Source organism: Leptopilina heterotoma, unplaced genomic scaffold (genome assembly GCF_015476425.1).
Source record: "Leptopilina heterotoma isolate Lh14 unplaced genomic scaffold, ASM1547642v1 Lhet_63, whole genome shotgun sequence".
In the NCBI taxonomy this organism is placed as follows: domain Eukaryota; kingdom Metazoa; phylum Arthropoda; class Insecta; order Hymenoptera; family Figitidae; genus Leptopilina; species Leptopilina heterotoma.
Genome location: NW_025111149.1, coordinates 1,838,225 through 2,414,940, shown reverse-complemented (window position 1 = coordinate 2,414,940; position 576,716 = coordinate 1,838,225). Strand labels below are relative to the sequence as shown.

Sequence of the window (576,716 nt, the reverse complement as noted above, 5' to 3'; positions counted from 1 at the left end):
TAGTACCTAACGATTGGAATCTAGAAATATCGCAAACCTATGAAAATAAACAAAATTGCTGACGAGGGGAATCGAACCGACGACCTACGGACTAACAGACTAACGCTCTTACCACTATGTTTTTTTTTTTTTTTTTTTTTTCAAATACTTTTTTATTCAACAATAATATATACATTTGAGTATGCAGCGATAAGTAATAACGCTGAACAAAATAAAAGGGTAATATAACATTTGTCCAAACGGCAGCAACAAAAACTGCACTCGAGGACACAACCATGAATAACAAAAATTATCTTGACAAAAAACATAACGCACCAGCATACAATCATACCATTACTACATATATATTTTGGGGCAGTCACCAAAAAATTGGACACAAAGGTCCACAAAAAAGGCAATGTCACCAACACTTTTCTTTTGTGTGTGGTTCTTTCGAAAGGAAAAAGAAAAAAAAAACAGGGTAGAGGAAAAGGGTAACAACAGGCATTCACCTAGTCCACATGTCCACATGTTCTTGCAACCACACGTATCGCGTGCTATTTTTGGCAGATCGGTCTAAAATATCACGATCCGGTAACGCTCTCGAGAGGACTAGCTTTATAGAATTGTCCGCAATTAAATGAAATTTATTATATTGAATCACACCACCAGAAGAGTATCTAGAGATGTGGTAAACAATAGGCACATTTTCGTCGTCCTGAATAAAGCCGTTCCTGTCTAGATACGGAAACGCCTCGGCAGGCACGCGACCCCGCGAGAGGGCTTTGTGTATGTAGTCATTTTCTATGTTGAATGCATTATAAATAAGTGGATTAGTTGGATTTTTTAATGATTTTGCAATATGATTTCTAATCAGTTTAAGAATAAAAACGTCGATCCTAGGGATATTTGCTTTATTATAAATTTTTTTATTAGAGTAAAATCTCTTAAAATCAGTCGCGGGGTCGCGATACATGCCGAGGCAAGCCCGCAGACAGGACCGTTCAAAGACTCTGATCATTTCCATTGCATTTGGGGAAATCCCAAACCAGATAAGACAACCGTAAACCAAAATCGGGCGAATTAGTAAAATATAGCAAAGCAGTTTTACCCGCGGATCAATTTGGCGAGAAAAGAATAATCTTTTTAGAGAAAAAAAAGCTTTTTTAGCTTTATCAATTGAGGTTTTAACATGGTCAGTAAATTGAAATCGATCATCAATAAAAATTCCTAAATATTTTACCACCCGCTTATGGTTAAGGCTATTTGGTACAGTTTGATTATCATTTATTGCGAATTCTCTCCATATTTTATAATTACATTTCAATTTGGTATCCGCTATCCTTGACCTGAACAGAATGGTCTCGCACTTTTCAAAATTACATCGAAGGCGCCAAGTTTCAAAATAGTCATTTATATCGATTAGCAATTTTTGCAGCTTTGCCTGAGCAACTGAGACTGAGGCGTCAGCGACGTAAATAATCAGGTCATCAGCAAAACCAATGCCCTTGATGGAGCTGTCAGAATTCATGCCATAAAGAAGTAATAGGTCACTAAAAAAAATATTAAATAAAATAGGCGAATTAACCGCACCCTGCTGTAGGCCTTCCATGAGCTCAAAAGTAAGATCGGAAGCAACCCCAAGTTCCTGCACAAATAACTTTTTGCCTCGTATAGAGTTCCAAAGAATTCGTAAGAGATATATCGGGAATTTTTTTTTAATCAATTTAAAGAACAGTCCATTGAGCCAAACTGTGTCGAACGCTTTTTCGAGGTCGATCAAACAGGCCGCTACTAACTTTCCGTCTGTAACTGCTTTGTTTACGTCAGATGTCAGTTTCGTAATCGCATGTACAGTGGATACTTGATGTCTAAAACCAAATTGTTCATTGGGGATGATGTTATTTTCGGCACAAAATTTAGAAATTGACTGGTTTAAGACGATCTCGAATACCTTACTTATGTTAGGTAGCAAGCTGATAGGCCTGTAGCTGACAGGCAAAGAGGGGTCTTTATTCTTTTTTAACAACGCTTTAATTTTAGCAATTTTCCACTTTTTGGGGTAGTGACTATTATTTAGTAAATTATTAATAATTATAACATAAAAGAGCAAAAAGTTGTCAGGAAGTTTTTTAAGAGCAATATAAGGGATACCGTCGATGCCTGTCGATTTTTTATTTTTAACCCTTTTCAAAATTTTTTTGAGTTTGTATAGTGAGCAAAAAAAAGTTGGATCTTGTTCAAAAACAGGATTAGTAGCAGTACTTGTATCTGAAAAAAGTACAAGAGGGTTATTCTCAGCTATAGCTGGATTGTTTTCTAAGATGAATTTATCTATGGTAGATTGTACTAATTGATTAAATATTTGTTTGGAGGAAGTTCTAGTTTTATTGTTCACTTCTGCAAAATGTGCTCCCATGACATTAAGTTTTTGAATTTGTTCACTAATAATGACATTATCTTCCATCAGTGTAGCATTGTTTACATCTATATTGGCAGCATGTAACAGTTCCGTGTTGTGTATAGGAATAAAAAGATTAGGAATTTTTTCAACCTTATTTTGACGGAAGATTGGATTAATTTTGTGAAAAATTCTTTCATTATCCGTGATTTTTATATTGTTTAATTTATTTGCCCAATATTTGTTGACTGATGATTTGAAAAGGTTTTTTAATTTAAGTTTAGTTTTTTTAAGTAAAAATTTTAAAGTAAATAATTCCGATGTTTGAGACCAAGATTTTTTTTCGAGTCTGTGTATATTCGTCAGTAAATAACTTTTAATCTTTTGACAGACTTTAATTTCTTTAGTGAGGTATCTTGAAATAGAATCGAAATTATTAGAAGAAGAAGGGGTCGTTTCCTTTAAGGTTCTAAGAATAATATTATCTAAGTCATCTAGATATTGTTCTATTTCTAAATTAGACAAATTTGCATTTTTAGGAATTGTAAAATTAAATGTGTAATTCAATAATTTACTATGGAAAAGATCCCACCTGGTTCTACTAAAATTGATATTACTGTCAGTAGGGGGTTCTGGAGGGATTAAACTTTCGTCATCAGAAATTTGCATTGTCATTAGGAGGGCCTTATGGTCACTGTCATATGGGATTACACGAATTTTATCATTTAGCAAATTTCCGATTTCAATTCGGACGTCATACATACAGAGGTCGAGGAAAGCCCCCGACTCTGGGAAAGTTGCCTCACAAGGTCCCGAGACGGCTAATCGATATCTTAAATCATTTTGTTGAATCCAGTTATTAAAAAGGTGTCCACGATGATTTATTTTTGAATCGCCCCATGACGGGTGGCGAGCATTTAAATCGCCTGTAAGAAAATATAGATTTTGTGGTAAGTCAAGCTTCAGCTCATCAAAAATGATATTAAGATCGTTAATGAAATCATTTTTATTATTATTAGCTGCATACGCACTAATAAGAAAAAGTTTTTTATTGTTCTTTAGTTTTAAACATATTATCGTCGTTTCAATATTTTTTATATTACTTTGAGACTTTAAGGAAATTTTGGTAAAAGGTAAATTTCTTTTAATAAATATGGCCGTCCCACCACCTCTCTCGCTGGCGTGCCTGTCATTTCTAATAGTAATATAATTTGGAAAGTGAATACTATGTACGGGTTTGAGTTTAGTTTCACTAATACAAGCTACGTCGATATTATATTTACGCAATTCTTGAAGCAAATTAAATCTTCTATTATTGTGTATAAGTGAATTGACATTTATGGCTAGAAGCGAAAGGTGACGTCCCTCTTGTCTCGTTAGCGAGCCCACGCGGTTGGGGTAATGTGTGATATTATTGTTTAATTGGAACATTAAAATGTTTATATAAATATATATATATATATATATATATATATATATATATTAGTTTCTGTTTAAAATAATTTTATATATTTAATATTTTTTCTATTTTAATTAATTGGTAGTACCCAATGGGAAATTTACAACTGGCGGAGTACTGCGCCAGCACTGGCAGTACTGGCAGCTACGCTGACAGACAGTACTGGCATAACTCTGGGATGATAACGCTGTCTAATGCTGGCGAAGTACTGCCTGCCAGTGCTGCCAGGCAGCACTGGCACAGCACTGCACTGTAAAAAGAAAGGTACTAATTTAGTACCAAAATTGGTACTAAATCGTAATTTGGTTCTATTTTAGTACCGAAATCAGCTCTAATTTAGAACCTTTTTTTATAGTGTGGACCAGTGCTGGCTGAGAATATTGCCGCAATAAATTCCGTATTGTTATTAATTAGTCGTAAATTAATAATTATAAATAATTTAGCAACAAAATAGTAAATAATATTAATAAATAGTTCTTATTCATAAAATATTTCTCTTCTTAAAGAAATTGTATTAAAGATGGAGACTAACAATGGATATAGTAAATGAAGTAGAAAAAAGTTGTTTATAACATTTAAAAATTGAATAATAAACAATTACAGTAAGTGTGCATTATATTTTCATATTTTAGTACCTAACGATTGGAATCTAGAAATATCGCAAACCTATGAAAATAAACAAAATTGCTGACGAGGGGAATCGAACCGACGACCTACGGACTAACAGACTAACGCTCTTACCACTATGCTAACGACACATGTGTATCTCAGTATCATTAATATCTCAGTATCATTCAGACATACAATTATTGAGTCAAAGATGAGAAAAAAATAGGGATACGTTAGAAATAATAAATTGAAATAAAATAAATTAAACTTAATTTTTAATAATTAAATTAAATTACTTTACTTATTGCATTTAACATTTTACGTAATTCTTAAATTACGTGGTAATTTTTTAATAACTTTTTATTCATAGTAAGAAGTATAATAGTATTTTAATAGGAACCAAATTATTATTGAGATTAAAGTTTAAATTTTGTTTATAATTTTAAATTGTTTAAATAATTTATTATTTACAAAATTACACAATTGTGTTAAATTATTATTATTAAATTTAATAAAAATAAAAAATGAACAACTGAAAAGTAAAATATTAATTTTTTTCAAAAAATTTATATTTTTAAACATTCATAAACTTTTTTTATAATTTTTTTCAAGTTTATGTAAAAAAAGCAATGTTGGCAAAGAACGTTGTGAACAATTTTTCTATACTCAGCCAGCACTTGCCGCTAGTGTTGCCGCGATAATGGCGAGAGGCGAGACGAGACGAGAAAACTTTGACTCGAGACGAGACGAGAAAGTATTTTTGTAATTATCGCTAAAACGATACAAGACGAGAGAGGTGTCACGAGAGACGAGAATTCTCGACGAGAATTTTTTTTAAATGGCAAAGTTTTATTCTGAAAATATAGTTACGGTTAACATATATAAAATATGATAGCTATATGTATACTAAAATCTTTTATTGTTTACGTTGCATTTAATAGTCTTTTTAAACAAAATATAAGAAATTATAAATATTTTATATAAATTATATTTTTTTATACATAATATTTAATAAATAAACTCTTTTTTAACTAAAAGTTGAAATTTAATTCATTTTTCAGTGTTTTTGTTAATGAGCAATGTTTAACGGAAAAATAAATTTAAAAAAATTGTGAAAATAAAAAATTTGGGTTTGGCTCATAAATTCAGTTTCTTTGCTTATTTTTAAATATTATTGTGAAAATGGGTTCTATATTTATCTAAAAAAGTTAGCAACTTTTATATTTATATTTCAAAAAATTATTTGATTTGAATCAAATAAGAAAATATTCACTTGAACTTGAACGAGGGGGTAATTACTGGTTAAAATGGTGTACACTCTAATACACTAAATTTTCCTGCTATTACGCGTATTATCTAGTATTATAGGGTATTACAGAACTATTACAGGGCATTACTGATTATTACAGGATATTACCTCTATATGCTCTATATTATGTAGTATTACACTGACGTAATAATGCTCTATTACACTCTATTAAGTGACTATTACGGGAGGAGCGTACACGCTAATACCACAAGTAAATACCCCCTCGAACTTGAATGAAATAATTTTTATTTTACTGAAATAAATTATTTTTGAACCAATGAATTCAGAATTTGAATCAAATAAAATTTATTTGATAATAAACAAAACAAGTAATCAGTTATTGGAGACAAAGACAATTTTTTTAATGCAAAAAATAAAAAAATTTGCATTTTTGATTATTTGAAAATAAATTGTAACTATTGTTCAGCTTAACATTTTTTATTCCAATATGGCTAAAATTTTAAACCAGACTAATACCTGAAAGACTACCAAGTCTCACCTTAATCGTCAAGTCATGTTTTCGTAATGTGCCAACAAAATTTTACAGACATATGTATATCTAGGATAAATATTAACATTAATAAAAATAAACACGTCAAATTTTTTACAATACTTCTATAAAAAAGCTGAAAAAGACAGAAAAAAGACGAGAGAAAACTAGAATGTGCAGCATTCTCGACACTCGAGACAAGACGAGACGAGACGATAATTTGCCCTATAATAACGAAACAAGACGAGACAGTTGAAATTATCGCCTCGTCTCGTATCACGTCAGGATTTTGACATAACCTCAAAAAACAGCGTATTTTAAATGACAGGAGAACATTTTTAAATAATGACAGATTTGCTTGAATCTTATTACTCGGAGGTTTTTGGGGTCGCTGATTACGAATTTAACGTTAGATTTATAAAATTCAAAATGGCGGACGAATTTTTAAAAATAGTTGGATTTTTACAAAAATTCGTATCTATAAAATCTGACGTTAAATTCGTAATCAGCGACACCAAAAACACCCAGGTACTAATTTTCGTAAAATTCCAACTATTTTTTTAAAATTCGTCCGCCATATTGGATCCGCCATTTTGAATTTCATAAATCTGACGTTAAATTCGCGTAATCAGCGACCCCAAAAACCCCTAAGTAATTAGATTCAAGCAAATCTGTCATGATTTAAAAAAGTTCTCCTGTCACTTAAAATACGCTGTTTTTTGAGGTTATGTCAAAATCTTGACGTGATGGAGCAAAACGGACTTCAGATTCGTGTTCAGGGCATCAAAATACATAAGGAAAGGGTGGTCTCGTTCCTCGGCCAGGGTACTTTTATTTTTTTGTGTGGCTGTGTAATGTTAAAATACTTCCTCTATGAGGAAGTAATATAGAAATTATAATCAGAAATATTAATAATTTTTTTTTATTTTTTATTTATTCATTTACGGGCATTGAGTCTCATTCGTACATTAAGTACTAAAAGTATTTACCAGTTGTAAACTATATAATAATCATTAGGCTGCGTTATTATTCCCGAGTCGAAATTTAGACCCTACTTAGCCTCTGAAAATGTAGGGCTTATTCAGGTTTAGCAGTCGTAAAGTAGGGTCTGATTTCAATACAATTTTTAAAAACTAGACCCTCCTTTGACTCCCAAAACAGGCTGAAATTTGCCAATCTTCCATTTGGAGAAGCAAAGGAGGGTCTACTTCTAAGAAACCTATACCGTACTTTTATACCTCGTAGACCCTACTTTCATACTCCTAGACCCTACAATTAGAAAAAGAAAAATTTGAAGATTTGCTCAGATTCAAATGAAGCACTAGGGATGAGTAAAAGTGGAATTTTATGTGTTTTATAGCGTCTATATACACGAAGTGTATATAGACGCTATAAAACACATCAGTATTTATGAATTTGGAGTACTTTTTGCATTTGCAGTGTTTCAAGTAATGCATTAAAAAATAATTCAAAATTTTCTTTTAGAATGTAGGGTCTAGGAGTATGAAAGTAGGGTCTACGAGGTTTAAAAGTACGGTATAGGTTTCTTAGAAGTAGACCCTCCTTTGCTTCTCCAAATGGAAGATTGGCAAATTTCCGCCTATTTTGGGAGTCAAAGTAGGGTCTAATCGTATTAGAATTAGACCCTACTTTACTACTCCTAACACTCAATAGACCCTGAAAATTCAGGGTGAAAGTAGGGCTTAAATTTCAACTCGGGTTATTATTATTATTATTATTAAATAACAATTTACGTAAATCTCTAACAAAACCTGACAAGGTCAAAAGCTTAAAAAAATAAAAATTATCAAAAAATTAAAATATTAAAAATATGAAAATTATTATCATTAAAAATGTGGTTTTTACTTTTCACTTTTTTGCTATTTCTATATATTTATTAATCGGGATTCTTATTAATTATTAAAAATTATAACTATCTCATTCAAAAATCATTTAATTTTAATTTTCTTTAATTAATTTTTTTTTTATTTCAATTATTACATTACATTAACAAATGAATATTATAATTAAAAATGATGTTTTTTACTTTTCACCTTTTTGCTTTTTTATTTTTATTAATCGATATTCTTATTAATTATTAAAAATTATTACTCTCTTACTTTAAATTCTTTGAATTTTCTTTAATTTTCACATTTTGTTTATTAATAATTCAATATTTTAACTGCATCCTCTTGACATTTATATTTATATGCACTTGAGTGTTTAATTTGATTTTTTACTCTAATAAAATAAAAAAATACAAAATATTTTTTACGATAAAAATAGTTTTTCAATTTAAAAAATTAAATAACATTTACTTTCCTCTTTTGTAGTTCTCGAGAAATAAGGAGGATATTATTTAGAAAAGAAAAGAGAAAGAAAAGAAATGGAGTTTCAACAAGAATCGCTCCTTTACTGCAAATGCTATAAACATTGAACACTGCGAGAATGTTTTAAAATGCATCAAGAGCGCTTCTTGGGACGACTTTACAGCTAACATTTTTCGTTTTATTTGAAAATTTTAAGAGAAACTATTTTTTTTCACTGAATCTCATACTTAATTTTCATCAGTAAATGTTTTCATATAATATTACTTTGATCATACAGACTTTTTATTCGATAATTAATTTTATATAAAAAAATTGCAAAAAGAAAAAGTAGTTATCGGAAAATTAAATTTGACAAATCAATTTTTTCATCATTTCTGTAAATTGAATTGCATTAAAAAAAGAGTAATTTTTTAAAAATAAATATTTAAATATCCATTTATTTTTCCACGAGAATTAAAATATTTTAAATGATTTCCATGTAATGCATTTTTGAAAAATTATTTGAAAAAATTACAATTGTAATTCTTTCGAAATTCAATTTTTCTCGATTTTTAAATAAAATTATTCATAACATTAATCATTTTATTTCAAAATAAAAATTTAAATATTCTTACAGTTTTACAATAATTAAAATTTTCAAAGATTTCAATTTAAAAATATTTTGCGAAATTCAATTATTTCTAAAAATTTAAATGCTATAATGTTGTTACTATTCAATTATTATCTAAAATTTTAACTGAAATTCAATTTTCAATAAATTCTGATTGGAAAGTTCTACTAGAATTCAATTATAAACAAAAATAAATAATTTTTTGAATAATTGAATATTTCTTAAAATTGAATTGTCATAAAGAACTTTATCAAAATGTTTGAAAATAATATGGAACTTTACAGATTTGAAATTGAATTTGTTTTAATTAAATTAATTATTATTGAAAAACTATCGATAAATTATTTTTGCGAATAATTTTATTTAAAAATACAAAAAATAATTGTTCAATTCTATACAAGAATTGAATTATTTTTAATATAATTTCAATTATATTCGTCAAAAAGATTTAAAAGAATTTAATTATTTTCATAGGTACAATAAAAATCTTCGTAAGAATTCAATTATTAAAAAAAAATTTTATAAATTTTTTTGCAAATATTCAAATATTTTCATAATAATACAATTATCACAGCAGAAAGTCAAGTATTTGTGCTTTGGTTGATTTTCATACCCAACCTCTATTACAGCGGGAGTAAAAGAATTCTCTGTCGGTAAAAACACCACACGGAGAGACCCACATTTGTAAAAATTACTAAAAATGGTTGCAATGACCGGAAATAAGGGGACTTTTAGCATAATGTACTACAGAATTAGATAAATTTACAAAAGAAATAGATAAATTTGCTACATTGAAATAGCAAGTTTTAATATTTTGTGTAAGAGTTGTAAATGTAGCAAAAATTGATTATAGTTTTCTCTAATTTAATTAGACAAAATCTGACAAGTAAAAACATTTTCCACTAAAACCTACTATCTACTGTAGTAATTTTTGGTGAGCAAGTGTGGCTAGCGAGTGCAGTCATATGGCGCCTGCATTTCTATTGGTTGCTAACTTCGTCAATCTCCGTAAATGAGCCGATGCCATCCGATCATTGACAGTGACTATGTTTCGCGTATGTAAAATAAATTTGGATATTATCTACAATAATTAAATATAAAGTGAAACGTAGGTCGTGCGTGCAGTTGTGTATTAGTGTATTAATTAACCGCGTCCATACATATAAGTGAAATAAACATGTGTGTGTCTTCAAATATTTATCCAACAAATATATAAGTGTGTGTGTGTGTGTGTCTGTGTATGTAAAAATCCTTCCAGTTTACCTCCATTAGTCAAGAATTGACGGGAAACCGGCGACAAAAATCCGTATTTTTTCTTTCACTCTTTCTTTCTGCATTTACAAACGACTATAGTAATTTTATGTACACAATACTTCTGAGTTTACTACAGTTGTTTGGAACTATTGGACGAAATAGTAAGAAACTTTGCTAATTTGGCGAACATTTGTCGGATTAGTGACTTAGTGTAGAAAATAGTAAAAAATACAAAAAGTCCCCTTATTTCCGGTGGTTGCAATGTGAAAATAGTAAATTCTAGTGTGATTTTATACAAAAATTAGTAATCTCGGTCTCTCCGTGCACTGTCGGTAAATAAGAAAATTTCGAGTTCAATGACAATTGCTTAGTGGCCAAAAGGCTAAATTGCCATTTTGCTAAACCACGCACAGCAAAACTGTTTTACCGACTGAGTGTTTTGAACCTAACCTCTTACTGTGTAAAATTTTAATTTAGCGAAATGTCAATTTAGTCTTTTGGCGAAAGTAGAACTTTTCTCAACTGCTCTAAAGAGCGTGGCGAAAGTAAATTCAGCGTGGCGAAAGTAATTTTTAGCGTGGCAAAAGTAAATTTGGCGTGGCGAAAGTAAATCATGACCCAATTCTTTTTTCTTGTTCTTTGAACGAGATGTATTTTGTTTCTAACTTCTTCCCCACTCAAAACATTCTTCTTTTATTATATTAAACATAAGCACACGTTAAATTAAAATTATACGAAACTCACGAAGAAACCTTTCCTCGCAAGGCGTTGGAGAAAACGTAGTGCACAACTCGTGGTGAAAGAATGATTTTTCTCGAGTGATTGCTGCTCTCGCTATACGCTCGAGCCGCAAACTTCACTCTCGAAAAATCACACTTTCGCCATTAGTTGTACAATGTACTATTAGGGTCAGAGAAAAAGTCTGGAAATCAGGGAAAAATAAAATCAATTGTTTGTTGCAACCCTGTAATAAAAATAATATTATTATCAATAGTAATATTAATAATAATAATCAAGATATTAACAAGCATTTTAAATAAAAAAAATTACTTCTTTTTTTTCTGAAAATTGAAATTCCGAAAATTGTTTATCGTCGAAAGTCGAAAGCGAGGTCGAAAGTTGAAATTCGAAAAGAATTTTAAAGCAAAGTAGAAGAAAATAGGTGTATAAAAGAAATTGAAGCGAATTTAATGAAAAATGAATTGTTTTCGAATTACATTATCATGAGACAGTTTGAAGAATGGGGGCATTCTTAATGGCACAAAAACCTTAAAGATATGTGCGCGTTCTTTTCCCGTTTGAAATGGACATTTATCGATAACACAGGAGTGAATCAGCATCAATGAAAGGTGTATATGTGTGTAAATGTGTGTATGTGTCTATGTGTGTATAGAAACGGAGAACTTGATAGTTCGACAGCCCTTTTACTCGAATGCAATTTCGATTCAAGTCCTGAACAAGTTTTAATTTGAATAAACTTCAAACTTGCCCAGTGAGAAATAATAGTTCTTCTTTGGAAAGGAAGTGGTGCTCAGCCAGGAAGGAAATTGTTAAAGTCCGCAACCTCCTCCTCCCCCTTTTCTTTCTAAATCTTCTCAATTTTAAGTGCTAACCTGCGCACTTTTCACCTACGGTGCAAAATTTTTATTTCACAATACTCATTTAAAAAAAAAAAAAAAATGAATAATATTATAGAAAAACAAACTTGTTCACAAACTTTATTTACTTTTATTCTTTATTGTTATTATTTTGATTTTATTTATTATTTGATTTTTTTATTACTTATTATTATTACTATTATTATCAGGTATTATTATTATTATATTAATTAAAAATAATTTTTTAAGATTATTATTATTTATTTTCTGTGCTCGCAAATTGTTTCGCGAATTTCGTGATATATTTTTTCCTTTTCACATTTTCTCCATCCGTATGAAATAGAAAAAAAGGAGTTTCTTTCTTTTTAAAACAAAGAAATATTTTCTAAAACTCTACTGAATTCCTCATTCAGATGTATTTTAGTCTGATTTCAATTTTTTTCTTTGCTAAACCATTTCAAAATAATTTAATATCAAATAATTATACTAAAATACAAATTGGAATAGAAAAAAAATTTTAAAAAAATAAAAATAATAGAATGGAAGTAAAAATGATAACAAATAAAAAATAGTAAATGGAAGTAAAAATAATAATGAAGAAAAATAGTGAATGTAAGTAAAAATTATTATAAATAAAAAATAGCATTAAATTAAAATAAAAATTTTGACGAACAAAAATTTCAAAAATACAATTATTTTTTATCATATATTTTTCTTATAAAACTGGACATGTATGCAAAGTATATCAAATATTTGCCTAGGTGAAATATACTCTATGCAAAAAGTGCTGTAATTAAAAATTATTATTCATTTTTCTGTCACATTCTTTATATTATTCGTCATTTTTTTTTCGAAGGGTTTTTTTACTTTTAGCTTGTCAACCCCAGGACGTGAATTTTGATGCTCGACTAAAATTTGCATTTGTTGTTTCCCCTTGAGTTCTTGAGTCGCTCCAACATTTTTCCCGGGTTTTTTTTAAACGTTTTCTCCGTCTTTTTCCTTATAAAACGATCACGACTTTGAGAATGAGGTTGAATCTGCTGAAAACAAAATTGCTTCCTAGTTTCTTTAAAATCTCTCTCTCTCTCTCTCTCTTCTCTTCTCTTTTTATTTCGTCTTTCTCTCATTTACGAAAAAGACACAAAAAAAAGAATCAGGCCAACTTAAATATTTCCATGGTAATTTTGCATATTGGATAAATGCCAAATCCTTTTTAGAAACTCGTATTCAAATATCAAACAATGAATGATTGCCGCAATATAGTCGCAGGCCTATAGGTTCAGTTGGCAAACGTCAAAAAATCAAAGGAATTTTTACGATTGTTATTAATTTCAGTCTCCTATCATTTTCATTTTATTCGCAAAATAAATATATATAAATGCAAATTGTTTTTATTATTGAAAGAAAATTTAAATAGGAAATTAAAAAAAAATTAAATTCTACATTTAGTTATTAATAATAATAATAGAAAACTGTAATTAAAGTTTTATTAAAGTATTTTTTTATTATTATTTATTTATATTCAAGTAAATTCAATTATTTTAAAAAGTTTCGATATAATTTGTTTATTAGAATTTAATACTTATTTTCAATACATTTTTAATTAAATTTTTAGATAGAATTTAATTATTCTCAAAAATTTTAATAAAATTCTTAAAAAATGATTCAATTATTTTCAATAATTTTTCCGAAAATCGATTATTTTCGGAACCTACTATTTTGAATAAAAAATTTCCCAAAGGAATTCAATTATTTAAAAAAATTTTATAAAATTCTTTGCAAACATTCAATTATTTTCGTAATAAAATTTCCACAGGAATTCAAATATTTAAAACATAATTTTTATAAAATTTTTCGAAAAAAATCAATTCTCTAAAAATTGGGAAGCCACTTTTTTCTAGGAATATTTCCTACATTCCCTTAATGAAGTATTTTTTTAGGGAAATTTTAATTTCAATTCTGTTGAAATTAGTTGAATTTTTTAATACATATTTAATACAAGGCTGTAAGAGATGTAAAACAAAATTTGTAGCATCAAGAAGTAAATTCTATTCTATTCTACATATTTAATATTATTTCAAAAATTTTAACTGTTTAACGCAATTCTTGACAGAAATTCAATTATTTTCAGGAATTTTAATAAAATTCTAATCAATAATTCAATTATTTTCATACATAATAAAACTCATCACAGAATTTCAATTATTTTCAGTACAATTTTAATTGAATTCCTTTAAAGAATTTTATTATTTTTATAATTAACCATATTCATCACAAGAATTCGATTATTCTAAAAAATAATAAAATTCTTCTTCAAAATTCAATTATTTTCAAAAATTTTTGATAAAATTCTTGTCAAAATTTTAATACTTTTCAAAAATTTTTTTTAATTCAATAAATCTAAATATCTATTATTTCAATAAAATTTTCCAAAAGAATTCAATTATTTAAAAAATGTTTGATAAAATTCTGCACAAACATTCAATTATTTTCTAAGACAATAAAAATTTCACAAGAATTCAATAATTATTTAAAATAGAATTTTCATAATATTTTTTTAAAAAAATCAATTTTCCAAAAAGATTTTTATCAAATTCTTCGCAAAGAATTTAATAATTTTCATAAATAATAAAATTTCACAGTAATTTCAATATTTAAAACACAATGTTCATAACATTTTTTAAAAGAATTTTTATCAAATTCTTCGCAAAGAATTCAATTATTTTCAATATCTGCTACTTTAATTATTTTAAAAAAATTTAACAAAATTTGTTGATGATGATAAATAATAAGTGATTATTTTTAAAACTTGTGATAAACTCTTTAGAAGGATTCAATTGTTTGTGTCTATTATTTTCGTAAATAATAAAATTTAGACAGGAATTCAGTTTTATAATTAATTTAATTTAATTTCAATTACTTTTTAATATTTAATTTTAAATACATTTTTCGAAAAATGCAATTATTCTTGAAAATTTTATTAATCTTTTCAATATTTTGAAGACAAATTTTTGAAGGATGATGGAAATACAAAATTTAGAATTTTCTTATGAATTTTATAGAAATTGAACATTCTTCCAGTACATTTGGTAAAATTCACTAACTTCTCTGACCAATTTTACTTTCCCTGACCTTTGTCAACCCTTTATTATTATTATTATCATCATTATTGGTCAATTCATTTTTTTTTCTTATGAAAAATATTTATAAAATTTCGAAGTAAAAAGAACACTCTCGCGTTTGATTAATTAAAGTTAATATATCATGGAAATGATATAAGTTAAATAAATTTGCATAATGTTTCACTTCTTTAACCGCTCGTTAATTTACAAACTTTTGAAACCGTTCTTCTTTGTTATTATATGAAGAGCTATGAAAAGTTCTTGTCGGTAAAGTTTTCAAAGGCTATTTTTCTTTCTTTTTTTTCCACTTTCACCTTTTTTTTAAAGGGGGGCGTTATTTAAAAAAAAATTGATTGCTCTATTTTTAAAAAGAAATTGTACAAAAAAGAGTTAAAGCAAAAAAAATTACAAAGTGGTAACACGTTTAAACACCAGAACCCAATTTGGTACTTGCAGGTGTTGGAAATTAAAGTGGAAAAATTCTTTCGTCATATTTTAATTGCGCTTAATCATATATAAAAGAATCACGCAGTGTATTTGCAAAAAATGTAAAAACGAAACAGAATTTTTTTCCCTCTTTGGTCTCTCTTTCTCTCTTATTGGCGTTATTTCATAAATGTGTAAATTGCAAATTTTTTTTCTAATTTAAAATTTATGACACTGTATGTTGGATTATATAATTTAAAATCTGTGGTTTTTAGTTTTTTTGTTACTAAATTTTCTTTTTGAATTATTTAATTTATGGATTTTCTCCATCTGTATATATATATGTATTTTCTCTTCATTTAATATCCGAAGGTTTACTCAAAAGCTATATAAGGGCCATTTCCATAAACCACAAATATTCAAGCTGCCTTTAATGGAAAATATATCTTATATAACCAGCATTAGACTTTCAATAGTCTTGTAGCATTTAAGCCTTTGATGTGCAAATTAATTTATACAATGAATTTTCGCAAAAAAAAATTTTAATGAATTTGAATCATTAGGGAAATTTCATTCTTCGAGATATTTATTGTAGGTAATTATATTATTTTCCCTTTTCACGAGAAAATTATTGTGTAATTAAAAATTATTTAACAGCAGCTAAATTAATGCGCGTTTAGTTTCTAATTTTAATGTCAATAGATATTCAAAAATAATATTTTTTAAACATTTATAATTATTATTATTTTATTATTAGATAAAATAACGCGCGTGTGGCTTCTTTTAGTATGGTGCATAAACATATTTAAAAACATTTTTCATTCACATATTATATTTTGAAAATAAAAATACAAGTTATTATAAGAAGAAATGGTTAAATGCATACATACGAGAAATGTTGAAAAAACAAAAGCATACACAATAGTCTAACTTCTGGTGTGGACAGAATGATGGAAAGATAGAAAGAAAGAAAATACAAAGATTATTATATGGGTAGTTCTACAAAACAGGGAATTTATGATGTCCAAGCTTGTTTTTTACATTATAATTTTGAAAAAAATAAAATTATTTTTAATGGGAACTGTAGTGCTTAATGATTTCTATTAAGCCACAAAGCGTTACCCAGTTTCAAAAAATAAGCATTCAAGTGCTAAATTCTCAGTTTCCTGGCATATGTCCCAATGTGAAAATGAAAGTTAATAAAATAATTATGTAAATATTATTTTTGAGTGTTTAAATAGAAATTTACACTTGGATAATAATTTCAAATAGTTGTACTTTACAATGAATAAATAATTGTCACATTACTTTATATTTTATTTAAAAAATTTTATCTTGAATTTTGTCCCTCGAATTCATTCTCAGTTTCCTGGCATCACAAAAAACGTTAAAATTATTAAGAATTTCCATTCCGATTAATTCACCATTTTTCACAGTGCTTAGTAAAGGTTAACTAAATAGAAATATATGAAAAACTTTTTATAAATATGGCAAAAGTGATTGAATTTTGGGTCAATCAATGTATTTTTAAATACCCTATAAGATAGTTACAATAATTTAATAGTTAAACAAAAATTTTTAAACAAAAAAGTAGAGAAGATGTCATTTTTCACAATTTTTGGTTTTTAAAATACCAGTAATTTCGAAATTTATTATCGAATTAGGTTTAAAAATAGGTCAATAGAAGCGTTTTTTAATGCTCTACAAGTTAGTAACGATTATTTTAAAGTTACTTCTACGTTTTTCAACAAAATTTTCAAAAAAGTCTTATTTTCCAAAATTTTTGATTTTCAAAAGTTTAATAACTCCGGTTAATATGGACGAAAAATGTTCAATTAGGGCTCAAAAGATGCGTCTAAAAAAACTCTACAAAATCATAGAAAAACATTTATAGGTGTCCTAACATTCTTTTAAAGATATGGGCAAAAAACGTTTTCTTGCAAAATTAAAAATCAAAAAAAAAAATAGTTAAACTTTATTAATCTATTGCAAAGTACTCTCATCTTATGTCCGCAGGTGAGATCTACAATTTAAAAAAAAATCCAACCCTAAAGCTCTTCATGATTTTGAGATATTTATGAAAATGTGATGTTTACACACACACATACACACACATACGGAATGACATTTTTTAAAAATGTCATTTTTGAACTCCTTAGGTCAAATAACATAAAGATATGTCAAAAAATCGAACTCGAAAAATTTTGGTATTACAATACTTCCTCTAAGGGACCGTCCATAAATTACGTAACACGTTTTTAGTTAAATTTTGAACCCCCCCTCCCCCTATGTAACAAGTTGTAACAAAATCGTTTTACACCCCCCCCCCCTCCTTATCAATGTTACGTAATTTTTAAAAATATTTTTTTACTAACGTTTTTCGAAACAAATTTGTTTATTACTGTTATTTTTAGTATTTATATCGTACAATAGCAATACAAAATTAAGTTAAATATAAAAAACATTTAGAGGAATAATTTTATTAATCATACTGAACAACCAAAAATATAACATTGATTTTTTAACAATAAAAATTGTATATTATTCCCAAGAATCGGTTCGCGAAATGATTCGATTTTTACTTATATTGAAGTGGCGGCAAGGGACAGCTTTTCAAAAATTTATCCATTATAAAGAGATTAAGTTCCTTATAAATATTACGTAACAATGATGATTGACCCCCCCCTCCCATGTAACATATGATAACATTTTCTCGAACCCCCCCTCCCCCCTAAACGTGTTACGTAATTTATGGACAGCCCCCTATGAGGAAGTAATATGATATCACTTGCATCTTACCTTGCGCTCTTTTCATTGGTGCAAAAAAAAATTATTAATTTTAATTATTTATTAATAAAACTGTAGATAGTGCACATTTTTTATCCAAAAATTATGGAGAATACATGAAAAGTGCACTATGTGGTAGATAGTATGTTTAAAATTGCTTTGTCGGTCCACTTTCCTGTTTAAAGCGTCACTATCTACATTATTTTCTAACACAATCCTTCATTTCTGTTATATTTTTATTATTATTTTATATTTTATTTTATTTATAATTATATTATATTTTTTAATTTTGAAAATACCGAACGAAAAATGACGAACAATAGAGGGGCTGATAGTAAAAATGGTTTATAATAATAATAATGGAAGCAAAAGTAGAATAAGTGACTTGAGAGCAAAAACGGGTGAAAATGATTATGTAATTTCTTGGTAAATTAATTATATTAATGCTTAAAAAATATTGTCAATAATAAAAAAACTTATTTTATTTGAATTAATATTTTGTAATTATTATAATTAATTTATAAAGAAATTACACAATCATTTTAATCTGTTTTTGCTTCTAAGTCACTTATTCTACTTTTGCTCCCGTTATTATTTTAAACCATTTTTACTATCAGCCCCTCAATACATAAATTTTATTTACCATTATAAGTTATAACTTTATTTTATTTGATTATTATGTTCTGCATGAAATTTTGATTAAATTAAATGTTAACTTTAAAAAAAGAATAATTAAAATTGTTTTTGCTTCCTCATGAGGAAGCTTTGCATTGGTGACGATTTTCAATTTTTCAAAACAAGGTTATATGGACTCATTTTCATCTAGAACATATGTATATTCAATTATGAGCAAATGTCCAGATGTATGTGTGTGTGTATGTATGTGTGTATGTGTGTGTGTATGTGTGTATGTGTGTGTGTGTGTATGTCACAAAAATTGTGTACAAATTATCTCAGACAAATTTTGATGGATTGTCCTGAAATTTTGCAGGTTTATTGCAGTCATTAATACCTGAAATCTGACACAAGGATTTTCAAAAATATGTCCAAAATTTTTTTTTATACAATTTTTTTAAAATTCAGAAAATTTTTTTTTTTGTATTTTCTGAAATAATTTTTTTATTTGTTAATATTTTTATTAATTATTCTCAAAATTACATTCCTGGCAAGAAAACGAATCGATTGATGTATACAAAGTATATATTTTATCAAAATTTATAAAATTAATAAATATTTTTCTTTTTCACAAAAAATTCAAATTTGGTATTTTTTTCATAATTAATTTAATATTAATATTAATATTTTGAAATGATTATTCTATCATAAAATAGAAGCAATTGGCAAATGAAAGTGTAAATTTCACCAAATATTTATACAACAACTTATAAATGATTTATATAATTTTATTTTTAACCAATCTTCTGGACGAACCCTTTTGTACATAATTTTTCAAAAGTTTGCAAAACCGCAATTTTTATATATTGAGGAAGCTTAATGGTCATAAAATGAACAACTTGTTTAATTTGCATTAAATATATGTGTTAATACAAAATAAAACCTTTATTGGCAAATTATTGTATTATTTTTATTTTATTTGCATAATTAAACTTGTAGATAGTGCTCTCTCTCGCGGAAAGTTAACCAAAGTTCGAGAAAAATATGTACGAAAAACGTCACTATGTACATAGTTCTCTACTTTTGTGACTTTTGAGACCAGTTTACTGACTAACCTATGTACATAGTGCTCGTAAATCAGGATTTCAGGGGTCAAGTGGGTTGAAAATCCTGAAAATTTTGTAGACAGGTCGTCTCCTTCTGCAGATATTGACACTTTAAAAAATATTTCTCGAAAATCTCTGTAGATAGTTTAATTGACTGCTAATTATCTTCTAATCTAATTAAAATTTTCAATTACGAATACCACTATTAGATTCGTCTTTTCATTACGAATCCAACGGTATAAAAAACTCATTTTTCATAAAATATGTAGATAGTGCCTTTTTTAAACTGGACGGCAGATTTGGTCAGACAAATTCTCAGTTTCCTAGCACGCATTTTTACAACCAAAAATTTTGTTCAAAAATTGTTTTATAAAATGGAAATTGTTTTATTTTATTTTTACTTTTATTTTTTTGGTTATAAAAATGCGTGCTAGGAAACTGAGAATTTGTCTGACCAAATCTGCCGTCCAGTTTAAATGGCAAAGTTTTATTCTGAAAATATAGTTACGGTTAACATATATAAAATATGATAGATATATGTATACCAAAATCTTTTATTGTTTACGTTGCATTTAATAGTCTTTTTAAACAAAATATAAGAAATTATAAATATTTTATATAAATTATATTTTTGTATACATAATATTTAATAAATAAACTCTTTTTTAACTAAAAGTTGAAATTTAATTCATTTTTCAGTGTTTTTGTTAACCACTTCAGCGGCATGGCGTTCCAATTGGCGTTCCATGAGTAAGTGGCAGAAGCGGCAAAAAATGCGAAAATGGCGTTCCTATTCAAACTTTATTTCTATACTTTGTAAACAAATTAAGTTTACCAAACCAAATGTTTTTTATTATTGGGGATTATGAATCTTAAATTGATTTTCAAAAATTCAAAAATAGACGGATCCAATATTGTGAACCATATTGGGTGAATGTTGGAACGCCATTCGTAAAAAGTATTAAAAATTGGCTGCATTAAAACCCTTATAAAACTATTTAACACCTCGAAAAAATAATTTTTTCTTGCCCTATTCGTCTTCATTTATCTCAAATAATAAGAAGATTTGATTTTGGCAAGTTTAACTTAACTACAGACTTTTGAAATCAAGTTCAAGTAGGAACGCCATTTTCGCACTTTGTGCCGCTTCTGCTACTTACTCATGGAACGCCAATTGGAACGCCATGCCGCCGAAGTGGTTAATGAGCAATATTTAACGGAAAAATAAATTTAAAAAAATTGTGAAAATAAAAAATTTGGGTTTGGCTCATAAATTCAGTTTCTTTGCTTATTTTTAAATATTACTGTGAAAATGGGTTCTATATTTATCTAAAAAAGTTAGCAACTTTTATATTTATATTTCAAAAAATTATTTGATTTGAATCAAATAAGAAAATATTCACTTGAACTTGAACGAGGGGGTAATTACTGGTTAAAATGGTGTACACTCTAATACACTAAATTTTCCTGCTATTACGCGTATTATCTAGTATTATAGGGTGTTTCGAGTTTGAAAAAAAAATCTAACACTTGCACTTTATTTCCTTTTATTTAACTTTATTAAAATCTACAAGAATGACATTTAATTTTGCAGCACTGATTCTTCACCCGTCCATCAATTTTTACTGAGCCCCAAAGGTCTGGGAAATTCCTTTTTTCCTTTCTCCCTTTTCCCTCTCTCTCCAGTTGCCTCGTGACGTCAGCGGTCAGGTACCTCAGGTCCCTCTTACTCCTTTCCTTTTTCCTCTTCGTAGTTTGTCATCATGTGGAAGGGGAAGGGTATCGCAGGTATGAAATTTTGGGTAATTTTTCCTGTGTTACTTACTAATTTGGAAACACCTTGTTTCTCTTTATTAAATAACAAGGAAGGAAATTAAATAAACACAAATAGAGTCTCTTTATGACTCAGAATTTTATTGCAGCCCAACTGAATTAATTATTTCAGTTGTCAGGTAAAACAAAATAATACAGCCCGGTTGGTAACCTTTTTTACCAACCGTCAGAAATAACATCCAACCGGAAGACCTTTTCTTCGCCATTGTCAGAAACTATTTTTTCTATTTATTTTTCTTTTGCTTTTTTAAACTGTGCGAATTGTATAAATGAACAAGTCAAAAACATCCCACCACCAGACAAATACAAATGAAATAAAAAAGATTCCCCCTGCAACAGACTATTATAACTATCCCACCACCAAACAAATGCAAATTAAATAAAAAAAAAGATTTCCCCTGCAATAGACTAATATAACTATCCCACCACCAAACAATTAAAGAACAATTATTAAACAAGTAAAATTGCTATTCGTAACATCCTCCCCTCGTACAAATCGAAGACTTTGTACTTACGGGGATTGTGTAATTTTTATCAGCTTATTTGCTGGGCAAACTAAAGACGTGTTCTCTAGCCGAACTTTAGCTACTCGAACTTGTAGGTCTTTCCCTGGGAAGACTTCGGATATTATCCCTTTCTTCCACAGATTTCTTGGGGAGTTGTAGTCTACTATTATGACCACGTCTCCTATCTTTAACTTCTCTGTTTCACTCGTCCACTTTTTTCGAGGAAGCAAAGTTGGGAGGTATTCTCTTAACCACCTTTTCCAAAATGAATCGGATAGCGATTGTGCAACTCGCCATTGTTTACGGGTACAATCTTGGAGAGTTTCAAATCTACCTAGCGTACAATGTCCTGTTGATGACCCTAATAAGAAGTGGTTTGGTGTCAATGCTTTTTGGTCCCTGGGATCTATTGACACATGGGTAAGTGGTCTTGAATTGACAGAATGTTCAGCCTGTGCTAGTAAGGTGATTAGTACCTCTTCCTTGGGCACTTGGTCTCTAAGCGTTACTTTTAGAGCGGTTTTTACGGATCGTATCAGGCGTTCCCAGGCCCCCCATATGCGGAGCACTAGGTGGGATGAAGTTCCATTTAATCCCCAGATTTATTATGAATTCCTCTTGAGCTTGAAAATTTAGCTCCTTTTGAACGCTTAGGAGTTCCCTATTCGCTCCAATAAAATTTCTTCCATTATCGGAATATACAGCTTTAGGTTGTCCTCTTCTGGCAATTAGTCGACGTAGGGCCATTATCGCGGAGTCTTTGTTTGCGCGGTGTGCTAATTCTATATGTATGGCTCTCGCGTGGTTAAGCATGTAAAAAGGACCCCCCAACGTTTTTCTCTTCTACGACCTATTTTGATCATCATCGGCCCAAAGTAATCCACCCCGCAATGTGTAAATGGGCGTTCCCGATATGCGACCCTACCTGCCGGTAAATCCGCCATGATAGGTGTTAATGGTTTGTTCCTTGTTAGGATACAAAATTGACACTTTGCTGAGGTAGTGCGGAGAGACTGACGGAGATTTGTTACCCAGAACTTCTGTCTAATTTCGTTGATGACCATGCTATTGCTACCATGATTTGCTTTCTCATGATAATTTTGCAGTATCAATCGCGTAATCTTATGACCCCCGTCTAAAATGATAGGCTGTCCCTCAAATTCTCTCACGTCGTTAACGCGCCCCCGAACCCTCAGAAGACCGTCCCTCCCAATTAACGGTGTTAATGTCCTAATTCTACTGTTATTTTTTATAGGTTCTTGGCGTGTTATTGCTTCAATCTCAGATTTAAAGCAATCCCTTTGAATTTCACTTAGAAGAAGTGTCATTGCCTTTTGGAGATGTTCAACTGACATTTTTGGTTCGATTTTATACCTCATTCGATCAATAGCTATTAAAACCCAAGCCGTGCTTCGCAACAGTCTATTGAATTTAGAGAATCGTTTTGGCTCAGTTAGATTTGTTACAATTGATTGAATGACCATTACAGACTGTAACTTTTTGCGCTCTATGTGAAGCCTATCGGAGTGACTACTTGTTTTTAAACATTCCTGGCTTGGCCAGTTCTCTTTTTCGGTATTTAGGAAGGATGGGCCATTGAACCAACGGTGATTTTGATGTACTGGACCTATTTTGGGTTTTGATGCATCATCTGCGGGATTTTGTTCTGATGGAACCCAAAACCATTCCGAGGGATCAGAAAGATCTAATATTTCGGTTAATCTATGGGCGACAAAGGTCTGATATTCTCGAGGATCTGTTTTTACCCAGAGAAGTACGGTTCTCGAATCAGACCACAGAAAGCGTTTGGTTATCTTTATCTCGTGTTCATTTGTTATCAATTTTCCTATTCGCGTGGCTAACAGGGCTCCTTGGAGTTCAAGTCGTGGGACTGACAGTGTATTAAGCGGGGCTACTCTACTTTTACTACCAACTAAGATAACTTGAATTGAACCGTCACTAAAGGATATCCTCCAGTACGCTACCGCAGAGAAAGCCTTTGGACTCGCGTCGCAAAATATATGTAGTTGAGTTTCAGTTACATTATTTTGAGACTGTATATACCACCTGGGTATCCTGCAAAGTTTAATATCGGATAAATCTTGGACCCAACCTTTCCAAATTAAATATTCTTCTTCATTTAACTCACAGTCCCATCCGATCCCACTCACCCAAACCCTTTGCATTAGGATTTTAGAACGAATAAGGAACGGAGACAAGAATCCCAATGGATCAAATACAGACATAATAACGCGCAGGAATTCGCGTTTAGTTGGCTTCTTGTTCCCACTTAGTATATCCTTTGGAATCTTATCCAGATCAATTTTAAATATTAGGGTGTCCGTATTAGTGTCCCAACACAAACCTAAGGTTTTTTCTTCGCCCATAGTGTTACCTTTGAACTGAATTAGTTGCGAATCACTTGAATGGTTTAGGGGAGAATTTAGAATGACGCGTTTATTTGATGTCCAAGCCCCCGGCAAAGTTAATTTCTGTTACCTCTTTGATTGTTTGTACCGCTTCTTCTTCGGTTTTTACACTAAATACAAAATCATCTACGTATGTATTTTCAATTATCGCGTTTACTGATTTAGGCATTATTTCCCTAAATTTTTCCGCGTTTGTGTTTTTTACGAAGATAGCGCTGCTCGGTGAGCATTTAAAACCGAAAATTAATGTGGTCATTTGATATACTTCAGGAGGTGTGTTTCTGTTCATACCTCGCCACATCAAGCGTTGAGCATTGCGGTCTTGCTCCCTCACCTTAATCCGCAGGAACATATCTTTTATGTCTCCTTTAATTCCGACCATTTTTTCCCTGAATCTCATTAAAACCCCTACAAGTGATTTCAACAGGTCGGGTCCTTTTAGTAGTTGATCATTCAAACTTATTCCGTTCGACCTAGCTGCCGCATCAAAAAGTAATCTCATTTTCCTTTTCTTGTCCGGATTAAATTGACCGAAATGAGGAATATACCATTCCCTCCCAAATGTGCCATCGTTTTGTAATTTTTGGGCATAACCGTTAAGTAATAATCTTTCCATTTCAGAACAATAGTGGTGGGCATAGACGGGGTCACGATCTAATTTCCTTTCAAGCGCTGTGAGACGCAACAAGGCAGTGTTTTTACTGTCAGGTACTAACATTTCCCCCCGTTTCCATAGTAGTCCTGTTTCCCAATGTTTCTGGACTCTGCGAGTTGTTTCTGTAAGAATTTTGTATGCCCTATCTTTGGTCAACGATTCTTTATCACCTGATGTTACACCGAAATTCTCGATATTGAAATAGTTTTTAATTAGTTCGTCAAGATTACCATCGTCTACCGCGCATTCTCTGGTCTTTGTTTCGTCAGTCACCTCCGTAACGTAGGTCCAACTATTTTTCGATGTCTGTATTTTCGAATGTTTACTATATATTGGTCCGTGGATTACCCAGCCCAAGCAGGTGCGTGATGCGGATAATGAACATGATTTTATAGTTTGTACTTCTCTTGATACTATCAGAGAACCATTATCCTGACCAATTAAGAGTGTAGGGATTGCATTTGTATAGGGTTCTACTCTTAATTTATTTATATTTTCAAATCTACGAATGATTTCTGTTGTTAATGTTTGCCTTGGAAGTGATAAATTTTTTACTGTGTTAACGTTATGCAGATCAAAGGTTACCCCATTACAAAGTATTTTAATATTTACTCGTTCACTCTCCATCTCGATTAACTCTATATCCCCTATTCCCTTCAGTTTCAATGTTATACAAGGTCCCCTAGCTCCAATTTTACAGGCAATATCCCAATTTATTAAAGAAGTCGTGGAGCCTTCGTCTAATAACGCAAATGATTTTATTTGTCGATGTGGGGTAAGGATTGTTACCGGAATAATTTTCAATAAGACGCTTTCGGTGAGTCATGATTCTTGATTTCCGATACTATTCACAATCGCTTTATTGTTTGGGGACAAATCATCACGAGATCAAATAAAATTTATTTGATAATAAACAAAACAAGTAATCAGTTATTGGAGACAAAAACAATTTTTTTAATGCAAAAAATAAAAAAATTTGCATTTTTGATTATTTGAAAATAAATTGTAACTATTGTTCAGCTTAACATTTTTTATTCCAATATGGCTAAAATTTTAAACCAGACTAATACCTGAAAGACTACCAAGTCTCACCTTAATCGTCAAGTCATTTTTTCGTAATGTGCAAACAAAATTTTACAGACATATGTATATCTAGTTCTAGGATAAATATTAACATTAATAAAAATAAACACGTCAAATTTTTTACAATACTTCTATAAAAAAGCTGAAAAAGACAGAAAAAAGACGAGAGAAAACTAGAATGTGTAGCATTCTCGACACTCGAGACGAGACGAGACGAGACGATAATTTGCCCTATAATAACGAAACAAGACGAGACAGTTGAAATTATCGTCTCGTATCGCGGCAACACTACTTTTGGGTTGAATTTTTTTTTTAAATTGTAGATCTCACCTGCGGACATAAAATGAGAATACTCTGAGATAGATTAATAAAGTTTAACTAAATTTTTTTTTATTTTTAATTTTGCAAAAAAACGTTTTTTGCCCATAACTTTAAAAAAATGTTAGGACACCTATAAATGTTTTTCCATAATTTTGTAGAGTTTTTTTAGACGCATCTTTTGAGCCCTAATAAAACATTTTTCGCCCATATTAACCGGAGATATTAAACTTTTAAAAACCAAAAATTTTGGAAAATAAGACTTTTTTGAAAATTTTGTTGAAAAACGTAGAAGTAACTTTAAAATTATCATTACCAACTTGTAGAGCATTAAAAAATGCTTCGATTGACCTATTTTTGAACCTAATTCGATAATAAATTTCGAAATTATTGATATTTTAAAAACCAAAAATTGTGGAAAATTACATTTTCTCAACTTTTTTGTTTGAAAATTATATTATTATTATTATCTCTATGAGGAAGCAAAGTGTTCATGAAATGAGCACCAAAATTATAAAAAAATATACAACTTGGCAGCGGTTTTTTTATTATTATTTCGATAAATATCGTTTTTAACAAATAGAAATTTTGTAAATATTTTTTCCAAAATAAATTTAAAATTTCATAAACAAAATTTGATTTATAACATTTTTTTCTACTCAAATATTGTACTTTGTTTATAAATAATTGTAATTGAGAAACAGTAAAATGTGCAAAATATTTTCTACTTCCTTATTTTAATTTTCCAAAAACTTAAAAATTTTATTTTAGAAAAAAGGATAAATTAGTTTTGTAATATCGATTTGTCAAATAATTAAATTTTTCTTATTAAAAAAAGTAAAATATTTTGCAGGATTTACATTTGTTATTTACCAAAAAATAATTGTTAGAAAATGCTAATTTTTTTTATTAACAAAGGAAATAATGAATTAACCCGTTGACTATCGCTGACATATGCGCAAAACTAAACTGGCCAAAAGTATTCATGACGCATATATGCGCAATTTAAAAAAGGTGATTAAAAACTTCTTAAATGTTCCTGAAACCGGTTACTCGGGGGTTTTCGAGGTCGCTGATTACGAATATGACATTCGTTTTCCAAAATTCAAAATGGCCGATCCAATATGGCGGACAACAAAATAAAAAATTGATCAGATTGACTTGAAACGTAATAATCGGGAGTTTTTGGGGTCGTTGATTACGAATCTGACATCAGTTTTTCGAAATTCAAAATGGCGGATCCAAGATGGCGGAAATTTTTTCAAAATTCGCCGAATTTGCTTGAAACTTGTTACTCGGGGGTTTTAAGGGTCGCTGATTACGAATCTAACATAAGTTTTACAAAATTCAAAATAGCGGATCCAATATGACGGACGACAAAATAAAAAATTAATTATAATAGCTTGAAACTGAATACTCGGGGGTTTTTAGGGTCGCTGATTACGAATCTGTCATTATTTTTTCAGGGTTTTTATCATATTATCATATTTATCATTAGTTTTTATCGAAATTTTATTTCACCAAAAATTATCATACTGATGTCAGATTAACCAGTTTCAAACAAATTCAATAAATTTAAAAAAAATTTCCGCCATATTGAACCAGATATTTTGAATTTTGAAAAACTGTTTTTGATTCGTAATCAGCGACCCTGAAAATCCCCAAGTATTCAGTTTCAAGCCAATCTCAGCTGACCATTTTTTATTTCGTTGTCCGCCATATTGGATCCGCCATTTTGAATTTTGGAAAACTAATGTTAAATTCGTAATCAGCGACCCTTAAAACCCCCAAGTAACAAGTTTCAAGCAAATTCGACTAATTTTGAAAAAATTTCCGCCATCTTGGATCCGACATTTTGAATTTCGAAAAACTGATGTCAGATTTGTACTCTCTAAATCGGAATAAGTGAAATTTCACTTATTTTAAGTGAATATTCACTTATTCCATGTTTCAAAACTCTTCCACGTAGAATAAGTGAATATTCACACATGAAATAAGTGAATTATATTCACTTATGAATAAGTGAATATTCAATTATGAGATAAGTGAATACTCAGACATTAAGAAGTGAATGTAAATAAATAATCAGGATCAATATTATATAAAAAAAATATTTATTTACTATCAACTATTTAACACTCTCTTCTCTTCTCATTATCAGTCTGAAACTTATAAACATATCAATTTTTCAACTTTGTAAGCTAAATTCCCAAACGGTCACCCATCTTAATATTAACCACAAGCAATGTCGCTTAACTTTGATGATCAACGAGAAACACTACAATGCCACTTAATAAGTTGCCTTATACTCATAGAAAATTATTGGGTGATACTTATAAAGAGTTAGTTTATTGTGTTATACTTTAACGTTTTGTTTAAGATTTCTCTTATTATATATGTATATAAATACTTAGTAAATAAAAAGTTAGTTATTAGATTACTGTTAATATAATATTTAACTGAATATTTTTAAAAAATTTTATTAAATTTTAAATGACAATTTTTATAATTAAATTAAATAAAAAATTTCTAATATATTAACTGAAATGATAATAACATTGTTTTAAACATTTAAAAGTAGGTATAAATAATAAATTGTAATATAATGCGCAGATGAATTTCTTTTTAACTAAATATTTCACTTATACATAAGTGCGAATTTCACTTATTGATAAGTGAAAACAAGTTCACACATAAAAAAGTGAATATTTCACTTATGTATAAGTAGATTCTACTTATTAATAAGTGAGAAAAAGGTTCACACATAAAAAAAGGTGAAAATTTCACTTATTCAGATTTAGAGAGTAATCAGCGACCAAGTTTAATAAATACAGTTATAATATATACACTGCAAAAATAAGTGTCTTATTTGATATCTTAAAATAAGATGTAAGATGGAAAAATGGTATCTTACATCTTAAAATAAGATGTTTTCTAAAGTATCTTACTGATTTTTAAGATGTTTTATACGTCTTAGATATTTCTTCTATCTTAAAAAAGTAAGATACTTCTGTAAGTTTTTTAAAGTATCTTAAATTAAGATGTTTCTGTCTCAATAAGATGTTTAGCAATAAGATACTTGTGAATTGAAAGATGCGAAAAAAATTTAAGTTACTAAAAACTAAGATGCATAAAATGTCTTACATATAAGCCCATAGTTAACCTCAAAACTTTTTGCCCCAAAAATACACAGAAAATGTGTACGAAGATACTTTTAACATCTTAAATTAAGATATTTTAAATGACTAAAAAGTGACTACCATAACATCTTAGAAATGACTACCAAAACATCTTAAATAAGATACTTCTTTTTGCAGTGTAGTTATAATATATAGTTATAATATATAGTTATATAGTTTAATCAGGTACCAAGTTTCATAAAAATCCATTAAAAATTTTTTCAACACACTTTTGGCCCAAACAGTGGAAATCTCGTTGACAGCTAAGGGGTTAACCATTTTTTTAGATTAATAATAATATTTTAAAATTATTTTAAAAATAAGAATAATATTATTAAATTAAAAAAAAAATAAAAATTGGACAAGTGCGAGTTGAACTCGCACTGCAATGGCGGGTTCCGTACACAAATATTAAAACAATACTTGCAACATTTATCGGTAATTGGAAGAATTAAAATAAACAATTAAAAAAATATATTAATATCATTTGATAAAAAAAATAAATAAAAAAATTAAAGTACTGTATATATCTAATATTGTAAACAATAATAAGTAGAGGAACAAAATTTGTTGCTGTTTTTATTGTTTTATTTTTAAAGTTTTGTAAAAAATTTTTAAAAAATGTAAAAAAAAAATTTTTTTGTTAAAAAATCTAAAAAAAAAATTTTTTTAAAATTTTTTTAGATTTTTAAATATATTTTTTGTGATCAGACTGTAAAAATAGACTAATAAACCCATTTTTAGTTAATTTGATAAAATAATGTAGAAATTAGAAAAAAAAAAAAAATTTTTAAATATTTTTAGTTTTTCCTTGACAACGCTATGGACATTAATACATAGCAAGTTCTTTATATTTTTCCTGTAATATTCACGATAAAATACACCAGTATGCCAAATTTTAGCCCTCCATGTCGAATAGTTTAGAAGTTAAGGGGGGGGGGGGGGGGGGGAATGGGCACTTTTTATGCATTTTTGGCCAAAAATCTTGTTATTTCCTTGACAACGCTATGACCATCACGTCCAATCACATTCGCTATATTTTTCCTGTAATCTACGAGTGAAAATACATATCTGGACCAAATTTGAGCTCTTTAGGTCAAATAGTTTAGCAGCTAGGGGGGGGGGGGCACGATTTGGCTACGGACAACAGAGTCTCACCAATAGGGTTCCGCCGATACACCGTAGGTGTACGGAACCCTAAAAATTGTAAAATATAAAGAAGTAGGTAATTGAATTAAACCAAATTTTTATTGAATCAAACTTATTATGTATTGAATCAAAATTATGTTAAATTCAAAAAAAATTTTCTGTTGACTGTATAACAAAGATTCAAATATATTGTTTTTTCACAATCAGTGAAAATTCGTGTAAAGAATTTCATAAAAATTTTTGCAAATAACTAAATTGTTTTGAAGAGACTTTATGGAGATTTTGTGAAAAAAATACATAATTAATTAGTCGATTTGTAAATATGTAAATGCATTTCTTTTATTTTCGAATCGAAAATTATTTAAAACTTGATATTTAAAAATAAAAAGAATTACAAAAATTACTAAATTTACAAAAAATGGTACGAGAAAGGAAAAATTCCAAAAGACAATTATTTTCAAATGTCAATAAAATTGCAAATTTAACATTCTTGATAAACTGCAGTGAATAAAAATTTGTTTTTTTTTCAGGTCTTTTACATTTTATTTAAAAAATTTTTATTCATTTTTTATTCATTTTTTATTGATGTAAAATTTACAAGTGAACAATACTTTGAATTTTTTTTACTCCTTTTTTAACCAAAAGTCAAAATTCATGTATATAGAAACAAGAGGTTAAACGTTTTTAAATTCTCATTTTTATTCGCGATAATCCTGCCATGATAAAAGTGTAAATTTCATATTAATTGTTCGTTATTGTTTGAAAATTGAGTGTTTTATTTGATTTTTACGCTAACAAGGCTTATATATAGTTGCGCGGCAATTTACGAGAATTCATGGAGCCATAAAAATCGTTTTGATATCTGTTTTAATATTTAAAAACAATAAAATACAATATCAAGAATAATTTTTCATTGACTATCTTTTTTTTTATTTCCTATATAGATATTTTCCATAAAGCTTGACAATAATTATTTTGTTGATATTTGAGCTTAATTTTTTTTAATCTTATATAAATAATTTAAATTAAAAATTTTACAGAACTAGTTAGTAAATAATATAGTCAACACTTCTTTTACATTTTACCGAACTTTCAGTAAAATTTTTAATATGCACTCAGTTAAACTTTAAATTTAGTATTTGAAGCGCTAATACACGTATCATATGTTTTATGCCCCTTCCATTAGCATTTAATGAAATTATAATTATATAAAAATAATAAAATTAAGAAAAAAAAATTTGACAAGTGCGAGTTGTACTCGCACTGCAATGGCGGGTTCCGTACACAAATATTAAAACAATACTTGCAACATTTATCGGTAATTGGTAGAATTAAAATAAACAATTAAAAAAATATATTAAAATCATTTGATAAAAAAAAATAACTAAAAAAAATTAAAGTATTGTATATATCTAATATTGTAAACAATAATAAGCAGTCCGGCAAGAAGAGGTTGATTAAAATAGATTAAAATATATACAAATATCGCTAAATTCTGAATCATTTCAATGCCAAACTTATGTCATTTTTGAACTCCCATGTTTTAATTCATTTAAAGATAATTCATCTGCACACATTTATATTCTATTTAATTCGGTATACATTTTACTTCTTATTGGGTAATTAGAATTGAAAACAATTTTATTCTGTTTAATACCATAAAATTTGTAATCATTAGAATTCCATTTATGACTTAAATATTGCTGACACTTTAATTCGTTTTAATGAAAAGGTAATAAAATGCATTAAAATGACTGCATATATGGTCAAAATTCAATATGCTTTTAATGCCAAACCAATGTCATTTTTGAAATTTTGTGTAAACATTTTAATCTATTTTAATCAACCTCTTCTTACCGGGAGAGGAACTATAATTTTGAAAATTTTGTTCCACTGCTTATTATTGTTTACAATATTAGATATATACAATACTTTAATTTTTTTATCAAATGATTTCAATATATTTTTTTAATTGTTTATTTTAATTCTACCAATTTCCGATAAATGTTGCAAGTATTGTTTTAATATTTGTGTACGGAACCCGCCATTGCAGTGCGAGTACAACTCGCACTGTCCAATTTTTTTTATTTTTAGTTAAGAAATTAAAGTCAGAAAACAATCTCTCATTTATTCTCTTAAAATTTCACTCTTCCTTAGAATATTTAATGCCACGTGTTTAAACTAAAAAAAATTTTAAAAAATTTTTTATTTTTGAAAAAAAAATTTTTTTTTTAAATTTTTTTGATTTTTTTTAAAGTTTCTTAAATAAATTGTTTGTCGTCAGACTGTAATAATACACTAGGATACCAATTTTCAGCTCATTAGGTCAAATAATGTAAAAGTTAGGAAAAAAAATTTTTTTTTTTTTAAATTTTTTAGTTTTCCTTTCACAACGCTATGGCCATCATTACATATCAAGTTCTCTATATTTTTCCTGTAATATTCGAGTAAAAATACACCAGCATGCAAAATTTCAGCTCTCCATGTCGAATAGTTTAGAAGTTAAGGGGGGGGAAATGGTCACTTTTTATGCATTTTTGGCCAAAAATCTTGTTATTTCCTTGACAACGCTATGCCCATCACGTCCAATCACATTCGCTATATTTTTCCTGTAATCTACGAGTGAAAATACATATCTGGACCAAATTTGAGCTCTTTAGGTCAAATAGTTTAGCAGCTAGGGGGGGGGGGGCACGATTTGGCTACGGACAACAGAGTCTCACCAATAGGGTTCCGCCGATACACCGTAGGTGTACGGAACCCTAAAAAGAAAAAAGATTATGGTTTGGAGAAAAAAGAATATGAAGGATGATGTCTCTATTGACAGAATTCTGTCGGAAATGACAAATTTTAATAAAACCTGAACGAAATATATATATATATATATATATATATATATATATATATTACAGTGTCTATACGTTTTGGCGTAATTGAGAAACATCGTTTACCATATATATTGAATATGTGGTACCATTTAATCCGAGAATGTTATTTTAACATATCGATTATTCCATGACTCAAATTGATACGCGCACAAATTACACGAAACTAATTATCTCTCTCGAATCATAACATTCTAATATAAGTCGTTAATAACAATTATCTAATCATTAATTATACATAGTTTCAAATTTATTAATTTTATACATGAATAGCTTCAAATTTCCCAATTAACAACAAAGGCAATTAATTTTATCGCTAGTAATCGCTAAAAAGAGAAATTGTTTTTGAGGGGAAATTTACAGGGCTGCCACAAAAATTTAATTTTGTTCTTCCCTGACTTCCTGACTTCCAGAAAAAATTTTTACTTTTTCCCTGATCCTGAAGAATATTCTAATTCACTCTAAAAATTATTAGATACTCAAAAAAATGTTCTATTTATTTATTTATTTCATTTATTTATAATACAGCGCGGTCCATAGGAACCATAAATTAACTAAAATTCTTCTCTAAATCAACCATTTTTAAAAATTTTTGAAATAGTTCTTTGAAAATTTTTAAATTCATTTGTTTATAATTCAGTTTTACAAAATTACGATAATTCGGAAGTTCTTCAATTAAATACTTATTAGAAAATAAAAGCTTCAAATAAATTTAAACAAAATATTCAATTAAAATTTTTCAAAATAATAATTTCCACAGAATTATTAGTTAAAAGAATGGAAAATTCAGATTTTCAAAGATTTAAATTTAGAAACTTTTCAAAATTCAATTATTTCTAAAAATTCATGACATAATGGTTTTTTATTCAATTGTTATAAAAAAATTTAACTGAAATTAAATTTTAAATCAATTTTTATTAAAAAATTGTACTAAAATTCAAATATTTAAAAACAAAAATAAACAATTTATTAAATAATTAAATGTTTTTCTAAAATTGAATTCTCTCGACGAATTTTAATAATATTTTTAAGAATAATTGTTTGTTTTTGAGGAATTTAATTAAAATTGTATAGACAGGTAGGTACTGAAAATAATTAAAATTCTATGATGATTTTTATTATTTATGAAAATAATTGAAATCTTAAGAAAAATTTTGTTATTTATAAAAATAATTAAATCCTTGAAAAGAATTTCAATATTTATGAAAATATAATTGATTTATTGCGAACAATTTTAGAAAAAATTTCTATAAATTCTATTTTAACTACCTGATTGAATTCTTTGGGAAATTTTCATTATAATAATGAAAATTAATGAATTCAGAAAATAATATGAAAAGAATTGAAATTTTGTCATAAATTTTATTAAAATTGTAAAAATAATTTAATTTTGGCAAAGGATTTTGCAATTTGTAAAGATAAAATTTTGACGAGAATTTTTTTGAAATTTTTGAAAATAATGGGATTTCTGCAAAGAATTTTATTATTTTTGAAAGTAGGGGAGGATGCTCTCTAAATCGGAATTAGTAGAATGCTACTAAGGAAGCGTTCACAAATGATGTCACGCAATTTTTGGAGTTTGTCAACCCCCCCCTACCCCCTGTCACGCAATTTTTGCAAATTCACATGAGAAAAATACATTGTGTCACGTTTAGTAGAGACCCCCCCCTACCCCCAAAAGCGTGACATCATTTGTGAACGCTCCCTAAGAAATAGTAAAATTTTACTAATTTTTAGTAGTTTTCATGAAAGACTTTTCCTCTTTTTAATTAGTAGAATATTACTAATTTTTAGTAAAATTTTACTAATGTTTTAGTAGAATTCCACTAATTGAAAGTCCCTTTTTCACGAAATGAATTAGTGAAACTACTGTTTTATCCACTATTAATAAAACAGTTCTACTAATTAATTATAGAAAGTGAATTTATCATTCGGCAGTTAAATATTAAGAAGAAAGAAGCTATCAATTATCCGAATCAAATTTTTACTAAATAAATTAAATATCTTAAATAAATCTCTATAAGCTCTTAGATTTCATATGTATCGACAGCACAGCTGCCCGAATACAGAAACCTGCTTAATCTGAAAAATATTTTCGAAATTAATTAATAATTTCAAAATTATCAAAGAATCCAGAAAAAAACGGTAGCATGGTGGGATACGAGCACACGACCTTTCTATTGCCGGTAGACTGCTCTGACCACTGAGCTACATGCACCCCGAGATTCTCCGAATTCTTTGACATATACTATCCCTTCCTACGTTATTTTAATGATAACGTAGGATTTATTTATTTAAGATATTTAATTTATTTAGTAAAAATTTGATTCGGATAATTGATAGCTTCTTTCTTCTTAATATTTAACTGCCGAATGATAAATTCACTTTCTATAATTATAATTGCCTATGAATTGAAATACTAGGCTTACCATCTTTAAGAAACTTCCTACGTTATCATTAAAATAACGTAGGAAGGGATAGTATATGTCGAAGAATTCGGAGAATCTCGGGGTGCATGTAGCTCAGTGGTCAGAGCAGTCTACCGGCAATAGAAAGGTCGTGGGCTCGTATCCCACCATGCTACTGTTTTTTTCTGGATTCTTTGATAATTTTGAAATTATTAATTAATTTCGAAAATATTTTTCAGATTAAGCAGGTTTCTGTATTCGGGCAGCTGTGCTGTCGATACATATGAAATCTAAGAGCTTATAGAGATTTATTTAAGATATTTAATTTATTTAGTAAAAATTTGATTCGGATAATTGATAGCTTCTTTCTTCTTAATAGTTCTACTAATTGTTAGTAGTATTCTACTAAGCAATTAGTAAAATCTACTAATAAAATTAGTAAAATTTCATTATTTGTTAGTAAAATTATTACTAAATCATTTGGTGGAAGACTTTTCGTCATTTCATTAGTAACTTTCTACTAATTCAGATTTAGAGAGTGGGGCAAGGATAGTTAGGTAAGACCTTTTCGGATCTAGCGGCCAAACTTGAATATGTATCTGCAAATGAAAAGTATTTTTGGAAAGCCTGGTTATTTGGCTATAATATTGCTGTACATTATTTTTCTGTAGAGACTCAAATCCCTACGAGATACGAATGAAAAAGTAAACAAAATTTTTAACTATCCTTGCCCCAGTACCGGGGCAAAGATAGTTAAAAGAATCAGAATGTTAAAAAAGGTTATAGAAAATCAGTAAATTTTCGTTTTCTTTATTTTATTCGATTTAGACTATTCAATATTGATATCTGAAGTATTAAAAATATGTATTGAACATTTTCTGAATTTAAATTATTGTATTAAAATTTGGCTGAACTAGAATCAGAGGTTTAATTAATTTTCTTCAGACGACCACCAATTTCTTGGTCAATAAGCTTTGTTTTCCGTATATAAATACGTATTATGTATGTCAACCTAAAATGAACAATTAAACACTTTTTTAAAATTTGCAATGGCATTAACAGGATTTTACCGTGCGTATTAGCTCTAACATCCTTGCTCCGTGAGCCCATATTTTAGTTTTTAAAAAATTTTAAGGAACGACGTGAATTAATTTAAAAATAAATACGATATTCGTGTTCAGTAGGAAATTCCACTCCGGAAAACACTTACGTAAATAAATATTCGGAAGCACTAATACAGAAAACATTATGATAAACACTACGTTGACATTTTAGCAAAACAAACTTTTTACAAAAATAAACTCATGACTTCGCAAATGGTGGCAGATTCACTTCCAATTTTTACTATCATCTATTGGTGTTAAGACGCGAACATATCATGAATTACTCGCTTTTTGAACAAGCTGTTTAAGCATGACAGCAACTAACTATCCTTGCCCCATCCTCCCCTAATTGAATTTTTGTAATGAATATTGTTATTTAATATTTTATATAAATTGAATTTTGCAATAAATTTTATTAAAATTCCCGAAAATAATTGAATTTTTAGGAAGTATTTTGATATTTATTAAGTTAATTGAATTCTTTTGAAGAATTTCGTTAAAATTGGTGAATTAATATTAAATATTTGGAAAATTCAAATAATTTCAACAAAATTGAAATTAAAATAATTGAGTTCCTGCAATAATAATATGTAACTTCTCCGAAATTTAATTGTTTTTAGTGTTTTTAACTAAAATTTATCTTTCATCATTAATTTTATTAATTAATTAAAGGTATATTAAAACATTATGACCAATTCAAATTTAGAGAGTTGTAAATTAACATTATGAAATGTTAATAATAAAATATAATATAATAATACTTAATAATATAATAATGTATCTAATATAATATAATTATTGAAAATATTAATATTATTCATATAATTTAAATAAAATTGTTCGTAAAGTATCTAGGGTAAGTGCAGGTATAGTCGGACAGTACTAGTAGTCGGACACTTTCCTGTTTTTTGTCAAATAAATAATATTGCATTATGATAATTACTTTAAAAAATATACTGGACGAATGTGTAAAATTTATATTTTATGAAAATATTTTTATTTTACAAAATAATTAAACAAGAAATATTTTTTTTAATATTTTAAAAATCATGGTGTCCGACTATAGATACAACCATTTTCGAGTAGCGCAAAGAGTAGCACAAAGTTTTGTTAATAATTAATCATAAATATTAAAACTTATAGGATTTAAATATTATATTAATAACTTCTAATATGCTTTAATTCCATTTTTCAGCAGATAGCAATTAAAAAATTATCTGTTTTACTTTATAAATCCAAAATATCTGACAGATGTCCGACTATAGGAAAAAGGGAAAAAAGTGTCCGACTATACTAAAGCATTAATAATTTTTCATTAAAATATTTATATTTTATTAAAAACTCAAATATTTGTAAGAAATTTATATGATTTTTAATCCTGAAGAACTCCTTTAATTGATAATGTACTTATAAACACAGTAGATATTTGTTATTTCAAGCAAAAAACCATAATATAAGATCGCATCCTTAAGTGTCCGACTACTATAGTGCATTTTTATATATATATATATATATATATATATATATATATATATATATATATATATATATATATACTAGGGGGGCTTCGCCCCCCTGCGCGCTTCGCGCGCCAACCCCCTAACTATTTTTAATATTTATTTTAATTTTTAAAATCATGTTATCTTAATATGATGGCATAGTAATGAGTTAGAGTAAATTATAACAGGAGATATTAAAAAAGATAACTAATAGAGAATTCTACTTTACGGAAGTGATTATAGTGTCAACTTTTTCAAGTTTGACACTCCTCATAGTAAATTTGATAATTCTTTTTTCTCAGTGTCAAAAGTATTATTGGGCCCCTTTTTACCTGCAGTTGACATAAATGTTGACGTAATGTAAGGGCCATTAGGGGCTGTCCATAAATTACGTAAGTCATTTTTTGGGTAAATTTGACCCCCTTCCTCCCTCGTAAGATATTATACATACATTAGCGCCATTTTTCCTATTGTTCGCAAGATCTTGTGACCCCCTTCCCCCCTAAATGTCTTATGTAATTTATGGACGGACTAAAGATTTCGACGTAAAATAATAGACGTTTGTGGGCTTCATTTTTACCCGTAGGTCAAAACTGACCTTAAAATTGACCTAAATTTTGAGGAAACAGTAGGTCAGAAGGAATTTTCTTGTCAATTTTTGACGTGTAGGTCAAAACTGACCTAAATTTTAAGAAAATATCAGATCAGAGGGAGATTTCTGGTCAAATTTTAACTTGTAGGAAAAAACTGCCATTAAAATTAAAGTACATTTTGAGGACAGAAAAATAATTTTAATAGAATTTTAAAAAAAAATATGTCAATTTATAACATCTTTTATTGATTGAAACTTAATATTGAAATTTAGGTCAAACTTCTTTTAACCAATAGGTCGAAAATTCCGTCAAACTTTAATATAAGGGTACGACTTTTTAAAAAATCCTAATTAATTTGCTTTTTTCATGTATAGGCTAAAAAATATGTCAAATTTGACCTAAATTTTAAGGAAAGGTCAGGTCAGAGGAAGTTTTTTCGACAATTTTTGCGGTGTAGATGAAAACTGACCTTAAAATTGACCTAATTTTTGAGGGCAAAGGGAATTGTTCGTCAATTTTTTCCGTTAAGGTCAAAACTGCCCTTAAAATTGACCTACATTTTGAAGGTAAAGGGAATTGTTTGTCAATTTTTTACCTGTAGGTTAAAATTGCCCTTCAAATTAACCTAAATTTTGAGAGCAGAGGGAATTGTTTGTTAATTTTTGACCTGTAGATTAAAACTGCCCTTAAAATTGACCTACATTTTGAGGTCAGAGGGAATTATTTGTGAATTTTTTGCGTTTAGGTCAAAACTGCCCTTAAAATTGACCTACATTTTGAGGGCAGAGGGAATTGTTTGTCAATTTTTTACCTGTAGGTTAAATCTGCCCTTAAAATTGACATAAATTTTACGGGCAGAGTAAAACGCAATTTTTAACGCTTAGGTCAAAACTGCCCTTAAAATTGATTGAATATATATACAGGATATATATATATATATATATATATATATGTGACGCTCCACGAGAAAAGGGACCTTATTTACTCTTGTCATAAGGTCCCTTTTCTCGTGGAGCGTCACATATATATATATATATATATATATAATTTTAAATAAATTTTCAAGTTCAGTTGCCGTGCAATTAATTTTGTTTGATTATGTCAAGTACAAAATAATGTAAACATGGTAATTTTTTGCGCGATTTTAATTAATTTGTTGATTCATACTATATAATGATACAGACTCTCAATAGCAGTTGATGTACTGAATTATAGACGAGTCAACATTTTTAAAATTTTTTTTATTCTTAATTTTTCGTAATTATAGGAAATTGCACTTACAATGTAATCATTTAATTGTTCTTTAATTATATCACTGCTAGTGAATTTAAAAGAATACCACACATCAGACAGTGAGCGAATGAATTTACAGGAATAATTTGAATTAGAATGGGAAAATCGTTTCCACATAATATATTGCATGGAAAACGTGATACTCATATTATGTTTATATAGTATCGATATTCTTTTGGAGCGCGCTTCCATCTCTTGTGTGCCAAATATATTCAAAAGAGAATTCAAATTCTTCAAATATTAAATTAACATTATTATTTTATAATGATTATGGCGAAATTAGCAGAATTAGATGCTAATAATTTTGTTGAAATTGTAACTGAATCCGTTGTATTCCGGATGTCTGTTCAAAATTTTAAGTTCGTTGTTTTTGTTTTTATTTTATTTTTTGTTTTTTAATTTTTTTTGTTTACTTTTTCTTTATTTTGAATTTTAAATTTACCGAAATTTTAATTTAATATTTTGTAGATTAGAGAAAAATAATTTAACAAAACGGTTTTGAATTAAGAATCATACTCTCTAAATTTAAATTAGTAAAAATATGTTTACTAATTTGAATTACGAACTGACTTTTTGTTTTTGAATTAGACAAACGTAGAGTCTAAACTCCTAAACGGTTTTGTAAAATATTCTGGAATATTATTAATTAGGTTAAAATCTCAGGATTTTTAGGAAACAGGAAATTTTAATACATTTCGTATTTTTTAAATATTTGGATTTTTCCGAAAAAAATGTGATTTTTTGAAATTTAGACAAACGTAGAAACTAAACTTCTAAACGGACACGTAAAATACCCTACTGAAATAAAAGTTTATCAAGTAAAATTTATAACTAAAGTTTTAATATTGAATTGTAACAAATATAAAATTTAATTTAATGATTAACATAAACAGCTAATGAAATCCAATTGTTCGTCATATTAAAAATTTTCTATTAGAAGTAATTTTAAGATCTTGGCGTCAATACTTTCATTATTAACCTAAGATTGTTTGTTTTTCAACCTAATGCTGAATTGTTTTTGACTTAAAAAAAATGTAATACATTTAAAAATTATTTTATTTTTTAATCATAAACGGGTTTACATAAATAAACCCTTTCGTACAGAAGTACTTAATTGTAATGGCACACAGTGCCTACAAATGACTAATTAGGTGAATTATATAATGCTAGGTTTGTTTATAATGTTAATTTAATTATTATATAAAAAGTGTCGCAAATTGAAAGTAAACCTTAATAACGAATTATCAAAAAAATTGATTGAATCACTCACAGCGTTTACCTCTCTACTCAATCTAACAATAATTAAGTTATTGCCATAGTTATATATAGTTTTGTGAAATTTTTATTTAAATAAAGAAAGATATCTGGATAATCTAGTTGGTACAAAGAAATTAATGAATGATAAAAATGTAGGACAATTCATAAAAGCGTTTAGTAATTTGAACATAAAAATTAAATCCGCATACAAAAATCTTGTACCAATCTTAGGCATATTTAAACGTGTGCGCAAGGCATCAAATTATATAAATAAATAAATAAATTGTTTTTTGATAGTAAAACATTTCATTAATATATTTTTTATGATTAAAACGATTAAATTTTTTTCATGAATTTCGAAAAGGGCTCAACTCTGACAACTATAACATAATAATATCAATTTAATATAATATCATTTTCTCAAATAAAATAGCATTTAATTTAAAGTTCTAAGATATAAAAATAGTTACTTATAAATTATTCTAAGAAAACTAATTCGTGCACATTAAACTTTAGAGTATTAAAAAAGCGGTACAGCTTAAATTTTCATCAACAAAGATTAAAATAATTCATTTTTGAATGAACCTTTTTTCTATGAAGCAAAAAGTGTCTCTAAATCAAAAGCAAGTCAATTGGAAGCATTTTTTAAAAATAATCCCTTCGATGGATTATTCTTTGAATCCTTGAGGGATTAAAGCATTGCAGTTTATTTCGGTGTGTTAAAATAATAAACCCCAATTTTCCGTGTGCATATAGTATACAGTTGTGATAAAATGGCGTCAAATTTGTTGGTGTCATTTGACGGACGAGGAATCTTAGAAATCCCAGTAGAGTTTGAAGGAGGTGTGCTAGCTTTGACTTGGCTCTGATAAAGGACCTTCTCTTGTCTTGAGAGTTAGACTCGTGAAGCGTAGAGACCAATTTCAGAAATGGTTGCACAAAGATTTCTATATATACATACATACACCCGGCATACATGCCAGTTACCCTTTCTCTCTTTGTGTCTCCTAATAATGTTCATTATGTCTCCTTAGTTAATTCCTGTTAGACAATAACTTAATCCCAACTGAATAATTCAAGAAGTATTCGAGAAATATTCAGGAAATATTTCCAAAATTAAAGATTTCACCAAATTACAATTATTTCTAAAAGTTTTACCAAATTTCTTATTTTTCACTTACTAAGTGAATAAGAATAAAATAATAAATAATATTTAATAATAATATGATAATGATAAATAATAAAAGATAAGAATCGTATAAAAATTAGTAAATCCGTTCGAAAATTTCACCTACTCTGCAAAAATTCTCTCGCACTATGTTTTCTTTCCAGTTTCTTTATATAAAAAATTTCATATCATACATGAAATCTTCCTGCTATGCAGAAACTGCACTTAATTTAAAAATTGATTAAAACTATTCGAGATGATTTTTATCAAATTGTGATGCAGTTATCAATCTGAATCAGCAGAAAAAAATCCCCGAGTTTCATTCTTTATGGAATAGCTTTCATTTGGCAGTTATTTTTTTCTTCCATTCAATCTACTTTTCCCCTTAGTGGATAAATTCTTCTTTTTTTTTTGTCGAGACGAAAGAAAATATTTTTTTGTGGTCATAACTTTGGTTTCTTTTTTTTGGTGCAGTGTTATGGAAGACTGAAAATTGTGGAGGAGAAATTTGGCAATATATACGTATATATAAGCGAAAGGGACAAACTTGGGTACCAACAACCGCATTAGAATAGTGATAGTATGCCTTGGTAACTATAAACCCAAAAGCGAAACCCATTTACCGAGCCAGAGGTGAACCTCTGGGATTCGACGAATGTATTATATGGGGCTTGGGGGACCTTCGCTCAACGGAGCATTTCGCAATTCTATACGTACGTGTGGATGTATTCTGAAGAAACCGAAAACGATATTATTCGTGGAAAATAACATTATTTTCCGCTCTTCTCTTTAATGAACAAAAATTTCCTTGTTAATGGTGCCCTTAAATTACACTCAGGGAAAAAGTTAATACGAAAATCAAACTATTGAATTGTCTTCTATTTTATTTGTTACGATGAAACAGTTTTCTTGATTCAGGATCATTTTGAATTTTTTCACGTCGCTCTTTTTCGACATTTGCTTTTTTCTGTTTGTTTAATTATTCTTTTATGTTAGACAATCCATATCAACTATATTTATTTTAAATTACATTTATTAATAAACATTAGTTTTCGTGTAATTAGCACTTTTCGCGTAATTGAAATGAGATGTGAAAAGTAAACAGGAAAACTAACCTCATCAGAGGCGTATCATCGAGGGGCACTGAAATTCATATTTCTTCTATATAGGTATTATTAATTGAATTAAATGATTTATTTTTACCATTTTTAAAATTATATTTAAAAATATATAAAAAGATTAGAAAAATTTCAACTTTATTACCTATTTTTAAAAAAAGTTTAGGCACGGGCACACTTTTTGCTTGTTTCGCACCTACCACGTGCAAATGTTTTGACACGACAGTGGACTCCACGACAATTGAAATTTGTACAAAATCCATTAATACATATTTTACGCAAAAGCAAATAAAAAAATGGCTAGGTATACACTTTTGTTCTACCAATCTGTAAGTTTTCATCCGTTTTTTATTGATATTTATATTAAAATAGACCTTAAAATGAGCTACCTTAATTTTTTTCAAATTTTTTCATAGAGCGGTTCAGGAGATACAGATTTTTGAAAAATGACGTTTTTACGTAAATTTTTTTTAAATACTTATAACTCGGTCAAAAATTGATCAAATTGGACGTTTTTGAAATGAAAAGTTTTGTTTTCACGCGTAGTTTTTAATAAAAATATATTTAAAAAAATTTAAAATAATTTACGATAAGATTTTAAAATTTTTAAAATAAAATTTCATTTTCAACAATGTATGTATTGATCAATTTTTTCCAAAATTTTTTGTAAGAAACTAGCACTAAATTAACCATTTTTAAGCCTTGTCCGATCGTGGGCAAACGATGGGATCTATTTATTTTGAAATTTTGAATTTTTATATACGCAGTGGTGGCCAAATGACTAACTTACCATTTGACAGAATCACACAAATTTTTCACAGTAAATGTGTTTTCAGACTGAGTCTCTCCAAACTTAACCTTCTTTCTGTGTAAAATTGTGATTTGGTCAAATGACAAGTTAGGCCTACCGTTTTCACTGTGTACATGAAAATTAAAAATTTTTAAATAAAAGATCCCATCGTTTGCCCGCGATTGGACAAGGCTTAAAAATTGTTAATTTAATGCTAGTTTCTTACAAAAAATTTTGAAAAAAATTAATCGATACATACATTGTTGAAAATGAAATTTTATTTAAAAAATTTTAAAATCTTATCGTAAATTATTTAAAATTTTTTAAAAATATTTTTATTAAAAACTACGCGTGAAAACAAAACTTTTTATTATAAAAACGTCCAATTTGATCAATTTTTGACCGAGTTATAAGCATTTAAAAAAAAAATTTACGTAAAAAATGTCATTTTTCAAAAATCTGTTTCTTCTGAACCGCTTTATGAAAAAATTTGAAAGAAATCAAGGTAGCTTATTTTAAAGAGTACTAAAAGAAAAAAAATGTTTAAAAAAAATTTGAGATGCAAAAGCAAAATAATTTCCGATTTGGCCTGGAATGCCCTATATATAGTAAATACAAATAAAATGTAAAACATTCTCCCTCCCAATGGGAAATTAACCATTGGCGCAATAATGGTCCTATATTGGGAGCCAGCAGTACCAATAATGGAGCAATAATGGCAACCAATATTGGGCCACTATTGCCAGAGTCTTGGGATGATCACGACTTTGCCAATATTGGATCAATATTGGCTGCCAAGACAAATGCCGGACTTTCCAAGCGTTGGATATTCATTGGCAACAAATATTAGACCAATATTAGTGACCAATTAATTACCAATGCTTTAAATTAAATTAATGCTTGGTTATTTATTGGTTACCAATACTGAACCAACGTTTGAAATCAATATTTTACAAATACCAACGTATAGCAAAAATTTTGCAAAAAAAAAAAAAAATAAATTACTAATCTAAAGAAAAAAAAATTAATTTTATTGGAACACTCTGTTAAAAACAGAATGTGATAAAAATCAGACAAAGATAATATTTGTCTACGTTTGAGAATGCAAGCGTCTCTTCTTATATAGAACTGGTAACACAACTTGCTGGTGAGAGGAAGAAACTGTGGCGCACCCTGGTGGCACTTATCCAAAGTAATTTCGAACATATACTTTGAAGCAGCGCGGGACATTTCAAAATCGAACACCAGGGTGCGCCAGAGCTTCTTTCACTCACCAGCAAGTTGTGTTACCAGTTCTATATAAGAAGAGACACTTGCATTCTCAAACTTAGACGAATTTTGTCTTTGTCTGACTTTTATCACATTCTGTTTTTAATAGAGTGTTCCAATAAAATTAATTTTTTTTCTTTAGATTAGTAATTTATTTATTTTTTGTTAATTTTTCCTATATGTTGGTATTTGTAAAATATTGATTTCAAACGTTGGTTCAGTATTGGTAACCAATAAATAACCAAGCATTAATTTAATTTAAAGCATTGGTAATTAATTGGTCACTAATATTGATCCAATATTGGCTGCCAATGCTTGGCAAAGTCGTGATCATCCCAAGACTCTGGCAATAGTGGCCCAATATTGGTTGCCAATGTTTGACCAAGAAAAAACTGTTGGCAGCCAATATTGGTCCATTATTTAGCCAATGGTGAGCATTGGCAATTTCCCATTGGGCTATAGTATTGAAAACTCTTGGGTAAACTTTCGCTAATGTAAAAAGATTCCTCGAGAAGAATTGCTGATTGCACCGGGTTTATATCTACCAGAGAGCGAGAAAACTGGTTTGAATCAAGAAAAAGTTGATAAAAAAGGAAAAAAAACTATGATACGTGAGAACGATAGGTTGTCAAGTATCTGAATAAGATGAAGAACAGAAAAATAATTCAGGGAACAAACCGAGAAAAATCGATTGTTGCAGAGGTTCGTGAGCAGATTTCTATTATTTACTCAAAAAATGACATTTTTTCTATGTTTTGGGAACAAATGAATATTTATTCATTTGTTATTGTTATTTAATATTCATTTGTTAAAAAAAAAAAAATTTTTCAAATAATAAGTAAATGATGAAATGAAAAATGATACAATAAATTTGGTCCATATTTTTTGGTATCAATTCGTTGAAATTTGATATTTGAAAGTTATAAGAGTGAATTTGAATTTTATTTATTTATTTTTACGAAATTAAACGAGATGTGAAATTTTTATTGAACGAATTTTCGACTAGGTCGATTTATATTTCTAAAACACGAGAGACGCAAGAACATCGAATTCTTATTTATACGATTTGTCTACAAGTGTAATCCGTTATGGATGAAACAGGAAAACTCGGGGGAAAGTTTTTTGATCGATTTGCTAGCACGTTTCAAGGGTTGTTGACTGACTCGTTGAAACGGAAGAATCTACTCGGAATAAATAAAATCGCTTATGACACATACTACAGTAACTGCGCAGACTTTTCTCGAATATTCATGTAGATAAATATTTTTAATACACGAATAAGTGTTGAAACAATGAACAGCATTTTTCGAATTCTTATTTAACTGAATTTTATTCATTTTATTCTTTTTTTATTTTATCTATTTTTTTCAATTTTTGTAATAATAATAAGAATTTCATTCTAGATGATATTTATGATTCAACAAATATTTATTACATTAATTAACAACAATTTTCACTACCGTATTGCAAAAAATGTTCTTGTACGGAAATCTAATTTTTTGTGGTTCAAAAATGTTGAAATCTGTTATAAAAGTAATTAATACCCATAAGTAATTAATAAATTATGGGTATTAATAATAATTATTATTAATAGACTAATTAATTAATACTATTAATTAACTTATTTATGGATAATAACACAGGTCAACAAAAAAAGACTTACTTTTTTTTTATGAGATAGCGGAATGGTTTCCTATGTATTTTTGGACGCTGAACACGATCCCGACTTCCAAAATTGCCCATCACGTCAGGATTTTGAGAAAAGTGGGGGTAAAGACCTCAAAAACGCTTTTTTGAGGAATTTCAACATTTATTTTCTCTTTAACCTGACGTGCTAGAGACTTCCACAAAGTCTTAAATTAAAGCTTGTAATGTGCACTAAAAGACCAATATCCATAAAATAAAAAAAAATTAAAATTTTTTTCAAAAAATGGGATTGAAGACACCAAAAATTTGTGTTTTTGGATTGCTTTAATAGACTTTTTGCAATTGCTTGGATTCGCATGAAAATGGTTACTTGGGGTTTTTGGGGTCGCTGATTACGAATCCGATATTAGTTTGCAAAAATTAAAAATGGCGGATTCGTAATCAGCGACCCCAAAAACCCTGAAATAACAATTTTCAAGCGAATCCAAGCAATTCTTAATTCTTACATCTGCCATCTTGGTTTCGCCGTTTTAAATTTTTGCAAACAAATATTGGATTCGTAATCAGCGACCCCAAAAACCCCAAGTACCCATTTTCAAGCGAATCCAAGCGATTGCAAGAAGTCTATTAAAGCAATCCAAAAACACAAATTTTTGGTGTCTTCAACCCCATTTTTTGAAAAAAATTTTAATTTTTTTTTATTTTATGGATATTGGTCTTGTAGTGCACATTACAAGCTGTAATTTAAGACCTTGTGGAAGTCTCTAGCACGTCAGGTTAAAGAGAAAAGAAATGTTGAAAATCCTCAAAAAAGCGTTTTTGGGGTCTTTACCCCCACTTTTCTCAAAATCCTGACGTGATGGGCAAATTTGGAAGTCGGGATCGTGTTCAGCGTCCAAAAATACATAGGAAACCATTCCGCTATCTCATAAAAAAAAGTAAGTCTTTTTTTGTTGACCTGTGTAATTATAGGCTTCGTACTCGATAATTAATTTTGAAAAAGTAGCTTAAGGTCATGTTATTCAGTGGTCACGTGCCCCATATACTTTACTATGGGAACACGTGACCACTGAATAACATGACCTTAAAGACAGAAAAAAGTAGCTATCGAAAAATTAAACTTGACGACTCAATTTTTTTATAATTTCTTAATTACATTCAAAAATAGAATAATTTAAATAAAAATATTTAAATACCTATTTATTTTGTCTACAGGAATTAAAATATTTCAAAAGATTTCAATGTAACGCATTTTTTTAAATTTAACTATTTCTAAAAATTACAAAAATAATTCTTTCAAAATTCAATCACTTTTTTTGTTGAAATTTATAAATAATATTATTCAAAACTTTAATCATTTTATTTTATTCAATTTTAAATCAATTCTTATTAAAAGGTTCTTTTCGAGAATGAAATTATTTAAATTCAAAAATAAATATTTTATTTATTTACTCTCCCTACAATAGGTAGGGTTTGAGACTCTTAAGTACATACATAATAATCTCAACCTATATTTACAATAATCCTTACAACTAAACATTCTCTACATACAACTTAACCTAAAACGCAACTCTCTCCACGCTCTCAACCTTACGCTCTTAACCTATCGCCAGTGCCGGGCTTCCGTTTCCAGTTCCTTCTATGCCCATGCTGGCTTCAACCCAATTCGCCCACCCTTTTTCAAAAACCTGCTTTCTCACCTCTCTTACACGCTCCAGTCATCCACTTTTATCCATCCATCCATCCAAGCAAAATCTTCTCACCTCATTCTCAGCCTATCCCTGTCTATCACACTTTACACACTTCCATCACTCCACCCATATCCTCCCCCACAACATACTTTTCCCCATCCACCCAAATACAATCCTTACCCATTCTTACCTGTTTTCCAATCACTCTCTCCGTCCCCGCTCTTTCTCTCAATAACCATATCATTCTTCTCTCTCTCCAACTTCTATCCTCATCTATTCTTATTACACTTCCTTTCAGTCTTCCTTTCACCCTCATCACCTCCATTTTCTCTTCCTCACTACTTAACTCCACCAACCATAACCATTAACCCCCACCCAAGCCAACACTTTTTCCACTGCCCTTTTACCCTCCAACACACCTACATTCATACCTCTGATCACTACATTCTTTTTTCTTTTCTCCTTTTCAACTACATCCACTCGCCGTGTCAAATCCGCCATTTTCCACTTCAACCTATCATGTTCACTTCCCTCAACTTTCTCTGTCCCCTCATTCACTTCCTTTATAAATTTTTCTAATCCATTCATTCTTCTCCACATGCTTTCCTTATCCTTTTTCAACATACTATCCTATTCATTTCACATTTCCTGCAATTTCTCCAACCTCTCTTCAATTTCCACTATCTCTTTGTCCCTTGATTCCCCATCCTCACATATATCCATCAAATTTTCCTTCACTCTCTTCGCTCCTTCATCCATCGCGTCTTTTATCATCTATACTAATTCTAACAAATCCATGCAATCCTCACACGTAATCTTTTTTCCATTCTTTCCTATTCCCCTTTCAAATACCCGCGCCTTTTTCTCATTCTCGCTAACACTACTTGAGTCAAACTCAGCCATTCCAGAAATCTACCTTATCACTCAAATGCTCAAAATTTTTCCACTGTCTCTCTCTCTCCTCTCTCTCACTTCAAGCAACCTAACCTCACAAAACACACTTCTCTTTTTTACCTTTTTTATCACTTACTAGCGCCTCAGACGGCCTTCGGCCGTCTTCGTTGCTTCTATTCCTTCTTCATTTTTGTTCAATTTTTAAAAGTTCTAATGTTCAGTTTTTTAATTTAATAATTTTTTATATAAAACCAGAGCCCTCGTCGACCGCTTGGCGGTCGACTTTGTTGCTGCTTTATTCTTAATTCTATTTTAATTTTTAATTAAATTCTATTTTATATTTTTAATTATTATATTTTTATTATTTGATATCCTTCTTTTTTTATTTATGATTTCATTTTATTTATAAATAAAATCATTTTATTTATAAATTTTTCTTGAGATAAACCTCTGAGATAAACAAGACAAACCCAAGACAGCTCCATGCTCCATCTATTTCGTTTACATTTAGAGTGTGAGGTGCGCTTTCTATGTTCTTTTTTATTCTCTATGCTTATTTCTTGCTTCGATACTTTTCGAGTTCGACTTTTTTCAATTCGAGCTTTTTCTGCTTTGCATTTTTTTAGAAAGGATACATTCACTACTCTATACAAACATACCTTCCATTTACACTACCGCAACTTACACTACACACTCAGCACTCTACACTACCCACCCTTTTTTAAAACCTTTATATTTCTCAAAAAACTCTTAACTCTTTTCAAGCGCGTGTACACCGAAACGGTACCGGAAACGGAAGCCAATTCAAAAATAAATAATTTATTGGATAATTGAATAATTCTTACCTTTGAATTCTTATAAAGAACTTTATCCAAATTTTTTAAAATAATTGAATTTTTACGAAGAATTGCATTAAAATTTTTGATAACAATTAAATTCATTCAAGAAATGTAATTAAAAATGAATGGAAAATCATTATTACACTCTAAGAAACAAATTATATCAAATTTTTTTAAATAATTGAATTTTTTCGAAGAATTTTATTCAAATTTTTAAGAATAATTGCGTTTTTAGCGAAATTAATTTTAAATTATATTAAATATAATTGAAATCCTACTATGAGTTTTAATATTTATAAAGATAATTGAATGCTTGCAACAATTAATAAAATTTTTAAAAATAATTGAATTCCTGATAAGAATTTTATTATTTATAAAAATAATTGAATTCTTGTCAAAAATTTTATAGAAATCTATTTAAATAATTGATTCTTTTTCGAAAAATATTAGGAAAATTCGGTTTTAAATAAATGAATTCCAGTGAAAATTTTTTTATTTATAAAAATAATTGAATGTTTGCGAAAAATTTTATAAACATTTTTTTTTAATTACTCAATTTTTTTAGGAAATTTTTTATTAAAATAGTAGATATTAAAAATCATTGAATTACGAAAAATTTGTGAAAATAATTAAAAGGTTTTAAAAAATTTTATTTAAATTTTTGGAATTTTTTCCAATAACTTTATTAAAATTTTTTAAATTATAATTTTTTTATTTCAGCTGTTAACAAATCTAAGGTAGTGCAAATTCTGAAACATGGAAAAAAGTAGCTTTTAGTGTAACAAATAAAAAAAGTATCCAAATAGTAACAAATCGTAAAAAAGTAGTAAATAGGAGGTCTATTATACTAATATTCTTATGGTGAAAATTGATATTTAAAAAAAATGAAAATTGATAACATAGAGGACGTCTCAATGAAGCATGTAAGGCACAGATTTTTCTAATGGAATCGAATAATAATAGTTTACGGTTCACAAATAATAGTTCCAAACTTTTCTTATGAAATTGAAATCATAAAGTAGTGAAGAAAACTATTATTACTTTTTAAAACACTTCTGGAAGCAATGTACTTTCCCAACTTTTTGACAACTAATTACATAGTATAAAAGGAAAATCTCAATTTATGTTGAGTCTTAAATTCAGCACTGTCTGCTTGTATGTAAATTCCTCCAAAATTCATTGAATCATCAATATTTGTGACGCGTCGCGAAGAAAAGCACCTTAGAAGCTTCGAAAATTTTACAGATGGAGGAAAAAAGGAAAGAGAAAATCAACTCTTAGCACGAATTTCTGTTTTGTAAATCATTATTACGAAAGTATTTCAGATAAGTATTTGATAAAAAATATTTTTGAGTTCAGATAGTTAAAAAGTAATCTTTAATTTATCTGAAGCAATCATAATCCAAAAATCGGTTTTTTGCTTCTTAGGTGCTTTTCTTCGCGACACGTCACATTTCTTTTCAAAATTGTTGTATGGAACAAAATAATGTACTGAAAACAAAATTATTTGATTCTAATAACCGATTAAATGTCTATTATCAAATAAATATTTATCTTGAATTAAAAATTATATTTACTTGAATCAAATAATTTCTATTTAAGTCAATTATATTGTATTTGAACTAATTAACTAATTAATAATTAAAAAGAAGTTATAACTAAAAATTCGATTAAATAAATATTGTTGTAACAAATTCGGTTCCTTAGAAATTCCAAACTTTAAATACTTTCAGAATTAAAGATATTTCGAAACCAAAAAGGAACTAATAATTTTTTATGAGAGTTGCAAAACAAGAGAAAAAGAGAGAGAGAGAGAGAAAAAAAAAAGTTTAGTAAAGTGGTTCCAATAAAAAGTGAAAATTAAATAAATCTTTGGGTGGGGAATTTAATTTTCCAAGAGAACAGACATCGTTTGGATCTCACGGGATCGACCTCGTTTTGAGCACATGGAACAAGGAATCTTGTTCGTTCAATATTTAATAAGTTTTAGTAACTTTTCTTGTGCCGTTTTCTCAATGACGCGATGCATGAAAGGCAGATTAGAAGGTTTAGAAGGAGGATAAATAGGGTCAAACTAACATAAAACTAAAAATTTTTAAGAAAAAGTCAGCGCGCACGCCTTTTTTTGCGAGCGCAGAGTACAGAGAAGAGAAACGGTAATGTTATTTTTAGTCTTTTTATAATCAAGATGTAATCTCGGTTTACCTTCGTCGACAAAACGATGATAGAGTTGAAAGAAAAAGGAAAAAATAAATAAATAGAAATTTTGATTAAATATAAATATATATATGCAGACATTGGTTGTGATTGTTGTGACATGCAGTTGAAGAGTGGCAAACATGATTAAAATTGACATAACGGAACAGAAGGACGGATCATAAATGTGTCTGGAAAAACATGATTGTATCTTTCACTGCAACTTTTATTGCTAATTTATTATCAATCACTAATTACAGTGCAATCGCGCCAATGAGTTTAAAGACACGCGTGAAATTGTTGTTATTCAAGGTTTTTCATTAGCATTCGCGAGATAAATACACAAGAGTTAAAATTATCTTTTTCCCATTAAGTTTTTATAGATGCTCATTTCTTTCGGTTAGTTTCATCAAAGGCAACAGCCCAAGTTTAATAATTTGTTTGTTAAATTTTTGAATAAAATTTCTTCCCGCATAACAGGCATCGCACTCATCTACTAAAACCTACTATTTACTACTTTTTTGACGATTTGCTACTATTTGGATACTTTTTTTTATTTGTTACACTAAAAGCTACTTTTTTCCATGTTTGAGAATTCGCACTACATTGCTTCCAGAAGTGTTTTAAAAAGTAATAATAGTTTTCTTCACTACTTTATGCTTTCAATTTCATAAGAAAAGTTTGGAACTATTATTTGTGAACCGTAAACTATTATTATTCGATTCCATTAGAAAAATCTGTGCCTTACATGCTTCATTGAGACGTCCTCTATGTTATCAATTTTCATTTTTTTTAAATATCAATTTTCACCATAAGAATATTAGTATAATAGACCTCCTATTTACTACTTTTTTACGATTTGTTACTATTTGGATACTTTTTTTATTTGTTACACTAAAAGCTACTTTTTTCCATGTTTCAGAATTTGCACTACCTTAGATTTGTTAACAGCTGAAATAAAAAAATTATAATTTAAAAAATTTTAATAAAGTTATTGGAAAAAATTCCAAAAATTTAAATAAAATTTTTTAAAACCTTTTAATTATTTTCACAAATTTTTCGTAATTCAATGATTTTTAATATCTACTATTTTAATAAAAAATTTCCTAAAAAAATTGAGTAATTAAAAAAAATGTTTATAAAATTTTTCGCAAACATTCAATTATTTTTATAAATAAAAAAATTTTCACTGGAATTCATTTATTTAAAACCGAATTTTCCTAATATTTTTCGAAAAAGAATCAATTATTTAAATAGATTTCTATAAAATTTTTGACAAGAATTCAATTATTTTTATAAATAATAAAATTCTTATCAGGAATTCAATTATTTTTAAAAATTTTATTAATTGTTGCAAGCATTCAATTATCTTTATAAATATTAAAACTCATAGTAGGATTTCAATTATTTTTAATATAATTTAAAATTAATTTCGCTAAAAACGCAATTATTCCTAAAAATTTGAATAAAATTCTTCGAAAAAATTCAATTATTTAAAAAAATTTGATATAATTTGTTTCTTAGAGTGTAATAATGATTTTCCATTCATTTTTAATTACATTTCTTGAATGAATTTAATTGTTATCAAAAATTTTAATGCAGTTCTTCGTAAAAATCAATTATTTTAAAAAATGTTCATAAAGTTCTTTATAAAAATTCAAATTTAAGAAATATTCAATTATTCAATATATTATTTATTTTTGTATTTAAATAATTAAATTATTCTATTTTTGAATGTAATTAAAAAATTATAAAAAAATTGAACCGTCTAGTTTAATTTTTCGACAGCTACTTTTTTACTACTTTTTTCTGTCGTTAAGCTACTTTTTGATACTTTTTAAAATTAATTATCGAGTACCAAGCCTGGCATAAGACGCACAATTAAAAAAACCCAAGCAGCACGTAAGCTTATCTTGACATCACTGTAATATTACATTGGAGATTCGTCATATTACACTGTAATATTACAGTGATCTTACTGAGATATCAAAATGTCCGCCTGGAAGTAATATTACGTTGTTATATTAAGAGAATATGACATGGTAATATTACATAGGAATATTAAAGTAATGTTAACGTAATATTCAGATAAAATTAGAATAATTTTATAATTTTTAAAAAAACATTTCACAAAGCTGGACTTGAACCCTGAACCTTGTGCACAGTAATCAAGAGTCTTACCACTGAGCCAAACGTACTTATAGTGTATTAAAAAATTATTTTTGGTTCTTTATGCTTGATTCAAATATATTGATTTGTCAGTGCAATTTTAACAGAATTGTCACCAAAATTTTATTTTGTTTTTCCCTGATTTCCGAACAAAATTTTGATTTTTTTCCTGAAATCTATAAAAAATAAAAAGGAATTAAACTAGGTATAAAAATTTATTTTTGATAAACAATTATTTAGTTTACGATTTATATACTCATAATTCATTCGTTAATAATTCTTTAGTTAATAATTTATTAGTTCAACATTCTCTAGTTAACAATTTTATAGTTCGAAATTCTTTAGTTAACAATTCTTTAGCGACATTTTAGTTTATCATTTTTTAGCGATTCTTTAATGCACAATTTATTAGTTAACAATTTTTTAATTAAATGAAGTATATTGCTAAGATTAAACCGTATTATTAACATAATATTCAAAATTGTTAACTAAGGCATAGTTTAAAATTTGTTAACGAAAGAATAATTAAAATTTGTTAACTAAACAATAGTTAAAACTTAAAAGTTTGTTAACTAAAGAATAGTTTTTAAATTGTTAACAAAGAAATAGGTAAAGAATTATCATTTAAAAATTCTATTAAATAATAATTATTCTAGGAACACATATTAATTGAGTCACTCATGTAATATAAAATGATTAATAATTCCATAATTAAAATTTTTAATTTCTTCGCAAATAGAAATAGAGTATTTTGATTGACAATTTAATTAAAATTCTATTTTCGTATTTATAACAGAAATTCAACACACAGAAAATTTTTATTTTTTATTTATTTATTTTTTTTTATTTTAATGGAAGAATTTTCATTTCAGTGAATTTTCAGTTAACTATTTATTAATCTAGCTGCGCAATCGTATTTATATTATTGATCATTCGCCATAAGGGAAATAATACCGTTTTAAGAGGAACAAACATTTATTATTTTTTATTATGTGTTTGCGAGCTTTTATTACTGAAATAACATGAAACTATTTTATAATTGAAATCTTAATGACCAATATAAACTGGAAACTTTTATATAATCCTTAAACGGCGCAGAACTTTAATATTTATAAACACCGTAAACTTTAAAATGAAAATTGATTATTCATTAAAAATTGATTTTGTTAATGAGAGTTTAATTGCTTATTATTCTACTATATATAAAGCTTAAGGAGCAGGAAGTTTAAACCAACGACTGTTGCTATTGTATAAATAATGATTTATGAAATTAATAGTCTATTTAATTAGCAGATAATTCATCTGTTTTTTAACTTGTTTAACTTTTTTGTTTTATAACAACATTTTTAAATTATAACCAGCCCTGATTTTAATTTGAACTTTTTTTTAACTCTAATTGTTTATTTGTACTTTTATAGTTTTCAAACAAAATTACATTCAATTATATTCAATAAATTAATAAATCACTCAGTAAATTAAAATTCTTAATTAGTAAATACAGTCAACTCTCGATACACTGTAAAAAATTTAGGGAGTTAACGGACTCGGGAGTTGGGAGTGAAATTTTTCGAGTTAAAAATCAACTCCAAAAGAGAGTTAATTTCTAACTCCCTTCATTTAACACCCGCGCGAGTTATTTTTTCCTTGGGGAGTTAGCATTTGGGTGTGAAATTTTAACTCTCTTTATTTAACTCCCCTGGCATTAACTCCCCAATGGGTGCGACTTTTATAGACCCCCCGGGGGAGTTAAAATTTAACTCCCTTTTTTTACAGTGTAAGACAAACTCGAAGGGAGACCGAAAAAACTTTGAGTTATCGAAAAGTTTGAGTTATCAAATGTTAATAATGCTTATAAGGAATGAACGGGACCCAAGAATTACTTTGACTTACAGAAAAATTTGAGTTATCGCGCTTTGTCTTATCGAGAGTTGACTGTATGTTCATAAAATTTTTATTGAATAATTTTTAAACTTTTAAATATCGAAATATTGAATATTAAATTTTAAATTGTATGTTAAATATCAAATTACTAAATATTAAATATCGAATTATTAAATATTAAGTTTTAGAATTTCTAAATTAAATTATTTAATGCTTCAGTACCCGTGTGGAAAAGTGGTGTTGGCCCACGCCGGGGGCCCACGTGGGTAATCCAGGCGAGGCCCCTCATGGAAACGACATGCTGATCGATGAGGGCGCCCGCATGGGCGATCCACGAGGGCGCCCTCGTCGGCCCCCTGCGTGGTCCTCGCGTTTGTCCTAATCTTTGCCCTCGACTTACCCTCGACTTTATTTTTCAAAATTAACTTAATAAATTCATTATTAATTATTATCATTATCATTAATAAACAAGTTTAGTAGTGCGACCTACGCACTACCAGACAAACGCTCTAACCACTGTGCTACGAAACCTACTTGAAAATTATTTATTTATTGTAGGTAACTTGCTGACTTGCTTTTGATGATTCAATAAAACATTGTTGACACTAATACACCATAACAAGAAAGGTGTTTTTCATTGTTGAAAATCATTATAATCATTAATTTTTGTTATGTAAAAAAATATTTTTTGTTAGGGCTTAGAAATTTTTGCTAGTCAATGATGTCGGCGATTCATGCGGGCCCCTCGTGTGGGCCCTCAAGGATTTGCCCCCATGAGAGTTCAATATTTTCAAAAAAATGTTTATAATTTTATGTGAAATATGTGTTTTTCATTGTTTATAATCATTCTAAACATTAATTTTGAAGTAATAAAAAATTATTTGAGGTTTGGACTTAGAAATTTTTGCAAATCAATGATGTGGGCAATTCATGCGGGCCCTCGGCGTGGCCCTCATGGATTTGCCCACATGGATCAGCCATCGTCGGCCCCCGCCGGGGGCCCTCACGTCGTGTGGGCTTGATGGGGGCTTTTTCCACACGGGTACTTTTATTAAATTATTTTAAATACTTATTGTTATTTATTTTTCCACAAGAGATAGAATTTTTTAAAAATTACAGTAATATTTTTGCGCCCGCTTCCCCTACCTTCGAGCAGGCGGAAGAGTATTTTGCGCCCGCATGTTAATTATTCGATTTTCTTCATTAGAATGTGATATTTTCGAGTTTCTTTTTATGTTGACTATAAAAATGCAAACATTTTCAATTTGTTTTATTTTGTCTAGAAAAATGTGCAATTTTTTTTCGATTTTCTCTAAAAAAATTACGACACATTTGATTTTGTTCACATTTCGGTTATAAAAATTGTCAATTACTATATTTCCAGAATACATTGTTTTCTTATTTCTATATTAAAACTTGTATCATTATAGACTTCAAAGAGTTAACATTTATAGAGAGTTTAATTTTTAACTAATATGAGCGTTTAATCGTTCGTGCCCTCAATGACATACTTTCCATGCAGTTAGGACAAAAAACTATTAAAAACTAATTCGTATAATTATTTAAGATTCAATTATCTTCGAACAATGTAAATAAAAATTTATGAATATTTACTTTTTGGACTTATTAAATTTTTTGAGAAATTATAGTCCTGTTTATAATTAAAATTCTCCAAAAATTTGATCATTTTTATTAATATTTTTTAATACAAATTATATTACTTTTAAAAGATTTTAACAAATTTTAATTGTTTTCTTTAAAAGAGTTTTTGTATAATTAAAAAAAACTAATTAATTTTTTGATGAATAGCAATTAAAATTTTGAATATAAATGTTTTTTTCCAAAATGTTGAAAATAATTCTAAAATATTATTTTTGTATATATTTAGATTTTCGGAAATATAAATTGAAAACATTGAAAATTATAACAAAATACTTAAAAGAAAATAATTACTTTTCAATTAAATTTTACAAAATTTAAATAGAGCTGTGCAAAATAATTCGAACCGAACTGTTCGAATTTTTTTCGCCTAGTTCAAATGTCGAAAAACCGACATTCGAACTAGCCGAGACATAGCCGACATAGCCGAGACTAGACATTCGAACCGAACCGAGTTTTGTTCGGTTTTAGTACGCTAAAATGTCGAATTCTAAAATTCGACATTTCAGTCGCCCAGTTCGAATGTCGAATATTCGACATTTCGGCGCCCAAAAACCGAAATAAACTCGGTTCGGTTCGAATTTTGCACAGCTCTAAATTTAAACTATTCAAAAAAATTTTATTATACATATATTTCAAAAATTTAATTTTGCCTTAAAAAAGGATTCAAAAACAATTTTTAATAATTTGTTTATAGTTACTTTTCGCATTATCAAAATTTTATGCCATTTTCCTGTCTATGGTGTTAATATACAGTGGGGCAAACCAGACATACTAACGGTTTTTTACTCTTGTGACTAAATGAATCAACCGATTTCATTTTTCGATGTGTTGTTTAAAAGATTATTTAATTGTACAACTTTTTTCCAGAGACACCTATACTTTATCTTTCATTGTTTAGTTGCTGCGTTAACTTAAAAAAATTTTGCCAACTGACCGGTTTGACCCATCCCCTGGGGTAAACCGACCAGTTAGGTTTTTATCTATAATATTGCATTTGTATAATCTACTATAACAAACATAAAGAATTATGTGAACAATGGTTGTAATAATGTTAATAATAATACAGGATTGGATTTTAATTAAATAAATAATTTTTTTAATAACAAACAAAAAAGTTTGAAATTATCAGGGAAACAGTATTAAAGGGTCTAATTCTCATTGGGAGCGTTCACAAATGATGTCACGTATTTGGGAGTAGGGGGGTCTCTACTAAACCTGACACAATGTATTTTTATATGTGAAATTGCGTGACAGGAGGAGGGATGGTCTAAAATCCCGAAAAAATTGCGTGACATCATTTATGAACGATTCCATTGGAAGACAATTATTTTACATTGAAAGTAAATATTTTAATGAAAAAAACATTCTAATTAATAATAACTTTCATGAAACTCTGATACAATGATAATATACTATGTCCGGTTTGCCCCATAGGCTAATTGTAATAATAAATATTTGTTTAAAAATAAGGTATACTACACATGGTTGTTTCGAAATCCTAAACAACACTTTTGACAATTTCGCTATTTAGGTGATATTGACACCTAGCCGGTTTGTCCCACTCTCCCCTAATATTATAATATTATTTTAATGATGAACCCATTAACGTCTAAAAAAAGAAAATTCTTTGCGCAATTTCAACCTATACTTTTATGAATAAAACGGATCGTATATTATACCGCAAGTATGTTTATTATAGGTATTGAGTGTTCTCTTTTCGATTACGGTGTGCAAAAAAGAATTTCGTTCAACCAAAAATTAAATATGGTTGTTTTAATTTCAAAAACACAAAAGAAATTTCATTTTTTCAAGTTTGATAATTTTTTACCCATTAACCCCTTCACAGGGCATGACGTCTATAGAGGCAAAAATAATACCAATGTCATACCAATGTGTATGACCGCTATAGCGGTATCTAAAAGGAAAATCTCTGTAATAAATGAAATATGAATATCAATGAATATTCTAAAGTTTTTGTGGTCGCTGAATCCGAATCTTTGGTCAGAATTAAAAAATTCAAAATGTCGGCTCTAAAATGGCGAACGAAAAAATTTAAAATCCGTAAACTTTGAAATTTTTGATCGACATTTTGAATTTTTAAATTTTGATCAATTATTTGGATTCAGCGACCACAAAAATTTAAAGATAGCGGACCAAATATGACGTCAAATATGAGAGTAAGAATTTCTGAAACGTGACACCTAAAATTCAAAAAATTTATTTTTGACCAAAATGTTGTTTTTTCTACAGTGATTTATATAAAAAAACACTATATCAAAGGATTTGCCAAAAAAAAATTTTTTGTTTTTGTTATAAACAATTGAGCTCCCGCGTCCAATAACTCGATCTGCGCTTGAACTGAAAAATTCAAGCCAGTCAAGCCGTCAGAAAATGGAAAAAAATAAAAGTCGGAATTTTTAATTTTGAAACATACTACCGTATAGAGCATAAAAATGCCCAACTTTTTTGTCTTTGAAATTTTTTTGTAAGACTTTTATTTTTAATAATAATGGACAAAAACTGAATTTTTTTTATTCTTCAATTTCATTGAATTTCAAAACATAAATCGACTTTTCTCAAACAAATCTTAATGAAATTAATTGAAAATTGATATACTTACTTATCAGGGTCTACCGAAGACAATGAAATGATTGAAACATTAAAAAATGTTTATTGCAAAATTATTTGTTAATATAAATACAGACCTGTCGGTAAATACGTTTTCTCAACTTTGACGAGAAAAAGTGTGCGGTGAACTTTCGAGTTGACACAACTTCCAGTGAGACATTTGTTTATTAACATGTCAAGAAGTTTTTTGGAAATTTTTACTTAAATCGGATGAAAAATAAAGAAGATACATAGTGTTTAAAAAAATATGCGTCGTGCGGCGTTTTGACATTTTGACGCAAGAGGAGAAAACTATTGGGAACTATTGCTATTTTTTGTTGATTTATTTAAAAATAAGTTTATTCATGTATTATATTTAAAATAAAAACAATTCTATACTTTAGAATTGTTATTAATTTATACTATAACTAACTATACTATACAATTGTACAATTTCTATACTTTATATTTTAATATTATTAAATTTTTTATTATTACTTTACTATTAATTTTTAATTTTAAAACACGTGGTTTATTGAAAAACTTAACAGCAGCAATAAAGTAAACTGTATTTTCTTCAAAAAAATACAAGGACCTGCTTTGTTTACATTAACGGTGTTGCGCAATTTCAAACAGTGATCGCCTTTTAAAAATGGCTGCTTGAACGTAAACGAAATTTCAAAAGGATTTTTCTCCCAATTTGGACAATTATTGCAAAATAGGGAAAAATACTAGTTATACTGAAATTTTGTTCTTTCATTTGTGCACAAGGAATTGAAAATCCAATATAATACACGACGTCAGGAAGTAAAATGAGAAAATTAGATGTGCCCATTAGGTGCTGCCCTCTGGTGGTAATTTTATGTATCGCGCATTTGTTTAACTTTTTCCTATTTTTCTTCCTGTCGTTGTAAATCTAAATAAATCTTTTACTGCCTATCATATTATAAATGTATAGAATTGTTTTTATTTTAAATATAATACATGAATAAACTTATTTTTAAATAAATCAACAGAAAATAGCAATAGTTTCCAATAGTTTTCTCCTCTTGCGTCAAAATGTCAAAACGCCGCACGACGCATATTTTTTTAAACACTATGTATCTTCTTTATTTTTCATCCGATTTAAATAAAAATTTCCAAAAAACTTCTTGACATGTTAATAAACAAATGTCTCACTTGAAGTTGTGTCAACTCGAAAGTTCACCGCACACTTTTTCTCGTCAAAGTTGAGAAAACGTATTTACCGACAGGTCTGTATTTATATTAACAAATAATTTTGCAATAAACCTTTTTGAATGTTTCAATCATTTCATCGTCTTCGGTAGACCCTGATAAGTAGGGGAACATAGTCTAGGTCGGCCACCTTTTTGACTTTTGTTTATAACTTTTTTTTAAAAATGAATTTGGACAATTGAAGTATATGGTTGGAAAGTCCTGTTTAATAGGAACATTTTTTTTGTACAAAGTAAATTGACAGGTTTAAAAATGAAAAAGTTATAAAGATTTAAAAAAAAAAAATTTGTAGTCCAGGTTGGCCATTACAGTCAAGGTCGGCCATGTTTAAAATTCAAAGGGCATTAATCTTTAAAAAATAAAATATCATGTTTGGAGTTACGGAAAATTGATTCTTTATTGTTTACAGTTTGTAACTTAATGAAATAACAAAATAATAACAATAAACAATATAAAAAAATAAATATAAATAAAAAAAAATTTTGCACTAAAATATTAATAAAATTAAATAAAAATATTAATAAGACGATCAATTATATTATGAGTTATACAGAATTGCAGTTTTTGCAAATGAAGTAGCTCGTCCTCAACTTTGCGCATTTTAAACACATAGTGGCCGACCTTGACAGTAAGTAACATTACCGAATTGTTGTAACCATAAAGAAATACGTTTCGGGATTCGATTTTTTACTTTGTTTTCCTTTCAACCATGAGTCCCACAAATTTTCTGCATACTTGCCTTGACGATTCAATTTGTTTTTTATCTTTTATTAATGGTTTTTCACATTATGCACAAAACTTTTTTTGAGCTTTTTTTGTACCGACGTCACAGAAAACACAATTTTCGATTTTCCGAAAATGTAATTGAACAAAAAGTTAGGTTTCACTAAGACAAGCTTCGACAAAAATGCGCGTAGGTGGCGCTAGTGAACTTGACAAAAAAACGCGAGTGGCCTACCTAGACAGTAGACCAACCTTGACTACATTCCCCTAAGTATATCAATTTTTAATTAATTTCATTAAGATTTGTTTGAGAAAAGTCGATTTATGTTTTGAAATTCATTGAAATTGAAGAATAAAAAAAATTCAGTTTTTGTCCATTATTATTAAAAATAAAAGTCCTACAAAAAAATTTCAAAGACAAAAAAGTTGGGCATTTTTATGCTCTATACGGTAGTATGTTTTAAAATTAAAAATTCCGACTTTTATTTTTTTCCATTTTCTGACGGCTTGACTGGCTTGAATTTTTCAGTTCAAGCGCAGATCGAGTTATTGGACGCGGGAGCTCAATTAAAGTTTTCAGACACTTTTTTTAAAAAAAATTAATTAAAAAGAAACTTGTTAACAGATTTTAATAATCCAAGATGCATTCTTTTTATTTGAGTCAAAGTTTTGAATAAAATTTTTTTCGTAAAAAAATATTTAAATTTAATAAATAAACAAACTATTTATTTATAACTAATTAGCAAAAAAAACCATGTTCGCGATCGAATTTTAAAATGAAAAAAATAGTACTTATTCTCTGATTACCACTGAGTAATGTTCCGTGGAGAAAAAAAATGGCACGGCTTGGACAACTGACTCATTTAAACATTGTTTATCCCGAGCAGAACGAGATTTGCATGTGACGTCACGCGCAGCGCAGCGGTCCTTTGACGCGGGAATATAGGGTAAATGCACTAGTAGTCGGACACTTAAGGATACGATCTTATATTATGCTTTTTTTTTTAAATAACAAATATCTACTGTGTTTATAAGCACATTATCAATTAAAGGAGTTCTTTAGGATTAAAAATCATGTAAATTTGTTACAAATACTTGAGTATTTAATAAAATATAAGCATTTTAATGAAAAATTACGAATGCTTTAGTAGTCGGACACTTTTTTCCCTTTTTTCTATAGTCGGACATCTGTCAAATATTTTGGATTTATAAAGTAAAAAAGATAATTTTGTAATTGCTATCTGCTGAAAAATCGAATTAAAGCATATTAGAAGTTATTAATATAATATTTAAATCCTATAAGTTTTAATATTTATGATTAATTATCAACAAAACTTTGTGCCACTCATCGCGCTACTCGAAAATGTTTGTATCTATAGTCGGACACCATGATTTTTAAAATATTAAATAAAATATTTCTTGTTTAATTATTTTGTAAAATAACAGTATTTTCATAAAATATAAACTTCACACATTCGTCCAGTATACTTTTTAAAGTAATTATCACAATGCATTATTATTTATTTGCCAAAAAACACGAAAGTGTCCGACTACTAGTACTGTCCGACTATACCCGCACTTACCCTATAAGAGAATATCAGAGGAATATAAAAAAAGATTAAAATAATGTTTAAGTGTTTCTTATGGACGAAGAAAACTATAACAATTTATTTAATTGTTTAAACAATTAATTTTTGTTATTTTTTCATAAACAGTAGTTAGCGCTAGAAATTTCTAGTCTTCTCTCAATTGCTCAATTTTTCAATGAGTAAAACATCTACTAATGATAAAAAATAAGAAATTAATTAATTAAACATTGTTTAAACAATAATTAATTGTTGTTATGTTTTTCATAAACTGAACTTAGGGTTAGAAATTTAGTTTTTTCAATCGTGCAATTTTTTATGAAAAAAAATCTACTGAAGATAAAAAATAGAAAATAATTTATTTAAAAATAAATATAAATTAAATATATATATATGTTACCGGTAAAACCCGAAGACCAGATAAATCGCGAAATGCCTAGGCAAATCGAGGAATGCCTATGATTTTAGGTAACTCCCGAATTTCCTAGACATTCTTAGTCACTTCTCGATTTGCCTAGGCATTTCGCGAATTAACTAGGTAATTCGAGAAATGCCAGAACCATTTTAGGCAAATTAGAAAATTGATTGAAACATTGGTATTTAATTTAAATTATTCAATTTAATTTATTTAATTTTAACATTTATAAGTCTATTAAAATATTATTCATTTTAAAGGAAGGAAAAAATTATTAATTTTACATAGTCTACAAATTTAGAAAATTGATTGGAACATTGGTATTTAATTGAAATTATTTAATTTATTTAATTGAAACATTTATAAGTCTTTTAAAATATTATTCATGTTAAAGGAAGGAAAAAATTATTAATTTTATTTAGTCTACAAATTTTATATTATATCTCGGACTTTGAATATTTTGATCTCTGCAATCAATCGAATTGCCTGTGGATTATCGAGTCATGTATTGACAAAAACAAATAGTATTGTTGATTGTAGTATAGATTCGTAGCTCGAATGAATTGTTTCCTATATTAATTAGTCTCTCGCTTAACGTCATATTGTATACTTCATTCAAAATGACTGACGAAAATTGTATTCAAGAGTGTAAGATAAATTTTTATGATACGTTTAAAAAATCAGCTCATTACAAAGTAATGTTACAAGAAGAGTATGAACACATTTTGAAAGATGTGCAGGATGCAAAATTAAATGGTGCAAAGTGTAGTCGTCAGTATAGGAGATTAAATAGATATGACATTTTGGAAGTTGCAAGCGTGTGCAAATTAATAAAACAGTGTAATAATGGTGAAGTGAAATATTTCGCACCATTAGAAGAAGTCTTTGAAATTTTGACATTGGCACACATGGGAACTGGTCATGGAGGAAGAGACCGCATGTTAAGTGAAACTTCAAAAAAAATATGAACATATAACTCGAGAAGTTGTTAAAATTTTTTTATCAATCAAGAAATTATTTGTGCAAGAAAACGAGCATTTGATGGATTGGAAAAGCAGGCTAAAAAAATGAAAACGATCGCTGATAAAAATCATGAAGCAGTTAAAATTGGGGACAATGTAACTATTCCAATTCCCGACGTCGACAAAGCGAAAAGTGACTTGAGAAATGTCATTGGAGTTATTATGGAATGCAAAGATGACCTTTATAAAATTGGAACTCGACATGGAGTAATAAATAGGTTTTACTGCAGGCAAATAAATTCAATATCTCTATTTCAAATATTTTTTGGATTTTGAAAACTTACAATTGTTTTAGGTCTGAATTCGATAAATGTAAGAACAAGTTCATTCAAGAGGAAGAAATTCTTACAAGCGAAAGTGTGTCCCTGAGATCTATTGCAACTCATCAATCAAATACATCAGGACAAGGATTTTCCGTTGCAACTGTACAAAGTCCTGCAGTACGAAGAGATGTCTTTGTAAAAGAAGCAATGTCCTTTGCAATTAGAAATGTCATCACAGCTCCGCTTGCTGCAATAAATAATCGAATTTCGTCCCCATAAATAATTTTATATATTATAAATACTTTTTTTGTAACCGACAGATTAGCTCAGTCGGATAGATGCCTGGCGTTGGCGGTCGTTTAAGGACCAAGGGTATAAGTATCCTTGGTTCGCGCTCACTTGGCTTGGTATTTTTCCGGCACGTGAGACAATCTGAGCGGGAGGTTTGACGTCGAGGTATAATGATGTGCACCGTCGATTATTGTCCGGTACACACCATTAGAACTCGACTGTCGATAAACCGGTTGTACTCAGGAGAGGTTTTCTACAGTTTCCCTCTTCTCTGGCGAGAAAACACATTGACGGGTGGTCCAGGCGGAATGCGAGTACTCCTAATAAAAGTCGGCTGTAGACGCAAATTAGGTTAATATATAGAAAATTTATGTAGAATGGTTATGCTTAATCCAAAAAAAGTATTTCTCGGGGACTCTTGTCGAAGTGCGTAAGGCCAATAGGGCAGGAGTATAAACAGGGTGTCCAGCGATTCTTTAAAAAAAAATTCAAGGACTTTTCAAGGTTTTTAAGGCCCAAAATAATTTTTTTCAAGGTCCATTTTTAGGGTACTAATTTTCAAAATATTTGTTATTTATAATTGAATTTAAATTAGTAAAAATGATTACTAATTTGATTTAGTGACTGACTTTTTGCTTTTGAATTAGAAAATTTTACTAGTTAATAGTAATTTCCACTAATTTATCAGTAAAAATAAACTAATTCAAAAGCAAAAAATCAGTAACTAATGCAAATTAGTAAATATTTTTACTAATTAAAATTTAGAGAGTATTTATAAAGAATTTTATAATTTCTACCTACAACAGTTACTCATAAATAAAATTAAATAAATATATAAATAAAAAATAAATAAATACAATTTATTGATAAAATATTAGAAATATAAAGAACATCGATTTAAGAAACATCAATCAAAATTATTTTTAAATAATTGAATTCTTTTGGAAATTTCTATTAAAAATATATTAGATATGTTACGGTCATTGTCGATTATTGGGCATTGTCGACAATGCCCGGGCAAAGTCGACTATGCCCACAGTCACTGGGCACTGTCGACAATGCCCACGGCTACTGGGCATTGTCGACATTGCCCGGTCAATGTCTAAAAATATTCATATCATTTAACTTTTCGGGCAATGTCGACATTGCCCGGTCCAACTTGGGCAATGTCGAAATTTCTATATAATAGCTTCATACGTCATGATATATACAAAACTAATCACACAATAACGTATACAAAAGTTACATTACATTTTTAGTAAAAATGAGTAACGGAATTCTAACTTTAGTCAAACTAAAATCAGTAACTAGTTAAGGAAATTTAATGAAATTTAACTTAAAATTTGGGAATAGTTTCAAAAAGTATAAAGAGTAACTGAAAATTACGAAACTGTAACAAAATTTTCAGTTTCAAACTATTTATTGAATTATGTTTATGAAATTTAATTACTAATAAATGATTGATTAATATTGTTTGATTGAATAAATAATTTTGTGTATAAAAAGTAAGAAATAAGTATTATTAATATTATTTATCAGTTATTTTTTAACCAAATTTATTTATAAACCGTAAATAAATAATTTTTAAACATTAGCATTATTATTAAATATTTTTAAGGTTAAATAATTTTTTTTACTGAAAATCTAGTGCAATAGAAAAAATTTTAAGACAAACTTAGAAATAATTATTTAAATAAATAAAACTTCCGTTGCTTGTTTCTGAAGAATCTTACAAAAATTTCTAATAGTGTATGAAAGATGCACCTGCAAGACAGGACAACTGAATCGTCTTTTTTTATTCGTAAATAACATTGCCCAAAAGTAAGTGGGCAATGACGACATTGCCCGGGCATTACTGACTATGCCCGGGCACTGTCACATTTTACTAAATTTTGTTAAAAATACCCGGGCAATGTCCAGTGACTGTTGGCATTGTCGACTTTGCCCGGGCATTGTCGACAATGCCCAATAATCAAAAATGACCGTAACAGATATACAAATTATTGAATTAACAAAAATTTTTTAAAATAATTGAAATTTTGCAATGAAGTTTATTAAAATGTTTGAAAATAATTGAATTTTATTACTTTTGAAAATAATTGAATTACTGCGAAGAATTTAATGCCAAATTTTAAAACACATTTTATTAAATGAATATTTTGAAAATTTTTGAAAATAATTGAAAATTACTGCAAAGAATTTAATGCCAAATTTTGAAACAATTGATTTTTGCGAAAAAAAATTATGCAAATTCTATTTTAAATAATTGAATTAATGTAACAAATTTTTTTTTAAATAATTGAAAGTTTGTGTAGAGTTTTTTAAAAACTTTTGTTTATAATTAAATTCTTTCGTGAAATTTTATTAAAATAATAGAATATTGAAAACCATTGAAGCAAACAAAAATTTTTTAAATAATTTGAAATTTTGCCACGATTTTTATTAAAATTTTTAAAAATATTTGATTTCTTGTGATGAATACTATTATTTATATTAAAATAATTGAATTTTGCAATGAATTTTATTAAAATTCTACAAAATAATTTAACTTTGTCGAAGAATATTATTATTTATTTATAAAGATAATTGGAATTTTGACCACAATGTTCTTTTTGATTTTTTGAAAATAATTGAATTTCTCAGAAGAAATTAATTAATTTTTAAAATAATTGAATTCTTGTGATGAATATTGTTATTTATGAAAATAATTGTATTTTGTAATGAATATTATTAAAGTACCTGAATATAATTGAATTTCAGCGAAGAATTTTTATATTTATGAAGATAATTGAAATATTGACGAGAATTCAACTTAAAACATCAAGGAAATAAATCTCACTTTTAAGAATTTTAATTTTTCAAGGTTTTGTCATAAAATTCAAGTACTTTTCAAGGTTTTCAAGGAGCAAAAAAAATTCAAGTACTTTTCAAGGTTTTTAAGGTTTTCAAGGTAGCTGGACACCCTGATAAACAATAAAAAAAATACTTTTTTTGTAGACGTTTACGTATGTAAGAATTAATTTTTTGACAGACCTATAAATGAAATTTTACAATTAAATACCAATGTTTCAATCAATTTTCTAATTTTCCTAAAATGGTTCCGGCATTTCTCGAATTACCTAGTTAATTCGCGAAATGCATAGGCAAATCGAGAAGTGACTAAGAATGTCTAGGAAATTCAGGAGTTACCTAAAATCATAGGCATTCCTCGATTTGCCTAGGAATTTCGCGATTTACCTGGTCTTCGGGTTTTGCCGGTAACATATATATATATATATATATATATATATATATATATAGTTTTTTTACTATAAAAAGTTGCATTATTGGCCAAAATGCAGGAATTTCTAGCCCTAAATTTATAATCAATTGAAAAATTATTAATTGTTCAAATAATGGTTAAATAATATTCTTTTAGTTTTAATATTATACTTAAATGTTTAAATAATAAAAAAATTTTACAATTGAGAAAAACTAAGGAATTTCTAGTTAAGTACAGTAAATTGAAAAATTAACAAAATAAGTTGTTTAAATAATGTTTAAATAATTAGATAATTTTTAGTTTTGTTATACTTAAGTGCTTTAGTTACAAAAAATGAATAATATAGAAAAAAACTAGTAATTTCTAACCCTAATTTCAGTTTATGAAAATATAACAAAAATTAATTGTTTAAACAACTAAATAAATTGTTATAGATTTTTTTGTCCATAAGAAACACTAAAACATTATTTTAATATTTTTTTATATTCCTCTGATATTCTCTTATATTCCCACGTCAAAGGACCGCTGCGCGTGACGTCACATGCAAATTTCGTTCTGCTCGGGATAAACAATGTTTAAATAAGTCAGTTGTCCAAGCCGTGCCATTTTTTCTCAACGGAATATTACTCAGTGGTAATCAGAGAATAAGTACTATTTTTTTCATTTTAAAATTCGATTGCGAACATGGTTTTTTGCTAATTTGTTATAAATAAATAATTTTGTTTATTTATTAAATTCCAATATTTTTTTACGAAAAAAATTTTATTTAAAACTTTGACTCAAATAAAAAAGAATGACTCTTGGATCATTAAAATCGGTTAACAAGTTTCTTTTTAATTAATTTTAAAAAAAAGTGTCTAAAAACTTTAATGGTTTATAACAATAAAAAAAATTTTTTTTGGCAAATCAAAGTGAGCGCTCCTAGGACATTTACAGCTACCTGACTGGTATTAGAACTCTCAAGCAACAAAATTAAGATCAATTGCATAAATTTAAAATAAAATTCTGCCATATTAAATACACCATTTTAAATTTATGAAAACTTACATAACATGTTTTGACAAAGAAGGAAGAATACTTCAATAAAATAATTCTTCTAATGTATAATGAATTTATATAAAGTTTTTCTATCACTTGACTGAACTAATCGAAACAAAAACCATTATTTTGTAATTTGACTTGCTTGGTACTTTGAAACGTCTCGCAACACCGTATTTCTTTAGTCTTGTTGCAAATATTTGGTATGACTTGATTACATTTAGTTTTGAGTAGAAAATTGTGTGCAATGTTGCCAGACGTTTAAACAACTGTTCAATATACTGTATAAAACATGAAATATTTTTACAAATTAATTTATTGCAACTCTCACAGGTACCTAATGACACCTTTTTTAACAGATATTTAATCAATATATCTGTCTCGTATTGAAAAATGTTTCATTAATTTCTTAATGTTAAGTACTTTGTGGTGAGTAAATATGTTTGAAAATGTACTCAATTCCCACAAAACTCAATGTTAAAAGTTAAAAACAAAGACGCTTATATTTTTTTTCACAAGTACCAACAGGTCTCAAAAATTTAACTACATTGTTTTAAAACCTTTATCTAACAGTGGTACAAATTTTAACAAATTGGTAATAGGTATGTTTTCGTTGCCTGCACTTCTTACACTTTAACACCTAACCTGCACTATGCTGTTTTCTTTGCCAGATGTGACGTAATTTTACCATACATTTCGCTACACTTTCTGCACCTACTCTTGAGGTGGTGTAAAAGTTACACTTAGTGCAGGCAACGAAAACGTATCTATTGTTAATTCTATTTGCGAAAGAACCTCCTTATCATCTTGAAGAAGATCTGTAATTGCCTTAACGTTTTATAAACATTTTCCAATATAGCATAGTTTATACGAGTTTAAAAAAAGGAATGTTTTGTAACTGACTTCCAAATTTTTTCCGCTGATAACAAATTCTTGAAATAATACAGTTTTCCAGAAAACTGACAATTTAAGGAAATAATTATAAAAATAAAAAAATATTATTATATTTATGTCGTAAAACTGCTCAGTGTGTTAAATTTAATTTTTGGTTTTTGTGTTTTATGTTTTTTTTTAATTCTTCAAAAAAATTTGTAATCTTTTTCCATTATTTCAGAAGAAGAAAAAAATGGATCATAAAGTCTTAGTCACATTTTTATATACACACAATAAAATAAGGTCTTGAGTATCATAAGACAAGAACAGAAATATCGCGCGCGCGTAGCTCTGCTAGTTCTTTTAATAATTCTATTATTTAAAAAAATGTTTACAAAATTCTTTGCAAGATTTAGTTCATTAAATTGAAATTTTAATAAAATTTTCCTATAGGTACAATTCAATTGTTTTCAATACATTTCTTCTTAAGAATTCAATTATTTTCACAAATAATACATTTTTTTATGGGAATTCAATTATTTAAAAGAATTTAAATAAAATTTTTCGCTAGAATTCAATTATTTTCTTTCTTGAGAATTCACTTATTTTTAAAAATTTTAATAAAAAACTTTATAAATTTGAAAAATTATAATACAATCGGTCATAGAATACAATTGAGGAGCCGGGAAGAAGAACTCGCCGAGCGCTCCACTGCACACGCTATTGCTAGTCAAGCGACCCAAAATGTTCAAAAAACCGAAATTCGTACATAGCACATAGAAGACTACGAAATAAAAAAAATTGAAAAATGATTAATTTGTTAATAACAATTAATTGTAAATAGTGAACGGTCGGTAATAGGGTTTTCTTACCTTTGACGAAAAAAAGTCTGTGGGGAACTTTTAAGTTGAAAAAACTTTCAGTGAGACATTTGTTTATTATAATATAAGGAAGTTTTCTGGAAATTTGCAAACTAATTCATTCACAAGTTTCGAAAATATAAGCGTTTTTCGAAAAAGCGGGTGACGCGCTACCGCGTCTACACGTGGAGAATGATTCAAAGCATCTCGAATGAACGTGGAACGTTCAGGGCTGTTTTATTACTTAACTAATTTAAAGAGGTTTTAAATAAAATATTGTATGTTAAGTTTGAAATATTGCCAATTAAATTTTTTAAATTTATAATAATAAAATAATAAATTATTTTTAATAGATTTTACTAAATTTTGATGGTTTGGAAATTTTTTAAAATTGAAAAACTATTATATTTATATAATTACAATTATGATAAAAAATTTAGTTTTTGTATTTAAATAATTGAATTCTAAAAGAACTTTTGGAAAATTTTTTAAATTAATTGATTCAGAGATGAAGTTTAGTTGAAAATTGTAAAAAATAATTAAATTCAGGAAGGGTTATAATTGTAATTTTTAGAAATTATTAAATAATAAAATAAAGTAAAAATTTTAAAACATTAATTTGACCAATAAAGGAAAAAATTAAATATAATATTCTAACAGTTTTTTTGTCTAAGTATTTTCAAATTAAGAAAAAAATATTTTCTGCCAACATTTATACACTCACCCTGTCACACATTTTATTTAAAATACGATAATAGTTTTATATATATATATATATTTTTTATTTGTTATACTATTGTTTCACTATAAACGTCCCGAAAAATAGAAAATAAACCGTTAAAATCGTCTGTTTACATTTGAAGGACGGCTCAAGGACAAGACAACAATGAAACTGCAGAACAAATATTTCACTTTTTTAAAAATTATTGTACTTCTAAAATTTTGAATTTTAAATTAAAATAAAAATAATATTAATTATATATATGTATATTTAAACTTTTGTTTTAATTTGAAGCAATAAGTAATAAAACAGCCCTGAACGTTCCACGTTCTTTCGAGATGCTTTGAATCATTCTCCACGTGTAGACGCGGTAGCGCGTCACCCGCTTTTTCGAAAAACGCTTATATTTTCGAAACTTGTGAATGAATTAGTTTGCAAATTTCCAGAAAACTTCCATATATTATAATAAACAAATGTCTCACTGAAAGTTTTTTCAACTTAAAAGTTCCCCACAGACTTTTTTTCGTCAAAGGTAAGAAAACCCTATTACCGACCGTTCACTATTTACAATTAACTGTTATTAACAAATTAATCATTTTTCAATTTTTTTTTATTTCGTAGTCTTCTATGTACCCTAATTAGTGTGCATACCAAATATAAAGTAATTTCATTAATATTTGTCAAAGATACGACGATTTATGTTTCAAAATTTAATTAAATTGGTAAAAAAAATTTTTTTAGTTTTTTCCGTTTATTATCTACAGTTTTTATCCTATAAAAAAAAGTCAAAGGAAAAAAAGATGCGCATTTCTGTTTTCTACAAGGAAGTATAATTTAAAAATCAAAATTTCGAATTTCGATTTTTTGAACATTTTGGGTCGCTTGACTAGCAATAGCGTGTGCAGTGGAGCGCTCGGCGAGTTCTTCTTCCCGACTCCTCAATTATTTTCGTAAAATACAACATTTTTTCTAGAAATACAATTATTGTCAAAAATGTTTGTAAAACTCTTTGAAACAATTCAATTATTTTCGTAAAAAATAAAATTCTTCCAAGCAATTTAATTATTTATAAAATTTTAATAAAATTCTTCCCAAGAAATCAATTTTTTTCAAAAATAAACATTTTCACAGGAATTTAATTATTAAAATTTTTTTTTTTAAATTCTTTGTCAGATTTCAATTATTTTCAATTTTTTATTGAAATTTCTAGATGGAATTTAATTATTTTTAAAAAGATTTTAAAAATTCTGAAAAATTCAATTATTTAAAAAAATTTGAATAAAATTCTTCACGTGAAATTAATTATTTTCATAAATAATAATATTTTTCTCTGGAATTCAATTATTTTTACAAATAAAATTATTCACAGAAAATCAATTCTTTAAAAATTTTTTAAATAAAATTCGTTGCAAGAATTGAATTATTTTCATAAATAACAAAACTTATCGCAGAATTTCAATTATTTTTACAATTTTTTTTTAAATTCGCCGAAAGAATTCAATTGTTATTAAAAATTTTAATAAAATTCTTTATAAAAATTCAATTTTAAAAAACATGCAATTACTGAATAAATTATTTATTTTTGTATTTAAATAATTGAATTCTAGTACAATTTTCTAATAAAAATTGATTGAAAAATGAATTTTACTTAAAATTTTAAATTATAATTGAATATTAAAAACATTATAGCGTGAATTTTTAGAAATAATTGAATTTTGAAAAGGGTTAAAATTAAAATCTTTGAAAATTTGAATTTTTAGTTACAATATTCTTATGAAATAAAATAATGCTTTTATTACTTTGTCATTTTAAATTTATTATAAATTTACCTGCCTACTTATCGAGTGCCATTGACAAATGTCAAAAACGATTTTTAAAATTTTTACACTACAAAAAAACACGGCATATGGATACCCCCTGGATCAGACTATGCACAATTGTGTCAACGTTTTATTGAAAACTCCTTTCAATCTCGAAGAACAATTGATACAGTGTTGTTTTAATTCAAAATTATTAACGGTTTAATTAATAGCTCATATTTGTTATCTCAGATTCCTATTGCTGTTCCTCAGTTCTTCTCGCGAGGGTCTTATCCACTTTATACGGAAGTAAGAAATGTAAATAGAACATCGCCAGTATTAAGTATGTGCAATGAGTTCAATAGCATATATAAATATAATTCCACAACTTTCGACATCTTTAATCAATCGCTTGATTCTTTTTTAAAAGCAGTTCTCCACTTTATTAAGGAGAATCCGATGCTATAATTATTAATTGTTTTGTGCCATTTTCGAAATTAAAATTATAACCGATAATCCTGTAATTGGTCTTTGTGACTGTTGGATTTATTTCAATAAAGTTAAATTAAATTAAATTAAATAAAACATGATATTTATTTAAAAAAGAAGTTATTAATGTTCTTCAGGTTTCGCTCGAATTGTCATTGAGAGCGGTCGTCTTTTCTCGTGCCCTGATAATTTCGGTTACTTATAGTTTTATTTTAAAGTTTAATTTATTTTTTCTTTTTATTTGCACGGGATTCACGCAGTTATTTGTGAATTGGACTGTTTCTGCTGTCTCTAGTATATTGTGAACTATTTTTTTGGGTATTCTGTTTTTTCTTTTGTGTTCCCTTGGACATGTGTGATCGTTCGTTTGGTGCTTTTCTTGAAGTGTAAAAGCACGAACAATATTGACTTTGTTTTGTTTCTCAATTGTGTGCCGTTGCAATTCGATGAATTAATAAGTGATCTTTATTTCCACGTGAAATCTATCTTTGTGATTGTCTTTTTTACCCGTGACTTTTCTTTTTTTCTGCACCGCGGTGCGAATTTTGAATTGACAGTTATTTAAATTTTCCTTGTATTGTTCATTTGTGATTATGTCTGTAAACACGGACGAGGAGAGGTGGAATAAATTGTTTCTACAGCTGAGTGAGCTATCGGCCTCTTACTCTGAACTAAAGGAAGAGATACGGGCCACGAACAATATTTTGGAAACGAATGTCACGAAGCTTGAAAATCACGATAAACGTTTGCTGTCTATTGAGGAGAACGCAACACGTTTTGCTAATTCCCAACGCAGCAAGAATATAATTCTTTTTAATTTAAAAGATTCTGACACCGTTAATGAGAATTTGTTTCAATCGGTGGGTAGAATATTTGTGGAGGTGGGTCTTAGCATTCCGGACTTGACAGTCGATGACATCTTTCGTCTGGGAAAAATCAAAGGCAATCGTCCCATAATGGTGAAATTTATTTCTGCGCGTTGGGTCAGATTGGTCTTCTCGAAGGCTAAGGATTTGAGAAGTAGAAATCTCATAGTTACGAACGATCGCATAAAAGAAGAGAGGGAGCATCGTCGTCAGCTGTTGACCAAGGTTAAGGAGATGCGCGAGTCTGGGATCAATGTGAAGATTTCTAATAATCGAATTGTCACTCTTGAATTCTAAAGGGCGTTACGCTAGGCGGGGCATGGTTTTAGCAATGTTGCGGAAATCCAGGATCAATTTAATTCTCAGGATATAGTGTGTCTGTGTGAAACATGGAACGAATCGCTTGTGTCTAACTCGTTGTTTGGTAGTGATTTTAAGCTTATTCAAGCACCCGCGACAAGGTCGCATAAATACGGAAGAGCGAAGGGGGGCTAGCTTATAGCATATAACTCTAATTTTTATATTTTCTCGGTACTTTTTACTAGTTATAATCAAATTTTTGTCAAAGTTAATTCTCGTTTTAATGAATTTTGTTTCTTTTTGTGTTTACTTTATATAGCTCCTGACGAAAATTTAGATAATTTTTTTGACAATTTTAATGCTAATGTGTTTAACTTAATTTCGTCTTGCCCCGATATTCCGATAGTTATAGGAGGCGATTTCAATTGTAGGGTAGCGGACTTGAACCAGTTGGATCAATGTATGTTTTACAATGTTAACAATGTGTTTCATACGAGATCTTCGGATGATAAAGTTTTAAATTCTAAAGGTAAACTAACTGTTAACAAACTTAAATCTAAGGAACTTGTCTTATTAAATGGTCGTTGTCTCGGGGATGTTCCGGCTTAGTTAACGTTTTTCAATTTAAGGGGTGCTAGTGTGATTGATCTGATTTGGTGCTCTTCTTCTGCCCTTCCACTTATTTTAGGTCTTAACGTTCTTCACCTGTCTACTTCTTCTGATCACTTTTCTGTTGTATTAAATATTTCTTTCCCTAGTCATGAATTTGTTAACTCGCGCTCTGTTAAACTTTTTTTTAATGTCAATAAGACGGACTTGTTTATATCTACTATGGCATTCAGAGAGGAGGTGGCTAAAGTAAATTGCGACGTCGATAATTTAAACTCCACGATTGTATCTACGATTTGGGATGTAGCTTTAAGTCTGGGCATGTGTGGTAATAACTTTTCTAACAAAAGTGCAAGAAAAAATCCGTGGTATGACCTAGATTGCAGGCTTTCTAAAAAAGATGTAACGCGAGCTCTTAAAGTGTGTAAAGATAGCAATTTTTTTGTTCTTGCTCGTGATAATTATTTTCAAATGAAAGCCTCTCATAGGAAACTCTTAAAAACTAAAGAAAAAAAATTTGCTCTGGATCGTTTGAAAATTATTAATAATTGTAGATCCTCTGAGCAGATCTGGAGGGTGATTAATGCCTCTCAGACACGTGTTAACTCTCGCTCTGACATCGATATTGACATCTGGTATTCTTATCTTCGTGAATGTTTCCCCCCTCTTCGTACCGCATCGCCGACTGATTGTTGTATTCTGACCCAATCCGTCCCTGAACTTGATCAATGTATTACTGTTGATGAAATTGTAATTTGTCTCTGGAAATGTAAAAATGGAAAGGCCCCTGGTTCCGACCGGATTAATTTTAACTTTCTCAAGACCCTTCCGCAAAATTGGATCCTATTTTTAAATAGTTTTTTAAATAAAATTCTGCTCTCTGAAAGGTTCCGGAAGAGTGGGGTAAACTATCAACTTTTATGCTGTATAAAAAGGGGGATGCATCTGTCCCTGATAATTACAGACCTATAACTTTAATTAATTGTGTTGCAAAGATTTTCACACAAATTTTGTGTAATCGTTTAGTTTCGTGGGCTGAAAGACGCAATCTTATTCCGGAATCACAATCAGGGTTCAGAAAAGGCAGAAGTTGCATAGACAATGTTTTTTCTCTAGCTTCTATTATTCAAATTCACTTGAGTGGTAAAGGTTCTGCTTTGTACGCGGCTTTTATTGATTTTAAAGGGGCCTTTCCATCTGTCTCCCACCTTCTATTGTGGAAAAAACTGTTCTCGCTTGGAGTTAGTACTAAGTTTATTAACAATATGCATGATTTCTATTCTAAAGCGAGAACTTGTATTAAAACTAAAGGGGGGGGGGTAACTGGGGACATTCATGTTACGCGAGGCGTTCTTCAGGGAGAAGTACTTAGTCCTTTCGAGTTTTTTTTCTTTATCTCTGATATGGATGAATTTTTTATAGAGTATGGTTGCAGGGGAATCCCTGTCAGTACCCAGCTGAAAAAGTTCTATAGAATTTCACTAGAATAATTCTATAGAATCATTCTATAGAATCATTCTATATGAATTCTAGTGAATATTTTATAGAATTTTACTAGAAACGATTCTATAGAATTTCTACATTAATTCTACTAAATTTTAGGGATTTTTAATTAGAAAGAATATAAATTTCGTGAAAAATTTTTTTAACATTACATTAGTGCATGGTTACTACAGGGCTCGAACTAAATCCGTAAATACCGTAAAGGTCCGTAAAGTCCGTAATTTGATTAAAAATGGACGAAAAGTTCGTAAATTGTACGATATAATTTGGAAAATTTTAGAGAAATTACAAATGATTGCAGAAAATCAATTATTCTCAAAAGTAATAAAATTCTTCGGAGAAATTCAATTATGTTTAAAATTTTGTTTAATTCTTGTCAAAATTTCAATAATCTTTATAAATAATAAAATTCTTTTCCGAAATTCAATTATTTTAAAACCTTTTAATACAATTCTTTGCAAAATTTCAATTATTTTAAAAAATTTAACGATTTTCAATATATCTATTATTTTAATAAAATTTTCCAAAAGAATTCAATTTTCTAAAAAAAAATTAATAGAATTCTACGCAAATACTTAATTATTTTTATAAATTAATAAAAATTTCACAAAAATTCAATTACCTAAAAATTTTCTAAAAGTTTCTTCGCAATATAATTCAATTATTTTTACGAAAAATAAAATTATTACATGAATTCCATTATTTTTTTAAATAATACAATTCTTTTTAGGAATTCAATTATTTTTATAAATAATAAAACTCATCGCAGAATTTCAATTATTTTTTATAAAATTTTAATCGAATTCCTCGATAAATGTAATTATTATTAAAAATTTTATTAAAATTCGTCAACCAAATTCAATTATTTAAAAATTTGATGATAAAATTCTTTATAAAAATACAAATTTTAAGAAACATTCACATATTTAATAAATTATTTTTTTGTATTTAAATAATTAAATTCTAGTAGAATTTTCTAATAAAAATTTATTTAAAAATGAACTTCAGTTAAAAACAAATGAATTTGAAAATTCTCAAAAAACTTTTTCAAAAATTATTAAAAATAATGGATTTATATAGAAAAATTTTAGTTTACACTAAAAAAAAAAATTTATTTTGGAGAAGTTACAAATTATTGCAGAAATTCAATTGTTTTCAAGAAAAAAATATAATCCTACGCAGAAATTTAATTGTGTTAAAAAATAGTATAATTCTTCTTGGGAATTCAATTATTTTTAGAAATAATAAAACTCGATGCAAAATTTCAATTATTTTTAATACAATTTTAATCAAATTTCTCGGAAAATGTAATTATTCTTAAAAAATTTATTAAAAATCGTCGAGAGAATTCAATTATTTAAAAATATGATGATAAAAATCTTTATGAGAATTGCATTTTAAGAAAAATTCAATGAATTATTTATTTTTGTATTTAAATAATTAAATTCTAGTAGAATTTTTTAATAAAAAATGATTTGAAAATAAATTTCAGTTAAAATTTCAGATAATAATTGAATATTAAAACCAATATAGCGTGAATTTTTAGAAATAATTGGATTAATTAATTAATTATTAATGAAATTAATTTTTTTGAAAAAGTTTAATTGAATTTAATTATATTAGAATTTTTTTTTAATATATATTTAATTGAAGAATTTACGAATAATTGAAATTTGTAAAATAGAATGTTGTAAATAAATTGATTTTAACAATTTTCGAAGAACTTTTTCAAAAATTAATTAATTTAAAGAAATTTTTAAAAAATTTAAAAAAATTTTAGTGAAAAATTATTAAAAATAATAATTGAATTAAAATGATGAAAATAATTTTGAAGAAGTACAATATTCTTATAATATAAAATAATGATTTTATCAATTTGCCATTTTTAATTATTATAAAACATGAAGAAATCGATCACTTCGAGTCGAAGACTCAGAGTGATCGATATCTTCATGTTTTATAGTTATGAAAAAATTTAATTTATTGTTTTAAGTAAAATATATTTTTCTTTGGTCCGTATTTTAAAATAATTTCAGTACTTTCAGTTAAATGAATTTTATATATTTAATTTTTGCCTAAATTTTGTCATAGAAATCAAATGTAAAATTTAATTACACAATAATATAAAGTTGAAAAAAAATTTTCACGAAATTTATATTCTAATTAAAAATCCTTCAAATTTAGTAGAATTTATGTAGAAATTCTATAGAATCGTTCTAGTGGAATTCTATTAAATATTCACTAGAATTCATATAGAATGATTCTATAGAATAATTCTAGTGAAATTCTATACACTGAAAAAAAAAGTATTGAACCAAGAAAATTTTTCTTGGTTGAAGCAAATCGTGGGATTGAATACGGCCAAGACTATTAAAGTATTGATTCAAGAAAACGATTTTCTTGACATAGGATATTTGGGAGAAGAACATATATTCTTGATCCAAGAAAATATGGAATTCGACCAAGAAGTTAATCTTCTTATACGAAATATAAAATGTATTAAATGAATAAAATATTTTCTTGTTCTAAGAATATATATAGATAATTGAATTATTTTATTTGATTCATTCAATTTTTTGTAACATTCGTTCAAGTAATTCAAGATTTAAATGAAGAAAAAATTTATTTTGTGAGAGAACGCAGATATTCTTGATCCAAGAAAATATGGAATTCGATCAAGAAGTTAAGTAGCATGTAAGAAATGCAGAATATATTAATTCAAAATCATTTATGTATCAAATCAAGAAAGTATGTTCTCTGTCCAAGAAAATATTTTCTTGATTTGAGAAAATTTATAGATTTCAATCAAAAAAATACTTTCTCAATACAAGTAAATTATTTACTTAAATTACCCCCCCCCCTTACCCCCATCCCATCTTTTCTAATACTTAGGTCAAACATTTTTATTATTTAATTAATTAACATTTATATTTTTTATTTAAATAATTAAATAATTGTTATTTTACATATATATTTACATTAAATTATTACTTAACACAAATACAACAAATATACCTTGAAATAAAATTTTCCACGGTCGGAGGAATTGAACTCGGGTTGCACGCACCAGAAGCCGTCACGCTACCACTATGCCATCCTAGCCTCAATGGACAGTTTTCAAAAACTGATATTTAAGTTGCATATACATTTGAAGAAAAATATTTTCTTGGATCAAGAACACCGGCATTGTGTTAAGTAAAAAAAAGTTTCAAAGCAAATAAATAAAATGATTCGATTCAAGAAACATGAATTCTCCAGACAATACTTTATTATTTCGCTTAAGAACATATATTCTAGATTCAATACTTTTTGGTACTTCGGAAAAGTAAAATATTTGGTAGAAATAATTACATATTGAGTTCTGACAAATACTAAATTGTTAATTCAAGAATTTTGTTCAATGCTAATGATTACTTGACACAAGAAAATGAATTTCTTTCTTCAAATAAATATGGGATTAATTGAATGTAATTTTTAATCAACTTGAAACAAATATTTACTTATATTAACCTTCGTATTTTCTTGAATCAGGATTATATGAGCGTTGAATTAAGTAAAAACTTTTTTAAAGGAAACAAAAGAATGATTTAATTCAAGATCTTACACTTAATTGAATTGAATAAATAAAATATTTCATTCCAGAAAATATAATATTCTCGCAAGAAATTAATGATTTTGAAACATGAGAATATAGAAATGCTTCAAGTAAAAGAAATGCTTAGATTAATTAATATTTCTTTGAAACAAAATAATTTTTAATTGAGTTGAAACAATTATTAACTTGTATTAATCTTCCCATTTTCTTGGCTCAAGACTATGGGTGTTGGATGAAATAAATAGTTGCTTTAAAGGAAATAAAAAAATTATTTGACTCAAGATACCAAATGACTCAAGGTAAATTACTTGACGTGAGAACATGATATTCTTGATTCAATACTTTTTCGAGACTTGGCGCATGTAAAACAGTTCGTTTGAAACAGTAAGATGTTTACTTATGTCAAACCCATATTTTCTTATTTCAATAACTTTGATCAATGCTCAAAATTACTTGACACAAGAAAATAAATTTCTTCCAATAAGAAAATATGGGTTTGTTTCAAATAAATCAGGTCAAGAAAATGCATTTACTTGATTCAATGAACTTTTTTTTTCAGTGTAGTACTTTTCCAGCTGGGTAGATCGACAGAGATACTCATGCTTGGTTACGCGAATGACTATGTGCTTCTCGCTGACTTGCCTTCCGAAATGGCTAAAAAGCTTGCAACTTTAGCTGAATATTGCGAATGTAATGAGCTTGTTGTGAATGTGGACAAGACAAAAGTTGTAATTTTTACAAACTCAGGCCACTCTAAAGCAAGAAGATTCAGGTCTTTCAGGTTTGGCAAGCTTAGTGTTGGGTAGTAAATGAATACGTTTATTTTGGCGTCACCTTCCATTGTTCCGGCTCCTTCGAGCCTGCTTCGCGTAAATTCACTAGCTTGTCCAATACTGCGGTGGGAGCGGTTCTGAGGACGATCTTCTCTGTTAGGGCTGAGTCCTGGGAGTCTTGTACTAAATTATTTCAGAGTCTTGCTCTCGGTGTTCTTTTTTATAATTGTCAGGTGTGGGGGTTGGCTTTTCTTGATGATATGGAGAGAGTTCAGCTAACTTTCCTCAAAAGTCTTTTGAGCCTTCCCATCTGCACCCCTAATTATGCTGTGAGATTGGAAACAGGCAGCTTGCATCTTGCCTTTCATGTCTTGAAACAAACCATAACCTGGAATAATAAAACTTTTTATTCAATGAATAATTCTCCGTATCCCAGGTTGTGTTTTGTCAAGCTGTTGTCGTTGGCTAAAGGGGGTTTGGGTCGCAGATCGAACTGGACACTGCAATTAAAAAGATACTTTTTCGATCCTTGTGGTCTATCAGATGTGTGGGACGCGATGTCCTCCCAGTCCTTTGGCCTTGATGGAGAGTTCGTTTCTTAGAACTTATGGTGGTTATATTGTTGAACGCGATAGAGCTTGCCTTTCTGCCTCGAAGAGCTTACTTATTTACCCGCAGCTTTTTATTTCACCGGGAACCCAAGGTTATCTTCTTTTAGACATCCCCTTTTTTCAAGAAAATTTTTGCTCAATGCAGACTTTTAAACCGGCACATTACTCGTATTTCTTTTAACAAAAAAACGTTTATTTTCCTCCCGGACACTACTTTGCACCCGCTGTAACCTGGAAGAGATGAATCTTTTTCATATTTTAATCACTTGCCCAGTGCGATCATTTGATACAAAATTTTGTGGCTGATTTTTCTCACAATCTTTCCCCTATTGAGAACTGGCTGAATGTTTTATCCTCTGATAATCGAGTACTAATCAAGCGTTTCGTGAGATGTATTATCTCTATTCTCGACGACCCTTTGTATGTCACGGAATGACAAGAATTATGTATTTTTTATTTTTTCTTACTTTTTTGCGTGGCTCCCTTGTAGACACTGTTCGTGTCATAAACAAGTGTAATAAATAAATAAATAAAAAGAGTTAAAAATCAATATTGTAGATAGCAGTTACTTTAATCAAATGACAAATTGAAATTATTTCTTTAATAGATCAAAAAATTATTTTTTTAAATTTGAGTAGGATTTTTAAATTATTGAATGTTGAAAAGCAAAATATGGAAAATTCAAGGACAAAAGTACAAAATCCAGGACATTTAAGGATATTTTTTCAAATTATAGGACATTTTCAGGAATTCCAGGATTTCAAGGACCAGTAGACACCATGGTAATATATGGACGACCCCTTATTTTTTTTAATCAGTTTGTAATTTTCGGAAAATATTTACAATGATAAAAAAAATTTTGTTCATTTAAAAGTTCGGAACTTATGAATCATATTGATTCACTGTGTGACAGTAAAATGGCACTTTAAATCGGACCTATTCTAACTTGTTCGTCTTGAAAAACTGAAAAAGTAGTATGTTTGAAATTTCCTAAACACCCCAAAATTTAATTTTAGGGGCAAAAAACCGTTTTTTGTGTATTCATGTAAAGAATTACTCGTAACTTCCGCAATTTTCAACCGATTTTCAAAATTGTTCTTTTATTTGAAAGGGGAAAAGCACACCTTTTTAACCGTGTATTGCTCGTTTACTCAAAATAAAAATTCTCAATTCCATTTTTTCAACTTTAACGATATTTTTTAGAATAGTATTCGAATTAACAGATTGTTTTCATAATAATTTCTTAAAAGTATACTTAATTCTGCGTAAAATGAGTACTTTTTGAAAGAAATTTAATACAAATTGAGAGAGATACGTAAATTTTAAGATTTAAAAAATTTTTCCGCAAAGTTACAAATATTCCAATTTTGCTGTGGAATTTACATCAGGCCACTTTAAATTTTGTATTTACTAAATTTAATTGATTAACAAAAACGGCATGCATGTCAAACTTGTTTTTGATAGATTTAAATGAAGGCAGAGTCCGTATTTAGAGGGGAGTCCGGTTTAGATTTAACTTTTCTATATTTATATTTTTTAAGTGTGTCAATGTTTTTCAAACATTATTTAGGATTGAAATCTATTCTATATTATCAAAATTAATAAAATTGTTCATTTTTGCGAAAAAAGCATATGAAAAGTTGGACAATAAAAATAATTAAAAAAGGTGGTAGAAGTTCACATTATTTTATGAAATTTTAAGGCATTCTTATATAAATTGTCAAATAAAATTATCTGTTATTCTTTATTTGAAGATTATTGAATAGATTTTAATCCTAAATAATGTTTGAAAAACATTGATACACTTAAACAATATATATGAGGCATTTTACGTGAAATGTCCTAAGTTGAAATTTCAACTTCTTGAAAAAAATTGAAACTCAGGGAATTTGTTGTTTTATCAAGTAGAAATGTGACCCAAAAAATATTTTTGATTTTTTCGAAAAATTGGGGGGGGTAGAGGGGGGTCAATTTGACCAATTTTGCCAACACCGGATACTTTGTGAATTTTTTCTGAACATACTTGTAATGGGAAAAATTTTTTAGAATATGTTTCTGAAAGGTTTTTTCGTCCTCTTTCCAATGGTGTATTTTATTTTTTAATATTTTAAAAATTTACCCTAATTTTTTATAGTTAATATTTAATTTTTAATTTCCCAAAAATCGGTCCGTTTTTTGTAAAAATAAATTATTGCAAACGAAAGCTTCCTATTTTTTCCTATCGGCATGTAAATTTTCAGAATACCCTTTTCTTTTGTTTTTGAGTTATTAAATTTCAAAGAATAAATTGCAGCGCGCTGCGTCGCGGTTGCACTAAGCCGCGTGGCAACCGGCGTGAGACGAGGCGCCTGGGACGCAATTTATTCTTTGAAATTTAATAACTCAAAAACAAAAAAAGGGCATTCTGAAAATTTACATGCCGATAGGAAAAAACCTCAGCTTTCGTTTGCAATAATTTATTTTCAAAAAAAACGGACCGATTTTTGGGAAATTGAAAATTAAATATAAATTATCAAAAATTAGGGTAAATTTTTAAAATATTAAAAAATAAAATACACCATTGGAAAGAGGACGAAAAAACCTTTCAGAAACATATTCTAAAAAATTTTTCCCATTACAAGTATGTTCAGAAAAAATTCACAAAGTATCCGGTGTTGGCAAAATTGGTCAAATTGACCCCCCTCTACCCCCCCCCCAATTTTTCGAAAAAATCAAAAATATTTTTTGGGTCACATTTCTACTTGATAAAATAACAAATTCCCTGAGTTTCAATTTTTTTCAAGAAGTTGAAATTTCAACTTAGGACATTTCACGTAAAATGCCTCATATAGAGAAAAGTTAAATCTTAACCGGACCCCCCCTCTAAATACGGACTCTGTCTTCATTTAAATCTATCAAAAACCAGTTTGACATGCATGCCGTTTTAGTTAATCAATTAAATTTAGTGAACACAAAATTTAAAGTGCCCTGATGTAAATTCCACAGCAAAATTGGAATATTTGTAACTTTAGGGAAAAAATTTTTAAATCTTAAAATTCACGTATCTCCCTAAATTTGTATTAAATTTTTTTCATAAAGTACTCATTTTATGCAGAATTAAGTATACTTTTAAGAAATTATTATGAAAAAAATCTGTTAATTCGAATACTATTCTAAAAAATATCGTTTAAGTTGAAAAAATGGAATGAAAATCGTTAAATCGCAAATATTTTCAACTGCGGTTTTGTGAATTTTTATTTTGAGTAAACGAGCAATACACGGTATTTTGAAAATTGCAGAAGTTACGAGTAATTCTTTACATGAATACACAAAAAACGGTTTTTTGCCCCTAAAATTAAATTTTAGGGGTGTTTGGAAAATTGTTCACACATCATTGTTCATAGTTTTACTAGACCTACGACTTATACTAGGTCTCTATAAAAGTGGAGGCAACTTTTTTTATTTTGTCACACAGTGTTATTTCAAATACTTCGCAAAATTTAATTATAAATATTTTATTAACTTTTCTATGGAATTTCTTCTTTATTTTTGATCATAGCGATGGTTTCTACTTCATATTCAAACTTTTATTTTTTATTGTTATTATTATTATACATAATTTAAATTACAACAAAATATTCAGTCTAGATGAAATTCTGTGTGGTATGAACTTCGCCATTTAAAGTTTTGCCTCGAGATTAAGAGAATGTCGACGCTTTACAACATGCAACACCTGACAGTTTTTGCTCTCGCGTTCAAACTTTGATCAATTTTTGAAAAGTTTGAGGGGGAAATTGTTTGCTTTTTTTATTTTATCTTTCGAAAACAATTTCTTTCTTATTTAAAGAAAACCAAACTTTCAATTCGCACTTGGAAATTTAAAAATATTACAAGTTTTCAGTTTGTGTATTTTTAATATTTTTAAGTATTTTTAAGTATTTATTTTCAAGTAAAAAAAAGAAATAAAAATTGTTATCGTAAAAGCTTTTGAAGAAGGAAAATATTTGTTAAAATATTGGATTTTTTTACTTAATAGGAAATCTAAAGTGGAAATGACTGGCGTGAACATAGAAAACTTCATTTATCAAAAGTCTGTCATTCACTTATGGATTAATGCTGTAAACTTTGGGGATTTATGTAGTAAAAACTTGATTATGAATCATTTCACGCCTGAAGATATATAGATTCACAAAAGCAGAATTTTTATAACCTATGAAAATTTTATAAAATCTTGTTTTTGAAGGAGAAATGTTAAAAATTGGAAAAAAATTGTATAAACCTGATTAAATTTCAACTCTCAAAACCTAAAAAAATCAAAACATTGGTGAAAAATGACTAATTTCAGTTGTGGACAGATTTAACTAATTACAGAGCGACAATTATTATAAATAAAAATAAATAAATAAAGTAATAATATTAATGATAATAAATAAATTTATTTAATAATATAATAATAATTTTGATCGATTAAAAATAGTTCTACATAAAAATTTTTAATTCAATAATAATTATTATTATCTATTAGGATTTATTGCATGATAATTATTATTATTGAACTGAGAAAGTAGAGAAAAAAATAAAAACTAATTAAAAAAATTCAAAGATAATGAGAGTTTTTGATTGTATATTACTTTTCAAAGTGTGTAATATCAAGTCGAAATGACTAAAGATCCTGGAAACGTAAAATAAGGAATAAACGGGCCTTGAGTCGCTATGAAACAGACAGAGGAATGCAATTCAAACTCAGTGTTAATCAGTCGACTTCGAGTCATCAAAGTTGTAATACACACGTTCCAAAGAACTCATTTAATCATTTTCAATTTATCAACACAAGTCAAAGGAAAAGTGATTTATATTATTTTACAAAAAACTCACTGATTCTGAATATTAATTACTTTTAAGGTAAAATAAATAACAACAAAAAAAAAAAAAATGAAAGAATGAAAAATAATAGACTTTTAAATTTTAATGGAACATTTTCAACACACATTTATCAAAAAATAATCAATTTTGCATCGTAGGCAGTATTTATATTTTCGGTTATTATCGTCATTAAGGAAATTTTAATTGTTAATTAAATTTCACCGTAAATTCCAGTATTATGATGGTTAATTATTAGCAAACAATAAAAGAGGAAAGTCGATAATTCACATTTTTTATTGTAAACTTTTTTATTCTATGAAATAAAAAATCATAATTGTTTATGGTAATTCTTGTGACAAAATTCGAAAAATCAAAATTTTTAATATTTTCAGAACCAAATACCAAAAAGCGAAATTTTGATATTTTTGGAACCAAATTCAAGAAGCAAAATTTGAAATATTTTCCGAACCAAATTCCATAAATAAGCAAAATTCTTAATATTTTTATCAAATTTGAAAAGACACAATTTTTAATTGTATTTTTTAAACCAAATTCAATATTTGATTTATTATTCATTATATTTATTTATTTCATTTTCACTGTATTTATTTAGTTTATTTTTATTATATTTATTAATTTTATTTTCATTATATTCATTTAGTTTATTTCTATTATGTTTATTTGTTTATTATTTATTTACGAAAGGAAGTAAACAGTCTATTGTAAAAAGTTGTTAATTATGCAATTTGTGATGTGTAATTTTTCAATATCTTTATCTCGGAGAAATCTCAACTCGTATCATTAATAACATCAAGAAATAGAGATGATTTTATAAGATAATAATTTTCAACGTTTTTCCACCACAAAGAACATTTTTTTCTATATAAGAACATTTTATATACAGTGCGGTAGTGAAAAAATTTGTTGTTAATTAATGTAGTAAGTGTTTGTTGGATCATAAAATATCAGCCGGAATGAAAGTGGTTGCTTTTAATTTTTTCAGCAAAACGAAAAAAACACGTTTTATTTTTATATGAGAGGCAAAAGTAATTAACACTTTTACAAAAGAAAAACAATAGAAGCTCGGATAAAAATTACAATTTATATTTATATTTATATTTATATTTATATTAATTATATTAATTATTACTAAATGAATTTAAATCCTTTTCTCATATGTTTAAATTGATAATCGTATGTTTTGTTTTTCTTTTTTTTGGTTTTGAGTTATTACAGTTGAAATTTAATGATTTTTAAATAATTTAAATAATTTTTTTTCAATGTTTAATTTTTTTTCTTCAAAGACAAGACTATTTTAAAAAATATTAATAATTTCTTTAAAATATAGAATTTATTTCAATAAAATTTAACTAAATATTCAAATGGTTGGAAAGTTTTCAATAAATTTCAATGTTCAATCCAAATTTCAAGTTTCTTTTTAAATAAAGGAAAAAAAATTAAATGCCTCACATTTCTTTAACAAAATTTCAAGTTTCTTTTGAAAAAAAAGAAAAAAATTTCCCTAATTTTTATTTGTTCTTCACGACTTTTAACAAAATTGTAATTTTGCTTCCTCATAAAGGAAGCCTTATAGTGATGTCGATTTCCGAATTTTTTAGAATCAATTATTTTTACAAATTTTCAAGTGTAGTATATATAATTCGTCGAGAGGAACAAATGTCCGGATGTATGTGTGTGTGTGTGTATGTCACCGATTCTTGTGGACAAATTTTCTCTTACACGTCTTGACGGATTTTGATAAAATTTTGTAGGTGTATTACGGTCACGAATACCAAAAATCAGACAGAAGGATTTTCGAAAATATCTAAAAAAAAAAATTTTTTCAACAATTTTTTAATTTTTGAAAAAATAATTTTTGGATTTTTTGAAGTAACTTTTTTCTATATTAAAATTTTTATTAATTCTTATCAAAATTGCATTCCTGACATAAAAACGAATCGATTCATGTATATAAAGTATATATTTTATCAAAATTTATAGAATTAATAAATATTTTAAATTTTCACAAAAAATTGAAATTTTGTATTTTTTGACATTTTATCTTAACACTTTAAAATAATTATTCTAAAATAAAAAATTAAACAATTGGTATATATTATATTGAGGAAGCTTAATGATCATGAAATGAACAACTTGTTTCTTTAGAAATAAATGAAAAAAAATTACATAATTTCTATTGCATAATCACAATTTGTCTATAAAATTTTCTTTTCTTCTCTTTTGAAAAAAAATGCAATTAAACTTTTTCAAAAAAATTAATTCTATAGAATTATTATTCAAAACTTAAAAGTATAAAAATTCAAGCAATCCTTTTAATATTCAATTATTATTTTAACTGAAGTTCATTTATAAATCAATTTTTATTTCAGAAAATTCTACGAGAATTCAATTACTTATTTAAATACAAAAATAAATAGTTTTCTTCAATAATTGAACGTTTTTTAAAATTGTCTTCCCATAAAGAATTTTATTAACAAATTTTTAAATAATTGAATTCTTTTGACAAATTTAAAGAAAAATTAAGAATAATAAATTACATTTTTTGAGGAATTCGATGAAAATTGTAACTAATATAAAAGAAATTGAAATTCTGCGATAAGTTTGGTTATTTATTAAAATAATTGAATTTTTGTGTACAGTTTTATTATTTATGTAAATAATTAAAATCCTGCAATTTTAACATTAACATTTTAAATTCCGATTTTATAGCGTAAAAAGTAAAAACGTGGATTTCTCACATGTTTCATTATTTATTTTGGACGTTTTTATTCATTTTGGATTTTTTGACTTTGAACATTTTTATTTTTGATTTTTTGTACTTTGGACTGGTTTTCTTGGATTTTTCGGTCTGGATTTCTTGTCCTGTAATCAGATAATTGAAATTTTGACGAGAATTTTTAAAAAGTTTTGAAAAATAATTGAATTTCTGCAATCATTTGTAACTTCTCCAAAATTCAATTTTTTTAACAAAAATTCTTGTACAAATTAATTATTTTTAATAATTAATTTGATGTATGTTAAAAATGGAACTAATTTCAGAAAAATTTAAATTATTTAAATTTTTCATACATCTAAGTTTTCAAAATTTCTAATTAAAACCTTTTGAAGTTCATCTATTTATGAAAATTGTAAACGTAACTCTTTCAAAATTCAATTAATTTTGAAATATTTAAGTAAAATTATTTATTAAATAATTTATGAGTAATAATTTTCTTTTTCTTTTCAAAATTAAAATTTCTAAAAATTCATAATAAAATGCTTTTAATATTTAATTATTATCTAAAATTTTTAACTAAAATTCAATTTTTAATCAATTGTTATTAGAAAATTCTACGAGAACTCAATTAGGGTAAGTGTACTAATTCCTGCGGTATTTTGGTCAAGACGTCTTTTAACTATAAAATATAATTTTTATATTGATCAAATTGAACTTATGTCTTATTAAATTTGTAGTTTGTGTTATTAAGATATGTTTACAATAAATAACATCTCTAAAATATAATTTATTTTAATGAATTTAATGAATTAAAAATAATATTCAATGCGTTTAATTCTGCGCGTTTGAGTCAGTTGCTGAGCATCAGTTGCTGCGCGAATTTAATTCCTGTGGGTCAGTTTCTGCGCATAATTTCGTGTTTATGTGTATAATACCGCAAACTACTATGAAATCAAAATGGGACAATGATTTTAATCAATGTTTAATTGAATAGAATATAAATTTATTAAAAATAAATATATATCATATATTAACAAAAGTAACAAATAATTTCTGAATTATCACATTTTTGAAACATTTAGTTAAAACTTAATAACAGAATTCTTCCTTAATTAATTTATGTATTTATTAAATTTTCTTTAGTTTTTCCTCCATAATCTTCATTTTTTCTTTCATTTTCATAATTTTTTCTTGCTCTTTTTCAAAATAGATAGTCTATTGTAACCAGTCTTAGTTGATTTTCTGAGGGCGCAGAAATTAAATCAAGCCCAAATTCTGTGTTAATTACTACTCTTAAAAATAAAATATAATAACAGACAAAAATAAAGTAAAGTTTAATTTTTCTTTTAAAACAAGGTTTTCTTTATCTAAAATCATCATAATAATAACCCTTTTAAGTCTAAAAACAATAATAAAGCCTTTTTTATGTAGGTATTTTTGCACCGCCAGCAAAGTTAGCAATGAAAATAAATAAAACCTTGAACACGTCAACTTTTAATTAAAATAAAATACATAAATATTATGTTTTGGTATATACTTCCTATATCTATTTTAAAACTTACATCGTTAAGTAATTTTTAAAAAAAATTTCAAAATTATTTGTGCCCTGAACAAATGTATTCACTTAAATTATTAAAATGCCGCAGAAACTGAAGCACCCGCAGCAATTGACGCACTTACCCTATTTAAATAGAAAAATGTAAATAATTTATTAAATAATTGAATGTTTCTTAAAATTGAATTCTCGTAAAAAATGTAATAAAAAAATTTTTGTAATTGACTTCTTTCGACGAATTTTAATAAAATTTTTAAGAACAGTTATATTTTTCGAGGAATTTGTTTAAAATTGTATTAAAAGTAATCGAAATTCTGCGATGAGTTTTATTATTTATAGAAATAATTGAATTCCTAAAAAGAATTTTCATTATTTACGAAAATAATTGGATTTCTAAAAAGAATTTTATTATTTATGAAAATAATTGAATTATTGCGAAGAAATTGACGAAAAAATTTGTAAGTAATTGAATTTCTATTGAATTTTTATTATTTATGAAAATAATTAAAGGTTTGCGTAAAATTTTATCAACAAATTTTTAAATAATTGAATTCTTCTGGAAAATTTTATTAAATTACAAATTAGTAGATATTGAAAATCATTAAATTGAGAGAAGTTTTTGAAAATAATTGAAATTTTGCAAAGAATTTTATTAAAATTTTTGAAAATAATTAAATTTCGGAGAAGAAATTCTGTGAAAGTAAATGTGAAAATGAAATTGAGAATTAAATTCTGTGAATGTAAAAGTGAAAATGAAAGTGCACGGAGAGAAGGGCGTAGTAGATTCTACTGACATGGCAGTTAAATCTACTAAACAGAATCGTTAGGTTTGGACTGACGGTACAGACAGTGCCATCTACTGCACTGTTTAGTAAGATAGTAAGATACACTGAGCAAACAGTATATTCTACTAAACAGAGAGGTGTCGTAGTGTATTATACTAAACATACAGTTGGCGCCACTAACCGGTGCACTAAATGATTTACTAAACGCGTTCTGTCACATTTACTGCAACTCTTCTCTCCGTGTGAGAATGAAAATCTGTCAAAGTGAAAGTAGAAGTGAAAGTAAAAGTGAAAATGAAATTACATAATCGACAATATTCTTTTAGTGGGAAATATTTTTTTCAGGAGAAAAAGTGAAAATTCTATCAGGAAATCAGGGAAAAAGAAAATAAAATTTTTGTGGCGAACACATTTAATTATTTGATTCAACCAAAATTCTATTAATTGTTTGAATCGAATTTTTTTCAGCTTTCATTTTTTCCATTATTATTAAATAATATTTAATGATTTTACTTTTAGATATAAGGAAGCAATAAAAGTATTCGTCTTTTTTCGTTTGGTGGATACAAAATGTCTATTCGAAATATATACATTGCACGGCGGCAATTTCTTTCTCGAGAATAATATTTCTTTATTCGGCGTTAATCGTTGCATTTAAAACAAATCGAAATTTACTCCAAGTTTCACGCGCTTTTAATTAGCAATTCGTTAACGATGCTATCTTGGTATTTGTGAATATATATTGCTCAATGGTGTATACAGTGAAATTTTCGAAAAGCGTATAGGTCATTTCATGAAAAGGGTTCCTCTCTCTCTCTCTCTCTCTCTCTCTCTCTCTCCTGAAGGATCATGCATATTCAAGAGCAATCGTTGGATCTACGTTATCGATATATTCGTCCAACGACGACGACGTGAGTACTGAATTGAGAGAGAGAGAGAGAGAGAGAGAGAGAGAGAGAGAGAGAGAGAGAGAGAGAGAGAGAGAGAGAGAGAGAGAGAGAGAGAGAGAGAGAGAGAGAGAGAGAGAGAGAGAGAGAGAGAGAGAGAGAGAGAGAGAGAGAGAGAGAGAGAGAGAGAGAGAGAGAGAGAGAGAGAGAGAGAGAGAGTTTGGTATATCAATAAAGGATCGAACTTTACTTTAACGGTGAAGAAGGTGTATCGGGGAAATTCGAGAAGCTTCTCTTAGCACACAAGTCTCAGAGACCGAATTAATGATCGTTTGCTATCCAGGACGTATTTAACCAATATATTTCACCGTCCACCATTGGAAAAAAGTTTACCAATGACTTTTCAATACACGAGGAAAACGATTTTCAACGGTATTTTCTCTCTTCCTCTTCTACAAATCAATTGAATTACTAACAAAAAAAAAAGAATTCGGCAACGAATGAGGGGAATGAATAGTTGAAATTTCACAAATATTATACTGACGAAAATAAAGATTTTAAATATTTCACTAAGCACATTTATCGGTACCTAATTTTATACTTTTGTTTTTTGTTAACTTCAGATAGATTGTATATTATATTATTATTTTTATTTTATAATTAATTCAAAATTGTAATGACAAATAGAAATCATCAGAATTTTTTTCACTTCTTTTCATTCAAAGACTAAAATTTTGTTAAATATTATGTTTTGTCAAATTGAAATTATGCAGATTTTTGTTCATTACTTCTAAACAAAATTAGAAAATTATTTAACAACTGTGATTAAGAAATAGAAAATATTTGCACAATTTCTATTTTTAATCTTATTTTTGGAACAGGATTTTCCTCAGAAATTAAGACATTCAAAAATTTTAAATTCAAACCTTTTTTAAATTAAACAACTTATAAAAGTATTGTTATAAAACATGAAAATATCGATTGCTCCGAGTCGAAGACTCGGAGTGATCGATTTCTTCATGTTTTATAATAATTAAAGATGACCAAGTAATAAAATCATTATTTTATATTATAAAAATATTTTTACTCCCTCACAGCACGGGATATCTCGCGATTATCCCATTTCCATCCCGTGATATCCCTAGGATATTTCAGGGATATCCCATGAGATATCTCACGGGGCGGAAATTTGGATATCTCAAGGACATCCACTAGATATCCCTGGGATATCCACGGGATATGCAAAGTTTTCTTTCGTGGGTCATCCCGTGTGTGATATCCCGCGTGGGATATGTCAGCGCATGCGCAGGAAACGAAATGCAATCGTTCCAAGTGTCAAAAAGTGTGTGTCAAAGAGCTGTGAAATTATATTTAACGCATTTAAATTAGAAAAAGTTTGTTTAGATATTTGTTGCATTAGATTAACGAAAGTGGAAAATAAATATTTTTATAAACTCAGCTTAAAGTGTACGATTTTTTAGTTACTTTTTTTGGTAGATGATATATATTAAATTATTCAAATATTTATTCTAACTACGTTCTAAACAAATACTGCATAAATTACTAGATTAATTACTGAAAATCCAGTATATTTTCCCCTTTAAACAAGAAGAAATAAAATTTTATATGTATGTACTCATATAATCTTACACGCGCAGGCGTGTAAGAAATAAATATAGGCGTGAAAGAAAGCTGGGAATGACCTTCCCAGCTGTTGAGTGTCATGGCGACCATGGCGTCGCGTCATTAGATCAGAAGCGTGTGTTTTGCAGTGTGTGATTATAAGTGTTGCTGTTTAATATGTTTAACTTTCACATTTTTTTAGTTTCTTGTAAATATCTTTAACCAATAAATATTTATCAGTAATAGACAAAATGAATTGACCAAAATTAGTTTAAACCCACACACAATAAATGTTTAGCGTTAAAAAGATATTTTATTGAATTCAACTAATGTTTATTAAATCACAAACAAATAACTTTGATATTAGTCAAATAATCTTTTATTTTTGAAATAATTTTTTTCTCATTCTGGTTATAATTTAATAATGGTTTTTCAACTCTTTAAAGCTCTAATTATTTTTCAACATATTACTATTTCTCACGTAGCATATCCCGTGTGGAGAATATTTGGATATCCCGCGCGAGTCTCCCATCCCGTGCAGAAATTTTGACCGGGGCCAGATCGGGACAAACCGGGCCCCGATCTGGCAACCCGACCTGGCCCCGGCCTGGTTGAAACACTAAAACCGAACGGGGCCATGGCACTTTGCCCGATCTGTCCGCCCTGTCGGGACCCGGTCGGGGCCATGGGATTTCCCCCGATCTTTTCGCTACCCAGGTAGAAATCCAATACTGACTGCATTTTATTATATTAAAGCTCGTTATTTGATTATTAAAGCATGGGGAGTATTTACTTCAATATTAATAATTATTATTAATATTTTTGTAGTAAATAAACTTTTATGAGTGTCATTAAAAATGTAAATAATTATTAGAATTGCTTTTATTGAACTAAGTTTTTAAAAAATATATTTTTCTTATTTTCTTTCATTAATTTAGGCAGACTATCTTATTTAAATTAATGCCTAATTTATTATTATTATTGTTAATAATTATTTGAACCTACACTTTATGTAACATTATTAAGAATTATACACAAAACACTTAAAACTAAGACGGAAAAATATCGCACGCACGGGGGATCGAACCCTAGACCTCGAGGACGCAAGTCGAATACACATACCGCATAGCCACGCAAGCTCGGGAGTTACCTCGCTTAAACTTCCTTTTGAATCATGGGACCGTTATATACAGTGTTATCATAATAAATTGACTGTATCATATTTATTTATAGAAAAATTATTAAAAATGTATGTTATATATATATAAATTAATATGTTTATCATAATAATATGGTAAAAATTATTAATTTAATTATTTATTCTCTATTATTTATAATTTAACTATTTTTTAAAATAATAAAAAAATTTTTATTATTAATAATTCACAATAATACCAAAAATTATTAATTAATAATAATTTATTTTTTTGCCTTAAACATGGAATTTCAATTTAAGTGTGAAAAATAATTAAGAGTTTTTAAGAGTTATAAATGTCAAAAATAATATGTTAATATTATAACCACAAATAAATTAAACATTTTAGGCAATATTTTTGGTTATCACCATGATAACATCGACAAATGGTTCACCCTCGACAATTGGTGCGTTTGTCCTATTGTTTTAGATTAAAGGAGAATAAATTCTTAAGACATCCCTCGAGGCCAATTTTTGAGTTTTTAATTGTTTATAATTTTTATTTTCAAATTTAAATCAAAGTTAACAAATTAACACAATTTTTTAAAAACGGACGTTTATTTTCTTATTCCGTTACTGCACATGCTCTAAATCAGTTCAAATTAATCCAATATTACCAGCAGACAATTAAAAACCCATAAAGTAATATATTTTAATTGTCATAAACAACATTAATTAACAAATAGTTAACTTTGATTCCTCTCCAATAAAAATTTTTTTTTTCACTTTTTCTTTTTAATTTTAGTTCATTTGAAGAATATTTTTCCTTTATGATTAAAAAATAACTTATTTAAATATTTAATATTATATATCCGTGGTCTTTTAACATTATCTAAATAAAAAAGTAAACGTGAAAAAAAAATTTTTGGTGGAAAGAAACAAAAATTAACTATTTGTTAATTAATATTATTTGTAACCATTTAAATAAGTTATTTTTTAAACAAAAAGGACACATATTTTTAAAATGAACTTAAATTAAAAAGTAGACGTGAAAAAAATTTTTTTTTGGTGGACAGGAACATAAGCTACATAACTATTTGTTATTTTATATATTGTTTATAACAATTTAAATAAGTTATTTTTTAATAAAAAAGGATAAATATTCTTTAAATAGACTTAAATTAAAAAGAAAATGTGAAAAAAAATTTTTAGTGGAATAGGAATCAATGTTAACTATTTGTTAATTAATATTGTTTATAACAATTTAAATAAGTTATTTTATAATCAAAAAGGACAAATATTCTTTAAATGAACTTAAATTAAAAAGAAAAGGTGAAAAAAAAACATTTTTTAGTGGAGAGAAATCAAAGTTAACTATTTGTTAATTAATATTGTTTATAACAATTGATATAAATTACTTTCTGTTTTATTAATTGTGTGGTGGTCATATTGTATTAATTTGAACTGATTCAGATCATATGCAGCAACGGAATAAGAAAATAAGCCTGCTTTTTTGAAAAATTGTATTAATTTGTTAACTTTGATTGAAAATAAAAATTATAAACAATTAAGAACTAAAAAATTGACCTTAAGGGATGTCTTAAGAATTTATTCGCCTTTAATTTAAAATAAAGAATACTGAAACCGGTTAAGAATTGTAGGCTGTAGACAGTTTTGAACAGTAAATTGTAAAAAAAATCCCATTGTGCGCTGTTTGTAGATCCTTGGGCAAACCCGACCTGGTCCTGGTCGGGGCCACGAAGTCGGGGCCAGATCATGAAAACCCGACCGGGGCCAGGGCGGTAATCGGGAACAAAAGTGGCGATTTCTGCACGGGATGGGATGGAAATTTGGATATCCCAGCGATATCTCTGAGATGTCACAAATATCCCAGGGATCTCCCTGGGATATCTCAATATCCCGCGATATATCTCTAGGATATCCCTGGGATATCCTTTTGCTCAGAGGGTGTAACTTCATCAAAATTATATTTATAATTTTAATTCAATTATTATTTTCTAGAATTTTAAATTATTTTTTATGAAAATAATAATTGAATTCCTTAAAAAAATTTTATTATTAATGAAAATAATTGAATTCCTGGAAAATTTTTATTATTTATGAAAATAATTAAATGTTTGCGCAAGAATTTCATTACAATTTTTATAATTGAATTCTTTTGAAAAATTTTAGTAGATTATGAAAAACATTGAGTTGAAGAAAATTTTTAAAAATAATTGAAATTTTTGCAACGAATTTTATTAAAATTTTCAAAAATAATTGAATTCTTACGAAGAACTTTTATTAATTTTTTTGTTAAATAATTGAATTCCAACCCGTGTGGAAAAAGCCACGCTCGAGCCCCACAGCTCCGAGGCCCCCGTTGGGGGCCCTCGTGGAATATCCATGAGAGAAATCCACGAGGGCACCAGCAGGGGCCCCGTTCTTTGCCCTTACGGTTGCCATGCTCAAAAATTTATCTAAGTTTAAAAAAAAAAATTTATTAAAAAACTTTAGTTCAGATTGCATTAAATTACATTTCAAAGCACCTGAAATAAACATTAAGTGACATTTTTCCAGAAATCCTATCACAAAGTTATGGAAATTTACGAGGGCACCAGCAGGGCCCCTGCTCTTAGCCATTATGAATGCCCTGCTCAACAATTTTTCTAAGTCCAAACAACGAATATTTTTTACAACAAAACATTATTGTTTACAATCATTTTAAACAATGAAAAACACGTTTTTAACAAATATTGAATGTTACTTTTTAAAAAATATAAAACTTACATGAGGGCAAATCCTTGAGGGCCCACGCGAGGGCCCCGTATGGATCGCCCACATCATTGACTATACCAAAAATTTCTGTCTAAACAAAAAATTTTTTTTACATAAAAAAATTAATGTTTACAATGATTTTAAACTATGAAAAACGCGTGTTTAACACAAATGTTTTGAAATTTTTTTTTTTTTTTTTTTGAAATGATAAAAATATTAATTTATGAATATTTATGGTCTATTATTATATTATTAATATTGTTATTATTATTATTAAACTATTTAATTACTTGTCATGGTGTATTAGTGTCAATAAATAATTTATTGAATAGTGGTAAGAGTGTTGTCTAGTAGTCAGTAGGTCGTAGGCTCAATTCCCGCGTGCGTCAGATTTTTAGGGTTCCGTACACCTACGGTGTATCGGCGGAACCCTATTGGTGAGACTCTGTTGTCCGTAGCCAAATCGTGTCCCCCCCCCTAGCGGCTAAACTATTTGACCTAAACAGCTCAAATTTGGTCCAGATATGTATTTTCACTCGTAGATTACAGGAAAAATATAGCGAATGTGATTGGACGTGATGGGCATAGCGTTGTCAAGGAAATAACAAGATTTTTGGCCAAAAATGCATAAAAAGTGACCATTTCCCCCCCCCCCCTTAACTTCTAAACTATTCGACATGGAGAGCTGAAATTTTGCATGCTGGTGTATTTTTACTCGAATATTACAGGAAAAATATAGAGAACTTGATATGTAATGATGGCCATAGCGTTGTCAAGGAAAAACTAAAAAATTAAAAAAAAAAAATTTGTTTTCCCTAACTTTTACATTATTTGACCTAATGAGCTGGAAATTGGTATCCTAGTGTATTATTACAGTCTGACGACAAAAAATTTATTTAAGAAACTTTTTGAAAAAAAATCAAAAAAAAATTTTTTTTTAATTTTTTTTTTCAAAAAAAATTTTTTTTTTTAATTTTTTTTAGTTTAAACACGTGGCATTAAATATTTTACGGAAGAGAGTGAAATTTTAAGAGAATAAATGAGAGATTGTTTTCTGACTTTAATTTCTTAACTAAAAATAAAAAAAAATTGGACAAGTGCGAGTTGTACTCGCACTGCAATGGCGGGTTCCGCACACAAATATTAAAACAATACTTGCAACATTGATCGGTAATTGGTAGAATTAAAATAAACAATTAAAAAAATATATTACAATCATTTGATAAAAAAAAATAACTAAAAAAAATTAAAGTATTGTATATCTAATATTGTAAACAATAATAAGCAGAGGAACTATAATAAATTTTGAAAATTTTGTTCCTCTGCTTATTATTGTTTACAATATTAGATATATACAATACTTTAATTTTTTTAGTTATTTTTTTTTATTAAATGATTTTAATATATTTTTATAATTGTTTATTTTAATTCTACCAATTACCGATCAATGTTGCAAGTATTGTTTTAATATTTGTGTGCGGAACCCGCCATTGCAGTGCGAGTACAACTCGCACTTGTCCAATTTTTTTTTATTTTTTTTTTTTTTTTTGGTCACGATTTAATTAAAAAAAGTAAAAATTGTTAAATAAGAATGTTATTTATCAATAATTGGACTAATTTGTTATTAATAAATAATTAATTTATTAATTTAATTGAAAATAAAGTTGAGGGCATTTTATGAAATCCACGAGGGCACCGCGTGGAAAATTCATATGGAATCCATGAGGATTTTCCTCGAGGGCACCCATGAGGGAAAGCATGTCACGCCTTCGAGGGCTCCGCGTGGATTGCCATTACGGATTCCACATGGCAAGAGGGCAATCCACGAGGGCCCCGCCGGGGGCCCTCACCATTTTTCTGCACGGGAAGGAAGAATTTTATAAAAATTATTTTAAATACTTGATTTTTTTCGAAAAATTTTATGAAAATTATTTTTGCAAATAATTAAATTCATGCGAAAATTATATTATTTATGAAAATAATTGAATTCATAAAAAGAATTTTATCAAAAAATTTGATAATAATTTAATTTCTTCGAAGAACTTCATTATTTATGAAAATAAGTGAATTATTGCGAAAAAAGTTATAAAGAATTTGCAAATCATTGAATTCTTGCAAAGAATGTTATTAAAAAATTTGATAATAATTGAATTTCTTCGAAGAATTTTATTGTTTATGAAAATAATTGAATTTAGAAAGAATTTTATTAAAATTTTACATAATCTTAATTCGAGGGGGTATATCCCTAGTAGAAATTTGTCATAGTATCTTTAAGGGCACTGGACAGTTCCACTGGAAAATTTCGAGGCACTTTACAGTTAAACTGGCTAAAAACTATAAAGTGATGTCACGCTAATTTCTTCAAGTTATTGTCTAGTCAAATTTTACAGTTTCTGATCATCAGTCCTGTAGAAAAACTATACAAAATAATTCACTTGGAAATGTCAAAACTTTCTTTATATTGACGTTACGTATTAAACACGTACAAATTTGAAAATATAACGTTAAATTTTTTTGTCAACAAATTAAATAAATTAAAATTTTACGAAACTATATTTTTACTGTTGGTGTATCTATTGTTCCGTATAATAAATGATTTATAATAAATTATCTGTAAAATTATTTTTAAATAACTACATAATTAAAAAAAAATATAAAAATTACTGATTCTTGAACACATGTCATTTTTTTACATTAAACAACATTCACTTTTTCCTTTAATTAAGCACAACACTGAAATAAATATTATTATTTTATCACACTACAAACTTATAAGTAAACCCTAATATGAAGAATTAATTCAGTTCAAACGAAAAATATCTAGCGGTTTCGGGGAGCGAACTCGGGTCACACTGGGACGAAATACCTAAACGCACGCTTTACGCATCACGGCCGTTCTAGTCGATGGACGATTCCGGAAAAATAAGAACCATACTCTACCGGCAGGTAAAGCAGTTCCCTTTTTCATCTTTTCTAGCTCAACTGGCGAATTACTGGACAGCTACTGCATAACACTCTAAAGTTGAACTTATTGATTATTACTGTATAGAAGTTCTGTCTGTCCAGTTATTCTCATGGTACTGTCTAGGCGTTCCGTGAAATTATGTTTCAAAGTTTGTCGTGGCGTTAGCGCTACCGTCAGTCCAGCAACTGAACAGTGTTGTGTAGACATTTTCCATAAATACATCAGAGTATACACTGAAAGAAATAATTCGCGGGTGTAACTAGAATTATGTCTATTTTTTCTGTAAGGAATTAGTAATAAATTGTTACTGTCTACTGTCATTAATTATAGACAGTTCTGTTATTCAGATCGGAGAGCTATACATATGTCAACGTCAATTCATCAATGTAAAACATAACCTCACTTTATTGGACCAATTCTAACTTTTTGTATGTAACAGGTTTGTTAAATTAATATTTATACATATAATAAGAGTATATAATCTTGAAAAGAAATTGTCTTCTGAATTTAAAAAATTAGTTATTTTAATTAACTCAATTAATTGAAGCGAATTTTAAAAAAATTTTTTTTTTCTAAAGGAATTGTCATTAAAAATAAATTTTGATTGAAAAGAAATTTTTATTATTAAATCAAAATTTTAATATTAAATAATTTAAAAAATTTGTTATTTAGTTGTCAACAGTAAAATAAAAGAACAAAATTAAAATTATAAAAACTATAAACTGTAAAACCAAAAGATTTATTTTATAGAAAATATTTCGAAAATGTCAATACACAACTGTTTAGTTACTGAAACTGGCGGTAGCGCTAACGCCACGACAAACTTTGGAACATCATTTCTCGGAATGCCTCGACAGTGCCATGAAACTAACTGTACAGGACTTCTATGCAGTAATAATCAAGTTCAACTTTATATTTTCTTTAACAGTGTTATGCAGTAGCTGTCTAGTAATTCGCCAGTTAAGCTAGATTAAACTTCCATGACTAAAACTGTACAGTAACTTGAATAAATCTAGTCATGCCACGACAAATTTCTACTAGGGATACTCTCTAAATTTGAATCAGCGAAAAGTCGCTGATTCACCAGCCCAGAGTATGCAGCTGATGAAACAGCGTATATACGCTGGAAAATCAGTGCATATACGCTGTTTCATCAGTGTATATACGCTATTTCATCAGCTGCATACTCTGGGCTGGTGAATCAGCGACTTTTCGCTGATTCAAATTTAGAGAGTACTCCCGTATTGGAGTGTACACTCTTCTTGTAATAGTCGTGTAATATCGCGTAATAGGGCGTGATAGGGCGTAATAGTACGTTATTACGTGGGTGTAATACCTAGACATATCTCTGTATTGCCCTGTAATACCCTCTAATACTTGGTAATAAGTGTAATTTTAGCGTAATAAGTGTATTGGAGTGTACACGTTTTCAACCAGCCCAGGCGGAAAAGTCGGACGAACGTCGGAGTTTACAACCGGCTGGGATCCGCGCCCGTACAGAACGCAAGTACCGACGGTCTGAACCGATTCGGATCTGAAAAAGCAACCAGCGCGGTACAGATTATGCTCCGACTGTCGGAACCGTCTTCCCACTATTGTCAGTACTGGCTCGGTACTGGATTTCTTCCGCCGGCGGATCTTATTCTTCTGCGGCGTCGGAAGAATGACGGATATGTTGAGTCTGTACTGGCTCGGTACTGGGGCGGATCCGACTGCGGATCTCGTCATTTATTGTCACATTATAAATTAAATAATTATTACAAGTAATTGCATTATTTTAGAAAATAATTATTAATAAATGAATCTGATCAATATATTAAGTAATTATTTATTGAGACTTTTTTAAAAATTAGATAATTAGAAAAATTCGTTATTAATTAATATTATATATTATTAATTAATAATATCTCAATAATAATTGAATAATTGTTTCTCAATACAATATTAATGAAGGTAATGTACGACCGACCGACCGACCGACCGACCGACTCACACCTCTTTCTATCTGTCTAACATCTATTAGAATACTTCACTCACACACATGTCCAAAAAACATATACCCATGTATGTTACACATATACTCTAAACACATATATGTACATGTCATGTCACGCATGCGCAGTAGTATCCTATCAATGTTAGGCATGCGCAGTAGTGTTCTACGAATGTTAGGCATGCGCAGTAGTGTTCTACCAAAGTTAGGCATGCGCAGTAGTGTTCTATTAAAGTTAGGCATGCGCAGTAGTGTTCTATGAATGTTAGGCATGCGCAGTAGTGTTCTACCAATGTTAGGCATGCGTAGTAGTGTTATACGAATGTTAGACATGCGCAGTAGTGTTCTACGAATGTTAGGCATGCGTAGTAGTGTTATACGAATGTTAGACATGCGCAGTAGTGTTCTACGAATGTTAGGCATGCGCAGTAGTATCCTATCAATGTTAGGCATGCGCAGTGGTATCCTATCAATGTTAGGCATGCGCAGTAGTGTTCTACGAATGTTAGGCATGCGCAGTAGTGTTCTACCAAAGTTAGGCATGCGCAGTAGTGTTCTATTAAAGTTAGGCATGCGCAGTAGTGTTCTACGAATGTTAGGCATGCGCAGTAGTGTTCTATGAATGTTAGGCATGCGCAGTAGTGTTCTACCAATGTTAGGCATGCGTAGTAGTGTTATACGAATGTTAGACATGCGCAGTAGTGTTCTACGAATGTTAGGCATGCGCAGTAGTATCCTATCAATGTTAGGCATGCGCAGTAGTATCCTATCAATGTTATGCATGCGCAGTAGTGTTCTAGCAATATTAGGCATGCGCAGTAGTGTCCTATCAATGTTAGGCATGCGCAGTAGTGTTCTATCAATGTCAGGAATGCACAGTAGTGTTCTATCAATGTTACGCATGCGCAGTAGTGTTCTATAAATATCAAGCATGCGCGCAAATCACCCACACATATACACTAATCACATGTACATGTATGCTCACACATATACATAAATTACATACACATGTATACTGACTCATATGCAGATATAAAATCATACATATACACAAATCACATATATAGATTTAATAAACGATTGATAATATAAGTTGTTGAATTTTTTAATTTTGTGTATTTACTTATTTATTTGTTTGATATAAATTAACAATAATATTTAAATGGATAATCAGTGAAAAATGACTGAGATTTCTGTAAGTGTAATTTTCTGCTGATTTTCAGTAAAATTATTTGTTTGACAGAAATTTACAATAATAATAAAAAACATAATAAAATGACAATCAGTGAAGAATGACTGATATTTTAGTACTTTTTAACTGAATCCAGTATAGCGGACGAAAATGAAAGATTTTGTAAGAGAATACGTAAAAATAACATTTCGTATAATGTACAATGACATTTTTTTAAAATGTCACTTCTTAATTTTTGTCTTATTACACAATGATTTTAAATAAAATAATTTTTATTCTTATAAATATTAATAATTTTTTACATTTTCTAACCACTATAACCCAGTGTACACGTACTGGAACAATTCTGGAACCGTTCCAGAACTGTTCTTTATTTCCATTAACTGTTCTAGAACAGTTCTAGAACGTGCACACTGGGAGGTTTTAATTTTGTAAATGTTCAAACTCTGGTTTAGAAAGAAAAATTTATATTATTATACAACTATATTGTCTAGACTTGCAAAAACCCAAAGTCTAGACAAAGTCGTAACAATATTGTTACAATACATATTGTAACAATATTGGTGACGGTGATGTGCGTAAGAATAGTGCAGTAAAAATTTAAAAAAAACATTTCTCAAAAAAATTAATAAAACAGCATTTTTATATACTTTACGAGATAAAAATTCCTAAAAAAAGTGTTGAAATTATTTGATTGGGGAGCGTTTACAAATGATGTCACGCAATTTTTCGGGATTTTATATACCCCCCTCCCCTCTCACGCAATTTCATGCAATTTCACATGTAAAAATACATTGTGTCACGTTTAGTAGAGACCCTCCACCCTCGCCCAAAAAACGTGACATCATTTATGAACGCTCTCTTGCAAATATCTTGCAAAATATTAAAAATTTTGTAAAACTTTTTGGCACACTTATTTAGGACCCTAAACACTATCAAATTACAAAGTACCCAAGTAGCACGGAATATAACCTTAAGGTACTACTACACTTTAGAAGGCTCTTAAAAGACCAAATTAAAAAAATTTTTTTTTAGGTCTCTTATTATAAATATTTAAAATACTTTTTTGCCTATATTAGTACATATTTGGAGAATAAAAATAATGGTTTGTTTTTAATTTTTATTTAATTTCATAATCTGCAGACAGCATTCAGATTGAAACTCCAAAAAGTTAGTTACACTGTTAGAAATTTTTGTTGGAATTTTCAGAAAAAAGCAACTGAAGTTTTCTGCAGTTACGTTTTACGTAAAACTTTGAAACATTTCATAATTTTCAGAACCATGTGACTGCATAAATCTTTAATCACAAGTCACTGAAAATTTTGTTACAGTTTCGTAATTTTACGAAACACGTAACTGCATAAAACTTCAGTTGCTTATTTTGGAAATTTTGTTACAGTTTCGTAAATTTCTGGAACACGTAACTGCATAAAACTTCAGTTGCTTATTTTGGAAATTTTGTTACAGTTTCGTAAATTTCTGGAACACGTAACTGCAGAAAACTTCAGTTGCTTATTTTCGAAATTATGTTACAATTTCGTAAATTTCTGGAACACGCAATACAATAATACTTCCGTTACATACCTTATTGAAAAATATGTTACAGATTCGAAAAATGCAATTAATTCTTGGAAATTTTATTAAAATTCTTCAAAAGAATTCAATTTTAATAAATTTTGATTAAGTTCCTTATAATAATTAAATTTTATGAAAATTCAATAAATTATATTTATTTTTGTATTTAAATAATTGAGTTCTCGTAGAATTTTTTTATAAAAATTTATTTCAAAATGAATTTAAGTTAAAATTTTTGATAATAATTGAATATTAAAAGCATTACAGCATAAATTTTTAAAAATAATTAAATTTTTGTATCACGTTACAGCTTAAACTTGCTGTTGCTCCTTTCCGAAATTTTTTTTTAGTTTCATAATATTTCATAACATGTCATAGCTTGAATTTTTTTATTTTTCCTAAAAATTTTGCTACCGCTTTTTCCAGTTTTGATTATTAAACAATAATATGTAACTCAAATGTTACATATTGCTTAATAATCAGAACTGAACAAAACTGAAACAATAAATTTTAATGACACTCATCAGTGATAGCGAACATAATTTACATTAAAATACAAAGTACAATTTAATATGTATAACTTCATTATTTCTAAGTTTGTCTCACAATTTTTTCTATCCCACTAGATTTTCAGTAAAAAATTATTTAAACTTAAAAATATTTAATAATAATGTTATTGTTTAAAAATTATTTATTTATGGTTTATAAATAAATTTGATCAAAAAACAACTAGTAAATAATATAAATAATATTTATTTCTTACTTTTTATGCACAAAACTATTTATTCAATCAAATAATATTAATCATTCATTTATTAATAAAGTATCAAAAGTATCACAACTTTGATTGCTCTGAATATCAATAAGCTCATCATAGTTACGGTACTGGTTCCTAGCATGGACATTCCATTTTGCAGGACGATTTTTCTTCAAAAATATCTAATACGTGTAATGGAGCATGAATAAAAATAGATTTTGTACATACTTTTTATATGTGGAAATATGCTTCAACTTTTTAATCCCAAGAATGATCACTTATGAAACTTTAAAAATAATTTATAACACTTTTTTACTTATTTAAATAACTTTATACAATGAAACATTTTCTACGCACAACCACTTTTTCGAAGGGCATTTTCAGTTATGTATTTCCTGCAACAGACCCAAGCGGCGCGAAAGTAATTGTGCGCATCTTAATTCAGCTGTGGTAACTGAAAATTTTGTTACAGTTTCGTAATTTTCAGTTACTCTTTATACTTTTTAAAACTATTCCCAAATTTTCAGTTACATTTCATTAAATTTCCTTAACTAGTTACTGATTTTAGTTTGACTGAAGTTAGAATTCCGTTACTCATAAGGATTTTTACTAAAAATTTTGAATTTTGAGTAACATTTAGAAATCATAAGAAACGTGTAGTAAATTTCAAGTAAATGTAACATATAAATGCTTTCAGTACCATCATTTGGAAAATTTTGTTACATTTGTGTCTGAATTTTATCGGAATATTCAGAACATTTTTAACAGTGTATCCAATTGCGGACAGTTTATCTCGATGGGGGAAATTTCCTATTTAAGAAACATCCCTTACCAATGAAATAAATAAGAATATGCGTCGATTTTACTTTGTAATTAATGTAAGTATGAATGTCAACAATATTCATAATATTGAATAAATAATATTGTCAACTAGTTTAAATTTGATACGGTTATTAGAATTTAATAATAAATAAATAAAAAACATTAATTTTTTCTTAACTTTTTTCAAGTTTAAGACTCTTCATGGTAAATGTGATTATTCTTTTTTTTACGTGTACAAAATAGTGAATTGACCTTGAATGACATGTATAATTAATTATTCTCACAGCAATATTCAATAATTTAATTAACTTAACTGCACTGCATAATAGTTGAGAGTAGTAAGAGTAAGGGCCGAATTCACCAACACCAATTAAAAGTTAATCAATGATTAAATCCTCAATTAACCAATCAGAAGCCTTTAAACTGTCTTTAATCATTGATTAACTTTTAATCGGAAGTTGGTGAAACTTGCTCTAAGTGAAACGGTAAAATAAGTGAACGACCATTAGTGTGAGAGAGAGAGAATAACTTGTGGTTTTCGAGTAGGTATCTACTTTATGTGCACGCGGCGTTCATTTTTCGAAAGAACTGGACTGAGTACTAGTTGTTCAATATTCGCTTCTATTATTGACTTGTGTTTTGTACACTGCCGCGTTCTTTTAACAATTACGTGAGAAAGTAATTTCTCATTCCAATTTTGTATACTCTTATTCCCTCTTAGACTATATAAACAGTCTTGTTTAAGCTGATGAATGGAATAACTTGTGTTGAGTCCCAAAGTGTTTAGCTATGAAACTTCTAATACTATAGTGTGTACCTGTCACATATTATTCTATAAAGGAGTACTACACTGACTGCATAAATCATTTTTTCATTTTTCTCCGTGTAGAAATCTACCACCATTAATGAAAAATGGACTAAAATAAAAAAATAGCAGATGTTTGAATAATTTTTGTCAAAATACACTAGGTTTTTCAGTATTTTTCTAGTCTGCAAAAATGTCTTTTTTTAATTTTTTGACCATTTTCTGGTAAATTCTCACACAGGACATGCTAACAAACAAAACGAGTTATTATTTATTAAAATCGGTTTAGTAGATTCAGAGATAAACTATCCGCAATTTGAGAAAACGTTATTTTGAGAAAAACGCGTTTAAACTTATATGTATCGTTAGAGGCCATCCATAAATTACCTAAAATTCTTTTGCAAATTGAAACACCACCATTTTTTTTATTTCAGACACTGTTACATACATTAGTACCAATGTTTCTACTGGTCGTAACAAAAAGCTGGACCCCACCATCCCCTTAAAGCCTTACTTAATTTGTCAATGACTTTTTACATTAATTGAATATTTTTTGAAAAATTTACTTTTATTTTTTACAATTGGTTTTAAATACTTTAGGAGGTGTTTTCTAAAGCCATAAGGAGTTAAAAAATACAATAAAAAAAATAAAATTTTTTTAAATTCTAATGTGTAGTAGTACCTTAAATTGAAGGGAATAATGCATTTCATATTGGGAATATTCCAGTGGAATGTTCTAAAGATCTTAAAGTAATATTAAAATGTCTGCCGCACAGGAATATTCCAAGATAACATTTAGGGAATGTTCCATGGTAATATCGAAGTAATATTCCAGGATGATGTTGAAGGAATGTTCCACCGTAATATTAATGGAATATTCCAGGGTGATGTTGAGGGAATGTTCCCAGCTAATATTTAATATGTTGAAAATACCATTGAATTCGTTTTTACTAAAAAAAAGAAGATAAAGAGAAAAAAAGTCAAATTTTTTCAAAGTATGAAATTTTGGAATATTTTCAGGGAATATTCCCTTAATATTCATTCAACATTACCTTGGAATACTATATTAATATTACGGTGAAACATTGCCTTAACATCTCAGTATCATTTAGACTTACAATTTTTGAATCAAAGATGAGAAAAAAAAGATACGTTAGAAATACCGTCAACTGGGGCTATTTTGTGCATCCGGGGGCTATTTTGTGCACGCGAGTTTTTTAATGAAAAAAATTATTAAAATGAATTATTTTAATCTGCTATTTTGTGAAATGAAAGTTTTATTACATGACAATAGAGAGCACTAAATGTTATTATTTAATTCTTTGGCAATTAAGAGAAAAAAATTCCTAAAAACGGAAAATTTGTGTCAAAAATTTTGAAAGTTCGGAAAAATTATACCAGATCTTCTAGAGTTTTTATGTATCTCATAAACTGAGTTAGATATTTGTTTTCAATTGTGTTGTGATGATACATACGTAATGCGCTAACTTTTTATTCATTATTTTAAGAGAAAAGTGGAAAAAACTGAAAAACCAGGATTCCATGGGGCTATTTTGTGCACTTAAAAAAATAAAATATTTTTCATAAATATTTTATTTAGTAAGTAAAGAAGATTCTGTTTATCATTTTTATACATTTTTGTCTTACTTTTCTGTCAAAAAACTGTAAATACGTTAATTAAAATCATTAAAACGATTAAAAGCTCTACCGGTGCACAACGCAACCTCAAAAAATGAACATTAATTAATATTTATAAGTTTTTAAAATTAGTTTTAAAACTATTTTCTCGTTTCTCTTAAAATAACTTGAAAATCATATTAGATATTAAATTCTTATCTATTTAACCTTAAAAATATTTATTTCAAGTTATTTAAAAATATCATTCAAAACCATTAAAAAAGCTCCTATTGAAATGATGTTTTAAAGTTATTTATAAGTGTTTAAACGATCATTTTATAATTATATTAGTATATTATTATAAAATATATATTAAAAAAGAAGAAAATGTTATTTAATATCTGCGTAATATACAATTTAAAGAAAGATTGTTAACTTTTAGTAAATCCAGATTTTAGCAAAATTTTAGTGCTTTATTTTACATTTTTTGTACAATATATCTACAAAAAAAATTTTACTAGGTCATTCTTTTTTTAATTTACTCTCAAATATATACACAAAAGATTTCATAAAGCAGAAACGATTAAAAAAATGTTTACGCAACATTATAGGAAAACAAAGTTCGATGCACAAAATAGCCCCATCCCGGGAGTTATTGTGTGCACGACTTTCAATGACTATAACTAAGACAAAAAAATTTTTTTCTTTGCAAAATTTATAGGAAACCTTCAGAAGGATGTCCACAACATACATCAAAAGTTGATTTTCTTTATTCTCTTAATTCTGAATTTAAATAAATCTTTAAATAAAAAAAAGCTATTTGGTGCACAAAATAGTCCCGGTTGACGGTAATAAAAAACTAAATTTTTAATAATAGAATTAAATAACTTTACTTATTGCATTTAACATTTTACAAGTGGTAATTTTTAATAATTTTTTATTCATAGTTAGAAGTATAATAGTATTTTAATAAGAACCAAATTATTGTTGACATTAAAGTTTAAATTTTGTTTATAATTTTAATTTGTTTAAATAATTTATTATTTATAAAATTAGACAATTATGTTAAATTATTATTAAATTAAATAAAAATAAAAAATGAATAACTGAAAAGTAAAATATTAATTTTATTCAATAAATTTATGTTTATAAACATTCATAAACATTTTTTATAATTTTTTTCAAGTTTATGTCAAAAAAGCAATGTTGGCAAAGAGCGTCGTGAACAATTTTTCTATACTCAGTCAGCATTTGCTGCCGTGAAAATCTAATAATAATATGCATTATTGAATCCAATAATTTTCATAATTGATTTAAAGCAATATTTATTAGATCAAATTATTCCATTTAATTGACTTAAGTAATTTGTATTTGGTTCAAATAACTATTTATTTGATACCATAAATTAAAATATTTATGTCCAGTAAATATTTACTTAGTTCAAAGAAATAAAAATAAATAAGTAAAAACAAATGAGTTTAAATACAACCGAACGAGCGTTAGCGAGTGAGGTACATGTCGCTAGTTTTAATTAATATCTCAATAATAATAAATTTATGGTTATTGATATATTATTAATTAACATTAATATTATTGAGAATAAATAATAAATTATCAATATATATATATATATATATATATATATATATATATATCTTAATAATAATAAATTTATTATTATTGAGATATTAATTAAAATTATTAATATTATTACGTTCAATATTATTATATTGAAAAACAATTATTCAATATATGTATTACATAATAATAAAAATATAATAAGTTTCTTTTTTAACGAAATATTGAAATAGTCCTAAATATACATTCAATAAAGTATTGAAAATATAGCGGTATCATTGACGCGTAGTAATTCTGGGACGCATGAATATTCCCCACATTGAACGTGCAACAATTTTTGTGTATCGAAATAAAAAACTTAAAATATCTACTTATTCGAACTGCAATAATTCGAGTTTTCTTTTAAACAAATTTTTGTCACAACAAATTAGTATTTGAAGAAATATTTATTAACTACTTTTTTCATTTGACTGTATTTTAATTTATAAAAATATCCATGTAGGGAAATATGAAAGAATAGAACATTTAGTTGTTCAGAGTTTTTTTTAGTATGTATTTTAAAAAATAAAAATTTTGCTTGAATGAAATTTTAAGTACATAAAAGTTTATTTAAAAGGATTATAACCTAAAAAATTTGTCAATTATCAGAATTTTATATCGTAGTATTTCTATATTATCGAATTGTTATGTAACGTAAAATATATGTAATTGAGTTATAATCTCACAGAATTTATATTTAACATAATTTTGATGTACAACTATTTATATTTAGTTGAAATTATATTTAAAATAATTTTTATTTAATCAAATTTTTATTTAACCATATCTGTAGTTAACCGAACTTTCGTATGAGTGAATTTCCAAAGTACCAAATTTATAAAACATAGAATTTTCAAAACGTCGAATTTCTAAAGCATTAAACTTTTAGAATGTCGAATTTTCATTTGTCCTAACCTTTTTTGCCACAAGAGTTTCCTCTCTATAATTCTTATTGATATGGTTGATTTAAATTGTGTGGGAAATTTGAAATCATATGTTAAATCAAATTTCGCGCGCAATTTTAATCTACCTTACCGACTAACAACATAGATAGTAAACTCTATAGTGACAAAAAGTTAGGACAGATGAAAATTCGACATTCTAAAAGTTTAATGCTTTAGAAATTCGACGTTTTGAAAATTCTACACGGAGAAAAAGGAATAGTTGACACATCCAGATACATGGATATCACAGCCATATTATATTGAAAAATACGGGATATCCATAGTTAAGGTTGCTGCATCCATATTCTATGGCTGGCTGTATATTGTTGGAGCAGCAAAAGATCTATGGTTGGGTGATCCATAGTAATGGAAATGGGAAACAAAAAATTTGAATCACTCAATTAATTAAATTCCATGTCACTTGAGATATTTCATACACATTTTTGTTAATTAATACACACCACTTATTGAATAACCGCATATTTACGAAATAAATTATTAACCGATGGGGGAGACACGAACCCTAGACCTAACGCATACTAAACACTAACGCTATCCACTACACTATACACGCAACTACAATATTGGAGCATATAATAGTCCTTATATACTCTACACATATTTCATGAAAATGAATTTACATAAAAACTAATAGACAATAACGATAATAAATAATGAACAATTATAACACTATTTATACACAATAAACTCACAACGTGATTATATAGACGTGACAGGAAACCGACGCGACGGACAAATTGAGACGACCATTTTTAAATGGATGCCATGATAATGAATTGCGCGCAACATGTATCGAAATTTTGAACTAACTATGGATCTCCCAACCAAAGTTTATATGGATGAGGCAGCCATATGTGAAAATCCATAGCATGAATTGAAAGCCCAACCATACCTATGGATGTCACATCCATATTTGATTCAACAATATAATATGGCTCCTTCATCCATTGAATATGGAATGTGCTTCCATTCTGAAAGTTGTCTCTTCCATTGAATTGGATAACACAACAATATTCTGCTCAACAACATTTTTATGGATATCTCTTCCAGACCTTTTCTTTCCGTGTATGTTTTATAAATTTGGTACTTTGGAAATTTACTCATACGAAAATTCGGTTAACTACAGATATAGTTAAATAAAAATTTGATTAAAAAAAATTATTTTAAATATAATTTCAACTAAATATAAATAGTTGTACATCAAAATTATGTTAAATATAAATTCTGTGAGATTATAACTCAATTACATATATTTTACGTTACATAACAATTCGATAATATAGAAATACTACGATATAAAAATTCTGATAATTGACAAATTTTTTAGGTTATAATCCTTTTAAATAAACTTTTATGTACTTAAAATTTCATTCAAGCAAAATTTTTATTTTTTAAAATACATACTAAAAAAAACTCTGAACAACTAAATGTTCTATTCTTTCATATTTCCCTACATGGATATTTTTATAAATTAAAATACAGTCAAATGAAAAAAGTAGTTAATAAATATTTCTTCAAATACTAATTTGTTGTGACAAAAATTTGTTTAAAAGAAAACTCGAATTATTGCAATTCTAATAAGTAGATATTTTAAGTTTTTTATTTCGATACACAAAAATTGTTGCACGTTCAATGTGGGGAATATTCATGCGTCCCGTAATTCTGCAAGTTTTATTTGAGCTAGTGACACTTGAGAGTATTTAAGATTTGAGAGTCCCATGCGAGCGTAGCATAGTGGTTAGCGTGCGAGATTTCGGTGCGTAAATATTCGGTTAGGCGTAGGTTCGTACCCCCAAGCGTTAGGATTTTTCAAATGTCTATGTAATAAAAAATTGCGTTTAAGTGTATAAAAAAATGTGTAAAGTGAACTGTCAATGAATTGTCATTAGTGTTTATCTTTTGCAATTAATTATTATTTTTTGTATTGATATTTGTTGAAATTATCATTTGGATCCGAGCCGGTTGTTAGCCGGTAGAATGCCAGCGCTCGGCTGGCTATTAAATGAAAAATCCGCGGTCGGTAGAGTGCCAGGTCCCAGCCGGTTGAATTATACACGGAACGGCTTCTCCCGGCCGGTCAGCGGGCGGTAGAATGCCAGTTCCGAGCCGGTTGCCAGCGCGCTCCTGGCCTAGTCACTATTCGGTAGAATGCCCGTTCACATTCGGTTGGCAGGCGGTTCCGAGCCAGTACAGTTACACCGGCGTCAGTACGGGCTAGGATCCGCGCCGGTTGGAAATTTCCGCCTGGGAGTATAAATACCCTCTCGTCTTAATTAAATTCTTTTGAAGAATTTCTTTGAGTTTCTTTAAAATAATGGAGTTTCTTTAATAATTTTAATTACAAGTTTTCAAAGTAATTGAATTCTATATGAACAATTTCTTTCAAGTTTTTACAATAATCCTCTCTCTTTATAATTGAAAGTAAGCATTTAATTCTTTAAATTTATTAAACATTTTTAGAAAATAATTGAATTTTTTTGAAAAATTTCTTTAATTTATTGAATACAATCGAATTTGTTAATAATTGTATTGAAAATAATTCAAATTCTGAGAAGAATTTTAATATTTATGAAAAATAATTAAATTCTGAGAAGAATTTTAATATTTATGAAAAATAATTAAATTCTTCAGACGAATTTTAATAATATATTTTTCTTTTTAAATAATTAAATTCTTTTGTGAATTTATATTGAAATAGTAGATATTAAAAATAATTGAATTTTGATAAATTATTGAAAGTAATTTAGTTCTATGAAGAATTTTATTCAAATTATTTTGAAAGAAAATTGCATTGTTAAAAAGAATTTTATTAAAATTTTTAAAAATGAATTTTAATAAAAATTTTAAGAATAATTACATTTTTCGAGAAATTCCATTAACATTGTACGCTAAAAATAATTGAAATTCTGCGATGATTTTTATTATTTATAAAAATAATTGAAAGCCTAAAGATAGAATTTTATTATTTATGAAAATAGTTGAATTATTGCGAAGAAATTTATAAAAAATTTGTAAATTATAGAATTCCTGTGAAATTTTTATTATTTAATTCATTTATTCAAAATTGTAATTTTCTAAAATTTCAAATTAAAATTTGTTTTAAATAATTGAATTCGTTTTGGGAAATTTCATTAAAATCGTATAGATATTGAAAATCATTAAAATTAGAAAAATTTCTGAAAATAATTGAACTTTGGAGAAGAATTTTGTTATTTATAAAGATAATTGGGATTTTTACGAGAATTTTTTTTCAAATTTTGAACATAATTGGATTTAATAAGAATTTTATTTATTTTTGAAAATAATTCAATTTTTGCAATTATTTGTAAATGCTCCAAAATTGAATTTTTTAGTGTGGGGCCGTTCATAAACTACGTCACACAATTTTGCATAATTTTTCCACCCCCCCCCTATCCACGTCACACATTTTACATGCTTTAGCGCCATTTTTTCTACAAAACGTCACAAAAAATGAATTCCACCCCCCCTCTAAGGCGTGACGTAGTTTATGGACGGCCCCTGTTTTCAACAAAAATTTAAATTAGAAAATTTTTAAATTCTACTATTTTTAATATTGCTAATTTTATTTTAAAAAAAAGGTAGTAAAAAGTTAGCCGCGCGCTTTAGCACGCGAATTGTTGCTAGTCATTCATTTAAAGTAATTTTTTCTCAAAAATAAGTCGGAAAAAGTCATATTTTTTAAAAATAGTAGAAAAAATTAAATAAGTTATACTATCTGAGACCTGTATGTCACAAAGAAAGAAAGAAAGAACGAAAAAAGAAGAAGTAAGAGAATAAAAGAGGAAAAGAAAGAAGAAAGAAAGAAAAAAGAGAAAAAAAGAAAAGAGAGAAAAAGAAAAGAAAAAAGAAAGAAAAAAGAAAAAAAAACCTAAAGAGAATGAAAAAAGAAAGAAAAAAGAGAATAAAAAAAAAAGAATGAAAAAAGGGACAGAAAAGAGAGAAAAAAGAGACAAAAAAAAGAGAGAAAAAATACAAAGTAAAGAAAAAATAACACCTGGAAAAATAAAAAGTATTTTAATTACAACAAAAACTCAAAAGTTTTCTGTAATTTGCGGATATTAACTTTTTTTTTATCACGTCAAGAAAACAAAAGTTTATTAATCCCCACGTCGGATTCATTATTTGAAAGTTGTGTTTTCCCTAAGAGAATATTTGTCACACCTAGTGTAAACTTCCATTATATCGTATATATCATTAAAACTTATAATTGTTGTTTAAAGTTAATTGCAAAGGATGTATAATAAATAATTTCTCTTTTGCAAAAATAGTTTTTTTTATTTAAGATTTCCGTTTTATTACAATTTCATCGACTTTTCTTTTCTCTCCTTGTTATTCTTTTTTTTTTTATTAAATTGTAAATTGAACACGCGCAAATTTGAGTAAGTTTTTAAATTTAATTAAAGAAATCGTTGAGGTGATTAATTCGAACAAATGGCATGCTCGATCGACCTGTTTTAATTAGAGTCGAAAAGTTTTTTTTTACTTTTAAGAAACTTTTATCTCAAGTATTTTTTCAATCTAATAGTAATTATAATTTTATAAAAACAAGATGGAAATTTTGTTTTAAAAAATTTTTTTTGTCTTTTTTCGAATAATGAGTAAAAATAAATAATAATCATAATTATAATAAAATGAAAAATAATTACGTACAGAAAACAACATAAGAAAATTAGAAAATTTTTAAAATTTATTTCAAATGGTAAATAAAAAAAAAATTTTTAAAAAGTTCAATTAAACTTTTTCAAAAAATTAATTCTACATAATTGTCAGTTAAAAGTATGAAAAATTCAAATTTTCAAAGATTTTAATTTCAAATTTTATCAAAATTCGATTATTTCTCAAAATTCATTTTATAATGCTTCTAATATTAAAATAACTAAAATTCAATTTTCAATCAATTGTTATTAGAAAATTCTACGAGAATTAAATTATTTAAAAATATATAGTATATTAAATAATTGAATTATGCGATGAGTTTTATTATTTATAGAAATAATTGAATTCCTAAAAAGAATTTTCATTATTTATGAAAATAATAATTGGATTTCTAAAAAGAATTTTATTATTTATAAAAATAATTGAGTTATTGAAAAGAATTTTATAAAAAAATTTTAAACAATTGATTAATTAAAAATTTTTTTTGCAAATTCTATTTTAATTAATTGAATTCCTGTGAAATTTTTATTAATTTAGGAAATAGTTGAATGTTCTTGTAAAATTTTATCAAACGTTTTTTTAATTAATTGAATTCTTTTTGGGAAATTTTATTAAAATAGTAGATATTAAAAATCATAAAATTGAGAGAATTTTTTCAAAATAATTGAAATTTTGCAAAGAATTTTATTATTTATAAAGATAATTGAAATTTTGACAAGGATTTCTTAAAATTTTAGATATAATTGAATTCTTATTCAGAATTTAATTCTTTTCGAAAATTTTATTAAAATACTATAGATATTGAAAATAATTGAATTGAGGAAATTTTTGAAAAATAATTGAAAGTTTGCTAAGTATTCTATTAAAATTTTTGATAATAATGGAATTTTAGAGAAGAAATTTTTGCAAGAGAATATAAAAAAATTTTTGAGCAGAATTGAATTTTTGCAATAATTTTATAAAATTTCAAATTAAAAATTTTTGAAAACAAAAGGCACAAAAATTCAGTATTTTCTTATGAATTTTAAAAATTTAATTTTTCCTGGCACTTCTAATAACAATCCCTGACTTTTCCCTGATTTCCCTGACCAATTCTACTTTCCCTGACTTTTCTTTGAATTATCTGCCTCAATTAATTAAATTAAATATTAAATATTTTTTTGATACATTATAAAAAAATTAATTATTTAAAAATAAAAATTTATTTCATCTAGAAATATTTATTAGATATAAATATTTACTTGATACGAATAAATATTTATTTGATACAAATATTTACTTGATACAAATGTTTATAAAAATATTTTGAATAAAAATATAATTTATTCATAATGAAGAAAGTATAATCATTCATTTGAATCAAATAAATTGCCTTCAGTCTAAAATGTCGAACTTTTAGACTATTTCTTCCACGGGCTGCTATTTAAAATTTCCCTTCATCCAGATTCAGTAGTAGAAGTCAAGCCACAGTCAGACAAGACTCCCGATTTTTCAGGTAGAAGTTCACCAGTAGTAAAAGTGCATACAAGTCAGACAACTTTTTGCACCGCAGCAAAAGAAAAATTCTAATTTCCCAACGTGATATATTTTTATTTTTTATTTTATCAATAAAAGCCAATTTTAGTCAGCAATTCCGCGATGAAGTATTGCGCAACAAGATTATATTCATGGAAAAATGCAAAAGCCAACTTTTAAATATTTTAAAGTTTCATATGCGCGGGAATTAAAATATTTATAGCATATATATCGTATTGTTATATAGTTCCTCTCTCATATTATAAATTTTTTATGTACATGGAAATTCTAAAATGATTAATAAACTGACATTCTGAAGTATTAATTCACGAATAATACTACGCAAATATTTTATATATGTGAATATGATTCATAAATATTTTCACTTAATTGTGTAAATCAAAGGCAAATCATGGGATGCTGTGTGTATACTCTGGGTTGCATCCGATGGGAAATCATGTATAAAACGTTAATAGGATTGTCGCCAACGGCATGATGATCAGATACGCAGCACACAGTTAACGAACTTGTTATTTATGACCTGTGTTTGTATGCTCGAAAAAGTTTTCATATAAAATTCAAATTTTTTTTCTTTCTCTTTTTTTTATTTAATTATTCCAAAAAAAATTCAAATAATCCTCGCCGAGGTTAATAAACGTGTTTTTAATTTGAAAATGTTAACAGAAACATTGAAAATATGTATTTTTTGAATTTCTAATTCTGATTTTACATTTTTATATGAAAAATACTGAAAATATAAAAATAGAATTCTTTTGTTTTAATTTATCGAGTAAACAATAGAACGAAACGTTTTCGCTACTGAAATATCGCAGTAGAAGGAGGTCAATTTTAATCGGACATGATGATTGACGCATTGACAGGAGGATGAATTTTTTACTCTTTTGCAATGTTAATTAATAATTAATAATTAAAATTTTAATTCACTCTTTAAATAATTGATTTTTATATTATCATCTTTTCAATTAAAATTTTTTTCGTATTTTTTAAGTACTTTCTAAATTTGAATTAGTAAAAATATTTTGCTGATCTGAACTATAGTGACTCGATTTTATCTGTTAAATTAGTAAATTTTACTAAAAAATTGGTAGAAATCATAAAAATGTTTACTAATCTGAACTAGTGACTGACTTTTTGCTTTTGAATTAGTAAATTTTACTTAAAAATTAGTTAAAACTTGTTAATTAATTTTACTAAAAAATTAGTAAAAACTTATTATTTAAATTTTAGTAAAAATCTAGTAGAAATTACTATTTAAATTATACTAAAAAATTAGTAGAAATAACTATTTAAATTTTACTAAAAAAATTAGTAGAAATTAGTATTTATATATTACTAAAAAATTAGTAGAAATTACTATTTATCTTGTAATTATTAATCTTATTACCTATCTTGTAAAATAAGTATTAATTATACAATTATTCAAAAAAATAATTTTCTTTAGAATTTCTTTATTAAATTATTCAAAAATTCAATATTTTTTGTTAAACAAATATTTAAAAATTTATTATTTATCTTAATTGCAAATAATTTTAATGTAAAATCTTTTGAAATTTAATAATTTCTAAAAATTACAACTGCAATTTTTCCAAAAGTCGATAATTTATTTAGAATTTTTTAATAAAACTATTTAAAAATTGTAATAATTCAATAATACTTGAATTACTTAAATTTTAAATTACAAAAATGTTTGTAAAATTGAATTACTTTTTAAATTTTTAGTTACAATTCTTCAAAAAAATTTTTTGCTTCAATTATTTTTCAAAATTTTAACTGAAATTCATTTTTAAATCAATTTTTATTGAGACTTCAAGGATACTTGAATTATTTAAATACAAAACTTTTTGTAAAATTGAATTACTTTCCAAATTTTTAGTTGCAATTTAAAAAAAAATACAACAATATTTAAAAATAATTTTTTAACGTTAGAAAATATAATTCTTTGAAATACAAAATTTATTTTTATGAAATTTAAGAAAATTGACCCTTTTTCTATTTTCTAAAATTATTTTCGGGAATTCAACTATTTTCAAAAAATGTTAATTACAATTTTTTTATAAAACTCATTTTTTCAGAATTTCTAAATAAAATTTTTCAAATTTCACTAATTTTCGTTTTTATTGTTATTTATTCGTCCACCAACAGGAATTAAAATTTTAAAATACTTTCAATGTAAAACGTCCCGTGTGGAAATTTTCTAATGGCCCTTTATTGGTTCTACCTAGATTTCCCCTTTATTAACTTGGTCCTAGCTTGTTTATCCTTGTAGGCCCTAGGTTGAAACGTCACGCTCTTCTAGCCTGGTTCTACCTAGAGAATCTGGTTAGGCCCAATAAAAGGAACAGTTTAATTAACTATTTAAAAAAAATTATTTATTCTTATTTATTATTATTGAGATTCATTATTCCAACTTTTTTTTACCTACTTTTGTTATCATGTAATTTATAATACTTAATTCCTATATACTAACAGAGAAAAAATCCCCACACGTTGGGAGTTGAACGCACGACCCTAACATTCGTAAACCGATAACCTAACCACTTAACCACGCTCGCTCGGTACGATGCGTTGCATGATACTTCAGGTTATTCTTGTCATCACAAGTCATATGAACTATTCCATTATAAATGCCTCAAAATAATAAAACTGAAGTCAGTAACATTTTCGTTGACGCAAAATGAGAAAAGAATTTTTTTAAAGATCAAGATGCAAATAATTTCTGATAAAAAGAACTTAATTGTTCTTTTCATTACACCCTACATAGATTTTTAATCCAATTGGGGAGGGAAAGTCAATTGTTATGTAAAAATTGAAGTTTTTATATTTTATCTCATTTCGATGACGTAAACGTTGGAAACTTCAGTTTCATTCAACAAAATATGATTTTAACAGAAGTTAACAAATCCGTGAACGGTTTTAAAAATTTAACTTGAAAAATATATTGTAACGAAAATTTTAATTGAGTTAATTAACTAAAGCTTAAATCAAAGCTCATGAAACTTTAAATAAATCTTTAATGTCATCAGTTTTTTAATGTTGGGCGCAAAAGTTAACTGAACATTGCATGAAGTAAATTTTTTTTTAATTTAAATGAATTTTATCTCTAAAGGAGGAAGTTTAAAGAAAATTTTAAGAAGTTTTGAAAAACTTAAAAAATTAAAGAAAATTATAAACATTCATGCAATGTTTAGTCAACTTATGCGCCCAACATTGAAAAACTGAAGACATTTAAAGATTTATTTTAACTTTCATAAGCTTCGGAACTAAGGAATATATATATATATATTTTTTTATGCTGTAAATATACTGGTGGCCAAAGAGAAATCAACATAACCTTTAAATTCAACTGATTAATTAGTAAATTTGACTATGTAATATTTTTATACAATAGATTGAATCAGTAACTTATATTTTACTAATCGAATCAGTAACTTTCTACTAATTATCAGTAACTCAATTCTGATAATAGCAATTAGTACACGGAAAAAAAAGTACGTGAATTTTTCATTGACTCGGTACTTGACTTTTGGATACGACACAAAATACTAAAAACAGTCTAGTACTTTTGCATGAGAGTTTCAAAAGCAGTCAATGAAAATTTCTAGTACCTTGCTTGAGAATTTCATTGACTTTCAAAAAAACTGTAAAATAAAAAAATAATTTCCACTTGTTCACAGAGTTTTTCTGAAATTCACTCATTCATTCACATATATTGATAATTAATCACACAAACAAAGAACAATTATTGTATCACTTTTCGACGTTCATCAACACTTATGAACTAACCTATAACACACACATATATTCGCGTATAACTTAAATATAAACACACACTTAACACTTAAAAGTACGTATCGAATTGTTCTTATATACCACATGGTGAAATTTTTCACGACTTCTGAGACATGCTATTTCACTGAAAACTGAGACTTACATAACATTCTGTTTTGTGAGAAACACAAAACAAAAAATATTTTTTTGAAAGTCAATTCTTGAAGACAAATATATATTAACACTATTTGTTTTTCATAAAATAATAGTATATTCACATCTCAAATTAACACAAGTGGAAACAGACGATCAGCTGGCATTTACCTTGGGTAGAAACGCGCAACGCACACTGCGCATGCTCTACAGAATTTTCAAGCGCAGTCAACTAATTTTTCACGTACTTTATAAAACTGAACAAATGACTTTTCGTTAAAATTTAAAAAACACTGTTGCCCATACTAGTACTAGAATAATTCTAGGACTTTCTTATATTTTCTAATAAAAAGTATATGGAACAGCCTTGTATTTTGTGTCCTATCCAAAAGTCAAGCACTTTCAAGGAAGGATTCACGTACTTTTTTTTCCGTGTAGAATTCTACTGATAATCTGTCAAATTTTACAAATGAAAAGTTAAAAGTAAACATTTCAGTTCAATATTGTCTCAATCTTGCTATGAGATGTTTAAATATTACTTCAAATTACACATAAACAATTACTGATACATATTTTTAAATATATTTATAACTTATAATCTAACAAGAAGCTCTAGCTATTACCAAGCTAGGGCCAGGTTAATGTACATTCCAAGCTAGGACCATTATAGACGCAATAATCAATATTGGCAAACCTTGGCAATTTCCATACGGGGTTTTGAAATTCAATTATTTTTATATAAAAATTAAAACTGCAATTTCTCCAAATCTTAAAATATTTCTTAAAATTTTAACTGAAAATCTTTTTGAAATAAATTATTATCGAAAAGTTCTACAAAAATTGAATTATTTAAATACAAAAATAAGCGGTTAAATAATCCATTATTTCTAAAAATTGCAACTGTAACTTCCTTATGGGTTTTCAACTAAATTTTTTGGTTTCTTTAACCAAATATCTTGTTCTATACAAACAAAAAATTTATTTAAATAAAATAAAATATTTTATTAAAATTATTTATTCGGTTTAAATACATGTTATTTTTTTTGTTTAAAAAACTTCTATTATTTTGCCTTTTTATTGTATTTTATTATGCATGTTTCAAATTAATCTGTATTAATTTATAATAAGCAATGTAAATAAAATACATTTTATCCATCGTCATTTATTTGCTTTAAAAACAATATCTGCGTGTTAAGAACATAATCAATGCATCATTTATTTAACCGACACTTATAATTTTGTTTTTTCGATACATCTAATGAATTTGACGTGAATGCGGAATGTAGACAGGTGAGACTGACATTTTTAAATTTATTCACTCATGTACTTTTTGAGACAAGCAAAGATTGTTGTTGGTTAAATTTGGTTAAATGAAACAAACAATTTCAAATAAAAATTTTCTTTCGGATAACCAGACAAATTTTATGTATTTATTAAAATGAACCAAAATTTTCTTTAAATCAACAAAATTGTTTTATAGCAACAAATAAAATAGGTTAATTAAACAGTTTGGTTCAGTGAAATAAACTTTTTCTCTGAGTGGGGACTTAATTTCACTTGTCAAAATTTTGACAGAACAATTTTTGAGTTGAAAAACGAGAGAAATAGAATATCTCGACAATTATAAAATAATTATTTATTAGTAAATTCAAATTAGTAAAAACTTTTCTAATTTAAATTTAAATTAAATTAAATTTAATTTAATTTAAATTCTAAATTAAATAGAGATAAGTATATTTTAAAAGTAGTTTTTAAATAGTTTTTAGCTAGTTTCAAGTAGTTTCTAAGTACTTTTTAAAAATAATTATTAAAGATATTAAGGATTAGAAAACAAATACTTAATAATTTTATTGTTATCAGTTTCATTGTCATACGATAAATTTATATTCCAGAAACGAATCGATTATATTGTCAGTCGCGTTCTGCATTCGACTACACTTGTGTTCAAACGTTATATCTTGAGAGAAAATCCGCTGAAATCGATTTAAATTTCAAGGAATTTTGTACTTATTGTTATAGTCGTGAATAGACCGGATGCAATATCGCTTGACGCAATGTCACGATGCTTTAACATAGTCCATTTACCAAGACTGGACACGAATCGTATAAACGCAAATTGGAAACATTTATCTAGGATACACAAAAGCATACTCTACGGTTTTATATATCTTGATGTGCAAAAAAGAATAAAAGAAACATTTTTCTTTTTCACCTGACAAAAATAAGACGACCGAGTTTTGTTTTTTTTTCTTTGAAAATTATTTCTCGACAAATCTCTACATTATTTTTTCTAATATTGAAAATATGATGTTTTTATTAGAAAAATATAATTTACGTCCGATCAAACAGTTGACTTTTACTATTGGTATCGGGAAAAATAAACTAGTTCAACCGAATCCGAACTTTACTACTGATTATTAGTTTTTTACTATCTTTGTTTTTTTATTATTATTTTATTATACTATTCTTGGCTTTCAATGCTAATAATAACAACTTATATAGTAAGGCCTGAATGAAAATATCTTTTACTACTTTCAGAAAAAAATTAGAAACAATGTCTGACCAAAGCTGATTTTTACTACAGACGCAAAAAATTATAAAACTATGTCTGACCAAAAGTGCCTTTTACTACTGACACAAAAAATGATAAACAATGTTTCATCAAAACTATTTTTTACTAATGAAAATATTATAAACTATGTCTGAGTAAAAGTGTATTTTTATACTGACAATGTCTAACCGAAAGAGCTTTTTACTACTGACACAAAAAATCTTAAACATAATCTAACCAAAAGTGTCTTTTAATACTGACAAAAAAAATTATAAACAATGTCTGACCGAAACTACTTTTTTCTACTTTCTTAATAAATTATAATTATACAATGTCTGACCAAAACTGTTTTTTACTACTGACAAAAAATTATAAACATTGTTTGACTGATAATTGACGTGTACCACTTAAGCATTATATAGTTCATTACCTGTTATTATTAAATAATAAACACCTCCTAAAAAAAGTGAAAAAATCACAAGAAAATCGTCGAAAACAGTTTTTTTAGAAAAACAGATAAAAGATTTGTTCTCATGGCTTTTAGGTTTTATAAACAAGAAACTATCGTCTCGGTGCAGTATTATGTAAAATATAATCGCGATTGGTTAATTCGTTTGTTAAATAAGGCCGGTACCCCGTCTTGTCCCACTCTTCCCTAGTGGGTAATAATTAGTAAAATACTGTTAATAAACGGTAAAACGCCCAATGGGAAATTTACAACTGGCGGAGTACTGCGCCAGCACTGGCAAGCAAACGTGGCTTGGCTTTGGCGAAACAAAAATTCTGTACTGCGCCAGCACTAATTGTCGAGGCTCGGCTAGACTACGCCAGGGATCACAGTTCGTCCCCTTTTTCCCCTATTCCCCTTTTCCCCTATTTTTTCCCCTTAAAAAAAATAAATCCTCTAAATCCCCTTTAATTCAAATATTTTCTCCCCTATTCCCTTTTTTTCAGTAAATTTTTTTTTGAAAAGTAAAAATTATGATTTAATAATTTTTTTGAAAAGATTTTACAGGGTGTTCAGCGTTCAGGAAAGTCAGGGACATTTTTATAAATTTAATAAGAAAGTTAAAATTTTTTGTGAATTTAAAAATTTTGTAATCTAACAAGACTAAATTAGTTTTTATTAGGGGAGAGTCTCCAGTTGTGAGACAGTCAATTTTTTTAACATGCAATATTAAAAAGCCGATTGGTTTATATAAAAACATTTCTTTTTATGAGGCATTATTCCTGAACTGCCCCAAAAATAAAAAAAAGTTCTTGGATTTCCTTTATACTTTGGAAATATGTTACCCTAGTAGGTACAAGTTACTACACCAATTTACAGGTCCAACCCCCCACCCCAATCAAAAGGGTGGGGGGTTGAAATTTCAGCTTCAACTCGAACATGCATTCTTTAAACATTTGTAGTTTCTACTTAAATTATTCAATTAAAAAAAGTAAGTAGTGTTTTAGAAAGGTTTTTTTGTGTACTTTTAAAATATTTTATTTATATAATAAAAAAAAAATTTTTTTTGCAAAAATTTTTTAAAATAAATAGTTTTTTGCAATTTTGTGCAAGTTCGGTAGTTTTTATTTTCTTTTTAATAATCTCAAATGAAAGCTTGGGAATTCCCCTAAAAGAAGATATAAGTCTGAAAATGGGCCGAAACAATTTGCCAAAGATATAGTGTAATAAGTAAAATTTGTCCGTCCGCTCGCGCACTCCAGCGCGATGAACAGTGGGATTTTTTTTCAACTTACTATTGAAAATTGTCTAGAAACTATAAATTTTATCGGATGTTGATGTTCTTGATTTAAAATTACTAAGAGATCCATCAAAGTCGATTTTTGAATTTTGAATTGTTTATTTTTTTCTTGTTACTCAAAAATTTGACAAATTACAATATTTTTAGAAAAAATCATGTTAGTTTTTTTATTTTTCCATTACACATGATCGAAATCAATTTAAATTAGTCTAGTATGACCACCGGACAATTAATAAAGCATAATACAATTAATTTAAATTGTTGCAAACAATGTTAATTAACAAATAGATTACTTCGGACCTTCTTCATAAAAAAAATTGGTTTTTTTGCAGACAAGTTTAAAGTTATGTCTAATTTAGTAAAAAACTATTTTACAGTTAAAAATTATCATTAATATTAACAATTATATAAACAATAATCAACTTCCTTTTGTATTTGTAAACATTTTCGTCATTTTTCAAACTTTAAATATTTGTATCATATGTACATTCTTTCAAAAACTTAAAAAATTTATTAGCTTAAACAATTACATTTGTTATAAACAAACTTTTCATTTTTAAACAAATAAGTAGCTTTTTTCATCAAACAAAATTTTTTCCTTTTTTTTATATTTACTATCATAAAAAAGAACTCCTTAATGAAATGGAAATACTATAAATTATTCATTTAATTTAATAAACATTATAAGTTAACAAATATTTAACTTTGTTCTTTTTTCACAGAAAAAATATATTTATTTATATGCATTTAAATGTAAACTGTTTTAACTGAATAATGGTTTACTTCATTAAAAATATAAATATTTCTTAACTTATAATGTTCGTTAGAATTAAATGAATAATTTATAGTATTCCCATTTCATTAAGGAGTTCTTTTTTATGATAGTAAATATAAAAAAAAGGAAAAAATTTTGTTTGATGAAAAAAGCTACTTATTTGTTTAAAAATGAAAAGTTTGTTTATAACAAATGTAATTGTTTAAGCTAATAAATTTTTTAAGTTTTTGAAAGAATGTACATATGATACAAATATTTAAAGTTTGAAAAATGACGAAAATGTTTACAAATACAAAAGGAAGTTGATTATTGTTTATATAATTGTTAATATTAATGATAATTTTTAACTGTAAAATAGTTTTTTACTAAATTAGACATAACTTTAAACTTGTCTGCAAAAAAACCAATTTTTTTTATGAAGAAGGTCCGAAGTAATCTATTTGTTAATTAACATTGTTTGCAACAATTTAAATTAATTGTATTATGCTTTATTAATTGTCCGGTGGTCATACTAGACTAATTTAAATTGATTTCGATCATGTGTAATGGAAAAATAAAAAAACTAACATGATTTTTTCTAAAAATATTGTAATTTGTCAAATTTTTGAGTAACAAGAAAAAAATAAACAATTCAAAATTCAAAAATCGACTTTGATGGATCTCTTAGTAATTTTAAATCAAGAACATCAACATCCGATAAAATTTATAGTTTCTAGACAATTTTCAATAGTAAGTTGAAAAAAAATCCCACTGTTCATCGCGCTGGAGTGCGCGAGCGGACGGACAAATTTTACTTATTACACTATATCTTTGGCAAATTGTTTCGGCCCATTTTCAGACTTATATCTTCTTTTAGGGGAATTCCCAAGCTTTCATTTGAGATTATTAAAAAGAAAATAAAAACTACCGAACTTGCACAAAATTGCAAAAAACTATTTATTTTAAAAAATTTTTGCAAAAAAAATTTTTTTTTTATTATATAAATAAAATATTTTAAAAGTACACAAAAAAACCTTTCTAAAACACTACTTACTTTTTTTAATTGAATAATTTAAGTAGAAACTACAAATGTTTAAAGAATGCATGTTCGAGTTGAAGCTGAAATTTCAACCCCCCACCCTTTTGATTGGGGTGGGGGGTTGGACCTGTAAATTGGTGTAGTAACTTGTACCTACTAGGGTAACATATTTCCAAAGTATAAAGGAAATCCAAGAACTTTTTTTTATTTTTGGGGCAGTTCAGGAATAATGCCTCTTATATGAGCCACCTTTTTCGTGTACGCCGAAGCGGATATATAAACTGTTTTTGTTAAATACCAACACTGTGTGTGATAATCGACTAAAAAGCGTTTTTTCAATAAATGCAAAGTACTTTTTTTCCAAGTTAATTAATTGGAAAAGGTAAATGTAATGCATTTTCTTTTAGTGTTTTCCTTATATTTTGTGATGCAATATTGCATTGTTCCAATCTACGGTTGAAAATAATTTAATTTTTCTTTTTTCAAAATAACGCCAATTTCTGGGTGTGAGACACAGCATATCACCAGTTGTAAGACGGTGTCAACACCCATCTGGGCAGCATAAAAAATACGACTTTGCAGGCATACTATTTAAATGTTGTTTTGATTTTTTTTCTAGTATTTTTGGGCATGTCAAGTGGAAAAAAGTCAATTGATTCAGAAGAAATCAATTTTAATGCTCTTGTTGAAGCTATTAAATTGTGTTTATTTGATAGTCATATTTTGAAGAATAAATATTATTATTTAGTATATAATAATATATATTATTAATATATTTAATTATTTCTACTAAACATAACGTTTTATGTCAAACTTATTAAATTTTAGCAATTTTTAATGAGTGTCTCACAACTGGAGACATTGTTTTTTTTTTAAAAAAGCGATGTGCTCGGAAAATGTATCGTAAAATTTTTTGACTTCATCGAAACACTATACTTTCTTTTTATAAAAGTTGCGTATTTCTGTTACCTTTCGAACGGTGTATTTTATTTACAATTTCGTTAACCCGTTTACAATTTACGGGTCAAAAATAAAATAATTATATTTAATAACTAAAAGTTAATTACTTACATTATTTAATATATTTATTCCTTCATTTATTTCCTTTAAATATTCAATGTTTTTGACAAATGTCAATAATAAAACAATGAATTAATTAATAATAAAAATAATATACATTCAAGTCGAATAGTTTTGTATTGAGAGGAAAACATTAAGAGGATATTAGAAGAGGATTTTTCCTCTAAGTATGAGATTATTATTATTATTAAGAAGAGGGTTGTGGACTTAGGACCTTGCAGGTCAACGCCACTAACGCTTGGGTAATCCCTTTACGTTCCCCATAACCACCCCTATATCCGAAGTCCTTTCCACAACAGGAGGACTTCGGCCAGGTTTCTGGTAGCGATAACGGTCTCCCCCAGAAAGAAGTAGCCCGTAATGTGTTCCCGCTCCTTCACAAGTGCAGGGCAGTGACACAAGATGTGTATCGGGGTTTCATATTCCTCTCCACACCTACGGCACTTCGGGTCATCTAGGATCCCCATTTTGTGCCTATGATAGCGCAGATCACCATGGCCAGTTAATAGCCCCGTTATGATCTTTGCCTCTTTTCTATTTAATTTGCGGAATTCCGCTTTCCTCATAGGGTTAATACTACTTCCCATGAGTACCTTGGCTTGTCTACAGCCCTTAGTTACCTGCCATTCCCTTTGGTGTTCCGCAGCTATCCACTGTTTAATTTCCAGTGTCAGGCATTTGTTGGAAACACCAATGGGAGGTTCAGGTCCAATAAGTTGTTTTCTAGCCCCTTCTTTGGCTAGCTCATCCGCCCTATCGTTTACCGCGAATCCACTGTGACCAGGGATCCACAGGAGGGTAACGCGGTTCGTTTCAGCTAGTTTGTTAAGTGCTTCATGACAATCACCGACCAGCCGTGATGTTGATACGTATCGTTTCAAGGAGAAAATGGCCGCCTTGCTATCCGAAAGGATAAAAATATCTTTGTTGTGACAATTTTTCAAGGCTTTAACAGCACCATAAAATATTGCCACAATTTCGGCTTGTAACACAGTAACAGTGGTCCCCAACTTAAAGGAGTGTCCCACTTGGGAGGTTACATGATAGATTCCTGCACCAACTCCATTCCCGCCTTTTGCTCCATCTGTGTACCAGACTTCACAGTCAGCTGGAATACTTGTCAGTCCATTTATCCAATCTTCTCTACTAGGTATATTAATCCTATACTTTTTGTCGAAGAGATACAAAGGGACAGTTCTGTCCCTAATCATACTTAGAAGGGGGATTCTCACCAATTTCTTTGGGAGACGCCATCTGCCCACCTCCCTGCAGCCCACAGGACCACTCAACCGCAGGGCAGCCTTAACCGCCGCTGCTTTAATTGTAAGGTGTAAGGGTTCTAGCCCCAAGAGGGCACCAAGGGCAGCAGTGGGAGTTGTACGCACCGCCCCCGTTATGCCTCTAAGTACCATCCCCCTTACCCTTTCCAATTCTGTTTGTGCTGTTTTTAGCTCAACTCTACCCCACCAGACCACACAAGCATAGGTCAGCCTAGGGAGCAGAATTGCTTCATAGATCCACAATAGTGTATCCGGTTTGAGACCCCAGCTACCACCAATGGCCCTTCTACTTTGCCAAAGAGCAGCTGTAAGTTTCTTACATTTTTCCTCTAAATGCTTTTTCCAAAGCAGTTTGCTATCCAGGATTACTCCTAGATATTTTGCCTGCTCTGTGTATTTGATCTCTTTTCCGGACAGCGTAAGTGAGCACGAGGCTTTCCACTTGTACCGTCTGGTAAAGATAACCGCTTCCGTTTTCCCCGGATTTACAGATAAACCCACCTTCTCACACCATTTATCTACCAGGTTTAACGCTTTTTGGGCCACTTCGAGTATAACTTCAAGGTGGGGACCGCGAACGATTAACAAAATGTCATCCGCATAACCAATTACATGGTATCCTGCTTCGGTCAGAATTCTCAGTAGTTCATCCACTACCAAGGACCAGAGCAAGGGTGAAAGAACACCTCCTTGGGGGCATCCAGAGTTGACTGTCCCTTTCAGGACTGAGTCTCCTTTAGTTGATAAGAGGTTCCTGTTTTTTAACATATGACAGGTCCAATCAACCACTCCTGTAGGAATATTAAAAGCTGTCATAGCTCTTTTTATGGATTCCGGAGAGGCCTGACTAAAAGCTCCTTCTATGTCCATAAAAACACCCACAGCAAAGCCCTGATTCTGCAGTTGCCCATCAATTAGGTCTACTGCTCTAGCCAGAGCTGTTTCCGTAGAGCATCCCGCTCTATACGCATATTGATCCTTTTGTAGCGGGAACCGCTCCAAAATCTCACTGCGAATATATCTATCCACCAACCTTTCAACTAATTTTAGGATAAAGGATGTAAGGCTAATAGGACGGAAATCCTTCGGTGAGGTATAACCGTTCTTGCCCGCTTTAGGTATGAATACAACTTTTGTACCCCTCCACGCTATCGGGACATATCCCAGAGTCAGACTCGCCCTAGCAAGCCTAAAGTATGAGATTACTTTTTTCTTATATTTTATCAACCATATTATAGTCGAAGAAGAAATAAGGAAAGTAAAAAGTCAGGAAACCTTTTTCTTACTCCTTGTTGGACACCCTGATTTTATTTTTGTAAAATGTTTAAATAGCGCGCAACATAAAACAAACCTTAGAAAACTCCATATTATACCGTAAAAAGAAAAAAATGGCTATTTTTTCTTAAATTATTTAAGTAAAAAGGAGCAAAAGAAGTCAGATTTAATCCAAAAAGCTGTAAATAGAAGGAAAAATAAAAGTTTAAGAAAATAAACCCTGTATGTTGTAACAAAATAATTTTTATCGTGTTTTTCAAAATCCCCTTTTTTAAAGGAAAATCACCTTTTTTATTTTGAAAAATCCCCTTTTTTACCTATTTTCAAATGGAAATGCCACTGTGATCCCTGCTACGCCGAACAATCGTCTGAGTACTAAGCCTATGGTGAACATCGGCCCTACACTGGCATTTCCCATTGGGACTATTTGTTACCAGTATTTTACTATTAATTTCGATTTGGAGAGCAGTATTTGAATAAATATCCTACTTATAATAATATAATCTTTAAATAATATAGTAACAAAATATAGAAATAAACAAATAATAATAAATAAATTGTAAAAAGTCTTGTTTTTTAAATAGAAATCCTGCCGTTTTATGTTTCAGATTGACTTCTGAAAAAAAATTATGAAGTGGATTTTGACTTTTATTGCAGTAACAGCGGCACTGCCGGCGGTAGTTCTATCGCAAGTGGATCGCAATAAACCCAGTTAGTATTGATTTCCATTTAACAATTTAATTTTTATTCAATATTTGTAATTTCAATAGTGACTGTAGAGAAAAATTAATTGAAATAACTCTTTTTAAACTCTTCCCTTCAGTTCTATTAGTTTATAAAGTTAAATTTTTATTAAAAGAAAATTCTCTTTCTCAAAAATCAAAGCTCGCATTAAAATTAGATGAGTGAAAATAATATTATAAAATATATAATTAATGTAAATATTTAAACACTAGAAAAAAATTTATTTGTAACAAATAATCGATCACTTTTGCAGTGTACAATAAATATTTACTTGAATCAAATAATTTTTATTCAAGTCAAGAATTTTAATTTTATTTTAATTTTATTTTTAAAAATAAATTTGAACGAATAAAAATAAAAAACAAATAATTATTTGATCTAATAATTAATTTATAGATTTTTAAAAATATTCACTAGAACTAGAATTAACTATAATAATTGTCGTATTCATTCATTCATTCTGTCCAGTCTGTCCACACCTGAAGTTAGTCATGGTTATTCTTTTGTTTTTTATTCGTTTTGATAGAAAATAGAAATAAAATATAAAATAACGATTTTTTAACCAAATTCATGCTTTTGTTTTTTATATGTTTTGATAGATAATATTAAATTTCTTTATTTTGTTATTTTTTTTTAATTTAATAATATTATTTTTATTTCTCAAATAATTCAAAAATATTTTCATTAATCTAAAAAAATTATTAATATTATTCATTATTTCCTTTGTTTATAAAAAATTAGCATTTTGTAACAAACATTTTAGAAAATTAACAAATGTAAATCCTGTGAAATATTTTCTTTTTTTTAATATAAAAAACTTTATTACTTGACAAAATTTTGACTTCTTCCTTGACTCTAAAGAATATTCTGATTCACTCTAAAAATAATTAGATACTCCAAAAAATGTTCCATTACATTTATTTACGAATTTCTTTAATTCTAAAATTATTTGAAAACATCAATAACTTCTTTTCTAAATAAATTTTAATCATTATTATTTTCCCACAAGAATAAATTATTTTTAATAATTTTTGAAAAAAGTTCTTTGAGAATTTTAAAATCTATTTGTTTACGAAATTTAAATTATTCAGAAATTCTTCAACTAAATACGAATTAAAAAATAAATACTTCAAATAATTTCAGAAAAAAATTCAATTAAACTTTTTTAAAATAATTAATTCTACAGAATTGTTAGTTATAAGTATGAAAAATATAAATTTTTAAAGAATTTGATTTGGAACAATTTTAAAATTTAATTATTTCTTAAAATTCATGCTATAATGCTTTTAATATTCACTTATTATGTAGAACTTTAACTGAAATTCATTTTGAAATAAATTTTTATTAGAGAATTCAATAATTTAAATGCGAAAATAAATAATTTATTGAATAATTAAAATTTCTTAAAATTTAAGTCTGATAAAAGATTTTATCAAAACATTTTTAAATTCATTTTTTGAAGGCACAAATATGAAATTTTATGCAAAGTTAGCAAAGCAGTGATATATTTTGTAAATTTCAATTTTTAACGAAATTCATTTTTCTTACTAAATAAAAAAATATGCATAATTTCTATTTTATAATCATAATTTTTGCACAAAATTTTTTTTTTTAATTTTTTAATTATTTTTTGTGATTAAGTAGTTAAGTGATTAAGTACCAGTTTTTATTGTTAATAGGCATTATTATTAAATATCTATTAATACTAGGAGAAACTACACGCGCGTTTTTTTAGCTGTCACCTGTAATAATTTCAAAAGATAACATTTTTGTAATTATTCATAAATTTTTCGAAGAATTTTTTATTGAAATTTTGTAAAGATAATCGAATTTCTTTTGAGTAATGATAATAATAATAATAAATTAAATACTTTGTTTGGCGGGCGTGACATTTACTACTTATTTATATTATTTATAAACAAATTTTAAATACAAATTTCATAAAATTCAATTATTTTTTTAATTTTGAAATAAAAAATTATTCTAAAATAATTAATAAAAAATAATTTTTTCTCGATAGTTTTTCAAAAATTAAATTATTTAAGAAAATCAATTTTAAATCTGTAAAGTCTGATTATTGTTAAAAACAGGAAGAGTTTGAAATATATAAAATCTTTTCAATGCTGAAGAATAACATTCAGAATTTTCTTATGAATTCTTCTGAATAATTGAATTTTTGAATGTCAATGACATGAAATAATATTAATTAATTTTGACTAGAAAACTATTAGAAACAAAATAACAAATAAATAATTAATTGTAATTTATTTTTGATAATTAATAAGTCAAAAATAATGTAATTTGAGACAAATAAATTTCTTTTCAGGGGTCGATTAGAACATTTTATTTTTACTTTGACTTTTATTTTAATTTTCACTTTCCCTTTATTTTCATTTTCACTTTCACATTCACTTTCACTTTGATAGATTTTTTATTATTTACTTTCATTTTTACTTTTACTTTCATAGATTTTTATTTTTGGTTTCATTTCTACTTCCATTTGGATAGATTTTTATTTTTTATTTTCACTTTCAAATTGTTAAATATTTATTTTCACTTTCACTTTGATACACTCAGAAAAAGATATACAGTAGAGACTCCATTATCCGGACTAATGGATGCAGTCACTTGTCCGGATAATCGAAAATCCGGATAATCGAGTAAAGTACGAATTAAACAAATTTTTTATTCATAATTTTTTGTATTTATTTGCATATGTAATAAAATAAGACTGAAACAAACTAAAACTTTTAAAGTCAACATTAATAAATATTTAGTTAGAAATATTTACGTAAACATTTTCTTAAAATAATTAAAACACTTTAAAATGCAACATTTCGTGTTTGTTGGCGGGGAGAAATTTAAAATAGAAGTTAACGGCTTGAGACCTTATAAAAAAACGTTTTATTTATGTAGAATAACATTTTTATTTAAAACAAATAAATAATTACGTAGATTCTGCGACAAATAAAATTAGACAGAGTGAAAATGAAGGGAAAAATAAAAATTTGTCAAAGTGAAAATGAAAATAAATAAAAAAATACACAAAAAATGTTCATACGTCTCAAGTGAAGAAAAAAAAGTGCAACACTTTTCCAGACAAGATTCTTGTTATTCTTTCAGTGCCACGCTTGTATGGGGATAAAATTCCCCCAAGAGTATTAATGCCAAGCAACAAAAAAGTTCAAAGGAAAATCGTCCTTTATCATAACTTTTTTCGGTCTCATGTAACTCCACCAGCTGCAAATATGCTCGCTATGGTAAGTGTTGAATAGTTTATTTCTCCTTTTTTTCTCTAAATTTTTATTTTCCAACCTTTATAAAAATTGTAAAATAAAAAAATCAAGTGAAAAAAAAATTAAAACCGAGAGATTTTTTAATGAAAAAAGGAAACGTAATTTTCCTTCTTCTCTTTGTTATCAAGACTTCTCTTCTTCTTTTCTTATTCAAAAAATTTCTCAAGTCGTTTTTAATAATGACGCTGGAGAACTAAAGATTACAGAATTTTTTTCTTTCCTTTTATATATTAAGGGAAAGAGAAAAAAATAGCTTGAAAGGTATTTTTAAAAAAGCAGCGATTAAAGAATTAATATTAAATTCAATATCTTTAATAATTCGAAATAAAATTCTTGAAATTTTTTTAGAGTATTTCTTTTATTAAGAAAACAACATTTTTTCATTAAAAGAGTCAAGGATATGGAGTAGAAAAGAATTCTTGAGGGTAAAATGACTGAAAATAATTTTTTATGTTTTTTTTTAAATAAAAAATAAAAAAATTTAATTAAGAGATGAGAGTAAAGGATAGAAAAAAGGTAGAAAAATCCTGAAGTAAAATGACTAAACATATTTTTTTTAATAAAAAATAAAAAAAAATAATAAGAGAGTAAAGGATAGAAAAAAGGTAAAGAGTAGTAAGAGGTAGAAATACTTCTGAAGTAAAATGACTAAAAATAATTTGAAAAAAGAGGACATTTTTATCAATCGAAAATGTGTTTGGCATCAGCTTTCAATAAGCGAAACGTAAAATAGCAAAGTAATACAAATTTTTCTTGTCCGTTAAATTGAGACTTGAGTTTGGCAGTTCTCCAGGAGCCAATTGCACGCTTGAGTTATAAAAGCTCTATACTTATAACTTTCAAAATCATAATTCAACGTTAAACACGAAAAGCTAGATTGTGGTACAAACAACGCACATTGTTCGGAATTTATTGCAGAATCTACTTTTCAAAAACAATTTTTAATACAATTAACTCGAAAATAAATTTAAAAATTACTGCATCTTAATTTAAAAATTGCTAAATTTAAATTTAGAAATTACTAAATCTTAATTTAAAAATTATTAAATTTAAATTTAAAAATTACTGATTTCCAATTTAAAAATTATTAAACTTAAATTTAAAAATGACTAAATTCAAAATCAAAAATTACTAAATTTTTTTTTCTGATCTCTAAATCTGAATTAGTTAAAAATAACTAATTATTAGTAAAATCGTATCTAAGTTTTTGCTTCCTCAATTAGTAAAAAATAACTAATTATTAGCAGAAAATTACTAGTTAATAGTAAATAAATAACTAAAAAAATAGTCAAATTTAACTAATTAAATTCGTTACAAAAAACTTCAGTTATAAAAATGAATATATGTATATATAAATAAATTCAACTAAAAAAAATTTAACTAATTAGGTATTATAGTCATTATTAACTTCAATTTTTTTAATTTTTCTAAAATTTAATTATTTTCACAATTTTAATTTAAAATTCTTCAAAATACGATTCTATTTAAAAATAATAATTAAAAGTAAATAAAAAAAAATTCTTTCTAATATAAAATTTATTTCAATTAAATTTGACAAGATTTCTAATAAATTGGAAATTTAACATAATCTTTTGAAATAATTCCACGAGAATTTAACCATCTTCAAAAAATTTTGATTATCTACAATATTGCAAAAGGAATCTTATTTTTTATAATTTCTTAAATTAAATTATTCAAAAATTCAAGAATTTTGATAAGAAATATTTAAACACTTATTTATTTTTTCGTATGAAGAATAATTGTATATAATTTTAATGTAAAACCTTTTTGAAATTTAATTATACAACTTCTAAAAATTACAAGTGTAATTCTTTCAAGAATCAATTTTTTTTGTATTTGGAATCTTTAAATAAAATTATTCAAAACTTTAATAAAACTTTAATAATTCATAATATAATAATGATTCTATCACTCGGTTTTCAAATTAATTATGTGTGGAAGTTAACGATCACTCCGAGTCAAGCAACTCCGAGTCAAGCTTGACTCGGAGTAGTGATGCACGTCGGACAAGACGATCGAGAAATTACAATTACGAGAAAAATGATCGTCTTTTTATTTAATAATATCGTTCAGATCGTTATAAATTTGACAATCTCGACGAATTGTCGATCAAAGTTTTTTCTAATAAATTGAAATTAGTACTAAAAAAAATATTGTTTTTCAATATCTATTGGCTAATTTTCAAAATGAAATCAATTCATACAATAAATATTTACAGTATAACTTTAAATTTAAATAAATATTTTATATATTATTAAAAATTATTAGTAATTAATTATATTTTAACACAATCAGATTTAAATAGATTTTGATAATAAAATTTTTTTTAACTTTTTATTATATTATTTATAATATAATTTTTTATAATTTTTTGTACTCAAATTTTTCAAAATATCTACAGTTAACTTAATTTTTATTTACAAAAAATAATTATATTTTGTATATATATTGTACATATGTATATTAATATTGATACGTTTTCTTATTTGAAGGGTGACATGACAAAAAGGGTTAAGTGAAAATTTTTCAAAATTGATATTTTTTATAAAAAAAATCAGGTAAATTTATTTACACAGTTCTGTAAAAAGATTTTCTTGTCAATTGCTTTTAAACTCGTTTATATTAAAAATAAGAATCAAAAATATTATTGTGAATATAAGTTAATATGGTTTAAAATATTGCTTTCTTTTTGATATCATTAAATATATTAAATTTCGCTGAAAAATTTTATGTCTATTTAGAAAGTTTTATTCTTTATCTAATTTTGAACAATTTAAATATTGTTCTTCTGTTAATTTTTAAATATTTCTGTTTGTAGTTTGCATTTAAAAATGTTGGTACCTACTGTTTACTTTCAAAAGTAAACATTTAATTAACAATTTTTTTAGAAAACAAACATTTTTTTTAAAACAGACTTTTTTGCAATCAATTTTTTAATTCACTATTCAAAAACAAACTTCTTAGTTTTTCTTTAAATTCTAAATTTATTTAACAATTAATTTTATAAAAAAATATGCGCATTTGACGTAACCCCAAAATGGCCCACTTTTACTTATTTTTCTCACTAATATGTAGATTTATCTTCAAAAATTGTATTTCCACCGGTAAAGCGCACTAATATTTTGAAGCAGTTTTATTAGACTTCTTCTTAAATGAGCAGGGAAATTTTTAAATGTATTTTCGTTTCCTGTAAAATCATGAAATTATAATTTTCCACCTTTTGTCATGCCACCCTTCATTTGTAATATAATTTAATGTCATCAAGAATCAATTTTTGTCGAACGAAACGAGCCGAACAAAAACAAAGAAAAATCAAAAATATCGTTTCCTTGAAGTTCGTTTCAACCGAGAAGATTCGAACGATGTCGAGCATTTATCGGTTCGACGTGCATCACTAACTCGGAGTGATCGTTAACTTCCACACATAATTAATTTCCCGTGTAGAAATTGCCATTATAGTCCCTGATAATAATAGGGCTCTTTTGTGGCCCGTAACAGTTTTCCCCAACAAAAAATTATATCGTTTTCCCTATCAGGGCCTAATACGGCCCGATTGATGATACCGAATTCCACATTTTCGAATATAATATGGCACGCGAAGTAATTCCCTTATAAGGGTCCCAAACAGAACAAATACGGTCCCTAATATTAAAAGTTTAATTAATTATTTTTTATTATTTTGCGTCTAGTATTATACAATCAAATTGTTAGTCTCAGTTTATTCAACTACTATATATTATTATATTATAGTATATTATAATTATTAATTAGTTATTCATTATTATGAATTTATATTTTTAAAAAATTAAAAAAATAGCTCCTTGCAACATTTTAGTTTATTTAACCAATTTGTTTATTAATGTGGCACGCGAAGTAAATCTCTTTCAACGGTCCCAGTCAGAGGAATAAGGCTCGCTGATTACAAATCTGAAGTCATTTTTAAACATTTCAAAATGGCGGATCCAATATGGCGGTCAAAATTAAAAATTTGATCAGATTCGAATAATATTTGTAAGCCGGTGGTTTTTAGAGTCGCTGATTACGAAGCTGATTTTACTTTTTAAAAATTCAAAATGTCGGATCCAAAATAGATTGTCAAAAAACTTGTTACTCACGGGTTTTTGGAGTCGTTGATTACGAATCTAATATCACTTTTTAAAAATTCAAAATGTCGGATCCAAAATAGATAATAAAATATTTAAATATGATCCAATTCGCTTAAAACTTGTAAAAATAATAAATTATTTACATTATAGATTAGTGAAAGCAAGAATTTCTTAAAAGTGACTTCAAATTTGTAAATAGCGATCTCAAAAACCCTCAAATAACAAGTTTTATGTGAATCTGATCAAATTTGAATTTTTTCCGCCATATTGGAACAGCCATTTTTAATTCGTAAAAAGTGACTTCTGATTCGTAGTCAGCGACCCTAAAAACCCCCAAGTCACAATTTTTAAGAAAACTGCGTCAAATTAAAAATTTTTCCGCCATATTGGAACCGCCATTATGAATTTTTAAAAGTGACATCAGATTCTTATTCAGCGACCCCGAAAACCCCCGAGTAACAAGTTTCATGCGAATCTGATCAAATTTGAATTTTGACCGCCATACTGGATCCGCCATTTTGAATTTTGAAAAAGTAACATCAGATTCTTAATCAGCGACGACAAAAACCCCCGAGTAACAAGTTTCATGCGAATCTGATCAAATTTGAATTTTGACCGCCATATTGGATCCGCCATTTTGAATGTCTAAAAAATGACTTCAGATTCGTAATCAGCGACTCCAAAAACCCCTGAGTAACAAGTTTTAATTACTGATAGAGACATTATTTTTTGTAAATTAATAATTAATGTGAACATAAATGTCCTCAAGTATTAAGGAAGTCATTGTAGCGTGCGAGCGTGGTTAGGTGGTTAGATTATCGGTTTGCGAATATTAGGGTCGTGGGTTCAATTCCCGGCGTTTAGGAATTTTTTCTCTGTTAGATGTATTTGTATTAAATATATGAGGTAAAATAAACAAAAGTACGTAGGAAAAAAGGTTAGAAAACGAAATTAAACAATTATTAAACATAAATAAATAAATAAATAAATAAATAATTTCAGTTTACTACCTACTTTATATAATTAATTTAATTGTTTTTTATAGTTGTTTCAACTACGTTTTTTATTGGGGCCTCCAGGAGCTATGATAATTAATGTTAGAACTATGATATTAATTTATGATAATTATTTACTCATCTTCCTAATTATTTACGCCTCCTGGAACTACAAGAAATAGTCAAAAATGAATAAAAACCAGGGTTTTTTAAGTAGGCGGTCATTTGTAATTAGTAGGGCTTTGATAGGGGTCCTGTTAGGCCCTTGTTTGGGGCCACATTAATTTTCCACTATCGGGCCCTATTACGTTTTGCGTAACGAAACTGGTGAGGTCCCAGCAATTTGCCTTATTCGGCCCCTAATATTAAAAGGGAAAACTTATACGGGCCCTACCAGTGCCACATTGCAATTTCTACACGGGTTAATAATTCATACCTATGAATCAGTCAAACTGTTATGACAACATGCGTCATTAAAAAAAATTCTTTTGAAAAAAATAAAAATGTCATACTTTTGATCTAAAGAAATCTTAACTTTGTGCTTAGCTAACTTTTATTGTGGCAGCTGGAGAGCAAAGTCTCCAGTATGATAGCTTCAGCATATCTTCAATTAAGTGTTTTCATTGGTATTATGGAATAACAGAGCTCATAGCTTAAGTTAGGATAAATTACAAAATAGTGGCATTTGGGGCAAGATGATCCCTCAATGGGTGTACAAGTTGATCCCCCTGATTCCCATGTATTTCGTCTCACCTCAAATTCAATTATCTTGTATTAATAAAAAATTCAATTTTTCTCGCTTCTTATATTTTTTTATTGTGAAAACTAACTTACTTAAAACAAAAAGTTGACATCTACATCTATTTTATTAATTTTCTTGTTATAGACAATGCCTCGTAATTATAAAATAGGAAAACGAATCGTGGTGAGTGGTCAAAAGCATTTGAGCAATTCCACGGGAAGCGATCTGAAGAATTTTCGATGATTTTAGCAATATTAATAATACTTACTGAACTTGTTCCTTCATATACATGGAATAAAAATGTATAAAAGTTTTTTCAAAGTTTTCAAAATTTTTTAAGTTACCGCTTACTCAAAATTTTGGTCGGTTTTTCAAAAAAGGCATATAACTTTTTTTCTTATTAGCCGATTAGGATAATTTTTTTTGGAAAATACTCATAATAAGAAGCACTTTAAAGAAAAAAAAAAGAAAAAATTTTTTTTTAATTTTTTGAATCAAAATTTTGAAAAAACTACCTCTTTGATTTAAAAAAATTTTTTTGTAGTTATTGTCCATAAAGTCAAGAATACTTCCTATAAATTTAATTATGGGACAACAATAACTTCACGAGAAAAAAAATAAAATGTCCAGCGCGGCATGCCGTGACTCGTGCATGTATTCGCTTATGGCGGCGCAAGTTTCGTTCCAAATCACTCTACAGATCACAATTGTTTACCAAAACGATTTTTTTTTCTAAATCTTCGTAAATCACTTCCCTTGGAATTGCTCATTTATGGCCTAAATAAAGCATATTTAATATTGATACACTGTTATTCCCGAGTTATTCCTTCAATTTAGTCTCCTTTTCCAATAATTGGGGTAATTGATAACAATAATAATCCTACGGATCTTTTCCTTTGAATAATGGTTTTTTCCCTTAGGGGGATAATCTCGTACACCTTTCCCCTACGTGTTTTTTTTTAATTGTGATTATAAAATACCTATAAGTTATGCCAATTTTTTTTTATTTGTTTCTGAAAAAAATCAAAATTTTGATGTAACAATGATGATTTAAAAATATAAATTCTGCAAGCTTTTTAATGCTTTTTAAAAAAATACTTGTAATTTTGTTTAAAAATGTGATTAATCGAGATTAAAAAAATCTTTGGATTTTGTTTAAATTAATTGTAAAAAAAATTTCCTTAAAAAAAAAACAATTTTGTGCAAAAAATGTGAATAAAAAATAAGAATTATACAAATATTTTTCTTCTTTTTCTAAAACAACATGATAATTTCGTGAACATTCCTTAAGGGCAGACTTCGACTACATTTTTCACTACATCAAGAAAATGATTTTATTCTTCCATAAAATTATTTTTGTAGTAACTTTTAGAGAGGAATTCAGTCCCAATGGGAAATTTACAACTGGCGGAGTACTGCGCCAGCACTGGCAGTACTGGCAGCTACGCTGACAGGCACACTGTAAAAAGAAGGCATCTTATTTTAAGATACTATTGTAGTCACTTCTAAGTTGTTTTGAAAAGGTTATCAAAAACATCTTAAAATGCATTGGTTTCTAAGATGGAAGGTGGGAAAATAAGATGTTTTAAATATCTTAAAAGTGACTACAATGTATTTTAAGATGTTTCTTTTTGCAGTGCAGCACTAGCATAACTCTGGGATGATAACGCTGTCTAATGCTGGCGAAGTACTGCCTGCCAGTGCTGCCAGGCAGCACTGGACCAGGGCTGGCTGAGAATATTGCCGCAATAAATGCCGTATTGTTATTAATTAGTCGTAAATTAATAATTATAAATAATTTAACAACAAAATGGTAAATAATATTAATAAACAGTTATTATTCATAAAATATTTCTCTTCTTAAGGAAATTGTATTAAAGATGGAGACTAACAATGGATACAGTAAATGAAGTAGAAAAAAATTGTTTATAACATTTAAAAATTAAATAATAAGCAATTACAGTAAGTGTGCATTAGATTTTCATATTTTACCCTCACAGCACCGGATATCCCGCGATTATCCCATTTCCATCCCGTGATATCCCTAGGATATCTCAGGGATATCCCATGAGATATCTCACGGGACGGAAATTTGGATATCTCAAGGAAATCCACTGGATATCCACGGGATATGCAAAGTTTTCTTTCGTGGGTCATCCCGTGTGGGATATCCCGCGTGGGATATGTCAGTGCATGCGCAGGAAACGAAATGCAATCGTCCCAAGTGTCAAAGAGCCCCAAGTAGAAATGTCCGGAGTTAGGACGGAGTTAAACACCGACATGGTACTGACTCAGTACTGACCGTCGGTACTGACTTTCGGAACCCGATCAGTACTGGGAGTATACTGACTCCAAAACCGAATCAGTACTATGTCGGAGTTAGAAAAGTTCTAAAATCAGTACTGGCAGAAAACTGGCTTAACACTAAATCAGTACTGCGAAGGAGTTAAAAAAACAATCAAAATTTGTTATAATGTAATTAAACATTAAACATCGTTTGATTTATTAACAATTAAAATATTTGCAAAGATTTGTAAAAACATTATTCATCAACAATAATATCAAACATTTTATTAATTTATTATTAACTAATAGATATATTTTAATAATATAATAATAAATTATTATTAATTAATTATTTTTAGAATTATTACGTATTATTAATAATAAAAAAAATTTTATTTTTTAAAGCTGTATATATATTTTTATTTATTTATTTAACAAAAATTTTTCTTAAATAAATTTTTTTTATTATTATTTTAATAAATAATTAGATTATAAATAATAAATAAATAATTATATTAATAATTTTTACCATATTATTATGATGTATCTATTAATTACTACATAATGACTTGATAAAATGTATATAAAGATATATGTATAATAATTTTTCTTGAAATAAATATAATATGCAGTGGGTTTATTATTAAAGCACTGTATATATCGGTCCCACAATTCAAAAGGAAGTTTATGCGAGATAACTCCCGAGCTTGCGTGGCTATGCGGTATGTGTATTCGACTTGCGTCCTCGAGGTCTAGGGTTCGGTCCCCCGTGAGTGCGATATTTTTCCGTCTTAGTTTTAAGTGTTTTGTGTATAATTCTTAACAGTGTTACATAAAGTATAAGTTTAAATAATTAATAACCAGTAATTATAATAATTTAGTCATTAATTTAAATAAATAAGATTTAAATAAATAATGAAAAAATAAGAAAAATATTTTTTTAAAACTTATTTTAATAAAAGGAATTCTAATAATTAATTAATAATAATTAATACTAATAATAATTATTAGTATTCAATAAATTACTCCCCATGCTTTAATAATTAAATAAGGAGCTTATACTGACCGCCGGTAAAAATCAGTACTGGACAGCGTTACCAGCCAGGGTTTTCCCAGTACTGACTTAGTACTGGAGTCAGTACTGCAATACTGGCAGTCAGTACAAGATCAGTACTATGCCAGTATTACATTTCTACTTGGGAGTGTGTGTCAAAGAGCTGTGAAATTATATTTAACACATTTACATTAGAAAAAGTTTGTTTAGGTATTCGTTGCATTAAATTAACGAAAGTGGAAAATAAATATATTTATAAACTCAGCTTAAAGTCTACGATTTTTTAGTTACTTTTTTTGGTAGCTATAATATATTAAATTATTCAAATATGGGGCAAAATTCCTCAACTGTCCAGGTCAAAAAATGAATTTTCTCTAAACTTTTCTAAAATGTTACTATTATTAGTAGAAGTGCAAATATAAATTTTTTTTGAATTTGATAAAATATTTCTTGAGTTATGGAGTTTCAAAATTTTGATTTTTTTGAAAATATCTTTTTTTCAATTTAATATATTGATAAGTAAAATTAATCAAATTTAAAGTATGAATAGTGATTTTTAAAGGGGTTTTCACGGGCTATAAGCTGGTGATGAAAAAAAGTTGTTTTCTTTCAATTTGACCTTGAAATTCAAGGTCAAATTCTTAATTTCAATATATCTCAAAATCGATGTTTTTTATTTTTTTCTAACCTATCTCAATCAAAAGCTTACCTTTTTTCCTATGAGCCATGTAAAAATCAGAGTGGGACCATGGAAGTTTTTGAAGAAATTAATTATAAATCATCATTTTCTATGTAAAATAATGATAAATTATTATTTTCCTTAAAAATTTCCATGGTCCCATTCTAATTTTTACACGGCGAAAAAGGAATAGTTGACACATCCAGATACATGGATATCACAGCCATATTATATTGAAAAATACGGGATATCCATACTGCCGTTTGAAATAAAAACTTAGTTAACTGACATTTGTATCGAAACGAGAAAATAAGGAAAAACTGTTTGCTTTCAGAACCCTAATAAAAATTAAAAAATTGTTCAATTCAACTTCACATACTGGGTATAATGATGGTGCTCTATTTAATTATAAAATAAAAAATTAATTATTTAAACAAATTATATGAAAAAATGCACTTGCGTGTTTTTCCGAATGCAAATATGAATTAAAAAGTTAGGTAAAGTCCTTTGCGTAGTTGCTCAACAAAAATGTACGCGAGCTCGGTCCTCCGATTTGATGGAAAAACTTACCTAACTGACAATGACGTCATGTGGTAAGGGGACGGCTGCTTGCTGCTTGCGTCCCGAGGATAAACCGAGTTTAGCCGAATGCAGTTAAGTAGTCGTTCGGCTCTGTCTCGACTGACTTTTTGACGGAATAACTTAGGTAATTGCAAGCGTTGCAGATGCAAAGTTTTTATTTCAAATCCAACGCTCAGACTCGACTATATATTTGATACAAAAAACACACAAATGCCTTTAACTAAGTTTTTCCTTCAAATCTTACATTCGAGCTCGTAGCCTCGTTTGTTTTTTGGACTACGCAAAGTCCTTTCCTTAACTTTTTATCAAATATTTCTTCATTTTCTGCAATTTCTTAGATTTTTAATATTAATTTTTTACAAAAAATAATTTGCAAAAAAAATTTAAACTATAAGTATTAGGCGCAGTTTTTTCTTACGAGTTCATTGATACCAAAAACTCATTTTTCACCAAAATGTCAGTTAACTAAGTTTTTATATCACACGGCAGCATAGTTAAGGTTGCTGCATCTATATTCTATGGCTGGCTGTATATTGTTGGAGCAACAAAAGATCTATGGTTGGGTGATCCATAGTAATGGAAATGGGAAACAAAAAAATTAGAATCACTCAATTAATTAAATTCCATGTCATTTGAGATATTTTATACACATTTTTGTTAATTAATACACACCACTTATTGAATAACCGCATATTAACGAAATAAATTATTAACCGATGGGGGGAGACACGAACCCTAGACCTAACGCATACTAAACACTAACGCTATCCACTACACTATACACGCAACTACAATATTTGAGCATATAATATTCCTTATATACTCTACACATATTTCATGAAAATAAATTTACATAAACACTAATAGACAATAACGATAATAAATAATAAACAATTATAACACTACTTATACACAATAAACTCACAACGTGATTATATAGACGTGACAGGAAACCGACGCGACGGAAAAATTGAGACGACCATTTTTAAATGGATGCTATGATAATGAATTGCGCGCAACATGTATCGAAATTTTGAACTAACTATGGATCTCCCAACCAAAGTTTATATGGATGAGGCAGCCATATGTGAAAATCCATAGCATGAATTGTAAGCCCAACCATGCCTATGGATGTCACATCCATATTTGATTCAACAATATAATATGGCTCCCTCATCCATTGAATATCGAATGTGCTTCCATTCTGAAAGTTGTCTCTTCCATTGAATTGGATAACACAACAATATTCTGCTCAACAATATTTTTATAGATATCTCTTCCAGACCTTTTCTTTCCGTGTACATGGCTCATAGGAAAAAAGGTAAGCTTTTGATTGGGATAGGTTAGAAAAAAATAAAAAACATCGATTTTGAGATATATTGAAATTAAGAATTTGACCTTGAATGTCAAGGTCAAATTGAAAGAAAACAACTTTTTTTTCATCACCAGCTTATAGCCCGTGAAAACCCCTTTAAAAATCACTATTCATACTTTAAATTTGATTAATTTTACTTATCAATATATTAAATTGAAAAAAAAATATTTTCAAAAAAATCAAAATTTTGAAACTCCATAACTCAAAAAATATTTTATCAAATTCAAAAATAATTTATATTTGCACTTCTACTAATAATAGTAACATTTTAGCAAAGTTTAGAGAAAATTCATTTTTTGACCTGGACAGTTGAGGAATTTTGCCCCATATTTATTCTAACTACATTCTAAACAAATAATAATGCATGAATTACTAGATTAATTACTGAAAATCCAGTATATTTTTCCCTTTAAACAAGAAAGAAATAAAATTTTATATGAATGTACTCATATAATCTTACACGCGCAGGCGTCGACCTTCCCAGCTGTTGAGTGTCATGGCGACCATGGCGTCGCGTCATTAGATCAGAAGCGTGTGTTTTGCAGTGTGTGATTATAAGTGTTGCTGTTTAATATGTTTAACTTTCACATTTTTTTAGTTTCTTGTAAATATCTTTAACCAATAAATATTTATCAGTAATAGACAAAATGAATTGACCAAAATTAGTTTAAACCCACACACAATAAATGTTTAGCGTTAAAAAGACATTTTATTGAATTCAACTAATGTTTATTAAATCAAAAACAAATAACTTTGATATTAGTCAAGTAATCTTTTATTTTTGAAATAATTTTTTTCTCATACTGGTTATAAATTTAATAATGGTTTTTCAACTCTTTAAAGCTCTAATTATTTTTCAACATATTACTATTTCTCACGTAGCATATTCCGTGTGGAGAATATTTAAATATCCTGCGCGAGTCTCCCATGGGATGGAAATTTGGATATCCCAGGGATATCTCTGAGATGTCACAAATATCCCAGGGATCTCCCTGGGATATCTCAATATCCAGCGAGATATCTCTAGGATATCCCTGGGATATCCTTTTGCTCAGAGGGTAGTACCTAACGTTTGGAATCTAGAAATATCGCAAACCTATGAAAATAAACAACATTGCTGACGAGGGGAATCGAACCTACGACCTACGGACTAACAGACTAACGCTCTAACCACTATGCTAACGACATGTGTACAGTAAAGTATTAATATCTCAGTATCATTCAGACATACAATTATTGAGTCAAAGATGAGAAAAAAATAGGGATACGTTAGAAATAATAAATTGAAATAAAATAAATTAAACTAAATTTTTAATAATTAAATTAAATTACTTTACTTATTGCATTTAACATTTTACGTAATTCTTAAATTACGTGGTAATTTTTTAATAAATTTTTATTTATAGTAAAAAGTATAATAGTATTTTAATAGGAACCAAATTATTATTGAGATTAAAGTTTAAATTTTGTTTATAATCTTAATTTGTTTAAATAATTTATTATTTACAAAATTAGACAATTATGTTAAATTATTATTATTAAATTTAATAAAAATAAAAAATGAACAACTGAAAAGTAAAATATTAATTTTTTTCAAGTTTATGTCAAAAAAGCAATGTTGGCAAAGAGCGTTGTGAACAATTTTTCTATACTCAGCCAGCACTTGCTGCCGTGGCTTGTCCAAACAATTAGTGCTGTTTCAGCATTCACAAAAAAAATTGAGGAATGAAGAAAATTAGTTTGATTATTTTTTAGGCATTTTTTTGAAGAAAAACATTGCTTTTAAGTTGAAAATGCTAAAAAAACCCATTTTTATTCAATTTTTTTATATGGAAATTCACTTGTTTATTTTTCCAACTAATTTCAAATCATAAAATACAAAAAAAAATAATGATAAAATTATGATTTGAAATTAGTTAAAAAAAACAAGTGAATTTACATATATAAAAAAATTGAATAACAATGGTTTTCTGTGGCATTTCCAACCTAAATACAATGTTTTTTTTTCAAAAAAATGCTTTAAAAATAATAAAAATCATTTTTTTCATTCGGCAATTTTGTTGAGAATACAAAAACATATTTTCTACAAAATTACGGATGGATTTTAAAATCTATTAATTTTCAAGAAAAACAAAAATCCAAAAATAGTCAGAATATTTTCTAATCCATTTTATTTTCAGACCATTGATTTCCTCTCTAAAACTTACTATAAAAATAATTTTATGGAAGATTTAAATCATTTTTTTGATATAGTTAAAAATGTAGTCGAAGTCTTCCCTTAATCATAATTGTTTAACAATTTTATAGATTTGTTTAGAAGTAAAGAAAAAAATCTGCATAATGATAAGAAACGAAAAAAAATTCTGATGATTTCTATTTGTCATTACAATTTTCGTTACAAAGTTTTAATTTAGAAAAATGAAAACAAATTTGCAGAATTTTTTTGTATAAATACTAACTTCAGAGTGTGCGAGGAACAGAAAAGAAGAAAGAATACAAAGATTATTATAAGTTAATTAATTAATTACGATTATGGCACTATATTCCAACTTTATAAAAAAATTCGATAAAGAATAAATTTTCTCCGTGCAAAATAAAATCATAGAATGCATTATTTTCATGTAATACTTTCGTAGCTTGGAAAATAGGTTTGGAAAATTTTTTCTCTTTCTCATTTCAGAAATGGCATTCAGGTGCAGCGAGAGCCGCGCAAAAATGGGCTGAGGCCTGTCTTGCTCTAACTCACGATAATGCCACTGGTTTGCATATTGATGCGTTCGGCACTTGCGGACAAAATATTTTTATTTCAACCACCCAGGTCCCATGGTATGTGTATTGCATTTAAATTTCTTTTTTCAGCATCAAAAAGTCCATGTATAAATTGCGAAAAATTATTACCCAAACGTGTATTCGAAAATAACGCATAGCAATTGAGCGTTGAAAACTAGAGCAAATTTTGAAAATTTTAAAGAGAACAACACTTCCGTTTTCGAGGAAAACACAATTTTCATACGAAAAAACGAAAATTTTAGAAATTATCAAGAAAAATTCTTTATTTTTAAAGTATATTTTTAGATAATTTTTACACTGTAAAATAAATAAATCTTACTTTCAGTCCACATGTGACTAAAATTATCGTTTACAAGAAAAACGTTTAGTACCATTTTTGACTGAATTTTAGTCTTGAGAGTATGATTTTAAATGTACAGATCAACTTAAAATTAATAATTAATATTAACGAATATATAAAAAAACAAATTTTTTTTAAAACTTCAATGTCTTGTAGTTCAGTAGATTTTGGGTTTTGAAAAAAATGTTATAAGGGGTTTTTATTTAACACTATTGGGCGCTAACAGAACTCTGATCAGAACTCATGGAACTCTTAATTGAGGAGCAAGCGGCCAAAAGTTGATAAGTCCATTTTTTAAAAAATTTCTACTTTACACTTTTCGAGAATGATAATTAATTGAATTTCCAAATAATCACTGTTGCATTAAGAAAAAAAATTGTTAGTAAAGAATTATATTAATTTAAAAATATTTGTACTTAATCAACAAGATTTAAAATTTTAGTTTTTTTAACTAAAGAAATGCCCAAAATTATAAATTTTTTATTTATAATTCACTTTAATTAATAATGAGATTTCTGAGTCCAAAAAATTATTCTGATATAAATAATTCAGTACATATTTTTTATATTTTGAAATTAACTTTGGTTATGTGTCAAATTGCATTTGTTTAAATTTCTCGAAATAGTAAAAAATGGACTTATCCACTTTTGGCCGCTTACTCCTCAATTTATGATAAAATTTTTTTTTGGAAACTTCAAAGTCTTGTAGTTCAGTTGTTTTTCTGTTTTGAAAAAATTGTTATAAATGTTTTTTATCTATCTCGATGGGGCGCTAACAGAACTCTGATCAGAACTCTTTTTTCGTAACATTTGAATTTTTTTTGAAAAATTCTCGAATTTTCAATTATTTTTTTATGATTTTGAATTATGAGAACTATTGAAATAAACTGTAGGGAACTCTAGAACTCTCTTATAGCTACTCAGAACTCTAATAATAAATCCATTTTTTCAAAAGTGGGGGGCTGCGTGAAGTTAGCCCCCCATTATGAAAAAACCTATTTTTTACCATTTATTCGCCGGAACTATTTCTAAAAACTATCAGGAACTCTAGAACTATTGTAGAGGAAGTCAGAACTCTAAAGAAAATTTCATTTTTTTGAAAGTGGGGGGCCAACTTCACATACATTATTTCCATAAATAATAAAACTAATTTTCAAAAAATCTAAAAAAAAGATCAACTACATCTCAAATATCTTTATAAAAAAATAGCAAAATTCTTAACCAAATTCAATTATTTTAAAATTTTTTAATAAAATTAATTAAAATTCATTCATTTTTCGCAAAAATTAAATATTGATCAATATCAACTATTTTCATACAATTCACCAAAAAATTTAATTATTTAAAAAAAAATTTATAAAATTCTACAAAAACTTTTATTTTTTTTTCAAAAAATAATAAAAATTTCACAAGAATTTAATTAATAACAAATTTTTTTTATAAATTTCTTCGCAATCATTCAACTATTTTCATAAAATAAGATTTAAAAAATTGTTGATAACATTTTTTATGAGAATTTAATTTCAAGAAACATAAAATTAATAAATTACTTATTTTTGTATTTAAATAATTGAATTCTCATAAAATTTACTAATAAAAAAGGATTTTAAAAATGAATTTCAGTTAAAATTTTAGATTATAATTAAATATTAAAAGCATTATAACGTAGATTTTTAGAAATAATTAAATTTTGAAAAAGTTTCAAATTAAGATAATTGAAATTCATAATTTTTCATATTTTTGACAAACGCCCCTTATGAAAAAAGAGTACTGGAATGAGTATTGGAAAGAGTACTGGAATGAGTATTGGAAAAAGTACTGGAGTGAGTACTGGTTTGAGTATTGGTTTGAGTATTGGAAATCCAGTACTTTTTTCGCCTTTATATAATCTAAAATTCTTTTACTCGAATATTTGCAATTGACTCTATTCTTAAACCTGAAATATTATAAGTAAAATTCATTTTTCTTATTTTTATTTCCTATAATTCTTATTTTTCTTAATTCTAATTGTCGGAATAATTTTCTGTCATTTCTGTCGACTTTTTAATGTCCACATAACCTAAAATTTATTATTTATTTTATTTAAAAATAAATATATATATATATATATTTTTTTTTTAAAATCACATAATCATATCCACCCCCACAGCACCGAAACTTTCCTAAAAATGTAATTAATATTTACTTGCAATATTCGGAATATTTAATTGCAATGTTTATTGAAAGTTGTGTACAGATTTAAATGTCCCGATTAAATAAATGTTTAGCGCGAAGCTTTCCTGAACATTTCAATAAAATCTTTGCATAATTATAATTATAATTATGCAAAGATGTAATTTCATGTTCAGGAAAGCTTCGCGCTAAACATTTATTTAATCGGGACATTTAAATCTTTATACAATTTTCACTAAACTTTTCAGTTAAATATGACGAATATTGCAAGTAAATATTTAATAAATTTTTAGGAAAGTTTCGGTGCTATGGGGGCACTAATATTGACATAATTCCTATTTTTTTAATGTCCTATTTTTTATTTTATTTGTTGTTTTTCGTTCTTCCAATTGTCTATTATAAGTCAGACTTTTTTTTAATAAAAATTTATTTTAACGAATGGGCGTTTGACACATTTATTTTTTCTAAAAATCACATAATAATATTCACTAAGATTAACTGCTACACGGAGAGAGAATATATATTAAATTTTGTAAAAATATTTTCAAATTGGGGAAAAAGTGCGACAAAGCGAAATTTTGATATAAAAAATACTAAACTTTAAAAAAACTTATGTGAAATTTAGTATAATTATATTAAATATCAAGAATATTAATTAAATTCTAATATAACTTTAGTAAATTTCACAAAACTTTTTTTAAAGTTTAGTATTTTCTATATCAAAATTTCGCTTTGTTGCACTTTTTCTCCAATTTGAAAATATTTTTACAAAATTTAATATATATTCTCTCTCCGTGTATTTGGCATAATTCCCAATTTTCTGAAAAGTTAAATGTCCTATTTTTTATTTTACTAATTATTGTTCGTTCTTCAAAGTATCTATTTCGCTTTTGTTGCAATCGTTGCAATGCAATGTAATGGCAATCATATTAACAGCTGAGCCTTTACGCTCGCTGCATGCTTCTGCCCTTTACTGGCAAATGGCTATAATACACGTCTTGCCGCCTGTCATAATTGCATTACTTTTGTACCTTTTGTATTTCCCATTCTGCAACCGCGTTTCTGCATAGATTTAAACAATCTTTTGAATTATTGTAATTTAGAAGATGCTTACCCATTGTTCGTTGGCAGATTTTCTAAAAAGTGCCCGTGTACAGAGAAAAACTAGTTCGAAAACATTTGTTTACTAATTTCACGTCGTTTAACCCAGGCAGTGCCGTTTTTCTTATAATAATTGTAAGTCGCACATAACCTCTCAGGCGGAAATTTCCAACCGGCGCGGATCCTAGCCCGTACTGACGCCGGTGTAACTGTACTGGCTCGGAACCGCCTGCCAACCGAATGTGAACGGGCATTCTACCGAATAGTGACTAGGCCAGGAGCGCGCTGGCAACCGGCTCGGAACTGGCATTCTACCGCCCGCTGACCGGCCGGGAGAAGCCGTTCCGTGTATAATTCAACCGGCTGGGACCTGGCACTCTACCGACCGCGGATTTTTCATTTAATAGCCAGCCGAGCGCTGGCATTCTACCGACTAACAACCGGCTCGGATCCAAATGATAATTTCAACAAATATCAATACAAAAAATAATAATTAATTGCAAAAGATAAACACTAATGACAATTCATTGACAGTTCACTTTACACATTTTTTTATACACTTAAACGCAATTTTTTTTATACATACACATTTGAAAAATCCTAACGCTTGGAGGTACGAACCTACGCCTAACCGAATATTTACGCACCGAAATCTCGCACGCTAACCACTATGCTACGCTCGCATGGGACTCTCAAATCTTAAATACTCTCAAGTGTCACTAGCTCAAATAAAACTTGCAGAATTACTACGCGTCAATGATACCGCTATATTTTCAATACTTTATTGAATGTATATTTAGGACTATTTCGATATTTCGTTAAAAAAGAAACTTGTTATATTTTTATTATTATATAATACATATTATATTGAATATAATTGTTTTTCAATATAATAATATTGAACGTAATAATATTAATAATTTTAATTAACATGTCAATAATAATAAATTTAGTATTATTAAGATATTATTAATTAACATTAATATTGTTGAGAATTAATAATAAATTATCAATATTAATATTAATTAATAATATATCAATAACAATAAATTTATTATTATTAAGATATTAATTAAAATTATTAATATCATTACCTTCAATATTATTATATTGAGAAACAATTATTCAATTATTATTGAGATATTATTAATTAATATTATTATTAATATTAATAATTTATTATTAATTCTCAATAATATTAATGTTAATTAATAATATATAATATTAATTAATAACGAATTTTTTAATTATTTAATTTTTAAAAAAGTCTCAATAAATAATTACTTAATATATTGATTAGATTTATATAATAATAATTATTTTCTAAAATAATGCAATTACTTGTAATAATTATTTAATTTATAATGTGACAATAAATGACGAGATCCGCAGTCGGATCCTCCCCAGTACCGAGCCAGTACAGACTCAACATATCCGTCATTCTTCCGACGCCGCAGAAGAATAAGATCCGCCGGCGGAAGAAATCCAGTACCGAGCCAGTACTGACAATAGTGGGAAGACGGTTCCGACAGTCGGAGCATAATCTGTACCGCGCCGGTTGCTTTTTTAGATCCGAATCGGTACAGACCGTCGGTACTTGCGGTCTGTACGGGCGCGGATCCCAGCCGGTTGTAAACTCCGACGTTCGTCCGACTTTTCCGCCTGGGCTACAAATTTCAGAGACTTGACAATTTAATTCACACCTTCAAAAATTGTTATGAATTAGAGATTATGATTAATTATTTATATATTCGACGAAATAATTCAATTCTCCTAATTAATCCATTATTCTATAATAAATCGTGTTATAATTTCTCTAACGGGCGAATTAATCTTTTTTTTATTTCGCCCATTTTTTTGTATATTCTTCTGACGGACGAAATAAACTATTATTCTTATTTCGCCCGTCACTGTGTATTTTTGTGACGATAAAAATTTTTTATTTTTAATAAAAAAAGTCTGACTTATAGACAATTGGAAGAACGAATAACAATTGGTAAAATAAAAAATGGGACATTTAATTTTTAAGTAAATTGTGAATTATGTCAATATTAGTGGATATGATTATGTGATTTTTAGAAAAAAAAATATATAAATATATATATATATATATATATATATATATGTATTTTTTTTAAATAAAATAAATAATAAATTTTAGTTTATGTGGACATTAAAAAGTCGACAGAAATGACAGAAAATTATTCCGACAATTAGAATGAAGAAAAATAAGAATTATAGGAAATAAAAATAAGAAAAATGAATTTTACTTATAATATTTCAGGTTTAAAAATTGAGTCAATTGCAAATATTCGAGTAAACGAATTTTAGACTATTTATAAAGGCGAAAAAAGTACTGGATTTCCAATACTCAAACCAATACTCACTCCAGTACTTTTTCCAATACTCATTCCAGTACTCTTTCCAATACTCATTCCAGTACTCTTTTTTCATAAGGGACCATTCTGTAGAATTAATTCTTTTTAAAAGTTTAATAGGATTTTTATTAGAATTATTTCAAGTTTTTATTTTTCAATATATTATATTTAATTGCAGAATTTCCGAATAATTGAAATTTTATAAAATTGAATTGTAAGCAAATGAATTTAAAAATTTTCAAAGAAATTTTTTAAAAATTATTAAAAATAATGGATTTATTGAAGAATTTTAGTTAAAAGCACTAGAAAAAAATTTAATTTCAGAGAAGTTACAAATTATTTCAGAAATTCAATTATTTTCAAGAGTAATAAAGTTCTTCTTAAGGATTCAATTATTTTTACTAATAATAAAATTCTTTATGAGAATTGAATTTTAAGAAACATTCAATTATTCAATAACTTATTTACTTTTGCATTTAAATAATTAAATTCTTGTAGAATTTTCTAATAAAAATTGATTTTCATTTCATAAAAATGAATTTCAGTTAAAAGTTTTAATTATAATTGAATATTAAAAGCAATATTGCGTGAATTTTTAGAAATAATTGAATTTTGAAATTAATTTTTTTGAAAAAGTTTAATTGAATTTTCTTTGATATTATTTAAAGTTTTTATTTTCTAATATGCATTTAATTAAAGAATTTAGGAGTAATTGAAATTTCGTAAAATTGAATATTGTAAACAAATGGATTTGAAAATTGCCAAAGAACTTTTTCGAAAATTATTAAAAATAATTGATATAAAGTAAAATTGTAGTTAAAAATTTTTGAAAATAATAATTGAATTGAAATAATGAAAATAATTTTGAAGAAGTATAATATTCTTATAATAGAAAATAATGATTTTATTAGTCATCTTTAATTATTATAAAATATGAAGAAATCGCCCAGGCAGAAAAGTTGGAGGTGTGCCAGCACTGACGACCGGCATGGTACCGAACCGGTTGTAAAGTCGGACTTATGCCAGTACCGGCAAAAAGGTACCGGGCCGGATATGAAATAAATACCGGCCCGGTGGTAAATGTGTATTTGTACCGGTACTGGTAGTGTGTACCGGGCCGGTTGATTAAAAATATCTGGCCCAGCACCGGCCCGGTACTATAATTTACTTCTGTTTATATACCGCCGAAGAAGATTTGCCGGTGATAATTTTTTTACCGGCCCGGCACCGGCCCGGTACTGTTATTTGGCTCTGTTTTATACCGCCGAAGGAGAATTGCCGGTTATAATATTTTTACCGGCCCAGCACCGGCGTATCACCGGCCCGGTACTGTCATTTCGCTCTGTTTTATACCGCCGAAGGAGAATTGTCAGTGATAATATTTGTACCGGCCCAGCACCGGCCCAGCACAAAAATTTACTTAATACTTTCTACTAGCACATAAGTTTTGCCGACAAAAATATTATTACTGGCCCAGTGTCATCCCGGTTGTTTGCTAATGTTAAACTAGCAGAAAAAGAATTAAAGAAGAGAAAAAAATTTGAAAATTAATTTATTAATTTAATTATTAATAATAAATTAATTAGTTAGTTATGCCGGAAATTATATTAATACCGGGTAGGTTGTTTATTGGTGCCTGCCCGGTATCTAGCCGGTGAATAGGGCGGTTATTATTATTTATAATTACTATTTTTATTTATTTATTTTTAATAATTTAAATTGAATTAAAATAAATTAAAAAATACAAATACTGGCCCGGTACCGCACCGGTTGAATATTAGTGCTGGCCCGGTACTGCTGCCAGGTGGAATGTCGGTTGGACATTATAAGCTCACTTTGCATTTGCTTTCCATATGCAGGTTTAGGTTAGCGGATGTGGTGTCGACTTTGCAGCCTCAGGGTCCTGAGTTCAATTCCTCGAGTCTTCAGATTTTTCTATAATTGTTTATGTTTCTCTGTTTCAGCATTTAATATATTTACTGTTTCGAATTTAAAATTAATAATAACATTGATAATAATAATAATAATTAAACAATTTTAATTTAATTTAAATATAATTTTTTTAACCGGCCCGGTACCACACCGGTTGTTTTTTAGTGCCGGCCCGGTACTGTGTCAGATATTCATTAGTGCCGGCCTGGTACGGTTGCCGGATACCTACCGAAGTTATCATCCGGCAATTTACCGGCACTGCGCCGGTGGAATGAACACACTTATGCCGGTACTGGACCAGTACCTAGCTGGTTGTGCAGCCGGTAATATACCGGCACTAAATGCCTTCCAACAATAACCGGGCCAGTACCGCCCCGGTGGATTATTCGGTACCGGCCCGGTACGTATGCCGGATACCTGCAGTAGTTATCATCCGGCAATTTGCCGGTACCGAGCCGGTAAAAATTACGGTCTTATGCCGGTACCGCCCCGGAACTTATAATCCGCCGTTTGTACCGGGCCGGTACCATCCCGGTCGTCAATTTCTACCTGGGCGATGACTTTGAGTCGAAGACTCGGAGTTATCGATATCTTCATGTATTATAGTTATAAAAAAATTTAATAAACTAAAATTTCATTCATTGTAAAAAATAACACCAAAATGGATTATTTTAATCTTTTTTGGTGTTAATTTAATGTGCAACACTTTTTAATACCTCACGATTTACTGTGTTTTCGAAATTAGACCTATGACGCTATGACAAAGTTTACTCCGAAAATAGTAGAAGTTGACATTAGATATAGAGAAAAAAAATATGCACTCAATTTTTGACTATTATCATAGTAAATTGTACCGCACAGTAAACAGTAAACAGTAAATAAATATTGATCTCAAGATATATTAGAAAATGAATTGCAGCTTTGTGAAATTAAACGACTGGTGCGGAAGCTCCACACAGAGCGTGATATATAAACTATAAAAGTAGAGGAGGATATTTATATGCTGGACCGAATATAAGTGTACAGGGTCGTAAACAACAAGTTGCACCAATTTGAGAAATATTCCCAAAACGTTTGCATATGAGCTTTTTATTTACATATGTTACATTTATGACCTTTACGATCAACATGCATTACCGCAGCAGTTGTTTACTATTAGCTTTATACGTTTTCTAGCGAGAAGAGACACGGCACAGGTTTCAAAGGAATTCAATTTCGCATTAAATACTCGCAACTTCGAGAAATAGTATCAATCGAATTTCACCGAAAAATAATTACAAATAAATGTGTCGTCCGTTTGAATCATAAAAAATTTTATCATCAAATTTTTAAATAATTGAATTCTTTCGACAAATTTTAATAAATTTTTTAAGAATAATAATATTTTTCGATGAATTCAATTAAAATTTTATTAAAAATAATTGAAATTCTACAATAAGTTTTATTATTTAAGAAAAAAATTGAATTTCTAAAAAGACTTTTATTAGATTTTTATTATTATTTTTTATTTATTAAATTTTATTATTTACGAAAATAATGAATCCCTGTTTTTTTAATCCTTTTTATTATTTATGAAAATATTTGAATTATTCGGAAGAAATTTATAAAAAATTAGTAAATAATCGAATTCATGTGATGTTTCCATTATTTATGAGAATATTAAATGTTTGCGTAGAATTTTATTAGAATTTTTTTAAATAATTGAATTTTTTCGAAAAATTTTATTATAGATATTGAAAATTATTGAATGGAGGGAAATAATTATTGAAAATAATTGAAATTTTGCCAAGAATTTTATTAAAATTTTTGAAAATAATTGAATTTCGGAGAAGAATTTGATAATTTTTGAAAATAATTGAAATTTTGACGAGAATTTTTAAAAATGTTTAAATATAATTTAATTTGTGCGAAGAATTTTATTACTTTTGAAAATAATCGAATGTCTGCAATCATTTGTAACTTTTCCAAATTTAAATTTTTTTAGGTTGTTTTCAAACTAAAATTCTTTTATAAATTCATTTTTGTAATAATTTATTAAATATATTAATTTTAACTAATTTTAGAAGAATTTAAAGTTTATTAAAATTTTTTTTAAATATTTGAATTCTTTTGGAAAACTATTAAAATAGTAGATATTGAAAATAATTGTGATTGAGGAAACTCTTTAAAAATAATTGAATTTCGGAGAAAAATTTGATCATTTTTGAAAATAATTGAAATTTTAAAGAGAATTTAAAAAAAATTATTGAACATAATTGAATTTTTGCGAAGAAATTTATTACTTTTAGTTTAAAATTTTTAAAATTAGCTACTTTTTAATCATTTCAGTTTAAAGATGTAATCGGTTCTAGACATTGTTTTTTTTAGTGTAAACTAACGAATAATATAAAAATAAACTACACTGTAAAAAATTTAGGGAGTTAACGGACTTGGGAGTTGGAAGTGAAATTTTACGAGTTAAAAATCAACTCCAAAAGAGAGTTAATTTCTAACTCCTTTCATTCAACACCCGCGCGAGTTATTTTTTCCTTGGGGAGTTAGCATTTGGGTGTGAAGTTTTAACTCTCTTTATTTAACTCCCCTGGCATTAACTTCCCAATAAGTGCGACTTTTATAGAATCCCCTGGGGAGTTAAAATTTAACTCCCTTTTTTTACAGTGTAATCATATTATTAATAAAATTCATTGCAAAATTCGCAATGCTACACAGAAAAAAATGCGAATGGTAAAAACAACCACATTTGTGTAGTTAGAAAAAAAGTAGTTAAAACTACCATATTCAGCAGCATTTTAACTACACTTCCTCAGTTAGTGGAACCAAAATGAAGTAGTTGGTTTTATGTAGTTAAAATAACTACTTTACGTAGTTGAAATAACTAACAGATGCTTGTAAATGGCTCAACTATAGTGTAGTAGTAAAAACTATTGTTAAAAATAGTTAATTTTACTATTGTGGTAGCAAAAATAACTATTTTGTATTAATTGCAAACAAAATGAGACTTACTGTTTTTATATAGTAAATACAACCTCTGAAAGTTGTTACTTTTATGATTTATGTAGTTAAAACAACTATTTCTTACTAGTTGCAGAGAAAGAAAGAAATTTACTGTTTTCATATAGTAAAATCAATTGTTGAAAATAGTTATTTTTACTATTTATGCAGTTGAAAAGATCATTTTTTTCTGCAGAGAAAAAACGTGAGTGGTAAAAGTATCCACATATGTGCAGTTAAAAAATATAGTTAAAACTACCATATTCAGCAGCATGTTAACTAAACTTCCATAGTTAGTGGAACTAAAATTGAATAGTAGGTTTTATGTAGTTAAAATTACTACTACACGTTATGATTGTGAATAACTCAACAATAGTGCAGTAGTTAAAAGTACTGTTAAAAATAGTTATTTTCGGAATTTCTGTAGTAGAAATATCCATTTCTTGCTATTTGCAAAATAAATTAAAATTTACTGTTCCAAAGAGTAAGAACAACCGCTGGAATTTGTTATTTTTGTGTTTAATGTAGTTAAAAGAACCAATTCTTACTAGCCTTTAATAATTTATCTCTATGGTGGTAAGAAACATTTATTTTTATAACTACAAAAGTCATAAAAGTGTTACGTCCGTAACTTCTTAATTTACTTAAATTATCTATAATATTCAGGTGTGTATTTCTTTTAAACATATTGAATTATACATATATATTATACTAACGTATTTGAAATACGTATTCATACAATCTCTTCATATTATTGCATTATATTCAATATATTTAATAAGAAGGTAATTGTCATTATAAATTTGATATGTATTTAAACAAACTTATAAATTATAACAAATCCAAGAAAGATGGGTAATACTTTTCATGTAAAAAGAATAACGATAATCCATCAGGCAGATTAATATAATCCCATAATCATTTGAGTGTATAAAACAAGCAGGCAGGTGTCTAATTTCTGGAATCTGAACTGAGAGGTACAACGGTCGCCCCTCAACCCCCCTTAAACTATCGCTCTGGATTGCAACCTACCAGCCACAAAAGAGAGAGACAACAGTCGCCTAGCAGTCACAATTGAGAGAGAAAATAATCACTCCTCACGCCTCTTAGACAGTCTTCACGGCATTGCAGCCAGTCGCTCCAACCCCCCTTAAAATCCAAGCAACATCGACACGTGTATGATTCCAAAGAATTGATGAAGACAGTTTTATATAAAAGGGGATATGAGTTCTACTCAGATCAGAGAGTAACTATTTAGAAATCAACCTGAACACATCGTTCTGTACAAGAGACTAGAGAGTAATTTTTTGGGAATCAACCAGTTTACATCGTCCAGTCAACGTTAGCACATCACATAGTTACAAGTGAATTCAAAGTACATCTTTGAAAAGTGAACAGTATATCTTCAAGTATTCTTTTCAAAGTGCATTGTTCGAAAGTGAACAATATATCCCCAAGTGTTAAAATTGAAGTGAACTGTAAATCAACCTTTTATTATACACCAATTTGCAAAATATAAATTTTAAACAATTTCCAAAATTATTAAATTGGAAATAATCTCAACAATCAAAGATCTAATATTGAAACAACACATTCCAAATTTCGAACCATCGAAATTTGCTCAAGAGGCGACAACCGTCTGGAAGAAAGCAGATATTTTCAAAATACAATACACTATCTCATTAGTGTAAACAAGAGGATTAATACCCAACCATTAAGGACAACAAGCAGAAGGCCCCTTTTCGTCTACCGCTCAACACCATTGAGATCGGACAACAGATTATCATCACACCACCAGTAATCGTTATTCTTTAAGTAAGATTTATAATTTTTGTACTCATTGTAATTTTGTCAACTCTTTTCTTTCTTGTTGGTTTTTAAATAAATTATTCTCTCACATTTAGTAGGCTCATTGACTTATCCTCATCCCAAATTAGATTCATTTATGAAACTAATTTAAAACGAGGAACGCTAGGTATATTTAAAAAGGTTTCTCGTTTTGACGTAACAAAAGCAACAATTTCTATGTTATTTTTACTATATGAAAATAGTAAGTTTAATTTTATTATAACTAGTAAAAAGTGGATAATTTTACTACAGAAATTCTGAAAATAACTATTTTCAACAGTACTTTTAACTACTGCACTATCGTTGAGTCATTTAAAATCATATGCTGGCTACATTTCAACTAAGTCCTTGAGCTTAAAAAATTAGTTACTGCAACTAAACGGAGTAGTTATTATGACTGAATCTAAGAAGAATGTCCTCAAGTACAATGCCAGTCATCGTAGCGTGCGAGCGTGGTTAGGTGGTTAGGTTATCGGTTTGCGAATGTTAGGGTCGTGCGTTCAATCCCCGGCGTTTGGGGATTTTTCTCTGTTAGGTGTATAAGAATTTAATATATAAATTATATATGAACAAAAATAGGTAAGAGAAAATATAAAAAAATGGACCTCAATAATAATAAAGAACAAATAAATAATTTCATTTTACTACTTTAAATAGTTAATTTAACTATTTTTTACAGTTGTTACAACTACAATTTGTTACGGGCGCCTATAGGAACTATGAAAATTTAGTTACTGCAACTAAATGAAGCAGTTAGTATGACTAACAACAAATAGTTAAGATAACTGTTTTAGTAGTTAAATTTACTGTAAAAATGGTATTTATTACTACATTTTACAGTTAGACTAACTATTCTGTCATAGTTCATTTTACTAAATAATGTTACGGGCGCCTATAGGAACTACAGGAAATAGTAAAAAAGTAGTCAAATTTACCATATTTTTTTTGTGTGTACAGGTTCTTCGCCATAAAGACGTGGTATTTGGAGAACAAAATATTCAGATACGGACCAAGGGCTCATAACGTACTCTCGAAGGTTGGACATTACACTCAAATGGTGTGGGCATCGACACATCAAGTGGGCTGTGGTTGGACGAAATGTAACAAGAGTGTAGAACCACTTGGTGTTCCATACTTCAGCTATGTATGCAATTATTGTCCCGCGTAAGTACCTCAACATATTCAAAAAAATTCTATTTCAGTTTCGAATATTTTTTCCAATTTTTTCAAAATTCATTCACTACTTACTTTCTAAATATAAATTATTAAAAATGTTTACTAATTTGAATTAGTGACTGACTTTTTGCTTTTGAATTAGTTAATTTTAGTAGTAAATATACACGGAGAGAAATTTATAGTAGTGGGTAACATAATTGTGGTTAGGGTGACCATCTTTAATGCTACGTATACAGACAGCTATCTAGATAGTCACCGTTACCATCAATATCATCAGGAGTAACATCTTGGTAGTACGGGGTAGCATAACTATATTTTTTTAGCATCTGTGATGGTTGGCAGTAGCATAATGATAGTATCGTGTAACATCATCTTTTTAACATCAAAATCTGACTATCCATTTCTCTCAGTGTAATAATGTTTATTAATATTTCATAGTAAAATCTACTAATAAATAATAATTTTTACTAATTTATTAATAAAATTTGCTAATTCAAAAGCAAAATGGCAGTTATTTTTACTATTTTAAATTTAGAGAGTACTAAAATTTTATTTCTTCCAAATAAAGTTTATTTAGCATAAACAGAAATTTTATGTACACTACCGTCGGGAATTATCGGTACGGCTGCACGCACACGGCCCAAAAACATACCAATCTTTAAATCACGATTTATGTCCGAGCATTTTCAGCCAAAAACCGTTCAAAATCGACTAATTCAATGCATTTGTCAAAAAATATGCTCGGACGTTTACACTGGAGCTTCACTTATTTTCAGTCTCACTTATTTGTAGTCGCACTTATTTTCACTATTTCCAGTCTCACTTATTTTCAGTTAAAAGGTTCTCCGTGCGTTCTCATTGGTTGATGTTAAATAATCCACCAATCAAATCAATTTGAATGTTACGTTTCAGAGTGAAAATAAGTGCGACTTTGCCTTTCAGTTTGTTTGGACTTAGTGAAAATAAGTGAAGCTCCAGTGTATAATGATATCTCACTAACCAATTAAGATTTTTAAACTCTTTTGGTCTTAAATTAAAGATGAGACTTGAATGATCACATTTATGTAAGTTTCAAATTTTTTCTACAATTTTTAAAAAATGTGCAAAGGTTGAAAAAATTTCCAAAAAAATTTTATTTTTTAAATTTTTTTGTCAAATTTGTCGATTGCTGCAATCTTTGTATAAATTATTAAAATTTTCAGTTATGTATCATTAATCGTAAAATTTAATAATCTTTCGATTGGTATATTTGTTAATTTTCTGACATTTGTATTTACAAAAAAATCGTGATTTAAAGATTGGTATGTTTTTGGGCCGTGTGCGTGCAGCCGTACCGATAATTCCCGACGGTAGTGTACATGTCGAATAAAATTGTTATTTAAAACAACTAAATAATTTGGTAGGCTCTGAGACAAATATACCTTTATTTAACTCCTATAAATTATATTTGGTTTAAATAAAATTTTTCTCCGAGTGTATTGATTTCATAATAGACAATAAGCGATTGTTTATTTGAACAAATAACAAATTTTTTTAACCGTAAATAGAATTAATTACACAATTAAAAATTAACGGAATAATAATATAATTAATCATTAAGATGTATATGGGTAAATCTAAAAAACATTCAACTTTTATGTGACTTTACTTTTTTTATGTACGTATGCCCTACAACAAACCTAATTCCTTCTGGATGAAATACATTTTGTACTACTTAATGCCTCAGAAAAAATTTGGAGTGGTTAATTGAATAATTTATGTGTTATGCGACTGAAAATAACTTTTGAACCCGAGTCGAAATTTAGACCCTACTTAGCCTCTGAAAATGTAGGGCTTATTCAGGTTTAAAAGTCGTAAAGTAGGGTCTGATTTCAATACAATTTTTAAAAACTAGACCCTCCTTTGACTCCCAAAACAGGCTGAAATTTGCCAATCTTCCATTTGGAGAAGCAAAGGAGGGTCTACTTCTAAGAAACCTATACCGTACTTTTATACCTCGTAGACCCTACTTTCATACTCCTAGACCCTACAATTAGAAAAAGAAAAATTTAAAGATTTGCTCAGATTCAATTGAAGCACTTGGGATGAGTAAAAGTGGAATTTTATGTGTTTTATAGCGTCTATATACACGAAGTGTATATAGACGCTATAAAACACATCAGTATTTATGAATTTGGAGTACTTTTTGCATTCGCAGTGTTTCAAGTAATGCATTAAAAAATAATTCAAAATTTTCTTTTAGAATGTAGGGTCTAGGAGTATGAAAGTAGGGTCTACGAGGTTTAAAAGTACGGTATAGGTTTCTTAGAAGTAGACCCTCCTTTGCTTCTCCAAATGGAAGATTGGCAAATTTCCGCCTATTTTGGGAGTCAAAGTAGGGTCTAATCGTATTAGAATTAGACCCTACTTTACTACTCCTAACACTCAATAGACCCTGAAAATTCAGGGTGAAAGTAGGGCTTAAATTTCGACTCGGGAAGCAATTTATATATTAATCTGATATTTTGTGTATTATTAGTTCTTATTTATTCATTTCAAATATACTAAGTGAGAAAAGTGTGCAACAAAAAATAGCGAAATGGTGAGTATTTAATAAGGGGTGACTCTAATTTAAACCACAATAAATTATTTTAGTTTTTTTGTATGTAGTTTTTGAAGCATTTAATTTTTAAAAATTTCTAAGTACACATTGTATTTGACAAACGATTGTTAACAATTTGGTATGTTAACAAAACGTGTGCCTTTAAAATAAATTGACCTTTAATGGCAAAATATTCTGAAAGGTGGAGTGTAATCTTTATTTAAATGACACCTTATTTGAAGGCACACTTGCACAATAATTCAAAATCACATAATTTCTTTTGTAACTGATAGATTTCTCATTTTTACTAGAGCTGTGCAAAATAATTCGAACCGAACTGTTCGAATTTTTTCGCCTAGTTCGAATGTCGAAAATTCGACATTCGAGTTAGCTTAGTTCGAATGTCGGTTTTTCGAACTAGCCCAGTTCGAATGTCGAAAATTCGACATTCGAGTTAGCTTAGTTCGGATGTCGAATATTCGACATTCGAGTTACTACAAAATTCGAACCGAACCGAGTTTTGTTCGGTTTTGGTACGCTAAAATGTCGAATTCTAAAATTCGACATTTCAGTCGCCCAGTTCGAATGTCGAATATTCGACATTCGACATTTCGGCGCCCCAAAACCGAACTAAACTCGGTTCGGTTCGAATTTTGCACAGCTCTAATTTTTACATATACCTGTAAAATGCTTTAAAAAGATTTTATTAGGAATGTATAAAAATCGTGATTTACTGCATCGTGTCGTTTTTCACGTATGTATTTTGAAGTTGGTGCAAAGTTGTGATTTTAAAATTAGCCAACATTTATGTTTTTTTTGTAAATGACGAAGTTCATACTAATTGTCAATTGTAACCTATTCATTAACGTCAAAACTAAAGAAACCGCAATGTCTTCAAGTAATTTAATATTATCCTTTACATTTTTATTATATTTAAAAATACTTTTTTTCTTGATTAGTATTTACTGATGCTAGATTTAAAAATCCTCAAACGGGATAGAATGAGAGAATCGATTATTTTTTTTAAAGTTAATTTTTATAAATGCTAATTAATGAAATTTATAATAATAATAAAAAATAGTAGGGGAGAGTGGTCCTAAGTTGGCCGTGGGCTTAAGTTGGCCACCCTGCATTTCTCAGAGATGGTATACTGGATGAATCTATAATTTTGTGGTATGATATATTGATAAACGATGATATAATTTATGGACCTAATTATAATCTAAGATTCTTCTACGCATTGTGAGGACAATAATATTGTTTAGGACCAAAAAAATTTAATTTTTCTTGTTTTTTCGAGAGCAGCTACAAGAGATAAATAATTAAAAATTTCTAAATGAGTGTGTGCGCTAGTTCCTTTATTTAATATTGTAATAAGAGGTTCTGTTGATTTTTTAATTAAATTTTTTTTATTAGCGTAGTAATTTGAAAATTGTAAAAATCTACAGTGGTCCTAAGTTGGCCACCTATTGTTTTTATTTATGTTTTACTTCTTTTTTGTGTTTTTCATCACGAGGAAGACCGTAAAAGTGTAACGTAGGAATTAAACAAAGACAAGAAACAAAAAAAATGGTTTAAAAACATTAGAAAAAACATAGTACAAAAACGCCTGTCTCTACAGCCATCCACCACTATAAATAAATGAAATAAAATATTGCTTCATTTTCTAAACGAAAATAGTTAAATAATGCGTTTTTATTCTCCTAAATGTATCAAATTTGTAAAATTTCTGCGTAATTGAAAAGAATATGCATTTCTTCCTTAAACACAAGCGAAAAAAAGTGGTGGCCAACTTAGGATCGCAATTTCTGAAATGTCCAAAATGCAGCTTTTCACTATTTATTGTATTAAGACTACAAAAGCCATTCTATAACGTTCTAAATACCACAAAATTATAGCAAAACGATCTCTGAACACTAATATATACTTGCCGAAGTGATTAAATTTCATTTTGTTACTATTTTCGACCAATTTGCTTAGGCGGCCAACTTAGGACCACTCTCCCCTATAATTTGAATTTTGTTTACTTCTTGTTTTATATTTCACATATCAGGTCAGGTCGTTTGTAACTGTGATATAGCATACCCGAAAGTTTGTTTTCCGTCTAACTTTTGAAGCAATTTATGAATATTAATTACATTGATATTTTCTGATTTATTGAATAATTATGAGTAAAATGATATAAACAATGCGTGAGTGCTCACAAATTAAAAAATTTTCCCTTCTTTTGTCGAAGTGATCATGTTTTTTAGATTTGCCCATATATGTTACCGGCAAAGTATGAAATCCAGACATTTTATAAATTGCCTAGGCAGTATATAAAATTATAAAAAGCCTGTCAATTTCAGGCAATGTATATAATTAAATTATTTTTTCATACATTGCCTAGGCATTTTATAAAATTCCTAGGTATTTTATAAAATGCCCATCGAACCTAAGGTAAAGAATACATATAATAGTCTCAGAAGCTTGAAACGTCTACCTTTTTCTCTAAACACTTTCCATGATTTTTCTAATATAATATATTTCTATTATAATTGTATATAAATAGAAAATAATAATTATATAACAATAAGTATTTTAGCTATGTTTACATAGCCGCATGTTAGCAGTGAGTAATTTTATACGTTCAATATTTCTCACTTTTAAGAATAATATTTAATTAACAGAAAATATAAATTTTGTCAGTCAATTCGCACATTTTGAGGTAATCAGTCGCAGAGACATAAATTTTAACTTAAAATGAGTGCGGAAATACACTGGAGCTTCACTTATTTTCACTAAGTCCAAACAAACTGAAAGGCAAAGTCGCACTTATTTTCACTCTGAAACGTAACATTCAAATTGATTTGATTGGTGGATTATTTAACATCAACCAATGAGAACGCACGGAGAACCTTTTATCTGAAAATAAGTGAGACTGGAAATAGTGAAAATAAGTGCGACTACAAATAAGTGAGACTGAAAATAAGTGAAGCTCCAGTGTAGTAAATGTTTCGGTGACAAGGGATAGATTTTATTCCGAATTTTCTAAAATTAAAAATGCAATGGCAAAAAACAGTATATTTTTATCAGACGAACGGTATAAGCAGTTGATAAGTGATGTTAATAATGTTAAAGCTACCGGGAAAAAGGAACAGGCCAAGGTTTTATGAAATGTTCTTGTAAAAAAAATGTTTATGCGTTAAAAATAAGGTCCAGTGTCAGTCGAAATGTCATTCAAGTATGCCATGTTGTAACAAATTAATTACAAAAGAAAGTTAATATTTTTCTAACAGAAAAATGTATATTATTTGAAATAAAACTAAATTTTATACTTTAGCTAAAGTCCAGTGGGCATTTTATATAATGCCTAGGCAATGTATAGAAAATCATTTTATTATAGGGGAGAGTGGGGCAAACCGGCATACCTACGGTTTTTTTTACTCTTGTGACTAAACGAATCAACCGATTTCATTTTTTGATGGCTTGTTTGAAATATCATTTAATTGCGCAACTTTTTCCCAGAGGCACCTATACTTTATCTTTTATTGTTTAGTTGCTGTGTTAACTTTAAAAAAATTTGCAAACGGGCCGGTTTGCCCCACCCCATGGGGCAAACCGGTCAGTTGGGTTTTTATCTACAATATTGCATTTGTATAATCTACAATAACAATAAACATAGACAATCATGTGAACAATGGTTGTAATAATGTAAATAATAATACAGAATTGAATTTTAATTAAATAAATAATTTTTTTAAATAACAAAAAAAAATGATTGAAATTATCAGAGAAACAATATTAAAGGGTCTAATTCTCATTGGAAGATAATTATTTCTCATTGAAAGTAAATATTTTAACGAAAAAAACATTCTAATTAATAATAATTTTTTTGAAACTCTGATACAATGAAAATATCCTATGGCCGGTTTGCCCCATCGAAAACTGTCCGCTTTGCCCCACAGGCTCATTTTGAGAATAAATATTTGTTTAAAAGAAAAGAAACGCTTTGCAAATTCATCAAAGTTTTTGGTGGTAAATATTCCTGAGGTGTGTACCTTCAAAACCCAAGACCTAATATTTGGAAACATTACACGATTTCCTCAGAATTTCCTTAAGAAAAAATTCGTAAAAGTGTAGAAAAAAGCTAAAAAAAAACTTTTGCTCCCAGCGTTGCACAAACAAATGTAAAAATTGTCAAATTGAAAAAATAAGGTATACTACACGGAGAAAAAGGAATAGTTGACACATCCAGATACATGGATATCACAGCCATATTATATTGAAAAATACGGGATATCCATAGTTAAGGTTGCTGCATCCATATTCTATGGCTGGCTGTATATTGTTGGAGCAGCAAAAGATCTATGGTTGGGTGATCCATAGTAATGGAAATGGGAAACAAAAAATTTGAATCACTCAATTAATTAAATTCCATGTCACTTGAGATATTTCATACACATTTTTGTTAATTAATACACACCACTTATTGAATAACCGCATATTTATGAAATAAATTATTAACCGATGGGGGAGACACGAACCCTAGACCTAACGCATACTAAACACTAACGCTATCCACTACACTATACACGCAACTACAATATTTGAGCATATAATATTCCTTATATACTCTACACATATTTCATGAAAATGAATTTACATAAACACTAATAGACAATAACGATAATAAATAATAAACAATTATAACACTATTTATACACAATAAACTCACAACGTGATTATATAGACGTGACAGGAAACCGACGCGACGGACAAATTGAGACGACCATTTTTAAATGGATGCCATGATAATGAATTGCGCGCAACATGTATCGAAATTTTGAACTAACTATGGATCTCCCAACCAAAGTTTATATGGATGAGGCAGCCATATGTGAAAATCCATAGCATGAATTGTAAGCCCAACCATGCCTATGGATATCACATCCATATTTGATTCAACAATATAATATGGCTCCCTCATCCATTGAATATGGAATGTGCTTCCATTCTGAAAGTTGTCTCTTCCATTGAATTGGATAACACAACAATATTCTGCTCAACAATATTTTTATGGATATCTCTTCCAGACCTTTTCTTTCCGTGTACACATGGTTGTTTCAAATTTCTAAATAGCACTTTTGCCAATTTCGCCATTTCGGAGATATTGACACCTGGCCGGTTTACACACCGGGCCGGTTTGCCCCACTCTCCCCTACACATTGCCTGAAATGGACAGGCATTTTATATACTGCCTAGGTATTTTATAAAATGCCTGATTACATACTTTGCCGGTAACATATACATAGATATTATTCACTCAGAAAATAATACGAAATGTAATTTTTGAAAGTAAATGCGAGAGTAAATGAGAATTCAAAATTGTGCTTTTCATAAATTTAACGAATGGAAAAACTTGATGTCTATTCAGAGAAAACTGTTCGTTACAGTGTAATATGTAAGTAATAAACTGACAAAGCACAACACGCTGTGAATATTACTAAAGGCAAATACAGTGATGAATTGAATTCATCGTGTACAGAGGTTGGTCGAGAAACTGTTATTGTCTCTATAATCTGCAAACTCAGCGACATAAGTTCGAGTGTCATACTCACATTATACACTTCTCTTCATCAACTTCGAATACACACAAATAAACTTCATTCCATATCAATATCAATAATAATAATAATATCAAAGGTGGAAGAAGTTATATATAGCAATCTCTTTTTCGAGTTCTTTGATAATTTAGAAATTATTAATTAATTTCGAAAATATTTTTCAAAAAGCAGGTTTCTGAAAAAGGACAGTTGTACTGTCGATACAAGAAATTAAGAACTTCAAAGAAAAATTTATTCGTAGAGATTGCTAACTTCTTCCATCTTTGATAAATTCCTATCGAACAATAAATTCTTCCATTAATTAAATAAATAAATAATAATTCTCTAAATTTAAAAAAGTAACATTTTTTATCAATTTGAATTAGTGACTGACTTTTTGCTTTTAAATTAGTAAAGTTTAGATACTAATAAGTAGGGGAGAGTAGTTTACTAATTTACTAATACAAAAGCAAAAAGTTAGTCAGTCATTCAAATTAGTATACATCTTTACTTATTCCAATTTAGAGAGTAATAATAAATTTAAAAATAATCAATAAAAATAATAAATAATAATAATAATGAAATGACATATTTCTTTTACGAAAATAATTGAAAACGTGGAAAAACTGAATTAAAAGGAATAAATTTATTGATTTAACGACATGATTTTGAGACACAAAAATACAAAATATCACGTTTCGTTTGTATTTAAAAGAGTATAAATTTCCGTAATGTAAAATACACTTTGCCATATACGATTTTAAAATAACAATAGAAATGCTTCGGGGTAATTTATATCCTCACGCGACCTATAGATATTTTCCAGAAAGATAAATAACCGACCCTTTAATGTAAAAATATTGACCTTTTATCGTTGAGGCGTGCATGTAGTATCAAAAATATTATTTTCTTCCCAGAATAAGTGGCAAAAGGTTCTCACAAGGCTTATATAAAATTTTGCGACTAGTTTCATTATCTACTTGGGAGAAAAGAAACCTAAACACAAAATAATCCACGTACTTGGCTCATTTTTATAATATACACCCAAAATAAAATTGATTTCTAAAATCATCCAAAATCGAATAAATTAGGCGAGAGTGCAGCAAAGTTTGTAAACGTGCTTTATATATTGAAAATCAGTAGTAAAAATCTATTTAGTCAGACAAAATAGGTAATTGAGAATTTTTTTGTAACAGGCAATTATTGTATATAATTTTTACCGAACGTCACATCAGTATTACAAGACTATTCTAGTAAAACAATTAATTCTAAAATTCATGATAAATTTTCTTTAGTAAACTCCTAATTTAGTCAGACAGAAATGATTTGATCTTAGAGGGTTTTAGCTTTCGGAAAGCTAAAAACTGTTTCATAAACTTTTTCTTAAATTTTATGACACAATTTTTTAAGGAATTTTGCATATCTTCAAATCTGAATTAGTGAACAATCGTCCACTAATTGAAATTAATTAACATTTCTGTACTAATTTCTCGTACCTCTTTGCACTAGAATTTTAGTAGAAAATTTATACAGAAAAAAAATTATTTGATTCAAATAAACGATTTCTTATTTACTATCAAATAAATATTTATTTTTGTATCGAATAATTTTGATTTGAGTCAATTAAATTGTATTTGCATTAAATACTGAAATTACTTGTTTAAATATGATTTATTATTTGAATTAAATAAAAATTATTTGAATCAAGTAAATATTTATTTGATAATGGACAAATATTTGATTATATGAATCAAATGATTTTTTTCAGTGTAAATTAAAAATTAAAATGAAATTAAGAAAAAAATTAGGAAAAACCGGGTAACGAAAAAAAACCTATTAGTTTTGGCAACAGACTTAATTTTTATCGAATTCTAGGAAATCAGTAGTAAAGGTCTGTTAGGATCAGACAGTAGGTAATTGAGAATTTCTTTTTAAAAGGCACTTGAAGTAAGACATAATTTTTACCGAACGTCACGTCAGTATTACAAGACAATTCTAGTCGAACAATTAATTCTAAAATTCTTGATAAATTTGTTAGTAATAAACTCCTAGTTTAGTCAAACAGAAAAGATTTAATCTTATATTTTTAGCTTTTGGCGTTAATTTATCTTTTTCATATTTAAATTAAAATTAGAGGAATCGACTAAAATGAAGATTACTCATTTTCGGGTGTAGATTTTATATACAGATTTGATAGATAAGTGCGTTTATAGATTCTCGGCTTATGTGCATTCGTGTGTATTATGTCTATGTTTATGTGTATGTTGTACATAAACTATAAGCTGATTGTATTGCAATATATTCCATTAAACACAGAATGTATATTTGCCCAGAATATGCGTTAGAAATTGTGCAGAATAATATCAAATATTTGTGAATGACATTGATATTAATCGATGCTATTCTCCTGTATTACTCTCGTGAGCTTTCAGTGTTACGGTTAACATGCTCTCTCAACTTGTTCATATATGTATGTATTCGGTACGCAGTTGGTCTGAGAATATTTGTTTTCATGTTTTACTACGACAATTATAACTTATACTATTTTTTTATTTCTGAAGCCGAATTTTTTTTTCAATTTTCAATATAATATTTGTACTGATAAATTACTAGTAAAAGACTGCTTGAAATATTTTTGTTTCTTTTTACCAAAAATTATTGTAAATACAGAATAAATGTGGTTTACTCCTGTCTGACCGCCAATCGACTTTACTACTAACACGAAACTCTATAGAAGAATTTCATGTCTGACATAAATTTACGCTTACACCACTGATATGAAAAACCACAAGTTTCCAATGTCTGACATAAACTAACTTCTACTACTTATATTCGAAATATTCTTGTCTGACAGAACCTAATCTTTACTACTGATATCAAGATATTGAAACTCGGAATATTCTTGTCTGACAGAAAATTAACTTCACTACTAATACAAAACTCTACAAAAGATTACAATTTCTGACCTCTGAAGTTGCTTATATATACTACTGATGTCGAATAATATTTCTACTGACATTCAGAGAATTAAAATTTTTTAAATTTTGGTCTGACTAACAATATTAACTTCACTACTAATACAAAAAAAACAAAAGATCCAAATGTCTGATATACACTGACTACTACTACTGATTTTCAAAATATTAAAATTTGGAATACTTTTGTCTGATTGCTAATCCATTTTACTAGTTATACGAAATTCTATAGAAGATTCTAATGCCTAGAGTAAATTGCCCTTTAATAAAATTTGGGATATTCTTCTCTGACTGAAAACCAATTTTACCACACTTAACACTTAAAAGTACGAATCGAATTGTTCTTATATACTACATGGTGAAATTTTTCACAACTTGTGAGACAAGCTATTTCACTGAAAAATCAGTAATATATAACATTCTGTCTTGTGAGAAACATAAAATAAAAAATATTTTTTTGAAAGTCAATTCTTGAAGACAAATATACATCTACACTATTTGTTTTTCATAAAATAATAGAATATTCTCATTTAAAACTAACACAAATGGAAACAGATAATCAACTAGCATTTATCTTGCGTAAAATCGCGCAACGCCAACGCACACTGTGCATGCTCTAAATTAAATTAAAATTTAAAAACACTGTTGCCATACTAGTACAAGAATAATTTTAGGACTTTTTTTTATTATTTCCTTGATTTTGTTATATTTTCTAACAAAAAGTATATGATATAGTCTAGAAATTTTGTCCAATCCAAAAGTCAAGCATTTTCAAGGACTTTTACTACTGATATTCGAATTATTTATGTAAATTCATAATTTTCTTGTCTGAATGAAAATCATTTCCACAATTGATACACAGTAAATCGTGAGGTATTGAAAAGTGTTGCAGATTAAATTAACAGCAAAAAAGATTTAAAAAAATCAAATTTGGTGTTATTTTTTACAATGAATGAAATTTTAGTTTATTAAATTTTTTTATAACTATAAAACATGAAGATATCGATAACTCCGAGTCTTCGACTCGAAGTGATCGATTTTTTTTTTTTTAATTTTTTTTCATCATTTCAATTCAATTATTATTTTCAAAAATTTTTAACTACAATTTTACTTTATATCAATTATTTTTAATAATTTTCGAAAAAGTTCTTTGGCAATTTTCAAATCCATTTGTTTAAAATATTCCATTTCACAAGATTTCAATTATTTCTAAATTCTTTAATTAAATACATATTAGAAAATAAAAACTTCAAATAATATAAAAGAAAATTCAATTAAACTTTTTCAAAAAAACTAATTTCAAAATTCAATTATTTTTAAAAATTCACGCTATATTGCTTTTAATATTCAATTTATTATAATCTAAAATTTTAACTGAAATTCATTTTTATGAAATTAAAATCAATTTATATTAGAAAATTCTACAAGAATTCAATTATTTAAATGCAAAAGCAAATAATTTATTGAATAATTGAATGTTTCTCAAAATTCAATTCTCATTAAGAATTTTATTAACAAATTTTTAAATAATTGAATTATTTTGTCGAATTTTATTAAAACTTGCATGAACATAATTACTTTTTTCAAGGAATTCAATTATAATTGTATGAAAAATAATTGAAACGCTGCGATGAGTTTTATTTTATTAGTGAAAATAATTGAATCCCTAAGAAGAATTTTATTACTCTTGAAAATAATTGAATTTCTGCAATAATTTGTAACTTTTCTAAAATTAAATTTTTTTCTAGTGTTTTTAACTAAAATTCTTCAATGAATCCATTATTTTTAATAATTTTTAAAAAAGTTCTTTGAGAATTATCAAATTCATTTGTTTACAATTCAATTTTACAAAATTTCAATTATTCGGAAATTCTGCAATTAAATATATATTGAAAAATAAAAACTTGAAATAATTCTAATAAAAATCCTATTAAACTTTTAAAAAGAATTAATTCTACAGAATTTGTTGTCAAAAATATGAAAAATTAAGAATTTAAATGATTTTAGTTTGAAACTTTTTCAAAATTTAATTATTTCTAAAAATCCACGTTACAATGCTTTTAATATTTAATTGTAATCTAAAATTTTAACTGAAATTCATTTTTAAAACCATTTTTATTAGTAAATTCTACGAGAATTCAATTATTTAAATACAAAAATAAATAATTTATTAATTTCATGTTTCTTGAAATTAAATTCTCATAAAAAAGGTTATTAACAAGTTTTTTAAATCATTAAATTCTTTAGACGAATTTTAATAAAATTTTTAACAATAATCACATTTTTCGAGGAATTCGATTACAATTGCATTAAAAATAATTGAAATTCTGCAATGAGTTTTATTATTTATGAAAATAATTGAATTCCTAAAAGAATTTTATTATTTATAAAAATAATTGAATCCCTGTAAAAATGTTATTATTTATGAAAATAATTGAATTATTGCGAAAAAATTTATAAACAAAGTTGTAAATAATTGAATTCCTGTAAAAGTTTCTATTATTAATGAAAATAATTGAATGTTGGCGTAGAATTTTATTAAAAAATTTTTTAATAATGGCATTCTTTAGGAAAATTTTATTGAAATAGTAGATATTGAAAATCATTGAATTTTAGAAAACTTTTGAAAATAATTGAAATGTTGACAAGAATTTGATTAAAATTTTGTAAAATAATTGAATATCAGAGAAGAATTTGATTATTTATAAAGAGAATTGAAATTTTGACGAGAATTTTTAAAAATTTTTGAACACGCAATTGAATTTAGTAACTATGTTACTAAGTTAGTTAGTAAGTTAGTAACTATAACTTACTATTCTTCCTGGAGAAGCTAAATTCGTTGAATTTTTACAAATCGTTGACTTTGGTGTTTTATTTAAACAGTAAAATTTCATTCATTGTTAAAAATAACACCAAAATAGATTATTTTAATCCTTTCTGGTGTTAATTTAATCCTAGAGGGATTAAACTGTTGCAGATTATTTTAATCCATTCTGGTGTTATTTTAACACTTCACTACTAATATGCAAAGTATAAAAATTTGTCCTTTCTTTCGTTTTGAAAATAAATTGTTTCTAATTTTGACTTTATAAATATGAATTGGTGTTAAATATGAATTTGTTAATTTTTCAGAGGCAATTACGCCGACAGTCTAAGCACACCCTACACAGCTGGAGCGTCTTGCAGCGGTTGCAAGCACCACTGTCGCATTGGTAAACTCTGCAAAAATGCCTGTCCATGGGCCGATCTTTGGGCGAATTGCCGTCAACTCTACGAAAGCCTGCCCGATTGGCTTTGTCGCAGCGACACCGAACAGGGTTTGAAGCGACAGCAATTTTGTCGCGCTACGTGTAAGTGTCGTGACAAAATCTACTGAAATAGTCAAAGAATTATACTCTCTAAATTTGAATATCAGTTCAAAATAACTGATTTAGAAGCAGAAAGTCAGTTATTTATTTAAATAGTAATTATTAGTCAAGTTTAACTAATTTTCCAGTTATTTTTATTGGAAATCAGTTAAAAAAATAACTGATTTAGAAGCAAAAAGTCAGTCACTGATTTTCAGTTAAAATTTTGATTTTTAACTGATTCAAATTTAAGAGAGTACTGTATATGAATAAGAATACATAAAAATGGGAGGCTGTGACTCGTTTAGACGTGAGTATTCTTTTTCTTGCTTTTTTAAACGCAAAAATTAGAAGAATTTATTGAAAATAATTATTTCTAGTTACAAAATTGAAAGCAAACAAATTCTAGAAACAATTAAAAATACAAACAACTCCTTAAATCTGAATCAGTGAAACTTGACTGATTTTTAGTAATTACTTTCAAATTTCAATATTTAAATTTTTATTTAAATTTAAATATTAAAATATATAATATATATTTAAATATTTCATAAGTTTTAAACGTGAAAATGAAAAAAATTTGTTTATTTCTTTTGTGGATTAAAATTTTTTAGCCATGATTTTTGCTTACGAATGAAAGAATTAATTGTGAATTTTCTAAATGTTAAATTTAAGTTTTTAATTTTTATTACAATCAATAATTTTACAAAGTTTTTCTATGTATTTTCTAAGGATCAAAATAGTTGTCATGCAACTATTTTGATACGGTTTTTGTCTCAATTTGTAATCCTTAGAAAAACTGTGTGAAAATATTGATTGTAATAAAAAATATTTCTTTTATTTGAGAGTTTAAAACTTTTAGGTCAGAATTTTAATCAATAAAATTTGACAGAAAATTTGTTAAAAATAATTAAAAATTTTTATTTTTAAATATTTGTAATTTTCCACTATGACTAATTTTTTATATTGAAAATAAGTCAAATTCCACTGATTTAGTTTTAGAAAAGAACGTGTATAAAATTTCAAGTCAATTCGAAAACTTAGAGAAAAAAAATTCAGAAAAAAATGATTGGAAAATAATTTGTAAAAATTGAGAAATAATATTATAATAAAAATTTACTATAGTAAAAAGTTAAATTTCGAATATCAATTTTCATTGATATTAGAAATAAAAACATATCTACAAAGTTTTTTGTTTAATAAAACTGTATATTGGATACACTGAAAAAAAATTTATTTTGAATCAAATAGGTATAACCGTTTACTGGACTATTGTCAATTAAATATTTATTTGACTCAAATAATGTTTATTTGACACAAATAATTTTTATTTGATTCACTTAAATATTTATTTGCCTGAAATAATTTTAATTTCACTGAATTAAATATTTATTTTACTCAAAAAGTTTTTATTTGAGCCAATTAAATACTATTTGCTTCAAATACAGAATTAATTTGTTTATAAAATTTATTTGTTTTAAATAAAAATTATTTGATTCAAGTAGATATTTCTTTGACAATACACAATAAATAATCGGTTATTTCAATGAAATAAATATTTTTTCTCAGTGTATAAATTTCAGAAAAGCAAAATTAATATGGTTTCACAAAATTCTATACTTTATATTTTTATAAAGTGAAGTTTCGATTTTGAAATCGAAAATGAAACATTTTATTACAGTAATTCAGTGAAATAAAATGCATGTTTACCTGCAATAACAAACAGAGCTATATTCTTCCGATTGACATATATATTAAAACCAGAAATAAGCGAAGGGAAAAATATAAAGAGCAGCATGAAAAAGATATATATATATATTCGTTCGGATTTCTTAAGAAAATTGAAAATCGACATTATGTCATTTTCAAAGAGCAAACGATTTCAGGGTGCTTGTTGTAAATTTTCCTTTTTTATGTTTATTGTAAATAAATTAGAGTATTATTTAGAGAAAAATGTTTAGTCACTGAGAAAAAAGTTATACTACAATCTGAATAATTATTTCTAAGCAATTTAATTTCTATTTCTTTTAATTTTAATTTACTTTTTCTTATTTTAATATTAAATTGTTTTATTTTACTTTCAATTTATTAAAAAAATTTTAATTTATTTATATTTCAATTAATTTTTTTGTAATTTTAATATTATTGAAAATAATTACGAAAATATGGTCAGGACATTATTAATTAAAAAGAATTTTTCGAGGGATAAAATGGCGGATTAATTTCTCCACTTGAGAACTCCAAGGTCATCACTAGGTGGCGTCTGACTTTATCAACTGAAACTGCCATCTAGCAGTGACCTTGGCGTTCGTAGGTGGAGAATAGCGTCTTCATATTGAATTTCAGGATTTTCTTAATTCAACAATTATTTATTATCAGAATCTAAAGAGCTATCAATTAATATAAATTATAAATGAATTTGAATTTTAAATTGACTTTAATTTGTTATTTTTATGGTCTCCAATTTTATAGATTTATCTTCAGTCTTAGAATTAATTTTTATACTAAATAAATTGATATTCAAAATCAGGTTAGAATAATTGTACCAATAGTGAAATTTCTTTTATAGTTTCGAATGATTGGTTATCACTTTTTCTCAGTGTATTTTACCAAGTATAAATAATATTTTAAAAATATTTTATATCAAGAAACGATATAAGAAGCAAACAATCAATATATGATAATAAATGTGTTAATAAAACGAGTTTACTTTTAATTTATATATATAGAAAACTAATTAAATTTAAATAGCATAAATGTTTAAATTACAAATCTTCCCTTGTAAACATATCAAAGAGATAGATAATTTTGTTCAATATTAATTACCTATTAATTTCAAAAATCAATTTGAATTTTATTTTCAGTTCAAGAAGTGCCAATTTTGTGTAAGTGTGTATGTGTGTCTTTATTTTACTCCGTTGACCCCGAATGGAAAAAATCTCTTGTTAAAAAAAATAAAAAAAACTCCTGTATTGTAAAAAAAACTTCTATTATTACTGCCGTTTCTGACTGTAAAAATAAACAGAGCTATTGTATACGTGTTCATCGTTCTTGCAAAGCACTTTTACTAATTAATAATTATAAGCAGTGCAAAAAAATACAATTTTACGATCCCTTTGTATTATTTCAATTGTTTTTACATTTATTTTTTAACGCCTCCACTTGACACAAATTTTTCTTTTTTCAAAAAATGGAAATTTTTTGTTAAAAATTTGTTTTCTGAAAAATATTTCTCAAAGTAAAAACGAAACGAAATTATGTGCGTATTTGAAAAAAGTACCTTTGTATGAATGTGAAATGCAAAATACGTATTTATATAAGAATGAAAAAAGTATATATTATTTAAAATAAAGATTTGTGTTTCGTATACACTGAGAGACCTTTGGGACTGTAGCGGAACAACGTATGTGACAGCAGTTCCACTGTGGTTTTGGTGCGCTGCGGTAAAATTTTGGGCGCGTGACAGTCCCAAAAATGTTGGTTGATTTTACCGCAGCAACCCAAAAGTATAGTCCTGTAGCGTTCCTCCAAAATGGTCAGTAGCAGCCTATCGAAAGTCTGCTGCTGACCCAAAGGTCTCTCAGTGTAAGAGTAGATGTGTATATGATATTTATATTTAGAAAAATCTTATAACTAGTTAAAGTAAACTAATTGTAAGGAAAACGGAAATACGAAAAATTATTAAACTGTAGAAATTTCATTAAATCGTTATAAGATCGTCATTGGATTTTCTATTTTTATTCCCAGTCGCTTAATTTCTCCTTTATAATTCCAAATGCACAGAGTTTTTAAATTTTTAAAATCTGTATTCATAATAAGTATACATATTAATAAGTAGAATACTTTAATTCACTCTAAAAATAAATAGATAACTAAAAAATGTTTGCAATGCATTTATTTTTTAATATTTATAATTGTAATTTGGAACATCAACAGCTTTTTAAAATTTAATATTCTAAAATATAAAAATAGTTACTTAAAATTTAAAAAGTATTATAGAAAAACCATAATAATACAAAAAAAGGTTTTTTAAAAATTTTTTTTCTAAGAAAAACAGAATTTTATTTATTTTTATCTTTATATAGAATTAAAAAATTAATTTTAAAAAATTCATATCTCTTTTGTTCTAATTAGTTCAAATTTTTACTAATTCAAATTTAGAAAAAAAGTTTTGTGATAATATTTTTGCAAAAATTTTTAGAAATTAATTTATTATTTTATAATTTATTATAATTTATTATTTTATCTATATTGAAAGATAACATTTCCGATAATTTTTAAATTATTTTTTATATTGCTTTTTATAATTTTTGTAACTTTTTATAATTTTGAGTCTGAAATAATTTAATTTTTGCCTAGAATTTTATTAAATTTTTTGAAAATAATTTAAGTGTTTTCGAAAAATTTTACAGAAATTTTGTGAAAATAATTAAATTCTTTTAAGGAATCATATTATTAAAAATTTGTATTGAGAATAATTGAATTCTTATATAGAATGGTATAAAAATCTTTTTTAAATAATTGAATTTTTTCGAGAAATTTTATTATGTAATAAATTGTACCTATTGAAAATAATTGAATCTCCTTGCGAAGAATTTTATTACATTTTTTTTGAAAATAATTGAATTCTTTCGAGTAATTTTACTAAAATTATGTGTATGAAAATAATTGAATTCTTGCAAATTTATTTTGATGAATTTAATTAAAATTGTATTAAAAATAATTTAATTGTTTTGAAGAGTTTTCTGAAAATTTTGTGAAAATAATTAAATTTTTTTGAGGAATTCAATTAAAATTTGCATTGAGAATAATTGAATTCTTTCGAGAAATTTTACAAAAATTATATTGAAAGTAATTGAATTCATGAGAAGAATTTTTTTTTATATGTACCTACATATTATAAAAAAATTCTTCTCATGAATGAAAATAATGAAAATAATTGAATTTTTGTAAATTTTATCGACAAATTTTTATTAAAAATAATTAAATTCTTTTGAGAAATTTTATTAAAATTTTATTGAAAATAGTTGAATCTCTTTGGTAAGAATTTTGTTAAATTTTGGAAATACTTTGAATCTATATTTGTGAAGAATTTTATTAAAGTTAAATTTTTCAAATTCTGAATCTGAAATGATTTAAAAATTAAAGTTGAAGATAAATTTTGCTAGTTATATTCATATTATTTATAAAAATTGAAAGCGAAACTTTTTGAAATTCAAATATTTTTTCAATTTTCAAATAAAATTATTCGCAAAAATAATTTATAAATAATAATTTTTTGATAGTTTTTTAAGAATAAATTTATTTAAAGTAAATTCAATTATTCAATTATTAGAAGTTATAACAACAAAATTAGGAATTTTTTTCATGAATTCAGTAGAAATTGGCTATTTTTCCAGTACTTTTCATAAAATTCCAAACTTTTCCCTGATTTCCCTGACCTGTATCAAACAAATTCAAACAGAAGTAGTGAAAATATAAACGTTCGAAATTTTATAGGAACATATACCTAATTTATTTTAATTTGCGTTAAATATGATATTAAAGTGATAAAAACAAAATTGATCGTTAAGATTATAGGAAATATTTTCTCATCCGTATAAAAAGCGAGTGAAAAATTACTAAGTGCTTTAAACCCTTATTGGAATCTTCTCTCGTCTATAAAAACGCACGAGGAGCTGGGATCCTTTTTTCCTTGAAGCGAGCACCAAGAGAAATTCATTGCCTCAGCATCTGCTATTCTTCATATGTGTTCGTCTCATCGCATCTTTTTTTTCCTCTCTTTTATAAAATATCGCCTACTTTCTTCAAGGAAAAAAAATATTGGATCATTCGCAACTTTCATAATATCGTAAATTTACACTGTTATTAGATAATTGCCACTATTATAATATATAAAAATTTTACATCCTAGAAAAATATTTCCGACAAAAATAATAGCTTAAAAAAATAAAATGAATTACTAATAATTATATAATATTTATTTATAATTTATTTTATTTCAATTTTTTTAATTTTGAAAAATTAATTCTATTAAATATTTTTTTATATCAATTTATATGTATTCTCTAGAATTCTCATCTGAAGAGGCCCAACGTAGTCGGGCGAAAGCTAATGTAGTTAAAAAAGAGAAATAAATAAGTGGATTATATTTTTAAACAAAAACATCATATACTATGTATATTCCTAAATGTTTCGTTGAAATAAGTAAATAATATTTTTTTTTTGACTGAAACAAAATTTAAAAAAATGAAATTAAAATTGACTAACAAACAGATTTCCCTCGCAGAATGAAATCCTTTTTTTCGCGGTGCAAGATATAACAATGCTTGCGTGAAAGAGAGAAAGAAAAAAAAGAAGAGAGAGAGAGAGAGGGAGGGAGGGAGAAGGAGACTGATGGTCACAGGAAGGGGAACGCTTTTTTAACGAAGAAAAAAAATTCTCGACTGCAGAGGTTGTTAAAGAAGGCCAATTTGCGGGAGTAGCTAATTACAAGACTCGTTACATCAGCGAAGAATAATTCTATTCTGGATCCTTGTTGAATATTAAATTATTTTTACTTGTCTCCACCTTCACTTTTTTTTAATTTAAAAAAAATGTTTAGTTTTTCGAAATTTCAATCTCATTTTTTTTTCTGAAAAAAGGAACCAAAAAAAGAGAAAAAAGACATATCTCTGGAACTTTTATGTATAAGTGTTCATTACGGAGAGAGAAAAAAATTTTTTAGGCACAAATTAATGAAACTGTTTTGATTTTACTAAATTAAAAATTTTTTTTTGCTAAAATTAGACCGGCGTAGTAATTATTCTTAGTAATTTTTGGAGAAAATTCTTTGATAATTCAATTATTTAAATAAAGAAAAAAGGAAAGTTCATCTAAAATAGTTCTGTAATCAATTTATTTACAATTTAATTTTATATTAAATTTCAATTATTCAAAAATTAAAAAATAAAATATCTATTTAAAAAATTCAAAGAATTTCACAACATAATTTGAATACAAATTATTGAAAAATTTAATTTTTCAGAATTGTTAACCCCTTAACTGCTATGACGAAGATTGGACGTCCAAAATCTTCGTTATCCGCAGTTAAGGGGTTAATAATAATTATTTGAAATTAAATTTTTTATAAAAGTTGTAAACGCATTTCTTCCACCCACGTAAAACGATTCTACGGAAAGCGCTCTACGGAAATTTGTGCACAGAAAAAATGCGAATGGTAAAAACAACCACATTTGTGTAGTTAGAAAAAAAGTAGTTAAAACTACCATATTCAGCAGCATTTTAACTACACTTCCTCAGTTAGTGGAACCAAAATGAAGTAGTTGGTTTTATGTAGTTAAAATAACTACTTAACGTAGTTGAAATAACTAACAGATGCTTGTAAATGGCTCAACTATAGTGTAGTAGTAAAAACTATTGTTAAAAATGGTTAATTTTACTATTGTGGTAGCAAAAATAACTATTTTGTATTAGTTGCAAACAAAATGAGACTTACTGTTTTTATATGGTAAATACAACCTCTGAAAGTTGTTACTTTTATGATTTATGTAGTTAAAACAACTATTTCTTACTAGTTGCAGAGAAAGAAAGAAATTTACTGTTTTCATATAGTAAAATCAATTGTTGAAAATAGTTATTTTTACTATTTATGCAGTTGAAAAGATCATTTTTTTCTGCAGAGAAAAAACGTGAGTGGTAAAAGCATCCACATATGTGCAGTTAAAAAAATATAGTTAAAACTACCATATTCAGCAGCATTTTAACTAAACTTCCATAGTTAGTGGAACTAAAATTGAATAGTAGGTTTTATGTAGTTAAAATTACTACTACACGTTATGATTGTGAATAACTCAACAATAGTGCAGTAGTTAAAAGTAAGAACAACCGCTGGAATTTGTTATTTTTGTGTTTAATGTAGTTAAAAGAACCAATTCTTACTAGCTTTTAATAATTAATCTCTATAGTGGTAAGAAACATTTATTTTTATAATTACAAAAGTAATTAAAGTAACAATTTCTATGTTATTTTTACTATATGAAAATAGTAAGTTTAATTTTTTTATAACTAGTAAAATTTAGTTACTGCAACTAAATGAAGCAGTTAGTATGACTAACAACAAATAGTTAAGATAACTGTTTTAGTAGTTACCCGTGTAGAAAAATTTCTTGGCGCTAGCTAGCAGTGCTAGATACATGGTAAATTTACATGCAGTCTAGCGCTGCTAGCTAGCGCCACGAAATTTTTCTACACGGGTAAATTTACTGTAAAAATGGTATTTATTACTACATTTTACAGTTAGACTAACTATTCTGTCATAGTTCATTTTACTAAATAATGTTACGGGCGCCTATAGGAACTACAGGATATAGTAAAAAAGTAGTCAAATTTACCATATTTTTTTTTGTGTGTGGAGTTGGTAACAGTTTTTTATACTTTTTAATATTATTTCCTCATTATTATATTTTTTTTTATTTTTAATTCTTTTTTTATTCATTCTACACCAGAAAAAAAATCTTTTGTTGATAAAAACTGTTAAACTGTTACCAATTGGAGTTGGTAACAGTTTTCTATTCTTTATAATATTATTTCCTTATATTATTATATATTTTTAATTTTCAATTTATTTTATTAATTTTACACGGAAAAAATTCTTAGATGATAAAAACATGTTAAACTGTTACCAAATCCAATTGGAGTTGGTAACAGTTCAACAGTTTTTCAAAAGTTATCGCAAACTCTACAAAAGTATGCAATGTGGAATATTTGCAAAATTTCCGTATGGAAATTTTTACGGAATTCCATACGGAATTTCCGTAGAGCGCTTTCCCTAGAATCGTTTTACGTGGGCATAATTCAATTATATTTAAAATATTTAACTAAAATTCTTCTCTAAATCAATTATTTTTAATAATTTTTGGAGAAAGTTCTTTGATAATTCAATTATTTGAACAAAAAAGGAAAGTTCAACTAAAATTATAGTTCTGAAATCAATTTGTTTACAATTCAAATTTAGTAAATTTCAATTGTTCGAATATTTTTCATTAAAAAATTTAATTTTATTTATAATAATTAATTTTTATTTATAAATGAAGTCAATTTTTAATTATATGTATACTTAATTGAAAAGTTTTTGAAATATCGTAAAATTTAATTGAAAATAATTTAATTTTAGACGTAGGGGAGAGTGGGGCAAAATGGGGTAGGCGGGTCAAATGGGGTACCTCTGTTTTTCCATGATAGGTACTTTTAATTTTTTTATCCTCGACATATATCATTCATGTTGATAAGAAACTGTTATTAATTATGAAGACACTCCAAAGAAAATTTTTTTTTTGAAAGTTATACAACTTTTAAGTTTTAAGCAAAAAAAATATGAATGTTTATCGAAATTAAAGTGCTTACAAAACTTTTTGGGATAATGAATTTAATTTGGCCAGTGTGGGATCTTTTTCAGTACTAATTCTAGAGTAATTTCCAATAGAATAGATTTTTAAATTGTTTACAATAACTTAGAAACATTGCATTTTGTTTTAATATGCAGTGTGGGGCAGAATGGGGTACCTAAGTGTGGGGCATGCCGGAAGCTACGCCGTTTCATTAAAACTATATTTGAAAACATATTATGCATATTTAAAGGTTTCCTGCAGAAGAATCAATATTTTTGTTTGGAGACATTTATACCATCGATGTTTCACTATCGATATATCGATATTTTGCAATATCGATGTTTTTTTGTTAAATTCTAATAAATATTACTTGTTTTTTCATAGTAATAAAGAATCCTACTTTTTGTTTGTATTTATAATCTCATACAACAAGAATTATAGTTATTTGGTACCACCCCATTTTGCCCCACGGGTGGGGGAAAATGGGATTTTAGCACTTTCTCAGAAAATACGATATAAGTTCTTTCAAAAATTTTTTTCTCCGCTATTATCATAATTTTGTCAAAGCTAAGTGTACAAAGAACAATTTTGAAGTTTAGCTAAATCGGTTTATTCGTTTGATTCTCTGTAAACAGCCAATTTCAAAAAGGTACTCCATTTTGCCCCACTCTCTCCTATTTTAAATGAAATTTTCTTTTTTTAATAATCGAATAAACTATCGAAATAATTGCTTGAAAGAAGAATTTTAATTAGAAATTCTAAACAATAATTGAATTTTAGAAGATTTACTGTCGTAATTTTTAGAAATAATTGAATTTCAGATTATTATAAAAATTGAAATTTTATAAAATTTCAAATTGAAACCTTTTGAAGTTCACCTATTTATGAAAATTGTAAACGCAACACTTTTAAAATTTTATTAATCTTTGAAATATTTAAGTAAAATTATTGATTAAATAATTTATGTAATATTTTGAGGGTACAATTTACAATACAATTTTTTTTGTCTTCCTTCAAATTCTGAAAAATAATTTTCCTCTCTTGATATTATATGAATTCAATGATTGTATTTGATGATAAAAATTCAAGTTTTCACATTGAAGATTGTAAATTGTCCCCCATAAAATTTCAAGGGGGTTATATGCCGAAAAGTAAAAAAGATTGCACACATCAGTGCTGGGAAATAGAGGTAGATGCTTTTCTCTCTAGATCCAATGGCTTTCTGAGATTTTTCTCTCGTTGAAGTCTTTGAAAGAAAATGGAGAAAGAAAAACGAGTGAAGAATTCGTATTCCCCTTCTTTCGTTTCACTGAATCTTACAAGTTTCAAACCCAAGTCTACTTCCAAAGTTTTTACACGAATGTTAGGTTTTTATACACACATACACTGATAGTGTATATACGTCGTTGTAGAAAAAGGAACATTTTTTACATGACCTTAAATTATTGTCAAAAATTCGGATAACATAGAAACTCGGTCAAAAATAAGAGGAAATGTTAAATTCTTCCTTCTTATCGAATAAATAAATCTCGTGAGACTTTTTTTTGTTTGCAATTGATAAGAATTCTTGAATTAATTTTTATTAATTATTTAATTAATTATTAAATAATAATTATTTATTATTATTTACTATTATAATTTTTATTTATATTTTTGTAATTTTTTTTAATTCTATTTAAAAATTTAAATCAAAGTTTCTTTTTACAAAAGCGAAAATTCTTGAACAACTTCATAAACTTTTAATTTTAATTAAAGATATAGATACATTTTTACTTGCGTTCAGAGTGGAGAATGCTATTCATTAACAGAGCAATATTGAAAATTATTCGTTTACTATATGTTTAAAAGAAAAAGATTCCGCTAAAAGTATGCAGAATTTGAAATATTACACGAAACTAGCTTTCCGATTACTCACGTTGATTAAACAAACGAGATTCTTGATGTTTTAATTTTTTTCTTTTTTCTTTTATTATGGAAAAATTTTACATTCTGGTCTCTACTTTGAAGGTATGTTCTTCATTAAAATAGGCACAGCCAAATAACATGTATATGTGTGTGTTGGCTGCCACAAACTCTCGAGGCTAATTGAAAACTATTTTCGACGCGGAAAGTTATACATTTCTCTTCATTTAAAGGGGGAAGTATTTTTAAGATTCTTGTGTCTCATATTGAGAATGAGAAAATTTTGTCGTGTGATTGTGGATCCGACACTTGTCATTTAGGAAAAAATTTATTTTTTCATCTTTTTTGGTAAATAATTGTTTCTTTCCTTTTGACAAAAGGGAAAGGATTTCTCTTTAGTCTTCTCTCAACCAATTTTATCTTTTTTTCTATAATCAATTATTATTTTCTATTTTTGTTTTTTGCTACCTACAACTGAAAACTAATTTTTCTCTATAAGTTTTAAAATAGAATTTTGTGTTTTATTTCGTCAGATTAGGCGCAAAAATTCTGTCCACATGAGAAAATAGTCATTTTCGACTATTTTTTTTTACAAAAAAAAAAAATTTATTTCAATAAAATTTAACGTATTACTCAATTATTGTTTGAAAATTTTTCAATTAATTATTTTTGGGAATTCAAATTATCTTGAAGAAATTTTAATGAAATTGTAAATATGACATTTTAATTACAATTTTTCATAATAAAACTAATTTTTCAGAATTTCTAAATTAATTATTCAATGCTTCAGTAATATTGTTAAATTATTAAAAATATATACTTATTAAATATGTGACGAGCTCCCAAAAAAGATACCTAAGAAGCAAATAATTTGAGGTTATTTATTAAAGAATTTTAGTTAAAAACACTAAACAAAATTGAATTTTAAAGAAGTTACAAATGATACAGAAATCAAATTATTTTCAAAAATTTTAATAAAATTATGCCAATAATGCCAACTTTTTTATCATTCTGCCCCACGTAGGGCAGAATGATAAAAAAGTTGGCATTAAACGTATTTTTCATTGAAAATTATTGACATTAGAGATTTTTAAGTTTTTTGGGTGGCTGATTACGAATATGAAGTTAGTTTTTAAAAATTCGAAATGGTGGATCAAATATGGCGGAAATTTTTTGAAAATTTTTACGAAATCGATAGAAACTAGATATTTGTGTGTTTTTGAGGTGGTTGATTACAAATAATAAGGATTTCTACTAATTTATTAGTAAAATTAACTAATTCAAAAGCAAAAAGTCAGTCACTAATTCCAATTAGTAAATATTTTTACTAATTCAAATTTAGGGAGCTGAATGTGCTATTCTTGTTCGAGAAAAGAGGTGTGTACTCCGAGGGTTAAATGTAATAGAACATTTTCTTGAATATCTAATAATTTTTAGAGGGAATCAGAATATTCTTTAGGATCAGAGAAAAACTAAAAATTTTGTCAGGGAAAAACAAAATAAAATTTTTGTGGCTCTTTAATTATTGCGAAAGTGATTAAATTCAGATTTACAAAGATAATAAAATTATGATCGGAATTTATAACAGTAGTTACAGTAATAATATCAGGATCAATTTCTATATCATCACCAGTAATTGATATTTAAGCTAATGAAATTAATTTCAATTGGTTTGTATTGATGATTTAATAATACTAATTAAATATTGGAAGGGAGATGGATGAAGGCAATCATAAATCTTGATCCATAATTTAATTACTCGCGAAGATAATAATTATCCATTTGGGCTTGGCTACCTTGGTGCAAGGGGAGAAGTTTAAGTTTATTAATTTACATTACGAGACTATGTGCGGCCATGGGAAATTGTACTAAGATTTCTTCCGGTAGTGGTTGGCGGTAGTGCGGCGATGGTGATATTATCCGTTGACCCATATGCCATTGCATGCAATAAAGGGAAGTTGAGGCGGTTAACTTTAAGGGCAGGTCAATTAAGGGGTATTAGCGAGGGTCGCCTGCGTAATTTTCATGTTAGTAATGATACGCTAAAACCTCAAACTTTCCAGTGACTGATTTTCCATATGGTGCTATTGATTCCTATCTACATATATGTATTTTAAAGTATCCGGATACTTGCAGCACGTTTCCAAATTGCATCTAAATTTAATGATTATTCATCTTTTCAAGTAAAAATAGTTTGATTTTTGGAAATGCTCATAATTTTCATCTTTTTCTAAAAAAAATAGTCAAAACTATAGGCTATTTTTGATATTTGAAAAAAATGTTTACAGTATGTCTATATTATTCGATGGCACAAAAATAAATCTTCAACAGCCAACGGGAAATTAACAGGAGAAAAAATGGGTAATTAGTTAATTTGATAAATGAACCGATATCAGTATTTCAATGTCTAATAAAGCAGGTTTTATAATTATATTTTTTTTATAAAAAAAAGATCGAAAGGTTTTCAGGAGTCAGTGGCTTACCTACCGCGGATAATTATCGCGTATTCCCACTGACAAAACGGCTTTTGAATTTTCGCTAATTACGTTCCAATGATAATTACCTTTCAAGAGAAGAATACGCGTTCTTTGCATTACACAAATTTTTCGAACCACTCCATTATATTTACTTATGAGCCAGTTTCGAAAAATTTATTTAAAAACAGAGAAACAATAACTTCACTTTTTGAATAATTTCACATTTAAAATAGAAAATAAACTTATTAAGTATATAATTATTAAAAACTTATTAACTATAATTACATATTAATATTCATTATTTAATAAAGATTCAGGGCTCGAACCAGTGAAAGTCCTGTGTAGAAATCGCCCTACTTTTCCCCACTTGAAATTGGGCGTTGGTGAGACACTGGCTGGAGAAATCTGTCTAGTAAAAACTAGACAGTTTGTATCAGGAAACTGGATAGTTCTTCTAACCAGTATAAATATAATAATGAAAAATTGACGCGCTTGCGTGAAAAACACAACCGCAAATTAAAACTTGTCAGTCCCCGAAAAGTGCCCTGTCAGCAATCGCGCGCATGCGCATTGCGTATATATGTCGTAGGCAACTACCCAGTAAGAAACGAAAAATTGAAAAGTATTAAAAAGATTCTATTCTTTTGAATGCCATTTCTGTCCAATACTTTTCTATCCAGTGAGAGCAATATAAATAGTAACGATATCAATCCTCTTGAATACCCAGTAAGAAAGCAAAGATTAAGAAGCATTAAAAAAATTCTATCCTTTTGAATACCATTTCTGCCCTATGCTTCTGAATTCCGCAACAGTAGTATAATAATATAATACTAATATTGTTGACATATAGAATGTTCAATTACTTTCAAATAACTGCACTCATGAATTTATTTGCTATTTTAAAAAGGAATAATTATTAAATTATCAGTTAAGAGGGTTAAAAGTGTTTAAAGGTCTCTGAAATTTTTAGGTTATGATTTATTGTCTAACAGAATAACGGCCCTGACTCGTTTAAATGACGTTAAATTGGTAAACAATCAATTTTTCAGCAAGTTTTTCTTTGAACACAAACACTTTTTACAAAATCTGCCACTGTATGTATCTTATAAATTACAAAAATCCAGAAGATTGCTTGAATGCATGCAGAAACGCGGTTCCAATGAAAAATTTAAAAGTGATATAATGACAGGCTGTAATAATTTCGGATGGGATTGGAAAGCATTCAGAAAAAAATTTTGTCTTTGTTAAAAATTACAAAAAGAATTGAATAGCATTCATTTTTAGACGAAACGTGGTCCTATCATGGTATAGAAAAGTATTGGACAGAAATGGCATTCAAAAGTATTGGATAATTTCTACTACACCATACAGAGTTTGAATTATTTCAATCCTTTTCAATTTTTCGTTTCTTACTGGGTAGAAGAATCCGGCATTAAGCTTAATTCCTAGGCAATAAGCTTACTGCCGGCAATTAGACGAAATCGTTCAGATTTCAGCTTAATTCCCGGCAGTAAGCTTATTGCCCGATGAAGATTCGGCAGTTAGACGAATCACATTAGAATCCATTTGCAGTGCACAAACGTCCTATAAAAAATTAATTAAAAACAATAATAATGATAATAATAATAATAATAATAATAATAATATTCCTTGACTCATATAAATAAATCTCGACTAAAATAAATATGTCTTGAGTCAAATAAACATTTCTTAACTGAAATAAATCATTCTGGACAGAATTAAATATTTTTAAGTAAAAAAAATATTTCTTGAGTCTAATAAACATTTCTTGGATCAATTAAATAATTCTGGACAGAATTAAATATTTTTTGAGTAAAAAAAATATTTCCTAAGTCAAATAAATAATTTATATTTTCGTAAGAAACATTTTTTTTCATCCAAGAATTATTTCTTTTTGAGTCAAAAAATATTTATTAGACTCAAGAAATATTTCTCAACGATAACAAATATTTATAAGAGTCAAGAAGCATTTATTTGAGTCTAGAAATATTTATTTAAATCAAACAATCTCTATTTGACTCAATAAATATTTATTTCACTAAAGGAATATTTTAGTCAAGAATTGTTTGATAGACTTAAACAAAATTTATTTTAGTCGAGAAATATTTTTCTTTATGCAAAAGTAAAAAAATTATTTATTTGACTCAGGAGATATCTTTTTTACTCAAGAAATATTTAATTCTGTTCAGAATTATTTAATTAATCCAAGAAATGTTTATTAGACTCAAGAAATATTTTTTTTACCCAAGAAATATTTAATTCTGTCCAGAATGATTTATTATTATTATTATTATTTTTAATTAATTTTTTATAGGACGTTTGTGCACTGCAAATGGATTCTAATGTGATTCGTCTAATTGCCTAATCTTCATCGGGCAATAAGCTTACTGCCGGGAATTAATCTGAAATCTGAACGATTTCGTCTAATTGCCGGCAGTAAGCTTATTGCCTAGGAATTAAGCTTAATGCCGGATTCTTCTAGTTGCCTACGACATATATACGTATATCAGCATTAGCTGATAAACGTAAACTATCAGGAAGTGCATTTTTTCATTTGAAAATTGAAAAAAGACAAATTAATAAAAAACTGGAAGCAAGATCAGGTACGACTTCGAGTAATTAACGAAGCATCGTTGTTTAAAATAATTGAAATAATCCTGGGAAAAGAATTAAAATTCACGGGAAATTTCGGGAGATAAACATTTTGAAAAAAATTAATTTCACAGAATTGTTAGTTAAAAGTATAAAAAATTTAAATTTTCAAAGATTTTAATTTTAACCTTTCCAGAATTCAATTATTTCTGAAAATTCAGGCTATAATCCTTTTATTATTCAATTATTATCAATAAAACTTTAACTAAAATTTATTTTTAAATCAATTTTTATTAGAAAATTTTACGAGAACTCAATTATTTAAATACAAACATAGATAATTTATTGAATAATTTGAATGTATTTCTTAAAATTGAATTCTTATACATAATTTTATCAACAAATTTTTAAATAATTTAATTCTTTTGACGAATTATAATAAAATTTTTAAGAATAATTACATTTTTCGAGGAATTTGATTAAAATTTTATTAAAAATGATCGAATTCTTACGAAAAATTTTATTAATATATTTTTTAATAATTGAATTCTAGCGAAGAATAACTGATTTTTTTTTAAATTTTATAAAAATTATTGTGTTTGAAAATAATTAAATTCCTGTGAAAATTTTATTATTCATAAAAATAATTGAATTTTTGGGAAATTTTTTTTAATTTATTGAATACAATCGAATTTGTTTATAATTGATTGATTGAAAATAATTGAATTCCTGAGAAGAATTTTATTATTTATGAAAAATAATTTAATTCTTACGATGAATTTTACTACTTATAAAAATAATTCAATTGTTTCGAAGGATTTATTAAAATTTTAGAAAATAATTAGATTCCTTTGAAAAATGTTATTAAAATTTTTTTTTAAAATTGAATTCTTTCAAGAAATTTTTTTTAAATTGTGTAAAAAACTAGGGGCGTGAAGCCCCCTATCTGTATTTTTTATATTTATTTTAATTTCTATAAATTTCAAATAATGTTTTCTTAATATGAATGCATCACAATAAATCTTATCTCCTATCTCCTATAATATTAACATATTCGTCGTCGTCCGTCGTTCGTGTAACTCCGTACTTCATCGTTCGGTCGTTCGACTTTTATCATTTATTCATCGTATCATATATGCATACTCATTGTACATACATATACGCATGCGCAGTAGTGTTTTGTGAATGTCAGACATGCGCAGTAGTATTCTATCAATGTCAGACATGCGCAGTAGTGTTCTATCAGTATCACGCATGCGCAGTAGTGTTCTATCACTATAACGCATGCGCAGAAGTGTTCTATCACTATAACGCATGCGCAGAAGTGTTCTGTCAATGTCAGACATGCGCAGTAGTGTTCTATCACTATAACGCATGCGCAGTAGTGTTCTATTAGTATCAAGCATGCGAAGTAGTGTTCTATCACTATAAAGCATGCGAAGAACATTCAGAACTTTAAAATTGAATTTTTTAATCCATACACAAACTAAAAATTATTTTTTTACAATACAAAATTCCCAAAGCCCAAAATGTCCAAAATATGAAATTTACAAAATAAGAAGTGTTGAATTGTACTGTAAGTGAAAAAAATCTTAAGCTTACTTTAAAGGTTATTTTCTACAGAATGGGAATTACTTGTAGACATTAACGTGTAATTTTTTCTTAGAAATTGCAGGTCGGCAAAGTTATACACAAAAATTTCAATTTGAAATAATTTTTTTGTACAAAAAACTATTCTTAAAAAAATATAAAACATGATATGATGTAGATTTTTCAAGAAAATTTAGTAAAAAAATATGTTTTAATTTTAAAAAATATTTTTCTGTTAACCCGTTGCCTGTTAACGACCGTTGGGTAGTAAACTTCTTATCGCAAAATAAATGCAATTTTTTATGTAAATTATAAAATAAATTGTTTTATATCATTATTAACACACTATATTGATTGCAATGATCGTAAATTAAGTAATAAATAAATTATTATTTATTATTTTTAAATAATATAACAATTTAAAAACAAGTAAAATTTATGAAAATTTATTTTTAATTTAAGTCACATAGTGTATATAAGGGTTTTTGGAGTCGGTAAATTCGAATTTGACCTTAATTTTAAAAAATTTAAAATGGCGGACATCATTTTTGAAATTTATTTGGATTTTTATCAATTTCAGTACCGAAGGGTTTTTCAGGTCGCTGAATTCGAGTTTGACCATCATTTTTAAAACTTCAAAATGCAGGATCCAAATTGGCGGACATACTTTTTGAAATTCATTTGGATTTTTATTAATTTCAGTATCTAAGGATTTTTCGGGTAGCTAAATTCAAATTTGACCTTCATATTTGAAAATTCAAAAAAGTTGACATCATTTTTAAAATTCATTTGGATTTTTTTCAATTTCAGTATCTAGGGATATTTTGGGACGCGTGGAGGCTGCAAAGGTTTTACATTACACTTTCTATTCTTTGTTTTTTTGTTTATAATATCTGTTTAAAATTTAAAAATTTTGTCCGACATATTGGATCCACCATTTTGAATTTTTTTTGACGTCATATTTATATTCAGCGACCCCAAAAACCCTTGTATACTAAGTTTCATAAAAATTCATCTAACAGATTTTGCTGAACATTTTGGGCCAATCATATGATTATTATTTTTCCAAACAGCGAAGGGGTTTATAAGATTGTTTCAAATTTTTAAATTCTTTTGGTCTAAGTTTGCCAACCTGCATTTTCTAAGAAAAAAGTTTCGTATATTCGCATAATTCAAGTTATTTGAATCAAATAAATATATAGATAAAAAAATTATTTGAATGAGATAATTTTTTTTAGTGTGCCAATACTTTTACGTATGCAAATGGAAGAACATTAATTTATTTATTATAAATTTGGTATAAGGACTACATAAATAATTATTTGACGCAATTAAAGAGATATTGGCCTAAATTAAAATAATTAATTATGAAAAATAATTGCATATTTGATATAAATAAGGAAAATTCCACGTCAACACGGAGAGAGCTCTAAACAAAAATTGCTTTGATGGATTTAAACGTTCTAGGGCTTAAAAGATTTCTACATTCATGTACTTTAAGATGCCGATGGGCGTTTTTTTGCAAATTTTCATTTCCGATGCCAATAGAGCTGTCAAAAGTCAAAAGGTCCAAAAATCTCAAAATACTTTTATGAATTAAAAGCAAAAAACGGGGTAAATTATTTTGTAACTCATTCTTTAACAGTTTTTAGGGTCCCCGAATATAAATCTAAAGTTTTTTTTTAAATTCAAAATAGCAGATCCAATATGGCGGACAAAATTCAAATTTGAACAGATTCGATTAAAACTTGCTACTCGGGGGGTTTTTAGGGTCGCTGATTACGAATCTGAAATCACAGTTTAAAAATTGAAAATAGTGGATCCCATATGACTGAAAAAATGTCCAATTTTGATACATTTCGCTTAAAGTTTGTAATAATAACAAATTGTTTACATTATAGAACAGTATGAAGCTAGAATTTCTTAAAAGTGACTTCAAATTCGTAATCAGATACGCTAAAAACCCCCGAGTAACACTTTTTCATTAAATCTGATCAAATTTAAAAATTTGTCCACCATATTGGATTCATCATTTTCAATTTCTACAAAGTAACTTTATATTCATAATCTGCGACCCCAAAAGCCCCCGAGTAACACGTTTTAAGGGAATAGGATCAAATTTGAAAATTTTTTTCGCCATATTGGATCCGCCATTTTGAATTTTTAAAAAGTGACTTTACACTACCGGTCAAAATTGAGAGACCACCCATTTTCAGTCGAATGAAAATCGTTTTAAAACATAAAATTTATTGAAACTAAAATTTTTTTCTGCTCATTTTTTTAAAGATGATAAAATATTGAACAGAAGAAGATATTTCAGAAGTCGTTTGGCCAATAATTCATTTAGATATTTTTAAAAAATCGCCATTTTCAATGTTTTACAAAAATTTGAATAACTTCTAAAATAAAAACTTGAACCAAAAAAATATTAAAAATTTGAAACATTCTTATTTACAGAAAAATAATTTTTAAAATTCAAAGGTATTTTTTTATTAAATTTTCTTATAAAATCTACACCATATAAAGTTTTATATATTTTCTAAAATAGTTTTTAGTACAGAAAGATTGTTCCAAATTTTTTGAATTTTTTTGGTCCAAGTTTGACGGCCTGCATTTTCTAAGAAAAAAATTACACGTTAATGCCTATAAGTAATTCTTATAGTGTAGCAAATGACCTTTAAAATAAGCTTAAGATCATTAAAAAGCGTTCATTATTTTAAAAGTTATTCAAATTTTTGTAAGACATTGAAAATGACGATTTTTTAAAAATATCTAAATAAAATATTGGCTAAATGACTTCTAAAAGATCTTGTTCTTTTCAAAATTTTATCATCTTTCAAAAAATAAAAAGCAAAATATTTTAGTTTCCATACATTTTATGTTTTAAAATGTTTTTCAATCACCTGAAAATGGATGTTTTCTCAATTTTGACCGGTAGTGTAGATTCGTAATCAGCGACCCTAAAATCCACCGAGTAACAAGTTTTAATCGAATCTGATAAAATTTGAATTTTGTCCGCCATATTGGATCCGACATTTTAGATTTTAAAAAAAAAACTTTAGATTTATATTCGGGGACCTTAAAAAACTGTTAAAGAATGAGTTACAGAATAATTTACCTCGTTTTTTGCTTTTAATTCATAAAAGTATTTTGAAATTTTTGGACCATTTGACTTTTGACAGCTCTATTGGCATCGGAAATGAAAATTTGCAAAAAACACCTATCGCCATCTTAAAGTACATGAATGTAGAAATCTTTTAAGCCCTAAAACGTTTAAATCTATCAAAGCAATTTTTGTTTAGAGCTCTGTTCGTGTTGACGTGCGGAGTGTCCCATAAATATTTAGTTATTTTAAAAATATTATTTTATTGATGCAAATAAATATTTATTTGAATCAAAATCCATGCATTACTGAATCAAGTAATTTTCCTAATTGATTTAAAGCAATATTTATTAGATCCAATTATTCCATTCATTTGACTTAAATAATTCGAATTTGCTACAAATAACTATTTATTTGATACTATAAATTAAAAAACCGCTGCCAAGTTGTATATTTTTTTATAATTTTGGTGCTCATTTCATGAACACTTTACTTCCTCATAGAGATAAAAATAATAGAAATATATGAATAACTTTTTATAAATATGGTAAAAGTGATTGAATTTTGGGTGAATCAATTTATTTTTAAATACTCTACAAGATAGTTACAATAATTTAATAGTTAAACAAAAATTGTCAAACAAAAAAGTTGAGAAAATGTCATTTTTCACAATTTTTGGTTTTTAAAATACCAATAATTTCGAAATTTATTATCGAATTAGGTTCAAAAATAGGTCAATCGAAGCGTTTGTTAATGCTCTACAAGTTAATAACGATAATTTTAAAGTTACTTCTACATTTTTCAACAAAATTTTCAAAAAAGTCTTATTTTCCAAAATTTTTGATTTTTAAAAGTTTAATATCTCCGGTTAATATGGGCGAAAAATGTTTTATTAGGGCTCAAAAGATGCGTCTAAAAAAACTCTACAAAATTATGAAAAAACATTTATAGGTGTCCTAACATTTTTTTAAAGTTATGGACGAAAAACGTTTTTTTTGCAAAATTAAAAATAAAAAAAAAATTTAGTTAAACTTTCTTAATATATCAGAAAGTACTCTCACTTTATGCCCGCAGGTGAGATCTACAATTTAAAAAAAAATTCAACCCAAAAGCTCTTCATGATTTCGAGATATTTATGAAAATGTGATGTTTATACACACACACGTATATACGGAATGACATTTTTTAAAAATGTCATTTTTGAACTCCTGAGGTCAAATAACATAAAGATATGTCAAAAAATCGAACTCTAAAAATTTCGGTATTACAATACTTCCTCTATAAGGAAGTAATTTTTATATCAAGGGCAATTCCATACGAGAAGTAAATGGTGGATCACCGATTTTTCTTAAAGTTTGTAATTTTGTAGTACTAGCGCCTCCGACGGCCTTCGGCCGTCTCCGTTGCTTCCGTTTTATGTTCATTTTTGTTCAATTTTTAAAAGTTTTAACGTTAATTTTTTCAATTAGTATTAAGAAGAAAGAAGCTATCAATTATTATCCGAATCAAATTTATACAAACAAATTAAATATCTTAAATAAATCTCTATAAGCTCTTAGATTTCATATGTATCGACAGCACAGCTGCCTGAATACAGAAACCTGCTTAATCTGAAAAATATTTTCGATACATATGAAATCTAAGAGCTTATAGAGATTTATTTAAGATATTTAATTTGTTTGTATAAATTTGATTCGGATAATTGATAGCTTCTTTCTTCTTAATATTTAACTGCCGAATGATAAATTCACTTTCTATAATTTTTCAATTAATGTTTTTTTTAATAAAAAAAATTCTATTTCACTATTTTAATATTTCCTTTTTCATTTCATGCATAAAATTTTCTAGTTATTTTTAATAGTATTAGTAGAGTATAAGAATAATTTGAATTTTATTACATTTAAATATTATTATTATTATTATTTATTATAATAATATTATTATTTTTAGTAACAACAACAATAATTTTCACTTCAGATTGTTTAATTGTTAATAATTTTTAAACTTTTATATATAATTATATATTTTTTTGCATTTTATAATTGTGAATAATATTTTTTTTTATTAAAAAAAAGTTAATTCAATGATTATATAATATAAAGAATTTATATTTTAAGGCTATGCTAACAATAGATTTCTTTTGTTCTTCTGATGAATATTATTACACTCACAAAACAGTCTATTTAAATAAAAAGGAATCTTTTTACTATAAGCGGATTTTCCTTTTAATATTTGTCTAAGAGGAATTCCTTTTCTATTAAAAGGAAATTTCTTTATATTATATCCTTTAATTATTATATAAATGATTTTTGTTTACTATTAAAAAGAATCATTTTATCAGTAGTTTTATTTATTTTTATTATATGTGATTCATTAATTTATATTTATTTAATTGTAATAATAATTTTTTTATTTGGGACTCAAATTTATGAAATATTTGAAATTAAATTTAATTTCAAATAAAATAATAATAGCAAAAGTCTGCAAATAATAAATTGATATAGGCAAATAAAATATATAAAACGAAGAACTAAATTTCTTTTATCATAATTTCCATAATATATAACCTTTTATCAATTTTAAAAATTTCAAAAAGTTATGAATTAGATACTACATTTTTTAATTAATTAAATTACAGATTTCGAATACATAAATAATTATTATAATTATCCAAAATTGACAATATTTTATTTAAATTTTGTATTTTGTTTATTTTATTAAAATTAATTTAATTTTTATTATTATTATTAATCATTAAATTTATTTGTGCAGATTACCTTTGCATTATATAAAGAGTAAATAAACTTTTTTTATTTTAATATTTTAATTTGTTTACAAACGTCAAATCACGTGAAACTATCCTTTTTACATATAGTCTGAATTGGCACCTTTCTGCTCACAACCGACTATATATTTAATTAATTATTAAAAACGATGGATTTATAGAAAAATTTTATTCATAATCTTTATAAATAAATTTCCTAAAAGAATTCAATTTTTCAATAAAACTACTCAAACACTTACAAATTATTTTCATAAATAATTAAAATTGCACAGGAATTCAATTATTAACAAATGAGGCATTTCACGTCAGAAATATCACAATTTGCAAAAGGTCTGCTGATTTTTGCAAAACTTCGTGGGATTATAGTTCTATATAAGAGACTTCTTTCCCCCAAATTTTTTCAATTTCTATGAAATTTACACATTTTTTAGGTAAAAGTATGTACTTTAAAATGCAAATAAAGTTATTGAACAAAATTAATTTTTAAATAAATTTTTTTTTTAAATTTGTTTAAACAATTTTTTGTTTATTTACTCCTCTCTGAGAAAAACGTTATTAATATATTTAGATTCCTTATACCCGTGTGGAAATAGCCCGAGGCCCGAGTTAGCCATGACAAAGTTAGGTTTCTGGTCAGGGGCTAGCTTGTAGTGGGGCTCCCCGGACATAGCATGCCTAGCGCCCAGATTCAATTTCCACACGGGTAAATTCACCTTTAATTTCATAAAAAAATTTATGGAAACTCAACTAGGTCCGGAGATATTGAAGTTTTTGTAAAAAATAGGCCTAGTTGCAGCAGCAATGCACGACTGCGGTAACGTACTACGCGACTTGTGCAGTATGGTGCTATGGCGCGGCGACGCTTTTTTTACAAAAACTTCAATATCTCCGGACCCAGTTGAGTCTCCATCAATTTTTTTTATGAAATTGAAGGTGAATTTATAAGGAATCCAAATATGTTATTAACATTTTTTCAGAAAGGAGTAAATAAACAAAAAATTGTTTAAACAAATTTTTTAAAATTTGTTTATTTAAAAATTTATTTATTTTTATTAACTTTATTTGCATTTTAAAGTACATACTTTTACCTGAAAAATGTGTAAATTTCATTAAACTCCATAAAAAATATTTCGAGATATTCTTAATATAAAATAATGATACACTGAAAAAGGGAGTTAAATTTTAACTCCCCCGGGGGGTCAATAAAAGTCGCACCCTTTGGGGAGTTAATGCCAGGGGAGTTAAATAAAGAGAGTTAAAATTTCACACCCAAATGCTAACTCCCCAAGGAAAAAATAACTCGCGCGGGTGTTGAATGTAGGGAGTTAGAAATTAACTCTATTTTGGAGTTGATTTTTAACTCGAAAAATTTCACTCCCAACTCCAGAGTCCGTTAACTCCCTAAATTTTTTACAGTGTAATACTTTTATAAGTTGTTTAATTTCAAAAAGCTTTGAATTTGACATTTTTAAAAATCTGAATTCCTGCGGAAGAATAATAATAATTAAATATTTATTTAAAAAAGAAATTATTGTTTTCGAATAATTTTACAATTAAGAATACACGTAAATAAATTTAACAGAACATTTTTTTCAATAAAATTTTTTCCTTTATTTTCTAAAAATTCAAAAATTTTCAGTTTCATTTTCAGTAAAATTTTCTAATTGATAAATATAATTTATAAACATTTTTTCCTTTATTTTTAAAAGACTTTAAATTTTTTTAAAACATTTGAAATTAAGAAAAAGAATTGATGCAAATTATTTCCTTCTGAAAATTGAGAATTTTTTACAAAAATATTAAGAAACGAGAATACGTACCTAATGTTTTATTCCCCATAGGGAAAAGAATGAGTTTATGAACTCATTCGCAATTGCTATTAGGGTCAGAATTTCTCAAACCTGAAACTAAAAATTTTTTTTTGAACCAAAATAGTTTTTTTTGACTCTTAATATCGTTAAGAAGAATCCCTGAAAATATTAAGGCAAAAAAAATTTTTTGTAAAAGTTATTAACAATTGAATTTTTTAGAAATTTTTTTCTCAAGTTCCAGATGACGGATTTTAAAATTAAAATATGGGTTTTTTTGTCTGGAACCTACAAATTTTATCGGATTTTCATGGGTTTGGTCTTAAATTGAAGGGGATAAAATTTCTAAGAGATTCTTCTAAACCAATTTTTGAATTTTAAATTGTTTATATTTTTTTTGTTATTCAAAGTTAACAATTTACAATATTTTTAGAAAAAATCATGTTAATTTTTTAATTTTTTCATTGCAGATGATTGGAATCAATTTAAATTAGTCCAGCATGACCACCAGACAAATAATAATGTATAATACAATTTATTTAAATTGTTGCAAACAATGTTAATTAACAAATAGAAATTTTTTTTATAAAAAATTTTTTTTTTTTGCACACAAATTTATGTTTTTTATTTAAGTAATATATGTCGATTTTGGTAAAAAATGATTTTAAATTTAAAAATTATTGTTATTGACAATTATATAAATGATATAAATATATAAATATTTTATGTTTAAAAAATGCATAAAATGTTTACAAATGTCAAAGAAACTTGATTATTGATCATAATAATTGTCAATAACAATAATTTTTAAATTTAAAATCATTTTTTACCAAAATTGACATATATTACTTAAATAATAAACATAAATTTGTGTGCAAAAAAAAAATTTTTTATAAAAAAAATTTCTATTTGTTAATTAACATTGTTAATTTTGAGAAATAAAAATTATGCATAAAATGGATATATTTCCTATTTCTTAATCATAATGAATGAATTATTGATTATTATATTTAATAATAGTGGCATTATTCCAGGAGTAATTTACTACTTTTCGGAGTACCCTCACCGATTTCTTTCAAACTTGGTAGTATTACATTTGTTGGTCTAAAGTTTCAGAAAATCAATTTTTTAAGTAAAATCAATTGTTTATTTAAAAGTTACAACAATTGCTCAAAATTGTTTAAATGCCCATATCTTTTAAACGGTTCAAGATAATTGAGTTTTCTTTTTTGCTAAAAATTCATAAAGACGAGACGCTTCAAAAATGTTATTAACATTTTTTTCTTATTTTGTTAATTAAAAAAGTTATTTAAATAAATAATATTAACTTTTGATCAGGATTTCAAAATTAAATGACTTACGAACCAAAAAATTCCTTTTTTTTCACACTTTTATATTCCGAAGAAAAAAAGTTGCTAGAGTTTTTCAATAACTTATAATTTAAACAATGATTCGCTTGTTTACAATTATTTTGCAACTAAATGATCATCTGTTCTCACCTGCGCGCGACACTGCAACGTCACGTCCGTCTGTCTTCAGAATATATTTTTGACAAGCGTGGAAAAATTGAGGTTATGTTTAATCAAAACAACGCATTTAAATCTTTTTAAACTTTTTAGCAGTCATGGAAAAAAAAGTTAAATCAGGATATTGATATTCTGATATCCTAAGACTTTAAAAAGATTGAAATGTGTTGTTTTGATTAAACATAACCTCAATTTTTCCACGCTTGTCAAATATGTATATGCCGACAGACGGACGTGACGTAGCAGTGTCGCGCGCAGGTGAGAACAGATGATCATTTAGTTGCAAAATAATTGTAAACAAGCGAATCATTGTTTAAATTATAAGTTATTGAAAAACTCTAGCAACTGTTTTTCTTCGGAATATAAAAGTGTGAAAAAAAGGAATTTTTTGGTTCGTAAGTCATTTAATTTTGAAATCCTGATCAAAAATTAATATTATTTATTTAAATAACTTTTTTAATTAACAAAATAAGAAAAAAATGTTAATAACATTTTTGAAGCGTCTCGTCTTTATGAATTTTTAGCAAAAAAGAAAACTCAATTATCTTGAACCGTTTAAAAGATATGGGCATTTAAACAATTTTGAGCAATTGTTGTAACTTTTAAATAAACAATTGATTTTACTTAAAAAATTGATTTTCTGAAACTTTAGACCAACAAATGTAATACTACCAAGTTTGAAAGAAATCGGTGAGGGTACTCCGAAAAGTAGTAAATTACTCCTGGAATGCCACAATAGTATATTTAATAATAGTATATTTAATAATAGTATATTTAATTATTGCATATTTTTACTTAAGTAATTCATATTTGGTACAAATAACTATTTATTTGATGCTATAAAATAAAATATTTATGTTCAGTAAACATTTACTTATCTCAAATAAATAAAAACCAATAATTATAAACACAACCGAGCGAGCGTTAGCGAGTGAGGATACGTCGCTAGTTACAATAAATATATGACAAAATACACATAGATTTTGACGTAATGTAACAATCGTTATGGACCTTTTTTTGACCTATATGTCAAAAATTAGATTAAATTTTGACTTATATTTTGACCCTTTTCAATTTTAAAATTATGTTTGCTCTCCCACCTATTATTTTGACCTAATTTTGACGTTTTATTTTTACTCTCTCACCTATAACTTTTGAACTAAATTTGAGGTTATGGTTACTGTCTGACATGGACTAATTTTGAGGTTATGTTTGTCCTGTGGCCTATGATCTGTGACATAATTTTGAGGTTATGTTCGATTCTTGAAACAGCGGCGACAGCGATATATTTTTGTAATATAGGGAGATAATTGAATTTTTGCAAATATTTTACTATTTACAAAAATAATTGAATACCTACCTTTGAAGAATTTTGTTATTTCTTTAAATAATTGAAATTTTGACAAGAATTTTATTAAAATTTTTGAAAATAATTGAATTTTGGAGAAGAATTTTATTATTTATAAAGATAATTATAATTATAGATGTAGTTTTTTAGTTTCGACTTGTGGCTGAATATATCATATATGTAAGGTGTAAGCAATATTTTCTTATCAAGTCAATTTCATGAAAGTCATATTTATTATACATAAGCTTTTCGATCAGGTCAACGCTGATCATCTTCAGTATTACTAAAAAATTAAATATTCATAAAAATTATATTAACAAAAAACGAACATTCTATTTAAGTGTTGCATTCAATCGAGAAATCGCTCGAAAAAAACGAGAAATCTCGTGAAGAAGACAATGAAAACAATTGAATGTGATTTATCATTCAATTTTTTTCATTGCCTTCTTCACGAGATTTCTCGTTTTTTTCGAGCGATTTCTCGATCGAATGCAACACTATTCTATAGAGAGAGACAAAATTATTTTCATGTTACAAACCTATGTTAATATGGTAAAATATATATATATTATTATTACGATGATGACAAAACGAGGCTAAATTGCTGAAAACATATCACACATTTGAATAATTATCACAGGCATATTGCACGCTAAGACATTTAAAAACATTAAAAACATTGAAAGGTCAGTCTTGCTGTCAATATCAGCATGATAGCAGAAGTCATTAAAAAGGAAATTCGTAGGTTAGGCTAGGTTGGTAAAGATATGACTATATATGACTTTCATGAAATTGACTTGATAAGAAACTATTGCTTACACCTTACATAAGATTTATAAAGATAATTGAAATTTTGACGAGAAATTTAAAAAAATTTTAAAGATAATTGAATTCCCTCAAAGAATTTTATTACTTTTGAAAATAATTTAATTTTGGTTATCAATTATGACTTCTTAAAAATTCTCCAAATTATATAATTAAATTTACGAACTTTTCTGTCTTTTTCAATCAAATTACGGACTTTACGGACCTTTTTTTAAAAAAATGACTTTTACTGAATTTAAATAAATTTACTGACCTTTACGGGATTTATGGACCTAGTTCGAGCCCTGTATAAATTATTATTATTATTATTATTATTATTATTATTATTATTATTAATATTATAACGAAGTAAAAAAAAAGAACTTTTTTTTTCGTTATAAAATTTTTTACTTTGTTGTTTTTTTTATAAAAGTAACTACACTCAGTGTGATTTGAAATTCAGTGATCATCATTGGAATTGCCTTTCGTGGGCTGTCACGCATAACGTTAGCAGCATAATAAACATTATCTCCACCCGAATACGAAATTATGTATAAACGCATTTTACGAAATTCATGACACTCGAGAATATAGAATATTCTTGATGAATAATTATAATTTTCTAATGTTGTAAAAACTCTTATAAAAGCAGAAAATGTGTAATGAGAAATACTAAATTCATAAAATGGAAAAATATTTTAAATAAAAATTGTTTTTTCATGTTTCTTTCTATTTTGAAAATGAACGCTTTTCAAATATTTTGTTGAAGAAAGAATTTTTTCGAAAAAGAATGTTTCTCAAATATTTTGTTGAGAAGAGAATTTTTTTGAAAAAGAATGTTTTTTTCTATGCAATAATAAAAACTGCGAAAAAATAATGAAATATGTACACTTTTTATATGCATCGTCGTATAATTTAATCAACTCGCAAAATTCCATTTGAATGGAACGAGTTTAAGGAAAGGATTTACGACGCAATGTCCTTTACAATCCCAGTTTCAGTGGCATATTTCTTTGGAATTATAATGACCCACTTGTCGATTCTGATTTCTTAAAGAACCCCTCTCTATATATAGGGGAGAGTTGAGTTGAGCTTCAACTTTTCAGTGAAGCGAAACGATAAAGGAAGTGGAAATTATGAAAAGAAAGTAGTTTGGGGCAGGAAATATATTACGAGTACACAATGAGGAGAGACAGGAGAGCAAAGGTGTTTTGATAATTAAGAGGAGATATTCAAAAAGAAAAGATAGTCCCCTTGAAAGGAGAAGAAGAATCTTCAGCGACTGTTATGAAAAGGGTTTCGTTCTTAATAACTTACTCTCTGCCGCGCCCTAACAATGCCACTCGAAATTTACTTTCAAAGAGGAAATAAGATTTCAAAAATTCAATGCGGAAAAAACTATTACCGTCAACCGGGACTATTTTTTTCCATTAAATAGCTGTTTTAGTAATTAATTTAATTGATAATTAATAATTTTCTTAATCATTGGAACATGCTCTTGAAATAAAAATGTTTCCTACCAAAATTAATAACCAGCAGCCACAGCTGCCAGTCAGCAGACAACCAATTTTTCTAGCATACCTGACTTTAGGGTTCTTCAAAAATTCAATTGTTAATTATTAATTAAGCTTACCACAGAGGTCATTCAGGTATTCAGGGAAAAGTAAGAGAAAACAGCAGGGCTCGAAGTAGGTCCGTAAATCCTGAAAAAATCCGTAACTTTGCTTCAAGTCCGTAAAAGTCCGTTTTTTTATAAAAAGGTCCGTAAAGTCCGTAATTTCATTCAAAAAGGATGAAATGTTCGTAAATTGTACGATATAATTTTGAGAATTTTAGAGAAATAAATTACAAATGATTGCAGAAATTCAATTATTTTTAAAAGTAATAAAATTCTTCGCAAAAATTCAATTATGTTCAAAATTTTTTTTAAATTCTCGTCAAAATTTAAATTATCTTTAGAAATATTAAAATTCTTCTCCGAAATTCAATTATTTTCAAAAAATCTAAAATCCATTGCAAAATTTCAATTATTTTCAAAAGTAATAATATTCTTCGCAAAAATTAAATATTGTTCAATATCTACTACTATTTTCATAAAATTTGCCAAAAAATTTAATTATTTAAAAAAAAAAAATTAATAAAATTCTACACAAAGTTTTAATTATTTTCAGAAAATAATAAAAATTTCACAAGAATTTTTTTTATAAATTTCTTCGCAATCATTCAACTATTTTCATAAATAATAAAATTTTTACGGGGATTCAATTATTTTCGTAAATAATAAAATTCTTATTATAGGAATTCAATTATTTTCAGTAAAATTTTAATCGAATTCCTCGAGAAAATTCTTAAAAATTTTATTAAAATTCGTCCAAAGAATTTAATTATTTAAATATTTGTTGAAAACATTTTTAATAGGAATTGAATTCCAAGAAACATTCAATTATTCAATAAATTATTTATTTTTGTATTTAAATAATTGAATTCCCGTAGAATTTTCTCATAAACATTGATTTAAAAATAGATTTTAGTTAAAATCTTAGATTATATAATAATTGAATTCTTTCGAAGAATTTCATTTAAATTTTAAAAATAATTGAATTTTATCGAGACATTTTTTTTAAATTGTCTTAAAAATAATCGAATTTCTACAAAAAAAGTTTTATCAAATCTTTTTAAAATGTTTGAATTTCTGCTAAAATTCTGATATTTTTGAAAATAATTGAATTCTTGAGAAGAATTTTATTAAGACTTTTGAAAATAATTGAATCTCTGGAAAGATTTTTAGTATTTTACGAAAATATTTAAATTCTTGCTAAAAATGTTATTAAAATTTCTGAATAGTAATTGAAGATCTGCTAAGAATTTTGTTATTTTTAATTTATGCCAAGAATTTTATTAAAATTTTTTAAAATAATTGAATTCCTGTTAATTTTTTACAAGAATTTAATTATTTTTGAAAATTTTAATAAAATTTTTCGCAAGAATTCAATTATTTTCATAAATAATAAAATTCAATGCAGAATTTCAATTATTTTGAATACAATAATTGTATTAAACATTATTAATTTAATCGAATTTCTTGAAAAATGAAATTATTCTTAAAAAATTTATTAAAATTCGTTGATAGAATTCAATTATTTGAAAATTTGTTGATAACAATAATTTATGGGAATTGAATTTTAAGAAACGTTCAATTATTCCATAAATTATTTATTTACATTTTATTTGTATTTAAATAATTGAATACTAGTAGAATTTTCTTATAAAAATTGATTTTGATTTCATAAAAATCAATTTTATTTAAAATTTCAGATAATAATTGAATATTAAAAGCAATATAGCGTGAATTTTAAAAAAATAATTGAATTTTGTAATTAATTTTTTTGAAAAAGTTTAATTGAGTTTTTTTAATATTATTTTTAGTTTCTATTTTCTTATAGGTATTTATTTAATTTAAGAATTTACGAATAATTGACATTTTGTAAAATTGAATATTGTAAAGAAATGAATTTGAAAATTGTCAAAGAACTTTCTCGAAAATTATTAAAAATAATAATTGAATTGATAATGATTTTAATTATTATAAATTATTTTTATTAATAATTATAATTAATTATTATAAAACATGAAGAAATCGATGACTTCGAGTCGAAGACTCGGAGTTATCGATTTCTTCATGTTTTATAGTTATGAAAAATTGAATTTCTAGTTTTAAGTAAATTGTTCTCTTTTTTGATTCGGCCTGATTCTGTTTTTGTCAGCTGGTCCGTAAAGTCCGTATTTTTAAATACTTTCACTGCTTCGAGTCCTGAAATAGAATTGGTCAAGGAAAAATCAGGGATTTTTATTAAAAGTATTTTGTGGCAACCCTGACCTATCAGGGTACCTTCCTCTATAGTTTTCAAAAAATCCCGACCTAAAGTATATTATTTTCCTTCTAAATGAGAAATAAACAACAAAACCAGCTTTTCTTGCCTGCCCTTAATAATAACTATAACAAAAAAATCATCCTCTTAATTTTCGATAAGACTTTTTGATATACCTATACATAAACGGAAGTCCCATTAATTGAACGTTAAAGTAGGATTGGGATCGAACTCTCTCGAATGAAATATTGGACACAAACTCTGATAATTTCGTTCTCAACTTTCTCAATATTTCCCCTGAAATTGGTATTGAGACGATACTGCGCCGCGGCCTTTCGGTAAAACCCATGAAACTCTTCATTGTTTTATTGCGACAGGGAGTCGATATTTTATCGCAGTGTTCTAGGATTTTGCAACGACTTAAAATCACATAATATCTTCCTGACACCAACGGTTCTATATCTTTTATGCGGGATAATTCTTTTTTTATCGGATGTATATACATATATATTACACGGTATAAATCTTGTCGACTTTACGCGTATAATTTATTTACAATTTCTCACATACCTTATTAACGTCGTCACAAAAAATTCTTTTGCCTTAAATTCCTCTTTATACTCATATCTATCATCGTGCTTCTAAATTTTACCCAAATTTTACAAATTCCAACGTGTGAGAGCTGAGAGACGTACCTGAAAAATAGAAAATGCGACAATTAATTATAGTCAAAAATTTACACTTTTACTTTTAGATATTTTATATGAAAAGAAAATTTTCCATTCATTTCTTTTCATTTATTTATTATACATCGGTAAAAAATAACAATACAGTGAGAAAAAAAACTATTGGCCAATAGCGTCAATGCTAATGATTTCAATTTTTTGTCGCAATAATTTCTGTATTGAATTAAGAAAATATATTTAAAAAATAATAATTCATAATTTAGAACTCAAAACATAATGTTGTGTAATGAAATATGTAAAATGGTTGAGATGCAGGGTTGATACAATTTTATTAAAAAAAAAACCGCTGCCAAGTGGTACATTTTTATAATTTTAATGTTCATTTCATGAACACTTTGCTTCCTCATAGAAATAATAATAATTGAAATATAAGAATTAATTTTTATAAAAGAGTTAAAAATCATTAAATCTTGGTCCAAAATATATGTTTTTATATATTCTATAAGATGGTTATAATAGTTTAATAATTACACATAAACAAGAATGTTGACAAAATTATATTTTCCACAATTTTTGATTTTTCAAATACCAATAATTCGATAATTTCTGACCAAATCAAGTTCAAAAATAGGTCATTCGAAGCGTTTTTTAATGCTCTGCAAGTTGGTAATGAAACTTTTAAAGTTTCTTTTATATTTTTCAACAAAATTTTTAAAAAAGTGTTATTTTCGAAAAATTTAGATTTTTAAAACTTTAATATCTCTGACTAATATAAACGAAAAATGTTCAATGAAGGCTCAAAAGATGTGTCTCAACAAACTCTACAAAACTAAAGAAAAACATTTATAGGTGCCCTAACATTTTTTTTAAGTTATGGCCAAAAAACGTTTTTTTACAAAATGAAAAATGCAAAAAAATATAATATACTTTATGAATCGGGATGAAAATACTCTCATTTTATGTCCCCCGGGGAGACCTAAAATTTTAAAAAAATTGAGGCCTTTAGCTCTTTCTCGTTCTGAGATATTGAGGCAAATGTAATGTTAGCACACACACACACACACACACACACACACACACATCGGGACAAATTTTTAAAATCCGTTTTTTGGACTTCGGAGGTCAAAATATGTCGAAATTTTTTTTTATTTATTTAGAACATTTATACGGGCAGTGCCCATTCGTACATAAAGTACTAAAAGATTAGGTATAACGAAAAAAAATTTATAAATATGTCAAAAAATCACAATCGAAAATTTTGGTAATACAATCCTTCCTCTATGAGGAAGCAATATTAATTAGTTTGAAATAAGTGTTGCCATTATTTTCAATAAAATTTTGTTAACTTAATAAATAGTTTTTACAGTTTGTATAGGTGTTTTAGAGTTTTAGACGGTGGAATATGCTTTTGTTATTATAAACGATATTTTCAAATACCCTAGTAGAAATTTGTCCTAGTTATTATAAAGGAACTGTCCAGTCGCGCTTGAAATTGTCTAGTTACTTTACAAGCCAACTGGCTAATAACTGGAATGGAGTGTCACGCTTTTTTCATCAAGTTATTATCTAGCCCAACTTTATAAATTCTGGTCAACGGTTCTGTAGAAAAACTAGACAAATTAATTCTTTTGAAATACTGAAAATTTGTTTAATATTAAGATTTACTGTAGTTAACACATTTATTTCATGCAATTAATATAAAATTTCTATTTAGCACCAAAGAAATTCAATAAAAAATATTTTTGGGAAATTTCTGTATGCATTATAATTTACACATAATAAATGGAATAGAATAAAAAATTATATAATATTTTATAATTTTTAATTAATTAGTTGAATTATTATATAAAAATAATGTAAATAGTAAATTATTACTTGTAATTTTCTACATTAGTTTTTGATTTTTAATTGAATTAAAAAAAAATTCTAAATTCGAATATCCTAAATATTTACTGTTTTCAAACAACTTTCATTTTTTTAATGCACTATTATTAACAATAACACTGAAATAAATATTTTTTATTAGTATAAACAATTATAATCTATATAAACCTTAAAACGATAACGCAATTTCACCGAAAAAATCTTGGGGGGTAACGGGGAGCGAACCCGGGTCCCGCTGGGCTAAAGTCGCACCGCTTAACGCACTCGGCCGTTCAACGCAATGGATAGGGGAAAGGTGTACGAGATGATCCCTTGGGGCAAGATGATTCTTTTCAATTTTGGAGAGCCTATTAGCGCCACCTTTTAGGCAAATACAGTAATACGTTGCCAATGACATACCTATGAATCAGTCAAACTGTCATGACAACACGCGTCATTAAAAAAATTCTATTGGAAAAAATAAAAATTTCATACTTTTGATCTAAGGAAAGCTTAACTTTGGGCTTAGATAACTTTTGTTGTAGTAGCTGAAATTCCATGTTTCTTGTACTCACGGCTTCAGCATATCTTCAACTAAGTGTTCTGATTGGTATTATGGAATAACAGAGCTCGTAGGTTAAGTTACGAACAAATTACAAAATAGTGGCATTTGGGGCAAGATGATCCCTCAATGGGTGTACAAGATGATCCCCCCTGATTCCCATGTATTTCGTCTCACCTCAAAGTGAATTTTCTAGTATTAATAAAAAATTTAATTTTTCTCGCTTCTTATATGTTTTTATCATGAAAACTAACTTATCTAAAACAAAAAGTTGACATCCTCATCTATTTTGTTAATTTTCTTGTTGTAGACAATGCCTCGTAATTATAAGATAGGAAAACGAATCATGGTGAGTGGTCAAAAGCGTTTATGGCCTAAATAAAGTATATTTAACATTGATACACTGATATTCCTTCAATATAGACTCCTTTTCCAATAATTGGGGAAGATAATCCTACGGATCATCTTGCCCATACCATGGGGATCATCTTGGACACCCCGGTGTCAAAGATGATCCTTTTGTAAGGTTTTAGAAAAATTAAATTTAACAGTAAAATATTAATTAGCTGCAAATATTTCAAATCAGGATAGTTAGATAGATTAATTATCTAGTAGTGCGTACAAAAAAAACTCGAATATGTTGATTTTTCTTTGAATAATAGGTTTTTTCCCTTAGGGGGATCATCTCGTACACCTTTCCCCTACTGAGAATTAATAACCACTGCACATATGTTTCAGTTCAGTGCCATAACTAGAGATTTTAAGCATTGGTATATACTTTTAATATTGCTTCCTCATAAAGGAAGCCTTATAGTGATGTCGATTTCCGAATTTTTTAGAATCAATTATTTTTACAAATTTTCAAGTGTAGTATATATAATTCGTCGAGAGGAACAAATGTCCGGATGTATGTGTGTGTGTGTGTATGTCACCGATTCTTGTGGACAAATTTTCTCTTACACGTCTTGACGGATTTTGATAAAATTTTGTAGGTGTATTACGGTCATGAATACTAAAAATCAGACAGAAGGATTTTCAAAAATATCTAAAAAAAAAATTTTTTTCAACAATTTTTTAATTTTTGAAAAAATTAATTTTTGGATTTTTTAAAATAACTTTTTTCTATATTAAAATTTTCATTAATTCTTGTCAAAATTGCATTCCTGACATAAAAACGAATCGATTCATGTATATAAAGTATCAATATTTATAATATTTATAATATTAATAATATATAATAATAATAATAATAATAATAATATTAATAATATATAATATTTATAATATTATTTTTATATTATTTATTTATATTTATTAATTATCAATATTTATAGAATTAATAAATATTTTAGATTTTCATAAAAAAATTGAAATTTTGTATTTTTTGTAATTTTATCTTAATACTTTAAAATAATTATTCTATAATAAAAAAATTGAATAATTAATTTTTTTCAGGGTACTTTACCCGGTAGAAACTTTCTATTAAAACTATTATGAAAATGACCAGAACCTTCACATTTTTTTACCTAGAGAATTAAAAATTGGCACACGTGTATTTTCACGCGTAGATCACACAAGAAATATAGCTAATGCGATTAAAAATTAATTTTGTTCGATTTTCGTAAAAAAGACATATAGAAAATAAAAATATATATATATTATATATATATATTATAGGAAAAAAAATTTATGATAAACTCTATAACATTAATTTTTTTTTTGATTTATTAATTATATTTAATAAACTATTATAATTATTTAACTTTTAAAATTATATATAATATATATTGAGGAAGCTTAATGGTCATGAAATGAACAACTTGTTTTCTATGTAATAAAATATTTTAGATGATTTTTGACTTATTATAACTTTTTAGTAATTTAATTTGCAACGTTAACAATTAATAAATAAATTGATTACTGTAATTAAATTTTTAATTATTTTTATTAATTTATTATAAATTATTATAAATATTTATTAATTAATTTTATTATTTAATATGATTAATTGATTATTAATTAATAATAATAAATTAATTAAATTTTTAATTAATAACAAATTAAAATGAAAAGTTTTAAAATATTGGAAAGAATAAGAACAAATTTATCTCTAGCAAATAATCAGTCGAGCTGTCTAGTTATTAGACATTATTGCAGTGTCATCGACACGACAAACTTAGAACTATAATTTCTAGGAGTACTTTAAAGTAACATTAAAAAAACTAGACAGAAGTTATGTCTAGCCAATATCAAATTCAACTTGAATCTTTGACGAAGAGCGTTGGTCAGTAACTTCACAGTTATTTACCAGTCCGCCTAGAATCAGCGTCCGTGACAAAAACTGTCCAGTAACTTGAACAATCGAGTGGCTCCATGACAAATTTCTACTATGGGTACGTTCAAATACAGATGCTATAAAACTGACATAACCAATTGTAGTCAGACTTATTTAAATTAAAGATGTCAGGTATTGTCTTGTTGAAATTAATTTTTCAACAAGAAAGTATATTTCTACTATTTAATAGTATTTGCATTTCATATAAAAATATCATGCTATAAACTTAAAAAAATACTTTATTTAAGAATGATAAAAATAAAGTCTAAAGAAGATTTGTTGGAAATTAGTTTTAGAAACAAGGATAAATTTTAATGTAATATATTTTCTTTTTGAAAATGCGTGATAGAAAAGGTGGTGCCCTCTATTTGGGTTACTCGCGGGAAAACTTTGGGAGAAAATTGCGGGAAAGAGGCGAAATCGCTGTAAAGTCAAGAAAGGGGAGTCAGTGATTGATAAGCCCTTGGCAACGACACAAGTGTGTCGGTAATTAAATGTGATAAAGTATAATAAAGTGTATTATAGACTCCACTCAAATTTTATGTGTTTTATTATTTTTTTCGTCCTTTGTTTTACCGCAGTCTTTTATTGGATTTTAACATTTCTGGTGACCGTGACAGGACTGCGGTAAAGGAAAATTGTGTTTGAGTGGATTTTTGGTGATCAAGTTTGCACGAGGCAGACGCTTCAAATATTCAAGATGGACGCTTGTAAGAAATATCGGTCTATTAAACGACGGTTATTTACCAGAACATTGACCAGTTCCAATGACATTTGTAAGAAGCCAAATTCGACTGATCAAGAGAAAAAGATCGCCATGCATCTACTGGAAGCGCGGTTAACGGAATTGGAAGAAGTGAGCTCAAAGTATATTAGAATGCTTTTCGAAACAGATAGTTCCGAAGAAGAGATCGAACATGAAATTGAATCGAACGATGATTATCAACTTCAATTTTTTAAAGTGAAGTTCGCTTATAAAGAGTTAACATTGGAACATTCTAGTATTACTACCGAACAAGTAGGCGAGCGTAACTTGACCGTTCCGCGTGTACAGAAGCCATTTAAGAAACCGATTCTAGAAATACCAAAATTTAGTGGCAACGTGGGAGATTGGCTCCAGTTCTGGTCTCATTTTCGTAAGGTTCACGAAGATGATTCAATCTCTAAAGAAGACCTGAGTTGGAGTATTTAAAACAATCTGTGGAGAAAGAGTCAAGAGCGGATAATGTCGTCTCCGGATATCCCACTAGTGCAGAAAATTATTCGAAAGCATTCGAGAGTCTTAAAAATCGTTTTGGACGTGACGATCTATTGGTGGAGTTTTATACACGTGAGTTGTTAAATTTGGTTCTACAAAATGCGTCGTCTCATAAAGTGAAAGTGTCCGTGTCAAAGATCTATGATAAGATATCAGCACACATACGTGCCCTAGAGTCATTGGGTGTAACCACAGACAAGTGCGCGACAATGTTGTACCCCTTGGTTGAGTCGTCCCTTCCCGAGAAGATTTTGAGGACTTGGCAACGTTCAATTTCACTAAGTGCCAATATGCAGACTCAAGATTCACAAACTAACAATCGTTTGTCGAAATTATTCGAGTTCTTACGAAGCGAAGTGGAAAACGAGGAGAGAATCCATATGGCTGTCAATGGTTTTGGAGTTTTTGGAGAGGGGGTTATGAAGGAGAAAGCCAAGGCAACTACGGAATCAGCATGGTCATCGAGGGAGCACCCCACCGCCAGTGTCCTTCTCACTAGTGATAAGCCGAAAAAGTGTGTGTGTATCTTTTGTAACGGTGAGCATGATAGTGCAGTGTGTGAGATGGCGAAAAGGATGTCTTATGAAGATCGTAGGAATATAATTGGTAAGAATAAATGTTGTTTCAAATGTATTAAGCGCGGACATTGCGCGCAAGATTGTCGAGTTCGAATCATATGCTCAGGGTGTAATGGACGTCACTCTGTTCTTTTATGTTCATCTATGAGTAATAGTTATAGTGTTGCAAAAATGGATCAGGGAAAACGACTTCTGGTAGTATTCAAATTAAAGAACAAAATTTAGCTAGTTTTTGTAATTTGCCTGAAGTTTACTTGCAGACACTACGGGTAATTTTATTTTCAGATTCGAGTGAAATGATCGTTCGTGCAGTCGTTGATACAGGATCACAAAGATCTTACATTACATCTCGGGTCGCTGAGTCTTTGGGATACAAATCAGTAGGTAGTAAAGAGATAGTTCATTCTTTGTTCGGCGGGGAAAGAACAAAAAGCGAAGTACATAATATTTATTTGGCTAGAGTAAAGAATTGTACGGGGACTTACGCGTGTAACTTTCAGGTAATGAACCAAGATGTTATTTGCAATAATATTCCTTGTGTAAAACAAGCTAATTGAATGTTTGAATTAGAGAAAAGGAATATTCAACTTTGCGATTATAATTCCAATTCACAAAAAAGTGAAGACTCGATAGACATGCTCATAGGCGCGGACGTTATAGGGAAACTAATGACGGGAAATAAATTTTATTGTTCGAACGGTTTAACTGCTTTTGAGACAAATTTAGGTTGGACAATAATGGGAAGAGTACCAGATAATAATAATAGAGAAGATTTTACAATGACAGCTCTTTCCATGTTTGTACAAGAAGCAAAAGTATCGAATCTCTGGAGTTTAGATACTACAGGAATAAAAGACCCCATTGAAAAGTTAAACCGGATAGAAAATGATAAGCAAGTTAAGGAGAATTTTTTAAATACCGTCAAGCTAAAAGAAAATGATCGTTATGTTGTGTGTTTACCCTGGATTAATGACCATGCGTCAGTGGCTTCGAATTTTAACTTTGGAAAAATAAGATTAGAAAATTTAAAAAAGAAGTTAATATCTGAGGATCTTCTTGAAAAATATAATAATGTAATTTACGAGTGGTTAGATGAAGGTATTGTGGAATTAGTCCCTGAAAATGAAATAGAAAAAGAAGCGCATTATTTACCTCATCGCCACGTAGTAAAACTAGAGAGTAATACGGTTATACGCCCTGTTTTCGACGCATCTTCGAGTGAAAAGGGATATCCCGCTTTAAATCAATGCCTTGAAAAAGGACCCAATTTAATAGAATTAATTCCTACCTCTTTACTTCGTCTTAGAAAAAATGAAATAGCGGTTGTTGCGGATATTCGTAAAGCTTTTTTACAGATAGAAGTTAACGAAGAAGACCGTTATTTTTTACGATTTTTATGGTTTAAAGACGGAGAAATGCGTATTTTTCGTCATCGGAGAGTAGTTTTCGGTCTAACTTGCAGCCCTTTTTTGTTAGGAGCAGTACTAGAATTACACTTGTGCAATATGTTAAGAGCCGTAAGATAAAAGTTTTTCGAGAACGATTGGTCGGAAGAAACGATTTTAAAATTAAATGACGCCTTTTACGTTGACAATTGCACAACAAGTGTAAATTCTATTGAAGAATTAAAAGTTTTTATAAAAGATTCTAAAGAAATTCTAAGTAAGGGAGATTTCGACTTAAGAAGTTGGGAGTATACGAACGACAATGCGGAAAAAGATTCTACTCTGGTCTTGGGTATTTTATATAACAAAAAACGCGATACGATATTAATAAATCCGACTGTCCTAAATATTGATATATAAAAAGTTGTAACAAAAAGGACAATTCTTTCCGCGGCGAACAAAGTATTTGACCCCATGGGTTTTGTTTCTCCTGTTACTTTGATCCCAAAGTTAATATTAAAAAGATTATGGAGATTAAAAAATGAGTGGGATGTACCCGTGGATGAGGGGACTCGAGATGAATTTATTAAATGGTCAAATTTGTTATATTATTTGAATCGTATAGAAATTCCAAGAAAGTTTGGTAACGGGAATTGGTTGATACATATGTTCTGTGATGCGAGTAAACTGGCATATGCGGTAGTTGTTTTTTTACGGATCGAACGATCAGAAGGTGTTGAACTTAGATTTGTAAGTTCAAAAACAAGAGTAGTGCCGGAAGAACCACAATACCGCGATTAGAACTTTTGGCTGCTACTATCGGAAGTCATTTAACGAATGAAGTATTTAGGCCATTGAATTGTGAGAATGTTCCCATAATATATTGGTCAGATGCTACGACTGTATTGGCTTGGATTAAACGAGATATGCAGTGGAACACTTTTGTAAACAATCGAGTGCGTGAAATCCGTGAGTTAACTAAATTAGGAACATGGAGACATGTGCCGGGAGAAAAGAACCCCGCAGACCTTCCATCACGTGGTTGCGATGCAAAACAACTTTTTGATTCTCGGTGGTGGGAGGGGCCTGCGTGGCTTCGCGATAACGAAAAAAATTGGCCACAAGATAAATTTACAATAGATGAAAGCGAAGTAAAAACGGAATTAAAAAAGACGGCACAGGTCTCAATGGTCACTTTAAACGAAAAAGAAAATATAGATATAGTGGGAAAATTCTCGTCATATAATAAACTAATAAGGTTTTTTGCGATAATGCTGCGATTTAAGAATTTTAAACTTGGGATTGGAAGCGAAAAGGGCACGCGAATCACATATAAAGAATTGTGTGAAGTAGAATCGAAATTTTTAAAGACGTTACAATCACAAATGTTTTTACCAAAAAATGATCAAAGATTGGCAACATTACAGACTTTTCTTTGTAATGATGGTTTAATACGATTAAAAACGAAAATTATTGAAAGAGAAGACAATTTCCACTTTTTGTTTCCAATTTTATTAGATGGTACACACGAAGCAGTCAAGCTTATAATTAGAGAAACTCAAGAAGGTATGTGTCACGCAGGAGTACAGAGTATTATGTGTCAGCTGAGGGAAAGGTTTTGGATTTTGTCAATGGAGAAGAACAGTGAAAGCTGTGGTTTCGAAGTGTATTACATGTAAAAGATTTAACGCAAAAAATTTTGAAACGATACCGGCTTCCTTGCCGATTCATCGAGTGAGAAATGCCAATGTATTCGAGATTACAGGAGTACACTGAGAGAAATGGATAGTCAGATTTTGATGTTAAAAAGATGATGTTACACGATACTATCATTATGCTACTGCCAACAATCACAGATGCTAAAAAAATATAGTTATGCTACCCCGTACTACCAAGATGTTACTCCTGATGATATTGATGGTAACGGTGACTCACGTAGCATTAAAGATGGTTACCCTAACCACGATTATGTTACCCACTACTATAAATTTCTCTCCGTGTAGATTTCGCGGGTCCTGTGTATTTGCGCGGTAATCAGAAAGGATGGATTTGTTTATCTACATGCGCCGTATATCGTGCAATTCATTTAGAACTATGGTTACTTCACTGTCAACTCAAGCATTTTTATGTTGTTTTCGTCGTTTTATTAGTCGTCGAGGAAGGCCAACTATTATGTACAGTGACAACGGGCTGAATTTCGGCGGTGCAAATAACATCTTGAAAACAATAAATTGGGATTATATTAATAAATATTCTTCTGCGAAACAAATTCAGTGGCGATTTAACCCACCATCGGCCCCTTCGTGGGGAGGATGGTGGGAGCGGTTGATTGGCATGCTCAAGAATTTGTTGCGTAGAGTGTTAGGAAAATCCTGTTTTACCTTTGAGGAATTCTGTGGAAGAAAGGCATAACAGCATAACTGCATTTGTCATGATTTCGAGATAAATTAATTTTAATGTTCTCTCACTTCTGTCAATTCAGAAAATCAACAGATTTGTTCGGTCTTTTGCATTTAGTATTATTATTTAATATATTTTCAAAATTCTTTTATAACATTTAATAAAACACACGATTTGATATAAATTTTGATAATTTTTCATCGGAATCATGAGTTTTATTGCACTTATGCGGTTATGCAAGTTCAGATTGTATATGAGTCCAACTTCAGACACTTTTAATGTCACAATTTATTTTGGTTTGATTTGTCATAATAAAAAAATTTTTCATACAAAGACAAATTAAACTATTAATTCGTTAGAAAAAATTATAAGAGTTTATTTAGTTATAAAATTTATTTTTTTATAAAATGTTTTTAATTTATTGAAAAGAGAAAAAAATTTACTTTACTGTTCAACTTGAAGAATTTTTCAATTTATTTTTTGAAATACTTTCCAAAATTTTTTAGAATAGAAATACCCTTAAAAATAAGTACATAATTAAATGCACAATTTATGCTATAAAAAATTTGTTCCAGTTTTATTAAAATAAATATATTTAATTTAAAGTACGAAAAATGTATTTTACTAAAAACATTTTATTACAAAATTCTTATTGTTTTTATTCATAAAGGTTATTTTCATTTTTAATTATGTCAATTGTTTTTTAAGCTGAATGCAGTTATGTTATTATGCTGGTCTCCTTTTGTCAAAAACGCAATTATGCGATTATGTTTTCCATTATTTTCTACATTAATAACCATTTTAATGATTTTTCAGCTATTGAACTTTGAAGAGCAATATTAAATATATACAAATCTGATGTTATCTCAAATTTGATAAAAATGTCAGTTATGCTGTTATGCCTTTCTTCCACAGAATTATTAACGGTATTGTGTGACTGTGAATCAGTGTTAAATGCGCGACCTTTAACTTATATGTCAGAATCAGCTGATGATTTAAAAGTATTAACGCCAGCAATGTTCCTTCACGAAATAAAAGAAACAAGTACACCGGATATCGACATAGCAAGTCAAGTAGATTTGACGAGTAAATATAAACGAAAACAGGAAATTGTAGAACATTTGAGAAAGCGTTTTCGAAATGAATATTTGGGACAATTAACGACGAGAAGTAAATCAAAGAAATGTAGTACTGTGCAAGTAGGAGATATTGTAATTATTGGCGATGACAATCATAAGCGTATAGACTGGCCGTTGGGAAAGATTGAAAAAATGTTTGTTGGTAGAGATGGAAACGTAAGAGTTGTGATGTTGAAAACAAAAGAGGGAAGATTAAAGAGACCGGTTCAACGAATCTATCCCCTTGAAATTTCTCAAAGTGAGTTCAATAATATCAAAAATGTACCGCGAGATTTTCAAAATAATGTGATTAGTGACAATTGTATTCATGAAAATGAACAAAAATCAAAGAATAGTTCGATAGATAGAGGGATAAAAATAATTACAACGAAAAGTGGACGTCTTGTTAAAAAGCCTGAATATTTTCAATGTCAGTGAATTTATTTAATGTGTGATTTTTGGATGTATTTATGTGTGTTTTTTGGATGTGAGTAATCTTTTTTATAGTGAGACAGAGTCTCAAGGTGGGAGGATGTTGGAAATCAGTTTTAGAAACAAGGATAAATTTTAATGTAATATATTTTATTTTTGAAAATGCGTGATAGAAAAGGTGGTGCCCTCTATTTGGACTCCACTCAAATTTTATGTGTTTTATTATTTTTTTCGTCCTTTGTTTAACCGCAGTCTTTTATTGGATTTTAACAAGATTTATAAAATAATGTAATTAGGTTATTAAACATTTTTTGCCACTGAATATACCTACTTGAAAAATTAATTTTTTCTCTCACAAGCGGTATTAATTTCATCATTTTTGAATATAAGGGAATTCAAATTAACATCAACTTTTTAACTTTGTTTTTCAATACCTTTTTCAAAACATACTTGCAAATATGGAGAAGATTCTCTATCCAGTAAGTTCTCCTCTAATTAAATCAAAAATCCCAGCTCGATATCTCTTCTCACTTAGAAATAAAAAGACACGCGGGAAACCACTTTTTCAGAAGGTCAATCCCCGGATGCCCTTAAAGAGCAAAGATATAGGTTTATTTCTTAAAACGTTTTTTTTTCAAAGCAACAGTTTTGATAATTGAAATTAATGCTATAAATTCAATGCTCATGTATACTTTAAAATTGATAGCATGCACTATTGATTGAAAAGAAAATAGAAATTAAATCACTAGTACATGCTATTGAATTGATTTAATTATACTTGCGAAATGCATTTCTTGATATTATAGCATTTAATACTATAACTTCTGTAATAATATAATACAAGATTTATTTAAATCTATACTGCAATAATCAATAGCACATGTTATTGAACCAACAGTATTTGTATTCGAACGATATTGAATATGCCGTTTATTGCGACAAACAAATATATCATTGATTCAATAGCATTTTTTCTTAATATATATAAGATAGGTTAACAATCAAAATATTGATAGAAAAAATAATATTATTCTCAATCTCAAGAAAGAAAAATCTTGTTCACAGCTAATGAACGAGAATAAATATTTGAAAAGAGTAATTTGTCAATATGTGTGTAACATTTTATCATTTACATCCGTGCACTGCTATTTCCGGTGACCTCAGTCGTTTCCTGCAGTGTACGTTTCTTTGTTTTGACATGGAGAGAGAGAGAGAGAGAGAGAGAGAGAGAGAGAGAAATATGTAAGAACTCCGGGACCTCCCCCGAAGTGTAGCGATCATCAAAAAGACAAGTTTGAACAAGGTTCACACACGTAAGTATAAGTAACCGCTTTTTTGGGTGAAACGCGCATCGAAGCAAATCCTTTGAGAGTGATCACGGATTCGAGGGGCATGCCGACACGCCACACCTTCAACTACGTATGTCCTGTAATTTCCTGAAACGAATGTGAAGGGAGGACACGGATGTCTGCACACATAAGCGGGAAAGTGAAAAGAATAAAAAAAATAAAATAAAAAGATCGTGGGAAAGAATAATAAATATTGAAATTGTTAAGAACTACTCCTTAACATTATTTGCCTTCTGTTTTATTTTAATACATCGTTTACAATTTACAAGCAAACAGAAGAAGTGGGAATTTATACCAAATAAAAGAGAACATACATTCTTATCTCTTTAAAGTTTTTTAGAATCAATTTGGACTCCTGGAGTGGTCGATTCTGTAATTTCGTTTCTACTTTGACTTTCATTTCCACTGTTAACTTTAAAGTAATAAATTGCAACAAATTGATATCAAAAGTGTGGGTTAAATCATAAAATGAACTAAACTTTTGGTACAATATTTTATTCACTTTGATGGTATTTCTTACTTTTATACTTGAAAAAATCAATTTTGATAAAACACTTTCTTCAAAATTTTGAGTAAATGTTCCTTTATGCAAGCCTTCTGTTTGGTCAAAATTTTAGAACCTCTTACCGTACTGAAATTCAGATTTTTGGATTCAAATTTGAATTGAGTGAAATTTTTGAAAGTATCTAATTGTAATTAAACTTTATTAAAATTTTTGAAAATAATTGAATTTCGGAGAAGATTTTTATTGTTTATAAAGATAATTAAAATTTTGACGAGAATTTTAAAAAAATTTTGACATAATTTAATTTCTGCGAAGAATTTTATTAATTTTGAACATAATTGAATTTCTGCAATCATCAACATCGAATATCTTATTTTTATCAATCTCTTTATTAAATTTTGAAATAAAATGTCTTTCCATGCAATAATCGATTAGTAGAGTAAACCAGACATAGTCGGACACTTTTCAGTTTTGAATAGCTATAAAACTGTATGAGATAAAAACAATTTGTTTCTTACTAATCATTTCTAAGATCATTATAAACAAATACAAGCTTTTGTAATTAAAAAAAAATGATTTTCTACGGTTTTTGAAGGTGGTTGACTACTGTCGTATATTCTTACTTGTTTATTTACTAATTTTTTTTGTAAACATGATTGGTATAATAGTTTTGTAGGACCATAAGGAACAATCACACGTGGAAGACTACTGTCTGGTTTATTCTAAACACAGTTTTTCTATAAGAATATCAAATTGAGACAAAAAAACGTTTGATTCTTTTTTGTCTCGATTTGATAAGATTAAAAAACTGTGAAATTATAGAAAAAATAAAAGAACAAGCAGTAGTAAAATAAAAAAAGAACGAAAAATAGTAAAAGTAAATAATATGGAAGAACAAAAGATAGTTGAAGAAAAAAAGAATGAAAGATCAAAAAATAGTAAATAAAAAAAAATAAAAGAACGAAAATAGTAAAAAAAATTGTCAACTTATGCGACAAAATGAAATGAAAAGATGGGGCATATGATGGCTTGCATAAGAAGTAGATAATAAGCAACAATACTGAAATCTTAAAACTCATGATCCCTTTTATATGCATGCTATCAAATTACAAACAGTTCCTAACGTACAGTTGGAATTTTATTTGGAAAAAAACTGTAACGCGAGGGAGAAAAAGAGACAGAGTGAAAGGTGAAAAGAGAGACAGTAACCGCATCCTCTCAACGTTCAAGTTATTGTGGAACGGTCCCTACACACATAACGTGTAGGGTTGAGGCCGATTGGAGGGAATGGTGAACATGAAATTGGAGGGAGAAGGATGTACTTCCGCCCCTGAAAACTCTTTCCGTTCGGATGCACTGAGTAACGTTCTAACGATGTGCAAGTGGGTAAAGTGTCAGAGAGGCATCGATCCTGCACAACTATTCAATCTGCTTCTGTAACAATGCATTCTTGTCAGATTTTCATTTAATTGCTTATCTCTAGTTATAGTGAGCTGTTAATAAAAGTTTTTTTCTTCTCTTATCATCTTCCCTTATCATCCTTTTAGTTTATTTACTTCAAAACTGTAACGTAATGTTTACATTTACCATATTTTCTTCACCTTCCACTAAATTTTGTCAATTTTTATCTAAACAGTAAAAATAAAGTCTTATTTTAAGGCAGCATGGCAGTCTTAAATTAAGGTATAGACTGCTAAATTTACTCGATTTTGAAATTTTAAAAGCAAAAAATTTTAATTATAAATTATAATTTAAACAAATAACAATTCAATCGTCCTAATACTAATTCAAAGTAATCAAATTTCTAGTAAATTATAATTCGAAATGAATATTTTGTGTCGAAACAAAAAATTTCGTAGGATTGATAATGGAAAAAAATGTATTTGATTCAAATAACCGATTGACTATTATTAATTTTATTAAATATTTACTTGAATCAAATAATATTTTTTGGAGTCAATTAAATGGTATATTTGAACCACTACACTCAGAGAAATGGTATATTTGTCTCAGAACCAACTAGACTTTTTATTTGTTTGAAATAAATTTTATTTGGTTTAAATAAAATTTTATTTATCTCAAATATATGTTTTATTTGTGTCGAATAAAATTTTTATTTAAAAGAAATAAAAAGTCTAGTTGGTTCTGAGACAAATATACGTTTATTTAACTCAAATAAAATATATTTGGTTTAAATAATATTTTTCTCTGGGTGTAATTTCAGTATTTAAAGTATGTAAATACCATTTAATTGACTCCAATAAATCTAATTTGATTCAATTAAATATTTAATTGTTATAATAATCAAGTAATCGTCTATGGGAATCAAATAAATTTTTTTCCATTGTATCAATATTGATTTCTATACACCCAGAGAAAATGTTATTTAAATCAAACCAAATATAATTTATTTATTTGTTTTAAATAAAAATTTTATTCGACACAAATAAAACATATATTTGAGCCAAATAAAATGTTATTTAAACCAATTAAAATTTATTTGAAACAAATAAAACGTCTAGGTGGTTCTGAGTCAAATATATTTATTCCCTGTGTGTATGATAATCAGCCATCCGGGAAATAATATAAAAATATGAATAAAAATTCATTCATAATGAAACGGAATTTTTGTCCATCTAGAAAAAAACTGCGTTGAAAACACAAAGAAAGGAAAATTGAAAAATTCAAAGAAAATAGTTTTCTTTTAAAAATTCCTAATTGAGGCGTTGGAGAGATGAGGAAGGCTGGCACCTTTTAAATACACATACATATGTAGTTTCTGTGTCTCTCCCTCGAGGCCTTGTGTCTCTCTTTAAAAAAAACAGGTAGAAAAAAGATGCATACACAGGTGGTCGAGCAATATGCCTGATGTTGGGTAGCGATACGACATAAACGTGAACGTCGGTCAGTGTCTAGTGCACGTTCTCAGAGCTCGTCAGTTATGTTTTCGATACTCACCTTTCTTGTTGTGCAATCACCACGTGGAACGAGCCCCTCATTACAATGATTAACAAAAATTTCGCCACTTTCTGCTAATCTACTGAAACAGTTCGCGAATAATTTTCCCAGTGTCTCTGTGGTGTTTATGTGTATGTGTGTGTGACAAGTGAAATAGTAATCGAATTTAGGAAAAAGTGCGCGAAATTTATACTTACACAAAGTAAACATTCGTTTGCTATTCAAAACGTAATAGAAGTCAATTATTATTAATTAGTAATTAATAATTCATTAAAAATAAAACAAATAAAACAAAATTTGTTTTAAACAAATTTTTTAAAAAAGGTCTCAAGAAAATAATTTAAAAAAAAAAGGTTTTTGTTAATGAAAACAATTGTTTCATTTTTATTGCACGATGAATAACAAAATAAATAATTTATGTTTATGTTTATGTTTTTAATTCGATTTTTTATTTACTTTTATCTATTTAGTTTTTTACTTACTTTATTTATTTATTTTATTAATTTCCTTTTATTCATTTATTTACTTAGTTTTTTTATTTATTTATATTAGTTAAAATAGTACTCAACAATATAAATAATAAAGTAAATAGTAAAAACGAAGTTTTGGCATTGCACATAATTTCGTAGTGAATGGAAAGTTTCTTATATCCACCCAGAGAAATGTTTTATTTAAACCAAAAAAAAAATTAATTTGAGTCAAATAAAAGTATATTTGTCACAGAGCCTACTAAATTATTTATTTGCTTTAAATAAAAATTTTATTTTAAACCAAATGAAAATTATTTTAATCAAATAAAATTTATTCTCGACTTTATTTATTTGAACCTATAATAAAACTTTTATTTTATATTTCATTTTTAAATACAATTTTTTTTTGAGTCAAATAAAAAAGTATATTTGTCACAGAACCTATAATGAATCATTTATTTTTTTTAAATTCAAATTTTATTTAACGCAAATCAAATTATTTCGAACCAAATAAAAATTAATTTCGCCAAATAAAATTGATTTGAATCAAAAAACATTAATTAAAACCAAATAAAATTTTTTAAACCAAATAATATTGAATTGTGCAAAAAAAAAATTAATTTGAGACAAATTTAATTAAACCAAACAAAATTTTTTTGTGTCAAATAAAATTTATTTGAGCCAAAAAACATTAATTACAGCTAAATAACATTTTTTTGAATCAAATAATATTGAATTGAACCAAAAAATTTATTTGAGCCAAATAAAATTGATTTAAACCATAAAAAAATTTACTTTTGTCTACTGAATTATTTATTTGTTGTAAATAAGAATTTTATTTAACGCAAATAAAATTTTTCCTGAACCAAATAAAATTTATGTGTGACAAATAAAATTGATTTGAACCAAAAAGAAATTGATTTGAACAAACAAAATTAATTTGAGCCAAATAAAATTTATTTCAACTAAACAAAATTTTATTTGAGCAAAATTAGATTTATCTGAGCCAAATTAAATTTCTTTAAACCAAATATAATTTATTTGAATTAATTAAAATTTATTTGAACAAAATGAAAGTTTTTGAACCAAATAAAATGCACCTAAAACAAATAAATGGTTAAGTAGACTCTGAGTCAAACATTTCTTTTTAGAAAAATTAGGGACACAAATAATTACCAACTAACTAATGCAAATTGATTTTGAGATTTGGTTTAAAAATTAATTTTCACTTTGAATTAACATTTTTACTGTGAATTAATTTTAAAAAACAAATGAAATTCCAAAATAATTTAGATTCAAATTGTAACTAATAGCAATTTTCGGAAATAATTTAAATGCAAGTAAATAAAAAATAATGGAAAGTTCGTAAATAATTTAAAAGAAAGTAAATAAAAATTTAATGAAAAATTCGCAAACAATTTAAAAGAAAATAAAAAAAAAAAATGAAATGAAATATTCTAAAGTAGAAATATTTCTTGGCTTGACAAAAAAAATAATAGAATGAAAATCGCAGGACCCCTGATAGAGATATGAAACGTTTTTTTCCCTACTCAGAATTACTTTTCGTATATATTTACGAACCAACCATTTTTGTTCATGACAGCTCAGAAATTGGTCGAAAATATATTTTTACCCCTCCCCTTGAAACAAAACAGAAAAGGGAACTTAAAGGGAAAATTTTTCAAGAGAATAGAAAATGCTTATAGCTGAAAAATGTGTTACATCTCGAGAGGAATTCTAATACTTTGGAATGACATTATCCAAATAAGAAATTCTCCCTCTAAAAAGGGGATAAAATGCAGCAAAACTCTTCACATATTTTACGAGACCAGTTTATGGATACATTGTAAATTTTGTCCTCCTATATTCGAGCAAAAATTGACAAAAAAAACTCAAATTTCATATGCATTCACTTTTGAAAATATTTTCTTGTCACACATAAATTTTGGTGGGGAAATTTGCTGCTTTTTCTTTTGTTTTCTCTCTAACAAAATCTAAACACATTCCACACGTATAATTCTATAATTTATTTATGAGTGGCACACAGTACATAATAGTAGTTTAAGTAGAAAAAGAGCAGGATGTTGCCGAGAGGGAAATGGGATGGTTCGGGTGCAAGAGGCGGCCTGAAATGGTGATGGTGTCGCCATACGGTTGCCGCATAACAATCATCATAAAACGATTATCATAAATACGTATTCGCTTTTTCAATCTGTTGAAACTTTTCTCAATGCCAAATTTTCCCCTGGTCTCTAAATTTCAATTCGTTCGAAATAACTAATTTTATGGTAAAAATTTAGTCACTTATAGTGCTTTTAGATTATTTTTAAATAGCTAAAACTTTTTGTTTCTAATTCGATTAGTCAAATTTGACTATACTTTCATTATTTATTTATTTATTAATAATTAATCATTTTTAGTTTATTATTAGTTTTCTTCTACTAATAATTATAGTTGTTTTCTCCTCATAATTAGGCATTTTCTGCTAATAGTGAAACATAACAAGGTAGTTGTCCTTAACTTACTTTTATTTTGTTAGTAAAATTCAAAAATTTACATATAAATAATATTATAATAATAACATTAATTAAATTCAATTTAACATTTTGAGGAAATATAAATTTGTTATTTTAAAAAAATGGTTTAAAAAATTCAATGTTAAGTTTAAAATGTATTGGAGTAGGAAAAAAAGAGAAAACATTTAGAAGAACCAATAAAATCAACACAAAAAGACGAAAAATTTAGTGTTGGCTGCCTAACCCCACGAGTACTTTTTTAAGAAAACATCCACAAAACCCGTAATATTAAAAATATCGCAATTCCATTAACCCCATCGTCTTCAGCACTAAATTCTGCATTAAAAATCACATTACAAGAATTTTATTCGTGTAACTCTATTAACTAAAACACCAAAATATCTCTTAGAAAAGTTACATCCAAAAAGTCTGTTTTCATAAATGATACTGTCATTGCTAAACTGCTGCAGCAACAATGCCCATCTGTTAGCAACTAAAGTAAACTACCATAAGCAGTCTACATTATCAATAGCGCACGATTTGAAAAAATTATGCAGAAATAAGAAGCAATTGGCTGCCTCGCCCCGTTCTCCTCTATTTCATTAAAAAATTTTGAAAATGATTGTTTCTCTAAAATTTTAATGCAATTATTGTTTGGATATTGCTTTTTTTAATAAAATATTTTAATTTAATATTTTTAAGCTAATTATTAGTAATTTTCATTTTCAAATTTTTATTTGAACATTTTTTTTGAAATTTTTTGAGAATTCAATTATTTGCAAAATTTGCATAGAAAATTAATTACAAATATTTACTATTCTGTACGAGTAAGCATTATTTTTGTTTTGTCAATGTAACTAAATCTAAATAAATAAAAATGCAGTGTAAAATTTAATTTTCAAAAACTTTAATGAAATAATAAAAAAATCAATTATTTTCAATAGAATTTTACAAAAGTTGAATTATTTAAAAACTACTGATTTATTAAATTTGTAATTTTTAATTACATATTTCGAAAATTTTATTATCCTCAAAAAATTAAGCAATAATAATTTTTGAAAAATTTGACTACAGTTATTTTTCGCCCCATAAAAATGGAAAATTTAGTTTATACCAAATTTGTTGGTATTTTGTTATAATATTTGGAAAAAAGTAAAAAAAGTCATGGTCCTTGAAAATTGGTTCAAAAAAATATGATTTTTTGGAAAATTGTCGAACATAGGCCGAAAAGTCATACATTATCACCCAGAGAAAAATTTTATTTAAACGAAATATAATTTATTTGAGATGTAAATAAAACTGTTATTTGAACCAAATAAAATGTTATTCGACTTAAATAAAATTTTTGTTTGGACCAATTAATAAAATTTTATTTAAACCAATTTTATTTAAAACAAATAAAAAGTCTAGTTGTCTTAGAGTCAAATATATCTTTTTTTTACTTTTTTTCTAATTGTTGAAGCAGAAAGTTAGACAATCTGTTATTAACAATTATTTATTTTTAACAAATTAAAATTTAGAGAATACATCGTGCAATCAAATTTGAAACATATCTATAATAAAAATTCAATGTATTCGAATTTTCAATCTTGAAACAAAATAGATTTTAATTATCTCACTAGTTTATAATAAAAAAGAATTTTCAATTACAAAAACAAATTCTTCTCATTCATTTGAAAAATATTATGTCGTTGCCAAAAAATCTCAATTCACCAATCTAAGCAATTTATGAATACGCGATAACTGGGTCAATCAATAAAGTCTGCTTGGAAAAAAGAAGTTAAACATAAAATAAAACTTGCCGAGTAGAAACGTGACAACGATAATTAATCTTTTACATTTTTCCACAGTAAACATGCAAGCTGCGAAAACGACAATAAAAAATGATCGATGAAAAAAAATTTCAAAAACTTAACACGCATCAGACAGTAACAAGTGAGCATTAAAAATGGTGATTACCAGTGCGACAGGAAATCAACATTTCGCCGAGACAGGATCGAAATTACGACGATCCAGAAGATTGTCCTCAACAAGGGGATTAGCTCCAAGAAAAGTTAAGAATTCCATTCCAGATACTCGAATAAAACCCGATCTCAATCAGAAATTGGGATTGTGTCCAATAGTCAGTAAAAATGTGAATGATGAAGATAAAATGAAGCAAGTACATGATATGAATTGGGATCTCAATGAAAGGATAAGTCTCAGTAGTGGTTCGACTACCGCCATTGATGTCCATCCTAATCACGACCAACTCAATGACGATAGAGGAAAAACGAATCCCCCAACAAAATGCAGAACCAAATCCGCGATTCAATCAAAAGATCTCGATTTGATGAACGTGTCCGGATTTCCCGACGAAAAGAAAAATTACAAGTCAACAATCGATTCGAAAATCGTCAACAAAAGTCAGAGAGCAACCTTTGATGATGATAATAATTTGCCAAAGAGAGAAAAAAACAAAGAGGTCATCAGCACTGCACAAAGAAGGTGGATCGCTGCCAAACAAAAAGTCGACAGGACCAATGAATCAATATCAAAACGACTTGAACTCATTCACGAATTGAATCAAAAGATATTCTCCAATTGCGAGAAGTTCCATCGAAAGAATAAAAAATCCGAATTCAAGGAGAATTTGGAAAAGGACAAAAAATTCGACGACAATCTCAGAAATTTTCAAATGTACTCAAAAGTGATGCCAAAAAAAGTGAATCAAGAAAGAAACGCTTTGTTTAAGCAGAAAGTCGACATTAATAAATTCACCTTCTCGAAAGATTACTGCGAGAGATTGTTGTCAAGTCAAAAAACAGAGGATCCGAAAAAATCCGAATCGAGTGATAATTTCAGTTTGGCCATAAGACCCGAATTCGTCAAACATCAAATAGAACTTAATAATTTTGACAATAAACTCAAACCGATCGATGAAACATCGATTATCGAAAATGGGTCAGACGTATCGCGTTCCGTATTTTATGTCGCGAACGATTACCGCAACAGTCGAGTCAAAGAGGAAGTCATTAGATCAGAGGATCGTCTTCAAAGTTCCCGTTTATATCCGGAGTCAGACTCCAACTTCCAAAGAGGCAGCAGCACTTATCGGAGTAGATTTAATATCCCAAATGGATCACCCACTCGGGAGCTGGCACAAGAAGCGTACAATCATTCAATGTCCACCAAACAATTGCAAGAGTCGTTTCAAAAATCGTATACGGAATCGATTCAGAAATCGTTTCCGGAACCATTTCCAGAATTTAATAGAAATGGTAGCAGAGAAGCAAACAGAAGTAGCAGTAGAGAATCAAACAGAAACACCAGCAAAGAACCAAACAGAAACAGCAGCAAAGAATCAAATAGAAGCATCAAAGAAACAAATGTAAACAGCAGCAAAGAAGCAAACAGAAACAGCAGCCAAGAAGCAAACAGAAATAGCAGTCACGAAACAAACAGAAGTAGCAGCAGAGAATTAAACAGAAACACCAGCAAAGAACCAAACAGAAATAGCAGCAAAGAAGCAAACAGTAATATCATCAAAGAATCAAAAAGAAACTGCAGCAGAGAACCAAACAAAAAATCGAAAGACACAATCAATATGACGAAAATATCGAGTAAGGAAAAAATCCTTGAGGATGAAATTCTAAAGAATTTGAACGACACTATCGGCAGTTTTGACACTGAGAAAAATAATGATACAGCAAGTTTAGATTCAATGGGGAAAAGTGAAAGTTTTAGCACCGATTCGATACAAAGTTTAAGTCCGATAACGAGTTCGCAAAGTGCTGTAAATACAACGCTTCAAGAAACGTTTAATTCTTCCTGGGATTCGGGAGTTAGTGTTGAAGTTGGATCTGGCAGTGGATGGGTCCGAGTACATACAGGAATTGAAAGCAGTTTAGTTTATCTCACTCTGGAAACAACCTGTAAAGATGTTTGCCGAGATATGCTACTCGGTGACGAGTTGTCACTTTTCGTTCAGGTGAGCATCACTTTCTGTTTTTTAATAACCAAAACTTTTCTTCATTGAAGCTTCTAAACTAATCATCAAATTTAAATTTAATTTTTTTTAAATAGAATAACATCTAATCTAATATCAAAATTAAAGTGCAAATATTTATGCATGTTGGCAAAAAAATTGTAATAGCCAAACAAATTTTCAAACAAATCAAATTCATGCAAATGAATCGTTTGTGTTAAATAATATTCTGAAAAATCTCTCTATTGATTTTTAAGCCATCCTAAAAATCAGGGACAGTTACCAAACGTTTGTGTTGAGTTCGTGTTGTGTTCAGAACACAACTCAATTTGAATATTGAAATTGTATTGTGTTCAGAACATAAGACAATTCAAATTTTGAAATGTGTTTGTGTTCGAAAAAACACATTTGCTCAAACACATGTGCCGAGTTCAATTTACTAATGAAATCTGTTTGTGTTCAGAATACAACACATTTCAATTTTTTGAATTGTGTTGTGTTCTGAACACAACACAAACACACACTTGATATTTGTGTTCATTTGTGTTGGAAAGAGTCCCTGCTAAAAATTGCCAGGAAAAAATAGTTTGCTAATTTCACATTCCGTTCGTAATTACATATGGTACAAAAAAACATAAACTTTTTTCTTGGTTGTTCAATTTATTTCTTGAATATTTGAGTAAAATCGGAATTATTAATTTGAGTTCCTTTTTCGTGACTGCTCTCATAGCTCCGAGAAAGAGAAAAAGAGAGCTTTAATGACTCGAGAACTTTATAATAAGATGGTTCTTTTCATAATTTTTTCGCGACATCTTTTGATGAATATTTAAAGAGACTAATGAGTTTTTCAGATTTAAGGATTAAATTTAATGATGCTCTTGGTTAAAAAAAGAAGAAAATCTTGCATTTTAAACGAGTTTTTAAATAAACTCGAAAAAATTGGCTTTTTTTTCTTTTTTAAAATTTTACAATTTTTTACTAAATTTCCTCCAAGTGGAAAATAAATTTTTAAATATCAAACTCTAATAAAATTTGAAGCATTTTTATTTTTACATTCTGTTGCATAGAAAATGAACAAAGAAAATAAAATTTGCCCTTTGAGAATCAGAGGCGATAACAGATTAGCACTTTAGCAATGTGGATGAAAATCTGTATAATATTGGTATATTTGCGAACTGATTGTATTATTATATACTCGTGAGAGATTTCTGATCATCGGCGGATATAGATAAAGCCCTTAATATAAGCGGAAGGACAAAATAGCGTTAACTCGATTACTGAAAATCTAGTCAGAATATAGAAAATTCTCCAGAGAATATTCCCTGATTTTTTGCAATTGGATATTGAAGATCGGAAAGTTTCGAAAAAGGACGTGATACAAGCTGGAAAAGCGATGAACAAGGAAAAATACTTGATGTGAAAGAGGAAAATGACTAGAAATGTTAGCGGAAATGTCGCGAACATGGACATTAATGATGTCTGAAAAACTGATAAATTCTATAGCTAAATATAATGGAGGAATTCCTTTTTTCAGTAAAAAAAATTTCTTTTCATTTCATAAATTCTTTTTGATAAAAGTAATCTGTTTAATAGAGCTTATTTAGAAATAATTTATCTAGAAATAATTAATTTATCTATTCAAATATCAATTTTAATTTTTGAATAATTTCAAACTCAAAATTTTAAAAATTCAACTTTAATAAAATTCTTTCAAACCATTCAATTATTTTTAATCAAATTTAGTAAAATTATTAATACGAATTTAATTATATATACAGTACAATTTTAATTCAATTTAATAAAGTTTTTCAAAACAATTCAATTATTTTCAAAAAATTTAATAAAAATTCTTATTTCTTCGTAAAGAGATTAAATTATTTCCAATTCAATTTTTTAATAAAATTTCTCAAAAAAATTAAATTGCTTTTTAATAAATCTTATTAAATTCTATATGCGAATTACATTATTTCCAATACAATTTTAATTAAATTTGTCGAAAAAATTTGCAATAATTTAATTATTTTCTAATTTTAAATTAGTAAGGGAGACTGGGGCTAAATGTTAAATTTTGCAAAAATGTGTTTTTTTAGGTAATAAATCTGCTTAGATGCAAATGTAAAAAGATCAATATTGGAGGGCAACTTGTCCTCAACAACTTTCAATAAAATTTCCAATATTTTCGCGCAAAATACATGTTTTGTCCTATGCCCCATGCTGGGGCTAAATGTTAAATTCTATTATTTTCTAGCAGGGACCGCCACCGACACGATGTGACACGAAAATCAGTATCGTGTCGGTATCGTGTCGACGCCCGACACGATGCATCGTGTCGAGAAAAGTATCGTGTCGCGACACGATACGATACCGACACGATACGAAATTAACGTGTCGCACATGTTACATTAAAAAATGTTTTTTATCAGCACATGACGCATATACGGCTATCTTGTAAAAACCAAAATATATATATTTTAAGTTGCGCAGTATACTACCACTGCACTTGCACATGCGCAGTAGTGGAATTTAGTATTTATTGCTGCGCAGTATGCTACAACTATATGTGAGCATGCGCAGAAGTGCAATTTAGAAGTGATTGTTGCGCAGTAATCTACTTTAGTAATTATTGCTGCGCAATAGTCTACCACCACACTTGGACATGTGCAGTAGTCTAATTTAGTATTAATTGATGCGCAGTAGTGTAATTTGGTATTTATTGCTGCGCAGTAGTCTAATTTAGTATTATTTGATGCGCAGTAGTCTAATTTAGTATTAATTGATGCGCAGTAGTCTAATTTAGTATTAATTGATGCGCAGTAGTTTAATTTGGTATTTATTGCTGCGCAGTAGTCTAATTTGGTATTTATTGCTGCGCAGTAGTCTAATTTAGTATTAACTGATGCGCAGTAGTGTAATTTGGTATTTATTGCTGCGCAGTAGTCTAATTTAGTATTAATTGATGCGCAGTAGACTAGTTTAGTATTAATTGCTGCGCAGTAGTTCAATTTACTATTTATTGCTGCGCAGTATATTAGACATACATACTGCGCAACAATTAATACTAAACTAGACTACTGCGCATCGATTAATACTAGATTAGACTACTGCGCAGCAATTAATACTAAATTATGTTACTGCGCAGCAATAAATATCAAGTTACACTACAGCACATGTCCAAGTGCTTTGATAGGCTACTGCGCAGCAATAAGTACTAATTTGCACTACTGCGCATGTCCAAGTGTTTTGGTAGGCTACTGCGCAGCAATAAGTACTAATTTGCACTATTGCGCATGTCCAAGTGTGGGAGCAACTACTGCGCAGCAATAAATACTAAATTGCACTTCTGCGCATGTCCGCCATATTGAATTTGTTACTAAGTTACCTAAGTTATTATATGAAATGTAATTACATAAATTACGTAAGACATTTAGGGGGTATGGGGTTCTGCAAATTCTTACAAACAATAAAAAATGTCGCTAATGTATGTAAAATATCTTACATGAGGGGGAGGGGGGGGTAAATTAAAAAAATTATCTTATGTAATTTATGGATGGTCCCCAATATTATTTTGTAATTTTGTATAATATGATTGTCCATATGTCATTTAATTGATTCGGCTATTTATGTAATGCGATACGATACGAAAATCTGATCGTGTCGGTATCGTGTCGCGACACGATACTTTTCTCCGTGGCTGAATCGTATCGTGTAGCGACACGATACCGACATGATACCTTTGCTTCGTGACGGTCCCTGTTTTCTAGCCTGCTAAAACTACTTTTTGATAGGTTTTAAGTAGTAGATAAGTTAAAGTAAAACAGGTAATTTAGTTAATAAAACATCTGTGTTTATTTAACATTCTAAAGCTTTAGAACAGTTATAGAGTTAATAATACTTGGGGCTTGAAACTGAATACTTGGGGGTTTTCGGGGTCGCTAAATCTGAATAAAATTTTTAAAATGGTTTAAATTCCCTTGAAACTTATATCAAATTATTGTAAGTGATGTCATTATTTATATAATCTTATTTATCTATTTCCTTTTTAAAAAAAATTAATTCTTTCAAATACGGACATTCGGATTCAGATTCAGCGACCCCAAAAACCCCCAAGTATTGAGTTTCAAAGGGATCTAAACAATTTTTAAACTTTTGGTCGCCATATTGGATCCGCCATTTTGAAATTCTTATATCTAACATTAAATTCAGATCCTGCGATCAAAAATACTATAGTACACTCTTCACGGAAAGAAAAAGTCCGTCAACCATTAATGGATTAGTATATTACTTTGAGACGGGACTCTTTTTCCGTTGATGGTTACTTAACTTTACTTAACGATTGAAAACGAGTCATGGATTGATTAGAATGCCAGTATGTGACCAATTGTTTTAGATTTAATGCTGAATTGATATCAATGGCTGTTTGAATGTTTACGAATCATTAGTGAAAGTTTGTGAAACGTTATAGTTGACTCGTATTCTAAATCGGCGCTCTTCACTAGCGCATTGTTGCGCAGTGTACCGATGCGCATTTCTTCCGGTTTCTCTATAGTCCATGTGTTTTTGCTGTCTGCTATACATATCCCTATATACTATTATGTGTAATGTGAATATTTAACTTAACTAATAATTTGCAGTTGAATTGCGTCTAGAAATTGACCTCGATGAAAATATATTTTCTTTTATATTTCTCGCTAATTAAAAAGTAGTTATTAGTGCAAAATCATTTCTCACAAGTTGTGAAAAATTTTGTTATTTGGTATATAAGAACAGTTTGCTTCTAAACTTAAAGTGTTATAAGTGTGCGTTTCTACGTGTAGTTATTATAAGTGCGAAAATGTGTTGGAAAATGTGTTGGTCTAAAGCGTCTAAGAGTGTAAATAAAATATCGGAACTGTGCAACGAAAAAAATGTGTTCATTCTGTACCAAATAGTGTCTAAAATTAGGGATAATTCTGAAAGAAGTTGAATTTTTTGAATGCTTTTGATAGTCATAGAAAATTTAATAGACAGTTTTCTAAATTTTAGTGAACGAGTTTTATATATTGATGACAGTTTTCTATATTTTAGCAAGCAACTCGTCACTGATTGTGACTCAAAGTATGTTATGCATTCAATGATTTTGTGTCCCGTCTCAAAGTAATATACTAGTCTATTAATGATTGACGGACTTTTTCTTTCCGTGTTGAAAGTTGAAAATAAATTTGATTTGGTACATTTTTTTAAGATGCTTGTATACACAGTTTACGATGGAAATACTAAAAATTACTTTTTTCAAAAACGCACCAATGGATTATTTTAATTTTTGTTGCAAAATACTCAGGGAGGTCTCCAGTGTTGGAATCCACAAAAAAATCCCATTTCTCAGTTGAAATTTTTTATCATTTTAATTCTTTAACTGAAGAGAAATAATAATAATGATTAAATATTTCTCTAAAAAAGACTATTGATGTTTCGAATAATTGTATAATTAAAATAATAATAATAATAATAATAATAATAATAATAATAATAACATAATAATACAAACATTTTTTTGTGTATCGAATTTTTTTAAAGTAAATTAAAGTATTCTTTAGGGTCAAAGAAAAATTAAAGTTCTTTCTAGAAATCAGGGGAAAATAAAATCAAAATTAAGATCCATATGCACGAGACCAAAAAAAAGAGAATTTTGAGGAAAATTCGATGAGGTTTTAAATTAAAGTTTAAAACTTTAATTTACCTACAATCAGACAAAATGGATATCGAATAGTAATTTCCAAAAAAGGACACAAACAAAAGCAAAAAAACATCTAGTTATTATCTCTCAGGATGCACTAGGGTAGTTTGATTCTGTCAATATTTCAGATGTCTACTCACATTACATACGATTTTCCAATATCGAATAGGCAACCATTCTTTCTATATATCTCACAAAAACCAAGAAGATATCTCTGAGGCCAAAACCCTCAGGGTCCTGGTCCATCGATCTGTCTGTGGAGAAAAAGAAATCCTCGAACACACTGGAAAATGTTGCCCGATAACGAACAAACAACTCCCCTTGCATTCAATAACGACTCAACTTTAGATAGGAAAACAAATTCCCAGGAATCGACGAGGAGGAGGCCACAAATGAGATTCATCCCTTATTTTTCACTCAACTATTTTTTTCCGAAAAAGAAGAAAAATAAATAAAAGGAAAAAAAATCCTTAGAATTTTTAATTAATAATGGAATTTTCATTTCTATTATTTCTAGAAAGTTTCATTTCTAACCAATATACACTAAGAAAAAAATGCTATATCGAATCAATGACATTTTGTTTGTCGCGATAAACGGCATATTCAATACCCTATTGAAAATCCCCATATGGGAAACCACATGGGAAACCACATGGGATCCTATGTCAAAAACCATGTAAAACCCTACTTCCATGAAGGAAACCACGTGGTTTACCATGTGGTTTCCCATGTCAAACCATATGGGAAATTGAGACAGGATTTTAGTTAGGAATAGACATGGGAAATTTGAACAGTTCATCTATGCATAAAACCATATCAAATCCCACATGTTTTTCCCAGTCAAATCCTAAACAGAATCCCATGTGAAAAACAGTATCATTTATTTATAATTATTTTCCCAAGTCAATCCCCAAGTGAAAAACAGTATCATTTATTTATAATTATTTTCCCCTGTCAAATCCTAAACCAAATCCCATGTGAAAAACATAATCCGCCTTATTGAATATCCCTACATGGGAATCCACTTGGAATTTTACAAGGGAAATACATTTTCCTATGTGAAATATTTCACATAGGATTTTATATGGGAATTGACATAGGATTTCATGCAAGATTTCACCTAGGATTTAATGAGACATCACAAAGTATTTTATTAAAGATCCAATGAAGAAATTTTCAAAGGATTAAAAGTTATTTAATAAAAAATTAAATAATAAATAGTATTAGTGTTACAAGTCATCAAAAAAGTAAAAAAACGATCATTTGAAACACGTCCTCTCTGCTACAGGTTCTCAGCTTTTATATACTTCCAGAATCGTCTCAACAGCGAGAGAAGTCACTTTCGTTACCTAGCGGTGAAAGTATAGGAGCGACAGTAATCTTTAACATTACTAAGGAAACCATGTGGAATACCACGTAGGATTCCATGTGGTTTCCTACGTGGGGATTTACATGGGATTTTACTTAGGGATTCATTTGGGAATTTATTTCTACTTAAATTCCTAAGTAAAATCCCATGTAAATCCCCACGTAGGGATCGTATTTAAGTAGAAATAAATTCCCAAATGAATCCCTAAGTAAAATCCCATGTAAATCCCCACGTAGGAAACCACATGGAATCCTACGTGGTATTCCACATGGTTTCCTTAGTAATGATAAAGATTACTGTCGCTCCTATACTTTCACCGCTAGGTGGCGAAAGTGACTTCTCTCGCTGTTGAGACGATTCTGGAAGTATATAAAAGCTGAGAACCTGTAGCAGAGAGGACGTGTTTCAAATGATCGTTGTTTTACTTTTTTGATGACTTGTAACACTAATACTATTTATTATTTAATTTTTTATTAAATAATTTTTAATCCTTTGAAAATTTCTTCATTGGATCTTTAATAAAATACTATGTGATGTCTCATTAAATCCTAGGTGAAATCTTGCATGAAATGCTATGTCAATTCCCATATAAAATCCTATGTGAAATCCCTTGTAAAATTCCAAGTGGATTCCCATGTAGGGATATTCAATAAGGCGGATAATGTTTTTCACATGGGATTTGGTTTAGGATTTGACATGGGAAAATCATTATAAATAAATGATACTGTTTTTCACTTGGGGATTGACTTGGGAAAATAATTATAAATAAATGATATTGTTTCTCACATGGGATTCGGTTTAGGATTTGACATGGGAAAAACATGTGGGATTTGATATGGTTTTATGCATAGATGAACTGTTCAAATTTCCCATGTCTATTCCTAACTAAAATCCTGTCTCAATTTCCCATATGGTTTGACATGGGAAACCACATGGTAAACCACGTGGTTTCCTTCATGGAAGTAGGGTTTTACATGGTTTTTGACATAGGATCCCATGTGGTTTCCCATGTGGTTTCCCATATGGGGATTTTCAATAGGGTACCGTTCGAATACAAATACTCTTGGTTTAATAACATGTGCTGTTGATTATTGCACTAGATTTAAATTCATCTTGTAAATTATTATGACAGAAGTTATAGTGTTGATAGAAAATGCTATAATATCATCAGGAAATACATTTCGTAGGTTTAATTAAATCAATTCAATAGCATGTACTAGTGATTTCATTTCTATTTTATTTTCAATCAATAGTAGGTACATTATGCTATCAATTTTAAAGTACATGAGCATTGAATTTATAGCATTAGTTTCAATTATCAAAACTGTTGCTTTTCAAAAAAAAATGTTTTAAGAAATAAACATATCTTTGCTAATTAATACCTATTTCAAATTATTACCTATTTTTGTGGTTTAAGGGCATCCGGGAAAAAATAATGGTTTCGTGATAGACGTACTCTCATTTAAAAAGAAAAGAATATTTTGAGTCGGGATTTTTTGGTAAATATATATACACTGAGAAAAATGGATATTAAGCCTTATTATCTAGATATTAATGGTCAATATCTGTGACAGTGAACTATGTAAACATCTTAGATGTTCAAATTTAATATCTAAGATATTGGAAAAAGACTTGTTCAAACATAACCTCACATTTACAGATTATACTTTTTAACATCTGAGATATTAAACCATAACATCTGGATCATATGCATTAGCATTTTTTCTTAATATCTAGATATTAAGATTTTTAATATCCAGTTTTCTCAGTGTAGAAAAATGCTCTGGGACCCGCGGCGCTCAAATAATTTATAAAAATTTTGATAAATAATAATTGAAAAAAATTGTTTAAATATACGGAAAAAGGAGGTTATGAACGGTTTGGTATAGACGTCTCATTTTGAGAGGATAAAATATTTCCGGTTCATATTTGGAGGGGTGATAGAGGGAGACTCTGCGAGGAGCGGTCCTCTCCGTTTTTGCAATAATTTTGCGAGGAAATTATTTTATTAACGATTGAAAGTGGAGTAATTTGAGGTTCATACATTTCCTTAGTTCAAGTCGCGACCACTTCCGAGAATTGGCGCCACCTCCTTGACCACTGACACATAGATCCACTTGTCTGTGTGCTCACCGCCATATTGTATCTCACTTTCGCCAAAAATCCAACTTTTGTAATTTCGTTTTTCAATATTTATTTCAAAAATTACTTGCAAATTTCGAGAATATTCTTTATCATGAATTCCCCTAATTATCATGATAAATTGGAACTAAATATCTCTAATTATTTAGGAGTGATACGACACGCGGGAAAACACTTTTTGGGGTCGATTTTTTCCGGTTAAAACCGCTTGTGAGAGAAAAAATTAAATTTTTCAAGTAGATATATTCAGTGGCAAAAAAGTGTTTAATACACGGAGAAAAATGGAAAAATGATTTATGCAGTCAGTGTAGTACTCCTTTATAGAATAATATGTAACAGGTACACACTATAGTATTAGAAGTTTCATAGCTCAACACTTTGGGACTCAACACAAGTTATCCCATTCATCAGCTTAAACAAGACTGTTTATATAGTCTAAGAGGGAATAAGAGTATAAAAAATTGGAATGAGAAATTACTTTCTCATGTAATTGTTAAAAGAACGCGGCAGTGTACAAAACACAAGTCAATAATAGAAGCGAATATTAAACAACTAGTACTCAGTCCAGTTCTTTCGAAAAATGAACGCAGTGCACATAAAGTAGATACCTACTCGAAAACCACAAGTTATTCTCTCTCTCTCTCACACTAATGGTCGTTCACTTATTTTACTGTTTCACTTACTCTTACTACTCTCAACTATTATGCAGTGCAGTTAAGTTCATTAAATTATTAAATATTGCTGTGAGAATAATTAATTATACATTTCATTCAAGGTCAATTCACTATTTTGTACACGGAAAAAAAAGAATAATCAAATTTACCATGAGGAGTGTCAAACTTGAAAAAGGTTAAGAAAAAATTAATGTTTTTTATTTATTTATTATTAAATTCTAATAACCGTATCAAATTTAAACTAGTTGACAATATTATTTATTCAATATTATGAATATTGTTGACATCCATATACTTACATTAATTACAAAGTAAAATCGACGCATATTCTAATTTATTTCATTGGTAAGGGATGTTTCTTAAATAGGAAATTTCCCCCATCGATTGCGTAGCCGAGAGGCTTAATGTAAAAGCGTGCGATTTATAATTAAGATATGCGTATATTTAGTTGTATGGTTAGGTAGGTGTTCAATCCCGTATGATTGTAAGATTTTCCGATGCATTTAGTTGTTAATTGTAAGTATGAAAATGTGGGAAGAATAAAACTTGTGAATTAATGAATATGAATGTATAAAGAGTGCATTTAACATATTTTTATTTTTTTTAATGATTGGTTATTGTTTTTTTTATATAAAATTGACGAAGTGAATACAAGGAAACACTCGTTTCGCGTCGCGTCGGCCATTTATTTTGACAGGTTCCGCGCCTGCGTTCCTTTATTGTGAAAATTTCGAAGTAGGGGACTGAGTCCAGTTTCTCTACCCAGTGAGAAATTGCCAATAGACTTTAATCGGTCCAATATCGGTCCAATATTGGTTGCCGTGCTGGGCGCCGATTGACTCCCAATATTGGACCAATATGGGCTGATGCTTGGGATGTAACGGCATCGCCAATCATCGGTTGTCAATATTGGTCCAATATTGGCCGAATATTGGCAACCAAGAGAAAAAAATTTTTTTAAATAAATTTTTTTTAATTAAATAATAATAATAAAAAATTAATGTTTATAATTTTTGTTTAATATATTTATTTGTTTAATTATTTATTTTTAATAATTCATGTAAATAATAAATAATTTATTATTTATAAATTATAATTATTTAAAAATGCAGCAACTATTAGGAAATAATCGAAATAGCATTCTGCAAAAAAATTCTATCATTGAAAAATCAATGATAGGCGAGAGAAATCCGCGTCTTTAAATAGATTCGCAGATGATAGACAAGAGATATCCGCGTCATTAAACGGATTCGCAGATATACTCTGGTCTCGCGACGAATCTATCGATACTTATATACACTGGAGTCGCCGTGTCAGTTGCGAGAACGGTTACAGCGTCCCTCTTTCGGCAGAGATAAGAATTGTCACGTAAACTGCGGGTATAATAAGGCGGTCGGTAAAGCGATTTAGCAGTTTACGTGACAATTCTTATCTCTGCCGCAAGAGGGACGCTGTAACCGTTCTCGCAACTGACACGGCGACTCCAGTGTATATAAGTATCGAGAGATTCGTCGCGAGACCAGAGTATATCTGCGAATCCGTTTAATGACGCGGATATCTCTTGTCTATCATCTGCGAATCTATTTAAAGACGCGGATTTCTCTCGCCTATCATTGATTTTTCAATGATAGAATTTTTTTGCAGAATGCTATTTTCTAATAGCTGCTGCATTTTTAAATAATTATAATTTATAAATAATAAATTATTTATTATTTACATGAATTATTAAAAATAAATAATCAAATAAATAAATATATTAAACAAAAATTATAAACATTAATTTTTTATTATTATTATTTAATTAAAAAAAATTTATTTAAAAAAATTTTTTTCTCTTGGTTGCCAATATTCGGCCAATATTGGACCAATATTGACAACCGATGATTGGCGATGCCGTTACATCCCAAGCATCAGCCCATATTGGTCCAATATTGGGAGCCTTTATTGGACCGATGATCGGTCTCTTGGCTCCCAATATTGGACCGATATTGGACCGGTGAGAAATTTCTCACTGGGTACTATGCACACTGCAGCGCGCCTTATAATCTTCGCCTGTGTTTCAATGCTTTTTACAGTGACATTTGGAACTAAGGCCCTCTATACACTATACGCAATACCCTAAGATGCTTGATGGAAATGAATTAATGTACTTTTACTGGACTGAGTCCTGTTTTTTCAATATTGACTCCCAGTTTTTCAAAATCCATTTCTCTCCGTGTACAGTCAGGTCTCGCTAAGTATCGTCACTGGGAATTTTTTGGGACCTTCTGTCTCAGTAAGTGTCATTGGCCTAAGCCACGCCCCTTCAGTAAAAGTTGTCATTTTATTGGTTTATGTTTTGGCAAAGTCGATTTTTCGCATTGGAGAGGGTAAAAAAAAGTGGGGACAGGGACACTAGTCGGGTTCTTGAACGACGACTTTTTGTGAGACAAATAAATAAACGACACTTTGCGAGACCTGACTGTAACATAATTACATTATTTTATAAATCTTCTTTAGACTTTATTAGGGTTCCGTACCCGGTAGGAACCCTATTAAAACGGTTACGGAAACCCATGTAGAAATTTCCCTACTTGTCCCTACCAAATGTTGGATTCTGATTAGAACCATCCTAGAAAATCTACTCTAGAAAAATCTGTCTAGAACCTCGCTAGATTCTGACTAGAATCTCTAGTCTACAAAAACTAATCGGTTTCCAATCAAATTCTAGTTAAAGAATTATTATTACTAATTTTGTTTTATAAAGAATTATTATTAATTGATATTATTATTTATTATTTTAATAATTTAAATAATTTAATAACTTTATAATTTTTTAATTTAAATTATTATTAGATTATAAAGAATTATTATTAATTGAAATTATTAGATAATTCAGACTAGAAAAACTCACTAGGACCTTATTGATTTCCAACTAGCGACAAACTAGTGTACAAGTAATATACATAAATTGTCTTTCTATAAATAAATATTTTTATGAATTGTCAAAAACATTTTAAAGTATAATTGCACTTACATATATTTTTAAATAATTATTTTTACGGATAATATTACAATATTTAGGTAATAAAAATTAATTATACTCACATAATTAATATTTATTTGTGTCTTATTCTTTTAATTTACTTATTAAATAAAAGATTTTTATTTAATAAAATTGTTTTATTGGAATTTTATGTAAGAATGTTCTACAATATTAAAAATTGGGTTTCAAATATGTTAAAAAATGAAATAATTAAATAGTATGCAAAATTTTTTAAAAAATAATGCTGGTAAAAATTATTTAACTAGAATTTGATTGGAACCCGACTAGTTTTTCTAGACTAGAGATTCTAGTTAGAATCTAGCGAGAGCCCTACTAGAGATAGGGGCAAATGGTGAATTGCTGCACGGGATGTTATTTAAGCGGAGGTGCTTCCAAGCTATCACGGCCGGGAGGTATGTGTATCCGACTGGAGTCCCCAAGGTCCAAGGTTCGATCCCCCATGGGCACGAGATTTTTCAACTCAAGTTTCAGGTTTTTCGTGTACAACATTCATTAATAATGTTAATATGAATGAAGAATTTAATTATAAATAGGTTAAGTTGAAAAATAATAATTTTTAAAAGTCAACTAGAAAATTCTAGTCGGGGCCCTATCAACACACAGCTAGTTTTAATACTAGTTCCCGACTAGATATTCTAGTCTATACCCCATCTGCCGACCGTTATGAAAGTAGTTGGGTTCTAACGATTTTCTCTAATCAGTTCCCCACTACAGATAGGGAATTCTGGCTAGGACCCCATAAAATTCCAATCTCAATTTCTGCATGGGAAATGACCATGTACCCCCCCCCCTAGCGCTCACAGTTTTTCATCTAGAGAGCTAAAAATTGGTACATGTATGTATTTTCACGCGTGGATTACAGGAAAAATATAGCGAAAGTGATTGGAATGGATCTTCATAGAGTTTTCTGCGAAAAACATCAAATTTTGGCCGTTTTTCGCAAAAAAAAGGCATGTACCCCCCTCTCCCTGGCGCTCACAGTTTTTTACCTAGAAAGTAGAAAAATATAGTGAACATATTTGGTATTGATCTTCATAGTGTTTTTAGCGAAAAACTCGAAAATTTTGAAAATTTAAAAAAAATGCATGTACCCCCCCTGGCGCCCACAGTTTTTTACCTGAAGAGCTGGAAATTGGCATACTTATGTATTTTTACGAGTAGATCACAGGATTGCTGGTTCTCACAATTCTTAATCTAGCATTGGTGCTATTGGACAAATAGAGTTTTTTTCTTTAGTGCACTTGAGAGGCTTAATTTAGAGAAGGGGACATTTAAATTTGTAGGCGTAGCATTTTTAACCGTTATTAGTCAATGCAGTTCGATTCAAGTTCTTGATCCAGTTAAAAGCATCTGCTTCGCAAAAAAAAGAATCTCGAGTTTCGCACTCGGAGATCAGAGGAAAGCTTTTATCGGATAATCCAACCTTTGACGTTACCGGGCTCGTTTCCCTTCAAATAAACGCACCAGAGACATTTTACAAGAAGAAGAAGAAGAAGAAAATTTTTATCTCTCTAGAATTATTATTTCTTTTTTCTTACAATTTTATGCAATGAAAATTTTCAATTCGACGGCAGTTTAAAATAAGAGATTGTAAATGCATATTTCTGGCTGGATTAATTAACACATTTGGTTCAAATAAATACTATTTAGTTGAAATAAATTCTGTTAGGCTTAAATAAATTTTGCTTAAAACAAATAAATAACATTTATTTTATTTATATTTTATTAAAATTTAAAATTTAATTTAAAATTGCATTTATAACAAATAAATAAAATAGATTTTATTTTAATTAATTTAGTAGGTTCTGTGACAAAACTACTTTAATTTGACTAGAATAAATTTCAAATAAAACATTTTATTTGTCAATAAGAATTTTATTTAGTACAGAAAAACATTTTTGTTTGAAGCAAATAAAATTGATTTGCAACAAATTTTAAAGTACAAATAAAAAATAGTAGGTTCTAAGTCTTTTTCTAGATATGTAGGATGAATAAAAAAAGCTGCTTTTGATAGTAAGAGATGCTTTTTTCACTCTAAAATATCGACTAAATTACATAATTACATGGGTAATCAGTAATACGAAATATAGTTGCGAATATAAAGCCCAGTGATTAGCTATGCTTGCGTTTCTCACACGAATTTTAACCACGATGATTTAACTTTTAAACAACTTTAATCTGCTTAACGAGCCAGGAAAATTGCTGCAAGATATCGGCAAACTGGTTAAGCCAAAGGAGAAATAGAAACATAAAATAAAGGCGGAGAACGATTTTTTCTCAAATTTTTTTCCACTACTTTCATTATTCGCAAATAAAAAAAACAAAATTCGATTTAACAATATCTACAAAAAAAATTAAGTAGGGAATATTTTATATCATAAAAATAGAACTAAAATAAGACCAAACATTTAATTAATTTTTTACTATAATTTTTGACTCTTCTAGGAAATTAAAATAGAAACAATAGAAAAGCAAATAACAACAATTTTGTTTGCTTTTCTATTGTTTCTATTTTTATTTTATTTTATATTGTTCTTATTTTTTGTATTTTTACTATTAATTATTTTGTAATAAAAGGCTTAAATTGTAGAAATTTCATTTGGACTAAAATTTTTGCTTAACATTTTTACTGATCCGAATTATTTCCAAATAATATAAATATTACCTTATGAAGTCCTTTAGTCCGCATCCGATGTCCATTATCTCCACAGCTCCAATACTCCACACAAATGATAATTTCCATTGCACAAAGCACTCGCGATTTGAAATGTTTCGAAATTTCACAAATTTCAATAAAAACTTTTTTTTAATAACCTTTAAATGCCAGCGGTTTTAAATAATGCGAAACACTCCAGAAAGACATATAGGAAATTGTTCAAAATTGCAGTGACCGCGAATTTGAAATAAAATCGATAACTCCCGAAATATTGTACAAATGTAAAAAATTTAACGACTGTGGTTTAAATATAGTGAATCCGAACACTCGCGAAAGTATCTGAAAGAATAAAAATAAAGAAATTAATTCTAATGTTTTACTTCAAGAAATTATAACAGATTTCCCGTGTAGAAATGGTGGTCGGGTTCTAGTGGGGACCTCACCAGTTTACCCCATTTGAAAAAGGGCTCCAACTAGAGAAACTGGTGGGGTTCTAGTCGATTTTGTCACGCTCTAGTTGATAGGGCCCCGACTAGAAGTTCTAGTTCACTTCTACCGGTTTTAAAAATTATTATTTTTCAACTTAACTTATTTATAATTGAATTCTCCATTCATATTAACATTATTAATGATTGTTGCACACGAAAAATCTCGTGCCTATGAGGGTTCGAACCTTGGACCTTGGGGACACCAGACGGATACACATACCTCTCGGCCATGATAGGTTGGATGGACTTCCGCTTAAAGTACATCCCGTTTGGAAATTCCGCCATTTGTCCCTATCTCTAGTAGGGCTCTCGCTAGATTCTGACTAGAATCTCTAGTCGAGAAAAACTAGTCGGGTTCCAATCTAATTCTAGTTAGATGATTCTTACAAGCATTATTTATTAAAAAAGTTTGCATATTATTTGATTACTTAATTTTTTAATTATTTAAACAAAATCTTTTATTTATTAAGTAAATTAAAAAAGAATAAACCATAAATAAATATTAATTATGTGGATATAATTAATTTTTATTAACTAAATATTGTAATATATTATTTATTATTATATTATTTATTATTATTATTATTTATTAAAACAATTATAGTAAATATAAAAATATAAAAAGTAATGTAATAAATTAGTTATGTTTAATTTTTCAATAACGTTATAGATATAATTAATTCATAATATTTTGAATTTTAGGGAGTTATTATTCATCACTCTTATTTAAATCTGCATTCCTAATGATAGTTAATAATAATTAATTATGACATTATTGAAAAATTAAACATTACTAATTGCAGTGCTTTTTATATTTACTATAATTATTATAATTATATTATTCAATTTATTATTGTAATTATAATATTATAGCATCTTTTTAATTATTATTAAATACTTGCATTAATTGTGAAAAACATTTTAAAGTATAATTGCACATACATATCTTTTTAAAAAAAAATTATTTTTACGAATAATATTACAATATTTAGGTAATAAAAATTAGTTATACCCACATAATTAATATTTATTTATGTTTTATTCTTTTAATTTACATATTAAATAAAAGATTTTTATTTAATAAAATTGCTTTATTGGAATTTTTTGTAAAAATATTCTACAATATTTAAAATTTTGTTTAAAAAATGTTAAAAAATTAAATAATTAAATAATATGCAAAATTTTTTAATAAATAATGCTAGTAAGTTTTTCTATCTATTAATCTGAATTATTTATATCTATAGAAAGATAATTTATGTATGTCATACTTGTACACTAGTTTGTCTAGTTTGAAATCGATAAGGTCCTAGTGAGTTTTTCCAGTCTGAATTATCTAACTAGAATTTGATTGAAGCCCGACTAGTTTTTCTAGACTAGAGATTCTAGTCAGAATCTAGCGAGGTCCCTACTAGAGATAGGGACAAATGGGGAAATTTCTACACGGGTTATTGTTAATGAGAATTTGTTTAGAATCAAAATGTATTGAAGGTCTGTAAACTATTTAATTAAAATACTAGCGTCATACTCCTCGCTCGCTGACGCTCGCTCGGAAGACATTTTCTTATTAATTTCTACCATTATTTATTTCTATCATTAGATCCCATGCCAGGATTTCAATAGTTACTTTTATTATATCTGCATTCCGTTGCCTATAGGCATCAATGGGTTAATGTAAAAAATCTTATCCTTAAAGCATTTTTTCAGTTAGTAGATTGGATCTAATAAATATTGCTTTAAATCAATTAGGAAAATTACTTGATTCAGTAATGCATGGATTTTGATTCAAATAAATATTTATTTGCATCAATAAAATAATTTTTTTAAAATAACTAAATATTTATGGGACACTCCGCACGTCAACACGGACAGAGCTCTAAACAAAAATTGCTTTGATAGATTTAAACGTTCTAGGGCTTAAAAGATTTCTACATTCATGTACTTTAAGATGGCGATAGGTGTTTTTTGCAAATTTTCATTTCCGATGCCAATAGAGCTGTCAAAAGTCAAATGGTCCAAAAATTTCAAAATACTTTTATGAATTAAAAGCAAAAAACGAGGTAAATTATTCTGTAACTCATTCTTTAACAGTTTTTTAAGGTCCCCGAATATAAATCTAAAGTTTTTTTTTTAAATCTAAAATGTCGGATCCAATATGGCGGACAAAATTCAAATTTTATCAGATTCGATTAAAACTTGTTACTCGGTGGATTTTAGGGTCGCTGATTACGAATCTACACTACCGGTAAAAATTGAGAAAACATCCATTTTCAGGTGATTGAAAAACATTTTAAAACATAAAATGTATGGAAACTAAAATATTTTGCTTTTTATTTTTTGAAAGATGATAAAATTTTGAAAAGAACAAGATCTTTTAGAAGTCATTTAGCCAATATTTTATTTAGATATTTTAAAAAATCGTCATTTTCAATGTCTTACAAAAATTTGAATTACTTTTAAAATAATGAACGCTTTTTAATGATCTTAAGCTTATTTTAAAGGTCATTTGCTACACTATAAGAATTACTTATAGGCATTAACGTGTAATTTTTTTCTTAGAAAATGCAGGCCGTCAAACTTGGACCAAAAAAATTCAAAAAATTTGGAACAATCTTTCTGTACTAAAAACTATTTTAGAAAATATATAAAACTTTATATGGTGTAGATTTTATAAGAAAATTTAATAGAAAAATACCTTTGAATTTTAAAAATTATTTTTCTGTAAATAAGAATGTTTCAAATTTTTAATATTTTTTTGGTTCAAGTTTTTATTTTAGAAGTTATTCAAGTTTTTGTAAAACATTGAAAATGGCGATTTTTTAAAAATATCTAAATGAATTATTGGCCAAACGACTTCTGAAATATCTTCTTCTGTTCAATATTTTATCATCTTTAAAAAAATGAGCAGAAAAAAATTTTAGTTTCAATAAATTTTATGTTTTAAAACGATTTTCATTCGACTGAAAATGGGTGGTCTCTCAATTTTGACCGGTAGTGTAAAGTCACTTTTTAAAAATTTAAAATGGCGGATCCAATATGGCGAAAAAATTTTTCAAATTTGATCCTATTCCCTTAAAACGTGTTACTCGGGGGCTTTTGGGGTCGCAGATTATGAATATAAAGTTACTTTGTAGAAATTGAAAATGATGAATCCAATATGGTGGCCAAATTTTTAAATTTGATCAGATTTAATGAAAAAGTGTTACTCGGGGGTTTTTAGCGTATCTGATTACGAATTTGAAGTCACTTTTAAGAAATTCTAGCTTCATACTGTTCTATAATGTAAACAATTTGTTATTATTACAAACTTTAAGCGAAATGTATCAAAATTGGACATTTTTTCAGTCATATGGGATCCACTATTTTCAATTTTTAAATTGTGATTTCAGATTCGTAATCAGATACCTTAAAAAACCCCCGAGTAACACGTTAATTATATCTAATCAAATTTAAAAATTTGTCCACCATATTGGATCCGCCGCATTTTTATTTCTAAAAAGTGATTTCATATTTGTAATCTGTGGCCCCATAAGCTTCCGAGTAACACGTTTTAAGGGAATCGGATCAAATTTGAAAATTTTTTCCGCTATTTTGAATTTTTAAAATGTGACTACAGATTCGTAATCAGCGACCCTAAAAACCCCCCGAGTAGCAAGTTTTAATCGAATCTGTTCAAATTTGAATTTTGTCCGCCATATTGGATCTGCTATTTTGAATTTTAAAAAAAACTTTAGATTTATATTCGGGAACCCTAAAAACTGTTAAACAATGAGTTACAAAATAACTTACCCCGTTTTTTGCTTTTAATTCATAAAAGTATTTTGAGATTTTTGGACCTTTTGACTTTTGACAGCTCTATTGGCATCGGAAATGAAAATTTGCAAAAAAACGCCCATCGGCATCTTAAAGTACATGAATGTAGAAATCTTTTAAGCCCTAGAACGTTTAAATCCATCAAAGCAATTTTTGTTTAGAGCTCTCTCCGTGTTGACGTGGAATTTTCCTTATTTATATCAAATATGCAATTATTTTTCATAATTAATTATTTTAATTTAGGCCAATATCTCTTTAATTGCGTTAAATAATTATTTATGTAGTCCTTATACCAAATTTATAATAAATAAATTAATGTTCTTCCATTTGCATACGTAAAAGTATTGGCACACTAAAAAAAATTATCTCATTCAAATAATTTTTTTATCTATATATTTATTTGATTCAAATAACTTGAATTATGCGAATATACGAAACTTTTTTCTTAGAAAATGCAGGTTGGCAAACTTAGACCAAAAGAATTTAAAAATTTGAAACAATCTTATAAACCCCTTCGCTGTTTGGAAAAATAATAATCATATGATTGGCCCAAAATGTTCAGCAAAATCTGTTAGATGAATTTTTATGAAACTTAGTATACAAGGGTTTTTGGGGTCGCTGAATATAAATATGACGTCAAAAAAAATTCAAAATGGTGGATCCAATATGTCGGACAAAATTTTTAAATTTTAAATAGATATTATAAACAAAAAAAACAAAGAACAGAAAGTGTAATGTAAAACCTTTGCAGCCTCCACGCGGCACATTCTGGGGTCATGATTCGTTTTATCAGCTAATGCAAAGGATATAGAATAGAGTACAAAATTTGATAAAAATCGGGATGAATTAAAAAAATTACGTCCCTCATTTTGAATTCATAATTTTTTATTTTGAGAGACAAATTTAAATTCAGCGACCCAAAATATCCCTAGATACTGAAATTGATAAAAATCCAAATGAATTTTAAAAATTATGTCTACTATTTTGAATTTTTAAAAATGAAGGTCAAATTTGAATTTAGCTACCCGAAAAACCCTTAGATACTCAAATTAATAAAAATCCAAATGAATTTCAAAAAGTATGTCCACCAATTTGGATCCTGCATTTTTAAGTTTTAAAAATGATGGTCAAACTCGAATTCAGCGACCTGAAAAACGCTTAGGTACTGAAATTGATAAAAATCCAAATGAATTTCAAAAATGATGTCCGCCATTTTAAATTGTTATATTATTTAAAAATAATAAATAATAATTTATTTATTACTTAATTCAGGATCATTGCAATCAATAGTGTGTTAATAATGATATAAAACAATTTATTTTATAATTTACATAAAAAATTGCATTTATTTTGCGCTAAGAATCATGTTTTATATTTTTTTAAGAATAGTTTTTTGTACAAAAAAATTATTTCAAATTGAAATTTTTGTGTATAACTTTGCCGACCTGCAATTTCTAAGAAAAAATTACACGTTAATGTCTACAAGTAATTCCCATTCTGTAGAAAATAACCTTTAAAGTAAGCTTAAGATCATTAAAAGTGTTCATGTTTTCAGAAGTTATTTAAATTTTTATAAAACATTGACAATAATGATTTTTTAAAAATATCTTACACAGAAATAGAATTGTTAAATTTTAATACTCAATAATCTAATTCTTTTCACTTACAGTACAATTCAACACTTCTTATTTTGGAAATTTCATATTTTGGACATTTTGGGCTTTGGGAATTTTGTATTGTAGAAAAATAATTTTTAGATTGTGTATGGATTAAAAAATTCAATTTTAAAGTTCTGAATGTTCTTCGCATGCTTTATAGTGATAGAACACTACTGCGCATGTCTGACATTGACAGAACACTTCTGCGCATGCGTTATAGTGATAGAACACTACTGCGCATGCTTGATACTGATAGAACACTACTGTGCATGTGTGATACTGATAGAACACTGCTGCGCAGTGTTAATTAATAATTGAATGCATTCCAGAAATTTTATTAAAATTCTATTGAAAATAATTGAATTCATGTCAACAATTGTCTTATTTATATGTTATGAAAATAATTAAATTCTTGCAAATTTTTTCGACGAATTTAATTAAAATTGTCTTGAAAATAATTCAATTCGTATATAGAATTTCATTAAAATTTATTAAAAATAATTGAATTCTTTCAAAATTTTTTATTAATATTGAATTGAAAATAATTTAATTGCTGTGTATGAATTGTTTTGAAGAAGTTTATTAAAGTTGATTTTTTTAAATTTTGAATCTGAAATTGTTCAAAAATTTGAGTTGAAAGAATTGACAATTAAATTAAATCTTTTCATTATTTTTAAAGGTTCTGTTAAATAATAAAATTTTTGAATTTTCTTATGAATTCTAGAAATTCAATATTTTTCTAGTACTTTTGATAAAATCACGTTACTTTTCCCTGAAATCCCTGATTTTCCTGATGTGTGGCGCCTGATTTTATTTTTTAAAAAACAATTTTAAAATTAAGAGAACTTATTTCAATTTGTATTTTTTATAAAAACAATTAATTACTGTATTTTAAATAAGTAGGGGAGACTGGGGCGAAAAGTTAAATTTTGCATAAATGATTTTTTTTTGGCAATATAAGCCGCTTAGATGCAAATATTTATATATCAATATTGTAGGGCAACTTGTCCCCTACAACTTTCAATAAAAAAGTTTCTGATATTTTCGCAAACAATACATGTTTTGTCCTTTTTTGAAAATTTTGTTTTTTTTAACTTTTCGCCCCATGCTGGGGCGAAAAGTTAAATGGATGGGGCAAAAAGTTAAATTCTATTTTTAGCCTACTAAAACTATTTTCTGATAGGTGTTAAGTAGTAGATAAGTTAAAGTATACGTAAACAAGTAATTTCGTTAATAAAAGATCTTTGTTTACTTAACAAAAGCTTGTAAAAATACATTTAACTTTTCGCCCCACCCATTATTTAACTTTTCGCCCCAGGGTGCGTTTTTGGCTTTAACAACAAATATAAAAAATCTGACTAAAGATATTTAGCAAATACCTTCAGGTATGTCTTCAGGGGATCCAAATAATGAAGTAAAAAAATCGCGGTGAGAATAAATGCAAAAAATATACTTAAAAGTTGATATTTTCTTTTACGAAAAAATTTTCAAAAGTAGGGTGAAAAAAAAATTTAAATATGGACACCACAAAAATTAGCAGAATGTCACATAACTCCGGACATTTATTGAGGGTGATAACACCCTTCTATAATTAAAATTGCAATGCTCTAACTATTTCCGTTCGAAAGATAATGAATTTTAACTGTTTTCACAATTTAACTTTTCGCCCCAGTCTCCCCTAATTCAGAACTAAGATAATGTGAAAATTTTAATATTTTTCTTTGCTGCTTAGTAATTTTGAAAAGTAGTTAAATAGAAAAACAATCGTTCGTTTAAATGTTGAAAACTTTAGGAAATATATTAATATATAAATAGTAAATTAATATAGTTATTAGCAAGCTATTTAGAGAGTAAAACATTTACAAGTCTAATGAAAATTGAAACAAATTATATATGAACCCAGTAAAAAGATTATTAAACTCCTATAAAGCTTTTGTGAATTAAGTTGGTTAGTTTAGTGTGGATCGTTAAAAAATGAGAGTTGCATGAATAATCAAAGCATCAGGCCGAAGTCTCTCTGAAAGTTAGTAAAGCTGCTCTGGCAGAGATTTTTGAGTAGAAGGTAAATAAGTACATGGTTGAGCGCACTTTGTGTTGGATGCATGATATGTACCTGGGATACTTGTTAAAGAACGTGGCTACACAGAAGAAAAAAAGTCTGTGTATCGCCATTGGAGAATTTCCACTCTCTTTATGTTCCCCAAGAATACAATTCGATGGTTACTAAGCCATTCACATTTTACTTGCTTCTTTGAATTTTGCAAGAAAGAAGTACAAAAGTTTCTCCCTCCCTCTCTGTCTCTCTGCTCTACACTTACGTTTTTCACATTTCTTTCTTTATTGACACTCTAAAACCTTTCCCGCATATTCCCCATCTCTCTTTCTCTATATACTTGACGTCCGTTTTCAAATATTTTAGAGAAATAGAACTGTCCGTATTGTCTTTAAATAAAAGAATGTTTTCTCTTTTGCATCAGACTTTTTTAAAAGTAGCTTCTCAATTTTTTATGAGAATGTAAAAATTGCAAGTTTACGAATAAATGTTAGATTGGTGTGGTACTCCTCTATACTTCCGTAACTGTTGCGTTGTATATTAGATTCTTTTTTCAAATTATTGTTGTATTTACACAGGGTTGCCACGAAAATTTAATTTTGTTTTTCACTGATTTCCTGACAAAATTTTGACTTTCTCCCTGACCCTGAAGAATATATCGATTCACTCCAAAAATTACTAGATACTCAAAGAAATGTTCTATTACACAGGGCTCGAAGCAGTGAAAGTATTTAAAAATACGAACTTTACGGACCAAAAATTAAAAATTACGGACCAACTGACAAAAATAGAATCAGGCCGAATCAAAGAAGAGAACATTTTACTTAAAACTAGAAATTCAATTTTTCATAACTATAAAACATGCACACTGAAAAAAATACATGAGACATTTTCAACTACATCCCCTTAGTAGAGTAAAAAGTAATAAAACGAACTACTTTTTTAGTTAGTCTGGCTACTTTTGATACTTATTTTAACTGTTTTATGTAGTTAAAAATTATTAATTAAATTAATGTAATTTTACAGTTAACTTTGTAACTGCAGGTATGTTATAGAAATGACTACAGAAAGTAGTAGATTCTACTACTTAAAGTAGTTCGATAGACTAATTTTGTAGTAGTTTTTACTTCTTCTAGGAGTTGAATTATTTTCCATGTAATTTATGTTATAGATTTTTATAGAAGATTATCAACTGTGAAAAGTTGTAAATGCAACTACTTTAAGTAGTAAAATTAACTACAGTTATCAGTTGAACTGTGTCTGCAATGCCTTTAAGTATTAAGCAACTCATCGAAGCGGGCGAGCGTGGTTAGGTGGTTGGGTTATCGGTTTACGAATGTTAGGGTCGAGCGTTCAACTCCCGACGTTTAGAGATTTTTCTCCGTTAGGTATATAGACATTAAATAAATAAGGTATAGGTAAACAAAAGTGGGTAGGGGGAAATATAAAAAAATACAACTCGATAATATTTATAATAAATTATAAATAATTTTATTTTACCATTTTCAGTAGTTACTTTATTACTGAGTTATCTTAGTAACTTTAACTTCATATCAGCAGTTAATTCTACTGCAAAACTGTCATTGGTTCCTATTTAACTAAGAAAAGTAGTTAATGCAACTGTATTATCACTTCATTCAACTACATAATTATCTGATAATTAATGTAAGTTCAAAATTATCTTTGGGGACTTATTGAACTAAGGAAAGTAGTTAAAAAGTAGTCAAATCTACTAAGAATTTTTTTCAGTGCACGGAAAAAAAAGTACGTGAATCCTTCCTTGACAGTGCTTGACTTTTATTGGATAGGACACAAAATACAAGGCTGTTCCATATACTTTTTATTAGAAAATATAAGAAAGTCCTAGAATTATTCTAGTACTAAATAGTATGGGCCGTACTAGTACTAGAATAATTCTAGGATTTTCTTATATTTTCTAATAAAAAGTAGGGGAGACTGGGGTAAACCCGCTCACTTTTTTTCAGATCGGTAAAAATCTGGGAAATTATTCTCTAAATCCAAGTTAATTTATATCATTTGAAAGCTTATGATTTCTACTAAAAAAATAAAAAAGAGTTTTTGATTTATTTTTTTTTAGTTTTACTTAGAGAAACTTTTTAATTAACATATGCCAAATTTCGAAATCACAATTTTCCAGGGTAAACCCGCTCACTTTATCTTTTCAAGACGGAACAGTTTTATTTTTTAAATATTAAAATTCGTCTTATTCCCGTCTTAAGTATGATTTATTATTGATAATTTATGAGTTATATAAACATTTCTATAAACAACAAATTGGTTTAATAAATAATGAACATAGATTTCATGAATTACAACTATGGATTTAAATAGTGTTATATTTTATTAAGAGAAAGTGAAATGTAGTTACAATTTTGGTTTTAATAAGTCATAAATTGTGTTATTGTTGAAATATAATACGTGAAATTATTTTATTCTAAATTTTAAATTAAAAACTAAGTGAGCGGGTTTACCCCGACTTCACGTGAGCGACTTTACCCCGAGTGTATTCCTCACATTTCAGAATAAATTTAATTAAATCTTTTTGAAATAAGATAAAACTATACATGTACTTCGAAAAAGGACATCCAATAGCAACAAAAAAAAATTTGCCAAATAAATTAAGACTCAAAAATAATGATCGAAAAACTTAAAAATCCAAAAAACGTTTTTTTTTCTGATACCTCTAAAAACATTTGATTGCCTCTGATTCTATGTTGAATTCATGAAACTAAACGAAAGTTCGTTAATATAAGTTGAATGGTAAGTACTATTCACATTATCAATATCTCCATCTTAAGTTGAGTTCATCGCGTTAAATCGCCTCCCCTATATGGAACAGCCTTGTATTTTGTGTCCTATCCAAAAGTCAAGCACTGTCAAGGAAGGATTCACGTACTTTTTTTTCCGTGTGAAGAAATCGATAACTCCGAGTCGTCTTCGACTCGAAGTCATCGATTTCTTCATGTTTTATAATAATTAATAATAATTATTAATCAAAATAATTTATAATAATTAAAATCATTATCAATTCAATTATTATTTTTAAGAATTTTTATCCAAAATTCTTCTATATATCGATTATTTTTAATAATTTTCGAAAAAGTTCTTTGACAACTTTCAAATTCATTTCTTTACAATATTCAATTTTACGAAATTTCAATTATTCGTAAATTCTTTAATTAAATAAATATTAAAAAATAGAAACTAAAAATAATATTAAAAAAACTCAATTAAACTTTTTCAAACAAATTAATTACAAAATTCAATTATTTTTTTAAAATTCACGCTATATTGCTTTTAATATTCAATAATTATCTAAAGTTTTAAATAAAATTGATTTTTATGAAATAAAAATCAATTTTTATAAGAAAATTCTACTAGTATTCAATTATTTAAATACAAATAAAATGTAAATAAATAATTTATTGAATAATTGAACGTTTCTTAAAATTCAATTCCCATAAATAATTTTTATCAACAAATTTTCAAATAATTGAATTCTATCAACGAATTTTAATAAATTTTTTAAGAATAATTAAATTTTTCGAGAAATTCGATTAAAATAATAATGTTTAATACAATTATTGTATTCAAAATAATTGAAATTCTGCATTGAATTTTATTATTTATGAAAATAATTGAATTCTTGCGAAAAATTTTATTTAAATTTTCAAAAATAATTAAATTCTTGTAAAAAATTAACAGGAATTCAATTATTTTTAAAAATTTTAATAATATTCTTGGCATAAATTAAAAATAACAAAATTCTTAGCAGATCTTCAATTACTTTCAGAAATTTTAATAAAAATTTTAGCAAGAATTTAAATATTTTCGTAAAATAATAAAAATCTTTGCAGAGATTAAATTATTTTCAAAAGTCTTAATAAAATTCTTCGCAAGAATTCAATTATTTTCAAAAATATCAGAATTTTAGCAGAAATTTAAATATTTTAAAAAGTTTTGATAAAACTTTTTTTGGTAGAAATTTGATTATTTTTAAGACAATTTAAAAAAAAAATGTCTCGATAAAATTCAATTATTTTTAAAATTTAAATGAAATTCTTCGAAAGAATTCAATTATTATAATCTAAGATTTTAACTGAAATCTATTTTTAAACAATGTTTATGAAAAAATTCTATGGGAATTCAATTATTTAAATACAAAAATAAATAATTTATTGAATAATTGAATATTTCTTGGAATTCAATTCCTATTGAAAATATTTTCAACAAATTTTTAAATAATTAAATTCTTTGGACGAATTTTAATAAAATTTTTATGAATTTTATGGAGGAATTGGATTAAAATTCTATTGAAAATAATTGAATTCCTAATAAGAATTTTATTATTTACGAAAATAATTGAACCACGTAAAAATTTTATTATTTATGAAAATCGTTGAATGATTGCGAAGAAATTTATAAAAAAAAATGCTTGTGAAATTTTTATTATTCTTTGAAAATAATTAAAAGTTTTTGTAGAATTTTATTAAATTTTTTTTTTAAATAATTAAATTCTTTTGGTAAATTTTATGAAATTAGTACATATTGAACAATATTTAATTTTTGCGAAGAATATTATTACTTTTGAAAATAATTGAAATTTTTCAATGGATTTTATTACTCTAGAAAATAATTGAATTCGTGTGATAAATATTGTTAATTATGAAAATTTTATTAAAATAATAGATTTTAAAAATGATTGAAATGATGAAATTTTTTGAAAATAATTGAATTTCTGTTAGCAGTTGTTCATTAAAATTTCTATTTAAATTCATTAAAAAATGAAATTTGTGAAAATTTCATAATGAAGCCTTTGAAGTTCATCTATGTTAATGTGAATTATTATTTTATGACAGTGAGAATTATTTATTTTGAAAATAAACAGTTGAATTTGAACCCAAATGTTATCATGCTATAATTGGACACATTTTGACCCTCTAAAATGTTTCAAAAGACTAATTTTTTTCTAATTTCTAAATTATTTCTAAACTAATTTCCAAACTAAAATTTTGATTACTTGGGTAAAATTAAAAGCATAGTCGCCGCGTACATCAAAAACTTCTTTTAACACAGTTTTTCTAAGGATATCAAATTGAGACAAAAGAAAAATTGTTGCGAATCAAAATTCTTGATATCCTTATAGAAAATTTTTGAACACGAAGGTTAAATATATACAAAAAAAAGATTGTTGATTAAAACAAAAATTTGTAAAAAAGAAAAAGTTCCGCGAATATCCGCAATTCAATTATACTGAATTTTTTTCAGCTTCAATGTATCCCGTTTTGCGATATGATCTATATTTTCGTTCCATTTGGGTCGCGAGATAGAGAAGCTGGCGATAAGACGCTATTCCCATCTGGCACAGGATTTCCTTCCCTTGAATCCCTACTGGGATACGAATAAGATGTGACTATCGCGGTGAGATCATAAAAGATAGTCGTAATTTTAAATCAGATTTTCAAAGAGAGAGAGAGAGAAATAAAAGGCAAACAAAAATTGTTGAAAAACATTTTAGTTATTTTTTCCACTTCTCTTTTATATATTAAAGTTTCGGAAAAATTAATCGCAAGTGAATTTTATTTCTACTCTTAGGTTGACTTGCAGCAAAAATAGATTTCCATAGATTTCCACTACATTAAATTCGCTAATACTAGAAATCAAAAAACTATTCTCAAAAATTATAATCATATTCTTTAAAACAATTCAATTATTTTCAATATCTAGTATTTTCATCAAATTTCGCCAAAGAATTGAATTATTTTTTTTAAAAATTGATAAAATTCTAATTAAAAAATCTAATAAAAAAATATAGAATAAAATTAGATAAAAATCTAATTAATTTAATTGAATCGTGAATTTTGAAAAATTCAATTAAATTGATTTTAAATTTAGCATCATTTTAGCTCTATTAACGTTTCCTCGGAGAGAGAAATTTGTAGACATCGAGACTTTTCAGTATATAAATACTGATAAGGTTTAGTTGACAGTTTTATATTAAAATAAAAGATATATTCATATCTTCTTATTTGGAAGTACATGTCCCTTATGCAAAATGTACTTGTCAGACTTTAAGAGTTTCAACCAGACAGTTCTGACATATTTCTTATCATATAATATGCTAAAAATAAGAAATCATTTCCCTCAACTAACTTATCTTTATGAAGTACAAAAGAAATCAATTTTTAGTAAAAGTACATTAAGAATTTTGTACCATAATTTTACACCCAGAAAAAAATTTTATTTAAATCAAATATAATTTATTTGAGTTCAGGAAAAAAATATTTGTCTCAGAGCCAACTAGAATATTTATTTGTTTTAAATAAAAATGTTATTCGAAACAAATAAAAGTTTTATTTGAACCAAAACAATTTTATTTAAAGTTTGAACCAAATATAATTAATTTGAATTCAATAAAAAAAAATATTTTATATATGAAGTAGAATTTACCACACGGTCGAAAATTATATATGTGAGAAAAATCATTCTTTCTGAGTCAAATTAAATATAAATATAAATATAAATATAACGTTTTTTAAACTAAAAAAGATTTTATTTAAATGAAATAAAATTGAAACGTAAAACGTCAATGTCTTGAGCGTAAAAAATGAATGAGGTATAATTTCTCAGCTAACAAACTAATATGATAGTTTTTGAAGGATAATAGTTTTCCTTTCGGTGTGAGAGGAAGATAGTGTGACATAATATGAAACCTAAATTACAAAGAATTACCGATGACATAGTGAAAGAATTACGTGATGCGAAAATGTAATTCGAAAAAAAGAAGAAGTGGTTTTCCTTTATACAATGATCTCTAAATAGGTCAGCGAAATTGATCGGTCCGGAAGACCACTAAATGATCTCTTCTCTCTTCTTTTTCGCTTTACACCTGTTCGTCAAGCTCACTAGCGAGTCAAGCGGGGCGAGCACGTTAACCATAAGCCACATATACTTCTCTCCGCATATTATACGAAGTGCGTTCACAGCCACCTGCCTCTCTCAACTTGTGTTTTCTTGCGTGACAGGTGCAACAGAGAATTCCATTAAACCTGCCTACATTTACTTCCACAAATGGAGATATTTTGCGCATTCGTTAAACACTAAACAAAAACGGCCTTGTCGACGCTCAAATACGGAGGAAAAATACGGAACCCATTTTCGCTAATTAATTATCGTCATCTTTTTTTCTTTCTTTTCACAGTAAATCGTGAGGTATTAAAAATTGGTTGCAGATTAAATTAACACCAAAAAAGATTAAAATAATCAATTCTGGTGTTATTTTTTACAATGAATGAAATTTTAGTTCATTAAATTTTTTATAACTATAAAACATGAAGTCATCGATTTCTTCATATTTTATAATAATTAAAGATGAACAAGTAATGAAATCATTATTTTATATTATAAGAATATTATACTTCTTCAAAATTATTTTCATTATTTCAATTCAATTATTATTTTCAAAAATTGAAAACTACAATTTTACTTTATATCAATTATTTTTAATAATTTTCGAAAAAGTTCTTTGGCAATTTTCAAATCCATTTGTTTAAAATATTCCATTTCACAAGATTTCAATTATTTCTAAATTCTTTAATTAAATACATATTAGAAAATAAAAACTTCAAATAATATAAAAGAAAATTCAATTAAACTTTTTCAAAAAAATTAATTTCAAAATTCAATTATTTTTAAAAATTCACGCTATATTGCTTTTAATATTCAATTATAATCTAAACTTTTAACTGAAATCCATTTTTATGAAATAAAAATCAATTTTTATTAGAAAATTCTACAAGAATTTAATTATTTAAATGCAAAAGTAAATAATTTATTGAATAATTAAATGTTTCTCAAAATTCAACTCTCATAAAGAATTTTATTAACAAATTTTTAAATAATTGAATACTTTTGTCGAATTTTATTAAAACTTGCATGAACATAATTGCTTTTTTCAAGGAATTCAATTATAATTGTATGAAAAATAATTGAAACGCTGCGATGAGTTTTATTATTAGTAAAAATAATTGAATCCTTAAGAAGAATTTTAGTACTCTTGAAAATAATTGAATTTCTGCAATAATTCGGTTCAGTAGGACCGCGGGTATACTTATGTACAGAAATAAATAAATAATTTGTAACTTCTCTAAAATTAAATTTTTTTTATAGTGTTTTTAACTAAAATCCTTCAATAAATCCATTATTTTTAATAATTTTTAAAAAAGTTCTTTGAGAATTTTCAAATTCGTTCGTTTACAATTCAATTTTACAAAATTTCAATTATTCGGAAATTCTGCAATTTAATATATATATATATATATATATATATATATATATATATATATATATATATATATATATATATATTGAAAAATAAGAACTTGAAATAATTTCAATAAAAATCTTATTAAACTTTTTAAAAGAATTAATTCTACAGAATTGCTTGTCAAAAATATGAAAAATTAAGAATTTCAAGGATTTTAATTTGGAACTTTTTCAAAATTTAATTATTTCTAAAAATCCACGTTATAATGCTTTTAATATTTAATTATAATCTAAAATTTTAACTGAAATTCATTTTTAAACAATTTTTATTAGTAAATTCTACGAGAATTCAATTATTTAAATACAAAAATAAATAATTTATTAATTTCATGTTTCTTGAAATTAAATTCTCATAAAAAATGTTATTAACAAGTTTTTTGAATCATTAAATTCTTTAGACGAATTTTAATAAAATTTTTAAGAATAATTACATTTTTCGAGGAATCTGATTAAAATTGTATTAAAAATAATTGAAATTCTGCAATGAGTTTTATTATTTATGAAAATAATTGAATTCCTAAAAGAATTTTATTATTTATAAAAATAATTGAATCCCTGTAAAAATGTTATTATTTATGCAAATAATTGAATTATTGCGAAGATTTATAAAAAAATTTGTAAATAATTGAATTCCTGTAAAAATTTTTATTATTTATGAAAATAATTGAATGTTTGCGTAGAATTTTATTCAAATTTTTGTTAATAATGGAATTCTTTTGGAAAATTTTATTGAAATAGTAGATATTGAAAATCATTGAATTTTAGAAAACTTTTGAAAATAATTGAAATTTTGACAAGAATTTGATTAAAATTTTGTAAAATAATTGAATATCAGAGAAGAATTTTATTATTTATAAAGAGAATTGAAATTTTGACGAGAATTTTTTTAAATTTAAACAAATCGTTGACTTTGGTGTTTTATTTAAAGTAAAATTTCATTCATAGTTAAAAATAACACCAAAATAGATTATTTTAATCCTTTCTGGTGTTAATTTAATCCTAGAGGGATTAAACTGTTGCAGATTATTTTAATCCATTTTGGTGTTATTTTAACACCTCACGTTTTACTGTGATAAAAATTTTTAAACTATTTTCGATAATTTCAAACTGTTTGAAGCTACTTCTAACTATTTTCAACTATTTTCAACTATTTTCAACTATTTCAAACTATTTAAAACTATTTTTAGCTTTGAAACACAGTTTTTCTATAAGGATGTCAAATTGAGACAAAAATCGAGTTTCGCAACATTTTTGATTCGCTTCTTGTCTCAATTTCTTTTCTGCAGAAAAACTGTGAAACTATTTAAAATTATTTTCAACTATTTGAAACTGTTCAAAACTATTTAAAACAATTTTGAACTACCTGAAACTACTTAAAACTATTTAAAATTATTTGAAACTAATTTTAGCTATTCGAATATATTTTTAATTACTTGAAACTATTTTTAACTATTTAAAACTATTCAGGGTTGCCACAAAAATGTAATTTTGTTTTCTCTGACTTCTCCCTGATTGCCAGACAAAATTTTAACTATTTCCTTGACTCTAAAGATTATTCTGATTCACTCTGCTCAAAAAAATATTCTTTTTAATTTATTTACGAATTCCTTTAATTGTAAAATTATTTGAAAACATCAATAACTTCATTTTTAAATAAATATTTAATCATTATTATTTTTCCATACACTGAGAAAACTGGAGTATTGGACTAAACATCTGGAGGGACAAATCGTTGATATTTGAGAGTTAGCTATTGGATAACAATCTAAATGTTCAAATACACCATTGACAGATATTCGTGCCATTTCTCTTGGAGGGAAAATGAGTTTATAACAGAGGGACAAATTAACCATCTTGAGAAATCCCTTCCTTATCCGGCGCGAAATGAATAAATATGGCAACCTAACCCCTAAATTAAATACATAAAATGTCAGAAAAATAATTTCGCGCGCATCAGATCGTACACATTTTCTGCGCAACTTTTAACCCTCAGATATAATGGGAGAGAATATACAAGTAGATTTCCATTACCAATTCAAAATTTATTTTAGAAGGACTATTTAACTCTCTTCATAAGCAAAGGAAACATACACTTTTTGAACCTCCGAATTTGACTCTCCAGTTTTCTCAGTGTACTGCCGTCCACCCAGGTGCGAATTTAGGTTGGCCGCCAGAGTTTGAAGGTTGGCCCAAGGTTGGCCTAACTTTGGCAAGTGAAGTTTTGGTTGCCAGAGTTTGCCCAACTTTGGCAAGTACTTGTGCCCACAGTTGGCCCGACTTTGCAAGCCAACCATTAAATGCAGAGTTTAACCAACCGTCGGGCCAACTTTGGCGACAAAGGTTGGCACAACTTATCCAAACGTAGTTTAAAAGACTTTCAGTTTCGGTTGGCCGAACTCTGGGCCACGGTTGGCCCAACGGTTGGCAAAACTATGTGAAACGCAGTTTAATTGACTTAAACTTTCTTGGTTGGCCGAACTCTGGGCCACGGTTGGCCCAACGGTTGGCAAAACTATGTGAAACACAGTTTAATTGACTTAAACTTTCTTGGTTGGCCGAACTCTGGGCCACGGTTGGCCCGACTGTTGCAGCTTAAATATACATTTTGCGTTATGCACTCCCATATGAGCGTAGCGTAGTGGTCAGTGTATAAGTCTTCGGTGCGTTAGGTTAGGGGTTCGATCCCAGCGAGCGATAGATATTTTCGAAAATGTATGTATGAGATTGTGTTTAATAATAATAGGTAAAGGTTATATCTGATGTTCCCGCTAATAATAACGTGTTAATTGTTTAAATAATTTAGTGTTTTAATAATTTTTTACCTTTGGCTGTTGAAGTTGGCCAAACTTTGAAAATTGTGGTTGGCCCAACTTACGCATCTAAAGTTGTGCCAACTTTGGCGTCAGTCTTTGGACCAACCATTGAAATGTATAGTTGGCACAACATATGCATTGTAAGTTGGGCCAACTTCCTTATGAGTTGTCGGGCCAACCATCGTCGCCATTAGACGGTCGCCGTTATCATCTGTATGGTTGGCCCAACCTCTGGCACGAGAAGTTGGACCGACTTTGTAAAAGTTGGCCCAACTATGGGCCGACCAAAAAATCGCACCTGGGCAGAGGAAAAAGATACATAAGCGACATTTTTGAAAAAATTGAGTTTTTGGTATCATTGGATTCATAAAAAAAGCTGCATTTAACTGTGAAAAAAAGAATTAAAATATTTAATTATTTATTGCAAAAAAAGATTGTTTAAAAATGACAAAAATGGAAAAAGTGACGAAATACAGAGTTAAAAGATACATAAAGCACATTGTGGGTTCATATTTCGGTAAACGACGCTGCATACGTCACCAACTTACAGGACAAAATGATACACAAAGTCGCTTATGTATCTTCTTACTCGGTAAAGGAGCCTGAGAGTGAGCTGACTTTACAGACTAAAAGAAGCGACTTTCTTATGACTGTCTTTATGTATCTTTTTCCTCTGTAAAATGGTCTGACAGTGAGTCGAGTTTACAGAAGAAGAAAAGCGATAATTGTACTACACAGGCTTGGTTCTTTTATATTAAGTCGCTTATGTATCTTTTTCCTCTGGACGGCACCGCTCAGCTCGAGTAAGTTTACCGAGAAATAAAACATAAGCGACTTTGTGCTTTTATTCGTCTGTATTTATCACTACTAGAAACCCGTATGTCCATTTTACAATAGAAATTGTTTAAAAAATTAATTTTTTTTACATAATGAGAAGCAGAATATTTTTTTATTAAATATTGATCAAAAATTTTTTTAAAAAAGTTAATTTGACTTATAGTTCCGGAGGCAAAAAGTTTTCTTTGATTTTCTCGGATTGATGGTAATGTCGCTTGTGTATCTTTTTCTTTTGGACGGCAGTGTAGGAATGAATCTTTCAAAAATTTTAAATTCAAACTTTTTTTAAATTCAACAACATATATAGAAGAATAAATAGTATTATAATACATGCACTTGGAAGTATGACTTATACAAAATTCCACGATAATACCTACTCACATTTACGCTATAAAAAATTCAATTTTACAAAGATTTAAATTTAGAACGATTTCAAAATTCAATTATTTCTAAAAATTCACGCTATAATGCTTTTAATATTCAATTATTATCTAAAATTTAAAGTAAAATTCATTTTTAAATCAATTTTAAATTCTACGAGAATTCAATTATTTCAATACAAAAATAAATCATTTATTTAATAATTGAATTAAAATTTAAAATTTAATTTTCATAAAGAACTTTATCAAAATTTTTGAAAATAATTGAATTCATTCGAAGAATTTTAATAAAATTTTCATATAATTGCATTTTTCGAAGAATTCGATTAAAATTAGATTAAAAATAATTGTAATTCTGCGATGAGTTTTATTATTTATGAAAATAATTAAATTATTGCAATGAAATTTATAAAAATAATTGTAAATAATTGGATTCCTGTAAAATTTTTATTATTTTTAAAAATAATTATATGTTGGCGTAGAATTTAATAAATTTGTTTTTAAATAATTGCAATGAAATTTATTAAAAAAAATTTAAAATAATTAAATTCCTGGGAAATTTTTATTATTTTTGAAAAGAATTTAATGCTGGTGTAGAATTTAATTAATTTTTTAAAAATAATTTAATTCTTTTGGAAAATTTTATTAAAATATCATAGTGTAAATATTGAAAAAAAATCATTGAATTAAGAAAATTTTTTTTAAATAATTTAATGTTGGAGAAGAATTTTATTATTTATGAAGATAATTGAATATTTACCTAAGATTTTATTAAAATTTTTTTAAATAATTGATTTTCTGCGAAGAATTATATTAAAATAGCATAAAAATAATTAAATTCCTATCAAGAATTTTATCAAACATTTTAAAAAGAATTGAATTCTTTCGTAGAAATAGAAATTAATTGCAATTTTTGAAAATAATTGAATCTTGTCGAAAATTTTTATTAAAATAGCATGAAAATAATTAAATTCCTCCGAAGAAATTTGTGATTTGACGAGAAATTGAAATGTTGTAGAGAATTGTTTTTGAAAATAATTGAATTTTTGCGAAGAATTATATTATTTTTTAAAATGATTGAATTTTCGTGATGAATATTGTTATATTTATGAAAATAATTAAAGTTTGTAATAAATTTTATTAAAATTCCTGAAATTTGGAACCTTTTCAAAATTTAATTATTTCTGAAAAGTGGAATTATTTCTAACTTCTCTAAAATTTGACTATTCTCTAAAACTTTAACTGAAATTAGTTTTTAAATAAATTTTCATAAGAAAATTCTACGAGAATTCAATTATTGAAATACAAAAATAATTAATTTATTGAATAATTGAATAATTCTTAAAATTCAATTCTTATAAAGATTTTTATCAACAAATTTTGTAATAATTGAATTTTTCGACGAATTTATCTATTTGAAACTATTTGAAACTATTTAAAACTGTTTGAAACTATTTGAAACTGTTGATAACTATTTAAAACTATTTTTAATTATTTGAAGTTATTTTTAGCTATTTGAAATTATTTGGAACTATTTAAAATCATTTTGAACTTTTTGAAATTGTTTAAAACTAGGTATTTTAAACTTTGTAAAACTATTTTTGAATGTTTGAAACTATTTGAGCTGATTTCTTCAACTGTCGTTGCTATTTGTGAAAAAATGATTCGGGATTATTTTAGACCACGTCCCGTGTGGTCTGAAACATCTCTATTATTGCATAATGTCTTTATTATCACTCGCGCATTAACTATCGATTTTAGATACGCCAGCCACTATTATACCCCAATGTAGAGTTAGGAATTCAAATGCAGCTCTGGTCCATTGAGGAAGAATAATGATCAGGGAAACTGGTGCAGGGACCAAAGGAACCAAAAAAGTACCAACACTTTGAGGTGCTAGCAGATATTGGCATTCTTCGAGTGCACACGTCATTTTTTTTCTCTTTTCCCTTTTTTTCTTGCAACAAGGCGACAACGATTGACACTTTCCTTTCCGCCACAGAATCCTTTCTTGACTCTTTTATATATATATATATGACGCTCCCAGAGAAAATTGAATTTTTGAATGAAAATTCTAGGTTATGTTTAGTAGTTAGATTAAACAATAATTTAAGCACAATTTTTTTATATTTTCTATTTTTTACACTCATCTACTAAAACCAACTGTTTACTACTTTAGGATTGTGACACTAAAAGCTACTTTTTCCTTTTCCTTTCTTTTGAGAATTTGCACAACTTTAAATTCGCTAACAGTTGAAATAAAAAAATTATTCTTAAAAATTTTAATAATATCTACTATTTTAATTTAATTAAATTTATTAATTTTAATTTCTAAATAGAATTCAATTATTTTTATAAATAATAAAATTTTTATAGGAATTCAATTATTTAAAATACAATTTTCATTGAATTTTTTCGAAAAAAATCAATTATTTAAAAGAATTTTAATAAAATTCTTCGCATGGAATTCAATTATATTCAAAAATTTTAATAAAATTCGATATAAGGATTAAATAACCTTCAATAAAATTTTAATTAAATTCGTAGAAAAAAATTGTAAAAATTCAATTATTGTCATAAAAAATAAAATTCTTTGCTGGAATTCAATTATTTTCATAAATAATAAAATACTTTAGAAAAATTCAATTATTTTGAATATAATTTTAGTCAAATTCTTCGCAGAAAAATTATTTTTGTAAATAATAATATTTTTACAGGAATTCAATTATTTAAAATACAATATTTTCATAAATTTTTTTGAAAAAAATCAAATATTTAAAAAAATTTTAATAAAATTCCTAGAAACAATTCAATTATTTTCAAAAAATTTTCGAAATTTAATTATTTTCAAAATCTACTATTTTAATAAAATTTTCCAAAATAATTCAATTATTTAAAAAAAATTTTGATAAAATTCTACACAAAACATTCAAATTATTTTCGTAACTAACAAAAATTTCACAAAAATTCGATTTTTTAAAATAGAATTTGCATTAATTTTCTGGAATAATACAATAATTTAAAACTGCTTTAGAAAAATCTTCGCAAGAATTAAATTATTTTCACAATTAATAACATTTTTCACTGTAATTCAATTATTTAAAAAATTTTAATAAAAGTCTTCTCAAGAATTCAATTATTTTCATATATAATTCTTCTCAGGAATTCAATTATTTTCATAAATAATGAAACTTATAGCAGATATTGAATTATTTTTATAAATAATAAAACTCACATAAGAGATTCAATTATTTTAAAAAATTATAATAAAATTCTTAAAAACGATTCAATTATTTTTTAAACTTTTTCAAAATTCAATTATTTTCATAAATAATGAAATTTTTACGGTAATTTAATTATTTAAAATACAATTTTCATTACTTAAAAAAAAATCAATTATTAAAAGAATTTTAATAAAATTGTTTACGGGAATTCAATTATTTAAAAAAAAATCTTATATAAGAATTCAGTTTTAAGAAACATTCAATTATTCATTAAATTATTAATGAGGAGTAAGTTTTCAAAACCTGATAAATCCAAATTTTGTCATTTCGAAAAATTTAAACAAATGACAATTTTTACATAACCATTAAAATTAACTTTAATGTAGAAAAATTGTAATAAATTATTCATTTTTTAATATTTTTTCTATTTGAAACTCTATGTTTGTAAATAAATTCTATTGTAATAGGGAATTTAAAGGTTTTGGTAATTTTTTCTAATAAAAAGATCGAAATTAAAAATCATCAAGGTTAGGCCAAAATATTTTTTAAATTTAAAATTCTTTAGTAATAAAATTTTTTTTTAAATTGTATAGTGAGAAATCGATTTCTAAGGATTTTAATATTTTGAATATGTGTTTATCTTAATTTTTTTAAAAATGGATTTATCAACTTTTGAAAAATTGCTCCTCATTTATGTTTATATTTAAATAATTGAATTCTCGCAGAACTTTCTAATAAGATAGTTGACATAAAATTGAATTACAGTTAAAATTTTAGATAATAATTTAATATTAGAAGCGTTATATTATGAATTTTTAGAAATAATTAAATTTTAAAAGATCTTTAATTTGAATTATTCGAAAATTTTTATTGTTGTCAAATTTGATTCTTCAAAAGCTACTTTTTTACTACTCTTTTCGGTCTTAAAAATAATTTTGCGTGAAATGATATTTAAATTATTTTCTTAATATATATACCAAGTTAAAAATTTCGGTGTACCCTCCCCTTAAAAGCAAAAAGTCAGGCACTAATTCAAATTAATAAACATTTTTACTAATTAAAATTCAGAGTCATTTGGTCAACATTCAATAAAAAATATTAAAAAGCAAAAAGCAAATGATTAAGGCAGTGAAACCTTTTACTCTTGATATATATTCTACAATATATATAAAAGAAGGAAAACATGTTTTTCATTTTCATTATGGAGTGTATTTTTTATAACCATATAACGCGACAAGAGAAAACCTTAATGCAACGAAGAAGGGTCTTTAAGGGGATGTCAAAGTCGATGCGATTTTCCCATTGAAGCTCAATGCAAAAATCCAATCGACTTTGACATCCCCTTAAGCCATTTAACGACTGGATGAAAATCACATTCTTTATTGTCTAACGTATAAAATGAGGATTTCATTATCAAAACAAGTCCCGTGAATCTCATCAAAATGCTTCTCTAAAACACGAATTGGAATTTATATCCCACCATCATTCTAAAGAATTGTTATCCTCTTTTTTTCATTACAATAAAAGCGTATATAAAAACAATATTCAACTTACACTTATATTTCCATTATATGTCGCAAAAAAATTCAGTGAAATGCAATTCGAAAATTTATCTTCATATACTCGTATTCTACAAAAATTTATACATAATAAAGTGAATTGTAAATTCATAAAATTTATTTATAATGCATTCATTGGTGATGAATAAAATTATTTTTATAACTCGCATATACTCTGGTCAATAAAATTAGTTAGTATATTGCTTTGGAAATTGAAATACGTATTATATGAATAAATAAAAAATGACAAGAGTATTATTTTTAGCGAACAATGAATTATTTGTTCGAAATATATTCATTTGTATATAATACAAAATATATTTCTATACATTTACATGGGAATATTTACAATTGTAAAATTATTCGAAACCGTAGTATATAAGTCAGTGCTTCATCAGACGTCAAATGAAAATTTTACGGATTTTAATTTAAATCGGACAGATAGTAGAAAAAACTTATGGAATTTTATTTTTCAATATTATATTTTTTTTATTAGTTTTTTTATTTTTATTTTTTTTATTATTATTATCATTTTATTATTTATTATTATTATTAGTGGAGAGAGTCCTACAGTACCGTCACCTTAAGGTTCAATAAAAAGTAAACAATAAAATATTATTTTGTTGAGTAATAATTAATTTAAATAATAAAATTTTAAAACACAGACAAACCAGTCAATAGGCAAAATCGCAAATATATTGATTTGAACGCTTCGATATATTTGGACAAGCTTCATGACCCAAGTTTTTTACAATTACCACATTGTATCCAATCTTCTTCATGGGATTCAAGGCACAAAAGACAAATTGTCTTTTCCTGATCTGCAGCTTGACCTTGACGTGCACTCATTACATTTTTTAACAACTTTTTTACAACTTTCTGCATATTGTCAGGATCCCAGATCCCTATTAATGATTGATTTTAGCGATAATTATTTGGCATCAGTAGTAAAATTCAGATTAGGTCAGACAATTTTATTTGCTAAAATCAGTAGTAAAGTTTGGGTTTGGTCAGACGTAGTTAACAAAAAATAGCTTTAAGACTGAAAAAAGTAGTTATCGAAAAATTAAATTCGACGACTCAATTTTTTCATAATTTCTAAATTAAATTACATTCAAAAATAGGATAATTTTTTTTATATAAATATTTAAATATACCTATTTACTTTTCCACAGGAATTAAAATATTTTAAATGATTTCAATGTAAGGGGCCGTCCATAAATTACGTAACACGTTTTTAGTGAAATTTTGAACCCCCCCTCCCCCTATGTAACAAGTTATAACAAAATCGTTTTACACCCCCCCCCCTATCAATGTTACGTAATTTTTAAAAATATTTTTTTTACTAACGTTTTTCGAAACAAATTTGTTTATTACTGTTATTTTTAGTATTTATATTGTACAAATAGCAATACAAAATTAAGTTAAATATAAAAAACATTTAGAGGAATAATTTTATTAATCATACTGAACAACCAAAAATATAACATTGATTTTTTAACAATAAAAATTGTATATTATTCCCAAGAATCGATTCGCGAAATGATTCGATTTTTACTTATTTTGAAGTGGCGGCAAGGGACAGCTTTTCAAAAATTTATCCATTATAAAGAGATTAAGTTCCTTATAAATATTACGTAACAATGATGATTGACCCCCCCTCCCATGTAACATATGATAACATTTTCTCGAACCCCCCCTCCCTCCTAAACGTGTTACGTAATTTATGGACACCCCCTAAAGCGTTTTTGAAATTTAGTTATTTCTAATAATAACTGTAATTCTTCCAAAAATCATTAATTGTTTTGGTGAACTTTTTTAATAAAATTACTCAAAACTTTAATCACTTTATTTCAAAATAAAAATTTAAATATTATTACAGTTTTACAACAATTGTAATTTTCAGAGATTTCAATTTAAAAATCTTTTGAAATTTAATTATCTCTAAAAATCCACATTAATAACGTTTTTGATATTATATTGTTATCCAAAATTATAACTGAAATTCCGCTTTAAATCAATTTTTAAATTATAGATATTTCTACGAGAATTCAATTATTTAAATACAAAAATAATTAATTTATTGAATAATTGAATATTCTTTAAAATTAAATACTTCTAAAGAACTTTATCAGAGTTTTTTTTAAATAATTGAATTCCTACCAAGAATTTCATTCGAATGTTTAAAAATAATTCAATTCTTTCAAGAAATTCAATTAAAAGTGTATTTAAAATAATTATGTATTAAATATTAATATTGTAGATATCAAATTTTTTTTAAATAATTGCAAAATTGTAATAAAATTTTTAAGAATACTTTCATTTTTCGAGAAAAAAACCATTTTAAATAATTGATTTTTTTCGAAAAATGTTATGAAATTTGTGTTTTGTATAATTGAATTTCTGTGAAAATGATATTATTTATATGAAAATAATAATTGAATGTTTGAAAAGAATTTTATAAAGTTTTTTTGTTGAATAATTGAATTCTAGTAAACTACCTATAGTAGATATTGAAATAATTGAATTTCGAAAAATTATTGAAAATAATAAAATTGAATCATTTAAAAGAGTTTTATTAAAAACTTGTGGAATTTTTCCAAAGAATTTTATTAAAATATTTTAAAATAATTTTTTTATTACAACTATTTGCAGATTTAAAGTAGTGCAAATTCTCAAACAAAGAAAAAAGTATAGCTTTTTTGTGTTACAAATCTAAAAAAAAGTATCCAAATAGTAGCAAATCGTAAAACAGTAGTAATCTATTTAAAATCAGTAGTACAAGTCAGTTTCAGATCGACATAGTCTTTTATTTTTTATTCCAGTAGTAAAATTAATATATTTTTAGTCAGACATTACTCTTAGTGCTTGATGTTACCGCTAAGAGAATTTTGTGCAAATTTTCTATTTTTTCAGTAGTAAGGATTCGAAATTATCAACTAAAGATTTGATATTTTTTTGACTATATAGACTTGATAAAAAATAGGAAATTTTTGCTGTAGAAATATATTTCCATACATAATTTTTACAACCAATAGAAATTTGTGGGATATCGCCATAGTCTTAAGGGTATTAGAAAAGTTAAAAAGTTCACGTAGTCTGATTGCAGAAAGAGAAGGACTGTTTGTCGAAAAATATTCCTCCCAATGGAGTTTCACCCAAGGTTTTTCAAAGAAATTGTTATTTTCAAACGAAACTTTCGTGATTGCGGTTGGGAATCGCGTGTTGTGAAAGATGCCGTATCTTGGGCTGTAACTTTTTTTCTCCTTCAATGTCCATCTTTTTCTGTCTTTTTCTCTCTTTTTCTCTCTATTTCTCTCACTTTCTCTGTCTATTTTTCGTCCACTTTTTGTTTCTTTGTCTTTCGCACTGAGATGAGCCGACTTGTAAGAAGCTTAAGAGGACTCATAACTCTTTCTTGAATTTCCGCATCGAACATCTTCGAAATTGTCGTAAATAACTTTAAGAAACCAACTCGAAACTTTTAGATTCATTAAGTTCATGTTTAAATTTATTTTATAACTGCTCTCGTCAATCTATAAAGAGACAAATTTAAAGGCTAATTTCTCTATGCCAACTTTTTTCTTTGTAACTTTTTTTGTATAATTTAAAAATAATTGTAACTAATTTAAAACCAAAACTAAAAAGTAACTATTTCAATTAGTGAAATTTGACTATTTTTCTATTGTATTATTTATTTATTAATTATTTTTTGTTTATTATTATTTGTATTATTTTGTATTATTTATTGTATTGTACATGTATTGATATATTATTTATTTAAACTATAATTCAGATTTAAAGAATATTTGAACCAAATTCCATTCAATTGCTTTAAATAAAAATTCTTTGATTCAAGTGAATATTTATTTGATAATAGGCAATTAATCGGTTAGTTGATTTAAATAAATTTTTCTTTCATTTTTCTGATTATATATATTCAGATTGTAGGAACAACAATAAAACGACTACATTCAGACAAACGGTTTTTCAGTATTTTTATATAAACTGCCAAAATATAAATCCGTGTTTAAATTTTTTTTAACGATTCTTAAAAATATCCCAATAAATTTGTCACAACCATAAATGTAAAAACCATACAAAAAACAAAAAATAATGAATAGTTAAATAAAATCAAAAACAAAAATAATAAATAAATTGAATAATAAAATTAAAATAACAAAAACAGTAAATAATATAATATAAAATAAAAATATATAAATAATAAATAATTAATAAAATAGAATAAAAATATAGAAATCCATTTCATTCTTAAGTGGATGCTACTTAAGGAAGTAAAATTATTCTAATTTATGAAAAAAAATCAGTCACTGTGAAAATAAAGGGAACAATTTCCATGAATATTTTATTACTGATTAGGATATACTTGAAACATTTTAATATAGGCCAAGAATAATATTTTGATGTTTATCGTAAAAATTTATTTTCCATTCATCTCTAAAATTCTCGATCCTTTCGCTAATAAGGAAGTGGTGCGTTACGCTTTTTCCTCTCTAAAAATATAAACAAATATTTATGAATTCTACATTTGAACGTAAATCTGCTTCTTAATATTTACTTTTATAACATCATACTATTTCTTTCCCTTGCCGACACGGAATTTTTGGAGGCGTTCATCTAGAAGCAAAAAATTAAACGGATTCTTAAAAATATAAATTATTCGCTATCGGTAATCTGAAGGCAGATTTTAAAAATTCAAAATGTTAGATCTAATATGGCGGACATTTTTTTTAAATTTCTCTATACTGAAGAATGAATGAAATTTGTTTTGAAAAAGCAAATTATTTTTTTAATTGTGTATGAAACAGACCCCTTCTGTCGAAAATTATTTTTTAATTATATTTTTCAATTCTATTTTTTAATTCTATTGTTTCATTCTATTATTTTAATTCTTATTTTTTCTAAATTTGAATTAGTTAAAAATGTTTACTAATTTAAATTAATGACTAACTTTTTGCTTTTGAATTAGTAAAATTTACTAATTTAAATTAGTGGCTGACTTTTTGCTTTTAAATTAGTAAATTTTACTAATTATAGTAGTAATTACTATTTATTATTTGAAGTAATTGAAAAGCAGACAGAATAATTGAAAAACAAAATATCAGTCACTAATTAAAATTAGTAAACATTTTAATCAATTCAAATTTAGAGAGTACTTTAATTCTTTTTTATACATCTTAACAATTTCCTATTTTCAAAAGTAAAGCAATTTAAATAAATAAGAATAAATTTTTATTGTATAAGCGAAAATAGATTAATAAATTTGTACCATTGTCGAAATTAGCTACTCCAATTGCATCCAAACAGACAAGTAAAGCAACTGTCATCAAAAATGCTGAATAAACTTTCATGGTTGTGGCAAATTTCGTATGAGTTCAACAATTTTTAAGAATGTCGCAAAAAAAAAATTTCCACTATTTTTATACTGATGATTCTGTGTTGGTGGGATATAAATGTAAGATAATTTCCATTCCTTTAAATTGTGCCATTTAATTTATTCCTTCTGTATAATTTTGCCATATAATAACATATAATTGTAAGCAGACAATAATTATGTTAGTTTTTAAACAATTAGAAATAATTTTAAACCACGAAAATAATGCTTAAAGTGTTAGAATTTTTTTTTTTTTTTTTTTATACTCCTGCCCTATTGGCCTTACGCACTTCGACAAGAGTCCCCGAGAAATACTTTTTTGGATTAAGCATAACCATTCTACATAAATTTTCTATATATTAACCTAATTTGCGTCTACAGCCGACTTTTATTAGGAGTACTCGCATTTGCCTGGACCACCTGTCTAATGGGTTTTCTCGCCAGTGGAGAGGGAAACTGTAGAAAACCTCTCCTGAGTACAACCGGTTTATCGACAGTCGAGTTCTAATGGTGTGTACCGGACAATAATCGACGGTGCACATCATTATACCTCGACGTCAAACCTCCCGCTCAGATTGTCTCACGTGCCGGAAAAATACCAAGCCAAGTGGGCGCGAACCAAGGGTACTTATACCCTCGGTCCTTAAACCACCGCCAAGCGAGGCATCTATCCGACTGAGCTAATCTGTCGGTTTTAAAGTGTTAGAATTTATAGTCATTGCTGTTTTTACCTCAATAAATACCATCTTATCACTTTTTTTAACCTTCACTTTTAAAAAAAAAAATTCTCCTTCTCTTTACTTTACTTCTCTTTACTTTTATTATTATAATTCTTATTGCTATTTATTATTTTTAATTTACATTTTTTTATTATTTTTTTATTTGTGTAAAAGTATTAAAATAATAATAATAAATTTATATTATACTTTACACTTTTTTGTATTTAAAAAAACTGTTTGCTATATTTATCAAACTTGATTGCTTATTGCTGACAAATTCATTTGATATAATTAAATTTTAAATTCATTGCAATTTTTATTGGTTCTTTTCTTGCATTATAAATTACAAAAATGCTATTTTTAGTTAAGAAAAGAAATTTTCATTTAATTTCCAGAACGCTCAATATTACCTACATCCTTTAACTATAAGGATTTAATGAATTTTCACTTTGTGCCATATCTAAAATAGAAAACGAACATTCTTAAATTACATTTAAACTTTTATATTCATTTAATTATTTTGAATAAATATTTATTATTAATAAATAAATTTTTATCATTAATAAATAATTTTTTTATTAATATTATTGTATATTAATTAATTATTAACATCAATATTAATAAATATACTCTTTAAATTCGAATTAGTGACTTTTTTAAAATATAAATACATTCATTCATTGACAGTTCACTTTACATATTTTTTTATTTCTTTATACACTTAAACGCAATTTTTTATTACATACACATTTGAAAAATCCTAACGCTTGGGGGTACGAACCTACGCCTAACCGAATATTTACGCACCGAAATCTCGCACGCTAACCACTATGCTACGCTCGCATGGGACTCTCAAATCTTAAATACTCTCAAGTGTCACTAGCTGAAATAAAAATTGTAAAATTACTACGCGGCAATAAACAATTTTCAAATACGGACTGATGTTATACCAGTATTTATGAATATTTTAATATTTCGTTTAAAAAGGAACTTGTTAAAATTGTTATTTTATTATTATATTTTTTAATATTTTATTACGTAATTATTAATAATTGAATGAAATTTGAATGCACAACACATTTTTTTAATTATTTAATTTGCAGAAAAGTGTCAATAAATAATTACTTAATATATTGTTTAAATTAAAAAGAGATTATTAATTAATTAATAATAAATTAATTAATAATAATCTCTTTTTTATATATTGTATTTAATATGTTAGGTATTTATTGTAGGCATTATAATATATTGATCACATTTTCTTTCAAGTTAAATATATTTTACTTCTTTCAAATTAATATATTACACCGAAAAAAATGCCTAGGACCCGTATACCAGGAATTGACTAGGTTTCCTAGTTACGAGAGGAGCCAACTATAGAATCCTGGTCAAAGTAATAAGATTCAAGCATAGTTAAAGTGACCAGGAAAATTAGTCGATGTAATCAGGAAAAAATAGTTAAATTGATTAGGAGAATAATATTAGATTTACACTGTGTATCATAATTATTTGAAATTGCTAATCAAATTCTTATTATCAAATAAAAGAGAAAAACTAATTAAAAGAAAAAAGAAAAAAATTAATTATTGTATTTGAACATATTTATATTTGACTTTGTATTTATATACCTTAGAATTAATTTAAACTTATGAAATAAATATTTGACGCAGGGGGGACGCGAACACCTGAACCTAACGAATACGCACTTTGAAACCCGGAACGATAACCACTACACTAAACACGACTTGGTATTTTAATTTTTTAATAGACACTAGATTTTCGAGTCAAAATACAATACTTAATCAGATGATGTTTTATACATTTCGAGTACACAATTTTATACACTTGTCAAAAACTATTTATTTTTAATTATTTATGACATTCAAATGAAAATAAATTTAAATACACAAATTATTGCAAAGGTAAATTTTCAAACACACTGCGCGATTAAAATAGTAAAAATGTTGTCACCACGTGCGTAAAAATTTCGACGATTTATATTGAAACCTAACCAAAAAAGTCTGAAAGAATTGACTAATATAATTAAATGCTTTACTTTCTAAAACATGGACTATCTATATTTCCAGAGGTTCCGAGAAACCAGCAATTTTGATGTATGTAAGAGTTCCATTTTATGTACAAAAAATAGAGGAGAGTAATGATAAAAAATCGTTTTACGAAATCACGATAAATAACGCGAAAGATATAGAGGTAAACACTGTCAGTACAGACGCAGACGCGTGCGCATTATGGAAATAGGCAAAATTACTAAAATCCTAGTCAATTTGACAAGGATTTGCAGGGTTGTTTTTGCCAGGCTTGAATTTGTTGAATCAACCTAGCGATCTCAACCATAATGATTAGGAATCCTTATTACTTTTACTAGATTAAGATTAACTATAGAGTCATAGTTTTAATAATACCATCGAGATTTTTTTCGGTGTATTTATTAAAAATTATTTATTTAATTGCACATTAATAAAGTTGGATTTTTATATATATAATGAAAAAATTAAGTTTCTTATATTCTTCCTTTGCATGAATACTATTAATTTATTTATTGGTTAACTAATAATAATATTATAATAAATGCAATTAGTTATTGTAATAATTAATTATAATAATAAAATAAATTTATGATTATGCTGATAATGTAAACTATAACAATAAATGACGAGATCCGCAGTCGGATCCGCCCCAGCACCGAGCCAGTACAGACCTAACATCCGTCATTCTTCCGACGCGCGTAGAAGAATAAAATCTGCAGGCGGAACAAATCCAGCACCGCGCCAGTACTGACGAAAGTAGAAAGGCGGATCCAAAAGTCGGAGCCTAATCTGTTCCGCGCCGGTTGCATTTTAGGATCCGAATCGGTACAGACCATCGGTGCTGGCGGTCCGTACGGGCGCGGATCCCAGGCGGTTGTATAATCCGACATTCGTCCGACTTTTTCTCCTGGGCAATTAAAATTTCAATAAAAGAAAAAATTATTTAGAAAAAAAAAATTTCAGATATTTTTGAAAATTCTTCTGTTTGATTTTAGATATTCGTGACCATATTACACCCAAAATACCGGTTCTATCTACAAATTCCTGCACCAACATTTACCGACACCTTTTAGCGAAGAAGAGATTTGTGGTTTGAGTCTGGGATAAAAAACGCCGGTAAATGTCGGTGCAGAAATTGGTAGATAGAACCAACACAGTTTAACTAATTTCGGATTATTAATTTCGGATTACTAATTAATCTCTTAAATTTTATCTTTTTTTACCACCTTAATCTTCGAAATCACAATTTTTGACCTCTTCTGCACATTTTACAGTATTATCCAATCACTTATACTTTGCTCGGGAACGCAGACAGACAGATTATGTAACTTGTTTATTGTCACATTAATTAATTAATATTTAATAATAATGAAGTACACTTCATTATTATTAAATATTAATTAATAAATGTTTAGTTTTTTTTTAATTTTTGACCACCTTAATCTTCGAAATCCAAATTTTAGACCTTTTCTGCATAATCTACGACCAAAAATTCGTCTAGGATGTCAATATAAAAACTATCTGAACGCTTACATTTTTCTCGAGAGCGCGGACAGACTAATTATGTCACTTGTACTTTATTATTATTAATTTTATGTTCTTTATATTATTTATTTATTTATTCCTTTATTTTGATTCTCTTTCTTTTATTTATTTTAAGTTATTTTATTTATTTATCTAATTATTTTTACGTAGACTACTTAAAAATAAAAATAAATAAAATGAAGACAATTAAGTTAAATAAATAAAATAAGGAAAATAAAAATTGCTTTAGTAAACAAAGTGTAAAACTTTTAAAACAAGTAAAATAATTGCAGAAAAATAAAAAATACAAATAAAACTAAAAGAACACTAAAGAAAATGAAAATATTAATTTTATCGTTTAATTTGACAGTATGGAGGAGAGCCGGGAAGAAGATTATCGCCTCAAGAGAAACCACTCGATCTTCAAGATGCCTTCTTACAAAGGCTTGGCTATGAAGAATCATCGAGAAGAGCTCGTCTCGGTGTAGATCCCGAACTTCGTCATCTAATCTCCTTTCATGTCGGTAAGTTTCCTCTTTCAAAAACTTTCCAAACAAAAAAAACAGAAAAATAAGAAATTGATTTATTATACACCTGTATATGTTTTCGAAACAGAATTTCCTCTTATGCAAATTGCAAACACGTTAATTTTCTATGCACCAAGTACAGAGAAAAAAAACTCCACTCTTAAAGGGAATAACGTTATATTCCTAACGGAGTCACAATAAAACTTTATGTAAGTCAAGGGATGCTGAGAGTAGTAAACGTAAAAACGTTCAAGAAAAACACATTCATCTTAAGAAAAAGAGAGAGAAAGAGAAAAAAAAGAAGAAATAGTAAATTCTTAAATGAAGATAAAAAGAAACAATCTCACCTCTCGCAAGTATATAAATAATATTAATTTTAAAACGTTACACGTTTCTTTAAATTGAAAAAGAAGAAATTCTTCAGAAACGTAAGTGCACGCTTAAAGGATTTTCAGTGGAAACGAATGGTTTTAGTCAGACGCGAGGAATTTCTCGACAGAATCTGTCTGCAAATTATGCGCTATATTTTAAATTTCAGAAAATATTAATTTACAAATTTCAATTTTCGAAATTGAGATTTAATTCAGTATAGAAATTATTAAGTACAGAGAAGAAAAATTTATTTGATTCAAATAACTGATTGTCTATTATCAAACAATTTTTATTTAATTCGAGTACGTTAATTAATAATATTGAAATATATGTCACGGAACATGAATAAATCACACACAATAAGTGAAATTTGTATAGAAGTATATTAGAAACGCATTGTCACAGGTAGAAGCTTTATTAAATTTTCAATTAGAATTTCAATTAATTTGTGAAAATTAAAATAACGAATACGTCACTCATGCTGTTTTGTTACATTATTTTCCACTCAAATTAAATTTATTTCTTTATTTATTTAGAAGGTAAATTGTTTATTTTATATTCTTTTTTGAGAGATGCAATAGTATATTCAGGTGAGGTTTATGTGACTATTTAAATACGTTGTAAAATTCAAGTTACACAAACAAAGAAACAGAAAATGTTATACTGTCACTAGATTTTAAAAAGAGACTCGAGAAGTCCTTTAGAAAATGGTCTTAAATTACAGATTTATGATTTGAGACGCGAGTTCGACACTCGAAATTCAACTTTAAGATGATGCTGAACATAATATCAAAGTACAAATTCTTTTCAATTTACTGTTCAAAGCTTTCAAATTCGATCAAAAAAAGAAAATAAAAATGAAAAAGATCGAACTGTATAATTCACTAAATTAGAGATTTAAATTTGCGCTTTCTTCTATCTAAATTCGGGTTAGTAAAAAATGTTTATTAATTCGAATTAGTGACCGATTTTTTGCTTAGAGTTAGTAAATTTTACTAATAAATTACTAGAAATCACTATTTATTACTTATTAGTAAAATTTACTAATTCAAAAGCAAAAAGTCAGGCACAAATTCAAATGAGTAAATTTCACTAATAAATCAGTAGAAATCACTATTTATTAGTAAATTTTACTTACTGGAAAGCAAAACATTAAGCCACTACTTCAAATTACTAAACATTTTTGCTAATTCAAATTTAGAGAATAATTTAATTAAAAAGGTGAAGACCGAATTCATTTCAAATCAGGCAGACCAAACATGTTCGGTAGTTTGAAGTTTGAAAGACGGAAATTTCTTTTCTTGAAAAATTGAGGGCAAAAATGTTTAGTGTTGTTACTTTTGAAGAAATTAGGATAATTTATTAATTATTTACATATTTCTATGAAAACGAAGACGTTTTTTAAAGATGAACAATTTTTATTTAAGACATTTTTGAATATTCTTTAAAAAAATTGAAAAAAAATTTTTTCTCTTGTACCAGAATCGAGCACAACTTAAATTCTTATGGAGAATATTCTTCCCTATGAACACAATTTCAAAAATAAAGTTCTTTTGCAAAATGGACGCCATTTTGTTATTTTTTAATATTTTTTAAATTTTCCAACGGATTTGGAAAGACGAACAAAAACCCTTTTAGATGCAAAAAGACAAAATAAATTATCCTAAATACTTCAAAAGTTACAAAACTTTGAACATCTCCTCCCCAATTTTCTAAGAAAAGAAGTTTCTGACTTTCAAACTTCAAACCTTTATAACTGTGAGAAAATTTTTTTTAGCAAAATAAAAAAATACATGTCTAAAATTCTTTATAAAACAATATTTTGAAAGCTAAAATGAGTTTCACTACCGAACATGTTTGGCCTGCCTGATTTGAAATGAATGCGGTCTGAAATTAAAAAATAGAATTGAAAAATAGAATAATAATAAGAATTTTACTTTCGCCACACTTTTCCAACAAGAAAAGTACTCCTTTCAGAGCAAGCGTTAGAGAAAATTCTTTTTTTTCAATATTCTTAAAAATTTTTAAAGTCATACGAAAGAGGGACCGCAAAAAGTGCCCGTTTTTTGTACATCGACAATTATCACAAAACGTAAGTAAAAAATTTCGACCAAAAATCTTCTTAATCTGCGTGAAAATGGTAGTTGATCATAATTTTTGGTTTTTATTTAAGGGTAGCCAAACTCCTAATTCAACTCTCTAAAAATTTACAAATTATGAAATTCATACCACCATAAATTCAACAAAAATAATTAATTATTATCAACGGTAAAACTGATAAATAACGAAAATAAAAAATCCCTTTCATAAAAAAACAATCTCAATTATCTTAACATCCTCAAAATGCTTCTTAACCCCCAAAAAACTACCCCTATTTGAAAAATAGACCCAAATAAACACAAAAAAATTATTACTCTCCAAAATCTTCATCAAAAATATAAATAAAATCAATTAACTAGTGAGACTTAATTTCCTTGCTAATGTAAATTAATCCACCCCTCAAAAACTACCCCTAATTAAAAAAATTACCACATTACACATTAAAAAAATTATTACTCCGCAAAATCTTCACGAAAATTATAAATAAAATTAACTAACTAGCCAGACTTTAATTCCATGCTAGAGTTAAACAATCAACCCCAAAAAACTACCCCTTATTTAAAATTTTATTATATTCCACATTTAAAAAATTATTACTCCGCAAAATCTTGACGAAAATTATAAATAAAATCAACTGACTAGCCAGACCTGATTTACTTGCTAAAGTAGATTAATCAACCCCTTAAAAAGTACCCCTAATTAAAAAATTTACCATATTACACATTTAAAACATTTCTTCTACACAAAATCTTCACGAAAATTATAAATAAAATCAACTAACTAGTCAGACTTTAATTCCATGGTAGAATTAATCAATCAACCCCCAAAAAGTACCCCTAAATGAATATTTAACCATATTACACATTTAAAAAATTATTACTTTGAAATATCTTCACTAGTTAGGTGATAAAATTTATAATTTTTGTGAAGAGATTGATGAGTAGTAAATTTTTAAATGTGTAATATGGTAAAATTTCAATTAGGGGTTGTTTTTGGGGGGTTGATTAATCTACTTTAGCAAGTAAATTAAGTCTCGCTAGTTAGTTGATTTAATTTTAATTTTTGTGAAAATTTTGTGTAGGGGAGACTGGGGCGAAAAGTTAAATTTTGCATAAATGATTTTTTTTGGCAATATAAGCTGCTTAGATGCAAATATTTGTATATCAATATTGTAGTTAAAGTATACGTAAACAAGTAATTTAGTAAATAAAAGATCTTTGTTTATTTGACAAAAGCTTCACTGAGAAAACTGGAGTGTCAAATTCGGAGGTTCAAAAAGTGTGTGTTTCCTTTGCTTATGAAGAGAGTTAAATAGTCCTTCTAAAATAAATTTTGAATTGGTAATGGAAATCTACTTGTATATTCTCTCCCATTATATCTGAGGGTTAAAAGTTGCGCAGAAAATGTGTACGATCTGATGCGCGCGAAATTATTTTTCTGACATTTTATGTATTTAATTTAGGGGTTAGGTTGCCATATTTATTCATTTCGCGCCGGATAAGGAAGGGATTTCTCAAAATCTGACTAAAGATATTTAGCAAATACCTTCATGTATCTCTTCAGGGGACCCAAATAAGGATCTAAAAAAATCGAGATGAGAATAAATTCAAAAAATATACTTAAAAGTTGATATTTTCTTTTTCGAAAAAATTTTCAAAAGTAGGTTGAAAAAAAACTTTCAATATCGACACCACAAAAATAAACAGAATTGCACACAACTCCGGACATTTATTTAGGGTGATAGCACCCTTCTATAATTAAAATTGCAATGCTCTAACTATTTTCGTTCAAAAGATAATGAATTTTAACGGTTTTGGCAGTTTAACTTTTCGCCCCAGTCTCCCCTAGTAATAATTTTTTAAATGTGTAATATAGTAAATTTTTTAATTAGGTGTAGTTTTTGAGAGGTTGATTAATCTACTTTAGCAAGTAATTTAAGTCTGGCGAGTTAGTTGATTTTATTTATAACTTTCGTGAAAATTTTGCGGAGTAAAAATTTTTTAAATGTGTAATATGGTAAATTTTTTAATTAGGGGTAGTTTTTGAGGGGTTGATTAATTTACTTTAGCAAGGAAATTAATTCTCACTAGTTAATGGATTTTATTTATATTTTTGATGAAGATTTTGGAGAGTAATAATTTTTTTGTGTTTATTTTGGTCAGTTTTTCAAATAGGGGTAGTTTTTTTGGGGTTGAAAAGCATTTTGAGGATGTTAAGGTAATTAAGATTGTTTTTTATGAAAGGGATTTTTTATTTTCGTTATTTATCAGTTTTACCGTTGATAATTAATTATTTTTGTTGTATTTATGGTGGTATGAATTTCACACTGAGAAAACTGGAGTATTGGACTAAACATCTGGAGGGACAAATCGTTCATGTTTGAGAGTTAGCTATGGATAACAATCTAAATGTTCAAATACACCATTGACAGATATTCGTGCCATTTCTCTTGGAGGGAAAATGAGTTTATAACAGAGGGACAAATTAACCATCTTGAGAAATCCCTTCCTTATCCGGCGCGAAATGAATAAATATGGCAACCTAACCCCTAAATTAAATACATAAAATGTCAGAAAAATAATTTCGCGCGCATCAGATCGTACACATTTTCTGCGCAACTTTTAACCCTCAGATATAATGGGAGAGAATATACAAGTAGATTTCCATTACCAATTCAAAATTTATTTTAGAAGGACTATTTAACTCTCTTCATAAGCAAAGGAAACATACACTTTTTGAACCTCTGAATTTGACTCTCCAGTTTTCTCAGTGCATAATTTATAAATTTTTAGAGGGTTGAATTAGGAGTTTGGCTACCCTTAATGGGGCTGTCCATAAATTACGTAACACGTTTAGGGGGGAGGGGGGGTTCGAGAAAATGTTATCATATGTTACATGGGAGGGGGGGGGGGTCAATCATCATTGTTACGTAATATTTATAAGGAACTTAATCTCTTTATAATGGATAAATTTTTGAAAAGCTGTCCCTTGCCGCCACTTCGCAATATAAGTAAAAATCGAATCATTTCGCGAACCGATTCTTGGGAATAATATAGGTACAATTTTTATTGTTAAAAAATCAATGTTATATTTTTGGTTGTTCAGTATGATTAATAAAATTATTCCTCTAAATGTTTTTTATATTTAACTTAATTTTGTATTGCTATTGTACGATATAAATACTAAAAATAGCAGTAATAAACAAATTTGTTTCGAAAAACGTTAGTAAAAAAATATTTTTAAAAATTACGTAACATTGATAAGGAGGGGGGGGGGGGTGTAAAACGATTTTGTTACAACTTGTTACATAGGGGGAGGGGGGGTTCAAAATTTCACTAAAAACGTGTTACGTAATTTATGGACGGTCCCTAAATAAAAACCAAAAATTATGATCAACTACAATTTTCACGCAGTTTAAGAAGATTTTTGGCCGAATTTTTTTACTTACGTTTTGTGATAATTGTCGATGTACAAAAAACGGGCAAAAAACAGGCATTTTTTGCGGTCCCTCTTTGTCGCAACCATGAAAGTTTATTCAGCATTTTTTATGACAGTTGCTTTACTTGTCTGTTTGGTTGCAATTGGAGTAGCTCATCTCGATAATGGTACGAATTTATTTTTGCTTATATAATTAAAATGTATTTTTATTCATTTATTTACATATTATTATTCACTTTGACAATAAGACATTGTTTAGATGAAGAATAAAGGAATCCGTCTTCGATATATCATTAAAAATGTGAAGCCGTGTTTCGACCGATTGGTGCATTGAAATTCAACTGTGACGACTCGATTCTGGCTTCGCGCGGCAGCGAATGTGAGAAACCAGGGACGAATTCATGCGGGGGAACGATGAACTTTTGAGTTTCTTTATATTATTCGTGAAACATCAGTATTTATTATTCCCCAGCATAATTCCGTCGCTGTTTAAACTCCCATTCGCAGCCGCGCGAAGCCAGAATCGAGTCGTCACAGTTGAATTTCAACTCTCTAAATCTGAATAAGTGAAATTTCACTTATTTTAAGTGAATATTCACTTATTCAATGTTTCAAAACTCTTCCACGTAGAATAAGTGAATATTCACACATGAAATAAGTGATAAGTGAATATTCAATTATGAGATAAGTGAATACTCAGACATTAAGAAGTGAATGTAAATAAATAATATCAGGATCAATATTATATAAAAAAAATATTTATTTACTATCAACTATTTAACACTCTCTTCTCTTCTCATTATCAGTCTGAAACTTATAAACATATATCAATTTTTCAACTTTTTTAAGCTAAATTCCCAAACGGTCACCCATCCTAATATTAACTGCAAGCAATGTCGCTTAACTTTTATGATCAACGAGAAACACTACAATGCCACTTAATAAGTTGACTTATACTCATAGAAAATTATTGGGTGATACTTATAAAGAGTTAGTTTATTGTGTTCTACTTTAACGTTTTGTTTAAGATTTCTCTTATTATATATGTATATAAATTAACTTAGTTAATAAAAAGTTAGTTATTAGATTACTGTTAATATAATATTTAACTGAATATTTTTTAAAAAATTTATTAAATTTTAAATGACAATTTTTATAATTAAATAAAATAAAAAATTTCTAATATATTAACTGAAATGATAAAAACATTGTTTTTAAACATTTAAAAGTTGGTATAAATAATAAATTGTAATATAATGCGCAGATGAATTTCTTTTTAACTACCCAGGCGCGAAAGACCAGTGCTGACGATGGGTTGAAACTTGACTGAGTCTTGAACGCCCAGCGTGGGTAACCCAGAGTTGAAGCAGTCTTTATATCATTGTCACTCAATATTGGTTCAGCATGGGACACCAATGTTCGTCCCATGCTCGATTCAAGACTCGGTCAATCTTCGTGAGTGGAGCTTCAACATCCAGTCTTTATTCAATCTTGAATCAATCTTGATAGTTTATTTATTACCGTGTGCACTTACCAATATTAGATATAAATTAGATATAAATATTTATAAATTATTTAATATTAAAATATTATTTCTGATATTTTTTAGTAATTTTTTATACTATTTAAAAATTATTATTCTTATTATTAATTATTATTAAATAATATAATAAGCAAAGGTGGGCAGAAAAGCGTTAATCCGTTCATCGTTAATTAACTCCGTTAATTTTTTCGTTAACGATTTAACTTTTAAGTTAATTTTAAAAACAGTTAACGGACTTGTTAACTTCCGTTACATTTCTCTTTCGTTAACTAAGGTCCGTTAAATTTCTTTTTTTTTTGAAAATTTTAATTACCCTACTAAAAATAAAGTCACAAAGCGACAGAAATTTAGTCAGAATCTCTGATGATTTTAAACTGCTTTTGTTATGATTGCAGCCACAGAACATCAGACTTAAGTCATGTTTAATTAGAAAAATTCAAAAGTAGTCAGGTTTTTTATACAAAGTCGACACCCTCTTTTACCTGGAAAAAGGTCAACTGACCGTCATAAAATTGAAGGAAAATCTTTTTATTTGTTTACGTTTATATTTATTTAAACATTATACTTGTTTTTCATTGACTTAGAATTCTAACGTTATGTTCTTATTATTTATACAATATATCCTTTAGAACTTAAATTTAAAAATGATATTCTTTTTTATTTATCAATTACGGTTTTCGAGATACGTTACAGTTTACCCAATGGGAAATTTACAATTGGCGGAGTACTGCGCCAGCACTGGCAGTACTGGCAGCTACGCTGACAGACATCATTGGCATAACGCTGGGATGATAACGCTGTGTAACTCTGGCGAAGTACTGCCTGCCAGTGGTGCCAGACAGCCCTGGCGCAGGACTGGACCAGTGCTGGCTCAGACAATTGCCGCAATAAATGCCGTATTGTTGTTAATTAGTATTAAATTAATAATTATAAATAATTTAACAACAAAATGGTAAATAATATTAATAAATAGTTATTATTCATAAAATATTTCTCTTTTTAATTAAATTGTATTAACCACTTCACTGGCGGGGCGTTCCAAATGGCGTTCCACGCGCCGAGGCCCAGACTGGCAAAAACACCGAAATGGCGTTCCTAATAAAACATTATTTTTAAAGAGTGTACACTACTTTTAACTTATACAAAGCAATATTTCTATAGTTTAGACATCAGGGAACAAGATTATCACAATGAAAATTTCAGTTTTTGGGATTTTCAATGTTTTTTCAAACGTTGAAATAGTCAATTTTTACCACTTTTCACCAAATGGCGTTCCACTTTTTTTCAATTTTTACACAGTAAAACTCATATTTTTTATTTAAAAAATATATTTACATACAAAACATTATAATATAATAATGTAATAAGTAAAAAATAAATATAAATAATTAATAAATAAAATTTAATAATTATTAATAATAACAAAAGTGGAACGCCATTTGTTAAAAAGTGTTAAAAATCGACTATTTCAACGTTCAAAGAAACATTGAAAATCTCAAAAACTGAAATTTTCATTGTGATAATCTTGTTCCCTGATGTCTAAACTATAGAAATATTGCTTTGTAGTAGTAAAAAGTAGTGTACACTCTTTAAAAATAAAGTTTTATTAGGAACGCCATTTCGGTGTTTTTGCCAGTCTGGGTCTCGGCGCGTGGAACGCCATTTGGAACGCCCCGCCAGTGAAGTGGTTAAAGATGGAGACTAACAATGGATTTAGTAAATGAAGTAGAAAAAAATTGTTTATAACATTTAAAAATTAAATAATAGACAATTACATTAGTAAGTGTGCAATAGATTTTCATATTTTAGTACCTAACGATTGGAATCTAGAAATATCGCAAACCTATGAAAATAAACAAAATTGCTCACGAGGGGAATCGAACCTACGACCTACGGACTTACAGACTAACGCTCTAACCACTATGCTAACGACACGTGTGTACAGTAAAGTTTGAATATCTCAGTATCATTCAGACTTACAATTATTGAATCAAAGATGAGAAAAAAATAGGGATACGTTAGAAATAATAAATTGAATTAAAATAAAATACTAAACTAAATTTTCAATAATAGAATTAAATAAATTTACTTATTGCATTTAACATTTTACAAGTGGTAATTTTTTAATAATGTTTTATTCATAGTAAGAAGTATAACAGTATTGTAATAAGAACCAAATTATTGTTGAGATTAAAGTTTGTTTATAATTTTAATTTGTTTAAATAATTTATTAATTACAAAATTAGACAATTATGTTAAATTATTATTATTATGAAATTTAATAAAAATAAAAAATTAATAACTGAAAAGTAAAATATTCATTTTTTTCAATAAATTTATATTTATAAACATTCATAAACTTTTTTTATAATTTTTTTCAAGTTTATGTTAAAAAAGCAATGTTGGCAAAGAGCGTTGTGAACAATTTTTCTATACTCAGCCAGCACTTGCCGCCGTGGCTTGTCCAAGCTTTGGCGAAACAAAAATTCTGTACTGTGCCAGCACTAATTGTCGAGACTCGGCTGGACAACGGCCGAACAATCGTCTGAGTACTAATCCAGTGGTGAATATCGGCACTACACTGGCATTTCCCATTGGGATTCCTTCAAAAATGTTTTTTATAATAAATTTTAGATATTTGTAATCGTGGAGATTTTTAGATTCTGAATTTATACCCAGGTGCGATTTTTTGGTCGGCCCATAGTTGGGCCAACTTTTACAAAGTCGGTCCAACTTCTCGTGCCAGAGGTTGGGCCAACCATACAGATGATAACGGCGACCGTCTAATGGCGACGATGGTTGGCCCGACAACTCATAAGGAAGTTGGCCCAACTTACAATGCATATGTTGTGCCAACTATACATTTCAATGGTTGGTCCAAAGACTGACGCCAAAGTTGGCACAACTTTAGATGCGTAAGTTGGGCCAACCACAATTTTCAAAGTTTGGCCAACTTCAACAGCCAAAGTGCATAACGCAAAATGTATATTTAAGCTGCAACAGTCGGGCCAACCGTGGCCCAGAGTTCGGCCAACCAAGAAAAATCAAGTCAATTAAACTGCGTTTCACATAGTTTTGCCAACCGTCGGGCCAACCGTGGCCCAGAGTTCGGCCAACCAAAATAATGTAAGTCAATTAAACTGTGTTTCACATAGTTTTGCCAACCGTTGGGCCAACCGTGGCCCAGAGTTCGGCCAACCGAAACTGAAAGTCTTTTAAACTACGTTTGGATAAGTTGTGCCAACCTTTGTCGCCAAAGTTGGCCCGACGGTTGGTTAAACTCTGCATTTAATGGTTGGCTTGCAAAGTCGGGCCAACTGTGGGCACAAGTACTTGCCAAAGTTGGGCAAACTCTGGCAACCAAAACTTCGCTTGCCAAAGTTAGGCCAACCTTGGGCCAACCTTCAAACTCTGGCGGCCAACCTAAATTCGCACCTGGGTATTCATTTCACTTGAATGTTAAAATTGCAAAACTTTTGACCCACGATTTTATTGTGAAAAAAGGGATACGCACAAATTTGAAGTTTTAACTTCACATTTACCCACTATATTTTGGTGGGCGCTAAAAATAAAAAAGATGAATTCAATGAGAAATAATCACAATCTATAATGATCAGGATTCAACAGGAGCATAAAAACCCTTTAGTCAGAATTAACAAAAAACTTCAAAAAACGTCAAAGTAGTCACAAAACATAAAATTTTCTGACGTTTTCTTATTATTCCTGATTTTATTTTTAGCAGGGTATCATAATAAAAATATTTTGTCGAAACTTTAGTTGTTTATAAAAGGAAACATGTGTCTCTTAGATTTGATGTAAAAAAATAAAAATTAATGAAAAAGAACATTTGTTTTTTTGTATATTAGAATGCAATTACGAATTTTTTTTAATTTATGTTAACTTTAACGGTTAACGTTAACTTCCGTTAATTTTCTTGTTCGTAAACGGATTAACTATTAACGAAGTTAACTTTTTCATTTAACGAATTAACGATTAACGACGTTAATTTTTAAGTTAACGGTGCCCACCTTTGATAATAAGTATTATTATTATTATTATTGTTATTAAGATATCAATTGGTAAATAAATATTAATATTTATTTAGTGTATAATATTTATATTAATTATATAAGATTCATATCAATAAAGTTAAATTATTTTTCGTCAAACGCGCGCGACTAAACACAAATAACCTTGAGACTTTACAGCGCGACGTTGCGATTGTCGTGCTCCCACCATCCCATCTACTCAATGCTTTCCCCTCATGACGTCACAGGCGGGGAAAGCATTGAGTAGATGGGATGGTGGTATTTGTGTTTAGTCGCGCGCGTTTGACGAAAAATATATTTTTGATAATATTCAGTAAACAGTTAATCCTAGTGTAAAACTACTAGGCATAAATATTTACTACTACCTAATGAACATTTTTTTCACTGAAAATTTTTCAGATAAACGAAACTCTTGAATTTGAAAATAATAATTTGACACTGTGCGAGAAAAAAAATAATATATAATTTAACTTATAAAATTATCAGAAAAAATATTTTAATATTAAATAATTTATAAATATTTATATTTAATATTGTACAGTGCACACGGCAATAAAGGAACTGAATATTGTAACAAGATTGACCGAGTCTTGAATCGAGCATGGGACGAACATTGGTGTCCCATACTGAGTGACGGCACTGGCATTGATATAGTAGATTAGGCGAGAAGCCTTCCAGCCTTCTGTGGCCGAGCGGTTTAAATGCGTGCGTTGAGAACTTCCGGTATGCGTTAGGGGGCGGGGTGCGTGAGTTTCGATCCCACATGCGAGCGAATATTTTTCATTCTTTGTTATAAGCGTTTATATAAAATAATAAAATTGTGTGTTGTGTTGTGAATAAAAAATGTGAACATGTTTATAAATAATGTTAAAAGTCTGTTAAAAATCAAGAAAAAAATGTAACGATTAACAGAAAAATTGTCTTTTTTTACTAAAATTATTTTTTTAAAATTACTATTCAAATGATATTTATTGTTAGTAATATATTCTTATTTATATGAAAATAATATAATTATTACAAATAATAACTTATTGTCATTAAATGTATATATACACACATACATGAATTGAAATAATAACAATAATATTTATTATTATTATTAATAATTCATATATTCACATTATATTGAATAAACGTGAGAAACGAGTAAATTTGGGAACAGTGGAAGCATTCTTGTTTCAGTCCTGCATTAGGCGTCCGCAGCATTGATTGAGCATTGGTGCCAATGCTGAATCAAGGCTCGCGCTGCAGTCTGGAATCGGTGTTACATTAAAGCTTCGATCAGTCCTGCTCTCGCTGATTCACTCATGCTCAATCAATGTTGACCAATGCTCGGCCAATCTTTATAAAGCCTGAACTCGGCGTCACTTCGCGCCTGGGTAAATATTTCACTTATACATAAGTGGGGATTTCACTTATTGATAAGTGTGAAGACAAGTTCACACATGAAAAAAGTGAAAATTTCACTTATTCAGATTCAGAGAGAATGCACCAATCGGTCGAAATACGGCTTCACATTTTTAATGATATATCGAAGACGGATTAGGATTAACCCTTTTTAATTTTCGAAGGCATATATTAAAGCTGAAATTCTAACGAAGATTTCTGTGTTTTTAGAAAAATTTTATTTAAATTTTTCTAGATTTTTGAAAAAGTTGAAGTCAAGAGACAAAAAGGAGAAAATTTCATCATTTTTTTTATTTCTTTCTCATTCTACAACTCAACAAATAGTTAACGAAATGACTTCAAAGGCGGCTTATTTTACGCAAAATTTAATCAGCTTTCTAACCGTATTTAAGTTTTTTTGTATCTCCTTTTATTTCCGAGATATGATTGAAAAAGTGATGGCATGTTTTTTCATAGAGTCGAATGTAATGGTCCTGATACTCGTGGACGGTAGTGTATCTATTCAAACGCAATGTTTTTGCTGAACGTTGTTAAAAAATTTGACAAAAAGTTTCGGAGTTATAAGCAATTTAAAAAAAATGTTGTCAGAGTTGATCATGGTCGCCAGAGTTGGGCCACTGTAGAAAATCAATGAAATATTTAGGTAAATGATTAAAAATGACCTGCAAATGATAGAATGACACTTGGAAATTAGGAAAGGAACCATGAAATTAAAGTAAAATCCCATATTATGCATTTTCATGTAACTTTAGATATTTTATTCCTCATGAACGAAATCCAAATTTAACCAACCCTGACAACTCTCCCCTACTAATTTGAATTATTAGTATTTAATAGTATAAATAATAATACACGGAAAAAAAAAGTACGTGAATCCTTCCTTGAAAGTGCTTGACTTTTGGATAGAACACAAAGTACAAGGCTGTATCATATACTTTTTATTAGAAAATATAGAAAAGTCCTAGAGTTATTTTAGTACTAGTATGGGCAACAGTGTTTTTTAAATTTTAACGAAAAGTCATTTGTTCAGTTTTATAAAGTACGTGAAAGATTAGTTGACTGCGCTTGAAAATTCTGTAGAGCATGCGCAGTGTGCGTTGCGCGTTTCTACCCAAGGTAAATGCCAGCTGATCGTCTGTTTCCGTTTGTGTTAATTTCAGATGTGAATATACCGAATATACTATTATTTTATGAAAAACAAATAGTGTTAATATATATTTGTCTTCAAGAATTGACTTTCAAAAAAATATTTTTTGTTTTGTGTTTCTCACAAAACAGAATGTTATGTAAGTCTCAGTTTTCAGTGAAATAGCATGTCTCAGAAGTCGTGAAAAATTTCACCATGTGGTATATAAGAACAATTCGATACGTACTTTTAAGTGTTAAGTGTGTGTTTATATTTAAGTTATATACGCGAATATATGTGTGTGTTATAGGTTAGTTCATAAGTGTTGACGAACGTCGTAAAGTGATACAATAATTGTTCTTTGTTTGTGTGATTAATTATCCAAATATGTGAATGAATGAGTGAATTTCAGAAAAACGGTGTGAACAAGTGGAAATTATTTTTTTTATTTTACAGTTTTTTTGAAAGTCAATGAAATTCTCAAGCAAGGTACTAGAAATTTTCATTGACTGCTTTTGAAACTCTCATGCAAAAGTACTAGACTGTTTTTAGTATTTTGTGTCGTATCCAAAAGTCAAGTACCGAGTCAATGAAAAATTCACGTACTTTTTTTTTCCGTGTAGAAATTAGTATTTATTAGTAAAATTTACTAATTCAAAAGCAAACAGTCAGTGACACTAAGAGAATAGAGTAGTTAAAGCAACCAATAAAATGTTTATGAATACCATTTTGGTTAGTAAACTATACTGCTGCTAATTGGATAGTTGGAGATATAATTTTCCAAAAGTAAAAGATTTACCATTTTTTATTAGTAAAGGCAACTATTTTAGTTGGTAGGGACCACTAATCTAAATTTTAATACATTTAACTAGTTTACTTTACAATTAATAGATCTATAATAACAATTATTTGTCTAATATTATTCGCACACTAAAAAGATATGATAAGTGTATTTTTTTAAAGTGTGAATAATACTAGAAAAATAATTATCGTTATATCCTTACAAAAATAACACTGAACTTTTTTTTTGAGTACACAAAATATTCATCATAAGTTGCACTTATTGCACTTCCTTTACATTCCTCGACTCTAGATATCTCTTCTGACAGTTTCATAACTTTCACACACTCAATATTATTCTTAGCACAAAAATCACAAAAAGTTAGAAACAAATAACCACATTAAACTTTAACAAATGCACTAAGAGGACAACACTATGTGATGCGTTATATGTCAGGCCGACACCTTTTTTTCTCGATTACTAACTAAAATGGTAAAGCTATAACTATTTTGTGGATGCATTTACTGTTTCACATAAACTAAAATAAATTCAAAATTGAATTTATTTTGCTTTCTTAAAATACGAAATTATGTCATTGGAATAACTTTTGTTTTAACTGTACGTCAGATTGTTTATTAGTAGACGATTTTTCAACAATTCAGATTTGGAGAGTGGCAAAAATGACAAAAATTGTATCGTAAAATTAAATTAATAAAAATATTTTTAAAAATTGATAAAAAATAAAAAAATTATAAGAAAAGTCCTTTTCTTTTTCAGAAAAATTTGCAATGTTCGTTCTTCATCAGAAGATAAAATACAATATCAATAAAAAAGGTTGTTTCCTTGAAATTTATATGAATAATTATTAAAATGCATTGTTGTATAGATGAATAAACTTTTGTCTCAAGTGAGCATGTTTTACAAAGCATTCAGATATTGCACGTTTTAATCGCGCTAATGGAAACCGCTTGACATGAATCAAAAAAGAAGTTTTATGTTTTTTTTCCTCTCTTTTACATATATTTAGCTTACGTTACTACATTGAGGAGTTGGAAAAAAAATTCTTTAAAATTTTTTTTTATTGTTACCAATATTGTTAACAAAAATCAATACCCCGACGAGGTTTATTTATAAGCACATATCTCTGAACTTATTCACTTTTTATTAGGCAAAAATAAGAAATACGATTCTTTTCCTGAATTAAAATTTCTTCCTGAGTAAGAAAAAAATTATATACAATAGTCATTGTTTATGGTAATTTAGGGGAGAGTGGGGCAAGACGGGGTTCTTAAGGTTTAAAGCGCAAAAAAACGAAAATTATCGAATATATACTTTATTATTATTTTTAATTATCATCTTTGGGAATCAGTCTTTCGTAAAAAAGGCTTACAAAGGCCATCTGTTTCTTAAAAAAAGCTTATAATTAATAATATTGAAAAATTGCAAATCTCCCCATCTTGCCCTACCGGCGGGTAAGATGGGGTACCCGTAGGGGTAAGATGGGGTACTCAAGAAAGCAACCTATTTCTGTCGACAAATTTCACAAGTAAAGGTTGCATCTTCATCTTCATGCATAACTGCAGTGAGACCATTGGCCGCAGACAAAAAAAGCAGCCCAGCCTTCATTTGAGTCTAAATAATAACCTTTACAATAGAGACAAGGTGTATTTTCCACTCTACCATCGCTAATTGATGATTTAACCTGACAAGCTTTTTTCTTTTTGGTCATCACTCTTATTTTATTCAGTCTTGATTTTACCCAGGCGGAAATTTCCAACCGGCGGGGATCCTAGCCCGTACTGACGCCGGTGTAACTGTACTGGCTCGGAACCGCCTGCCAACCGAATGTGAACGGACATTCTACCGAATAGTGACTAGGCCAGGAGCGCGCTGGCAACCGGCTCGGAACTGGCATTCTACCGCCCGCTGACCGGCCGGGAGAAGCCGTTCCGTGTATAATTCAACCGGCTGGGACCTGGCACTCTACCGACCGCGGATTTTTCATTTAATAGCCAGCCGAGCGCTGGCATTCTACCGACTGACAACCGGGTCGGATCCAAATGATAATTTCAACAAATATCAATAAAAAATAATAATTAATTGCAAAAGATAAATACTGATAACAATTCATTGATAGTTCACTTTACACATTTTTTTATACACTTAAACGCAATTTTTTATTACATAGACATTTGAAAAATCCTAACGCTTGGGGTACGAACCTACGCCTAACCGAATATTTACGCACCGAAATCTCGCACGCTAACCACTATGCTACGCTCGCATGGGACTCTCAAATCTTAAATACTCTCAAGTGTCACAAGCTGAAATAAAACTTGTAGAATTACTACGCGTCAATGATACCGCCATATTTTCAATACTTAATTGAATGTATATTTAGGACTATTTCAATATTTCGTTAAAAAAGAAACTTGTTATATTTTTATTATTATATAATACATATATTGAATAATTGTTTTTCAATATAATAATATTGAACGTAATAATATTAATAATTTTAATTAATATCTCAATAATAATAAATTTATTATTATTAAGATATTATTAATTAACATTAATATTATTGAGAATTAATAATAAATTATCAATATTAATATTAATTAATAATATATCAATAACCATAAATTTATTATTATTGAGATATTAATTAAAATTATTAATATCATTACCTTCAATATTATTATATTGAGAAACAATTGAGGCCTTGGATCCAATAACTCGCCCGACGCTCGAAGGCACGCGCTAATACCAGTCGGGTAGCAGTGAGTGGCCCAGAGGCGCTCACTGCTCACTGACTGGCAGTTACGCGTTCCTCCGAGCGTCGGGCGAGTTATTGGATCCAAGGCCTCAATTATTCAATTATTATTGAGATATTATTAATTAATAATATATAATATTAATTAATAACGAATTTTTCTAATTATTTAATTTTTAAAAAAGTCTCAATAAATAATTACTTAATATATTGATTAGATTCATTTATTAATAATTATTTTCTAAAATAATGCAATTACTTGTAATAATTATTTAATTTATAATGTGACAATAAATGACGAGATCCGCAGTCGGATCCGCCCCAGTACCGAGCCAGTACAGACTTAACATATCCGTCATTCTTCCGACGCCGCAGAAGAATAAGATCCGCCGGCGGAAGAAATCCAGTACCGAGCCAGTACTGACAATAGTGGGAAGACGGTTCCGACAATCGGAGCATAATCTGTACCGCGCCGGTTGCTTTTTCAGATCCGAATCGGTACAGACCGTCGGTACTTGCGGTCTGTACGGGCGCGGATCCCAGCCGGTTGTAAACTCCGACGTTCGTCCGACTTTTCCGCCTGGGTAGTAGTTTTCTTAACTTTTCTTATTTCTCTTTTTTTTTGCTAATTTGTGAACCCCGTCTTGCCCCACTCTCTCCTACCCCATCTTGCCCGCACCTACGAAATTGAATAAAACGATTAATTACTACAATTTACGATTCAACAAAGAAAAAAAACATATGCTTCCCTTCTTCTGTAACCCTTGCCAGTTAGAAAAAAATTTATACAGTTCATTAACTGTTATCATTAAGTACACGGAGAAAAATGGAAAAATGGTTTATGCAGTCAGTGTAGTACTCCTTTATAGAATAATATGTGACAGGTACACACTATAGTATTAGAAGTTTCATAGCTGAACAGTTTGGGACTCAACACAAGTTATCCCATTCATCAGCTTAAACAAGACTGTTTATATAGTCTAAGAGGGAATAAGAGTATAAAAAATTGGAATGAGAAATTACTTTCTCATGTAATTGTTAAAAAAACGTGGCAGTGTACAAAACACAAGTCAATAATAGAAGCGAATATTAAACAACTAGTACTCAGTCCAGTTCTTTCGAAAAATGAACGCAGTGCACATAAAGTAGATACCTACTCGAAAACCACAAGTTATTCTCTCTCTCTCACACTAATGGTCGTTCACTTATCTTACCGTTTCACTTACTCTTACTACTCTCAACTATTATGCAGTGCAGTTAAGTTCATTAAATTATTAAATATTGCTGTGAGAATAATTAATTATACATTTCATTCAAGGTCAATTCACTATTTTGTACACGGAAAAAAAAGAATAATCAAATTTACCATGAGGAGTGTCAAACTTGAAAAAGGTTAAGAAAAAATTAATGTTTTTTATTTATTTATTATTAAATTCTAATAACCGTATCAAATTAAAACTAGTTGACAATATTATTTATTCAATATTATGAATATTGTTGACATCCATATACTTACATTAATTACAAAGTAAAATCGACGCATATTCTAATTTATTTCATTGGTAAGGGATGTTTCTTAAATAGGAAATTTCCCCCATCGATTGCGTAGCCGAGAGGCTTAATGTAAAAGCGTGCGATTTATAATTATATGCGTATATTTAGTTGTATGGTTAGGTAGGTGTTCAATCCCGTATGATTGTAAGATTTTCCGATGCATTTAGTTGTTAATTGTAAGTATGAAAATGTGGGAAGAATAAAACTTGTGAATTAATGAATATGAATGTATAAAGAGTGCATTTAACATATTTTTATTTTTTTCAATGATTGGTTATTGTTTCTTTTTATATAAAATTGACAAAGTGAATAAAAGGAAACACTCGTTTCGCGTCGCGTCGGCCATTTATTTTGACAGGTTCCGCGCCTGCGTTCCTTTATTGTGAAAATTTCGAAGTAGGGGACTGAGCCTTATAATCTTTGCCTGTGTTTCAATGCTCTTTACAGTGACATTTGGAACTAAGGCCCTCTATACACTATACGCAACACCCTAAGATGCTTGATGGAAATGAATTAATGTACTTTTACTGGACTGAGTCCTGTTTTTTCAATATTGACTCCCAGTTTTTCAAACTCCATTTTTCTCCGTGTAATAAACACCTCCTAAAAAAAGTGCAAAAATGACAAGAAAATCGTCAAAAACAGTTTTTTTAGTAAAACCGATAAAAGATTTGTTCTCATGGCTTTTATAGGTTTTGTAAACAAGAAACTATCGTCTCGGTGCAGTATTATGTAAAATATAATCGCGATTGGTTAATTCGTTTGTTAAATAAGGCCGGTACCCCGTCTTGCCCCACTCTCCCCTACAGCAGTTCACATTATCCAAATAATCATAATTTCATGGAAGTCTAATTTAAAAAAATCTATTTGGTAGAAAGCGTCTAAAAACAAATACAAAAATTTTACAATACAGAAAGAAGGTTTATAAAGATTAGTGGAGTAAAAGTTTCAGAGTTAAGAATCAATTTAAAAACTAATTAAGGAGAAATTGATAACAAAAAAGGCGTCAAGATGAGACTTAAATATAGAAACTTTAGGCCAAAATCATTAAATTCAATACAACTAGATATTGTACAATTACTTTCTACTTTATTTCCCACTGAAAAGCTGATCGTAAGATAAAAGATATTATTTATCTCGTTTCATGAGAAGGAGATATTGTAAAAACACAACTCGACAATAAGTTGGAAGCTCAGCTTGAAAAGGAAACCTCATACCGACTAAAGAAACTTTCAGATGGTTTTTCGTGATAGCTACTACTGTAGTTCATGTTGCTTCTTCGTAATTAAAGTCCAAAGAAACTTTATGAAATATTAATGTAAAAGTAGGTATTATTCCCACACATTGATTCTGTATGTATTATAAAATTAAAAAAAAAATAAAAAATACTAATGAAAAAGTAATTAAAACAAAGAAAGATTGTTAAAGAAGATTGTAAATTTTGAAATAAGTAAATAAAAAGAAAATATAATTTAAACTTTGAAATAATATAAATAATAATTACGGGTCAATTTATTCTGCAATTAAACGAGGTACTTTTTTTCTATATATAGAACTGTAGAAAACTAAATTGAAGAAGAAAACTGATTTACAAAGTTCTGGGCTTACTTGAGACGTTCGACTTTCGACAAGCGAAATAATAAAAGAGACTGAGTGAGATAGCAACTTGTAAAGTTTGCGAAGCTAGAGTGTATCTCAAAAACCAATCTAAAAGAGAGGAAGGGGGGATGGTGAATGTCTTGTATGTACGTAACTAAGGGTTTGTCCAGAGCGTAACACTGGAAGTTAATTCTCACCAATGCGCCGACAAGGAAAGAGCTAATACACTTTCCTGTGTGACACAATATGTGAAATGAATTTTTATTTACTCAGCTAAATTCCATGTTTGTGGAAAAATTGCAAAAAATTATAAACTATACGCTATTTTCAATATTTCGTTGATAAAATTATAATTTAAATGCCACTGCCGTAGAAGCTTGAGAAAAAAATGCTTAAAAAATTATCAGTAGTAAAGGTCGACTTTAGTCAGACAACTTCTATTAGGCAATGGGAAGCTTGAATATTTTCGAAATCCAGGGCTCGAACCGGTGAAAGTATTTAAAAATACGGATTTTAGGGACCAAAAATTACGGACTGTTATGGACCAAACACAGACAAAAATATATAATAACCAGTCCGAGTCAAATAAGAGACCATTTATAGTTTCTATATACAATTGTACAATTTATTATACAATTGAAATTTCTATATATCAAATTTAGGCTTTTTTCATCAATTTGGAGCTTTTTTTATTAAAGAAGAGCTTTTTCCAAAACAAGGAGACACTCAGAACTTTTTTAGAATTTATTTCCAATTTTGTAAAAATTTGTATCTTGAAAAACGACGCTGGTCTTAACAATTTTTGGAGTCGAATATCCAATTTGGGCTTTTTTCATCAATTTGGAGCTTTTTTTTATTAAAGAAAAGCTTCTTCCGAACTTTTTTAGAATTTATTTCCGGTTCAGAAAAAATTTGTATATTGAAAAGCGACGCTGGTCTTGTAAATTTATTTTCAAAATTTTAGGAGTCGAATATCAAATTAGGGCTTTTTTTCATCAATTTAGAGCGTTTTTTATTAAATAAGAGCTGTTTCCAAAACACGAAGGTCTTCAGAATTTTTTTAAAATTTATTTCTGATTCAGAAAAAAATTAAAGAACTTTTTCAGAATTTATTTCCGATTCAGAAAAAATTTGTATCTTGAAAAACTACGCACTATGGGAAATTTTTGTAAAAAAAGTGTGACAAAATCAAATAACTTTTGATTGGAACCACTTAAAAAGATAAGACCTTTTGGAGGTTATGATTAAAACCCTTCCAATTATAGGAAAAATAATAATAAATAATTAAAACTGTTTTTTAACCTAAACAAAAAATGTCAAAGTTGACTATATTTGTAAAAATTTGTGTTTTTTCACTATCCCACGATTATTAGTACCATATTTCATTTAGGAAACACGTTTTCTTGTATATCTTTAAACGCTTTTTCTGAATCTGCAATTGTTTTTAAAAAATTCAAAAAGGTTGATCCAATATGGCGGAAGTTTTTACTTCATTTTTTAAATCAATAAAATTCACTTGAGATTATTTTTAATAATTAATTAAATATATATAAATATATATAGGTATTTTTTATTTATTTCATTTTTTATATACACGGGCGCGGCCCGTGTAAATAAATAAATAAATATATTAAAGAATCTAACCAAATTCAGAAGAATTTTAATTATAGGCAGTGTTACTTTTCCATTAGTACCTAATAAAAGTCAGTTTTTTTTGCATTAGTAGTAAAAGTCTAATTCAAGTCAGACAAAATCTATAATTTTATGCGCCATAAAAATAGTTCTTGTAAGACAATCTTATTATCATCAGTAGTAAACACCCATTTAAGTCAGACTTTTATGAATTGCATTTTATCAGTAGTAAAAATCAGTTTTAGTCAATTGTTTTTCAAATCAGTGTTAAAAATGATTTTTTGCTAAATTCTATAAGTACATAAAAAAAGTAATTTTCTATAAGTAGTAAACCCCAGATTTTAACCAGACATTTTTTCTTTTTTTTTATTAGTAAAGTTTGTTTCTGTCAGACGTAAAATATTCTTCCGCATTGCTAACTAAATATAATTTCAGACAAAGATTTCTCGAGTTTTATAAATCTGAAATTCATTTCTGGTGAGGAAGGAAAAATTAAATTTGAAAAATTACGAACCTTGTCTCCCAGACGGTCAAGTTACTTCACTTCTCGCATACTCAATCAGAATCATAATTGGGTCAACTCTGTAACAAAAAAGGGTAAATTTCGTTACTTTAGGATAATAAGATTAAATAAAAATATTATAATGAAAACAGAATAAAAGTAGTAAATAGTAGAACAAGAATAGTGGAATAAAAATAGTGGAACAAAAATAATTTTTGAAATAAATTTCAAGATACTTTTACAAGGTGCTAGATTTTTATTTGACACAAACTTTAGACATATACATAAGGTGAGAGAAAACTTGTGAATAGAATTTTAATGAGAGAAAATGATACTCATTTTCCCTTTCGTTAGTAGATTCGAGAAATATAGAGATTGCTGGTGTGTTATTCGTAATAATGAGAATAATGTAACGTCCCCTTAGTGCTGGGGATTTTAGACATAAACTCTGTGCCAGTTTTCCTAAAATAGTGACAAAGTTCGCGAGAAGTTAACACTTGAACAGAGTTAGGTAAATTGTGTAATGGAACTGGGAAGAGAGTCGAGTTCGCGTGGTTTGGAGAACCCGCCGCATTTGGAAGGCCTCAAATTGCTCATTGATGCTGACAATCACATTACGATTACGTGCTCTCCAACAAAGATTACTTTAAATATAAAATTTTATTTTTCATTTATAATCCCTGCTTTTAATTTCAAGATTCCTCACTTTTAGTTTTTAATTTTCAATCTATAGTTACTAAATAAAGATCAGCAAAAACAATCAATTTTCTATATCATTTACACTACAAATAATTCTGGTCAACAACAAAATACATCAAAATACAGTTGCTAATCTTTAACTTTCAAAATTTCAATTTTTAGTATTTAACAGAGTTGCTACAAAAATTTGATTTTATCAGGGTGTCTACTGAAAATATTGAATTCATATTGTTTATAAAAATTGAAAGCGCATCTTTTATGAAATTCAATTATTTTTTTTTAATTTTAAATAAAATTATTCGCAAAAATAATTAATAAATAATAATTTTTCGATAGTTTTTCAAGAATTAAATTATTTAAAATAAATTTCATTTCAAATCAACTTTAAAAATCAAAATAAAAAAAATGTTTAATTAACTATGCAAGGTGAGTGTTAATTAATATTCAATATTTCTTTCAAATTAATTACATTCATTTTTTCCTCTTTTTTAAAAACGTTTATAAAGTATAAATGAAACGCAGTAACCCAGGCGGAAATTTCCAACCGGCGCGGATCCTAGCCCGTACTGACGCCGGTGTAACTGTACTGGCTGGGAACCGCCTGCCAACCGAATGTGAACGGGCATTCTACCGAATAGTGACTAGGCCAGGAGCGCGCTGGCAACCGGCTCGGAACTGGCATTCTACCGCCCGCTGACCGGCCGGGAGAAGCCGTTCCGTGTATAATTCAACCGGCTGGGACCTGGCACTCTACCGACCGCGGATTTTTCATTTAATAGCCAGCCGAGCGCTGGCATTCTACCGACTGACAACCGGGTCGGATCCAAATGATAATTTTAACAAATATCAATACAAAAAATAATAATTAATTGCAAAAGATAAACACTAATGACAATTCATTGACAGTTCACTTTACACATTTTTTTTATTTTTTTATACACTTAAACGTAATTTGTTATTACATACACATTTGAAAAATCCTAACGCTTGGAGGTACGAAACCTACGCCTAACCGAATATTTACCCACCGAAATCTCGCACGCTAACCACTATGCTACGCTCGCATGGGACTCTCAAATCTTAAATACTCTCAAGTGTCACAAGCTGAAATAAAACTTGTAGAATTACTACGCGTCAATGATACCGCTATATTTTCAATACTTTATTGAATGTATATTTAGGACTATTTCAATATTACGCTAAAAAAGAAACTTGTTATATTTTTATTATTATATAATACATATATTGAATAATTGTCTTTCAATATAATAATATTGAACGTAATAATATTAATAATTTTAATTAATATCTCAATAATAATAAATTTATTATTATTAAGATATTATTAATTAACATTAATATTATTGAGAATTAATAATAAATTATCAATATTTATTAATAATATATCAATAACCATAAATTTATTATTATTGAGATATTAATTAAAATTATTAATATCATTACCTTTAATATTATTATATTGAGAAACAATTATTCAATTATTATTGAGATATTATTAATTAATATTATTATTAATATTAATAATTTTTTATTAATTCTCAATAATATTAATGTTTGAGTACCTGCATGCAACAACTCGCCGAGCGCTCGGACGCACTCTCTAATACCAGTCGGGTGGCAGTGAGTGGCGCAGAGGCGCTCACTGCTCCCCGACTGTTACTAGCGCTTGCGTCCGAGCGCTCGGCGAGTTGTTGCATGCAGGTACTCAATTAACAATATATAATATTAATTAATAACGAATTTTTCTAATTATTTAATTTTTAAAAAAGTCTCAATAAATAATTACTTAATATATTGATTAGATTCATTTATTAATAATTATTTTCTAAAATAATGCAATTACTTGTAATAATTATTTAATTTATAATGTGACAATAAATGACGAGATCCGCAGTCGGATCCGCCCCAGTACCGAGCCAGTACAGACTTAACATATCCGTCATTCTTCCGACGCCGCAGAAGAATAAGATCCGCCGGCGGAAGAAATCCAGTACCGAGCCAGTACTGACAATAGTGGGAAGACGGTTCCGACAATCGGAGCATAATCTGTACCGCGCCGGTTGCTTTTTCAGATCCGAATCGGTACAGACCGTCGGTACTTGCGGTCTGTACGGGCGCGGATCCCAGCCGGTTGTAAACTCCGACGTTCGTCCGACTTTTCCGCCTGGGAAGTTACAAATGTTTATTTTAGTTAATTTTGTATTGATTTCGAATAGTTATAAAGTGAAGTGTTCAACTAATTATTCCTAAATAATAAAATAAAGATAAATATTAAAAACATTGAAGATTAAATAAAAATATAATAAAACTTTAAATTTATTTGCATAATATAAATAAAATGCTAAAATATGGAAAAATATTTGAGTAAAAATTATTATTCACTTTATATATATAAGTTTTTGTTTAGCGGTATTGTATATTGGCGTTGTTTTGCTCACATCCGCAAGCGAGCGAATAGCGTAGTGGTTAGCGTATTAGACTTCGGTGCGTAGATTAGGATAGGCTTGGGCTTCGTATCCCACTGCGAGCGTTTAGAATTTTAATGTGTAAAAAATGCTTTAAATGATCTATAAATAAATGTTAATTAACATGCACCATGCATAGTTAATTAAATATTTTATTTTATTTTTCAATAGAGAATATAATTTGGCCCGCGTCGCTTGCTAGGCGGACGAATGCCAGTAGAACGCCAGTAGAAAGTCATGTTTCGGAACAAAATTTGGCCCGTCCTGGTTGCCAGACGGACGAATGCCGGTTCAACGCCGGTTGTTCGGCGGCATCAAATCTGTACCGAGCCAGGCGCGCAGCCACTACAACACATTGTCAGGTTCCAGTACAATGTTTGCACCGTTCCGGTCGTCAGGCGGACCCATGCCAGTACAGTCTTACCGACGTCTGTACAGGCGCGGTACCCTGCCAGTGGGAAATTTCCGCCTGGGTTCCAGCAAATAGCAAGTTGTTCGTCTTGAATAAATTATAGCAGACTTTAACACTAATAGACAAATTTCCTACCTGAATAAATTTCCATACGATACAGGCATAAATTATAAGATCAAGTTTTAGTTTAAATATAATTAGATTAGAAATTAATTCTCCTTAGATTATAATTCATATGATTTTATTTGCTGAATTTCGCCTCCGACAGTGTTTGTCGCTTAATTATATTATAAGCGAGACCAATTAATGTGTAGCACTATAAATTCCCCGTGTATATGAAATGAAAATCTCTGAAAATTGAGATAAGACAGAAGATGTGGAGCTTTAAAAGCGTAGTTTGCTGGGCAAGCTAAAGTCGTTATTAATGTAATGGCGTACCCTACTTGATATTCAAAGTTGTGAACAAAGCTGAATCAGAGTCCGAAAATTCGAGAGTAGGTAACAAAGGAAAAATTATAAACAAAAACTGGCGCAATTCTTACACTTGTAAAATTGTCAAAAACCGTATCTTATTTTATTTTTAATTATTATGCAATAAAAAAGAATTTACACAGTAAAACAAAGGAAAATAATATTTTTCTCTCTAAATCTGAATTAGTTAAAAATAACTAATTGTTAGCTCACATTTTTCCCAAAGATATGTTTGTGATACGTTTTTTGTCCCAATTTAATATTCTTAAAAAACTGTGAGTATAAATTTTGCTGACTTTTAGCTTCAGCAATTAGTAAACTTTAATGTAAAAAATGTTTGCCATGTAAAAATCAAATAAATTTAATTAACAAATTGATGAAATAATTTTCGTGGGGATGGAATAGAGAATACCAAATGTTCCTTTGGGTTTATTGGCGGTTCTAGAGAAATAACTCATACACCATTGACAAATACCTAATTGCAAGAAGCATTATAATATAATAGGACAATAATTGGGTTATGCGCTGGTTAATACCAGACGGTGTAGAGATTGTTTCCGTATTGTATTGAATTTCAAGGAAATAAATATGTCTAAAATCTAATTATTGATATCTTTGAAAAACAAAATCACAATTAATTAAAAAACTGCTCAGTAAATTATAACAGATTCAAAACAAAAAATCCGTCACTGATTAAAGTTAAATAAAAAAAAGAAAGAAAATTTAAGTGTGTACGAGGAATTGAATTAAAATTGAACTAAAAATAATTGAATACTTCTAAAAGAGTTTATCTCTTTATTCAAAGAGTTGAAAATAATTGAATTTTTCCAAAGAACTTTGTAACTTATGAAAATAATTCAAATTCTTGCGACGTATTTACTAAGAATTTTTTTAAATAATTAAACTCTTTCGTAAAATTTGTTTAAAATTGTATTTAATATAATTGACTTCTTGCAAACAATTATATTAAAATTATTAAAAATAATCGAAATTTTTAAAAGAAATTTATTAGAACTTTTGAAAAAAATTAAATTCTTTCGAGGAATTCAATTCGAATTGTATTGAAAATAATTGAATTCTTATTTAAAAAGAATTTTATAAAAATTGGTAAAACACCGAATTCATTCGAAGAATTTTATTTAAAGTTTTACAAATAATTTAATTAAATTTGCACTGAAAATAATTGGATTTCGACAAATTTTTGAAACTAATTAAATTGTTAAGAAGGAATTTCAATGAAGTTTGAATACGGAAATTAAATTCTTTTAATTAAAAATTAATTGAAAATAATTAACTATAAAATTCTAATAACCACATTATATCAAATTTTTTAAAAATATTAAAATAATTCAATTCTTTTGAAGATTTTTAATAAAACTTTTAAGAATAATTGCACTTTTCGAGGAATTCATTTAAAGTTTTATTCAAAATATTTGAAATCCTGCGATATTATGAAAATAATTGAATTTTTGCAACAAACTTATTATGAAAATTATTAAAAATAATTCAATTCCTCAAGAGAATTTTATTATTTATAAAAAGAATTGAATTCTTGCAAAGAACTTTATTAAATTTTTTTAAATATTTGAATTCTTGCAATGAATATTATAAAAAATTTTTTAAATGATTGTTTCTTTTCCAAACATTTTTGGATAATTGAATTTTAAATAATAGAACTCCTGTGAAATTTTTATTATTTTAGAAAATAACTGAATGTTCGTGTAGAATTTTATCAAAAGTTTTTTTAAATTATTGAATTCTTTTGGGAAATTTTATTGAAATATGTAATAGATATTGAAAATAATTTAATCATTTGAATGAATTTTATTAAAATTTGATGAACTGTTCCAAAAAATGTTATTACAATTTTTTAAACTAATTTCTTTTGTTCCAGCTATTAGCAAATTTAAAGTAGTACAAATTGTCAAAAATAGAAAAAATTTGCTTTTTGTGTCACAAATCTAAAAAAAAATTATCCAAATAGTATCAAATTGCCAAAAAATAGTATATAGTAGGTTTCAGTAGATGAGTACGAAGTCTGAAATTAGTTAATATTTTAACTGATTTAATTATTAGAGAGAGAGAGAGAGTAATTTTTTTTCGTTTTATTCTCGAAACTAAAAATTTATTTTTTTTCTAAATTTTCCGAGGATGGGAGTTTTATCTTTTTTCTTCTTTTTAGGCCCTGCTGCACCATTAAGCGATCTAACCGGATATAGTCATTGTGGTTACGTTCTGGTCTTAAAGGGTTTAGTTTTTCCACAATGGAAAAGAAGAGTCCTCGCTGTCATTGGTTCCAGACTATTTCTCTATCCTGGTAAGTACGCCATTTTCTCGTAGTTAAATAATTTTATGCATTAAAATATATATTCTTAGAACCAATTATTTTCTATTCATTTACTAATTTATTTATTTTACGGCATAAACGGGTTTATTGCACTGAAAAACATTTAGTCGAAAAATCCAACTACCACACCCAGAAAGAAAATATATTTAACTCACAATCAGAGCCAACTAGTCTTTTTGTTTGTTTCAAATAAATTTTTTTATTTGGTTTGAATAAAATTTTATTTGGTTTAAATAAAATATTTTTTTGTTCAAATAAAAGTTTTATTTAAGTTGAATAAAATTTTTATTTAAAAGAAATACATAAACTATTTAGCTCTGAGACAAATATACTTTTATTTAACTCAAATAAATTATATTTGGTTTAAATAAAATTTTTCTCTGGGTGCATTATGTAATTGAGTGGAAAGCAGTTAAATTAATTTCTTTTTAGTTGTGCTAACAATGTTTGTGTAGTTGATTTTACTATTTTTGATGCAGTTAAAAAATAATAGTTCATTTGACAAAAAAAAGTAGTTAAATAAATTACAAAATTTGATTGCATCAACTATAACACAAGTCAACATGAAATTTGCGCCTGACATTTAAGATATTTTTTATGATAGATTTATCGACAGATATGAGGAAAAAAATTTTATTTTATAAAAAAGTTTGCTTTTGTAGATAGGAGAACGTTTTTACCATATTTTTGATAATTTAGGATTTTCTGAATGAAATGGTCAATCAAAAATCTGTAAAGTACGTAATAAAACGTACAGATTTTTGATTTACCATTTCATGAGTATTGCATGAGTATAGATGTGCAAAATAAATATATTTTTTAAATTTTATTAAAAAATGGTGTCTGTGCAGCATTTCATTAGAAAGCGTCTCGTTTCAGGATTCCATAGTCAGACAACTAACGTCCTTAATTTTTTTATCTGGAAAAAAACGAAAATGTTGTCATTTTCTATACATCAACAGCTATCGACACACGAAGGTTTTTTTATATTACTTACTTTTATTTTTATCAACAATTTTTAGAATTTCTTTTTTGAAAATTGTCATTTTTTTGTTCAATTACGCACCATTTTGTAAAAAATCAAAATATCGAAAAAATCCTACGTGTGTCGATAGCTGTTGATGTATAGAAAATTACAACATTTTGGTTTTTTTAAAATTAAAAAGTGAGGACGTTAGTTGTCCGGCCATGGAACCCTAAGATACAGACGCCTTCCAATAAAATGCTACATCGCAGCCATTTTGCAATGAAATTTTTTTAAAAAAATATAGTTTGCATATCAATACTCATGGAATAAAACGTAATTTACAGATTTTTAATTGATCATTTTATTGAGCCAAAAAAAATTTCTAAAATATGCCTAATTTTCGTGATTTCCCCCCTTAACATGTCTGCAACTACTACAAAAGCAAACTTTAAAAAGAATACGTATATTTTTCCTTTATTTTAGTGAATAATAAATAGAAAAATCGTTATATAAACCCAGGCGCAAATTTTTTTCGTTTTTTTGCTGAGCTGTGTAATCAAATATTTCAAAATTTATTTTTGATTAATTTTTTTATAACATAATTAAATTTTAGAAATATATAATTAAAAAGTTTATAGATAATTAATTCAGAGAAGAAGCTTAGTTAAAAATTGTAAATAATTAAATTTGTGTAGGATTAAAATTTTAATTTTTAAATCATTTAAATTCCTTTGGAAAAATAAATATTTGAAATTTTTTTGTTTATCAAAATTATTGAATGTAAAATGAGTGAAAGTTCAGGGAAATACAAAATGAAATTTTTGTGACAACAGTAAATAAAATAAACGTTTTTTTGTCATTTTTTGAGTCTGCAATCAACTGAAGCGCCTTTTCTTTTCGCCTTAGAGTCGCTCCGAAGCTTGTAATAAAAGTTTTATTTTTGTTAAATAAAAGTTTTATTTGTTCTAAATAAAATGTTTATTTAATACGAATAAATAATCTAGTAGATTCTGTGATAAATACACTTTTATATGTATTAAATAAAGATTTAAATGAATCATTTCTCTGGGTGTCCAAGTGATTTTTAGTGTTTGAAGTTATCATGGAATTTAGATATTAGAAGGAAAATGTTTAAAATCCATAGCACACTTTGTTGGCTAACCAGTTATTCGATAATTAAAACCACAATTCCTGTTGGTTTCAATTAGAAATTGCTCTTATTTGCACACGACCTTTCGTATACTCTGATCTGTATAACGAATTTTGTGGTTTTGCTTATATCTGGAATTTAAACGAAGCTTCGATTAACTTGTTTGGTTAATGTGTTCAAGTCGTGAATTCTATTCTAAAAATAAACCCCTAGTAGAAATTTGTCATGGAGCCACTCGATTGTTCAAGTTACTGGACAGTTTTTGTCACGGACGCTGATTCTAGGCGGACTGGTAAATAACTGTGAAGTTACTGACCAACGCTCTTCGTCAAAGATTCAAGTTGAATTTGATATTGGCTAGACATAACTTCTGTCTAGTTTTTTTAATGTTACTTTAAAGTACTCCTAGAAATTATAGTTCTAAGTTTGTCGTGTCGATGACACTGCAATAATGTCTAATAACTAGACAGCTCGACTGATTATTTGCTAGAGATAAATTTGTTCTTATTCTTTCCAATATTTTAAAACTTTTCATTTTAATTTGTTATTAATTAAAAATTTAATGAATTTATTATTATTAATTAATAATCAATTAATCATATTAAATAATAAAATTAATTAATAAATATTTATAATAATTTATAATAAATTAATAAAAATAATTAAAAATTTAATTACAGTAATCAATTTATTTATTAATTGTTAACGTTGCAAATTAAATTACTAAAAAGTTATAATAAGTCAAAAATCATCTAAAATGTTTTATTACATAGAAAATATTAAAAGTATATATACCAATGCTTAAAATCTCTAGTTACGGCACTGAACTGAAACATATGTGCAGTGGTTATTAATTCTCAGTATCCATTGCGTTGAACGACCGAGTGCGTTAAGCGGTGCGACTTTAGTCCAGCGGGACCCGGGTTCGCTCCCCGTTACCCCCCAAGATTTTTTCGGTGAAATTGCGTTATCGTTTTAAGGTTTATATAGATTATAATTGTTTATACTAACTAGCTCCTCCGACGGCCGCAAGCGGCCGTCTACGGTGCTCGTTGTTATATGTCCATTGTCCAAGTCGTCCAAGTTTATTATTTTATTAATAATAATATTCAAATTTTTTCAGTTAATAATTTGCTTATTTATATTTGAAATGTTGACGTTTTTTTTGACAATGCAAAATAAGATTTATTATGTGTACTTTCTCTTAACAAAAATAGAATTTATATATTCGAGCTCTTTTTAAATAACATACGACTGCAGCGCCACCTTCACATGTACAAACAATTTTAAAAACACCCTTCTATTAAGATTTTACATTCTCATTGCCCATTCTTTACTTCGATACTTTTCGATACATTCGACCTTTCCACTCCATGTCTTTTTTAAGAAAGGATAAAAAATATTTGTTTCAGTGTTATTGTTAATAATAGTGCATTAAAAAAATGAAAGTTGTCTGAAAACAGTAAATATTTAGGATATTCTAATTTAGAATTTTTTTTAAACGAATTAAAAATCAAAAAGTAATGTAGAAAATTACATGTAATAATTTATTATTTACATTATTTTTATATAATAATTCAACCAAAAAGACTAGAGACAGGAGGTAAAACTTCGGTAGTGGGGGTATGGCAATGCCTTCTGCGCATCTAAACAAGTAAACACGGGAAAATATATTCTATACAAATACAATATGAAATATAAAAATTTATATTTTTAAACATCTTTTAGTTATTAAAAAAAAGTTTTAAAACCAAAAAAATGTGTAAACTGTAGCATGAAGTGTATTAAAAGTTAACAAAAAGTAATAGTCATAGTGTTGTGTTTATCTTTCTTCTTGTTACAACTTTTCACACAGCACGTTTTCGGAATTTTTAACTATTTGAATAACACTTCATTTAATAATCACTCACATTATTTCCATATATATGACGGGTTCCACGTTAAGTGACCCAGGTCAAAATTTTAAATGTTTGGGATCGGGTTAAAATTTTGCAGAAACAGTAGTCCTATTAGATACAATTAAAAATACCGCAAATATTATTAATTTATTTAAACAAATATTAAAACTGGAGGGGGTCAAAGTTTAAATTTTTGGTCTAACATGGAATATTTGAAAAATTTGTAGTTTCTTTAAAACAAAACGAAAATACGTTTTCTATTTTGGGTTTTTCTGCTGTTTTTCAACACTCTCTAATGGTGTAAACAAATGTAGAGAAGAAAAATGTTTTACCTTGAAAAATTAAATTAAAAAATAAAATTTCATTTTTTCATCAAATGGACAGTTTTTATTTTTTAAAAAAAATTTTTATCATAAAGGTGAGGTTTTTTCCTAAAAAAAATGTATAGGTCAAAACGTGGGACAAGAACTTTTAACTGGTCAAAATAAACATTTACTTCTGCAATCCACCGCCCCTGCTCGTTGTTGGGCTATATATTGTTTATAACAATTGAAATAAATTATTTTATGCTTTATTAATTATCTGGTGGTCATATTGGATGAATTTAAATTGATTTAGATCATGTGCATCAACGGAATAAGAAAATAAACCTCCTTTTTTTAAAAAAGTGTATTAATTTGTTAACTTTGATTTAAAAAAAATTATAAATAATTAAAATCTCCAAAATCTGCCTCGAAGGATGTCTTAAGAATTTATTCCCCTTTAACTTAAGACAAAGAACACTCAAATCGGTTAAAAATTGTAAGCTATAGACATTTTTTAATAGTAAATTGTAAAGAAAATTCCACTGTGGGACGGTGCGGTGCACAGCAGAAGTAAATGCTTAATTTGACTAGTTAAAAGTTCTTGTCCCACGTTTTGACCTATACATTTTTTTTAGGAAAAAACCTCACCTTTATGATAAAATTTTTTTTAAAAAAATACAAACTGCCCATTTGATAAAAAAATGAAATTTTATTTTTTAATTTAATTTTTCAAGGTCAAACAATTTTTTTTCTCTACATTTGTTCACACTATTAGAAAGTGTTGAAAAACAGCAGCAAAACCCAAAATAGAAAACGTATTTTCGTTTTGTTTTAAAGAAACTACAAATTTTTCAAATATTCCATGTAAATTTTTGACCTGGGTCACTTGACGTGGAACCCGTCATATATCCGTTATGACACACATTGTGTCTCGATTGCACTTTAAAGTCAACCTCAAATTAAAATCATATCACCCAGTGGGAAATTTGCAAACGGCGCGGATCCTCGCCTGTACCGACGCCGGAGTAGTGGTACTGGCTGGGAACCGCCTGCCTACCGCCCGAGAACTGGTATTCTACCAAAAGATGACTTGGCCAGGAGCTGGCTGGCCATCCGTCTCGGAACTGGCATTCTACCGCCCGGTAACCGGCCGCGAAGAGCCGTTCCGTGTATAATTCAACCGGCTGGGACCCGGCACTGTACCGACTGCGGATCTTTCATTTCCTAGTCAGATGTGCGCTGGCAATGCTGGCATTCTACCGCCTGACAACCGGCTCGGATCAAAATAATAATTTCAACAAATATCAATAAAAAAATAATAATTAATTGCAAAAGATAAATACGGATGACAATTCATTGACAGTTCACTTTACACATTTTTTTATTTCTTTATACACTTAAACGCAATTTTTTATTACATAGACATTTGAAAAATCCTAACGCTTGGAGGTACGAACCTACGCCTAACCGAATATTTACGCACCGAAATCTCGCACGCTAACCACTATGCTACGCTCGCATGGGACTCTCAAATCTTAAATACTCTCAAGTGTCACAAGCTGAAATAAAACTTGTAAAATTACTACGCGGCAATAGGCAATTTAGAAATACGAACTGATGTAATACCGGTATATTTTCAATACTTTACTGAATGTGTATTTATGAATATTTCAATATTTCGTTTAAAAAAAAATGTTATATTTTTATTATTATGTTTTTGCTTCCTCTTAAAGGAAGCCTTATAGTGATGTCGATTTCCGAATTTTTTAGAATCAATTATTTTTACAAATTTTCAAGTGTAGTATATATAATTCGTCGAGAGGAACAAATGTCCGGATGTATGTGTGTATGTATGTGTGTGTGTGTGTGTGTGTGTATATGTATGTGTGTGTGTGTGTGTGTGTGTGTGTATGTCACCGATTCTTGTGGACAAATTTTCTCTCACACGTCTTGACGGATTTTGATAAAATTTTGTAGGTGTATTACGGTCATGAATACTAAAAATCAGACAGAAGGATTTTCAAAAATATCTAAAAAAAAAAATTTTTTCAACAATTTTTTAATTTTTGAAAAAATTAATTTTTGGATTTTTTAAAATAACTTTTTTCTATATTAAAACTTTTATTAATTCTTGGCAAAATTGCATACCTGACATAAAAACGAATCGATTCATGTATATAAAGTATATATTTTATCCAAATTTGTCGAATTAATAAATATTTTAATTTTTCACAAAAAATTGAAATTTTGTATTTTTTGAAATTTTATCTTAACACTTTAAAATAATTATTCTAAAATAAAAAATTAAACGATTGGTATATATTATATTGAGGAAGCTTAATGATCATGAAATGAACAACTTGTTTAATATTTTATTACATAATATATCGAATAATATGAACATAACTTCACTGCAAAACAATTTATAACATATAAGTAATAGTATTAAATTGAATAAAATTTTAATGCACAACACATTTTTTTAATTATTTAATTTGCAGAAAAGTGTCAATAAATAATTACTTAATATATTGTTTAAATTAAAAAGAGATTATTAATTAATTAATAATAAACTCTTTTTTATATATTGTATTTAATATGTTATTTATTGTAGGCATTATAATATATTGATCACATTTTCTTTCAAGTTAAATATATTTTACTTCTTTCAAATTAATATATTATTTATTAAAAATTATTTATTTAATTGCACATTAATAAAGTTGGATTTTTATATATATAATGAAAAAATTAAGTTTCTTATATTCTTCCTTTGCATGAATACTATTAATTTATTTATTGGTTAACTAATAATAATATTATAATAAATGCAATTAGTTATTGTAATAATTAATTATAATAATAAAATAAATTTATGATTATACTGATAATGTAAACTATAACAATAAATGACGAGATCATTAGTCGGATCCGCCCCAGCACCGAGCCAGTACAGACTCAAAATATCCGTCATTCTTCCGACGCCGCAGAAGAATAAGATCCGCCGGCGGAAGAAATCCAGTACCGCGCCAGTACTGACGAAAGTAGAAAGGCGGATCCAAAAGTCGGAGCCTAATCTGTTCCGCGCCGGTTGCATTTTAGGATCCGAATCGGTACAGACCATCGGTGCTGGCGGTCCGTACGGGCGCGGATCCCAGGCGGTTGTATAATCCGACATTCGTCCGACTTTTCCTCCTGGGCATACACATGTGAAACACACGGTATACAAGAATTTGAATGTGTGAGTGATGTGCAGAAGCACCGCGCGGCGACTTTTCAAAACGAAAAACGCCTGGTTAAAGAAAGGCTCTTGACTCATCCCCACTACCGAAGTTTCACCTCCTGTCTCTAGCCTTCTTGAATTCAACTAATTAATTAAAAATTATAAAATATTATATAATTTTTTATTCTATTCCATTTATTATGTGTAAATTATAATGCATACAGAAATTTCCCAAAAATATTTTTTATTGAATTTCTTTGGTGCTAAATAGAAATTTTATATTAATTGCATGAAATAAATGTGTTAACTACAGTAAATCTTAATATTAAACAAATTTTCAGTATTTCAAAAGAATTAATTTGTCTAGTTTTTCTACAGAACCGTTGACCAGAATTTATAAAGTTGGGCTAGATAATAACTTGATGAAAAAAGCGTGACACTCCATTCCAGTTATTAGCCAGTTGGCTTGTAAAGTAACTAGACAATTTCAAGCGCGACTGGACAGTTCCTTTATAATAACTAGGACAAATTTCTACTATAGGGACCTGGCCCAAAAACTTAAAAAAAAAAATTCATAACTTTTTTGTTTTTCTGTTGTACAAAAAAGTATCTAAAGGAAAAATTGTTTGTTTTTGCTCAAAATTTAAGGAAAAAAATTAAAAAAATTTTTTTTTTTGAAAATTGTCAAAAATCCAAAATTTTAAAAAAATTCATAACTTTTTTGTTTTTTATAGAAAGTGAATTTATCATTCGGCAGTTAAATATTAAGAAGAAAGAAGCTATCAATAATCCGAATCAAATTTATACAAACAAATTAAATATCTTAAAAAAAAATCTCTATAAATCTCTATTTTTTGTTATACAAAAAAATGTCTAAAGGAAAAGTTGTTTGTTTTTGTACAAATTTTAAGGAAAAAATTAGAAAAAAATATTTTTTTGAAAATTGTAAAAAATACAAAATTTTAAAAATTTAAAAGTTTTGTATTTTTGTCGTTTTTTGACGAAATGAGCTGTCCAACGAACTCAGGCTTCATTTTAATGGACTAAAAAAGCACCCCAAATTGCAAGTCGATTCATTAAAATTTATTCGAGTTATCGTCGAGACAAAATTTTCTACAGACAGACAGACAGACAGACAGACAGACAGACAGATCGACAGACCAGACACTTCTCTAAAAACCATTTTTTTGGAATCAGGGGGTCATGAAACGTGAAGATTTATCAAAATTAGAAATTTCTCAAAATCGCACAAATCCAAGACTTTCTCATTTTTGATGAGAATGTAATTAAACAATAAAATTTTCGCTCATTTGCTCCGTTACTTAAGAACTCTAATATTTAGGAGAATCAATTTTCATTACTCTTCGTATATTTTTCTTTTTTTTAGTTAAAGTTAGAAAAATAATCTAAACACTGAAAAAAATTTCTAGTAGATTTGACTACTTTTTAACTAGTTTCAATAAGTTTTCCACTGAATTTAAAAGGTTGTATTGAATACTAAAAAGTAGTTAAAAAACTAAGAATGTATAGGTGCAAGAATGTTCCATTTATTTTCAAATCTCCAGAAAAATTTTAGACATCCCCAACACGTAATGGACCTCCATTCAAAATATATACAAAATCAATATCGCGAATAAACGTTTATTAAAGTTTGTCGGGGGTTTCCACGACAATAGCGCAAAAAAATGAGGAAACTGCGACAATGGCGAAAATGGAGCCCCCTAAGGGAATTTCTAAAACTTTTAATTATCCGTAGTATGACGCAGCGGAAGGGCAATTAGTCACTTTCTTGTTAATCCTCCACATCAAGTGTTTGCTTAGTGTTGCCGCGATAATGGCGAGAGGCGAGACGAGACGAGAAAATATTTTTGTAATTATCGCTAAAACGATACAAGACGAGAGAGGTGTCACGAGAGACGAGAATTCTCGACGAGAATTTTTTTTTTTTAAATGGCAAAGTTTTATTCTGAAAATATAGTTACGGTTAACATATATAAAATATGATAGATATATGTATACTAAAATCTTTTATTGTCTACCCCAGGCGGAAATTTCCAACCGGCGCGGATCCTAGCCCGTACTGACGCCGGTGTAACTGTACTGGCTGGGAACCGCCTGCCAACCGAATGTGAACGGACATTCTACCGAATAGTGACTAGGCCAGGAGCGCGCTGGCAACCGGCTCGGAACTGGCATTCTACCGCCCGCTGACCGGCCGGGAGAAGCCGTTCCGTGTATAATTCAACCGGCTGGGACCTGGCACTCTACCGACCGCGGATTTTTCATTTAATAGCCAGCCGAGCGCTGGCATTCTACCGACTGACAATCGGGTCGGATCCAAATGATAATTTCAACAAATATCAATACAAAAAATAATAATTAATTGCAAAAGATAAACACTAATGACAATTCATTGACAGTTCACTTTACACATTTTTTTTATTTTTTTATACACTTAAACGTAATTTGTTATTACATACACATTTGAAAAATCCTAACGCTTGGAGGTACGAACCTACAGTACCGTCCGCAATTGTCAGTCCACCCATTTTTAAAGGAATGACAAAAATTTTTTAACATAAAATTCATGTAAACTAAAATTTTTTTTGGTTTATATTTTGAAAGACGATAAAATTTTGAAAAGAATAAGACCTTACAGAAGTCATTTGGCCAAAATTTGTAGAAGATATTCCTAAAAATCGTCATTTTCAATGTTTTACAAAAATTTAAATAACTTCTAAAATAATGAACGCTTTTTAATAATCTTAGGCTTATTTTAAAGGTCTTTTTCTACGGAATAATAATTACTTATAGGCATTAACCTGTCATTTTTAACTTGGAATAAGCATGACGTCAAAATTAGACAAAAAAATTAGGAAAAATTTGAAATCAATTTTTTGTACTAAAAACTATTCTAGAACATATATAAAACATGATATGGTGTAGATTTTTCAAGAAAATTTAATAAAAATATATGTTTGAATTTCAAAAATTATTTTTCTTTTAATAATATTATTTCAAATTTTTTGAATTTTTTTGTCCAACTTTGACGTCATGCTTATTCCAAGAAAAAAATTACAGGTTAATGCCTATAAGTAATTCTTATTCTGTAGAAAATGGTCTTTAAAATAAGCCTAAGATTATTAAAAAGCGTTCATTATTTTAGAAGTTATTCAAATTTTTGTAAAACATTGAAAATGACGATTTTTAAGAATATCTTCTACAAATTTTGGCCAAATGACTTCTGTAAGGTCTTATTCTTTTCAAAATTTTATCGTCTTTCAAAATATAAACCAAAAAAAATTTTACTTTTCATGAATTTTATGTTAAAAAATTTTTGTCATTCCTTTGAAAATGGGTGGACTGACAATTTCGGACGGTACTGTACGCCTAACCGAATATTTACGCACCGAAATCTCGCACGCTAACCACTATGCTACGCTCGCATGGGACTCTCAAATCTTAAATACTCTCAAGTGTCACTAGCTCAAATAAAACTTGTCGAATAACTACGCGTCAATGCTACAGCTATATTTTTATTATTATATAATATATTAAATAATTGTATCTCAATATAATAATATTGAACATAATAATATTAATAATTTTAATTAATATCACAATAATAATAAATTTATTATCATTGAGATATTATTAATTAACATTAATTTTATTGAGAATTAATAATAAATTATTAACATGAATATTAATATTTATTAATATTTATTAATATTAATAATTTATTATTAATTCTCAATAATATTAATTAATAATATCTCAATAATAATAAATTTATATTAATAGTATAAATTTATTTATAATAATTATAAAGTATAAGTGCACAACAAATTTTTTTAATTGTTTAATTTTGAAAAAAGTCTCAATAAATAATTAGGGGAACATAGTCTAGGTCGGCCACCTTTTTGACTTTTGTTTATAACTTTTTTTTAAAAATGAATTTGGACAATTGAAGTATATGGTTGGAAAGTCCTGTTTAATAGGAACATTTTTTCTGTACAAAGTAAATTGACAGGTTTAAAAATGAAAAAGTTATAAAGATTTAAAAAAAAAAAAATTTGTAGTCCAGGTTGGCCATTACAGTCAAGGTCGGCCATGTTTAAAATTCAAAGGGCATTAATCTTTAAAAAATAAAATAACATGTTTGGAGTTACGGAAAATTGATTCTTTATTGTTTACAGTTTGTAACTTAATGAAATAACAAAATAATAAAAATAAACAATATAAAAAAATAAATATAAATAAAAAAAAATTTTTGCACTAAAATATTAATAAAATTAAATAAAAATATTAATAAGATGATCATTTATATTATGAGTTATACAAAATTGCAGTAACCATAAAGAAATACGTTTCGGGATTCGATTTTTTACTTTGTTTTTCTTTCAACCATGAGTCCCACAAATTTTCTGCATACTTGCCTTGACGATTCAATTTGTTTTTTATCTTTTATTAATGGTTTTTCACATTATGCACAAAACTTTTTTTGAGCTTTTTTTGTACCGACGTCACAGAAATCACAATTTTTGATTTTTCGAAAATGTAATTGAACAAAAAGTTAGGTTTCACTAAGACAAGCTTCGACAAATATGCGCGTAGGTGGCGCTAGTGAACTTGACAAAAAAACGCGAGTGGCCTACCTAGACAGTAGACCAACCTTGACTACATTCCCCTACTTAATATTTTAATTAAATTCATTTATTAATTAATCATTATTTTCTAAAATAATGCAATTAATTATTGTAATAATTATTTAGTTCTGACACATTTATTGAAAATAAATTTATAATGTGATTTATAATGTGACAATAAATGACGACATCCGCAGTCGGATCCGGCCCAGTACCGAGCCAGTACAGACTCAACATATCCGTCATTCTTCCGACGCCGCAGAAGAATAAGATCCGCCGGCGGAAGAAATCCAGTACCGAGCCGGTACTGACAATAGTGGGAAGACGGTTCCGACAGTCGGAGCATAATCTGTACCGCGCCGGTCGCTTTTTCAGATCCGATTCGGTACAGACCGTCGGTACTTGCGGTCTGTACTGGCTCGGTACTGGGCCGGATCCGACTGCGGATGTCGTCATTTATTGTCACATTATAAATCACATTATAAATTTATTTTCAATAAATGTGTCATAACTAAATAATTATTACAATAATTAATTGCATTATTTTAGAAAATAATGATTAATTAATAAATGAATTTAATCAAAATATTAAGTAATTATTTATTAAGAGTTTTTTCAAAATTAAACAATTAAAAAAATTTGTTGTGCACTTATAGTTTATAATTATTATAAATAAATTTATACTATTAATATAAATTTATTATTATTGAGATATTATTAATTAATATTATTGAGAATTAATAATAAATTATTAATATTAATAAATATTAATAAATATTAATATTCATGTTAATTAATAATATCTCAATAATAATAAATTTATTATTATTGTGATATTAATTAAAATTATTAATATTATTATGTTCAATATTATTATATTGAGATACAATTATTTAATATATTATATAATAATAAAAATATAGCTGTAGCATTGACGCGTAGTAATTCTGCAAGTTTTATTTGAGCTAGTGACACTTGAGAGTATTTAAGATTTGAGAGTCCCATGCGAGCGTAGCATAGTGGTTAGCGTGCGAGATTTCGGTGGGTAAATATTCGGTTAGGCGTAGGTTTCGTACCTCCAAGCGTTAAGATTTTTCAAATGTCTATGTAATAAAAAATTGCGTTTAAGTGTATAAAAAAATAAAAAAAATGTGTAAAGTGAACTGTCAATGAATTGTCATTAGTGTTTATCTTTTGCAATTAATTATTATTTTTTGTATTGATATTTGTTGAAATTATCATTTGGATCCGACCCGGTTGTCAGTCGGTAGAATGCCAGCGCTCGGCTGGCTATTAAATGAAAAATCCGCGGTCGGTAGAGTGCCAGGTCCCAGCCGGTTGAATTATACACGGAACGGCTTCTCCCGGCCGGTCAGCGGGCGGTAGAATGCCAGTTCCGAGCCGGTTGCCAGCGCGCTCCTGGCCTAGTCACTATTCGGTAGAATGCCCGTTCACATTCGGTTGGCAGGCGGTTCCGAGCCAGTACAGTTACACCGGCGTCAGTACGGGCTAGGATCCGCGCCGGTTGGAAATTTCCGCCTGGGGAGCGTACACGCTAATACCACAAGTAAATACCCCCTCGAACTTGAATGAAATAATTTTTATTTTACTGAAATAAATTATTTTTGAACCAATGAATTCAGAATTTGAATCAAATAAAATTTTTTTGATAATAAACAAAACAAGTAATCAGTTATTGGAGACAAAAACAATTTTTTTAATGTAACCCAATGGGAAATTTACAACTGGCGTAGTACTGCGCCAGCACTGGCAGCACTGGCGGCAAGGCTGAGAGCCAGCACTGGCATGGCACTGGGATGATAACGCCGTCCGGCGCTGCCGAAGTACTGTCTGTCAGTGCTGCCAGACAGCGCTGGCACAGCACTGGACCAGTGCTGGCTGAGAATATTGCCGCAATAAATGCCGTATTGTTATTAATTAGTCGTAAATTCATAATTATAAATAATTTAACAACAAAATGGTAAATAATATTAATAAATAGTTATTATTCATAAAATATTTCTCTTCTTAAAGAAATTGTATTAAAGATGGAGACTAACAATGGATATAGTAAATTAAGTAGAAAAAAATTGTTTATAACATTTAAAAATTAAATAATAAACAATTACAGTAAGTGTGCATTAGATTTTCATATTTTAGTACCTAACGATTGGAATCTAGAAATATCGCAAACCTATGAAAATAAACAAAATTGCTGACGAGGGGAATCGAACCTACGACCTACGGACTAACAGACTAACGCTCTAACCACTATGCTAACGACACATGTGTACAGTAAAGTATTAATATCTCAGTATCATTCAGACATACAACTATTGAGTCAAAGATGAGAAAAAAATTGGGACACGTTAGAAATAATAAATTGAAATAAAATAAATTAAACTAAATTTTTAATAATTAAATTACTTTACTTATTGCATTTAACATTTTACGTAATTCTTAAATTACGTGGTAATTTTTTAATAATTTTTTATTCATAGTAAGAAGTATAATAGTATTTTAATAGGAACCAAATTATTATTGAGATTAAAGTTTAAATTTTGTTTATAATTTTAATCTGTTTAAATAATTTATTATTTACAAAATTAGACAATTGTGTGAAATTGTTATTATTAAATTTATTAAGAATAAAAAATGAACAACTGAAAAGTAAAATATTAATTTTTTTCAATAAATTTATATTTATAAACATTTATAAACTTTTTTTATAATTTTTTTCAAGTTTATGTCAAAAAAGCAATGTTGGCAAAGAGCGTCGTGAACAATTTTTCTATACTCAGCCAGCACTTACCGCCGTGGCTTGTCCAAGCTCTGGCGAAACAAAAATTCTGTACTGCGCCAGTACTAATTGTCGAGGCTCGGCTAGACTACGCCGAACAATCGTCTGAGTACTAAGCCAGTGGTGAACATCGGCACTACACTGGCATTTCCCATTGGGAAAAAATAAAAAAATTTGCATTTTTGATTATTTGAAAATAAATTGTAACTATTGTTCAGCTTAACATTTTTTATTCCAATATGGCTCAAATTTTAAACCAGACTAATACCTGAAAGACTACCAAGTCTCACCTTAATCGTCAAGTCATTTTTTCGTAATGTGCAAACAAAATTTTACAGACATATGTATATCTAGTTCTAGGATAAATATTAACATTAATAAAAATAAACACGTCAAATTTTTTACAATACTTCTATAAAAAAGCTGAAAAAGACAGAAAAAAGACGAGAGAAAACTAGAATGTGTAGCATTCTCGACACTCGAGACGAGACGAGACGAGACGAGACGAGACGATAATGTGTAATATTTTCGAAACACGAGACGAGACGAGACGATAATTTGCCCTATAATAACGAGACAAGACGAGACAGTTGAAATTAACGCGTTGTCTCGTATCGCGGCAACACTAAGTGTTTCATAATGCGAACTTTTCTTTTTCAAAAATTAATTGCAATCATTTCATAAAGCAAATAAATAATATAAATTATATATTAATATTTCTCCATAATTTACCGTTTTCAATTCCAATATAAATTTCCTGTTTATTTATACATGTTATCAATGTCCTGTAAATGTGTTTCAACTTCATTAACAAACCATTTTCTAAACTTGTGTATAATTAATTTGGAAATATTTACTACGACTTCAATGTTGGTTTATATTTTAATTAAACATTCTTCATTATTTCGGAAGTAAAGAACAAGTTTTCCTTGCCTATTTCTCTCACTGTTTCCGTGGCAGTGTAATTATTTAGAATATGAGGAATGTCTCGGGTTAAATAAGCATTTCTTCGCAGAGAGAGAGAGGGAGTGTGCTATTATTAATGCTGCATTTCACTGCACCTTTTAAATTTTTTAATCAACGGCAAATATATGCCACTTTTGGCCCGTGTAGTTTTACTCACTGCGAAAACTGTATGTTTGAATCAATCATTAAAAAAACCAATGTTCTCTGAATTAACCTTCTCTTCTCTGGAGATTTTTATACATCCATTAATTTTTTTTAATTTTAGGCTGAAAACCGATTTATTTAATTCAAACAAATTTCGTTTAAATAAAAAAATAAAATATCTTTGCTATATAGTCAAACATATTTAACTTTAGTTAAAACACATTTTGTTGTTCATTTAAAAAAATAATATAATTAATTCAACAGGCTTTCGACAAAAATTTAATTTTGTTTTTCCCTGACTTTTCACTGATTTACAGACGAAATTCTGATTGTTTCCCTGACCGAAAAGAATCTTCTGATTCAATCTAAAAAATATTAGATACTCAAAAAATGTTCTATTGCATTTCTTTCGAATTTCTTTAATTGTAAAATTATTCAAAAACATTAATGACTTCATTTTTAAATAAATATTTAATCATTATTATTTTCCATGAAAATTAAGATTTTCAAAAATTTCAAATTCAAACGTTTTAAAATTTAATAACTTATAAGATTGAAAATTCTTTAAGAATTTTCAAATCGATTTGTTTACAATTCAATTTTACGAAATTTATTTATTTCCATAAAATATTGATCATTCAGAAATTATTCAATTAACCCTCTGAGCAAAAGGATATCCCAGGGATATCCTAGAGATATCTCGCGGGATATTGAGATATCCCAGGGAGATCCCTGGGATATTTGTGACATCTCAGAGATATCCCTGGGATATCCAAATTTCCATCCCATGGGAGACTCGCGCGGGATATCCAAATATTCTCCACACGGGATATGCTACGTGAGAAATAGTAATATGTTGAAAAATAATTAGAGCTTTAAAGAGTTGAAAAACCATTATTAAATTATAACCAGAATGAGAAAAAAATTATTTCAAAAATAAAAGATTATTTGACTAATATCAAAGTTATTTGTTTGTGATTTAATAAACATTAGTTGAATTCAATAAAATGTCTTTTTAACGCTAAACATTTATTGTGTGTGGGTTTAAACTAATTTTGGTCAATTCATTTTGTCTATTACTGATAAATATTTATTGGTTAAAGATATTTACAAGAAACTAAAAAAATGTGAAAGTTAAACATATTAAACAGCAACACTTATAATCACACCCCAGATAGCACGCAAGCTTGCTGCAAACTTGCAGCAAACTTGCACTGCAAGTTTTACAAGATTGCAGTGCAAGCTTTCTGCAAGTTTGCAGCAAGCTTGAAATGTCTGGACTGCTGCAAACTTGCACTGCAAGCTTGCAGCAAGTTTGCACAGCAAGTTTGTGGAAAGTTTGCACAGCAAGCTTGCTGCAATCTTGCTGCAAAGTTGCAAATTTTTTTTATATATTCATAAAAAATTCTGCTTTTTGTACCTTTTTTAAATTTAATAAAATTAAAAATATTTGCAAAAAAGGGTAAAAAAACATAATTTTTTATGCATACGAGTCATTCCATTATATTTTGACTAAAGTCGTTGCCGACTAATTTTAAAAAATTGTAATATTTTGCAGGAATGATTTTAAAGATATTAGGATCACCGAACAAAAAGAATTTTTTAAATATTTTTTATATTTATTGTAAAATAAGCATCTAAAGTATATGAAGTCGTAAAAACTGACACTTTTTCATCTATTAGAAAATATTAAAGAAAACACATAATTTACTATAAAAACGTAAAAAAAATTATTAGAATTTATTAAGAATGAATTATTTTATTATTATAAATTGATAGAAACAATTATTAATAAGAAATATTAAATAAAAAGTAATTTTAAAGTTTACATGGAAAATAACCTATTTTTGCAAATTTCATTCACTAAATATGAGAAAGAGAAATCATTAAATTGGATAAAACCTTATGAAATATAAAGTACCTGTGATTAACTTTTAGTTTTTCTTATCACTTTCTTCCTGTTTTCTTCACAAATATTAAAAAATAAGCAATTAAAATTGGCACTTTGCTTATTTTCACGATTTTCAAATGTAAATAACTTTTGCCTAGAAAAATGAAAAATTACGAAAATTGGGCAATAATTAATTCATCACTAGATACACTTACTGGAAAAAGATTTTCTTTGGTCCCGAAGCTATTTCTCGAATTAATTAACTTTAAACTTTTGACTATTTTTATCAGGTTAAAACATGTGTTTTTTAAAGGACGAAGTTAGCTCTTCTTTTTTAATCGTTTTGAACCAACTTCAGTTTTAAAGAAATCACATGTATTAACCTGATAAAAATAGTCAAAAGTTTAAAGTTATTTAATTCGAGAAATAGCTTCGGGACCAAAGAAAATCTTTTTCCAGTGAGTGTATCTAGTGATGAATTAATTATTGCCCAATTTTCGTAATTTTTCATTTTTCTAGGCAAAAGTTATTTACATTATTTTGAAAATCGTGAAAATAAGCAAAGTGCCAATTTTAATTGCTTATTTTTTAATATTTGTGAAGAAAACAGGAAGAAAGTGATAAGAAAAATTAAAAGTTAATCACAGGTACTTTATATTTCATAAGGTTTTATCCAATTTAATGATTTCTCTTTCTCATATTTAGTGAATGAAATTTGCAAAAATAGGTTATTTTCCATGTAAACTTTAAAATTACTTTTTATTTAATATTTCTTATTAATAATTGTTTCTATCAATTTATAATAATAAAATAATTCATTCTTAATAAATTCTAATAATTTTTTTACGTTTTTATAGTAAATTATGTGTTTTCTTTAATATTTTCTAATAGATGAAAAAGTGTCAGTTTTTACGACTTCATATACTTTAGATGCTTATTTTACAATAAATATAAAAAATATTTAAAAAATTCTTTTTGTTCGGTGATCCTAATATCTTTAAAATCATTCCTGCAAAATATTACAATTTTTTAAAATTAGTCGGCAACGACTTTAGTCGAAATATAATGGAATGACTCATACAAAAAAATTTTGCAACTTTGCATCAAGCTTGCAGCAAGTTTGCTGAAAGCTTTCTACAAACTTGCTGTGCAAACTTGGTGCAAGCTTGCAGTGCAAGTTTGCAGCAGTCCAGACATTTCAAGCTTGCTGCAAACTTGCAGAAAGCTTGCACTGCAATCTTGCAAAACTTGCAGTGCAAGTTTGCAGCAAGCTTGCGTGCTATCTGGGACACTGCAAAACACACGCTTCTGATCTAATGACGCGACGCCATGGTCGCCATGACACTCAACAGCTGGGAAGGTCGACGCCTGCGCGTGTAAGATTATATGAGTACATTCATATAAAATTTTATTTCTTTCTTGTTTAAAGGGAAAAATATACTGGATTTTCAGTAATTAATCTTCACGGAGAGAAATCTGCTGCTAATATTACTCGAAAGATAAAGTGACCATACGTCCCGGATTGTGCGGGACTGTCCCGGATTTTATCCCTTTGTCCCGCAAAGGCTAGCGTCCCGCAAAACGTCCCGCATTTGACATAAAATGTCCTGCATATCCCGGAAAATAGTTAAGAATATCCTGTCTCTACAGGTTAGCACAGTAACGTATAAGAGTGAGAGAGATAGACTTCGTGATATTTTAAGAAAAATTCAATTTTCAGAAGAATATGTGATTTAATGTTACAAAATAAGCATAATATAAATATGTAAATGCTATAAGACGCGCGCTGTCTCAATTCCCCTTAAATTTACTCCTACTAATTCCCTGTTCCTTTTTTCTTGTGGCAAATGACCTTTTTTTTACTAAATGATATAAATAAGAGGACGTCCCGCATTGACACTATTTCCATATGGTCACTTTATCGAAAGAGCACATTACTTAAATTGCTTAACGTTTCTCTTATATTTTTAGCATGGATTCATATACTTATTGTAAAAATACTTTCAATGCAATAAGCATAAGAGACAGTAGCTAATTTTGCACGAAATCTTTATTATAAATACAAAAGAGAACGTGCTATAAAAGTATTAGATTCTTCTTATAAGAATCGCTCGAACTCCGACTGATTTTCAGGCGGACTTTATACAACACAATCTTACCTGTGTATACGCACATATAACTCACACACACATATATATTTCTCTGGACAGTTTTGTCGTCCTGTAAAACATTATATATTATATGTAGTATTTAATACTTGTTGCTGTTATAAAAAGATAATATTTATTTAATAGTAAGTATATTATTTAAAAATTATTGCATTTTTATTCGTGTTTGAATATATAAGCAACATGTGAAAATTGTTAGGTTATGTTATTGCAAACGTCACCGCTTTGTACGCGTTCCGTTCCTCGAAACCATCCAGAGAAATATATGTGTGTGTGAGTTATATGTGCGTATACGCAGGTAAGATTGTGTTGTATAAAGTCCGCCTGAAAATCAGTCGGAGCTCGAGCGATTCTTATAAGAATAATCTAATACTTTTATAGCACGTTCTCTTTATATTTATAATAAAGATTTCGTGCAAAATTAGCAGCTGCTTTTTGTTTTTATTGCATCGAACTCTCCATTACATTAAATAGATGATTTCGTATATAAATTATTATAACCTCAAGCTAAAATTCTATTCAGCAGTGACTAATAAAATTTGTAAAGATTCTGCAAGCAATAATAGCAACAGATTTCTCTCCGTGTAGTAATTCATGCATTATTTGTTTAGAATGTAGTTAGAATAAATATTTGAATAATTTAATAAATTATCTACCAAAAAAAGTAACTAAAAAGTCGTACACTTTAAGCTGAATTGATAAATATATTTATTTTCCACTTTCGTTAATTTAATGCAACAAATATCTAAACAAACTTTTTCTAATTTAAATGCGTTAAATATAATTTCACAGGTCTTTGACACACACTCTTTGACACTTGGAACGATTGCACTTCGTTTCCTGCGCATGCACTGACATAACCCACGCGGGATAACCCACGAAAGAAAACTTTGCATATCACGTGGATATCCCAGGGATATCCGGTGGATGTCCTTGAGATATCCAAATTTCCGACCCGTGAGATATCTCATGGGATATCCCTGAGATATCCTAGGGATATCACGGGATGGAAATGGGATAATCGTGGGATATCCCGTGCTGTGAGGAATAAAAACATGAAATATATTTCAAAATATAAAAAAAAATTTAATTAATTAATTAAAAAAATACATGCTATAATGCTTTTAATATTCAATTATCTAAAATTTTAACTAAAACTCTTTTAAAATCAATGTTTATTAGAAAATTCTCAGAGAATTTAATTATTTAAATACAAAAATAAATAATTTATAGAATAATCGAACATTTTTTAAATTAAAACACAAAATTCGCCTGCATAAAGCACAACTTAACCTATTTGTATATTTTACGAAAAAGTTTGTGTTTTCTATAAGAAATTTTTTTCCGTGTACAAGTTTTAATATAGAAAGAAGAAAATAATGTATTCTGGAAATATAGTAATTGCCAATTTTTATAACCGAAATGTGAACAAAACCAAATGTGTCATAATTTTTTTTAGAGAAAATCGAGAAAAATTGCACATTTTTCTAGACAAAATAAAACAAGTTGAAAATGTTTGCATTTTTATAGTCAACATAAAAAGAAACTCGAAAATATCACATTTTAATGAAGAAAATCGAATAATTAACATGCGGGCGCAAAATACTCTTCCCCTACCCCTGGGTGGTAATGAGTTACTTTGCGCCCGCTCTAAGTGCCCGAAATGACATACTTTCCGTGCAGGTAGGACAAAAAAAAATGTTTGAGTTTATTTCACATGAGCGGTCTTGTTTTCTGACCGCGTACTTGCCTAATGTCAAATAGGCAAAATTAATAAGTAATTTTTAAGCATAAAAACCCGAAAAATGTGAAAAAACATGGAAAAAATACACTTAACATCTAAATGTTAAAAAAAACACACCCCAGGGTGTGTTTTTGGCTTTAACAAGAAAAATATACAAAATCGGACTAAAAATATTTAGCAAATACCTTTTAGGTAGAGTAGAAGGGGGTAATGTAGTGCACTTTTCTTTCGAAGACTCCTGTGGTCGCAATTTTCAACCAATTTTGATCAATAAGGACTCGTTGGAAAGAATATGCTTCTAGCTACATTTATGGTGTACATTATTTTTTTGTAGATGTAGATAGAGCTTTTCTATATCGTAAAAACTGAAGGCACTTTTTTTCGACATTCTAAAATTTGTGGGGCAATGTAGTGAAATAAAAAACAGAGAATATATTATAAACGATTTTATTTTATTAGATATAATATAAGGAACATAAGAAACTTAAAAAACTATAAACTAGTAGTGATGCCCACGAGACGAGACTTTAGGTTTGTTCTCGCTAGCTACACTTTCTACACTTTGTACAAAAGTGTACACTACGGCGTTCTCGTTACCAGAAGTGACGCAATAGTGTACACCTAACTCCCTAGAAGCCCGTGCACTTTTCCCTATTTTATTACACCCGACTGCGAGCGAGTGTAATTGAGTGTTCTGATTAGAATGCCGGTAAATGGACATTTTATTTAAAATGCATTAATTACACAGCCACACAAAAAAAAAAAAAAGTTCTGATCTGGGGGTCTCACTATGTAGACTTTATGTTTTTTGGGTCGCTGAATCCGAATCCGAGGTCCATTTAACCCCATCAGATCAGGATTTTGACATAACCTCAAAAGACCAATATGGCGGACACATTTTTGAAAAGTTCATTGGATTCGCTTCAAATTTGTTACTCGGGAGTTTTTGGGGTCGCTGATTACGAATTTGAAGTCTGATTTCAAAAATTCAAAATGGCGGATCCAATATGGCGGACACGTTTTTGAAAAATTCATCGGATTCGCTTGAAATTCGTTACTCGGGGGTTTTTGGGGTCGCTGATTACGAATTTGAAGTCAGATTTCAAAAATTCAAAATGGCGCATCCAATATGTATGTGTCAGCCATATTGGATCCGCCATTTTGAATTTTGAAAAACCGACATCAGATTCGTAATCAGCGACCCCAAAAACCCCAGAGTAACGAATTTCAAGCGAATCCGATGAAGTTTTCAAAAACGTGTCCGCCATATTGGATCCGCTATTTTGAATTTTTGAAATCAGACTTCAAATTCGTAATCAGCGACCCCAAAAACCCCCGAGTAACGAATTTGAAGCGAATCCAATGAACTTTTCAAAAATGTTTCCGCCATATTGGTTTTTTGAGGTTATGTCAAAATCCTGATCTGATGAGGTTAAATGGACCTCGGATTCGGATTCAGCGACCCAAAAAACATAAAGTCTACATAGTGAGACCCCCAGATCAGAACTTTTTTTTTTTTTTGTGTGGCTGTGTTATTTTATGAACATAAAATTATAATATATTTCTTAGTGACTTTTAATTTGTAAAATTATTAGTAAGCAATTCTTATTTTGTTAATATTTATATAAAGTACCACATTATAAACAATTAACATTGTAAAGCAATTTTTAAATAATTATTTTCCCATTTATTAAAACCAAACTTTATTTACATAGAATTTAAAAAAAAATTTCTTAATTTTATGATGGTAAACATATTTTTTTAAAAATAATAGAATTTATGAAAAAAATTAAGTTTGAAAGATAACCTTTAGAATATTTCAAAACATGTCGCTTCCGTTTTTCTTGAAACTTATGTGAAAATGAAGCTTAAAAATTTTAGTTTTATTCTCTGTAAACATTATAATGAGCAAATCGGTTGAAATTAAGAAATTAATTAAATTTTACAAAGATGTCAGAGTTTAAACTGTGTAAAAATTTGAAAAAATTAAATTCTGCTCGGTACATACATTTAACCTTCGAAATTCTTGTAAAATTTCATTAATGTCTCAAATTTCCATGAATTGCCCATTATAAAGTTTACAGGGAATAATAGGAATAAATCCTATTATTTAAAAAAAAATTTTAACATCATAAAACTGATAAATTTTTCTCTTAAAATCACTAATAGTAAATAAATTTTGGCTTTAATAAATGTGAGAAATAATTATTTAAAAAATTGCTTCACAATGGCAATTGTTTATAAGGTGGTTTGTTTTAAATAAAATGACCCATATATTTATTTATAAAACCTAACTATATTACAGATTGTATGCAGTTTACAATTGAGATAGCGTTAATTTTTTTTTCATTTTTTCGTGCACTTTCTCTACACTTTTGCGTTCTAGCTAGATTTTGTACTTTGTTTAAGTGCGCATGCTCCGTTTTACACTCTTGTTACACTCGAGTGTAGCGGTGTAGCTAGCGAGAACAAACCTTTTGCATGTAAAAACCGTGACGAGATCTAGACTTTGCATGGCATCATCTCGTCTCGTGGACAGCACTATAAACTAGAGATTTCTTTGGTCCTGTATTAGATAAAACTGAAAGAAAACTGCATAAATTTGCAAAAAGCAAACATGGTTAAATAATACATATTTACGGTATTCTGTATAGAAAAAAACTCGACTCACTTTTGTTGCAACACATTTGGAAGTCGGTCTCGAAATGAGTAATCGACAACTTCAAGTGACTCAAAATGAAAAAAATGTCAGGTTCTAGTTTTTGTGTGTGTGTTATGTTGGCAACAACTGTAGAAAATGTCTGCTGCGCGTTGCGCCGTTACTTTTTTTGTGTTTCGCATGTTTCGTGTTTACATGGTTGCCATCCCTGTCAGTCAATTCACAAATGTCTAACCTAAAAATTCGTTTTTCATTTCTCATAAACGCGATAAATCGACTTCAAGTATTAATGTTTTGACAAGTGCAAAGTGTTTATTCATTATAAACAATTATTTTAATTCATATTTTTATGAATTATTCCCAGTTATTCCAATATGTTATTGTAATTGTTTCATAAACTCAAAATGATCCCGATTTTACTCATTTTGAGTCTTTTCCCCAGAAACTCAGAATGAGTCGAAGGGGTATCATTTTTGTTGCACTTCAAAATGAGTATCATATGATACTCATTTTGAGTATAGTTTTTTTCTGTGTAATTGCACTACATTGCCCCCAATCCCGTGCACTACAATGCCCCAATCACTTTTTTCACGTTGACTTCAATATCTCAATAAAAACAAAATTAAACGTCAAAACAATACTAAATTTGTGTTCAGAAGTAACAGGGTGTCTAGCGATTCGTCAATTTAAAATTCCCGGGTTTTTCCCGGTTTTTTCCCGGGTTCTTGAATAATTTTCCCGGATATTCACAAAGGATTTAAAAACATAATTAATTAAATGTTTATCAATAACATTATTTACGTAATTAAATGTTGTTTTATTAAATTACAATGATTAAAGTTATACAATAATTTCTAAAAACTTGACATAGAATATCAAAATTTCCCTTATAAAAATTTCTCAACTTTATAATATAATTGTCAATTCAGGGGAATTTAAGAAATTTGTTAAATTTTACAAAGATGTTAGAGGTTGAAGTGTGGAAAAATTTGAAAAAAAAATACTTTGAAATACTTGTAAAATTTAATTAATTTCTCAAACCATGAATTGCTCATTATAATGTTTACATAGAATTAAACTAGAATATTTAAGCTTTATTTTGACATAAGTTTTAAAAAAATCGGATGCAACGTGTTTTGAGATATTCAAAAAGGTTATCTTTCAAACTTAATTTTTTTCATAAATTCTATTATTTAAAAAAAAATTTTCTACCATTATAAAGTTGAGAAATTTTTGTTTTAAAACCACTAATAGTAAATAAAGTTTGGCTTTAATAAATATAAGAAATAATGATTTAAAAATTGCCTTACAATGTCAATTGTTTATAAGGAGGATCGTTTTGAAATGGAATGCCCCATATTTAGTTTTAAAAAGTAAAATCTTTGCCTTTCCTATATCACAGAAGATTCTTAATTTCTTCTTATAAAATTTGTTACGTATTATATACCTATAAATTGTTATATAAAAATAATAATAGTAAAAATCCTTTAACTTTTATAATATAACGTGTACTAAAGTTAGTTTTAAATAAAATTTAAGTTATTATTTTTACTACTGCTTCATACTATCAATTTACCCTTGACGATTTGAGTTGTGACCGTGTTATTATATTACGCTTTGAAAAAAATTTTAATTTTTTCTATGTCATAATTCAAAAAATACCCTATAAATAGAAAATTCCCGGGTTTTTCCCGGTTTTTTGAGGTCGAATCAAATTCCCGGGTTTTTCCCGGTTTTTCCCGATTTCCCGGTTCGCTAGACACCCTGAGTAAATTTTACATGGAAAAAGCACTTACTTGATACTTTTTTAACGAGCCTTACATTTTCAGTCACTAAAAGTCACTAAAAAAACGGAAATATGGTTTCGAAATCTAGTGTTTTTGAAGTGACGCCACAACTTCTTTTAGAAGAAGCACAATAAAGCCAAAATAATATACATTACTATAATTTGATACCTTAACCCTACCATACCAACGGCAAGTAATTCAATTCATTCGTTTAGTCAGTAAAGCAAGTGCACTACATTACCCCCCTCTACTCTACATCTTCAGGGGGACTTAAATAGGCTAAAATACTTTTGGCGATGAGAATAAATCTAAAATTGACTTAGAGTGATAACATCTTTCTATAATCAAAATTGCAATGCTCTATAACTATTTCCGTTCGAAAGATAATGAATTTTAACTGTTTTCACAGTTTAACATTTAGCCCCAGCCTCCCCTAAATATAATTATTCAATCAAATAATATTTTTGAATCAAAGTAGTATATATTTTCTATATATTAGAGTTAAGCTCATAAACTGATTTTCATTAAACGAAATCACTTAAAATTATTTCTGTATCTGAATGAAATGTAATGGTTTCTCATCAGTGTAATGAGTTAAAAGTAAGTAAATATTAACAATTACTTGTTTCAACAATTATTGATTCGACAATTTACTATTCAATATTTATCTGCTATTAACTACACTTAAGTCGGTCATTTATTTTGGTTGTCTATTTATGTTTGGATTAAACAAACTGTTTTCTCAGTGCAATAAATAATTCTTGTTTATCGGGGAAATATAGCACATTATATGCAAATTAATGTAAAATATTTTCTCTTCAGGATTGTCGAATAATTTAAACACCTGTACTGATTATCCTCGGAAGTAATAATTTATGAATTTCCATCATTTACTTGATAATTAAACATCAAAATAATAACCGAGTTTAATGCACAATAAAACTTTGGACAGTAAAAGAGTTAATCAAATTGGTCATATAATAGATAATACGAAACATATTCTTCCTATTTAAATAATAAAACATTTTCATTGTTTAATTTTCTACAACTGATTGTTAAAAATTATTTTTTTTGTATTTGTATAGCATTTTATATTATATAATTTGTATATTTTTAAAAACTTTTCTTTATGCAAATTCAAAACTTCGTAATCAAGTATTTTATTAAAATTTTTTTAAATAATTGTTTTTTTCGAGGAATTGAAATTAAATTTTTAAGAATAATCACATTTTTGAGCAATATTCCTGTAAAATTGTAAGTAAAAATAATTGAAATCCTGCGATGAGTTTAATTATTTATAAGAAAATAATTTAATGTTTAAAAACTTTACTACTCATGAAAATAATTGAAGAATTTTATCAAAATTGTTATTAAATATTTGAATTCTTTTGTAAAATATCATAAAAATCGTAGATAATTGCTGTTTAAAAAGAATTAAATTTCTGTGAAAAATTTTGTTATTTTTGAAAATAATTGAATTCTTCATAAGAATTTTATAAAAATTGTTTTAAATAATGAATTTTTTCAAAATATATTAAATATTAGGTATGAACATTTTATTTTAAATAATTGAATTCTTCTGCAAAACTTTATTTGTAAAAATAATTGAATTTTTCGATTAATTAATTTAAAATAGTATAAAAAATAATTGAAATTTTTCTATGAGTTTTATTATTTATGAAAAGAATTGAATTCTTGCTTAGAATTTTATCAAAAATTTGTTTTTGAAAAATTAAATTTTCATGAAAAATGTTATTATTTGTGAATGTATTTGAATTATTGTATAAAAATTTTGTTAAATTTAATGATTTTTTCGAAATTTTTTTGAAAATGTTATTCTAAATTAATTAAATTCCTGTAAAAATTTTATTATTTATGAAAAGAATTGAATTCTTGCAGAGAATTTTATCAATCTTTTTTTAAATCATTGAATTGTTTTGCGAAATTTTATGAAAATACTAGATATTAAAACTAATTGAATTTTGAATATTTTTTGAAAAGTTTTGAAGAATTTAATTATAATTTTTGAAAATAGTTTTTTGATTTCTAGTATTAACGAATTTAAAGTAGTGTAAATTCTCTAAAAGAACAGAAATAGTAGCTGTTAGTGGCTGAAATCTAAAAAACAGTACCCAAATAGTAGCATAATGTAAAAAAAGTAGTAAATAGTAGGTTTTAGTAGATGAGAGCGAACGCGAAGCCTGAGTAAAGTTAATACTAAAAAACATTAATTAAAAATCGTCGTTTAGTTCAACATTTAAAACTTAAAAAAGAACATTTTTATTTAACTCAAATAAATTATAATTGCTTGAGATAAAAATTGTCTCTTTTAATTAAACATTTTTTCCACCGAACCAACATTCAAACAAGTATCAATATTCAATAGAAATGTTTTTATCCCATACTGCAAATTTTCTATATATAGAAAATTCGTACTCTCTTTTTCAAAAAATCGAAAGGCTTTGGATGTTTCCCAACGGAAAATAAAAAATTACTTTATTTTTTTCATTTTGAAAGGGAAAAAATATAGTTTTCCAAAGAAAGAAAAATCCAGTTAGAAACATTTTGTAGAACAATTGTGAAATTAAATTATAAATTTACTCGGCGCTTGTATAGAAAAAGTTACCGAAAACAATTTCGAACAAAGTGAGTTCTGAATTTGACTGTTTTGGATTATTTCAGCATGTCAGAATTCTCAGCCAGAATGGATTGAGTTGGGTGACAATGGTGGTGCAGTTTGTTATGCGCCCTCACGATTGGGGAAACTGGTATTGAGAGTAACAGGATTTCCGCGGATAGTTCAGCAACAATTGCAAAATGGCCTCACAAACCAAATGCAGCAAAATAAAGAGAAGGAGGAGGATAATGATGATAATGCACCATTCGAGGAAACCAGACATCTTTATTTGGGATTCCATCATCCATGGGATCGTGATCTCTGGCGATCTTGGTTGAAGAAGGTAAAATTTTCATTTCTCTTTTCATTGAAAAAGTTGCGCAATTAGGAAAATTGTCTTTTAAATAACCACCCGCGGGGCTAATTACAACTCTAATGGTATAACAAACGTGCGGTAATTGCGATTTACGAAATTTATAAAAGCATTTTGGAACACATATATTTATATTTTAAAAAACGCAGAGTGTCGTCTTTATTTTTAAAGGACTAACTTAGTGCAATGATAGTTGAGTGCTTGACGAATATAAGTGACTCTCGACTTCTGCCAGTGAATGAGTTGATGAATTTTACACAACTTTCTCTGAAATGGCACTTAGACTGCAAGTCTAGTTTTTAAACTGATGCAATATTTAAGGAAAGAAGAACTTGTCGGGACTCTTCACCGGGTGTATTAGCTTTCCAACAAACTATCAGTTTCTTCATTACATGCACGATATTTTTTAACCAAAGTCAAAAATTCCGAAAATTATCGAATTGTACTTTTCAATTCTAAAATAGTTTTCTACTAAATTAATTAGTAATTCAGATTTCGAGAGCAGATATCGAGAGTAAAAAAGTTTACGAGAAACTAAAAAATTCATTCGATAGATTTAGCTTTGTTTCTCCCTGACTTTTCCTTGATCTCCAGACAAAAGTTTCACTTTTTCCCAGACCCTAAAGAATGTTTTGATTCACACTAAGAACGATTACATACTCAAAACAATGTTCTAATAAATGTTCAAATCATTATTTTATATCATAAGAATATTGTTACCACGGTACCCTGAAACCAATTTCAACCCTCAAGTTGCTTCATTTCCAAAATTTTTGTTGGAACTGAACATTTTCCAAAAAAAATTTCAAAATCCGTCGTGCGCGTTTTTTTAATTTCAATTTTAGTGTTTTTAGCGACGAATTTAAACTAACTTGTTCAAAAAATTATACAAAAACATAATTTTACATGAAATATAAATATAAAAATTTTTTTCGCCATATTGGATACGACATTTTGAATTTTTGAAAACTAACATCGAATTCGTAACTGAGGCTCCGGATCTAAAAAGGGCACTTTTACTATTTAAAATCAATGCTGAAAGTGCCATTTTAAGATCCGGAGCCTCCATTAGTGACCCCAAAAACCCCCGAGTAACAGAATTTAAGCAAAGTCTTAACTTCTAATTGATACCGGTCACATGTATGTGAAAATTCCGCGAAAGAAAAACACCACTGCACAAGTTGAGAACCCTTCTTTTTGAAGGTCTCAACTTCGTGAAAATGTGGTATCTTCCCTTGGGTTGACTTTTTCGACATCGACATGTAGAAAAATTAGTCTAGCTGGGCCTTACTCGTCGATTTCCCTGACCGCGCGCCTTTCTGTGTCTTTTCTATCTCTGTCTCTCTCTACTCTACGTTTCCGCTTTTCCTCTTTCGCATTCCTCCCCAGCAAAGATTCAAAGGGCCCAGCAACCACTATATATATTGAGGGGCTTAAAGTAAAAGTGGTATAAAATAACAGTGCAAGCAAAAGTGAGTCAAGTTTTCGTAAGCGCGGAAGAACGAAACAAATGTTACGCTACGAGGAAAAACGAATTACTTTTGGCTGCGAGCAAAAGCGGGATAAGATTTCACTGCGCGCAAGAAAGGGATACAGATATATTCCGTTTTTGCCCGCACTCATTTTAAGATTCATTTTTGCCCGTTTCACTTTTCCCATATATTTTATATTATTACCACTTTAATACTTATAATGATATTATTTCAAAATTAATTAACAAATTCAATTTTTTAAAATTTTAATTTAAGAATAATATAATTATTTCAAGTTTTAGGTATTTAAATTTAGATTCAATTACTTTAAATTTTAAACAAATTAAAATTAATTTTTTTTAAATAAATATATTGTATATTAAATAAAAAAATTCAATTCTTTCAAATTTTAATAAGTCTAAAATTTATGTGCCTGAAGTTGCCATCGATGCTCAGCATCGAAAATTTTTTTTCAGCAGACCATCAATTTTTTTGCATTTTCTTACTCAAGTAGGTACCCAATAAATACCTAATAAGTTTCGTCCTATTATCGATAGGGGAAAGTTGTTAAATCAACCCCTAAATTTAAAAAAATAAAAAAAAATAGGAAAAAATTGTTATTTAAAAACTAATAACGAGACCATAAATTTTATTGCATAAAATTCATTCACTCGATGCCCAATGAATACAAAAAAATTTTGACCCCCAAATCGATAGGGGAAAGTTGTCATTTTTAACCCTTAATATTTAAAAAATCGAAAAAAAATTACAAAAAACTTTATTAAAATTGCAGTTATCCTTTGACCAGCGATTTTCTTTTTGCTTATTGTTTCTATCTACTCCACTAATAAGTAAAAATAATTTCAGAAAAATCGCCGCCCGGAAAACTTGACTTTTTTGCCCGTAAAAATTAAAAAATTGAAAAAAAAGTTAAAAAAAAATTTGTGAAAATTACAATTATCCTTTGACCAGGGATTTTCTTTTTGTTTATTGCTTCTACATACTCCACTAATAAGTAAAAATAATTCCAGAAAAATCGCCGCCCGGAAAACTTGATTTTTATGCCCGAAAAATTGAAAAAAAAATTAGAAAAAAATTTGTTAAAATTACAGTTATCTTTTGACCAGGGATTTTCTTTTTGTTTATTGCTTCTACATACTCCACTAATAAGTAAAAACAATTTCAGAGAAATTGCCGCCCGGAAAACTTGATTTTTCTGTCCGTAAAAATTAAAAAAAAATTAGAAAAAAATTTGTGAAAATTACAATTATCTTTTGACCAGGGATTTTCTTTTTGTTTATTGCTTCTACATACTCCACTAATAAGTAAAAATAATTTCAGAAAAATCGCCGCCCGGAAAACTTGATTTTTATGCCCGAAAAATTGAAAAAAAAATTAGAAAAAAATTTGTTAAAATTACAGTTATCTTTTGACCAGGGATTTTCTTTTTGTTTATTGCTATGTACAAGCAATAAACAAAAAGAAAATCCCTGGTCAAAAGATAACTAATAAAAAAAAAAAAAAAATTTCAATTTTTCAATTTTTTTTTTCAATTTTTTAAATTTTTTTTAAAAATTTCAGAAAAATCGCCGCCCGGAAAACTTGATTTTTTTGACCATAAAAACAAAAAAAAAATAAGAAAAAAATTGTAAAAATTACAGATGTCTTTTGACCAGAGATTTTCTTCCTCTTCTTACTTCTACACATTCCCCTAATGTATCTACACAATTTCAAAAAAATTGTCGCCTGGAAACTTTGACTTTTTTGCCCGTAAAAACAAAAAAATTAAGAAAAAATAGGTAAAAAAATGGTGAAAATTACAAATTTCTTTTGACGAGAGATTTTCTTCTTGTTTCTTACTTCTACATATTTCCCTAATGTATCAACAAAATTTCAAAAAATTCGTCGACCGGAAACTTTGATTTTTTGCCCGTAAAAATGAAAAAATTAAGAAATTAAAAAAAAATGTAAAAATTACAGTTGTTTTTTGACCAGGGATTTTTTCTTCTTTGTTATTACTTCTACATATTCCTCTAATATGTGTACATAATTTTAAAAAAATTGCCTTCCGGAAAGTTTTACTTTTTGCCCGTAAATATTAGTAAAACTAAAAAAGATAAGAAAAAAAATTGTTAAAATCACAGTTGCCATTTGTCCGAATTGTGCAATTCAAGGGGAGATGTTTATTTATCGTGTCTTCTTTTGGCATTCGTTCAGTGCTCGGGCAATGCAGCGATACTTTAAATCCTACGGGAAGACGAGATTACCCGAATACACCCGAAGTAATTCTCCAACACAAACTCTCAACGTCGCCTGTTCTCTCCGCGAACTTGAGTGTTTGCCTGTTAGGTACTAGCTCGGGTGCGTTCGGCAATTTTCGGCTTACCTTGAGATTTAAAGGCTCGCTACGTTGCTTTCCACGTTTAGCACAACGAACGAAAATCGAATAGGGACTACCAAATTTTTAGTTTAATCAAAGTTAACAAATTAATACAATTTTTTAAAATGGACTTTTATTTCTTATTCCGTTACTGCACATGATTTAAATCAGTTCAAGATAATCCAAGAAGATCACTAGGCAATTAATAAAACATATAATAATTTTTTTAAATTGTTGTAAACAATAATAATTGAAAAATAGATTTTTCTGAAATTATTTTTACTTATTAGTGGAGTATGTAGAAGCAATAAACAAAAAGAAAATCGCTGGTCAAAAGATAATTGTAATTTTCACAAATTTTTTTCTAATTTTTTTTCAATTTTTTAATTTTTACGGGCAGAAAAATCAAGTTTTCCGGGCGGCAATTTTTCTGAAATTATTTTTACTTATTAGTGGAGTATGTAGAAGCAATAAACAAAAAGAAAATCCCTGGTCAAAAGATAACTGTAATTTTAACAAATTTTTTTCTAATTTTTTTTTCAATTTTTCGGGCAGAAAAATCAAGTTTTCCGGGCGGCGATTTTTCTGAAATTATTTTTACTTATTAGTGGAGTATGTAGAAGCAATAAACAAAAAGAAAATCCCTGGTCAAAAGATAATTGTAATTTTCACAAATTTTTTTCTAATTTTTTTCAATTTTTTAATTTTTACGGGCAGAAAAATCAAGTTTTCCGGGCTGTGATTTTTCTGAAATTATTTTTCATTATTAGTGGAGTATGTAGAAACAATAAACAAAAAGAAAATGGCTGGTCAAAGGATAACTGCAATTTTAATAAATTTTTTTGTAATTTTTTTTTTGATTTTTTAAATATTAAGGGTTGAAAATGACAACTTTCTCCTATCGACTTGCGGGTTAAAATTTTTTTGTATTCATTGGGCATCGAGTGAATGCATTTTATGCAATAAAATTTATGGTCTCGTTATTAGTTTTTAAATAACAATTTTTTCCTATCTTTTTTATTTTTTTAAATTTAGGGGTTGATTTGACAACTTTCCCCTATTGATAATAGGACGAAACTTATTAGGTATTTATTGGGTACCTACTTGAGTACGAAAATGCAAAAAAATTGATGGTCTGATGAAAAAAAAATTTCGATGCTGAGCATCGATGGCAACTTCAGGCACATTAAAATTTAATTATTTAAAATTTCAATCTAAATTCTAATGTATATTTAATAAAAATTGAATTTTAGAAAAATTAAACTACGAATATTTGTAAATTTTAATTGCTAAAAATTTGCCTTAAATTTCATACTATAATTTTTTGAAAATAATTAATTTGAAATATAATTTTTGTTAAAAAGTTTGTAAATAATAGAAATGTAGGAAATTTGAAATACAAATTTTTGTATATTTGAAATACTTACTTTTTTTTACAAATTTAGGTCATTAATTACATTTTAAGGAATTTTTAATGCGATTTTTTAAACATAATTGAATTTCTAAAAAATTTTATTACAATAATTGAAATTGACTTATGAAACTAAACTTTTATTAAAAAAATTTTAATAATTGAACTTTGGAAGAAATAGAGTTATAATGTTTAGGAATTTTGACTTGAAATTTTTTGTTAATTTCAATTATTAAAATTTGTTATTTAACAACCTTTTGAAAATAATTTTTCGAGAAAAATGTTCGAGAAAAATGAAAAAGTTTTCCAGTAAAAATTAGCATGTTAAAAACTTGAAAAATATTAGGAAATTATTTACCTACATATAAATAAATAAATAAATAACATGATCATATTTTTAATGTAACTAACAAATTTTTCAACAACAACAAAATATTAAAAATAAGTTTTGGAAGAAATATTCTGTTCACTTTAAAGGAATATTCTATCAATATTCACACATTCCCAATGGGAAATGGCCATTAGTCTACCATTGGTGCATTAATGGCCCAATATTGGAAGCCATTGGTTTTCTCTAGGTTTATTATTGGCACCCAATAATGGACCACTAATGGTAAAATCGTGGGATGTCCACGCCGATGCCAATAATTGGCAAACCATTATTGGCACATTATTGGCTGCCATTAAAAAACCAATAATAAAAAAAAATTTTTTTATTAAATTTTATTAAATAATAAATTTATTTATTTATTTAATAATTATTTTATTTATTATTATTTATTATTATTAAAAATATTAATTTTTTTAATTAATTATTTTATAGAAATGGGTATTATTTTCTATCACATCGAAATGTGAATAACCCATTCGTTCAGAGTCTAAAAATTATTTACCTCACATCCATCAGTGCAAAAATAGGAGAGGACGGGCAGAATAAAATTCTACAAATATTCGTGAGAATGCTGCCTCTTTATATACTATTCAAGTTTCATGTTAGTTGCGAGAGAGTTTGAAACAACACCTCCTACGGAGCGTTGAGCGAACTACATACTTACTACATGAAAATTTCTGCAGCGTCGGTAAGTAATTGTATGTAGTTCGCTCAACGCTCCGTAGGAGGTGTTGTTTCAAACTCTCTCGCAACTAACATGAAACTTGAAAAGTATATAAGGAGGCAGCATTCTCACGAATATTTGTAGAATTTTATTCTGCCCGTCCTCTCCTATTTTTGCACTGATGGATGTGAGGTAAATAATTTTTAGACTCTGAACGAATGGGTTATTCACATTTCGATGTGATAGAAAATAATAACCATTTCTATAACATAATTAATTAAAAAAATAATTATTTTTAATAATAATAAATAATAATAATAATAATAATAATAAATAAAGTAATTATTAAATAAATAAATTTATTATTTAATAAAATTTAATAAAAAAAATTTTTTTATTATTGGTTTTTTAATGGCAGCCAATAATGTGCCAATAATGGTTTGCCAATTATTGGCATCGGCGTGGACATCCCACGATTTTACCATTAGTGGTCCATTATTGGGTGCCAATAATGGGACAATAATGGAATGGTGGCTCCCATTATTGGGCCATTAATGCGCCAATGGTTTTTTTCCCATTGGGTTATTATTATTATTTTTATTATTTATTCTTATTTTATTATTCACACATTGAAACAATTAAATAAAAGTAAAATAAACGAAATGGAATCAAACGTAATATTAACAAAATAATAATTTATAATTATTAAATAAAAATAATATAATAAAAATATAATATATAATTAATATATAATATATAATAAAAAAATAAAATAATAATTTATAATTATTATTACCTATTATTCACGCATTAAAACAATTAAATATAAGTAAATTAAACGAAAAGGAATAAAACGTCAAATTGTCAAAATGTAGCGACGGCTCGTATCTCGACATTACTATAGACTTCACGGTGCGAGCAAAAGCGGATCAACTTTTGACTAAGAGCAAAAATGGGATAGCCATTTAGCCCGCTTTTGCTCGCGCTCGAAAGAAATTCTGTTTTTCCTCGCAGCATTCATCTGGCCCATTCTTACCCGTCTCTTTTGTTGTAAAAAGTACCTTATAATGTCCCCTTTAACATATATTTTTTCCAAATTTTTTAAAAATATAGTTTTTGAGTAAAATGTCAAAAACCATGGTCATGCTATTTGCCACGTATGGTAATGCACATATATACATATGGGCAATTTCATGTGATAGGGTATAGCCAAATAAGTATGGAAAAAGTGACCCGAATATATTTTTCCCCATTCATTCCTACCCACTTAAAAATAACTTTTTGAAATTTTTAACTCAAAATTTTGAGTTTTTTGGAACTTATGGAGAGGAAAAAAAATCGAAAAACGCATTATTCTCAAAAACTACACACTAAAAAAAAAGTTTTACTTTTAGCCCGTTTTCGAGGCTGAATTTACGGTGTAAACGGAGTCAGCCCCATTAAACAAGGACAGACTTATGTGAAATACATGGGCTGAATTTAAGGTGTAAACGGAGTCAGACTTTTTTTTTCCTGTGTACTTATGCATTTTTTGGATTTTTCTTTGGAAATAATTTTTTTTAACATCGATTACAGATTTGTATTCAGAAAACCCATAATTATTAATTTGTAATTAAATAAATAATTAATTAATTAACCATTTACATACAACATAAAAATGTACCGGGTATGTTTTTGAGTTATTTACCGTGACACACCCTAAAATCATGTCGGACAAAATTTTTTTATTCAGTAGATCACACAAGAGAATGAAATGAGAAAATACATAAAAATGTCACTTTAATAGAACTAGAAAATTTTTTTTTGAAAATTTCAAAAAATTTTCATTTTAAAATTTTCAAAAAAAAAGATTTTTAAAATTTTTTAAAAAAAAATTTGAAATTTTTTTTTGGAATCTCTTTAATTGTCTTTTCAACATATTCAAAGCTGATTAAAATGCATACAGTAGTTTTTGAGAATAATGCGTTTTTCGATTTTTTTTCCTCTCCATAAGTTCCAAAAAACTCAAAATTTTGAGTTAAAAATTTCAAAAAGTTATTTTTAAGTGGGTAGGAATGAATGGGGAAAAATATATTCAGGTCACTTTTTCCATACTTATTTGGCTATACCCTATCACATGAAATTGCCCATATGTATATATGTGCATTACCATACGTGGCAAATAGCATGACCATGGTTTTTGACATTTTACTCAAAAACTATATTTTTAAAAAATTTGGAAAAAATATATGTTAAAGGGGACATTATAAGGTACTTTTTACAACAAAAGAGAAAGTGGTCACTTCAAAAAATAACCCTAAAAAAAAAATTTTGAAAATTTCAAAAATTTTTTTCAAAAATTTTTTTTGAAAAAAAAATTTTGATTTTTTTTTCTAAAATCGTCTTATCTATATTTACAACCTCTTAAAATTTCATTAAAATCGGTTCAGTAGTTTTCGAGAAAAATAAGTTTTTTGATTTTGCTTTCCCCCTCCATAACTCCCCCAAAAAAGCGAATTTTGAGTTCAAAATTGCAGAAAGTTATAGTTATATGGATAGTAATATATGGGCCAAATTTGAGAAAAATAGATGCGGGGGCAGTTTTTGCACACTTAACCCCCTAAGCCCTTTACAAATTTAAAAATAAGTACGACGTCAATATTTTTACCTCAGCTCACCTACAAGATGTTCTGAGTATTGTCAATATTTTATTTTGCCAATTGGCAATGCCATAGTGTAAGTTATTTTTTAATGCAAAAAAGATTGAAATAAATCAAAATTTTACTGTTTCAGTATTTTGTCTCGCATTTGCATAAAAATAAATTTAAAAATCAAACAAAAATATGTAATTCTTCCTTATTAATGCCCTAACAAAAATTGACTTTGATTTTTGATTTTTGTCAATTTGGTTAATAAATAATTAAGTGTTTACATTTACCCCAAGAATTCGAAAACTCGGGGTAAATGTAAACAGAACTTGAACTACATTTTAAAAGAAAATAATTGAATAAATTTGCTTTTATTTCACAATTTCATTACTTTGGCAATGTAAAATTAGATAGAAAAGGAAATTAGATCCTCTTTAAAAAAAAATTTGATCAAAAAAAAAAAAATTTTTTTTTTGAAAATTTGATCAATTTTTAAAAATATTATTTTTAGGTTCATCCGCCATATTGGATCCACCATTTTGAAATTTAAAAATTCGATTTTAGATTATTATTCAGCAACCTTAAAAACTTCTTTTTAACAAGTTGAATGAAAATCTATTAAAATTTGTTCAGGTTATTTAAGTTTTTACATTACTAGTTTTTTAATGGTTGATTGTTTATTTTATATGATACATTATCAGCCAACTGGTTGATTTACTATACATCTACGAAGAATTTTTTTTCAGTTTTTCCATCCCTTAAAACAGTACCCAGTGAGAAATTTCTCACCGGTCCAATATCGGTCCAATATTGGGAGCCAAGAGACCGATCATCGGTCCAATAAAGGCTCCCAATATTGGACCAATATGGGCTGATGCTTGGGATGTAACGGCATCGCCAATCATCGGTTGTCAATATTGGTCCAATATTGGCCGAATATTGGCAACCAAGAGAAAAAAATTTTTTTAAATAAATTTTTTTTAATTAAATAATAATAATAAAAAATTAATGTTTATAATTTTTGTTTAATATATTTATTTATTTGATTATTTATTTTTAATAATTCATGTAAATAATAAATAATTTATTATTTATAAATTATAATTATTTAAAAATGCAGCAGCTATTAGAAAATAGCATTCTGCAAAAAAATTCTATCATTGAAAAATCAATGATAGGCGAGAGAAATCCGCGTCTTTAAATAGATTCGCAGATGATAGACAAGAGATATCCGCGTCATTAAACGGATTCGCAGATATACTCTGGTCTCGCGACGAATCTCTCGATACTTATATACACTGGAGTCGCCGTGTCAGTTGCGAGAACGGTTACAGCGTCCCTCTTGCGGCAGAGATAAGAATTGTCACGTAAACTGCTAAATCGCTTTACCGACCGCCTTATTATACCCGCAGTTTACGTGACAATTCTTATCTCTGCCGAAAGAGGGACGCTGTAACCGTTCTCGCAACTGACACGGCGACTCCAGTGTATATAAGTATCGATAGATTCGTCGCGAGACCAGAGTATATCTGCGAATCCGTTTAATGACGCGGATATCTCTTGTCTATCATCTGCGAATCTATTTAAAGACGCGGATTTCTCTCGCCTATCATTGATTTTTCAATGATAGAATTTTTTTGCAGAATGCTATTTCGATTATTTCCTAATAGTTGCTGCATTTTTAAATAATTATAATTTATAAATAATAAATTATTTATTATTTACATGAATTATTAAAAATAAATAATTAAACAAATAAATATATTAAACAAAAATTATAAACATTAATTTTTTATTATTATTATTTAATTAAAAAAAATTTATTTAAAAAAATTTTTTTCTCTTGGTTGCCAATATTCGGCCAATATTGGACCAATATTGACAACCGATGATTGGCGATGCCGTTACATCCCAAGCATCAGCCCATATTGGTCCAATATTGGGAGTCAATCGGCGCCCAGCACGGCAACCAATATTGGACCGATATTGGACCGATTAAAGTCTATTGGCAATTTCTCACTGGGTAGTATACTTGAAATAACTTGTTTCTTAAACCTCGCTTAACTACAGTGGTGTTTACATTTACCCCGAATTTTAGGAAAATTTCAAAATCTTGGGATAAATGTAAACAGTCAGTTTTAGGCGATTCAGGTGCATCAATATTTTTTTGTACCTCATCAAATTTTTCTAGGGAACTCTAGTAACAAGTTCATGCAAAAGAAATCCGTCTGTTTTACCTTTTAACAAAAAAAACTAATGTTTTTGGTGAAGAATACTCCGTCTACATTTACCCCAAATGACCCTTATTGAATTCTGGAGAAGAATTTTATTATTTATATATAAAAATAATTCAATTCTTACATAGAAATATAAAGATATATTTAAATAACAAATTTAAAAAAAACAATTGTTTTCTTTGAAAATTTTAGGAATTGCATCAGAATTTAAATTTAAATTTTTCAAAAATATTTGTTCTACAATTATTAATTAAAAATATGAAAAATTCAAATTTCTAAAAGATTTGAATATGAAATCTTTCCAAAATTCAATTTTCTATAAGAGTTTTTAACTAAAATTATTCTATAGGTAAATCCACTATTTTTTAAAATCAATTAAATGCACCTATTTAAAAAAATTGAATCAGAAGAAATTAAATTATTAAAATTTTTCAAAAATACATATATGTTTTTTAAAATTTCTAATTAAATTCATTAAAAATTGAAATTTTTCAAAATTTCAAATTAAAACGTTTTTTAGTTCATCTATCTATGAAAATTGTAAACGCAACTCTTTTAACAGCATGTGATTGTTAGGTTCTCAATGGTAATTTTTTCGACCACTTTTCTTTTTAAATATTTAATAAATTGAGCTAAAATTTTGTACGAAAGTCTAAAATACAATAAAGAAGGGCAGTGATGAGCAGAACCGTCAGATGTGGCTACATCCTTAATCACTCCAATAATATTATCATTTAATTCATCCATCTCATCGAAAAAACCTCCAGGACATACAAGAAGAAAAAAAGTCCGAATAATGCAAGTCGAAAAGAAATTTCGCAGAATCATTAATTTCATCATTATGTTTAATAGAGATCAGGCTCAAAAAGACCGGAAAATGGTCAGAGAAGGTAGCGATCTGTTTCTGGTCTCAGATAAGCACCAGACCAGATCGTTAACACTCTCACCCTGTGGGGACACAAAAGTAAAATTAGCAGGGAAATCACTAGGTGTTCGACCATTTAATAATATAAAACTAGCGTCATATTCCTCACTCGCTAACGCTCGCTCGGAAGCCATTTTACTTACTTATTTCTACTTACATAAATTTTTATTATTATTATTATTATTAAAATATTTAATTTTTAATATTTATTTAATAGCATCTTTATTGTTAAATTACTATTGTATATATAATTATAATTTACTTATTTATTTAAGTGCCAACGGACTTATATATATATATATATATAATTTATATATATATATATATATAATTATAATTATTATAATGTAATTATATAATATTAATTAAATTGATTCAATTAATTTTAAATTATTGTTATTATTATCAAAGTTTCTGGAGACAAAAATTTTGTTTGGAAATATTACAATGTAAAACAAACATTAATTTAATTTTTATAATTCTTAAATATTAAAATTTTTATTAGTTCCAATGTTTAAATGTTTTTTGTTGCGTATTTAAAAAAATCTTTTTTATCAGAAAAAAGTATTAAAATACATTTTCTTCGTTTTTATTTATTTGATTTAAGTAAATATTTACTTGATATAAAAGTTTTAATTTGTAGTATCAAATAAATAGTTATTTGTAGCAAATTCGAATTATTTAAGTCAAATGAATTGAACAAATGAACAAAAATTGCTTTGATAGATTTAAACGTTTTAGGGCTTAAAAGATTTCTACATTCATGTACTTTAAGATGCCGATGGGCGTTCTTTGCAAATTTTCATTTCCGATGCCAATAGAGCTGTCAAAAGTCAAAAGGTCCAAAAATCGAGACGCATGCTTATTCCCGAAATCTTTCTTGACCAAATAGTTATTTGATATAAAACTACTTAACTTAAAATTCACATAATATGCACATTATTTGACATAAATTTCATTGTACACAAAAACCATTAAACATAAATATCATTTGTCATAGAATTCATTAAACAGAAATATTATGTTACACAAAACTGAGATAACTTAATTCCCATTTGACATAAAAATTATGTAACATAAATTTCATTTGACGTGAATATCATTTAACATAATTATTATTTAACGTAAAATTAAATTTATATAAATTTCATTTAGCATAAATCCCATTTAACATAATTTTCATTTGACATAAAGTTCACTTGATATAAATTTCATTTGACGGATAACTCATTACACATAATTCTCATTTGACATAAAATTCAGTTGTCGTAGATTTTATTTTACGTAAAGATCATTTGACATGGAAATATAGGCGCGAATTTCAAAATTGGCGAATCACAATGTTGTTGATAATATCTAATTGGTTACTTTTAAAATTCGCGCCGATATTGTTATGTAAAATGTAATTTGTGTAAAATGATTTTTATGTCAAATGAGAATTTTGTTGAATGACTTTTATGACAAATGAGAATTGTGTTAAACGTCTTTTATATCAAATGAACTTCATGTCAAATGAAAATTATGTTAAATGGGATTTATACCAAATGAAATTTATGTCAAGTAAATTTTATGCCAAATGAGAATTATGTTAAATGGAATTTATGCTAAATGAAATTTATATAAATTTAATTTTACGTTAAATAATAATTATGTTAAATGACATTCACGTCAAATGAAATTTATGTCAAGCTAATTTTATGTCTAATGATATTTATGTCAAATGAGAATTACGTTAAATGACATTTATGCCAAATGAAATTGATGTCAAATGAATTTTATAACAAATAAAATTTACGTTAAATGAATTTTATGTCAAAAGAAATTTATGTTAAATAATTTTTATGTCAATAGAAATTTATATTACATAATTTTTATGCCAAATGGGAATTAAGTTATCTGAGTTTTATCTGAGTTTTTTATTATTATCTGAGTTTTTACTCAGATATCTGAGTTATCTGAGTTAACATAATATTTCTGTTTAATGAATTCTATGACAAATGATATTTATGTTAAATGGTTTTTGTGTGCAATGAAATTTATGTCAAATAATGTGCATATTATGTGAATTTTAAGTTAAGTAGTTTTATATCAAATAACTATTTGGTCAAAAAAGATTTCGGGAATAAGCATGCGTCTCCAAAAATCTCAAAATACTTTTATGAATTAAAAGCAAAAAACGGGGTAAATTATTTTGTAACTCATTCTTTAACAGTCTTTAGGGTCCCCGAATATAAATCTAAAGTTTTTTTTTAAATTCAAAATGACGGATCCAATATGGCGGACAAAATTCAAATTTTATCAGAATTGATTAAAACTTGTTACTCGGTGGTCTTTAGGGTCGCTAATTACGAATCTAAAGTCACTTTTTAGAAATTCAAAATGGCGGATCCAATATGGCGGAAAAAATTTTCAAATTTGATCTGATTCCCTTAAAACGTGTTACTCGGAAGCTTATGGGGCCACAGATTACAAATATGAAATCACTTTTTAGAAATTGAAAATGATGAATCCAATATGGTGGACAAATTTTTATATTTGATCAGATTTAATTAAATTGATTACGAATTTGAAGTTACTTTTAAGAAATTCTAGCTTCATACTGTTCTGTAATGTAAACAATTTGTTATTATTACAAACTTTAAGCGAAATGTATCAAAATTGGACATTTTTTCAGTCATATGGGATCCACTATTTTCAATTCTTAAATTGTGATTTCAGATTCGTAATCAGATACCTTAAAAAACCCCCGAGTAACACGTTAATTATATCTGATCAAATTTAAAAATTTGTCCACCATATTGGATCCGCCGCATTTTTATTTCTAAAAAGTGATTTCATATTTGTAATCTGTGGCCCCATAAGCTTCCGAGTAACACGTTTTAAGGGAATCGGATCAAATTTGAAAATATTGGATCGGTATCTTAGATCCCATCTTCTACATGAATGTAGAAATCTTTTAAGCCCTAGAACGTTTAAATCCATCAAAGCAATTTTTTTTTTAGAGCTTTGTCCGTGTTGACGTGGAATTTCCCTTATTTATATCAAATATGCCATTATTTTTCATAATTAATTATTTTAATTTAGACCAATATCTCTTTAATTGCGTCAAATTATTATTATTTAAGAATAATAAATAATAATTTATTTATTACTTAATTTAGGATCATTGCAATCAATAGTGTGTTAATAATGATATAAAAGAATTTATTTTATAATTAACATTAGAAATTGCATTTATTTTGCGCTAAGATGTTTACTACCCAACGGTCGTTAACAGGCAACGGGTTAACAGAAAAATAAATTTTAAAACTCAAACATATTTTTTTACTAAATTTTCTTGAAAAATCTACATCATAACATGTTTTATATTTTTTGTAGGATAGTTTTTTGTACAAAAAAATTATTTCAAATTGAATTATTTGGATATAACTTTGCCGACTTGCAATTTCTAAGAAAAAATTACACGTTAGTGTTTACAAGTAATTCCCATTCTGTAGAAAACCCAGTGAGAAATTTCTTACCAGTCCAATATCAGTCCAATATTGGGAGCCAAGAGACCAATCATCGGTCCAATAAAGGCTCCCAATATTGGACCAATATGGGCTGATGCTTGGGATGTAACGGGTTCGCCAAGCATCGGTTGTTAATATTGGTCCAATATTGGCCGAATATTGGCAACCAAGAGAAAAGAATTTTTTTAAATAAATTTTTTTTAATTAAATAATAATAATAAAAAATTAATGTTTATAATTTTTGTTTAATATATTTATTTGTTTAATTATTTATTTTTAATAATTCATGTAAATAATAAATAATTTATTATTTATAAATTATAATTATTTAAAAATGCAGCAGCTATTAGGAAATAGCATTCTGCAAAAAAATTCTATCATTGAAAAATCAATTATAGACGAGAGATATCCGCGTCATTAAACAGATTCGCAGATATACTCTGGTCTCGCGACGAATCTCTCGATACTTATATGCACTGGAGTCGCCGTGTCAGTTGCGAGAACGGTTACAGCGTCCCTCTTTCGGCAGAGATAAGAATTGTCACGTAAACTGCGGGTATAATAAGGCCGTCGGTAAAGCGATTTAGCAGTTTACGTGACAATTCTTATCTCTGCCGCAAGAGGGACGCTGTAACCGTTCTCGCAACTGACACGGCGACTCCAGTGTATATAAGTATCGATAGATTCGTCGCGAGACCAAAGTATATCTGCAAATCTGTTTAATGACGCGGATATCTCTTGCCTAGCATCTGCGAATCTATTTAATGACGCAGATATCTCTCGCCTATCATTGATTTTTCAATGATAGAATTTTTTTGCAGAATGCTATTTCCTAATAGCTGCTGCATTTTTAAATAATTATAACTTATAAATAATAAATTATTTATTATTTACATGAATTATTAAAAATAAATAATTACACAAATAAATATATTAAACAAAAATTATAAACATTAATTTTTTATTACTATTATTTAATTAAAAAAATTTTTTCTCTTGGTTGCCAATATTCGGCCAATATTGGACCAATATTAACAACCGATGCTTGGCGAACCCGTTACATCCCAAGCATCAGCCCATATTGGTCCAATATTGGGAGTCAATCGGCGCCCAGCACGGCAACCAATATTGGACCGATTAAAGTCTATTGGCAATTTCTCACTGGGAATAACCTTTGAAATAAGCCTAACATCATTAAAAAGTGTTCATGTTTTTAGAAGTTATTTACATTTTTGTAAAACATTGAAAATAATGATTTTTTAAAAATATCTTACACAGAAATATAATTGTTAAATCTTAATACTCAATAATCTAATTCTTTTCACTTACAATCCAATTCAATCCTTTTTATTTTGGAAATTTCATATTTTGGGCTTTGGAAATTTTGTATTGTCGAAAAATAATTTTTAGATCGTGTGTGAATTAAAAAATTTGATTTTGAAGTTCTGAATGTTCTTCGCATGCTTTATAGTGATAGAACACTACCGCGCATGCGTGATACTGATAGAACTTTACTGCGCATGCGTTATAGTGATAGAACACTACTGCGCATGCGTGATACTGGTAGAACACTACTGCGCATGCGTTATAGTGACAGAACACTACTGCGCATGCCTGACATTGGTAGAACACTACTGCGCATGCGTATATGTATGTACAATGAGTATATGTATACGATACTATATAAATAAATGATAAAAGTCGAACGACCGAACAATGAAGTACGGAAATACACGAACGACGGACGACAAAACGACGACGAATAATATGTTAATATTATAGGAGAATTATTGGACTCGAAGTTACTAGTAATAATCTTACCGCTAGAGTTAACTACCTTATCTAACGAAAGTCTCTCGGCGGATAAATAAGTTTCAAAATTGAAGATATCTGAATTTAGTTGATTCAAGTCTTCAATTCTGCCATTAAAGTCTCCCCCCATTATAATTGGTATGTTTTTAAAATTTTCAGTAAAATAAGTAAAATTTAAATTAAGACTATCTAAAATAGAGTCAAGATCTTCTGCAGGATCCATATACAGTGAGTTCTCGCGAGTCGTTCAATTCTCGAAAATTTTCAAGATCATAAAACTCACGAGTCGTTCAACGCATAAGCCACGCCTCCAAGGCGATTTCAGGGATGTGTGAAACATATTTATCACCCCGAAAGACACAATATTCAATGGCTTTGGTCCGTTTAAATTACACAGCACTGAGCACCAGCGCGCGCATACCAGAAATTGAACGACTCGTGAATCGGACACTGATCAGCTGTTGAACGACTGACGAGTTTGAACGACTCGTGAGTTGAACGACTCGCGAGAACTCACTGTACACGACACCCAATATAAATTCGCTGAGTCCGGAAGCATGAACAACCCTGGCAAAAATATAGTTGTGAGAAGTAATAATTGGAGGTTATTTTTTGTGGCCTTTGGTCAAGAAATGAGAAACTATTTATACTATGTCAGAAAATTTAATTTTGTCTCCAAAAATACTTCCACTATGCATTTCACCATAAACGTGGATCTTCAGGTCTACAATAGTAATACAACAGTTATGACACATACAAAACACATGTGAGATTCTTTTTATAGGTTAGATTACATACCATAATGATTTTTAGAGTAAAAATCTCCTTATTAAATAATTAAATTAATTTTTACATAAAAACAGGAATGGAATCGTTGTAAGAAGTAGTTATAACAGTCACATTATATACATCGGGATTAAATGCAATTACTAATCCGCCTCCAGCTCTGCCCCTGCTGTGACATCTTCTAGCCTGTGCAACAGCATAACTAAAAGTAGAACCATTGAAAAGTTGTAAATTATCTGATTCCGCCCAAGTTTCGCACAAGCAAATTATATCTTGGGAGCTGATAAATTCGCTGATATCCGGTAAATTCTTAATCCCGCGGACGTTCCAGAAGATGATATCGCAAACTTTGCTATTTCAAATTATTAAAATGTAACTTTTTGGCATTAGATTGATCTTCAGCAGCATCATGAGAAATGTTGGTTGATCCCACGTTAAAAAAGTTGTCTAAGGATGTCTAACCTATACGTTTCAAAGGAGTCTTATTGGGAGGTGGTTGTTGGGCAGAGGATTCGGCCCTTCGCTTAGATGAGCGAGAAGCAATATAATTTATTTTTTAATTATTAAAACTTTTGCACATCACTGCCCTTCTTTATTATGTTTTAGACTTTCTTACAAAATTTCAGCTCAATTTATTAAATATTTAAAAAGAAAAGTGGTCGAAAAAATTACCATTGAATTTCCCTGACCTGTGGCAAACCTTGAACATTAAAATAAATTATTTTATAGTTAAAAAATGAATTATTTTGTAGAATTTATACTTTTACCAAAAGATTTAAAATTTTTTTTTTAATTTGCTTCCTAAAGAAGTATGAAAAAAAGAATCAATCGCCTTGACCCACATGACTATTGTTCACCGCAACAGAAAAGAGCTTTTACGACTTTCGTTGTATTCTCATCTAAAAGAAAAATAATGACTGTAATTTTTCCCCACATACCTCTATATATTGTACAAACGGATTTTTTTCTCCTCTAAGAACATGATAAAGAATCAAAATTAGCTTGTTTTTATCATACACACGTAGAACATTACCAGAAGTAAAATTAAAAGTAACGAAACTTTATTTCATAATAATTAAAATTAAAAGAATTCACACCGGACGTGTTTTCAAATAGACGAATTTTTGAGAAAGGATTTCGCGGTATTTAGTGCTTGATGAACTGTACTAGTCGCCTATAGTAATATTAATGGACATACGCAGGAAGTTTCTAAAGTCAATTATCCGAATATCCTCTCGGTGTCATGTGGAATACACGTTGTTTGACATTTCTATTGTTATTCCTCACTTCTGAATAATTTTTCTTTCAAATTGTCCATTTTTCGAAAACGTCATTTTATTTGGTCCGTAAAATTTCCAATGTTCAAATGAATTAACGATAATAATTTTACTATTTTATTCAATTTGACCTTCATTACAAAATATTCTTTAAGTTTAGCCAAGTAAATATTTAAGTTTCATCACAAAATTTTTTTTTTTTATACGCAGTTTGTTATCCTTAGAAACATTATGATAATATAATAATAATAATAATAATAATTCTAAAAAACAATCTCGAAACCGATATAAAAATCAAATAATTCAGATAAAAATATTACTTCTGTTAAATGCCAGGTGTTCGTTCCGGATATCAGATAATTGATTTTATTCCCATTATCAGCTGCACGAACGCGCTCTTTCGATTTTAGCATTGGAAAACTTTCTCAATGTTGGAAAAAAACTTGGCGAGATTCATGTATTATTTATTACGATAAAATATATTTAAAAAAACCACACATAACATACAATTCGAATTATTTTAAATATTCAAATACCCTTTAAAAAGTACTTTAAAGCAGTGAAGATGTATTTTTCACCTTTATTTAAAAATTGAAACTTTCTCTCTGCAGAAATTATAATATTATTCACCTTTATTTAAAAATTAAAATTCTCTCTACAGAAAATTATGCTGGATTAAAAAAAAATCTTGTTTGAAAGTTCGTAGGTACTTTTCTACTTCAACAAAAGTAATTACAATAACCAGTTTCGATTATAAGTGGAGAAATAAGAATTTGTTGGATGAACCTATTAGCTTAGTAATTAAAATAACTCGCGAAAAAAGTAGACGCAGGTGAAAATAATTTTTCTTGCTTTAAAATATTAGTTTTAAGTTGAAGCATCTTTGCAGTCTGTTCTCTAATGTACATTAAACGAGACTGCAATCATAAAGTTTCCTAATAGATGAGTTTCATAGTATGCAACATGCAGGGTTTGTTAAAACCTCTCCGCAATTGACAATTTGAAATTTATTACAGTGATAAGTTAACGTGAGTCGTAACACGTACTTTGATATGAAACACATAAAAGAAGACGACTGCATCCGAAAAATTTTACCAACAAACTCAATTTTCATTTTTATAATATTTTACCTTCGCAGTTTCGCTCAAGTGTTTCCTCATTTCAAGAAAATAAATATTTACACGTTAATTAAAAAAAAATTAATAATTAAATTAATTCATTAAATAAAATAATATTAATTAATTATTTAAATCGTTAATTTAAAAATGAACGAAGTTGATGGAAAAAGAATTGAGAAGGACTTTTGTAAAATTGGGAATACACTGCACAATTGGAGAGTAGAATTTTGTCAACTCTCTGTAGAATACAGTCCTATAGTGTAAAATGCGAAACGCTTAGCATGGCAAAACGTTCGGTCACAGCTGTCGAGCAAAATCGCTCGACATTAGTGATATTCCTATAGTCAAATATATGGCATGATTTATAGGATCTATTATTTTTGCACGGTCACCTCCGAACTATATCCGATGACATATATATTTTAATGTTCAAAAAACATACTAGTCATCAAAAAATCATAGTCCGAGACTTTTGCAATCTCTTTCCAATTCGCTCGGTTTTATATAGAATATTATCTTCATTTTTAAATTTTAATAAATTATAGTGCTACCTATTATTACATGAAGAGAAAAAATTTATTTAAACCAAATACAGGCCTAGGATGAACTTTAAGAAGTAAAAGTCGCTTTAGTCGATTGTTGTCACAAAAATTTCATTTTTCATTTTCCCCTTTTACTGATTTTCAAATTCAATTATTCGAAAATTAAATAATTTTGTTAAATGAAAGATTTAAATACTTGCTATTAATTTTTTCAAAGGAATTTAAATAATTTTAAAAGTTTCAACATTTAATTATTTCTAAAAATTAAAACCGTAATCCTTCAAAAATATAATTATTTACAACTTTTAACTAAACTACTTCTCTGAATCAATTATTTTTAATAATTTTCCGAAAATTTTTCAAGAATTTAATTTTTGAAAAACAAAAGTTCAATTTTTTATAATAATATTGCAACTGCAATGCCTCATGATTTCTCCTTAAAGTTAGTTACGTGAGTTGTTCAAAATATAGAAACAAAAATCTTAAAAATATAGTTAAATTTTTAAAAAAGTTATAATAAAAAAAATCTTAAAATTATTTTCTAAAGAATATTTTTAAATAACTTTTGAATGAGAATAGATTTTTAATTTCATAAAATTAAAAATTTTTAAATATAATTGAAATTTTGTCGAATTATTAAAAAATATTAGTTTTTAAAAAATTTTAATTCAATTATTTTAAAAATTTAATACAATTTTTTCAAAGAATTCAAATATTTTCATAAATAGCAAAATTCTTTGCAGGGATTCAATTATTTTTAAAATTTTAATAGAATCCTTTCCAAAAATTCAATTATTTTCAAAAATTTTACCCAAATTCGTGACATTAATTCAATTATTTTCATAAACAATAAAATTCTTTGCTGAAGTTCAATTATTTTCAAAAATTTTTACAAAAAATTGAATGATCTTCATAAATGATAAAATTTTTTGTAGAAATTTAATTATTTTTAAAAATTTGAATAAAATTCTAATTAAGAATTCGTAATTATTTTTAATAAAATTCCTATAAAGAATTTAAATATTTTCAAAAATTTTAATAATATTCTGTGCACATTGCACATTAAATTATTCCAGATTCAAAATTATAAAAGTTACAAAAATTATAACATTTTTAAAACAACATGTTAAAATGAAAGGAAATCAGTTTTTTCTATAAAATAAATAACAGTAATTGTATTTTTCACTAATAAAAATTAGTTTTTTTAAAAATAATTTACAAGTTAAAAAATAAATTATAAATAATTAGTTCATATTTTATAAATTATTCCTATTTTGAAATATTAAATTTCATTGTATTCTTTTAAAAGAATTTTCGGAAAATTATCAAATAAAAGAAAATAGGTAATCAAGTTTTTGAAGTATTTAAATTACATAAATAATTGATTTTTAAGAAATTATAATAGAAAAAATTGTAAGAAATTTTTTTTAATTAATTTGTTAATTTTCTAATTTTTATTGGAATTTAATAATTTCATTTTTATTTAAAAAGATTTTTTTTTAAATTTGCAATTAAAATTTTTAATGGAATACATAAGAAAATCAATTATTTTCAATAAAATGATACAAAATTTCAATTATTTAAAATTATATTTTGAAATTAATTTTCTTATAGAAAAATATTAATCAAAAATAAATTTTTGAAATACTTGACAAGGTAGTTTGTTTTTTCACGCCACAAAAAACGAAGTAATTTGCATTTTATACCAAAAAAGTAGTACTTTCTAGAAATATTTGAATTAATAGTAGAAAAGTCGCATTTTTCGAAAATAAATCGAAAAAGGCGTCTTTTCTGAAAATAGTCGGAAAAAGATTAAAAAAGTTGTTCTATCCGAAACCAGCAAATATAATTTATTTATTGTGACAAATAAAGGGCCTGTCCCCTTAACCCTCCATCCGTCGCAGGTGAGGGAAATTCTCACCCTCATAAATTAGTCCAAACTTGTTCTAAAATGCCAAATTTTTTTTTGAATGTTCATTAGAATTTCTAAACAACCTATTGGCAGTAAAATTAACTTTTATTTCCTGTTAATTATTTAAATAAAAAATTAATGACAAATGAAATCGAGTATACGCGGTCAGTCGCATGGTGAGAAGTTCCCTCACTTCCCGTCAAAAATCCCCGACATTTGCTGCTTTCAAATTCAATAACAAAGAAATTAAAATATAAAAAAACACCAAAATTGTTTTAATGTAAAGAAGAAGAGTGCCGTAAAAGGTACTGAGAATATGAAATTATAATTTTTTGTATTTTAAAAGTTATAAATAAAAAAAGAAACTGGGTGAGGGAAATTCTCACCATGCGACGGATGGAGGGTTAATATTCCAAATAAATAAAATTTGTCTCAGAGCCTATTAAATTATTAATTTTTTGAAAAGTTAAGTTTTTATTGCAACCAAATAAAATTTATTTGAAAGAAATAAAAAGTTTAGTAGGCTCTGAGTCGTACATTGTACATAAAATAAACAATATTAATACATAACACGTGACGACAACAACAATAACAATAAAATTTCCATAAACGACATAAGCTTTGTGCAATGAAATCACTTCATTTTATTTGCAAGCATGACAGTGAATTTGCAATTGTGATATATCAAATAGAACACGCTCTATGACTGTAAAGGTTGTTGCGCCAAAATTGCACTGCCGCCGTTCGACACGTATAATACACATACGTAAAGAACCGCGAACGTTCTACATAATTTAGCAGTGGTCGCACTAATGAAATGTATAACAGTCCAAATATATTTGTAAAACCGAATTTTCACTAATTATATAATTATCACACTCCAAAAACTAAGGGCAATAATATAATATTTGCAATTTGGGGCGCATATTTTATCTTTTTTTGTTGCAATTATTAATGTCAAATAGAATTTAATCGACCTTTTCATAATTAAGCAAATAAATCGCATGCACCATTTAAATTATATACTATAGTGTGTGCTTATTCAACATCAATATTGTCTTCGTAAAATATACGTTTAAAAACAATTTTAGATATCCCGAGTCTTTTTAACTTTTCATTACGGAAAAATGAAAAATTTTATTTTCCGAGCAAAGTATTGAAACTTTGTTCATATAATCTTTAAGTATCAGTCTGACTAAAACTGTCTTTTACTACTGATTTCCAATATTATTCTTTTTATTCCTATTCTTATTATTAATTCTACTCTTTTTATTATTATTACTATTATTACTATTACATATAAATATTATATATTATTATATATTATAATTGCTACTAGATAGATAAAATTAATAAATTATACTAATAAATAGTCATTTCTACTAATTTATTAGTATAAAGTTTACTAATTTAAATGTAAAATGTCAGTCATTAATTCAAATTAGTAAACATTTTTACTAATTCAAAATTTAGAGAGAAGATTGAAATATTCTTTATGGAAATATTTGGTCTAATCAAAACTCTTTTTACTACTGATGTTAATTGAACGTATATGAAAAACTTAAATTTTCAATGTATGATAATCACAATATATTTCGAGGAATATGATTAAAATTGTATTAAAAATAATTAAAATTTTGCAATGAGTTTTAATATTTATGAAAATAATTAAATCCCTGTAAAAAATTTTCTTCATTGGAAAATTTTATTAAAATAGTAGATATTGAAAATTATTGAATTGAGACAAATTTTTGAAAATAATTGAAATTTTGACAAGAATTTTATTAAAATTTTTAACATTAATTGAATTTTGGATATGAATTTTATTATTTATAAGGATAACTAGCTGTCGGACCCGTCTTCGACGGGTTTTAGTTTCGGCTAATATACATTTGATAGGGTTTCTACCAACACGAAGTTAAAGTCCACAACGTTGATCAACGAAAAAAATTTATTTAATGCATTCAAGTATTATTTTTAATATAATATTTAATTGTAAAATAATTATTATCTAAATATAAACATCAACCTTTTCTTCCTAAATAGTTTTGTGTCAATATTTTTGCTTTATTTTTAATTAATTTGCTTAGTGAACCATTTTTTTTCGTTGATCAACGTTGTGGACTTCAACTTGGTCTACAAACCGGGAAATAGCCGGGAATTAAATTTTACTGGGAAAAACTAATAATTAGTTACCATTAACTATTTCGTGAGGAAAATATTACTATTTCAATCAGTGACAGATTTTTTTCTATCAAATTTGATATTCAGGAACAGTATTTGGCAACTTGTAGTACTTTGTGCGTTTGTTGTACTGCAATTAATGTATTAAAAATTAATCCTAAATTTACACCAGCTTTTGGAGTCAAAGAAGTGTCTAATTATAAATAATTGTGTCACAATTAGACAATTAGACAATAAAAATTAAAGTAAAAAGCAGTTTTTTAAATCAAATTAATATAATAAAACTTTTTTAATTTGGTAAGAAAATTCCCGGTTTTTCCTGGTCAAATTAAACTCCCGGCTATTTATCGGTTTCCCCGCGCAATTGGTAGACACTCTGTCAATTCTATTATGGTAAACTAAATCCCGTCAGAGACTGGTACTGGTATATAACATATTTTCTTAAAAAAGAGTATTTTCATAAAATAAAAATAACCCCAAAAATACTACTGAATTAAACTTGATAGTAATTAATAACAATTATAATTTTTTCGATTTTTTGATATGGAAAATATTATTATACTTACATCTTAGTCATATCATTTTTTGTGCAAAATTATGCTAAAATATGACTAAATTACATGTAACACTCAATTATACAGAGTTTAAAAGCAAATCATCAAAACATGTAAAATTTGTGATTTTTAAAATTTTTTGAAAACATTTTTATACTTTAATCTTAGTTATAAGATATTATTTTTTGAAAAATTATGCTAAAATGTGACTAAATAACATGTAATGATTAATTATAGATAGTTTAAAAGCAGTCCATTAAAAAATATAAAATTTGGAAATTTGCGATTTTTTGAATTTTTTAAAAAAAATTTTATACTTACATCTTAGTTATAGGACATTATTTTTGACAAAACAATTCTAAAATGTGACTAAATAACATGTTATACTCAATTATAGAGAGTTTAAAAGCAATTCATTAAAAAATATAAAATTTGAAAAATTTCGATTTTTTGAATTTTTTAAAAAAAATTTTACTCTTACATCTTAGTTATAGGACATTATTTTTGGCAAAACTATTCTAAAATGTGACTAAATAACATGTTATACTCAATTATAGAAAGTTTGAAAGCACTTTTTAAAAAAATGTAAAATTTGAAAATTTTTGGTTTTTGAATTTTTCGAAAAAATTGAATATCTCCCGTTCTAATTAATATTTTTCAAATCTGTAAATTTATAAACATCCTTGGCCCAAGGTCTAACATTCTGCCAAATTTGGTTTCAAATGGTTCAGCCGTTTTTAAGTGATGCGCGAACAAAGATTCTGTGACATACCGACACACATACATACATACATACATACACGAAATTTTTTATTGGTATATTTGGAATCCTTGATGCCTAAAACGAATAATTATATGCGAAATTTAAAGTTCTGAGCAATGTACAGACAAAAGTCTGATTTTATATATATAGATTAAAATTTTGACGAGGATTTTTAAAATTTTTTTAACATAATTGAATTTTGAAGAAGAATTTTATTATTTTTGAAAATAATTGAATTTATGCAATTATTTGTAACTTTGTAATTTCTACTAATTTATTAGTAAAATTTACTAATTCAAAAGCAAAAAGTTAATCAATAATCAAATTAGTAAATTTTTTACTAATTCAAATTTAGAGAGAAGATTATAGTATTTTTTAGACTGAAAGACATTTTGTTTCAAAATTTAATATAAAATTAATTTCAAATTTTAATATGGTTTATTTCAAACAGGGGAAAACGATGTTTTTATGTTATTTAATCATACGAACGTATCAGCTTTTGACAAAATAATACAAAAAATTAGTAAGGTCCGTACTAATCTTTAGTATGAACCATATTAATAGTTGATACGTTCATACGAATAAGTAACATAAAAACATCGTTTTCTCCTGTTTGAAATGATCATATTAAATTTTGAAACACAAAATCTTTCAGTGTATGGAAATATTTTGTCTGTCAAAAACAGTTTTTACCACTGATAGAAATAATAAAGCAGAAATGTCTGACAAGAAATAACTTTCACTACTAATACAATAAAAAAGCTCAACTCTTTTGTCAACTTCGTAAAATTTGACTGGACCTACTGCCAAACCTTTCAGAATTTGAAATAGTTCGACCTATTTGAAACTTATACTTTTACCACTTAATGAGCGAAAATTACAACTAGAAAATTTCTATTGAAAAGTAATTCAAATAATACACATAAAAATTAGTGAATTTTATACCAAAAAGTGGTAATTTGTTGCAATATGTGGAAGTTGCATTTTATCAAAATAAGTCAAAAAAAGTCGCATTTAAAAAAAATCGATAAAAGTCGAAAAAACTTTAAAAAAAGAACTCCGACTGACCAAAGTTGATTTCAACTACTTATTCAGTAAAATCAAAGTCTGACATAAAACTTTGTTTTACTACTAAAACAAAAAACATTTTCCAAATTGAAAAACAATCCAAAACATATTGTCTGACCAAAAGTGAATTTCACTATACTTATACTATAATTTCAATAATCCTAAAAAAGGGCCAAATATCTTAACAAAAAATTCTTAAGTCTGACTAAAACAAAAGTTTCACTGCTGACAGAAATGTAAGATATGTCAAAGTCAAAAGAAGAGAACCAAGAAAATTATACCAATTTTACAATTAATTTTCCACACTGAATCATTTATTATTTCTTTAAAGTAGAAGAAAAATTTCCCAGATGATTTTAAATTCCCAATCGGAAGATACCAACTTTCTTTTTTCACTTAAGAGCTTCTCTTCTCGAATACCAGTAAAGTTTCGATAAATTTTTCCTCTACTTGAAGATTTCAAACCTATTTTACCCTTGTTTACTTAGTAATTTTTTATTTATCAATTTTTCTGTTACATTTCTCCTGCAGAATATAGTTTCACAAAACAAATATCTATTTCGCAAAAATTTCTTTTTTTTATATTTTCACTTTATAGAAAAACTCACCATGATAATTTAATTTTTTATATTTTCCTAATATTTTAAAAGTTTAAAAATGTATACTTCATTCAAATGATATTTTTACTACATCCGTTATAATTTGTATTTTTCTAAATAAAATTATTTCTTAAATTAAAAAAATTAAATCCTATAACTTTTCTCTTTTGAATTACTAAATTTTAAGGGAGATTGAGGAATTGTGGGCCACACTTTTTTTAGCTCAATATCTTACACACAAAATTTTTCGTGTCTGTAGGAGGTATAAACTAAAATATATCATAGTCAGTTTCCCAAAATTATCATTTACCTTAACGAAATTTAAGTTTTACCAAAGAGTGCAATTTAATGATTTTTAAAAATGTTGGGGAATTGTGGGCCACTGCCTAAATTGAGTTCAAAATCAAAAATAACGATGAAATATATTTATTATATGGTTAGAAATATTAAAAATGTTAATGTTTAATTATTAGTTTAAAATTCCCAAAATGCTTCATTTCACAAAAAGCTTTGTATTATTTATTCATTTTAATTTGATGCAAAGTTTTTTTTTGGAGTCAAAGTACCAATCCCACACAATATTTAAAAAAATATTTTTCATAATTTATTCTTGAAAATCCTTGTAAAAACAATAAAAACATGAAGGTCCAAAATAAATATTTGAATGCAATTTTTCAGGTGACTTTTGTTTACGGTTTATAGGTAATTGTTAAGTCATGAAATGCTAATGAAAAATTCACTTTGGATGAACAAAAAAAGACAAAAAAAAAACCCAAGCAAAAATTGACAACTGGCGCAGTACTGCGCCAGTACTGCCCAGTACTGGCGGAGTACTGGCCGCCATGGTTGAACCAGTACTGGCGTTTGACCGAAATGATAACGCTTTTCAGTAGTGGTTGGATGTTACTGGCGCAGTACTGGCGCAGTACTGGTTAAGTACCCGTGTAGAAAAATCTTCTGGCGCTGGCCTGAATTAGACCAGACCGTCTATTTTCCAATCTAGTGAAAAATTTATTTAAATTCAATATTAATATAATAAAAAAAATTAATTTATATTTGCAAACATGTAATAATCCCCAACTTTTAACTTTTAATCAAATTAATGTTTACAAAAACAAAATTTGCCAGTGTGGGGAATCGAACCTACGACCTACGGACTTCTAGCTTAACACTCGAACCACTACCCTATCGAAGCTATAGGATAATAAATTTTAATTTTCGACACCTTTTACACTTACAATTAATAAAGAGCGTTTAACTGCGTAATTAAGTTAAATTATTATTTAATTGAACTAAATTCAAAAAAACTAAATAAGTAAATTACCTAATAAATGTCCATAAATTACCATAAATTACCGACATTAAATATTTTAGGTCTAATTTGTGTTTTACATATTTTAATAAATTATCGTATAAATTTCCATAAATTACCAACGTTAAATTTTTTAGTTAAAAATTTATCGTCAAAATTTTCATAAATTATCTCATAAATTTCCATAAATTACCATAAATTACCGATGTTAATTTTTTTGTGTATAAATGATCTGCTTCTCATAACTTTTACATATACATTTATTTACTATCGCAAATAAATTGTTTTCAATTATATTGAACTTTTATAATAATAAATAATAAAATTATTTAAACATTTTTTAAATGTAATATATAATATTGAAACCTTATATTAAATTATTATAATTAAACACATTTTAATATGTGAAAATAAAAATAAATAAAATATTTTTTAAATACTAATAAATGTTAATAAATAACTCAAACTAATGTTAAGGCATTTTAATAACATATTTAATGAAATACTAGATATACATTAATTAAATTTTTCCACTTTTCTTTTGACGCATCATAAATATTTCCTTTTTCGTTCTAATGACATATTTTAACAATAACGTTAAAGGTAATATTTCACATTCTTAAAGCGTAAAAATTTTTAACAATAATTTGTAACGTAAATAACGAAATAATTACGAACTATCAATAATAATTTGTAAATAAGAAATTTAAATATTGAAAATGGAAAGTTTGAAAATATTTTCTTGTCCACATTATTATTATAGATATTTGAAAATTTTATACATAAAAATATTTTTAAATAACAAATTAATAAGAAAAATATTTATTCATATAGGTAATATAAATAATATTTTATTCTATTCATTTAGTAAAAATTTATTAATTTAAACATTAAATCAATTTTAATTTATCAATATAAATAAATTGAAAACAATTTATTTGCGATAGTAAATAAATGTATATGTAAAAGTTATGAGAAGCAGATCATTTATACACAGAATATAATTCTCTATACACGGCGACTCGCTAGCGCGCCACGCGCAATTTGTTTAAACTTCGATATTTTCTAAACTTTTCAATAAATCAATTTGAAATTTTTCAGAAAACATCTTTATACATTGAAGAACAAATGTCTCACTGGAAGTTCTTTTAATTCGAAACTTCCCCACTGACTTTTTGTCGGCGAAGGTAAGAAAATGTGATTGCTGGTAGATCATTAATAATAATTAAATATTATTAAACAATTAATAATTTTTAAGTTTTTTGATATGTTATCGTCTTCTATAGACCCTAACGAGTTTGTATATCAAATACCGATTAATTTTATCAATATTTGTCTTAACTACGATGATTTATGTTTTAAAATTGAATGAAAAATAAAAATAAATTTTTTTTAGTTTTTTGCACTTACTATTTAAACTAATTGAAGGGCTACATAAAATAAGGGGACGAACGCGTGGTTGAAAGGGATAATATCAGTCAGGTAGCAGCGAGCGGCTCAAGGCTTGTCACTGCTACCCGACTGGTAGTATCCCTTCCAAGCCTCGCGTTCGTCCCCTTATTTTATGTAGCCCTTCAATTGTCCTATAAAAAAAATTCAAAGGAAAAAAAGATGCGCCTCTTTATTTTCTATAATGTAGCACTTTTTAAAATTCAAAATTTCAAACTTTAATTTTATCGGCATTTGGAACTCTTGACTGACAATACCCAGTGAGAAATTTCTCACCGGTCCAATATCGGTCCAATATTGGGAGCCAAGAGACCGATCATCGGTCCAATAAAGGCTTCAATATTGGACCAATATGGGCTGATGCTTGGGATGTAACGGGATCGCCAAGCATCGGTTGTTAATATTGGTCCAATATTGGCCGAATATTGGCAACCAAGAGAAAAAATTTTTTTAAATAAATTTTTTTAATTAAATAATAATAATAAAAAATTAATGTTTATAATTTTTTTGTTTAATATATTTATTTGTTTAATATGTTTATTTGTTTAATTATTTATTTTTAATAATTCATGTAAATAATAAATAATTTATTATTTATAAATTATAATAATTTAAAAATGCAGCAGCTATTAGAAAATAGCATTCTGCAAAAAATTCTATCATTGAAAAATCAATGATAGGCGAGAGAAATCCGCGTCTTTAAATAAATTCGCAGATGATAGACAAGAGATATCCGCGTCATTAAACGGATTCGCAGATATACTCTGGTCTCGCGACGAATCTCTCGATACTTATATACACTGGAGTCGCCGTGTCAGTTGCGAGAACGGTTACAGCGTCCCTCTTGCGGCAGAGATAAGAATTGTCACGTAAACTGCGGGTATAATAAGGCGGTCGGTAAAGCGATTTAGCAGTTTACGTGAGAATTCTTATCTCCGCCGAAAGAGGGACGCTGTAACCGTTCTCGCAACTGACACGGCGACTCCAGTGTATATAAGTATCGAGAGATTCGTCGCGAGACCAGAGTATATCTGCGAATCCGTTTAATGACGCGGATATCTCTTGTCTATCATCTGCGAATCTATTTAAAGACGCGGATTTCTCTCGCCTATCATTGATTTTTCAATGATAGAATTTTTTTGCAGAATGCTATTTTCTAATAGCTGCTGCATTTTTAAATAATTATAATTTATAAATAATAAATTATTTATTATTTACATGAATTATTAAAAATAAATAATTAAACAAATAAATATATTAAACAAAAATTATAAACATTAATTTTTTATTATTATTATTTAATTAAAAAAAATTTATTTAAAAAAATTTTTTTCTCTTGGTTGCCAATATTCGGCCAATATTGGACCAATATTAACAACCGATGCTTGGCGATCCCGTTACATCCCAAGCATTAGCCCATATTGGTCCAATATTGGGAGTCAATCGGCGCCCAGCACGGCAACCAATATTGGACCGATATTGGACCGATTAAAGTCTATTGGCAATTTCTCACTGGGTACAGCGTGCAGCGGAGCGTCACATCGAGTTCTTCTTCCCATCCGCTCATATCTTTACGAATTATTGCGAAAATTTCTATAAATTACCGCATAAATTTCCATTAATTAGTTCCTAACTGACTATTGTCAGTTTACCGTGTTAGCAATACTGGCACAGTACTGGCGTAGTTCTGGTTAGCCAGTGTTGTTTTCGCAATACTGGCACAGTACTGGCATATTACTGGCATACCAGTCTTAAAGGGCAGTTACTGGCGTAGTACAGAAATTTTAGTGAAGCCAGTACTGGTGCAATACTGCGCCAGTTGTGAATACTGGCATTTGACAGAAATTTTTGCTTGGTTAATTGGATGATCAAACTTATACATATTATTAAATAATTAAGGTGGCCCACAATTTCCCAATCTCCCCTACTATTAAATAGTCATTTCTACAACTTTTTTGAGGAATTTTAATTGAATTATTTTTCCAAAAATTCAATTTTTTTTTCATAAATAACAAAATTATTCGCAAAAATTAAAAATTTATTATTTATTATTGTAGAACTTTTTGAAATTATTATTTATTAATATTTAAAAACTAGCCTCTCCATTTGAATTAGTCAAAATGTTTACTAATTTGAATTAGTGACTGACTTTTTGCTTTTTAATTAGTTACTGACTATTTGCTTTCGAATTAGTAAATTCTACTAAAAAAATAAGTAGAAATTATTATTTATTAGTAAAATTTACTAATTTAAAAGCAAAAAATCAATCACTATAATAGAAATTAGTAAACATTTTTACTAATTCAAAATTTAGTGAGTATGTATAAATAAATATTTATACTGAAAAAATTTACGTTCATTTGAATAAAAATTTAAGGGAAATAATTTCTTACATTTCGCTATTTTCTGCATGAATTATAATAGCGACACAAAAAGAAACAAAATACTCTTATCTTCCGTATAGTATAATAATACGTAACGTTTCTTTTTTTAGTCACACAACTATTTTCCCCACAAAAAAAGAAGAAGTAGAGAGAGAGAGAGAGGAGTATTTTGAAATTTGTGAAACACAAAAAAAGGAATTTAATTTAATGAGAATCGTATAATGTTTCTAGTCAAAGCACGAATTCTCCCTTTCATTCTTTTGGTCTACATCCCGACCCCTCTTCTCAATAGGGGTGTTCTACTTGGCCAGAGAGTTACCCAACTTGACGTGAGTACCATGTTCAACGCGCTGTTTTATGTTTTCGCACTTGACCCTTATATTTAATAATAATAATTTACTGATATTGTCTGACAATTTATTTTTCTTTTCATATATCAATTATTCTTCGATCACAATTTTATTCTCAAAAAGTATTACAAACCTTACCAAAAATTTTAACAATTACGTTTTATTAAAAATTTCTACTTAATTCTTTCTTAATTTTTTTTTAATAGAATATAAAATGGTTATATAAATTTAATATTAAAGTTGAGTCTATTCTTTCATAATGTCGAGACATCTAGTTGAAGATGTTACAACTATAGAGAGTTTTGTTCTACGCCGATAGCCAAGAACTCTACTCAAGAATCTCAAGACTTTCTAAATTCAAAGTTTATCAAACAAAAATGCGTACTTTGTTTGAAAGAGTCTTTTTTGTTTTGTAAGCTCCTTAATATTAAACAAATGTGTCTAAATAAATATGTATATTTTATTTATATAAATAAAATAGACATATTATACAGACTTCACACTCGATAATTAATTTTAAAAAAGTAGCAAAAAGTAACTTTCAAACTAAAAAAAAGTAGTAAGAAAAGTAGCTACCGAAAAATTAAAATTGACGACAAAAAAAACTTATTTTAGACATTTCGAAAAATTAAAAAAAATTCCATTGACAAATTCCATTCTACGAAGATTTTTACAAAAAATTTTTTAAATAATTTAATTCTGTTTGGAAATTTTATGAAATTATGATAATTGTTAATTAATTATTATTATGATAATTATTTTATAAAATCCTAAAAAGCATTTTATTATTTATGAAAATAATTAAAAATTAAAAATTTTTTCAAAATACAGGTAATAAATATTATGAAAATTTTATTTTAAATATAATTATACTACCCAAATAGTAGCATAACGTAAAAAAATCACAGTAGAAAAAGTTCTGTATAGAATGACTCTATAGAGCATTCTATAGAATATTTTATTGAATTAATCTAAAAAAAAATTTTTTTTGAATTCCTGCACGAATTCTATAGAATTTGACATGAATTATTTTATATAATTCGTGTAGAAATTCAAAAAATATATTTTTAGATAAATTTTACAAAATATTCTATAGAATGCTCTACAGAATATTTTATAGAATACTCTATAGGATCCTCTATAGAGTTATTCTATAGAATCATTCTACAGAACTTTTTCGACTGGGGTAGTAAATAGTAGGTTTTAGTAGATGAGTGTACACTGCAAAAGCAAGTGTCTCCATATTTGATACACATAGGTATTTGAAACAGTTATATGTGTCTCATTTTAAGACGTTATAAAATGTCTCACACATTTAGCAATGCATTTTGAGACACGAAATGTGTTTCGAGTATCCGTCTCACAGTACGAAGACGTTTTATGTGTCTTATACGCATTGAGTTACCTTTAATGTTTTAAAATGAGTCACGAGATGAAATTAAATGTCTCAATATAAGACAGATTTTGTACATATCTCAATGGTTTAAACACTTAAAGCAACTCATTTTAAGACACGAGTGAGATACCAGTTTTTGCCGTGTAAAGCCTGCACATAAAATATAATATATAAATAAAGTAGCCATAGGTTCTATTTTGAATAAAAATAATAAATAATATAAAAATATTAAATTTACTACTGCGTTAAATACTCGAAATATAGAAAGAGAAGCGAGAGGGGACAAATGAGGGAATTAAAATTGCAACAAGAGGGCAATTCAACAATGTGAATTGGACTAATGTCTATATATTGCAGGTGATTAATATTATAATAACAATTTGCCAAGAGTTGAGCAGCTGTGACACGTGTTAGATTCAATATATGCAAAATGCCCATTTTCGAGGGAGGGGGAGAACAAGTCGTTTAATAACACTTGACACACAATTCACTGGCAACGGAAAATTCAGTAATTGAAGAAAGTGCCTTGTTCCAGAGAGCTTTATATACCTATACAGTGGATATACTCGTTCCCGGGCAGGGAGACTTCCGTTAATTTGCATTTTACTCCAAATCATCCCCTATACACCAACTTGCTCCCACTCTCTCTCACTCTCTTTTTCTCTGCAGGAGACTATTTTTCTGTTAAATTTACGTTCCTCCGTGATTAAGTGCGATCAAGCTTGCAAAGCTTCGTAAATTCCACTGACAAAACTACTTTTACGCTTTTTGCACTGAGAAAACAATTTATTTTTTTCAACAAACTTGTATTGTGTTGTGTTTGATTCAAATACGTTAGATTCAATATTATTGAAAATATTTTCGAACCTTTACTTGATGTTAGAGAATTTTTCGATTCGTTTAATTTAAATTATTTCAAAAATAGTAAATTTTTGATAAAATTATTGATTAAATAATTTGTGAGTAATAATTTTATGATAAATGTTCAAGAATTTATACTTTAAATTATACTTTAAAAAAAATTCTTGACTTTTCCCACATCGAGCTCTGAAGTTTTATGCCAAAAAAAGTGGTAAAAAGAAAGTACCTTAGAAGAATAAAATTATATGTTTTTATTTATTGAGAATTTTGCCTCGATGATAAATTTTTTGAAAGCACGAATTTGAAAGTTAATACTAAAAACTGCAATGCAAGCATCGATGAATATTAAATAATAGACCTGGACGAAATGAATACCAATTGAAATTAGCATCGTTGGCATCAATCGTCAATTGAAGATAATATCTCTCGAATAAAAAAAACAGTGTCGAGTGCAACTTACATCGATTTTATAAAAATTGAAACCAACAAAGTTTGAAACTACTGCGTAAAACTGAAGCTATCTGTTCTAATCAAGCACCGCCATCGAATAAAACCCATTTTAATCTCTGTATCACAAAGGAACAAAGAAATGTGACAAAAATGACTGCTTTGTGGAAAGAATATATGTATGACAAGTGCAATAATTGCAAAAAAAAAGAAAAAGAAGTGACGCAGTATTACATTTGTACCTTTCCGTGAAAATCTAGTTTAAGCTTTTACCGAGTCAGAATCTCGTTGAAATCCCTTTTTTTCCACGTACAGTCATGATTATTTTCATTTATCACTGGATAGCCCGCATTAATTCCAAAACGGGAATTCCAACATCGCAAAGCATTGGCTATATTTTCTTTGCAATTCTCTCTCTGATAGGCATCATCATGACAGTTGGAGAAATTAAAGCTTTTTGGAGTGGATGCGATTTCAGGATTGATTGATTATTTCTTGGGGAAAAATATGCAGTAACTTTTACTATATCCGGCTTCATACTTATCTACTAAAACTACTTTTTTCTCAAAAATTATAAACAAATTCTTTAAAACGATTCAATTAATACCAAAAAGTAATCGAAATTCAATTATTTTCAATATCTAGTATTTTCATAAAATTTCGCAAAAGAATTCAATTCAATTAGGGAGCGTTCATATAAATGATGTCACGCAATTTTTCGGGATTTTAGACTCCCCCTGTCACGCAATTTCATGCAATTTCACATGTAAAAATACATTGTGTCACGTTTAGTAGAGACCCTCCCCCCCTAAAACGTGACATTATCTGTGAACGGTCCCTTATTTAAAAAAATTGATAAAATTCATCCAAAATTCAATTATTTTCATAAATAATAAAATTCTTCCCAAGAATTCAATTATTTACATAAATAATTCTTCAGAAGAATTCAATTATGTCAACAAATAAAAAAATTATTCCCGAAATTCAACTATTTTGACGCATTTTAATAAAATTATTTGCAAAATTAAATTATTTTTATAAATACACATATTAAAAAAAAGTCTTACTTTCTCAGCCTATTTTCGAGGCTGAATTTAAGGTGCAAACGAAGTCAGACTTTTTTTTCTTGTTTAACAATATTCATCACAAGAATTCAATTATTCTTAAAAGTAATAAATTTCTTCTTGAAAATTCAATTATTTTTAAAAATTCTAATAAAATCGTTTGCAAGAATTCAATTATTTTCGTAAATAATAAAATGCATTTTAGGAATTCAATTATTTTCAAAAAAATTTAATAAAATACCACACAGACGTTCAATTATTGTTAAAAATTTTAATAGAATTCTTTATAAAATTTAATTATTTTTAAAAATTTTTCGCAATTCAATGATTTTCAATATCTATACTATTTTTCATAATTTCTCTGGAATTCAATTACTTAAATTAGAATTTGCATAAAATTAGTCGAAAGAAATGAATTATTTAAAAATTTTTATAAAGTTCTTCGCAAGAATTAAATTATTTTTATAAATATTTAAATTCTTTCATGAATAATAAAATTCGTTACAGGTCAAATCAATTTTTTAGCAGGATAAGAAAAAAGTAAGGGGGATTGGGGAATTGTGGGCCACACTTTTTTTAGCTCAATATCTTACACAGAAAATTTTTTTTTCAAATTTTCAAATTTTTCGTGTTAGTAAGAGGTATAAACTAATATATATCATAGAAGGAGTTTACACCGTAAGCCTTAAATATAAGCCTCCGCGCGCATAAACGGATATACCTCCACGAGCATATATTTGCGCCTGCGCGAACACGTGGCCAAGGCAAACTCTTTCACAACACAGCTGCAGGCAAACACTTTGCGCAGACGCAAGTATATGCTCATGGAGGCATATCCGTTTATGCTCGCGGAGGCTTATATTTAAGGCTTACGATGTAAACTCCTTCATAGTCAGTTTCCTAAAATTATATCACTTACCTTGAAGAAATTTATGTTTTACCAAAGAGTGCAATTTTATAATTTTTAAAAATGTTGGGGAATTGTGGGCCACTGCCTAATCTCAATTCAGTTCAAAATCAAAAATAACAATGAAATATATTTATTACATGGTTAGAAATATTAAAAATGTTAAAAATGTTTAATTATTAGTTTAAAATTCGAAAAGAAAAAGTAAGAAAATAAAATTAATCGGAATCACAATTAATTAATTACAAATTTTTAAGTAAACAGCTTTATCGCATGAATCGCAATGAAACGAATTGTTTTTGTTAAATTAAAAAATAGCTATGAGTGATTTTAATAATATGTACCTGAAATGTGCAATTAAATCGCCAAAAACAAGCAATAAATACTTCCCTAAAAAAAGTGGCCCACAATTCCCAAAATGCTTCATTTTACAAAAAGTTTTGTATTATTTATTCATTTTAATTTGATGCAAAGTTTTTTTTTGAGTCAAAGTACCAATCCCACACAATAATTAAGGTAGTACGCTCGCGACAGTCACTCTCAAAAGTAAATTTTAATAAAATGCTATAGTATGGTGCAGTTACTGTAGCATATTTTTGCTTGAACTGTACTGAATACATAGTCAGCCCTATGTACAGACACACTCACACACAAGTATACTAGTCAGGTTAGAATATTATATTATATTATATCTTTTAACTGAAACGGTTAATATTGTTAAATCTTTTTGTTATAAATTTCTCAAACATTCATTTATAATATATTAGTTTTTTAAAACAATCTATAGAAAATTTTAGAAGTTATTAGAAGAAATGTGCCGTTCACATGCACTTTTCATAGGTTAACTATGTTAAATAACAAACTTTGAACTTAAATATCTTGTTTTAGAAACGGTCAATTTTTTTAATATTTTGCAAATACATAGATCTTGTTATTAACTATTCTGATTTCAAATTTCATGAAATTCTATAGAAAAGTGCGATCACGAGCGTACTACCTTAAAAAAATATTTTTCATAATTTATTCTTGAAAATCCTTGTAAAAACAATAAAAACATGAAGGTCCAAAATAAATATTTGAATGCAATTTTTCAGGTGATTTTTGTTTACGGTTTATAGAGCTGTGCAAAATTCGACATTCGAACTAAGCTAACTCGAATGTCGAATTTTCGACATTCGAACCAGGCAAAAAAATTCGAACAGTTCGGTTCGAATTATTTTGCACAGCTCTAGTTTATAGGTAATTATAAAGCGTTGTAAAGTAATGAAATGCTAATGAAAAATTTACTTTGGATAAACAAAAGAAAAAAAAATTGGATGATCAAACTTATAAATATTATTAAATCATTCAGGTAGAGTTGTGCAAAAAGCTCGATCGAGTATTTCAAGCTTTTCGTTTTTCTAGCAGAGCTGAGCAGAATCAATCCGAATTTGAACCAAATTCTATCCGACACGTGCAGTATTAAACCTAAAATAATTTTAAGCACTTGAATTTTTCAAGCACTCAAATATTTTTGAGTAACTAAAACTCGAGCCCGGCTCGAGCTCGACCATGCTATTCGAGCTTTTTGCACACCTCTAAATTCAGGTGGCCCACAATTCCCCAATCTCCCCTAAATATTTTTGATAAAAATTAGGAAAAAGTCAGTAAAATAAAAAATATGTAATGGAATTTTTTTCTGTTTTGTGAAGTGACTAAAACGAGTTTGTTTGGTCGTCAAGTTTAATTTTTCGATAGTTACTTTTTTTAGTTTGAAAGCTACTTTTTGCTACTGTTTAGGGTTCCGTACACCTACGGTGTATCAGCGGAACCCTATTGGTGAGACTCTTGTGTCCGTAGCCAAATCGTGTCCCTCCCCCCCTAGCGGCTAAACTATTTAACCTAGAGAGCTCAAATTTGGTACAGATATAAATTTTCACACGTAGATTAGAGGAAAAATATAGCGAATGTGATTGGACGTGCCCAGGCGGAAATTTCCAACCGGCGCGAATCCTAGCCCGTACTGACGCCGGTGTAACTGTACTGGCTGGGAACCGCCTGCCAACCGAATGTGAACGGACATTCTACCGAATAGTGACTAGGCCAGGAGCGCGCTGGCAACCGGCTCGGAACTGGCATTCTACCGCCCGCTGACCGGCCGGGAGAAGCCGTTCCGTGTATAATTCAACCGGCTGGGACCTGGCACTCTACCGACCGCGGATTTTTCATTTAATAGCCAGCCGAGCGCTGGCATTCTACCGACTAACAACCGGCTCGGATCCAAATGATAATTTCAACAAATATCAATACAAAAAATAATAATTAATTGCAAAAGATAAACACTAATGACAATTCATTGACAGTTCACATTACATACATTATTAATAATTTTAATTAATATCACAATAATAAAAAATTTATTATCATTGAGATATTATTAATTAACATTAATTTTATTGAGAATTAATAATAAATTATTAACATGAATATTAATATTTATTAATATTTATTAATATTAATAATTTATTATTAATTCTCAATATTATTAATTAATAATATCTCAATAATAATAAATTTATATTAATAGTATAAATTTATTTATAATAATTATAAAGTATAAGTGCACAACAAATTTTTTTAATTGTTTAATTTTGAAAAAAGTCTCAATAAATAATTACTTAATATTTTAATTAAATTCATTTATTAATTAATCATTATTTTCTAAAATAATGCAATTAATTATTGTAATAATTATTTAGTTATGACACATTTATTGAAAATAAATTTATAATGTGATTTATAATGTGACAATAAATGACGAGATCCGCAATCGGATCCGCCCCAGTACCGAACAGACTCAACATATCCGTCATTCTTCCGACGCCGCAGAAGAATAAGATCCGCCGGCGGAAGAAATCCAGTACCGAGCCAGTACTGACAACAGTGGAAGACGGTTCCGACAGTCGGAGCATAATCTGTACCGCGCCGGTTGCTTTTTCAGATCCGAATCGGTACAGACCGTCGGTACTTGCGGTCTGTACGGGCGCGGATCCCAGCCGGTTGTAAATTCCGACATTCGTCCGACTTTTCCGCCTGGGTGATGGTCATAGCGTTGTCAAGGAAATAACAAGATTTTTGGTCAAAAATGTATAAAAAGTGACCATTCCCCCCCCCTTTCCTTCTAAACTATTCCACATGGAGAGCTGAAATTTTGCATGCTGGTGCACCATCAGCATGTAAAATTTCAGCTCTTTCATTTAGCACTGCAACCGTACGCGTATAGGTAATGCTGCGCGCCCGAAAATTTTTCCATGAAATATAATATTACAGGAAAAATATAGAGAACTTGCTATGTAATAATGGTCATAGCGTTGTCAAGGAGGAATTATGGTGCCCATAATTGGTCTAGGGCAATAAAGTACCCATTATTACCCTAGGGCAATAATGGACGCTTTATTGCCCAGATGGGTTATATGCACGGAAAGAAAAGGTCTGGAAGAGATATCCATAAAAATATTGTTGAGCAGAATATTGTTGTGTTATCCAATTCAATGGAAGAGACAACTTTCAGAATGGAAGCACATTCCATATTCAATGGATGAAGGAGCCATATTATATTGTTGAATCAAATATGGATGTGACATCCATAGGTATGGTTGGGCTTTCAATTCATGCTATGGATTTTCACATATGGCTGCCTCATCCATATAAACTTTGGTTGGGAGATCCATAGTTAGTTCAAAATTTCGATACATGTTGCGCGCAATTCATTATCATGGCATCCATTTAAAAATGGTCGTCTCAATTTGTCCGTCGCGTCGGTTTCCTGTCACGTCTATATAATCACGTTGTGAGTTTATTGTGTATAAATAGTGTTATAATTGTTTATTATTTATTATCGTTATTGTCTATTAGTGTTTATGTAAATTCATTTTCATGAAATATGTGTAGAGTATATAAGGAATATTATATGCTCAAATATTGTAGTTGCGTGTATAGTGTAGTGGATAGCGTTAGTGTTTAGTATGCGCTAGGTCTAGGGTTCGTGTCTCCCCCATCGGTTAATAATTTATTTCGTTAATATGCGGTTATTCAATAAGTGGTGTGTATTAATTAACAAAAATGTGCATAAAATATCTCAAGTGACATGGAATTTAATTAATTAAGTGATTCTAATTTTTTTGTTTCCCATTTCCATTACTATGGATCACCCAACCATAGATCTTTTGCTGCTCCAACAATATACAGCCAGCCATAGAATATGGATGCAGCAACCTTAACTATGGATATCCCGTATTTTTCAATATAATATGGCTGTGATATCCATGTATCTGGATGTGTCAACTATTCCTTTTTCTCCGTGTGGGGAAACTTAGCATGCACCGACACAGGTAGCATAGAGTGACCAAAATACGCCTTTGTGGCAAAATGTACTATTAGGACCCGGGAAAAAGTCAACGTTCTTTCTGGAAATGAGGGAAAAATAAAATAAAATTTTTGTCAACTTTTACTTTTAGTTTTTGTTTAAAGTGATGTTAGCTACGCTCGAACTAATTTTTACAAAAAACAAAAAAGTATTAGTAAAAGTTACTATATTTATTTTCTCCGTGTTGTGATGAGATACATGAAGAATATCAGAAGTGAAAACAGTTTTCCTCTCGAATAATTTCTATAATGAATCAGATGTGTTTACAGTCGGTCGATTTGTTGTGATAACAGAATCTACTGACTGTTAGCGCAGTGAAATTCGATAGTTAAGTGTTATAACGACGAGTAGTCTGATAATTGGAGACTGTGAATTACAAAGACCTATAGAGGAATTTCGACGAGAGCCAAGGGAGTTACATCACTTAGTCTCTCATTCCAGTTAAACAAACATCGCAATTCAGTTTTAGCTTTGAAGCCACTGACATTAAGATTTTCAAAGACATTCAAGATGAATTGCATCAATCAAATGTATCATTTCCCCATTGAGATATTCTCGAGTCACTATTCGATGATTCAACACTAATTCTCTTTATTTTTCACCAACAACTACAATTTTTTTTTGTAAAATGCTTTTGAAATTTTTTCCAATTTTAGAAAAATCGTTGGTAAATTTGCAATCTTTAAATTCAATACTTCGAATAAATAACTCTTTCTCTCTAGTAGTTTTAAAACGATTGGAGGCGACACGAGGGATGAAAGGGGTGGAAGGAGAGGAAGGAGAAAAAAAGCAATAACCGTTCCAAGAGAGAATTTGGTGCAAAACAGAGTAGTAAATAAAGTTTAATTAAACTTCTTGAGTCTGTTTGGTGGCAAGTAGATAAGCAGTGCCGGTTCTATATACAGATCCCTGCACCGACATGTTACCGACACTTTTAGCCCAGACTCAAACCATTTATCCAAGACTCAAACCCTTGGGTGGGGGTAAGATCTTGATGATTAGGCGGAAATGACGTCATACACATTCCTGCACCGACACTTTTAGCCCAGACTCAAACCATTTGGGGGAGGGTGCGATTCAGAGGCGGATATGACATCACGGGGGAGGGTGTGATTCAGACCATGATGCTGAGATGGATATGACGTCACACTTCCTAGAATTTTTGCTTGTGTAATTTGATATATTCTTATCTAAGGAATTTTTACCATTTACTTGTTGTTTATAATGTCTTTGATTTATTGCTTCCGGTTTGGGATTTATCTAAGGAATTTTCCCCACGTGTAATTTGATGCCTATTTATTTCTTGGAATTATAGTCTTTATTTAAGCTATTGTTTTACATGTAATTTGATATCTTGTTTATTAGATTCTTATCTAAGGAATTCTTCCCATGTACTTGTTGTTTATAATATCTTTGATTTATTGCTTCCGGTCAACATTTTTAGTACTTTTCATAAGAATGCTTTTGATCTTACCGCAATTCTATTTTTACCATTTACTTGTTGTTTATAATGTCTTTGATTTATCTAAAGAATTTTTCCCACATGTAATTTGATACCTATTTATTTCTTGGAATTATAGTCTTTATTTAAGCTATTGTTTTACATGTAATTTGATATCTTGTTTATTAGATTCTTATCTAAGGAATTCTTCCCATGTACTTGTTGTTTATTGCTTCAGGTCTTATTATACAGTTTATTTATTTTGTTTTGACTAAGTTTTATCTAAGGAATTTTTTTACAAACATTTTCGGTACTTTTCATAAGCTTTTAATCATACCTCAATTCTATGAAATATATAATTAACTTCAAGGTCAAATAAGTCATATCTTGTGTATATAAAGAGAGCAATTTTTCTAAACGAAATCATTCCTTCAGTTTAAATCGGCTGATAAACATATTATTAGCAAAGCATAGTGAAATTCAAGTGCGATTAAACAAATTAATACAAGAAATTGATAAAGTTAAAAGTTTTATTATAGTCTGATCAGAGTTAATCATTTTAGCAAAAAACTAAAAGTTTCAATTCAAGTGATAAAAATGAATTTCGATAAATTAAACAAAGCAAGCAAAGTTATGGAAACTGATAAAAGCTCCAGTTATTGTAAAGATTTTGTGAAAATTATGAACGATGCTTTTAAAACATTAAGTAAAAAAACTACAACAGAGGAATTAAATTTTTGGATAAATAATAGTGTAAAGAACATTAGATTGCTGAACAAATTGTTAAGAAATGGATCCGTGTCATGTGGAGAGAAAAGAAAGATTTTGTCAACTATTGGACTACTGAAAGCAAACAGCAGAAAGTTTAAGAAATTAAGAAGAACAGGAACGGGCTTATTTAAAAAGGATGAGAGATGGATCAGGTGGGAAGAATTAGAGAATGCTTTTGAGAATCGAATTAGAACAGGTGTAGTTATAAATTTAAAACATAAAAATATAGATAGTTTTCTAAGTGATGCAAAGAAAATGATTATTTCTCGATTAAAAAATGCATTTAAAAAGACGGGAAACATGAAAGTTAATGTTATTCTTGCAGCAAATTTTAGTGCTCTAGAAGAGGGTAGGGAAATTGAAGATATTAAATATTTCAATACTAAAAATTCAAAAATTTTAGAATCAACAAACTTTGATGAATGGTTTGATCATAAAATTCGTGAAAAGCTTCTAGTTAAGATTGATGATTTTCAACAAAAAAAGTCAGGTTGGTCTTTAAATGAAATTATAAATTTAAGTGTTAATATAAATAAATATGTCCCTCTTGCGGCTGGATACTCAACTTTTATTAGAATGCCAAAGTTTATAATTGATAAAAGAGCTGTGATTAATGTTAAAAATTTTGATGAATACTGTTTTTTATGGTCTATCATTGCACAACGATATCCAGCTGAAACGAACCAGAATCTTACAAGTTCATATCCTCACTTTAAAGATACTGATTTAAAGTTTGATGATTTTGAATTCCCCATTTCTCTGAAGGATATACCAAAATTTGAAAAATTAAACAACCTGAGTATTAATGTTTATGGAATTGATAAAAGCAGTAATAAAAAGAATGAAATTGTTCCACTTTATTTAAGTAAAAACAAATCAAATGAACCTACTTATCATTTGTTAATGATTGAAAATACTGAAATTGATTTAGACGATGATGATGATGATAATAATTTTCAAAATAACAAAATTTATCATTTTGCATTAATCAATAATTTATCTCGATTAGTAAATTCACAGATCTCAAAAAACAGTCATAGAATGTTACTTTGTGATAGGTGTTTATGCCATTTTGTACACGAAAAATCATTTAATAATCATAAATTGGATTGTGATAAAATAAACAAGTGTCGAGTAATTTTGCCTAAAGAAGAGGATAAAATTTTAAAATTTAAAAACTATAGAAATAAAGAAAGTGTTCCCTTTGTCGTGTATGCTGACACTGAAAGCCTCTTAGAACCTATAGCAAGTACACACACAAACACATCAACATACCAAAAACATATCCCGACAAGTTTTGCTTTCTATGTACATTGCAATTTCGACGAATCACTTTCAGAATTTAAATCATATCGGGGTCCAGATTGTGTTGATTGGTTCATGGCTGAATTAAAACAATTGGCTGAAAAAGCAAATACTTATTTTACAAATATTATTCCAATGGAAAATTTAACTATTTTACAACAAATTCAATTTGATACAGCAACAGTTTGTCATATTTGTGAAAAACCTTTTGAAAATGATGACATTAAACACCGCGACCATTGTCATTTCACGGGAAAATATCGTGGTCCAGCACATCAAGGTTGCAATGTAAATTATAAAGATTCGCATGTTGTTCCCATAATTTTTCACAACTTGTCAGGATATGATGCACATTTCATTATTAAAGCTTTAGCAACGTCTTTTGAGGGTGAAATGAAACTGTTACCAATAAACAAGGAAAAGTACATTTCATTTTCAAAGTATGTCAAAGGCACAAAAGTAGTATTAAGATTTCTGGATTCATTTAGATTTATGCCCAGCAGTTTAGACAAATTATCCTCCTATCTTGAAAATGATGAGAAAAAAATTACTAAAAAGTATTGTAAAAATATGGACGAGTTTAATTTATTGACAAGAAAAGGAATATTTCCTTACGAATATGTTAGTAGCTGGGAAAAATTAGAAGAAGGACAATTGCCAGTAAAAGACTCTTTCTACTCTAAATTAAATGACGCTTATATTTCAGACGAAGACTATGAACATGCTTGTAACGTATGGAAAACGTTTAATTTAAAAACAATAGGAGAATACTCTGACTTGTATTTACAGACTGACGTTCTACTACTTGCCGACATTTTTGAAAATTTTAGAAAAACCTGTTTTACAACTTATAACTTGGACGCGTTACATTACTATACTGCCCCAGGACTGGCATTTGACGCTATGCTCAAGTACACAGACATAAAACTTGATTTGTTGACAGATGTAGAAATGTTGCTTTTTATTGAAAAGGGAATTAGAGGTGGTGTTTCACAATGCTCAAACAGATACGCGAAAGCTAATAATAGATTTATGGAAAAAGATTTTAATCCCTTAATACCAGAATCTTATATCATGTATTTCGATATAAATAATCAGTATGGTGCTTCTATGAGCGAGAGCTTGCCATATACAGATTTTGAATGGTTAGAAAATTATAGTAATGACTTTTTCCTAAATATTCCAGATGATTCTCCTGAAGGATATATTCTTGAAGTAGATTTAGATTATCCAACTCAACTTCATGATTCACATAAAGACTTGCCCTTATGCCCTGAACATTTCATACCTCCTCTCGCAAAATGTACAATTCCTAAATTGATTCCAAATTTATTACCAAAGAAGAACTATACAATTCACTATAGAAATTTAAAGCTATATTTATCTTTGGGAATGAAATTAACTAAAATACATAGAGTTTTAAAATTTAAGCAAAAGCAATGGTTAAAACCCTACATTGATTTAAATACCGAGCTTCGAAAAAAATCGAGTAATGAATTTGAGAAGAATTTTTACAAGCTAATGAACAATTCCGTATTTGGCAAGACAATGGAAAATGTTAGAAAACACAAAGATGTTAGATTAATAACAAAATGGGAGGGAAGGTATTGCGCGAAAAATTTAATTGCTCAACCAAACTTTCATAGTTGCACCATATTCGATAAAGATATGGTCATTATTGAGATGAATAAAACAAAGGTATACTTTAACAAACCAATTTACATAGGATTCACTATTCTAGACATATCAAAAATAATAACATATGATTTTCATTACAATTACATTAACGAAACTTTCAGTGATTCTGCAAAATTACTCTACACAGATACTGACAGTCTTGTTTATCACATTACAGTACCAAATTTTTATGATTATATTAAAAGAGATTTACATAAATTCGATACATCCGATTATCCTGAAAACAACATTTATAATATACCACTTGCAAATAAAAAAATCCTGGGTCTTATGAAAGACGAAAATAACGGTAAAATTGTAGACGAATTTATAGGTTTAAGATCAAAACTATATGCATTCAAGTTATGGGGTGATGAGGAAGCTAAAAAGAAAGCAAAAGGGGTAAAATATTCAACTTTAAAAAAAATAGGTTTCGATGATTTTAAGCATACTCTCAATGAAAATGAAAACCTGATCCGATCTCAGCACTTTATACGCAGCAAAAAACATGAAGTATTTACTGTCAAACAAAATAAAATTGCTCTCAGTTGGCAGGATGATAAAAGAATTTTGATACCAGGGAAAACTGACACCTTTCCTTGGGGTTACCAACAGCATGATCCAATGGAAATAGATGAAATTGATGTATAAAATGTAAATATTTATTTAAAATGTAGTTTGTATTAGTTCTCTGCTATTCGATTTATACAATTTTTACAATAAATTATACTTAAAAAATATTGTAATTTATTATAATAAATAAATGTATTTAAAATAAATGTCGTTTCTTATTCCTGAAAACAATAAGGTTAGGTTAGAAATAATAATTACAGTGCAATTGATATTTTATAATTTTATTGAGGAAAAAAATAGAATACATTTTCAACTAAAATACTCAAATATTACAGTTTTTGCAGAACCAAGTTTTTAAGTTTATAACATTCTGAAGAGCACAAGTAAAAGTTTTCTTGTTGATTAAATGTTTTGAACAAGTTCCAATACATGTTTCAATGTTTAATTTTTTTAATGAAGGACAATTTAAATCATTCATATCGATAATTTCTATACAATATTTTTCATCGATTAAGCTTTTTAACCATTTTTTCTTCTCTAAACCTTTAACATAAATTGTCTTTGCTTCTTTAAACACATTTTCTAAAATTTCTTTTAAATAAACGTACGGTACATCACCAGCATTCCAACGAATACCATGGAAATTATTTTCTAACCAACGATTGATATATTTATATTTGTTTGTGACGCAATTCCATGGACAAGGAGGTTGGAAAACCATATTTATTGGTATTGAATCATTATTTACAGAAACTATAGCTAATTCTTTTAAAACAAATTTATTAATTGGCAATTTGAATCCTTGCACATCTATCAAGTACTGCATTTTTAAATCAACTAATCTCATTACGCGTAAAGAGTTAAATATATATAAGCTTAAAGTTAAACAATTTTTTTGACAATTCCACTGATTGGTTTATATTCAACGATGCGGTCATGCAAAACTAAGCAATAAGCTGAAGTATTGGCGGGAAAATTTTCTTTTGATTCAAATTCTAAGCGGATATCAACTGGTCCACTTTTTAAAGACTCATTTTGTTTTGAACAATCTACTACAACTAAAGGAGCATATTGTAAAAATTCTTTTTTTGATAAAATTGGTTGAGACTCTTTACTATAATAAGATGCTTGAAAATTTGTAAACATTTCATATAAAGTAGAGTACTGATTTCTACCAATATTCAGATTCATGTTACCATAAGGATAACATTGTGAATTTAAAAATAATTTTACATCAGATAAATCACAATGATCGAAACAACTAGAGTTTTGAACTGTATTATTTTTTCTGTTTCTCTGAAACCCTAATACAATAAATCTAGGTTTCTCTAATTGACTTGAAGTTTTTACACTCCAAATATGCTTAGGAGTAATTGGTAATAAAGGATATTCATACAATTCCCAAGTTCTAAAACTTATTGGAATAGATGGATCTTTTTCAATATATTTTAATAATTTAAACTTTCGAGCATCTGATAATTTTATGTATGGTAATAACCATTCAATTTTTTCAATGACAATTTTAAACTCTTCTAAAGGTGCTACTTGCAACACTGCGTTAGCATCAGTTCTTGATCTGATTAAAATAAGCTCATGTTTAGCGTTAATAATAACTTTTTGGTAATCTTCAGCAAAACCAAAAATCATACTCAGAGGAATACAAACATCAAAATAACCTTGTGCATTTGTTAAGGTTGGTTCATTGGTAAATTCTAACCAGCCAACATTTTCAAGAAATTTATTTTGACTAGCATCCAGAGAAATATAATTTTTCATTAAACTTGTAAGACCAACATTTTTATTTTTATCAATTTCTACACCATTAAGTTCATACTTTGCTTCTTCAAATAAATGACATATGCCATTAGAAATTAAATTTGTACGCTCTAGAGCTGTTCCATCAGGTTTCACAAGTTTTCCAGTGATGTGAATCGAGCTTTTGCTTGGAAATAAGCAATGATCCTGATTCTGTACCGTGATGCGGATTTCGTCACTATTGTTGTATGTTGATGATGTGTATGGTTGTTGCGCATGAACTTCATAATGAGCAATAGATTCATCAAAAATTACTGGTGAATCAATATTTAAAATTTCCCCTTCCATAGCAAATAATAATACGTTGAAATACAAAGGCACAAATACAAGTAAAAATAACCTTAAATCTCTTTTTTACTCTTTTCCTTTTTTTACAATCTTTAGACCGAGATTTTTCAGTAGTTGCAGGTTCTGAGGTGTTAATCTCTTCAAGATTCGCCGACGACTGATTTGCTTCTGGCATGGTGTCTTAATTTTATAACCAAAACCAATCCTTTTTCTATTATTAAAAACAATACCCATTATTTTAAGGATTTAATATGAAGCCTTATTGTTAAAGTTTCCCCTCGAAAATTAACTAAATTTCCGTCTTGGTCTACAATTCGCAACTGAATATAGTCTATTGTCTTGACAGCGACTGGCAAGTAAATGACGTGATTTGGTACTTCCACTATTTTATATCCTGGTGGAACAATAGGAAAAAATTCATGAATTGTATGCACTTTTCACCATTAATGTATGCTCCCGTTGTTATATTACATTCTACTCTTAATGAATTTATTTTAATGATTGATACTGGTTGATCAGACTCATGGTATTCTTGAGCTTTTAATTTGCGAGGAGAAAATCCTAACAAACTACCTATAGAATCATTGGGTTTAAAATTAATTTCTTCATCACAATAAACTGTACATTTCAATGTATTATTGTTTGGTTTGATTCTAAAATTAATTCCTTTATTTTTTAAAATTAAATGCAAAACTTGATCAATATCACTAACTTCATAACTTCCTGTGGGTATAATAATTTCTTCATTTCCTACGTAAAATTTATTCTTTCCAACATCTATATTAGGAATAGAATTAAAAGTTAAAAATTCAACAAGACCAAGAGCATAATTTTTAAAATTAGACAACTCTATTGGTGGAAAAAATTGAGATTCTAAGATGGAAGAATTTCCAGACAACGTTAAAATAAGTGAATCGTCCATGATGAGGTCAAAGTAATAACTAACGTTTAAACTAAGAATATCATTTATTTATATGCAGAGTATACAAATCAGGAATATTCAATTGTTTACATAAAAATTTAAGACATAAATGTCCGCATACATATGTATTATAGTTTTGATATCGTTTATGATTATATTTTATGCTACCAACACCAAAATATTTAACAAGATCCGAAGGTGGTTGAAGATTACCGAAACTATCAAAATATACGATTTTATCTTTATTCTTTTTATATGCACACCAATGTGTACCGGGACCATTTTTATCATCTAGATTAATAATTGCAAATTCAGTTTCTTTAGGACCACGCATAGGTAGTTCATTTCGCATAAAAACTCCTCGAAAATATGGAATTTTTAAAAGCTTTGCAAATTTAAGTAAATCTAAGTCGGTTAGGGCTCGGTGAGGTAGCTTTACTTCAAGTTTTTTGACTTGCATCCTTGTCCTGCTTTATAAGGTTTAAGGTGTAACCCTAGACCTGTCCTATATGGTTTTAAATAGAGCCCTTTTCCTAAGGCAATAGACTCCATTGTTTGATTGTGTCGCTTGCTTTCCTCTAGTTGACGTTTTGCAGAATTTGCATCATTTACAGCTTTAGCTATGCCAGCTGCTCCCCCTGCTAGAGCCCCTGTTGCACTAAAACCCGCAAACAAAGGAATAAGAAAAGGTAAAATTCCTCCCACTTTAGAAGGTATCGGTAAAATGCGAGGTTTATTAATTTTTCGCCTGCCACCAGCAATTTTAACTGCCAAACGTGCACCTTCAAGTGCTGATTTAATAGTAGACTGGGCATTTGTATCCAATTTCATAGATTTTTTAGCTGCGGTTACAATCTTCCTCAACGTTGATTTTTTATTTTCCCTCTTTTTCTTCATATTTTCTTTTGACTTGATTCCCATACCCAATTTTGATTTGACCTTCATTGCATTTGTTATTGCGTAAGCTGCAGCTCTTTCACTATAATTTGCGTCAGGAGCAAACACACGATGCCAAGCTTTATCAGCAAGTACTCTATCAGCTGCGTTTCTCGCTTCTACACTTTCCCTATTTTTTGAATAAGAAATATCGTGCTGTTTACAAGCAGCGTCGAGAGGGTTGATTCCTGGATCACCTCGTGCTAATCTCTTTGCTAATTTTGTTCCTGGACCACAGTATTGATAGCCAGGTATATGAAGTTCGAAAGGTAATTTATTGATAATTTTATTCAAAATACCTCTACCTCGTCTTACTCTTTTCGAAGTTTTCTTTAAACTAATTTATTTTTTATTTACACCCATATTTATATTCTTTACTGTTAGAAAACTTTTTCAAGACTAAAGGGGAAATCTATATAACCAATGTATTTATAGTTTTTTGCCATTTGACTACAAACAGTCAACCTTTAATGATCTAACAAAAAAATTATGACAGCAATAGTCAATTATCACAGTAATAGTCAATTATCCCAATTGCCTCCGACAGTAGGAAACGTGGACCTTGCTCAAAGCATGAAAGAGTTGACGATCGACACCAAATCGCAAACCTCTCCTAAAAAACTAGACCTAGCAATCAGATGCTGTAAAGTAGCATGGACCTTATTATTGGACTTGCATGCAAACGTTACAAGCGACTACAGTAAACTGACATTGAAACTATTAAAAACCTTGTATTTATAGTTTTAACCTCAGTTATCGTAAGAATGGAGTTCGAAGCACAATCGATTAAATTACCAGTTTACAATTTTGACACTCTTGTTCAAGATTGTAATAAAAAAACAGATAATCGTCATGGAAATTTATTGCCAAATAGTGTGCGAGCAATATTTTGTGGACCGTCAAATTGTGGAAAGACAAATGCTTTACTTGCTCTTTTAATACATCCCAATGGATTACGATTTGAAAATGTTTATGTGTACTCAAAATCGTTATATCAACCAAAATACAAATTTTTAGAAAACATTTTGCAACCAGTAGAGGGTGTTGGCTACTTTCCATTTAATGAACATGTGGATGTTGTAGAACCAAACAATGCGTTACCAAACTCAATATTTATATTTGATGACGTAGCATGTGAAAAACAAGATAATATTAAAGCTTTTTTTGCTATGGGAAGACACAAAGCGGTGGATTGCTTTTATTTATGTCAAACATATGCGCGCATTCCAAAACATTTAATACGTGACAATGTTAATTTACTAGTTTTATTCAAACAAGATGAAATGAATCTTAGACATATTTATGATGATCATGTAAATACTGATATGACATTTATGGAATTTAAAAAACTGTGCAACTCTTGTTGGAAAAATAAGCATGATTTTATAGTGATTGATAAAGATCGTGATATCAATGAAGGCAGATATAGAAAGTGTTTTGATTGTTTTATAAAATTAGAGAAATGATATTCTTTATAAACAGTTTCATTCAAGACATTGGTCAATCAACATGTCTTCTACACACTTGAAACATTTGCGAAAACAAAAAGATATTCTTGGTCAAATTGCAAAAGCCAGTGATGCTATTCGACGAAAGCATAGACTGATGAAATTGGGCAAGGAAGAAATTGAACAGACTTTAAATAATACCTTTAAACCTATAGTGACACCAATTCAGAAATTAGTTGATGACATTGAAATTGTTAAACAAATTCGACCAGTAAAAATTGAAAGAGAGGGAGACCTTCCTTTAGAGTTTGAAGAAGATCAAGAAGTTAAGAGAGAGAATGATTCATTTTTAAGAGATGACTTATCATTTGCAACAGCTGCTGATGATGACGATAACGGTGATGATTATGATGATGATGATGGAGATGATAATGGAGATGGAGATGAATCAGAGAAAGATGGTGCTATTTTATATCTTCAAATGTTGGATGAAAAGGGAAAAGATTTAGATCCTTCATATGGAGTTCGTAAATTATCTAAAGGGCAATTAATGATTGGTAATTCAGGAATAAATTTTGAACAAAATAATATTAGTGTAGGTAATAAAACATATCCTACAACGAAAGGTTTACTTGAGCTTTTATTCAAAAAAGTTCCAGATGAAGCTGTTTTAAGTGTAGTTGATCGGGAAAATTATAAAAATATTGTAATATCAACTAATGCTCATAGAAAATATTACAAAGCAGATGGTGCTGTTAGAGATAAAAAGAGTTTAAAATATCTAAACTATATAGCAGTACATTCTGGTGAAGGTTTAATTCCAGAATATATGACTCAACAAGAAGATGCAAAAATTGATTATGTTTATTGGGATGATCCTAATGAATTGGTTGATCGTTTAAGATTGCTCTTGGCATCTCAAGCAGCTGGAAATCCCAGTCATAATAATGAGATTATATCAATTATTGAAGAGTTGAGAGAAGCTGGAATTGTTTATTAATTAACAGTTGTAGAAATTTTTATCATTTTCATTATGAGTATCGACATATTCGGACGTCAGTTTAAAAGCACAGAAACTTCAAATCGAGGTCCACCAGGACTTGGTTTTAAGTTGACTGCTGAAGGAGATTTTACTATTGAAAATAAGAAACTTTGTAACGTAGCTGATGCTGAGAGCAACAGTGATGCAGTAAACTTGAATACTGTAAACAAAGTTATTGAATCTAAAGCAAACGCCATCTATGATGTAATCGGTTCCGTGAGAAATGATGTAAATGACAATGTAGTAAAGATTTTAGATTTAGAAGATTTGATAAAAAAATATTTTGAAAATCTAAGAATCAGTATTGAAAGAAATATAGAGATGATGTCTACCAACAAAGACATTATTTTACAATTAGACAGCAGACTGCGCACACTTGAAGGTAATTAGCAATGGAGGATCAAAAACTACAGTTGGTGAAAGAGTTACATAAACCAGCGAGAAAAAATTATAAGCGAAGAAATGTTGACATTCGAGGTTTTGACGAGACTTGGCAAGCTGATCTTGTTGAAATGCAACCTTATGCGAGAGAAAATAAAGGTTACAAGTACCTGTTAACTGTCATTGATACATTTTCAAAGTTTGCCTGGGCTGTTCCAGTAAAGTCCAAAAAAGGTGAAGATGTGATTGCGGCAATGAAATCTATTTTAATTAAAAAACGCATACCGAAAAATTTGCAAGTAGATAAAGGAAAAGAATTTTATAATTCACATTTTGAAAATCTTATTAAAAATTATAACATTAATTTGTATTCTACTCATAGTAATTTGAAAGCGTCAATTTGTGAACGATTTAATCGTACTTTGAAGAATAAAATGTGGATGCAATTTAGTTTACGCGGTAATTACAAATGGATAGATATATTAAGTGATTTAGTAAATGCGTATAATAATAGTAAACATCGAACAATAAAAATGAAACCAATAGATGTAAATGCTGAAAATGAAAATAATTTGTTGTTTAATGTATTTAAAAAAGTTGCAGTAAACAGGAAATATAATAAGAAATTTAAAGTTGGAGATAGAGTACGTATAAGTAAAGTTAAGCATGTTTTTGAGAAAGGTTATACACCAAATTGGACTACAGAAATATTTACTATAAGCGATGTAAAAAATACTAATCCAATAACATATGTCTTAAAGGATTATCAGGAAAATCTAATAAGTGGATGTTTTTACGAGCAAGAACTTTCTAAAGTTAAATATCCAGATGTATATTTAGTTGAAAAAGTATTAAAAAAACGAGGATCTAATGTATTTGTAAAATGGTTAGGTTTTGATAACTCTCATAACAGTTGGATAAACGAATCTGAATTATAATGTATTTAATAAAGGTTAAAATAAAAATAAATTGAATTGTATGCATTTTTGTATTTATTTATCCTCTCTTTACAATAATTTACCATTTATACATTGAATATTTGACATTTGTTGAATAGCTTCATTTGATATTTGTTTACAGTGAAATGTGACAAGTTCCAGCAATAATGTCTCTAAATTTAAAACATTAGTTCTTCCCATCACTTTTTGAAGTATTCTACTGTAATGTTTTTTAATAAAATCCGTGGCATGTTTTGTAGACTTTACATTATTTTTAAAGATTAATTCTGCAATAGACTTTACAATTATATCTTTACTATACTGCAAATTGAATTTTGATAGTTCTACATGTTTTTGTTCAACACAAGGAATAAGTTCATTAAATATTGCAAATGAAGTTTCACTAAATGTAAATGATTGATCTAAACGCTCAATTGATATTAAACGATATGTAACACTAAAACGTATTGTAAACGTTTCACAATCCAGCACTGTTGCATCACAATATCCGTTGAAAAATCGTATGATATGTTTTACTGCATCACACAATAGACGCCATTCTTGAAGCTCCAAAGACAATGATACTCGTGGATGGCTGCTTCTTAGTTGAATTTTTGGTATTATGTTCCCATTTGTGTCCAGTTCTGCTCCAACGACAACTTGCTTAGTAAATGATGGATTTAAGTTGTAAATTTTAGATAATAACATTTCTCCACATGGTAAATATGACATTTTTTTGTCTTCTACTGGTCAACTCCCTCAGGAACAAACTCTATCTGATTGTAAGGTCCTCCACGATTTCTTAAATATACACCACCTCTGACAGCTTCTGCTTTTAGACTGTTGAAAAGATTTGCATCCTCTTCAAATATTTTTAGCATTCTTGGTGGTAGGAAAATGTTAAATTCATTATTTATTTCAGCAACAATTTTCGGACCAAATTTCGTATCAATTTTTCGAATGTCTGTTACTTTATAGAATGCATCGATGGTTAACTCCTTTGTTGTTTTGGTGACCAAGACTTTGCTTGCTTTGTTTAATTTATCGAAATTCATTTTTATCACTTGAATTGAAACTTTTAGTTTTTTGCTAAAATGATTAACTCTGATCAGACTATAATAAAACTTTTAACTTTATCAATTTCTTGTATTAATTTGTTTAATCGCACTTGAATTTCACTATGCTTTGCTAATAATATGTTCATCAGCCAACTTAAACTGCAGGAATGATTTCGTTTAGAAAAATTGCTCTCTTTATATACACAAGATATGACCTATTTAACCTTGAAGTTAATTATAGTTTTCTTAGAATTGCGGTAAGATCAAAAGCATTCTTATGAAAAGTACTAAAAATGTTGACCGGAAGCAATAAATCAAAGATATTATAAACAACAAGTACATGGGAAGAATTCCTTAGATAAGAATCTAATAAACAAGATATCAAATTACATGTAAAACAATAGCTTAAATAAAGACTATAATTCCAAGAAATAAATAGGCATCAAATTACACGTGGGGAAAATTCCTTAGATAAATCCCAAACCGGAAGCAATAAATCAAAGACATTATAAACAACAAGTAAATGGTAAAAATTCCTTAGATAAAAATATATCAAATTACACAAGCAAAAATTCTAAGAAGTGTGACGTCATATCCATCTCAGCATCATGGTCTGAATCACACCCTCCCCCGTGATGTCATATCCGCCTCTGAATCGCACCCTCCCCCAAATGGTTTGAGTCTGGGCTAAAAGTGTCGGTGCAGGAATGTGTATGACGTCATTTCCGCCTAATCATCAAGATCTTACCCCCACCCAAGGGTTTGAGTCTTGGATAAATGGTTTGAGTCTGGGCTAAAAGTGTCGGTAACATGTCGGTGCAGGGATCTGTATATAGAACCGGCACTGCTTATCTACTGTGGCAGCCAACAACAGTTGTACGAAGGACAAGTGGAGAAAATTGGTAGTCAGATCTTTGCCGCCAGCACAATAATATAAGACAATCAAACAACAAAACTCTATAAATTACATTCCTGAAAAAAGAAATTCCACCCGAAAGTCACTATTATCGAAAATTCAAAATCTGAATACAAGTGTGTTCAATTTTTTATTTTTAGGCTAATTCTTTATTCATAAAGATTCTATGCCTTTTTGTTACTCTTATTAATGCCCATGTACACAATATAGGTAGATATGGTGAAAATATTGAAAATCCTCTATATTATATTAAGTTAATGTACGACCGACCGACCGACCGACCGACTCACACCTCTTTCTATTCTGTCTAACTATCTTTGAAAATACTTCACTCACACATGTCCAAAAAACACATACCCATGAATGTTACACATATACACAAAACACATACATGTCATGTCACGCATGCGCAGTAGTATTCCATGAATGTCACGCATGCGCAGTAGTGTTCTATCAATGTTACGCATGCGCAGTAGTGTTTTATCAATGTCACACATGCACAGTAGTATTCTATCAATGTCACACATGCAAAGTAGTATTCTATCAGTGTCACGCATGCGCAGTAGTGTTCTATCAGTGTCACGCATGCGCAGTAGGGTTCTATCAATATTACGCATGCGCAGTAATGTTCTATCAATGTTACACATGCGCAGTAGTGTTATATCAATGTCACGTATGCGCAGTAGTTTTCTATCAATGTCACGCATGCGCAGTAGTGTTCTATCAATGTTACGCATGCGCAGTAGTTTTCTATGAATATCAAGCATGCGCAGTAGTGTTCTATCAATGTTACGCATGCGCAGTAGTTCTCTATCAATGTCACGCATGTGCAGTAGTGTTCTATCAATGTAACGCATGCGCAGTAGTGTTCTATGAATATCAGGCATGCGCAGTAGTATTATATCAATGTAACGCATGCGCAGTAGTGTTCTATGAATATCAAGCATGCGCGCAAAACACCCACACATGTATACTCAACATATACACTAATCACATGTACATAAATTATATACATATGTATACTGACTCATGTGCAGATATAAACTGCTACATATACACAAATCACATATAATTATAGATTTAATAAACGATTGATAATATAAATTGTTGAATTTTTTAAGGTTCGTTGATGCACGTAGTGTCTGTTGAAATTTTTTTAAATATACGTAAGTACCTCACTCGCTAATGCTGCGCTGTCTGTGTTGTAAGGGAAATTATTTATTTACTTGTGTATTTACTTATTCCCAAGTGCGAAATTAAAAACGGCCCAAAACTGGCCCAGTGACGGCATAGTCAGTGCCTACTCTTGGCAGACAATAGTGGCCCGACTGTCGGGAGGTTAACCGCGGTAGGCCGTCGGCAGCCAATCATCGGCCGATTCTCGGTAAACATTAATGGCCCATTATTGGCTGCCATTACTCCCCAGTGTTGAAAAAATTAAAAAAAAAATATTTTTTATTTAATTAACTAATTAATTCATAATATTTATACAGTTTATTTCCCTGAATTAATCGCAAACTTACAAATATTTGAAAAATTCTTACCGCTCGCGGGGATCGATACCTAAACCTGACGCACCACAGCCTAACACTCTGACCACTCTGCTACTCTGACGTGAAGTCGAGGAAGCAAAAGGGTTCTTATAAGCTACACTACACTGGCCGATACTGTGCCATTATTGGGCCGAGCTACGTCCCAATATTGACAATTATAATTTACCATCATAGATACAAAATGATAGACATTAATATGGCATTCCTGAGCCAAGGTACGTCCCAATTCTGGCAATTATAATTTGCCACAAAATGTTTTCCATTAAAGTGCCACTAATGTGCCATTAATAGGCCGATCTTCGTCACATCACTGGCAATTGAATATTGCTATTAAAGATTGATCAACTTTGCCATGAATGTGCCATTATTGAACCAAGCTACGCCCCAATACTGGTAATCATAATTTGCCTTCAAAGATACAAAATTTTTGCCATTAAAGTGCCACTAATGTGCCTTTAATGGGCCGATCTTTGTCACATCATTGGCAATTGTCTTTTGTCATTAAAGATTGATCAACTTTGCCAATATTGTGCCATTATTGAGCCAAGCTACGCCCGAATTCTGGAAATTACAATTTGTCATCAAAGATACAAAATGTTTGCCATTAAAGTTCCACTAATGTATCATTAATGGGCTGATCTTCGTCACATCACTGGCAATTGAATTTTTCCTTTAAAGATTTATCTACTTTGCCAATAATGTGCCGTTATTGGGCCAAGCTACGCCCCAATTCTGACAATTATAATTTGCCATCAAAGATACAAAATTTTTGCCATTAAAGTGCCATTAATGGGCCGATGGTCGGCACATCACTGGCAATTGCTTTTTGCCATTAAAGATTGATCAACTTTGCCATGAATGTGCTACTATTGGGCCGAGAGCTGGCCCAGTCTTAAAAAATTTGAAAATCTGACCATCGGCGCCATCATTGGCCCATCAATGGGACGTTTTGAACACCAGTAATGGCCCAGTAACTACTGCCAATTCTCGGCAGACATTACTAGACCAATTATGGGCCGTTTTTGCAGTCTTGGCATTTCGCACTTGGGTTTATTTGTTTGACAGAAATCAACAATAATTTTTTAAATGGATAATCAGTGAAAAATGACTTATATTTCTGTAAGTGTAATTTTTAACTGACTTTTAGTAAAATTATTTGTTTGACAGAAATTTACAATAATAAATAAATCACAATAAAATAACAATCAGTGAAGAATGACTGATATTTTAGTACTTTTCAACTGATTTTCAGTAAAATTCCACTGATTATGAATCCAAAGTCACTTTTTAAAAATACAAAATGGCGAATCCAGGATAGCGGACGAAAATGAAAGATTTATAAGAGAATACGTAAAAATAACATTTCGTATAATGTACAATGACAATTTTTTAAAATGTCACTTCATAATTTTTGTGTTATTACACAATGATTTTAAATAAAATAATTTATATTTTTATAAATATTAATAATTTTTTACATTTTCTAACCACTATAAGGTTTTAATTTTGTAAATGTTCAAGCTCTAGTTTAGAAAGAAAAATTTATATTATTATATAACAATATTGTCTAGACTTGCAAAAACCCAAAGTCTAGACAAATTTGTCGTAACAATATTGTTACAATATATATTGTAACAATATTGGTGACGGTGACGTGCGTAAGAATAGTGCAGTAAAAATTTCAAAAAAACATTTCTCAAAAAAATTAATAAAATAGCATTTTTATATAGTTTACGAGATAAAAATTCCTGAAAAAAAGTGTTGAAATTATTTGATTGAAGAGCGTTTACAAATGATGTCACGCAATTTTTCGGGATTTTATAACTCCCCCCCTCCCCCTGTCAAACAAATCTCATGCAATTTCACATGTAAAAATACATTGTGTCACGTTTAGTAGAGACCCTCCACCCTCCCCCAAAAAACGTGACATCATTTATGAACGCACCCTTGCAAATATCTTGCAAAATATTAAAAATTTTGTAAAACTTTTTGGCACACTTATTTAGGACCCTAAACACTATCAAATTACAAAGTACCCAAGTATCACGGAATATAACCTTAAATTTAAGGGAATATTGCATTTCATATTCGGAATATTCCAGTGGAACGTTCCAGAAATCTTAAACCCCAGTAGCACGTAATATTGGGAACATTCCAGCAATATGCCACGACATTGAGGCAATATTGGTAATGTTAAGGCAATGTTCTCAATATCGCTGTAATATTACGTGCTACTGGGGAAGTAATATTAAAATGTCCGCTGCACAGGAATATTCCAAGATAACATTTAGGGAATGTTCCACGATTATATCGAAGTAATATTCCAGGATGATGTTGAAGGAATGTTCCACCGTAATATTAATGGAATATTCCAGGGTGATGTTGAGGGAATGTTCCTAGATAATATTAAATATGTTGAAAATACCATTGAAAATCGTTTTTACTAAAGAAAGAAGATAAAGAGAAAAAAGTCAAATTTTTTCAAAGTATGAAATTTTGGAATATTTTCAGGGAATATTCTGGGAATATTCCCTTAATATTCATTCAACATTACCTTGGAATATTCCATTAATATGACGGTGGAACATTGCCTCAACATCATCCTGGAATATTACTTCGAAATTACCGTGGAACATTCCCTCAATGTTATTTTGGAATATTCCTGTGGGGCGGACATTTTAATATTACTTTAAGATCCCTGGAACATTCCACTAGAATATTCCGAATATGAAATGTAATATTCCCTTCATTTCGATGAGTTAGTCGAAAAAAAGGACACCTCGAATTTTGGTTGAAAAAGAGGACACCTCGCATTTTAGTTGAAAAAAAGGACACGTCGAAAATATTCATTTTACATCAACTTTCGTTTGGCGATACTAGTAGTGATGCATTACGAGCGAATATCGAGAATCTCGCGAAAAATACAATGAAAACAATTGAATGTTACAGTTTCATCTCTTTCCTTTTATGAAAGGACAAAGTCTCGTTATGCATCACTAGGCGATACTATGTGTAATGTAATTGTTTTTTGTAATAGAAGATTTAAGAACATATTATCTTCATAGTTTTTTGAGCACAAAATATCATAAGTCAATTACTTTACACATCTCGTTCACTCCAAGTGGAATGTACGTATGTTTAAAGAACATTTTAGAAGTTACGTATCTTCCACGTTCAGTGAAGAAACCACGTATCTTTCTGTTCCGTGCAAAAACTATGTATCTCTGTCAGTCACTTTAGAAGATCTACATTTTATTATTATTATTATTATTATTTTTATTATTATTATTATTTTGAAGTTAATATTTTGTTATGAAGTAATAATTTTTTCAAAAGTTGATGCAATAAAATATATATTTTTTAAAATAATTTAATTTTTTTTCTTAAAAATATTAGAATATTATTAGAAGTTTTTAAAGCGACTGACAGAGATACGTAGTTTTTGCACGGAACAGAAAGATACGTGGTTTCTTCACTGAACCTGGAAGATACGTAACTTCTAAAATGTTCTTTAAACATACGTACATTCCACTTGGAGAAAACGATATTATCGTCAAACAAAAATGCATTTAAAATTAATATTTTCCAGGTGTCCTTTTCTTCAACTAAAAAGCGAGGTGTCCTCTTTTTGAACCAAAATTCGAGGTGTCCTTTTTGTCCACTAACCCAGCGATAAAATTATTCCATTTAATTGACTTAAGTAATTTGTATTTGGTTCAAATAATTATTTATTTGATACCATAAATTAAAATATTTGCGTCCAGTAAATATTTACTTAGTTCAAATAAATAAAAATAAATAAGTAAAAACAAATAAGTTTAAATACAACCGAACGAGCGTTAGCGAGTGAGGTATATGTCGCTAGTTTCTAATAAAAATACAAATAAAAAATAAAGTACGTGTATATAGACAGCGGTTTTCATGCAACCGTTATAATCACGTTAGAATTTTACAACGGTATGTTCATGCGAAATTGATCCGCAAATTGGCCATTAAAATAACCTGTGCCAGCAAAACATGCGATTTTTAACTATAATAATAAAAAAATAATAGCAACAATAAAAATAAAATTGATAAAATAACAAATAATAAGAAGTATACCCTAGTAGAAATTTGTCGTGGCATGACTAGATTTATTCAAGTTACTGTACAGTTTTAGTCATGGAAGTTTAATCTAGCTTAACTGGCGAATTACTAGACAGCTACTGCATAACACTGTTAAAGAAAATATAAAGTTGAACTTGATTATTACTGCATAGAAGTCCTGTACAGTTATTTTCATGGCACTGTCGAGGCGTTCCGAGAAATGATGTTCCAAAGTTTGTCGTGGCGTTAGCGCTACCGCCAGTTTCAGTAACTAAACAGTTGTGTATTGACATTTTCGAAATATTTTCTATAAAATAAATCTTTTGGTTTTACAGTTTATAGTTTTTATAATTTTAATTTTGTTCTTTTATTTTACTGTTGACAACTAAATAACAAATTTTTTAAATTATTTAATATTAAAATTTTGATTTAATAATAAAAATTTCTTTTCAATCAAAATTTATTTTTAATGACAATTCCTTTAGAAAAAAAAAATTTTTTTAAAATTCGCTTCAATTAATTGAGTTAATTAAAATAACTAATTTTTTAAATTCAGAAGACAATTTCTTTTCAAGATTATATACTCTTATTATATGTATAAATATTAATTTAACAAACCTGTTACATACAAAAAGTTAGAATTGGTCCAATAAAGTGAGGTTATGTTTTACATTGATGAATTGACGTTGACATATGTATAGCTCTCCGATCTGAATAACAGAACTGTCTATAATTAATGACAGTAGACAGTAACAATTTATTACTAATTCCTTACAGAAAAAATAGACATAATTCTAGTTACACCCGCGAATTATTTCTTTCAGTGTATACTCTGATGTATTTATGGAAAATGTCTACACAACACTGTTCAGTTGCTGGACTGACGGTAGCGCTAACGCCACGACAAACTTTGAAACATAATTTCACGGAACGCCTAGACAGTACCATGAGAATAACTGGACAGACAGAACTTCTATACAGTAATAATCAATAAGTTCAACTTTAGAGTGTTATGCAGTAGCTGTCCAGTAATTCGCCAGTTGAGCTAGAAAAGATGAAAAAGGGAACTGCTTTACCTGCCGGTAGAGTATGGTTCTTATTTTTCCGGAATCGTCCATCGACTAGAACGGCCGTGATGCGTAAAGCGTGCGTTTAGGTATTTCGTCCCAGTGTGACCCGAGTTCGCTCCCCGAAACCGCTAGATATTTTTCGTTTGAACTGAATTAATTCTTCATATTAGGGTTTACTTATAAGTTTGTAGTGTGATAAAATAATAATATTTATTTCAGTGTTGTGCTTAATTAAAGGAAAAAGTGAATGTTGTTTAATGTAAAAAAATGACATGTGTTCAAGAATCAGTAATTTTTATATTTTTTTTTAATTATGTAGTTATTTAAAAATAATTTTACAGATAATTTATTATAAATCATTTATTATACGGAACAATAGATACACCAACAGTAAAAATATAGTTTCGTAAAATTTTAATTTATTTAATTTGTTGACAAAAAAATTTAACGTTATATTTTCAAATTTGTACGTGTTTAATACGTAACGTCAATATAAAGAAAGTTTTGACATTTCCAAGTGAATTATTTTGTATAGTTTTTCTACAGGACTGATGATCAGAAACTGTAAAATTTGACTAGACAATAACTTGAAGAAATTAGCGTGACATCACTTTATAGTTTTTAGCCAGTTTAACTGTAAAGTGCCTCGAAATTTTCCAGTGGAACTGTCCAGTGCCCTTAAAGATACTATGACAAATTTCTACTAGGGTACTATCAAGAATAACAATAAAAATAATAAAATGAAGAAAAAATTTATTTGATTCAAAATTTCAAAGAATCGATTACTTCGATTACTGTCTAGATGTAGAGAGTAAATATTTACTACCTACTTTTTTTTATAATTAGCTATTTTCTACAATTTGGATACTTTTTTTAGATTTGTGACACTAAAAGCAACTTTTTTTTTATTTTTGAGAATTTTCACTACTTTAAAAACGTTAATAATTAGAATAAATAAATTATCCTCAAAAGTTTTAATAAAATTCTTAGAAATAATTCAACAAATTTTAATAAAATTCTTTCAAACGATTCAATTATTTTAAAAAATTTTTTGAAATTCATTTTTCTTTATTATAAATTTTAATAACAAATTTCCCAAAAAGCATTCCATTATTTAAAGAAATTTTTTATAAAATTCCTTGCAAACATTCAATTATTTTCATAAATAATTAAATTTTCACAAGAATTCAATTATTTTTAAAAAATTTTGATAAAGCTCATTATAAGAATGATTTTAATTGAATGGTTTCAGTCAATAATAATATAATTGAATATCAGAAGCGTAATAGTGTGAATTCTTAAAAATAATTAAATTTCAAGTAATTTTTAAATTGCTTGTCTTTAAAAGTTTTAATTGTTGTAAAACTAATAATATTAAAAATTTTATTTTTAAGTAAAACAATTCAAGTTTTGAATAATTTTATTTAAAAATTTTGGAAGAACTACAATTGTAATTTATAGTAATAGTTACATTTCAAAAAGGCTTAATTCCCGTGGAATAATAAATAGATATTTAAATATTTATTTTTAAAAAATTATTCTATTTTTAAATGTAATTTAATTTGGAAATTATGAGAAAATTGAGTCGTCAAGTTTAATTATTCAATAGTTACTGTTTAACGGCGTTGGAGGTCGGGAACTGTCAAGTGTTGCCAACCCACTCTCCCCCACTGTCTAGTATGTTTCGTGTAATTTTCCACTTTGATCACTTTTTAAAAAAAAACAAAGAACTTAATCAAAAAAAGGGCTCTTTACCTTAAAATAAAATTAAATAAAGAATTAGTAAAAATTTACTTTGTCTCGATACGATGTTTCTACTAGCCACAATATGGTTATTACGATGACAATTTACAGATGTAGTTGGCTTGATATGGGGAAAAAATGGCCGCACAACAGAAGGTGGAGTAAAGCGGGGTTGCCTACGTAAAGGCATAACAGTATCATAATACAGGGCAGTAAGTTTTATTTTGTTGAAAATTATAAAAATAACATTTTGCAGTAATAAAAACTAATATAATTAATATAAATAAATGGGGTTTTGTTTATAATAATATACATAATATAAAATATGTTGAATTAAAACGAAAAATATGAAAAACATTTTTTTTAAATTTTGTTATTCATTAAAATAATTTTTTAAAGAGATTAAAAATAAAAATTGCTAATTAGTACCCCTAGAGGTACAATTTATTGAATTGTAATTAATGAAAATAATAAAAATGACAAATATACAGAATTTTGAAAAATTAAATTATTTATACCTAAAAATTGAATTTTTTTGTATTATTATATGTAAAAATTAATTAATTAGTAATTGGAAAATTATATAAAATTAAAAATTATTTATTAATTAAAAAACCGTAAAAATATGTATTATTTTTTTCCTTATATATTGGTTACATTATTAGTTATCATGTTTTCTAGTCTATAAAAATTTATTTATTTTAATCCTTTGTATAAAAATAATTAATGTAATTATGTTTTTTTATTCCTCAATTATATAAGATAATAAAAGAAATTTATCGCTAATAAATTTTCTATTCTAAAACAATAATTACTTATTCTACTATTTTGAAGCCCCTTTCAATAGGCGACCAATTTATAAGTTTATTTTTTATGTTGAAACTGTCAATTTGTATAGCGAAAACAATATTGACGCTCGTTGAAAAATCGTATTATTAAAAACAAATTTTTTCTTAAATCGTTATTTCATATATAATCACAATAAAAAGCCTCCTTTTTTTATAAGTTTCTGCTTTTTCTCTTTCCATTTAAATTATCCAACACTTTCAACTGCTTCATACAAAACTTTTTACTTTGACAATTTTTTATAAAATAATTTGACACTTTCTCAAAAAAAGGGCTCTTTACCTTAAAATGAAATTAAATAAAGAATTAGTAAAAATTTACTTTGTCTCGATACGATGTTTCTACGAGCCACAATATGGTTATTACGATGACAATTTACTGATGTAGATGACTTGATTTGAGAAAAAAATGTCCGCACCGAAAGGTGGAGTAAGGCGGGGTTGCCTACGTAAAGGCATAACAGTATCATAAAACAGGGCAGTAAGTTTTATTTTGTTGAAAATTATAAAAATAATATTTTGCAGTAATAAAAACTAATAGAATGAATATAAATAAAGGGATTTTTGTTTATAAAAATATACATAATATAAAATATGTTAAATTAAAACGAAAAATATGAAAAAAAAAATTTTTTAATTTTGTTATTCATGAAAATAATTTTTTAAAATGATTAAAAATTAAAATTGCTAATTAGTACCTCTAGAGGTACAATTTAATAAATTGTATAATTAATAAAAATATTAAAAATGACAAATATACAGAATTTTGAAAAAATTAAATTATTTCTAAAATTTATTCAATATTTTTGTATTATTTTGGAAAATTAGTTAATTAGTAATTGGAAAATTATATAAAATCAAAAATTAATTATTAATTACAAAATCATAAAAAAGTATTAATTTTTACCTTATATATTTGTTAAATTATCTTTAATCATGTTTTCTTGTCTATAAAAATTTATTTATTTTATTCCTTTGTATCAAAATAATTAATTTAATTATGTTTTTTTATTCCTCAATTATATGAGATATTAAAAGAAATTTGGAGCTAATAAATTTTCTATTATAAAACAATAATTACTTATTCTACTATTTTAAAATCCCTTTCTATAGGCGACCAGGTCATATAAGTTTATTTCCGACATCAAAGCTGTCAATTATTTGTATAGTGCAGGGCTGATAAAAATCATGACTTTTTTAAAAAATTCATTTTTTTTATTTAAATCATTTTTTTAAATATTTTAAATATTTAATTATTTTATAAGTAGTTCGTTTTTTAATATTAAAAATTATAAAATTAATAATAATAGGGTGGATGGAAAATTTTATTTTAAGAATTCTCTGACATTTCCTGACTAATTTTTCGGTTTCCCTGATTAATAAATTTTTTAATTATTTAATATTCTGCATTGATAATTAAAAATTTTATAATGCTTTTTAAGTAACAATTTTATTTAGAAAGAAAAACATAAGATAATTCAAAATTGTTTGTTAAAAAAAAATTTTAATGTGTTTAAAACTTTTATTATGAAAAAAAGTTAATGAAAATTTACAATTTAAATCGTGCTCAAAAAGTTATATTTATTTATTTAAATATAAACCGCCAATGCCCGTTTATCAAATATTATACAAAAACTAAATTGACTTTTATCAAAGTTTTTTAATTTGTGGTTTTTTTCGATTTAAATTCCCTGACTTTTCCCTGAACAAAAAAATTCTCTGATTTCCAGTTATTCTGTAATTTGAGTCAAATAAACAAAACTAATAATTATTATGTTTACTTTATTATCTCTGTAATGTATTCTTTTTTATTTTTATGAATTCAAAACTTTAAACCAAAATACTAATTTTGCAAACTTTTCTGTTTCTAATGCATTTTGCAGTTTGATTTAAATCATGATTTTAATGACAAGATTTAAATCAAGATTAAAATCATGATTTAAATCAAGTTGATTTAAATTATTGCAGCCCTGGCTATAGTGAAAATAATATTGACGCTCGTAGAAACATCGTATATTATTACAAACAGATTTTTACTTAAATCCTTATTTCATATATAGAATTTTAATAAAGAGCCCTTTTCTCTATAAGTATCTGCTTTTATTCTTTCTTTTTAAATTATCCAACACTTTCGACTGATTTTTATGAAACTTTTTACTTTGTCAATTTTTAAAAAATAATTTGACACTTTCTCAAAAAAAGAGCTCTTTACCGTAAAGCGAAAATAAATAAAGAATTACCTAATTAAAATTTATTTTGTTTCGATATGATGTTTTTATAAGCCACAATCTTATTTCCACCATAAAAATTGAGAGCTGAATGTGTCTTGTGGAAGAAAGTGTCCAGAAATTTTGTGAAGGTTGCCTATACGTAAAAGACTAACAACATCAAAAAACTAGGAATTAGTAATTCAATTTGTCAAGTAATTTAAACGATATTTTGCAATAATGAAAGTTAAATATAAGAAACATAAATAAAGGGATTCTTATTTATGAGAAATGTACATAATATAAACATGTCAAATTTAAAAAAAAAGATTTTGATAAATTTTTTATTTTTTCAATTTTGATATATTTATTAAAATAATTTTTTAAAATGATTGAAAATTAAAATTGCTAAATATTTTCTTTTAAGGTACAATTTATTAATTTGTAATTAATAAAAAATTTCGGAAAATTACATTTATTGTATTTTTACATTCTCATAAAAAATGAGAAAGTCTTGGATTTGTGCGATGTTGAGAAATTTCTAATTTTGATAAATCTTCATTTTTCATGACCCCCTGATGAAACGAAATTCACCCCCGATGAAATTTTCAAAATTTTGTATTTTTTACAATTTTCAAAAAAATATTTTTTTCTAATTTTTTTCCTAAATTTTGTACAAAAACAAACAAATTTTCCCTTGGACACTTTTTTGTAAAAAAAAAATTATGAATTTTTTTCAAAATTTACTATTTAATGCTTTTTTAAATTTTATGTCAGCATGTATAAAGTATAGAAAATTTGTCCTAGGGGAGCCGTGTTTATAAACATCAGTTCATATTACGTTAAAATACATCGCTGTTAAAATTAGAATCGACAATTAAATCGCTTATAACAATTTAAAAAAATTTTTTCCAGAAAAGTGCAAAAAAAGAACTATTATTACTATTGCATGAGTTTCCTTCTGTTTCTATACTAAGATTCATTCAAATAAAAAGTCTTTTCTCAGTCTGAAGGATGTATGTCTGAATATATGATATATTATTCAAATTTGTGTATATATGAGCTAGTTAATGAAGTTAATCTATATTGTCAGTGATACTTCGTTTTTTTAGGTTTATGGAAGAATTATAATTATCTGTGGACGTCGACATGAAAAGGGCCTATTGTGGCACTATTGGAGTTTTCTATATGGGCGATTTTCTGGAAAAATTTGGAAAATTTTGAGTGGTCTTAGAACTTTTTGGTTAAAAATTCGCTGAGTTACTGAATTTTAAAGTTTAGAACGCCAAAAACCTCATTTCGAGAAAAACGGAATTGAAGATTGCGATACTAAATAATTGTTGTATATCTAGTTCTCTTATTGGAAGTTATTCATATAAGAATTGTTTTCAGTTCAGGACACCTTGAAGATAAAAAACCAATAGGTTTAAAATTTTTAAAACCATCCCCCTCTCTTAATTTTGAAAATACGAAAAATCGATAATATGGGCCCTTTTCTAAAAAGGACAGTTTTTCTATTAAAAAACCATTTTTTACAAGATTAATTATTAGGTACAATTTTGTTGTGTCATTTAAAGAAAAAGAATAGATATTAAACTTATTCAAAATTTTTTGACAGTCTTTATTATGAAAAAATTGACGCAATATCCAAATTTTCATTTTGACAATCACAAAAAAAAGACTCTAATATCAATATCTCTGGTTCTTCTGGGAAGTTATTCAGATAAGAATTGTTTATAGTCCAGGACACCTTAAAGATGAAAAATCAAGAGGTTTTAAATTTTTCCTCACCTCCATTTTTAAAATACTGTTTAATTTTGCAAATGACCGACAAAATGGGCCATTTTCCTTTTTCTAAAGAACAAATTAAATTAATTAGTTAAATAATCTATAAATTAATGAAAACCGCATGATTCGAGTTGTCAAAACATGTAGATTGATATTAAAAAATTTAAAAAAATTAAGATTTTGCTCCAAAATTACTAAGTTACGATTATCTCGAAAACTAGAACCGACAATATGGGCCCTTTTCATGTGGACGTCCACATAATTATATACATGTACTTGCGTAAAATCTATTCCTGGTATTTTTTCTAAATTTATGTTTTGGGTAGAAATATATTCTTGATCTTTTTATTTTAGCTGAATCTTGAGTTGCACAGTGCGCCAGGATCGTCGAATTTTGGCCAAAAATACAATTTTTCAATTTTCAAATATGCACAAAAGAATTTATTCATAGTATTTAATAGTAAATAAGGAATTTATTGCATAAAGGATTTGTTAAATAATAAAAAATTGTGTCTTCTTGAACTATTTAAAGTTTAACATTTAAGATAAAATAATGAAATGTTTTTGATTGAAATACTTAATATATCTAGAAATAAATTAAATATTTTTGTATAAGTACTTATTTTTTCTCATTAACAGATATATTGAAGTAAAAAAACCTATAGTAACTTTTAAAAAATAAAATTTATAAAAATGTAGCTCCATTGAAGTTAACAAATAGTGGTTTTTTCAATAGAGTGCCGACTTTCAGTTAGTCGAGCTCCTCCGAGCCGCATAATATTTGAAAAAACAAGTTCTAGAACGATTACTTAGCATGTCTACTTTGACGCCAATATGTGCCATTTTGCTCCTTTTCATATTTTTTCAATATAACAACAATATTGCAATAAACATAAATATATATGCAATAAATATATATAAAGACAATTTTTAAAATTAATCAATTATGATGAACAGTGGTATTTAACGGTTTTTTGTGTCGCTGATTACGAATCTAATGTCAGATTTCAAAAATTCAAAATGGCGGATCCAATATGGCGGACATAAAAATTTAAAAATCAATAAATATGAATTGAACATAGGGTTTATCTATGGTTTTTTATCTATGGGTTTTTTGGGTCGCTGATTTAGTATCTGATGTCAGATTTCAAAAAATCAAAATGGCAGTCATAAAAATTTTTAAATTAATCAATTTCAATGAAACATAGGTATGTAGAGGTTTTTCGGGTTGCTGATTACGAATCTGTTGTCAGATTTTAAAAATGTAAAAATGAGCACTGTGTTTCTGAAATCAGATTTATATATGAAATAGAGTGTTTACCTGATCCATGGAAATAAAAGCAGATTCTCCAATAGGACTACATGCGCACCTGATATACCTACGCGATAAACTATATATACCTATAAGTAAACATCAGGTGTAAAAAAAACTGAAAAAATTTTTAAAATCTAAAAAAAATACAAAATGGGATCTTTACCTGTAACCTCCTCGTGGTAGATCCTAGAAACTACAGTACGTTTTATTTTTGTAGGCTAATAACAGGAAATTTTTTTTTATTTTCTGAATTTTATAGACACTAGTTTTGTAATCACCAAACTTAAAAACTCCCAAGCAACAAATTGTAGGCGAATCTCATCCAATCTAAAATCCACTTAAATTCTTACATCAGATTCGTAATCAGCGACCCAAAAAACCCATAGATACCTATGTTTAATTTAAATTTATTGATTTTAAAATTTTATGGCCGTCATATTGGATCCGCCATTTTGAATTTTTGAAATCTGACTTCAGATTCGTAATTAGCGACCCAAAAAACCTTTAGATACTTATGCTTCATTAAAATTGATTCATATAAAAAAATTTATGTCCGCCATATTGGATCCGCCATTTTTAATTTTTGAAATCCGACTTCAGATTCGTAATCAGCGCTCCAAAAACTGTAGGTAGCATACTTGTTATTCGTAAATATCTTGTTTTTTTAAATAATTAATTTTGGCCAAAAATCGACGACCCGCTGGCCCACTGTGAGTTGTATGTGGATCATTCCAGGTCAAATCGGAAATTATTTTGCTTTTGCATCTCAAATTTTTTTAAAACTTTCTTTTCTTTTAGTACTCTTTGAAATGAGCAACTTTGATTTTTTTCATAAAGCGGTTCAAGAGATACAGATTTTTGAGAAATGACGTTTTTTACTTAAATTTTTTTTAAATGCTTATAACTCGGTCAAAATTGATTAAATTGGATGTTTTTATAATGAAAAGTTTTGTTTTCACGCGTAATTTGCAATAAAAATATTTGTAAATAATTTACGATAAAATTTTAAAATTTTTAAAATAAAATTTCATTTTTAACAATGTGTGTATCGGTTAATTTTTCTCAAAATTTTTTGTAAGAAACTAACACTAATAATAATTTCCGATTTGGCCTGGAATGTCCCACATACAATTTAAGGATTCAGCTACCCTAGTAGAAATTTGTCGTGGCATGACTAGATTTATTCAAGTTACTGTACAGTTTTAGTCATGGAAGTTTAATCTAGCTTAACTGGCGAATTACTAGACAGCTACTGCATAACACTGTTAAAGAAAATATAAAGTTGAACTTGATTATTACTGCATAGAAGTCCTGTACAGTTATTTTCATGGCACTGTCGAGGCGTTCCGAGAAATGATGTTCCAAAGTTTGTCGTGGCGTTAGCGCTACCGCCAGTTTCAGTAACTAAACAGTTGTGTATTGACATTTTCGAAATATTTTCTATAAAATAAATCTTTTGGTTTTACAGTTTATAGTTTTTATAATTTTAATTTTGTTCTTTTATTTTACTGTTGACAACTAAATAACAAATTTTTTAAATTATTTAATATTAAAATTTTGATTTAATAATAAAAATTTCTTTTCAATCAAAATTTATTTTTAATGACAATTCCTTTAGAAAAAAAAAATTTTTTTAAAATTCGCTTCAATTAATTGAGTTAATTAAAATAACTAATTTTTTAAATTCAGAAGACAATTTCTTTTCAAGATTATATACTCTTATTATATGTATAAATATTAATTTAACAAACCTGTTACATACAAAAAGTTAGAATTGGTCCAATAAAGTGAGGTTATGTTTTACATTGATGAATTGACGTTGACATATGTATAGCTCTCCGATCTGAATAACAGAACTGTCTATAATTAATGACAGTAGACAGTAACAATTTATTACTAATTCCTTACAGAAAAAATAGACATAATTCTAGTTACACCCGCGAATTATTTCTTTCAGTGTATACTCTGATGTATTTATGGAAAATGTCTACACAACACTGTTCAGTTGCTGGACTGACGGTAGCGCTAACGCCACGACAAACTTTGAAACATAATTTCACGGAACGCCTAGACAGTACCATGAGAATAACTGGACAGACAGAACTTCTATACAGTAATAATCAATAAGTTCAACTTTAGAGTGTTATGCAGTAGCTGTCCAGTAATTCGCCAGTTGAGCTAGAAAAGATGAAAAAGGGAACTGCTTTACCTGCCGGTAGAGTATGGTTCTTATTTTTCCGGAATCGTCCATCGACTAGAACGGCCGTGATGCGTAAAGCGTGCGTTTAGGTATTTCGTCCCAGTGTGACCCGAGTTCGCTCCCCGAAACCGCTAGATATTTTTCGTTTGAACTGAATTAATTCTTCATATTAGGGTTTACTTATAAGTTTGTAGTGTGATAAAATAATAATATTTATTTCAGTGTTGTGCTTAATTAAAGGAAAAAGTGAATGTTGTTTAATGTAAAAAAATGACATGTGTTCAAGAATCAGTAATTTTTATATTTTTTTTTAATTATGTAGTTATTTAAAAATAATTTTACAGATAATTTATTATAAATCATTTATTATACGGAACAATAGATACACCAACAGTAAAAATATAGTTTCGTAAAATTTTAATTTATTTAATTTGTTGACAAAAAAATTTAACGTTATATTTTCAAATTTGTACGTGTTTAATACGTAACGTCAATATAAAGAAAGTTTTGACATTTCCAAGTGAATTATTTTGTATAGTTTTTCTACAGGACTGATGATCAGAAACTGTAAAATTTGACTAGACAATAACTTGAAGAAATTAGCGTGACATCACTTTATAGTTTTTAGCCAGTTTAACTGTAAAGTGCCTCGAAATTTTCCAGTGGAACTGTCCAGTGCCCTTAAAGATACTATGACAAATTTCTACTAGGGATAAAATAAAAAGATCAAGAATATATTTCTACCCAAAACATAAATTTAGAAAAAATACCAGGAATAGATTTTACGCAAGTACATGTATATAATTATGTGGACGCCCACATGAAAAGGGCCCATATTGTCGGTTCTAGTTTTCAAGATAATCGCAATTTAGTAATTTTAGAGCAAAATCTTAATTTTTAAAAATTTTTTATTAGTTCATTTTTTGCACTTTTCTGGAAAAAATTTTTTTAAATTGTTATAAGCGATTTAATTGTCGATTCTAATTTTAACAGCGATGTATTTTAACGTAATATGAACTGATTTTTATAAACAGTTAATGAGAAAAAATAAGTACTTATACAAAAATATTTAATTTATTTCTAGATATATTAAGTATTTCAATCAAAAACATTTCATTATTTTATCTTAAATGTTAAACTTTAAATAGTTCAAGAAGACACAATTTTTTATTATTTAACAAATCCTTTATGCAATAAATTCCTTATTTACTATTAAATACTATGAATAAATTCTTTTGTGCATATTTGAAAATTGAAAAATTGTATTTTTGGCCAAAATTCGACGATCCTGGCGCACTGTGCAACTCAAGATTCAGCTAAAATAAAAAGATCAAGAATATATTTCTACCCAAAACATAAATTTAGAAAAAATACCAGGAATAGATTTTACGCAAGTACATGTATATAATTATGTGGACGTCCACATGAAAAGGGCCCATATTGTCGGTTCTAGTTTTCGAGATAATCGTAACTTAGTAATTTTGGAGCAAAATCTTAATTTTTTTAAATTTTTTAATATCAATCTACATGTTTTGACAACTCGAATCATGCGGTTTTCATTAATTTATAGATTATTTAACTAATTAATTTAATTTGTTCTTTAGAAAAAGGAAAATGGCCCATTTTGTCGGTCATTTGCAAAATTAAACAGTATTTTAAAAATGGAGGTGAGGAAAAATTTAAAACCTCTTGATTTTTCATCTTTAAGGTGTCCTGGACTATAAACAATTCTTATCTGAATAACTTCCCAGAAGAACCAGAGATATTGATATTAGAGTCTTTTTTTTGTGATTGTCAAAATGAAAATTTGGATATTGCGTCAATTTTTTCATAATAAAGACTGTCAAAAAATTTTGAATAAGTTTAATATCTATTCTTTTTCTTTAAATGACACAACAAAATTGTACCTAATAATTAATCTTGTAAAAAATGGTTTTTTAATAGAAAAACTGTCCTTTTTAGAAAAGGGCCCATATTATCGATTTTTCGTATTTTCAAAATTAAGAGAGGGGGATGGTTTTAAAAATTTTAAACCTATTGGTTTTTTATCTTCAAGGTGTCCTGAACTGAAAACAATTCTTATATGAATAACTTCCAATAAGAGAACTAGATATACAACAATTATTTAGTATCGCAATCTTCAATTCCGTTTTTCTCGAAATGAGGTTTTTGGCGTTCTAAACTTTAAAATTCAGTAACTCAGCGAATTTTTAACCAAAAAGTTCTAAGACCACTCAAAATTTTCCAAATTTTTCCAGAAAATCGCCCATATAGAAAACTCCAATAGTGCCACAATAGGCCCTTTTCATGTCGACGTCCACAGATAATTATAATTCTTCCATAAACCTAAAAAAACGAAGTATCACTGACAATATAGATTAACTTCATTAACTAGCTCATATATACACAAATTTGAATAATATATCATATATTCAGACATACATCCTTCAGACTGAGAAAAGACTTTTTATTTGAATGAATCTTAGTATAGAAACAGAAGGAAACTCATGCAATAGTAATAATAGTTCTTTTTTTGCACTTTTCTGGAAAAAATTTTTTTAAATTGTTATAAGCGATTTAATTGTCGATTCTAATTTTAACAGCGATGTATTTTAACGTAATATGAACTGATGTTTATAAACACGGCTCCCCTAGGACAAATTTTCTATACTTTATACATGCTGACATAAAATTTAAAAAAGCATTAAATAGTAAATTTTGAAAAAAATTCATAATTTTTTTTTTACAAAAAAGTGTCCAAGGGAAAATTTGTTTGTTTTTGTACAAAATTTAAGAAAAAAATTAGAAAAAAATATTTTTTTGAAAATTGTAAAAAATACAAAATTTTGAAAATTTCATCGGGGGTGAATTTCGTTTCATCAGGGGGTCATGAAAAATGAAGATTTATCAAAATTAGAAATTTCTCAACATCGCACAAATCCAAGACTTTCTCATTTTTTATGAGAATGTAAAAATACAATAAATGTAATTTTCCGAAATTTTTTATTAATTACAAATTAATAAATTGTACCTTAAAAGAAAATATTTAGCAATTTTAATTTTCAATCATTTTAAAAAATTATTTTAATAAATATATCAAAATTGAAAAAATAAAAAATTTATCAAAATCTTTTTTTTTAAATTTGACATGTTTATATTATGTACATTTCTCATAAATAAGAATCCCTTTATTTATGTTTCTTATATTTAACTTTCATTATTGCAAAATATCGTTTAAATTACTTGACAAATTGAATTACTAATTCCTAGTTTTTTGATGTTGTTAGTCTTTTACGTATAGGCAACCTTCACAAAATTTCTGGACACTTTCTTCCACAAGACACATTCAGCTCTCAATTTTTATGGTGGAAATAAGATTGTGGCTTATAAAAACATCATATCGAAACAAAATAAATTTTAATTAGGTAATTCTTTATTTATTTTCGCTTTACGGTAAAGAGCTCTTTTTTTGAGAAAGTGTCAAATTATTTTTTAAAAATTGACAAAGTAAAAAGTTTCATAAAAATCAGTCGAAAGTGTTGGATAATTTAAAAAGAAAGAATAAAAGCAGATACTTATAGAGAAAAGGGCTCTTTATTAAAATTCTATATATGAAATAAGGATTTAAGTAAAAATCTGTTTGTAATAATATACGATGTTTCTACGAGCGTCAATATTATTTTCACTATAGCCAGGGCTGCAATAATTTAAATCAACTTGATTTAAATCATGATTTTAATCTTGATTTAAATCTTGTCATTAAAATCATGATTTAAATCAAACTGCAAAATGCATTAGAAACAGAAAAGTTTGCAAAATTAGTATTTTGGTTTAAAGTTTTGAATTCATAAAAATAAAAAAGAATACATTACAGAGATAATAAAGTAAACATAATAATTATTAGTTTTGTTTATTTGACTCAAATTACAGAATAACTGGAAATCAGAGAATTTTTTTGTTCAGGGAAAAGTCAGGGAATTTAAATCGAAAAAAACCACAAATTAAAAAACTTTGATAAAAGTCAATTTAGTTTTTGTATAATATTTGATAAACGGGCATTGGCGGTTTATATTTAAATAAATAAATATAACTTTTTGAGCACGATTTAAATTGTAAATTTTCATTAACTTTTTTTCATAATAAAAGTTTTAAACACATTAAAATTTTTTTTTAACAAACAATTTTGAATTATCTTATGTTTTTCTTTCTAAATAAAATTGTTACTTAAAAAGCATTATAAAATTTTTAATTATCAATGCAGAATATTAAATAATTAAAAAATTTATTAATCAGGGAAACCGAAAAATTAGTCAGGAAATGTCAGAGAATTCTTAAAATAAAATTTTCCATCCACCCTATTATTATTAATTTTATAATTTTTAATATTAAAAAACGAACTACTTATAAAATAATTAAATATTTAAAATATTTAAAAAAATGATTTAAATAAAAAAAATGAATTTTTTAAAAAAGTCATGATTTTTATCAGCCCTGCACTATACAAATAATTGACAGCTTTGATGTCGGAAATAAACTTATATGACCTGGTCGCCTATAGAAAGGGATTTTAAAATAGTAGAATAAGTAATTATTGTTTTATAATAGAAAATTTATTAGCTCCAAATTTCTTTTAATATCTCATATAATTGAGGAATAAAAAAACATAATTAAATTAATTATTTTGATACAAAGGAATAAAATAAATAAATTTTTATAGACAAGAAAACATGATTAAAGATAATTTAACAAATATATAAGGTAAAAATTAATACTTTTTTATGATTTTGTAATTAATAATTAATTTTTGATTTTATATAATTTTCCAATTACTAATTAACTAATTTTCCAAAATAATACAAAAATATTGAATAAATTTTAGAAATAATTTAATTTTTTCAAAATTCTGTATATTTGTCATTTTTAATATTTTTATTAATTATACAATTTATTAAATTGTACCTCTAGAGGTACTAATTAGCAATTTTAATTTTTAATCATTTTAAAAAATTATTTTCATGAATAACAAAATTAAAAAATTTTTTTTTTCATATTTTTCGTTTTAATTTAACATATTTTATATTATGTATATTTTTATAAACAAAAATCCCTTTATTTATATTCATTCTATTAGTTTTTATTACTGCAAAATATTATTTTTATAATTTTCAACAAAATAAAACTTACTGCCCTGTTTTATGATACTGTTATGCCTTTACGTAGGCAACCCCGCCTTACTCCACCTTTCGGTGCGGACATTTTTTTCTCAAATCAAGTCATCTACATCAGTAAATTGTCATCGTAATAACCATATTGTGGCTCGTAGAAACATCGTATCGAGACAAAGTAAATTTTTACTAATTCTTTATTTAATTTCATTTTAAGGTAAAGAGCCCTTTTTTTGAGAAAGTGTCAAATTATTTTATAAAAAATTGTCAAAGTAAAAAGTTTTGTATGAAGCAGTTGAAAGTGTTGGATAATTTAAATGGAAAGAGAAAAAGCAGAAACTTATAAAAAAAGGAGGCTTTTTATTGTGATTATATATGAAATAACGATTTAAGAAAAAATTTGTTTTTAATAATACGATTTTTCAACGAGCGTCAATATTGTTTTCGCTATACAAATTGACAGTTTCAACATAAAAAATAAACTTATAAATTGGTCGCCTATTGAAAGGGGCTTCAAAATAGTAGAATAAGTAATTATTGTTTTAGAATAGAAAATTTATTAGCGATAAATTTCTTTTATTATCTTATATAATTGAGGAATAAAAAAACATAATTACATTAATTATTTTTATACAAAGGATTAAAATAAATAAATTTTTATAGACTAGAAAACATGATAACTAATAATGTAACCAATATATAAGGAAAAAAATAATACATATTTTTACGGTTTTTTAATTAATAAATAATTTTTAATTTTATATAATTTTCCAATTACTAATTAATTAATTTTTACATATAATAATACAAAAAAATTCAATTTTTAGGTATAAATAATTTAATTTTTCAAAATTCTGTATATTTGTCATTTTTATTATTTTCATTAATTACAATTCAATAAATTGTACCTCTAGGGGTACTAATTAGCAATTTTTATTTTTAATCTCTTTAAAAAATTATTTTAATGAATAACAAAATTTAAAAAAAATGTTTTTCATATTTTTCGTTTTAATTCAACATATTTTATATTATGTATATTATTATAAACAAAACCCCATTTATTTATATTAATTATATTAGTTTTTATTACTGCAAAATGTTATTTTTATAATTTTCAACAAAATAAAACTTACTGCCCTGTATTATGATACTGTTATGCCTTTACGTAGGCAACCCCGCTTTACTCCACCTTCTGTTGTGCGGCCATTTTTTCCCCATATCAAGCCAACTACATCTGTAAATTGTCATCGTAATAACCATATTGTGGCTAGTAGAAACATCGTATCGAGACAAAGTAAATTTTTACTAATTCTTTATTTAATTTTATTTTAAGGTAAAGAGCCCTTTTTTTGATTAAGTTCTTTGTTTTTTTTTAAAAAGTGATCAAAGTGGAAAATTACACGAAACATACTAGACAGTGGGGGAGAGTGGGTTGGCAACACTTGACAGTTCCCGACCTCCAACGCCGTTAACTACCAAGAAGGCTAGAGACAGGAGGTGAAACTTCGGTAGTGGGGATGAGTCAAGAGCCTTTCTTTAATCAGGCGTTTTTCGTTTCGAAAAGTCGCCGGCGCGGTGCTTCTGCACATCACTCACACATTCAAATTCTTGTATACCGTGTGTTTCACATGTGTATGATATGATTTTAATTTGAGGTTAACTTTAAAGTGCAATCGAGACACAATGTGTGTCATAACGGATATATAGAATTAATGTGAGTGATTATTAAATTAAGTGTTATTCAAATAATTAAAAATTCCAAAAACGTGCTGTGTGAAAAGTTGTAACAAGAAGAAAGATAAACCTACACAACACTATGACTATTACTTTTTGTTAACTTTTAATACACTTCATGCTATAGTTTACACATTTTTTTGTTTTTAAAACTTTTTTTTAATAACTAAAAGATGTTTGAAAATATAAACACTTATATTTCATATTGTATTTGTATAGAATATATTTTCCCGTGTTTACGTGTGTAGCTGCGCAGAAGTCCGTGTGGTCTATTGCGGCGAAAACTTTTTTTGAAAGTACACGGAGAGAAAAATCAAGCGTTTGTAGTATGGACAGTTAAGCTTATTTCGTAAAAGAATGCACATGCGCAATATGCGTAAAACTTCTGCTGTATTTGTATAAATTCCTACGTTATCAGCATAAAAGTTCTACCTTTAACGCATGGGACGTCAGTATACTACGATTGCAAGAGATCCATGCTTTTTTAGTATATGTTTCATGCAACTGAGGTATAAAAACATGCCTCTTTAGCAGGACGTTCATACAAAATTAGCATAGGAAGTCTCCATACTACAAACGCTTGATTTTTCTCTCCGTGTAAACCCCCACTACCGAAGTTTTACCTCCTGTCTCTAGTCTTCTTGTTAACTACCTTTTTCAGTATTAAATCTACTTTTTTAAAATTTATTGTCGAGTACGAAGCCTGTATTTGATACAAATAAATTTTCATTTGATAATAGAGAAATAATCGGTTGTTTGAAAATTTTTATTCCTGGTGTCGAACTAGTCCATCGAAACTATAAAAAAAATGAAATATAATTATGTTTCATTCACCTCCCTCTCCCAAGAATTAAAGAAAAATTATTATTAATACACATATGGAAAGAAATAAAAATTCAAACTAAATTGAATTCTTATTAAAAAAGAACTCAGCAAAATATATTATATATTATATATATTATATATATATATATATTATATTATATTATATATATAAGAAGAGAATTAAAAAAAATTAACTAAATAAATACCTATGAGAGAAATAATTAATTAATTATTATTAAAGACACTATTTTCATGACACTTATCGGACACTTTCAAAATAGCACTTTTTAAAGTACTGTATATATAGAAAAAGGAGAAAAAAATACAAAATTACGCAAAGGTAAGCACCAAGCGTATCTTCCGGTTAACGTGCCACAAGACACACGACAAACTCTACAGTCCCTTTAGTGATGTTGTGGCAGTAGTCAAGCTTAATGCTCTGCATCCGAAGAAACTTTATGAACTCGTAAACTCGTGAAATTAAAATTTTTAAAATGAATAAATAACATTTAACCAAAAAAACTAAAGTAAAATAGAAAAAAATCAAACTAAAATACATCAAAATTAAAAAGGAAATAAATAAAATAAAAAACGAAATAAAAATCATTTTAAAAAAGTAAACAAAAATTTTTATGACTTAAACAAACCAAACTTAAAAACAATAAAATTTTGAAAAATGAAAAAGTCAAGTGTATAAACGAATGTGATTTGAAAATATTTTCAAAGTGTTAATAAGATATATTAGTGGATTATTCAATTCATTTAATTTAATTAATTTCAAAAATAGTGCATTAAAAAGACCCCTTGTAGATTTGACTAATTATTTAACTACTTTTACTTCCATAATTCTGCAAATAAATTAAAAAATTTGTATTAACCATAAAAAAATAGTTAGAAGAACTAAGAATGCAGTTGGTACAATAAGATTTTCTTGTTACACTGAAAAAAAAATTCGGCAGAATGTGCTTTTTACTCAGGCAATTTTTGCCTAAGAACAAAAGCAATACACGTAAAGCAATTGTTTCTTTTAAAAAAAGGCAATTTTTGCCTTTAAAAAAGGTAAAAATTGCCTTAGTTAAAATTTTTGCCTTTTTTTAAAGCAAAAATTGCCTTTTTTTAAAAGAAACAATTGCTTTACGTGTATTGCTTTTGTTCTTAGGCAAAAATTGCCTGAGTAAAAAGCACATTCTGCCGAATTTTTTTTTCAGTGTAGGGGAGAGTGGGGCAAAATGGGGTAGGCGGGTCAAATGGGGTACCTCTGTTTTTCCATGATAGGTACTTTTAATTTTTTTATCCTCGACATATATCATTCATGTTGATAAGAAACTGTTATTAATTATGAAGACACTCCAAAGAAAATTTTTTTTTGAAAGTTATACAACTTTTAAGTTTTAAGCAAAAAAAATATGAATTTTTTTCAAAATTAAAGTGCTCTCCAAACTTTTTGGGATAATGCATTTAATTTGGCAAGTGTGGTATCTTTTTCAGTACTTATTCTAGAGTAATTTCCAATAGAATAGATTGTTTAATTGTTTACAATAACTTGTAAACATTGCATTTTGTTTTAATATGCAGTGTGGGGCAGAATGGGGTACCTAAGTGTGGGGCATGCCGGAAGCTACGCCGCTTCATTAAAACTATTTAAAAACATTATATTATGCATATTTAAAGGTTTCCTGCAGAAGAATCAATATTTTTGTTTGGAAATTTATACCATCGATGTTTCATTATCGATATATCGATATTTCGCAATATAGATGTTTTTTTGTTAAATTCCAATAAATATTACTTGTTTTTTCATAGTAATAAAGAATCCTACTTTTTGTTTGTATTTATAATCTCATACAACAAGAATTTAATGAATTTTGAAAAAATATTCCATGTTTTGTATAGTTATTTGATGACACCCCATTTTGCCCCACGGGTGGGGCAAAATGGGATTTTAGCACTTTCTTAGAAAATACGATATAAGTTCTTTCAAAAATTTTTTTCTCCGCTATTATCATAATTTCCTCAAAGCTAAGTGTACAAAGAAGAATTCTGAAGTTTAGCTGAATCGATTTATTCGTTTGGTTCTCTGTAAACAGCCAATTTCAAAAAGGTACCCCATTTTGCCCCACTCTCCCCTATTGTGATTTAACTTTTTTTTTCTTAGTTAACTGAATTTATTTTTGATTATTTGAAAAATAATTAAATTCTCAAAAATTCTAATGAAAAATCGAAACGAAAGTTAGTTTTAAACAAAGCATATTAAGAAATTATTTTAAAAAAAACTATTTCAAAAAGTAATTCTTAGAGTTTTTTATTATAATTTTTAAAAATTCAATTACTTCAAATATTTTCAAATAAATAATATATTCTAAAATTCAAAACTTACAAAAAAATAATTAAGTAAATTAAAATTTTTCTAAACATCTAATTGTTTAGAATTATTATTAAAATTTCGAAAAAAATAATTATTTTAAAAATGTTTAATTAAAATTCTTCAAAAAACTGATTCATTTTTTAAATTCCAAAAATTCTTTTAAGAAATTCAATTATTTTTGAAAGAGGAAATTAAAATTATCCATAAAAAAGTAAATTAAATAAATTCTTTTATAGACTCATGATTAAAATTTTGGAAAAATGATATATTTTTAATTGAAATTCTTCAGACTTAAATATTTTTTAATGTTTTCTAAGAATTCTTTTAAAAAATTCAATTATTGTCAAAAAATTGTACTAAACTTCAATTATTTGGAAATTTTTCAATTATGTATCATTAAAAAATCTATTGTCATTCAAAAATTATTTTAGAATATTTTAAAAAACTAATTCTAAGAATTTTTTTATTATAATTTTTTAAAACTCAATTATTTTCAATATTTTTGGTTATAGATTTTCAATAAATCAACCTAATAACTTTAAAGAAAAATTATGAATCGTTCCAGTTGCAATTATTATAAAATTTTTAAGATTTTTATTTAAATAATTGATTTCTCGAAAACCCTACGGAAAATAATTAAAAATGTATAGTTGATTAAAAAAAGTCGAGTTAAAAGTTGTAAATAATTAAATTTTGAAAGAATTGCATTTTTAATTATTTTTGTTGACTTTCAGAATATTTGAATTTGAAATTTTTGAAATTATTTAAATTCCAGTGGAAAAATAAATAACAAGTATTTCAATTTTTTTAATTAACAAATTTATTTTATTTTCGAATAATTGAATTTAGAAATCAGTAAACAATCAGGGAAATGTAAAATAAACTTTTTGTGACCCAGTAGTTGAATTTTCAAAAAACAAATTTTCTTCCAGTCTGAAATTTGAGATAAAATTTAAAAACAACGAAAAAACTAAATTTTAGTTACACGAGGAAAATTGTTTGCACAATTGCAAAGAGAGAAGAGGACTGTATATGTCGAAAATGATATTCCGTTTATTTAGAGTGTGTGATGCATTTGGAATATTAAACTCACACCAATTTGAAACTTTATGGGAGTCGAATTTATATACTATGTAATATAGAAACGACCCAACATCGTTAGTTGATTAAACTATTGATTCAGAGTCGAGACTTAACGAATTCGTAATTAAACAATCGATTTCGCTCAGTTGCTTGCTACAAAAAAAAACATTTTTTTCAAACTGTGTACACGTTGTTGACAACCAATTTTCACCTTATTGGATTTTAATGGAGACAAGGTGTATTTTTCCTAAATTGCCACTTTCTCTACAGTAAAGCTTCATTCCATTATCCGATACTAATCTTTCCAATATTGTTCCAACGTGGAAAAAAAATATTTTCACACTGTGACTAATTTTTTTTCAAGAAAAACTAATTTTTTAAAACATTATAGTTTTAAAAATGTAGTTAAAATATAATTTTAGTTAAACTAATTAAATTAATTAATTAGTTAAACTAATGTTTTAACATATTAGTTTTAAGCAATTAGTTTTTCAAAAACTTAATTCAGTCAAAAATAATATTAATAATAATATTAATAATATTTTTTATATAAAATTAATTATAAAATTTATTACATTATTTATTCCATGTTGGTAAAAACAAATGGAAATTAATTTCTTTGATATAAAATATTAATATTTTAGTAAAACGTTAATTAGAATAAAAGATTTATTCGCAATTGAGAAATATTTCGGTTGTTTATTTTCTCCCGATAATGATATTTTGTATTTGTGAATTAAATTGATAATATAAAATTTTTAACCGTTCTTTTTAACTAATTCATATTCAGGCCGTATAAAGCCCCCCTTATTCGCATAACATGAAATCATAATCAACTACACACGTTTAATATGATAATTTTTAAAAATTTATGCTCAGAGAAGAGACATTGTTTGAATATTTATGACTTTTTTCGGACCAAGTTCTACTTTTCGCTTTTCACTAAATCTAGAAGGGACATTCGAAAGGATTTAAAAAATATTTTTAAAAATTCAATTTTTCGCTGAATTTTTTCCATTTTATTTGTACTTTGTCATTTTTTTTAGTTTTTTTAAAATAAATTATTTAATATTCATAATAAAATTACAGGGATCACAGTGATTTTTTCATGATTAAAGTTTTCTCATTGGATTAAAAATAGGGCTTATAATATTTAAAAAAGAAATTTTTAGAGAATTTTATTAATTCAAATGGTAAAGAATAGGGACAAAAAGTGGATTAGGTAAAAAAGACTATCTGTGATCCCACAGGTTGGCACAAAAATTTGATTTTATTTGATAAATAATAATTTTTTGAAACTTGACAACAAAATGCATAATTTTTTATGAATTCTAGAAATTGAATAATTTCCCAGTACTTTTGATAAAATTCCCTGACTCTTCCCTGAATTTCCTGATTTCCCTAATCTGTGACAACCCTGCTTCTTAATTCATAGAATAATTTTTTCCTTCTCTTTCTATTTGCTTCAAGTAAAATATTCAGTTTCGAAAAACAAAAATTTTCTTCCCTTAAAAAATGTTGGGTAAAATCAACATTCACTGATTTTAAAGACACAAAGACACCCGCGTTTTAAAATAAAAATTATCGACTGACGAAATTTCTTAAGGCTATTTACCCGAGACTGAAAAGTATAATGAGTATCATTTGCATATAATTAAATATGCAAAATCGTTGCTTATTTAACAATCGTTTTTCCCTCAATTTTATTTCGTCATGGTGTACATTTTTTTTCATTGTATTCACTATAATTTTCGCATTTTCTTGGTAACAATTTCATGAAATGGACATTTTCTTCAAACACTCCTCTCTTTATCGAATAAACTCTTTTACTTTTCCATCAAGAAATTGGTCGCTTTTTATACATTCCTTTTCTTTCTCTTTCATTCATGCGACAAGTGAAGTGAAACGAAATGCAAAAGTACTATTCGAGCTGCACTCGAGCCAATCAAAAAAAAAGAAAGAAAAAAAAGATAAAACGGGGGCACGAGTTCCGGAAATAAAATTATGCACAAAGGAAAAGGAAAAGTTCTTCTAAAATGAATAAATCAGGTATATATCTGAGTTATCCAGATGTTTTTCCACAAATTGGTCAGTTCTATTTTATAAATTAAAAAACGAATTTCTTTTCGATTTGGAAATATATAGAATTATATATTTTAATACTTTTTCTTTAAAATTCAACAAATAAAATACCACGATATTCAATCTTTTTTTTGTCCCTGCGATTCAAATTATCGAGAGACGACTGTATTTTTATTGAACTTTCATTTTATATATTTAATTAAAAATATTTGTAATTCAAAAATTTTATTTTTTTATTTTTAATTAAAAATAACAATTATTAAAGATTTGTAATTCAGAAATTTTATTTTTTATTTCCAATTAAAAATTACAATGAAACTTTTGTAACAAAAGAATTTTATTTGTTATTTCCAGTTAAAAATACATATATGAATATCCTGATATTATCGGCTTCGCACCCAATAATTACATTTTGAAATGATTACTATTTAGTATAAAATTTTCAAATATTATTTTATAAATAAAAATGTCTAAAATTCATAATATAAATGTATTATTTAAAAATTACTTAGGGGCCGTCCATAAACCACGTGGACACATTTGGGGGGGCGGGGGGGTGAATCAAAAGTCCACGTTTGTCCACGAAGGGGGGGGGGTGTTAAAGCAAATGTCAACGTGGACATATAATCAAAGATATCTTAAGCTTAATCAGGATGATCATAAGTTTCAGTTAATCAATTTCCCTGACAATTTACTGATATTAAAATTAATTTCCCTGACAAAATTCTTTTTACAGGAAAATATGAATGTTTACGGAAAATGAGTAAAACCCAGTGAGAAATTGCCAATAGACTTTAATCGGTCCAATATCGGTCCAATATTGGTTGCCGTGCTGGGCGCCGATTGACTCCCAATATTGGACCAATATGGGCTGATGCTTGGGATGTAACGGGATCGCCAAGCATCGGTTGTTAATATTGGTCCAATATTGGCCGAATATTGGCAACCAAGAGAAAAAAATTTTTTTAAATAAATTTTTTTTAATTAAATAATAATAATAAAAAATTAATGTTTATAATTTTTGTTTAATATATTTATTTGTTTAATTATTTATTTTTAATAATTCATGTAAATAATAAATAATTTATTATTTATAAATTATAATTATTTAAAAATGCAGCAGCTATTAGAAAATAGCATTCTGCAAAAAAATTCTATCATTGAAAAATCAATGATAGGCGAGAGAAATCCGCGTCTTTAAATAGATTCGCAGATGATAGACAAGAGATATCCGCGTCATTAAACGGATTCGCAGATATACTCTGGTCTCGCGACGAATCTCTCGATACTTATATACACTGGAGTCGCCGTGTCAGTTGCGAGAACGGTTACAGCGTCCCTCTTGCGGCAGAGATAAGAATTGTCACGTAAACTGCTAAATCGCTTTACCGACCGCCTTATTATACCCGCAGTTTACGTGACAATTCTTATCTCCGCCGCAAGAGGGACGCTGTAACCGTTCTCGCAACTGACACGGCGACTCCAGTGTATATAAGTATCGAGAGATTCGTCGCGAGACCAGAGTATATCTGCGAATCCGTTTAATGACGCGGATATCTCTTGTCTATCATCTGCGAATTTATTTAAAGACGCGGATTTCTCTCGCCTATCATTGATTTTTCAATGATAGAATTTTTTGCAGAATGCTATTTTCTAATAGCTGCTGCATTTTTAAATTATTATAATTTATAAATAATAAATTATTTATTATTTACATGAATTATTAAAAATAAATAATTAAACAAATAAACATATTAAACAAATAAATATATTAAACAAAAAAATTATAAACATTAATTTTTTATTATTATTATTTAATTAAAAAAATTTATTTAAAAAAATTTTTTCTCTTGGTTGCCAATATTCGGCCAATATTGGACCAATATTAACAACCGATGCTTGGCGATCCCGTTACATCCCAAGCATCAGCCCATATTGGTCCAATATTGGGAGCCTTTATTGGACCGATGATCGGTCTCTTGGCTCCCAATATTGGACCGATATTGGACCGGTGAGAAATTTCTCACTGGGAATTTATGATTTTAATTATTTTTTAAAATGACAATTATAACCCTTCCTGAATTCAATTATTTTCTACAATTTCCACCCAGTAAAAAAAAAGTATTGAAAGAGAGCGAAAAGTATTGTCGGTGAGTTTCTGCCAATACGGTTTTCACGCGAAAACGTTTTGGCAGAAACTCACCGCCAATACTATTCGCTCTCTTCCAATACTTTTTTTTACTGGGCAACTAAACCTTCGCCTCTGAATCAATTAATTTAAATAATTTTCCGAAAGTTCTTCTAAAATTCTGTTATATTTTAAAATTATTTTTGAATTTGATTGATAAATTTTAATTAAAAATTTTTAACATGATTGTTTCCTCTAAAATGTTAAAAATAATTTTAAAATGTTATTTTTTTGTATATATTTGAATTTTTGAAAATATGTAATTGAGAATATTGAATTTTAAAAGATTAGAAGCTAATTTTCATTAATTTTCATTTTTAAATGTACCTTTAAAGATTTTTTATTCTACAAAAATTGTAACAAAAGACTTGAAATAAATTAATTATTTTCAATTAAATTTTACAAAATTTCAACTATTCAAAAAGATTTGTTTATAGTTATTTTTCGCATTATAAAAATCAAAATAACTTGTACTTTTTTTTTTACTAAAAATTGTGGTATTTTGTCGCAATTATTTTAAATGAGTCGAAAAAAGTCACAATTTTCTTAATTTCCCTGACAAAAAATTTTTTCCTGACATTTCCTTGACTTTACTGACATTCTTGCTTTGAAATATGTTCAAAAATAATCTTTTTTATTTTTTAACATACAGGAGTAAAAAAAACTTATTTTTTTAATTTGCAATATCCACGTGGACAATTGTATAGGGGGGAGGGGGTTTCACAAATGTCCACGACTGTCCACAACGGGGGGCGGGGGGTCAAAAATTGGTGAAAAATTGTCCACGTGGTTTATGGACGGCCCCTTAGCGAGTGTATAATTTTACTACTTTTAAATTTGTTGTGATATTACAAATATTTTCAAACAAATAAATTTAAACAATAATAATCAAAATTTACATCTATTTAGACTCATACACAAATTCATATACATACATACATTCTCTTAATAACATTCCTTTTTTTATAATAATATAAATTTGGTCAAATAATTTTCATATATTTTTACAATTCCAACGTAAAAAGGTTATCTATAATTATGTTTAGAAACAAAAACCAATAATTACTTTTGTATCTAAGATTATAATTTTTCATAAATAAGCGGTTTTAAGGCTGACAACGTCAAATTTTTACCTGTCCCCACAGGAAGTTTAGAAAAAAAAGTTAATAATTTTAGTAATATGCAATAATAAATACAATTACTATTGACATTTTAGTATTGTCTACTTTAGTACAGTTGAATAAAAAAAATTTTTTTTAAAAATGCATTTTATATGTTTTTTTTCAGTTTATGCCTTACAGCAAATTTGGATGCTGTTCATTATTTTATTAACAAACAGTGAATTATTTAAATGAAAATCAAATGTTAACTTAAAATTACTTTTGTAAACACAAAAAATAACTTCCTTAAGTTAATTCAGGAAAAAAAATCAATGTTCTAATTGATTTATTCATTTTTCACTCATTTTAAGTTGGAAATTTGATAAGGGAATCACAAAATAATCTCCACCGACCTCCACCGACCCTTAAATATTTTACCACAAATTAAACAATTATTTATAAAAAAGGTTAAATAAAGCTTAGTTATATTGTTTTGGTCAATACGAATGAGATCCACTTTAAACCGATTGAAAATTAATGATACTTTTTTCAAAAAATTAAAATATCTAAAGTCGGTTGAAAAAGTTCCCACCGGCCTCAGTTTCCACCGACCTCAGAATTTCCACCGACCTTCGTATTACGAAGAACCTAGTGCAAATGTATAATAAGGAATAAAAAAAACCTATAGCTCAGGAAAGTTTACCATAAAATACTTAAATAAATTTTCATAAATTACCGAAATAAAAATTTTCAATTGTGATTTCTACTTTGCATATTTTTAAAAATTACCGACAAAATTTCTTTAAATTACCTTACATATTGCCATAAATTACCTTATAGATTTCCACAAATTACCGCGAAAATTTCCATAAATTTTCATAAATTACCAAAATAATAATTTTTAAATGAGATTTACGCTATAATATTGTTTAAATTACCGCAAAATTTTTTTTTGACAGAATATGTGTCCAAACAGTGAATTAGTTAATTACTACACTTGTTTACAACAAAAATTATAAATAATTTTTCCGGCCCGCTATGGATTTTTCTTTCTAAAGCCTTTATTTTCAAAAAAATATATTGATAATAATCATAACAATAAAAAAAAATTCTTTAAATTTCATAAACCAAATCGTGCGCTACGCGGAGAATCACCCATGTATATTTAATCCTTTTGTAATTTTATAAAATTTGTATTATAATTTAAAGTTTACTTGAGTAAGTCCAGAAATAAAATGTGTCGTCGATTATAATTAGTCTTTCATTCATTCTATTTCTCCCACTCTCACTAATATTGACAATCGTAGATTCTCCCGACAATCGTCACTCAATTTACCTACACATTATCAAACCACTACAGTTTAAAAATGTCGGAAAAAGTAGAATAAAAAAGGAAAGTATAAATATTTTTGATAGAAATCAGGAAAAAGTCAGGGAAATACTGAATCAAATGTTTGTGAATCGAGTAAAACGATTTTTTTTAGTCGTCCAATTTAATTTTTCAATAATTGAGGAGCTGGATGCTATAATGTGTTACGCGCCATGTTAAGTGAACGGCTCGTAACACATTATAGCATCCAGCCCCTCAATTACTATCGATATTTTTTTACAACTTTTTTTAGTCTTAAGGGAATTTAACTAATTTTAAAAAATTTTAATTACAATTTTTCAATTGTCTAATTTTTTTAATAATTACTAAGTTAAAATATTCAAAATTAGAATATTGTTAAATTATTTTATTTTCCCACGGGAATTAATATTTAAAATAATTTCAATATATGTAAAATCTTTTTGAAATTCAACTCTTAGGGGAGACCGAGGAGGAAAGTAACAACGCTTATATCTTTTAAACAAATTAGCCGATATACAAAATTAATATTTTTTTTTAATCAGTAGAGCCCCCTACAACTTCTCCATAGTGTGCAAGAGCATTTCCGGTTAGATTAGGTCCGCTAGTGATATGACGTTACAAAAATACGTCAAAAGTAAGTTTTCGTTTAAATTTTCAAAACCTCATATTTTTTTAATTACACAGTTTTATAAAATGTGCATTTCGTTTTTTTGTAGCTTAATTATCTGTCTTTAGGGTGCGTCTACAATAGAAAAAAAATAATGTGTAATTTGTAGTGTAATGTGTATTGTTTTTGGCATTGACAACTGTCAGGGGCAATTACACTATACCATTACACAATTTTTCTACACATTATTTGTTCTGTTGTAGACGCAGTCTTAAGTTGTAACAGTGTATTTTTAAATTACGTGTAATACTTTTGTGTAATTTTAACTTTTTTGTTGAAAAAGAGAGTGAGGAGGAAAGTAACGCACGTTGCTACTTTCCTCCTCGTTTCAATATTGTGCATACTTTATGAAATGAGTGAAGTAAATCATATTTAAAGTTACAGTTTAAATTTTGTTCGTTAAAATAATGCATTATAAGTAAATTGACTTTCGTTTTGACATATTAACATAACTTAAAAATGATTTATTGAACCAGAAAACATTTTTATTTTGCGTTCATATTTTGTTTTATTTTATGTTTGTCATAATTGTTAATTTTTGCTTTTAAACTATAGATAAAGTTATTTTCATGTTTTTTTTATTTTTTTTAATGCCAAAAATATGAAACATGAAAAATTTGGCTACTTTTTTTAAGGGGTAACACACTCTATAGAGGCAGAAAAAGAGACCTATATATTTGATAATTTGTTTTGAGAAAATGAAAAATGGAATAGGATTTCTTTTTGGAAGGTTTATTAAATACTTATTGAAATATGAAAAAAAACTTTTTGTTTACATTATATAAAAAAATGGCGGCGGTAAATTTTTATGTTCAAAATCGACTATTTTTTTACGGCCAGAATACTTTTTTGAAAAGTTTAAGTCCTAGAACAAAAAACAAAGAAATTTTGTTAATCTGTTTACTATAAAATTTGGAAGTACATATAGATTTTTCAACTTTCAAGTTGAAAAATCAAGATGTAAACTTTATATTTTATAAAGAATTTACTGTTTATTTTTTGGCAAAAAATGGATTATTTTACTCAAAAAGTGCGCAATTTTTACAAGAATTGATATAAAAATATCTCATATGTGCTACCGCAAAGTTTATATTATATAGATCATTAAATTTCTTTGCTTTCTGTTTCAGGACTTAAACTTTTCAAAAAAAATGTCCTGACATTTAGGTCATAAGAAAATAGTCGATTTTGACTATGAAATTTATCGCGGCCATTTTGTTATAAAATTTTAAATAAATTTCTATTTATACCCAGACAGCACGTAATGTTGCAGTAAGCTTGTGGCAAGCTTGCCGCGTAAGATTGCCAATATTGCCGAGCAAGCTTGCGGCAATATTGTGGTAAGCTTCAAATGTCCCACCTACAGGAAGTTTGCCTTGCAGCAATATTTCCTTGTAAGCTTGCTGTAATATTGCACGGCAATATTGCCGCAATGTTGCACTGTAAGGTTGTGGTAAGGTTACACGTAAGGTTGTTGTAAGGTTGAGGTGAGGTTGTGGTAAGTTTACAAATTATGGAAAAAAATTAACAAAATAATTAATAATTTAAATAATTAATAAATATTAATTAAAAAAATGAATTTTGTTGCTCTTCTTTATTTTTGAAACCTAACATGAAACAGAAAATTTTGAAAACAAATTTGGCGGCACTGGGATTCGAACCCGGGATCGACGCGCATAAACCTAATATCCTAACTAACTGAGCTAAGTGGGGAACTGAGGAAGAGAAACACAATTTTGCTTTTAAGGAGTTAGTTAGCTTCTTGGTGCACCTTAATAGCAAAATTGAGTTTCTCTTCCTCAGTTCCCCACTTAGCTCAGTTAGTTACAGTACCGTCCGAAATTGTCAGTCCACCCATTTTTAAAGGAATGAAAAAAATTCTTTAACATAAAATTCATGAAAACTAAAATTTTTTTTGGTTTATATTTTGTAAGACGATAAAATTTTGAAAAGAATAAGACCTTACAGAAGTCATTTGGCCAAAATTTGTAGAAGATAATCTTAATAATCGTCATTTTCAATGTTTTACAAAAATTTGAATAACTTCTAAAATAATGAACGCTTTTTAATAATCTTAGGCTTATTTTAAAGGTCATTTTCTACGGAATAAGAATTACTTATAGGCATTAACCTGTAATTTTTTACTTGGAATAAGCATGACTTCAAAGCTGGACAAAAAAATTCAAAAAATTTGAAATAATATTATTAAAAGAAAAATAATTTTTGAAATTCAAACATATTTTTTTATTAACTTTTCTTTAAAAATCTTTACCATATCATGTTTTATATATGTTCTAGAATAGTTTTTAGTACAAAAAATTTATTTCAAATTTTTCCAATTTTTTTGTCCAACTTTGACGTCATGCTTATTCCAAATTAGAAATTACAGGTTAATGCCTATAAGTAATTCTTATTCCATAGAAAACGACCTTTAAAATAAGCATAAGATTATTAAAAAGCGTTCATTATTTTAGAAGTTATTCAAATTTTTGTAAAACATTGAAAATGACGATTTTTAAGAATATCTTCTACAAATTTTGGCCAAATAACTTCTGTGAGGTCTTATTTTCTTCAAAATTTTATCGTCTTTCAAAATATAAACCAAAAAAATTTTGAGTTTTCATAAATTTTATGTTAAAAAATTTTTTTCATTCCTTCGAAAATGGGTGGACTGACAATTTTGGCCGGTATTGTAGGGTGTTAGGTTTATGCGCGTCGATCCCGGGTTTAAATCCCAGTGCCCCCAAGTTTGTTTTCAAAATTTTCTGTTTCATGTTAGGTATCAAAAATATAGAAGAGCAACAAACTTCATTTTTTAATTAATATTTATTAATTATTTAAATTATTAATTATTTTGTTAATTTTTTTCCATAATTTGTAAACTTACCACAACCTCACCTCAACCTTACGTGTAACCTTACCACAACCTTACAGTGCAACATTGCGGCAATATTGCCGTGCAATATTACAGCAAGCTTACAAGGCAATATTGCTGGAAGCTTACGCGGCAAGCTTCCTGTAGGTGGGACATTTGAAGCTTGCCACAATAATATTGCCGCAAGCTTGCTCGGCAATATTGGCAATCTTACGCGGCAAGCTTGCTGCAACATTACGTGCTGTCTGGGATATTTCAATATGTATTTAACAAAACATCCAAAAAGAAATCCTATTTCTTTTTTCATTTTCCCAACACAAATTATCAACAATTAGTCTCTATGTCTGCTCTAGAGTGTTGTTGCTCCTGAAGTAGTGAAAGCTATTACTTTATTATTAATTATTAATAATTTAACTTAAACTGAAGACTTAGTATTTTGTTACACATTTTAATAATTTAATATTGGACGTACGAAACTTTTGAAATTAAATGCTTTATCTATGATATGGATAAGAAGATATAATATCTAGAAGACACTAATGTACCATAATGTGTTAAATATGTATTAAATTTGTGCCAAACGTGTACAATTTGTACTCTAAGTATCTTTGTATTTTTCTAAGTTTATAATAAAAATATTTTTAAATAATAATAGTCTTCAAATTGTAAAATTAGCCATAATTCTATAACGTTACTTTCCTCCTATGTGCTGTTACTTTCCTCCTCGGGGGTTAGGAGGAAAGTAACAAATGCAAAGGTCGTGAAAAAGTCATACTGCCCAGGCGGAAATTTCCAACCGGCACGGATCCTAGCCCGTACTGACGCCGGTGTAACTGTACTGGCTCGGAACCGCCTGCCAACCGAATGTGAACGGGCATTCTACCGAATAGTGACTAGGCCAGGAGCGCGCTGGCAACCGGCTCGGAACTGGCATTCTACCGCCCGCTGACCGGCCGGGAGAAGCCGTTCCGTGTATAATTCAACCGGCTGGGATCTGGCACTCTACCGACCGCGGATTTTTCATTCAATAGCCAGCCGAGCGCTGGCATTCTACCGACTGACAACCGGGTCGGATCCAAATGATAATTTCAACAAATATCAATACAAAAAATAATTAATTGCAAAAGATAAACACTAATGACAATTCATTGACAGTTCACTTTACACATTTTTTTTATTTTTTTATACACTTAAACGTAATTTGTTATTACATACACATTTGAAAAATCCTAACGCTTGGAGGTACGAACCTACGCCTAACCGAATATTTACGCACCCAAATCTCGCACGCTAACCACTATGCTACGCTCGCATGGGACTCTCAAATCTTAAATACTCTCAAGTGTCACAAGCTGAAATGAAACTTGTCGAATAACTACGCGTCAATGCTACAGCTATATTTTTATTATTATATAATATATTAAATAATTGTATCTCAATATAATAATTTTGAACATAATAATATTAATAATTTTAATTAATATCACAATAATAATAAATTTATTATCATTGAGATATTATTAATTAACATTAATTTTATTGAGAATTAATAATAAATTATTAACATGAATATTAATATTTATTAATATTAATAATTTATTATTAATTCTCAATATTATTAATTAATAATATCTCAATAATAATAAATTTATATTAATAGTATAAATTTATTTATAATAATTATAAAGTATAAGTGCACAACAAATTTTTTTAATTGTTTAATTTTGAAAAAAGTCTCAATAAATAATTACTTAATATTTTAATTAAATTCATTTATTAATTAATCATTATTTTCTAAAATAATGCAATCAATTATTGTAATAATTATTTAGTTATGACACATTTATTGAAAATAAATTTATAATGTGATTTATAATGTGACAATAAATGACGACATCCGCAGTCGGATCCGGCCCAGCACCGAGCCAGTACTGACAATAGTGGAAGACGGTTCCGACAGTCGGAGCATAATCTGTACCGCGCCGGTTGCTTTTTCAGATCCGAATCGGTACAGACCGTCGGTACTTGCAGTCTGTACGGGCGCGGATCCCAGCCGGTTGTAAATTCCGACATTCGTCCGACTTTTCCGCCTGGGTGTGAACTGGTTATTTAATCTAAATGTCTAATTCAAATTTTATTTAAGGGGTTACGCCACCCTGAACGCATGAAAATCGGATGGTTTTTTAGGAATTTTTTTGATAAAACTGTTTCAGGTAGGACTTCTTTACATTTATTGATGCTTTAGTACATATATTGAGCTTTATAAATATTTAAAAAAAAATTGTTTTTAATTAAAAATGGCGGAGATATAACTATTGGCGTGGATCAATTTTTCCGGAGCACTCCTTGATGGTGTACATGATTGGCAGTTCAATTTTTGTCAGAAACAAGTAAAACAATATTTTTCTTAAAAAGTGATAAATTTTGAACAGAGTGACGAAGCCATTTTAAAAAAAAAAAATTTTTACGCAAATGGAAGCACTTCAAAAATTGACATTTTTTTTTGGCTAAAATTACCGTATAAAAAATTGGATAAAAAATTTTCAAATTATTCAATCAAAAAAATCCCACGTCACTCTGTGGAAAATCTATTTAGGAAGATGTATATTAATTTTCAAGTCAATCGATTGAATAGTTTTTGAGTTATCGTGTACACCGTCTCGAAAATTGTGGTTTCGAGAAAAACGCAAAAGAAGAAAAAAATGAACTTTAGTGTATTATAACTTGAAAATTTTTCAATTTACTATTTAATCAGCAATTCCTGGGCCATAATTTTTTTTATTTAAGAATGGAAGGGATACAATGAAAAGGACCCTTCCTAAATCATGAAAGGGCCCCCTAGACCATTCGAAAATAGAAAGTCGCTGCTTCCAGCAGCTCTCGGCGCGTCCCCACCGCGCTGACTTCTAATGACCATAACTTTTGTAATTAGTGAGACATTGTCTTCGGCGACATCTCAAAATATTCGTTAGAATATAAACTTTGAAATTAAGCAAAAAAAATAAATTTTTTTGAAAATTTCAGGGTGGCGTAACCCCTTAACAGGTGAAAGTCAAAGCTTTTAATTATTAAGGTGTCAACAAAAATTATTCGTTAAATAGTTTGAACGCTACAACAAAAAAACTGATTTTTGTTACTTTCCTCCTCGGTCTCCCTTACTAAAAATTACAATTGTGATTCTTTCAAAATTCAGTCATTTTTTTGGGAATTTTTAAATAAAATTATTCAAAACTTTAATAATTCTCTTGAAAAGTAGAAATATATAATTTTTTATCATAAATATTTAAATATTACTAAAGTTTTACAACAATTAAAATTTTCAAAGACAAGCAATTTAAAAATTATTTGAAATTTAATTATTTCTCAAAATTCATATTGTAACGCATCTAATATTCAGTTATTATCTACAATTTTATCTAAAATTTATTTTTAAATTAATTCTTGTTAGAAAGTTCTACGAGAATTCAATTATTTAAATACATAAATAAATAATTGATTGAATAATTAATTATTTCTTAAAATCGAATTTTCATACAACACATTATCAAAAGATTTGAAAATAATTGAATTCTTACAAAAAATATTCTTTGAAAAAATTCAATTATGGATCCAATAACTCGCCCGATGCACAGTGGGGCAAAATGTACTTTTTGTGTCAAAATCAGTCTAGAGGTCACAATTTTCATTCAAATTAAGCAATTTTTTTTTAAATCTTCGTTACTAAATTCTCTATTGATTCCTCCAGGCCGATTTTTTAATTTTTGTTTATTTATATTTATTTGTTTATAACAAAGTATGAAAAAATCGATATGTTGCTATAAAATAAAGTTTTTAACATTTAAAAATTTTTTAAGTACATTAGAAATCATGTTTTAGTATTCCTAAAGTAAAATTTTTTATATAATTACACTTTTAATAAATAAACAATACGCTAATTAATTAAATTTTGGAAAAAAGAACATGATAGAAAAAATTCAATTTGTAGTATATTTCTTCAAGTTTTTTACCCGAAATTTAATGAGTAATTAACATATAAACATTCAGTATTAATTTAATAAATTTTTAAAATGTTTAAACAATTTTTTATTGTTAATTGAAACTTTTTTTCAACATTAACCAAGAAATTTTTTTTTACATTTCTCAACATTTTACGCAGGAAATAATTAAATACAAAAATAAAAGTTATTGTGTAAGTATTTAACAATTGTTTAAACAAATGAATTATGTTTTTTGTTAAATTTTATTTTAAAAAAATTAAAATTTCGATTTTTTTTATTCCTAAAAATTTTTCTATTTATATGAACTAATCTCAAAAGTGTGGCTTGCAAATGATAATTTTTATAATTATTTAAACAAATTATTAATATTTTTAACTTGTAATAGAATCAAGATACTAATACAATGTTTATATGTTAATTACCCATTAAATTTCGGGTAAAAAACTCGAATAAATATACTACAAATTGAATTTTTTCAATCATATTCTTTTTTCCAAAAGTTAATTAATTAGCGTATTGTTTATTTAATAAAAGTATAATTATATAAAAAATTTTACTTCAGGAATACTAAAACATGATTTCTAATATACTTAAAAAATTTTTAAATGTTAAAAACTTTATTTTATAGCAACATATCGATTTTTTCATACTTTGTTATAAACAAATAAATATAAATAATCAAAAATTAAAAAATCGGCCTGGAGGAATCGATAGAGAATTTAGTAACGAAGATTTTTAAAAAAAAATTGCTTAATTTGAATGAAAATTGTGACATCTAGACTGATTTTGACACAAAAAGTACATTTAGCCCCACTGTGCGACGCTCGAAGGCACGCGCTAATACCAGCCGGGTAGCAGTGAGTGGCCCAGAGGCGCTCACTTCTCACTGACTGGCAGTTGCGCGTTCCTCCGAGCGTCGGGCGAGTTATTGGATCCAATGCCTCAATTGAATATTTAAATAAAATTTTGAAGATTAATTGAATTTTTGAAGAAATTATTTAAAATTGTTGAGGTAAAAATAATTGAAATCCTTCGATGAGTTTAATTATTTATAAAAATAATTGAATTATTACAAATTTAATTACAATTTTTTAAAATAATTGAATTCTTGCAAAGAATTTTATTAAAATTATTGAAAATAAGTGAATTCTTATAAACAAATTTTATCAAAATTTTCAAAAATAATTGATTTCTTTCAGAGCGAATTTTAGAAAAGAAATTTTAAATAATTAATTCATATCAAAAAATTTCATAAAAATTGCATGTTAAATAATTTAATTTCTGTAAACATTTTATAATGCATGAAAATAATTGGAGTTTTTGCATAGAATTTTATTAACATTTTTTTTAAACAATTGAATTCTTTTTTGAAATTCTATTTAAATTGCAGATATTGAAAATAATTGAATTCTTTTTTGAAATTCTATTTAAATTGTAGATATTGAAAATAATTGAATTTCAGCCATGAATTTCATTATTTGAATTGAAAATAATAATTATATTTTTTAAAAAAAGTTTGTTAAAAAAATTTGAGAATATAATTAAATCGTTTCAAAGAATATTATCAAAATTTTTTGAAGTGATTCTAAGGATTTTATTAAAAGTTTTGAGTATAATTTTTTTTTATTTCAATTATTAGCGGATTTAACTAAAAGAAAGAAAAAAGTATCTTTTAGTATCAGAAATATGAAAAAGTAAGGAAATAGTAGCAAACCGTAAAAAAGTAGTAAATAGTAGGTTTTAGAAGATGAGTGCGAAGCCTGAAATATTTAAATAATAAATAAAATGAATATTAAAAGAATAAATATTTTGAATGGAGAGAGAAAGAGCGAAGCGCAAGAATAAAAGAGACTTCATTTTTAGAAAATAAGTATAAAATGTGTGAACAATTGTTGTATATATATCTGTTTTCTTTATTAAATATCTTTGCGGGAATATAAGGGATGTCCCTCTGGCGACTTTTGCATCGTGATTAAGTTCACTGAATTATTCATAAATTCCACAGGATTTCCTTGGCTCACAACAACAAACCCGTAAGCAAATTCAAATAAAGCTCATCGTGCTTTCGCAATCACGATTTCAACTCAATAGAAGCGACAGTTTTTCATGAGCAAATCTTTCATTCCATGAAGACGGAGAACTATCTTTGCAATCAATATTAACAAAATAAAATTATTTTTATTACTCGAGGGATCTAAATTTTAATTGTATATACTCCTACACGTTCGTTCATAGAAAGAAACTAATTAATTTCACTCAATTTATTTGTCGCCATGAATTAATTGAAAAAATTATTAATACATTTTTTTTAATTTCAGGCTTCGTAGTCGATAATTAATTTTAAAAAAATAGTAAAAAGTAGCTTCAAGACTGAAAAAAGTAGTAAAAAAGTAGCTACGAAAAAATTAAATTTAACGACTGAATTTTTTCACAATTTCTAAATTAAATTACATTCAAAAATAGAATAATTTCTCTTAAATAAATATTTAAATATCTATTTATTTTTCGACAGGAATTAAAATATTTCAAATGATTTCAATATGTAAAGCCTTTTAAAATTTAACTATTTCTAAACATTACAACTGTAATTCTTCCAAAATTCATTGTATTTTTTAGAAATTTTATTTCAATTTAAAAATTAGTGGCTTTTTGAACGAAATAAGTGCCATTAGTACATCCAGGAAAAAATATATTTGACTCAGAGCCAAGTAAACTTTTTATTTGTCCGAGATAAATTTTATTTGGATCAAATAAAATTTTTGTTTATATCGAATAAAATTTTTATTTAAAACAAATAGATAACCCATTTGGCTCGAAGATAAAAATACTTTTATTTAACTCAAATAAATTAAATTTGGTTTAATTAAAATTTTTCTCTGGGTGTAACTTATTTACAGAAAAACAGTATCTAAATAATTGAATGGAGTGAAAAAAAATAGTAGCGTAAGCCGAAGGCCTGTGAAAGTTTAATTATCAAGAGATAACTGCAATTAAAAAAAACTGTAGGAATTTGAAATTAGAAAAGAAAGTATCCAAAATATAATTCCATAATCAAAAAAGAAATCCAATGAAAAGTTTTTTTTCGTTTTTCCCCTCCTTCCACAAGTTTCATTTTATCACGCGGATATGCGTGAATATTGAAAAATGACGACTCTATAAAAACCACCTATGTAAATTAATTTGCTCGCCTAGTTTTGTGACAGAGATTCAACATTAGTTGCCCTGGGTCAGTATCTGATTGCCAATCGATATTGTGTATCCCGTTAAAACTACATTGTTCGATTTTTCTGTTTTTTTCGTTTCTTTCCTTTTTTATCTTCTACAACGTATACATTCTAAACGAGCAGTCGCGTTCAACATCAATGTATCGACTCGAATATGTACTTCTCTATCTGTATTCAGTCTGGATACAGAGAAAGAGACACGAATTGCCGCGCGAATTTTTTTTTTTATCATCTCTTTTCTGTATATAGTATATACACGTTTATCAAAACGAAAAAAGGAATCTAATACGATTTCCCCGCGGAAATCGATCTAGCAACTATGTTGGAGACAATTTTTTCAAAATCAGATAAGAAGATTAAATAAGACAATTCAATTGGATTTCAAGTCGTTCATCTAATTCAAATAAGACTCGTATCAAAAAAGAAGAAAAAAATGAAAATTCTATTTCTTGGAAAAATTTAATTTCCCCGAGATCACTCTAGGCATTTTATTATTTAAGCTATTTTATTATTTAAACTTTTCACTATTGTAATAGCTTCGGACTCCATTATGAGTTTAAAAAAAGTAGGAAAAAGTAGCCTCGATGACAAAAAAAAGTAGGAAATAGTAGCCTCGGTGACAAAAAAAGAATTAAAGAATTTCATTAAAAACTCTTTAAAAAATCGAATTTTCAAAGTATTTTAATTTAATAATTGATAAATAATTAAATTTTATAAGGAGTCACATTCTAATGTATGCATTTTTCTTAGTGCGAAGATTAATAATTAAAATTTTTATTAGTTAATTTAAAAAAAATACACACTTCAAATTTTTTAATAAAATTGAATTTTCGCAGTTTTTTTGTTGAAAATTTTGAAAGATAAGATTTTTTAATTCTGTTATTTCAAGATAATTGAATTTTTATAAACAAATAATTGAAAATTTTTATGTAGGGTTATTTGGGGTAAATGTAAACAAGGGGTAAATGTAAACAGTAGATGTTTCAGCTAAATTTACAAATTAAAAAATAAGTACGACGTCAATATTTTTACCTCAGCTCACCTACAAGATATTCTGAGTATTGCCAATATTTTATTTTGACAATTGGCAATGCCATAGTGTAAGTTATTTTTTAATGCAAAAAAGATTGAAAATCAAAATTTTACTGTTTCAGTGTTTTGTCTCGCATTTGCATAAAAATAAATTTAAAAATCAAACAAAAATATGTAATTCTTCCTTATTAATGCCCTAACAAAAATTGACTTTGATTTTTGATTTTCGTCAATTTGGTTGATAAATAATTAAGCGTTTACATTTACCCCGAGAATTTGAAAACTCGGGGTAAATGTAAACAGAACTTGAACTACATTTTAAAAGAAAATAATTGAATAAATTTGCTTCTATATCACAATTTCATTAATTTGGTAATGCAAAATTACATATAAAAGAAAATTAGGTCCTCTTTGAAAAAAAAATTTGATTAAAAAAAAAAATTTTTTTTTGAAAATTTGATCAATTTTTAAAAATATTTTTAGGTTCATCCGCCATTTTGAAAATTTAAAATTTGACTTCAAATTCGTATTCAGCGACCTCAAAAACCCCCTAGTAGCCAGATTCAAGCAAATTTGATCAATTTTTAAAAATATTATTTTTAGGTTCATCCGCCATATTGGATCCACCATTTTGAAATTTAAAAATTCGATTTTAGATTCTTATTCAGAAAAATAAAAAAAAACTTCTTTTTACCAAGTTGAATGAAAATCTATTAAAATTTGTTCAAGTTATTCAAGTTTTTACATTACTAGTTTTGTAATGGTTAATTGTTTATTTTATATGATACATTAGGGGAGCGTGGGGTAATGGGAGCTTTTAAATTTCACGTACTTAAAAGCCTTCAAATTCGCTGCAATGTCTAGAAAATCTTCTACAACCTTTGTTTATATCATTCCAAAACAAATGATCACATTCTTGACAAATTTTTAGTAAAGACAAGGGAAAATGTATTTTTTGAGTTTTCGTTGTAAAATGCAAAATATTTCTAAACATCACCATAAGTAGTTAAAATCGTATTATTTAGTTCTGTTTTTTCATTATATTATAGGTGAATATGTGTGGATATTTATACTTGTATAAAAATCGAGATAATAATAAAATTTGTTAATGTTTTTATTTTTTTATTCAAATTTTGTCTTGTAAGAATTCTGTGGGGTAATGGGAGAATTAGTGTCAGCCCAAAGAATTTTCGTTACTATGTTACGGCTTTCGTTATTGCTTTGAAAATTGTAAAAGATGAACAAATTTTTAATTAAAAAATAATTTTTGGTGGAAAAAATGAAAAATTTAATTTTTTTTCAAAAATTTTTTATTTATTTATAATTTAGGAAAAAAATTATTCTAAGTCTAAAGTTTTGGCTTCATTGTGAGTATTAACACTTTTTTCTATTAGAAAACAAAAAATATTCCTAAAAAATAGAAGTTTTTTAAATTTCAAGTGAAAGCTCCCAATACCCTACAAATTGGGTGATGGCAAAAAATGTATTTTGTGCAACACCTGTAAGGAAAGTAATACTTTGCATGCCTGTAAAGTATGCGCAAAACAGTACTTTGCTGCACTAGTGCGGCAAAGAGCTTACTTTGCTGCACTAGTGCGGTAAAAAGGTTATTTTGCTGCACTAGTGCGGCAAAGTGCTTACTTTGCTGCACTAGTGCGGCAAAGTTCTTAAACTTTTGGGTTTTTTTTGGTGATATACATAGGTATTTGTTTTCTATTTGTAGAATACCTGTTTTTTACAGTAATATACGCGTAAAAAACCACGAATATTAAGTGCGGTAACATACGTTCCAAACCCTGCTAAATAGTACGTATGTTGGCGTCAACTAGCGTTTTCAAACAGCTTTTTTATCAAAACCAAAAGGTGTTGCACAAAGTACTGTGTGCAACACGTACGAAAGAAGATTTTCCAACTTCGTGCAAATTGCTGCCCTCGCTTCGCTCGGGACAGCAAACTTTGCACTCGTCGGAAAACAGCTTCTTTCTGTACTTGTTGCACAATATACTATTTTTTTGAAAATTCTTTTTTCCAATTTACTTTCTCTTTTTAAGTTTCTAATTAAACATAATTAAAGATAAATAACGAAATGAGTAGAAAATGATGAAAACAATGTATTATTATATAAATAAGTTGGTTTTTTTAATAATTTTCCTTAAGGGGCTCCAATTCCCCCACGCTCCCCTATCAGTAGAGGTGTGCAAAAAGCCCGAAACGTCGGGTCGGGCCGAGCTCGAGCTTTCTCGATGTATCGGGTACCCGAAAAATTCTCGAGAACCCAAATGCAATCGGGTCACCCGAAAATTTCGGGTTACCATTAACTATATAATTAAATTCTTAAAGAACTATGCGATTAAGTTTGGCATCCTATTTTTGTGTTCACTACAAAAATGAATAATCTTGATTTGATCTTGGCTAACGCATGCTTAAGCGATTTCGAGAACCAGAATGTAGTCGGGTATCCGAAAATTTTGAGAACCCGAATGTGGTCGGGTACCCGAAAGATTTCGGGTATGTAAACAAGCTCGACCCGGCCCGAGCTCGGCCCGAACCCGAACTGACTAAGCCCAACCCGACCCGAAAAGTGAAAAGCCCGAAATTACCCGGTCGGGTTTCGGGCTTTTTGCACACCTCTAATTATCAGTCAACTGGTTGATTTACTATACATCTACGAAGAATTTTTTTTCAGTTTTTCCATCCCTTAAAACAGTAGTATACTATTGAAATAACTTGTTTCTTAAACCTCGCTTAACTACAGTGGTGTTTACATTTACCCCGAATTTTAAGAAAATTTCAAAATCTCGGGGTAAATGTAAACAGTCAGTTTTAGGTGATTCAGGTGCAACAATATTTTTTTGAACCTCATAAAATTTTTCTAGGGAACTCTAGTAACAAGTTCATGCAAAAGAAATCCGTCCGTTTTACCTTTTAACAAAAAAAACTAATGTTTTTGGTGAAAAATAGATATTCCGTTTACATTTACCCCAATTGACCCTAATTCAAATTTCTTTACATTCTATTAAAAATAATGTACTTCTTTTAAAGAAGTTAGTCACCGTATAATTATAATTTTATTTCTAAAAATTTATTCGCAATACATTCAATTATTTTCATAAATAGTAAAACTTCACCAAAATTAAATTAGGGGAGAGTCTCCAGTTGTGAGACACCTCCAGTTGTGAGACAGTCAATTTTTTTTAACATGCAATATTAAAAAGCCGATTGGTTTATATAAAAACATTTCTTTTTATATGAACCAACTTTTTCGTGTACGCCGAAGCGGATATATAAACTGTTTTTGTTAAATACCAACACTGTGTGTGACAATCGACTAAAAAGCGTTTTTTCAATAAATGCAAAGTACTTTTTTTCCAAGTTAATTAATTGGAAAAGGTAAATGTAATGCATTTTCTTTTAGTGTTTTCCTTATATTTTGTGATGCAATATTGCATTGTTCCAATCTACGGTTGAAAATAATTTAATTTTCCTTTTTCAAAATAGCGCCAATTTCTGGGTGTGAGACACAGCATATCACCAGTTGTGAGACGGTGTCAACACCCATCTGGGCAGCATAAAAAATACGACTTTGCAGGCATACTATTTAAATGTTGTTTTCATTTTTTTTCTAGTATTTTTGGACATGTCAAGTGGAAAAAAGTCAATTGATTCAGAAGAAATCAATTTTAATGCTCTTGTTGAAGCTATTAAATTGTGTTTATTTGATAGTCATATTTTGTCGAATAAATATTATTATTTAGTATGTAATAATATATATTATTAATATATTTAATTATTTATACTAAACATAACGTTTTATGTCAAACTTATTAAATTTTAGCAATTTTTAATGACTGTCTCACAACTGGAGACATTTTTTTTTTAAAAAGCGATGTGCTCGGAAAATGTCCCAACGGGAAGTTGCCAATGTTAACGATTGGTTCAATAATGGGCCATGCTTGGTACCCAATGGTTTTTTCTTGGCAAAACAATTGGCAACCATCATTGGACCACCAATGGTTTAAACTTGGGATGATCACGCTACTGCCAATGATCGGTAGCCAAGCATCGGGCCAATATTAGTTGCCAAGGAAACAAAATCGATTTTTAAAAGCTTGATTTTTTATTGGCAGCCAACAAAAAACCAAGGTTTTGAAAATTGATTTTTTTAAATTATTAATTAAAATATATTTTTCAAAAATTTATTTAAAAAAAAAAATATTTTTCAAAAATATATATTTTTTTTTAAATTGATAGAACATATTAATTTAATTTTTCACCTCTGGTAAAACAAAGATGAAAGACTGATAAATTCCCTCACTTTATGTCTTACAGTGGAGGGATAACTGTGAATGTCTTTGCGAGAGAGGAGCAGGTACTTATATAGAGCCAGTGAAACAGGTCACAAGCGAGAAGAAATCACTAGCATGCACTCTGGCGGCGCTTGTCGGAAGTGGCGCAACGTTGGTTGCCAAGCGCTGTGTCGATAACGTCAGGATATGCATGCGCGCCAGAAAACAGTTCCGACAAGCGCCGCCAGAGTGCATGCTAGTGATTTCTTCTCGCTTGTGACCTGTTTCACTTGCTCTATATAAGTACCTGCTCCTCTCTCGCAAAGACATTCACAGTTATCCCTCCACTGTAAGATATAAAGTGAGGGAATTTATCAGTCTTTCATCTTTGTTTTACCAGAGGTGACAAATTAAATTAATATGTTCTATCAATTTAAAAAAAAATATATATTTTTGAAAAATATTTTTTTTTTTAAATAAATTTTTGAAAAATATATTTTAATTAATAATTTAAAAAAATCAATTTTCAAAACCTTGGTTTTTTGTTGGCTGCCAATAAAAAATCAAGCTTTTAAAAATCGATTTTGTTTCCTTGGCAATTCCTTGGCAACTAATATTGGCCCGATGCTTGGCTACCGATCATTGGCAGTAGCGTGATCATCCCAAGTTTAAACCATTGGTGGTCCAATGATGGTTGCCATTAATGTTCCAATAATGGAACGGAGTTCGCCAAGCATGGCCCATTATTGAACCAATCGTTTACTTCCCATTGGGGTATCGTAACATTTTTTGAGTTCATCGAAACACTACACTTTCTTTTAATAAAAGTTGCGTATTTCTGTTACCTTTCGAACGGTGTATTTTATTTACAATTTCGTTTACCCGTTTACAATTTACGGGTCAAAAATAAAACCCGTCTCACAACTGGAGACTCTCCCCTACTTTTAGGAATTTTATTAAATTCATTGTAAAAGTTCAATTATTTCTATAAATAACAAAAATTCATTTATATTTACCACAAGAATTCAATTATTTTCAATTATTTTCAAAAATTTTTCATAATTCAATAATTTGTATGTCTTCTATTTTTATAAAATTTGCAAAAAGAATTCAATTATTTAAAAACAATTTTGACAAAATTCTACACGAATATTCAATTATTTTCTAAAAGAATGAAAATTTCAAAGAAATTGAATTATTAAAAATAAGGTTTATCTAAATTTTTTTTTGAAAAATCAATTATTTGAAACTTTTTTTATAAAATCCATGGAGTAGTATAAGGAGACCGAACGCCACTCACGCAAAGTGGCCGCACTTTTCATTACCGTGTTTCCTCTGGGCTCACTTACATCGATAGAAGCGCCCCCAACGGGGAAAAATGTCACTAATAATCGTCTGCTAATTGTTATTGTACAGCCAGTAAAAAAAAAAGTATTCAGAATAGAGAAAAAGTATTGGTGGAGACGTTCGGTGAATGCGTTTTCGCGACAAAACCGTATTGGTGGGTTACGGTGAATACATTTTGCTTACCGTGAATACTTTTTTTTTAAAACTTTCGATTTAAAGATTCCTAATCAAAGTTGAGAATATTTATAAAGAGCGTAAGTGACCTGAAGTATAAAAATGACGATTGCGAAAAGGAAATAAGAAATTTTGAGAAAAAACGAAAAATTAAATGTGACAAACCTACAACGTATGATGATGAAAAGGAACATTGACGATACCGACAGAAACTTGAGAAATCCAAGTAAATGTATGTGAAACAGTAAGTTCCGCCGGTAACGTCAAAGTTCCTTTTAATCATCATACGTTGTAGGCACAGAAAAGCATATGGTAATTGATCAACATTTGACAATCTGTTTGTCACATTTAATTTTTCGTTTTTTCTAAAAATTTCTTATTTCCTTTTCGCAATCGTCATTTTTATACTTCAGGTCACTTACGCTCTTTATAAATATTCTCAACTTTGCTTAGGAATCTTTAAATCGAAAGTTTTAAAAAAAAGTATTCACGGTAAGCAAAATGTATTCACCGTAACCCACCAATACGGTTTTGTCGCGAAAACGCATTCACCGAACGTCTCCACCAATACTTTTTCTCTATTCTGAATACTTTTTTTTTTACTGGGGTGCAGTTGGTATTTTTATAGGTTAGTGTTGTTTGGAAATAGTTGACAATTATCATTAATAATTATCTTATAATTATAATATATTATTTATTTATTCAATATTAATTTTGAAAGTGCTCGGTTGGAAGTGAAAAGAGATAAATAAGTAAGTATATGTGAGAATTGTTGCGATTAATATTGTTTATATACATAACTTAATTGTTACTAAAATTCCCTCTATAATTAAGAGAGAAGAATTGCAATTTTTCACTACACAGACAGCAGCAGGCATTTTCACTCACAATTTATTTTTTACATGCTTCATTGAACTAACAATCACTTTTATAAACAAAATTAGAGGTTATGTCATGTCTTATTTTGTTTTTAAATATAATGATCTTCTCCTCCGCGAGAGGCTCTTCTATCGATGTAAGTGAGCCTAGAGGAATCACTGTTATGAAAAATGCGGCCACGTTTGACGCGGATTCATCACGGGCGTTCGGTCTCCTTATACTACTCCATGATAAAATCCTCGCAATAATTCAATTACTTTCATAAATACACTGAGAAAACTGGAGAGTCAAATTCAGAGGTTCAAAAAGTGTATGTTTCCTTTGCTTATGAAGAGAGTTAAATAGTCCTTCTAAAATAAATTTTGAATTGGTAATGGAAATCTACTTGTATATTCTCTCCCATTATATCTGAGGGTTAAAAGTTGCGCAGAAAATGTGTACGATCTGATGCGCGCGAAATTATTTTTCTGACATTTTATGTATTTAATTTAGGGGTTAGGTTGCCATATTTATTCATTTCGCGCCGGATAAGGAAGGGATTTCTCAAGATGGTTAATTTGTCCCTCTGTTATAAACTCATTTTCCCTCCAAGAGAAATGGCACGAATATCTGTCAATGGTGTATTTGAACATTTAGATTGTTATCCATAGCTAACTCTCAAACATGAACGATTTGTCCCTCCAGATGTTTAGTCCAATACTCCAGTTTTTTCAGTGTAGCAAAATTTTTCAGATTTACTAAATTCTTTTGAATATTATTTTTGAAAAATATTCTTCACAAGAATTCAATTATTTTCATAAATTTCCATAAAATTTAAAAAAAACAATTCCATTATTTTCAAAAGTAATAAAATTCTCCGCAGAAATTCAATTATGTTTAAAATTTTTTTGAAATTCTCCTCGAAATTTCAATTATCTTTATAAATAATTAAATTGTTCTCCACAATTCAATATTATTTTCAAAAATTTTAATAAAATTCTACGCAAATATTTAATTATTTTCATAAATATGTAATAACATTCTTTGGAAGAATTCAATTACTTTTATAAATAGTAAAATTCTTTGTTTGTAAAAATAATTGGATTCTTGAGAAGAGTTTGATACACGGAGAGAGAATATATATTAAATTTTGTAAAAATATTTTCAAATTGGGGAAAAAGTGCAACAAAGCGAAATTTTAATATAGAAAATACTAAACTTTAAAAAAAGTTTTGTGAAATTTATTAAAGTTATATTAGAATTTAATTAATATTCTTGATATTTGATATAATTATACTAAATTTCACATAAATTTTTTTAAAGTTTAGTATTTTTTATATCAAAATTTCGCTTTATCGCACATTTTCCCCAATTTGAAAATATTTTTACAAAATTTAATATATATTCTCTCTCCGTGTAAAAATTGAATTGAAAATAATTGAATTCCAATGAAGAATTTTATTGTTTATAATAATAGTTGAAATTCTTGCAAAGAATTTTATTCAAACTTAATTAAAAATAATTAAATTCTTTAGAGAGATTAATTAAAATGTTTTAAAAAAATTGAATTTCATTCAAATTCAATTGAAAATAATTAATTCCTGTAAGGAATTCTTTTATTTGTAAAAATGATTGAATTCTTGAGACGACTTTTCTTTCTTTGCAAAAATAATTAAATTCTTGCAAAGAGTTTGATTAAAGTTGAATTAAAAATAATTGGATTCCAACAAACAATTATATTATTAGAAAAATTATTGAATTCTTTCAAAGAATTTTGTTCAAATTGAATTAAAAATAATTAAATTCTTTAGAGAAATTAATTGAAATATTTAAAAACAATAGAATTTATTTTAAATTGAAAATAATTGAATTCCTGTGAAAAAATTTATTGTTTATAAAAATAATTGAAATTTTTGCGAAGAATTTGATTAAAATTGAATTGAAAATAATTGAATTCCCAAGAACAATTACATATATTGTTTATAAAAATAATCGAATTCTTGAGAAGACTTTCATTAAAATTGAATTGAAAATAATTGAATTCACATGAACAATTATATTGTTTATAAAAATAATTGAATTCTTGAGAAGAGTTTCATTAAAATTGAATTGAACATAATTGAATTATTTCTATCCATTCTAGAAATTAAATACTTTTTCCTGTACTTTCGGTAAATTCTCTAAATTTTCCCTTATTGCCCAGACTAATTTTATTTTCCATTTTCTCTCCCTGAATTTTCTGATTTACCTCACCTGTGACAACCCTGTTTTGTTATTAAAAATAAAATTAAATTAAAATTAAATTAAATTAAATCGAGAAACAAAAATAAAAACAAAAGTATATCGAAACTTTATTAAGCAAATATTATTAACATGAGAAGTTCAACGTCCCTTTGGACAGGACAAAGAACATCCGATCAGCTGATGATGTTCAGAACAATAGATTTACTTTCACTGTTTCCTCAGAAAACTGGTCCGAAACGACTGACCCATCACACTACCGGAAAGATTACCATTTTCATTTCCCATTCGAAACGGACTGTTTGCTTAAGAAAATCAGCAAATAAAATAATTATCTAAGAACAAAAGGGATTCATTAGTATTTAATCTCTTATTCCATTTGTTCTCGTGAAACAAAATTTTTAATGAAAAAAATGGTCAATTTCTTTTATTCTTTTCTTTTTTTTAAAGAGGAAAACATGCTCTCTTCTAATTCATTAAATTCCAATTTCTTTTGATATCCGCACGTATATACATAAAAAAACGTAGTTCTTTCAATTATTTCTTCCCACTACAATTTAAAATGTTGACATATTTTTCCCGCACAGTCGGGATATTTTAATTCATAATGATATCAAATAAAAAATTTACTATCCGCTCGGTATACTTTTCTTTTATTCCCCACTGTAATGGAATCCTCTTCCAACTGAAGGTATTTTCGATCAAAAATTTAATACAACAATGCTGACAATATTTGTTTTATAATTATTGAATTCTAATTTTTTTATATTATCAATGTCCACATTACAGTGAAAACTTTTTGTTTATAAAAAAATTATAATCATTATATTAATTATTATAATTAATTGTTATATTTATAAAGAAGTTGTTATTACTTTGGTATTATCAAATAATCATTCGAATATTAAACATTAATGTCATAAACATAAATTACAGTAATAATTAATATTATTAATTAATTTGAATTAGTAAATTTTATTAATAAATAGTATGGTTTCTACTAATTTAGTAATTTTCTACTAAATTTACTAATAAATAGTAATTTCTATTAATTTAGTAATTTTCTACTAAATTTACTAATAAATAGTCATTTTTACTTATTTAGTAATTTACTATACAAGTTTTACTAATAAATAGTAATTTCTACTAATTTATTAGTAAACTTTACTAATTCAAAAGCAAAAAGTCGGTCAATAATTTAAATTAGTAAACATTTTTACTAATTCAAATTTGGAGAGCGGAAAAATAAACTTTTATTTGATAATTTAATTAAGTAACTGCACTGAGAAAACTGGAATGTCAAATTCGGAGGTTCAAAAAGTGTATGTTTCCTTTGCTTATGAAGAGAGTTAAATAGTCCTTCTAAAATAAATTTTGAATTGGTAATGGAAATCTACTTGTATATTCTCTCCCATTATATCTGAGGGTTAAAAGTTGCGCAGAAAATGTGTACGATCTGATGCGCGCGAAATTATTTTTCTGACATTTTATGTATTTAATTTAGGGGTTAGGTTGCCATATTTATTCATTTCGCGCCGGATAAGGAAGGGATTTCTCAAGATGGTTAATTTGTCCCTCTGTTATAAACTCATTTTCCCTCCAAGAGAAATGGCACGAATATCTGTCAATGGTGTATTTGAACATTTAGATTGTTATCCAATAGCTAACTCTCAAATATCAACGATTTGTCCCTCCAGATGTTTAGTCCAATACTCCAGTTTTCTCAGTGTGAATTCCCGAGTCGAAATTTAAGCCCTACTTTCACCCTGAATTTTCAGGGTCTATTGAGTGTTAGGAGTAGTAAAGTAGGGTCTAATTCTAATACAATTAGACCCTACTTTGACTCCCAAAACAGGCTGAAATTTGCCAATCTTCCATTTGGAGAAGCAAAGGAGGGTCTAATTTTAAGAAACCTATACCGTACTTTTAAACCTCGTAGACCCTACTTTCATACTCCTAGACCCTACAATTAGAAAAAGAAAAATTTGAAGATTTGCTCAGATTCAAATGAAGCACTTGGGATGAGTAAAAGTGGAATTTTATGTGTTTTATCAATTTGGAGTACTTTTTGCATTCGCAGTGTTTCAAGTAATGCATTAAAAAATAATTCAAAATTTTCTTTTAGAATGTAGGGTCTAGGAGTATGAAAGTAGGTTCTACGAGGTTTGAAAGTACGGTATAGGTTTCTTAGAAGTAGACCCTCCTTTGCTTCTCCAAATGGAAGATTGGCAAATTTCAGCCTGTTTTGGGAGTCAAAGTAGGGTCACTTTACTACTCCTAACACTCAATAGACCCTGAAAATTCAGGGTGAAAGTAGGGCTTAAATTTCGACTCAGTTTAAATATTCTAAATTTTGTTTAAAGTCAATTTAAAAATTAATTTAATTAGGTGATTTAATTAATTCAATTAATATTTGATAATAATTAATTAAATATTATTTAATAGTCTCAATAACAAAAGTGTTAATAATAGGCAACAATAATGGGCAAAATAATTAAAAGTATCAGAAAATTTAAGAAGAAATGTAATCAACGAAATAATTCGAAAAGCCACGACGCAATTATAATTTGATTTACAAACTTGAACTTATTATTAAAAAAAACATGGTTCACTTCAAAAATCTCGTCATTATGGAAGAATTCGATTTCAATAAGGACACGATGGAAGCAGATTCTTTGGAAATTGAGGTAATTGAGAAGAAAAAATTTTTCCCTATTTCTAAAATTGCAAAAAAAAAAATTTACCTCGTAAAAATAAAATCTATAGTATAAAGTATGAAATATTTTTTATTTTCTCTTCTTTTTTTAAGAAAAATTTTTTTTTTTCAAATTTACTTGATGCATTCCTTGAGTCTTTTTTGCATGCTCGTTATCTCATTATGTACAGCCATCAAAACTTTTGCATTGCATTCTAAAGTATCACTAAGTGTTGTGAGCTTTACAGTTCCTCCTTCAATCTCAAAAGTAATCAGTTGCCGTAATAAACCATTCAATAAAGTTTCAAGCTCCTCAACTCGAATGGAATTACAGTCATCCTTTCGTTTATCACTTTCAGATAAACATGTGTCTTCAATTAACTGCAAGTCGTTTATAATTTTCACGCTTGTCTGCAAAATGAATTATATCATTTTTTAATGTAATTGGTCTTTCAAAAAAAATTTTGTACTTTTTTTGCAATAAAATTAATAATTAAAAAATGCTGATCTCCCCTCCGAATAAGAATTAAAATGCCGTTTGCCCCCACAATAAAAAATAATTAATAAAATCATAATTAAATAAAAGAAATGCCGTTCCCCCTCCAAATAAGAATAAAAAATGATAATTAAATAAAAAGAATGCTGTTCGACTACCAAAAAGAATAAAAAAAATAATTAACAATAAAAAATGCTATTTCCGCCCCCCAAAATAATAAAAAAAATTAATAATAAAATAATAATTAAATAAAAATTACTGTTTTCGCCCTCTTACCAAATAATAAAATAATAATTAATAAATTAATAAAACATAAATATAAAAATGCTATTTCCTCCTCTCGAAATAATAAAAAAAAAAATTAATAATAAAATAATAAATAAAAAATTCTGACCCACAAGTAATAAAAAAAATATAAATAATGAACAAATATAAAAAGCTATTTCCGACCCAGAAATAATTAAAAATAATAATAAAACAATGAACAAATAAAAAAATGCCATTTCCGCCCCCGAAATAATAAAAAAAAATTAATAATAAAATAATACTGTGATATTTAAAAGATTTACTTATACTTACGAGAAGAATATAAATAAAATTAAAAAAAACAAAAAGATAATAATAAATGACCTGATGGATTTTTTGAACTTCTTTTCGAATTGGATCTCCAAATTCCAAAGCATGTCGACCGCAATTAAAAAGAGGAACAGCCACTCCATCGACAATGTCACTCAATTTTTTCTGTTCAATTGCAATGCATTCATTTTGCTCGCTTGTTTCCGCTAGTGCGCTTACATTCTATATATATATATATATATATATATGTACAAAGAACGACGAGGGAAAAAATTATTATACAATTTAAAAACATAAAATAATTGTGCGATAAACTCGATTACGTACATTAAACAAAATGTGAGTTGAATTCCATGTATCAAATAAAGAGTATGCTGTTAGATCTCTCATGTTGCTCAGCATATTTATTAATGAATTGAAAAATTCCTGATCATAATCAAGTGTTTTTCGTGCTGCATAATTCGCAAATATCTTCAGTTTTGTCATATAATTGCTTTTGACCTATTGTACGAAAAACAAATATTTCATTTTCAAATGCACTTTATTATTGGCTTTTTATTATTATTACTTATTTTATTTTTATTAATAATGACAATAATGAAAATAATAATAAATTAATAATATTCACTATAATGTGGATTGAAGATTTGAAAAAGTCGTTTCTTTTATTCAATGTTGTCACAAAAATTTATTAAATAAATAATTAATAATTAATAAATAAATAATAATTATAATATTAATTAATAGTCTAATTGTACTTACTTCAAAAAAGCAAAAAACAAACAAAATCCAGACAAATTGTAACTTCATGTTTTCACTATTAAATCGAATATGCATATTAAATAAAAGCAAAGATGCCTTTATTTTTATATAATAATACCGTCATTTCATTTTTTTTAAGTGGGAGAAATTTGTTCTAAATTGATTATTCAGTAAAAAAAATCACGCACTTATATTTATCTATTAACGTTTACAAAATTTTTTCAATAGTTTGCAAACTATAGTTTTTAAATTTTAACACTATAAACGAACGAACAAAAAATTATTCATTTTTCCTTCAAATTCTATTCATGTAAATTGAAACAGGAAATGTATTGAATTTCAATTTAGAATTTACTGTAATTTGGGTTGTTGTTGTAGTTGTTTTTTTTAGTACAACATTTAATTATACAAATCACGTTTATGCGGGAAACTTGATATTTTTCGGTCATGTGACATATATTTCCCGCAGTAAAATGCGGGAAACACTTTTTGCTTATCAATATAATAAAAATTCTTTTCTAAATATGTATAAATATTCTTTATTTTCTTCCTTTCTCTAAAATTTATTATATTTCTCTCTAAACAAAAAATTTTCTCCATTCAAATATTCTTTTAATTTTCTTAAAATTTCTCTAAAAAATCGCTCTCTTTTTCCAAAATTCGTTTTTTTTCTCTAAACAAAACTTGTTCAAAAAATAAAAATTAAATTTAAAATTTAATTTAAATTAAATTTAAATTAACAATTGAATTTTTAAAAATCATTTTTAAATAATTAGAAATTTCATTTTCGAAAAAATTGAAAAAAACTTTTTTCGAATATTAGGGAAGATGTAAAAAAGTGGTACGCACGTTGAGACACCCGTAGTAATTTATTTTAAATTGAAACAAAATGAATAACAACGTCAAATTCTAATTGTTTGTTGTTTATTTACTTATTTTGATGGTTTATATTTTTATATTTTTGTATATATTTTTTTGATGGTTTATATTTTTTTGATGGTTATTTACTTAGCCCAATGAAAAAAATTAAAACATTAAAAATTAACTTAAAGAAGAGAATAAGAAAATAAAATTTTATCTTCGGAACTTTTACAGGTGAAGAAAATGTATAAGACTTGAAAATTGTGGATTCAAAATCAATTTTAATGACAATACGATTTTCACACCGTAAGCGTCTCAACGTGCAGACCACGCGTTAACCATACATTAACCATACGTTTACATCTATGTTATAGTTCGTTCTATGTTATAGCAAAAAAACAGGAGTTATCGCGCTTCTATTGAATAAAAAGTTTGGTATTCATGATAAGACAAAATGCCAACAAACTATTTGGTATTATCAGTTACATAGGTTATAATATCTTATTGTTAGTGTCTCAACATGCGTACCTCTTCCCTACAAAATAATTTTCTTTCTAAACTGAAGAACTAAAAATCTATATACATTTTTGGACATTCTTCTGGATATTTGTTACTTCTTCGTGAACTTCCTTCAATATTTTGGCATTGCAATTCATGGCAATACTCAATATTTGGGGTTCTATTGTACCAGCTTCAATAACATAGGTTTGGAATTTTTCGAAAATATTTTTAAGAGAGACTCGAAGATCATTTAATTTATAAGAAATGCAATCCTCTGACTTTTCAGGATCTTGAGAGCAGGACGATCTAATCGTATCCAACTCATTTCCCATAGACATAGTTTCCTGTAAAGAAAAAAGCAAATTATAAAATAAAAAAATAAATTATAAAAAACAAACTATAAAATAAAATATTAATTATAAAATAAAAAAAATATTAAAAAACTATAAAATAAAAAATTAATTAAAAAAAAACCGATTACACCAAGAAAAAGATACATTTGATTCAAAGCCTACTAAACTTTTCAATGTTTATTTGATTTAAAAAAATTTTATATGGTTTAAATAAATAATTTAATCTGAGTCAAATATACTTTATTTACTTAACTCAAATAAATTATATTTTATTCAACAAAAAAAATTTTTCTCAGGTGTAAAATAGTAGAAAATAGAAAATAAAAAAGCAATTATATCTTGAAACGAAATTAATTCAAGGTTGCCACAAAAATTTAATTTTGTTCTTTCTTGACTTTTTTTTAATTTGCATAATTTTTATAACAAAATTTCCAGAATTAATTTATTTATAAAACATTTTTTTAGAATATTTTAAATCTCTTTAGGAAAAAAATCACTATAATTTCTATTTGTTAATTACGATTTTTAACTAGATTATTTAAAATTTTTGTTAGAAAATTTACATAATTTCTATTTTTTATTATAATGTTTAATGAAATCTCAAGCATTTTTTTTAAGAATTAAAAATTTTCGTAAATTTTTTTTTTACCTTCCTATTGATCGTCATTAAAACATTGAATATTGTTAGAAAATAAAATTTTGAAAATTACCTTTATTGGAAAATGACCTTTATTAGAAGAAAGAAAATTAGAAAATCACCTTCAATAGAAAAAAGTTTTTTAGAAATTCACCTTTATTAAAAAAAAAATTTTTTAGAAAATAAATAATTAGAAAATACGTTTTAGAAAAATTTTACCCCAACCAAAATTTTAAATAAAATTCATTTTTAAGTCAATTTTTATTAGAAAATTCTACGAGAATTCAATTAATTAAATATACAAAAATAAGTAATTTATTGAATAATCGAATGTTTCTTAAAATTGAATTCTCATAAAGAATTTTATCAACAAATTTTTAGGAACAATTACATCTTTCGAGGAATTCGATTAAAATTTTATTATAAATGATTGAAATTCTGTAATGTGTTTTATTATTTATGAAAATGATAATTGAATTCCTGTAAAAAAAATTTATTATTTCAGAAAATAATTGAATTTCTACGAAGAATTTTATTATTTATAAAGATAATTGAAATATTAGCGGGAAATTTTTTTACTTTTAAAAATAATTGAATTTTTGTAATCATTTGTAACTTCTCTAAAATACAATTTTTTAGTGTTTTTAACTAAAATTTTTCTATAAATCTATTATTTTTAACAATTATTAATTAAATATATATTTAAAAAATTAACTAATTTTAGAAGAATTTGAATTTTAAAAATTTTTCAAAAATGTAAGTTCTTTAAAATTTCTAATAAAATTCATTCAATATTGAAATTTTCTAAAATTTAAAATTAAAACCGTTTGAAGTTCATTTATTTATGAAAATTGTATACGCAACTCTTTGAAAATTCATTTAATTTTGAAATATTTAAGTAAAATTATTTATTAAATAATTTACAAGCAATAATTTTATGATAGTTATTCAAAAATTGAGTTATTTAAAAAGAAATTATTGTCAGAGATAGAAAAAATTGAAGGTTTTGTAATAGAATTCGTGGTAATTTCATAGTTTATAAGTAAAATAAAAAGTCACCATAATTCAGAATTTTCTTATTAATTCTAAAAATTAAATTTTTTCCAGTACTTTTAATAAAAATTCTATACTTTTCCCTGAATTTCCTGACCAATTTAACTTTGCCTGAATTTCCTGACCTGCGGCAACCCTGTAATAAAAAAACTTATTATTTTCACTATACTTTATGAATATCCTGAATTTTCGTCCTAACTGGTTGTGCGGCTGCTGATGATTTTTCTCGACAAGTATCAAGAGTAAATGCAACTGTATTGATTATTTTCAATAATTTCTCCTTTTCAGATGCGATACAATCCTTTTTCTCTTTTGTATCTGCTTTTTCATTTGAAATCTAAAAAGCAAAGAAGAAGTAGAAGAATAAATAAATATTCCAATGAAATAAAATCAAAAATAACTTACGGCTGTAAAAGTTTGTGTAGCTTTCCATGATTGACCCAGTGCTTCCGTTGAAGTGTCTTTTACATTACTCACAAGAACGATGATTGAATTAAAAAAGTCATGTTCATTGTTAGCAATTTCATTAGCTGATTCATCTAATAAAGTTTTGAAGTCTGTGATTGGATCGCCAACAGCCTAGAGTGCAAATTAAACCGAAATTAATAAACTAAATAAAATAAAAGAAAAACTATGATTAAATAAAAAATCTTTAAATATTATTTGATTTAATCGTTAAAACAAGTAGGTTAAACAATTTTTTTTCTATAAATATTTTCCAAATTGGCACAAAATATTTTTCCTGTACTTTTGATAAAATTTCTTGTCATTTTCCTGAAATGTGATCTTATTTCACATATTTAATAATATTTCACGATTTTTTATTTAATTTTACATGATTTCAAAAAATTCATTAATTAATCAATGTAATTGTTGGTATTCACTGCTTTGATTACAGAGAATAATTTTAATTAATTAAAAATAATACTTACGTAAAAAATACCAAAAGCACACAGAACATAAAGCAAAATAAACTTCATGTTTTCACTTATTCAAATGAATGTTTCACACCAACTGAAATTTTAACATAAATCGCTTCGTATTTTAACCCTCTGCCTACGCAATGACCGTTATCGACAAAAACGACAATTCGGTCGCCTGGTGGGGACTATGGGAATGACATTCAAAAGCGCTAGAGTGGGGATAAGTCAGTGTAGGCAGAGGGTTAATAGAAGTAAATATGATGATCTCGGCTCAATTTATCTGCTTAATTTTTAATCACCAGATTCAACTATCAAAGCTCATTAGTCAGCTGTTACGTACGCGTTTTTATTAAATAATTACATTATATAACAACCATTTGTTTCACAACATTTCGAAAAAAGAAAAAAAAACCTACTTGAGTTAAAACTTGATATTCTTTTATATATTTATTATACAAAAAAAGAAATTCTTCAACCATTTGGGTCGCTTCAATAAATCATGGAGCGATTATTATTATAAATTACGTGTATGCGGGAAAGTCTGATACTTTTAGTTATTTTTTCTTTCTACTTTTTTATAGAATGACGAGATCGCGTGAAGTTAACTCCATAAATATTTCATATTTCAATAAAAATAATGTTCGACAAAAATTTATACGCGGAAAGAAAAATTTTAGTTAAATCAATTATAATTTGAGTTACATAAAGTTTTTGCTTCTTAGGTATACCTTTCTTCGGAACGATACTCGAGTATTTATTTAGGCCTTTTATTATACAAAATAATGAAAATAAAATAGAAAAAATTGAATTTTGGAATTAAAAATATTTAAGGTTTTGTATTTGTGATTTCAGGCTTCTCAACTTTCGCCATGTCCAAAAAAGTTGGATATGAGTAGAGGTGGATTATGCAGAATTCCGAACAGCGTCGTGGCTTTTCCTGCTATTGAGGAGCTTATGCTGGGTCAAAATCAATTGTCCAATATTAATAGCAACTTAAATTTACTCCAAAGGCAAGTAAAGAAAGTCACGTTAGAAACTAAATTTAAATATTTTCTTTTCAAACATCAATTTTAATATTTTTCTATTAAAAGCAATTTTAAACTAAAAAAATAAACTTTATTTGATTCAAATAATCTAGTAATCTAATAACAAATAAATAACCTAGTTGGCTATGAGACAAATAAACTTTTATTTAATTCAAATAAATTATATTTGGTTTAAATACAGTTTTTCTCTGGGTGTATAATGTATTAATCTAGGTATCAAATTATATATTTGTTTCAAATAAATTTTTGTTTGGTTCAAAAAATGTTATTCGAAATAAATTAAACTTTTATTTGAACCAAATAAATTTTATTTAAAACAAATATATTATATTTGAGTTAAATAAATGTACATTTGTTTCAGATCAAACTAGGTTATTTATTAATTTTAAATAAAAATTTTATTCTACATAAATATAATTTTTATTTATAATTATTTTTTATCCTTTTGTAAATGTCATTTTTTGTACAGGTTTCCAAAACTTCATACAATTTGCCTGGAAAGGAATAATCTGCAGAAAATACCGTGGGAATTGCTACAGTTACAAAATTTAAACATTCTCAATCTATCGGACAACAAAATCGAAAATGTGCCACCAGAAATTCGCGAACTTGTTAAGTAAGTAAAAAAAATATTTCCCATTATAGTGCCAGATTTTACTATTTACAATAACACTACCGTCGGGAATTATGGGTACAGCTGCACGCTCACGGCCCAAAAACAAACCAACCTATTTTAAATCACGATTGTTTTGTAAATACAAATGTCAGAAAATTAACAAATATACCATTCGAAAGATTATTAAATTTTACGATTAATGATACATAACAGAAAAATTTATTAATTTATACAAAGATTGCAGCAATCGACAAATTTGACAAAAAAATTTTAAAAATACAATTTTTTTTGAAATTTTTTCAACCCCTGCACATTTTTTAAAAATTGTAAAAAAAATTTGAAACTTACATAAGTGTGATCATTCAAGTCTCATCTTTAATTTAAGACCAAATGATTTGAAAAATCTTAATCGGTTCGCGAGATATCATTATAAACGGCCAAGCATTTTTCAGTCAAAATCCGTTCAAAATCGACTAATTCAATGCATTTGTCAAAAAACATGCTCGGACATTTATAATGATATCTCACGAACCGAATAAGATTTTTAAACTCTTTTGGTCTTAAATTAAAGATGAGACTTAAATAATCACACCTATGTAAGTTTAAAATTTTTTCTGCAATTTTTAAAAAATATGCAGAAGTTGAAAAAATTTTTTAAAAAAATTTATTTTTTAAATTTTTTTGTCAAATTTGTCGATTGCTGCAATTTTTGTATAAATTATTATAATTTTCAGTTTTGTTTCATTAACAGGGCTCGAAGCAGTGAAAGTATTTAAAAATACGGACCAACTGACAAAAATAGAATCAGGCCGAATCAAATAAGAGAACATTTTACTTAAAACTAGAAATTCAATTTTTCATAACTATAAAACATGAAGAAATCGATAACTCCGAGTCGTCTTCGACTCGAAGTCATCGATTTCTTCATGTTTTATAATAATTAATAATAATTATTAATAAAAATAATTTATAATAAGTAAAATCATTATCAATTTAATTATTATTTTTAAGATTTTTTATCTAAAATTCTTCTTTATATCGATTATTTTCAATAATTTTCGAAAAAGTTCTTTAACAATTTTCAAATTCATAATTATCTTTACAATATTCAATTTGATGAAATTTCAATTATTCGTAAATTCTTTAATTAAATAAATATTAGAAAATATAAACTAAAAATAATATTAAAAAAAACTCAATTAAACTTTTTCAAAAAAATTAATTACAAAATTCAATTATTATATCTAAAATTTTAACTGAAATTCATTTTTATGAAATGAAAATCAATTTTTATTAGAAAATTCTACTAGAATTCAATTATTTAATTATTTAAATACAAATAAAATGCAAATAAATAATTTATTGAATAATTGAACGTTTCTTAAAATTCAATTCCCATAAATAATTGTTATCAACAAATTTTCAAATAATTGAATTCTATCAACGAATTTTAATAAATTTTTTAAGAATAATTACATTTTTCGAGAAATTTGATTAAAATAATAATTTTTAATACAATTATTGTATTCAAAATAATTGAAATTCTGCATTGAATTTTATTATTTATGAAAATAATTGAATTCTTGCGAAAAATTTTATTAAAATTTTTAAAAATAATTAAATTCTTGTAAAAAATTAACAAAAATTCAATTATTTTTAAAAATTTTAATAAAATTCTTGGCATACATTAAAAATAACAAAATGCTTAGCAGATCTTCAATTACTTTCAGAAATTTTAATAAAATTTTTAGCAAGAATTTAAATATTTTCGTAGAATAATAATAATTTTTGCAGAGATTCAATTATTTTCAAAAGTCTTAATAAAATTCTTCGCATGAATTCAATTATTTTCAAAAATATCAGAATTTTAGCAGAAATTCAAACATTTTAAAAAGTTTTGATAAAACTTTTTTTGGTAGAAATTCGATTAGATTTTGGTAGAAATTCCTATTAAAAATTTTTCAACAAATTTTTAAATAGGTAATTAAATTTTTTGGACGAATTTTAATAAAATTTTAAAGAATTTTCTTGAGGAATTCGTTTAAAATTCTATTGAAAATAATTGAATTCCTAATAAGAATTTTATTATTTACGAAAATAATAATTGAATCCCTGTAAAAATTTTATTATTTATGAAAATAGTTGAATGATTGCGAAGAAATTTATAAAAAAAATTTGTTATTAATGAAATTCTTGTGAAACTTATACTATTTTTTGAAAGTACAGTAGGATCTTTCAATAGTGCAGTTCTGAACAGTGCAGTCATTAGTGAGTTGAGTAGACGAGGGGTTCCGGGAGGCAAAGAGAAAGGGAATCTGTGACGTCAAATACAGTGCCGTCGGTCATTTAATTGTTTAGTGTCATTTAGTGGTGCCAAGTATTTAGGAGTGGGGGACCCTTTATTTTCTTGACACGGTCCTAAATTATTACGTTTATGCACTCTTCGAATAGTGCACAATATTCCCGACGACTCCACTATTGGAAGATCCTACTGTAATTAAAAGTTTTTGTAGAATTTTATTAAATTTTTTTTTAAATAATTAAATTCTTTTGGTAAATTTTATGAAATTAGTAGATATTGAACAATATTTAATTTTTGCGAAGAATATTATTACTTTTGAAAATAATTGAAATTTTGCAATGGATTTTATTAAAATTTTTGAAAATAATTGAATTTTATTACTTTAGAAAATAATTGAATTCGTATGATAAATATTGTTAATTATGAAAATAATTAAAATTGAATTTCGGAGAAGAATTTTAATATTTCTAAAGATAATTTAAATTTTGACGAGAATTTTAAAAAAATTTTGAACATAATTGAATTTTTGCGAAGAATTTTATTACTTTTAAAAATAATTGAATTTCTGCAATCATTTGTAATTTCTCTAAAATTCTCAAAATTATGTCGTACAATTTACGAACTTTTCATCCTTTTTGAATGAAATTACGGACTTTACGGACCTTTTTTCAAAAAAACGGACTTTTACGGACTTGAAGCAAAGTTACGGACTTTTTCAGGATTTACGGACCTACTTCGAGCCCTGCATTAATCGTAGAATTTAATAATCTTTCGAATGGTATATTTTTTAATTTTCTGTCGATTGTATTTACAAAAAAATCGTGATTTAAAGATTAGTATATTTTTGGGCCGTGCAGTGCAGCCGTACCGATAATTCCCGACGGTAGTGTATAATAGTCAGAAGAAATAAATAATAGTAGAAAATTTATTTTTATTCGAGAATTTTAAAGGTTTTTTTCGTTGTGGCTTTTTCTCACAGTGCTAGAGAAAGAGAGTGGAATTATAATGTGGCCAACCCTCTGAAAAGATAAGTGTAGGTAGTAAAATATGGATCCTAAATGTACTAATAATTTAGTATAATTTGAAATCCGAAAAATTATCTGCGCCCGGAAATGGAAAATGGCAAAAAATTGCATTAAAAATCAGAGGAGAGTGTGTCATTATCTGTTTTTCATTTTTCTCGAAAATTTAACTCATCTAAAAATATAGTCCAACTTGAAAAAAATTCCAATCATTAAATTTTCAAGCACGGAGAAAATTTATAAAGTATTTATAGCCATAATAATTTCTTCTTATTCTCATAGAATTTCATTTAGACAGATGAAATTATGCCCCAGAAGAGAAGTTTGCAATTTAAAGCCTCTCTCATATCGCGTATACGAGTCGGCACATAGCCCCATATTGAGTACAATTCAACTCTGGAGTTATACGTTTGAATTACTAAGACATTATATAATACAGTGTTGTAAATTTTATGTCATTCATTATTGTCAAATGGAGATAATTATTTTTAGGGTAAAATATTTTTTTTTAAGGAAAAGCTTCAAAATTTCGGCTAAGAAAAATTTCTATATACTACAACCAGAGAAAAATGTTATTTTAACCAAATATAATTTATTTGTGTTAAATAAAGGTAAATTGCTAAACTATTTATTTGTTTTAATTACAATTTTTATTCAGCACAAATAAAATTTATTTGGACCAAATAAAATAATTTAGTAGACCCAAACTTTTTTTCTGTATGTACACAAAGATGAAAGATTTATTTGACTCACAGACAACAAGAATTTTTATTTGTGTCGAAAGAAATTGTTATTTCAAATAAATAAATGATTCAGTAGGCTTCGGGATAAAATAATATATTCTTCTATTTACGTCAAATGAATTATATTTGGTATTTGGTATTCTCAGGGTGTTTTGAAATTATTCAAGTAAATATTTATTAGATTATGAACAAGAAATTGGTTATTTGAAGCAAATAAATTTTTTTTCACTGTAAAAAATAAAAATTCCAGTGAATTAAAATTTCAATAAATAGAAACATTTAAAAGACATTGACAGTTAAATTGAATTTCTTTTGTTATACCTACACCAAGAGAAATGGTATATTTGTCTCAGAACCAACTAGACTTTTTATTTGTTTCAAATAAATTTTATTTGGTTTAAATAAAACTTTATTTGGCTCAAATATACATGTTTTACTTATGTCGAATAAAATTTTTATTTAAAAGAAATAAACAGTCTAGTTAATTCTGAGACAAATATACGTTTATTTAACTCAAATAAAATATACTTGGTTTAAATAATAATTTTTTTTTGGGTGTAGATTTCTGTAAATTTAAGAGAGTTATTTACTAAGGCAAACATCCCTTACGATTATTTTCAAAATTTACAATAAAATTCTTTTAAAATTCAATTAAATTAAGAAAATTTAATTTTTTTTTTAAATAAAAATTTGTTTAAATTTCAATTGTTTTAAAAGTTGTCATACCATTATTTTAATATTCAATTATTATTAATAATACTATTTTAAATTTTTTAATTATTTCAATAAAATTCTTTTAAAATTAAATTATTTAATTTAATAAAATTTTAGACAATTCCAATAAAATTCTTTCAAAATTCAATTATTTTTAATAGAATTTTAGGAAATTTAAAATTCAATTATTTTTAATAAAATTTTAAAAAATTTTAACAAAATTCTTTTGAAATTAAATGATTATTTTTAATAGAATTTTAAAAAAATATAATTTTTTTAAAATGTTAATAAAATTTTTTTAATAATAATACAATAATAGAATTAATAATAGAATTTTGCACCCAGAGAAAAGATATATTTGTCTCAGAACCAACTAGACTTTTTATTTGGTTCTGAGACAAATATACCTACGTTTATTATGAAACTGAAGTTACCAACGTTTGTTCGACGAGAAATACACGGAGAAAAAAATGCTGTTGAATCAATGACATATGGGTTTGATTCATTGAATAGTGTCATAACGGGCTGCCTAACGTATATGCTGTTGTTTTGAAAGCACCGATTCTAATGATTCGATAGTATCACTTTCTTTGAAACAAAAGCATATTTCTCAAATTGACAGCATACTATGTTAATTCGAAGGTGAATTCTTTTGAATGAATAAACAAAATTTTTTAATTTAACAGTATATGCTTTTGAGTCAATGACTATAACTTTTAAATTTAAAAGCATCATTTTTATGATTCAAAAATTTGTACTCTTAATTTTTTTAGTTGTTGCTATCGATTGAATAACACCATACTGTTAATTCAATTCTTTTATGTGGTTAAATATATACCAACGATAAATTGAAAAAAGGGAATTTTTGTTCACATGTTTTTTATATACTATAATTAATTCTCACACCTTTAACACAACACTTTTTATACACATCTTTTTTTCAATTTTTCACACTAACATATACATCTTTATTATTATTTTCATTTTTCCCAACGGCTAAACACACACACACACACACACACATACACATTCAAACACACTTATCTTTTTTAGTCAGAAAAATACGGCTATTCCCAAGCGGTCACCCATCCATTTAGTAACCGCGACCAACGACGCTTAACTTCCGTGATAGACGAGAACCGCCGCGCTGCAATGTAATACATCCGCTTCTCAACGTTGGGCACTTACTTTGTGGTTAAATACCGTGCTCGAGATTTTTCGCGTATATAAGGGAATTTATATAGGGAATTTATATTTAACTAGTCATTAATTAATTAAAAGAATTTAAATAATACTTTTTTATATTGGAATCTCAAAAACGACAGGTTTAATAAACATATAAATATATGTGGGTAAGTATTTCAATAAATTTAGTACCTGTCAATGTCTCAAAACATAGTGTTCTTAATTTTATAGCATATGCTATAGGCAGTCCGCAATAGCACCACTCATTGAAACGAAAGCATATGCTTTCGTTTTCAGAGCGCGCTTCTTTGGAGCAAACAATTTTTCATTTGATTTAAATTTACATGCATTTTCTTTAAATTTATCTATTAGTTGCTTCAAATGAATAATGTCAAAGAAGCAATAAATTATTCTGTTGCTATATATAGATGAACTATAGAAACAATTTGCACAATATAATTAATTCTACAGTACCGTACTTTTAATTTAAACAGTTTCATTTTTTCATTTTAAGCAATATACTTTTCGATTAATAAATGTGTCATTGAATCAATGACGGGGAATTCAATAGCATGGAGATATTTGATTCAACAGCACTTTTTTTTCAGTGTATACACTACCGTCGGGAATTATCGGTACGGCTGCACACGCACGGCCCAAAAACATATTAATCTTTAAATCACGATTGTTTTGTAAATACAAATGTCAGAAAATTAACAAATATACCATTCGAAAGATTATTAAATTCTACGATTAATGATATGTAACTGAAAATTTTAATAATTTATACAAAGCTTGCAGCAATCTACAAATTTGACAAAAAAATTTTTAAAATAAAGTTTTTTTGGAAATTATTTCAACCCTTGCACATTTTTTAAAAATTGTAGGAAAAATTTGAAACTTACATAAGTGTGATCATTCAAGTCTCATCTTTAATTTGAGACCAAAAGAGTTAAAAAATCTTATTCGGTTCGAGAGATATCATTATAAACGGCCGAGCATTTTCAGCCAAAAAACGTTCAAAATCGACTATTTCAATGCATTTGTCAAAAAACATGCTCGGACGTATATAACGATATCTCACGAACCGAATAAGATTTTTTAACTCTTTTGGTCTTAAATTAAAGATGCGACTTGAATGATTACACCTATATACTCTCTAAATCTGAATATGTGAAAATTCACATATTTGTACGTTATAAGTCGTCTTCTCGATCAATAAGTGCATATACACTTATTGATCGAGAGGACGACTTATAACGTACAATAAGTGAAATTTCACATATTCAGATTTAGAGAGTAAGTTTCAAAATTTTCCTACAATTTTTAAAAAATGTGCAGGGGTTGAAATAATTTCTAAAAAAATTTTATTTAAAAATTTTTTTGGTCAAATTTGTAGATTGCTGCAAGCTTTGTATAAATTATTAAAATTTTCAGTTGCATATCATTAATCGTAGAATTTAATAATCTTTCGAATGGTATATTTGTTAATTTTCTGACATTTGTATTTACAAAGAAATCGTGATTTGAAGATTGGTATGTTTTTGGGCCCTGCGCGTGAAGCCGTACCGATAATTCCCGACGGTAGTGTAATACGTAACAATTTCTATTTCCCCGCCTCAGATCCAAATTTTTTTTCACTTTTATTATAAATACTAATGTTAGAAGCCATTAGAAATTATTTTCAAGTGGAACCAGGTCGGGGAGGGCAACGATTTTGACTTTTTTTTGTCACAGATTTTTCGAAAATTCATAAATTTCGAAACAATTTCTATTTCCCCGCCTCAGATCCAATTTTTTTCCACATTTATTAAAAATACTAATGTCAGGAATCATAAGAAATTATTTTCAACTGGAACCAGATCGGGGAGGGCAATGATTTTGATTTTTGTTGCGGATTTTTCGAAAAATCCATGACAAAAGATCAAAATCGTTGCCCTCCCCGACCTGGTTCCACTTGAAAATAATTTCTAATGGCTTCTAATATTAGTATTTATAATAAATGTGGAAAAAAATTGGATCTGAGGCGGAGAAATTGTTACGTATTTTATTTTTCGTCGAACAAACGTTGGTAACTTCAGTTTCATCGTTTATTTAACTCAAATAAAAGATATTTGGTGCAAATATAACATTTTTCTCTTGGTACGAAATTTCAACAAAATTCTTTTAGAATTCAATGATTTTTAATACAATTTTTGGAAATCCCAGGTCTGTGAAGTTGGCTCCGACATGTCAAAATTTTTTACTTTTCTAAGTAGTATTCGTTTGTCCAAAATAGGTCCACGTTTGTCCAACCATTAATTTTTTTGTCCACCAAAAAAAAGTTTCAAAAAAAAAAAAAAAAATTCTAAAATTTTTTTTTTTTAATTTTGTTTCTAACTTAGTCTAGGAGGGTGGAATAAATTTTCTAATGGGTGGACAAACGAAATTACAACTTGGACAAACGTCAGAAACAATAAAATCAACATTCACACCAATTGTTTAAACAATTTCAATAGTTGACTTCTGATAAAATGTACATTTTCAACTTTGTTTCTAAAATACAAAAGGTAAGCTTTTTGAATTTTTCAAATCCATTCATTTTCAATTCAATTTTACGTGAAATTTCGATTATTCGGAAATTCTCGAATTAAATATACATTAGAAGAAAATTAATTCAATAGAATTTTTAATTACTTAAATATATAAAAAATTCAGATTTTTTAAGATTTTATTTCAAAAGATTGACAAAATTTAATTATTTTTTTAAAAAATGCAATTAATAGTAACTTCTCCAAAATTCAATTATTAGGTATATAAAACTTGAACTAGAATTAAGTTTTAAATCAATTTTTATTGGATTCAATTATTTAAATACAAACATAAATAATTCATTGAATAATTGAATGTTTCTTAGAATTGAATTCTTATACATATTTTTATCAACAAATTATTATAAATAATTGGATTCTTTCAACGCATTTTAATGAAATTTTTAAAAATAAATACATTTTTCGAAGAATTGGATTCAAATTGTATTAAAAATAATTGAAATTCTTCAATGAATTTTATTATTTTTTAAAATAATTAAATTTTTTTGAAGTCGTTCAACGCATAAGCCACGCCTCCAAGGCGATTTCAGGGATGTGTGAAACATATTTATCGCCCCGAAAGACACAATATTCAATGACTTTGGTCCGTTTAAATTACACAGCACTGAGCACCGGCGCGCGCATGCTAGAAATTGAACGACTCGTGAATCGGACACTGATCAGCTGTTGAACGACTGGCGAGTTTGAACGACTCGTGAGTTGAACGACTCGCGAGAACTCACTGTAATTGAATTTTACTATGAATTTTATAAAAATTCCTGAATATAATTGAATTTCGGCGAAGAATTTTGGGATTTATAAAGATAATTGAAACGTTAAAAATTTTTTTTTTAATTTTTGAAAATATTTAAATATCTTGAAAGAATTTTAATATTTACTAAAATAGTTAAATTATGTAAAAGAATTGGGTAAAATTTTCAAAATTTAATTTAATTTCAACAGAATTATTGGAATTAAAATTTAAAAAAAATACTTCATTAAATGATTTATAAGTAATAAATTTATCGCAGTTTTTGAATTGAATTAAGTTATTTAAATAGAAAATAAATTATTGTCAGAAGTAGAAAAAATTTAAGGTTTTTTTAAAATTCATAATTTCATAGTTTTAAGTTTATACGGCAAACAAAAAATACACAAAAAATTAAAATATTCTTATCAATTCAAAACATTTAATTTTTTCCAGTACTTTTAGTAAAAATCCCTGACTTTTCCATGATTTTCCTGACTAATTCTATTTTCCCTGAATTCCGTGATTGCCTGAAATGTGGCAACCCTGAAGTAAAAATCTCGTTAGTCCACCTACTGGAAAATTAATTCAACTAGTGAAATTGTTTAAACAATTGGTGGGAATGTTGATTTTATTGTTTCTGACGTTTGTCCAAGTTGTAATTTCGTTTGTCCACCCATTAGAAAATTTATTCTACCCTCTTAGACTGATTTACAAACGAAAAAAGTCTAAAATGAACATTTATCAGAAGTCAACTATTGAAATTGTTTAAACAATTGGTGGGAATGTTGATTTTATTATTCCTGACGTTTGTCCAAGTTGTAATTTCGTTTGTCCACCCATTAGAAAATTTATTCCACCCTCTGAGACTAAGTTAGAAACAAAAAAAGTTGAAAATGTACATTTTATCAGAAGTCAACTATTGAAATTGTTTAAACAATTGGTGGGAATGTTGATTTTATTGTTTCTGACGTTTGTCCAAGTTGTAATTTCGTTTGTCCACCCATTAGAAAATTTATTCTACCCTCTTAGACTGATTTACAAACGAAAAAAGTCTAAAATGAACATTTATCAGAAGTCAACTATTGAAATTGTTTAAACAATTGGTGGGAATGTTGATTTTATTATTCCTGACGTTTGTCCAAGTTGTAATTTCGTTTGTCCACCCATTAGAAAATTTATTCCACCCTCTGAGACTAAGTTAGAAACAAAAAAAGTTGAAAATGTACATTTTATCAGAAGTCAACTATTGAAATTGTTTAAACAATTGGTGGGAATGTTGATTTTATTGTTTCTGACGTTTGTCCAAGTTGTAATTTCGTTTGTCCACCCATTAGAAAATTTATTCTACCCTCTTAGACTGATTTACAAACGAAAAAAGTCTAAAATGAACATTTATCAGAAGTCAACTATTGAAATTGTTTAAACAATTGGTGGGAATGTTGATTTTATTATTCCTGACGTTTGTCCAAGTTGTAATTTCGTTTGTCCACCCATTAGAAAATTTATTCCACCCTCTGAGACTAAGTTAGAAACAAAAAAAGTTGAAAATGTACATTTTATCAGAAGTCAACTATTGAAATTGTTTAAACAATTGGTGGGAATGTTGATTTTATTGTTTCTGACGTTTGTCCAAGTTGTAATTTCGTTTGTCCACCCATTAGAAAATTTATTCCACCCTCCTAGACTAAGGTAGAAACAAAATTAAAAAAAAAAAAAATTTTAGAATTTTTTTTTTTTTTTTTAAAACTTTTTTTTGGTGGACAAAAAAATTAATGGTTGGACAAACGTGGACCTATCTTGGACAAACGAATACTACTTAGAAAAGTAAAAAATTTTGACATGTCGGAGCCAACTTCACAGACCTGGAAATCCCAATAAAATTCTTTCAAAATTCAATTATTTTTAATAGAATTTTAGGAAATTTGAATCCATAAATTTTCAATTCCTTGTTTACAAGAGATCTGTTATCTTTAAAGAATAGAATTGAAGGGGCAGAGTAATTTCGTCATACTAAGCGGTCGTCATAATAAACGTATATAATATAAAATTCTAAAGTAAAACAATCACGTAAGCAGAGCGGGGTAAAATGGCTCTTCATATCTATTTAAAATACAAAATGCCAAATAGGTTCATAAAACCTATTTAAAATGGAAAATGATTTTCTGTTTCTTATATTTAAAATGAAAAATGCAAAATGGTTTTTTTCATTTTTATTATAAAATATGGAGTATGTTGACAGTTTCAAAATAAAATACCGTAACGGTCAAAATTGTAAGTCCATCTATTTTCAAGGAAATAAAAAAAATTTTAAACTTAAAATTTATGAAAACTAAACTTTGTTTCGGTAGGCATATGGTTTGAAAGATGATAAAATTTTGAAAATAATAAGATCTTACAAAAGTATTTTAGGCAGTATTTTATTTAGATATTTTTAAAAATCGTCATTTTCAATGTTTTACTAAAATTTGAATAACTTCTAAAGTAATGAACGCTTTTTAATAATATTAAGCTTATTTTAAAGGCCATTTTTTACAGAATGGGGATTTTAAGGTATATTAGTCGCGTAAAATGGTTTTCGTCAGATTTTTTTCAAATTTTGCATACTCATTCCTGAAGTATTTATCTACAGAATGAAACCAATTTCATTAATTTTGACCGTTTCAAAGCTTCAAAAAATGAATTCAAAGTTCATACGTTTTGCATGGAGGGAGCACCCAATGCATGTATTGAATTTGTTTAATAATTATTTATATGATAACTAATCGTTAGATTTTGAAATAAAACTACCAAAGTATTTAATTAGATGAAACAAATGAATAGAAAAAACATGACATTTTTTGACCGCGCCAAACTATAAATATATTGAAAGAAAGTTAAAAAAATAACTAAATTATATGAATTTTCATACGAACGAATAGAGTGGGGAGTTAAACTATCTCTCTCACTCTCACTGCCCCACTCTAGTAAGCGGCCCGGTAAACTTTTGACCAGAGCCAACTGTGCGACTAATACCTTAAATTCAATTATTTCTGAAAATTACAAGTGTTTTTAACTAAAATCTAATTATTAAAAATAAATTAATTTGTTCATACAAATAAAAAAATGAAAATATTGTTTTAAAATGCATAGTGTATTTAGTTTTTAAGGCGAAACAAATAAAGAAGAATAAATAAGTTTTTCAAGTTTTTGAAAAGAATTTTTGGACATCAAAAAGAAAAATTTGTTTGAAAATAATAATCCCATTTCGCACAAATAAAATGTTTATTTGATCTAAATAGAATTTATTTGAACAAAATAAAATGTACGCGAAGCAAAGAAATAATTTATTTGAAAGAAATAAAATTTATTTGAACAAAATAAATTACATGCGAAGAAAATAAATAATTTATTCGAAGTAAATAAATAATTTACTTGAAACAAATAATTTAATTTTCTCTGAGTCAAATATATATTTTTTCTCGGTGAATAAGTAAAATTACAAGTAGACTATCGATGAACAGTGATACACAAGTACGCGAAAAGTCGTGTAATTACAGCAGCTATTATCAAGAGTTTCGAAAATTACTTTCCAGTTGAAAACGACCAAGTCTCAAAGAAGGAACTACACCCAGAGAAATGGTATATTTGTCTCAGAACCAACTAGACTTTTTATTTGTTTGAAATAAATTTTATTTGGTTTAAATAAAATTTTATTTATCTCAAATATATGTTTTATTTGGGTCGAATAAAATTTTTATTTAAAAGAAATAAAAAGTCTAGTTGGTTCTGAGACAAATATACGTTTATTTAACTCAAATAAAATATATTTGGTTTAAATAATATTTTTCTCTGGGTGTACGGTGTAAGAACACCGATATATAGCATATTTCTCTTTTACCTTCGTTTCTTCTCAAACTCCAAATGTAAAGAATTCTTCAAACATATATTCAACGTTTTTAAAAAAAAGAAAAAAATCCACGCGTCAATACTTTCTGAAAAAAATTTCTGTCCCTTTCCATCGCTTCAAGATATGAAAAAAATATACATACAAAGTCACGTAAATAAAGGAAAAACGTTCTTTGAATAAATATATTTCATTATTATTATTATTCAAAGCAGCTAAAAATATATCGATATTTTCGAAAAATGGTAAGTGAAAAAGATTTTATGAAAATATTTTTAATAAATAGTGAAAATATTTTTTAAAAAAATTTGTATAAAATTCTTTTTACAATCAACAATTTTCATCACAGTCAGAATTATTTAGATGGAAAAAAAATGTTTTTCACCTTTTTTTCTTGGACTTTTAAATACGTGACTTAGTTACGTGAGTTTCGACTTGGTCAAGACTTGTATATATATATTGAGTTTTTAGAACGCGTGCCGTTAATTAAAGGAAAGTGCCGATTCTCCGTTCCGATTTTATCCGATCGCACATCCGTGATTTTCTATCGAGCCAAACGGAAGTCCCCCCCCCCCTCTCTCCCCAAGTTAATCAGCTTTTATACGATGGGATTTTCTTCATATATACGATTTTTCGATCTTTTTATAATGCGTCCAAAACCTCTTGCCTTTTTTTCATATTGTACGTGTGCTTTAAAAAATCATTTTAAATTAAATCAACAATCCTATAATCGTCCAATTGTAATTAAATACGAATATTGGCGTTTCCCAATCAGAAATTAGATAAATATTTGGGCAAATAGTACGTTGCTTTACCCAAAATTAGACTTAAACAATATTCTCGAAATTTGAATTAGTACACCAAGAGAAAAATTTTATTTAAAAGAAAAAATTTTATTTAAGTTAAATAAACGTCTCAGAACCACCTATAGATAATTTATTTGTTTTAAATAATAATTTTATTTGACATATATAAAACATATATTTGAGCCAAATAAAATTTTATTTAAACCAAATACCTAAAATATATTTTTTATTCACTTTGAATTTTGTTACACGCAGAAAAATCCGATTGAAAATTGTGGAGTTCAGTACTAGTAACTTAGATTTCATTCCCAAACTTGTCTACCTTTGCGGCTCCAGGATAGAAAACAGGGAAATGAATCGTAAAAGGTTTAAAGCACGTCAGTAGGCTTAAAATGTTTTCGTTCTTATGCACACTTATACGCGGAACAAAGCAAACTGAACACATTGATAGGCGCTTCTGGGCGGAGTCCAAGGCAAGTCTAGTGCCGAGTCCCATACTGAATATAATGTGAGCAGATCTTCTAGTGACCTACATTATTACTTTTATTTGTCAAAATATTTACTTTTGTTGGAATATTCAATTTGAAACTAAATATAAAATCTAAAAATGAAACAATTGAAAATATTAGAATACTTTGAATTTTATAAAACTTCTCACTGGGATTTTTATTATTCTTTAGATATTTAAACGTCAAATCTCTTTAAAAATTAAATACAAGTCCTTTGCCATTTTTACTAAAATGATTTGTTTTAAAACGTTTAAAGAAAGAGATTATATTTAAATATCTACAGATTAAATAAAAATCCCAGTGCAAAGATTTTTAAAATTCAAAGTATTCTCTATTTTTTACATATTATTTCATTTTAGACTTTACATTTAGTTGCCTAAATTCAACATTACAATAAAATATAATAACAATTAGGCATTGCACAACCGGCTAAAAACAAAATAAACACACACCTAACCTCAAAATGAGATCAAACATTTCACATAGATATTCTTCCACATTCATTTGTAACACTAGAACTTTATTACAAAACTGCACTCACTATTATATTTAAAACTAGAATTTTTATTAATTGAAACAATTAATACACTACGAACTACACCGAGACTTCCGTGTACATATCAAAAACGAAGAAACTGAACAAACGCGGGCGCAGGCGCGCCACAGAGTTTCGCATTCCTAAAAACTGTTTGGGAATGAATCTAAGGACTCTCGCACAGAACAGTCCCCGTTTAAGTGAACGTTGATACAAAGTTTGTAACAATTGAGTAGCTGAATTAAAATAAATGCAAATAATAATAATTGTACCTAATTCTTTTCACCTTTGAATTAATTACGGAATCTGATTGCACTTGTTGAAAGAAGACTATTGGCGTTTATTAAGATATTTAGCATTGATCTTCATTGAAAATCATTCCTAAACTTTTTGGGATTGAAATCTAAAATTTAATATTCCTCCCTACGATAATAGAAATTACTCAAATGATTTTATAGGGCAGCTCCATACGAAAAGCAAATGGTGGATCACCGATTTTTCTTAAAGTTTGTAATTTTGTAGTACATGGGGTACTAAATAACTGTGCCAAACAGTTTTGCAAAAAAAAAATTTTTTTGCAAGATATTTAGATTTGAAAAATCGGAAACTGAAAAAAATGACTTTTTTTGAGAATTTTTATTTCGAAAACTATTGATTCTACAAGAAAAAGTCATTTATTCAAAATTGTAGAGAAAATGCCATTTTTTTATAATATTAAAAAAAAAGTTAAGAAAAATTAATTTTTCAATAATTTGTTTAAACAATAATTTTTTATTGTTAAAAAAAAGAGCAAAGGACATCATGGAATATTCTAGAAAAATTATTTTCTCAAAATTTGAACCTTCCTTAATAAGTCGTTAAATTTTTAAAGAAGTGATTTTTGGTGTTTTTGAGAAAAAAATTTTTGAAGTTTGCACTACGAGTTTTTGTGCGTTGCGCTAACTAAGCAGCGCCTATATCAGTGTATTTTAAAAGATAATATGACCTTTACTGCTCGCCCCTAATACATTTATTAATTATATACGTATATATTTTATTATAAACAGTTTAACAATATACTTTTACTTTACTTTTTTTTTACTTTTTTATAAACATTATTTTCCTTTTTTTAACCCATTAATGCCCATGGGCACAGGAACGCAGGTATAAAAAGTAACTATTGAGATCCTGGCATAGGGTCTAATGATAATTTTTGACTTTAAAAATTAAAAAAAAAATTTTTTTTATACAATTGGTATAAACAAATGAAGAAAAATTGATTTTCATAAAAAACTGATAGCGTCATTCGATTCGACGCAAAAAACTACTACGAGAACGTATATTACATAATTTTTAAAAAAAGACATATTGTTGTAAAAATGTTATTAACGAGGTTCCAGGGATCACGAAATAAGACCAAAGATTCACGGTTTTAAGTAAAGTCACAGATTTATTAATAATGAGCGAAAAAGATTAATTAGATACAAAAATGTACTATTGTCTCAAGCGTCTCTATGAGAACTGAACGAATAAAAAGAAAGACGCCGTAACAGGCGATTAAACAAAAATATAGCGGAAGCAGATGGCACCACCAGATATAAAATAAAACAAGTAATAAAAAGGGAGGCTCAATTTGAATATTTCTAACAAATGTTATAAACAATTAGCCTGCAATTATACTGTACGAGATAGAAGGATCGTTTTTGAAGTTAATAATTTTTTTAAACAAAATTAGTTTAATTAGGAGAGTTTTTGACGTCAAAAATTTTTTAAACAAAATTTTTACCTGAAAAACGATCCTTCTATCTCATACAGTATAAATGCAGGCTAATTGTTTATAACATTTTTGGAACAATATCTCTTTTTTTAAAAATTATGTAATATAGGTACGTTCTCGTAGTAGTTTTTGCGTCGAATCGAATGGCGCTATCAGTTTTTTATGAAAATCAATTTTTCTTCATTTGTTTATAACAAATTGTTTAAAAAAAATTTTTTTTTTAATTTTTAACGTTAAAAATTATTATTAGACCCTATGCCAGGATCTCAATAGTTACTTTTTATACCTGCGTTCCTGTGCCCATGGGCATTAATGGGTTAAAAAAAGGAAAATAATGTTTATAAAAAAGTAAAAAAAAAGTAAAGTAAAAGTATATTGTTAAACTGTTTATAATAAAATATATACGTATATAATTAATAAATGTATTAGGGGCGAGCAGTAAAGGTCATATTATCTTTTAAAATACACTGATATAGGCGCTGCTTAGTTAGCGCAACGCACAAAAACTCGTAGTGCAAACTTCAAAAATTTTTTTCTCAAAAACACCAAAAATCACTTCTTTAAAAATTTAACCACTTATTAAGGAAGGTTCAAATTTTGAGAAAATAATTTTTCTAGAATATTCCATGATGTCCTTTGCTCTTTTTTTTAACAATAAAAAATTATTGTTTAAACAAATTATTGAAAAATTAATTTTTCTTAACTTTTTTTTTAATATTATAAAAAATTGGCATTTTCTCTACAATTTTGAATAAATGACTTTTTCTTGTAGAATCAATAGTTTTCGAAATAAAAATTCTCAAAAAAAGTCATTTTTTTCAGTTTCCGATTTTTCAAATCTAAATATCTTGCAAAAAAAATTTTTTTTTGCAAAACTGTTTGGTACAGTTATTTAGTACCCCAAGTACTACAAAATTACAAACTTTAAGAAAAATCGGTGATCCACCATTTGCTTTTCGTATGGAGCTGCCCTATATTCAGTCCGAAATCTGAATTTTCATTTTTCTCCGTGAAAATATAAATGAAAAAATCAAGAATATGAATATACTTATATAAATTGTGTTAATATCAAATACAAAAACAATACCTCACCAGTATGTAACATCGAACAGTTGACTGTTTCCCTTAAAAAGAAAGTTAAAATAAAGCCTTTTAAACAGTATTTGATCAGATACATCTCTTATAGAAGTTGGAATTTTATTCCAAAGCCTAGCACCTCTAACTATAAATGTCCTCTGCAATTTGCAAGTACGATAAGGAGGTATAATTAAAACATTATTTCTTTCTCTAAGCCTACTTTTAGCTAACATGTCTGGACTTTTGAACTCAAAAAATTCAAAAAGATAAAGTGGAACCTTATTTTTAAATATTGAAAAAAGGATATTTCCAATAAAATATTGCCTCCTACAAGCCACGTTCAAAAGTCCAGATTTGATTCTATATTGCGTTATATGCTCAGTCTTCGGGAGGTCATAAACAAATCGAATACAGGCATTTAGCGCTCTTTCTAATTTAGTATTCAATTCATCCGCAATATCATCGTATACAGCACAACAGTAATCGAATAAGGGAAGAATGAGTGATTTTACCAATAACAATCTAGTTGAAGTAGGAAGTGAACTTTTATTTCTATTTAATTGTGTAAAAACTGAGAAAGTCTTGCGTGAAATACCACATACATGCTGCCTCCAAGACAAAGTTCGGTCTATGGTCAGACCCAGATCCCTTACGGTTTCACTAAATACGATAGGCATTCCTTCTACTAAAATAGGGGGAAGGGCACTCAACACGTACATAGCTGGGTTGCCGGAGGAGGAAATTACCATAGCTTGAGTTTTTTTAGCATTAAGAGCAAGACCGTTATCACTTGCCCATTTTACCACGCTATTGATATCTTCTTGCAACAACTTAACTAATTCCGAAAGTGATGACAAAGGGCCAGACAGATAAACCTTAAAGTCATCTGCATACTTATGGTACTTACAGTATTTAAGTTGCTTTCCGAGATCGTAGATAAACATATTAAAAAGCAAGGAGGAAAGAGAAGCACCTTGAGGTACCCCACATCTAAGCAAGTCCCAATCAGAATAATCTCCGTTCCCATCCACTACTCTCTGATATCTACAAGTCAAATAAGACCTAAACCATTCGCAGACAGACTTAGAAAAATAAAATGAATAAAGCTTATTAATCAACAATTGGTGGTCAACAGAAGGGAATGCTTTAGAAAAGTCGAAAAATACAACAATAGTAAAATATGAAAAACCCTTTCATCACTATACTACGTTAATTTCAAGTAGGCAAAAAGCTTACATTCTGCTTTTTAAACATAACTTAATTTTAAATAAAATTTTAAAAATAATGAGTCTCCTTCTAAAAGCTTCAACTAATAAACTACAAATTAGTTTCAAAATCACATACAGAAAAGATAAATAAAGTAGGGTTAGGATAAAACTTTTGTGGAATTTTTACTATATTCACTGCAAAAAATGGCGTCTAAAAATAAGACGTTTAGACATTTATAAACGTCTTATGTAAATAAGCGTCTTATTTGAGCGTCTTAAATGAAAAACATAACCTCCAAATACATGCATTTTAGAAGGCAAATAAGACGCTTATAAACGTCTAAAATGTGACCACGTAAACGTCTTAAACCAAGACGCTCTTTTTTTACAGTGTTAAATATATATATAAACTACCTTTTAAATTTTCGTCCATTTATATAAAGCGAAAACAATTCACGAAAACGCAATGTCAAAGACGCCTTCACGACAAGAACCATATGACATCCATTAGTTTTTTGTACACAGCCAGCGCTTGCGCGTCACGTGACTGACCCGGTATACCCAGGCGGAAAAGTCGGACGAATGTCGGAATTTACAACCGGCTGGGATCCGCGCCCGTACAGACCGCAAGTACCGACGGTCTGTACCGATTCGGATCTGAAAAAGCAACCGGCGCGGTATAGATTATGCTCCGACTGTCGGATCCGTCTTCCCACTATTGTCAGTACTGGCTCGGTACTGGATTTCTTCCGCCGGCGGATCTTATTCTTCTGCGGCGTCGGAAGAATGACGGATATGTTAAGTCTGTACTGGCTCGGTGCTGGGCCGGATCCGACTGCGGATGTCGTCATTTATTGTCACATTATAAATTTATTTTCAATAAATGTGTCATAACTAAATAATTATTACAATAATTAATTGCATTATTTTAGAAAATAATGATTAATTAATAAATGAATTTAATTAAAATATTAAGTAATTATTTATTGAGACTTTTTTCAAAATTAAACAATTAAAAAAATTTGTTGTGCACTTATACTTTATAATTATTATAAATAAATTTATACTATTAATATAAATTTATTATTATTGAGATATTATTAATTAATAATATTGAGAATTAATAATAAATTATTAATATTAATAAATATTAATATTCATGTTAATAATTTATTATTAATTCTCAATAAAATGAATGTTAATTAATAATATCTCAATGATAATAAATTTATTATTATTGTGATATTAATTAAAATTATTAATATTATTATGTTCAAAATTATTATATTGAGATACAATTATTTAATATATTATATAATAATAAAAATATAGCTGTAGCATTGACGCGTAGTTATTCGACAAGTTTCATTTCAGCTTGTGACACTTGAGAGTATTTAAGATTTGAGAGTCCCATGCGAGCGTAGCATAGTGGTTAGCGTGCGAGATTTCGGTGCGTAAATATTCGGTTAGGCGTAGGTTCGTACCTCCAAGCGTTAGGATTTTTCAAATGTCTATGTAATAAAAAATTGCGTTTAAGTGTATAAAAAAATGTGTAAAGTGAACTGTCAATGAATTGTCATTAGTGTTTATCTTTTGCAATTAATTATTATTTTTTGTATTGATATTTGTTGAAATTATCATTTGGATCCGAGCCGGTTGTTAGTCGGTAGAATGCCAGCGCTCGGCTGGCTATTAAATGAAAAATCCGCGGTCGGTAGAGTGCCAGGTCCCAGCCGGTTGAATTATACACGGAACGGCTTCTCCCGGCCGGTCAGCGGGCGGTAGAATGCCAGTTCCGAGCCGGTTGCCAGCGCGCTCCTGGCCTAGTCACTATTCGGTAGAATGCCCGTTCACATTCGGTTGGCAGGCGGTTCCCAGCCAGTACAGTTACACCGGCGTCAGTACGGGCTAGGATTCGCGCCGGTTGGAAATTTCCGCCTGGGTACTTGCGAATTGGATACTTTATCCAACACGTTGGATAAAATAACTAGTTATCGTGATGGAATATCCAACTACAGATTAAAATTTTTAAATGTTGTAGTGACCATCCCAGTTAGCTGATCAAACATTTTTGATAGATAATACAACTAATTTTATTTTATCCAATAAAAATTGTATACATTATCCAACCATTTTTCTCCGTGTAGTACACGGAGAGAAAAAAAAGAGAGCCGTTTGATTTGGCAAGAGAGCGCTGTTTTCCCTTTATAAAGCGCAGCAGTAGCGCCGCAAACGTCGAACGGTTATACTTTTTGAGGAGTATCGGTTCTCTTCTCCACACAAATAGAGCCGCTTACTTTCCAAAAAGTGTACCCGCTTTCCCCAAAAAGGAGAACCGTTCTCCCCTCGAGAGTAAGCAGCGTGCTTAACCTCAAGTTAAACGGCTGTTTCGCATTTAACGCAACCGCTCTACCGACAGGTAGAGCCGCTTACTTTTTTTTCTCTCCGTGTAGATACCTATTATATAATTTTTTCTTTACCCAGAGAAAAATGTTATTTAAACCAAATATATTTTAATTATAGAAAGTGAATTTGTGAAAAGTCAACTGAATCAACTGAATTTTTTTTCAGTGTAAAATCTACAAATTTATTTATTAATTAAATAAAAAAAAATTTTTTTAAATAAAATAACAAGTTTAAAATTAACTACAATGTGGTCTAAAAGTTTTAAAAATATCATTAAAAACGAAAATGCATTTTTAGAATGATTTTCTGAAAAGCGAAAAATATCAAAGAAAGTTGCTTTGACTCGGGGACACTTTTTAAACATCTTAATCAAAGAAACTGTTTTTACAGTGCACTGTTTGAAATAATTTTATTTTTGCAACGAATTAGGAAAGTCTCCATTTCACTGCAAAACTTAGTGCGGCGAATGGTGTACATAAATTATTACTACATCGTTATTATATAAATAAAAATTATATTCCAGCTAATAGGAAATTCACGCAAATGGTCTAATTTAATTTTAACCTTACGGAAATATTTTTATAGGTACATATAAAAGGTTGCCACAAAAATTTTATTTTTTTTGTTTCCTGAACACACACCCAGAGAAAAGTTTTAATTAAAACAAATATATTTTAAACATTTTAATATATTTAAACTCATGAACAAATATATTTTATTTGAGTTTTAAATATACGTATTGTATTTGTCTCAGAGCCAATTAGACTTTTTATTTGTTTCAAATAAATATTATTTAAACGAAATTAAATTTATTTGAAACAAATAAAAATTTAGTAAGAATTTGATGTAATCGATCACACTGAGTCAAGGAAGTTAAAAAAAAATTAAAAAACTCTCTTTTTACGTTTCGACAGCGCTGCCGTCCTCATCAGAAACAGAAAAAAGAATATATTTACGCGTTCACATTATTGAAATAACGTCCTACACGCTATAAGCGAAATGTGAGTGAGTGTCACATTTCGCTTATAGCGTGTAGGACGTTATTTCAATAATGTGAACGCGTAAATATATTCTTTTTTCTGTTTCTGATGAGGACGGCAGCGCTGTCGAAACGTAAAAAGAGAGTTTTTTAATTTTTAACTTCCTTGACTCAGTGTGATCGATTACATCAAATTCTTACTATTTAATACGACTGAGTGATAGAATAAATCCATTATTCTTAAATAAAAATTTAGTTTAAATAGAAGTTTTATTTATACCTATCGAATAGTATTTTTAATTGAAACAAATAAATAATCTAGTTGGCTCTAAGACAAATATATACTTTTATTTAACTCAAATAAATTATATCTGGTTTAAATAAAATTTTCCCATGGGTTTGACCTTTCCCTGATTTTCAGGCAAAATTCTCTCTTTTTCCCTGAACCACTAGAAAAAACTTCAAAGGGTATTCAAGTTTTAAAAAAAAGATCATTTTTAGATGCAAACATTTGATTTACACCAAGAAAAATGATATATATTTGACTCAGAATTAACCAAATTTTTTATTTATTTTCAATAAATTTTATGGGGGATTTAATTTTTAAAAAGGGGATTTACTATAATAAATGAGAGGATTTTTCAAATTAAGTAAAAAATATTTGTAGTATGTATAGTCACGAATTTTGAAAAAAATAATAACCATGTAAATTAGAGTACATTGCTTATAAACATTTGAAAAGAAATATCAATATATATTTACTTACAAAATAAAATCGACGTAGGAAACATGTTGTTTAACTCACCTGAAACAAAAAAAAAGAAAATCCTTTATATTAAGAATTGTTATCAAAAAAATTAAAAATTAAAACAAGTAATAATTTCTAACACTTAATAATAAATATATTTTTATTAATGTCAAATAAATTTTTATTTGGTTTACACGCCTCGAAATCACTTGACTATATTGATACTTTTCGACACTCTTTCCACCTCATGAGAAAAGATATATTTAACTCAGAATCAACTAGACTTTTTATTTGTTTCAAATAAATTTTATTTGGTATAAATAAAATTTAATTTGTCTCAAACATATGTATGTGACCTTATTGTCGATGAAAAGGGACCTTACGTGAGAAAACAGCAGTTAAAGTTTAAACTTAGAAAAAACCTTGTAACTTTTTTAAATATTAATATTTTTTAATCAAGTTTGGCTTATTTTCTTCAGTATGGATCACAGTATCATAATAAAAAACACAAGTAATGAAAAAAATTTTTAAATAATTTTCCATGTAAATTAATAACAAAATTCCCAAACATAGAAAAAATAATCTAAGTTTTCCAATTAGCAACAATAAGTACAGTCAACTCTCGATAAGACAAACTCGAAGGGAGACCGAAAAAACTTTGAGTTATCGAAAAGTTTGAGTTATCAAATGTTAATAATGCTTATAAGGAATGAACGGGACCCAAGAATTACTTTGACTTATCGAAAAATTTGAGTTATCGCGCTTTGTCTTATCGAGAGTTGACTGTATAAATAAGTGATACATGTTTGTAAGGGTTTTCGAGGCCGCTGATTACGAATGTGATGTTAAATTGCCAATTTGACAGTTGACAACTATCAATTCAACTATCAAATTCTCTAAAAAGTGATCATTTTCAATAAAAAAAAGACAGTATTATAGTTTTCGAGGTCGCTGATTACGAATATGATATCAAATTTGAATTTTGTCAGTTGACAGCTGTCAAAGAAACTGTCAACTTTTCTAAATAATAAAAAATTATCGTCTTCGTTATTTTAATTTGTATGATAACAGAAAAATCGGTTTTTTCGTATTTGTACTCTTGTTTCTCTTGACTTTAAACAAACTTTTAAAAAACTTGTAAACAAATTATGGCTTTTTGGTTTTCACCATCTTAAAGAGCGTTTCAAACTCTATCCGAATCAACAAAAAAGTGAAAAATGATTTTTTGACACGTAAGGTGACACACAAGAACATCTTTAGATTCAATATGGAGACGCTATTCTCCACCTACGAATGCCCAAGGTCACCGCTAGATGGCAGTTTCGGTTGATAAAGTCAGACGCCACCTAGTGATGACCTTGGCGTTCTCAAGTGGAGAAATTAACCACCATTTTATCAAAAAATTTCTTTCAATTAAAAAAATGTTATTGTGAGAATAATATAATTTCTCTTTCCATAACCAAAATTATGTTTTAAACCTTATGCAGAAACTTTGATTAGAATTTAAATAAGTTGTGTTTGAATAAATAGGAAATTTGAAATTTCTTTTATTTTGTCAAGAAAATATTATGTTTTTAGTACACATTCATAACGCTTTTTATTCGAACACAATACTCATTACTTTGCACTTTAAGTTTATTATTCATAATTTAAAATTTTTAATTTTATAATATTTTATAACACTTTTGATACTATTTTTCATTTTCAAATTCAGTCCGAGGGTTTAAATAAAATATTTCTCTGGTTGTGGGTAATAGGGGAAAATTAACGGAATAGGTACGACCGTTGAAAAGAGACGAAAAGGTTCAACACAAATTTGGTCTAAAATCTAAAGAGACGTTAATAGAGGAACGATTAAAACTGTAACAATACTGTAATTTACGTATACACAGTCTACTTAAATACAGATGATTTATTAATCCGCTTTGCAAGTTTGAGAGGAATAAGTTTTCGCTCGAGCATTGGTGCGTTACCTCGAGGAGTTTCTGAGTTGAGTTTTGAGAGGGAAGGAGGGGGAGGAGTGCAGATTACCACCCGTAAACCACCGGTAACTGGTAGATTGTTACCGGTAACCCCGGGCCGGTCGTATAGCCGACACGGCACATTATGCGGTCTCGCTTTATACTCCTCGCAAGAAGGTAATTTCTTTTGGTTACATCAGAGTGGTCTGCCAACCCATCCTTGGTCGTCTACCTCCCGCTCTCTTTTTCAAAACCAACACCAACAAACTGGACTTGTTAGCCTCTTCAGTGCAAGAATGAACACTTACTCGAATGTATCTCTTTTTTAAACAGTCAAACTAATAAACATCATTACTTTTCAATCACTGTACTCGTCATTGCCAAAAAGCATTCGACTCTTTGTCTTTTCTGCTTTAATTTGCAAAAAACAATGTGTTACTCGTGAACAATGTGTTTCCCTTTCAAGTGAAATTTCATTATAATTTTATTATGCATCCTGATTATAAATTCTCAAATCGAAAATTGTGAATTATCAAACTAAAATCGTTAATTTATGCTTCAAACTCAGTGATACAATGTGTGTATCTCAGTGAGAAAAATAGTGAAACGATAAATGAAAGAATAGTGTGTAAAACAATCGGATTATTCCATATTCACTAAATGAATCCACTGCAGAAAAGTAAAATTTTAGGTAAATGTAACTTATTTACACAGTTTTTCTGCGGATATCAAATTGAGACAAAAAGAAAGCAAAAGTGTTGCGAAGCAACATTTTTGTTCGTTTTTTGGCTCAATTTGATATTCACAGAAAAACTGCTTCTATACTTGCAAATTAAATACATTCGAATGCAACACGATAATTAGATTAATATATCTTCATTGATTTTTTTTTAATTGAATTGAATAGAAATTGAATCGATGTCGAATTTCCAAAAGAGAAAAAAGCGGAGAATAAAGGAAACGATTCATCATGAGAAAAATAATAAATTAGCGCAAGTAAACATTATGAATGGAGATAAAATAGAAGGTCGTAAAAAAGAAGAAAATTGCTAGTTACAATCCCACTAGTAAAGCGATAAAAAGAGGGTTTTGATATCTTATTTTATTTGACGAAACGGCTATTTGAGTCGACTAATAATGCGCGGCTTTATATATTTCCACAGCAACTTGCGAAATTTCAAATCAAAGAATAAAAGGAAAAATAAAAAGATATTTTCTAAAAATCATAATCCAACAACAAATCTGGCATTTATAACACTTATAATTTATGCTGTATTGAAACAAAGGAATGACATACCCCAGTTAATACTCTTTTTATCTAAATCTTGAAATCAAATAAAACTTAACGCATAGTGCGTTTGAGTCCCTGCTTAAAATTCTTGTACAAGATCTTATACATGATCCTGTACAAGATCTTGTTCAAAAATTTGTACTAGATCTTATACAAGTTCAGATGCAAGAAAATGTACACAGAATTGAAACAAGTTCTTGTATCTGAACTTGTACAAGATCTAGTACAAGAAAATAATCTGGTACAAGAAAATGTACATGATCTTGTACACATTTTTCAAATATTTAGAAATTGTTTTGAGTCGAAAACGGTGACAAGTTCGTGTACAAGTACTTGTACAAGTTCTTGTATGTGTTCTCGTACATGTCTATGTGTATCAAAAAATGAAAACTTTATGAGCTGCGCAGTAGTTTTCTTAAGCCTTTACAGCTGCGCAGTAGTTTTTAGGCATTACAAGTGACAAGTCTTACATACTATAGTAAGTTATTAAAATTTAAATTTTTAATAAATAACTTTTTTAATAATCCAAGAAAAATTTTTAAATCAAAATTGTACAAGATCAAGTACAATTTCTTGTACCAGATTATTCTATTGTACAAGTTCAGATACAAGAACTTGTTTCAATTCTGTGTACATTTTCTTGTATCTGAACCAGTATAAGATCTAGTACAAATTCTTGAACAAGATCTTGTACATGATCATGTATAAGATCTTGTACAAGAATTTTAAGCTGGGGTTCTTCAACCCGTTAACCCAGAATTATTGTGTGTTGGTTAAAAACCAAATTCTGTGAGTGTATTCCCGAAAATTAACATAATAACAAAAAAAAACAAGTCAATTCTCTGAATTTTAACGAATGGACGTTTTATATAATTTTTTACGTAAAACGTTATCAATCGCTGTCTCGTTCAATAAGTGCGTATACCACTTTTAATAAAAAAGTAAATTTTTCACTTATTTCTCGACTTATTTTGAGTGGAATTTTGTTTTCACTCAGAAAAAAATATATTTTACCCTTGGTGTACTAAATTTTCCATTGTTTTAAACATATTTTATTTGGTTCAAATATATTTTATTTAGTTCAAATAAAGTTTATTTATTCAAATAAAAATTTTATTTGTGAAAAATAAAATTACTATTTCAAACAAATAAACAAGATTTACCCAGAGAAAAGATATATTTGACTCTGAACCAACTAGACTTTTTATTTGTTTCAAATAAATTTTATTTGGCTTAATTATAAAATTTTATTAGGTTCAAATGAAAGTTTTATTTGTGTTGAATAACATTTTTATTAAAAACAAATAAATAACCTAGTTGGTTCTGAGATAAATGTACGTTTATTTAACTCAAATAAAATATATTTGGTTTAATAACATTTTTCTCTGGATGTCGCCACAAGTCAGGAAATTGGAAAATTGTCAGGGGGTCATTCACAAACTACGTCACGCTTTTTCGGTCTGATTTTTAACCCCTCCCCCCCCCTTCGTCACATTTTTTACATTCAAAAACAATTTTTAAAAACTTCAAAACTTTGAATTATATCTTTGAATTTAGTTCAAATTAAAAAGTTTTTACAAATTTTAATGAAAGTTTTGGAATAATTGAAATTTTGTAAAATTTCACTAAAAATAATTATTGAATGTTTAAAATAATATTCTCTAATTAAACGGATTTTTAAATTATAAACATAAATATGTGTTTATCGAGAAAGTTGAAAAAAGCCTGAATTTAATTTTGCTACAGAAATTGAAAGTCTTTTAAGTATTCATTAAAGACAGTAAAAGTTGGCTATCAACTTGAGGTTACAATGGTTCGAACACGCAGGATTTCATTATAATTTAGACGTTCCTCGCTTAACTGCGCATCCTGTGGGTGGTTCACCAGGTTTAGCTTCAATGATCTGATTTCTTTAAGTTGATTACTGGTTATACTCAACATGCTGCAGTTATTGAAATATAAAACATTAAAATTCACAAACAGGGAAAATTGAAACATGAAATGAAATTACATAATGTCTATCCGCATCACATCTAATTAATAATAACAATAATAATGAAAAAGTAATCATAGAAATTATTATTAGTCTCCTTTACTATACTCATAAAATTTAATAACTTTAAATAAAATTTATAATAAGAAAATATATTATATTACGCTATGAAAAAAAGTTACTTATTTAAATAACCAATTATTTGTTTTTATCAAATAAATTGTATTTGAATCAGCATTTTAGTATTTGAATCAAATACCACTTAATTGACTTAAATAAAAATTATTTGATTCAAGTCAATATTTATTTGAATCAAATCAATTCTTTCAGATCCAACTAGACTTTTTATTTGTTTCAAATAAATTTTATTACGTTCAAATAAAGTATATTTATTCAAATAAAGTTTATTTATTCAAATAAATTTCATTTGTTTTAAATAGATTTTATTTGGTTCAAATAAAAGTCGTAGGGTAATTACACCAATTGCCGATGGTACACCAATTGTCGAGGATCATAATTTTCTTTTTCAGATAAATAGTACAATATAGAATATTTAAAAACAAGAAAAGATTCTAAATAATCTTTATATTTTCAATTGTATATTTACATATTCAAATTTTATAGCAATACTACTAAAATAATTATTTAATTAAAATTATAATTCACTGCTGTCAAATTTACTTGAATCGACATTTTCTTAATACTTCAGGTTGATTGAAACAGATTTTTAGAAATACAAATTAAACGTATTTCTAACAGGGACTTTCACGAAAAATTCGTGTCGATTTGTAATTCGTGCCGTGCCAAGGCACGACACAAAGTTCGCTTGGTAATTCCAGGGATCACAGTGGCATTTCCACTTGAAAATAGGTAAAAAAAGGGGATTTTTCAAAAGAAAAAAGGGGATTTTGAAAAACACGATAAAAATTATTTTGTTACAACATACAGGATTTATTTTCTTAAACTTTTATTTTTCCTTCTATTTACAGCTTTTTGGATTAAATCTGACTTCCTTTGCTCCTTTTTTCTTAAATAATTTAAGAAAAAATAGCCATTTTTTCTTTTTACATTTTACAAAAATAAAATCAGGGTGTCCAACAAGGATTGAGAAGAAGATTCCCTGACTTTTTACTTTGCTTATTTCTTCTTCGACTATAATATGGTTAATAAAATATAAGAAAAAAGTAATCTCGTACTTAGAGGAAAAATTCTCTTCTAATATCCTCTTAATGTTTTCCTCTCAAGACAAAATTATTCGACTTGAACACGGAGAAAAATTTTCTGTTAATGATTACAATAGTCGAACAGTACTGCTCGGATATGTGACCACTTTTCGTAATGCCTAAAGTAGCTTCGTTGTAACAATTCTGTAAGTCGAACGTACTCATTAAAAATTTATTTGAAGTAAATACGAACTAAATGTAAGTGAGCACAAAGTCTATGTGACTGATTACAATAGTCTACGTTAAAAGGAAATCTTGAATACTGTTCACATTTGTAGCGGTCTAAGGAAATCAGTGATAAAGACTGTAGTAGCCTTTACAACAGGACTATTGTAAAATAAGGTGACCGCGGCTACCTTGCCTTCTTATTTTACTATAGTTCTTCGTAAAGACTACTATTGCTATATTTGTGATTACAAATGACTGTTGTAAAGTTAAAAAAGAAAATTTTCAACTAAAATAAAATTTTTTTGTAATTCATGACTTCTAATCATGTATTGCACATCAATTTCACTCTTCCAAGACTACCCACTTCAAGATTAATTATATTATTAAACTAGACAATTTCACTAAACCCTAAGTACATAAATCTAACTTAAATACTAAACGCATAACATAATAACGATCGCTATTTACACATATTTATACATGACTTAAACTTCCTTATATACTAACTGCTATGAAAGTTCACCGCTTGCGAGAAAGACTTATACACTTTAAATGTAAAAAAATCACTTCGTTCTCAATAATTAATACAATTATTGTTCATTGTTAGTTTTTAATATTGTAAGGTCTATTTTTTATTACATTTCCATAGTGAAAATTTTTTTTCTAACACACGCACCGAAGTTTTATACAGGCAAGATTTCTTGCCTGTATAAATTGTTATATAATTTACACAACTTACGTAAGTTACATAACTTACGCAAGTTACGTAAATAACAAAAGTAAGTTGCACAAATAAGTAAGTTAACTTACGTAAACTACGTAAGTTACGTAAAATATGAGTTGCGTAAATAATGTATGATACGTAAAAATATAAGTTACGTAAATAACGTAAGTTGCACTTACGTAAATAACTTAAGTTACGTAATGGACGAATTATTGTAAATTGCACTAATTAGGTAACTTACGTACTTTACGCAAGTCATGAATTACAAAAAAATTTTATTTTGGTTGAAAATTTTCTATTTTAACTTTATACAACAGTCATTTGTATTTAGAAGTATAGCAATAGTAGTCTTTACCTTATTTTACAATAGTCCTGTTGTGAAGGCTACTACAGTCTGTATCCCTGATTTCCTTAGACCGCTACAAATGTGAACAGTATCCAAGATTTCTTTTTAACGTAGACTATTGTAATTATAACAAGTCTCTGCGTGAATGCCTACAGTACCCTTTCTGAACCTGTACATCTAAACTATTAATGATTCCAAAAAATAAATTTCAACACGATTAATACAGTGTTTGGATTCATTAAAGTAACTATAGTAATCGCTCCTACTAAATTCTTAATAAATTACGTAGTTTTCGTAATCATTACAAAAAGTGGTCACATATCCGAGCTGTAATATAGACTATTGTAATCATTACGAAAGAAATTTTCTCCGTGAATGTATATTATTTTTATTATTAATTAATTCATTGTTTTATTATTGACATTTGTCAAAAACATTGAATATTTAAAGGAAATAAATAAAGGAATAAATATATTAAATAATGTAAGTAATTAACTTTTAGTTATTAAATAAAAATATAATTATTTAATTAAAAACATTAAATTTAGTGCATAAAATTAACTTCTCTTCATCAGTTCATAACCACAATTTGCAAATAATATCCGAGAGAAAAATCCTCTAAAGTGAAGAGTATTAATTTTGATACCATATATAAGAGGAAAATATGCATTCAGTTTAGAGGATTCCGCATTAAATCAAGATTACTTCTTTTAGGGTGAGCGATAAATTAATATCGAATTAGAGTAACAAATAGTAATAAAAACCAATTTAGTGTTGTTAGATTACAAAATTTTTAAATTCACAAAAAATTTTAACTTTCTTATTAAATTTATAAAAATGTCCCTAACTTTCCTGAACGTTGAACACCCTGAAAATCTTTTTAAAAAAATTATTAAATTATAATTTTTACTTTTCAACAAAAAATTTACTGAAAAAAGAGGAATAGGTGAGAAAATATTTGAATTAAGGGGATTTAGGGGATTTATTTTTTTTAAGGGTAAAATATAGGGGAAAAGGGAAAAAAAGGGGAATAGGGGAAAAAGGGGACGAACTGTGATCCCTGTAATTCGTGTCGTGCCAAGGCACGGGCACGACACGAATTTTCGTTTTTTTTCGTGTCCGTGTCGGCCCCTGATTTCTAATTACTTTTTATGTACGAAATTATTATTATAATATTATATAAAAACTAAATTAATTTTGTAGGCATGTTTTCTTGTTAAAAAAAATATTTAATATTTTTAAAAAGCAAATCATCGGTATTTGGTTACTTTTTTTGTCAGTTACATTTTTCGAGGTAATGACTCGAAAATTGGTGTAGTCAGTTTTTTCGCTAATGCACCATTTGTCGATGGTTAAGTATTTGTTTATTAAACGTCAAACATAGATTCCAACCTTTTATTTATAACGAAAGGCAGAATTAAAAATTTTGAATCAAAACGAAAAAAGTATACAGAGAAGAAAAAACTAAACTCCAAAAATTTACAACCTACGCAGATAATCAACCTGGTAATGTTCTATAATATTTTCATCGAAAAAATAAATATCTACTCGATTTTTTAAATATCGATACAGGTTATTTGTTTAGTTATATGTTTAAAAATGTCATATCCTCGAAAATTGGAACAGACCATCGAGAAATTAGTACAAGACTATCGACAAATGGTGATTTTGCTCAATTGACTTTTAAATATAATTTTTGCTTAACAATTTAGTTTATATTAAAAAAATAAATATTAATATTAAACATTATTAAATCCTTCATCCAAATGTACAAATATCAAATTTTGAAGTGCATTTACGTCCGAGAAAAAAATGTCAAAGTCAAATAACCCTCGACAATTGGTACAGTTACCCTATAACTAAAATTTGTATTTAAAACAAATAAATAACCTGCACCCAGAAAAAAATATATTTGACTCAGAACCAATTAGACTTTTTTTGGTTTAAATATAAGTTTTATTTATGTCGAATAAAATTATTATTTAAAATAAATAAATAACCTAGTTGGCTCTGAGACAAATATACTTTTATATTTAACTGAAATAAATTTTATTTGGTTTAAATAAAACTTTTCTCTGGGTATATATAAGTATATAGTATATTTATATATCAAATAAAATTACTAATTACTCAAAAATAAAAGTTATTTTTACAAACCAACAATAAAATTCACAACTACAAATAATTATAATTCAGAAGAAGATTGAGAAAGTATTTTATTTTTCAGTTTGAAAGAGTTAAATCTTGATCGCAATGAGATCAAAGAACTGCCAGAAGAAGTGGGAGAACTGCGACACTTGAAAATAATTTCACTGGCTGGAAATTCAATCAGCAACCTTCCGAGATTTTTGAAAATGCGAGCTCTCGCAATCACGGTACGTTTCTTTCAAATAATTTATTTACGATCACTTGGGAAGCCATAGCAATCTATGTAATTATTAATAATTACACACCCAGAGAAATGGTATATTTGTCTCAGAACCAACTAGACTTTTTATTTGTTTCAAATAAATTTTATTTGGTTTAAATAAAATTTTATTTGGCTCAAATATATGTTTTATTTATGTCTAATAAAATTTTTATTTAAAAGAAATAAAAAGTCTAGTTGGTTCTGAGACAAATATACGTTTATTTAACTCAAATAAAATATATTTGGTTTAAATAATATTTTTCTCTGGGTGTACTGTAAAAAATTGGTTTGATTCAAATAACCAATAGCTTGTCTATTATAAAATACATATTTACTTGATTAATTTAAATAAAAATAATTTGATTCAACACCTAGAGAAAAATGTTATTTAAACCAAATATATTTTATATAAGTTAAAGAAACGCATGTTTGTCTCAGAAACAATTAGACATTTTATTCGACATAAATAATAAAACATATATTTGAGCCAAATAAAATTTATTTAAAATAAATAAAACGTCTAGTTGGTTCTAAGACAAATATACGTTTATTTAACTCAAATAAAATATATTTTATTTAAATGAAATTTTATTTGGTTTACATAAAATTATTACTTGGTTAAAATAAAACTTTTATTTGTGTCGAATAACATTTTTATTTAAAACAAATAAATGTCCTTTTGTACAAGTACCAAATTATTATTATAATTTTTATTAGTAGGTATAATTATTATATAATTATAAATTATAATAATAGATTGCTAATTATTTTTGGATTAGTTTATGACCCAGCTTTCGCCGGGTACAGAAAAAAATTATCTTATAGACTCATCATTTGTTCCCCTCCACACCCAGAGAAAAATATTATTTAAACCAAATATATTTTATTTGAGTTAAATAAACGTATATTTGTCTCAGAACCAACTAGACTTTTTATTTGTTTTAAATAAAAATTTTATTCGACATAAATAAAACATATATTTGAGCCAAATAAAATTTTATTTAAACCAAATAAAATTTATTTGAAACAAATAAAAAGTCTAGTTGGTTCTGAGACAAAACAAATATACCATTTCTCTGGGTGCACGGAAATCTTTAGTAAAAGGCGAAAAATTTATTCGTATTTTGAAGGGAAACCAGAGTAACGAATAAGGCTCGCCCAGCCCTTTATATAGTTTTCGATGACTGTATTTGCATTCGAGAAATGTATACCCGAGCGCATTCTATCTGAGAAAATCGAAACTAACGTGCGCGCTTAACTTTTTGTACGCATGCGTCAATTTAAAGGGGTAAACTCGAATTTAAATTTGCCTGCAAACAAAGCACTTGCACCACGTGTCTATAATTATAATGAGAACATGCGTCTTCAATTCAAGGACAAAGAAACACCTGAGCGTGTATATAAATTCTTTAGTGCGAACTTGCACTAATCGATAATTATTATACAATTTCCCACTTTCAAAAATTCGTCATCAATTATTTCGCATTTAATCATATAGTAAGAAAATTTCTACAAGCAAAGAAAAAAATTCTCATTTATAAAATTTCATTATAGTTTCTAACTATAATGTTTTTTTTCTTCACGAAGATTAATTTTTAACAAACGAAAATTAGAATTTTTGTTTTTTTTAATAACACCAAGAAAAAAATGTATTTAATCAAAATATAATTTATTTGAGTTAAGTAAAAGTATATCTGTCTCAGAGTTAAATAGATTATTTATTTCTTTTAAATACAAAAATTTTTTGACATAAATTAAACATAAAATTTGAGCCAAATAAAATTTTAATTGAAACAAATAAAAAGTCTAGTTGGTTCTGAGACAAATATACCATTTCTCTGGGTGTAGATGCAAATATGTTATCTTTCAGTAAAAAATTTTCTAATATTTTCGCGTAAAATACATGTTTTGTCCTTTTTTGAAAATTTTGTTTTCTTTTTAGGCCCAGGGTGTTTTTGGCTTTAACAAGAAATATAGAGGAAAGGCTTGGAGGTTGCCATACCTAAGCAGATGAGTTAGGTCCTCTTTTTAATGAGTTATAAGCAAAAAATGCTTATAACTCATTAAAAAGAGGACCTAAAAAACTACAAATTTGACCCATAGATAATTTAAATTGGCAAAAAATAAAATTTTTACATCAATTTTTAAAAATGATGTAAAATCAACGTTTCGAAATTTAGGCTTGCAGGTTGACCCACCTTGAAAAGTTGATAATAATATGGAACAACTCCAATAAATTTATAAATTTCACTTACATTTAATGTTTCTGAACATAATAATTTTAATTTTTTAAACAATTTATTAATAAATAAAATATTTTTGAAAAAAAAAAATTTTTTTTCAATTGAAAATCAAACGAAAAGCAAGATATGTGAAAAAAAATGAAATTTCGGAAATCGTGTAAATTTACCTAAATTATCATTGCGGATTCGCATTTCGGACCTGCAAACCGTAAAGTGAGTCAACCTACAATTTTGAACTCTTTTTTTAAATCGATGAAAAAAAATATTAAAACATGATATTTTAAAAATTCCTTTTGGATTATCAAAATTGATTAAAAAAGCAACTCAGAAAAAAATTGTAACTTAAATTATCCATAAAAATATTTCATTTGTAAGCGCATGAAAAAGGCACATTTTTAATTTTTCAATTTTTCCACAAGTCAATTTCAGAATTTGTTTAACAATAACATTTTTATTGCTTCTTTGTGCTCCAAAAGATCATAAAAGTAATAACTAATCATTTGACAACAATATCAGGCGCAATTTTTAATTATGGCATTTCTACAAAAAAAAATAACGCAAGTGGGACAACCTGCAAGCCTTTCCCCTACAACAGGCACGTAGCCAGAGGGGGGGCCCAGGGGGCCCTGCCCCCCCCCCCGAAATTTTTATATTGATATTTATATTTTTATTTTAACCATAGACTATCCCTCGAAAAAAATTTTGATTTCAAACTGGGACCCCCCCCGAAATAAATTTCTGGCTACGGGCCTGCCCTACAAAATCTGACTAAAAATATTTAGCAAGTAAAATACCTTTAGGTACATCTTCAGGGGACCCAAATAGGCTAAAATTCTTTTGGCGATGAGAATGAATCCAAAAAATATACTTAAAAGTTGAAATTTTCTTTTACGTAAAAATTTATAAATGTAGGGTCAAAACACACTTCATATTATGGACACCACAAAAATGAACAGAATGTTACATAACTTCGGACATTTATTTAGAATGATAACACCCTTCTATAATCAAAATTGCAATGCTCTAACTATATTTCCGTTCGAAAGATAATGAATTTTAACTGTTTTGACAGTTTAACATTTAGCCCCAGTCTCTCCTAAATATAAGAATTAGAATTTTTATTTTATTGTAACAAATATTTCGATATTTAAAATTTTATTTAAATCAAATAAATTTTTATTTACGTTAAACAAACTTTATTTATAGAGTAAGCTACACTCAGAAAAATGCATTTAAACCAAATATAATTTATTTTAGTTTAATAAAAGTATATATTTGTCTTAGAGACAAATTTATGTTTGAATTTAATATAAATATAAGCCAAGATGTTGAATTTGTCGCCTTGGTGATACTAATAATAATAATAATAATAGAAAAAGCTTTTTTGAATTTGTCATTAAATCCTTTTTTAATTTTCCAGGATGTCCTCTCAAAAGGAGACCATGGAAAAATCCACAAGGATGAGAAAAACAATCATAATAATCTTCAAAAAGTGAACTTACGTAATAATCATCTCAAAGGAAGTATCATACTCGGCAATTATGGTGTAAGTGTTTTCCCTAATCATATATTCACTTCTCTCACACTATTTATTTATTCCAACATAAACTTTCTCATTACAACGATAATGTAAAATTTCTAATTAATCTAATATCAAAATTGCATCATTTTCTTTTTAGAATTTAACACACTTGGACGTAAGTGAAAACAGCATCGAAAAGCTCGATATCAGTGCTTTACAAGAATTACGAAGCGTTCGATGTGCTAGAAATTCTCTAACCGAATTAACAGTTTGCGGTCGAAATTTGGTCTCACTTATAGCCGGAAATAATCGTAAGATCACGTTTCTTTTCTTTCTATTTTTATTTTTGTCGAATTGCCACAAATTCGTGAAAATTAAAAATTCAACCACTAAATGAAAATGAAAAATAGAAACAATTTTTCAAATGAACAATCTTTTACAGAACTCAAAAAATTGACAATCGAACCAACGCCAACTATTCTTGAACACTTGGATGTTTCTTAGTGAGTATTGCAAATTTTCCAACCAATATTTTAATAACATTTTTGTATCTTTCAATATTTACAGTAGAAAGGTGAGGCTGAAGTCCGTAACGTTTTAAAAAGCTAATGCGACGATTTATTTTATTTTGTCTTCTCATTCATGTTTTCTTTGAATTTTCGTTTCATAAAAACGTTGACTTCAGAGCTTCTTGTAAAAATAAAGTTCTATATTTTATAGCAGGAAAGAAAGTCTTTAGTTTTTGCTTCAGAATTTCAAAATTAATTGACAAGAGAAAAACGAATTTCTGTCTTGTGTTAATAGCAATTCACTGGATTCTCTGCCTGAATGGACACCAGAACTGCCAGTGTTACGTGCACTGTTTGCATCCCATAACGCCTTGACAGCTTTGCCAGACAGATTATTGTCTCAACCTTCAAGACTCGAAGTACTACATTTACCTCACAATAGATTACAGGCACTTCCTCCACCGAGAAGGCCTTTGAATATTGTTCACTTAACTCTACAGGGAAATGCTCTAACAGCGTTACCGACAAGTTTCTTTGTAAATACCGAAAAGTAAGCCATATTCTTTTATACAAAAATATATTTATACAGAAAATAAACGGCCAAATTCGAACCGTCTTCAAGTTTTAGGTATTAAACCCAAAATCGAATACAAATTGACACTTTCCTCTTTAGAGTGCTTATTTTTTTACTACACTGTCAGGCTTCGCACCCATCTATACTAAACCCTACTATTATTATACTACTATTTTTTACGATTTGCTACTATTTGGTAATAAAAAAAATTGTTCTCAAAAATTTTAATAAAATTCTTTGAAACGATTTAATTATTCTCAAATCATTTTAAGAAATTTTTCGCAAAAATTTAATTATTTTCTCAAATAATGAAATTCATGGCTAAAATTAAATTATTTTCAATATCATAAATTTAAATAGAATACACAAAAGAATTTCATAAAATTTTTGAAAGAAATTAATAATTATTTAAAATTTCTTTTATAAAATTCTTCGAAAGAATTCAATTATCTTAATAAAAATCAAAATTCTACCAGAAATTCAATTATTTTTAAGAATTTTAATAAATTGAATGCTCTTAATTCAATGATTTTCAAAATCTACTATTTTAATAAAATTCCCCGAAAGAATTTAATTACTTTCAAAATTTCTTTTTACTCTCTAAAACTGAATCAGTGACTCTATTCTCGCGATTTAAATCAGTTAAAAATGATTGAAATTTCAGTCATTTTTCACTGATTGGTCAATTAAAAAATAACTGAAATTTTCAATATGTGTGACAGAAATTTACAGTAGTTTTTTAATTGGCGAATCAGTGGAAAATGACTTTTATAAAATTCTTCGCAATAATTCAATTATTTTCATAAATAATAAAACTTATCACAAAGTTAAATTATTTTCAAAAGTGATAATATTCTTTACAGAAATTTAATTATTTTGAAAATTTAAAAAAAATCTCATAAAGATTTCAATTATTTTCATAAATAGCAAAATTCTTCGCCGAAATTCAATTATTTTGACAAATTTTGATAAAAGTAATGTCAAACTTTCAATTCCTTTAAAAAATTGCTCTTAATTCAATGATTTTCAATATTTTTTCAATTTAAATAGAATTTCACAAAAGAATTCAATTCCTATTTAAAAAAAATGTTAATGAAATTCTATGCAAAAACTCCAATTATTTTCATACATAATAGAATTATTATAGAAATTCAAATATTTTAAATGCAATTCTCATGCAATTTTTTGAAAGAAATTAATTATTTAAAATTTCTTTTATAAAATTCTCCGAAAGAAATCAATTATTATTGAAAATTTTTTAAATTTTTTTTACAAAAATTCACTTATTTTCAAAAATTTTAATAAAATTCTTCGCAAGAGTCCAATTATTTTTTTATCAATTATTTATATTTGTATTTAAATAACTGAATTCTTGTAGAACTTTCTAACAAGAATTTATATTAAAATAAATTTCAGATAAATTTGTAGATAATAACTGAATATTAGAAGCGTTACAATATGAATTTTTAGAAATAATTAAATTTCAAATGATTTTTAAATTGTTTGTCTTTGAAAATTTTTAATTGTTGTAAAACTTTAATAATATTTAAATATTTATCATAAACAATTATGTATTTTTATTTTCCAAGAGAATTATTAAAGTTTTTAATTATTTTATTTAAAAATTCCAAAAAATGACTGAATTATGGAAGAATTACAATTTTAATTTTTAGTAACAATTAAATTTCAAAAAGATTTTACATTGAAATTATTTTAAATATTAATTCCCGTGGAAAAATATATAATATACACCACCGTCCGTAAGTATCAGGACGCCCCTTTTTTCATGAGTGGAAAAATGCTTAAAACTTAGAAAATAAGAATGACAAAAATTTTTCGTATTTTTTTCCTGAAAGCTAATGAAATTATGAAAAGACTGACACCTGATCGAAGAATTTTCGTTGACTATTCTGTCAGATACAGAAAAAATACTGGATTTTGCATGCTTTTCGTAAATTTTAATTTCTCGAAAACTAATTAACTTTTATTAGCGCTCTTGGTCTTGTTTTAATCTCTATTTAATGTAGAATCTAAATTATTAACTGGTATTGTGAAATAAATTTTTCCAAAAAAATTTGAAACCGTAAAAGTAGGATTAAAAAAATTCAAAAAATTATCGTGAATATTAAAGTGTCAAAAAGGTCAATGTAAAATATGTTCATTTAATAGATATACTAAAATTCAAAAAAGCTTTTTAATTACTTAATTATTTAAATTAAAAAAAAATTTTTTGTTGAAAAAGTGTCAATCTGTTTTTCAAAATTTTTTTATCCGATTTTCAGTTTCAAATTTTCTTGGAAAAATTTATATCACAATACCATTAATTAATTTAGATTCTACATTGAATAGAGATTGAAACAAGACCAAGAACGCTAAAAAAAGTTAATTAGTTTTCGAGAAATTAAAAAATTACGAAAAGCATGCAAAATCCAGTATTTTTTCTGAATCTGACAGAATAGTCAACGAAAATTCTTCGATCAGGTGTCAGTCTTTTCATAATTTCATTAGCTTTCAGGAAAAAAATACGAAAAATTTTTGTCATTCTTATTTTCTACATTTTAAGCATTTTTCCACTCATGAAAACTCATTTGAAAAATTGTAATTAAAACTTTTTGAAGTTAGTTAAATTCCCGTAAATATTTTAAAAAGATTAGTTAAATTTACAATTAATTTAAGATTTTGTCAAATTTAATTTAAATAAATTTTATATTGTAAAGAATATAATTTTTTCACTTTTAAAAATTATTTTTACATATAATCGTGTATTTTTGAAAAATTCCAACTAAACTTTTGGAAAATAACTCAACTTTATAAAAATTTAGAATTGAAGGCAGAATAAGAAAGGAAAGTAAATATTTTTGATAAAAATCAGCAAAAAGTCAGGGAAATACTGAATCAAATTTTTGTGAATCGAGTAAAACGAGTTTTTTTTAGTCGTCAAATTTAATTTTTCAACGACAGTTATCGATATTTTTTACTTCTTTTTCTAGTCTTAAAGCTACTTTTTGCGACTTTTTTAAATGTAAGGGAGATTGGGGAATTGTGGGACACACTTTTTTTTAGCTCAATATATTACACACAAAATTTTTTTTTTCAAATTTTTAAAGTTTTCGTGTCAGTAAGAGGTATAAACTAACATATATCATAGTCAGTTTCCCAAAATTATCACTTACACTGAGAGACCTTTGGGTCAGCAGCAGACTTTCGATAGGCTGCTACTGACCATTTTGGAGGAACGCTACAGGACTATACTTTTGGGTTGCTGCGGTAAAATCTTGGGCGCGTGACAGTCCCAAAGTTGTTCAGCTGCAAACCAAAGGCGGCATTCCCACTAGTTCGGTGAGCTGCTCACCAACATTTGGGACTGTCACGTGCCCAAAATTTTACCGCAGCGCACCAAAACCACAGTGGAGCTGCTGTCACATACGTTGTTCCGCTACAGTCCCAAAGGTCTCTCAGTGTATACCTTAAAGAAATTTCATTTTTACCAAAGAGTCCAATTTTATGATTTTTAAAAATGTTGGGAAATTGTGGGTCACTTCCTAAATTGAGTTCAAAATAAAAAATAACGATGAAATACAGTGGAACCTCGATTATCCGAACTAACCTAGGCAAGGCCGGGTTCGGATAATAGAAGTTCGGATAAAATGATTTTCGGTTCGGATAATAGAGGGTTCGGATAACAGAGGTTTGGATAATCGAGGTTCCACTGTATATTTATTAAATGGTTAAAAATATTAAAAACGTTATAAATGTTTAATTATTAGTTTAAAATTAAAAAAGAAAAAGTAAGAAAATGAAATTAATCGGAATCAGAATTTTGACAAGTAAAATAGGCGCACGGAGAGAAATTTCTATTAATATTTACCGTGCTGCCACCTGAAACTGTGATGTCCAAAGTACATTCTGGCAGTTTTTACCGTGCTGCCTCTATAATTTTGCATTACAGATTGTAGAGGCAGCACGGTAAAAACTGCCAGAATGCACTTTGAACACAGTTTCAGGTGGCAGCACGGTAAATATTAACAGAAATTTCTCTCCGTGCGGCATTAATTACAAATTTTTAAGTGAACAGCTTTATCGCAATGAATCGAATTTTTTTTGTTAAATTACTATAACTATGAGTGATTTTAATAATATGAAACTGCATTGTGCAATTAAATCGCCAAAAACAAGCAATTACACTGTAAAAAATTTAGGGAGTTAACGGACTCGGGAGTTGGGAGTGAAATTTTTCGAGTTAAAAATCAACTCCAAAAGAGAGTTAATTTCTAACTCCCTTCATTCAACACCCGCGCGAGTTATTTTTTCCTTGGGGAGTTAGCATTTGGGTGTGAAATTTTAACTCTCTTTATTTAACTCCCCTGGCATTAACTCCCCAAAGGGTGCGACTTTTATAGACCCCTGGGGGAGTTAAAATTTAACTCCCTTTTTTTACAGTGTAATACTTCCCTAAAAAGAGTGGCCCACAATTCCCCAAATGCTTTATTTTACATAAAGCTTTGTATTATCTATTCATTTTAATTTGATGCAAAATTTCTTTTTGGAGTCAAAGTACCAATGCCACACAATAATTAAAAAAATTTTTCATAATTTATTCTTGAAAATACTTGTAAAAACAATAAAAACATGAAGGCCCAAAATAAATATTTGTATATGCAATTTTTTAGGTGATTTTCGTTTACGATTTGTAGATAATTGTAAAGCGTTGTAAAGTAATAAAATGCTAATGAAAAATTTACTTTGGACGAACAAAAAAAAATTTTTTAAAATTGGGTGATTAAACTTATAAATATTATTAAATAATTGAGGTGGCCCACAATTCCCCAATCTCCCCTAATTATCGAGTGCGAAGCCTGCAATGTTACAAATTTTTGCTCCAAATTTTATAAAAAAATTGTTGAAGCAATTATCAGAGGGACATAAAATCTAAACCGTTTCAGAGATATTCCCAAATATTTATTTGCACTTTATATTTTTATACTATACCCTAATCTGTAAATGATTTCTTTCAGAATGAAGGTTTTAAACCTCTCCAATAACCGTTTGTCAGAATTATCATTTTCTGATCAGGGAAACAAAAATCGTCACATTTCTCATGCACTGGAAAAGTTGTACTTAACCGGAAATTGTTTAACCGATACAGTTCTGGATGCACTTTCGAAATTTCCATCACTGAGAGTTCTGCACATGGCCTATAATGTGCTCGATACTCTTCCTGAAAGGTGAGCCTACCAACGATCAAATAAAACACCAAATGCTCATTAACAAACAAATAAACAAATTATAATATTATCAAAATTTCCAAGTCCTATAAAATTTTTTTGCGGACATCAAATTGAGACAAAAAACGAATCTAAAGTGTCGCGAAGGAAGACAAATTTTTTGTCTCAAATTTGATATCCTTAAAAAAAACTGTGTTCCTAATTTTGTTCCTAAAATTGCATAAGAAATTTCAAAGAAAAAATCAAAGTCTAAAGATTTGTTTCCGGAATATAATGGAATTTAATTTCCAGTTGCATTGCATCTTGGACTGAACTAGAGGAATTAGTTCTATCAGGAAATAGACTACAGTATTTGCCAGACAATGTTTCACACTTGAAGCATTTGCGGGTTCTTCGAGTACACTCTAATCGACTACTCATCTGTCCCACATTTAACAAGACTACATCCTTGAAGGTATAAATTACACCAGCAAATTCCACCAGTTAATCACTAAATAGAATTATTGCTCTCAGTCTCAATATTAAGAAAATTTAATTTATTTCCCATTACTCAGGTATTGGATTTAGCTCACAATCAATTGGATAGAGTAAATTTATCGACGCTAGTACCGCCTCAATTACAATTCCTGGATATATCCTGTAACACTCGTCTTCACGTGGATCCACGTCAATTCCAAGTTTACAGATCTCAAAGACCAGTTTCCCTTGTCGATGTATCCGGTCAGAATAGACCAAGTTTGCCATCTCATCCTCAACAACAAGAAACTTCAACAGGGGATAAAGGTTTCGAACAACCATGGAGACTCGGATTCTCCGAAACGGCCGGAACAAGAGAAAAGTAAATCAAACATTCATTTTTTCTTTAGAAATATTACAGAGTTGACACCAAAAACTTAATTTTTATTTTCCCTGACCCTAAAGGATATTTTGAATCACTCTCAAAATGACTAGATACTCAAAACAATGATCAAATTATGATTTAATCCACTTTTTGGTATTAATCTGTTGCAATTTGATACTTTTAAATTAAGCATGTGCGAATTTCATTCATTGTAAAATTATTCGAAAACATCAATAGTTTTATTTAAAATCAAGATTTAGTCAATATTATTTTTCCGTAGGAATTAAGATTTTCAAAAATTTATAATTCAAACCTTTTTGAGACTCAATAACTTATAAGAATATATTATAAAACATGAAGAAATCGATCACTCCGAGCCGATGACTCGGAATAATCGATTTCTTTAAAATAATCAAAAATAACCCAGTGATAAAATTATTATTTAATATTATAAAAATATTCTCCCACACAGCACGTTAAATTTCCTGAATATGTCCTGAATATTTCGTTGAAATATTGAAATATTTCAATAAAAGGTTCATAACATGTTGATGAAGCAGTGAAATGTCCGCCTAAAAGAAATATTGCAGTATTTGGTTGTATGAATATTTCAGTGAAATGTTCAGGAAATATAAGAATGAAAAATGACTGAAATCTTAATTTTAAATATTCGTGAAATAAGAAAAACAATATTTTACAAATTTGTAAGTGAAATATTTTTGTAAGATTGTTTATATAAATTGTAGAAATATCAAAATGAAATATTTCTAATGTGTGAATAATACATATTAAGGGAATATTATCTAGATATATTTGTGAAAAATAAAAAAACAATAATCACAGAAATAAATTGTGGTAGTGATTGTGAAAATATTTTTTAAAAATTGTGTATTCAGTAAAATCGTGATAATTTATTTACCAAAAAATATGCGACCAGACTAAATTACTACACTTAAAATGGGTTTGCACAAAACTCGTACTCACGAGAACGATATTTGTGTCTTAAAAGTATTCAAAGATTACAAGAAACTTTAAGTTTTGAAATATAAATTCTCTTTAATAGAGAAACGCAAGAATTACTTTAAAGTACATTTATTATAATTTTTATTTTTTACAATTTATTTATCTATATAATTCTACTTTTATACTTACTGTTCATATATGTTAATCATGTTACATATGTTGCCGCTTACGTGTAATAAATAATCACGATTTAACTAAAAACACAATTTTTGTAATTTTCACAATCACTACCACAATTTATTTCTGTGATTATTGTTTTTTTATTTTTCACAAATATATCTAGATAATACTGTCTTAATATGTATTATTCACACATTAGAAATATTTCATTTTGATACTTCTACAATCTATATAAACAATCTTTCAAAAATATTGTTTTTCTTATTTCACGAATATTTAAAATTAAGATTTCAGTCATTTTTTATTCTTATATTTCCGGAACATTTCACTGAAATATTCATACAACCAAATACTGCAATATTTCTTTTAGGCGGACATTTCACTGCTTCATCAACATGTTATGAACCTTTCATTGAAATATTTCAATATTTCAACGAAATATTCACGACATATTCAGGAAATTTAACGTGCTGTGTGGGCTTATTGTAACTTCTTCAAAATTATTTTCATCATTTCAATTCAATTATTATTTTCTAGATTTTTTAACTAAATTCTTCTTCAAAACAATTATTTTTAATACCTAATTTTTGAAAAAGTTCTTTAAGAATGTTATTTCGAACATGTTCAAATCCATTTGTTTGCAATTCACTTTTACGAAATTTCGATTATTCGGAAATTCTTTAATTAAATATATATTAGAAAATAAATAGTTCAAATAATTAAAAAAATTCAAATAAACTTTTCCAAAAACATTAATTTTACAGCATTGTTAATTAAAAATACGAAAAATTGAAATTTTCAAAGATTTTAATTTGAAATCTTCTCAAAATTCAATTATTTCTAAAAATCCATGCTATACCTAATGCTTTTAATATTCAATTATTGTAAAATTTTAAATGAAATTAATTTTTAAATCAATTTTTATTAGAAAATTCTGCTAGAATTCAATTATTTAAATATCAAAATAAATAATTTATTGAATAATTGGATTTTTCTTAAAATTCAATTCCCATAAAGAATCTTATCAATAAATTTCTAAATAATTGAATTCTTTCGACGAATTTTAATAAAATTTGTAAGAATAATAACATTTTTTTAAGAAATAATTGAAATTCTGCAATGATTATTATTTCTAAAAAGAATTTTAGAAACATTTTTTGAAGAATTCATTCTTTTTGAAAAAATGCATGTCAATTCTTTTTTAAATAGTTGAATTCTTATGAAATTGTTATTATAAAGAATATTATTATAAATTATTATTATTATAAATATATTATTATAAAGAATTTGATCAAATAATTTTTTTTTTTTAATTATAGAATCCTTTGGAAATTTTTATTAAAATAGTACACAGGAGATTTTCAAATCTTTGAATTAGGAGAATTTTTTAAAAATAATTGAATTTCGACGAAGAATTTTAAGATATACATAATTGAAATCTTAACGAAAATTTTTTAACAATTTTTGAAAATAATTAAATGTCTCCGAAGAATAATTGAATTTCTAGAAAGAATTATATCGACGAATTTTAATAAAATTTTTAAGAATTTTTCGATGCAAACATTTAAACACTTTTCGAGAAATAATTGAATTTTTACAATGAGTTTTATTATTTATGAAAAATTGAAAATGTCAGACTATAAAGTTAATTATTATTTAATTATTCGAGTTTTAGTCTCAAAAGAACTTTAAATTCAAATATAAAGACCCGCGTTTTTTGGTCATTTGTATATTCGACCAATCAGGAAATTTATAGAAAAGTCACATGACTTATTGAAACGCGATAGCGTTTCAGTTCACTGGTAGCGTCCATGCTTAAAGTATCGCCTCGTGGTCGTTTCTCATTCTTTAATAAAATACTTATATTTTACTCTAATTACTGTGTCTGATTACCTCTGGTTTACCCAACTTTAATAGGTTATGGGCCCAGACATACGTGAGTGGAAAAATATTAACTCTTTCGTGTAGAAAACAATCGTTTAGTTTACGTTCAGTGTATAGTGCGAATCACGCGTGGTCGCGATGAATTTTTCGAGGATTGAACTTCTCGATAAGCAAAATTTCGACACATGGAAATTACAAATGCAGGCGGTATTAATAAAAGCCGACCTGTGGGATTTCGCAAATGGAACTGCATTAAAACCCGAAAGAGGTGCCAACGATCCGGTTACAGCAGCAGAACAAACATGGATAAAAAATGACCAGAAGGCTAGGTCGGACATAATTCTTTCGATTTCCACACCAGAGCTGAAACAAGTAAAAAACTGCTTGACTTCTCGAGAAATGTGGCTCAAGTTGGAAGAGATTTACCAATCGAAAGGTCCGGCCAGGAAGGCCACGCTTCTAAAAAGACTCACAGTGCAAAAAATGGCGGAAGGACATGACGTTAGGGATCACCTCAACCAGTTTTTCGACACAGTCGATAAGTTAGCGGATATGGAAATAGATATAAATCCTGATCTACTGACGATAATGTTGCTGTACAGTCTCCCGGGAAGTTACGAGAACTTCAGGTGCGCCATCGAGTCGCGAGATAACCTGCCAACACCAGAAATAATGCGAACAAAAATATTAGAAGAGAGTGATGCGCGAAAAAGCAGTCGACAAGCTGAAAATTCAGACGCCATGTTGGCAAACAAATACAGTGGTCAGAAACGTAAACAAGTGAGTGCAAAAGTTAAACATAACGACAAAACGGATCAAAAACCTCGATTTAAATTTCAGTGTCATACATGCAAAAAATTCGGACATAAGAAATCCGAATGTCGTTATAACAAAGACAATAATCACTCGGCTAAAACCGCGGAAGAACTGTGTTTAAACGCGATTAATCACTCGAGAATCGGTTTCGGTAAAAATTGGTGTTTGGACAGCGGTGCTTCAACCCATTTGTGAAACGACGAGAGAATTTTCCAGGAAATTACTGATCCTAAACACGGAGTGTTAAATTTAGCGAACAACTCGACATCGGAGACTCTAGGAAAAGGAACAGTGAAATTTAAAACTTGTGTCAATGGTGATTTAAAGTGTATTTCGCTCGAGAATACGTCCCATGCCCCTGATCTAAGGACAAATTTAATGTCAGTCTCGAAAATTACCGATCAAGGTTTCAGTGTTTTGATCGACAGTAAATGCGCGAAAGTTCTAAATTCGAAAGGTGAAATGCAACTTTACGCAGAAAGGATGGGTAATCTGTATTATGTGAAGGAAGCTTGTGATAGTGCAAATATAGTATCAAATTCGAAAGTGTGCAAAACGACGCTCGAGATTTTACATCGACGTTTCGGTCACGCAAATTTCAGAGACATTCGCGACGCGGTTAACAAAGGTGCAGTGACAGGTGTAGAACTCGAAAAATCCGAAAATGTGTTTGACTGTGAAACTTGTCTTAAGGGGAAGATGACAAGAACCCCCTTCTCAAAAGTGTCCAACCGAAAATCTGACATTTTGGATATAATTCACACGGATGTGTGGGGCTCGATAAAAACAGCCTCACTCGGTGGAGCAAAGTACTACGTCGAATTTATCGACGATCACTCCAAGTATTGTGAAATCAGGTTTATGAAGTCCAAAGCGGAAGTGTTCGAAAAAATCAAAGAATATGTGGCCTTGGTGGAAAGACAAAAGGGCAAAAAGGTCAAAATGATTCAGTCAGACAATGGACGCGAGTATATAAACACAGAATTCGACAACTTTTTAAAACAATAAGGAATCTCGAGAAGACTTACGGTACCATATAACCCCGAGCAGAACGGGACTGCCGAAAGAAAGAATAGAACACTTTTGGACACAGCAAGGTGCTTATTGATGGATGCCAATTTACCGGATCAATATTGGGCAAAAGCAGTAAACACTGGAAATTATCTAAGGAATCGGATGCCTGCAAAAAGTCTCAATGGAAAAACTCCATACGAAGAATGGACGGGAAACGCGCCTGATGTGTCAAATTTGCGAATTTTCGGAAGCAAAGTTTACTATTTGGATCGAGACCCTGGAAGAAGTAAACTTGATCAGCGTGGTCACGAGGGAAAGTTTCTTGGATACTCGGACGAATCAAAAGCCTACCGAATTTGGTCGACGGAAAAACGGAAAGTGATCATGAGCCGAGATGTAAAGTTTCTCGAAGACGCGAATATTCATCGAAAATCAAAACAACAAAGCAATTACGTCAAAAAACATCGAAAGAGATACGGAACATCGTTTTACCATCTTGGAGCACGAAGCAGAACCGAAAAATCGTGAAACAGTATCTGAAAATAACGAAACAAGTGAAATCGAAAACGATGACGACTGGTACTCAACCGGAGAACAGGAAGATTTTCAGGGATTTAACAACGACACAGTGACAGAACCCACACAACAAAAAATAGAACAACCTTCAAGAGACGTCAACATCGAAATCGAGAACGAGACAAGAGAAGCACCAGCAGAGGAAGAAAAAAGAAAACCAGGACGACCCAAGGGAAGTAAATCCAACGTCAAATCTCAAAGTGACTTGCCACGAATCAGTACGAGAAGCGGATTAAGAAGCAATACCAAATTGGAGAACAATCAATCTGCGAGTACCAAAGAAGTTGGCGAGATGGAAACTGAGGATCAAACCTACCTTTCTGAAATTTCAATAAGGGAAGCTTTGAGGGGAAGAGATGCTGATGAATGGCAAAAAGCAATTGCCATAGAAATGAAATCACTCATCAAGAAAAAGACTTGGATTTTAACAGAACGTCCAAAAGATGGTTCAAAGCTCATAGGAAGTCGAATGATCCTGCGAAACAAGGTGAATCCAGATGGCTCAATAGAAAGAAGAAAAGCACGGCTAATTGCACAAGGATTTAGTCAACAACCTGGGATACACTTTGGTCAAACATTCGCACCAGTAGCTCGTTTCAGCACCATTCGACTCTTGGCTTCTCTCTCTGCAAAACTCGATCTGAAAATAAAGCCATTCGACATTGAATCGGCATACCTCAACGGAGAATTAGACGAGAAAATCCTGATGGAACCCCCGAAACACTTCAAGGACTATCTACAACATGTGATCGACATCGAAAGTGACAGTGAAACAGGAAAACACGCGAAGAAAATGTTAAGTGATTTTAAAGGCAGTGACAAAGTGTGTCTTTTAAAAAAGTCGATATACGGACTGAAACAGGCCGGAAGAACATGGTATCAGAATTTCGACGGAATTCTGCGGAAATTCGGTGCCAATCCAACGACGGGAGATCCTTGCCTTTTTCAATCCGGAGCAGGGGAAGAAATCTTGCTGATTGTCATCTACGTCGATGACATTTTGGTAGCCGCTAAAAAGGAAAAACGAATTAATGATTTTCGAAAAATGTTATCTTCTGAATTTGATATAAAGGACCTCGGCGATGCAAAATATTGCTTGGGCGTAGAATTCACTCAAACGAAAAATGAAGTGAAAATGTGTCAACAGGGTTACGTCCATGAATTACTCGAGAGATTCGAGATGACTAATTGCAATCCAGTCAGCACGCCAATGGACCTCGGAACCAAACTCAAGAAAAACGAAGAAGTGAGTGACGAAGAGCAAAAGCTCCCATATCGCGAATTAGTGGGTGCTCTTACTTACTTGTCAGTGACAACTCGTCCCGATATATCGTATTCAATCAGCAAATTGGGACAGTTCAATAACTGTTACGGCATAGAACACTGGAAGGCCGCAAAACGGGTGCTTCGGTACCTAAAGGGAACAGCTGACTCAGGAATCGTATTCAAAAAACAACTGGGACCTATCGAGGGATTTGTGGATGCGGATTGGGGTGGTTGCCTTGAAGACCGGAAGTCTCAAACCGGATACTTGTTTATGTTAGGAGGCGGACCCATCTCCTGGGATTCACGTAAACAAAAAACCGTGGCCCTTTCGACTTTCAGCGAATCGTCCAGGAACTCGGTTTCGGTGAACTTGGAAATCTCACGATTTGGTGCGACAACAGGAGTTGTCTCTCCTTGGCGGAAAACCCCACATTTCACGCAAGAACCAAGCATATAGACATTCGCCATCATTTCATACGTGAAGTGCTCGGAAAGATACTTTTCTCAGTGAAACATATTCCTAGTGAAAAGCAGGTAGCTGATTTCCTTACCAAGGGACTTTGTAAATCCAAATTAGTGTTTTGTGCGACGTCAGCTGGTTTGAAACAGCTTAAGTGATATTCTGTTTGTTTAGAGACTCTTACTCGAGGGGTAGTGTCAGACTATAAAGTTAATTATTATTTAATTATTCGAGTTTTAGTCTCAAAAGAACTTTAAATTCAAATATAAAGACCCGCGTTTTTTGGCCATTTGTATATTCGACCAATCAGGAAATTTATAGAAAAGTCACATGACTTATTGAAACGCGATAGCGTTTCAGTTCACTGGTAGCGTCCATGCTTAAAGTATCGCCTCGTGGTCGTTTCTCATTCTTTAATAAAATACTTATATTTTACTCTAATTACTGTGTCTGATTACCTCTGGTTTACCCAACTTTAATAGAAAATTATAAAATTCCTAAAAGAATTTTATTATTTGTAAAAATAATTGAATCTCTGTAAAATATTTTATTGTTTATGAAAATAATTGAATTTCGGAGAAGAATTTTATTATTTATAAAAACAATTGAAATTTTGACGAGATTTTTAAAAAATTTTTGAACATAATTGAATTTTTGCGAAGAATTTTATTACTTTTGATAATAATTGAATTTTTGCAATCATTTGTAACTTCACACAAATTCAATTTTTTTAGTACTTTAAATTAAAATTCTTCTTTAAATACAATATTTAATTATTGTAGGAAATTATATGCTGATTAAGAATTTTAATTATAAAAGATTTCGACTATATAAAACACCTAATCTAACTCTAAACCAAAGAGTTCAATCGACATCTAATAGATGTCACTAATTGCTGATATAGTCGAAATCTTTCACAATTACAATATTTAATTATGATTAAATAGTATATTAAGCAACAAGAGGAGAAAGGCAGCCATTTCTTTACGGTGATTTTTGTGACACGAGTGGAGGTCGAGGGCGCCGTAGGCGCCCCGAGACCGGAACGAGTGTCACAAAAATCATCGTAAAGAAATTGGCTGCCTTTATTCTCGTGTTACTTACGATATTTTTTATTCCTAATGCACAAAAGCGGCGATTTCAGATAGCAGACGACAGGGAGTAAAAGTCATTCACTTGTTCGATTTGTATGAAAATGGCGGCCGATTTCTCCCTTGGGCAAGAAAAATGCATGTGAACAGCTAATTTTCTTGCCCTTGGGAGAACACGGCCGCCATTTTCATACGGTCGAAGAAATGAATGACTTTCCTCCCTGTCGGCTGCTATCAGAAAGCGCCGTTTTTGTGTATGTGGGATAAAAAGTCTTTTAATTTTTTATTTATTTGACAATGTTTTTTAGTTGAGAAACATTATAACCGATACCTCGATCGGGACGGGACCCTCAAATATTGAAGAACTGTTATAAAATTAATTCAAAATTAATTGCATTTTAAAAGAGTTGAGTTTTATTTAGAAATTTTATAAAATTTCAATTTTGAATGAATTTTATTAAAAGTTTTAAAGAACTTAGATTTTTGAAAAAAATTTAATAATTCAAATTCTTTATAAAAAATTTTATCTAATTTCAGAAGAATTTGAATTATTAAATTTTTTTCAAAAATCTAAGTTCTTTAAAACTTCTAATAAAATTAATTCAAAATTGAAATTTTATAAAATTCCTAAATAAAACTCAACTCTTTTAAATTCAATTAATTTTAAAATATGAAAGTAAAATTATTCATTAAATAATTTATAAGTACCTAATAATTTTATGACTGTTCTTCAAGGATTGACGGTCCCGTCCCGATCGAAGAATCGGTTATAATGTTCCTCAACTAAAAATCATTGTCAAATAGATAAAAAATTAAAAGGTTTTTAATCATAATTTTTGGAGGAACTTTTTCGTAATCTGTATACAAATACGAAATATGCTTACAAGAAATTAAAATTTTAAACCTTTTTTTAGTTAAAAAAAAGATAAATTTGAGCCTTAACAAATTATAAGCTGTTCTTCGATCGGGACCTTCAATTAAGTTATTTAAAAAAATGATTGTCAGAAATAGAAAAAATTGAAGGTCTCAAAAATGAAAAAGTTAATTATAAAAATAACTAAATAGACATTTCGATTTCCAGACTTTTCGTTTCGCAAGTGCGAATGCCAACCTTTTGCAACGTGGAAGGCCTTTTTGGAATATTCGACGGAGGTTCGAATCAGGAGGCGCCGAGTGCTCTTCAAGAAATGATTCCACGACTCCTTTTGGAGGAGAGAACTATCAGGGAGACTTCCAACGAATACCTAAAATACACTCTACTATCAGCTCATCGGGAACTGAAAGAAAAGGGCCAAAAGTACGGAATCGACGCCACTTTATGTCACATAACAAGAGTGCCAAACACTCAAGGCTTTCCAAGAACGACAAGAAAATATTCCCTAAAAGTCGCATCATCCGGCGATGCAAAAGCCGTTCTTTGTCGAGCAGCAGGGCCTCTTACTCTGGCGAATTCGAAAAAAATCGCAGTCAAGAATCAACTGGGTAATGCGGCGATGTTTCCTCTAATAGTTCCCGATCCGACGGTGGAAGAAGTGATGCTCGAGGACGATGACGAATTTGTCATCATCGCCAACAGGCGAGTGTGGGAAGTCCTTAGTGTTCAGGAAGCTGTCAGGGAGGCTCGAGCTGAGGCCAGTCCTGTTCTAGCAGCGAAACGACTGCAGGACTTGGCTCAAGCTTACGGAGCTGAGGATAATTTGAGTATTGTAGTCGTGAGACTAACCGGACCCGGACAAGGCGACTTGGACCAATTGATGCGAGAACTAAGACAGGCGGTCAACAAAAATAGAAATCAGAACGAGAACGTCTGCTCTTGTCCGTGTTGCATTCCACCGACACCACATAAACCTCCAGCACCCTGTTGCTGTCATGTCAATAACGAAGGGTACTATCTCAACGGAGTCTTGAAAAATATTGTTAATAGGTAAGAAAAACTTTCTTTCATTAATATTTATTTATATATTAGGAATTAAGGGCAAGTTTCACCAACACCGCGATAGTCTTTAACTTTTCTGATTACTATTATATTAAGAATTAAGTCTCTGTCATTGCTAACGACATGACAGTTATCGTCAAAAATCGTGATAGCAGGGCTCGAACCAGTCAAAGTATTTAAAAATACGTACTTTACGGACAAAAATTAAAAATTAAGGACCATTTATGGACCAATTACTGACAAAAATATAACCAGTCCGAGTTAAACAAGAGAAAAACATTAATTCTACAGAATTGTTAGTTAAAAGTATGAAAAATTCAGTTATGATTTATTTAATTCTTTGTCAGTTGACAGAAAAAATCCCTAAAAACGAAAAAATTGTGTCAAAAATTTTGAAAGTTCGGAAAAATTATACCAGATCTTCTAGAGTTTTAATATAAACTGAGCTAGATATTTGTTGTCAATTGTGCTATGATGATACATACGTAATGCGCTAACTTTTTATTGATTATTTTAAGAGAAAAGTGGAAAAAACTGAAAAACTAGGATTTCATTTAGAGAGTGTAGGTGGGCACCCACCAGGCACCCAATCTGACGATTTTTGACCCGATCAAAACTTTCAATCACAATCCTAACAAACTTTCTCCATTTCCAGATCTACAAAATCGCACAACGGCTCGGGGCGCTTCTTCAAAAATTCAAAAACCACAGAACGCGCAGAGAACGAGAGTCCACCGTTTGGCGACGATCGCAGTTCCCCCAGTGGACAATCCGATCAGACCAGTGACAGCACCTTCAAATCGCGCAGACCTTCCGGTCGCACCTGGACCGGAAATGCAGCATCGAGAGCTGCAAACAAGGTGCGACAGAATACCGCAGTACTACAGGAAACCCTCCCCAATCGAAAATCACCAATTAATCCGCCAACGCCAGACGACATCGTGCCCGACAGATCGGGAGCCCTCACCGACGAGCAATTTCGCTGCTGGGAATACATGCTCGAGCAAAACACTCAACTTCTATTCGACAAAGAATTGGACACCCTCACGAGGTCGCCACTGAGAAGAGGTCAGTCTAGATCAACGCCACAACTTGCTGGTAACTTGCCCTTTTTGTCCAAACGATTCGGCAGTGCCAGATCCTTCAATCCTGTTTTACCTCGATCATCAATGGTCAGGTTTGGCAGTGGAAGGAGATTATTAAATGGCGGTCCGAATGCCGCCTATTTTGGTAGTCTGCAAAGACTTATGCCGTATAACTTGGAGTATGATTTTGCAGTGATTCAAGAAAGAAGCGGTTTGGACTCCCTCGAACAGGATGCGTCCAGGATGCAACAATATTGGGGGGTTGCCACTACTGAACTCTAATCCCGGCCCACCGTTCCTTGGGAGTCATTGTAATTATATGTACGCATAGTCACATACTGTTTTTTTACTTTTATATAGCTTTTTTATTTTCTTTTTTTCTGTATATTCTCATCACAGAAGAAATTATTATATTTTCTAACATTGAAACTTTTCAATATTACTGAAAAAACTAACGAAAGACTGATCAAAATCAAACGCACTATTAAAATTAAAAATTAGATCGAAGTGAAATCAAATCGAAAATCAAAATGCAAATGAAATAATTTCAAAAGCACACTGCAAAAATGTCTGTCTTTTTTGATATCTTAAAATAAGATGTAAGATGGAAAAATGGTATCTTACATCTCAAAATAAGATGTTTTCTAAAGTATCTTACTGATATTTAAGATGCTTTATACGTTTTAGTAGTGATCCAGATATTTCTTCCATCTTAGAAAAGTAAGTTATTTCGGGTAGTTTTTTAAAGTATCTTAAGATGTTTAGTGATAAGTTACTTGTGAATTGTAAGATGCGAAAAAAATTTAAGTTACTAAAAATTAAGATGCATAAAGTGTTTTACATACACTGAGAAAAAAATGCTATCGAATCAATGACATATTTGTTTGTTGCAATAAACGGCATATTCAATATCGTTCGAATACAAACACTGTTGGTTTAATAACATGTGCTATTGATTATTGCACTATAGATTTAAATAAATCTTGTATTATATTATTACAGAAGTTATACACGGAAAAACCTTTGAGAAGTCTGCCTTCCCACTGTCACAAAATTTCGCTTCTCACTGCATGGAAAGTCTGATCGCCCGCCACTGGGTGCGTAGCATTACCGTTTTCGATAGACAAACTTCCCAAAAAGTTTAGAAAATTACAACTGGGTACGTTGGTCACCCAGTTTGGGAGTGCAGATGAACAAGTTTAGTGGTGGCGCTGACGCATAAGTTTCGGGTGAGCAGACTGCTTAAAGGTTTTTCCGTGTAATGTTAATAGAAAATTCTTTAATATTAGGAAATGCATTTCGTAGGTACACTGCAAGCCTGATCAGCGGTCAGCTCCGGGGGTGCTCGACCGCTGATCGGGCGTAAACATATAGGACCGTACGAACTGTTTTATGATGGGGTACCATTACTTGACTACTGAATTTTTTTTAAGGGGCCAAAGCGTCTTTAATGTATACGCTACTGCCACAACTTTTCGACTCCCTCATGGCCCCTCGACCGCTCCATCTACAAACGACGTAAACAAGCGACCACTGATCGGGTGACCGCTGATCGGGGTTGCAGTGTATAAGTAAATCAATTCAATAGCATGTACTAGTGATTTCATTTCTATTTGATTTTCAATCAATAGTATATGCTATAGTATATGAGCATTGGATTTATAGCATTAGTTTCAATTATCAAAACTGTTGCTTTTTTAAACCAAATGTTTTAAGAAATAAACATATCTATGCTCTTTAATACCTGTTTCTGGTTATACACTTTTTGTGGTTTAACACACAACATACATAATTTGAGATAGAAGCTCACAATTTATCGCAATATAAACTCAACACACTGTTTAACACTACAATCATAATAGGCATTTAAATGATGTTGATTTGAATTTCCCCATATACAAAATTGATGAAATCAATACCGCTTGTGAGAGAAAAAATTAATTTTTTAAATAACCTAATTACATTATTTTATAAATCTTCTTTAGACTTTATTTTTATTATTGTTAAATAAATTATTTTTTTAAGTACACTGAAAGAATTTTGGGCAGGCTGCAGGCTTTACATGAGTGCCGCTAGAGCTCGCTGCCTTAAGCTCGCAGTTAACCTCAAAAAGGCGAGAATCTACTCCCGAAAGGTAAGCAGCAACTCCTCAGGGGCAGCTGCTCACCTTTCGGGAGTAGATGCTCGCTTTTTTGAGGTGAGCTGCGAGCCCTGCGCAAGGGTCACTGATTTCGGACATGAAAAGCCAGCAGCCTGTCTAAAATTCTTTCAGTATATATAGCATGATATTTTTATATGAAATTCATATATATACTATTAAATAGTAGAAATATACTTTCTTATTGAAAAATTAATTTCAATAAGACAATACCTAACATCCCCGGTAGAAATTGACTACAGGCATATTACTGGTTCAGTACGAAAAAATTTCAACCAGTATTGACTTTCATACTGGCCTATTACGTGTCCAACATCGGCAGGTAACGCCTCTGGCTTGGACTTAGTACTGAAAATCAGTAAGTAATGTAATAGTACGGATTTTCTGTTCCGACCAGTAGTAGACCAGTAATAAAGCAATGCTGCGCTGGAGAAACATAACCCCTAAACATTCACTATATAATTTCGAAATCTAAGATTTGGAAAGAAAAATTAGAAATAGACTAATTAAGAAGTTGGAATTTTATTTTGAAATAAGAAATAAAATTTACTTTTAAGGATTTAGTCTGTAATTTGATATTAGTTAACAAGAATAATTATGTATTCACATGAACTTGAAATGAGTTAGAATAAATAGTTCGGTTTTACTTTTTTTCATACGAATTCGTGTTAATCCATTTATTTTGTAATTTGTATATTTGTTAAATAATAATTTATCATAATAACTGGAAACGGTAATAGGTAGTAAAAATTTTCTACCGAATTAAATTTACAGATAACCTCAATTCTAAACTATGATGGAATTAGAAAAACATTGATATTTAAAGAATTGAATATAGAATGTTATTAAATAATAAATTAAAGTTATAGTAAAATTATTTCTATTTGATGTAATCATATCAACTTATCAACGGCTGTATTAGTAGTTTAACCTCAAAACAGTCATAATAGCAGCTGTTTCACTACCGCATTGCACGTACTGAGCCAGTAAAATGCCGGAGTTTCTAAGAGTACAAGTTACACGGAAAATCAGTACTGTCAAACAGTATTATATTAGTAGTGGATCGGACGTTAACTACGGCTGTTTACGAAAATTTCTGCCTGGGATCTTTAATTTAAATAAGTATGACCACAATTATTGGTACTGTCAATTTTATAGCATCTGCTTTTGAACGTCTAAAATATACATCTATGCAAACTGTAAATGCTATATTTATAAATTTAACAAAATTTTATTTAAAATAATGGCAACACTTATTTCACACTAATTAATATTTTTTTAATAAAATTGTATCAACCCTATACATATCCAATGTAGGGTTGATTTTTACATATACATCAACCATTTTACATATGTGTTTCATTACACAAAATTATGCTTCTAGTTCTAAATTATGAATTATTATGTTTTAATATGCATTTTCTTTAAAAAATGGAATTCAAAAGCATTGGCGCTATTGGGCCAATAGTTCTTTTTCTCAGTGTATAAGCCCATAGTTAACCCCACAACTTTTTTCCCAAAAAATATACTAAAAATGTGTACGAAGATACTTTTAACATCTTAAGTTAAGATATTTCAAAAAACTAAAAATTTTCTACCAAAACATCTTAGAAATGACTACCAAAATATATTAAATTAAGATACTTCTTTTTGCAGTGGAGAAAATCAATTTTTCAAAGAGAAGGGATTTAACAATTTCTTTGCCGATAAAAATAAGTAATAAAATATTTAAAAAAAGACATACATTGTGTTAACTTAGGTTAATTATAATTACTTGAAATTAAAATATATTTTATTAAAAAAAATATATATTTTGCAATATTTTGTACTGGAATTTTTTTTAACATTATTTTTTTCCTAATTGCTCAAAGGGGAATGTAAATTTAATACCAAATTCTTCCGAATTCTTACAAGAATTTAGTGACATCAGTTTAAATCTATAATATTAGTGTCTTTTTTCAAAGTTTGTAGATGTGTATAATGTTAATATATTCGAAACGTATTTTATAAAAACTAAATATAGAGCAGTATTATTTTAATATAAGAATAATAAAATTTTGTCTGATACAATCATTTTTCGTGCACCAGGAAAAATATATAATATATTTTATATTTCTAAACTGTACTGTGTTGTTCATTTCCTTAAAAATTTATTTGCCAAATCCTATGCTTTATAATGTTTTTTTCAGCTCGGCAATTTTTTTTTATTTATTAATTATTATCTAAAATTTTAACTAAAATTAATTTTTAAATCAATTTGTATTGGAAAGTTCTACGAAAACTCATTTATTTAAATACAAAAATAAATAATTTATTGAATAATTGAATGTTTCTTAAAATTGATTTCTTCTAAAGAATTTTATCAACAAATTTTTAAATAATTAAATTCTTTTGACGAATTTTAATTAAGTTTTTAAGAATACTTACATTTTTCGAGAAATTCGATTAAAGTTGTATTAAAAATAATTGAAATTCTGCAATGAGTTTTATTATTTGTGAAAATAATTGAATTCCTAAAAAGAATTTTATTATTTACGAAAATAATTGAATTCCTAAAAAAATGTAATATTTATGAAAATAATTATATTATTGCAAAGAATTTTATAAAAAAATTTCAAAAAATTGAATTGTTCGAAAAAAATGTATGCAAATTCTATTTTTAATAATTGAATTCCTATGTGAAATTTTTATTCATAATTGTTATATTAATTTTATATTATTTTAGAAAATAATTGAATGTTCATGTAGAATTTTATTAAAAATTCTTTTTAATTATTGAATTCTTTTGAAAAAATTTATTAAAATTGTAGATGGGTAGTTCTACAAACGAAGGAAGAAAATGAAGAAAATTTTGGCAAAACTTTTTTTTTACGTTCAGAAAAACCTAAAAACCTACTTTTTTAAAAAGTAGGTTAAATTCAAGTTAAAAGTATTATAAAAGTTACCTAAAAGGTGTTTCATGCCATGTATGGCCTACACAATGATCAAAAGATCTGGCCCCGATTTGGGCCATGGTTAAATTTCTACCTGTCAGAAAGTGCCATAAAACTGGGAATTTGGTCATTTTTCGTCTAAACAATTGAAAAACAAGACTTAATAACAAAATTCAGAATACTGGTCAACAGGGAATAAGGTTCTAAGACACCTAGAACAACAAAAGTATAAAAACATAAAATATTTTTTTTTTAAATGTGTGCCAGGAAACTGAAAATTTGTCTGACCAAATGCCCATTTCGATCACAAAGTACAAAATTTTAGTTAATTGAACTGCAAGTTAAGTAAAATGCAAGTGATATATATATATATATATATATATATACTAGGGGGGCTTCGCCCCCCTGCGCGCCAACCCCCTATCTCTATTTTTATATTTATTTTAATTTTTATAAATTTAAAGTAATTTTTTCTTAATATCAATGCATCTTAATAAATTGCATACAATACATGACAAAATACACATAGATTTTGACGTAATGTAACAATCGTTATGGACCTTTTTTATCTATATGTCAAAAATTAGATTAAACTTTGACATATATTTTGACCCATTTTAACCTATAGGTTAAAAAGGCATCGAATTTTACATAGATTTTGACGTAACTAAATGAGGGAGTAAAAATAAAACGTCAAAATTAGGTCAAAATTATAGGTGTAAGAGCAAACACAATTTTAAAATTACCTTACATTGTTAGGTCAGATGCCAAACTTCACCTCATCATTAAGTCTGCGCGCGGAAATTGTTTGACAAATTTTGACGTCTCTATGTCAAAGCTGCCCTCAAACTTGACCTAAATTTTGAGGGTAGCGGGAATTCTTTGTCAAATTTTGATGTGAAGGTTAAAACTGCCCTCAAAATTGACCTAAATTTTGAGGGTAGCAGAAACTGTTTGTCAATTTTTGATGCGTAGGTCAAAACTGCCCTTAAAATTGACCTAAATTTTGAGGGTAGCGGTAATTCTTTGTCAAATTTTGACGTCTAGGTCAAAACTGCCCTCAAGATTGACCTATATTAACGTAATGTGAGGCCGTTATTTATCCTCTTTTTGACCTACAGGTCAAAAAATAGGTCAAATTAGACATAGATTTTGACGTAATGCGAGGTCGTTATTTATCCTCTTTTTGACCTATAGGTAAAAAAATAGGTCAATTTTGACATAAGTTTTGACGGCCCCCTTGGGATAGGGCGCCCTTACAGAATCTTGAAACAGCGGCGACAGCGATATATTTTTATAATATAGAGAGATATATTATAAAAAGATTTCGCCGCCGGATTCAGTGCCTTGAAGTTGGCCACAAATGGTTAAAAGTCAAAGGTCATCGCTCTGAAGTTTGCCTCAGGTCATAGACGTAAGTCAAGGGGTAAACATAACCTCAAAATCAGGTCAAGGGTCGCTCTGAAGTTGGCCTCAGGTTATGGACGTAGGTCAAGGGGTAAACATAACCTCAAAATCAGGTCAAGGGTCGCTCTGAAGTTGGCCTCAGGTTATGGAAGGAGGTCAAGGGGTAAACATAACCTCAAAATCAGGTCAAGGGTCGCTTTGATGTTGGCCTCAGGTTATGGACGTAGGTCAAGGGGTAAACATAACCTCAAAATCAGGTCAAGGGTCGCTTTGATGTTGGTCTCAGGTTATGGACGTAGGTCAAGGGGTAAACATAACCTCAAAATCAGCCCACATAGCACCATAGTATGAGGTAAGGTTATGTTGAGTACTAATCGTAAGGCACATAAGGTTACACAATATTGCTGCGGTAGACCTGAGGTGAACTAAAAACTTCCGCCATGGAGGTAAGGTTACATGTTAGGGTGTGGTGAGTATATATGATAAGGCCATGGTAACCTTACACGTTAAGGTTAAGGTAACCTTACACGTTAAGGTTGAGGTAACGTTACATGTTAAGGTTGAGGTAAGGTTACATGTCAAGGTTGAGGTAAGGTAATTATTAAGTTGTAAGGTTGAGGTAAGGTTAAGGTAAGGTTGTGATAAATTTACCAGTTATGGAAAATATTGAAAAAATAATTAATAAATAAATATTCAATTAAAAAGTTAGTTTGTTGCTCTTCTCTATTTTGGAAACCTGACATGAAGCAGAAAATTTTGAAAACAAATTTGGGGGGAATGGGATTCGAACCCGGGATCGACGCGCATAAACCTATCATTCTAACTAACTGAGCTAAGTAGAGAACTGGCAGAAGGAAAATTAATGATGCCTTTAAGGTGAACCAAGAAGATGATTAACTCCTTAAAGGCAATATTAATTTTCCTTCTACCAGTTCTCTACTTAGCTCAGTTAGTTAGAATGATAGGTTTATGCGCGTCGATCCCGGGTTCAAATCCCAGTCCCCCCAAATTTGTTTTCAAAATTTTCTGCTTCATGTCAGGTTTCCAAAATAGAGAGGAGCAACAAACTAACTTTTTAATTGAATATTTATTTATTAATTATTTTTTCAATATTTTCCATAACTGGTAAATTTATCACAACCTTACCTTAACCTTACCTCAACCTTACAACTTAATAATTACCTTACCTCAACCTTGACATGTAACCTTACCTCAACCTTAACATGTAACGTTACCTCAACCTTAACGTGTAAGGTTACATCAACCTTAACGTGTAAGGTTACCTTAACCTTAACGTGTAAGGTTACCATGGCCTTATCATATATACTCACCACACCCTAACATGTAACCTTACCTCCATGGCGGAAGTTTTTAGTTCACCTCAGGTCTACCGCAGCAATATTGTGTAACCTTATGTGCCTTACGATTAGTACTCAACATAACCTTACCTCATACTATTGTGCTATGTGGGAGGTCAAGGGTCGCTTTGATGTTGGCCTCAGGTTATGGACGTAGGTCAAGGGGTAAACATAACCTCAAAATGAGGTCAAGAGTCATCGCTCTAAAGTTGGCCTCAGGTCATAGACGTAGGTCAAGAGGTAAACATAACCTCAGAATCAGATCAAGGGTCATCGCACTGAAGTTGGCCTCAAATTGCTATAGTATATTTAAAATAACTTCAGGTCACAGACGTAGGTCAAATGGTAAACATAACCACAAAATCAGGTCAAAAGTTATTGCGATCACAGACATAGATGAAGAAGCGAACATAACCTTAAAATAAGGTCAAAAGAGAACCAATTAAATCGACAAATTTCTTTATATCTTCTGGAGTTAGATCAAAATGTAGGTCAAAATTGACCTAATTATTAACTTACACATAAAAAAGGCCTCATTAAGGTTTTTCAAGACCTTAATGAGGTCTAAACGTAAATTAGGTAAAAATTTATTTCAAATTTGCCTTATTTATTAACCTGCACATCAAAAGAGGCCTCATATGGGAAACCACATGGGATCCTATGTCAAAAACCATGTAAAACCCTACTTCCATGAAGGAAACCACGTGGTTTACCATGTGGTTTCCCATGTCAAACCATATGGGAAATTGAGACAGGATTTTAGTTAGGAATAGACATGGGGAATTTGAACAGTTCATCTATGCATAAAACCATATCAAATCCCACATGTTTTTCCCAGTCAAATCCTAAACCGAATCCCATGTGAAAAACAGTATCATTTATTTATAATTATTTTCCCAAGTCAATCCCCAAGTCAATTCCCTACACGGAGAGAAAAAAAAGTGAGCCGTTTGATTTGGCAAGAGAGCGCTGTTTTCCCTTTATAAAGCGCAGCAGTTGCGCCGCAAACGTCGAACGGTTATACTTTTTGAGGAGTATCGGTTCTCTTCTCCACACAAATAGAGCCGCTTACTTTCCAAAAAGTGTACCCGCTTTTCCCAAAAAGGAGAACCGTTCTCCCCTCGAGAGTAAGCAGCGTGCTTAACCTCAAGTTGAACGGCTGTTTCGCATTTAACGCAACCGCTCTACCGACAGGTAAAGCCGCTTACCTTTTTTTCTCTCCGTGTACATGGGAATCCACTTGGAATTTTACAAGGGATTTCACATAGGACTTTATATGGGAATTGACATAGGATTTCATGCAAGATTTCACCTAGGATTTAATGAGATATCACATAGTATTTTATTAAAGATCCAATGAAGAAATTTTCAAAGGATTAAAAATTATTTAATAAAAAATTAAATAATAAATAGTATTAGTGTTACAAGTCATCAAAAAAGTAAAAAAACGATCATTTGAAACACGTCCTCTCTGCTACAGGTTCTCAGCTTTTATATACTTCCAGAATCGTCTCAACAGCGAGAGAAGTCACTTTCGCCACCTAGCGGTGAAAGTATAGGAGCGACAGTAATCTTTAACATTACTAAGGAAACTATGTGGAATACCACGTAGGATTCCATGTGGTTTCCTACGTGGGGATTTACATGGGATTTTACTTAGGAATTCATTTGGGAATTTATTTCTACTTAAATTCCTAAGTAAAATCCCATGTAAATCCCCACGTAGGAAACCACATGGAATCCTACGTGGTATTCCACATGGTTTCCTTAGTAATGTTAAAGATTACTGTCGCTCCTATACTTTCACCGCTAGGTGGCGAAAGTGACTTCTCTCGCTGTTGAGACGATTCTGGAAGTATATAAAAGCTAAGAACCTGTAGCAGAGAGGACGTGTTTCAAATGATCGTTTTTTTACTTTTTTGATGACTTGTAACACTAATACTATTTATTATTTAATTTTTTATTAAATAATTTTTAATCCTTTGAAAATTTCTTCATTGGATCTTTAATAAAATACTATGTGATGTCTCATTAAATCCTAGGTGAAATCTTGCATAAAATCCTATGTCAATTCCCATATAAAATCCTATGTGAAATCCCTTGTAAAATTCCAAGTGGATTCCCATGTAGGGATATTCAATAAGGCGGATAATGTTTTTCACATGGGATTTGGTTTAGGATTTGACATGGGAAAATAATTATAAATAAATGATACTGTTTTTCACTTGGGGATTGACTTGGGAAAATAATTATAAATAAATGATACTGTTTTTCACATGGGATTCGGTTTAGGATTTGACTGGGAAAAACATGTGGGATTTGATATGGTTTTATGCATAGATGAACTGTTCAAATTCCCCATGTCTATTCCTAACTAAAATCCTGTCTCAATTTCCCATATGGTTTGACATGGGAAACCACATGGTAAACCACGTGGTTTCCTTCATGAAAGTAGGGTTTTACATGGTTTTTGACATAGGATCCCATGTGGTTTCCCATATGGGGATTTTCAATAGGGACAGTATCAATAATTAAATTAGATTTCTACGTACGTTTCATATTATTTAAAATCGACTTTATATTACAAATTAAAATAAATTAAAATAAATTTTAATTTAAATTTACAAAATTCACAAAAATAATATTAATTTTTGTAGGGGAGAGTGAAGCAAACCGGCCCGGTGGGTAAACCGGTCAGGTGTCAATATCTCCGAAATTGTCAAAAGTGCTATTGAGAAATTTGAAACAACCATGTGTAGTATACCTTATTTTTTCAATCTAACAATTTTTACTTTTGTTTGTGCAACGCTGGGAGCAAAAGTTTTTTTTAGTTTTTTTCTACACTTTTACGAATTTTTTCTTAAGGAAATTCTGAGGAAATCGTGTAATATTTCCAAATATTAGGTCTTGGGTTTTGAAGGTACACACCTCAGGAATATTTACCACCAAAAACTTTGATGAATTTGCAAAGCGTTCCTTTTAAAAAAATATTTATTCTCAAAATGAGCCTGTGGGGCAAAGTGGACAGTTTTTGGTGGGGCAAACCGGCCCGTTTGAAAATTTTTTTAAAGTTATCACAGCAACTAAATTACTAAACAATAAAAGATAAAGTATAGGTGCCTTTAGGAAAAAGTTGCGCAATTAAATGATCTTTCAAACAAGCCATCGAAAAATGAAATCGGTTGATTCGTTTAGTCACAAGAGTCAAAAAGCTCTAGGTATGGCCGGTTTGCCCTACTCTCCCCTATTAATATTATTAATTAAATTAATTCTCCTGCTTTATTGTTTATTATAATTATTTATTTCAGCGAATTTTTTTCTAAGATATATTACAGGTAAGTAACGAATTTTTTAACTCAAAATCGAAATAAAAAGAAATAAGTCATGTGTTATATTTCGGACCTGATTTCAAATACTACAATCTGAATCTATAAAATTTATAAATTAATTAATTGTGCAAAATAATTTTTTTTTAACTTAAAAAAATTTTTCGGGAAAATTTTTAAAAAATAAAAATGTCTGATCAATTAAAAATCATTTCTATTCAAAATTTCTGTAAATTAATTTTCCTTTTTCCAATAAAAAATTAATAAGAAAATTTTTTGAAAAATAAAAAATGTCTCATTATCTAACAATCATTTATCATCAAAATTTCTATAAGTAAATTCCTTCTACTGTTAGTATCGATTATAAAACATTAATATAATTTTGTATATTTTTTGAATCATTTTTTAAAATTTTGTATTCATTTTATATAATCTTTACATAAGACATGACTAATTAATTTTTATTTAGATTTTGAGTTACGAAATTGGTTCTTGGAAACAAATTCAATGAAACAAATAATTTGAACAAACACTAATTTCACTGAATTTGGATAAAAACCAATATTGATAATAAATATTATTACTTAATTCTTAATTTAAAACCTAATTTTAAAATAAAAATAGGAGGTTGGCGCGCGAAGCGCGCAGGGGGGCGAAGCCCCCCTAGTATATATATATATATATATATATATATATATATATATATATATAGGGTAAGTGCGGGTATAGTCGGACAGTACTAGTAGTCGGACACTTTCGTGTTTTTTGGCAAATAAATAATAATGCATTGTAATAATTACTTTAAAAAATATACTGGACGAATGTGTAAAGTTTATATTTTATGAAATTAGTGTTATTTTACAAAATAATTAAACAATAAATATTTTATTTAATATTTTAAAAATAATGGTGTCCGACTATAGATACAACCATTTTCGAGTAGCGCGATGAGTAGCACAAAGTTTTGTTGATAATTAATCATAAATATTAAAACTTATAGAATTTAAATATTATATAAATAACTTCTAGTTTGCTTTAATTCCATTTTCCAGCAGATAGCAATTAAAAAATTATCTGTTTTACTTTATAAATCCAAAATATCTGACAGATGTCCGACTATAGAAACAAGGGGAAAAAGTGTCCGACTACTAAAGCATTCGTAATTTTTTATTAAAATGTTTATATTTTATTAAATACTCAACTATTTGTAACAAATTTATATGATTTTTAATCCTGAAGAACTCCTTTAATTAATAATGTGCTTATAAACACAGTAGATATTTGCTATTTCAAGAAAAAAAGCATAATTTAAGATTGTATCCTTAAGTGTCCGACTACTAGTGCATTTACCATATATATATATATATATATATATATATATATATATATATATATATATATATATATATATATATATATATATATATATATATATATTTAGTTAACCTTTACTAAGCACTGTGAAAAATGGTGAATTAATCGGAATGGAAATTCTTAATAATTTTAACGTTTTTAGAGTTCCGTACACCTACGGTGTATCGGCGGAACCCTACTATTGGTGAGACTCTTGTGTCCGTAGCCAAAACGTGTCCCCCCCCTAGCGGCTAAACTATTTGACCTAAAGAGCTCAAATTTGGTCCAGATATGTATTTTCACTCGTAGATTACAGAAAAAATATAGAGAACTTGATATGTAATGATGGCCATAAGCGTTGTCAAGGAAAAACTAAAAAAATTTTTTCCCCTAACTCTTACATTATTTGACCTAATAAGCTGAAAATTGGTATCCTAGTGTATTATTACAGTCTAGTGACAAAAAATTTATTTAACTCTTTGCCGTTCATATGTTACGAAATGTCGTCTAGAGTCCTTTTTGGGGGAACAGCCAATGAGAAGAGGCGTTTATGTTTGTGTTGATAAGTTAGTTATGTGTGAGAATGTAAGTGTCTAAACTTGCAGTATCGTACCTTCTCAAAATTGGAACCCATTTATATTTTACAATAAATTATATTTAATTATACTAATTGGTCACTAAAAATACGATTTTTTGTGTAAAGTGCAAATGTATATTTGCAATTTATTACAATTTAAAAATGGTAAATTTGATTGTTAAAGACTTTTATCAAACATAAATATCCTATGTAAACATAACCTCAAAATCAAACTAACATTCGGCCCTGATATTTTCCACGTGATTCAACTGTCAAACTGCTTGTTTCTGAGGTGGGGAAAACTAATGTACGGCAAAGAGTTAAGAAACTTTTAAAAAAAAATCAAAAAAAATTTTTTTTTAATTTAAAAAAAAAAACAAAGTCCAAACCTCAAATAATTTTTTATTACTTCAAAATTAATGTTTAGAATGATTATAAACAATGAAAAACACATATTTCACATAAAATTATTTATATTTTTTTGAAAATATTGAACTCACATGGGGGCAAATCCTTGAGGGCCCACACGAGGGGCCCGCATGGATCACCCACATCATTGACTTGCAAAAATTTCTAAGTCCAAACAAAAAATATTTTTTTACATAACAAAAATTAATGATTACAATGATTATAAACAATAAAAAACACGTTTTTAACATAAATGTTTTGACATTTTTTTGAAAATATTGAACTTACATAAGGGCAAATCCTTGAGGGCCCACGCGAGGGGCCCGCATGGATCGCCCACATCATTGACTTGCAAAAATTTCTAAGTCCAAACAAAAAATATTTTTTTACATAACAAAAATTAATGATTACAATGATTTTAAACAATGAATAACACGTTTTTTGTTATGGTGTATTAGTGTCAACAATGTTTTATTGAATCATCAAAAGCAAGTCAGCTAGTCACCTACTATAAAGAAATAAATTTCAGGTAAGTTCCTTAGCACAGTGGTAAAGCGTTTGTCTGATAGTCTGTAGGTTGTAGGTTCTATTCCCGAGTGCGTCAGATTTTTTTTTTTTGGTCACGATTTAATTAAAAAAAGTAAAAATCGTTAAATAACAATGTTATTTATTAATAATTGAACTTGCTTGTTATTAATAAATAATTAATTTATTAACTTAATTTTGAAAAATAAAGTCGAGGGTAACTCGAGGGCAAAGATGAGGGCCACGCAGGGGGCCGACGAGGGCGCCCTCATGGATGTGGGCGATCCATGCGGGCCCCCGGCGTGGGCCAACACCACTTTTCCACACGGGACGTGGCATTAAATATTTTAAAGAAGAGTGAAATTTTTAGAGAATAAATGAGAGATTGTTTTCTGACTTTAATTTCTTAACTAAAAATAAAAAAAAATTGGACAAGTGCGAGTTGTACTCGCACTGCAATGGCGGGTTCCGTACACAAATATTAAAACAATACTTGCAACATTTATCGGAAATTGGTAGAATTAAAATAAACAATTAAAAAAATATATTGAAATCATTTGATAAGAAGAGATAACTAAAAAAAATTAAAGTATTGTATATCTAATATTGTAAACAATAATAAGCAGAGGAACTACAATTTTGAGAATTTTGTTCCTCTGCTTATTATTGTTTACAATATTAGATATATACAATACTTTAATTTGTTTTAGTTATCTCTTCTTATCAAATGATTTCAATATATTTTTTTAATTGTTTATTTTAATTCTACCAATTTCCGATAAATGTTGCAAGTATTGTTTTAATATTTGTGTACGGAACCCGCCATTGCAGTGCGAGTACAACTCGCACTTGTCCAATTTTTTATGATGCCAGGAAACTGAGAATGAATTCGAGGGACAAAATTCAAGATAAAATTTTTTAAATAAAATATAAAGTAATGTGCCAATTATTCATTCTTTGTAAAGTACAATTATTTGAAATTATTATCCAAGTGTAAATTTGTATTTAATCGGTTAAAAATAATATTTATAAAGTTTATTAACTTTCATTTTCATATTGGGATATGCCAGGAAACTGAGAATTTAGGACTTGAATGCTTATTTTTTGCGAAAAATATTTTTTTAAACCGGGTAACGTTTTGTGGTATAATAAAAATTATTAAGCACTACAGTTCCCATTAAAAATAATTTTCTTTTTTTTTAAATTAATGTAAAAAACAGCCTTGGACAAAATAAATTCCCTCTTTTGTAGAACTACCCAGATAGCACGCAAGCTTGCTGCAAACTTGCAGCAAACTTGCACTGTAAGTTTTGCAAGATTGCAGTGCAAGCTTTCAGCAAGTTTGCAGCAAGCTTGAAATGTCTGGACTGCTGCAAACTTGCACTGCAAGCTTGCAGAAAGTTTGCACAGCAAGTTTGTAGAACGCTTTCAGCAAACTTGCTGCAACCTTGCTGCAAAGTTGCAAAATTTTTTTGTATGCATAAAAAATTATGTTTTTTTTTACCTTTTTTTGCAAATAATTTCAATTTTATTGAATTTTAAAAAGGTACAAAAAGCAGAATTTTTTATGAATATATAAAAAAAATTTGCAACTTTGCAGCAAGCTTGCTGTGCAAACTTTCCACAAACTTGCTGTGCAAACTTGCTGCAAGCTTGCAGTGCAAGTTTGCAGCAGTCCAGACATTTCAAGCTTGCTGCAAACTTGCAGAAAGCTTGCACTGAAATCTTGCAAAACTTGCAGTGCAAGTTTGCTGCAAGTTTGCAGCAAGCTTGCGTGCTATCTGGGTACCCAGATATAAAAAATCATTGAATCAAGAAAAATTTTTGAAAATAATTGAAATATTTGTCATGAATTTTATTAAAATTTTTAAAAATAATTGAATTTCGAGAAGAATTTTGCTATTTATAAAAATAATTGAAATCTTGACGAGAATTTTGTTTAAAATTTTTGAAAATAATTCAATTTCTGTCAAAAATTTTATTACTTTTGAAAATAATTGCATTCTTGTGATGAATATTGTTATTTATGAAAATAATTGAATTCTTCTTAAGAGTTTATGACAATTTTTTTAAAAAAAGTGAATACTATTAAAAAAATTTGTTAAACCTTATGAAAATAATTGAATTCTTTTGAGATGAAATCTTATTGAAATAGTAGATATTGAAAATAATTGAATTTCGACAAATTTTTTAAATTAATTTTCTACGAAGAATTTTAAGTACTAAAACTTTTTGAAAATAATTGAATTGTTTCGAAGAATTTCATTAAAGTTTTTGAAATTAATTATATTTCTACGAAGAATTTTACAAAAAATATTTGAAAATAATTAAATTGTTTTGAAGAATTTCATTTTTAAAAATAGTTAAATTCTTTTAAGAAGTTTAATAAAAAATGTATTCAAAATAATTTAACTCTTTAGAAGAATTTAAATAAAATTTTTTTTAAATAATTGCATTTCTCGAGGAATTTATTTAAAATTGTATTAAAAATATATTAAAAATTAAAAAAGTAATGTAGTACCATAAAAGTATAGTAGACCATAAAAGTATAATAGTACCAGAAACAGGAAGAATTTCTAGAGAGTTAGTGAAATGTCCTAAGTTGAAATTTCAACTTCTTGAAAAAAATTGAAACTCGAGGAATTTGTTGTTCTATCAAGTAGAAATGTGACCCAATAAATATTTTTGATTTTCTCGAAAAATTGGAGGGGGTAGAGGGGGGTCAATTTGACCAATTTTGCCAACATCGGCTACTTTGTGAATTTTTTCTGAACATACTTGTAATGGGAAAAATTTTTTAGAATATGTTTCTGAACACGGAAAAAAATTTCCTGTGAAAATTACAAGATTTCCTGTGCCATCTATGAACGGCGGTTGTAGTATCCACAAACGGCTGAGTTTGGGAAATACACAAACCAGAATGAGTCTTGTCACAAACTTCAGTTTATGATTCAACAGCTTAAACCATGATCCAAGTAACAAGGTCTCGCCAAAGTCGGGCTCAATTTTAACTCGGTTCGCGCACCATAAAAAAGCCGACCAATCATAGCGATTACCTGAAGCGACGACCATATTGAAGCGCTAAATTTTGAATCAAATACAGAAACAAATTTAAAGAACATAAAGAATAATAAATTAAAAGTAAAATAATTCTTTATTAAATATTAATATTTTTTATTAAATACTTATTATTAACTTGATACATAACATTCACATATATTTATTTATATATTTAAAAACATTACATTTATCTCTAATGCTGCAAGAACTGAAGGGACAATTTCTTTTCAATTTTCAGTGGATAAATGATGAGATAAATTTTGAGCCAGATTAACTAAGACAACCTTTTTTTATTTTGAATTTTTTTAGGAATTGTTAATAACAACATTCAATTTTAATATTAATTATTAACTATTATTGGGATTGCGAACATTACAGGGAATTGACCTTTTGCAAAATAAGGCATTAGTGGTAAATTAGTAGATAAATTAGATACTAAATAAACATTTTCCAAAAAGCGAATTATTAGTTATAATAATAATAATAATAATAATAATAATAATAATAAACATAAAAATAATAATTATTATTATTATTAATAATTCATTATTGACAATTATAATTTAATAATAATGTCATAATATTTATTATTATTATTTTTTCTATTCTTATTAGTAGAAAGCTTCAATTATTCGGTTTAAAGTTTCCACATTCATTTATCATTATGTATTAAATGCCCTATAAATAAATTGCATGTTTCTTTTTTATTTTTTCTGTATAATTTCACTACATCAGTTTCAAAAAAAATTCACGCTATTTAGTATTAGCGAATTTTTTTACACGTTTTTTAGCTTTCCTTTTAGAATTTTTCTCATATACTTTCCTATTCAAAATTCGCAATCTTATGTGCGTTCGTGTACGTACCAGACACAATAATACCTTTATATCTAATTTATCCAGTGAATGTTGCTTGGAATCTTGAAAATCAAATTACTATTTATTGCAATATTTATTATTATTATTAATAACTTTATATTTATTAATATTAATACTAATTAAAAATAATAATTATTATTAAAAATAAAATAACATTCATAATAATTTATTAATATTAATTACCATTTATTGTAATATTTATTATTATTATTATCAATAATTTTATACGTATTAATATTAATAATAACAATTAATAATATTTATTATTAAAAATAAAAATATATTAATAACAATAACAATCTTATTTTCTGGATTTGAAACACATTTAAAAATACGCGGCTAGACTTTCAATATGGTCGTCACTTCGTCCGCATTCTGATTGGTGCTTGGTTCCACGTTTTTTTTGCCTGCGCGTGGCGAGACCTTGTTACTTGGATCATGGCTTAAACAGTCACGCAGCAGACGACAAGCAGACATTCATTTGAATTTTCTTGCGCATGCGTGGATTTCTTGGTGTTATAACAGATTGGTTTGTGGTACACACAAACCAGCTTGTTGGAAACACAAAACTCGCCTGCATAAAGCACAACTTAACCTATTTGTATATTTTACGAAAAAGTTTGTGTTTTCTATAAGAAATTTTTTTCCGTGAAAGGTTTTTTCGTCCTCTTTCCAATGGTGTATTTTATTTTTTAATATTTTAAAAATTTACCCTAATTTTTGATAATTTATATTTAATTTTCAATTTCCCAAAAATCGGTCCGTTTTTTTTTTTAAATAAATTATTGCAAACGAAAGCTGAGGTTTTTTCCTATCGGCATGTAAATTTTCAGAATGCCCTTTTTTTTGTTTTTGAGTTATTAAATTTCAAAGAATAAATTGCGTCCCGGGCGCCTCGTCTCACGCCGGTTGCCACGCGGCTCAGTGCAACCGCGACGCAGCGCGCTGCAATTTATTGTTTGAAATTTAATAACTCAAAAACAAAAAAAGGGCATTCTGAAAATTTACATGCCGATAGGAAAAAACCTCAGCTTTCGTTTGCAATAATTAATTTCAAATTGACCCCCCTCTACCCCCTCCAATTTTTCGAAAAAATCAAAAATATTTATTGGGTCACATTTCTACTTCTCTCTAAATCTGAATCAGCGAAATTTCACTGATTCTCAGCGATAAGTATGCCACTATTTTAAAACAGCGTATATGCGCTAATTAATCAGTGAAGTTTCACTGATTATTTAGTGAAATTTCACTAATTCACAGCGCATATACGCTAATTGAAATAGTGGCATACTTATCGCTGATTCAGATTTAGAGAGTTGATAGAACAACAAATTCCTCGAGTTTCAATTTTTTTCAAGAAGTTGAAATTTACAACTTAAGTTGCTAGTACTTTGAATAAATAAATAAAAAACTTTGTAAACAATGTCTAGTCATTTTATCATGTGGTAAATAAGAAACTATTTTTATGCGATAAACACTGACTTTACAATATCAGCGGAAAAGTTTTGCGCTTGTGCTTGTGAATATTTTGTATTTATATATTGTTCTTTACAATATTCTATATGCAACAAAATTAAAGGAAAATTATTTTTCAGTTATGTCAGTCGCTCGTTAACGGTAATATGCTTTACACCTGTTCATAACATTCCATTACATTTACTAAAGTGAATTTACCTTTAGTATTTATAATTAAGTTTTCTCAAAAAGCAACCTTCCCGCATAACTTACATTCGTGTATTCTATCAAGAATATATTATAAAATCACAAATGAAATTATTAATAACGGTAGAAGTGATTTTTTTTTTTTTTTTTATTGGTTATAGGGTAAGTGTGCCAATTATGGCGCGGTTCTGGTTTAGCCGTCTTTGAAATAGAAAATTCAAAAATTATAATGAAAGAAGTAAATTTATGGCTTATTAAACTAAAAGCCCGTGTCATATAGATAATAAAACTTTTATAAAAATTAATTATTTAAACAAAATTAAAGCAATAAGAATTAGGATTAAAAACGTCAATTATGGCGCGGTTGAGTCAATTTCGGCGCGCCAATTACGGCGGGGAAAATAACGTGTATTTAGAGGTTGTGTTGCGCGCCATAACTGGAGCACGCACATTCAATGAAAATGTGCCAATTATGGCGGGGCACAATTTTTGTACACTGTAAAAAAAGGGAGTTAAATTTTAACTCCCCCGGGGGGTCTATAAAAGTCGCACCCATTGAGGAGTTAATGCCAGGGGAGTTAAATAAAGAGAGTTAAAATTTCACACCCAAATGCTAACTCCCCATGGAAAAAATAACTCGCGCGGGTGTTGAATGAAGGGAGTTAGAAATTAACTCTCTTTTGGAGTTGATTTTTAACTCGACAAATTTAACTCCCAACTCCCGAGTCCGTTAACTCCCTAAATTTTGTACAGTGTACTTAAATAATTAAACCAATAATAGTTCAAATGTGTTTTTTTTCGTACAATTATATCGAGTAAGGTCGAAAATAACTTTTTCTATCATTTTCAAATAACTATATTATTCTAAAATAGTAAATAAATTCTATTTTTTACAAAGTCGCTATAATTGGAGCACCCGCCACAATTGACACACTTACCCTGCTCCTGCCCTATTGGCCTTACGCACTTCGACAAGAGTCCCCGAGAAATACTTTTTTTGGATTAAGCATAACCATTCTACATAAATTTTCTATATATTAACCTAATTTGCGTCTACAGCCGACTTTTATTAGGAGTACTCGCATTACGCCTGGACCACCCGTCAATGGGTTTTCTCGCCAGAGAAGAGGGAAACTGTAGAAAACCTCTCCTGAGTACAACCGGTTTATCGACAGTCGAGTTCTAATGGTGTGTACCGGACAATAATCGACGGTGCACATCATTATACCTCGACGTCAAACCTCCCGCTCAGATTGTCTCACGTGCCGGAAAAATACCAAGCCAAGTGGGCGCGAACCAAGGATACTTATACCCTCGGTTCTTAAACGACCGCCAAGCGAGGCATCTATCCGACTGAGCTAATCTGTCGGTTGGTAGAAGTGATTTAACAAATGATAAAAATGTCAAATTCTCTTATAAAAAATAAATAATTAATAAATTAATTATCTTAATAATTATTTATTTCAGATGTTAAGTAATCGGTTATTTGAATCAAATAAATTTGTTTTTCAGTGTATTTAACTCAAATAAATTATATTTGGTTTAAATAAAATCTTTTACGAAATTTTCTAGTTCTCCTTTAAATTTAATTAATCTGAGATAGATATACTTTTATTTAACTTAATAAATTATATTTGGTTCAGATAAAATTTGTTTCTGAGTTTAATATATTATTTTTTTTAAACAAAATAAAATTTATTTGAACCAAATGAAATTTATTTGAATGCAAATAAATTTATTGCAATCAAACAAAATTTATTTGAATCAAATAAAACTTATTCAAAAACAATAAAAATGTTGAGTAGGGGAGAGTGGGGCAAACCGGCTATACCTACGATTTTTTTACTCTTGTGACTAAATGAATCAACCGATTTCATTTTTCGATGATTTATTTGAAAGATCATTTAATTGCGCAACTTTTTCCCAGAGACACATATACTCTATCTTTTATTGTTTAGTTGCTGTGTTAACTTTAAAAAAATTTGCAAACTTGCCAGTATGCCCCACCCCCTGGGGTAAACCGGCCAGCCAGGTTTTTTATCTATAATATTGCATTTGTATAATCTATTCAATAACAACAAACATAAAGAAGCATGTAAACAATGGTTGTAATAATGTAATAATAATACAGGATTGAATTTTAATGAAATAAATATTTTTTTTAATAACAAAGCAAAAATGTTCGAAATTATCAGGGAAACAATATTAAAGGGTCTAATTCTCATTGGAAGATAATTATTTTTCATTGAAAGTAAATATTTTAACGAAAGAAACATTTTAATTAATAATAATTTTCGTGAAACTGATACAATAAAAATATATTATGGCCGGTTTGCCCCACGTCCATTTTGAGAAATAATATTTGTTTAAAAGAAATGCTTTGTAAATTAACCAAAGTATTTAGTGATAAATTATCCTGAGGCGTGTGCCTAATTTTTATTTAAAACAAATAAAAAGTCTAGTTGGTTCTGAGACAAATATACGTTTATTTAAACTCAAATAAAAGATATTTGGTTTAAATAACATTTTTCTCTGGGTGTCACTCTCCCCTACACAAAGAGAAACATCAAATAAATATTTACTTGAATCAAATAAATTTTATTTAAAACAAATAAATTGTATTTGAAACAATAATTACAGTATTTGAATCAAATACCATTTAATTGACTTAAATAAAAATTATTTGATTCAAGTAAATATTCACTCAGAGAAAAATTTTATTTAAACCAAATATAATTTACTTGTATTAAATAAAAGTTTATTTGTCTCAGAGCCAATTAGGTTATTTTTTTTGTTTTAAATAAATAGTATATTACGATACTAGGCCAGAAAGTTGGATTTCCTGGCCGGCGTGATATATAAGGCCGAGGCGAAGCCGAGGCTTTATATATCACGCTCGCTAGAGTATCCAAATTTCTGGCCGTGTGTCGTATACAATTTTTCTGTATCCCCAGCCGAAAGTACGTTAAATAATTATTGTTTGAATAATAAAATAGCTCAATAAGTTGCCCGCCCGACTTTTGCAAAGTCGAGGCGAAGCCGAGACTTAGCTGGTCGGGGCGGGCATGAAAAAAAAATTATAAGTAAAAAATAATTGTAAGTAAAATTTAAAAAATAGTAAACAAGAAATTTTCTTTTACAAATAAATATTTAATAATTAAAAAATAATAAAAGAAAATAAGAAATTTCATGCATTATTTTGATGACTGTCAGTTGTTTTCAAAACGTGAGCTCTGTATGTAACGTGTCTGTGTAGTTGCTATGCTAACATGTAGGTGTGTTGAAATTCTTGTAACCAATCAGAGCGCTCGTTGGGTCTGTCGAGCCGGCCACAAAAGTCGCTATTCCCGGAGCCAAATCAGACCGGGAAGACAGTACTTTCGGCAAAGGAAAACAGAAAAAATTTTTTCGACTAATTAAAACTTTTATTTGAACCAAATAAAATGTATTTAAAACAAATAAATAATTTAGTAGTTTCTGAGCCAAATATATCTTTTCCTGAATTTATTTTATCGAACAACTATCTTTTAAATAAATAAAAAATTTATTTTTACACTGAAAAAAAATTTATTTGATTTAAATAACCGATTGTCTATTATCAAAAAACTATTTACTTGAATCAAAATAATATTTTTTTTTAATCAATTAAATGATATTTGAACCAATAATTTAAGTGTTCGAAATAAACATGAATTGAGGGCCTGCATACAATAACAACCGCTGCGCTTGGTTGTAGGGGATAATACCAGCCAGACAGCAGTGAGAGCCTCTGGGCCGTATAGTTCACTGCTACCTGACTGGTACTATCCCCTACAACCAAGCGCAGCGGTTGGTATTGTATGCAGGCCCTCAATTGAACCATTTAATTGTTTCAAATTAAAATTATTTGATTAAAGTAAATATTTAATTGATAATAGTACACCCAGAGAAATGGTATATTTGTCTCAGAACCAACTAGACTTTTTATTTGTTTGAAATAAATTTTATTTGGTTTAAATAAAATTTTATTTATCTCAAATATATGTTTTATTTGTGTCGAATAAAATTTTTATTTAAAAGAAATAAAAAGTCTAGTTGGTTCTGAGACAAATATACGTTTATTTAACTCAAATAAAATATATTTGGTTTAAATAATATTTTTCTCTGGGTGTAAAATAATCCGTTATTTCAATCAAATAATTTTTTTTTCAGTGTAAAAATAAATTTTTTTATATGCAATTATATTCATTTGTTGGTTTATTCGAAACAAAAAGAAATTTATATCTTATTTACAGAGGCGTGAGTAGGTTGATAAAAATTTATTCAGATAATTAAATAGGATCAGGCGATTTTCAAGAAAGCATAATGACTTTTGACTCTATACACTTATTGCATCATTGATAATCGAATAAACTGTTAACGTTAATTGTTAACAAATTAAGTATTATTATAGTATTATTAAAAATATTATGTAACAAAATTTAATCCTCTTTTTCGATTTCTACAAAAAAAGAAAAAAATAACGAAGTAAATTTTAGGAATACTTTAATTTTTTCACTTTCCAAACACTTTTCATATGAATAATACAAAAAATTTTTTTTATTTAAATAACCGATTAATTGTCTATTATCAAATAAATACTTACTATTGAATCAAATAATTTTAATTTAAATCAAAGAAATTTAAAGCAATAATTAAATTTGAACTAATAATTTCAGTATTTAAAGCAAATACAGTCAACTCTCGATATTTAAACTTTCAATAAAATGAATTTCTCAATAAATTGAATCTTTTCTGTTCCCTTAAAAACTTTTGATAATTTTAAAACATTCGATAAATAAAACCAATAATTGAACAATGATTTCAGTATTCGAAGCAATTAGTATTTACAACAGTGAAACCTGTCGGAATGCAACTCGCTCTTTTAAATTTTATTACAGTAAATAAATTGTACACTGAAAAAAAAATTTATTTACTTGAATCAAATAATACTTATTGGAGTCAATTAAATGGCATTTGAAGCGAGATTTGAAGCAAATACTGAAATTATTGGTTCAAATGCATTTAATTGACTCCAATAAATATTATTTGAATTTAAGTTTGTAATATTTCTTTAACAATATTCTGAAACAATGCGAAAATAATTCTCGTTAGACATTTTTGAATACAAAAAATTTTAAAAATAGAGTTGCATTCCCACAAGTTCGACTGTAATTGATTTAAATGAAAATTATTTGATTTAAATAAATATTTATACTTGATAACAGACAAATAATGTATTTATTGTTACATATCTGAATGATAATTATTTCAATCAAATAAATTTTTTTTGCAAAGTAATGTTTACAATTTTTCTAAAAATACCGAAAGTTGTGGTACTGGAAGTTATTATTACTTAATTTTACCCTCATGAACCAAAAAGGAATATTATTGCATAAATAGCAAAAAAAAAATACGATCGACACGCGATTATTGAGCGACTAACTGTCTAACTTCCTCAATTGTTTCATCATTTCAGTATACAATAATAATATAAACAAATGTGAATTATATGCAAGTAATCCTCAATTCATAATACAAAAAAAACTTAAGCAAAAATTCCAAAAATTAACAAAATCTATCCAAATTTTATAATTTCATTAACTATTTTCAACGAAGACAATAGCAATTGTGTAATTTAAGCGAAAATTATAACCCAAGAATTTTTAAATCACATGGTACGTTCGAAAATATCGACCGCAGCGCCATTGCACGTACCTCGCGAGAGTTGGCGATGGCGACGTTGCCAAATTGTTTAGTCATTGTTCGATTCTCAACAACACTGCATAGCATTATGGAGAAATTTTCATTTAGAATTTCAGTTTTTCATTATGTGTGTGTGTGAAAAGCAGCTGGTCTGCTTCGTTAGTTCAATAGCAATCAGAAAATATTAACTGTCAATTTGTGTTCGCTGAACAAATGTGATAATGCAAAATTCCACAAAATTTTCACTACGCAAACGATATCGAACTATTGTTAAATAACAAGAAGTTAATAAAGTGCAAAAGGCACTTTCCTGCCCCCAAGTTTCTTGCCCAAAGATTTTCTCAGTGACAAGTGTTTTTACGTAAGTTTTTATCAAGTTTTCCTTCCTTTTTAATAATAATAATAATAATAATAATTCTTTTAATTTTCTACTTTAATTTTTCACGAAATAAAAAATAAAAAAATATTTATACTTTTTTTTACTTATTTACAAAAATACCTACTGCTATACTAAAATTTACTTGAAAGTATTTTTTTAAAAAGTATTTTGTTATTTTTTGTATGAAAATGATGATTAATTTTGTGCCAAATACAAATATTGTACTAGTAGAAAATTTTCAATTAAGTGGAGAGAGGGAATTGAAAAAACTGGAGTAAAATAAAATAATAAACATATGTCTGGGTAAATCAAATTGCTGCTCTACATTTGCACTTACAGCAATTATTTTTAAAACCACGTAATAAATTTAATTATGGCACGTGATAATAATTGTTTCAAAAAACTACGCAAATGATAAAATTCACTTTTAAGATTAAACCCACTAGATAATCAGTAAAAAAATAAGAAACAATCCAATTAACCCTGTATTATTACAATGAAAAAAAATTATTTGATTTAAATAACAAATCACTTGTCTATTATCAAACAAATATTTACTTGAATCAATTAAATTTTTATTTAAGTAATATAAATATTTGAACCAATAATTTCAGAATAATAATTCAATAAAAAGTTTATAAAATAATTATAATTAAATAGGGTCTATTGGGGTAAATGTAAACGGAATATCTATTTTTCACTAAAAACATTAGTTTTTTTTTGTTAAAAGGTATAGGCCTAAGCACAACTACTTTGCGAATGTCGTTCGCGAACGCAATGCATGGGTTAGAAAAGAACAGAGATATATTTGTGTCCTTTTCTAACGCATGCTTTACATTCGCGAACGACATTCGCAAAGTAGTTGTGCTTAGGCCTTAAAACGGACGGATTTCTTTTGCATGAACTTGTTACTAGAGTTCCCTAGAAAAATTTGATGAGGTACCAAAAAATATTGATGCACCTGAATCGCCTAAAACTGACTGTTTACATTTACCCCGAGATTTTGAAATTTTCCTAAAATTCAGGGTACATGTAAACACCACTGTAGTTAAGCGAGGTTTAAGAAACAAGTTATTTCAAGTATACTACTGTTTTAAGGGATGGAAAAACTGAAAAAAAAATTCTTCGTAGATGTATAGTAAATCAACCAGTTGACTGATAATGTATCATATAAAATAAACAATTAACCATTACAAAACTAGTAATGTAAAAACTTGAATTACTTGAACAAATTTTAATAGATTTTCATTCAACTTGGTAAAAAGAAGTTTTTTTTTTTATTTTTCTGAATAAGAATCTAAAATCGAATTTTTAAATTTCAAAATGGTGGATCCAATATGGCGGATGAACCTACAAATAATATTTTTAAAAATTGATCAAATTTGCTTGAATCTGGCTACTCAGGGGTTTTTAAGGTCGCTGAATACGAATTTGAAGTCAAATTTCAAATTTTCAAAATGGCGGATGAACCTAAAAATATTTTTAAAAACTGATCAAATTTAAAAAAATTTTTTTTTTTAAAAAGAGGACCTAATTTCCTCTTCTATGTAATTTTACATTGCCAAATTAATGAAATTGTTTACATTTACCCCAAATGACCCTAATATTTAATTGACACAAATAAAAATTATTTGATTCAAGTAAATATTTATTTGATAATATGTAGATAAGTAATCGTTTATTTGAATTAATTAATTAATTTTTTATTTCAAGCTAGTAATGTTAATCTATAAATCTTAATAGATTTTTTTTATAAAAATTAGTAAAAACACGTTCATACACTATTAAAACTTGACTTTTCTTTTTTAAGATAATTAATTTCTAAAGAAATTAATTATTTTCTAATTAATAAAATATTTGTAATTTTGGTAAAATATTTCTATAATTAATTATAAATTCCTCTTTTTCAAAGTGACATATTAATCTTTAATCAGAAAGTAACTTATATATCGAAACAAAATGCGTAGTTTTGAATTATTTCTTGATTAAATGGCGCAATATATTATCAATATCGCAAGTAAGCAAGTTACTTGAATTGTTTCAACATTGAAATTTAATCTCCAATACATATTTCTCAAAAATGGGTTTAAAAACTAAAAAATAAATTAATATAATAATTAAATTTAAAAAAAGTTTACTACTCAAATTATTTATAAAATAACACAATATGCGACTAATTCCGATAAATGAAAGGGAAATTCATTATTCAATTGAGCAATTAGGAAATAAGTCAATTTATTGTTGAGAATATAGACAGATCTTTTGAATAATCAAACTTTCACAACGTGATAATTTTGATTTGACGTTTCTATTATACTTTTATTTATATGTCATTGGTTTTTTCTCTTTTTTACTTTTTTATAAGTATTTTTTTAAACTCACAATTGATAAACTACATTTTAAAGGGAAAAGTGATCAAACAATAAAATTAACAATGACAATAATGAATATTGATGTATAATAATTTATAATAATAATTTAATCAATTCATTTTCAATTACTAATTGACAAACTAAATTTTAAAGAATAAAAAAAGTCAAACTATTAACATTAACATTAATAATTAATTGTTAATAAATATTAAATTATAATAATTTATAATAATAATTTAACTATAGTATAGAAATAAAAAAACAATTGATAAACTAAATTTTACAGAAAAAAGTAGTCAATCCAATTGGTATGGAGTCAAAAGTTCCAAAACAAAAGTTCCAATTCCAAAGGGCCCAAATTATTATTTTCCCAAATTAAATTTTTTCCAAAATATTTTTCCAAAGACCATTTTTACCAAAGTATTTTTTTCCAATCGTCGTTTTTTCCAAACATTGTTTTTTAAAAATATTTTTCAAATTTCAAAGTACAACTTCACGTCAGGAAACTTTCAGTTGTTATTATCGTTGTTATTTTCATAAATTGTCCTTCGACGTGTGCTCATTCCAAAATCATGTTGTGAAATTAAAAATTGTATTCAAATTAAAAATAGTAATCAGTGAAATTGTATTAAATTGTAAAGTATATGAAACACTTTATTTAAATTAGAAAATAGTGAACAGTGAAATTATATTTTTGATTAATTATGGCAGAAATATTACAAGTCGGAAAAAAAAATTATTTACATATCGAAGGATTTCTATATTGCAAGCATTCGGATGGAAAGTTATATAAAATATATTTAATTGTTTTAAAAATAAAAAAAATAAATATAACTAATATTACTAAAATTAACTAACATTATAGGTTACTTATGTTCGCGGTAATCGCCGAAGACAGGATTTTTAATATCGTTCTAAATTTTCAAGATTGTGTGGATAATAATGACATTCTCGGATATCTTAGGCCCATCGGCTACAATTTACATTTTTAAACTTATTTTTTCAAACAAACACTTTTTATTTTGGAAATTTTATACTTTGGTAAATTTATTATTTTGGACATTTTGGATTTTGGAACTTTTGTACTGTGGAAAAATAAATTTTGGATATTTTCATTTTGGAACTTTTTTCTTGGAACTTTTCGATTGGAACTTCCGTTTTGGAACTTTTGTACCCCAATCAAACAATTAACAATATCATTAACTTGTAAATTGTTTGTACACTGTTTTTTTTTTAATTTAGTTTGTCAATTGTTAATTAAAAGAGAATAATTAAAAAAAAATGCAAAAAAACAATGAAAAAAATAAAAATATGTTAAATTTTTCTTCTGTCTTATAAAAAAAGTCATTAAAAAAAGGAAACAAAAACTTTAAAAAGTTTTTAATTTAAAAACTGTTGAATATAAATTAATAATCGTTTAAAATTTTGTCTAAATAATGCTTTATTTATTTAAAAATCTTCAGAGAGATAAAAATTTTGTTTTCTATGTAGAGTTTTTTTATTTCGGAAGAGAGATTTTTTATTAATAGTTTCACTGTGTATATAGAAACTGTCGTATCATTGCCAAGAAATATCATTGTGAGTGAAACTCTTAATATTACAATACATTTTTTTAAATGGCTCGTTTACTGACGTTTTCATCATGTGACAAATTTTCTCTGCGTCAGTCGTCAAATATTATTGTCAATATCAAATAATCTTTTATGAAAATGAGATAACGACCACATTATTTCACTTGAATCAAGAAAATTTAAATTAAAATTGAAATGAAATATTACTTGTAATTTTATTTTTTTTTAATTATAGAATACAAATTACATTTTAATTAAGTTCGTATATGAGTGATTTCCAGATAACTGTCATATTTGCATGGCCTTAAAGATAAATAACTACTAAAACTATTTTTTTTTGACAATTACTTCATAAACCTTTTAATGGAAGTCTGTTGTGGAAGATACTTAATATTCAGTTCATTAACTAATTATTATCATAGTTAAAACTAAGAAAATAGGGTATCATTGTCAGGTCCGTGGCATACGATTTTTTAAAATTTTGTTCCGAAATTGTCACGTGATCAAATATTGAAACTAGCTTTTAAGCACTTTGGAGGCCAAGTGTAACTAGATGTTTTACATATAAAAGTTATTTTATTATAATGATATTCTACGTATGCAAGCACTTTTTTCATGTTTCCAATTGTTAACTATTTTGTACCTCCATATATTAAAGAAATTGTGATTTTATTACTCAAGTTTATTTTAATTGACTTCTATTGACATTATTTTGAAGTGAGAATATTGAAAAGAAAATATTTATTTGATTATTTATTTATTTACGTGTTCTAACTGTGACACACATGTCAGGACCGTGGCACGTCACTGTTGCGTTTTTCATCGTAACTTTAAAAATATTTAAGATCTTGTAGTTGCCTTTTGAACATGTACTTCAATAACAAAAATGTACTGAAATATGTAATGAAAGCCAATTTTGGTTCACTATTTTAACGGGAAAACGTCTTATTCAAAAAATCACAGTTATTTGAAAGTCACTCCATATGTTCCAAATATTTAATTAAATTTTTTAATTTAAATTCTAGCTTAAACAAAAATTAAAATTACAAGTAAGATAAAAAATCGAAGAAATTTGACAGCAACTACAAAGTTTAATTTTCAATAAACGATTTTAAAGTATACATTATTTCCCAAAAAGAAAAATTAAATTAAATGATCAATTGTGATTTTTAGAAAGGAAAGGATCCTAACAGAAAAAAATCATAAGGGAATTAAAATAGTTTTGACTTTCAAGAAATCTTCACCATGAGGGGTTCAAAGAAAGAATGGATGTTTAGAGTTCAGGTAAACAATTTTTTGAGCTCCAATTTTCAAAAAATATATAGAAAGGTACCTAAGAAACAAAAAATTGTAGGTTATGTTTGTAATTTTTGGAATGAAAATAAACAACAGAGGATCAACTCTCAATATAAATCTTTGTTTTTTTTAGTCTTCATTAGATCTAAAATAATTAATAAAAACTGCTTTTAGTTTTACACAATTAAACAGAAACTTTTACTTGAGGTGTAAAAATAACAAAAATAGCACAAATGTAATCTTAAAACGATCTGCTTCATAGGTATCTTGCTTTGAAAATAATAAAATTATTTAACATGGTCTACATGGATAAATTATAAATACCTGGAACAGCGATAAAATTCTCTAAAATAGCGAAAGTTTTAACTGAAACAACTAAAAATTTTGCTAATAAAGTGAAATTTGTTAGCTGTTTCAAATAAAATTCTTTTCTATGAACTTTCCATTATTCTGATTTATACTTTTTGTAATTACAAAGGTGACTGGTCTGGCGAAAAACGAAAATGTCTACGTAGTGGGCAACGTTCCTGAATTAGGATCTTGGAATCATACTGAAGCTATTCCGCTTCAGTCAGAAAATAGTCATTCAAATTCACCAGAACTGTCCGAAAATAACGATGGAGGATCGTTAGGAGACACGAACAATGATCAAAATTCATCGCGAGATAATTTACTTAACGAACCTGACGAGTAAGTTTATAATTCTTTTAATATTCTCCCCTTCCAAAAAAATATAGTTTCCTTAAAATTTTAAAATATTTCGATTTCAGAGGACAAATATTTTCGCAAACTATCGAATTGCCAACCGATGTAAATGTGGATTTTCGTTATTTCATTGCCGTTGTTTGCCAATTAAATGAAGTCAAGAATCCAGCACAGACACTTATTATTCGCAAATGGGAAACTCACATGACGCCTAGACTGATTAAAAAAGACAGTTAGTGAAACAATTTTCCGTTTTTCATGTTCCTAAAGTTAGAGTCGAAACACTCAGGGTCGAAAAACTATTATTTTGACCCTCAACGTCGAGACTAACTTCAGAGAACTTATATTTCCAAGTTTCCATGATGCGATGTGAAGGAAAAGAAAAATTCGACAGCTAAAAGAATTTAAAAAAAGTAACTTAGTTAACCAACGTCATAGTTAGAGTCGCCACTGAAAAAACGCCTTTAAAACGAATTAAAGAGAAAAATTAGTTCACTGACGCTACCGCTAGAGGCGCCATTAGAAGAAGCACTTTTTAGTCCACTAACGCCACCACAATTAGTTTGAACCACTTAAAAGCACTTAAAAAACAACCTAGAAGCTTTTCCTCTGTAGTTCTCTTTCTTCCTGTCGCGTCGCATTTTCTAAACACATGAAACAAAATAATTCCCACTATTCTCAATTTCAGAACTTAGCAACATAGCAGAAAACTCCTTGCCAGAACCAGATCAGTTTGGATACAACAATGGATACTTTAAAATAGAAAACGGATGGTTAACCGAAGAGACCGTCATTCAATTCAAAGTATTCAATAATCCAATAAAAGTCTGGAAAAATCGTTTACAAAATAGAAAAGTTCACATCAAAGTACGTAAAATGAGAATTTTCAAAGAAAAGAAAGAAGGAGGACACCAAGTGAAAATTTTACAACTATTTACAGATGACACCCGTCAATTTGGTGAAACATAATTCCCTCGAGATGCAACACCTAGAAGGAGAGTGTGTGGACGACAGTCTCTCAATGGATACACAAGACATTGTGGATCACCCTGCATTCAGTATTACAGAAATTGCTGTACGTTCAGAATGTTAACATCTAATCCTCTGTCGATGCTAAATTATCCTAACTTTTATCACCGTAAAAGCAACCAACTAATCTAGAACCATAACTTCCATAGTCCCACCAAGCAAACAATCTGATGATTTTTTACTATAACGGTCGTTAGCGACAGCAGAGAGTTAAAGTTTCTGTCATTGACATTAGCGTCGACGTTGAGCCCCAAAAAACACTTCTTTCAAGGCACTTTTCTAATCTTAAAGTCGAATCTAATTTTTTTCTAATCTTTTAGCGTCGACGCTAACTTCAAGAACATTAAAATTTAAAATAACACAAACTTTTTCCAATGAAATTTCGAAAAGTTGACAATTTAGGAAACAAACTAAAATGAAAGATGTTTTATTCTAGGCGATGAATGACGAAGAAGCTCACTTCAAGTACCAAGAGCAATTTGGTCGCGAGTACAGTGAAGACGATTTTGTCGTATTCAATGTGGCTGTTCGTTATCCTGAGATAATTGTAAGTAAATATCGACTCACAGTAATGTAGATACACAGCTCATTGGATTGCCAAGTGATTGATATTTATTGCTTGCTTCATCGCTAAAAACAACATAACACTGTGTATCGAAATTATTGTGAAGATAATAAGTTTAAAAGTTTTCTCCCATCCTCGAAGTTTCTAAATACTCGTTTAGTAAATTTTCACAATCAATTCGCAAAATATTGAAATTTGAAATTAGTTAGTTAGTCTAAATTACAATTTTCAAAAAGAAACAAACTTTCCTTTTTCAAACAAACAGTATTTGATCGTTACTATATGGCAGAGCAATAAATAACAAATGAGTGGCGATTCATCATAAATAAAAAAAAGAATACGCATTGACCAAACCCTGTGAGTTTTCAGTAGAGACCACGAGTAGGCCGGCCACGTCTTCTTCTAACTTTGTGTCACAAATTACTTTGTAAAAATTTATTTAAACTTGTTCAGCAGTTATTGCCAAAGTGGAAACAAGAGATGTCTCCCTTGATGAGGATTAACGGAAGATGACAACGTGTGTTGACTTATACAAAGCAAGACTGGTGCAAAATAAAAACATGATGCTAAACATTGCAAACTGATGCGCTAAAGCATCGTCTACTACTTAACGTCTGTGCTCACATGACTTCACAGAGATTTGATGGTTTTGATTGTCGTTCACCCACCAATCCCATCCTTCAGGGCGAAAACTCTCATCAATCAAAAGTCGTGCTTTTAAATTCTAATCAAAAAAGATTGAATTCATCAAATAACCTTTCAATGAATTTCAATTACCAATCATTAGTTGAAATTAAAATCCATCAAATTGCTTTTTAATCTGAATGGCATTGTCACGAAAACAATAAGAAACAAAGAGAATGATTTATGCGAGACAATAAAGCCTTCTCCAAGTTTTTCCCAATAAATTAGCGATATCAACACTGTCACATCTCGATTCCATCTCTGTGCGTCGAAAATGGTGAGATTCCCATCAGTCCTATTTAGTGTATCACTACTATTTTCTAGCTCTAATCAACAAATTCCTAAACATGGCCACGCAGCCAATGCCAGAATACGCTGTCGAACTTCTGAATATGAATTTTTAAACACAGAATTTAATAATTAACAAATTGGCAGGTGTTGCGGACAAAGCGTCACCAAGCAGTGAAAAAAATAGTATTGGTCTGATTCATTGCTTGATTATTCTAGGAAATAAATTATTTTTCGTATTCAGATTTTGTCAGTTTTATCAATTTTATTGCTCCTGCCATATTTTTGCGATTTCATATACGAAAAGAAAGGACAAAAGTACATACGAGATATAGTTTACTTCCTACTTTTTTTCTTTTTCTTTATTCAGTTAAAAAATGATTAAAGATCGTGTTTATTTCGATGCAATATCTCCATTATGTCTGCAATACTAAAAACATTTGAAATTTTTCTTCAAAAATTACTGAAATAAAAATGCAGATTATGCTTATGAAGCACTTTAATCAGTGATCATTGAGTTTGGTTAATGTTTCATTAGTGAATGAACTGAGAATTTACGAACGTTTAAATTTTAACTGTTGTGAAAATTAATTACGTCTTTCTTCAGTTTTATTAATAAGTGTCTTTTTTCAGGCATATTTAGTAGATTACTATGTGTACAATTCAAGATGTCCTGACGAACCACCGAATCACATTGGCTTCAGCTACATTTTACCATCTACCATACAATCTAGTGTTGGAATTATAACCGTGCCAATTACCAGCACAAAACACAGACCAATAGGTTAGTAAATTTTTCAACAGACCAATAAACAAAACCAAACAAATATGACGCGCTGCAGAGAAAGATACCTAAGTAGCAAATAATCTTAAGGTTATTTTAATATTGTTTGGGGTTTTTAACTTTGAAAATCTGAAACTTTCGAAAAAATTGTTTGATCTTCTGTTGATGCTATCTTATCCCCACTCTATGGCTATAGAACGAAACTCCCACACGGAAAATATTTTGGGCGCGCAGCTGTCTCACTTGTAGGTACCGCTACGCTACCTCAGCGACAAGTAGAGCGATAGAGGAGTTTTTCGTCTGCTGTGGGGTTCCAGGGCATCCTCAGTGGAAGCGATTAGCTCCCACAGCTGATGTAGCGCAGCGGTACCTACAAGTGAGACAGCTGCGCACCCAAAATATTTTCCGTGCATAGTCCCTATACACTGAAAAAAAATTTGAGCGCCGAGACGTCTCAGTCATGGTGGCGCTGCTTTCTCTTTCTTTTAAGAGCACTGATACTCGCTTTGTGGGATCGCAGCGTACCCACAGAGGTTACGCAAATGTCTCACAGGCTGTTGCCCGAGTCTGATGAGCTAACATCTTTACCGATGTGGGTCACCAGTGAACCCACAACAGGAACGCAGCGGACCCAAACACAGGGCAGCACAAATTCTCATTTTGGAAATGCTGCGTCACTAGCTGGTGCAGCTGAACACCCACATTTTTTTCAGTGTACCAGGCGTCAAAAATGACGATTTTTGACCATAACGGTTGTTAGCATCAGCAGAGAATTAAGAAATAGCCTTTTTCTATTAACGTAAAAGCAAGGAAAATACGATACAAACAACTATACATATTTGTATTTTCTCTAATAAATTTCAGGACAACTAACAGTGGAATACGTAACTATAAGGCCGATCGCAGACCAAACGTGGGACATGAGTATTTCTTATGCGAAACACTGGGAAAAACGATGGTCGGGATTGGACGTTGGCCACAGGGGTTTAGGAACATCATTCAAATTTGAAATGAAGAAGTAATAATTATGAAGACCCTAATTAAGAACTAGATTAAATGCAGTACTAATTAGATTTTTTTTGTTTTGTATTAGCCATAATATTAGCCATTAACTATGTAATATCTTTCTAAATAGCTGCGCAAATGTTCGTGAGAATACGATCGCATCTCTAAAGACTGCTGCGTATCACGGTGCAGATATGGTGGAATTCGATGTCCAATTATCAAAGGATTTCATCCCCGTCATCTATCACGATTTTTATGTATCAATTTCACTAAAACGGAAGAAGCAAATAGAGGCTATGGACATGCTTGAAATACCCGTTAAGGACCTTACTTTAGAGCAACTACATCTTCTTAAAGTGAGTACAATTCTGCACAATTTGGTGCAATTTGACCATTCAATAATCCGTATGAAACTACTGATATCCGTACAATCCGTATGATATCATGGTTCCTTACTAAAAAAATAAAAGAAGTAAACAAATAAAAAGAAAAGTAAGTAAGAAAGAAAAAACTGACCCAAAACAAATGAAATTTTACCTAAACTCGAAATGGATTAAAAAAGATTAAACAGAAATGCAGATTTCGGTAGAATTTTTGAACTGTTTTTTTAGTTTATGGTTTGTTTTGGGCTTAGTGGTTTAGATTATTAATTACAAATTTAAAAAATGCCGCGTCCCCTTTCTTTTAAGGATTTTTCTTACCCTGGCGACTCATTGGGTAAAGTGCTACATTTCACAGATAAAGATGAACATACTGTTAATCATCTGGTGAGCCATAGCGTTTGTGAAGATTTTCAGTCCAATTTACAATTAACAACTAATTAATTTTCGGCTTGGATCAATTTTTAAAAATAGATTCATTGACAAAAATTCCCCGAGTGCAACTAATTGTTATTTCGTCGATGCTAACTTCAGAGACCTCAGATTTAGTGAACAATTTGATTTGTATTCTTCGATTAATGATTCCAAAAGGGAGAAAAATTTGTAACGACAAAAATTTGTTTTAAGGTCTACCACTTGGCGGAAGCTCGAGAAAAGGCTGCCAAATTTTTCGACGAAGATCTCGAAGATCATCAACCGTTTCCAACTCTTCAATCTGTACTTCAAGTACTTGAACAACACGTCGGTTGTAATATTGAAATAAAATGGACAATGCAATTAAAGGTATTTTTCACTTTCTCCAGAAAGCATAAAGAATTTTTACAATTTCCAACAACTGTACGAAGTTATAAGTTTAAATCTACATTTTTTCAGGATGGCACTTTTGAATTGAATCATCCTTTCGATTTGAATGTATACTTGGACATTATTCTCAAAGTTGTTCTAGAATATGGTTGCGAAAGAAAAATAGTCTTCTCATCATTCAATCCGGATATTTGTGCAATGATAAGACTCAAACAAAACAAATATCCTGTTGTTTTTCTAACGCAAGGAGTAACAGCTAAATATCCAATGTACCACGACACGAGATGTCAAACAATACCAATGGCCGTGAGACATGCTTTGGCAGCCGATATTTTAGGAATTAATGTACACACTGAGGACATTCTACGAGATCCTTCTCAGGTGAAATTAGTGAGAAACGCTGGACTAATAATCTTTTGTTGGGGGGATGATAACAATGATAAGGACACAATTCAACATTTAAAGAGACTTGGTCTACACGGCGTTATTTACGATAAGTACGTTTTGTTTTTCAATTCCAAATCATAATTTCGTTTATAGGGTAAGTGCGTCAATTGCTGCGGGTGCTTCAGTTTCTGCGGCATTTTAATAATTTAAGTGAATACATTTGTTCAGGGCACAAATAATTTTGAAATTTTTTTTAAAAATTACTTAACGATGTAAGTTTTAAAATAGATATAGGAAGTATATACCAAAACTTAATATTTATGTATTTTATTTTAATTAAAAGTTGACGTGTGCAAGGTTTTATTTATTTTCATTGCTAACTTTGCTGGCGGTGCAAAAATACCTACATAAAAAAGGCTTTATTATTGTTTTTAGACTTAAAGTGGTTATTATTATGATGATTTTAGATAAAGAAAACCTTGTTTTAAAAGAAAAATTAAACTTTACTTTATTTTTGTCTGTTATTATATTTTATTTTTAAGAGTAGTAATTATCACAGAATTTGGGCTTGATTTAATTACTGCGCCCTCAGAAAATCAACTAAGACTGGTTACAATAGACTATCTATTTTGAAAAAGAGCAAGAAAAAATTATGAAAATGAAAGAAAAAATGAAGATTATGGAGGAAAAACTAAAGAAAATTTAATAAATACATAAATTAATTAAGGAAGAATTCTGTTATTAAGTTTTAACTAAATGTTTCAAAAATGTGATAATTCAGAAATTATTAGTTACTTTTGTTAATATATGATATATATTTATTTTTAATAAATTTATATTCTATTCAATTAAACATTGATTAAAATCATTGTCCCACTTTGATTTCATAGTAGTTTGCGGTATTATACACATAAGCACAAAATTATGCGCAGAAACTGACCCACAGGAATTGAATTCGCGCAGCAACTGACTCAAACGCGCAGAATTAAACGCATTGAATATTATTTTTAATTCATTAAATTTATTAAAATAAATTATATTTTAGAGATGTTATTTATTGTAAACATATCTTAATAACACAAACTACAAATTTAATAAGACATAAGTTCAATTTGATCAATATAAAAATTATATTTTATAGTTAAAAGACGTCTTGACCAAAATACCGCAGGAATTAGTACACTTACCCTATTGCGCGACATAAAGAAACAGACCAAAGAAGAAAAATCTTATAGATTATGATCAAAGTGAGATCGAAATAAACTAATCTAAAATTTTATTTGCAGAATTGATGAATACAACGCGAAGGAAGTGAAAGAGAGTATATTTTTAGTAGACGCTAGGGAAAGTCAAAAGGAGTTAATCGCTGTGGCAAGTTGCACTCAAACTACTGGACTACCACAATCTATAATGCCCGGACCAATTAATCCCGAAAATGTAACTATTCGTTTGTTTCTAATTTTTATTATTTTCAGATTTCGTACTCATCTACTAAAACTATTTATATATTAAAATCTATTTACTACTTTTTTAGATTTTAGGTACTAAAAGCTACTATTTCTTTTTTTTTTTTTTTAGAATTTACACTACTTTAAAATTTAAATTCGCTAATACTAGACATCAAAAAACTATTCTCAAAAATTATAGTCAAATTCTTTAAAACTATTCAATTATTTTCAATATCTAGTATTTTCAAAAAATGTTGCAAACGAATTCAATATTATTTAAAAAAAAAATTGATAAAATTCATCCAAAATTCAATTATTTTCATAAATAATAAAATTTCTACAAGAATTCAACTAATTTAGAAAAAATTCCAAAAAATTAATTACTTAACGAAATTTTTATACAATTCTTCACGATAATTCAATTAATTTCACTAATAATAACATTTTTCTTATAAATCCAATTATTAAAAAAAAAATTTGATAAAATTCTTCTCAGGAATTTAATTATTTTCAAATATTTTAATAAAATTGTTCGAAAGAAATTAATTATTTTAAATACAATTTTAATTAAATTTTTTTGAAATAATTCAATTATTCTTTTAGATTTTAATAAAATTGTTCCCAAGAATTCAATTATTTACATAAATAATTCTTCGAAAGAAATCAATTATGTCGACAAATTTTTGATTTTTGATGAAAATTAGAAAAAAGTCAGGAAAATATAATATAAAATGGAATTTTTGTCAATTTTGTGAAGTGTCTAAAATGAGTTTTTTTGGTCAAGTTTAATTTTTCGATAGCTACTTTTTTACTACTTGTTTTAGTTTGAAAGCTAATTTTCAGAAAAGTAGCAAAAATTAGCTTTATAATAGAACCGGTTATAATTTTTTTAAGCTCGAAGTCATTGCCCTGTAAGTCAAAAATTAAACTGTTTATAATCCCAATTTCTTAAGAAACATTTTGGCAATCTTTATACAAATACGAAATGTTTTCAAGAAATTGAAATCCTTTTTTTTTGGGGGGGTCAAGAATTTTGAGTGTCAAAAACTTATAACCAGTTCTTTGATTGGGACCCTCAATTATCGAGTGCGAAGTCTGTATTTTTTACTCACATTTTTTTATAAATTCATGTATTTGTAACGCTTCACGAAGAAAGGGACAAAAATGTTTGATTTGTTTTTATAGTTTTTGTTTTGTTTTAAGGGAAAATAAAAAAATGCGAGTAAAAAACACCCCTAAAATTCCAAATAATAAATTAATATTCTTCCTACAGAAACAAGAGCAGGACAAGGAGATTGGAGACCTGACAAAGAATCTGAGCGTATGTGCGAAAACATTTGGTCAATCGACAAAAACGAAAAGCACGGAAATTGTTGGGAACCAAACGAATGATTTTAGCGAAATTTACACAGATAAAGAGACAGCGAAAGATTGTCTTTGATGTTTCTCTTCTTAAAATTTGTTATTTTAGTACAAGATATATTCTTTTTTCTTCTCAATAGAACGTGAAGATTCAATAGATACAAATGAATCAATGCCTAGAGTTACAATAATTAGCGTGGACTTTTAAGTCGACAATTAAATTTTTCCTTTCGAATTGATAATAACAGTAATCACTTCTAATAAAAATTATTCGCAATAAATAGAAAAATCGGAAATGATGAAGTGACCAAATCTTAAAAATTATTTTCTTCAAACGAATGTATAAAAGATTTGTGTATTTCTTTGAAACGAAAGGAAAATTGAAAAATTTATCTTAGAAAATAATATTCTTGATTAGATTAAAATTGCGGTGAAGGATACTAAATTTTAAATTAATAAGTTCTTTCCTTTATTTTGTTTTCTCTTTTTTTCCAGAAAAGAAAGATAAGAATAATTTTTTAAAAAATGATTTTAAATATATAAATTTAAAAAATAGAAAATCTATTCATAAGTCCATAAATTACAATTTAAATAATTATAATAAATAATTTATATTCTTATTACAGAATATTAATTATAATAAGTAATTAATATTCTAATTGCAGAATATTAATTATAATAAATAATTAATATTCTAATTACAGAATAGAAATTATAAATTAAAGAAATTTTACTCGCCTTCCAAAAAAATACACTTTTGATAATAAAAATTCAATTGTACTTGGAAATTTCAAATGCAAATGTAACAAATTTCACTTTAATAGTAATTTTTTTTCAATAATTCAATATATTATGTAATTGTAATTCTGTGGAAGAAAGGCATAACAGCATAACTGACATTTTTATCAAATTTGAGATAACATCAGATTTGTATATATTTAATATTGCTCTTCAAAGTTCAATAGCTGAAAAATCATTAAAATGGTTATTAATGTAGAAAATAATGGAAAACATAATCGCATAATTGCGTTTTTGACAAAAGGAGACCAGCATAATAACATAACTGCATTCAGCTTAAAAAACAATTGACATAATTAAAAATGAAAATAACCTTTATGAATAAAAACAATAAGAATTTTGTAATAAAATGTTTTTAGTAAAATACATTTTTCGTACTTTAAATTAAATATATTTATTTTAATAAAACTGGAACAAATTTTTTATAGCATAAATTGTGCATTTAATTATGTACTTATTTTTAAGGGTATTTCTATTCTAAAAAATTTTGGAAAGTATTTCAAAAAATAAATTGAAAAATTCTTCAAGTTGAACAGTAAAGTAAATTTTTTTCTCTTTTCAATAAATTAAAAACATTTTATAAAAAAATAAATTTTATAACTAAATAAACTCTTATAATTTTTTCTAACGAATTAATAGTTTAATTTGTCTTTGTATGAAAAATTTTTTTATTATGACAAATCAAACCAAAATAAATTGTGACATTAAAAGTGTCTGAAGTTGGACTCATATACAATCTGAACTTGCATAACCGCATAAGTGCAATAAAACTCATGATTCCGATGAAAAATTATCAAAATTTATATCAAATCGTGTGTTTTATTAAATGTTATAAAAGAATTTTGAAAATATATTAAATAATAATACTAAATGCAAAAGACCGAACAAATCTGTTGATTTTCTGAATTGACAGAAGTGAGAGAACATTAAAATTAATTTATCTCGAAATCATGACAAATGCAGTTATGCTGTTATGCCTTTCTTCCACAGAATTACTGTCAACACAAAAATTAGAAAAAATTTGCAATTTGTCCAATGTAAAATAACTGCAAGTTGTCATATGCTTTAATCTGTTTAGAATTAATTTTAACTGAAGCGTATGAAATTACTAACTTATCTAATAAAAAACGATTGTATCAGTCGTTAAAAGTAAGGTGATTTTTGGTCTACTTCAGCACCGCCAAATTTTTATAAAATGAATATTGCATATTGAAGCATTTCACAAAAGCAAATTGCTAAAAGCTATTTAATAATTAAGTTAAACAGAAGAAAAAAACCTGTGTAACTTGTTTTCAAAAATGTCTTAATATTTACTGATTATTTACGTTATAATGATAACGTTAATTTTTCCAACTATTGAAAAATCTACGAATGTAATAATAAATTAAATAATAATGTTAATAAACGTATTTTATAATAACTATTGTTTTATTTTATACCTAAAAATAAATTAATTTCCAATTTGGACTAAATAAACAATTATTTTATTTAAGGGGGGGGGGGCCTACATTAGAAAGTCAAAAAATGTGTAAATTTCAGAAATTTTTTTCTCAAATACAATAAAATAAATCAATGTTAAATTTAGGGGATGTTTTTTCATATATGGGGAAATCTCACGAAATGGGGACAAATTGGGTTCTGAGATATATGTGCCACAAAAAGCTTCCATATTGCTAATCCACATTTTTATACATTTGCTAATACTATATCGCGACTATGAGATATAAAAAAAATTCTTTTTAGTAAAAGTTAAAGAAGTATGCACCTGATTTATTCATTAAAATGGTAGAAATTGAGAAATTCTTGACGTAACTCGCATAAAATCGAATTTTCATTAAGCGATAACTTTTTGAGCAATTTTTTTTTATGTTTGGGATTTTTTTTCATTTATCTATAGGTTGTGAAGGGTCGAAAATGGTAAATTAGACAAGTGTGCCAATTATAATATTCGAGATAGTGAGCTGTTTATAACTGTAATTGCATTTTCACCTTTTTTTGAAAATCATTAATTTTTTTATAATACTTGTTGAGCGATCATTATTTAAAATTCGCCCATATATTATTTATATTTTTAGGTATTCAGAAAAAGAATTATGGGTGGTAGAACATTGTGCCACTTAAAACATCTACGAAATCGTTCTGCGAAAACGCGCAACGAGTGCGTAACTCGTTGTCAAAAAATGGTTTTTTGACGAGCACAAGAAATCACATTTAAAAAAATGTATTCACCTTTGTGTAATATCTTGGTTTAGTGTTAATAAATATGTGTGCAAAATGCTCACCCCAAAAAATAATATTTGTGGTTAATATTGAATAATTTTTGTACGAAATAATGTTACTTAGTCAATTATAGTGCAATTTTAAGAAAAAATATATTTGAACTATGTCGCGTGTAGATTTTTGATAAATGTAAGTTTAGGTAGATAAAAGGAAAATGTTTTTTGAAGGGTTGTAAAATATTATAAATTCTTGAAGATAAATACGTTTTACCTGCACTCATAACCATAAATATGAAAAAAATAGTTTAAATAAAGTAGCAATTAATAAATATGAATTACGCCGGTTAAAATATACTTCTATTTGGTCAAAGAATAATAATTAATGGTGAAAAAGATGTGCCACTAATTTGAAAAATAAATTTTTTTACAACAAAAAGTCCCCATTTCGTGAGATTTCCCCATATTTAAACCTTCGAAATATAATTTTATTATTAAAAAAATATATATTTAATAATAGAATGAACTGTGCATATTTAACGCCTTGTAGCTGAAATTTTCCCATTGCGAATGTAGAAAAATTAGTCAATTGTGTTTTTGAGTTTATAATTATCGAGATATACCTAAATATATGCAACCTGTTTAACGTCTCGGTCATCGTTCAAATTCGGTGAAAATGTAATATTTCGGGGAATCGCGTAATGGATTCGGAGAGTGGGTTGAATTGGGGGGAAATCTTTTCGCGGTATTAAATAATCACCCCTCTAATTCTCTTTCTCATGCAGCTATTGTTCATGTGATCGAAACTTCGGACTTTATGGCCAAAAAAGTAAAAAAGCTGAAGTTATTGAAATCGATGAAGATTACTTTCAACTTATAAGAAGCGCAAGAAGCCCACCTTTTATATTAATTAAACCAACTGACATTATAATGCACGATTTTGAACAATTAATACCAAAGAAGTGTACGATTCCCAAAAATTTGAATATTCGAGATACTGTTAGAATTATTTATTTTCCCAACAATCTTGTAAAAGTTTATCGCGATTACAATGAGAAAGTTAATGATTATATTATAACTTCGGAGGTAGACTTCGATGATTTGCTTAAAATGCCATCACCACCTTCTGATGAAATAAGCAAAGCAAAAGTAGACGATGTTTCAGCTTTAATTAGATATTTAAGTCCGAAAGGAAAAGAGTTTTTTTTAAACTTATTTAAACAAAAACAGTGAGATTAAAAAATTTTTTATTAAAAGTATTGATATTAGTTTTAAAATGTTATAGTTACAAAAGTTAATTTTAATTTATTAAATTAAGTAAATGTTAAATGTATTAAAATCCAAATGTTACAAGCAAATCTAGCATACGTCAATATACGACTTTAAACATTTATGTTTTCATGAAATGTCACATAAACGTTAATACTTTGTTATTAAATAACATTAAATAAACTAAATAATGTTAGCTTTTCATGTAAGCTTTCTTGTATTAACTATTATTTAAGTTTGCATTAAAAACTTAGCCTTTCAATGCTACATCAGTTTATATTATGCAGGAGAATTGTACTTGCGCGTCACCACGCTTTTTTAAAACTTCAATAATTTCAAAACCGTTTAATGAAATTACTTCAAACTTTGCAAAAAACTTCCTTATATATATATATGTCGTAGGCGAAAAGGAAAATCCGTCGTTTAGCTTAATGCCTAGGCTTTAAGCTAAACGCGGGCGAATAGGAAAATTTTCATGTAAATGACAATTATTTTTTTAATCGCCTGAATTTGTTAGTCATTTAGCTTAATGCCTAGGCTTTAAGCTAAACGCCCAAAGAGCGCCAGGCGAATAGAAAAATTTGTATCAATTGATCCAGAATAAACAATGAAATTTCAATTAGTAATATAATAGAAAAAATCCAAATTAAAGACAAAAATATTTTTCACAAAATTGCAATAATTTATTGTAATTAATTGAAGCCAACTGAAAAGTCAACTAAGAATATTTAAAAGCAAAGAAAATAAACAAAGACTCATAAACAAAAAATTAGAAACGATTTTCAATTCAAAATACCTGCAATATAATATTATTAATAATTGAAATTTCATTACAATGTTTATTCTTGATCAATCGATACAAATTTTTCTATTCGCCTGGCGCTCTTTGGGCGTTTAGCTTAAAGCCTAGGCATTAAGCAAAATGACTAACGAATTCAGGCGATTAAAAAAATAATTGTCATTTACTTGAACATTTTCCTATTCGCCCGCGTTTAGCTTAAAGCCTAGGCATTAAGCTAAACGACGAATTTTCCTTTTCGCCTACGACATATACACGAACAATTGTCTCACTGAAAGTTTATTGAATTGTAAAATTCCCTGCAGACTTTTTGTCAGCGAATATAAAAAAGCATAATTTGAGGTTATTTATTGCTTATAATAAAAAATTGTTAAACAATTAATTATTTTTGAAGTTTTTATTGCATTATTGCCTTTAGTATAATAAAATGAAGTTGTATATCCAATTCCAAATTAATTCATCATAAATTGACGAAGATACGATGATTTATGTTTAAAAAATCAATGAAATTTGTGAATTACAAATTTTCAGTTTTATTTTTTTATTACCTAAAGTATTCACTTTATAAAAAAATGTCAAAGGAAAAAAAGATGCGGCATCTCATTTCCTACAAGATAGAATTTTTCAAAAATTAAAAATTCAGATTTTAATTTTTTTGATATTTTTGTACCTTTGACTGGCTTGGCAGCGTGCAGTCGAGCGGCGGTCGAGTTCTTCGATCCGAGGCCTCAACTATGACCCTATAGTTAATCTTAACCTAGTAAAAGTAATAAGGATTACTAATCATTATGGTTAGGATCGCTAGGTTGATTCAACAAATTCAAGCCTGACAAAAACAACCCTGCAAATCCTAGTCAAATTGACTAGGATCTTAGTAATTTTGCCTATTCTGCCGTTTGAAATAAAAACTTAGTTGACTGACATTTATATCGAAACGAGAAAATAAGGAAAAACTGTTTGCTTTCAGAACCCTAATAAAAATTAAAAAATTGTTCAATTCAACTTCACATACTGGTTATAATTATGGTGCTCTATTTAATTATGAAATAAAAAATTAATTATTTAACCCTCAGGGTACTGACTATAAAAATGTAACGTTCCGTACTGACATGGGTTAGCGTAACCCAGCAACTTTGATCGCCTGTATCTTGGGCTGTAATTGATGAATTTAAACTCTTTTTTTTGTAATCTGTTTACAATTTCCACAGGAATATGCCGGATTTGTCGGATTAGTGATATTTTTTTATTTATAAAAGTTATTGTCAAAAATACAAATGGTTTTCAAAAAATTTTCATGAAAAAAAATATTTTTTTCAAAAGCTCGTATTTTTATGAAAAAAAAGATAAAATCATTTTATATAGGTGTTTTGGAAAGGTGAAAAGTTGATCTTTAAGATAGCGTTAGCCGTTTTTTAATTAATCTTAAAAAGTATATTTTTTTTAGATTTGAAAATGCTCTATTTTTGACATGTAAAAAAAAGTCAAACGATAAATTCATTAAAAATATCGCGAAAATTTACAAACCCAAATTCACCAAATTTACAAAATCCTTCCGCTTTACACTTTATGAACTTTTAAATGTAATTTATGAATAATTTTCGAT

The 576,716-nt window shown here is 27.9% G+C and overlaps 6 protein-coding genes and 1 non-coding gene across 10 annotated transcripts in view; 3 read left to right on the top strand and 4 right to left on the bottom strand.

Moving 5' to 3' along the window:
* Nucleotides 1–183,103, top strand: part of LOC122509883 (cysteine-rich secretory protein 2-like) — a 213,204-nt gene extending 30,101 nt beyond the window's left edge. Inside the window, exons 1-6 of one of the 2 annotated variants that reach the window (XM_043624191.1) lie at nt 89,784–89,932; nt 136,171–136,273; nt 139,430–139,566; nt 154,123–154,268; nt 167,951–168,157; nt 182,443–183,103. In XM_043624191.1, the coding sequence (XP_043480126.1) occupies nt 136,192–136,273; nt 139,430–139,566; nt 154,123–154,268; nt 167,951–168,157; nt 182,443–182,686 (816 nt within the window). In that variant the 5' untranslated portion in view covers nt 89,784–89,932; nt 136,171–136,191 and the 3' untranslated portion in view covers nt 182,687–183,103. Of the gene's footprint in view, nt 1–89,783; nt 89,933–136,170; nt 136,274–139,429; nt 139,567–154,122; nt 154,269–167,950; nt 168,158–182,442 lie in introns of those variants that run through there. The other variant, XM_043624190.1, reaches the window with a different exon arrangement.
* Nucleotides 84,487–135,980, bottom strand: LOC122509800. Its single transcript, XM_043624052.1, has 4 exons — nt 135,880–135,980; nt 133,447–135,476; nt 84,721–84,828; nt 84,487–84,623 (listed from the first exon to the last, which is right to left on the bottom strand). Exons 1-4 carry the CDS (start codon nt 135,978–135,980, stop codon nt 84,487–84,489), a joined length of 2,376 nt encoding a protein of 791 aa, XP_043479987.1.
* A 50,143-nt stretch (nt 183,104–233,246) lies between the features above and the next one.
* LOC122509876 lies at nt 233,247–530,060 on the top strand. 3 transcript variants are annotated; one of them, XM_043624180.1, is made up of 18 exons: nt 233,247–233,528; nt 238,137–240,256; nt 291,078–291,231; nt 320,364–320,498; nt 349,562–349,839; nt 473,301–473,458; nt 473,964–474,110; nt 507,238–507,385; nt 511,084–511,209; nt 511,343–511,496; nt 511,628–511,688; nt 511,990–512,244; nt 517,284–517,493; nt 517,785–517,947; nt 518,048–518,331; nt 527,666–528,508; nt 529,176–529,618; nt 529,799–530,060. In XM_043624180.1, the coding sequence occupies exons 2-18, from the start codon at nt 238,235–238,237 to the stop codon at nt 529,885–529,887; spliced, it is 5,670 nt and encodes a 1,889-aa protein (XP_043480115.1). In that variant the 5' UTR covers nt 233,247–233,528; nt 238,137–238,234; the 3' UTR covers nt 529,888–530,060. The 3 variants fall into 3 exon arrangements, with proteins under 3 accessions (XP_043480115.1, XP_043480116.1, XP_043480114.1); XM_043624181.1 differs by having other exon boundaries at nt 233,248–233,528; nt 529,176–529,588; XM_043624179.1 differs by having other exon boundaries at nt 233,248–233,528; nt 529,176–530,060.
* Nucleotides 466,360–468,689, bottom strand: LOC122509884. Its single transcript, XM_043624192.1, has 4 exons — nt 468,121–468,689; nt 467,686–467,859; nt 467,413–467,580; nt 466,360–466,697 (listed from the first exon to the last, which is right to left on the bottom strand). Exons 1-4 carry the CDS (start codon nt 468,193–468,195, stop codon nt 466,422–466,424), a joined length of 693 nt encoding a protein of 230 aa, XP_043480127.1. The 5' UTR covers nt 468,196–468,689; the 3' UTR covers nt 466,360–466,421.
* Nucleotides 469,243–472,615, bottom strand: LOC122509886. Its single transcript, XM_043624193.1, has 4 exons — nt 472,458–472,615; nt 471,931–472,104; nt 471,695–471,862; nt 469,243–469,826 (listed from the first exon to the last, which is right to left on the bottom strand). Exons 1-4 carry the CDS (start codon nt 472,503–472,505, stop codon nt 469,557–469,559), a joined length of 660 nt encoding a protein of 219 aa, XP_043480128.1. The 5' UTR covers nt 472,506–472,615; the 3' UTR covers nt 469,243–469,556.
* Nucleotides 508,458–508,555, bottom strand: LOC122509891. Its single transcript, XR_006302388.1, has one exon. It is a non-coding gene; the product is annotated as a U5 spliceosomal RNA (small nuclear RNA).
* Nucleotides 530,061–555,016: 24,956 nt separating the features above from the next.
* Nucleotides 555,017–570,596, top strand: LOC122509877 (glycerophosphocholine phosphodiesterase GPCPD1-like). The gene is made up of 14 exons (XM_043624182.1): nt 555,017–555,333; nt 560,468–560,578; nt 561,069–561,280; nt 561,361–561,527; nt 561,984–562,162; nt 562,236–562,370; nt 562,761–562,871; nt 564,495–564,645; nt 565,510–565,663; nt 565,781–566,006; nt 566,658–566,813; nt 566,904–567,331; nt 568,508–568,658; nt 569,943–570,596. Exons 2-14 carry the CDS (start codon nt 560,540–560,542, stop codon nt 570,108–570,110), a joined length of 2,277 nt encoding a protein of 758 aa, XP_043480117.1. The 5' UTR covers nt 555,017–555,333; nt 560,468–560,539; the 3' UTR covers nt 570,111–570,596.
* Nucleotides 570,597–576,716: the final 6,120 nt, after the last annotated feature.

Excerpts from the sequence above, each read along its gene's own strand:
- LOC122509884 (XM_043624192.1), bottom strand. The coding sequence starts at position 468,195 with ATGCATATTCGATTTAATAGTGAAAACATGAAGTTACAATTTGTCTGG. Across the intron at positions 467,860-468,120 it reads TTGTTTTTTGCTTTTTTGAA|GTCAAAAGCAATTATATGAC; the intron begins GTAAGTACAATT and ends TTCGTACAATAG. Across the intron at positions 466,698-467,412 it reads AAGTTCAAAAAATCCATCAG|ACAAGCGTGAAAATTATAAA; the intron begins GTCATTTATTAT and ends TTCATTTTGCAG.
- LOC122509800 (XM_043624052.1), bottom strand. The coding sequence starts at position 135,980 with ATGGGAAATGCCAGTGTAGGGCCGATGTTCACCATAGGCTTAGTACTC. Across the intron at positions 135,477-135,879 it reads GCATTTCCATTTGAAAATAG|GCTTGCTAGGGCGAGTCTGA; the intron begins GTAAAAAAGGGG and ends CTCATACTTTAG. Across the intron at positions 84,829-133,446 it reads CCTAGATGACCCGAAGTGCC|GTTATGGTTTGTTTCAAGAC; the intron begins GTAGGTGTGGAG and ends TTATTATTCCAG.
- LOC122509876 (XM_043624179.1), top strand. The coding sequence starts at position 238,235 with ATGGTGATTACCAGTGCGACAGGAAATCAACATTTCGCCGAGACAGGA. Across the intron at positions 473,459-473,963 it reads AACTTAAATTTACTCCAAAG|GTTTCCAAAACTTCATACAA; the intron begins GCAAGTAAAGAA and ends TTTTTTGTACAG. Across the intron at positions 517,948-518,047 it reads ACAAGACTACATCCTTGAAG|GTATTGGATTTAGCTCACAA; the intron begins GTATAAATTACA and ends CCCATTACTCAG.
- LOC122509886 (XM_043624193.1), bottom strand. The coding sequence starts at position 472,505 with ATGAAGTTTATTTTGCTTTATGTTCTGTGTGCTTTTGGTATTTTTTAC. Across the intron at positions 472,105-472,457 it reads GTGCTTTTGGTATTTTTTAC|GCTGTTGGCGATCCAATCAC; the intron begins GTAAGTATTATT and ends TTTGCACTCTAG. Across the intron at positions 471,863-471,930 it reads CTACACAAACTTTTACAGCC|ATTTCAAATGAAAAAGCAGA; the intron begins GTAAGTTATTTT and ends TTTGCTTTTTAG.
- LOC122509877 (XM_043624182.1), top strand. The coding sequence starts at position 560,540 with ATGAGGGGTTCAAAGAAAGAATGGATGTTTAGAGTTCAG. Across the intron at positions 567,332-568,507 it reads CACGGCGTTATTTACGATAA|AATTGATGAATACAACGCGA; the intron begins GTACGTTTTGTT and ends TTTTATTTGCAG. Across the intron at positions 568,659-569,942 it reads GACCAATTAATCCCGAAAAT|AAACAAGAGCAGGACAAGGA; the intron begins GTAACTATTCGT and ends TTCTTCCTACAG.